This window comes from Lonchura striata, chromosome 21 (genome assembly GCF_050655825.1).
Source record: "Lonchura striata isolate lonStrDom1 chromosome 21, ASM5065582v1, whole genome shotgun sequence".
Lineage (NCBI taxonomy): Eukaryota > Metazoa > Chordata > Aves > Passeriformes > Estrildidae > Lonchura > Lonchura striata.
This window is the reverse complement of record NC_140723.1, coordinates 5412407-5904053: the sequence shown is the minus strand read 5'-3', so window position 1 is coordinate 5904053 and position 491647 is coordinate 5412407. Positions and strand designations below refer to the sequence as shown.

The window sequence follows — 491647 nt, the reverse complement described above, 5'->3', positions numbered from 1 at the left end:
TCTACTAAAGTTTCTCACATACTATCATGTAAACAATAACTTTTTTACATTCTTTGTGAGAAGAGAGAATTGATAGACTGTTAGTTTTACCAGTGTAGTTAGAAAAGTAGAAGTTTCATCCTCCAATCCACAGCCACTTTTAAAATTTTGTATATTGTGAAGTCAGAAATAAAGTTTCATCCTTTGCTTCCTTTTACTCTTTTAATCTTAATACACATGCATAAGTTATTTCATGTTGTAGTGCAACAGGGATGAGCTCACCTGGAAGTGACAGCAGAGCAAGTTCTGCCCTGCTGCTCATGGACAATCACCATTTATTCCCCAGTGAGGAAAGGAGGGGCACTGACAGCTGCTGAGGTTAGGGGCCATTTCATGCTGGTTCACAGCAGGAATTGCAGCTCCTTGGAAGAAGGAGGGGAATTTGTTTGGGAGCAGCTCTGGACATACTACCTTAGGTGTGAGATGCTAATGCAAATAGAGCCACCCCCCTTTTTGTACTGCTCTGCTAAGTTTTGGTCACTTTGACTCCATCAGTGTCCGAATCTGAGCTATTGATGATTCCCAGATTGTAGAAAGTCTCTGTCTGTCAGCCCCGCTGCCAAAGCAGAAGTCATAATTGGTCTGTGCTGGTTTCCAGGTTGTTTATTCTGTTTATCTCTCACATGTTCTGCTGCCCTGCCCAGCTCTGTCCTGCAGGGCAGCGTGTGGGGCTCTGCCCTCAGTGGGATGTGACAAACATTAAATACCAGAAACTCCCTGTGCTGGATTTACAAGAACGTGCCAATATCTGTCACCTACGTTGGACAGTGTGTCCCCAGCCTGAACCAACAGAAAAATGCCAACACCACAGTGAGACATGGAGGGCATGAAGAAGGAGGAAAAGGACAAGGCACACCCAATTTCCTCCATCTTGTCCCCTTTGAACCCCTCATCTAGAATCCTAAAATTTACATTTGCACCTATGCTATTGTAAATGCAGGTGAACCCAATGGGAAGAAATGATGATGTCTGACTCAATTCAGAAAGCTGAATTAGTTCTTTATTATAACTATGCTAAAATATATGACTATACTATATAAAAGGAGGATACTAAAAGTACATACTATCTCTGACTATCTCTCTAACACAACTCATGACCCTCCCTGAGAGACCAGCCCCAGGTGGGTTGGATTGGCCATCAGGCTCAAACAATCCTCACCAGAATCCAACCAAGCCATCACCCCAGGGAAACAATTGTCCAAACACATTCCACATGGGAAAACAAGGAGCAGAACTGGAAATTGTTTTCTCTTTCATTTCTCTCTGTGTACCTCTATGAAAAATCCTGAGAGGGAGAGAAATGTGCTTGCCACACCCATGACACACTTATTATTGCTTATATCAAATACTCAGAGTGTGTAATTCATCGTGTAAGATTGAAAACTCTTTTCCATGGCCAGAGATCACAGCCAGTGTCTCTGGGGACTCTGTCCAGGGGGTTCCTGACCCCTGCCAGGGTCCCAGGGCAGCCAGAGGGAAGCCCTGGATTCCCACACAGCAGCACTTGGCAGGGCTGGTTTTGTGTGAATTTTTTGTCCCTGTGTGCCTGAGTCAGTGGCTGTGTGAAGAGCTGGGCAGGGGATATGAACTCCAGGCTCATCTCCTTGCCCAAAGTCAGCTTCTCTGGGCCTCTGCACTCCTCCAGCTGAAGCTCAGGGGAACAGACTGTGTGGGGCCAGTCACTGCATCAGAAAATCTGTATATGAAACAGTGCTCTTTATTAAGCTCACATCTTGCCATCTGCACTGTGTATTTACTCTCTTATATATTGAATTTTCCTATAGCTGGAGTGTTAACTGACAGAACTGAAAGACTCCCTGAAATTTTTTCTTGGGTTCCTCTATCATGTGCAGGCTTACCTGGGGTGTATTGATTCAGGAATGCTTCTTAATTTGACCTTCAAGGGAAATCCTGTAGTACTCTGTTCTGGTAGATTCTGTATCTGAGTTCAGCTTCTCTTTGGGCCCACCACCAACTGACTAGAGTCCTTTCAGAGCTGATATTTCTTTGCTACAAGGATATTTATATATTAATTAAGCCTTACTTTTGATAAATTATCCAAATATTCTCTAAGTCCTTAAGGGAATTTTCTTTCTGCACCACTTATGTCATTTTCTTCTGTGCCTTTCAAACTTTTTTTTTTTTTCCAGAAAGAATAAAACTCAACCAAACAAAATTGTCTTCCAGCCAAGAGCTGCTGGAGATGTAATCTGCAGGAAGGCAGAAATGTGTTTAATTGCTGCCTCTGATGCCAAACCTTAAGTGCTTTTCTTCCAAGTGAGTTCTACAAAACTCCATTTGCCTTGCATGACACAGGCATCAGAATTGCAGAAACCTTCCAGGGCTGATGTCAATGGTGTGGTCTGAGGAGGAATAATCACATCCCTACATCCCCCTGCATCCAGGCAGTGATTCCACCAACCCTCCTTGTGACAGTGCTGTCCTGGAAGAAAATGCAAAAATCCTTAGCTGCTATTTTTCCTCCCAGAGTCTGCCTTGCACCAGTGAAATGTGGATTTCTGACACAAGAAATAAGTTCTCACCTGCTCCCATTCAAAGCTGATGACATCTCATTAAGGATAATTTCTGAATGTTCTTTCCTGAGCCCTCCCCCACTCCCAAATCCTTTGTTACAAAGAGCTTTGCTGTGAATAACCCCATTTCTCACACGGGGTATTTCTAGAGCTGTGAAGTGCCACAGCAGTGAAAGTCTGTTCTCGTGGTGCAATGAGTTCAGCTGAGCTTCTTCTCTCCCTTTCATGCGTTTTCCTGTGGCACACTGTTGTCTGTTCCGTGGGATAACTGGATGTGGAAGAGCAGCAGATCTCCACTGAGCTGCATTTTCCAAGGCTCTTCTGTCCCAGTGTGACCTGTGCCTGTGCTGCTGCCAGCGTGGGTTGGTCCTGCTTTGAGAAGCTCCTCTCTCCCTTAATAGACTGAAAATGAATTATCTAAGGAGTAGTAACTTAATCAAGAGCCGAAGGTTTTGTCTCGCTGTGTTTTATTGGGGATTTATTAGTAGAGGGAAAATGAATGTTTTAGAAAGTTTTAATTCTAAATTCTGTGTGTTCCTTTTATTATAACTGTAAGTTAACAAAGTTTTTTTCTTTATTTCTAAACTCAAACCTGCTTACTCTGTTTCTAATAGCATCTCACAACACTCATTTAAAGAAAAATATATTTTCATAAGTGGACTGGCATTTCACTAGAGTCAAACCAAAACAGGGTTAACTTCCCTCTCCTTTCACCTTCCCCCCACACTTCCAGGGCACTGAGTCCACAGATTTCATTCACTGTGTACAAACACAGCTCCTCTAAATTCAGCTCCAGCATCTCAACAAGGGGCACATTATTTTCATTATTCCTAACACTCATTTATTTCCTTTTCACCTAGAAAGAGAAGCTTTGAGTCAGGTTGTGTGATCTGTTATTCTGTTTGTCATTATTTTCTGTGCAGGGACAGCTGATTGAGTTCACCATGGCACCACCAGAACTGCATAGAGGTGCACAGAGAGAAATGAAAGAGAAAACAATTTCTATTTCTGCTCCTTGTTTTTCCTATGTGGAATGTGTTTAGAGAATTGTTTCCCTGGGGTGATTACTTTATTGGATTCTGGTGAGGATTGTTTGAGCCTGATGGCAAATCCAACCCACCTGGGGCTGGACTCTCAGGGTCATGAGTTGTATTAGGGATAGAGAAAGTAGTATGTAGTTTTAGTATCTGACTTTATATAGTATATCAAATATACCAGCATAGTTATAATAAAATAAAATATATTAGTATATATTAATATAAAATATATTAGCATAGTTATAATAAAGAATATATAGTGTATATATATACATATATATATATATATAAAAAATAAAGAATATATAATAAAGAAATAATTCAGCCTTCTGAATTGAGTCAAACATCATCATTTCTTCCCATTGGGTTCACCTGCATTTATAAAACCCGGGGTGTTGTGGTAAGCACAGAAGCCCAGAGGAGGAAATCTGGCATTGGATGAGGTGTGGGACTCAGCACAGCAACACAGGCATCAGCTGTGAGGAAAATCCAGGTGAGCTGCAGTGAGGTGGAAAATGTCATTTCTTAGGAACAAAATGTACAGAGCTAAACTGAGCATCCCTTGGAGTGTGTCCAGAGAGAAGGGAAGGCTCTGGTGAGCTCCTCTGCTCTGGGGTCACTGGGAGAGAAGCTGGTGGTGCTGAGCAGGGACACAACTCCCAGGCCAGCCCAGACAAGAGGGTTTGTTTTCTTGCTTTCTGGTTTTTGGGGATGTGGGCTGGCTGGATGCAGTGGCAGGGAGCTGTGAGCAGTGGTGTGAAATGGAGCGTGGCCTCCTGTGTTGTGTAACCCCTCTGCAAATCCAACAGCAAACAGCCTTTAACAGTTCCCCACTTTTCTCCCTTTTATCCTCCTCTCCCTCCAGTGACAAAGTCCTCAGCACCTGCAGCAGACAGGCTACCTGAGATTATTGGGTTGTTTTGGTGATTTAGAACCTCCAGTGCACTCTCCCAATGCACAAGGGAATTGGGGAGAAGGAAAAATATATCTGTGAGCTCATCTGCAACACTAAAACCCCTGACATCTTAAAGCTGGAAAAGTTTTGCAAAGGAAATAGAGAAAAAAGATTTACAGGTAGCCTCTTGCATATTTTTTTTTTTCCCGAATTATGCTTTATTATTTCAGAGCAGGATGCATCTCTGCAGTGGATTCTGCAGAGAAGTTACCAAACAGCTCTGGAAGGATTTCATGTGACACAGTCAGGGAGAGCAACAGGCACAGTTAGGGAGGAAGAAAACAGCCACGGGAATAAACACCTGAATGTTGAAAACATATGGACCAAATGGCCCAATTTTTGCTTTCCCCCATGTGGTAGACAGGAAGGTCAGGTTGAATCTCTTATTTGTGTAAGGGCAGAAATTGTTCCTGTGTCTTTAGTGAAATAAAAATGCAAAGTTTAGTTATTTATGGTCTGTTTGGATTCTGACAAAGATAATCTGAGCTGAAAAATCATATAAATCATAGAATCCTAGACTAGTTAAAGGATGCTTTAAAGGGCATCTAGCCACGAGCAGGGACATCTCCAACCTCATTGGATTGCTCAGAGCCCCATCCAGCCTGACCTTGAATGTCTACAGGGCTGGGGCACCACAGTTTCTCTGGGGCAGCCTGTGCCAGGGCTCCTCCACCTCAGTGTAAAATATTTGTTCCTTAAATTAATGTAATATCTGAGGAGTAAATGCAATAACCCGGCTAGGTTGGGATTTTGTGGACAGCTCCCTCTCGGTGATGCTGCCCCAGGGGCTGGGCGCTGACGTGACTCCAATTCCCTCTGCTCGGAATTTTCCAGCTGCTCTCGGCTCTTTCTGCATCCTTGGGCTGCAGAAGAGGCTGCGGCCAGCCCTGTCTGTCCCTGCTCTGCCTGTACCTGCAGGCACCTCTCATCCTCCGGGCTTGCTGCTGCTGCAATCTGAGTTTCTCATTTCCACCTGCCTCACCGTGTGTTTTCCTAACCACGCTCTAAGATTTTTTCCCAGCAGACTTCCCCCAAAAAAGCTCTGATGACTCACGGCCGACAAATTCCTGCAGAGCTCCCGGAGTCAGCATCCTTTGCGTTGGCAGAGGGAGCTTTTCAAATAAAGATGAATCAGCGCTGTCAGACTTTGCTGGGAGTTAACTCTTGGCCCCTTTCCCCTTGGAAACAGCCCTGGCTGGTGCTTTACACTGAAGGAATTCTAGCCAGGCATCTCTGCGGGATGCGGGCACCAAGGGCAGGTTTGGGAGCTTTCCTCCCGTTCCTGGAGCATCCCGGCGGGCAGGAGGGGGTTAGGGCAGGCAGGAGAGGGTTAAGATAGCCCAGAGAGGGTTAGGGCAGCCGGGAAGGGGTTAAAGCAGCCCGGAGGGGGTTAGGGCAGGCAGGAGAGGGTTAAGGGATAGTAAGTAGGGACAGAATTTTATTATTTCATAACGCGTCAATTAACATCTGGATTGGACCAAATTACCGGACTTGTCCAAGGTGGACGGGCCACCTTTACTTAACCCGGAAAAGGAACGTCTATTATTTATATGTGTTCGAAAAATAGCCCGGAGAGGGTTAGGGCAGCCGGGAGGGGGTTAAGGCAGGCAGGAGGGGGTTAAGGGAGCCGGGGGATGGTTAGGGCAGGCAGGGGAGGGTTAAGGGAGCCGGGAGGGGGTTAGGGCAGGCAGGAGAGGGTTAGGGCAGGCAGGATGGGGTTGGGTTAGGGCAGGCAGGATGGGGTTAGGGCAGGCAGGATGGTGTTGGGTTAGGGCAGGCAGGATGGGGTTAGGGCAGGCAGGATGGTGTTGGGTTAGGGCAGGCAGGAGAGGGTTAGGGCAGCCCGGAGGGGGTTGGGTTAGGGCAGGCAGGATGGGGTTAGGGCAGCCCGGAGGGGGTTAGGGCAGGCAGGAGAGGGTTAGGGCAGGCGGCTCCTCGGTCCCTGCCTGAGGTAGCGCTGCCAAGCACCTCCAGAAGCGCTCCGGGAGCAGCCGCTGCATCCGGGCAGGCACTGCAGCAGGGCAGAGGATGTTATTGAACGTGGCTCCAGTCTCCTCCCCCTCGCCGGTGTGGCTGTAGGGAAGGGACAGCGGCGGGGCTGATACCGAGAGCCCGGCCCGGCCGGGGCCACCCGCTGGAAGCGTCCCCTGGGCTCCTGAGGGGCTGCTCGGGCTCCGAGCCCTGCGGGAAGGATCCCCCGCGGCTCCGGCATCCCGGTGCCCGGGAGCTCGGGCTCGGAGGGAAGGATCCCCCCGGTGCCCGGCAGCTCGGGCTCGGAGGGAGGGATCAGCCCGGGCAGCTCGGGCTCGGAGGGAAGGATCAGCTCGGGCTCTGAGGGAAGGATCCCCCCGGTGCCCGGCAGCTCGGGCTCTGAGGGAAGGATCAGCTCGGGCTCTGAGGGAAGGATCCCCCCGGTGCCCGGCAGCCCGGGCTCTGAGGGAAGGATCAGCCCGGGCAGCTCGGGCTCTGAGGGAAGGACGGAGCTCCGCATCCCGCCCCGGGAGAATTCCCCTGCTCCCCGAGGAGATGTGCCTGAGCTCACGGACAAGGTAACCGCTGGGCTTGGACATCTCGGCAGAAGAAAAGAGCCTCAGGGCTTTGCTGTGAGCATGGCAGATAGCCCAGAAAGCGCCAGTGCTCAGTGCCCGGTGCTAATTCGCGCCTGAAGCCGCCAGACCTGCCCAGGACGCAGGAGAACCTCCCGGGAGAGGCACAGACCTTTGGTTTCCTCAATGAAAATCCTGATGACACTCAGCTGAAAACCTGTGCTGATCCTCTCCCTTGAAAGGAGCAGCCTGGCATCTCGGGAAGAGGCAGCACGGTTCCTGCCTGGGTGTCTCCGTGAGGATCTGTGGGGCAGGAGGTCTGGAGCTCCGGGCTCTGCTCCATGACCAACACCCAGCGCTGCGGGGAAGCCATGGACTCCCCCCCGGCCGCCTCCAGCCCTGCTGCAGGGCCCGTCACCTTCTCCCAAGTTTTTGGGCAGCAGTGCCAGCTGATGGAAGCAGGTAAGAGGGGACCGTGCACAGGCAGCACCTCTTCACCCCACGCCCTCTAATGTCCTTGCTGTCCCTTTCTGTTCCCCAAGTTCTTCCCTAAAATCTGGGGGTTTTTGCAAAGGGGTGATCCCTTTTGCATTTGCACACTGGCCTCAACTACCCCTGAAACCACTCAAAAGCTTTGTGCCCAGTTATTTACAAACGGGAGCAAGGGGTGGGCCCTGTGGGTTTGGGTTAACATGGGCTGCAACAAGCTGCTCTTTCCCACACTGTTTGGGTGTGAGCAACGCATGTGTGGTGGTTTTTGCATTTCAAAACAATGGCATTCTAAGTGGAGGCTGATTTGCTGCTTTGGAGGGTAATTGCTGCAGCATGTGAATGTCTGCTTTGGTATTCAGCTGGGTGAAGGACAAAGTGTTTTTTTTTTTTCCATGGCTTTCCCTGGCTGTTTGTGTTACTGTATCACCTAGAAGCTCTGTTCCTTTTCCCAGGTGTTTTCTCTACAGATGGGCCTGGTTATTTCTTATCTGTGCCTTTTGGCTGTTAAGTAGGTGGTGTGTGGCATGACTAATCCCAAATTTTCCATGTTTGCCTCTTGCCCCTCACAGGTGCTCTGAAGCACCATGAGGTGCCCCAGAGCTGTGCACTCACATCCTCCTTCACACCCAGTTCCGCAAGTCTAAGAGACTGGATAAGGGATTTTACAAGATTTACTCCTATTTTCCTATCCCAGCTGACAGGTAGCTCTGAGGAAGGATGTGCTTGTTTACTTAGAGCCATGGATAAACCTGAGTTTCTGCAGTGATGCCATAACAATACTTGCTCTGAATTTTTAGGGCTTGTTTCTCTCAGATCTACTGGTACTTTCTTATTGCTGTTTGTGTTGGTACAGGTATCATGGCAAATTTGTCCTGTAAAGTATTCTCTCCTTTTTCCTTTTCTCTCTCTTGTAGTAGCCAGTTCTGTAACTAATAATGTTTGGATTGTATGCTTCTACTTAGGGGGTGACATTAAAAATACGATGTATTGGAGTTTCCTGCAGGTCTCTGTGGGACTTCTGCTCTGCCTCTCAAACTTTCACAGGTAGAGCTGGCAGGATGACTCATTAGGTGACTAATTAGCTGACTGCTACTCAGTTAATCAAGTTTGGGATCATGCTGCTGCATCCAAGAAAATGTCAGGCAGATCTTCAAGAGGATTTGGTATTAAACGTTCCTATTACACGTCCTGGGATCAGTCCAAAGGCTGTGGATCCATTGTGTCAGGTTTTACCCAAAGAAGAGATGTAGGAGAAAGCTCTGATTCTGGGTGAGCAGTTTGTTCCCCAAATTAGCAAGACCAACGAGGTGGGAAAACACAGGTGGTAATTTCAGTTTGGTTTGTTTTCCTTTCCCTCTCTTAGAGGGAAATGCTCCAAAAGGAAACCTGGGGCTTCTGGGTTTTCAAATCCCACCTTAGTCAGTCAAACAGGTTTTTTGCACTCTGGTGGATCATCTTGGTAGGATTTTCTAGATGTTTCCTCAGGTAGGAGGTGAGATGCAATGTGAGGATGGCTGCCATGGATGTCAGTGACATCCAACGGGATCTCAGTGGATCATGTGTGTTCCTATGAGTTTTCCAGCCTTATGGCAATGACCGTGCACACTCAGCACTCCTGAAAGCAGAACTTCAGCTGAGGTGTCTGTGGATGTGTCTGTATCCATGGGCCTTGCAGAGTGGGCAGGAAGGACTCCCTGGGGCAGTGGGAGCAGACACAGGTTTGGGATATCAAGCTCTGGGTCCTGTCCTGTGTCACCAAGTGTCGGAACTCAAAATGTCCCTCAGACATTTTTTGAGGTTCTGGGCCCAGGTCAGAAGCACTTGAGACCCTGGCAGGCAGCTGGAAACAGCTGTGATTTTGGATTTGAGCTGTGGAATGGCTTACCAACCTTGCAGGAAGAACAAGAAGTCACAAAAGTTTAGATATTGGAGTAGAAGTAGTCACAAAGTAAAAGGAAGAATTTTTGAGTGCTCTACAGGGGGGTTTTAGTTTTGTACATGGGGGTCAGAGGTTTTAAGATGGAGGGATTTGGGCCTGTCCTGTCCTTCCTCTTTCTCCTTCCTCACCTCCATGTTCTTGGTGATGTTGGCACTCACAGATTGGTTTAGAGTAGAAAAGCACCATTTAATATATAGTATTAATATAATACTATAATATTATAATAATATAATAGTAGGCATTGGGGAAAAACTATAAACATTTTAACACGTACCATATAAAAGACAGCAGCAGCCCTGGGCAGGGAGAGAAGAAGCAGTCGGGGTCAGAGAGGATGTCAGGGTGTGTGTGTGCCTCTGCCTGAGCTGTGAGCAAACCACAGCAGCCCCAGGAGAAAATCTTTTAGATAACTTGCAATAAACTGTCTTGAGACCAAACAACAGAGACTGCTGAGCCTTTCTTTGGAAGCTCGGGTTGGAGGAGAGACTTTTCCACCACACGGAGCCACCCCTGACCCAGGGTGGGCTCTGGCAACCAAGCTGACATTTGGAATAGGGCCACAAAAGGTCTCAATGTCAAGTAAGGTTGTGCAAATGCCTTTACAAACCATAAAACCTGATCTTACCCCTGGGATTCCCCTCATCAGCAACCTCTGAGGAGCCAAGTTCTGACCCAACACTACACATCTCACAAGAAAGATTTGTGGATACCCAGCACCACATCATTGTCATTGGTGGCATTTCAGCTCCTTAATAACCCTGGGATGTGCTTGACTGCTAAAAGTGTTGGCCTTAATGAAATGTCAGATTGTGCCTGGAGAATTGCCAGGCTCCAGATAGATCACAGGCTTGGCAGCACTCTTTGATGTACCACCTGCAAGGATCCTGTGGTTTTTATAGCTTCTGCCTGTGCTGTAAGGACACTTCTCCTCCAAAGCACATGTGAGAAGAGCTGGGCTCTGCTTGCAAAATGTGCTTCAGGTTGTGTGCAGCATTATCTGCCCTAGATGGGGAAACCAGGGGGTGTGGGATGCTCCCCTGCAAACACATCCCCTTCTCCCAGTGCTGCCCTTCAGTACCTGCCTCTGAAAACCAAATACTGAATGCTTGGAAGTCGACTTTCCCCTTGCCAGCTGCACCTCGTCCCCATTGACAAAATCTGGTAAAGTTGGGGGTTTGGAGCAGCTGATGCTGCACAATTGGCTGATTATTCCTGCACATCTTATGGAGATTTCTGCATCCACAATATCCACCTGTGAGTGTGCTGGCAGCCCTGCTCCAGAGCTGGCTTGCCCTTTGCAGAGATCCTCATTCTGAATTTGACCTCTGGAGCAGCATTTTCTAGCACAGCACATGGGATGCCCTTTGAAAATTTATTTTTCTTCCTTCCCATTTTAGTCTGTTGCCCCTTTCCTCACCAATTTATTACAGCTCCATAACTCTGCTGGGCTGCGCTCCTGGTGATGCCCTGGGGGTTTATTTGCCCTGGGTGCAGGGAACAGTGGGGATGGGGAGGCTGCAGCTGGCCGAGCTCCCTGACAAAACTCCAGTTTCCCTGCCAGATTAAGGTTTTTTGACCTAGAGATGGGGCAACTGAGAGGCGTTTTAAAAACTTTTATTCCATTTTCAGGCTCATGTGAAGGGTGAGACAACACAGATGTTATAATTCTATTCCCCACATTTCCCAAGGCAGCAAATCCTTGCTGTTGCAGGAATTAAATTTGGCTGATGCCTGAAAGATCTGTCAGTGCCACTGGGGACGTGGTCACCTTTAGAGGAGTGTAATTCCCAAAGGGGGGCTGTAATTCCTGCCTGGGATCACTCGGGGAATAAAATTTCTGTTTTCCTTGGCAAGCCATGCAGGGTGGGTGATGTTTTGCCTTTCCAGCCTAGCTACAGGGCTGGTGATTTCCAAAAGAAGTAACTGGGAAAGAGGCTAGCTTCATAGCCCCATCCTAAATCTTCTGATCTCAGAAGAAATTCCTGCCTGCCAGGCAGTGCTGGAGGGTCTTTCTTGCTTGAAGCACAAATTCAAATCTGGCATAAGTTCGTGCTATAAATTTTGCTAATACCCAAATGAAAACTCCAGTTGTTAATTTTAGAAAAAAGAAAAAAAAAATCTGAAGAATTTATGATTGCCACTTTTAAATGAGGGTTTATCAGAATTTGAAGAGTATTTCCCATCTGATATATCATAAAATATTGAATATATGGAGTGAGATGTGATCTTCAGGAGAGCTGAGCGTTCTCTGGAAGAATTGGGCTTAGTAGAGAAACCATTTATTTTATACATAAAATTCCAAGCAACTTGTTTGGTGTATTGCAGTTTTCTGGATTTACAGCCATGCATAATTCTCTGACTCACTGCTCCTTTAGATTAATTTTCATTTTTCCATCAATTCCTTGGCTCTCAGATGCTGCTGATTTGTTAGGCTCCCAATATTTTTTCTTTATATCTTGCCAGTTAATTTTCCTTTGGTTATGAAATAAGGAACTTGATTCAAAATGTGACCAGCATGAACAAGAAAGTAATTTGAAAATCATCCAGACCTTAGGATTTTGCAGTGAATCTCTTCCATATTATATTTCCATTACACAGATATTATCCATTACATGCATTCTGTATTCCACTCTGGTGGCTGCTCCCCAAATGGATGTCAGTTTGGTTTGGCTGCTCACTCCCAGCAGAAAATTAAGGACATGATAAAAATTCTTAGTTCTTCTTCTATGGAAATTAATGTCATGTGGCTCAAAGCTTTTGACTTTCTGCCCCCTAGATCTATAGTTTTTAGCTCTTGGTCCAGTTCCTCTCAAGGGGAATGTGAGGTGAGATTGATGTGGCATTACCTAAGCAAAATATTTGTCATGCAGCATGAAATCCCTGGAATCACATCTGGTCTGGCATCTTTTGCAAAGATTTTGTTTTGCAAACAAAGCATGGAATATGCAACATAGAATTCCTTCATCTGGTGCTTGAATATGGTTTTATACAAACAAAATAGTATTTTAAAGACCTGCTCTGTACCCCCTACTCAGGAGCTGGGCTCCTTGAAGCAGTTCAGATCTGATGGGTGTTAGATCTGAAAAAAGTGATTAATGGGAAAATTTCAGCCCCTGATAAGATGCAGAAAGAAAATCTCTGACCTTCTAAACTGAGGCTTAGATGAACATTTACCATCTGAGCTCTCTTATTTTGTGCCCTTTAGTCCCTTGTGCATTTTTCCATTATTTAATTAAAGAGTAACCAAGCAGGACCTGGTTTCAAACCATTTACCTGGAGCTGAGGCAGAGGAGAGGTGATGCAGTTTCACCTTCTTCCCAAAAGCTGAGTGCAGCAGTGCCTGTCAGGCACTGAGGGACATGGCACAGAGCCCCAGACTGGTTTGGGCTGGAAGGGACTTCAAACCCATCTTGTTCTTCACCTTCCCATGCCCCAGGCTGCTCTGAGCCCCATCCTACCTGGCCTTTTTATCCCTAAAACAGCTCATCCCACTGGCTAGAAAGGAAAAATATTCATGATCTTCTCATTTCATTTCTGTGGCCCCCAAATCTATTCAGCTCAGGCAGGAGCACATCACCTGTCAAGGAGAATTTGTACTCATTGCCTTGGACGCTTCTGTGGGAATCCAGGGCTTCCCTCTGGCTGCCCTGGCAGGTCTGGGACCCTGGCAGGGGTCAGGAACCCCCCTGGACAGAGCCCCCAGAGACACTGGCTGTCATCTCTGTCCATGGAAAAGAGTTTTCAATCTTACAGGATGAATTACAAGCTCTGAGTGTTTGATAGAAGTAATAATTAAGTGTGGCACAGGTGCAAAAGTAAAATTTTAGGATTCTAGATGAGGGGTCCAAAGGGGACAAGATGGAGGAAATTGGGTGTGCCTTGTCCTTTTTCTCCTTCTTCATGCCCTCCACGTCTCACTGTGGTGTTGGCATTTTTCTGTTGGTTCAGGCTGGGGACACACTGTCCAACGTAGGTGACAGATATTGGCACGTTCTTGTAAATGCAGCCCAGGGAGTTTCTGGTATTTAATGTTTGTCACATCCCACTGAGGGCAGAGCCCCACACGCTGCCCTGCAGGACAGAGCTGGGCAGGGCAGCAGAACATGTGAGAGATCAACAGAATAAACAACCTGGAAACCAGCACAGACCAATTACAACTTCTTTGGCAGTGGGTGTGAAAGACAGAGACTTTCTACAATCTCGGGATCATCAATACCACAGATTCCGACACACTTCCAGGGGTGGATTAATTTTTGCTGCTGGGTTTCCTGAATTGCAGCACTTTGTGAACTCAGGCACCATCTTCCAGAGCATCTGAGCAAACCTTCAGTGACAGCTCTCTTTCCTTCTGTGGACAACACCAGCAAACAGCATAAATCTCACTTGGATCAGTTGGTTTGGGGCCACATGGAATCAGGGCTGGGAATGTGTTCTCTGGCACTTGGAGCATCAGGTTTCCTACGTGCATTAGGCAGAAATAAATCTTTCATGGTAACAAGCTGTTTCATTTGCTCTCCCAGGAGAGGAGGGGGTGTGTGGATGCCAGAGATGTTTTTCAGCAGCCTGGTTTAATTACTGTGCCTCAGGTTAGATTAACTAGTTTTGGGAAAATAAGAAACTGGAGCAGGTGTCAGGTGGTGGGTGAAGTGAGATTAATTTGGTGATCCCAAAAAGTCTGGCCTTCCTGGCTGGGGAACCACTGACCTGCTACGGTGAGGCATCACTGACTCCTGACAATTGGTCATAGAATCATGGAATGGTTTGGGTTGGAGGGACTTTAAACCCCATCTCTTCCCTGGGCAGGGACACCTTCTACTATCCCAGGTGGCTCCAAGCCCTGTCCAACCCTTGGAGAATCCCAGGGATGGGGCAGCTGCTCTGGGCATGCTGTACCAGGGCATCACCATCATCCCAGGGGAGAATCTTTTATCATCAAACTCAAATTTCCTCTATTTGTATCCATTGCTGGCCAATCACTACAGTTCCTGACAATATTGAGGTAGTATTAATACAATTTACAGGAAATAATTTCCTCCATATATTTAACCTAAATATCCCCCTTTAAGTCTGAACCCCTTACCTCTTTTCCTGTCACCACAGTGCAGCCACCCAAGGCTGTTGTGATGCTGGCCTGTGCTGCAGACACCTGAAAAAGAAAATTACTGACTGCAGCATTACAGAATTAACAGTTACTTTGTTTTGTCAGATTTTGTTGTTGGGGATTTTCCTTTTACTAAATCTGTTCCCTGAATGGAGCTGTGGTCTGGGTTTGTGTGCTGGTGTTGTCAGACTTCAGCAGCTCAAAAGCAACCACATAAATCTGTGCCCACCAGTGTGGTGCCTGGGAATGTGTAGAATAAAATCCCTGCCAAATTTCTGTGCATGTCATTGCCAGGCTGAATCACCTTGTGTGTGCTGGTGCAGAAAAAAAGTGTAATTTTTGTCAAAACCAAGCCCATTTTTCTGACATGACAAGAAATGTATCACAAACAAACTGCTTGGGAAGCCCCTGGAGTTTTGTGTTTTAGAGGAGAACAGGATAATCTGATTGTCTCCAGGGCCAGCTCCAGCTCTAGAGGAAACATCATTTACCTCTTCCTACAAAAGCAATGAGTAAAAATTCTCCTTGACAGCTGATGTGCTCCTGCCTGAGCTGAAGAGATTTGGGGGCCACAGAAATAAAATGGGAAGATCATTAATATTTTTCCTTCCCAGCCAGTGGGATGAGCTGTTTTAGGGATAAAGATAAGTGACATTTATCTCCTTCTTTTCACTTCATTAGGTAGGACTGTGCTCCCAGGAGGAAAAGAGTGGATGGAGTCCACTTGCTCTCTCTGTGGATTTTATTGCTTACAATGCTCTGCTTTTAATCACACAAACATTCACTGGGCCCTGAAGGACAGAGGCATCACAGACAAGGACTTGCTAATACTCTAGAAATATAGAAATATATAATTCTATAGGAAGTGCCTTAGAGAACCATGGAGGCCACGTTTCAGTGAGCAAAGTGGGGTGTAGCAGCTTGGGAGTTTTGTTACCTCTGAGGGGATTTCCTGCTTTGGTTTATTTCAGGCTGGAAAAGCTGCTGGGAGCTGCAGAACCTGCCTAAGAACACAGGACAGGGATTTGTGACAGCACAGAGGTTTTTCTGATGGCCAGACAGTGGATGGATTGTAGAAAAAAATCAGTATTTTCAAAAAAATGAGGGTGTGGGAATGTGGGTATTAAAGAGATGGTAAAAGATGGGCTTGGACTGGAGCTGAATCCAAATTTCCTTGATGGATCTGGTGGTTTATTCCCCAGAGCAGCACCCTGGACTTGTGGGGTCAGGCCAAACCCACAGCAGGATTTGGGGGCAGAGGTGCCCCATGCTGTGCCCCTCTCCATGCCAGGCAGCTCTTCTGCCACCTTGGCCCATGCAGGTGTGATAAATGTGTTTAAAACCAGCCCAGCACAGAGCAGCCTCTGAGGGGAACTATTCAGTGTGAAATTATGGATACGTACCTACAGCTATGTATATAGTGCACAGCAGGAGGGGGTTATTCTTAAAACAACAAGAAAAAGCTTTTCCCAAATGTTCTGACTGCTGTGTGCTACCAAGAATCAGATACCAAGTATCTGAGGGAAAACAAAAAAAAACAAAACAATAACAAAAAAAAGCCCAAAAAACCACAAACCAACAACAGAAAACAGAGGAAATATTGAACGGTGTTTTTTGTGTAAATTAAATTGTCCTCTGTCATCTCAATAGTCAGACTCCATTATTACATCATCTGTCTACAAAGCACTTGTGAGCTGATTTACTCCTGATTCAATTATGGGCAGTGTTCATCTGCCCTCCTGATGGACTAATTTGGTTTTGTCAGTTAATGCTTGTAGCAAAGTATATGGATGTAATAATTCATTGCAATTGCAACCCTCATGTTTTTATGACACCAAAATAATGAACTGAAAACATGTGTATGATTACACTTGCAGCTACAAGCAGGAATCAGTTATTATTCTTTTTTGGAGGTCTTGGAGGCAATTTTAATGGCCAAGCATTATTAGAATGGTAAAGGGGATGAAAGACATGAAGCAAAGCATTTATCTTTGCTCTGCCTTTATCCTATTTTATGGTAGGCGGGGATTTTTGAGAATCATGTAAATGGATATTTTTCCTAAATTCTGATATGAAATAATGAAAATATTTTACTAGAACACATCCAGGCCATCATGAGCTTGAGCTGCCTTTGTGCTTTGTACTCCTGGCTAATGGAATGGATGTAATGATGGAATAAAAACCATGTGAGCCCTTCCAAAATTAAACATTCCTAAAGAGCTGGAATGTGATAGCCTAAAAATATCCATATGTTATCTTGGCTTGGAATGAAATGTATTATATGAAATTTAAATATGGGAAAACTATGCTTGAATAGGAAATATGTTTGATTCCATTTTTTTTTGAAATGGAAATGTAGCATCATCAAAGCCCTGGTAAAGAGAAAACAGGCTGGGAGGGAGAAATGGATGGGGTTTTATTCTGCAGAAGAGAAGGACCCTGCAGTGTCCTGAGGGTAGTGGCAGATGGGTTGCAGGTGAGGAATATTGCATTTTTGCAGTATTTTCCTATAAGGCTCCATCCAAGCAGCACCTTTGTCAGGGCTCCCAGCAGCTGTGGCAGGAGCAGAGAGAGTCCCAGGGAATTCAATGTATTTCTATTTCCACTATTCCTTTTGTTCCAGCTTGCCCAATGACTTGAGCAATGCAGTTTGATTTGTTATATTCTGTGTCCTTGGTACCCACTGGCACTCACAAATGGGCTGGAAGTGCTGCCCTCACTAAAGAGTTAAAAAAAGTAAAGAAAAAAAGTTAAATTCCAGGGAATTAAGAGTGTGTCCATTAAGGTTTGGCAAAACAAAAGGCATTTGATGCTTTGAGTCTGAGCAAAATGAAGATTCATTCTCTTCATTCCATCATTTTATGCATCCTCCCTGCCACATCTCTCAGCCTGGACAGAACCAGTCCCTGTCCCTTGTTTGAGCAGCTCAGGTTCTCCTACAGAGGTGCTAATGATGAGCTTGGGTGTGCAGCAAAAATCAGGATAAAATCTGCTGCCAGGGGCTGCAGAGCTCAGCAGCTCCTCCCCAGCCTCGCCAGGGGCAGCCCTGAGGATTTGCTGAGGATTTGTGTGGCAGGCACGTTCTTCTCTCTCTCAGGATTTTTTCATAGAGGTGCACAGAGCAAAGAAAGAGAAAATAATTTCTATTTCTGCTCCTTGTGGAATGTGTTTGGAGAATTGTTTACCTGGGGTGATTGCTGGGTTGGGTTCTGGTGAGGATTGTTTGAGCCTGATGGCCAATCCAACCCACCTGGGCTGGGCTCTCAGAGAGGGTCATGAGTTGTGAGTTAGATGTGGGAGTTAGAAAAAGTGGATTTGTAGTTTTAGTATCTTCCTTTATATAATATATTAATGTATTTTAGCATAGTTATAATAAAGAAATCATTCAGCCTTCTGAATTGAGTCAGACATGAGCATTTCTTCCCACCAGGGTCACTGCATTCACAACAGGGGTGCCAGGGCTCCCCTGGGCAGGCTGGAGAGGGGCTCTGTGCCAGGACAGGGGGAGGGCTGGGGATGGAAAAACTGCAGGAATTCCTCCCTGGGAGGCTGCTGGGGCCAGAGCAGCTGTGAGGGATTGCCCTGGATCCCTGGAAGTGCCCGAGGTCAGGCTGGGGGTGTCCTAACCCTGGGACAGGGGAAGGTGTCCCTGCCTGTGGAGGGGTGGAATGCAAGAAGCTTTGAGGTCCCATCTGACACAAAACTTTTCTGGGATTCTGTGCTTCCAAAACCAACAGCACTGGGTGCTCAGCTGGGAGAGCACAGTCATTTTTGCAGGCTTTTAGTAAGAGTTTGATTTTCCCTGCCTGGACTGGGAGCCCAGTGGGCCAGGGTGCTGCAAAGGTACCTCAGGTCCCTTAAATGTAGTGGAAATATTAAGAGTGACATGGAATAAAAAATGTACTGGAAATCTTAAGAGTGTACTGGAATGAAAAATGTACTGGAATGAAAACTCCACTGGAAATATTAAGAGTGCTGCCAGACCTGGCCATGGCAGCACACAGCTCTGAGTAGAGAAATTCACTCTATCTATCCATGTTTCCCAGCTTCTGAAAAGTCTGGGAAGACTCCAGTTATGAGTCAAACAGGTTAAATCAAAATATAATTTTAAGACCGTGAAAGGTTGGAGCCTCTTCCTCTGTTTTTCACCCATGGGTAGATAATGATCCAAAGGACTCTCAAAAAGCAGATCTATCCATGGCTGCTAAATTCTCACCAAATATTCCATCCCCTGTCCTGGACAGCTCTGCACCAATCTGTGCCTGGCTGTGGCCAATTCCCACAGACTGAATAACTGTGGTTTTCTAGAAAAGCTGGTGTTTGTAACAGAAATTCCTTGTGCTGTGGTGCTGACCCCCGGTGGCTGCTGCCTGCTGTGCTGTGGGAAAACTGCTCCTGCCTGGGTCCTGACTTCCCATTAAGCACCTGGTTTTAAGTAAAAAGTTTGTGACAATATATTAAAAGAAAAAAAGAAGTGCTTCTCAAAATAGAGCACAACTATTCTCCAAGAAATATGTTTTTTTTTTTATTTTCCACACCCACTTTTCCTCTTTTTTTATTAATTTTTCTTTTCCCTTTTAAATTATTTTTTCTCTAGTGGCCTATTGCAGACTTGAGAACAGTTTGTTTCCCAACAGCTTATCGATCACTTTGCTGCTTGCTGAAGATGCCAATAACACAATTACTTGAAAAATAATGATCCATCATCATAAATTCCTATGGGTTTGTCAGGCTGCGGATGGCAGCCCCAGCTGAATTGGTTGTTTAAAAAACAAAAGTTGGGAGAAGATTTATTGTGATAGCATTTGTGTTTCTGAATATCCTCTGTTTCTTAATTCCATTTCTTCATGGAAAGAGGAGATTTTCTTGTTTTCCTCTTCTCAAAATTCAGAGTTTTAGTAAATAATGTGTTAAGTGCAGCAAACTCATCAAATGATAAATGCCAACTACGCAAATTGATAAGGTGGGATTTGTTTCCTGTAAACAGCAAAATGCTGCTTTTCCAATAAAAACAAAGCTTTTATCTTCAAGGCAAACTGTAGATTAACTAGAAGGGTAATTTAACATTCACAGTTGTTTAAATGGGATTAACTCCTGTGAAGATTTGTTATACACATGTAGGAATCCCAGAGAAAGAATTTCAGAAGTGATAATTTTTTTTCCCCTGTGAAGTTCAGCATTTTAGTTAAAATTTGATATTCATTAGGATCAGAGATGGAAGGAATTCATGCCAGTTTTTTGTGAGGGTCTTCCTACCATTTAATATTTTAATGTTCTCCATGTGGGAGGAAAAAACCAAAGTCATGGTGATCTCCAGCTTTGATGGCAAAAGGCACACAAGAAAGTTTAAAATACAAATTAGCTTCTCCAGAATCCAACTGTGTGGATCTAATTACATCTAATGCTAATTATCCTCTTGATCTTAGCATTTTACTGTATTCCAGCTACAGCTATTGCCAAGCATGAATCACACATTTAAGCTTATCCACATAAAATCCAAAAACAGACTGAGGCTGCTGCTGGGAGTAGAATAGAGTGTTTAGATGCTTTTTATAGTTTTTTTTTTTTTCTCTTCCCTTTCAGCTGTTCTATCCCAGCTGGCTCCATTTACCTGGGAATGCCCAGAGCTGTTTGCCTGCACCTCAGAAAAGTTGTGTTTTCCCTGCTTGTTTTGGAGAGAGGGCTTTTGTTATGCTTAACTCTCACTGAGCTGGGTGATGCTCCACTTGGGGTTTGCTGCTTTTATTATTATATTGATGGAATTAAGGAATCGTGGCTGAGATGCCTTTCCATTGGTATTTTATAATAAATCAGAAACAGGGAGTGGGGCTGGGATCATTTCCTTAAGAAAGGCTGAGGAGAAGCTGTGGGCTCTGACACCCGAGATCTGCAGGGGGATTTTGGGGTGTTTTGGCTGGAATATTTCTCTTTCCTTCCCTTTTCCGTGGCGAGTGTGGGTTTGGCATCCTCAGCTCAGCTGCAGGGTTCTGGCACCTCGAACTGGCAAATCCCAAGGCTTTGCTCGATTTATGGAATTGCTGGGAACAGACAGGAGAGGGAGGCAGAGCACCGAGAGAGGCAGAGCTGCTCAGCCCAGCTCTGTTTCATGGAGTTCAAGTGTCCGAGGAGCCAGCGCTGCCAGCACCGGCTGCTGCTGCTGGCTCTCCCTCACCTGGGTGTCGAGTGAGGCTCTTCTGGGCTTCAGGTGACCCCTCCATCCCTCCTCTCCTTCCTTCCCCTCTCCATCCTTCCTTCCTTCCCCTCTCCATCCTTCCTTCCTTCCCCTCTCCATCCTTCCTTCCTTCCCCTCTCCATCCATCCTTCCCCCTCCATCCTCCTTTCCATCTATCTTTCCATCCATCTCTCCATCCCTCCTTTCTTCCCTCCTTTCCTCCTTCCATCCCTCCTTCCCTCCCTCCCTCCTTTCTTCCTCCCCTCCCTCCTCCCTTCCCTCCCTTCTTCCCTCCTTTCCTCCTCCCCTCCCTCCTCCTTCCCTCCCTCCTTCCCTCCTTTCCTTCCTTTCCTCTTTCCACCCCTCCTTTCCTCCTTCCATCCCTCCTTTCCTCCTTTCCTCCTTTCCTCCTTTCCTCCTCCTTTCCTCCTCCTTTCCTCCCTCCCTCTCTCCATCCCTCCTCCTCCCAGCCCCTCTCCTTGCTGGTAGCTCCTGCCATCCCAAAGCTGGCTGGGGCAGATCCTGGGCTGCAGGGCAATTCCATGAGATGATGGCTGGTTCAGGTTAGCTGATCTGCACAGATTCAGGCTCATTTCAGGGGAATTTGGGCTGATTTCATGTGATTTGATGATTACAAGCAGCAGCATTTGGTTTAGCAAATAGGTCAGATTAGATGTAAATCGAATTTGCCCAGAGAATTTGAGCCCAAGAAATGCTCAGCTGTGAGGGTGATGTACTGGTGAGCTCACCTGCAGGGCAGGGGAAAGGAAATAAAAACTTGAAAATCGGAGATTTTGTCTTTATGATATTTTCTGTTGTGAGAAATTTTTCTAGTTTTATGAACCGAAGCCTCCCAAAGTGAAGAGTGAAATCCAAAGAGAAAAAGGATTCTTCTCTCAGCAATAGCTCTGCAATCTGCCTATAAAAAAAAAAAAAAGGCAATTTAAGGAAATAAAAAGTATTTTGGGAAACTGGCTCCTACAAGAGTCACATCAAGGGCCTTTCATGTTTCTGGCAATCAGTCCAAATTCATCAGTCAGTTTCTCTGTAGCTGTGCCCTGTGTAAAAGTTTTATTTGATGTCCCAGGCAACCTTGAGAATTCTTCTGGGCTGCATCCATTTGATTTAATTCAGCTTCATGTTAGAGTAGATAATCTCACATCAGCCTGGAGCACCCACAATGTGCTTACTGCAGGATTTTGGCTGGTGCATGTTTAGGATTTTTGCCAGGACGGTGTGAGCAAGGCAATGACAAAAAATCTTTGTGCCAGGGTGCAAGTAAAACAAAATTCCTGCTCGGTGCTGTTTGCAGCACCCCAGGAGAACATGGAACCATGCAGGTCAGAAACAATTCACCCCAAAATAATTCTGTGAATGAAGAGTAGGGTAAGTTGTGCATGGGAGTTCTTGCCAGAGGAGAGGTTTTGTTAAATAAAGTTCTGGTGAGCAATTACTCTCATAATTTGGTGATAAATCCTGTCAGGGAATTGCTCTTGGTAACTCTTATATTATTAATTAGCTCAACTACCATAAGACAGGCTCAAATCCCTCCATCTTAAAACCTCTGACCCTCATGTACAAGACTTAAAACCCCCCCTGTACACCACTCAAAAATTCTTCCCTTTACTTTGTGACTACTTCTACTATAACATCTAAATTTTTGTGACTTCTTGTTCTTCCTGCAAGGTTGGTAAATCGTTCCATGGTTCAAATCCAAAATCACAGCTGTTTCCAGCTGCCTGCCAGTGTCTCAAATGCTTCTGACCTGGGCCTGGAACCTCCAAGAATGTCTGAGGGACATTTTGAGTTCTGACAGGAAAGGACCTTAAAGACCTTCCTGTCCCACCCCTTCACCATCCCAGGCTGCTCCAAGCCTGTCCAACCTGGCCTTGGGCACTTCCAGAGATCCAGGGACAGCCACAGCTGCTCTGGGCACCTGTGCCAGGGCATCATCACCCTCATGGGGAAGGATTCCTTCCAAATATCCCATCCATCCCTGCCCTCTGCAGTTGGAAGCCATTCCCCCTTGTGCTGTCCCTGCAGGCCCTTGGAAAACATCCCTCTGCAGCTCCCAGTGGGATCAGAGCTGGGATCAGAGCTGGGATCAGAGCTGGGTGCTTCTCTGACCTGCTGGGCTTTTTGTTGCCAGCACAGGCAGCCCTGTCCAGGCTCACCTCTCTCCACAAACAGCCCAAGAACGAGTTATGACATTTCTTATTAGGAACTAACTTCCATCTGCCATTTTCTGCTTCTTGTCACCACTTTTTTCACAGAATCAGAGAATAATGAGGTTGGAAGAGACCTCTGAGATCATCAAGTCCAACCTATGCCCTAACACCACAACCAGACTATAGCACCAAGTGCTAGGTCCAGTCTTTTTAAAAACATATCCAGAGATGGTGATTCCACCACTTCCCTAGGAAGACAATTCCAGTATTTTATTATTCTTTCAGTGAAAAATTTTTTCCTAATATCCAACCTAAACCTTCCCTGACGTAGCTGAGACTGTGTCCTCTTGTTCTGCCAGTTGCTGCCTGGTGGAAGAGATCAATCCCCACCTGTCTGCAGCCTCCCTTCAGGAAGTTGTAAAGATACACAGAATAAGACCAGAATGAGGTCACCTCTAAGCCTCCTCTTCTCCGGGTTAAACAACCCCAGCTCCCTCAGTGGTTCCTCACAGGGTTTGTGTTCCAAGCCCCTCACCAGCCTTGTTGCCTCCTCTGGATGCGCTCAAACATCTCAATGTCCTTCCTGAACTGAGTGGCCCAGAACTGGACACAGCACTCAAGATGTGATCTCACCATCATCTTCCACCTTTACAAGTCTAAACCTTCAGTTGGCCAAGGCATCATCTCAGTGATGATTTTTTTTTTGTGGCTTAATGGTTTGCTCAGAGCTGTCCAGTGGTGTCCCCCAGGTGTGACAGCCCTGCCCTGGCTGCGTGCAGGCAGCTGAAAGGTCCCTGTGATAAGGTGCCACATAAGGTGATAAGGTGCCACATTCCCCTGGAGAAGGGCCACAACACGGTGTGACCCTGCCCTGGTGACAGACTGCAGTGAAAATGCAGGATTGGCATTCCCTGGAAATCCCTCTTGCTCCAGCCTCAGCCCCTGGAGCCCCTGGAGGCTGATGAATGTCTCCTTCCATTTGTTTTCCTGAATGGAAAGAGGGGTGCCCACTGTAAGATGCTGCCCTCAGGGTCTATTTCTGTGAAATGTTTTTCAAGTATCACCTGTGGTGCCATAATTCCTTTAATGAGCAGAAATAGGTCTGTGATGAGGAGAGAGTTGCCAGGGCTGTTGTATTACAGTGGAGAGTAATGTGTTTGAGGAAAGGTGTTTGTCTTATTTTCTGGGGCTGTCATGGTTAATCAATGGATGAATAATTAAGTAAACTTATTCATATTTAACACCACAGCCTGTGGGCATATGGGCAATTTGGACAGTCCTTATGTCAAGGCAGCCCTTGGAAGAAATCTCAATTCTTTATGGAAGAGCAAGTTCTCTGAGCAAATTCCTTGCTGAATTTCCAATTAACTTAATAAATAGGTTTTCTTGTTTGTATGTCTTTTACAAATGTCCTGTATTGTTTTACCACTGATACCTCAGTGCCTCTGCTCATCCTGTATGCCATGATTTATGTTTCCCTGTGCAATGTTTGAAGCTTCACTGGGTTACTGTTATTATTCCATATAGAAAATTATGTAGAGAGTTGTAAAAGCTCTTGATTGAATTCCATATGTAAAACACACTGTGATTCTGGGGAAATTAAGGGCTAAATAAGATGGTTTCAGGTTTGGATATTTTTTCAGCCTTGATTTTTTTTATTTGTTCAGGTTTGGACCCAAATTTTTTGTTAGGCTTTCATCTCCTTTTGTTTTTGTCTACATAAAAACCCCTTCAATGGGTACTGGATGAAGATAAGCATTATTGCAGGTGTATTTCAAGACTGAGACTGAGTTTTTGGGTAAGAATCTGGTCCTTGAAGGTTCTGGAAGTATTTTAGCAGCTCTGGATCCCCTTTGCTGTCAGGGTCAGTGGAGCATCTCCTCTGTTGTTATGGGAACACCAGCACTGGGGGCCAGGAAAGGCAGCAGAGATGGTGTTTGTTGAATGACATATAAAATCAGGTTTTGCTCTTTTCCTCAGAGAGATTTCCACTCTTGCTTTTGCAGCAGTATTCTGAGTACAGGATGTTTGGAGATGTAACCTATGCTAGCAACAAATACTCTTTATTTCCATGTGGAATTATCATCTGGGTGCTGTTATTTTGGATGTGCATCTCCATCATTTCCTGTGCAATTGCAATAATTCACTAATTCACCTCAAGATGGGAGAAACCCACACTCACAGCTCCCCCAAACCTTCTGGAATGTGGGAATCCAGGGCATCCCTCTGGCTGCCCTGGCAGGTCTGGGACCCTGGCAGGGGTCAGGAACCCCCCTGGACAGAGCCCCCAGAGACACTGGCTGTGATCTCTGTCCATGGAAAAGAGTTTTCAATCTTACAGGATGAATTACAAGCTCTGAGTGTTTGATAGAAGTGATAATTAAGTGTGGCATGGGTGCAAAAGTAGAATTTTAGCATTCTAGATTAGGGGTCCAAAGGGGACAAGATGGAGGAAATTGGGTGTGCCTTGTCCTTTTTCTCCTTCTTCATGCCCTCCATGTCTCACTGTGGTGTTGGCATTTTTCTGTTGGTTCAGGCTGGGGACACACTGTCCAAAGTAGGTGACAGATATTGGCACGTTCTTGTAAATGCAGCCCAGGGAGTTTCTGGTATTTAATGTTTGTAACATCCCACTGAGGGCAGAGCCCCACACGCTGCCCTGCAGGACAGAGCTGGGCAGGGCAGCAGAACATGTGAGAGATAAACAGAATAAACAACCTTGGAACCAGCACAAATTACAACTTCTTCTTTGGCAGAGGGTGTGAAAGACAGAGTATTTCTACAATCTTGGAATCATCAATAGCTCAGATTCTGACACTGGAATTGATTGAATTTTCGGGAGCTCCAGGTCCTGAGGTTCAGTGCAGGGTCAGCAGTGCCACACCACACCTGTTCCACTCTGCTCGGGTGGTTAATACAAACCCACTTGCATTTTGAGTGGCACCTCCTCTTTGAAGCATGAATAAAAGGCAGGAGGTGAAATCCTGAGGGGTTTTAGGATGAGAGTGTGCAGACGAGACGGCTCCAGCGCAGCTGAACCTTGAGCCATAAATATTCAGAGGCTGGGGGTGAAACTGCTCAGCCGTGGGTGGAGAGGCACTCCCAGCACAGCACATCCTCCTTCCCCCAGCTCCTCCAGCCCAGCAGATGCTGCTCATCCTTTGCCATGGATGAGCAAGGCTGGCACTGGAATATGTGGTCGTAAAACTTTCTGACCAGACAGCTCTGAGCCTTACAAATTTTGAGGATGTCTTGGTTTGAAAAGACAGGAGTCTGTGAAGGAAGGCAAAAGCCTCATGTGAAATGGAAAAGGTAAACCCCCTTCCTCCAAATTACCACAATTTCAAAATTAAGAGGCTCTCAGGCAAAGATATGGGAATGGGAATAACAGTTCTTTACTAGGAAAAAAAAATGTAATTAGTACAAACAAAACTAGTGATAGAGTCAGAAACCTGACACCCTGAGGAGTCAGGGTGTTGGGAATAGTCCAGTTAAATGGTGGCTGCTCCTCCTGGAGTGGCAGATGAAATGCTGCTGGAGCAGGGATCTGGAGAAGGCTGGAGTTTTCTCTGAAGGTCTGGGGATGGAGGAGTTGGGCCTGGTCTTCCTCTGGGAATCCAGCAAAGGGCTGCCCTGGTGTCCCAAAAATGCTGATTTTATGGAGGTAGGGCTGCTTGGCTCCTCCCTCTGGGTGGAGCATCTCACCATGGGCTGATGGAACTTTACCAGCCATGCAGTGAGTCATTAATGGCCATTAACAGAAGATATCTCCCCGAGGGAGACATTGTTCTTGGGAGAGGTAAGAAAATGCCCAACCTCCAACAGATGGCAAATAGAATCCATGCTTATCTTACAAGCCAGGACAGAAGACTAGTTCGCTTATGAACTCATTTTCCTCTGTTTTGGGTGGAGTATGTGTGAGCTGGGTAGTTCCAGCCTTTATTTAAAAGACTTTTTCCTACTTTCAGACAAGACAAAGCCTTTGACATTTTGGAGCCTGTTAAAGCATTCAGCTCAGAGCTACAGCAAAGTATTTAATTTCATTATTTTCACTCCATCTTTCTCCCTAAAAATGTCTAAAGCATACATACCATTAGAGCTGCTTGAATGCTCCACAGGAAAACTGCAGGAACTTTGTCACTGCATCTGATTGGAAATTCAAATGGGATTTGCTGGTGGGGATCTGAATCCATCTGTGAGGAAGAAGGTGGGGATGATGGTCCCAGAGGCAGCAGCTGTGGGATCATTTCGTCCATGATTTGTAGCACGGAGAGCTCTAAGCAGTGCTAAACCTCATCTTCTAAAGAATAGAGCCAGGAAAATCAGAGATGATATTTTTCTTTCCTGAGAGCAGTGAGTTGTATCTATTTTCTGGGTATTGGTTTCACAGGTGCTGGGAATTCTTCAGTCTAATGCTTTTGGAAATTTCCTGCTTTGCTTGTAGCTCCTGGATCTCCCCAGATCAGGGAGAGGTGATGCTGAACAAGGGGTTTATGCTGTTGTGCACCTTCCCCCCACACACATTTTGCCTTCCAGATTTTTTGAGAGGCTTAATTCATTTGATTATTTCATATAACTGCAAGAAAAATCAATAAACAACAGGATGTCTCTTTTTTTTTCTTTAAAAATCAGTATTTCATGGTTGCTATCATTTATTTTTTCACTCTCCTCTTCCCTGCTGTTGCCTAATCAGGGAAGAAGCTGATGCTCACTAATACTGAATTTAAATCTGTTCAAGTTTGAGAGGGAATGAAAGAGAAAATCCAACCCAGCATTTTCAGGATTTCTAGTTGTTCCACAAGGAAAAAAGAAATGCAAAAGTGTATTTTTCCAGCTGATAACTTGGAATTTTACTGGTTTGAAATTTAACTTTTTTTTTTTTATCTGAACCAAGTGTTGACTTCTAATTTAGGGTTTTTTCCCTAGTTCTGTGTATCACTAATAGAAACATATTGGGTTTGATGAAAGTCATAACCTTGTAACAGACATTGTTTTTAAAGCATGGAGCAGAACAGTCTGGAATAAATCTGTGCTTTATTTTCCAATCAAAAACAAGCACTCTTCAATCCAAGCTTCTGGTCCTCCTGGAGAGACTTCACAAATGTGCTCCTGCCTTAGATTTAGAAGGGGACAAATGAGACAGCAGGTAACAAAAATCAGCCATGCAGTATTTTAGACAACTCCATTTGGCCTTTTTCTTGTCAAAGACACAGATGCCCAACACTCTGCTCAAAAGCTCATCAGAGGAAATCCTCTTTACACATAGGAAAAATTTCTCCATATGGTAATGTCATCACACGAGAGCAACAGTCTCCTATTGATTGTCCCCTGCAGGTATCCCAGCAATAGAACCATTATATAGAAATGTAGAGTTCCTCCTTGCAAATCTGATTGAGTTTTGTTCCTTTGGCAAGGTAGAATATTCTCTTTGGGTTTTTTTCTGAGACCACTTCATTTTAGGGGCTGTTTAGTCCCTGTGAGTGGCAAGAGGAGCAGGTGTGTGAAGTGTGAGCACAAATGTGTGACCGGGGCAGGAAAGGCTCTGGCCATTATGGGGTGGAAGGGTGGGAGGGATCTCTGGTGTGGATCAAAGTAGGAGCCAAAGATGGAGCCTGGAATGCTTCTGATTGCTTTTCAAGGTTGTTTATTTCTCCTTATCTGTGATATTTTTTCTCTGACCCTCCAAGGTCTGCCCTGTACAGAAACCATGGCAGGCTGGCCTCGAGTGCTGGGCAGCTCCCACATTATATACTCAAAACTACATCTACTATGTTTATGTCAGGATCTGTGATATTTAAATGATCCCAAAATTGTAGAAAGTCTCTTTCTGCCCCGCTGCCAAAGCAGAAGCCATAATTGGTCTGTGCTGGTTTCCAGGTTGTTTATTCTGTTTATCTCTCACATGTTCTGCTGCCCTGCCCAGCTCTGTCCTGCAGGGCAGCGTGTGGGGCTCTGCCCTCAATGGGATGTTACAAACATTAAATACCAGAAACTCCCTGGGCTGCATTTACAATAACGTGCCAATATCTGTCACCTACGTTGGACAGTGTGTCCCCAGCCTGAACCAACAGAAAAATGCCAACACCACAGTGAGACATGGAGGGCATGAAGCAGGAGAAAAAGGACAAGGCACACCCAATTTCCTCCATCTTGTCCCCTTTGAACACCTCATCAAGAATGCTAAAATTTTACTTTTGCACCCATGCCACACTTAATTATTACTGATATCAAACACTCAGAGCTTGTAATTCATCCTGTAAGATTGAAAACTCTTTTCCATGGCCAGAGATCACAGCCAGTGTCTCTGGGGGCTCTGTCCAGGGGGGTTGCTGACCCCTGCCAGGGTCCCAGACCTGCCAGGGCAGCCAGAGGGATGCCCTGGACTCCCACATGTTTACAGTTCCTGTACCAATACCTAAAATCTATGTTAGACAGTGTGTCCCTACCTCAAACCAACAGAAAAGTGTCACTATCACAGCAAGACATGGAGGACAAGAAGAACAAGATGGTCAGGACATGCCCAAATTCCTCCATCCTGTACCCCCTTGAACCCCATTCTAAAAACCCCAAAATTCTTTTTTTCCACCCTGTGTCAACTCACCTATTACACTACTCAAACCCTTGTGACTTGTAATTCCTCGTACAAAATTGAGTTTTCCACAGGCTAAAATTGAAGCCGCAGGAGTTTTTTCCTCCTGCCAGGGTCTGGAGACAGCCAGGGCAGCCGGAGGGATGTGCTGGACTCCGACACTCTGGGTGTGCCTGGGCTCCATCCCCCTCTCCCCCACAGCTGCCCTGGCCATGGCTGTATTGGCTTCTGGAGGGGAGTGTAAATCACAAACCAGCCTGGACAAAAGGCCCCTCCTTATTCCAGAGGCAGCTTTGACCCAGCTCTGATCTACCAGGTTTGCCAACAGAAGCTGCTTTTTTTTCCTGTTGGCACAACAGTGACTGTGCAGCTGTGGGTGAGAGAGTCTGGGCTCTGTAACCAGTGAGATGGATGAAACAGAGGAAAAAATCCCAAACACCATCCTTGGCTGAAGAGCTTTGAGTGTTTGGGCCTTTCTTTCTGATTTGAAAGTCAGAAATAAAGACTTTTAGCTTGGAAATTAACATGTTTTATCTGCAGGCTGGGGAAATATGTTTGAAGAAAAGGAAACTTGGGGTGGGGGGACCTTCCTGCTATCCAAGTCCCTGGCAGGAGGGTGCAGCCAGGTGGGTTCAGGCTCTTTGTCTTGGTTTGAAAATACAGGAGTCTGTGAAGGAAGGCAAGAGCCTCCTGTGAAATGGAAAAGGTAAACCCCCTCCCTCCAAATTACCACAATTTCAAAATTAAGATGCTCTCAGGCAAAGATATGGGAATGGGAATAACAGTTCTTTACTAGGAAAAAAAAGCTAAATGAAAAAAAAAATGTAATTAGTACAAACAAAACTAGTGATGGAGTCAGAAACCTGACACCCTGAGGAGTCAGGGTGTTGGGAATAGTCCAGTTAAATGGTGGCTGCTCCTCCTGGAGTGGCAGATGAAATGCTGCTGGAGCAGGGATCTGGAGAAGGGTGGAGTTTTCTCTGAAGGTCTGGGGATGGAGGAGTTGGGCCTGGTCTTCCTCTGGGAATCCAGCAAAGGGCTGCTCTGGTGTCCCAAAAATGCTGATTTTATGGAGGTAGGGCTGCTTGGCTCCTCCCTCTGGGTGGAGCATCTCACCATGGGCTGATGGAACTTTCCCAGTCATGCAGTGAGGCATTAATGGCCATTAACAGAAGATCTCTCCCCAGAGGGAGACATTGTTCTTGGAAGAGATAAGAAAATGCCCAACCTCCAACAGATGGCAAATAGAATCCATGCTTATCTTACAAGACAGGACATTCTTCCTGCATGGAACAGGTGAGAGGAAACAGCCTCAGGTTGTGCCGGGGAGGTTCAGGGAAAAATTTCACTGAGGAGGGGCCAGGCCTTGGACAGGCTGCCCAGGGAAGTGTTGGAGTCACAACCCCTGGAAGGGGCTCAGGGATGGACCTGGCAGAGCTGGGCTGGTGGCTGTGAAACGTAAATTTAGAGATTTTAGAGGAGCTAAGATTTTAGTTAGAGATAAGCCTTACTAGAGTTAATTCATATAAATGAGTAGGCCTTGATGAAGTTAAGAGTTAGGAGTTAACTAATAATTGATTGCTTGTCAGCACAATGTTAGCTGGGTTTATAATGAAGAATATAGAAACTCACAAATAGCTTTTAGGAACACAAGACAATTGTGGGCCTCCTCTGCTCTGAAACCAATTGAAGACAAGGAATGGGAGTTCTACCTAGAGTTCATTTGTCATATTTGCATTGAAAAGGTAGAAAGGTCAGAATGAGGAAGACTTCATTGACTTCCTCATTTTGGGACCCCTCCCCATGAAAGGGACACCAACCCATTTCAGGGAACAAACCACTGCATGCTGAATGGCTTTTGGAGTGATTAGCATACAAAGTGAGGAATGGGATGTACCATGAATATGTATTTGTATTTGGGTATTCAATACTTGTATGGATAAAAGGGCTCTGTAATCACCTGGAAGCTGCGGTGTGGATTTGGGAGCGATCCCACACACAGTCAACACACACTTTCTAACTTTAAACTGTTAGAGAGTTTTTGTCCGTCACAGCTGGATATTGGTACTAGATCAATATCCATATTTTTAAAAAATCAGTTGGACTGGATGATCTTGGAAGTCTTTTCCAACCTAAATGTTCTCATGTGCAAACATGGCCATCTCAATGCTGGTTTTATTTCCAGGTTTTTCTGTGCTGCACAAGTATCTGCACTCCTGCAGGGATTTGTGTCATTTATCACATCCCTCTACAGCCAAATTAACAAGCTGGCTGCAAAAAGCAAAATATTTCCGATGATAAAAAGAGTTTTTCTAATTTTAGTCCTTGGAAAAAACCTCAATGTTGTCTCTATTTACCTGGTAAATTTATTTCTAAACCCTCAATCCTTTCTCTACTTGCCAGGTAAATCTTTAGTGCTGAAGCTGACTGGTGTGTGTAGGAGGCATTTTTGTGTTTTACTCAATGCTTAGAGATCAGTGGAAATGAAAAGTTGTATAATTACCCTCTGGCCTTTTATCTTTCTGTGGTATCATCTCTAGAGGACCAACGATGGGGTAGAGACGCCTCAGCACAGCAGATAATCACAGCCATTAAAGGAAACAATACTAGCTTAAAATCAACTGTGTTTTGCTCAGTAAAACATTGATATTGGAGTCTGTGTTGATCCATTCCCGAAACCAGGCAGCCAAGAAACAGCCACTGCTCAAGGCAGCACCCACAAATTGAACTAATTGTTGAATATTCTGGTAAAATCTTAAAATACTCAGAGGATTGGTGTTATGAGATGGGGGGACACAAAGGATATGAACACTTGCTCTAAGTGAAAAATACAAGTCAGCCTTAATTACAAACTTGCTGTGTTTTGAAGGTCTTGGTAAATAATTAATGAGCGAGTGAAGCACAAGGATGGAAATTTCCTCTAAAATCTGATTTTAAGGGAGTATCGGTGCTTTTTAAAGGAGGAGAAGGAGAGAAGCAGATTTATGATAGAGCTGGAATGTAAAAGATGAAACAGTGGTTTTATTCAGGAGCTAAATGCACATGGAGTGGTTCATCAGCTCCGTTTGTCCTCATCCCTGATCAGAGCAGCAGCTGAGTGGCCGGGATTGGTGATTACATGGGGAATATTCACTTGTCAATAAGATCCTGGCTGAATGTCACATCCACTTAATGGCATCTAAAGGGGAAGAAAATCACTGTCTCACACCCCTGAGAAGGGGCAGAACATCAATTCATCTCTGTTTGTCTGAAACCAGTTGAAAGCACAACACACAAGTTTGGCACTTGAAGGATTTTTTTTGATCCATTCTGAGTTGAACTGGTTTTAAAGCTCGTGTCAGGAGGAAGAACAAGCTGCCATGGGGGCAGTGGCTCAGGTAGCCCATGGACCTCCTGGATCTCTGTGAGTATCTGCCCTTGGTCTTTCACCTCCTGCTCAAGGTGTTCAAGCCTTGTGGGGCTCCTTGCCCAGCCTGGCACAGGGAGCACAGCACCTGCCAGGGGCTTCATGGCATCTACAGGCAGCCTTCTTCAGAAAACACATGCCAGGATCCCTCCATCTTTTTGAAACATCATTAGATATGACTCACTGATTAAAAAAATACATTTACAGCATTGACTGACAGGTTTGGGATGCCTTTTTGGCTCTTTCTAGTTAATGAAGTAATTAAGGACCATCAAACCTCAATGCACATCAGAGATGCCTTGGAGCAGCCATAAATGCAGTTCCCTCTGTCTGCAGGGGTGGGATGCCAGCATCTGCTGTGGCTGAGTCGTGCAGAGCCCACAAGGGCTGTGATACTGCTCCCAGGACTGATGCAATGCAGTTGTTTTTGCAGTTCCCCACATCAGAACCAGCATTTCCAGATTTAGTTCAGATCTCACTGCAATGCCCTCTCAGCTTAGAGAAAAAGAGTCTTTATAGCTGTTCTTAAGTTTTTATCTCAATATTTTGAGCCCTGTTAGTGCAGTTCTCATCACTCAGATGGACTAAAACCAAAACCACACCATCCTAAGTATGTTTGTCTTATTTCTAACAAATATGTTGCTATGGGAACTTGATGTTCCTCTGATTGTTGCACCAGAAGCACCAGCTATCTGTCTCTAGGCTGGCTTTTTTTCTGTAAATTAATTGCATTTAAACTAAATATATTAAGTAATTTCATGTTAATGAATTTGCATGTTACGCTGTGTGTTTGCAGTTCCCCCTCCCTGCTCACCCTAAAACATTAATTAACTGCTCCAGACCCTCACCCATCACTGTGGTCTTTCCCAGCTCTCTGCAGTTCCAGCACTCGCTGCCTGCATAGGAAGTAATCAGTGTCCAAAATAATTGCTTTTCACAAGTCTGCAGTCAGCTTCCTTGTCACATATTTAAGCTGTAATGAAACTGTTTCGGTTGCCAGGGAAAAATATTCAGCTGGAATGTACAGTAATTGCAGGTGGAAAGCGGAGCCGATAATGGAGCTGGTTTTATTTAGCACGTTGTGTTTTCATTTGTTGGAGGCATTTCCTCCAGCAGTGCTCTCCTCTCCTCATTCCTCCCAGGGAGGAGGAAAATTGGGATCCTCCCAGCACATCTGCTTTGCATTCAGGCAGTGGAAGGTGCAGAACTCACACGGGGTGCAGGGGGCACAAAGAGCATCTTTGGCCCAGGGGCAGACAAGTGATACAGGATTAATCTGATTGCTTTGCTTGTGCATTCAGCCAGCAGTGGGGCTTTGGGAAAATGCTTAAATTGGAGTTGGTTACCTAAAACATCTATAAATAAATTATCCAAGAGTTGTTTCTAAATCTAAACTTCCTGGGAGCTCAGCAGCAAACAAAACCATTGCTTAGGTTTGCAGCACACCCCAGCAGACTTTCTCCTAGAATTCAGAATTCTGGGAGCAGAATTCTTGCTGTGGGAAAGGACAGGATGGTGAATGTGTGCAGCAGATTCAAACATTTCCTACATGGCTCTGTGATCTGTGGTCAGAAGCTGTAGAGAAACTGGCTAATGAATTAGTAAGCCCACGGGGAAATCTTATTTACAAGGAAGGCAACAGAAACATTAATGTATCTTTATTAGCCTTATTTAGGCCATCTGCTGTGTACATGGTGGGAGCTGCACAGTCCCTGCAGTCAGGCAGCAGCAGGGATGTGCTGAGCTCCAAACTCTTCTCATTTAAATGCTTCCTTAGACCTCTTCAGCTCCTGGAACTTTTTGCTGCAGTGAAAAGTCAGCTGATCATCAACGAGGCAGGGAGCAGGGAATGTTCTGTGTCTCCATTTAGATGTAAAAGATGAAACAGTGGTTTTATTCACTTTATTCACTTATTCATTTTCTTTCTTATTTCTTGTCTTTCACTTGGATTTTGATAGGTTTTTGGGGTCAAGTTGCCACTGGAATTACTATAACAAAAAATTTAATAGCAAATTCTGTGCTTTGCAAGCCATTCATTGGGAAGACAGTTTTGGATCAACTATAGTTACTTGCTTTTTTAATGCATACACAGATTTTTCTGCATATGTTTAGATAATTTGAATGTAGCCCAAGGAAAAGGAATTAAAAAGTTGATTACCATAATTTTGAATTTTATTTCCTATTGGCCTTTTCCTATTCCAAGTGTCTTTCACTTTGCAAATTGTTTTGCTTGGATCTGGCCAGCTCAATCCTTGCAGTTTCTCACTGAATTCAGTGAACCCATGATACCAGCTGCTCTCAGTGGCCACAGTTTTGTTGCCAAGGTTCTCTTCACACCTTTGAAGCATTATTTATTTACTTCCTTAAAGGAATGAAAGTCCATGTGTAATTCCTTGCTCTCCTGTTGAACCTGAATTTTTAACTGAATTGTAAGCCTAAGCAAGCAGCCTGTTAATTCCCAACTAACCTTCTCAGTGGCTGATTGCAGCTGGGCAACAGCAGCTTTCCCATTTTGTTGAAATAAATAAACTGGGAGGAATGTGTGGAGGAATCTTAGAGGCTTTATTAATGCAAAACACAGAGAGGCTCCTGCTTAGATTGTACTTCTTTGATTACTCAACTGAATTATTAGATACATGAAGAACAGCCATTTAAATGTAAATCCATTCTCCTTCTGTAATAGATAAATGGGCTTTGCCTTGAATTTGTAAGCAGAATATATCACTTTGATATAGTAACTGGAGCTGAATAAAGCCAGTCAGTCGACCAAGGGAAGGATGCAGATTCCTTTAAAGTGAATGGAACAGAGGAGACCATCAGTTAGTTAATTAACTTCAATTTCTATATTAATGAACTTTCTCCGGTGCTTGTTTAAGCATCCAGATGCTTGAAAAATGGTTTTTTTTTTTTTTGCCCAACAACAGGCGTTAGTTGGCATGTGATAATTATAAATGGGGGTACCTGTCTTTTATATCCCAGAAATAATTTTTTCATGTGCTCTGTGGCAGAATCAGAGTGTGGGTGGTCCAGAGCTGCACTGTGCTGGCTGGGCATGTGGGCTCTCAGCCCCAGGGCACCACAAATTCAGAGCCTGAAAGAGGGGAAATAAGTGAATTCAGTGTTTTGTGTGCTCCTCATGAGCCCTGTAGAGGCAGGAGGTCAGAGCTGGGTGTTGACCAAAGGTGGGTGCTCTGGCAAAGGTCGTTTTCCCAGGCTTCTCCCGGGCTAAATCTGCTCCAAATTCTCTCTGCATGACTCTGCTGCTTGTTACCAAGAGTAGACGAGTTGGGAGAGCCATCCCCAAGCTGTCCAAGGTGTGAGAAGGTGACACTTTCACAGGGTGTTATCCTTCACCCCTCAGATGTTTTTTAGGAGCTGCCTCTCCTCACCAATGCCAGGGCAGTCCCCTCTGCTGCTTGTTACTGAAAACTCTGGAAAGAATTTTAATTTCCAAAGGACAGCACAGCAGCTTTTCAAGGAGCACTTGGCTCCTAGAGAGGGGTGGGAGCAGCCGCTGAGCGATGGCACCGAGGAGCTCCATGGATGCAGAACTTGGTGATCCCTGCCCCAGGTGGGATTTCGGGTGCTGGCTGAGCTGGGCTGCAGGAGCAGAGCTGAGCAGAGCTGCAGTGCCTTGGAAAATCTACCCCAAAGTTAAATAAATAAGTGGCATGGTTTGGGTTTCTGTCTGAGCACAGGAAAAAGAGGAATTGTCCCACGGGTGGGGACCTGGTTGAGAGGCAGGAGAGACAGGCTCCCACCCAAACCAGAGGCAGATTTTTCCTCTTGCTGACTTCCCAGCACTCAGAACCCCCTGTGTGCTGGTAAACAAATTGCTGCTTCTCTCACACATCTAAATTCCATTTTCCAGTTCTGTTCCTGCACCCTTAGCTTTTGCTTCCTTAAAATAAAAATACTCTGAAGGAGCAAACATTTCTCTTTTAGCAAAATTGGGCTGTGTTCTCAAAAGCCAGTACAAAAGCACAGTCAAGAACCAGGAAAACAAATGGCAGAGTTTCACCTTGGTCATCTGTAGGAAGTTTTCTATTATTTTTTTCTATTTTTTAATCCTGGACTGTTGTAGCTGCGAGTGTAGCCATCCTTGTTATCAACCTACTATTGGGTGCTATTAATGGGATACTTAATTCTTCCTAACATCACAGCAATCTGTGAAATGGAACAGATTTAAATTCTAATAGCTAATAGCTGAATAAATACATCTGCCAGCCATCGACCATCTCAAGTACTGCTCACTGTAACTGTAATTAAAATGTAATTAAAGCCAGTTAAAGCCATCAGACATCTGGGTGGTGAGAGGTTGGGTCCATCCTGCTGCTTTCACTGCTTTCTCTGTGAGAGTTGGGGGTTCAATGGAAAAGTCCTTTCATCATGGGAGTGTATTTTCAGTAATCATGGGGACCAGATTTGCATTAAAAATGCACTAGAAAAAAAAAAAATATATATTAGAGGTTCATCTACTGCTGTTAGTTCAGGTGGAGGGAATAGCTTCTGATTTTGCTCTATGTGAGGAGTCTTATATGGACATGAATTAAAAGTTTCAGCATCACAGAATGGTTTAGGGCTGGAAGGGAACACAAATTCCATCTTGTCCCAGCCCCTGGCATGGGCAGGAACACCTTCCACCAGATCAGGTTGCTCCAAGCCCCATCCAACCTGGCCTTGCAATGGACCTTCTTGCCATAACACTTTAAAACACTTGTTGCAGTTGTTTTTGCAAGCTGGGAGCTAAAGGAGCAGCAATAAATGAAAAAGGAGGGTGCTAGTCATATATCCCAGAAATATCCTTGCAGAACCTTACATTGTTTTTGGAAACTGCCTGCTGCTGCTTTTATTACTTATAAATGCCAAGGAAGAAATTAAATTGCTTTTCATACTCTATCCCTCCAACCTGAGGAAGTTTCTGTTGAAGTCTCTGGAGGAGAGAGCTTTACTTAATCCCCTTAAAATTGGTGTGAATGCTCCAGGTTGTTTTGCTGTTCAAGTCCTGTTTGTCCTTGTGTCTTCCTTTACTTTCCTGAGGATGGGGAGGATGGGTGACTGGTTTTGGGGCAGTTTATTCATTGCATTATTCTGAATCACTGTGGTGTTGGTTGTGAACTGACTCTGGTTGGGGTTTGCTGTTTTTAAACTTATTTTTGAGTTGTGATACTGAAGACTGCTCTATGAATTACCTGCTCTTGAACACCTTTCCTTACATTTGTGATGACTTATTTGCTAGAAGGGATAATTAGAAATTACAATTCTGGAGATATGGCAGAGACAGTGGGGTGCAGGAAGTGATTTTCTTTGCTGAGGCTGTGTTGTGAATAAAACCCTCAACGTTTTGAGCAAAATTCTGTGTGGCAAAAAGAAAATAGGACAGTTTGACTTGATGAGGATTTATATCTGTTGGGTTTCTCTGACTTTAAATACTGTCTACCACAGAACCTGAGTTATTAAACCTCTGTGACTGATGTGTCAACATAGACCAAAGAGTGACCTTGAACCTTTGCTAAGCTTTTAAAACACAAAGTTCATTTATTTAGATTTTCTTTCTCTGTCTCTAAAACTAGAATGGAGAAAAGGAATTGAGAGCTCACCTGAGAAAGTCAGAGAGGAGCAGGAGCCCTCAGAAGTGATAGAGTTGTTGTATATAACATTTCTACAAATAAGACTTAACTTTTACGCTACATGTTTTTGAAATCTGCTGGAATTAAAGAGTGGGCTTTGCACATTCACCAGCCCTTATTTTATTTATTTTTATTTATATGATCACTCCCCACCTTGAGTTTTGGCAGCACTGCTCAATATTTCATCTTAAATTGATGATACTCCCTGAATATGAACTGTAAATACTCCCAGAATATGAACTGCAGCTCTAGGAGATCCTTTAGGTACCCCAGGCACAGCATTAGTGAGCTGAGCTTTACCTGCTTCGGGGCTGGGTTTTCCAGGGCAGAGGAGACTTTAAATAGTGCTGGACTTGCTTCCTCAGCTGTTGAAAACTCAAATTTTCCCAAGGCTTTGAGTTTTAAAGGCAGAAGAGAGAATAGACCCTCTACAGCCACACGTTTTAGTCTTGAGACAATGTAAAACCTGACTTTTTCTGAGATGCCTTATGCCAGGTTTGCAGCCCCCCAGGACTTGAAGCAGTACCTTAATATTATGTTATTAAATAATTATTATATTTTAATATTAGTTATTTCCTCCCTGATATCTCAGTATGCAGATTGACACACACACAAACCTCCAAACACACACACAGCATTCAAGTAGACACAAAGTAATGAAAGAAAGGAGTTAATTTCTCCCTTGCTCCCGATGAATTGTGACCACCACAAATCTCAGAGGTCAAGTGTAGTTTTGGTTTGTATCAGTTAATTTCTGCTTTTTCAGTAGGACTCTGACAAAATGCTGAGAAAATAATGTCTTTGTGTCAGGATTGTTCAATTCCCTTTAGTGTCTTTTGCATTTAAACTTCTGCTCAAGACTTTAAATACCATCTTGTTTTCCAGGATTTTCCAAGGGATAGAAAGCTTATTTAAGTTTTAAAACAGCTGTAGTAATAGGCAAACATGTCATTAAGATCCTAATCAAATACACACAATTATTTTATTGTGCAAACTTGGAGTTTTAATAGAACTAAAAATACAATTGAATTCAAGTCCAAGGTAACATAATCCCCCTCTGTGGTTCTGCAGAATGGAATTTTACATTCCACACAAGAATAAATGGAAATAAGTCTCTTTTGTAAAGCACCATGGTGCCAAAATGTGACATCTGTAATGACATGCTCATCAGATTTGGTTGTATAATTTGTACCTTTAATTTATTGGGCAATGAGACTCTTAAAATGTACTTCATGTGTCTCCAAAGGTTTTATTTGGCTGCCAGCCTGAAAAATATCAATATTGTAAGGATTAAGCAACCAACCAAACAAACAAAAAAAAATCAAATAGTCCAACAGAGAGACTAAATCAATACAAAAGAAATGTTTGGGTTGCGTGAAGTCATTGGACAAGGCAGAGGGATAAAGCTGTGGAGGAATCAATGTGACAATGAAACAATGTGGAGAAACACCTCCTCCAGCTCAGCCAGGTGCTGCAAGGCTTGAAAAGCAAAGGTCTAAGGTGGTGAGATGAGTGCTGGGGGTGGGGTGTCCCACCCACCACAGCAAACCCCCATTTCCTGCTGGTTTCACCCCAAAACTGATGGTCTCAGCCAAGGTGACACTGCTGCCACACCAACAGTGATGGTTGTCATGGTGTAGATACAGAAAAACTCCCAAGTGTCTTGAGAAGGAGAAGGGTTGAGATGTCATGGAAAACACAACCTACATGATTTATTCACAGGATGGGTCAGAAATGGGTTTTGAGTACAAATCTGTAATTAACAGCTCTCTAATTGACTCATGGGCCCATCGTCTGTACAATTAACTCCTTTCAGCTCATGTTGGACAAGCATTCCTTTGATCCAGGCAGAGTTTGTGATTTCAGATCTATAGTTTTTAACTGAAAATCCATGTGGCTGAAGAAGATTAAAGTCTCCTCAAGGAGGACACTGCCAGCACTCACAGTGTTTCTGTCTGATTTAAGGGTTTTGAGGATCTTATGCTCTTATGCCCTAAAGGTGACATGTTCCCTGTCAAGGCAAATAAAAAGTTGAAGCTTTTAAAAAATTTTTCAGTGGATCTGTCATGGACTTTTGTAACTAGCCAATAATCTCTGTGACCGTGGAGCTTTTGGAGATCTTCTACTGTCACTGAGCTCCCCGAGGCTGCTGCAAAGGTGTGGATTTGATTTTTCTATGGATTCATAGAGTTCATGCCATCAGGGAAAGCCCTGTAACTTGTAAATCAGGCAAAAAAAACCCCATAATTATTTCCTATGATCCATTCTCATGCATTTTACAGAGAGACTGTTAGAGATGCAGCTCTGGCTGCTTCATTTTTACATTTTTAACTCCTTTGCCTTTCAAGGACCCATTTTTCCATGAAAATTTATGGTGGGTGCAAAATTCCTCATCTCCCAAACAAACCAAGTAGCTGGAAAGGAGCAGCCAATTAAGATGCAGGATGCTTTGCCCTAGGTGACAGCCCATAAATCAGAGCCCGTGGAATATTACATTTTAATGCACTGCGGAATCGGTGCATCCACAGCCCCCAGCATTGCTTGGGGATGAAGTCACTCCTTGGGGGAAGTGAGGGAGGTCACACTGATGCTATAAAAAGGTGTCAGGCCTTTGGTATGTTGTTTGTAAAAGTAAAAGAAACAAGATTCTGGGCGTCTGCTTGCTCTCACTGTTATAGGAGGTGTTTAGGAACCTAAAGTGGGTTCCTTTCTTACTGCTGGTTAATAAATGTGATTTATTAGGAGGCTGAAGAATGCTGTTAGCAGAAAGGCTTGTGAGAAAAATTAACAGAAATCATGACTTGATGGTGTGAAGTTCAGAGCAAGCTCACTAAATTTGGCAAGGAACACATTAGGAAAACAATGTGCTTGGGCACAAAGAAATCCCAACCATGGAGAAACAGTGTCAAGAAAAACACCCTTTTGAAAATGGGTGTTGCAGATACACACAGAGCCAGATCTACAGTTTTCACAAAAATAACACAAGAATGTGCAGAGTAGCAGCACAAAATTTCCCTAAATTTTATTTTGTTCTTCTTTACTTTGATTTGGACTGTACGGTCCCTACCTCGCCAGGAGATCAGAATGCAGGGAAGCGGCTGTCTGGAGCAGTCCATGCTGATTCCTCTGAATTTTGAGGTGATTCATGGAGGAATGTCACTGCTCCTCTTTAGGGGGTGATCCCCAGATGAACCCATCCTGAACATGGGAGATCCTCCCAGGAGCTGCCAGGCAATTCTGGTGGGGGGAGCCCGCCTTGCATCCCTGAATTTCTGTGAAGCTGCTTCCTTCTTTGAGAAGATGCTCATCTCTGTCAATTCCTGTTCCCCATTCCCTCTGAGCTCTGTTATCTCCATGCCTGAATGTGGCAGCTTCGTTTCTTTTATTTCCAAGGGATCAAGTGCTTACATGGTGAGAAATCAAAGGGATGGGGAGAAAATCCCATCCAACCCCAGAGCCCAACAGTACAGAAAGAAAGGAGGGACTCTGCTGTGAGGGCCAGCATTCCTTTCCTTGCAGGAAATGAATTCTGGGGCAGGGAGATGGAGGAGGCTGTTTTTGGTGTCTCACTCCAAAGAGCAGCACATTCTTTGTAGAAAGGGAACCTGGCAGGCTCCAACCTCCAGAGCAGCTTCAGTCCCCCACAGGCTCAGCCACAAATACCTCCCCTGATGCCTCAGGTTTTGGCTGTTCTGTTTTTCAGATTCTCTGCTGCTTTAGTGTGTGGGTCTGGGCTTCATATTAGGGGATGCTGAGCTCTCTGCACAGAGCAGAGACAAAACAATTCCTTCTCCAGCTGGGCACCAAGGACAAATGATCCAAATCTCAGCCCAAGAGCACAAACAAGGTGGGCTGAAGAAATAAAAACAAGAAGGATGGGACTTCATGGGCTGGAGCTATAAATGGACAATTAGCTCCAATATGCAAATGGACCAGAACTTATGAAGTGTGAAACCCTGTGACTGGTCTTCCATTTTTGTAGCCATTTTAAGTTGTGCTGCCCAAGGTAGATCTAATGAGGCCTCTTAATAAATCCCTACTTTAGCTTTACCCAGTCTCTGTTCTAGGTCAGCCTTCACAAGGCATCTCCACAGGCACCGAGTGCAGCTCAAGTAATTTAAAGGAGGAACATGGACAGCTGGGGACAGCTGATGTACCTAAACCCAGGCTGATACACTTCTAAGGGCTCTAGAATGATGATGGAGATTGGGGAACTGATCCCCAAGCACCAGAGACTGGGTTTGTGGGTCAGGAGATCAGCAGTGTGTGTGTGTGCACTAATTTATTATTCCCTCTGGAGGTACCCTGACCTTTAAATGCTACACACAGGTGAAATACTTGGTAATGGATCAGGTTTGTAGGCTGTTCTCAACGCCTGTGCTGCCCTGAGTCCCAAATTTGGCTGGAGCCAGTCCAATAAACCCTTCCCCAGCTGAATTTCCAGGAGGAACCTTGCCCTGCTGTTTGGAAAACAGCAACACAGTCTGCCCTGCTGCTGCTGGAGCTTTGGTGAGCCCTGGTCTGAGCGGGTCCTCTCCACTTCTTTCCAGATGCAGAATTGTGTCCTGCCTTCCAGCTTCCCCCCAGAGCTGCTGCTCAGCTCCACGGTGCTCAGCTCCACCTGGGCTCATTTATTCATTTTTGTTGAAATTCAGTGTGCAAAGCGTGAAGTCACAAGAAAGTCCCTCTCCCCCCTTAAAGATCCTTTGATGAATAATTCCTGTGCCTGTTCCTTGCTCATTGTTGCACACAGCAGCCTTGGCAGATGAAGAGGTCTGTCCTTGGCCTATGCAAATGTTAATTCAGGTCTGAATTTTTTTTTTTCCCCTTCCAGGTTGGCAGCCCTTTGTTTAAAATGAAAATACCTCCAATTCTCTTTCATTTCTGAGGTACAAAAATGCATTAAGGATAAGGCACTTTTGGGCCACTTGAGCTGGTTTGACCTCAAAAGGTGTAGGAGTTAGTATGGGTTGTATTGCCTGAAAGTATAATATAATATCCCACACCTTGCACTCTACTATGTATCCTGGAAAATCATAACCCATCAATCAAGAAATAATCTCTGGGTTTGCACCAGTTTAACCAGAGGAGAATATTTCATCCTTTTTGTTTTCCCATCTCAATGCCACATGGAAGTCCCATAATTAATTAAAACATATGAGAATTTATGTAAGCAACTTAGGGGAAATATCAGCAATTGGTGATACTCAGTATAAAAGGAAATTAAATTAGGATTAAGTCCATTGTACTGCTTTTTTATGGATTCATAACTGCTCCTGCTTTTCTTTTTTTCGTTTGAGGCAACTTCAGAAGATAAAGTTGGAAAAACAATGAAGCTATATTCTCAGATTTCCAGCCAAAAGGGTGTCCTTCTCCTTTTTCATCTCATGTTTATTATTTTACCCCATCAAATAAAAAAAAAAAAATCAGATACTTCTGATAGAATAAAAGCAATGTGTAGGAGGAATCAGAGGAAAACAGGCTGGAGGCTTCTTCAAGAAAGGCAAACTCTTATTGTTTGCTCCTTATCAACAGAAAGCAACAGCCACATTAAATGGAGCTGGATAACAGAGTAATTAATTCCTCTGTCTGGAACTTTGTGTCATCTCTACGTGTGATTAGGGAAGGAGGGCTGGGATGAAAAGCTTTGTCTCCAGAGCTGCTGCTCTCTTTCATTTCTGGAGGTTATTTTGACAACATCCTCCTCCAGCCTGGGCTTGGGTCTGTGCAAAGCTCTTGCCAAAGCCTTGCTGTCCATCAGTGGGAGTCAGGCGTGGGGGCTGCCACCTCTGGGCTCTGTGTGGAGCCACAAGAGGCCCTCACCCCCAGGCAGATGTCAAACCCAAAGGTGCAGCCAGGATGATGCTTTCCCTCTGCTTTCCCCTTCCAAGTGCAGCAGGATTACCTTGGCCTGGGATCTGAGCAGAGAGGGAGTGGATGCTCTTGTAGTTTGCTGAAAACCAGCCAAAATGGAAGTTAGCCAGGAGTTAGGGAGTTTTTAGTGCAGGAGCAGAGTAGAGTTGTCCTGTTTGGTGTCACAGATGGCCAAAGCCATGGGCAGTAAGGGCAGCTGCAGCGTGGTCTATCCTGCAGGTGATATAAAAGGTGGGTCATTCTTTCATGAAAAGCCTCATTTGAATTGCTTCCTCTTTTCCTCAAGATACTTTAGGCTATGGGAATAACTGGCAAAAGGAGCATCTGCACTGCTGTTCCATGTTCTTACCTTTTGTTTCCCTCCTGCTGGGGACCTTAAAGAAGCACAGGACAGGGAATTCTCCCCTGGAGCTCAAGTGCAGAGTGTTTGTTTTTATTGTAATCATTATTATTGTTACAAATGCCCTGTTCCCACCTGCCTGCACCTTTCTCCCAAAGCCAAAGCCCTGCTGGTGTTTCCTGGGACATTCCCAGCCAGGCTGCTGGGCCCCAGTGGTGCTGCCCATTTCATGCCAAGCACACACAGACTTTGCAAAATGGGGATCAGTGATCTTTGTTTTTCCTAGATTTCCTCAAACCATTTCAAGACCCATTTGAGATCAGGGACACCTCTGAACTCTTCAAATTATATTCTGAATAGCTTCACATTTGCCCTTTGTATTCATTTGCACTAATCAGTCTCTTCTCTGTTATCTCTGGGTGAGTCACTCAGGCTTCCCCACTCCACTTCTGGAGTTTGCATAGTGTGGTCGATTATGACCCAGTTTGGGTAATTTGTCCTCGTAATGATTCATTTATCACTATCCAGAACCCACTTCAGCAAAACACTTAAATGTGCTTTCAAATGCTGTACTTACAAAGAATTAAAATAAGCACTTGCTTGAATGGTCTGGAGGTGGAGAAATTGTGTGTAATCACACTTCTCCCTCACTGATAGTACTGAGAAATGTTCCACCTTACAGCATTTTGCAAAAAGTAACAATTGAAGATAAATAATTCTGATAAGCAGAATCAAATAACAGCAGCGTGTCATTCCTGATTAGATTTGACATTGTGCTAACATCCATCTTCCCCAAACAGCTGCGTTGATGCAAGGCTTTCCTGCTGGAATCTGCCTCTAAATTATAAAACTGTCCAAAATGTACAAAAAGATTTATTTCAATTCTGAGATCATAGATTTGCTAGAGAACGACAGAGGAAACTGCAGCATTTGCTGGATACCTTCAAAGCACATTTATGTAATTGATTCTTTTGCAAGCAGATGCAGAAGAAATATGAAATAGAGTTGCTTCAATTTGAATGCTGTTCCACTTGGCCAATAGTTCTGCAGCTGGTAGAGTTGGTTTTATTTTATATATATATTTATAAACACAAACACACACACAAATATATATATTAAAAAAACCTTTACCAGCTGAGTTGTGGCAGTGAAAACTACCTGGATACAAGCAAAGTTCTTACTGAAACTTGCCCCTACGCTTTTATTTAAATCTTGGCTAAATAGGTTGGGGAAAGTTTTAATCTGAGAAATGTTGACTCTGAGTAGTACTAAATACTGTGCTTAATTTGCATTTGTTAGAAAATTTTGCCATTAAAACTGCAGCAGAGCGTGAGCTGTGGTACCGTGAATGGTTTCAGGACAGGACTTTTACACCTTATTAGCACTGCAGTAAGGGAAAAATACTTTAAAAAGCATTAAGGGGGGAAAAATGTCATTAAGAACATATTTGTCAGCTTCCAGAGATGCTAATGAATAGGAACATAATGGCATTAACAGCTGGAGATCATCTCCTTTTCCAGGGAAAACTTTAACCTCACACACTTCTTTCATCTTGGTATGGAAATATGTGCTAATGAAAGCTTTTCCCAGGACTGGAGCTATTGAGGGTTTTAAGATGTGGCAAAAAAAGAGCCTTATGCTTGCAGTTCTCCTTTTTACTTATTTATATTTAAATTATAGTTATTTATTTTGAACATATAAATATTAGTCACTACAAAGAGTAACGAGAGGAGGCTGTGAAAGCAGCCAAGAGATTGAGGTCTTACACCTCAATGTTCATTTGTGGTGGTGGTGGCAGCGCTGTGCTTGTCACACAAGGAGGAAAACCCATGAGAAGATGTCTGATGTTCTCACTGCAAACATTTCTGAGGCTGAGGAGCAATCCTGTGGGGAGGGAGGCTGTTTTTGCTTTTCATTAGCCTAATCTCGTCAGAGTTTAATGGCAAAAACATGATAAACCTCATGTTCTTTTCATTAAAGAAACCTGTATCTCCTCTGCTTCAAGGCGTGCTATCTGCTGGCATTATTAAGGAGTTTATCACCCTGACTTCTCATGCAAATTACAAAGGGATTGGAAGGATTTGCTCCACAGCTGAGGAAAGAACCGGGTGGGTCCAGGGGACCTGAGCATCATAATTGGCACCTAAATATGTTTTAGGCAGATGGTGCTGTAGATTGTGCCAGCAAATTGCTTCTTGACCGACCGTGGCTACTTCTCTGCTGTGTGTTATTTTGTAGATTTAAATCTATCCTTTATTCATGTCAAAATACCAGTGGGAGCATTTTGAAGTGTAATTTTAAGCTGCTTACCTTGAAAGGTATTAATACAGAGAAATGAATCAAAATCACAGCAAAATTTTGGAAGGCGTCTTTGTCTCAGGATAAAAGTAACACCTGTGTGTCACAGGCTGAATGAAAACTGCATCTGGGACAGGTTTCCTTTTTGTCCCAGAGGAAGAGCAAGAGCTGAGTCCTAAAAATTAGCACAGACAACCCAAAATGAGCTGAACTTTTAAAGGAAGGGAACTTTCCAGTGCACTGAGAGACCCTACAAATGTACTTATCTTGCCTTTTTCTCAGATCAACTTCATAACCTCTGATGATAACTCAGTGATCAGCAGCAAAAGGTCCCTTTTAATGAGAAAGAGGAACATTGTGTGTAGTCTGACTAGACTGTGAAAATGTGATGTTTAAAATACTACAGAGAGATACCCTGTTTGTGTTTGTGCTTTCAGTGTGAGCACAGTGTCACCAGCTCCACACATCCCAACTCTGGAATGGTTCAAACAGAATCTGTCTCCCACCTTCCTGAGAGTGTCTTAAAATTGTCTTTGAAATGTGGTAAAAGTACACACTTTGATTCTCACGGTGGTGTTTTCACTCTGAGCTCAGCTGCATTTAAACTGCAGCTTTCCACAACCAAATCAGAGCTGTTCAGGCTGCTGGGCTATGAGAAAACAAAGAGCTACTTAGGGGTGAAATAAAGTCACTGCTACAATCAGAATAGAAATATTGCAAATGGTGTTCAAAAGGGAAAAGGAGGAGCCTGCTGGTCACCTGCTCTGGTCTCGCTGTTGTTTGAGCTGCTGTGCCACCACTAAATCAGGAGCAGTGGCAACAAAACGAGTCAGTGGAGCCCCACAAATATGAAGCACTTTGCCAGAGAAAATCAAACTGCTGTAATACATGAATCACTGCTCACCCTCTGAGTCTCTATGTTGGTTTTTTCATGTCTGTTTTATGAGCTGCTTTTTAGTTGCCTTCTTGGCCGAGCCAATCCTCCAGCAGAACACAAGAGCTGCTCCAGCTGAGCAGTTGCAGACCTGCCACAGCAGCTCTCCACAGCCTCATTAGGAGCCAGCTGCAGGTCCAGCACCTCTGGGATATCCAGAGAAACCTCCCCAAGATGCAGTCATTTATAGCCTTTGCTTTTCACCACCTTTGATTTCCCCTTTTATCACACGGAACAAAACACATCTCTACTCCAGCTCTCACTAAGTGTCTGAAGGTTTTCCTCGATGGGGGCTTAGCAGGGAGGAATTTGGAGTTAATGGCCCTGTATTCGATGCTGTTGCTAAGAAACCCTGGCTTGGCTCGTGCTGTCCTTTTGCAGTTTGGATGGAACGCTTGTGCTGCAGCCTCTTGGCCTGTCCAGAGCAGGGTGTGCTCTGCTCTCAGCTTGCCTGGCTCAGCCCTCAGCAAAATGAGGTGGGAATCCAATTTCCCTTGTTTTCTACCCACTTTAACCCTTGTTTTCTGAAGTCAAGACCCCCCTCCTGCCCTTGGCAGGTGCCTGCAGTCCATTACGTCTTTGCAGTCTGGGACTGGCTGTGCTGCAGCGCATTCCTGGTCCTAAATGCCTCGTATCCAGGAGATATCATCACCTGGCTAGAGACACAGAGACAATTTAAAAGCAAAACCCATCTGTTTTGCACTGGCAATACGCAGTTTTCTCGTTGCCATGGCAAACCTGGAACGAAGAGCAGAGAGAGATGTTCAGGTGAGGGAACTGTGCCTCAGCAGGGAGTCAGGAAACAGGTTTGGGGTGGTTTTCTTTTGAGTGGAGTGCAGAAATCCATAGGGGTGAAACCAGATGCCTCTGTTGTAGGAATTTCCTTGAGCCACCACCCTCTCTTGGTGTGGCATTTGTATGGGAGAGCCAAGGAACCTGCACTGAATTCTCATAGGCTTAAAGAGACTTGGTTTGCAGGGGTGGTTTTTGTCCCAGTGTTTGCTCTGCATTTGACACCAGGCAAACAATGCAGTTCCCCTTCCTTATTTCTGATGCGGGGGTGGAAGGAAAATGCTGGACAGTGGAGCTGAAGATGGGGTTTCTAAAGAGCAGGGGTCGTCCTTATGCTCAGGTTTCCCTGTGCTTTTCCCTTCCCCAAGCTGGCAGAGAAGTCCCTCAGGTGTCTGGAGCCCAGCATTTCACCCACGTGCTGCTGATGCAGCCCCATGTCAGGTTGGCCTTCTGAAATCATTGTGAAAAATTGAGAAAAAGCAATTTAGGGGAAAAACACATCATTCTGATGTGCCAGCACTGATGAGGATAAAGTCCACCAAAGCCCTTGAAGCTCCACTGGAGAGAGCAGAGGTGGCCTCTATGAAGCTGGAGCTATTCAGGGCTTGCTTCTTATTTACACAGCACAATGTTTTGCACTGGTATTGAAGTTGAGCAGACTTGGTCCTGATCACTTTATAAAAAATAGAGTAAATAAATCTCTTGTACTGTGTGGTCTCCAGTCACCCTCAATATGACACCAGAATTAGTTGATGGAACTGTATTATCCCTTTCCTCTCTCCTGTCTTTTGGCCATAATTAGCAGGGACATTTTCTGTCAATCAAGTGCCAAAATCAAATGCTTTCTATTCATTCATCAAAATTCTGTGCCAAAGAGAATGGTTGTTCCCTTGGGCAGCTGCTGGAGAGGGTAACCAGGGCAGGGTTAGTAACAGGAGAATTAACTTTTACTGCTAATGTTGAGGTTTACACAGGTTCAGGAGCCTCAGAAAGATAAAAGGCTCCCAGAAATGGTGTCATTCTCATTGCCACCAAGGGAAGGAAGTTGGAGCTCCTCAGGATGGAGCAGTGAGGCTGGAGGATGTGTTCAGCCCCCAGGTTTGTCAGCTGGGAGGGCAGGGTGAGCATGGCAGCAGGTCAGTGTGCTTCCATGTGACTCTTTTTTGGGCATGTCCCACCCATCGTGGGCTGGACACCCAGGGCTGGATCACTGCCTTGACCTGTCCCTTCAGGAATATTTAAATTCCATCCTGAAAAACAAGTGAGACACTGAAATGCCTCAGTGACATCAGGAGCCCAGGAGCTGAGGGCAGGTTTCAAAACAGAACGAGTCTCTGAGTCACTTCAGGGGGTTTTGAATGTTTTAATCAAAACCTTTTCTATTTACCTAATAGTCCATGTCACAGAGAAGGGGGAGGATTTAAAATATCTCCTGTTCTGCTGCTGCTGTGGTTCCACCTGCCTCGCTCCTGCCAGGGCACTGCAGGGATCTCATCTCTCCCTGTGCCTGGCTGCAGTCTGAGCTCCTCACTCGGGTTTGGCACAGGGAACAAGTGCTGGAAAATCCCAGCCCTCCCAAGTGCTGCCTGCAAAATGCTGCACATTTCTTGTCTAACTGTTCCCACACTGGTGACACTTATTCCTCTTGTTTTTTATTAATTTCATTGCTTTGCCAAGCAGTCCTGCTGCAAAGGCTACAGATGAAAGTGAGGAAAGGAGGTTAATGCAATATATGTTATCCCTGTCTACAGGGATATTGGGGTTTTTCACTGCTTTTGAATTCCTGAAATGAATGCCACAAGCGAAGTTTACAAATGCAGAGTGAGTAATTTAGATATGAAATCATTCAGCCATGAAGTCAAGGTTCAAAGTGAAATCACAAAACCCAGGGAAGACATTGTTTTCTGCAGGTAGGGAAATTTAGAAACAAATTATTTGCCCCGGTCATCAGGAAGAAAAATCCACTTAGTGTCACATTTGTCTTTCCTACACATAAAAAAGTGAGGAGGTGCTGCCTCCCCACTGCACATCCCATTGGATACAACACAGCTCACAGCAAATTCACAGGAACATCTAGAAAACCTAATAGATGAGAAATAATTATTCCAACTGACACAAACATTTGAATAGTCTGTAATTACTATTGAATTTCCTACTTGTGTGGTTTTTTTTTTGCAGAAAATGGCATAATTTTGACAAATGATCATGCTCAGGTAGAATGAAAACAACAGGATTGAAAAGAAATGGAAAGTGCCCACTGAGTCCTGTCCAAATGCTATCCATAACACTGGAGTAGGATGAGCTTAAACTTCATTAGGACTTGCATGTTTTCTAAAGGAAACCTTCCCATTGACAGGCCCTTAAGAACTTGTGTGTTTTTCAGTGAAAAAAAAAAACAAGGCAGAAGAGTTTGACGTGTTTCCTGTGTGGGCACCTCCCCAATATCCATCCACACTGAATATTTCCAGGGATGAAGATTCCACCACTTCCCTAGACAGCCAATTCCAGTGCATGAGCACTCTTTATGTGAAGGAATTTTTCCTATTATTCCCTGGGGCACAACTTCTAAACCTGCTGCTTGCATGACTTGCTCTTACTTACAGGGAACATTAAGTCTGAAGCTGTGGATACAGAAAAAACTGATCACAGGATAATATTGTTTAGGAAAAAAATAATCTTTTGCTGCACTTTATAGATGTAGTTTACAGAAATAACAAGTTCTAACACTGGTCTGAAAAAGTCTGCTTTATTTTAGGAGGAGATTTTTCAGTTCAGGGCCCATAAAAATAAATGACACACTGAAGAGTGTGAATGTAAAGATTTTGCTCCAAAGATATAATCATGTCAGGGTTATTAAATGCTGAATATAGTCTCATTTTATCTTTATTTTCTAGATAGTTATTTTTATTCCACATGAATAGGGTTGGGCATATTGGCTGCAATGATACAAGTCAAAATCAAGCAGTAATGGACACTGGAACCACAAAATTGCACAAATTGCATCTAATCCAAAATATCCAGGGTATTGTACATCCATAGGTGACATCATCCCATGGTTTAGATGAATAAAAACAGGTGTGGATTTCTCAGTCTTCTGAAGGAATGGATGCTGATTCTGTGGATGAATGGGAATGGATGAGAAGGAAACGTGGGAATAAAACAATTATCAGTCAAAAGCTGCTTGGTGGCTCAGCCAGCAGGGCCAGTGCAGATGGAGCAGCTGGTGTGGTCCTCAGCATCACCTTTATCTGCAGCAGGAACTAAATCCCCCTGCCAGGCTCCCTGAGACAGCTGGGTTTGTGTGAGTGCTTGATAAAACTTGACCCTCTGATCCGCTGTACTCAGCTGAGGTTTATCAACCTGTGTTTCCACTGTTTGAATTTCAGCTTTTTCTAATGCTCTGCCAATAAAGGGGTTTTTCCTAAGATAGAATTGCTAAGCCCAGCGTTTTGTTAGTGTCACATCCAAGGTTTTAAGCAGCAGAGCTGCTCAAGGCAGCTCCCAAGGAAATTTAAATACTTGCTTTAACAGTATTCTCCATCCCTTCTTTTATCTGTGAACAAATACAGGCACATGCAGGGAGAGATTTGCAGGTTGCCAGTTTTCATGACTTTATTGAAGTCTCAGAATCATTGACTTTTTTCTGATGTGACAAATCTGGTGCTTTTTTGTTTGGTTTGGTTTTCCTTTTGTTTCTAACATTTCTGGTTAAAAGAACTGCCATCCTAAGGGTGAAACAAAGATCTCAGGAGCTGAAGCGAACAAACACAGGATGTTTGATTTTTACATCTTGTTTTTTAAGCTCCTTTCAGGATTTCTGGTGACCCTCTCTCATTATTGCAACCTGACCAGATTCCCAAGGCAATATCAATTGGTTTTTCAACACTCAAAACAACACATAAAACTTCAGTCTCTTCCATATGGGAAGAAACTGAAGAAACTTTGGTGGGAAAGAAACACAGCTCAGTTGTCTTCTAATGCTTTCAGTTCATTCAAACCCCAGAAAAGCCAGTGATTGCTAAATTACCTTTAGGAAGGGTTTTCTTTCACCTGTGACACGAGGGAGATGGAGCATCCCGTTTGCACCAGGAGCTGCTTGTTAAAGCAGAACAACTCCCAGTCTGTAGCTGAGGACAAGCCAGACAAATCCCTTCCTGGTGGTGGCATCTCTCCTTTGTGCTGTGTGATATTTCCACAGGCTGCAGGATGTGTGTTTGCAGATGGGCACTGATCTGTTGAGGGTTTAGCTGAGCCATCCAAGACCCTGGAGCTCATTTTGTGTGAAGTGTGAGCCAATCCTATGCCCCATCCAAGACTGTTTATGTGAGCACAGATGGGCATCTGTTGGGAAGGACACAAGCCCTAACAAACCTTTTTCAACCTGTTTAATTAGAGGACCTTATCCAGAAGGTTTTGATAATGTTACCTCAGTTAAGTTCTTCCATTACACTAAAGCAGTCAAATAAGTTAGGATGTTGTCTCAGTAAAGAAGTAAATGCCACCTTACTATAATAATTGATTTGATAACAGATGATCCACCTTAGCTGAACAGTTTATTTGATGGTTAGAGCTTTGCACCTTAGCTAAAGGAACTCTGTAAAGTAAGCTTGATTGTTCCAATAGTAATAAGTGTAGTTTTAGTAGCAATACCCTGTATACCTCAGAGTGTGCAGAAAATAGTAACTAAGTCAATATTTAATATCTTAAGTTGGTCATCAGAACGGGGGAGATGTTGGGAAGGATGAATAAATATAATTGCCTGGCAAAAGATTCACAATAGTACAGCCAGGATGAAAACAATCCCCCCTACTGGCTGGACAATACCCTTACCTACAAATAAGTCCAAAAGTCAAATGGACTGTTCTATCTCACTCCCCAAAAATGTACGGTTCATCGCACACCTGTAACCCTCCCCTGAAGCATCAGGTGTCTGTGACCCCATTGGCCCAAGTCTTGTTCCAGCCCACCTTGAAGCCCCCTGATGAGGGGTCTCCAAGGGGCCAGACGCCCTCTTGGAACTTCCCCTCTCTTGGATCTTCCCCCCTCTTGGAACTTCCACCCTCTCCTGGAGCATCCTCTTGTCTCTTCCCTCCCCATCCCCTCAAGCCTTGCCCCGTGCTGTGTCTGGCAGCTCCAAGCAAGACCTTTCTCCATCCCTAATAAACCTGATATCCCAAGAGCATCCTTCAGAGATCTCGTCTCCATCCATCCAAGCCATCCTGGAGCCCAGCGTTCCCTACAGGCATCACCCCCCAGAGCCGGCTCGCAGCAGCTGCACGTCTGCTCCTGCTGCTGGCACCCGGAATTTCTGTTGTTCTCCTCCTTCTCATCTAAATAAAGCAGCTATTGTTTCTGCAACACGACAGTTGCACCATCAGCCGTGGAGGTGACAAATAAATGACTACCCAACAGCAAGGAGCAAGCAGCAGCTGCGGGGCCGGGTGTCGCTGTGCCTGAAAGGTTCTTTTGGTTCTTGGCAGGTTTGAACGGAGTTTCTCTTGCAGGAGTTGGATTTGCTGGTCTGGCGCCACGCCTGCCACATTTCTCATAGTTTGACATTGTTCCTGGCCTGGCAGTTTGCAGCTCTCTGGGGGAATTCAGCATCTTGAATATTTCTGCAAACAACAACAGCCCAGCCATGAATTTTGCAGTCTGGTTTGCTGGTGGAGCCGTGGGACCTCTCAGCTCAAGGCACTGCCCAAAGCAGTGGGACCCCATCCCAGCTGCTTCAGCCTCTGCTCCAACTCCATTTTCCCATCATAATAATAAGCATAACATGGCAATTTATATTAATTTGGACTTTTTTTCCCTAGAGTGAGTGGTATTTTTTTCTTTATTATAATGTTTAGTAGTTTAACTAACACAGCTGGGGTGAATAAGTGAGTTTTTAGGGATGGGATCATTTCTTCACCTGGATGATGTTCTCATAGCTCTAGTGAGATTTTACCCAAAGAGGAAAATATTGTTTATTTTCTAAATGACCCTGGCAGTGTTTTAGTGAGAGGAAGCACTGAGCCTTTTCATTTTTAAAATGTTGGCCAAATTCTAGTGAACTTCATCTCACTACTATTAGCTGTGACTTAGAGCTGAAGAAACTGAGGCAAAGAAGAAAAAAGTCCTTTCCAGAGGGATGATTTTAAAAAGCTCAGAAAGACAAATACAACAGCTCTTCTTTCCCTACTCAGTTCAGATGTATCTTGGATACATTAACAGGAATTTTTTTTTTTTAGCAACAGGGGGGTTCTTCAAAGAGAATATGGACATCTGTCCTTGCAGACAGATCTGGAACTAATGTCCCTTTTCTGCTCAAATATGAGGCTTTTAAATGGAGAGGGAGTGTAAGAACAAATTACAAAATTTATTTCTGTGTTCCTAGATTCAAAACATACCAAAACAATGCAAAATCGACATTTTTATTGAAGTGGTTTAAAGTCCAATTTTGAAAGAAGTTTCTGCACCATAAAAGAGATGTCAATGAAAAATTTTGATTATTAAAAAGCTGCTACCACCCTGCAGAGCTCCACTTGATGTTATTTTCATTTCCAAAAAGGTCGGGTTTGTAAAGAGAAACTGATAAACTGAAAAAATGACGACCTTTATTGCAGAGCATGTTTTCCTCTGGAACTCTAGTGCCATTTACTGGTCTGATGGCTTTCTTTTGCATCTGGGAAGCTCTGAATGCAGCTCTTTGCCAGTTACACACCAGCCATTTAGAACCCAGAGAGACCAGCTCGTCAGTAATTACTGTAATGGGTTATTTGCAGTGTTTCTTGAAAGGTGATTGAGCCCTTAATGCAGACACCAGATATTTTTTTTTCTTCACTTAATGGTGTGGTAAATTATTCCTACGAGGGGGCTCATTGAATGCCTCCTTTGAAAGAAATTAAAGGCCACAAAGGAAGAAAAAAAAAACGTAGGTCTCTTCTTAGTGATAACAGGAGAAAATATTTCTGGAGTGGTTGAGATTGAGATCTGCTGGAGCTCACCCCTAGGTCAGGGGTGGTTCTGTGTGGTTGAAAAATCTCTCCTCCAACCCGTGCTTCCAAAAAAAAGCTCAGAAATCTTCTGTTGTTCAGTCTCATGGTTGTTTATTGCAAGTTATCTAAAATATTTTCTTCTCGGGCTGCTGTGGTTTGCTCAGCAGCTCAGGCAGAGGCACACACACACCCTGACATCCTCTCTGACTCCTTCTCTTCTTCTCTTCCCCCACTCAGGGCTGCTGCTGTCTTTTATATGTACATTACGTGTTACATGTTTACAGTTTTTCCCCAATGCCTATTACCTATATTAAATGGTGCTTTTCTATCTTTTATACGGTACATTACAAGTTACATGGTTACAGTTTTTCCCCAATGCCTATTACCTATATTAAATGGTGCTTTTCTACTCTAAACCAATCTGTGAGTGCCAACATCACCAAGAACATGGAGGTGAGGAAGAAGAAAGAGGGAGGACAGGACAGGCCCAGATCCCTCCATCTTAAAACCTCTGACGCCCATGTACAAAACCAAACCCCCCTGTACAATACTAAAAAATTCTTCCCTCTACTTTGTGACTACTTCTACTATAACATCTAAACTTTTGTGACTCCTTGTTCTTCCTGCAAGGTTGGTAAATCATTCCATGGCTCAAACCCAAAATCACAGCTGTTTCCAGCTGCCTGCCAGTGTCTCAAATGCTTCTGACCTGGGCCTGGAACCTCCAAGAATGTCTGAGGGGCATTTTGAGTTCCAACAGAGATCTTCCCAGTGTTTTTGTGAGGCTGAGGCTGTCAACAGCCTCTGGCACGAGCACATGGATGTGGCAGATGGCTCAGGGTGGATTCTCCAGTGCAGAACAGCCTGGGCAGAGGAAAATGGGCTCTGTTTGCTCAGAGCTGCTGCCTTGTGATCCTGATGCCCCTGGGTGCTGCAGCTTTGCAGATCAGCTTCTCATCTGGGTGGAAGTGAGAGGAGTTGAAGCAGTGCAGGAATGGCTCAAGTGAGGGGAGCAGGTTGGATATTAAGCAAAGTTTCTTCAGTGGAAAGCACTGGAATAGGCTCCCCATGGAAGTGCTGGAGTCAGAATCCGTAAAAGTGTTCAAAAACCAAGCAGAAATGGCATTTTGTGATGTGGGTCAAGGGGCACAGGGGTATCTGGGTGAAGGTTGGGTTTGATGATCTTGGGGGTCTTTTCCCACCTTGAGGATTCCATGCTTACATGATTCTATGACTCTGTGATTTCATGAGCTTGGCTTTTACAAAGGGAGGTTTCTTCTACTGCTAAGTGAATAAATTAATTGATCTGTCCAAATGCAATTAGCAAATGCTACAGCAGGAAAGGCTTCCTAATCAGAATCATTAATCTGGCAAAAATGAACTGTTGCGTGTCTTGCATGCCCTTTTTTTGGACACAGCAAAAAACAACCTCTTTAATATAATAACATTGGGCTTTATTTATAATTTAGCTCTATAAATATCTCATTTTTACACATTGTACTGGCTACATGCCATGACCCAAACTGCCTTGAATTTCATGGGCTGCAATGCTGGTTTTTTTTTGGTTCCAAAGAATTCTGAATTTTCACAGGAACATTCTTAATTTCTCCCCAAACCTGTGCAGGTAGAAGTTTTTGCAGGTGGGGATGAGGGAGTATTTGAGAACTGGCTGTATTTAGAGAAAGTAGAACACACTGCTGATCCTTGTGCAGTCTGTCTCTCCGTGCTTTCAATGCCCCAAACCTGTGGGTTGCCCTGGCATCAGGAGGGGAACTTTCCCTTCTCACCTCCTTCGAGAGAATGAGAACATCCATCATGATTCACGGGGCTGAAATCACAGAGAAAGTTATAATCTGACAATCAAAAAAAGTTCAAGAAATTTAGTCAATCACCTGAGTAAATCAGTTTTACCTACTCTTCAAAAAGGGGTTTCAACTGGGAAAAATATAAATCCAACAATTCAATTGGGGTTTTCCAGTCTGGAGAAAAGAAGGCTCTGGGGAGACCTTAGAACCCCTTCCAGTACCTAAAGGGGCTTCAGGGGAGCTGGAGAGGGACTTGAGAACAGGGATGGAGGGACAGGACACAGGGAATGGCTTCATCTGGGAATGCCAGTGGAATGGCAGGGAATGCCAGAGGGCAGGGAAGGATGGGATATTGGGAAGGAATTCTCTGTGAGGGTGGGCAGGCCCTGGCACAGGGTGCCCAGAGAAGCTGTGGCTGCCCCTGGATCTCTGGAAGTGTCCAAGGCCAGGCTGGAGCAACCTGTGGGAGATGTCCCTGCCCATGGCAGGAGGGGTAGAATGGGGTGATCTGTAAAACCTCTTCCAACCCAAATACTGTGGGAGATGCTGGAAGGCATTTGGACACTCTGGAGCTACCGAGCCCTGAGTCTGGCTCTGGACAGGAGAGAGCTTGGACAGGGAGCCCTGAAGCGCTCTGAGTATTTTCTTTTTCCTCACTGCAAAACCAACCCCATGGCTGTTGTTCCAGGAGTTTTTTGGTAACACTGAACACTATTGAGTTGCACAGTTTGCCCACACACATCCCAGCCTCTGCAGAGGCTCCCAGGGCCTCCTTAGGCAGCAAGGTTTGTGGGTCTCAGATTCAGTCAAAGACAGAAATGGGAGTTTCTAGCCAGGCAGAAGCCTGGGAAAGAGTTAGAAAAGAATATAAATAATTCTCTATCTCTTCTGTTATTCACATTGTTTATAGTGAAGTTCTGTCACTGTGCATCAAGCACTTTGCACCAATGGTGTGGTTGTTTTCACATCAGGACCAATGGAGCTGGTCCTCACGAAGATCTGTATAAAAGAGCAGTGTATTTTGAATAAATCAGTTTTACTCTCAGCAGCCTCCTGGTCAGAGTCTCTTCATTCCCATCCTGCCTTGACAGCGACAAAGGTTTCCCTGGCAGCCCGGAGCAGGGAACACTGCTCCCTTGGGATGGGTTTCCAAAGGATCCATCCATGCAACGTGGCTTTCTGCCTTCTCTCTCCATGGGAGCAGATTCCCAGTGGTGAGAGCTGGCTGCTCACACCAAAGGCAGACTCAAACATCTTCTCTATTTCATGTGGCAGAGTCAGCCCAGGAATCCTTATGCAGCCTCCCTTGACAAAATGATGATCGTGTCCATCCTCTTTCATTTACTCACTGCTGCTGCCGAGAATTAATTTTAGACTCTGCTGGCTTTTGTCAGTAGATCCAGGATATATAATCTATGCTTTATTTTATTTTGTGCTCATCTGGGCAGTAGCTGGAGTGTATAAAATGGGGTCTCCTGGAACAACTTTATTGCTTCAGCCTCTTCCTTGAATGAGTTTTTGGCGCAAGTATAATTTTTCCCTCATCTCCGACAGAAAGTAATTTCCTTTTTCCCCTGCACGTCCTTCAGGCTCTGGTGATTCTGCCCTGCTGAAAACCAACTTTGTCGACCCATTCTTGCTTCTGGGGTGGCAAATTGTCCTCACCTGAGCACCTCAGCACAGCACATCCTCTCTATAGCAGCAGGCAGAACTCCTGCCCCCTTAAATTATTTGATCTCTTTTTGGGGTGACGCCACAGAGCTAAAGGAGGATTGTTATGGTTCCTTCACCTCTTGAAATTGATCCTCACAAGGAGGAAATGATGAAATTAGAATGGGAAAAGCTGGGATGCTGACAGGACTTTGACAGCTGTAACTTTTATTTAGCCCGTTGTCTTGCTTGCAGTGTTACTGAACTGTTACCAACCTCGAGCCAAGGGGAATGACAGGGCAAGGGAAAGGCGCTGTCTTCATTTTTTTCTCTTTTTTTTTTTCATTTTAGGGAACCAAAAATTATCTTTTAATCTCCACTGGACATACCTGTGTATATATATATATATATATATTTTTTTTTTTTTTTTTTTCCTTTAAGAAGAATTTGATGTTTTCATGAAAAACTGTCTGGGTCAGTGGAAGTGTTGTTCAGCAGAAATGTCTGAGCCGTAACACTGTGAGAGGTGAAGTGTTTGCCTCATTGTCTTTGTCCTTTATATTTTTAGTGCAAAAGGCAGGAAGTTTGCCTTTATTTAAATGAGAAGTATCAAATTTCTTCTGCTTATAAGAAGGGCCCTTTGGAAGCTGTGTTGCAGACTGATACAGGACTTCCAGAAAAATAGTGTCAGGAATGGTTTGGTCTTTTCAGCTTTGTTTTTACTGTGTGTGTAGCCTGGAGTTTGGAAATACCTCTTTTACTTTCATGAGGAAGACTCAGAGGATTTTATTTTCCAATACAGTTTCCACTGTGTTCTTGGGAAAAGATTTGTTTTCTTAAGCAGATACAAATACAGCACTGTGGCAGATCCCTCTAAAAATTGGTTCAAGTCAATACTGATCTGCTTTCCCCACATTCTTACTGGAAAATATTCCTCTGGCATCTCTCTAAACCTAAAGAATTACAAATGAGAGAAGCATTTGCCCCCCTGAGCTTCATGTGCCACATACTGCTCCAGAAATGCTAAAATTCCCAAACTAAAAAAGAAATATTAGAGAATGGAGAGCTGTAGCTTCAGATGAAGAGGTTGGGATAATTTAGGATAATATAATTTAGTTTGGTTTGAATTACTTTAATATCAAAAAGCCTGGGAGAAGTTCTCCATGTACCAGTTTCTGGTCACAGTCTATGTAAATCTGGAAGGGAGCCATCAGCTCGAGGAGAACTCTGGTGTACATTTGTATTACTGAAAGCAGATGTGGACTCAGGGCTCCAGCCAAAATTTCAGAGTAGGAAAAAAATGATCTGTCCTCAATTCCTCATCGGTCAGAAGGGATGGGATGAATCAATAGTGGTGCATTAGTGCTGGGGAGATGGCTTTCAGGCCTGACGTGCCTGATAGAGATGCTAGCTCAGTCTAGGAGTGATGAGAAAATCAAACTGCTGCTGTCTGCATGCAGCCATGTGCCTGCTGCTCCCTGCATGGAAAACCTGCAGCTCCCTGGGCTCACAAGTGGTGCTTGGTGTGAGGACAAAAATGGTCACAAAACGATCTGGTACTGGGGGCTTGGAGAAGTTCAGCTGCCCGTGGTTTCATGGAGGAATCTGGGTGTGTCCTGACCTCCTTGTTCTTCTTGTCCTCCATGTCTTGCTGCTTCATGACAAATGTGTGGGGTGCACATGAGCCCAGCAGTAAAATTGTTTTACAGTCAAGATTGGCCCTGGCACAGGTGCCCAGAGGAGCTGTGGCTGCCCCTGGATCCCTGGAAGTGCCCAAGGCCAGGTTGGACAAGGCTTGGAACAACGTGGGGTAGTGGAAGGTGTCCCTGCCCATGGTGGGATGAGATGATCTTTAAGATCCCCTCCAATCCAAACCTTTCCATGATTCATTGTATGATTCCATAATTTCTGGTGTGGTTTAAAATGGACCCTCCATCACAGTGAGCCTCAAACCCCTCTTCTATTAGCAGGAGGTGCAGGAGCACCCTGAGTTCTGGGAATCCTCCCAGTCCCCTCACTAAAGCATTTCCAGTCACAGATTTTGTTTTATTATTTTAATGAAAAATAAACCCTCTCAGTATGGAGGATTCTGCTCTTTCCCTCCTGCATTTTGGAGACACAACTGTGATTTGTTATGGCCCTTTTGTTTGGGGAAGATTTGTTCCTCAACGAGTGGTTTCTGGCTAATCTTTACTACTTCCAATTTTGTGGGAAGATCTTTTAGACAGAACTAGGTCAGGTGTATTTCAATTGCCTTGTGTTCTTAAGATCAGTTTGTCAGAGTCCTAAATAACACATTGCTTTATTCAGAAACAGCCTGAGCAAGCCAGGACGTGCAGCACGTTCAGGGTGTGACAGTGATGTGTTACTCTGAGCTTATCAAAAGGCTCCACTGCCTGAGCCACCAGCACAAAGAAAATGCACTGAAGAATTATTTGGACCTCATTTATTTAATGAGCCAGCAGTAAAAATGAAACCTCCAAACTTGGTTGAGAAGCAAATGGCAGCACAGATTTTTCTGATCTGTAGAAGTCCAGAGCTTTTCATTAGGTGGAAATAAATGGGACCATTGGTTCATATATAAGTTGTAGCTTCATAAAGTGTGTGAAATTGCTGGGGGACTCCTGTGAGCTGTGGAGGTGGTGATTTCTGACTGGGAGCAGAATCTCACATATAATACCTGGGGTTGAGCCCACAAAGGAGAACTTAAAAGATTAACAGTGATTCAAATACCAATAATCACGAAGAAAGAAAATTAGCAATATTTTGGTTGTTGGTCTGACTCACTCCTACTCTAGCTAATAAAAAGCCAATTTTCCCAGCTTCTCTCCTTCATTTTGTCTGGAGTTCTGGTTCCCTGCACATGAGAGGGAACAGGTCTCTGGGATGGGATTCAATAGACTATTTTTTTTTTTTCTTGTTTTCACTTTAGCCATGACTTGTTACTTCAGATTAGAAATATAATCATAGAATCCTGGAATGATTTGGGTTGGAAGTGTCCCTCAAAACAACCTCATTCCCTGCCATGAGCAGGACCAGGCTGCTCAGGGCCTCCTCCCTGTGCCTGTCTCTCAGGAGAGTCCAGGGGAGGTAACGGGCATCAATTATTTCCAGCTACGCTTTTCCAGAGCAAATCACACTCATCTCAGGCTGAAAAAAATTCTGTTGGCTTCCTCCAGCATGGTTTCATTCCTGTTTCTTGCTTTCCCTCTCTTCTGCACAGCTGTGGAGTCGCTGCATTCCCTGAATGACCAGATCTCCCATTTCATCATCAGCAAGTCAAAAACCCTGGAGGAGGATGAAGATGCCTTTTTGCCCAGTGAGAAGGAATCTCTGAAAAGTGCCATGAGGCTGATGAGGCACCTCCTGATGGATGCACAGGTAGGAAATCAATACACAGACGTGTGTTAGGATGTGAGGAAAGCACATTACACAGATCTGGAGGAATATGTCATTTTTTTGTGCAGTTTTAGCAGTGGAGAACATTAATTGCTGATGCTTTAAAACTGATTTTGGCTTTTGAAAACTGCAGCTGTGGGAAGAACAGCTCAGTGCACAGAGTGTGCAGCTTGTGCTGGGACTTAGCTTCAGATTCAGGCTTGAAAATGGCTCTTAATTTAGGAGAAAATGCAGCAATGTACCCATTGATGGGAATCCAGCAATGTAGCCATTGATGGGAATCCAGCATCAGCACTAGCAAAAGAAAATCATCTGTCCACTAAGCATCTGTGCTCAATGCCAGTTTTAGAAGTGCCAGACAACTGAGCTGTTGGTTTAGCCAAGCTGTAAAATGCCAGTTAAAAGTCATGAAATGATGTGCAGATGTTTCTTTGTGCCTTTGCTGCTTCAACAAAAAAATCTCTTTCTCTGTAGCTTTGCTGTGTTGCAGTGTTTCCTTCAGCCTACAAAAACCACCCTTTGAAATATTAATTATATTTATCTTTTTACATTCTGTTTTGGTCATTATTTGCAAAACCTGGATGGAAAATGACAGTTTGGGTTGAAAGGGACCTTAAATCCCATCCCATTTCACCCCCTACCCTGGTCAGGGACACTTTCCACTAGACCAGGGTGCTCCAAGCCCCATCCAGCCCTGTCCAAGTTCCAGGTATTTGGAATACTTCTGGGGAGTCAGGCATGAGGGCAGGCAGATGCTTAAAGGCATTTGCATGTGGCAGATAAAAATAAATATGGGGCAAAAAGGTACCTATTGATAATCCCCTTGTGCAGGAATTCTATTTTTAGCACCCAAGAATTGCTTTCCTACTTATCAGCTGTCCTGAATGCATATTAATTGGTGCCTGTGATAGAGAGACTGATTAGGAAATGCTAGAACAATAGGGAAATGTCAAGTGCTCCTGTATCCTCATGATGTGCCTGGATCCCTTCCCAGAAAGGACAGGATGTTTTCTTGCCTGGGATTTTCAAGTTGGAAGAATGACAAGGTGGGAAGTGGTAGTGGTGAGTAGAAGGATGGAAGTAAACAGGTGATAACATCCAGTAAAAAAAAAACAAACAAAACAACAACACCAAAAAGCCACAAAAAACTTCAATACAATAAATCCTCTCAGGAATGAAAGAAACATGAGTCTGGTAGGAATATCAGCAGGAATATTCCCAGCAGTGTGTGAATATAAATATGTGCTAACTCTGACTGCAGAGTGCCCTGTGGCTCTAATCACACAGCAGGCAAAGATATCACCAATGCAATTATTTCCCTTCCCTTCCCTTCCCTTCCCTTCCCTTCCCTTCCCTTCCCTTCCCTTCCCTTCCCTTCCCTTCCCTTCCCTTCCCTTCCCTTCCCTTCCCTTCCCTTCCCTTCCCTTCCCTTCCCTTCCCTTCCCTTCCCTTCCCTTCCCTTCCCTTCCCTTCCCTTCCCTTCCCTTCCCTTCCCTTCCCTTCCCTTCCCTTCCCTTCCCTTCCCTTCCCTTCCCGTTATTTTATGGAAATTTTGATTGTGCAAGGCTCTGTACAAGGATAAGCTGAAATCCAGTGCTTGGCACTTTGGCTCCCCTCTCTTGCCATGGACCTGATTTTGACTGGTGGATAATTTGAGGAGAGAACATCCAACTTGATATTTTGGCTGGAAATCAGCTGGACTGCTCAGCCAGCTGGTCAGAGGGGAGAGTTAATGGGCATTTCTCACTTCTCTGCACTATTAATCTGCTTTGCAAAGGCAGGGATGATGTGGGGGTGATGCCTTGTGCCTGCTGCCCTTGTGGCTTGGAGAGAAATTGGACACATTTTTGGAGCTCTGCTTGGACACACACCAGGAGATGTTGCTGAAACAAAGGTTTCGGGTCCACCATGGGTCCAACTTTGATTTTGAGTCCTTTTTTTGGCTTAAGATGAGTCACTGAACCAACACACAGAGCTTTCCTCTAAGGAGAGCACTGTGAGGGCTTTTAGAGGAGGCTGTGCTGGGCCTATGTGCATCTGCCTGGGGAGGGACAGGTCCCTGCCCTCTCAGCAAGGTGTCCCTGGAGCACAAAGGACAAGGATGCTCACCAGAGTGAAGAAGAGGAACCACAGCACAGAGGCACCAGGGTCCTGCCTTGGGTTTCACAGCTGGGTTTTCTCATAGTTAAAATGTGCACTCTCTGCCCGCAAGCATCAGCCCAGTCCCTACATCTATTAGGCCATATTTATTTCTCCCTTGGCTGCTTGCAAGAGCCTCTTTTGTCCATCTGTTTTCTCAATTTCCTCCACTTTTCACTGATTTTAATGCCTCAGTTTTGTGGTTGTCATGTACAAGCAACTGTGACAGTAGTGACTGTGGCTTTATAGGGGAAATTAGAGGTCACTTCTTGGTAAACACAGCATGGAGAAACAGCTGCTGAGTGGGGGGAAAAAATTCTTCTCATGTCCTATATTCAAATGGGTTTTCTCCATGGAAAATGGGGCATATTTTGCACTCCTCCAGGCCAGAGAAATGGCACGGGTGGCAGACAAGGTGGCACTGGTGGGAGGATGGTGCTGGCAGCTGTGGTGTGGGCTGGCTGAGGGGCCGCTGATCCATCAGCCCCATCAGCATTGTTAAACTGCACGCAGGGAGAGGTAAAAAGCTGTGTGGAGTCTCTCAGCAATAGACTGCCAGCTCAAATTCAGCCCAGGGAAGACAGTGATTTAATGGAAGTCATTACAGCCTGCAGGATCTCTTGACCCCGGTGCTCCCCATCCCTTCCATGCCTGGGATAGTGTGGGAGTCCAGGGCATCCCTCTGGCTGCCCTGGCAGGTCTGGGACCCTGGCAGGGGTCAGGAACCCCCCTGGACAGAGCCCCCAGAGACACTGGCTGTGATCTCTGTCCATGGAAAAGAGTTTTCAATCTTACAGGATGAATTACAAGCTCTGAGTGTTTGATATAAGTAATAATTAAGTGTGGCATGGGTGCAAATGTAATATTTTAGGATTCTAGATGAGGGGTCCAAAGGGGACAAGATGGAGGAAATTGGGTGTGCCTTGTCCTTTTTCTCCTTCTTCATGCCCTCCATGTTTCACTGTGCTGTTGGCATTTTTCTGTTGGTTCAGGCTGGGGACACACTGTCCAACGTAGGTGACAGATATTGGCACGTTCTTGTAAATCCAGCCCAGGGAGTTTCTGGTATTTAATGTTTGTAACATCCCACTGAGGGCAGAGCCCCACACGCTGCCCTGCAGGACAGAGCTGGGCAGGGCAGCAGAACATGTGAGAGATAAACAGAATAAACAACCTGGAAACCACCACGGATGAATTATGACTTCTTTGGCAATGGGGCAGAAAGAAAGAAACTTTCAACACTCTCGGAATCATCAATATCTCAGATTCCAACAGGAGAGGATTTCCTCCTCACTAAACCCCTGGGCACAGCTCTGGCTGCTGGGCTGGCAGCTCTGGGACTGCAGCATCACCCTCCCTGTGGGTAAGGGTTGGGGCTCTTTGCCCAGATGGCTCCTGGTGTGCACCCCAGCACATTCCTGACATCACCTGAGCCATGCCCACCTCCAAGAATGGCTCCAAAAATGGGAATTGTGCTGCCTGAAGGAAAAGCTGTGCTGAGATAACAGTGGTGCATAAAAGCAGGTGGAGAGGAAAGGTGCATTTATCCCCCTGACACCTCCCATCCTCGCCTGGTGTTGGAGTGAATAAACAATTCCTCTGCTGCAGCCAGCCCCGTGCCCAGCAGGGACACAGCAGCCTGTGATAGATTGTTGCTGTTGTCAATCATTTCTGACACTCCTATTATGCTCAGAAAGGATGTTTGCTCTGTGCCTGTTGTTTTGTAATCCTCAGAGGTGGAATTTTATAGCCTAGCAGTGTTTCTTCCTCAGACATTTCCCTAAGCAGGATTTATTGCTTCTGAGACACGTGACATGAATCCATGATACCTTCAAACTTTAAATCACCCCACCCCCCCATGCTTTGCCTAAATTACTTTTTGATTTGTTTTACATGAGTTTCTGTTTCTAATTGCAATTGTGAGAGACTGGACTGGCGTGGAGCAGGTGTACAACATCCAAGGGCTGAGCCATGTGCATCAGCTCTAATCCAGCTGTTTCCAGAGGATTTTGTCTCATGAACAGAAAAGGTGAAGCAGCAGCACCAGCCCTAGATGTAGGGTAATGTCTCCTATGGAGCACATGGCATTTTGCTGGATGCCTGCCCTCAAAAGCCAAGCTTTCAGGAAGTTCAGTCCATTTAGTGCCTTCCATGAAGTTTTTTGGGTTTTTTTTTGACTTCAAGTAGATTTGAAGTTCTCTGGGAGAAACACCATCTCTTTAGTGCCTTTCCCAGCAGTGTTGTGCTTATCCTCAGGTGTTGTTCTGGAGGGAATGAAAAGACATCAAAGCCATCTTTGGGTTTGCATTGGACTTTTTGAATGAGATCATACCACAAATGATGACTGAAGAACAAGATCAGCTTTGTGGGGCATCTGGTTTAGACTCACTTGGATTTCAGTTGCTGCCTAGCCATGAGAGTGTGAGGGCATTGAGATATTCAGCTGCTTCTCTGCTGGGGAGTTCATTTATTTCTTAGGTAAAGACAGAAAATTAACTTTGTGGTACTTCTAACCTAAATTGCTAACAAAATAGTGTTCTCATTGCCCAAAAATCATAGAGGAAAGAACACTTTCATTTACATTTAGAAGTATATTTTCTTTAAAATCTGGCGTTGTAGCATTTTGTGTGTGTGTGTGTGTGGTTTTTCGGTTGGTTCTTTTTTTCCTTTACTCTGAATCAAACAGTTCCAGTCCTCACTGACTCATGGGACAAACCTTTAGCACGTGTCAGCCAGGACAGGTCTGCAGATGGAGTTAATGCCAGTTTGGACAGAGAATATTGCCTTGTTTTCCTTTGGAAAATATCTGAGTATTTGAGTTGTCATCACCTTAAGCCTTTTAAGCCTGACACTGATACCCTGTAAATAAATCATTTAAGGTGAGAGTCTTTCAATTTATGGAAAAAAAAGGAAAACCAGCTTGGCATGACTTACATTTAGCCATTCAACATCCCACCAGCTGCTGCGCTTTGTGGGGTTTTTTTTGGGTTGCTTTGTTTTGGTTTTTTTTTTTATTCTCTGTATTACCATCAATTTCTAACCAGACAAGAAAGTAATTTCTCAGCCTTTTTACATCACAATCTTTTCTCCAGTGGTCCCTTCTTGATCAGGCTGTTGTGGAGACAGCCACGATAATTGCTGCAGAACTGTGGCAGAGCTATTTCCCCAGCTGACCTTTAAAAATAGTTCTCATTTTCTACAGAGGGCTGTTGTATAAATCCAACCATGTTGTTGCAATATTTTGTTTGTTACTTAAATGCTTCTCACCATCTGTTTTTCAGACTTTTAGCAGAGCTTCAGGAGCAATGCCCCATGACCTTTATTTTCACACAAGTGGGTCCTATCAGTATCAACAGGAAGAGCAGGGGAAGGAGGATTTCCTCTGTGTTCCAATAAACTGAAATTATCGGAGTTCTGAAAGTGTCCTTGCCACACCAATGTGTTTTGAGTTCTGCACAAAGGGAAATGATGCAAATTCTGTTATGAAATAATATAAAAATGCAGCTGTAAATAGGTGTTCATTTATCTCAGACTGCACAACCCATGAGCTGGTTTGGCTTGGAGAACAGCTTCAGTTCAAGTCAGGGTGTATCTAGAGGAAAGCCCAAAACAAACTTTCTGCTCTGTATGCTGTATTTTTTTTTACATTAATCTTGCTGGCCCATTTCCATAAGAAGGAATCTTCTTGGCTGCCTCAAGCCAGTAGCACACCTTCTAATGATCCCTCTAGGGCTAAAAGGGAGCACAAAACACTGACTTGTGTTGAAGGAAGAGAAGATAAAAGGCAGAACCTCTGAAGCTTCATCAAGGACCTCGTTGTGTCTTAATGACATTATTAACATGTGTTACACAGCCTGGCTTGTGGTGCTTGTCCCTAAACAGGTACCTGACAACCTGCTGCCTCTTTCATGGCCTGAGACAGTCTGAATGGGCTGTCTCTACTAATTCAGTTTATTTGGAGAGTGATGTGCTCTATGATGAAGAATCAGAGCACCTCTAACTCAGGAGAGCTGTAAGGTGCTGCTCTTTCCACCAGCCCAGCTCTGCACATCATTAGTGACCCACAAGTGGTGGGTCCCATGCCTGATTCAAAACCCATGAGCTTTCTGAGCCAAGACACAGGATAAGGAAGTTTGCAAAATGACTGTAAAAATGAGAGTTGCAGCTTTGGAGAAAGATCAGTTCTTTATTTTCTTGAGAGAGATTCAGGATGAATTTATGAAGCTCTGGGACAGTCTGTGCTTTTCCCACCCCTCAGGGGTTCAAACCTGAGCTGGAACCATGCAAAGCATGGATTCTGCTGCCTACCATTGCTGCAAATAAATATTTATATCACTAAATAATGGTGCTGAATCCCCAAATTACATTTGCTGTAAGGCCAGAGCTGGTGGTAATTCACTGACTGCAAGGTGGCTCAGCACGGTGACATTGGGTCGGTTCTGATTTCATTCTCATTCTTTCTTATTTGGCTCTCCTTTGGAACTGGAAAAAAGCTTGTTATTCAGGATTAGGTTTGATATTGCTGTTGAAAGCTCAAAAATGCTTTCAATATTTGCGGCCCTGCAAGAGTAGAAGACAAAAAAACCAAAAAAACCAAAATAAATCACATATACAAAGAGGAGAGCATAGCACCACCTTTAAAGGGTGCAAAAAGCAAGACTCTCAGCAGTTTTGTTGTTTGTTTAGTTGCTTATAAATTAGTGTTTGCTTTTATGCTTTCAGGAGATGTGGAGGTCAGTAGGAGAGGAGGGCCATGCCAGTGGAGAGGTCAGGCTGGGGTTGTACAGCAGCAACTCAGCATTCAGAGAGAGAGAAATAAAGATATACCTGTATATATGTGTGTGTGCATCTATAGGAAAGGGTACAGCACCTGAGAAATCCTGATGGACACCTTTCCTTGATTCAAAGGTGAAACAGAACTGATTAAAAGAGAAAATGCATAAAGAAGCCAGGATTTCTTCAGGCAGATCTCTGCAGATCCTGGATATTGCCAATTGAATTAATATCCAGAGAATTCCAAAATTCCAGTTTCTGTGATGCCTTCACAGAAGGCTCTCACACCCCTTAGCAGGTGGCCCAGGACAGAGTGTTTCATTTGCAGTGTCCTGTTGAACACTGAAGAAGAGGTGACAATTTTTTCTCACTTAGAACCCGATGTGTATTCATGAGCACTCTGTGTGCAAAGATTTAATTGAAGTTCATGAGAGAGAAACTATGAGTATCTTCATAAATGTAGAAGAAGCAATTAAGGAAGACCAGAACGGATTTGCTATCACAGCAGTTTATCAGCAATGCAGATTTTTCAGTTAATAACAGGAAAAAAACCCAATTGTGCAGCCAGCAAATGAGACAGAAAATCCCAGTTAGCCTCACTCAGGGCTTGGAAAGCACAAGATGTGAAGACTCAGGAAAACGTGTTCTCTTCCCTCAATGTGTTTTCTCCTGCCTGGAGAGTCTCCTGCTTCATTTCTAGTCAACAAATCAGCTAAAGCCCCTCAGCTCAGCCCAAAGTGAGCTGCAGCTCCACCGTGGTGCTGGACCAAGCCACTGGGAAGCCCAAGGGCTCCATCCCACAGCAAATCCTCCTCCTGACTCAGCTGCAAACTTCCCCTCCAACTCAGGTGTCACCAGGCTGAGCCCAGCAGGAGGTGGGAGCCAGCCAAGTACATTTGTATTTTTTTGTCTCAGAAAAACCAATAAATATTTAATGGCTCTGGGAGACACAGCGAGTGTTTGGGTTCTCTCCCCATATATCAACAGTTGCTTTAAGCACTTGCTTGATAAAAATTAAGCTGTTTCTCCAGATTCCTGCCTCAGATGCTGGGTAGGGAGCTAATTGTGTAAGCAAAAGCTGTCTTGTTTCGGAAAACAAATTCAAATGGAAGAGCTGGTTTCTGAGAGTGAATGCTGGGCTGCTATTCCTGCAGAAATATTCCAAACAGCCTTGTGAGTTAACCCTGGCAACAGATCTTGTCCAGATGTAGTGATCCTTGATGCTTTAACTCCTTCTAGGCTGTAGGTTCAGCTCCTTGCTAGGGCAGCATCCGTTCTAAATGCATTCCATTCGATTTAATTTGCACGGAGTTTTAGCAAACCATAGATTTTTCTCTGGGCTCCAATTTTTCCCAGCAAGGAGATGAATTCATGGGTTGCAAGACCCTGACACCAGTTCAGATCTGCTCTTCCTTCAGGGAAAAGGTGTCTTTTATCCATTGCACAAATGTAAGGATGTAATTTAATTCCCATCTTCCTCATTTATCTGTGAGCTGGGAATAATATTTGTCTACTTCACAGAGATTGTGTGAGGCTCTTCATTCATTAATGTGTAAAAGCTTTGAGATCCTTAGGATGAAAATTGCTTTAAAAGATGCTGTTAATAATAAATATCAAGTAATGCACCTTGGTACCTCTCAGCAATAATTGGTGCTATCATTCCTGCCCAACTCTTCCATGAATTAAAAGGCTTTGAATGGGACTGGAACTACGAATGGGATTGGGACCAATTAGCAAGTAATCATATGTCAGTTTTTATATCCTTAGCATTCCTGTCATGGGACTCTTGGGAAAATCGCCATGGATTTTAATGGTGCAATGTCAGAATTCAGCCCCAGACATGTTTGTGGGATAACTGCTGGATAACCTGCATTCCTCTGGTAACTTGGTTGCTTAGTGATTAAGCTAAAAGGAAAAGTATGCTGGTTTAATATTAACATAAATGGAATTAGCTTTCTCTGAGTTAAATGTTACAGGAAAATTCTCATCATAAGGAAACCATTATTATTTCCTTTTGATATATAGATTTAATTATTTTGTTCGTAGTTTTTGACCTGCTCTCTGTATTTAACCTCCACTCCAGCATGTGGAGACTGGCTTTTATGGAAAATCCAATAATTTGCTGCTCAGTCACCCAATTTATACTTTTATTAGATTTCAAGCACACAGCGCTCACCCTCCTAAACATAGAGGCACTAAATATACATCCCAAGTAAATAAAGAGCTCACATAAAGAAATTGCCTTATCTTTTAAATATATCAACATTATCTCTGTGGAAGGGGAAAGCACTGAACGTTGGAATGATGAAGGCAGGACAAAGGACCATGTGAATCAACACCATGAGAAAGCTGGCGGCCAGTGAGGTGTGGATTTACAGCAAAAATGTTCCCCAATTAGGAGCAGCCTCCTCTTCCCGGCTGGAAGAGAATCGTGCGCTGTGAACGTTGCCGGTGCCACATGGGGGAGATGTTGAAGAAGAGCTGGATCGCTCCACTCCGGCACAACTTCCCGGGGAAGAGCAGCCTGAGGGGTTTAGGAGCCCGATTCCTTTCAGTTTCCCTCCCGTATGACAAGTATATAAATATCCTGTATATAAAAGGGATCTGTGCAGACCACTTGAAAAAATTATCCCTCTTGGCTTCAGGGAGCATCCAACATCCTCCAGCTGCCAAAGGTGCTTTTATGAGCAAGGCCATGAAGGGATCAAGGAAGATAAAATAAGAAGTGATGCAGTCCCTTGTGTCAGCACCACTGCAGCTCCTGCCCTCTTGCCAGCTGGGTTTGGGAAGGGGTTTGGAGGATCTGAGAGAGCCTGGCTGGCATGGGGAGCACTTAGCAGGATTTCTTGCTGCTGTTCCCTAATACTCAAAAAATAAGGATAAGCTCATACAAGTAGCGTGTGATTTACTCAGGCCCACTGGCCATCTTCCTTGTTTCTTCTTAGAATAATACTTTTCACACTGCAAATCAGTGGTTAATGTTTACTTATGCATGAGAAATCTCCACAGAAATGGCTATAGGGAGAGTATCTGAACTGTGTGAAAGCCAAAAAGAAAGATTGATTTTTTGAATTACTTTTCCAATATTTTTTTAATGGTTTAAAAGATATTTATTCTAGGACCCAAATATATTTTATAATATTCTAGCAGCCAGGTTAGCAGATAGAACCGGTACTTTTGTAACAGGAGTGAGATGTGTAGCCAGGTTAGGTAGACTGGGGGAAGTCAAGACACCTTCATTTTTCAACTTAAAAAAAAAAAAAAAAAAAAAAAGAAAAAGAAAAAGAAAAAGAAATAAAAAACTACAAGTGCACACCACACACCCCAAAAGCTGAAGCGCTGCCCCCTTTGAACACAGGCTCCAGCTGACTCCAGGGGAACTCTGGCTCCTCTTTCAAGCACAGCCTTCCCTTTCTGCCCACAGACAGCCAGAGGCTGCAAGAATACAGCAACTTTTTCCTCTCTGTCCTTCTGCATAGAGGAATTCAGAATCACTGCATGATGTGTGCCCCAATTAATATTCCTTGATTGTTTCCCTTTCCCTTCCAAATGATGTCAGTCTCCATCATTTTTGGAATAATGGTAGTGAGAGGAATGTCTGTTTTTCAGAAATATTTTATCTCTCGTTTTTGTGCTCGCAACAATCTCTACTCATCTCAGGATTTTTATTTTTCTTTTTATCCTCTTGCTTTTGACTTACATTATAAAAGACCTGCAGTAAAATAATGAAAACTGTCTTAATCTATCACTACTCAGTTTGTACATTATTAATAATGAAGGCAGTGTAATTAGGCTGTAGAATGCACAGTGAACACAACGCTAAAATGTCCTTAACTAACATCTGTGGCTACTGCTTGGCTTATATTGGCACAAGTCACCAAGATTTTACATGAAAACAGTTATTTGTGTCTGGCATTGCTTTTACAGAGTACAGGGGCTTCATTTAGTGCTGGCTGCCTGTTGAAAGACAGCGTGAAATCCATGGCAATGAATGCTCAGCTCTATTTGAGTCGTATTTAAAGTGCAGACCCTGGCCTCAGTGTCATTGCATTGCTGAAAACTTTTGTCTCTTGTGCCCATGGTGTTTGAGCTGATGGGGTGCCACGGACAGAAACTCATCTTTAGGAGGCCTTCTTCTCTTCTGCCCCTTGCTGTCCCCTTTCCCATGTCAAGCCCTCGTGATCCCCATCCTCACGCCCTGTTACAAGGAGGCCAGGAAGGAACAAGGTGCTTTTCCAGTCTGTCATCAGCATAAGCTGGTGGTTTGATCCTCTGCCTGTGCTGTCCTGACCTGTGATATGTTGGATATCCAGGGTTAAAAGCATCAAAGGTGTTTCTGTTTTAGCTTATTCCCAAAATGGGGGGGGAGAAATCTCATCCTTAATGCAAATGTAGGGTTGCAAGGCCACCACTATCACAGACCTGGCCATGTCCATCACAGAATTATGGAATCATTTAGGCTGGGAAAAAATCTTTGAGATCAACATGTCCCATCCCTCCTTCTCTGACAGCTTCCAGCTGCTGGCAGGGCTTTGAAAAGAGGTGTTTAGAGCAAGAGGGATGTTTAGATCAGATATAAGGAAAAAATTCTTCCCTATGAGAGAAGTCAGGCTCTGACACAGGGGCTTGGGAGAGAAAAGATCTTAAATACCATCATGTTTCAACCATTCTGCCCTTCCACCAGACCAGCTTGTTCCAAGCCACATCCAAACTGGTCTTGGACCCTTCCAGGGATGGGGCAGCCACAGCTTCTCTGGGCAACCTGTGCTGAGGCCTCCCCAGCCTCCCAGGGAAGGATTTCTTCTTTGTATTTAATCCAAACCTATTCTCCACCAGTTTACAGCCATTACCCCTTTCCTGTCAAACTGGGTTGGATTGAGGTTCTCCTCCCCTGGGAACTTTCAAGCACTTTTCCGCAGCTTGCCAAGCCTCCAGCCACTGTGAGCGTCACCCCTCCTGTCAGAGCCAGAGTTATGATCCACCCCAAATCTTCCTGCTGAGCTTACAGGGTGGATATGATCAGTGATGACTCTGCACAAACCAGAAAATAAACCAGCCCTACAGCTGTATGAATGTAGCAGCTCCACAAAAAACACGGGGAAATGCAACGTCTGCAGAAGGAGGGAGGGGAATTGAGAGTGCAAGAGGTTTTATTGTGGCACATTTGAGAGCAGAGCCCACAATAGAGAGTGAATAAAGACCTTATAAAAATACTTGGCAGCAACTCCTCTGAATCTTTCAAGGTATGAGTTTCTTATTTTAGTTGATTTACTGAGCTGACAAAGAGGCAATCATCGTTAATCAAAATAACTCCTGCTTTGAGTATGAGAGCTGAAGTTAGATGAAGGTCATGGAAAAGAGATGATAAACTAGCCCAGGATCTTTAGTGGCTGGAGTTTATTAGGGAGCCTATTCTAGAGGGGAAACAGATTTTGGCAAATGCTGATGGTTTTTAAAATGGATTTTTTTTCAAGAAGCAAGGATTGCATCTCTCACAGATTGACAGATGGGATACACTCAAGTATGCATGAAGGGATGATTTCCTGATGGCTTTTAGTAGCAAGAGGTGCTGTATTGGAAAGCATTTGGTATTTTCCTGGAGGCAGGGAGGGAAGCAAAGATTTGGATAAGATATGTAGGAGATGAGAAGTGATAGGGGCCTAGTGAGTGCCAAACCACATTTTCTGGGGAAGCTTCAGGAGCCACTGACACTTCTGAGAAATGTCTCTCTTGGCCATCATGGAGATTTCTGTCCATGCCTTAGTCCATTGATACTTAGGGAAGTCTCTTTCCTCGACCTCTGACTGTGCAATGTCTCCCTGCTCTGCTCCTCACCCTGGTCAGGTGTACATCAGCCTGTGCAGGACTCACTGAGGAGGACATTTGTGAGCACCTCGTTCAGCACTTTGCTGATGGCTGAGCCCCAAATAATGCAAAACTGAGCAGGCAGAAGCCCAAGAATCCTTCAAAATTATGCTAATGATTCTTAACAAGTTCCATGTTTTGCCTTGAAACTCACTTCTTTAGCTAAAATGTTCTCTGCATTCTGTCTAGAATTAAGGGAAAATATCTAAATTCAAGCAAAAGTGATTGCCCGAAGCAGTGAGAACTGCCAGTGCCTGCAAGCAATATCAATTAGTGTTCTGGTGCCAGAATTATCAATAACTCTCTTGCCAATAGCTTTTATTATCAAAAAAACTGGGTTGATAACTGTGTATTTCACTTGGATAACATAATGTATGACCTTAGCACAATGAAGGGACACGAAATCCCATAGAAATTTTGTTTAAAGCTAAATTATTTGTGCTTGAGGTTTGTTTTCTATTCCCTCTTCTTCTTGCCCTGTGGACACATCTGATGAGTCTAAACCTTGTCATTTAAAAGCTTTTGTGAGGTATTTGAAATTTCTAAATAATGCTCATACATTTTGTTTTGTTTGCATCATCAGTAGCACAAACAGTCCTGGGGGCTAAAACCATTAATGGAAAGCCAACAAAAGAGCAACTGCCAAATACAGGGGACCACTCCAATACTAAGAAAGCTGTAAGTTATAATACAAATACCTATGTCAGCTCATGAATTAAATTATATTTACGAGAGATCTCTTGTGGCAGCCTACTAAAATAATATATTACGTGCTTAGAGGCAGCAGTGGACTGATACAATGAAAGGGGGATAATTAAAGGCTTTGCAAATCCCAAATGTGCCAGCAGCTGCGGGTCAGCTCAGGAAGCAGCTCTGGGAGCCACACCTGTGCCTCCTGCAAGGATGGAAATCCATTACATGACACTTGTGGAGAATAAACCTGGAGGGGGAACAGCTTCTCTGTCCTGGATAAATATGTAGAAGAAATCCACTGGGAATGATGAAAAAAAAAAAAAAGAGTGGTAGCAGGTGGCAGCACTTCTTTTCACCCTACAAAATGCATATTTAGAAGCAAAATGGAGAGGAGGAGCCAATTAGTGGGATTACTGTGCTTCAAGAGGCAGGTGCTTGCATTCCAGCTAGGAAGCTGCTGCCTCCAATGAGATGAAATGCAGGTGCTTTGTATACAACAGAGGCTTTGGCAACAAAGTTTTGCTAATTACAGAAGCAGAGGACAAAAAGGTAAAGCTCAAAAGCAGCTTGTTTGACAATGAACAAAGGACCCATAAGGCAGCATTAAAACTCGAGAAAAAAAATGAATTTTCAGTGCTGAGCAATTCTGCAGGTTCATTGTGGAAGCCATAAAGAGAAGGGGACGTGGTCCTTTGAATGGTGGGGAACAGGGAGATGGGGATAGCTTGGACTGCTTTGGGATGTAAGGAATGAAATGGCTTTCAGCAGAAGAACAACCATGGCCGCACATTCCTACTTAGACATAGAAAAAATGAACATCAGAGAAAAAACTATGGGTGAGCACCAGAGAGAGGCTAAAACAGAAATCCTTTCGCTTGTCTGGATGCAGCTCTGGCTCCATCTGAGCTAAGAGTGCCTTTTCCTGGCTGCAGAGCAGATGGTCCCTCCCAGCAGAGCGGCACGGGCAGGGCACGGCGCCCGCGTCCTGCGGGAGGCACAGGTGGCACAGGATCCACAAAAGCTGTCCTGGAGAGTGAGGGAGGGCTTCATGGAGACTCAAATCATGATTGTGGGAATCCAGAGATTCCCTCTGGCTGCCCTGGAACCCCCCTGGACAGAGCCCCCAGAGACACTGTCTGTGATCTCTGTCCATGGAAAAGAGTTTTCCATCTTACAGCATGAATTACAAGCTCTGAGTGTTTGGTATCAGTAATAATTAAGTGTGGCATGGGTGCAAATGTAATATTTTAGGATTCTAGATGAGGGGTTCAAAGGGGACAAGATGGAGGAAATTGGGTGTGTCTTGTCCTTTTTCTCCTTCTTCATGCCCTCCATGTGTCACTGTGCTGTTGGCATTTTTCTGTTGGTTCAGGCTGGGCACACACTGTCCAACGTAGGTGACAGATATTGGCACATTATTGTAAATGCAGCCCAGGGAGTTTCTGGTATTTAATGTTTGTAACATCCCACTGAGGGCAGAGCCCCACACGCTGCCCTGCAGGACAGAGCTGGGCAGGGCAGCAGAACATGTGAGAGATAAACAGACTAAACAACCTTGGAACCAGCACAGACCAATTATGGCTTCTGCTTTGACAATGAGGCAGAAAGACAGAGACTTTTTACAATCTTGGGATCATCAATACCACAGATTCTGACACGATTGTCTCATCACAATTTACAGCTGTTACTACAAGATCAATTAAAAAATGTAAAAGAGGGAGAGAACTCACACTGGTGAGGGCACGCCTCGAGTGCTGTGTTCAGTGTCCAGTTCTGGCCCCTCAGTTTGGGAAGGATTTTGAGATGTTTGAGTGTGTTCAGAGGAGGCAACTGACACTGTTGAGGCAGGACGGGAATGAATAGACTGTTCAGAAGGCTGTGAATAGAACTCTGATTTATTTCAAAATACATTGCTCTTTTATACAGAGCTTTGTGCAGACCAATTCTATTGATCCTGATGTAAAACCATTGGTGTACAGTGCATGATGCACAGTGGTAGAACTTAACTATAAACAGTGTGAACAACAAGAAAGATAAAGAACTTTTTTACATTCTTCTCAGTAGTTTCTCAGGCTTCAGCCTGGTTAGAGATTTTCTGTTTTTGACTGAATCTGAGACCTACAGGCCACAAGGCTGGAGAGGCGCTTGGAACACAAACCCTGTGAGGAACCACTGAGGGGTCTGGGGGTGCTCAGCCTGGAGAAAAGGAGACTCAGAGGTGACCTTATCAGTCTCTACACTCCCTGAAAGGTGGCTGTGGCCAGCTGGGGTTGGGCTCTTTCTCAGGCAGCACTGACAGAACCAGAGGACACAGCCTTAAGCTGCATCAAGGGGAACATAGACTGGATATTAGGAAAAAGTTTTTTACAGAAAGAGTGATAAAGTTTTTTACAGAAAGGGTGATAAAGTGTGGAAGTGGTGGAGTCACCATCCCTGGGTGTGTTTAACAAAGCCTGGATGTGGCACTGGGTGCCAGGGTTTAATTGAGGTGTTGGGGGCAGGTGGGACTTGATGATCTTGAAAGTCTCTTCCAACCTGGTCATTCTGTGAATTCTGTGAAATTTCTGAGGTGTATTTTGGGGTGTTCAGATAATTTTTCTCTTAGAGAGCTGGCAGCGCTTAATATTTTGGGGTGTTTCAGCTGCCTGAACCCTTTGCTCCTGGCTGTGTGCTGTGCCCAGCCCCCAGCTTTGCTACTTTCTGGTGTGTGAAAAAAAATTCCTTGGTCCTGCCAAGGATACTCTTCAGCAGGTGACCTTCCTCCAGGACAGCAAAGCTCTTGAGTGCTCATTGTTATTGTTGTATGCAAAGGATTGTTTCTTGCCATTTTTAAAACATGGTCACTTGGAACTCAGTAGGATAGGTGCTTAAATGTAGCTGCAGTATAGAAATAACCATTTCCTGGCATGTCTGGATCAAAGCTGGAGTCAAGGTTTTTGAAATGGTCATAGTTTTTCTAAGAGATTTGAGATCAAATGGTTGCCAGAAGTAGATGTAATTATTTTTGTGGAAACACTCATTTTAGTACTATTTACACACAGACCTAGAGATACTAAAGGCCGAGGTCCCATTTGCCATTCCAGATGCTGAAGGCTGATGCAGACGTGGTGAAGGAAGGTTTTGTTTTGTTGTGAGCTTGGAAAGAAGAGAGCAGGACTTGGGGGGTGAAGACAAACTTCTGAAGCTTTGGGTGACCCTCTAAAATAAGTGGCCTCTTGGGTTCATTATCATCATATAACCACTCAAATTATTAAAGGTGAACAGTGTGGATACAGAAGAATCTGCTGACAGGCTGAGAGAGTTGGGACTGTTGAGCCTGGAGAAAAGAAGGCTCCGAGGAGAACTTAGACCCCTTTGCAGTATCTAAAAGGGGACACAGGAGGGCTGGAAAGGGACTTTTGACAAGGGCCTGGAGTGACAGGACAAGGAGGAATGGCTCAAAGCTGAAGGAGAATAAATTTGGATAAGGTATAGGGAAGGAATTCTTCCCTGTGAGGGTGGGGAGCCCCTGGCACAGGTTGCCCAGGGAAGCTGTGGCTGCCCCATCCCTGGAAGTGTCCAGTTGCAGGGGGTTTGGAGCACCCTGGGATAGAGGAAGGTGGAATGAAATGAGTCTTCCAACCCAAATTACTCTTGATTTTTTCAGCTCCTTGGCTTTCTGTGCTGACAGTGCATAACCAACATTCAACAGTCCACGAGGAGAATAGATGGGGAGAAAGCTGCATCCGAAAGAAACCTCCCGGGTGCAGCAGGGACAACAAGTGAGGTTTTAAACAATGCATCTCTGTAGGAGTCACAAGAGAGGGCAGCCAGGAGGCAGCTGGGCGGGTGGAGAAGTGCTTGGCTGCCTCGGGCAAGGGAGGATGATGGTGAATCCCGGGATAGAAACCTCAGCCTTGCACTCCTCAGGAAAATGAGACCTCAGTAATGCCCTTTTAAACAAAACCTCTAAACAAGGGAGCAGCTGGAGGTATTGGTGAGGGATCCCAGAGATATAATAAAGAGAGGACTTCCATGGAAGTCATGGCTGGAAATATTTTCATGGGTTTCAGAGGCTCTGGAAGAAAGCTGGGTCTGGGATGCGATAGCCCAGGGAGCAGAGTTGTGAAAGAGCTGTAATTAGTGTCTGACAAAGCAATCAAAACCTGAGGAGCAAAGGCAGCAGAATGAAGCTGATGGAAGTGGACAAGGCTCCAAATATGAGTTTGATAGTGAATCCAAAACACCACAGGGGTGTTTCTGCCCAAGGCAGAAAGCTGGGTGACAGTGGGAGCTGTATCCCATGGAGCCACCCCAAATATCCCATGGAGCCACCCCTAACTCTCCAAATATCCCATGGAGTCACACCTAACTCCCCAAATACCCAAATACCCCATGGAGCCACCCCTAGCTCCCCAAATCCCCCCACACACGGAATTGCCTCCTGCCCATGAGGATTTGGTGATTTTCCTTTTTGGTTGTCCAATCCTCCAAACTGATTTAACTGAAGCCTAAGATAGGCTGGGTGTCTGTGTATTCAACCAGGTGTGCTGCTGGGTTATTTTAAAGAACTGGCCTTATATAAATTTAGTTGTAATATGAAGTTATTTGCTCCCTTCTACCTGAATTTTGCAATTTGCTACTATTTTAACTAAGCCTTGTTAGAGAAAATAGCTCTAATTTGCTTTTGTCTCTCAGGTGTGACAAGAGCAATGCACACGTATGTGCCTGGCTAGTTTTTCTCTGTGGCTGAGACTCACCAGTCAGATAAACCATGAAAAATTTTTAAAACCCTAAAAGCTGAGGACTGGCACCCTGTCTGACATGGACTTGTGTGAGAGCTCTGTGTTTTCTCACATTTGAGAAAACTGGCACGAGAACTCACAAATCTGGAAGAAATGTCCATGCAGGTTGACTGCACAAATGGATTTAATTGTTTGCACAGAATCTGTTTTGCTGCTTCACACTGTAACAACATTGATCTGATTATTTTTCTTTGCTTTAACCAGCAAAATGTCTCTCATTGGTGTTTGCATAATTAATGCTATAGGATTCGGCTGTGGTCCAGCGCCATGCCAGGAATTGCTGTGCTCTCCAATCTGCTGCAAAACAGCATTTTCTAGCACATTGTTTTTATTCTAACGCTGTAATATGGAAAGCCCTGCAGTGCCCTGGCTAATGTGGCTTCTTCTGTCTCTACATCACAGTAGTTGGCTCTTCCCTGACCTGGGAGAGCTACAAATCCCATTAGTTTAAAAGCAGCATCATCCTGAACGTGTTCCTGCTTGTGATCTCCATTTGTCTGTTAGATAGATCTACACACTCTGGTTGTAATTGGGATGTTTTAAAACCTGCTGGAGCAGCAAAACACCGTGAGGTGGGATGTCAGAAGGACTTACCCAACTTTGTGTAGCAGTTTTGTGATGCAGCTTCCCCTTTTGAAGGAGGGTATTTGAGTCTCTGCAGGAAAACCCATCACAGCTGAAGCTGTGACATTGGCTGTGTGTGGGATGGACTGGTTTAACTGGGAAAAAAACCTTGGAGATCCCTTTATTGCTTCTCTGAATGATCCACGCACTGTTGACCAAAAGGGAAATCTTTGTTTTGTTTTCAAGAGAAGGGAGTGTTAATAATGATAACACAACCTTCTGGTTGCTGTGTGGTGACAGGAACATAAGGGATGCAATTAAATAATACATTCCCAATAATGAAGCAGCATAATCAATAATGCAATCAAACAGATGATTATACCCTAATAATGAGCACACCCCCTCCTTCCCAGTGAATTCTGCAGCTTGGCTACCTGTGCTTCTCACCAGGCACACAGCCCTTTGTGCCAAATGGATTAAGAAGAAGTTTCTCTACCCTCCTTCCATTTCATTTTTGCTCTCCAACTTCCCCTTGCACACTCCAACCCCCAAAACCCTTCTCTTCAATAGGATGCTTGACCAAATGTACATTATCTGGTAGGATGATGCATCAAAAATACTTTTGTCTCCATCCCTCCTTTGGTACCATCTGGCAGAGAGGTCTTGGACCAGCTCCTTAACCCCTCACTGTCTGTTTTTCACCTGTAAAGCACAAAGATTGCTGCTCTTGGCCTTGTGGGTGTTTGCCTCGGGATGAGAAGGGTGGTGATTGATACAGAACTGCCATGACTGGAAGGGTTGCTTTAATCTCTCTTTATTGCTCTAAAGCAATAGTGGCAAAAAATCACGGCTTAAATAACTTAACACACCTGGCCCAGTATCTGTGAGCATCCAGCTGTCTTTGTTTTCTCTTTTTCACTTCCAAAAATGACTTTCAGGGGTGGAGTGGGGGAAGGAAGGTGGGCGAGGTTGTGCTGAACAACTCTCAGCAAATCTGGGAAGTCTCTTTATCTGGCAGCTTTATTGCTTTGCTGATAAGCCCTGCAGCCAGCTCGATTTGACAGGATAAACCACGGCAAGCAGCAAACTTAATCTCCTTGAGGCAAATGGAAATGATGTCTTCCTGCAGATCTGTCTGTGCAGATCCCAGAGGCTGCTGCCAGCAGCAAAGTTTCTCCCAGGGGCTGCCCCTTCCAGTCCCAAAGGCTTCAGGCTGCAGAAGCAGGTGGGGTACACCTCATGTCCCAAATTCCTGTGAGCTCCAGGCAGTGCAGGCTGCTGTTGCCACCCTGTTACCCTGTGGGCAGAATTCCCCAGAGAGTTCTTGCATGAGTTAGGACACAGCAAAAAATTGCTCCATTTGAGGTCTATTTTCATAGATGTGATGAGAAAAGAGATCATGGTGTGAAATGACCATCCAAGCAGGACTTCTGAAATAAAGGAAGAAGAGGCAGAGGGCGGGCAGGGGAGTTTTATTGCTGGAAATCTGATGGGGTAAATCCAGGATAAAAAAAGGAAGAGATAAAACAAGAGATCTAGAGGGACTTTGGGGGGAAAAAAAGAAAAAAACAACCCCAAAATCCTCAAAACCCCAGAGGGTGTTTGTTTTAAGACCATCAGCAGAGTGAAGCTGGTGGTGGTGCCCAACCCACCAGAAGAGCAGAGAGGAGCATTAGTGCTGAAAGCTCCTACAGGAGGTCCAGCAACACCTGCAGAAAGGGACATAAAAGCAAAGTGCACTTCTGGGTCATTTTCTGAGCTAAAAATATGGGTAAAATAGAGATAAACTTTCAAACATCATTGTCAATCACCTCAGCACAGGGACAGGTGTATGCATTTCTGCTTCAGCAGACACTGCTTATAACTGGGGATAACTTTTGAGTGGAAATCACATTAAAAACATTGTTTTTACTGCAGTCCCATGATGAAAGTTGTTCCACTTGAGGTTCTTGGTTTTTTTCTTGCCAGTACTAATGGGGTCACTCCATGCACAGCCTCCAGCAATGGATTTGGCTCCCATCAGAGCTGGCTGCAGGTTCCTGCTCGTGGCTTCCAGGGATCCCACCACGGATCTCCCATTTCCTCTCTTCCATCATTTCATTACTCAATCAACTCCTATCCTTGTCTCCTACAGAGTAGTTACAGAGTTTTACCACTTGGCCCAAGGAAAATCAATTTGATTTAGCACACCAACAGTTAATTTTTAAAGGCATAATTCAGCAAAGAAGCTTAAACTTGAAATCAGACAAACTAACTAAGAATGGGATCTCTTCTGCAAATTTATAGGTGCCAAACTAAAATATCAGGGGGTCGTATAGTCATCTGTCAATGTGTAATGCAATTAGACAAGATAATTGGGCAAACTAAGTTTTTACAGAGATCTGGAAAACGTATTAACTTTCCTTCACTAGCTTTGGTAGCAGTACAGAGCCGCTGGGGGTTGGTGTGAGGTGCAAAAATGAGTCTGGATTTAGGATTAAGGTGGGAAATATTCCAGTAGGGGACATACATCCAGTCTGCTTTCTCAATGTCTCAGGAACAGTTTGTTGTGTTCCCTTGTGTTGATTGAGGAGGGCTCAATAATGGAAATGGCAGGGGCAGATGTAAGTATGAAGCCAGTAATATGTCTTAATTTAATCAACACTTGACAAAAGCCCCAAGGAAGTAAATAATCTGTTCACTTAGCAGATTTTACTGGGGTATCTCCAAATCTTTTGTGGCAACGAAGCCCCAAGCTGAAGTGTAAACAGCAAGAATGATCAGAATTAGAAATGCTGAACTCTGCCTCTATTTTAGGGTTTTTATCTAAGAAGGGCTATGAAAGACATCTGGACAACTTAAACAGGATCACAAGCAACAGGGAGCCACAGAGACTGGGGCAAGGAGTGCATCCTTCCTCGTGTTTAACTGCCCATCCATGTTTACTCCTTGTGCATGTTTATGTGTTTATATCTGCCCTGCCATCAGTTTGTTTCTGCCCTGCTGTCACTTTAATAGCTGGCATATTTTAGGCATCTATCTGAAATAGTTGCAAGAAAAAGCAAAAGTAAACTCTGTAAGAGGCAGGTTTAGAATTACCTCTGAATTAAAAAGCAGGCTTCAATATTTAATGATGAGGTACTAAATGATGTCCTGACAATTTTATTAAACTAAAGTGAGGCAGCACATTTGATTTAGGCCATCTAAGCTTTCTATTCCCCTGCCTAGGAAGGCTTGTGGTAGTAATCAACTCTCTATATTCAGAGGAAATTGTTTCTTTATGGTTTCAAGTGTGAAGACTCTTCTAGATAACCATATATTGCATCCAGCAGGAACCTCTTTTAGCCCATTCAGCATCAGGAGAAAAGAGCAAATAGCGACAAAATTAAGGGAGAAATTGCAGAGCAATGGCCTCGAACTGATGCAGGGCCCTAATTCAGCAGAGCACTCAAGCACACATCGAGCTTGTAATCTCTGTCAGTTTTGATGAGGGGGTTGTGAACCCAAAAGCTTTTCTACCTTTTTCTCAGATCCATCAGCGCTTCTAATGAAATCAGGCTAAAAACTTTTGGGTTTTATGTTCTCTAGATCTGTATTGCTGCCTTGCACCATTCAGCCTGGACATCGATGGATATTGATGCCTGGAGCACAGCCTCCTCTCAGACCTGATTTTCTGCACCAGGACTAGGATTGCCTGGGATTCTTTAAACACAGTATTTTTATATCATAGCTGGAGGTATGGAGTTATTTCCCACAGCTATGAGCCTCTGAGTTGATCAAACAACAGGGTACAGCATCGTGGCAGGTTCATTACTCCAATTTAAGCTCCACATAGAAACAGCCACCAAGGAGGGAAGGATGATCTGTTTGTATGAGCCTGAATTCCCCCAAGATTTAGCATTTAAGGCAATTACTGCACTATTCCTTCATGCCTCATATATGGGAAGTTCTCGGACAATTATCAAGTTGAGGGGGAAAAACACACAGATAGAAAGTGTGGTTTTTTTAAGATGTGTTAGAGTCCTTCCCAGGAAAGCCCATGGCTCGAGCAGAGCTCCCAGGGCACGGGGGCATTGGGAGGGTTAAAAAGGATTTGCACTCGTGTGCTGGGACCCCATCCCAGGTTTGTCTGTCAGCTGATCTCCAGCACCACTGGCAAGGTGAATTTTCATCAGATGTCATCAGTTGTTGCTGATTTCTCCCTGAGGATGCAGGAATTTTTGGAAACCACCACTTTAGCAAAGCTCTCCAGTAGGAATGGTTGGCTGATGCACAGTGTGTGAAACCTAGAATTTGAGCATGCGAGGTTAATAAACAGCAGCAAGTTACCATAACTCACAAATTAAAAGCCCCAATTTTCACAGTCGGGCTGCAAGATCTAATTAAGGCTGGTGGTGCAATTCAGTGTTTGGAGACTAACTGCCTTGTTTAATTTATCCACAGATTTTGCTGCCTTCATTTTTTTTTAAGTAGCAAAGGAAGATAAAGCAAGACAGAAACCTTTCCCTCAGGACTGTGTCCATCTGCAGCAGAAAACTTCAGTTCCTCTGTGCATTGCAGTTTATTATTACTTCTCACCGGTTATTTTCTGGGTTAATAGAGGAAGCTGCTGGGTTTATTTTATCTCCTTTATCACTTTAAACAATGTCAAAGACAGCTAATGCCCACGATGGATGGTTTGCTATTATAAATTAGAATATTTTTCAGTATAATAGGTACATCATTGTTATCTTGGTGCCGTGTGCCTCGGGCTGGATCCTCTGATGGATCTGCAGGTCATCGTGTTATATCTGACACAAGGACTAAACAACCCTAAAGTCACCCTTTGTTTCCAAATAAATGAGCAGCTAATCTCAAAGCCCACAAGGAGTGAGGCTTTTCGGTATTCCCACTCAGCCAGGGATATTCCTGTTACACCATGGACTTCTTCTGGAAATAGAAAAACAACAAAGAGAGGGAATTATTAAGGCAAATTCATGTTTGATACTTCCACCCTGGGAAATGCTTATCATGGCAGTTTTGAGTACCAGGATCCATTGGATTGGAGCGTGCCAAGAAATGTTCTTCACTGGGAAGGAATTCTCCCCTGGGAGGGAGGTGAGGCCTGGCACAGGGTGCCCAGAGAAGCTGTGGCTGCTCCATCCCTGGAAGTGTCCAAGGACAAGTTGGACAGGGCTTGGAGCAGCCTGGGGCAGTGGAAGATGTCCCTGACCATGGCAAGGACAAGATGAGCTTTAAGGTCCCTTCCAACCCAGACCATTCCATGATTCAATGATTCTATCATCTGTGCAGAATTATATCCACAATAAACCACTTTTTAGCCTTCAGGTAATCAAATACCAGCTGTTAAGCAAAAACAGAGTATCTTGAGTGTGGCCTTAATTTGTTTGTAACAACTTGTTTTTAATAGGTAGAGAACAGGTTCCCATAGAGGGATTAGGGTTTGGCAGCTCCTTTTTCTGATATTTAATGCCATGCTCAACCTGCCTTGTTCACTGTCCACACAAACCACTCTGGTGTCTGCCATGCTGGAGCCACGGAAAGCCCTGCAAGGTCCAGAAAAAGCCATATTTGACAGAAAATCAGAGTGTCACATCGTGGTTCACCCAAAGAACCAAAGTGTGAGTGACAAGAGGAGTCGCTGCGGGTGCTGCTCGGGGAGCGCCCGCTCGAGGGGCTCCTGTGCCCACCCCAGCCCTTGCTGGGGGCACAGCCCCTCCTCTCCTGCTTTCCTCAGCCACTTTTGCTCAAAAACCTGACTTCAAGTGGTTTCCTCCTTCTCTGCTTTCCTGGTTTGGCTCAGCATCTGCTGCAGGAGCCGGGGGATTGCTCAGCCTGGGCTTCTGTTTGATGGGAAGCTCTCGGGGGCCTCGTTTTTACTGAAGGAATTAAATATCTTACATCAGGTTTTTGAGCACCCACTGCTCCAGATGAAATCAGTGGGGAGCTGCATCCACTTCAAGTTTCAGAGCCCATTTAGCTGTGATTTGCATCTGGTATCTAGGGCAAACTCTGGGAAGTGTCTTATTTCATCCGGTCTGGCCGATGTCTGTGATTTTATCAGGAAGTCTCAGGGTATTTGGTCTGTTTTTTTCCTTAACATCCCAGCTTTAACCATCAATTGATCACACCAGAACTGAGTCACTCAGTTAAAAATAAAATCTTGTGTTCCCTGAAACATTGAGTAACAGTCAGGAAAACACAGAAGCTGCAAGCAAAAGGGAAGGGAAAGTGCAAGAATTCATAATTTTCTATTGTGGATATTTTGTAAGGGATCCCTTGGCCAATAAACAGGATTTTGGGAGGTCTGGGTTTGGTAAACTTGCAGGAGAGCAGAGGATGCAGGGTGCTGGAGGGCTTTCTGGGTGTTTCCATCTGATTTGGAAAGGAAGGTTGCTCAACCCTAGCTTGTTTTTTCTCATATGAACAATAAAAATATTGGTTTTATATGAGGTAAATGATGCTGTGTGAAGGCAGGGACAAAGTGGTAGAGTGATGCCAGTGAGACAGTCCATAGCAAATATGAGAAGAGCTCTCCTGGTCCAGCCCTTCTGGGTGATGCTCCTGGGTGCTGTGTTTGTGGGAGTTCTGTACCATTCCCTGGAGGAAAAAGCCTTAAAATGGAAAAACATTGAACATATAAATGAGCTTAAGTATTTTTCACTCCAGTTATGGAGCAGCTGCCCTGGGATGGGACTTGCTGGGAGGGCAGACAGGACAGGTGGGGTGGGAACATTTTTCAGCATCTTTTCCCACTGGAGGGGATAACAGAGCAGAGGGCTCCAAGGGGTTTGGAGCAGGGAGCAGGAGCCAGGGCTAGGATGGGCACCCCAGGCATATCCCAATCCCAATGGAGCAGAGTGTTTCTCATTTTCCACATTTGCAAAGCTGGAATTTGCACTTTGGCCAAAGTATCCCCATCAACATCAATATTTCATCAGGCTCCCAGGGCTGCTGTATCCCCCTGTGCTGTTTGGGAGAGCAGCAGTGTCCCAGACTGAGCAGCAAGATGTATAAATTTGCCATCTGTGTTGTCTTCTGTTAAGTGAGCAGTTCTCCTTATCTCTTCCACAACCAATCCTCTCTCAGGGGAGACATCTGCTGATAATGGGCTATTGAATGTCACTGGTGGCTGATAAGAGCTATAACATCCCATTGGGGGATGCTCTGCCCAGAGGGAGGAGCCAAGCATTCCTACCTGGATATAATCTTGAGTTTCTGGAGCGCCAGCACGGCTTTTCCTGTACTGGATTTCCCAGAGGAGCAGCTGCCTCTTCAGAGGAAGACTGCACCCTTTTCCACAGGATCACTGCTCCAACAGAACCACACCTGACACTCCAGGACTGCAGCCATAATTCCAATTGGATTGTTATCAATTCCCTGACTAACAGGGTGTCAGGTTGTATTCTGACTCTGTCAGTGTTGTTTTGGTTCACTGCATTGTTCATCTTTTTATTTTCTTCCCTAAGAAAGAACTGTTATTCCTGCTCCCATATTTTTGCCTGAGAGCCCCCCTTAATTTCAAATTTATAACAATTCAGAGGGAAGGGGTCTACATTTTTCTATTTCAGGGGAGGCTCCCGCCTTTCATAGCAGACACCTGTCTTTCCAAACCAAGACAGCCAGGCACCTGATAAATGTCTGACCTGAGCTGATTTTCCCATTTTTTACTTCTTTTCCTTGCTCTCTCTGCACAGCCAACCCCATTTGTCACATCCCAGGTGAGGGGAAGGAAGGAGGCAGCTCTTGCTCCATGGCTCTCCCATCCCTGCACCTCAGCCTGTGGCAGCTCCCTCTTCCATGTTCATGCCATGCAGGAAGGAAAATTCCCTTTAAAAACACTAGCTCAGGGAGTTTTCCCTCATGGGAAAACTTTTCTTCCATTTTCTCCCCAGCCAGGACTGCTTCCTGGGCAGCTGGTTCTAATTGCAGCAGAGCTCCCAGCACCAGAGGGAACGCTTGGGAATATTCCTCTTCCCCCTCTCCCTGCCCCAGCATTCCCCAGGCTCCACAAATTCCAACTCTCACACACCGTGAGGGGAACAGTCATTGTTATCTCAAGACTGTGAGCCAAGGAGAAAAATCAGAGGACAAAAGAGCAGCTTGTTTTGTTGGGGCTTTTTGTTTCTCCTCCCCAGCTCCATCATTCTTACGTTCCCATCCATCTGAAATTCAGGATATCTCTTGCCAGCCACGGCTGCCCTGTGGGATTCCCCTTTCTTCTCCATTGTCTTTGCCTGCTTCCCTGCAGATAATAGGGAATACAGGATCTTGCAGCACAGTTATTCTTGGCAGAACACTGGGTTGGGTGGCTGTGCTGCCTGACAAGGGATGGGAGGACACGAGAGAAATGTCTGGGGTAGAATTCGTGGATTGGTGCAAGAAAAACCTTGTCATTGCTGTTGGGGTTCCACTGGTCCTCAGAGAAACATCACAGACACCACAGCAGCAGAAATAAAGGGGGAATTTTCATTTCCTCTTAAAGCAGGTGTGACTGGGCTATGCTTGGGGGCTGAACCCCAAAATCTGGAGGAATGAGCTGCAGGTTTCCTTTAGAATGGGCCAGGCTGTGCCTTTGTAACAGATAATCAGCAGAGAATGCTCACACTAGGATTCATTCTCCTAAGGCACCCAATATGTGGGATTTGGGCTGTTTTCACCCGTGGCCTTGCCCAGCTGTGCCACAGCAGTCATTTCCCCTGCCAGGAGGTGCCACAGGGACCTGCACTGAGCCCTGGCCCTTCTTCCCCCTCAGAGGATGCCAGAGTGGTGAGTGGTGTGTGCCAGGGCTCTGTTTGCCTCCTTTTAGATCACAGATTCTAAAGCCAGTGATTGAAAGTCATTAAAACCAACAGATTCCTTATTAACACAGACTTTGTGCCATCACTTGGGGCATTGGGTGACATTTCCAAGCCTGATTTCCACGAGCCCCTTCATCCCCTGCACCTCCCTGGCATTTGCCACTCGCCCGTGGCTCCAAGGACTCACCTGTGGCACAGTGACAGCTCTGGGAAGTGTTTAATTTAGAAACAGGTCTCTTTAACTTTACACAGCTATTCATTTCTCATCCTTTATTTATTTTGATTGCAATGAAACTGCTCAGGAGGAGATTTGGGGTTTTTTCCCCCAAAAAGTTTTCATCTACATTTAGTGCCTCTGCTGGATCTGGGCTTGTGCTTTGCCTCGTGGTTTCTGACAGAAGCAAGAAGTCAGGGAGGTATGAAGAGGTCACAGGAATAATTTACTTAATAAGATGTGTCTTCCTACCTACAAGCTGTTAATGTTATGCTTAGTCCCTGAACCATGAAAGGTTATAAATTACTTGTTTATCTACCTCATTTCTGGATGTTTCCATTCTCTGCCTGACATTCAGATCCCTTTTTCTGAATCATTCTGCTTCTGAGCACTTCAAATCACATGGCACTGGTTCTAATGGATAATTCTGAAAGTAAATTCAAGGTTTCAGTGGCTTATTTTTCCCTCAGCAGTATCATTTTCTAAGTTTTTTTTTTTTTGTGGTGGTGGTGGGTTTTTTGGTTTTTGGTTTTTTTTTTTTGTTTTGTTTTTATTTGGGGTTTTTTTTTGTTTGTTTTTTTGAGGGATGGTGTGTTGTCTAGTAAAATTCCAATAAAAATCTGGGGGGTATTTAGGGAGAAGTCTCTTCCCAAGGTGCATCCTTGATGTGAGAGCCCAAGGGAAACCCAGCTGGGTTATCCCCAGCAGCCTGTGCATTCCCATGCCACTTTTTATTTCCAGTGACAGTGTCTAAGTATTCAAGTGGGTAAGGAAAGGGAAAAAAATGGAGGAGAATGGAGGACTGTGTGAAATTCAGAGAAAGAACAGAGGAGGAGGAGGAACAAAGTGCCCCAAAGCAAGGGAACAGGCTCCAGGCAGGGAAGAGGACACAGGGATATTTTATAATTTCTTACCTCTTTAAAATCTTATTTCTCAAAGCCCACCTAAAAAATTCAGCAGTTTCACTCAAAAAAAAAAAAAAAAATTAAAAAGTCCTAAAACTATGAGAGACAAGTGGCAAAATTGGAACTGGGGATTGTGAGACTGTTGGTCAGGCCATGTACTGGGAAATCAAGATTAGAAAAAAACATTTTTTACAACTGTCCTGAACTGATTAAATGTCACAAAATCACTCCAGAACTGCTTTAAAAATTTAATAGGATAGTCTAAATTTTTTAAGTTCATCTGAACATCCCTTAGGATGCATAAACCGAGAGGGTGATGGGCAAAAAGGGACAAAACAGATGGTTTAATAAAATCAGGGACATTTTCCAGTGTCTGGTTACGATAAATGGGTCATGCAAAAAGAGTCCCCAAATTTCCTAACCCTAAAACTAATGTGAGACATACCAAAATAACCTGTTCATCAAACTGAAAACAGAAAATTAAGCAAAACTTCAAATATAATTTTCTGTTTTCCTCTGGGTCAGGCTACATCACCACAATCAAACCACCTGGTTCTTTCAGAGGATACATAAGAATTTGCTAAATACATTTTTTTTTGCCAAAACACTTCAAAACAAAGTTTATTTGTTCACATTCTGTTGCTAATTCCTCTTGTAAATATTGTGTGAAGTGTTTGTTGTTCTTTTAAACTGTGAGCAGCTGTAGTGGTCTGGGAGACAGCACTAATGAACAGATGTGTATGGCAGAAAAAAAGCTATTATCTTCCTTTTGTTCACCAAAACTTGTTAATTTGGGACTGTTTGCATTTCAAGCTGCAACTTTATTATACACCAAAGGTGTAATAGTGGGCTTTAGAAGCTGAGATGATTTCTTTGACTTTCGTTTTTCTTTTCCCTTATTTACCTATCTGTAAAATGAAAATCCATGAATTACCTATTCCAACCTAGCTTCCTACTGCTTCCTTATGGTCTGCAAGAAGCTCTTCTAAAATAGACTGGGGAGAAGTCAGCTGTAATCAGTGGAAAATGAGAGTTCCCAAAGCCCTAAACAGTTTACATGAGCATCACTTATATAAGAAAACATAATAAGGAAAGAATTTGGCATCCTGAACTTCTCTTTTCATGCCTTTAGCTGACTGCGGAATAATTGTAGCCTTACCAAATCCAGAGAAATTTTTCTAATGTTCCAGTAGCAGCAGACTTAGAGATTGTTTGGGTTGTTTGGAAGTTAAGGGAGTGCACAGGAGAGACCTGCAACAGGCAGAATTCAAAGGTTTCAATCATTGCTGGAGTGATTTGTGTCTTTAAACCACCATCAAAATCTGGAAATCTGCTAAAAAGCTGTGTACAAGTTGTGTTAGCCATCTTAGACCTTCAGCTATGCTCCTGTGAGAAACTGAATTTTTGAGGTGTCAAGGTCCTTGGGTGGAGATCAGGGGGCTCAGTCTGGGAATGTTCTGTTAATGGATTCATGACAGGAGATTATGGAACAGAAAATCAAATAATCTCCTTGATAATCCAGGGAAAACTTCCTGCAGATCCCTTTGTACTGCCACTGCATGGAAGTGTGGAAATCCAGCTGAGCACCATGGATCTAGAGAAGTCCAAACCAGGGGATTTTCACTTCTTTCATCAGATTCTTCTTGAAGTCAAAATATTCATAGACTTATAACCATATATATGTGTGTTTATGTGTACACATATATATGTGTGTGTCTGTGTTGTGTGTGTGTGCATGTAAAAAATAATTATATGTGTCACTTCGGGGTGTATTTCCCCAGCCTGAATCTCTTTTAATTTCATCCTTTTGATTTCTGGCTCTGTCCTTTTTCAAACTATTAATTTCCTGCCCTCCTTTGGCCCTGACACATTGTCACCATGCTCAGCCCTGTGTGTCACCCCACTGCACCCCAGCACCAGGGGTCCCTTTTAACCTCTGCTGTAATTGAATATTCCAGTTACACCCAGGCCATTGGGGTGACTCTGCTCCAGCACCATGTGAAGGTGAGATGATTTGAGGGTCACCCAAGACCAGGTGATGTCCCTCCCACATTTGCAATGAGAACCTGTTATTATGCAGCTTGAAAACCTACAGGCAGTTCAGGCATCTACCTCATATCTTATTTATTGTCCACCATTTAAATTAAGTCACATTTACTGTGGCTCCAAGGCATTTTTCCCCCTTGAATGTCTGTTTCAAATTATTTCCCCCCAGATGTCATTAGCTGGTATTTGCCAGGTTGCATCTCATTTTGTTTTCGGTCTTTTTGCTTAATAACAAAAAAAAAAAAAAAAGCATGAGGGGTCACTTTGAGGCAGTGGAACTAATGGGCAATCATGGATATTACAGAAGCTTGAAAAATTATTAAGGTGATGAAATCTTTCTAGTGCTACATGCTAATGAAAACCCAGCATGGGGCTGTTTCTGAGATAATCCTATTTCTAGGCTGATTGAAATATCATTGTGAGTGTTTTCTTCTAAATATATATATTCTGAGGATCCATACATCTGGCTTTCTATGAAATTGGAGTTTGCTTTTCACAAACTCGTGTATGAAATAGATTAGGATGCTTGTAAAACCTCATTAAGATGCTTTTGCTTGACATTTTGTGATGGAGGGACAGTGTGGAGCGGGCAGTGGAGCAGGGGCTCTGTGTGCTGCTCCTCCTGCCCAGTGGCTTTGCCCATCACACCAGATGGAGAATGAGGAGCCTGCAAGGAGCTGAGTATGCAGGATTTTTAAACAAGTCCTGGGAAATGGCCATATTGATGTCCCTGTCAGAGTTTCTCCTCCTGCACCAGGGTAATGTGGGCACGGCTGGCTGGGAGGGCTGGGGAGGGAATATCTGCTGTGTGAGCCCAAGCTGCCTCTTGGTGCAGCTCCCAGCAATCCCTGGGTGATTGCTAATGCAGCTGGGGGGTTTGTGGCACTTTGGTGGTTAACAGGTTATCCCTGTTAACAGGTTATCCCTGTCACGAGGTGCCAGGCGCTCAGGCTCTTCAGACCTTGGCTCACGGGATCACCACGGGCTCCTCATGGGCAGGGGAGTATGAAATGAAACACGAGGGAAGAGCTTTTCTCTGCATGACCCCATCTCTGTGCTTTGGGTGACTTTTATTCACTCCACGGGTGCTGAGGAAAGTCCCAGTCTGGGCTCGGCTGGAATAAACATCTGTGGCTGAAAAACTGCACTAATGCAGGGAACACATGATGAAAAGTGGGGGTTGTGAGCAGGGATTTTTTTATTCAGCACAAGGAAAATTCTCTCCCCAGAATGAATGGCAGCTATTCATGTCAATGAAAGGAGAGATAAGGAGTCAGGACAATTTTACTAACCCTTAATAAGGCTCCCAATCTATTTATAAATGGCCATCCATGTGTGGCTCTGCTTTCAGCTGCACACGGATGGCAATAGTTCAGTTCAACCTCTTTTTTTCCCCTCAGTGCTCTAAAACCATTATGGACTTTTTTGCTGGTTTTCCTTCAATCAGATGCTGATGTTGCTGCAGTTTGGTCCCTCCTCACCCCTGGGATGGCTGCAGGGATGTTGGGAATGCCTCCCCCAATGCCTTCCCCACAAGGCCAATGTGGCAAGCACATTTTTCTCCCTCTCAGGATTTTCATAGAGGAGCACAGAGAGAAGAAAGAGAAAACAATTTCTATTTCTGCTCCTTGTTTTCCCATGTGGAATGTGCTTAGAGAATTGCTTACCTGGAGTGATTGCTTGGTTGGATTCTGGTGAGGATTGTTTGAACTGATGGTCAATCCAACCCACCTGGGGCTGGGCTCTCAGAGAGGGTCACGAGTTGTGAGTTAGATCTGGTTGTTAGAAAAAGTAGGTTTGTAGTTTTAGTATCTTCTTTAAATAGTATATTGATGTGTTTTAGCATAGTTATAATAAAGAAATCATTCAGCCTTCTGAATTGAGTCAGACATCAGCATTTCTTCCCACCAGGCTCACCTGGGGCTGGGCTCTCAGAGAGGGTCAGGAGTTGGGTTAGAATTAGAGATGGAGTCAAAGAAAGTAGCATGTAGTTTTAGTATCCTCCTTTTATGTAGTATATTGATGTATTTTGGCATAGTTATAATAAAGAAATAATTCAGCCTTCTGAGTTGAGTCAGACACCATCATTTCTTCCCATTGGGTTCGCCTGCATTTAGAATAGGCCAAGAACTCTCTTCCTCCTCCTCCTCCCTGTCCTAAGGAACCCTTGCTGTCACATCTGATCAAAGATCCCCCTTTGATCCCCACCAACCCCTTCACCTGCATTGCTGTCCTTCAGCTTCACCTTTCCAGATACAGATCCCCTCCCTTACCTACTGAATTTAAGTTGCATTTGAGTGACATCAGCACCTGGAAGGACGAATCCTGTGGGATTAACCCCTCCAAGAGCTGCACCAGCCCAGGAGGAGGTGGTGGGTTCCTCCTATGTCACTTTCTTTCCAGCTTCAGGGAATTATGAGCTTGAAACACTCTCTGATAGTCCAAGCAGATAATTCCTGTTTATTCCCCCAGGAGCAGTTCCCTTGATGCCGCTTTGACTGCCTTGAAAGCAGCTTTAACTTTCTAAATAATCTGTAAAATGATAAAGGTATTAATGGTATGTCCAAAAGTGTCTGTTCAAAATATCCCAGTAAGATCCCTGTTTTGTCCAGGGAAGCTGTTGGATGGAGGCAGTGCAGGGTCAGCATGGCTGGGGTGGGAATTGATGCCATTAAGTGTGGTTTATTGACATGGAGAAAAACCTTTCATTCTGGACTTCATATGAATTGTTGCTGCTTTGTTGTTTTCTTGGGTTTTTGTTTTTAATATATTGAGCTGCATTCTCAGAAATCACTAGATGAAATCTCTGCCTGTTCTCTGTCTCAGGCACCCATAATGATAAATTTGGGCTCTAAAACTGCAATGCTGTTATCATGTGCACTCCTGTGCTGCAGTTTATTGGCTCCAATTGTACATTTCTTCTATTTTTTCTCTCTTTTTTTTTTTTCCCGTGTCTATTCACACTCTTTCAAGTGCAGAAAATGAGATTTGTACACTTACTGAAGAATCCCATGCACCAAACCCCAGATGGAGGGAAAGGACTCCACTGTTGTACCTTCCATAGACCCTTCTTGGCTGCTTTTGTACCAGGCTGCAGATTGAAATATTATGAGGAAATTTAGGAGCAAGAAAGGTTTCTGCTTGGCTGCTGAGATAATTTTCTCTGGAATCATATTCCAGAAGTCTTCCCTTGATATTTTACATCACATGAAGCTGTGACCCCTTTGGCTCTGTGGCATATGTGTCTTAAAAACACATTCTTTGCATAAAAGCCTTGGAAATGCTCTGAAGCCTGAGACTGCAGCAAGGACCAAATCCATGTGATGTTGTCATAACAACAAACAATAATTTGAAATGCAGATTTTTTCATCTCTACTCTTTGCTTGTGATTGAAAGCTGTGGCAAATGGGGGATTTGCTGCACTGAGATTGTTCCTATTAGAATAAGAAGGTGATAATGGGAGTTGGTAGGATGCCTGAGGGATCAGGAGGATGATTTATGAATACTCCTAAACCGTAACACAGCTAAACCAAGAACTAGTTGTGTTTCTGTGGTGGCCTATCCACCTATTTCTGCTGAGCCTGTAAGACTGGTGTGACACCAGAGTGTCTCTGGAACAAACAGCTTTCCTGCAGTTAAAGCCTGAACTCCCAACCCTCTGATCAACTCGTGGGAATTGCAGCATCTTTGGTGCTTGTTTCCAAACAGGTGTTACATCCCTTGGAGCAGATGAAGGGAGTTTGCTGAGTTATTTACAAATAACTCTTGCTGCTAAAAAAAAGTAGAGTTTTCTTTGTGTGAGGAAGGAGCTGTGTGATGCCCCCACATCTGTCACTTCATCAGCCACTGCTGCTTCTGAGCTGGTGCTGGAGGTCAGGCTCAGCTCCCAGCCCATCCCACAGGTGTCTGCACATCCCCTCTGGGAATCTGCAGCCATTCCCTGTGCTAAACTCTGAATCACGGGGTGCAGCCCTTCTCCTCGATGTGGATGAGGCATTTTTATCTAAATTATTGCAGTTTTTGTGAGTTCCTCTCCAGTGTTCAATGCAGGCTGCAGAAACAAGCCATGCCTGGGGAGGGAGGGGTGAAAGTACGGCCCAGGGCTGGCCACTGCCTCACTTTAATATTTTATATCCAGATAAGAAAAAATCACATTCTGCACGTGAACTCCAGCCTGTTTTCTCTGCCCTTTCTGGTTTCATTCATGCTCCTTTTGTTACTTTTCATGTTCATGTTGCCTCAAATGTCAGAAACCTTCTTATTTTCCTTGATAGGTTTTGTGATTTCCTTAGTCATCCATATCTGTCCTCGCTCTTTTCTTGTTCTAATATCTGTGAGAAGCCAACTCATTTCCTGAGCTTTACACAAGGGCTTTTTCTTTTCCTTTTTTATTTCTAATCTTCATTTCCTTTCTCTGTCCCTGTCCATCCTCTTTCCACTCCCTCATTTCTGCTTTTCCTGTTACACCAGCACATTCCTCACAGCCTGGGTAGAACCTAACCAGTTAGATTTTTATAAAAGAATGATCATAAAGTGAATGCACCTTAGTATATCAACAGAGGCAAGATTTGTTCTGAGCAGTGTAAATATTCTCAAGATCTCAGAACCCTTGAAATGGATCTTCCACCCTGTGGAAAAGAGGTGCCAATGGCATTTGTTGGTGCTCTGGAGATGCTGGGCCAAGCAGAAGCACATCAGTAGCCTGCAGCTATTTCAGACATATATTACAAATCATCTATAGAAACATCTGTTAGACAGAAAAAAGATGAGGGAAAACCAGACACAAGCCTTAACTGCAATTCTTTCTGGTGGCAGGTGCAATCTCCAAAGCTGCAGAGATTTCTGCTTGCTTCAGATAAGTCTCTCAGCTTTGGATGTCTCTCTTGGAGCCTCTCTCGGTGCTGCTCTGCTGCAGAGTGGTGGGACAGACTGGTGCCTTGGCCAGCTGGCCCAGTCTCACATCCAGGTCCTGCCACCACCCCTCTGCTTCCCCTGCAATGCCCCAGGCTTGATTTGCACCCCACAAATTCCACTGCTTAACTGCCTTGTCTTACTTAATAATAATTCTGGAATAAACAGCTCTTGTTCAATAATAATGTGATGTTTAGGACAAATCACTGCTATGGCTGCTGCAGCAAGAGCAGTGATTTCATTAAGAGATTTTGATATGCAGAATTATACTCTGTGTTTTATTCCCCATAGTGGGATTTATTCCTTCTCCCCTCCCTTGCCTGCAGGGTCACAGTTGCAGCCTCTCTCCTTCCAATCTTTCTTAGCAAATACCAAAGCAACACATTCTTAATATTTCAGCAACATCTATTTCCTCTGTCAGCAATCCAATCCCACCGTGTCTCCAGAGGCTACTTGAGTCTCTTTCAATGATCTTTTTTTGTATTCCACACTTGGAAAAAAAAAAAAAAAAAAAGGGCGGGGGGGTGGAACCAGTATTTGTATTTGTCTTCAGCCTTAGTGCAATTCCCATTTTCTGTCTGATGCTGCTGCTCTAAACCCCCTGCCCAACTCTCCCTTCACTCTGTGCCCCATTTGCTTCTGCCTCTGATGGGTCAGGGCCTTCTTTCCCCCTTGATTTCTCCTACACTTCCCCATTCCTGCACCATCACACATTTATTTATTTATTGCTACATAACTCCAGGGCTTAACTTTTTCTTTGCACTATTTTCCCCAGTTCTATGGCCTCAGTTGTTTACTCCAATAATTTCATCCTAAGGCTTTTTGCTGCTGCATTTTGCCCATCAGGAGGAAGTCACAGCCCTTGGCTAATGAGAAGTGCTGGGTTTGTGCTGCACGAGGTGATGAGTGGGTCAGGGCTCTGGGAGCACAGGCCACTGTGTGTTAAGCACAGTAATTCTGTGACACGTGGCTATTTCTTCTGAGAGGTGGATATGGATGAATAGAATCAGCCCCAGAGACAGAAAAAACTTGGCAGGTTTCAGCTTATGAAATACCTGAAATGCACTTATTCATCAGGCTGCATTCACAGGCAGATCCCATCCAGCCATGAATTTCTACTCAAAAAAAGCAAATTGTCTCCTCCTCCCAGTGAATAAGGCATGTGAATTTCTGCAGTCCTTCTCCAAAGGCTTGAACACACGTGGCAGAGTTGGTGCTCTCTGCAGTTTTACCCATCTCTGATGGGAAAATTGGTGTCTTTTTCAATGGAAAAAATCAACATAAAATCCCAACACTGACAACACAAGTCAAGATGGATATATTCCTGTTAGTGGATCAAAGTACTAGATTTCCCATTAAGGCTTGTTTTCAACTAAAAGTGTGCATTAAAAGCCCTAACGGGTTTATTTACAAAAAGCTTAATGACACATCTTAAACCACATTCCCCTTATTCCAGATGGGATCAGAGAGACAGGGTTTTACAACTGGCCCAAGCATTTCACCCAGCAGGATCAGATCAGGCAGGCAGCAGTAATTCCCTCACTGGGAATTCCTGGGGAGGGGTGGGTGTCTGGGAGCTGTGCATTCCCAGTGGGACACCCTGGAGGGGCCCACACCTCATCTGAATGCCCTGCCTGGGCACCAGGAATATGAGAAACAGTGCTTGGAACAAACAGCATTTTTTGATACCTCCCAGGAATGTATCTGAGTTTTGGTGCTTTGTCCTCAACCAGAATTTTCATTTTATACCTGCCCAGGATGTGTTTGATCCCAGGGTGAAGCATGGGAGAAACAAGTGTTCACTTAGAAAATGTAAAAGGTTTGTTAAACCTTAACAAAAATACAACAAAAGGACTACACAAGGAAAAACGTGCAGTGCAGGGAGCTGCCCTTGTGGGTACCATGTGGCGGGTTCATCTTCAAGATGGATGCTCAGTCTTTTATACCCCTGGGGTTGCATCAGGCAACCCTGGTCCCTCCCAAAGTCTGTCAGTCAGCTCTAATGGTGGAGATTGCTTTCTTGAAACTTGATGGGAGGGTCAGGGGTTGTCATGCCCCCCACCCAGCAACAAATTTTTCCATTCCCAGCAGCCCCATGGAAATGGCACCTTCTTTCTGCCTGTCCTAGACACCCCAGGCTGTCTGATGGTAACAGTACAGAAGGGGGGAAAAGGGAATTATGGGGACAACAGAGGACATTTAAACTACAATAACATAACTATACATCAATAAAGCTTCTCTTAATATTCACACAATATTCATCCCTTAACTATGAGAGCCAATCCTCGGGTGGTCCATCTGTAACAAGCAGGATGCAGAGCGAGGGAGCCCAGGCTGCTTTCCTTACCCAGCTCTGTGTTAACACTCTTTTTTTCAGCATTTTGCCCTTTTCTGTGTAATCAAGCAGCCCCTCCAGAGTTTCCTTCGAGTTTGTGGGAGAGTCCAGGTTAAAGCTATTAAAACTGATGGGTTTTTTTAATCTGAAGCAGCAGAATTCTGTGCTTCCTTGTGCCAACAGAGCGAGGCATTTGGACAGGCAACACTCCACAGAGAGAGGCAGCAGCTGGTCCAGGCCTTGCTGAGTCCGTCTGATATTCCCTTGAAGTGGAGAGATGTGGAGAGCCATCCACTGGAATCACAGGCTGGCTTTCCACATCTGAAACAGCCATGGATAATCCCAGCTGGATCAAAAAAACAGATCTGCAGCTCTTCCAGATGCTGGGTGCTGCCATGGCTAATCTGCTTTGGGCCGTAGCTGCCCTTTCAGCTCCTTGCTGTGGGCTGTGTGCTGCACATGTGGAGCTGTGTTGGCCAAGGAGGACACACAGAATTCCCTAATGCCTTTGGAGCAGCGTCAGAAGCCACTGACATCCACTTCACTGGGAGCCGTGACGAGAATTTTTAATTCTTCTCCTTGCCGTGTGAGATGTTTTCAGCCTGGATGGCTCTATTATGATGCTAAGGAGTCTAAAACAACACTTTTTTTCTGCTGATGTAATTTTACATCAAATATAGGGCGTCATCACCTGGGTGTGCAAGTCCTGATGTCCTGTGCAGTTACTGTGACTTTGTGGAACATTTCTGGCACTGCCGGCACGTCTTGAGCTTCTGCAGCTCAAATAATTTGTTCATCATTTGTAAAGAGAGTAAAATTAGGTGAGGTATGAGGAAGAAATTCTTGGCTGGGAGGGTGGTGAGGCCCTGGAACAGGGTGCCCAGAGAAGCTGTGGCTGTCCCTGAATCCTTGGAAGTGTCCACAGCCAGGTTGGACAGGGCTTGGAGCACCCTGGGGTGGTGGAAATCGTCCCTGCCCATGTCAGGATGGAACGGGTTGAGCTTTAATGCACCTTCCAACCCAAACCATTCTATGATTCAATGATATTTCCATCCAGCCCAAGAGAAGAACTATTTTTAGGCTCTTTTGTTCTCCCAGGTGTAGCTGAGCTGCTAATAGGAAATTCTTGGTGTGCCTGAGCTTGGCAGAGCTGCGGGCAGGAGGCTCCCGCCGCTCGCGCGCGCTTCCCTCGGGCAGCACTCAACACCACGTTTGAGACAAGTGTCGATTTGTCTGTCAGTGATTTTGGCAGCATCTCAGCTCCTTTTAATCAGCTCTTTAAAGACTTCACGGCTGGTGGCCAAACTCCTGCTGCAGATTCAATGGAGCAATTTACTCTTCAGCCTCTCGTCGCCGGGATTATGCACGATGGCACGGCGCGGGCCGAGGGGTGGGACAGAGCTGTGCTGTCCCTGCACCTCTGTCCCTGCATCCTCTGACACCCCTGCACTGGCACAGGGGGATGCAAAGCTTTGGGGAAGGTCAGGGTTCTGCTGGAGATCAGGCCAACACGAGCAGCAGGGAGACAGCAAAGCACAGGGCGCATCTTCTTTGGTTCCTCATGGGCATGGTCAGCCCACCACAGGAACAATCCATCCCTCTCACGTGCACCAGGGGACACATTTTGTTCTATTTGTCATTGCCATTGCCATTGCCATTGCCATTGCCATTGCCATTGCCATTGCCATTGTAATTACTGTAATTTCTATTGCCATTGCCATTTCCATTACCATTGTCATTGTCATTGCCCATTGTCATTGCCATTGCCATTGTCATTGCCATTGCCATTGCCATTGCCATTGTCATTTCCATTGTCATTGCCCATTGCCATTGCCATTGCCATTGCCATTGCCATTGTCATTTCCATTGCCATTGCCATAGCCATTGCCATTGCCATTGCCATTGTAATTGTCATTGTCATTGTCATTGCCATTGCCATTGCCATTGCCATTGTAATTGTCATTGTCATTGTCATTGTCATTTCCATTGTCATTGCCCATTGCCATTGCCATTGTCATTGCCATTGCCATTGCCATTGCCACTGCCATTGTAATTGTCATTGTCATTTCCATTGTCATTGCCCATTGCCATTGTCATTGCCCATTGCCATTGCCATTGCCATTGCCATTGCCACTGCCATTATTGCTCTCCACAACCCCCTGAAAGGAGGCTGCAGTGAGGTGGGGGGTCAGTCTCTTCTGCTGTGTCTCAAATGAAAGGAGAAGAGGAAATGGCCTTAAGTTGTACCAAGGCAGGTTCAGATGAGATATTAGAATTTTTTATTTTCCCTAAAAGAGTCGTCAGGCATTTGAGTAAGTTGCCCAGGGAAGAAGTGGGGTTGCCTTCTCTGGAAGTATTCAAGAGGCATCTGGACATGGCACCTTGGGATGTGGGACTATGCTGTAATCCAAGCAACATCTAATCAAGGTCCAGACCCAACTCTGGCATTTAAATAACTCTTACTCCATCTTAAAGGTATGTTGGAATTATCTTCCCGTTTTTGAGGACCAGCCCTAATATTTCATTTTGGATTTTTTATGTTAAGCAGAACAAGTATGTTTTTCCTGCAGCTGAAAAGCTTCATTTCTCTGACTAAAACAAAGCCCCAAGTCCTGTTTCTCTGATCCTGGGCTGTTTGGCAGCATGCTGGATATTACTCTATTCACAGGAGACGTTATTACCAGGAATACAAGCAGGTTATTTTTACTCATGCTCAGCCTGGGTTTTGGTGGGTCTCTCCAGGATCTGTTCCTATTCACTGTTTATTTTCATTAGTGGTTTGAATGATAGAAGTGATGATATGGTTACAGAACCTGCAGCTGATAAGGGTGGGAGCTGTTTCAAGCCCTCCGGAGCACAGGACTGTAACTCAGGTTGACCTTGGCTCGTGGTATTTCTGCTCTGCACAAGATGAAATTCAGTATCATGGGGAGCAAAGTCTTTTTCTTAGCAGGGCAAAATCAGAAAAGTGGGGAAAAGTGACCTTGGCAGAAATGTTGGCTAAAAGGATTTGGGGTTTACTCTGCATCACAGTAAATCACCTCAAGAGGTGATTTCAGGCTGTGGTCAGGGTCTCCTGGGAGCCTTGGAGCTCCTTTGTGGGACCTTTAGGACTTGAATAAGAAGAGTTTAATGGAAATTGTAAAGGTCCACACACTAAAAAATGGCTGCAAGCTTTTGGTTTGGATTTTAAAGATGCATTTAGAGTTTTAATTTATTATTTAACTGCATTGTTGATGTATGAAGGCCATTTTCATGAGGTGCACAGTGGGCCAGTGCTTCTCTCAGAATAAGACAGGTTTTTACTGCATTTCTTTGCTTCAGCCAGTTAGAGCAGGTCTCATTTAATCATGGCAGGACTGACCCTATTATTAGGCAAGTCCATCTTTGTTAGGTTTTCACTAACAGGAATAAAATAATATCTGACCCCATAACAGATTCCCTTTCGATGAACTACTGGCAAAGCTCCTTGTGAAGGCTCTTGTTCGAATAAATTCTTGGCAGAGCTCTGGATAATGAGGTTTCCATTGAATAAGCTGTTAGCAGAGCACCTTTTCACTCAATTCAGAGGGTTGGAGAGCAGCCCTGAGAGGCAGGACTGTCCAGTTTGGTCTCTGGCAGAGCCACTGGATGAGCAATCTGTCCCTGTTCCCAGGAACAGGAACCTGTCACTCCATGGTCAGGCCCATGTGAGGCTTGGAAATTCCTCAAAAATCATCAACATATGTTATTGAGTGCAATGGCATGGCTGTTGAGGACAAACATTCCTGTCCCCATCAGCTGAAGATGGTTCCAGATTTGCTATTTGATGTGTGAAGCGGGGTGACCTTGAGTATAAATTTTTGGGTAGCATCTCTCTGTAAAACTTCTTTAAAATTCACCTGTATCCTGATAATCTGGATTATTCCCTCATTTGTATCATACCTGGAAAGGTGATAAAAGTGAACAGGCACTGTGCACAGAACACTTCTCCTTTTCTTCCCAAATATCGTTTGTTATTCCAGTTTTCCTTCTGAGTTTGGGATTGTGAGTGGTCAGCTTTCATGCTACAAATCTTTATAATGGGATTAAGCGGATAAGGACATGTAGAAAATGATTAGTGCTCTCCTGGGAGCCATTAATGGTTTGTAAAGTTCCTCACAGCAGTAACACCTACAGAGTTGGGTTGTGCAGGAAGAAACTTGCACTTCCTTTAATACTAATTTTAGAGAGGCTGCAGCTCTCTGGGTAATGAGTATTGATTCCTTGGAGATCTGCTGGGGATTGTTAAGCAGATAGATTTAATCAGAAGTGGGATTCTGGTTGTAGTGCAGATAATACGAAGAAAATCACACATTTCATTAAGTTTTTTGGGGATGAAGATAGGCAGGGAAGATGCAAAGCCTCAGTTCCCTTCCTTTGGATCCTGCTCTGTCTGCTGCTCTGCAGGAACAGAAGCAGCCTCTTCCAGATAACAGATTTTTTGGGATAAAATGGGCTCCAATTCCCTTATTTGAGGTCCCAAGCACCTCTTCAGCCACATTGAGACAACCTGTGGGGACTGCACTGGGGCACCTGCACTGCAGAGCATCATCTGACAAGGGTTTGGGGCTCCCAGTGCAAACCAACACACACAGCAGTGCAGTGGGGGAAAAGAGCTCCTCCACAAAGACCTCATTGAATGTTGGAACTCAAAATGTCCCTCAGACATTTTTGGAGGTTCCAGGCCCAGGTCAGAAGCATTTGAGACCCTGGCAGGCAACTGGAAACAGCTGTGATTTTGGATTTGAGCCATGGAATGAATTACCAACTTTGCAGGAAGAACAAGAAGTCACAAAAGTTTAGATGTTATAGTAGAAGTAGTCACAAAGTAAAGGGAAGAATTTTTTTGTATTGTATAAGGGGGTTTTAACACCTGTACAGGTGGTTTTTACTTTGTACATGGGGGTCAGAGGTTTTAAGATGGAGGGACTTTGGCCAGTCCTGTTCCTCCTCTTTCTTCTTCCTTACCTCCATGTTCTTGGTGATGTTGGCACTCATGGATTGGTTTAGAGTAGAAAAGCACCATTTAATATAGATAGTAGGTATTGGGGGAAAACTATAAACATTTAACATGTCATGTATTATATAAAAGCAGCAGCCCTGGCAGGGAGAGAAGAAGCAGTCGGGGTCAGAGAGGATGTCAGGGTGTGTGTGTGCCTCTGCCTGAGCTGTGAGCAAACCACAGCAGCTCCAGAAGAAAATCTTTTAGATAACTTGCAATAAACTGTCTTGAGACTGAACAACAAGAAGACTACTGAAACTTTCTTTGGAAGCACGGGTGGGAGGAGAGATTTTTCCACCACATGGAGCCCCTGAACCAGGCCGGGGTTCCAACAGTTGAACATCCCAGGCACTGCAGCAAGAGCTCTTTCTCTGCAGGCACCAGCCATCCTGCTCTGCTGTAGATAAGAGCAGCAGGATGAGCTGCCCCCAAGGGAAACCCTCCTCTGGCTCCGAGGTTTCGGTGTTTGGCACCAGCTGCTCTGCCAGGGGCGAGATCCGTGCTCAATCCTGTTTGTGCTGCAGCCAGCACGGATTTGGGATGCTCATGGAATATGTGAGGAATCTGTGTCTAGCTGAGTTATTGTTGTGCTGGCTGGGAATTACAGCTGAGCTCAGGCAGAGGGACAGGGACCCCCTCTCCCTCCCCATCCTGACAGCTTCATCAGGCTTGGTGCTGTGTGAGCTTTTCACAGAGATACCATGTGGAGCTCTGTCATGTTCTGGAAGGAAGTCTGATTATCCCCATTGAATTTGGATATCTCACAGTTCAAATCTGAATTTGGTTATCTCAAACTTTACACTTTTTTATACTCTCTGCTTTATTGGGGAAGGATGGATGCACAGTAAATCATAGAACACCCGAAGATGGAAGGGACACAATGAGGATCATCTAGCCCATGTAACTTGGTGAAACAGGAAATGCTTTAAAACTCTGAAAAGTTCCCTGTTTGGAAACACTAAAATCAAGTGCAAGGCATGAGAAGAGCAACAATGGCCAATGGTGAACAGAAAAAAATAAACATCAGCCCTCCAAGATGGGTCTCTGATGCTGAAAGTAGAGGCTCCTTGAGGAAATGACATGGCTGGCAGCCAGAGGAGCTCTTGCTTCTTCAAATGCTTCCTAATTAAGTTCTGGCTATTAATCTGTATTCCCAGGTCAAAGTTCTTCTTTGAAATAACAAATTAAAATGAATCATCTTGAGGAAGAGGCAGGAGGTTGGTTTGATTTGGAATCGGGTGTCACCAGCCCGTGTGAAGGGGAAATGGGCTGGTTTGTGGCTGAGGCAGAGTCAAGGCTTTGGATCTTTTTTTAATTGATCCTAAAGCTGTATGGGCTGCCCTGTTCTCCAATGCACTGATTCAGGGTGACTATAGAATTATCTGGAAAAAAACCACAGCTGGATTGCCATGCAGAGATGTTCCTGTGCTCCTCAGTGCCAGGCTCTAATCCTCAGAATGGCTCATCCCCTCAAATATTTTTCATAAAGCCACTGGCATGGCATTGCTATTGCTATAACTCTGCTCTTGGCAGAGGAGGACATAATCTCTACCACCAGCTGTGCCCAGGCAGGAGAACTTTGGTGAAGCTGGTAATCATCATGGCAAAGCTGGTGGATGAAACTCAAGCTTGAAATTAGAGACTTGCTGGAGCTGAGGGGTGTTTGGGACCAGGTCTTTCATCTCCTTTGGTACAGAGTGGAGCAGCAGCAGGGTCTCAGAGGTGCCTCCTAGTCACAGCCATAATTTGTAAGGGTGTAATGTGACTCCTACATAATTTGGAGTGTGTGAGGTGGTTAGGAGGGAGTGATTCAAATATCCCACCTCTCTGCTCTGTTCCAGCACAGCAGCCACAGCTCATGTCAGTGTGCCCATCCTTACCTCCCCTGAAAAAAACACCTCCCCACACTTAAGGAGGAGCTGTGTGAGTGCAATTTTCTCTAAACACCTCATTTCCAGAGCAGGCCAATTGCACCTCTCCTCTAATATGCTGCTGTGACACTGTAATGACTCGTCGAGCACCATTCTGGGTGCCCTCCTGTCTCCATGGGAGCAGCCACAGCAACTCACCACTCTGCTCTGCCTCATCTTCCCTGACCCAGACCTCTCACAAAGCCCTGCTTTATTAGGCAAGAGAATCTCTCAGCAACTTGGTTTTTAAGTCAGGTGCTTGTTGTCCATTAGGAACAGCCCCAAAGCTGAGCTTTGCCTTCCAGAGTAGCTGATCCTTCTGAGCAGTCACTTTTATTGGTCTGAGATTTGACTTGGGAAACTCAGGAGCACAAAGATGGACTTTTTTCCTTGGGTTGAAAGGATGGATGGGATTTAAAGCAAGTGAGGAAAGAGGCTGTGAAAAACCTTGCTGTTATTCACCTCTATGGGGCAGCACACGTGATGAAAATCAGGGAGGAGGAAGATTAATCACTGGTAATTGAGACAAGCTGTGTGAAGAGAGGAACAGATAGAGGCCAAGAGAGATTCTCATGCTGGATTCAAAAAGCAGATAAAAAACACCAGCAGAGAAATGAAATTAGACGTACAAGAATGGAGGGTAGAGATTTATACATGTCTCATTAGAAAAATGAGCATTAAAATAAGATATTCTGGGCAAGTAAGCATTGGCACATTTAACAGCAGCTTCCTGGAGTGGTTCATGGAACTCATGAATCCAGTGACTGTCCAGACTGTGGGACAGAAGAGCGGCCTTGTGGGTCCACCAAGTGGAGTTACCAAGGAAATCCCAGCTAATAACTGAAGAGCTGGCTCTGAAAATCATGCTTTTGTCTCTCACTCCTCCAGCCCATCCTCCAGAAGAGAGGGAACCAGTCCACTTCTCCTCAGCCTCAGAGGTCAGTTCACACCAGGGTAACCTCATCTTTCTGGGCTTGGCTGCCCACTAGCACAGCCCCCCGTTTCTCCTCATTTTTCATGCACAGGAGTGAGGACATGTGTCTCCAGGCTGAAGAAAATGCCTGTGTGCCCCCCAGTTCTGCACATGCTGGTGTGCAGCCCAGGAGGGAGCAGGGAAAGCAAACCTGCTTTTCCTTTTTCTCCATCTCCTGCTGCTGTCCCCATCCCTAAGTGAGATCTGCTGAAGGAGATGCAGAGGCAGTTTGGGGGAGGTGGTAGAGATGGTTTTCATCAATACAACTGTTGAAGGTTCCTTGTGTTCTGTCTAATCCTCTGTTTGCCCTTGTTCTGTATCAACTGTGAACACAAACCATCAGTTTAATTAGCAGGGAATAGAGGAGCAGCAACACAGAGCATTGTGGAGCTCCCCCTCCTCACTCTGAGCAGATCACTCCACTCTGGAGCTGTATTTGAACTTTGGAGAAGGTGATGAGGGATGAGATAAAATGCAATTCACAGAATCACAGAATCTCCAGGTTGGAAGAGACCTTCAAGATCATCAAGTTCAACCCAGCCCCAACAGCTCAACCCAACCGTGGCACCCAGTGCCACATCCAGGCTTTGTTAAACACATCCAGGGATGGTGACTCCACCACCTCCCTGGGGAGACCATTCCAGAACTTTATCACCCTTTCTGTAAAAAACTTTTTCCCAATATCCAACCTAAATTTCCCTTGGTGCAGCTTAAGGCTGTGTCCCCTGGTTCTGTCAGTTCCTGGAGAAAGAGCCCAACCCCAGCTGGCCACAGCCACCTTTCAGGGAGTGTAGAGACTGACAAAGTCACCTCTGAGTCTCCTTTTCTCCAGGCTGAGCACCCCCAGACCCCTCAGTGGTTCCTCACAGGGTTTGTGTTCCCAGCCTGTTTTGGTTTGAAGAGCAAAACTAGTAAGAGGCTTTAAGTCAGAAATATAATTTATTAGGAAAAAAAGGGAACAAAGAACTAAATACCTATAATAGCACAAAAGAAGAACTACTGACAGAGTTAGAGATTCAACCTCATACTGGCTGGGGCAGTGGTAGCAGATATGGTTTTGTTTAAGTAGTGGTCTTGTAGACTGATGTAGCTCTTTTCTGGAGGTTCAGTGTAGAGACGGTTTTAGCTGTTCTTGGAAGAGGGGATTGCAGCTCGAGGTGCTAATGGAATGCCCCCCAATATTATAACCTAGGACACAGCCCCTCACCGGTTCTGTTTTTAGATGCTGCTTTTAGTTTCCACTGCAAAGCTGCAGCACTGGAAGGCTTTAATTTGAGCACAGCTGAGGACATGTGGATGTTCATGATCACTCCCTCCTGCTGGAATTTTATTTTGCAGGATACACCCCAGGAATATATTGTTGCAGTAAAGCCAAAGGCTTGGGGGCCAAGAGAGGGATGGGAGTAGTTCAGAAATTCCCTTTGTGGCCCCCTGATTTTGGAGTGGAAGGAAAAAGCAGGGAAGGTGGGCGATTAATCCATGCCCAGTGCACTGCTCCTTCTGCTCCCTTGATGTGTAAGTAACAGATAAAGGTACTGGACAGAGTTTTCCTGAGAAAAAGGAACTTTCAAAGTCTGTGGTGTTTGGCTTTGATAGCCAATCTTTAGCCTATACCCAGAGTGTCCAGCACCACAGCATCTCGTCAGCTTTAGCCCAAGGTGTGATTCTGTGATCAAAGTGCAGCCTGGAACCAGCCTGTAGCAGCACGTTGTTTCTCAGCATCTCATTGCAGGAACACTGTTCTCTCTTTGTGTAGGCTTGTGATTCCATCCATCCTTGCAGCAGGAAAAAACCCAGATCAAATCCAGTCATGCCTTTGCCCCTCACCAGCAAAAGTCCTGCAAATCTCTTACAAGGAGATTTTCCTCCTCTTCATTAATCCTATAGTTTAAAATGACTTTGTAGTGAAAATTTTTAGGACTTCAGTTCATCATGATCTTTTGTTAAAGAACCTAACAAACCCCCTCCTAACTGCCCCAGCATATTCTGACTTGAACCATAGGAGGTTCAATCCACTGGGTAAAAATACTGATTAGAAAATATCCCCAAAGGTATGTATGTGTTACAGCTCACTTGTGAGTCTGTTCCAACTCACAGTATTCTGTGATCTGGAATTAAAGATTAAATATTTCAAGCTCTGGAGCTGTAATTTTCCAAATAAATCATTTGACCAAGCACATGTTTCTGGATCTGCTCTGGCACAGAAAGCACGTGGGAAGATGCTGCTTCACAGAGGCTCACGTGGAAGGAGAAGGGTTTGTATCATGAAATCCCACTCTCCTTCAGATACTGCTCAAATGCCATTACAGACAGCACACAATTAGTGCTCTGACTCGGAGCTGTTTGGGTGTAGCAGGATAATTCCCAGTTGCCAACTTTCTTCTTCAGTTCCAGGCTGACTTTCAACATCCCTTTGTTTCGTGCAGCACGACTTTCTGAGTAATAGGAGATGATTTACTGGATGTCACATCTAAGCTTTGATGAGCTCTAAGGTGAATCTTCAATAAATTAAATGTTTTTCAAGAGCACAAAGCTACATGCACAATGAAACAACCAAAACCACCCTGGGTTTGCTTCCTGCCAAGCTCTTGACTTCCAGAATGCCAGTCCCTCAGCAAAATGATTTGCACTACACAGTAATGAGCTTAGTTATTGCTTAGATATCCAGAAATGTTTATTATAGTTAATATGTTTATTTTTAATAGTTATAAATGTGCTATATTTATTATACATTGTTCTATATAAAATTTATAGTGGTTATTTAATATAATAAACTATATTAAATATTATATAAATAGGCAATATTTATTATACATTGCTCAATGTAAAATGTATCATGGTTATTTAATATAATAAACTATATTTAGTATTATTTCTTCAGGGTTGCCTGTCCCTCTTGGAGACACCCAGGAGTGACATTTTGCTCCTTACAGCTGGTGTGGCTTCAGCATCTGCACACTGGTTTTTCCTATCTCCTTTTTCCTGTGAAAGTCCCTGTATTTTAGTCACTTCTTGGTCTTCATGGCATAAACTGAAGAAATTAAGTAATTTAAAGTCTGGGTGACCCTTGATGAAGATTTGAAGGATCAGGCCTCAAATATCCACTCTCTTCCTTCCCAACATACCTGTGCTGGGCACTATGTGTGGGATATTCATGGAATCACAGAATTGAAAGGGACCTTCAGGATCCTGTATTTGCAATCCCCAGTTCTGGGTGGGTTAATGGGGTGGCAAATTAAAAGAATGGAATCGATGTGCTGTGTCCATGTGGAAGGATCAGCCTCTTCCTCTCTGTGCTTGCACATACAGATTAGGTGTGTTAAATAAATCAATGGCCTCAGTTCCTACTGGAGGAATGGCAGGACTGCAGGGATGGATAAAGCTGAGCTTTTATCACTCTTTCATCAGTAAACATTGCAAATGATCGATTAGACAGGGAAATGTTCAGGACAGCTTTTGATTATTGGGTTGTCATGTTCCTCAGCCTCCCTGAGCTGCACTGGGGCTGCCAGGGATGCTCCAGCTGGGAGCATCTCATCCCTTGGCACGGACCAAGGGCTTCCAGCCCTTACCATCCCCTGTGCCAAGGCTGGGGCGTTTCCCTCCTTCCATCCATTCTCTGCAATTATTGAAACCAAACAACTCAAAGCAAACATCTCAGCAAACAGCAGCGCTTTGGAATTAATCAGAGTTTTAATTTGACAGCGAGCGCTCCCGCGCCGCTCGCTGCGACGTCTCCTCTCCCCTCCCACCCACGGAGCCGCTGCAGGGTGTCTGAGGGAAATGAGACGTGCAGCCTGCCCTGCCTGGTGAAAAAGCCTGTTTAAGTGATCAGCCATCGACTTGGTTGGAATATTAGGCAGTAAAACAGGTTTTCTAGAAAATGAGATTGCCCCTGGCACTGGTAAATCCATTCAGAGATTCACGGAAGTCAGGTGGATATGGTGACATTTGGGAGGCTATAGGTATTTTTCTTTCTTAATAATTCTGATATGGAGGGACTATAATTTAAGTAGTTTTCAAAGGTAGGATCTGGTATTTTTCTTTCTTAATAATTCTGATATGGAGGGATTATAATTTAAATAGTTTTCAAAGCTAGGACCTGATCCTGCTCTTCTTGTCACTTCCTACCTGTTTTGGTCTCACTGATTTCATAGATTTTAATACAGGGAAAGAAAGCTGGAGTGTAGTTTCTGAAGTAATGCTAAAGTCCAAGTGAGTTTCCTGCTTTCTGGTAGGGTCCATGTACATGGAGAGTGATTGGCTCTGTTCTATCAAAACCCTGATGTTTTTATGGGAGGAAAAAGAACAAATGAGCATTTTACCCAGGCCACAGCTTGACAAGGGTGATGCTTTTGACCTCAGACATCTTTGGGTAAGGATCCTTATCCAAACAGCACATTCAGGATCCCTGGGATGGGTCTCTATCTCAGGGATCCTAAATGTGCTGCCAGCATAAATATCCCAGGCATCCCAGGCTGGCTGGTTTACCCCAACACTTATTTCTCTGAATGAAGTGAGCTGGGAGATCTGTGCAATGTGTCGTTTCAGTAAATTAAGCGTTACAAATGCTGCTGCCACCCTTCCCCCCTCGCATATGTTCTTTCTTTTCCCAGTATTAAAAAAAAACAAATAGTCTGCAAAGCAAAACGCCTGATATTGCCTCATCCACTGCTTCCCAGCCCAGGAGAAGTCTTGTAGATACCAGCTGGATGCTCTTGGTTCTGGTGGTACAGAATGGGTCCACAAGAACAAGATTCTGCATGTTTGCTCCTCGTCCTTGCTGTGTTTGCTTTTACATATCCTCGTGTTCCAAGGGGAAGAAACAAATAAATGCAGAGCTTCTCCCCAGGGCTTCAACAGCAGTTGGGAGGATTTAGATTACTGCTGGGATTAAGTGTCTGGTGTGGGCTTGAAGAGATGAAGCCCAGCAGTGGCAGAGGACATGGCTCTGGCAGCCTCCTGGCCCTTGAGTGTAGAAGGGGATGAGTCTGGGAAAAGCAGGGTATTTCTGTTCCTTACATCCAATATTTTATTCAGAATTGGGAATGAAGAACAGTGACGGGCTTCTTCAGACTAGAGAAGGCTCCAATGAGGCCTTAGAACCTAAAGGGGCTCCAAGAGAGCTGCAGAGACAGGACAACAGGGAGAGGCTTCCCACTGCCAGAGGGCAGGGTTAGAATGGATATGAGGAAGGAATTCTTCCCTGGGAGGGTGGGCAGGCCCTGGCACAGGGTGCCCAGAGCAGCTGTGGCTGCCCCTGGATCCCTGGCAGTGCCCAAAGCCAGGTTGGATGGGGCTTGGAACACCCTGGGATAGTGGAAGGTGTCCCTGCCCATGGCAGGGGTGGAAGGAGATGAGTTTTAAGGTTCCTTCCAACCATTTGGTGATTCTGTGACTATCTAAGGGTGCCAAGCCAGGCCCTGGGCGGGGAGGAGAGGAAATGGTGCATGGCTGGCAGGAGCAAAGGAGCTCTCTGGGCATGAGGTGGATGCAGAGAAGCTGTGAAAGGCAGCTCAAGACTCCAGCCCTGCACAGGGGGAAAAGCAATTCCTTCAGGCATCACCCCCAGCTTGCTCTGCATCACCCACTGGCAAACCCAGAGGAGCTTCAGCAGAGAGCAAACTTGGCACTCCTGATGCTCCCAGGGAGGATTGATGCTCCAACAAACCCTTCAGAGCACATGACCTGATTTTTGGCAAGTGCTGAAGTGTCTCTGGCTTCCACAGCAATCCGTGGGAGCTGTGGGTGTTTGCATCCCTGGGTCTGACAGAGGGAGATGTGCTGCCCAGCTTCCAGGGAGATTAAAAGGCTGCTGTTAAGCAAACTGCTCCCGCATCATCCTTGGGATGAGTGCCAAGGTTCAGCCTGGTGCAGGCTGAAAAGGGAAGACAGAGAACCTGGGCAATGGAGATCCATCACGGAAGCACTGACAGTTGCTTAACTGAAATATTTTCAAGCCCTGATGGCAGGATAATTTTGTATATCTGACTTTATTTTTAGAGTTTGATTGATAGTTGCAAAGAGGGAAGAGGAGAGCTGGAATTTTCTTCCAAAGGAATCTGCAAGCCCAGGTTTCCTGTTGTGCCACGTTATAGTTACTTTCAACACGATTCTTGCTCCTGATTAAAATAATTCACCGCGTTTCTGCAGCCGGCAGGAGGTTGAAGCAGTTTGTGCAATGCAAAATGAAATAAATGTTTCGGAAGGCAGGGAAAAATATTTAGCAAATCTGGAGTCGAGTCCCATCTCTCTTAATTTGGCTAAACAAGGCGGTAGATAAGGCTCTTGCTTTTGCAGAGCAGGAATTTCAATTACTTGCAGGAAGTTGGCAAATTAAGAAGGAGGAGGTTAACAATGAAAATAATTTCCTTAGGTTTGGAGCTCTGCAACGTGATTTAGAAGTGATTAAAATGATAAGCAACTCTGTAGTCCTTGCCAGTGCCTGTGCACTCCAGTTATTTATGGCAGCAAGGGCTGGGGAGCAGGACTCTGGCCTCTCCCAGCAGCTGCTTGCTGCTGTTTTGGTGCCTCATGTAGCATGAAGGAGCTGTTGGTTCCCATTAGGGTTTTGGCCAGAGCTGGGCAAGCAGAGAGAATATTTTAAAAGCAGAATATTGAGAGATAAAGGCAGCAGGAGTAAGACATGAACCTGTGGGAGCAGGTCTGACCTCCTGCCAACCCAATGCTCTGCAGGGGCAGGAGCAGCACAGGGCAGCTCTGGGCTGGGGACAGGATTACAGGGAGACAAAGACTGGAGGCCAGGAGGCAGATAATGCTGGAGTTATTTTTCCTATATCGCATCTTCATTTTCCTGTATCACATCTTCATTCTTCCTGACCTCTCACCATTCCTGATGCTCTCCCTGGGTTGTCCCAGTCTCCTTGCAGATTCCTCATGTCCAGTGGCAGAAGTGGGTGGCACAGATCAAGCCAGGAGAAGCAGGGATGTTACCTCCAGCTGTGTATCTAAAAGCAGCATTATTTATTCTTTCTGGGGTACCACCAAACACAAGGACCCACCTCTGCCTTTGGAGTAGCCCAGGCACTGGAGGGAGGCAGCCAATAACACCTTTTCCATCTAGGTTCTGAGGAGATGCCAGATGCTCTTCTAGAGCCTCCTGGACTCACCTGGACATATCCAACACTTTGCTCTTTCCAGGGAAAAGCCAAGGAATTGAGATATCAGACGTGACCATGCTTCCAACCTTCTTGCTCTAGTACAAGTTCAGCCCAGGGAGAGCTGCTGATACCAAAGGGACTCTGGAGGAACTTGATCCAAGCCTAGATCCAGCCAGGGAGCTCATATTCTGTTTGATCTGGTAAAGAGGCTAAAATAAGTATTGTTCCAAAAAGCTAAACATGAGCTATACTATGCAAGAAAAAAAATGACCAAAAAATAATCAGTATTGATTTCCACTGAAATGGAGATGAGGTGATCATATAAATGCTACAGGGATGGGGCACTTGGTGAAAGTGATTTGTTTAGTCTACATTTGGTTCCTCTGGATGCTCCCAGCAGCTTTTTACAGAAATGAGGTAGTCCAAAGGGAGCTGGGGGATCCAAGAGCTGCCCTTGTCCCACTGTAGTGGCATCTCCAGCAGCAGCAGCAGGATTTTTAGGCATCACATTTGTGCATGAAGCCCAGGGATAGAATGCTCATGGACAAATGAAATAAAGTTACAGGTGTTTTCAGTGTTGTTTTATTTATTTTCTGTTCTGTTTTTTCTCACTCTCTCATTAGGCAGCAGCTATTCTGTGGCCACTTTTATTCTCTTCCCATCAGTTGGTTGCATTGATAATCAATCTTTTGAAGCACAAGGTCTTTTCCAGGTTTGAATTCTTTGGATTTTATTAAATAAATGTGCATTTGTGTAGAATGGGAACTTTGCTCCTTATCAGGATCATCTGTCTTGGTGAAATGACTTGGAACAGCTGTTCCATGAAGCAAAATCTGATAGAAACACAGGGACTGGATATAAACACAAACATTAGTCACTATGGAAACTAAAGTTACTGCAAGATGCCTCTGAAAAGCTGTGTTTCTATATGTTTCTCATCCTAACCAAATATTCCCAGGGGATTTTGCCAGCCACTTCATTTAAAGCCGTCTGGGAATGTTCTGCTTGCATGCATATGGATCACTTGGGAGCAGCACCACAGCTTTGGGTACCACAGAGCTCTGCAGTCAAAATTGATGGGTTATTGATTTATCCCAATTCCTGGAGGCTGGCGAAGGACAAACCAGCGTTTAAAAACATCAAGGAGCAAAGCTGAATCTAGGGACTGGTGGAAATGAGAGCTCGAGCTTTAGGCTGTGGGTTTAACCCACTTCCAGCCCCATACCCCATCCCAGCAGGTATCTCTGTGGTATGGAGGGTCTGTGCTGAGCTGTAATCTGGATAATCAGGGGGCTTTGCTGCTCCATCTGCCAGTCCTGTGACTTTTCCATGCATTTAAAAAATATATTGATGAAGGAAGAAGCTCTATCCCCTGCCAGAAGGGCTGTAATTAAAAACCAGTTTCTCTGTTGACAGAGAAGCTGCATCTTTAGACAACCCTTGGAGGCTGTGAAAATAAATGTGATTGCTGGATGAGACTGGCACCTTGCAGAGATGAGCCAGCACAGGCAGAAAAGGAAGTTTGCAAGGTACAGAAATCACCACCACAGGGCAAAACCGGGTCTGCTTGAAGGGAACAACTTGTGCAGCCACGATGGCCCTGGGGTCAGAACACAGCCCTGAACCCCTCTGAGACATTGCCCCTCTGCTTTCTTGGACTTTCATCTCCTTTTTGCAGGAGTTTTAAGAAAATCCTCGGTCTCCATGGCAACTGCTGGCACGGTGGCACGTGTGGCTTCCCACGGCACACGCGGGCACCGGGGACCCCAAACCCGGCTGGGGCTCAGCTCCCAGACACAAACAGAGCCCGAGACCCTCCTGCTCCCACCCCACAAACCCTGCACCTACCTGGCACCTCTTCTCCCTCCTGTTGACAACGTGGAGAAGGTTTGGGTGCCTGCAAGGAGCAGAGAAGCAATTTCTCATCATTAATGCACTTTATCCACCCAATCCCCACCCTCAGGCCATTGCCATCCTTCCTTAATTGTCTGTCTTGGGCAAGGTGGGGAAATTTCTACACTGAAAGGATGATCAGACATCAGAACACACTGCCCAGGGAAGTGATGGATTCACCATTCCTTTAATTGTTCAAAAATGAGTGGATGCCACACTTGGGGACAAGGTTTAGTAGTGGTTGCCACACTTGGGGACAAGGTTTAGCAGTGGATGTCACACCTGGGGACAAGGTTTAGTGGTGCTCAAGACTCTGCTGGGTCAGTGGTGGAACTGGAGGATCTCAGAGGGCTTTCCCAACCTAAATGCTTCCGTGGTGATTATTAGTTGCTGAATTCCTCCAGTGGAGCTGGGAACACATCACAGCAGAGCCATGGGTCAGGCACTGCGTGTGAAGGTCTTGTCTCTCCCTTGACCAGCAGTGGCTGCCAAAATGCAATTCCCATTTGAAATTTAGATGGTGGGGGTTTTCGTCCCCCTGCGCCTTTCTTCATAATTATTTTATCACTCATTAGCTTTACCTAAAATCCCCTTTTGAACTGAACCCCTCCTCCACTGATCATCCACACAATTTAGTGGCACTCAAGCGAACAGAAAACCCGAGAAGGAAAACAATCCCAAACTGGCTGAATAGCCAGTTCCTGCTGAATCCAGTGAGATTTGGGTATCTGATTCACTCAGACTCCTCCTCCTCTCTGCAAATCCCAGCCTGGCTGTTCCTGTAAGCCTGTCCCATGCCAGCCTGAGCCAACTTGGCAGGCACTGGGCTCAGCAGAATAAATTATCCTGGTTTGTCAGCTCCTTCCCCCCTCTCCTTGCAGGGATTCGCCATTCCTGGGGAGAGGAGGGTGTAACCACGGTGGGGATCGTGCCATAATACCCACAGCAAACATTTGGAATCAATAATCAATCGTCCCACCAAGCCAGGCCCTGTTGGCTTTGCCTTCTCTCTCCATTTACTGGCCCTTGGTACCCCCAAAGATCTTCCTTTACAAAATAAAAAAATATGTTTAAAAAATTAATTTTAAAAAATTAAGCTGACAGTGTAATAATAATTAGAATATTATCAAAATAAGAGTATTTATATATATTTTTTAAATGGGGTCATATTCATTTACCTCCCTTTTTTTTGGAGCTGTGTTAGATCCTCAGGCCCCAGCTGAGCCAAGCACTGCAGTGCCTATTTCAGTGCATCCCTAAGGGCACCTGCCTGCAGTGAGCTTCCAGGTAGGATCACAGGTAATGAGGCAGAGGTGAGAAACATCCCCTGGTACATCAGGATCGAAGTACAACCCCATGGGAGAAGGGAATTGCTTCCAAGAAAATGGTTTCGTAGTCATGCCTGGTGACCAGCACGGTGGTTGATCTGTCTGGGGGCCCCTGAGGGTTTAATGCCAGGGTTTGTAAGGATGGATTCAGGTTGGATGGGAGGCAGCTTCCCCAAATCCAGCATAATTGGGGCTTTAATCTGCTCACGAGATTCCTGAGCTGGATACAGACATTATCTTCTCCTTTGGATGAGGGATGGTACAAAAAGGAAAAGGAGGAAAAAAGAGGCACATGATGTGAATTTATTTGCATCTTCCAACAATAATCCAGTCATTCTACTCGGGTAATGCCTGTCCTTCTTAATGCCCCTTTATGCAATTCTTTTTTCATGGTGCCCAAAAATTCGTTTGTTTGTTTATTTATTTACAATTTTCTTTCACTGGGGTGGAAAATGAAGGGCAGAAAATGCCATTCCATTTTTTTTTAAGCAATTTTATAGTGATTTATTTCATAAGCAGTGACTTGGCTGGGGGTGGTCTGAGCCCTCGGGAATTGGGAAAATTCCATGTCCTGAAGTCCCAGCTCTGCTGCTACAGAGATCCATCAGAGCAAGTCCCAACAGCTCCAAAGCAATTTCATCTCCCACAGCAAGAAGTGACAGTTGTTGGGGTGGTCACTTCCATCCCACCTTTATACCAGCCAAGACACCAGCTCCATCCTCAAATGCCCTCAAATCCCAGGCAGAAAACTGCATGTAACATTTTGCCTCTTTTGCATAAATTTCATCTGGAAAAGGCAGAATTGTGAGGATTTTGGAACGGGTGCCTTATTTCAGCTTCGCTTGCTAGAAACTATCCTGTTGCTCCGAGTAATTACACAATAAATTTGTGAGAGGGATATAAAGCTGTAAAAGCAGTGGTAATGGTTTGCAATTTAATAGCTGAATTGTAAATGAATTTTCCTATAGCAGCTTTAATGCAGCGGGCTGCTACAATTAAGAGAACATTCTTTGGGGTGCCTTTAATTTTTTGTTGTTGTTGTGAAGTTCAGTGCCATTAATTCCCTGGTTTAAAGAAATCAAATCGTTAACCACTTCAAAACATAAAAGCCAGCTTTGACTTCCTCTGCAGCCAACACAATTATGTCTTGGAAAAGGTGTTTTTACCCCATTTGTCTCTTGCATTTTCTTATAGTAGTGAGCGTGGGGTTGCATCATGTATTGAGTTTATGCCCTTCATCCTCTTTTCATCATCACCCATCCTGCTCCTGGGACATGTGACACCTTCTGCCATCAGGGTGGAAAGATTTGGTCATGCAGGGAGACCCTGCTCACAGCATTTAGCATCTCTTCTTCATTTATTATTTGATAAAGGATTATTTAAATGGGGTATGTGTGTGTTGCAGTGCTCTGTGTGCCCCCCTCCTCCAGCCTTGGGGCTCTCTGGGCACAGGGGGTCTCTATTTTGTGCAGCAATGGAGCCCTCTTATCCTCCCATCCAGAGTTCCCATTCTTTCCTCTTTTCCTTTTCCAACCCTCTGGATTTCAAATGTCATTCCCAAGCAGCTCAAGCTTTTGGAAATAATCATCCTGGGGTAGTGCTGCCCCTTCCCACAGCAGTGCCAGCAGAAGCTCAGTTTGCCTCATCAAGCTCCTCTTCTTCTCCCTAATTGCATCCTTCCACTTCCATCCAGCATCCCCTGGTGGCCTGTGTTTGAAGGAAATGCCATGAAATTCGGTGTCTCATCTTGGAAGCATCTTTGAGGCAGCTGAAATTGTGGCTAATTAGTGATGGTGTGTGATTTTGTCCCCAATGCCACCTGCTGAGGAGCAGGAAACTGGTGCACAGGGTGTGTCCCCAATGCAAACTGACACAGGCAACCCTCACCTGACTCTGGGGGTGATAATTAAACTTCACAGTCCTGTGTGAGAAGCTGATGGACACCTGAACCTGCTCCGAGGGGTGACTCCAAATCCCCCCCCGCCCACCACTGAATCCATGTGTTAAAACAGTGCAAGTCCTAATGCAATTTTCTCTCCTGTGCATCCTCATTGTCATGACTTGAGCCTCAATTTCAGGGTCTTTTCCATTTCCCAGCCCTTAATAGTTGGCTCTTTTTGCTACAGTCCGTGGTACAATGTGTAAATTCCTGCCCCACTCCCAGCAGGGGTTTGACCTTGAAGTTATTCCTCCAAAACCATAAAAAATCTGCTCCCTCTTTGTGTTCCAGGCTGAGAAAGATGATTTAGTGAGGATTGGTCTGGAAGTGTGACCAGTCAGTGCTGGATCAAGCAGGGGCAGCCTGGCCTTGCTGTGGGGCACAGATTTGTGGGGTGCTAAGTGACGGAGCAGAACAGAGTCTCCCTATTGCAGAAAGTGCTGCCAAACTCTTCCAAAAAACCCCGGAGGTATTTTTGGGTGAGCTGGGAGCAGCAGTGCAGCCACAGAGGGCTGGGAAGGTGTTAAGTGGGGAGCACGGATGGGATTCCTGCTCAGGGCCATGGAATCTGCTGGGGGAGGCAGCAGCCGTGGGTGCAGCTTCTGGAGCATTTCGAGATGCAAAAGGGAAGGAAGGAATGAAGGATCCTTTGTAAATCCTACAGGCACTGCTGGAATCCAAGCTGGGAGCGAGGGATGGAGTCTGTGCCAGAGGACTGCAGGCAGTGAAAAAGCTTAAAATGATGTTCCTGATGAGCTTTAATTCCTGCCTGCATTTCAAGCACCCTCTGTGAGCACACCAGAGCACACACTGGTGCCGTTCAGTGCATCCACTCGACATGCTAAGAAAAATTAAGAGCAACTTGTTTGATTTTGCACCCAATACTCGCTGTTGATCTTGAAATTTGCCACCTGCCACATCAGCCAGCCTGGTGAAACCTGTCCCACCTGTGTGTTTGCTGGGGGTGGAGGTAATTCCTGTAGCCTGGGATAGTGTTTGAACATCACCCAGCAGAGGAGCATCGCAGACTTTTATCTAGCAAGTGCTTCAACAATATAAATATTTAAGTACAATAAACAATTATGATCAAGTTTCTTGGGTGACTGCACACAGCAAGTGAATTTTAAATTCATTTCCCATGGGTATTGAGTCTTCACATTCACTTTCTGTGGATGTTCATGCTAATAAAACTTCATTGCACAGAAAGAGAACACAAGAGGGATGCAAATATGACAAGGGCAAATTTGCTTAAGAGTTCAAATGAATATTCACCAACTTTTTATTATTTTTAAGTATTCATTCCTATTTGCTATAAAAAGATTTTTTATCTTTACTCTCTAAGCTCAGTGAAGCGTGTTTGAGGTATAATATGTATTTTCTTGTACTAATGGAAAATTTTGTTACCAGCAAGCACAGAGTGCATTTAAAATGTCCTTTATCTTCAGGAAATGTCACTACTGAACCCACGTGAGTTACCACCGTCCTGATTTGCATCTGTATTTCAACACATCTTGCACCCTAAGGCTGGGATCTCCCTGGTTTAGCCCTCCTTTAAGGCTGCAGATCTCAGATCCAGATCCTGACACCATTATTTTCCTCTGATTTTCCCTGCTAAACTTTCATCTCACGCTGCCCTCAGCTATGAGGATGCTGGAGATGTTTTTCCTTCACACAAACTGAGATCCCCTTTGGAAGGACTTGGGGGTCACTGTGGCTCCATTTTGCCTGAGGCAGAGGGAGCACAGTTTTGACATCTTCATTTGATTTCTGTCCTGGAATTGAAAGAGATGCAAATTAGTAATAATGAATATTTTCATTAAAAGTGTCTAGACAGTACATCTGAGAACATGATAATGATACTTCTGCTTTATATAAAAAAGTCTGAAGTAGACCCAGGATGATTTTTTTTTTTTTTTGTCAGAAAAGATAACATTTTTTTTTTTTAAATGTAATTTAGTGTAAGTGAAATTAGGGTAATTGCTAATTATGTAACTGCAAACGAGGCAGATCTTTATCTTGAGTCAAGCTGGTCTCGTGCAGATTATGAACCGTTACTTTCATGAGGTGGCATCAGAAGGCAAAAAATATCAGTGAAACAGTCCTAAGTAATGGCTCGTGTTTCTCAGGAGCTTTTGGGGTGTGAGGTATGAGGGATGGAGCATCACCCCCTCTCATTGCATGGGTTTCATGGCAGAATGGTTTGGGCTAAAAGGGACCTTAAACCCATCCCACCCCACACCTCCCACTGTCCCAGGCTGCTCCAAGCCTGGCCTTGGGCACTGCCAGGATCCAGGGGCACCACAGCTGCTCTGGGCACCTGTGCCAGGGCATCACCACCTCACAGCCAGAATTTCTCCCTAATTAATACCATCCAGATAGATAGATAGGTATCTTTTCCCCTTTCCCATTTGTCTTCTGCTGTGTCAGAGCAAGCTGCCACCTCCAGCCCTGCATTCCCCACACCTCAGCTCACATCTCCAGCAGGTTTGAGGCCCCAGGCTCATTGTCCCCCCCTGGGCCTCCAACGGTGTGACAAACTGCACTTACCACCCAACAAAACTTCATCCCAGGCTGTTCAATGGGAACAAGTTTTATTTTCCATATGTACTGGAAGGAAGTTAATAATACAAAACCCACCCTGGAGTCAAGTACTGCAAAATGAAGTCAGGAACCTTTTAGGATAAACATATTATCCTCACACAAGCTGCAGTACGTGGGTATTGGAAAAATTAAATGCACTTGAATAGCTTTGCAGATATATTTCTGTCTCCATAAAACCTACTGACAGTGAGCAAACACAAGAGCTTGGCAGTTGTCCTGCTTGGTTTAATTGCCTTTGGTGGATTTTATATCCATCACCTTCTTAAAATCCCTATGTTAACAATCCTGGCAGCTTCTTGTCCTGAAGACTTTGGGGTGATGGAGATGCTCGTACCTACAGAACCTCCTGCACCCACTGGAGGATACTCCCAACATGCTTAGATTTCTCTAAGGAATCCCTCCAGCTGTGCTTTTAAAAAATTATTATTAATTTAGCCTTTTGGGGGAGGGTGAGGGGGGCATTACATATCTGCCCTGGCTTTCTCTGAGACCTCTCAGAGTGATCCCTCTCTCCACCCTTCCCTGTGAGGGTGGTGGGGCCCTGGCACAGGTGCCCAGAGCAGCTGTGGATGCCCCTGGATCCCTGGAAAAGTCCAAGGCCAGGCTGGATGGGGCTTGGAGCAACCTGGGATAGTGGAAGATGGTCATGGCAGGGGGTGGGTGGAACAAGATGAGCTTTAAGATCCCCTTAAAGGATTTTAGTCCCTCCAGTTCCAGCCACTCTATGATCCCATGATAAGAAAATCAACTTTCCCTGCCTGCCTCTTGCTCCCCCAAGCTATCACTTGAGGGCAACTCCCTGTTCTCTGGAGAAAACTTGCCCATTTTCATACAAAGCTATTGTTATAAATGATATTAATAAGCCTCACCTGCATTAGCAGAATAAGCCTTCTCTCTTAGAGGACGGAGCTCCTCCTGGCATTCCAGCTGGAGACCAGCTGCAGAGAGCTGGGTGTGGCTGTGGCAGCTCGGGGCTGACCAGCCTTACCTACAACTTCTCCCCAAAGTGGAGGAAGGATCAGGGAGCTGTGGCAGCCTGGATTCCCCCAGCCACGGCTGGGGAGGGATGCTGCAGGCTGGGGTGGGAGCCTGGCTGCATGGCTCTTCCCTGGGGCAAACAGCAGAAAATGCAGGAGTAACGGGAGCTAGCTGAGATTATTTTAACTGTCAGACATCAGAAGCCCAAATGAGTTGACAGCAGCTCAATTTGATCCCTGCCATGAACTGACTTAGAACCCAAATTTTTCAGAGGCTGATAATCACCTCAGAATTGATTTTGTACCAAGATACTTTATCACATTCTTGTATCTGGTGTGGTTTGGTGGGGTTTTTTTAGAAGTAATCTATGTCAAAGTTAAACAGACTTTATTAGAAAACACATGTTCCCTGCACTTCTCTGGTTGGGTGTTCCTTTAGGGTAAATCATGGCGAGATGAAGGAATTGCTCCTGATTTCACTGGAAATCCTCACTCTGTTTCAAGGGTTGCAGTGCCCTCTCCTAGTGGACCTTGGTCACACCCTGTCCCAGCCCATCTGCTCCTCAGTTTCCCCATCCTCTGAAATGACACCTGCAGTATCCTCCTACCTAACCCAAGGAAAAGAACACTTGTATGTTCTTTTATAATTAAATTATTTTATTATTTTATTTTATTAAATTATCTGATGTAGGGGGATTTCTCTCACCCCTGGAAAAGTGCTATTTTTCTCAGGGTAGCCAACCTGTGGTACAAACCCTTAAAGAAATGGACATCAGTACATTCCAAGCCCCAAATTCACAGGATGGAGGGATCCATACTGCCACCTTAAAACATGACTGCAATTAAAGTAATATGTATGTGTAGAAATATAATGCCAAATTTTCAGCTGCCTTCTCAATGCTGAAACTTTATCTAGGTGTATTTTTAGGTCTTTCACAGGTTAGTGGGAAATGTAATTATAGGTTTGCATGCAGTACAGGATTAGTCCACCCTGCTGGTAGCATCTTGGCTAAAACCAGGGGAAATGGAGGAGGGGGCAGGGGGAGGGGAAGGTTGTTTTTATTGTTCCACACTCCCAGCACATTCTGTTGTTGTGCAAGAGACTGGTTTGGCAGCGGGGTGATCCCCAAACCAGGCGTGACCCGGGGTTGGTGCCGCTGACAGAACAAGGGAAGGTGATGGCACTTAGAGCAGAACGTGTGTTCTTTCACCTAAAAGAAAAGGGAAGGACTAAATTAAGTTTCACTCTTGTCTGGACTGGGATGTTTTGTCCCTGAAATGCCCGTGGGAATTTTGTGGATGATCGTGTGCTCCCTGCCTGCTGGGTGCCAGTGGGGGACAGTGTGCTGCGCATGTTAAAATCTCTCTCTATTACAATCTGGAGTTCTCCATTTCTGAATTATTTTAGGATTATTTTAGAGGGCTGAACCACCCTTAAGATCTTGTCTTTCAGTTATTTGACAAATATTGTAATTAAAAAAAAAATCACATTTCTCTGATGCTTCACCTGACCCTTCCCACGTGTTCTGCCCTGTGGCCCCTGTTCCCAGTTTTGTTTTCTGGGAAAGGAGCAAAGGGCTGCTCTTCCACTGGTTCTGCCCGTGGTGTTTATTGCCACAGTTGGAACAGATGAGTACAAATATTTGTTTCTGCCTCCTGCTCAAATTAGGACAGTGTTTTTTACCCGTAATCCATCAGGGTAAAGCATTCGAAGGGTCGTGAAAATGCAAAGGTGCCTGAGTCTCACCGTGCCTCTGCTAATGTCAAATCTTCATCGGAATTGACTTCCCAGGACAAAGGAGCTGTCAGATGAATGCTGATGCTCCATTAATGACAGGGTAGGGTGACCCACCCCGGCGTGTCATCATTGTTGCTGAGGGAAACACGGAGACAAACCCGTAATCACCTTTCCTGCATCTCTCCCACTAACACCTAATTTAAGTATATCTTTTTCTGCTGATTGATCACAGGATTTTTTTTTTTTATGGCACATATTATCCTGCTATCTGAGTGCTTCACATTCTCCCTATTCCTTGACGTTTTCACATGATCCTGGTCCCAGCAGAGCAGGAGGTAAATTTGGGCTGCAAATGTCTCCACGGAGTCCCCATTGTCACCTTCCCAAGAGGACAGGGATGTCTTGGGGGATCACCAGGACCTGATCTCCCAAATCACGCTGGCAGTTCTGAAAAAGCCCAACCAAAGCTCCCTAATTTGTGATGGGGAAAGGAGGGGGAAATGGCATTTCATACATACCTCACCTGAAACGACAGGACAAGGGGGAATGGCTTCCCACTGACAGAGGGCAGGGTTAGACTGGATATGAGGAAGAAATTCTTGGCTTAGGTGAGGGTGGGCAGGCCCTGGCACAGAGGATCTGTGGCTGCCCCATCCCTGGAAGTGTCCAGGGCCAGGCTGGAGAGGGCTTGGAACAACCTAGGAGAGTGGAAGGTGTCCCTGCCCATAGCAGGGGGTGGAACAAGATGGTCCTTAGGGTCTCTTCCATCTCAAAGCATTCATTGACTCTGAAACTGCTCCTGGGTGGGGATTTCTGGAGTGGAGACCACCATAAATCAGAGGTATTTTGCAGGAAAGCAAAGTGATCACAGCACATCATCACTACTGTCCCTATGTGCCATGAAAGGGAGCACTTCACACATAGTTTGCAGTGGAGAACATGTTAAAATAGGAGGGTGAACCAGAGTTAATTTTTTATCAAGGTTCATAGATCGACTGGTGAGGCGAGAGTGGGGTCATCTTGGAAATGGCTGCAGCACATCAGCCTTGCTTGAATGTGTGAGTTTTAATGGCTTAATCCACCCCTCAGTTGCAGGGACCAACCCCAGGCAGGTGGGAGATGCACAACAGTTTATCTCACTCATCATCAAGGAGACAACACCCCAAACTTGCACTGAGCCCAAAAGGTTTTATGTTTAGCAGACTCCCTGAACCTCCTGGGTAATCTGTCTTGGATGAGAAAGCAGAACCCAAAAACATGTTCAAAGTTTTGGGTGCGTTGCAGCGAGAGCTCATCATTGAGGCTGATACCTGCTCAAGCAGAGCTGGCTGCTGAAGTCTTCCCAATAAACATTTAAACACAGGCTGAGCACACACAGATTCATGGCCTGCTGTAATTCATTAAACAAATGTTGGGTTTAATAGCCCCGTGTCCAAAGCTGGTGCCATGGATGCGCTCAGCTGTGAAATATGCTGGGGAAGTCATTCGTTTGCAAAGGGGTCTAGAAATCTGCTTTCTATTAACACAAAATGGGTTTACTGCAGAAAAATCTCTGGGATCACATTTTTCTCTCAATTATCCCTTCTCAGTGGGATTCCTTGAGGTTTGTGCCGGGTAACTGAGATGTGTCTAAGCTGGGGGGTTTGGAGCTGGGGTTTGTTTTGATCCATTAAGCTTGTATCTCGCCACAGTGATGTAATTCCCCCAGTCTGAGACACTTTATAAACATTAATGGGTTTGTTTTCATGCTCTCGAGGGATGTGCAGCACAGGAAGGTCGCCAAGACCATTTTACCCACACAGAAAGAGAGATGGGGAAATGTGGTGAGGCAGCATCACGGAGAGAAACAGAATATTCACTCAGATTTTTAACCTGTCCAGCCTTAACTCTGTTTAATTCAGTTTGAATAACTTGTAAGTTAGTAACTTATTATTATTCTTACTGCTGTAAGAACTTTCTACCTTACAGGTTCTTACAGCAGTACCACATCAGCAAGGTTTGCATAAAGATGCTGCTGAATATCCCAGCTGAGGAAGGAAAGAGTTGGTGCTCTGTATTTTATGAGTGAGAGGGGGGTAAAATGTGCTTGCCACAGTAAAATGCAGTAATAAATACACCTTTGCAGAGGGGAAAAACCAGTAGATATTAACAACTGCTGTAGCTTTAGTCAAGATGTGCTGGAAGAGACTGTGGAATGTGGGCCGTGCTGTGCTTTTCCTGGGGATTGCTGATGAGGTTGCTGGTCTCTTGGACTGGATTTTCTTGGGGATAACAACCATACAGATGCCCCTGGTGATATTTGGAAGGGGCCAGTTGGAAGCTGACCCTACAGCATGCCAGGGCACAACAAAACTGAGGCACAGACCAAAAATCCCACTTTGGAGATCTTGCTCCCATCACAGAGGGTCCATTTCTGAGGATGCACTGGAAGAAGCTGGTGATACAGCTCTTGCAGCTGGGAATTGTTCCTGCAAACACAGATACATGGAGCAGATGAGAAATTAATGTAAATATACAGACAGAAGGCAATTTTTTTGGAGGAAGTGAGGCAGAGGCAGATAAAAAGCGATCAGCAGAATTTACATAAGCCTTCCCCATCACAGAGGTCATCATTCTGCAGGATGACACACGGAAATTCATTTTTATTAAATTCTGGATGATTATTTAATTGGAAAAAGAAGGATTTAATTGAATCAAGTCAAAGGGCCCTATTAGATTACATTCAACCTTAACACAGAAGGCTTTTTCCATTTAGTTAAACTGGTTCCTTTGCATACTGTACATATTAAACTATAAAAAGTGGTAATCTGAATAGCAAATTAAAGGGTTTGGAAGGCCTGAATGGTACTCATGTGCTTCTCAACTCTTTTTCATCTTCTAAATCTTCTCATATTCCCTTTACTGCACTCCTTAGGTTGTAACAAGAGCAAAGATGAAGGGTGGAACTCTCAAATCTTCCTCTATCCATGTTTTTTCCATTTACACACTCTTGAGGAATAGCCTGCCTGGAGGTGATGGCACTACCAGAACACATTGCCCAAAACTGAGGGTGTTTTCCAGATTTTCAAGGCTGCCCTTGCAGCACCTGAACAGATGCTGAGTGTAGTAAGGTTGAATGAAGATTTGTGACTTACTGGCATTGACTCAGGTTTCCCTTGTGTCCTTAGGAAATATTCCCAATCTCTTCATGCCTCATCTACATGGCCAGGGACTCCCATCCCTCTGGGACACAGATTCCTTGCAGAGCTGTCAACTTCCTGGTAAAAGCTGGAATAAAAAAAAAATTAAATTAAAAAAATCTTCAAAACATTTGTGGGAAATAATATGTTTCTAATTTTGGGTCTTTAATTAGCTTTTAATTTCAATTTCTTTCTTAATTTAAAACTAATAGAAGAGGGATGGAGGCACAATTAATTTTCTAAGGTTCCATTTCATCCCAATTTTGAGGTTTCCAGCAAAAGTTTGGCCTTCTCATTAGGAGCTGGCACAACCCAGTTGGGTTGGGAATGCCCCATGCATTTTCCTCTGGCTGATATTGCTGTGACACCCTGTGCTCCTTCCAGGCAGAAGCTCAGAGAAATCAAATTCTGCTCTGAGAGATCGAAATCAATTTTAATGGATCCAGCTGTTCCCCAGTAAGGATAGGAGCAGGCTTGGGAAAGGGGAAAATCTTCCAAGATACCTTCAGGGGATTTCAGGAAGGCTTGAAAGTAGTAAGGAAAGTTTTTAGAGTGAGGTTTTTAACTTACCCATGAAGCCACAGCCAACTTTAGGACACATTTTTTTTTTAAATAAGCATGTGCTAATGTAGAAATTCTCTTTGTCAGTAAATTTTAAAAATTCCAGTTCTGACAGTGCAGCAACTCGACCAGTCTATTATTAAAGTTAGATTGAGTAAGAAACATCATTTGGAATTTGCCTTAGCAGCTAAATGGGTTCTTGGAAGGTTCAAATCAGCTTTAATCTGATTTTTTTTTATGATAAAAAAAGATGTGCCGGTACTTTAAAGCCAAGTTCCTTTTTGCTGAAGCTTTATTTTTATTCAAGTGCAATGAGTAAGTTTTGCATATATGGTACTGGGATTGCACACTCAGGTTATCTGGTTACATACATAATTCTCCCATTTGCAAACACAGTTTGCAGCACATACTCATGCAAATTAGGTATGAAACTGGGCATTTATCTTGATTAGAATTCAGTTGCTTTATATACTTACAGAACTTCATGTCATTCAGGGATGGCTGTAAAGATGATGGGGAAAGAATTTCCAAAATTGCATTTATTCTCCCTGTGGGTTGTTTGTTGGCTCTCTGGGAATTCATTAAGGAAAACTGACCTTTCCACTGATATTCCAGCACCCAGGTTGGGCTGCAGACACTGCTGGAAACTCTGTCAGAAATAACTGTCCCTTGCAGAGCCACTGTACCATTTCATGGAATAAATGCTACATTTTCTCTGTTTTACAATATCCAGATGGATTGATCCAGATGGATGTAAGGACTAGATGCCACTTGGCAAGGACTCAGTCCTTTTGACTCTTGGAGAGCTACTTGTACCCAGGATCCAGATCAGACCTGAGGTTTTGGGGGATCCAGGCTGCTCTTGTTCAGCAGACTGATTCAGCAGATTTACCCCATTTCTGTCCCCAGAAGCTGCCTGGAGACTCTGCACACCAAACCCCCTGCTCCTCCCTGGCTCTGTGGGATGGTGAAGTGCTCCTGCTTTACCTCATGTCCATCCCTGCAGCTCTCAGGAACGGGAGCCCTTTTCTCTCCTTTTTCCTGCATTTTTAATCAGGGCTCTGCAGTGCCAGGGCTGCACAAGGACACCCTGAAGTTCAAAGAATTGCCCCAAATTCTCAGCTTGTTCAGCCAAAAGCCTGAATTTAGGCAAATATCAGAGGGTTTAGCAAATTATGCTGGGCTGTTTCTCCCCCTTTACTCACAATTTCCTCTGACTTCTCCCTTAGCAAGGGTCCTTGCTCACTGTCCTGGCTCATCTCTGTGCTTCCCACACCATTCCTGTTTCTGTGAGGCTCCCACCCCACTGCCATGGGGGCTCCTGCCCAGTTCCTAAATCCATTTGTGAACTTTTCCAGGTACAGGTGGCTCAGGTGACAACTTACTTAAAACAGGGCTGCCTGCAGATTTGGGATGCAGGGATGGAGTGGGGATGTACAGCCACGTGGGCCATGGTCTCCAAAGCATCCCTGTCCATGGGGCTTGGAGCAACCTGGTGTAGTGGAAGGTGTCCCTGCCTATGGCAGGGTGCCGGAATGAGACAATCTTTAAGGTCCTTTCCAACACAAATCACTCTGTGATTCTATAATTTCACTTCAGTGAGGATGAAGCCGTCTGCACGGCTGCCACGGGCAGGGTGGCAGCTCTGCAGGCTTGCTGCAGCCCTGGCAAACACACAAGTGGATCCCTCTGAGGGATGGATAAGGCACAGGGAAACATCCGCGCTCCCTCTAGCAGTCGCCAGCGAATGGATGATACCAATAATTCTCGATTTTTCACCCTGGGTTCGTGCCACGTGAACCGCCAGTGGAAGAGCTCCTGCACTAGTACTGCTGCAGTGGTGACAGCACTCAGGTGGCTCTTCCCCCCCGCCCCAAAATCCTTCCAGGGCGATTTTTGGAGCCCATTTTCCTCCACCTGCTGCAGGCAGCTGCTGAGCACGGCCACGCTCAGGGTGAACCTGAGCGCAGTTAGCAGAACGCTTCTTCACTAGTGGCATTGTGAGCTCACCGCGGGCACTGCAGCATCCCCGCAGCACCCCTCAACTTCCCGGGGGGCTGCTGGGGGGGGTCTCACTCTCGCACCGCAGGGTCCCCCCGCTCGGGAGGGACCGGGAGGGACCCGCCCCGCCGCAGCCGCGCACCCACCGCGGATGCCCTCGGCCGAGCTGCGATCGCCTCCGTCACGGCCCTGCCCGGGCTGCCGGGGGGGGCAACAGGTAGGGGGTACCCCCACCCCCGCACAGCCTGTTTCCCCTTGTACCCCCTCTTCACAGACCCCCCCCACGCTTTCCTTTGCAGAACCCCTCTTCCCTTTGCGCTGCCCCCCTCCCTCTGTCGCCCTTTGCAAAGCCCCCCTCCCTTTGCACAGATCCCCTTTCCGCCTCCCTCTCAGAGCCCCCCTCCCCTTTGTCCCCCCGGCAGAGCCCCCCTCGCACCCTCCCAGCCCCCTCCCCCGGCGCCGCCCCCTCGCACCGCCCACTCCCCTCTCGCTGCTCCCCTTCACCAGCCCCTGCCCCCTGCCCAGCACAGCCCCCTGCCCGCCCCCCCCGCCGCTCCCTCTCTCACCTCTCTCTCTCTCTCCTCCTCTTCCTCCCTCCCCCCAGGCCAAAATCCTGCACATGATGGACGACAACAAGCAGCTGGCGCTGCGCATCGACGGGGCGCTGCAGGCGGCGGGCCAGGAGGTGACGGCGCTGCGCGCCGAGCTGGCGGCCACCGGCCGGCGCCTGGCCGAGCTGGGCAGCGACCCGGCCATGGAGCACGGCCCGCACGGCGCGCAAGGTGGGTCCCGCCGCGGGCAGGGGGCGAGGGGGCGAGGGGCAGCCCGTGGGGGTCCCTCCCGGCCGCCGCCTCCGCTCGGTGTTATTGTCCATTGTTTGTTTTTGGGGGTGCCCGGCGCGTCCCGTCGGGCCGTGGTTGCGGGTTCCCGCCGGGTTCGGAGCACGGTGCTTCCCTGCTGCGGCTGCTGCCGGCGCCTCGCTCGGCTCCAGCGGCCCCGGCACGAGGAGGGATCCCCGACCCCCCAAATACTCACTGCCCCCCGCATCCTCCCGCCGCCGCCGCCACCCCCTCTGTTCCCATCCCCTCGCCGCACCCCGCCCCGAGTCCCCCTGGCCGGATCTCCCCGGTAATCCCGCGCCCTCAGCCGGTTTCGTAATTCGGTAGGAAAGCAGCCATGTTACCGCCGCGATCCGCGATCCGCGCCCGGCCCCGCCGGCCCCGCGCTCGGACCGGCCCCGGGCTGGGGCTGCGGGGCTCGGGCTGCGGGGCTCGGTCCGCGCACGGCGGCCGGAGCCAGCACCGGCACCCCGGCACGGCTGGGAGCAGGCTCGGACAGCCCCCGTGCCATGCGCGCACCCCCTCTGCCCCCCACGCCCCCGAAAAGTTCTCTCCGAGCCTCGGGGCCGAGCGTGGAAAAGGGGGTGCAGGGGAAGAGACTTTGTGTGGAGGTTAAGGAACTGAGCCCGGATCGCTCCTCTAGTACTCGTGGTGCTCCCGCCTGGCTGAAATTGTTTCCTGCTAATCAAAGTGTGTTGCCATCACTGATACGTTTTTATTTGAATGGTTTTGTATTTTAATGTTTGTATTTCCCAAATAATTACAGGCTTGCATGACAGTTTACCCCGAGCAGCCTTGATGTCAGAGCAGAAATAGTGCGAGCCCTCCCCTTTCCCGATAACTGAATTTACACCTGTGTGATAAAAACGTCAGGAGCTGTTATTTACTCATTACTTATTTACTGTATCTCTTGGTAGCGTGGTTCGGCGCTATTTTAAATAACAGTAACATTTTGGTGAAGCTTTTTAAAGGTAGCATAGCGTTTGGCGGGGCATGGTTGCTGCCGGCAGGATGTAATCACGGAATTACAGAATCACAGAACGCTTTGGGTTGTAAAGGATCATAAAGATCATCTTGTTTCAACCCCCCTGCCATGGCTGGAACTGATTGGATTGCGTTGCCGGTGTGTTGTTGTTCGTGGCAAACTGATTTAGAAGGATTAATTAGTGGTTTTATTCCACCCAGCTTGTATTTCACTGTTTTGGTAGTGGGGGTGTGGGGTGTGAATTCCACTTACCCAGCTGAGTTTCCTGGTGGCTGTGGGGATGTGGGAAGCAAAGTTACCTGTGTGGCCAGCGATTTTCTGAAATGCTGTGCAGAGGTGCCTGTTGGGATAATCTCAGCCACCCTCTGCTGTGCACCACAGCCAGGCTACTGAGGCTCTCGCTTTTATAAAAATTTGCTGAAAGGGCAGGAGGAGGATGCCAGGCTCCATCCTTCCCTGTGGAGCAGGGGCATCAGGAATGCAGATGGTGACACGATGTACAGGGCATGCATGTGGAAACGCAGGCTTCCAGCCAGGAAAGCAGGTAAAAGCCTTCAGCTGCTCGTGCTCACACTGATTTCTGTGTGTGTGTTCAGTGTTTGGTTTCGTTTCCTCTCCAGGACACTTCTGGGGAGATGCACGTTTCTGCTGCGTGTCCTGGCAAGGGACAGGGGGGTGTGTTCTCTGAGGTTTGGGCTTTTTTTGTTTTCCTCAGAGGTTTTCTGATCTGTTGAGTGATGAAAAATCCTCCTCTTTGTGTTCCTTTACTATCAGCATGCTGGAAAACAGTTGGTATCCTGTAAAGGTGCCAAAGAAATGTGCTCCATTCTCCAAAGCCTGCGTGTTTCTGCTTATAACTCTGATTACACGTGCTTTGGGGTTGTGGGGTCCCTGTGATGGTTTTGGGGGGGAGAGAAGGGTGGCCCCACCCTCAGCTGGGTGTGAGAGTGGTACCTGCAGGGGCTGCTGAAGTTGCTGGAGGGTTTGGTCCATCTTCCCACTCCAAGCTGAGAAATTTGGCTCAGCATGCTGATGACTGGGAGTTAGGAGGAAGGACGCTTCCGCAGCAAGGTGTGACTCTATGGCCTCGTGGCTCTGAATGAGTCTTTGTCTTTCCCCATGAATTTAATAAGCTGTTATTAAAATTGTGATATATCCAGCCCTGTACCGCTGGTGTTGTAACAGAAGTCAATCAGTTCAGTGTAAAATTGTATCTAAAGAGTGTTTTGTCTGTCATGCTCAGGAAGGAAAAGGGGGAGAGTACTTGATCTCCGCAAAACGCTCCGAGTAGATTCACTCTGCTTTGTTTCCTCCCTAAGTTTGGTACTATTGTTTATATGCTGCCATAAATGCTCTCCTACATCACTCTGTGTTTGTGTAGACAGGCCCAAGATATCTATAGTGAGCCATATGCTTTTCCTCAAGGATTCTGAGACTACATTCAGAAGGATGGGGTGAAAACAAGAATCTCTGAATAGCTCTGCTGTTGTGTGTCTCCTAAGTAGGAGGACTGCCAAGCTGTTTGATTTATGCAAATATATTAAAGGCAGGCAGGAGGATGGGGAATAGGGTGGCAGCCTGCAAGTGCAGATTTGGGGTGTGCTGGTGGTGCTGGGGTGACAGGTGGGTGCATGGTGGAGTCTGCTTGGGTCTGGGAGGAAAAACCTGTGGTGGAATCATCAGGTCCCTTTGTTTATAGAATCCTAGAATGATTTGGCTTGGAAGGGACTTAAAAGATCCTCCAGTTCCAACCCCCTGACACAGGCAGGGACACCTTCTATCCCAGGGTGTTTTAATCCCCATCCAACCTGGCCTTGGACACTTCCAGGGGTCATGGGGCAGCCACAGCTCCTCTGGGTAGCCTGTGCCAGGCCTCCCCACCCTCACAGGAGAGAATTCCTTCCATGCAGTGGGAAGGAGCTCACGGTCACAGTGCTGCAGGCAGCTGCTCCAGGTCAGTCTCAAGCTGCATGGAAGGAGGTGAATGTGTGTGTGTCTGTGCCATGCTCAGTCGGTAATTAATACTGAGTGTGTCAGATGTGTTATTTGTGTAATTACGGTGCAACTTGAGACAGCTGGAGGTAATAACTCTGCCCCTTTTGTGCACTGAGACTTTTTTTCTGCTACAATGTGCTATTTTTGCCGTGGCAAGGTATGTTTTGAGGGCCTCTTTTCCATAATTTTAATCAAAACTGGAAGAATTCTGCGAAGAGGGAGAGCAGGATGGTGGGTGTGCGTAGGAAGGCAGGAATGGAACTTGTACATTGTTATAGTCCTCAGCGTGAGTGTTAATCATTCAAACCTCTCAGCCCTGACAATCTCTTTTAACTGGTGAGTTTGCTGGGAGAAGTATTTTGGCTGCAGCCTCTGTCTAAACTTGGATGCAGATCAGGGTGGAAATCAATACTTCATGTCCCCAGCTTTTAGCACAGCAATTACAGGCAGCACTCAGTAACATCTCTGCAGCCATGTGTCAGCACCCTCGTGTTGGAATCCTTGTTTGAATCTGTATTGTTTGAATTGATTGTGAGCAAGAGACATGCCCAGTGGTCCGGGGTGGGATGCTGGCAATGAGAGGGGGATGCAGCAGAGCATTGCTGTGGTGGGTCCATGCTTAGCTGTGACCCCTGTCCGTGCTGGCTGCACCTCTGGGCTTTTGGCTTCATGGCTTTGCCCAAGCTACCCCTGTATCTTCAGCAGTATCTGTCTGTGTGGAAAACTGATGTTTGGTGACAACTTACCACACTGCATCAAGCATTTGGTCCGTTCATCCTCGTGTTTTTGCTTTACTCTCCTTCCCACATTAAATGGAAAACACCTTAATTAATTAATGTTGGTAAAGTGCTTGAAGATGTAAGGTGCAATCAATGGCTAAGTGTTGTTAATAACACCTCGCTCAGCGTTTGGCTTATCTCATTTCTGATTTCAGAGCAGCGGTGGCGCACTGTGATCGCCGTGTCCTGGCCCCTGGTGTGAGGATTGGTGGTGTTTGCCATGGATGCTGACAAAATTCAGCTGGGAATGGGGCAGGAGCTGCACCTGCTCCTGGAATAAGGGGTTGCTCCTTGCTGCGCTGTTATCTTGGGCACATGCAGCGTAAGATTTCAGTTGTATCTCGGAATGTGGTGATGCCAAGGGGCTAGGAGGACCTTTCTGCTCGTGACAGCCTAAACCAGAGTTTTTTTCTTTTTCTCTTTGATCTCAGTATCCTTTCATAGCTACAATGCAAAGACTTTGACTTTTGCCCGGGAGGCAATCAGTTACCTCTGTGCTGTTGCTATTTTGTGAGTAATCATCCCAGGCTGTTGAAAATGTACCATTTTCATCTCTTCAGAAATCTTCCCTGCTATTTGTTCTTCCAGAGCTGGAGAGCTGATACTGTAAAGAAGCCTGAGGAATTTGGATACTGCTGCCCAGTTGGGTATTGGGAGCATTTTTGTACCATGCTTATCACAAGATCAAGGTCTTGTTGTACTATTACTCTTTCTAATAATTTCCTACTTTGTTTCCCTTTGTCCTGCATAGTTCAGGGAGCAACTCGTTTCACGCTCTAAAACAATTGTCTGTGCTGGGAAATAAATCTGTGCTTAGTAATGTTCCTATGGTTGCTTTAGACATGGGGAACTGCCTGCCAATAACACTCCAGGCCCCTGCCATATCTTAGTCTGTGAAGATGTTAATTTAAGTATCTTTTCTGGAGCTTTCCTATTCAAAAGCCTCATCTGGCATGGTTAGCGTAATATTTAGATTATTATTGCTTTAGGCTTTGTCCAGAGCAGTTAAAATGAAGCTTCTAAGGATGAGTAAGCTCAAATAAACTAAAGAATTTGAAGGAGGACTTAATCCAGGGCTTTTGACTCATCAATTTGAAATATAACCATGAAAATGGTGTTAGATTTGCAGGTGGGCAGAGGGACATAGAAATAAGTCCCAGTCTTAAGTTGGGGAAGATGAGATAAGATTTTGCGGGTTGTGTTCAGACACTCGCAGATATTCACTGGTGGGGCTGAGTGTCATCCAAGAGGACAGTCTGTCCTCTCGTTATTCTTTTTCCTCCAGATATATCAGTGGACTTGGTGTTCTCTGTCCCTGGGGCTGAATATAGAATTCTCTGAGATACCAAAAGAGGCTTTACAGCCTTGAGCAGGAGCTCCTGGCCCAGTCTTGGGGTGCAAACACCTTTCCCTGAGTGGTCCCTACTCCTCTCTGTGCTTCAAGTACCTCACTGTACACCAGGCACTGAGCCCCAGCATTAGCACAATGTAGAGCAAAACTTCAGTCTCCAGCTTGTTAAAATTCAATCCTCAGGATTTCTGGTTGCCAGCAAAGCGTGAGATCAGCGCTCTGGTCCTGACACAGCATCTGCAGAACCCCGTGCTCACAATGCAGCCTGCAGGGCATGGAAATCCCCAGGGAATCAGTCACCCAGAGGGCTCATTTTTCAGGATACATCCTCACCCATGGGATGCTGAAGGCTCAGGGGGTTGCTTCTTGTTGCTTTGCAATCTCTTCCTGTTTTTTGTTTCTGTGTTGTTTTACTTGAGCCTTTAGGGGGGATGTTTTTGGATATTGAGATGGATTTTTTGGAACCTCCAGCTAGGTTATTTTAGTGTTTGGAAATGTGTCCTGTGGTAGCAGGAGATGGGGTGGATTTAGCTTTTTTTAAGGAAAAAGAAGCAGTCCTACCAGAATATGGAAGTGGAATAAATGCTTTTGAAAGCTTCAAAGCCTTTTCAGTAGTTGGTTTGTCTGCAGGAGTTGCAAAGGTGAGGAAAATCTTCCCAAGGTTTTCCTTCTGCACCCATGGCCAAGGGGGGGTAATTGGAGACTTGGGGATGTGATGGTGAGGATTTGGAGCTGTGTCCCCAGAGCAAGAGGCTGGGGCTGAGATCTGAGGGGCCCTGAGGTAGCAGAGGCTCTCCAGGGGGATGATGCATCCCTGCAGAACAACTGCAGTGGCATTGGTTGTGACTGAGTGTGACACTGGCCGTGGCTCCCAGGGGTATCACTACACACCTCAGTCCAGCTCTAGCTTCCATAATCTGATAAATTACTGATTCCCTAATCTTGTTAGTTAGCTCTTCTTCCCCAAATCCCTACAAGGAGCTCTGGGATGGGGACAGAGCTGACCACAGGTGATGCAGGCTGGCTGTTCCCCACCCGGACTCAGCGTGGGTGGCTTTTGGGTCACGTTTCTGGTTTTCAGCTGGGCTTGATAAAGTGATGTGTCTGTGTCTGAAAATTGCTGAACTGCAAAGACCTCTGTCTTGGAGTGCAGGAGAAGAGCTGCAGCAGAGAAATGCTTTTGCACAGAGCAATTAGTGAGAAATGGGTTTTTGTCCTGAGGATTTCTGACACTTGCTTGGTGGGAGAGCTGCAGTGGGCAGGGCTGTGTTTGCACAAAGAAATAGGAAAAGCTCTTTTGCTGTTGCTTTTCAGATATGTGGTCAGCCACAGATTTTAAGTAGGTGAGGCTAGAATTTGCTTTCAGATCACTTGGACAATGGGAGTGGAGCAGAGATGCCTACAGAAAGTTGAAGGGGAGTGTGGTGGCATCCTGGATCTCCTGTGGGCTCTGAGACTCAAGAGTTTGGGAGAGGATCAGCCTTAACACTGAAGAAGGACTGAGTGATGCTCTGCTATCATGTGGTCCAGCTCTGGGCTCATCACAGTCTTGGAGAATCATCCTTGTCCCTTGTTGCATCTGCAAATGTTTTTTTCTGGAAGGAGCATCTCTTCTGAGGCCATCCATAAATCTATTTCTCATTGTTTTTGGTCCTTACAGAGTCATTGTGACTCACGTCTTTTCATGACAGTTCTTCCTGTAAATTAAGATTTCACAGATTTTAGAGGCTGTATCTGGGAAGTGAGCCTTTGGGTTTATCTGACACGGAGCTGATGTGTCACAGCCTTTCCTGCTGCTGTCCTGTGCCATCTCTTCTTTGTTGTCTCACTTTGCTGGCTGGCACCTGGGGGAGAATCTCAAACCTTTCCATCACCACTTTTCTCATAGAAAGTGTGTTCTCCCTCAGTGGGGAGTTAAGCCACCTTTCTGCAGAAAGTAGCATCTATTGGAGGTGGGGGAAATTGTTTGGTGTGAATATGTGGGATGTAAAGAGAATAAAGGAGTACAATGGTGTCCTGATGCCTATCTGCAGGTTTTTCTCTGATTCTTTCTTGCAGCAGCAATGAAGCCTGGAGAGCTGACATGGCTGGGAAATAGTTTTTTGCAGGAAAGGTGAAACAGAGCTTGTACCTCTGCCCCTGCAGATTGAGGCCATTGCCCATGTTTGTTTGCCATGTTTGAGAACCTGAAACTTGAATCCTTTGAGTTTCCTTTGCCTTTTAATTCTTATCAAATCATGGTGTTTGCAGAAGTGGACTGTCATTACTCTTTGATTTCAGCCAGAACATTAATTTGTTAACTATTCCCTCAGTCACTGTAAAGCTGCAGTTCTCCAGTGGTGAGTGCCTGCGAGTGTGCACAGCACAGAGATGATGAAGGATGAAGGCTGGCAGTGCACCCACACTGCTCCAGCCTGTCCACCATCCTCCTTGGAAACTCACTGGGAAAAGCAGCATAGGATTACTGCTGGCCATCATCAGCTGAGTGGGGACCCAGTACTGGGGTTGGGCAGCAGTCATGTTGTGGCCAATTCCTCAACAAAAGCTTCCTTGCTTTCTTTTAACAGCAGAATATCCCAAAATGCTTAGCATTTAGCAAAAAGCCTTGTCTGCTTTTTCAGGTGTGCACAGGAGTATCTAATAAACTTAAGGGCTGAGTTAAAAGGTATTTGTAAGATTCTGCTTTTGGTCCTTGACTGGTTTGAGTGGTCTCTGCCCTTCCATCATAAAATGTTTTTTGGTTTTTTTTCTGGGTATTTCCAATTGTTGTGGGTCGAAATTTGCTGCAGGCGCACAAGCACGGGAAGTGTTTGCCTGTTTTCCAGGGAGATTTGCTCTATTAGGGGTGGAAAGCAAAGCAAATTGATTTGAGGAATAGATTTGAGGAACTTGCTTTTGATGCTAAAGATTTTGATGGTCTAGATGCTCTCTTAAGCTGCAGAAGGGGAAAAGCAGCATGTTAGAAGTAAGCTGGAGGACTGCTGTAAGGGTTTTAGTGGAAATCTCCAAGTGCAGCTGCCCTCTGATGTGGGAGGCAGGAGGGCACAGGCAGGGCTGGCACAGTCTGGGCACAGAGACCCTGGGGGATCTGTTCCCATCATGGAGCCCCTGTCCCTCTGCACTGTTCCACTGCAGTGACTCCTCAGCAAGGGTGTGAGGATGAGCAGAGCCCAGCCCAGAGTTACTCGCTGGGTTTTTGATTCTCCCTCAGAGCTGAACAACATCTTTGTGTGATTTGGTATCACAGCAGCACATTGAGAAAACAGATTCCTCATCCTATGATGGTAAAATATTCTCTCTGTATGTTCATCGTTGTTTGTTCTGGCCTTAAATGCACCCAATTATTTGCTTTTATGTTCATCAATTATTGCATTATCTGCTCCAGCAAAACCTGTTGTTTTATCCACCACAGATTCTTAACATTAATTCCTTGACCTTTTATATTCCCTATAGTATATCCAGAGCTGCTAAATGGCTTTGCCCAAATTTGGTGGGTTTTTTTTCTGCTGAAGTGATGGCTCAGGCAGGAGCGGGGGAACCATTTCAGGTGTGCTCCCCACCACATTTGCATCGTGTAATTGAATCTGCAAAGATTGTTTTTGTCATCCTTGGGAAGGGAGCTTGTTTTAAAGCCACACAGGGTTTGCTCAAATGAGCTTTAGTTTCCTGCATGATCTCGTTTCGTGGTCAGGAGAGGTCCAGAACTGACAGCTCAGGGTGAAAGGGCTGATTGATGGGATTCTTAAATTTCCATGAAAAGCAGAGGGAGGTGGTGGAGCCAAAGCTGTGCAGCTCCTGCGGTACGGAACTTTGAAAACATAAAGCTCAGAGTGAAACCACAGGAAGGTTTTATTATGTATTTAATATCAAAAAGTTCTGGTTTGGGGTAGTACGTTGTAATAGAAGCAGAAACTTTGCAGGATTTATTAATGAGAAAGTACCCAGGCACTTGTGTTGGCTTCAGGATGGATTCCTGCAAGGCCCTGGTGTCCCGATGCTGTGCATGGATGCTTTCCATGGGTTGCTGCAGCTGCTGCATGAGGCAGAACCGGGACTGGGAACAGAGGGCTGAGTAGATTGTCACCAGCTGGTCCCTTGTGGGCATGTCCCCAGCTCCCTGCCCAGCACTGTCTGCCCCAGTTTAGGAGCTGCTGAGCGCACAGGCATCAAAGGCAGAGGACGGGGTGAGCAGGGCGTGCTGGGACAGGGCTCACGAGCTGCCACCTTGCCCTGCTTGCCCGTGTTCTCATGCCCTTGTCATTGCCTGGCTTGGCTCCAGCTCTGGGACTCGCTCACACTCCCAGAAGTTCTCACAAGCTGCTGGAGCTTGCTGGAGCTGTGGGAAGGTCTGCAGTGGCCGTGGCTCCCAGGACCAGCGTGTGGCCCCAGACAGCTGCCACAGGTGCTCTGAGTGGCACTGAGAACAATCTGCTGTTCCTTTCAGACCTTCAAAGGGAGCACTTTGCATTTTGCCACCTTTGCAGAGGCCCTTTTTATGTGCTTTTCCTCCTTGGACATGCATCATTTCCAGCGTATTTTAGTAAATGATGTAATTTAACACATCTCCTGTGCCCTGCTTATCGCTGTCATTTCTGAGTGCACTCATTAGGGAGCAGTTTGATTTTTGGGTGTAATTCCTCTGACAGGCACATTTACTGAACATCTTTGATTCAGCATTTCACATGTGGCAGGATTAATGGAAAGCACTTTACTAAAGAGGTTTGAATACCTTGTAGGTTCCTTGAAGAATTTTTTTTTTTTCATTTAAATGGAACTGTATCTTGGGTTGGGTTTCTTTTTTTTCTTTTATGCTGTTGTGGTTTGTGGACTGAAGTGTTTCCTCTGCTGCCAGGGTTGGATTGCCATGGACTGGGGCAACTGTAGATCCTGGAAACAGGTTGCAAAATCTGGATTTATGATTGTGATTATTTTTGTTTTATTTTGGTTGGAGAAACATGCATAAAAAAGCCATGAGAATGCTACCTGTTAATTAGTGTGACAATACTGTGGTAACGACCACCTTGCAGGATTAAAACCCCATATTCAGATAAGCATTAACTGTGCTTGTTGGCAGATGAGCAATGCAGATAACAGCAGAGGAGCAGAGCTGGCTGGGCTGTCAGTGACAGCCTGTCCATGCTGTGATGTCAGCACAGGGGCCTTTGACCTCATCACGGTGTTCACTCAAACCTGCCTTTGCATGCTGTGTTTCCCAGTGGATTGGAATATTGTGCAGGGAGAAATCAAGTAAATCCTTCATGCTGAGACCCTTTATGGGCAGCCTTGGGAGCAGTAAAAGCAGTATGTACACCCTTGAGGTATAAATCTGCAGAGCTGTGCCTATTTTGGGGCCCTTATTAACCTGCTGATATACCTGGTTCTTGAGCACGTGGGATTTGGTGCTGCTGCCAGAGTTTCTATAATTTTGAAGGGTTTTTTCCACCCTTTGGTACCATCTTTACAGCAGGAGATGGCTCAGGGTTAGGATTAAGAAAATTCAGTGTGAGGAACCTGTGGGAACACGTGTGACCTCATCCAGTTCTTTGCTGCAGTGCATCAAGCCTGTGAGGCTGGAGAGGATCCTTTGTGGCTGCAGGGACCTGTCCTTTGTCAAGACACAAATAAGGGGCTTGGGTTGGGATTCCTGCTGCAAGAACCTGCCCAGTGTCACCTCAGCTGGGTGCTGGAAGTCACCCAGATACTTTCAGAACTGCTGGTGTTGGATCCTCCAGTGTGTTCCAAGCTGGGAGCAGCTGAACTTTTGGATTCTCTCAAAAGAAGAAAATTATCCAGGCCTTGAAGAGTTGCTGTGATTTATTCCGGTTCCTTTTAGTTGCAGCTGTGCATAAGGACTCCAAATTGGGGGATATTTTGCTGAACTGCAGTTTTTGTGAGGTAGCTCTCATTTGCTAATTCTTTTTTGGTTGTTTCTGCAGATGTAAGTACAAGCTTGTTCTGCAGTGATGTTTTTCATCTTTCCTGGACTTGAATCAGCAAATGAGTGTTGATATCCTTTGTGGCAATCTGGTGAGGAGAGGGGAAGCAGAAAAATGAAGTGATGCTCTGAAAAGTGATGCTTTTTTGTATCAATGGCCAAACCAAATACTTCTACTTATCAAACCAAGTATTTTGAGTAACGAGAGGTGGATATTGTTGGCTTGAAATAGGTGGATGTAGTGCAGAGGTAAATATATTGTGGTTACTTTGCAGCACTTTTCCAGCATATCTTAACTTTCTTTAAGTGTGTGTGCACAGTTTAGAGGGTATTACCATTAATTAGAACAACAGGAAAGAGTAATGTCAGAGTATAACCCTCTTTAGTACACTGGGTTTATCCCTGATTAGCAGAGCTGCTCTGATCTTATGGAAATCTGTGTACATGTCATTAGGAAAGAGGGATTAAATTGGTAATTAATGACACCAAAAAGTTCTCATCGTTGAAAATGAGTAAAAAATGGTAAGGAAAAGAAACTTTAACTATAGATAAAAGCAGGAAGATTTTTCTTTATTCTGGTCTGCCAGGGAAGAAGGGTGGGAAGAGGAGGCATAGGTTACCACAGATGCTATGGCTGAGGCTCAGTAAGCCAAGGAGGATGCCGAATTGTCCTGGGCAGTATACAGCCAATTCTTTCTGAATTTTGCCCAAAATTCTTCTGGGTAAGGCCGAGGCCAGCATCTCGGCTCCCCGGGGAGAGAGTCGCGTTGCTCGCAGGAGAGTTGTTCAGGGTGTCATTAGAAGTCTTATCACGACGAGGTGCTGGTCAGGCGCTGAACACGAGCTCGGTCTGTCTGTGTGACCAGCGCTGCAGCCAGCGGAGAATCCTGATGGGGATCCTGCCGGGCTGGGATCGGCACGCTGCAATTTCCTTCCTGCCTGTTTATTCAGGCAAGCCCGGGCTTGTTTCGGTAGTTATTTCACCTCCTGTAACTGATGCTTGGCAGGGAAGATCAGCTACTCTGTGATGAAATCTTTAATGTATACACGTATTTTATACTTTTCGTTTTTTAACGATGGAGGACAGCACAACCAGGTTTTTGCAGAGGATGCTACTCGTGCAGGAATTTTAGTCTTTGCTCTTCAGCGTTTCTTTCAAGCTTGTTTGCACAAAGGCTGCTGTGCTAGGAGGACGGTCCGTGTGTTTTAACCTGTTGCACGGCTACCCCGCGCCTTTCCCCGCTCCTGCTGTGGAAATGAAGGCGGAAAACCGGGAGCTCCTCCGCTGCGCTCAGACACACGCACAGCAGCAAGGTCCTTATCAGCGCCTCGCCGATAAACCAGGGCACAAAAGCCTTGGCGGGCACCCACATCTCCTACTTATTTGGAGATTAAAAGCTCTTGAGGCTTTGGTTTGTTGTGAAAGTTAATTGCCAAGCCCTCGGAGCTCGGCGGGCGAGACTCGTCACGCCGGAGCCGAGCCCTGGGGCGGGTGCGGGGCTGGTCCGGGGGGTGCTGCGGGCTGGGGAGGGACCGGCTCCTCCCCAGGGCATCTCCCCCAGCCTTCAGGCACGGCAGCGGGACATGCACGGTGCCCAGGGTGCTGCTCGCTCCCCGCCGGCTGTAGCGTGACCAGGGCAGCGGGGATATCCCCCCATCACCCCGATCTCCCCCGCCGGCTGCATCGCCGCTGGAGTGTCATCAGGGCTGTGCTTGGGAAAGGCTGCCCTGCTGTGCTTGTCAAATCGCATCTGGCGGTGCCTGCCAGCGGGGTTGGTTCCTCTGGGGTGTTCCCAGCGCTGCTCCTGCCCGCTGCCCCTCCCTGCCAAGTCTTGGTGTCCCGGAGCATCCGCTGCGACCTCCTTGGGGTTTTGGGGTTGTGACCCACACCCAGAACCCTGATCCTTGATGTCCTCCAGGTGAGGAGGTGAGTGCTGCCGGCTGTCTGAACCCAGCCTTGCTCTGTTCATTAGCATTTCAATCGCCTCACCATGGGAACCTTCCACACGGCTGCTGCTCTCGGAGCAGCACCTTCTCCTCAGCACAATCCTGAGAGAAAGGCAGCAATAAAAGTCGGGCCACGTGATTGCAGAGGGACAAGGTTTGTCGTTTTCATTTATTTATTAATTTTTAAGATGCTTTCTCATAGCTGCTACCTGTGCAAAACCTTGCACCAGGCAGCTGAGGGATCTGGTGGAGCACAGATGGGTCTCGGGTCACAGGTGTCCATGCTGGACATCTCTGCAGGACACCAAAGCTCGCTGTGGTGGGGCTGCTTTGGACAGGTTGGCCCAAAGTGGACAGTAGCTATCTGTTGCTTTGGGTTTTAGTTTTCATCGCAACCTCATGATACTTTTCTTTTGTTAATGATTTTGTTAACACCAGGACTGTGTGTGGTGTGTATTGGGTAATTATGTGGGGACCAGCTCAGCCATAGATCAGAGATTGGTTGGGGTTTTGAGGGGCCTTCAAAATCATCCAGTTCCAATCCCCTGCTGTGGGCAGGGATACAGCTTCCACTAGACTGGGTTGCTCCAAGCCCCATCTAGCCAATTCTCATAAGAGAGGGCAAAAGATCCCAAACAGTCTCAAGCACAACAAACAGAGCATTCCCTATTTTAATCTCCATTCTTCATTTAAAATCAATAAAAAACTGCCCTGGTGGTATTTTTCTACCCAAGCTCTGGTGAAACAAAAGTAAATATTACTGACCAGGCAGCACAAATGAAAGGAGAATGAGAAGCAATGTATGAAGCCAGTTTTTGTTTTTCTGTATTGGTCTTGTGGCATTTCCATGGAAGAGGCCAGATACAAAGTTCTCTTGCATAATGCTCACATCACTGGAGTATGATTGTATCCGACTGTCACAGATGAGGATGTTATATTTATGTCTCAGTGAATTTCATCCCTCAGTTTGTGTGCCCTCTGACCTCTGGGGAATATCACAAATCCACTGTTACGGAGCACAATGGCACATTTGATTTATCAACTCCATTAATGATCTCGTTGAAGAGAGAAACAACACCTTAATTAAATTCACAACTGGTGATAAACGTGGTGTTGCAAACATTGGGCAGGACAGTGATTTAGGATAGAGAGGTAGGCAAGGGATGGCAAACTGTGAAGCAAATGCCACCATGCTTGTGGTAGCTGGCAAAAATGTGGAGATGGGGGATTTAATGAGGAAATAATTCTTAGAAAAAATGAGGATGTTGAGTTGTGTGCAGTCTCCACAGATTGTGGCCAAAATCAGTGTTACTGTAGGTGCTGTAGTGTGAAAGGGCCAGTGCTGGTTCAGGACAAATTAATAGCTATAAAAAAACCCTAACCTAGAGGTTGTCAGGCATTGAGTATTTTGGCACTGCTCTGTTGATGGTATTAACATAAATTCAGGCTGACCTGAGTGCACTGGAATAAAAACAAACATTTACCCTCAGAAAATCCTCTGACTGAATGTGAATTTCACCGTTGGCTTTGGGCTGTTTCGTGTTTTGCATTACTTTTCTGTGGGTTTTAGTAATGAAAACAAACCACTTGGCTTCACCTTGGCTTGGAGTTAACTTCTTCTGCAGTTATTTTCTCTTTCCCATGCACTGACACACTCGGTGGTAGAGCTGCAAGTAGGCAAGAAGTTGTTCATTTTCAGCTTGGATTGAAAATGCTTCTTTTCTAATATAGTGCAAAATGCCTGAATTAAAAGCGGACTTGTTTCTCTGGAAAGATCTGCACATCCAAGCATTCCTATGTGAGATTCTAAGCGCCCCACCAGTTCCAGGCTTTGGTGTGAGCAGCCACATGCTCCAAGTTAAATTAATGTATAGTGGGGTCTCAGCCCCTGCCCATGCATCATCCCCTCCCCTCTGCTCTTTGGGTTGTATTCCTGACCTTCTGAATTGTCTCCAGCTGGAACTCTCCCTTCAAAGTGAGCTCAGATGAAAAATATTTTTGTGTGAAGTGTTAACATATTCTTTCGAGGGAAAACCTCTTTTGAAAGGTGGAGCAAGCTAGAACATTAAATAAAAAATGCTTTATTTTAATAAAGGTAACTGTTGATTACCTGTGAGGAGAAAAATACTTTAAACCCAGCTGTGAGTTAGTGTATTGACCACTTCAAGGGACAGTTTAACCAAAAGACTTTTTTTTCACTTAAGTTGGTGCAGGTTATTGGAGGGAGACATTTAGGGATGTATTTACAAGGAATGGCATTAGTTATTGAGGGCTGAGCTAAATAAAATTAATTTTGGACAGGAAGTGAGTTACTCTGTCCTTGTCATAACCTCTACTCCACATGAACAGCACTTAAGTTATTAAAAAGTTGTTTTAAACTGAGAAAGAATTTCATCATCTTTCTTCTGGGTTGGAAGGAGGATGTTATTTTAAAGATCAATGACCTTTGTTCAGGTGCTATTATACCATCTCAAAGACATGTGGAGTTTGGGATTTCTTTTATTTATGTAAAAAAATATTTTGCAATCAACAACTTGAGGGTTTTTTTTTTTTTTTTTGGTTTCTTTTTGTGCTACACCTTTTCTTCTGTGCTATACCTTGGGGTACAATTAGGAGTGTGTTCTGCAGCTGAGTGGTGTCAGGACTGCAGCAATCATTAAAGCCTTGAAAAGGTAAATATTGCAGAGAATGGAACAGCAGTAGTCCTGGCAAAAAGAAGAAAGCCAACAGCATTTTTGGGATTTATTCACCCCTTGGTGTTTGAAGACTGCAGAGGGAGGTTGAGAAGTTTGAGAATCTTGCAGACTATGGACATCTGCTGTAGAATCTCTGCAAAGATCACAGAATCCCAGAATGGTTTGTGTTGGAAGGGACCTTAAAGCTCACCCCATTCCATCCCCTGCCATGGGCAGGGACACCTCCCATTATCCCAGGCTGCTCCAAGCCCTGTCCAGCCTGGCCTTGGACACTCCCAGGGATGGAGGGGTAGCCACAGCTGCTCTGGGCACCTGTGCCAGGGCCACACCACCCTCACAGCCAAGAATTCCTTCCCCATATCCCTTTTGAGCCTGCCCTCTGTCAGGTTGGAGCCCAAGATCCGTGTGTTGTGATGGCAGGGTTGGTAAGCAAAGGGCTAAAAGTGATACCAGGCTTTGTTAAAAGTGATACCAGGCTTTGTTAAAAGTGATACCAGGCTGTGTTTCACCAAGAGCATAGACCTGAGTTAGCCCTGGGATGGGGAAATGCCTCCTTGGCCATGGGGGCACACATGGGATGGGGAGCTGGGGACAGGTTAATGAGTTTCCCTCACCTCCCTCCCCGCCTCGTGCTCGTATGTAGGGCAGGGGCTGAGTCTGGTTAATGTGCAGCACCAAGGGGCCCGGAGATATTAAAGGAAAGCTGATAATGCTTCCTGTGCTGAGTGCTTGGAGGCATCCCTCGTTCCCCTGGCTGTTAGCTGTGCAGCATCCCTGTCCCCCAGCCCACCTCCTCCTAACGAAGCAATTACATGCACAGAGGTGGGCTCTCTCCCAGGCTGGGGATGTGTCCTGGACAAAGCAACTCTGAGCTGCACAGACAATGTCTCAATATAATTTTTCAGCAATTTTAAGGTGAGTTGCATTCATTGACTTGTGATAAACTTCAAAACTTCTGTTGTTTGATATCCAAGGAGATCAGTCGCCATTTTGGAACATTAATTTATACAATTCAGATCACATTTGTAGGGTTTTTTGTTTCCTAGCGTTTCTTGTTTTACTAATTGCAATTGTTTCACGTTCTCTAATCTATTATACTTTTTAATAAGGCATGTAATTCATTATTTAGGTGGTAGTGTTCTGATAATTAGATGGGTTATTTTTGTCAGTGCTGATTAGTTGGTAAGTACAGATTAATATTTGAAGACTTGATGTGGTCTCTTGCTATTTGAGTTTCAAAGAGGTGATGTGGCACTTGTTTCATGATATTCCCAACAACTTCATCCCTTCCAGCCTGAGGAAAGTGGTGACAAATTGTAAAGAGGCTTTGAAAGCCTTTGGATCTTGTTTCCCCTGTAAAACTCATATTAGAAAAACACCAGCGAGTGTCAGTTGGGGGTGAGACACTCAAAGTGCAGCTGTCTGAGCATTCAGCAGCACCAGGTTCCACTGAGCTCTGTACCCTAAATGATTTTTTGGGTGCACAAGTAATATCCTGCACATTGCAGAGCAGGGACCTGCCGTTTTCTGGCTATGTCCTAGAAAAGCCTTGCCCCTTCAGAAACAGAAAGCCTTGGCCTTTTTTTTTCCTGGAGTTAATTGCAGAGTGGGACAATGTGGCCTTTGTGTGCCTGTCCCTGTACTGGGGATGGTTTCTCCTCTCCCCCACCCCTGCAGAGCTGGCAGCGATTCCGTTCTCTCCCTCATACAGAAGCTGTCTGCAGGATTAAGGATTTTTTGGTTCATCTGCAGACTGGTTAGCAAAGGGGTTTGGTGGCTGGGGGGACAGAGTGGGCACCTGCAGGATGCGAGGAGTTGGGTGTGGATGTTGGGGGTGAAACACCCCGGTTTTCCTGCACCCCTGCGGGCCAGACCGAGGGAGGCACTGGGTGTGCTGCAGCGTAATTAAGCATTTGTTCCTGGAGCTGCAGCCTTCTGCCTTGGCCAAGATAATGTGAACCATGCTGCTGGAAGAAATGATGTTGTTGGAGCTGAGCCACCGCATTTTCTGATACCAGATCTGTGGGAAGAGGGAATAAACTAAATGCTTTTTAGTCACTTGGTCACCCCTACCAAGGAAACCACACTGCTCTTCAGTGGCTCCTTGCTGTAGACTCCTTCAGCCCTCCCCACTTTAGCAGATGGCTCCGAACACAAATAAGCCTCAGGGATGCCTGTCACTGCCTGTGACCCTGGGGAAAGTAGAAACCACATAGGAAATGAGCAGGGATAAGGAGATGCCGAGCATTTTTCTTGAGCAAATAAATGTGGCAGAGGGAATGTCAGGATAAGCTCCATGCATTTAGCAGCGCTGTGAGCGCACCTCAGGCAATCCCTTTGCACCACCCCATGATGCCAGGGGGGTTCCTGCTCCTTGGTGCTCCAAGGACACTTGTGTTAATGGATGGTCCCTGTATCCACAGAGAAGCTGTGGGGTTTGCATGCGTTTCCAGAGCCCCTCTGCCTGAGGATGGGAGCTGAAGTCATGGAGATGCTCCCCTTTGAGCTGCTGGGGGTGAACTTGGCACTCACTGTGCCTTTCACATGGAGATCCAGCTGTGAGCAATGGTGTGATGGTTGTATGGGTTGGGAGATGAGTTCACAGCCTAGTGAAAAAGCAGGGCAAGGAAAGGATTTACTGAAGTAGAAACAGAGGAGGGATGCTGAGAGCTTCCACACTTCTCCTGGTCTCAAATCTGTTGGGTTGTGGAAACAAATTAGGGGTTCAGCAACTGCAAGTGGTGGACAGCAGGGTCTGCCAGGAGGGCAGAGCTGGAACAAAGAAGACTAATGATGTCTCCATTGCCCCACTGCAGTTCTGTCAGCCTGGGAATTCCAGCCCCAATTTGCTTGGGCCGTGGTGCTGGAATTGGCACATCCTAGGAGAAATGCCTTGTGTTTATGCAAGATCTCGCTGCTGCTGGGGAGGGGGGTCAGAGTGTAAGTTGGTTAAGCAGCTGGATTGCCCTGGTGTGTTTGCCACAGGATAATGGAAAATTCCTGTGAGGAGCTGTGCTTGATCTGGGGCCAGAGGGAACAGGATGAAGTCTATTCCACCAGCGAAATTATAGAAGACTACTCTGTGCATCTTCCGGCGCCTGCTGCCAATGTTTTTATAGGCTGGAGATTTTATTTTGGAGTAGTATCTGCATGCGAGGCCAACCTGCAGCCATGCCAGCTTCTTGCCGTGTGTCCTCTCACGCTGCCTGGGAGCCATTCCCCTGCACAATTTTGGAGAACCACATGCAAAGAGCCTGTGACAGCTTCATTTTCTGCTTCCCAGGAGGATCGGAGGGATTCTGAGCTGTGGGGTCCCTGTGGTCCTGACACAGGAGCACGGGAGCTCTGCTGACACACACGAGAGCCTTTCAGGGGCTGCAATAGCCTTTACACCCTCCTGCTTTCCCTCAGTGCTTTTGGGTCCATCCTGCTGCATGAATATTACTAATTACCATCAGAATTTGTGGAGTTAAAAGGGAATCTTAGAAAATTAGTATCTAGTAAGAGCCTATGCAAGGAAGTTTTAACATCTCTTAGGACTTAGTGGCATCTTTGTGTTACGAACCCATTTGTGCTGCAAGGCTTTAGACTGAAGGATTCAACTTGTTGTTCTTAGACTGTTATCGCCAATAAAATGACTTTACACTTTGCTATCCTTTCACTCCAGGATCTAAAAGTACTTTAAAAATGCTAATGAATTAAGCTTCTTGATAGCTCTTGAGTGCAGCTCTTTGTACAGGCATTTGGTCCAAAGCCTAGTGAAGTCAGTGGAAAGTTGTCTGTGTCATTAGCTCTGGCAAATCCCTAAATTTTTCTGTCCCTGCTTGTCCCATCCTCAGCCAGAGCTGATGGCACTGAATCTTCTCATGCCAGGAGCCCTCATCCTTTCCTCAATGGGATTTTTTCTTGTTTTTCTGCCTGGTTTCACTGCTGAGGAGCATGTGGGGTAGCAGTATTTTGAAAGGTGAGGGAGGGTGGCATACAGATTTAGGGTTACCTGCTGTGCCTGATGTTGTGCTCTGACAGCATCAGAGATTTAGGAGGAATCTGGGTTGGAAATAACATAATTCTGTAAGAGAAACCCTGCTATCCCAGCAGCAATGCAGTGCAAAGCTCTGTGCTCTTCATTTCCATTGTGGGCCTGCCCAAGGAGTGGTGGCTTCCTGCATTGGGAAGATTTCCAGTCCAAGACCATCCATTGGGCTTCATCCATTCACCCATTTTCAGTTTGTTGGAGGTTTGCCATTGGTTTAAACACTGTGGATCATGCTTTGGAGAAGATGGCTCCTTCTGCTCCTTCTGTGGGATGTAGCTGGCAATGGGAGCAGGGCAGGGCTGGGCAGTGAGGAGGAGTGGAGTGGTGGAAACTCTTTTGATCCAATTCATGGCTGTCAACAGACCTAGCAGGGGAATTCTTTTTATTGCTGTATTAAAGAAGATAAAGGCAGTTCTGCCCCTGGCAAAGCCATAGACACAAGACACTGTGAACATGACTTGACATCCCTTTCCTCTTCCAGATGTGTGATGGGTCATGTAATATCCTTATGTCTGATCAGCCATGACAATCTGTATTTTATGGATTTTCACTCCTTGTCACCCTGTTACAATCTCCCCTCTCCGCTACCTTTCATTAATTGTCTCTCAAAACTATCTTGTCACTGCTCTGATGATTTTTTCCAGTGGATAAGCCTGTTAGAGATAATCTGGTTTGCTGAATTTCCTTTCTGCTAGGCAATCTTCTTAATAGCTGCCTCAGAGGATTTCATCCCGTTTGATTCAAGGATGTGCCTTCAGATAAATATTCTGTTTCTCCATGGTTCTTCTGTTGATTAAGGTCTGTTCTTTCTCCTAAAATACTTCTGAGCAGGAAGAGTTTCATGGAGATTTAGTGTATGTTTGCTACTTCTGAGCAAACTGTATTGGCCAAGATGGTCAAAATTCACTGTTGATTTTGGATGTGTCAACTTGGACAGTTCAAGGGCCAAAACAAAGGGGAGAAGAAAGATGAGGGAGAAAAAAAGTTTTAATCCTTAAATGTGATATTGCTTGTACAACAAGGTATGTGATTGTTGGGGTTTCTCCAGGGACAGCCCAGAGGGGATAAGGAAGTGGTCAAAAGGCACATGCATCCTCTGTTTATCCATTCCCCACCTAGGCAATAATCCATAGCATAATTTAATCTCTTTCAAAATTTTGTCATGCTTCAGGCATTTGCTATGACTGCTCCTTTTGGAAAAGCTCATTTCCAAAAACAAACCCTTTTTCACATGTGCTTCAAGGATGCTTTTTCTTTTCCCTGTCCAAATCAGCTCTGGATGGAGGGTCAGGAGATTACAGTTCTTTTCCTAGAGTTGCCAGCGAGCTGCTGAATGATCTTCAGCAATTTGTTTGATCTTTCTGTGCCTCATTCTCACAAATAAGGATGCTGGTAATAACTTTCTATTGTTAAAGCTCTAGTAATAACTTCCCATTGTTAAAGCCCTTAAAGCTCTTGTATGGAAAATGCTGTATGGGGACTTAGAGTAATTATTGTCATAATTTGAAAGCAAAGGTGCTGGAAATAATAGTTTTTGTAGTAGAGGACCTTGGTCCTTGTTAGAGGGAATTATTAGAATAATTTTGGCTGGAATGACCAATAAAATGTGAATCAGGCAACTGCCTTTATTGATTTATATATTTATATAGTTGAGCTACTGGGGAGTGTGTGGGTTTCCATTTGAGGCATTCTGGAATAAAGGAAAGCCTGTGCTGACTCCAGCTGAATTTGGTCTTGTTTGCCACCTAAACAGTGTATGAGTTCCTTGTACATAATGGCACTATGCCATTATGGCCATTACTAACAAAAACAAACCAAACACAACACCAAAACTCCAGCAAACAAACCCAAACCCAGGGATGTTTCTCCCACCACTTCTCCTTTGTGGTCTGTGGCTGCCCAGGTGACCTCTACTTGCAGGAGAGTCAAGTATGACACTGGGGCTGTCTCTGTGGTATCCAGATCCAGCAGTTAAAGGTGAATTAGGTTAATGAAGATGTAGATAAGTTTGCTCTGTACATTTCTCAATGCCTGGCTCCCCACCCTGTCCCTCATTGCCTCTAATTTTTACAGCTCGCTAAAAATAGGTCTTGGAGAAAACTTGGGAGTGTTGAGACTGAGACAAAGCAAGACTGTAAATCACTTGACAGCTCATTTCCTTACAGCAAATATCCCACTCTTACAACTTTATGTTTAGATTAAAGAAGGAATAAGATGTAGAGAGAACTTGGGTACTGTGTGTTTCAGTTGTATCTTTTTTTTCTTTAATAAACAACAACAGAAGAAGATACTAGTGGCACAAGTCTTACTGGAAAGGGCTGAATTAGTATCAGTTTTTATCTTTTAAAAATGTCAGACCTGGGTGTTTTGGGTGCTGGTGTGGGGTTGGGTTTGTGCATGGCTCTGTGTGAGGAGCACAAACACAAGGATGGATGTGCCTCATCTTCTGCCTGCCAAGTCCTTCTACCCATTCTTGTCACTGTCTCTGTGCTCTGCAAGCTTTTCAGTCCTATTCCTGCAGCCAGTGGGAGCTTTGCCAGTAATTCCAGTAAGGATAGGATCAAGGCTCTGAGGGTTATTTCCTGTCCTTATGCACACAAGACTTTCCCGAGCTCCTGCAAATGCCCCTTGCTCTGAGGTGCTTCATTAGGCAGGTCAGAGCATTACTCAGTGCCCAGGTTGGGTTTATTCCCTTGGGATATTTGCTTTGCACTCTGGCTGGGGATGAGAAAACAACAGCCACAGCTGGGGCTGCATTTTTGGAAGGCATGGGGCGGCTGTTTCACAAGACCTACATGCCTACCTCAGTCCTCTGCAAAAGCTGTGTTTCAGAGGGATCTGGTAGAGGTTATCCTGTTTTGCTGTGTGCTGAAATTCCCCAGCACTGCCCTCTGCTCTGCTGCTGTTCCCATTCTCCATCAAAGGGCCCAGCCAGACCAGCACAGACTGTGCCAAAGCTCCGTGCTGCAAATACAAGTCACAGGATCAAGGCTGTAATAAAAGACTGCATCTTCTGCTGTGGCAATATGTGGTTCAGATCTGTGAAATTAGAGCCTTGTCTTGCTGGATGCAGCTCTGGATTATCAGAGCCATTATCCAAAGGTTGTGCTTGTTGATTACAGCAAATATTTTGGTGGTGTTATGCACAGTTGGGTGTTAGCAATGTTTAATGGCAGCTTGGGAGGGATGAGTCCTGACAAGAGCAAGGACAATGCTCTTCTTTCACCTGAGCTGCTGTTTCCCAACCTTAACACCTTTGCACGAAAAAATGCTCTGTGGCAGCCAGGGGTTAGAACGTTGCCTTAGAGTTGTTCTATCTATTTGGCACAACAAAAAGAAAAAGGAGTTATCATTGTCCCAGGAGGCAGAGAACAAATTTAGGTCCTAGTCTTGCATATGCTTATCCAGCTAATTAGCTTTACTCAATGGAGCCCATTCAGCCTGTAGCACTTGTCCTTCATCTGTTCAGGACCGTGTGTGTGAATGCTCATTGAAACACACGGTCAATCGTGGCATTGTTGCACGTACATTATTGCTTATATTCTTCTTGGAAGCCAGGAACAGTCTCTCCATTGTAGAAACCTTTTTTTTTTTTTTTTTTTTTTTTTAATAATGTAATACAGCTATTGCTGTGAAATGGATGGGCTCAGGTAAATTTATTCTTTTCAATTCCTGGGTCTGAAACGCTGAGCTCTGCTGTTTGAACAGGAAACAATATTTGTCATTGCTTGAGTTGATGTGGCTCCAGATTTGGGTGTTGTGCCAGTTCCAGGACTTTGAATAATGTACACATAATGAGTGATTACCTGATTGTTGTCGGGTGGCTGTGTATCAGGACCTTTCTGTCTTAGCAATTAATCTGCCCGTTGATGAACACTCGACCAGCTCCTGCCGGGATCTCTTGTCATTTCAGTCACTTGGCAGCAAAAATTGCAATGCGACTTGTGTGACATCTTAAACTGGATTTTTGCTGATGCTGTTTAAGGATATAGGAGCACATAAAACAAGCAAATCTTGTATTCAGTGGGAGAAAATGAATGCTGAGTATGCCAAGCCCGGGTCAGTGCACCAGCTGCTTTTAGTTTGCTTCTAGATTAAAACTAACTTGTGATAGCGACAACTGAGCTTAAAAACCAGAATTTACATAATGATTCTGTGTTAATGATATTAAACATAATGGCACTAACAACAGCCTGTTAAAGGCAAATCCACACAGATTTCTTTCTCCATTTGACCTTGAGTGCTGACGTTGGACTGGCTCGGCATCACATTTTTTTCCCCCATGTTTGAACTTGAAAGGTTTTTTAATACTCGGCTCAATGTTCCTGTTTTGCTTTTTAAATTCCTTATTATTTCCCATGGCTGCAGCGCAAACTGATACCCCGTGCCAGGTCATTTCCAGGACTTGGACCTGAATTAGATTCGGTAGCTGGAAGGCGCTGGGCCTCAGAAATGTTTGTACACGATTCAGTTCCTGGAGGACAAAGACTCATCCTTGGCCGAGGAGCATCCTACACTCCTTGTGCTTCCAGGCACTGTGAGAAGAGAATTGTGGAGGCAGGCTGTTCCCAGGATAGTCCTGCTTAAAATTTCCCGCCTGCATGGCTAATTTCGAGTTCTGTCTCCTTTCCCAGCCAGTTTCTCTCTCCGAATCTTTATCAGATGCTAATTAGCATTCTTTCCCACCCAGCCCTGGGATGTTTATTAAGGTTTTGGGGAAAGCTTTGCTTCTGGCGCTGTTGCAACCCTGTCAATGAAATCTCCCATAACCTCTTCACACCTCAGCTCCACCCCTTGTGTCCACTCCCCCTGAATTGTTGAATTTCAGCCTTGCTTAGCTCGGGCATCTTGTGACAAGGCTTCAGGATCAGGAGGAGCATGGCAGGACCTGCAGCACTGGCAGAACTTCCAGCTGGAGATGCTGCAGGTCCTGCAGAGCCCAGCGAGCCACGGGTGGTGGTTGCAGACCAATTTCACCCTATGGTTTGAAACTCCACCTTAAGCTGCTGCCTGCAGGGTCCGTGCTGTGAGTTACCCAAGTCAGCAGATGCCAACAGGCACTTACTGGCTGTTGCTCCCCAACTATTTTTTATTTGCATGCCTGGAATTCCTGCTTTCAGCTCAGCAGCAATAAATGAGCCATTTGCATAATGAATGGTTTTAAAATCTGCATCCCTGCAGTGGCTTGAGCCTTGCCCTTCAGAAGGGCTTCTTTGCTGGGGGATGGTGGCATAATTTAAAAAAGCTGAACTCCTCTAGGAAATGGATGTTTGGATGGGAAATAGTTTATTTTCAGCTAATTTCTTTCGTGGTTGAGTAGTTTGAAGGAGGCAGAGACAAGGCAGCGTGTTGTCCTGTGATACTGGAGCAGTTGGGTGGTGTGCTCAGAGACAGGTGAGGTGGGAAGGGGATTTGGGCTAAAAAGATGCAAGCAGTGCATCTGCAGAGCAGTGGGGGAACTCCAGGGGTACATGTGCTGTATTGAGGCCTCCTTGGCAACTTTTTCATCTGGTCTGCTGCTGTCCAGGAGCACAGTCATGCACTGATCTTCAGTGTTTGGGAGGTGTCAGACCCTTCTGATTCCAAAAGGAGGAACGCAGCTTGCTCTGAAATAACCCAGATGAGGTGTGAGCTCTCCTGTGTCCCTGTGGATCATTTTGGGATGATCCCAGTTGAGACCACAAGGCCGCCAAGTGTCCAAGACCTCCATGTCCTCCACCTGAAACTGGGGCATCTCCCAGACACAGTGAGGTACTTCACTCCTCCCCTTCACTGGGATTATGGAGCAGGAAATGGCATTAGGAAACCCACCACCCCCAGAGAAGCAGGAGCCCTTGGGCACAAGGAGTTTTCTGCTGTGTTAGTGCTGCCAAGAAGCCCTGCAGCTCGCTGGGTGATGGGTTTCCTAATAATTCCTAATAAATACAAACCAGGAGGATGAATAATGCACAGCAATAACTCCTGCAAACATTAGCATCCCACTCCTGGTGATAAAACGTCGCTCTCTTTCAAGTCCCTTAAAATGCTTTGCGTGTTTCCAGGACTCTTGTTGCAAAAAATTCTGCAAGGCATCAGTTTCTGTTTGTTTTCCTTTAAACTACTTTCAAATTCCTATTTGCTGAGTTTGCCGAGCACATAGTGAGCTTCACGGGAGGAAGAGGAGATGAGTGGAGCCGAGTCCTTAATGGAAAATAAATGTGACTCAAAATCCAGTCCAAACCCTGTAATCTCTGCCCCACACAAGAAAGCTCCACTTCAAGGAATAGAAGTCGGAAAAAATAGGTTGGATTTAATTGCTTTGGATGCTGTGGTAGAGCAGAAGTGTGAGGAGGAGATAAAAGCTGCAATTTAAAGCTCGGCAGCGGCGGGTTGGAAACACCAGAGCTGGTGTGCAGGGAGATGGATACTTTATCCCTGGCACATCTCTGCTGAGTTAAGATAAATGTTGAGCTATTAAGTTCCTGAGAGCATTAAGAGGCTGGGAGAAGGTCACGTAGTGCTTCCTCTGTTTTGGCTTTGCCTCTGCGCCGCGCCGCTTCCTTCGCTGCGATTTAAGGAGGATTCCTTTCTCCTCTGAGATTCTCCCAAATGAGCCCCCCAAAAATGCAGGGGAGCTCAGACAGCCCGGATCACAGCTCAGGGAGTTGCTTCCTCTCATAAAAGCTCACAAAATCCCAGCTGGAGCCAGCTGTGCTGTGTGAGCAAAAGTGGGGTAACAGCTGGGGTCTGTCTGTCCTTGGTAAGATGCTTTAGAACGGTTTTAAAACTCCTGTTCACTTTCTCTGAACAACTCCTGGTAAAGTCATGATGGTCAATATGGTCCAGCCAAGTGGAAACAGAGTGGGAAGTGTCAACAGAAAGCCTCTGGGTCTCCCCACTTCCTTGCTGTCTTCTCCTCTGAGGTGAAAAGAGGCAGAGCAGTGTGGAAGCAGGACAAGAGGAAATGATGGGATGAGAGGAAATGGCCTCAAGTTGCACCAGGGAGGTTTAGGCTAAATATTATGGACAATTTCTTCACCAAAAGGGTTGTTCAGCCCTGGCACAGCTGCCCAGGGTAGTGGTGGAGTCCACATCCCTGGAGAGAATTGAGACATGTACATGTGGCACCTGGGGACATGGGCTAGTGGTGACCTCAGCAGTGCTGGGTTCATGGTTGGACTTGAGGATTTTGGAAGGCTATTCCAGCTAAAATTATTCTGTGACTCTGAGTCCATGGAAAATGCATACAGGCCAAAAGCTCTGCTCTGTCTTCCTGCTCAAATCCTGATTTCTCTGTCCTTGGGAGGCTGGGCCAGATAAAAGACTGAAGTGAGGGAGGACAGAGGAGGGGAAGAAGATGAATCTCCTGCATTCGTTATTCTGTGTGCAAAGAACATCAAAAGCACTAATGGAAAAGCCTTTTTATATTTTTCATCAAAGCAGAGGTTCAGATTTGGCAGGCTGGGCTGGGATTGGTGAAATATTTATGAACGGAGCAGCTGTTGGGCACTGCTTTCGGAGGACAGCGACCGATCCCCCCTCTCTCCTTCCCTCAGTATGTTTTTCCACTTGGTCCTTTCTTCTCCCCCTCTGTTTTAGCTGGGTTACTCCCTTTAGAGGAACTTGTAGATGAGTCAGGACTGAGTTTGCACACTGCAGGTGTGTTTATTTTTTGCCTCACTTAAGTTCAGAAGAAGGGAAAGGGATAAACCAAACCTTAGGGGTGGATGGGGAATAGCAATGGAGGTTGTTCTCTGGTTTCCCTCTGCTGCTGCTGCTTGCATGGTAAACCTGAAAACCTTTTGAGTTATTTCTGTAGCTAATAATTCATCATGGTTTGTTTTTATTCTCCTGCTAAGAAAGACAATTGCACTGACCCAAATGAGTTTTATCTTTTATTCTTCCCTAGTAATTACACCCATCCACATGTAAGGAGTGTGAAATGATTTATGAAGGTGTTTTAATCCCAGTTTATTAACTCCTAATCTAGATTTATTATTATTTTTTCTAGTTTTGCATCATCACTTAGTAAGGTGGTTAAGAAATCACAGAAGAGGAGCTGATACTCAGTTTGTATTGAAATATCAGGTAGTTAGAAAATAACAGGGAAACCTGGAGCAGTCCTGCTCATCCGAGGGGGTGGGATTGGTGTACACCTATGTGTCCATCTCACAGACAGTGATACTCTCAGTTTATTTTAATAAAAATAAAATAAATAAATAAAAATAAACTGCTTTTCCTTCTGGCATTGTCCAGAAGATGGTAAACCCAGTGCTGTTATAAATCTGTGTTTTTCACTGCCCTTCCCTCCTGGAGGTGGTGGGCAGGTATCCAGGTGTCACCAGGAATGTTTGGGATGCAGGGTGCTGGCAAGGAGCTGCTGTGGCTTTGAGGAGAATTTAGGAATTCTGGAGCACCTCTAGTGACTCGGGGGGTGTGTGTAATGTGTGGGGAGGAACACAGCTATTTAAAATTTAAAGTTGCATTTCCATCAGGGTATTGTGTTCTTTAAATATAGGTCCTTTGAAATGTGATAACTTTGGTCATTGAAGGATAGCAACAGTAATTGTATAAATATTTATGTCATGTAAAACAGCACAAATCAGTGGTGCAGAACTGGGATAGCTCTTTGCAATTTCGAAAAGTTGGCTTGAAATCTCATGTTGTGACCAGATGTGTAGGTGGGTCAGCCCATAAAAACAGGAACCATTGTCTGAGCTCCCTTCTATTTTAAAAAGTGCATTAATGCACTTGAAGAATGTGAAGTTCCAAGCCTGCAGTTTATGGAGAAGAGTTGCAGACTGAGGTTCACAAGGGGACAGTGCTCCCCAGTATTCAGAGTGGGCATCCAAAACATTCTGTGTGTAAGGGGAAAGCCCTGTCTGGTGTCCTGAGGTGCCACAAAGCCCCATCTCTGCATGGCAAACAGAGGAAACATAATGGCACTTTCTGTTTGATTGCTCTTTTAAGGCTTCTTTTTTCTTTTCTGTTGTATCCTAATATTGCAAAGCTTCCTAGCAGGCATTCTTATTCTATCCTCATGTTGATTTATAATCTGTTCAAACACCCTGTAATCACCAAATCTGCTTTGTTAGGTTGAATTCTCCATTAAGGGGCCCTTGCTGGCTTCAGTGACCATCAGACATGTTTGGTTCCCTCAGTCATGGTAAAAATTACCTTTACCAGGTGGTCATCCCATTCCCAACCTCTCCTGCTGTCAGCAGTGCTGAGTGGGAGCCATCCCTGGTGTCACCACCATGGTCTTGGAGAGGAGAAATCCTTCCCCCACCAGCCCAGCAGTGGCTGGTGCTTAATGAAGATGTAAAACCTCACACTGTGAGCACGGCATCGACTCTCCGGTCCCAACAGAGCTTCAGCAGGAAGGAGCAGGGCTGTTAATCCTCCTGACATCCCCTTTGAATACCATCATATTTCAGCCCTGTTAAGCTGTTGGGCCATTGTTTATGGGCTTCGTGCTGAAAGGAAGAGCTGTGCCGAGCCTGCAAAATGCAGCTTTGCTTCTGGAATGCTCGTCCTTAGCACAGCAACCCAATCCCAAATCCTGCCCCATGCCCAGCTCGGTGTTTGCCCCATGCAAATCCTCACATGGTCAAGCATCACCTCCTGCCTGGAAATAATCCCAGCTTCACACAGATCTGCTTGCTTGAGGGAAATACCAGTTTGTCAAGGGTAGCCCTGTTTCCCCTTCCTTTTTGGGGTGAAAAAGCCAAGCCAACATCTCTGCCTTCTTTCTCCCAGCCATTGTCTCGCTGTGTGTCCTTCACAGAGAGATTGATTGAATTTGATTTTCTGTGGAGCATGGGTTGGGGTGTTCATTAACCTGCATGCTGCTCTTCTCCCTACCCTTGCACCCTTTGCATCCATAACATCTTCCACAGCCTGTGTTCTATTAGACAAGTTTTATTTCTTCCAGTTGGCATTCCAAACCCCAGGGCTTTCCCATCTTGCTTGCACATGTTTTCCTTAGCCTGTGGGGAGGAAAAATACCTGTCTGCTGGTCTCTGTCCTATCTCAGTGCCAGCTTGGACATCTGTGCCAAGGAAACTGGGGCATGGTGGTGCTGGAACAGGGGTAGGTGGAAGGTGCTGCATGGTCAGTTGTGTCACCAGAACAAAAGTTGCATTTAGCTCAAAGCCAGACTTTTCAGCTGGGACCCAATGACCCAATTGACAGGGCCTGGAGTCACCAAGGTGCAGCCACATTCAAGTCATATTTTTGTCCAGAGTCTTGCAGTCAGTCTGAGATATTGCCCACGTGAAAGGTGGGAGAGGTGGATCCCAGCCATGGCAAAGTCCTGCCTGGTGAATTTGCAGGTGTCTCCCCGGGCTGCAGCTCAAGCTGCTGACAGGAGATGCTGACAGTGATTTGTGGGACAGGGAGTTTTCCTCATTCCCCCTGCACAGTCTGTAATTCCCTGGTATTATAATATGTCATTTTCTTAGCATACCTGAGGAGCCAGGAAAGAATATCTGAGCCTAGAGGGACAGCAACGATGGAACCTCCAAAGAGGCGAGAGATGGGGAGATTAGTGCAAGAAACAAAGGTTGTAATTTATTTCTCTTCTCCATCCCTCTTAGCTTGAAAAGGTGGCCACATTCCTGACGATCCCTTTATTTTACAGCTTTGAGCTTGTGGTTTTTTTGTTGTTTTTTTTTTTTTTTTCAAAAGGCAGCGGATGCTGCCAGTTCCCATCACCTAATCAAAGCTGCTCTGTGGAAGGGCCGCCTCGTTATTACATCCCATTATAGCCTCCGGCAGCGGCTGTACTTCATAACCGCCCAGGAAAGCTGACAGGTAACCAATGAGATGCATATTCCAGTGACAACCTCCTGCCCCCCAGGGAGCCAGGACCCTCTTCTGCACCGAGCTGGGCTCATTGTGGCTGGGTGCTTCCTGGGGAGCAGCTGGGGCCATTGTCTGCGAGGCCATGGAGCAGCCAGGTTTGCTCTTTTGTTCCCTGCGAATTTCATTGTCCGTGGGGTTGGGATTGCCATGAAATGCCTGTGCCTGTGGTGGCTTGATAGGAAAGGAAAAACTCGCCTGGGGGTGTGGGAATGGCTGAGACAGAGAGGTGGGGGAGCTGGGAGTCTGGTGGGGGGGGAACTGGCTAAATAATTTTATCATTGTAGGTTGGTATTGCACCTCAGCATGGGCTGATAGAGTATTAATTCCTGCTTCATTTCACTGATGGGATCCTGCCTGCAGCATGATGAGCCCACCTTTAAATCAATATAACTCAGTGCATGCCAGGCCTTGGGTACCAAAGGAAAAGGAATTGTGCTGATTTGGAATCAGTGTCTTCCCTCTATAGCTCCCTGTGTTTGCTTGTTGTGTTTTATTGCTTGTCATGAATTATGGAGAAACTGGAATATTTGGGTGTTTTATATTTTTGGGGCTCATGTCAGGGGCAGGATGTAGTGTGGATGTACAGGGCTGAGGGATAAACTGGAAGGGATTTTGGAGCTGGCTGGAGTGGACTGTGGCATCTGTGACAACTCAGTGGATTTAAGTATTTTTTGGTTTATTACTGAGTTACTTGTGGTTTGTTTTTCTACTTATTTTTTTCTATTGCAAAAATCCAAGCAATGCTGAGCATGGCTGGTTCTGGTCTGGAGGCAGGTGCTGGTAAATCCAAGGGTGGTGATGCAGCAGAGAGCTGTGAGCAGTGTGTCCATGCAGGTACCCAGGCCTGGGGGGCAATACTGCCTGTGGCATCTCATTCTGTGCATGTCTTGGGTGGTTTGGAGCATCCTTTGGTCTGTGTGGAGTGCTGGGAGTGTGTGGATAAGTGGGGTCTTTCTGCCATAGAAGTGAATTTTGCCTTCTCTGTCATCCTCTGTCTCTGGTGGATGTGGCAGCCAGAGGGATTCCAGGAGCACATTTTACTCAACAGAGTTTGCCTTCAAATCCTCCAGCTCCTGAATGTGACAGCTGCTAAATCACCTGTTATTATGCAGAGAACAAAGCTGTCCTCCAGGAACAAAGAAAGGAGAATGGTCTGTGACTGGGGGGAATGCAGAGCATGGCTGTGGGAAGGAGATGAAGCCTAGAGACACCAGCAAAGCTGCCAGGACTCAATGGGCAGGCAAACCTCCCAGTGTGAGAAATAAAACCCCAGCTGATGGTTGAAATAATGACTGGATCCATCAGCACTGCTCCAAACATTGCCTGGTCGTGTGCTGCAGCATCTAAAGACCAAGGAAGAGCTGCATCCAAGCTCAGCCTGCAACTGCTCATTTTCTTCAAGACCATCCTGTGTGGTAGTAAGGAAGAATGGGGGCTTAGACCTGGATTCCCAGCTGCTGTCCCTGGGTTTGCTGACTGTGCAGTGCTGGGCTGTCCTTCAGGGCTTTGCTCAGACAAAACCCAACACTGATTTCCCCAACAGCGTGTTTAGTACCGGAGCCTTCCCTGCCATGTTTAGTACCAGAGTTTTCCCTGCCATGTTTAGTACCAGAGTTTTCCCTGCCATGTTTAGTACCAGAGGCTTCCCTGCCAGCTCAGCCAGCAAGGCAGGAGATGCCTTTTGATGTGGGCAGTTGATCCCTGCTCCCAGGCTGGCAGAGCTGTTGGACACGAGCACAGAGCTGTGCAGCAGCGCGGGAGCTGCTCCAGCCCGGCCGCAGCAGGGTCGAGGCTTTCTCTCTCACTTCTGCAAGTGCTATCTAAATATTATTAATAATTAAGGGCTCAGGCTGAGCTGGATATGCTTCCTGGGGGCTGCCACCGTGCACTTAAGCAACTGCACCCAAGCTGGCAGATGCCACCTCCTCTGCTTGGTGGCCATGGCCACCCCCGGCAGCGGCGCACGGCCCGAGAGGAGCGGGGATGGCAGCGGGAGCCCTCCTCAATATTTAAAGAGTATTGATGGGCAAGTTGGGCTGGGGTGGTACAAACAGAAGTGTCTAGACATAGCAGAAAGCAGAGAGGCTGTTTTCCTTCGGTGCAAGAAGTCCAGCAGGAGAAAACAAGCTGCTTCATTAATTCTTCCTTTCTTTTTCAATGAAAAATGTCGTGGGCTTGCTGTTGATGCTGGGGGAAGAGCATCATATTGCAGGAAAACCTGGTTGGTGACTCCAGATACCTTCAAATCTCCATCTTCCCCCACCCCATCAGCAGAAGGACATCTTCCCAGTGTGTCCAAAGATAGAGTAGCATTTCACATTGTGCTCTTTTGTCAGTAATAATTAACTGAGATGTAGGAGGAAGACTTACAAAATAGTTCTGGAAACTGAGCTCTTCAAGGAATTAAATGCATTGATGGAAAGAGAGAATCATTAGTCTGGAATAAAAATAAACGGCTCTTCCTGTAAATCTGCATTTCAGGGGCAAAGGCAGATTGTAAATTCTTCTGCCACTACTGGAGCAGACAGTGTTCTGAAATAAGGCTTTTGCAAGGAAAATACTGTTTGTGACCACTGTAATTTAGATTATATATGTTAGAGTGAGGCAGCTGCTGAAAGCCTGGCCTAAAAGTCACCACTGAGCATTCTCTGAAGAAGAGGCTTTTTAAAGTTGCTGTAAAACATAAGGATAAAAACAATTGAGCTCATTTTTCTCCAAGGACCATAACATCCTTTAAGGCTTAATTCTGCTTAATATTTTGCCTGTCCTCTCTGGGCTGTGTTGTTATGGTTTAATCTGTTATCTGTTGCAGTGCAGTTTGGTGAATTCAGAGACATTTTGAGATAAATTTCCTTTTTTTTTTTTTTTGTTGCTGGTTTTTTTTTTTTTTTTTGTTTTTTTTTTGTTTTGTTTTTTTTTGGTGGAGGAGCAAGAGGCAGGATTGTAGTGTAAATATTAAATGATGAGTGGTGTCCTGCTTGGGTGACTCCTGCCTGCCCCAAGTGGCCCTTGGCTTTGATTACCTGCTCAGTTATCCTGCTTTATTCCTTTCTCCCATCCCCCTGTTCAGATGGTGCTTGACTCTCCCTGCTATCAGGGCAGGGAAATGAATAAATTTTATGTATCTGTCTCTGCTGTCAATATTTGTGCCAGGAAAGCACTTGTGGTATTTCTGAGAGAAGTCACTGTCTCTCTTCACTGACCTTTTATTTCTTCTGTCGATGGAGAGTTTCTTCTCAAATATCCTCTGCAATCTCTGATTCAGCCACTGCTTGCTCTCTTATCACTTTTAATACACTCACTATTAATCTCCCCACTTTGCATCCATGAGAGCCTCCCCGCTCTTTAACCCTTGAGGGGCTGCCCATGGTTCCTCCTAGTGATGGTAACAGCCCTCTCTGGGCACTTCTGCTGAAGGGCATCATTAACAGCTGGGAATATTCATTTATTTTAAAACTGCTTTACTGCCTAATTGCACTTGCCTTGGAGCAAAATGTGTCCTGCCTGAGAGCACCTGGCAGCCTGGAGAGGTGAGAGGACACCCCTGCTTTCCATTGATTTGCATCTTGTTCACCTCTGAGTCACTTGGAGCTCCTGAAGTGACCCAAAATTGCCAGGCTGGGATGGTGGAGTGACAGGAGCAGGACCACGTTGTCTGTGCACGTGTGGTTTGTGCTGCAATTTCCTAGTAGGTGTTTTTTGTTTCCTGTCGTGGTCTTTTTCCTCAATTATTTTATTCCACTTATCCCTGCCTTTCAGTACCAAGTTAGTAGGTTTTTTGTAAACACTGAAGGAAGAAGGTATGAGAGATTGTACACAACAGAGAAATGTTTGAAGTCACCTTTGGTTTGTCTTTTTTCTTTTCAGGAAGAGAAATTATTTGCTCTTCATTGGAATTTCAAAGCAGTAAGGGTTAGTTGCTCTGGTGGCCATCCACAGGAACCAAGTTTTCCTGCATCTGGGATGGCTCTTTCTGCCCTCTGCATGCCACACATTCCTCGTGTCCAGATGAGATGGGGTCTGGGAAGTCTCATTAATTCCTTGTGACCCCCCTGGCTTTGTGCCACTTTCCCAATACTTCTGACCTTGGAAAAATTCCCCTTTTCTCTCAGATTCCTCTGTTGAGCTTTCAGTTTAGGAGGACATGTCCTGACACAGGGCAGAGGAAATAACTTCCTTGACTTCAGTGGAATTTGAGGAGCTGACAGGGAGTTTCCTGGGCTGCTGATGGGAACAGATCACTCTCTTCTCCTTCAGAATCCTGATTAAACCCACCCCCAGTGACCACTGCGAGTGTTCCCCTTCTTTTAGAGGGTGATGTCCACTCTGGGTTTTTGTGAACAGCACTTGAGGTTGTTCAGGTGGGACAGTGGAGCCCACTGAGTAGATAAACTCTGAAAGGAGCAATGAGAAAGGAACGATGATCTGTCCTTGAGAGGCTCCGTGGGCGGCTCGTGAGGAAAGGGGAGATGCATTGACTTGGACAGCTACTTATAGAAAACAGATGTGCAAGTTAGGAAACACAAGTGATAAATCTGAACCCATATGGCAGCTCTCTCACAAGCATTTAGAGTCACTGCAGCCACGAGGGCCGCTCAGTTCCTCTTCTGAAAGAAGAATTCGTCGTCCCTTGTGAAACACCAGGATGGGTTTGTTGGTGTGGGTGTCCTCCAAGCCCCACTTTGGCTGGAGACCCTTCAGATGTTCCCTGTGTGCTGGCTGGGGAAGAAGAACAGGGCTGTAAATCACTGGGACAGGTTGATGTTGTTTCCTTGCCAAATGCCAGGACTGAAGGCACGAGCGAGTGCAGGATCTGTGCTGGTTTATGTAGCTGCCAGGTGCTTTCAGCACCACTCACAGTTGGGTTGGATTTTAAGTATAGTTTCTGGCAAAAGAAGGAATTTCTTGCTGTCTCCAGAGCTTCTCTGCAAGGCTGAGGGGTTTTTGTCCCTCCCTGCCAAAACAGGCAGGAGCCCCTCAGTGAGGGATGCCTCAGAGACACCCTCAGGAGGTTCTGTGTTCTGCTGAGGGGAATTTCAGTCTTTTTCCCTTTCTTCTCCTCTTTCTTGAGCTTATAAGAAAGGCAATTTCCAAGCTAACTCTGATTCTGTTATTTTTCTCATACCCGTCTGAAAACTGCTTGTCAAGCAGGTTGTGGCTTAGTGGGCTGGGTAACCTCCTCTGCACTGGAAAGCCTCTTCAGAGTTCTCCAGCTCCTCTCATCTTGTGGCATCTCCTCCTCATCAGCTCTTCTGAAGTCCTTTGTGTGGGAATCTGTTGGGGTTTATTGGCCATTGTATTACGTGCATGGTTTATGAAACGAGAGTTCTTCCCCCACAATATCCTAAGGAGATTAAAAAGAAAGCCCAGATTTATGGGAAACGGAGAACGAGTACATTTAGAACCTGAAGAAAGACTGCAGAAATGTATCATAAGGAGGCATTTTAAACTTTGGATCCCATTTTGACCCAATGACTACCATTAAAGTGTGGGTTGCTTTGGTTTTGGTGGTTTTTTTTTTTGCCCCCTAGGATTTGTTTTATAGAGATGACTGTGGTGCAGTTTCCATGGTGTTTATCATTACCATGGTCTTGCTGCTGATCCCCTGGCCAGCTGAAATTCCTGTTACAGCAGGGCTGGGCTGTTGTTTTATTTCCATCTCCTTTTTGATATATTACTGCACCCTAAATTAATTTCTCACCAATCACATTTGCAGCCCTGTGAAGTGGATGGGTCTCTGGAGGGGACTGCATTGTTAACGCTGACAAGTTGCATGACATAGCTGTGCACAAACAGGCATAGCCCAGGAAAAGAAGTAATTAAGGAGCCTGGTGCTCTTTGCAGCCTGGTTGAAGCCCATGTCCTCTCACAGTGCTTTTAGAGAGTCTTGGCTTAGAAGGAAAACCACAAAGCACCCACTGAGGCCACAGGTAGGAGTGGTGGGGAATGAGGTCCCAGGCAGAGCTCTGCCTTGCCAAGCTTCAGGGTTTCCCTGCAGCATCTCTGCTCAGACTCAGACCTTGCTTTGAACCTCACGTGGGCTCATCCAGGACCTCTTCCACTCCCTTCAGTGTAGGTGGGGCGGTGGGGAAAATTTAACCTGACAGAGGTTTAGATGAGATATTGGGAAGGAATTCCTCCCTGTGAGGGTGGTGAGGCCCTTGGACACGTTGCCCAGAGGAGCTGTGGCTCTCCCATCCCTGGAAGTGTCCAAGGCCAGGTTAGATGGAGCTTCCCAAGTCCCTTCCAGCCCAAACTGTTCTATGACTCTCTGGTATGTTTTTTTCTGAATACATATCTATTGGTCTGTTGCAAATCTGATCTGCTACTGCTGCTCTGCTTGCCAACACTGCCTTGTCTACTCCTCCTTCTCTGCCACCCCTCTGTGTTAATTTGGCATCCCACACTTTATCCCAAGTCATTTGGAGGGAAGCCACCTGTTTATCTTGCTTGTGCCCTGCTCGGGTGTATAATGTTGATGCCTTGCACGTGGTCCTGGGATGCTCCAGAAAATCCCACCCGTGGCCCTCTGGGCTGCTCTGGGGGCTGGGAGGAAGCACACGTGTGTGGCACTTGTGAATGAAGGCACATTGAACTCGGAGGTGATGACAGCTATGCCAAATTACCTGTTAAAATCATCTCAGTAATTATAACAGGAGAGTCAAATGAGGATAACATGCCATCTAATAGCATAGGCAAAGCTGCAATTACTGAATGGAAACCCTTTAGAAACTTGCAGGGCTAAGGACTTGCCTGTGATAAAGCCTGAGAGAACTGTTTAATAAACTTGGTGAAACCCTGTCAATTAACATATTTTTAAAGACAATTCAGTGTTCACTTCAGATAAAGGTATTACCATCCTCAAGAACTGCTTAACCCTGGATTTTTCAGATACATTTCTGGCATTGCTGAGTTTTCTCAGGGTCTGAAGTAGGATTTTGTAATGTAAGGGGAGACTCTTCTCGTGTGCTTTGTTGGTGTTAAGCAGGCTTAAGGCCGACTCTGAAGTATCCCAGGAACCAAGATGATCCGGGAGCTCAGATTGCCCCAGCATCTTTGGAAATCCCAGCTGCTGTGCCTCCTGCTGAGGAGAAGCTCAGATGATCTGCAGATGGCATTAAACCAAAATTCCTGTGGTCAGTCCTCCTGGGCTCAGTTTGTCGGTGGCAGCAGTTCATGGAGGGGCAGGAATAACTGGGATGCTCTGCATCCTGCCTGGCAGCAGTGCTCCAGGGCTTCCCAGTTATTATTGTAGCCAGGGAAGGGAGCTGGGCACATGCAGGGGCTGGTGTCAGCTCTCCCCAGCCTTTGGAGGAGCAGTGGCTGGTGGTTGATGTCCCGGATGGTTCCACATCAATCTTGGCTCAGTTTGGATCCAAGTCCTCAGCTACAGGGTTTGGGGGGCTCATCCTGGAAGCAATGATCCAGTACCTTCTGCCTGCTTTCTTTTGCAGTAAGAAAATGTGGAAATGGTGCCACTGGGGAGGCAGCATTCGCTGTGGTGGTTGGCATTGCTGAGCACTGTTTGTATTGATTGGAGCAGAGGCAATTAAGAGCCTCCCACTGCTTTCACTGGAGGTTTTTCTACATAAGGAGGCTTGAAGCAGAGAGGAGGGCCATTACAGCATATAAACACTGCACAGGCTGGGGTCTAGAGGCATCTCACAGCCTCGTTGAAGTCTAAAATATTCTGTACTGACTGGCCAGGGGGCCAGCATGAAGCACAGCTCAGGATTGTGGCTGGGAAAGGTGCCACACCCTTCTCCTCCAGGTGGTGAGGTGGGGAAGTAGGGCTGGACCCTGCTCACTGGGCTTCATCTTAGGGCCTTCCTCCAGTGCAAATTTCTCAAAAGTTTTATTTCTGGTCTTGTTCTTAAATCAGCCCATGTCCCGTGAAAGTCTATTTTTTTAGAGGGTGGAAAATGACTTCTGTCTGTGAGGAAGCTGAAGCTATGAGAGGATTGTTTGCACAGAACGGGGGAGTTGCATTGCTTATAAATTGTCCTCGTGGAGAATTTCTTGGTGTTGCCTCTTCCTGCTCTGTTCCCTGCTCTAGGTTAGGTGTTGCTGTTGGCCATGGGCTCTGTCCTTGGCCACTGGGACTGTTTCATTCCCCACTAGGAAATAATTTCTTGTGTTTCCAAGCAAGAGTTCACAAGTGTGAAATGTAAGACTTGGGATGGGCTGTAGGAAGTTAATTTGATCACTTGGCAAGAGAGTGGGGTGATCCAGTTCTCATGTGCTTCTTTTAATCTGTGTAACTTTGCCTGGGAAGAAGAGAGTGGCAGGGAAGGAACTTGGCTCTCAGTGCATTAACACATCCCTTATTCTCCTGAGGTTGAACATCTCTTTAAACATGATATTCTCCAGTGGCCCTTAGAGACCCCAAATCCTATTTAGACTAAGTAAGCCTTGATGAACCTGGATGTTTCTGATTCAATAACATGGCTGGGAGAGGGATGGTGTGAAAATGCTGGAGAAAAGAGTAAAAACACAGCCTCCTCTCACTTGTGCTGCAATAGGCCTTCCCTCTTATGTGGGATTACTTGCTGGAATTTAAAAATTTGTGTTTATTTTAGTACCAATGGGGAGAGTTGTTTGTCTGACTGCTCCTGTGATGCTGCCAAACTCTTGGAAAGGAGCAGCAGAGCTGCAGGTACTCCCAGAAATCCCTTGTGATGGGAGATGGGCTGCAGCCCTGGGGCCCTGGGGGTGATGTCAGACCTGTGAAATCAGTGAGAGCTGGTGGTGATGGGGTGGCAATCAAAGAATCAGAGAATAATTTAGGTTGGAAGAGACCTTCAAAGGTCATCTATTCCAACTCCCAAGGGAGGGAAAGGCTGGAGGAGAGTGTTCATGAGGCAGAAGCCTTCCCTGAGAGGAAACACAGTTCCTGTGTGCTGGGTCAGGCAGGTAGGATGTGATTGTGCCCTCCTCTAGGGAAGGGAAGTTTTGAAATTAAACTGGAATTTCAAAAGTGCATCTACATACTTGCAACAAAGCAAACACCCAAGCTGCCTCTTATTTTCACATTAAAATGATGCCTTTGGTCTCGGTTCTAATTCTGCTGGCTTGAAAACTTGTTTGCTGCTATAATTGAGAAAAGGTAGAGGAAAACATGTTTTCTTTTGCTTTGCCTTCTGGTGCATTCAACAACTTCGGGTACAGTTTTCTCCTGTGAGCTGAGTGGCCTTTTAGTGAGGGATGAAGAGATGGGGGTGATACCTGGGAGTGCTTAAAACTCATTTTGGGAACCAAGGCCAGGTTGGATGGGGCTTTAAACAACCTGGTCTAGTGAAAGGTGTCCCTGCCCTTGGGAGGGGAAGGAACTGGATGATCTTTAAGGTCTCTTCCAATTCAAACCATGATTCTATGAAACTGAGGATGGCTCTGCACACAGGAGTGTTCCTTTATTTTTTTTTTTTTTTTAATTTTATTTCTGCTTTACTCTGTGCCAGAAGAAGCTCTGCCCAATCCTACAGTGCACCAAAACAAAAGAGAGGAAAATCCAGCTGCACACAGTGCTGGGTGACCCAAGGGGCTGAAACCAGGGTAGGTCCCTGGGCTCTGCAGAGGGAGCAGCAGGGGTTGGGCTCAGTGGCTTCAGCCAGCCCCAGCCAGAAAATACAAAGTACTGTCACTCTAAGCCTCTTGTTTGCTCTGAGCTGTTTATTTTGCTGCTGAAGGGTTGTGTAATCTATTTGTCTGAGAGGAAGCAGCCAGAAAACCTCACGCTCTGAAATTCCTGCCTACCTGTGCTGCACATATAGATCTATTTTTGTATATATACATGTCTATATATCATTTACTAAGCATGTATTTACTAAATGCATGTGCATTTACTGATGGGGAGCAGGGGAGTGTTTGTCTTTGATAGCACAGTGGGACACAAACCCCAGGTCTAAGGCCAGGTCAGCACAAAGCACGAATACAAAAAGCTCTCTGGAAGGCTGGCTCTCATCCATTATAATATTACTAAATACCATAATCCTGTGAGCCTTTGCCTCATAATACGATAATGAGTTATTAAAGCTAAGGAGGGTACTTTGGGGAGGGAGAGTTGGAGGGTTTGGGAGTTTTTTTTTCTTCTCCTGCCAGGTCTGAGCCATTTCCCTTGGTCCTTCTCCATTCATAAGAGAATGGCTGCAGCAGTTTCAGAAGTGAACAATTTTAAAGGCTATAAAAATGCCAGTTTCTGGACATTGTGTGCCTTTTGCAGACAAGATGAAGTGTTGTACTCTGTTCCCTCAGCTACCAGCTCATTCCACAGCCCTTAGCTCCTCTCCAGGAAAATACCCAAGGCTTTAGCGGAGAAACTGTGGCAGAGTTTGGGAGCACAGGTGGGAAAGGTGTTCCCAGGACCACACGTGTGCTCTGCCCACTGCCAGCACACAGCACAAGGATGCTCTTGGAATTAAAATGTTGGAAGCATCTTGTACCCACCCCCTGTCTCAGGTCTGTGTGTGTTTCCAGGAAATCCTGGAAATTTCGGTGAGGAAATTGTGTCGTGCAAAGTGCCAGGACTGTGGAGGGGGGAAGGAGCCGGTTCTTGCTTGCTTGGAAAATACAGCAGGAATGAGAAAAATAAAAAGAATCCAGAGGAATGTGCCAGCCATAATTTACAAGCTTGTTCACTTTGGTTTTGGGAGCACTTGGCAGCCCTGGGCTAAATCCAAAGCAAAGGCAGGCACATAACCCTTCCACCCCTGAGTGGAGAGAAACCTGGATGCTTTTTCATTGTGAAATACCCTTTATTTCACCTTCCTTTTCTCTGATCAAAAATCAACACCTTGCAAAGTTCAGGTCTGTTGCTGGTTTTTGCTTTGCTTGGGGTTTCAAAACCCTTTGGATGAGAATGTGGCCCAGCAGCCACCTCCTCCAGCCCAGTGCTGCACAGCTCTCCAAATACCATTGTCCAACAGCATGAGGATGTGCATTATTAACCATCAGTGGCAAGCTGGAAGCTGATAAAGATCTTTATTATTTTACAAGCACAATACTAACTACCTAGAGTTGTTTTCCTATAGTTTAAGTGCTCTCTTTCTCCTTTGGCTATCCAGGGTATACACATTTGTCCTCAGTTCCTTGAATATCACTGTAGGAACCAGTATTTCTCCCAGCACTCTGAATATCAAAACTTCACCTTTGAGGAGTTGTTTTTCTTCTCCCCCTGACAATGAAAAAAAAAATCAAAGAAAGGGCAGAAGATGAGATTTGGCTTGATTTGCTGCAGTACTTGTTAATTAAAGTACTGAAGGCTCCCTCCACTTTGCCATCAGGGAGAAGACAGAGTGTTGGGGCAGAGCTCTGGGGTGGAGAGGAAGGAACAGAAGGAACCTGTACCCATTGTCTTATCAGGAGGGTTGTCAGATGTGGCAACACCTGTGCCACCTTCCCAGGTGTTTGTGTGCTCCTCTTGGAGTGGGGGATGTTCCCAATGGAAAGTGATGGATGAGTGATAAAGTCAGTCCAAGCCTGGCTGCAAAAGTGATAGCTGGGAGCTGGCAAAAAGCAAGGAGCTGTTTTCCATAGTAAAAAAAAAATAATATTTCCCATTAAGTGTGAATGCACATTTAGAGTAGTAATTTCCAGGTGAATCTGCCCAGGTGCACCACTGGCACAGGAGAGCAGTGGTGTGTGGGGGTAGGAATGGCAGTGCTTGGAACATGTGGGAAAAACAGAAAGAAATCCAGGGCTTTGTCTGTGGCAGGGCTGTGGGAAGGGCATTCCTGGACATAATTTTTGAAATGTTTGTGCTTTGACCTGCCTCTCCTGCTAAGGGAAGCAAAAGATAAAAAAGGATTTATCCAGATGTGCCGTAGCACATCTGGGGGCAGCATGGAGGTCATCTCTGGTCCCCCCCATGCATGGGGTCCCCTTTGGGGTCACAAAGGCTCTGCTACCACCTTGCCTTGTGTGGCCTGGCACTGGGGCAGGTACCCTGAAGCTGCCTTGGGCATGGTGGAGCTGGAGGAAAGGTGGGAGAGCCCATGCCAAGGGGCAGATTGAAAAGGACAGGAGCTCTGCAGAAGGTGGCATAAAGATACAATGCTCATGTCAGGACAGGGCAACACCTCCCCATCATGCCAATTTTTCCTTTTTTTTTTTTTTTTTTTTTTTTTGTTTTTGTTTTTGTTTTTGTTTGTTTGTTTGGTTGGTGGTTGTTGTAGTTTTTTTATTGGAATACCAGTATGTTCTGGTTTTTAACCCCCCCATGTTGTGTGAAGGACTCCCTGCTGGGTTTGGCTGATGTAAATATTGACAACCAGAGATGTCTCTACCATGGGATGCACCTCAACTGTTCCCAAGGCAGGGGGACCCAGATAGCAAAGGGTGATTAGCTCCCTGGTTTGGTGCAGCTGAGCCATTCCTTTATTCCTTCCAGCCCTCCGGGCTCTGCTTCCCATGGCAAAACCACTTGCTGGGCATCACTTGCATCAGTCCCACCACCACTTCTTGCCCAGCATCACTGCAAGGGACCTTCACCACCCAGGTGACACTTCAGGTGCCCATTCCAGCAGAATACTGGCATAAATACACCCTGAGTGCATTTTTCCCTCTGGATTTCAGAAATGTGGTCCATGCTGTTATAGCTGGCAAATGAGCAGATCAGAGTTCCCCTGTGGTAATGTATCTCCATCAATTTATTTCTCATTAAAAATCTTATGCACAGCAATAAAGCCAATAGTGAGATAACAGTGGAGCTTTATAACCTGTTAAATCAGGCCTCTGCTTCTACACAAAACCATCTTAGGCTGTTGTAGGGGTTTAGAGGGAAACCAAATCAATCCAGGGTCCCCCATTCTGCAGCTGCACAGTGCTGGGTGCAGAAGAAGGGCGTGAACCCCTGCCTTCAGGGATGCTAAAGAGTTTGGAGAGGGAGAGGGATTGATCTCTGGATGATCTGCATTACAGACAACTGGGTTTTTTTATTCCCCTCCTTTCCTTCTGTGCAGATAAAAAGCCAAGGAGGTTTGGGTTTGATTGAACCTATGGTGAAAATCTTTTTAATTAACAGTGGATTAGAACTGGAGCCATGTTTTAGCTGAAATGGCAGATGCCTGTTTTTTTTTTTTCTGGGCAGCAAGGCAGGCTTCTAATTGTCACTTGTGAAGGCAGGAGGGTGCAGGGGATTTATCCCCTATCCCATCCCACCACATCCCATCCCAGCTCTGGATTCACCCCTTACAGCATTTGCTCTGCTTGTGCTAAAGAGAATTCCTTCCCCCCTACTCCTCCAATTCTTATTTTGATCAAATCTCATTCATTGCCTACTAAAGTTCACTTGTGCCCTTTCCTTTTGGAAAGGCCTTTGCTGGGGCTTTGCTCTCTTTAACTCCTTAACAGGAGTTTAACTTCTTTAACAGGAAATTAGAGGCAGGTGGGGGTTCAAGCTCTTTTCCCATGTAATGAGTGATAGGACAAGAGGAAATGGCCTCAAATTACACCAGGAGAGGTTCAGGTTGAATATTAGGGAAAATTTCTTCCCCAAAAGGGCTATCCAGCCCTGGGACAGGTGCCCAGGGCAGTGGTGGAGTTGATTTGAAAGAGAGTAAATGTGGCACCTGGGGATGTGGTTTAGTGGTAGTCTGGTAGTGCTGGGTTAGGGGTTAGACTGGGTGATCTTAGAGGGTTTGCCAACTTAAATGGTTCCATTCCCTGTGTCTCCAGCAGGGCTCAGGGTGGGAATCTGTGGTATTGAGATGATTCTGAGATTGCAGAAAGTCTCTGTCTTTCATCTCCGCTGCCAAAGCAGAAGCCATAATTAGTCTGTGCTGGTTTCAAGGTTGTTTATTCTGTTTATCTCTAACATGTTCTGCTGCCCTGCCCAGCTCTGTCCTGCAGGGCAGCGTGTGGGGCTCTGCCCTCAGTGGGATGTGACAAACATTAAATACCAGAAACTCCCTGGGCTGGATTTACAAGAACGTGCCAATATCTGTCACCTACGTTGGACAGTGTGTCCCCAGCCTGAACCAACAGAAAAATGCCAACAGCACAGTGAAACATGGAGGGCATGAAGAAGGAGAAAAAGGACAAGGCACACCCAATTTCCTCCATCTTGTCCCCTTTGGATCCCATATCTAGAATCCTAAATTTTTACTTTTGCACCTGTACCACACAATTATTACTTCTATCAAACACTCAGAGCTTGTAATTCATCCTGTAGGATTGAAAACTCTTTTCCATGGACAGAGATCACAGCCAGTGTCTCTGGGGGCTCTGTCCAGGGGGGTTCCTGACCCCTGCCAGGGTCCCAGACCTGCCAGGGCAGCCAGAGGGAAGCCCTGGATTCCCACAGGAGCTGAGCAGGAGGGTCAGAAATGCCCTGTGCTGGTGCCCAGTGTCCCCACCATGTCCCCTCCCTCCCTGTGGCCTCTGTCACATCTGGGAGCTCTTGCCATGGTCCAGCCTCGCTCTAAGTGCAAAGGAAGGGAGAAAATCAATTCCCATCAGCTGAACAGTGCCCTTTGATTTATTGCCAGTGGAGGAAGAAATTCTTTATCTCCTCCTGGAAGGGATTGCTTTGGTGTTTGTTATTAGGGAGCTGGAACATCCCCCTTCCTCCAAACCCTGGTATTTTGATAACCTTTACCAGCTCAGGGACAGCTTGACCACAGAAATGGTGACAGAAATGGTGTCCCAATGTGCAGTGAAAAGGGGGAAGGTGTTCACCTGGTCTGCTGGGGTGGTCAGGGCTTGGGCACTGCCTTCCCCCAGCAGACAAAATTACCTGTATTCCCTAAATCTCACAGTCTGTTCTTGCACCTGACTGGGCTTATCTAGTGTGGGTTTTTGGCCTGCACATTGAAAAGAGCACCCCTGTGCAGGGCAGAGGGGTTGCCTTGCTCCTCCTCGCCTTCCAACAGCAGTCACCTCTCCCATCTGTGTGAGTCCTAGATGGAAACACTGATCTACACCCTTGAAACTTCCCCCATCCTTCATCTTCCAGCTGAGCTCCAGAGCAGAAGCAGGAGATGGGCACACCAAGGAATCAGAATGACTGCAGGGCGATCTTTTAATTATCTGTAATTGCTAAAGCAGGTTAGTGGCCAAATGAGCAAGTGCAGATGCACAGCTGGCCTGATGTGCTGATGCCATGACAGCGTGATCAGTGCTGATTTGGTGTTTCTGCCAAAAAAAAACCTTTTTTGAGGTTGCTTCTGGTCTCAGTTCAAGATCAGCAGTGCTGGGAGATGGGTGGCCATGGCTTGGTCTCAGTGGAAGCACAAATTGAATGTCGTGAGCTGAAGTTGTTCCAATCAAGCCCTTTCCTACAGGGTGACTGATTTGCAGGTGGTTTTTACATGGGTGATACCAGAACTGTGGGATTCAGGGAAGATGGAGAAAATTCAAACCATCTCGATCCCATTTAGTGTCAAAATCAGCTTGTCTCTCCTCTTAGTTACTCTGATAACATTTATTTGTGTAGCTTCCTACGACATCAAGGTTTACATCATCCACAATCCATCAGTTTAATTCCCTCTTTAAAGTACTGATCATAGGTCTTAAAATGGAAAAAAAGCCAGCAGCATGATAGGCAGAAGGAAGCTTTTTTCTAGCCTCAGGCAATGCAGCCTCAGGCACCAAGTTCTCCTGGAGGGGAACCACCTGGAATGGTTGTGCCTCACCAACAATCCTAGGTTTTGGGGGAAAATCCCAATTTTTAAGAGAAGAAACTCGGTGCAAATGAACTTCAGCGGTTTTTGAACAAAGAGAATTTTGTTCTAAGCCACCTGTGGGTTGACTTTGCATAGCTGGAGGTGATATGCAACCTCTAACCCTGTCTGGGCTTAGATGGAGCTCCTGATTTCCAGAAACTGCTTTGAATACCTTCCCTGGGGTCTTTCCTTGTTGTTTGTGGGAAGGGAAGGGAAGGGAAGGGAAGGGAAGGGAAGGGAAGGGAAGGGAAGGGAAGGGAAGGGAAGGGAAGGGAAGGGAAGGGAAGGGAAGGGAAGGGAAGGGAAGGGAAGGGAAGGGAAGGGAAGGGAAGGAGAAAGGAAGGGAAGGAGAAAGGAAGGTTTTGGAAGACATGGCTGGCAGAGGATGCTGCCCAAAGCTATAGAAGTGAGCAGAGCTTCCTGAGTGCTCCCCTGTCCCTGGGCTCTCCTCTGTAGCTGCTGGCCAGAGGTTTGTGACAAAATCTCAATGTTTTATGAGTTAGGCATTTGAGATTTTTAATAGAGTTGCCAGGGGAGATAAATGGGACACAGCTGGTGACCCTGGGAGGCCTGACCATCACTCGGGGTTGTGATGGTGAATAAACTTCAGAAATAACACCAGGGCTGGTGTTAGTTTGGGCTGGGTTTCTGTTTCATGGAGAAGGTAGCTCAATTTGAACTATTGCAGCTGATTTAATCCAGATTTCTTTTGTGGGATTTCATGTGATTTTTGGTCTCGAGGACCTTGTATTGTGGTCTCTGTTGTTTCACTGATGCTTTCATTCCCTGTGCATGAAACGTGCCAAATCCTGCCATGGTAACCATAGAGAAAACCCCAAAAAAGTAAAATTTAAAGGGAAAAAAGGCCAGTAGAGTCCAATGGACTTGTGCAGAACTTGGCCAAGGAGCAGAACATATTAAATGTGCTTCAGGGCAAGTTTTTTTCTGCAGGATTTTACAATGTAAGGCAATTACTGAGCTGAGCAGCCTTCCTTAAGAAGATTATAATTCTGCATCCAGTGTGGACCAAGGGCATCCCAATTGGGCTGCAGCAAGCAGCTCTCCAGTGGATTGCAATCCAAGCAGGTCGTTAGTGGTGTTGCAGCATTAATTACTCTGAAAGCAAAAGGTTAATTTGAAGTTTTGTGGGCTGCAGAAGGTACTGAAGAGAGCGAGGCCTTTTATTTCATGCCATTGTGTAGATGAAATAGGAAAATGTATTTTTGCAGGAATGATTGGTGGAAATGCTTGGATGTGCTGGGTGCAAGGAGATGCAGGGTCTGTGAACCCTGCTGCTTTCTGGAAGATAAAATAAAAGCAAAACTTTGTATTTCTTGTATTGATTTTCCGAGTGTATCCTGGATTTAAAAAAAAAAGACAGGAAGGATGGAGACTTGTCAAAATGAATTATTAACGAAGTCATACTTCACACTTCCTTCCAGTCTGAGGAAGCAAAGCATGTCCTTTGCTATGATATAGGCACTTTTTAATCTCTTTTTTATTTCAAGGAAACATTTCTAACCAGTGGGCATCCAGTTATTTTTCTGCAGTAACTCAGGAGTCTTCAGCTTTCTGCCAGAAATCCTCAGAGAACAGTCAGAATCAATAGATAATGTTTGTTTATTTTGATTCAGCAAAGCAAGAGAGGAAGAAATAATCAGACAGGTGAGGGAAAACAAGAGCTTTAGCACATTTTGTTTATATAGAGTTGTCTTGCTTGTTTTGGAAAAAATAATATTAAGGCACCCATCAGATTGGATTCAGATTTCCAGCACAGATTCCAAAGGCACACGATGCTCCTGAGCACAAAGACTGCCTTTCACATGCAGCTCAAAGGGAAGATTTGTGCTTTTCTTGCCAGCACTCCCCAATGAATATTTGAATTATTACCATTCCCACCTGCCAGTTCTGGACCTGCAAAAGTGATGGGCACTGGGGAGAAAATACAGACAGGGTGGGAACCCTGGAGACCTGGACCGTGGTATTTTGCTGAGGGTGCTGACTACCTGTGCTAAATTCTGTCTAAAACTCACCTTTGCTTGCTTGGTGCAGGAGGAGCTGCTGTGGCTCCATCACAGACTCTTTTTGGGGTCCTGTGGCTCATCCTGCCACAGAGCCCCCCAAAGCAGCACACCCCTGCCTTGGCAGGAGCCCAGTGCTGGTGAGAGGCAGCCTGGGGAGGGGGAGAAGGCAGAGACCTCAATGCCATGGGGCACCCATCTGGCCATGGCCTAATTAAAGCTGGCTGGGTGAATCCAGAAACAAAAATATCCCATAAATTCCACTCTGTGTGTGTGTGAATTAGTCACAAGCCCGTTCAGGTCTCTGGCTGCTCATCCCCTCCTAGCCCAGGAATGATTCCCAAACCATCCGTGTCTGCTGCGGGGGCATAGGCTGGATTTGATGATTTTCCAACCTTATTATTCTGTGATTCTGTGTGATTCTGTGATCAAAATATTACAGCCTGGAGGAGGTGATGGAGAGCTGTGCATCCCCCCTGAGCATCAGGTGCTGTGCCTGTACCTGGGGTAAAATCTGCCCCCCCAGGTGCTGCTTTGGTGCCACATGTCCCTCCCATCCAGGGAGAACATCTCCAAATCCCTGACACTTATTAAAACAGGACTTTGCTCCCAGGTTGGAGCTAAGTTTAAACATCTCCTGATGCTTTGGGAGAGCTGCCCTTTAAAAGCTGATTTTTTTTTATTCCCACTGCTCCAGCCTCTTGGTTTTAATACCAACTTACCTGAGGAACATTAACCTGCAGAGCAGAGAGGAGCACACAGGGTTCATTTTCACCTGGATATACCAGGCATGCAGGAATTATCACCAATTAAAATGCATTTGACGTGATAGAAGCCAAGCACATGCCTTGGCACGTTCTTTCCCTGCATTACCACAGAGGTGCATTGAACTAAAAAGGCTTGAGAATGCAGGAAAGAAATTGGGAAGGTCTGCACCCCCAAGAGCACTGCTTATAGCTGCATCCCCTCTCCTTGCAACCTCAAAAAGGTAAAAATCACCCCGAATTTGGGGTGGTGGTGTGTTTGCCTGGGGAGATTGGCAGCACTGGGCAGCTCCAGGAACTGTGGCTCCATCCGTGGGTCTGGGGTGCTGCCACATCTCCCTTGCATTAAAGGTTTATTTTATCCTCCACCAGGACAGGGCTGTGGGCTTGTGTGGAATGGGGGAAATGCAGGGGGGTTTGTTGTACAACCATTTCAAAGAGGGTTTGTAGATCTCTGCTTCACCCTGATGCTCAGCCAGATAGAGCAAAAGAGGAAGAAAAAGGAGAAACCTGAATTCCCAGGTCAGACAGGAAAGGGATGGAGGTGGAAATTGCCCCAAATGGGGATTCCCTGGCCACATGTTCCACTCAGTGCAGAGCTGGGCTGGCTGGTGGTGGGCAGCAGCTTCCCAGCCCTGGGACTGGGACGTGTGCCTGGGGTGCTTGGTGTATAATGGCACTGAAAAAAACCCAGGAATTTAGGGTGTTTGGGTGTCTGATGGCACTCAAAACATGAGATTTAGGGTTTTGGGTATATAATGACACTGAGAACACTGGAAATTTAGGGTGTTTGGGTGTCTAATGGCATTAAAACCACTGGGAATTTGGGGTGTCTAATGACACTAAAAATATGAGATTTAGGGTGCTTGGGTGTCTAATGATGCCAAAAACACCAGGAATTTGGGGTGTTTGGATGAAAATGATACTAAAAACACCAGGAATTTAGGGTGGGTGTCTAATGGCACTAAAAAATTTAGGGTGTTTTAGGAATTTGGGTGTCTGATGGCACTAAAAACACTGGGAATTTAGGGTGTTTGAGTGTCTAATGACACTGAAAACAGGAGATTTAGGGCGTTTGGGTGTCTAATGGCACTAAAAACATGGGGAATTTAGGAAGGTGACAGTGTTCAAAGGGACTATCAGTGGGATTTAGGCACCTCAATGGCTTTGGTGCTCCTGAGAATCCTGCTTAATCTTAAATAGCTGCTGAAAATGCACCCAGCTCTCAGCACCTCTGGGCACGCAGCTTGCAGAGGTGAAATGGGGGTCATTCTCTGTGCCCCCCAAATTACCTCCAGGCTGCCAGGAGTGAATAAAACTGAGCTGCCTGCCCCATGCCTGCCAGCCTTTTCCAGAATCACCCCATCCTCAGCTCAAACGGGAAGCAGGGTCTTAATGTCTTAATTCTTAATTTAAAATAATGGGCTTTTTTCTCCTTATGCCACCCTTGGCACAGCTTTTTCCATTTAGTTTCACTCCCCTACAGCATCTCCTTTTCTCTTGCCTTTTGGCTGAAGTGCAAATGTTACCAAAAAAAAAAAAAAAATCCCAAACAAGCAGGAATTTTTGGGATAAGCTGCTAAATTGACCTGGACTGAATGCAGGGGGAGTGAGAGGGAGACAAAAGCGATGCCAGAGATAGTTGTAATTAGGTTAATGTCTTCAACTGATCTTGGAAGCCAAGTAAAGAGGGGAAAGGTTGCTCTGGAAATGAAAGGTGGAACAGGATGGAAGTTGCCAGTGGGATTTGGGAGCTCCCCAGATGCAGGTTTGACGGAACTTAAGCTTGGTTTAGGGGTTCTATATGGTGGAAAACTTCTTTTTTTAACTTGTGTTTTTAAAGAAAAGCTTAGTAGTTTTTTGTTGTTTGGTTTTAAGGTAGCTTATTATAAGCTATTTAAAATATTGTCTTTTTTGGCTATTGTGGTTTGCTTAGCAGCTTAGGTAGAGGTACACACACCTTTGACTTTTTTTTTTTTTGTCTCTTGACTTCTTTTTTTTCTTTGCTTTTTAACTACTTCTACTATAACATCTAAACTTTTATGACGTCTTGTTCTTCTTGCAAAGTTGGTAAATCTTTCTATGGTTCAAACTCAAAATCACAGCTGTTTCCAGCTGCCTGCCAGGGTCCTAAATGCTTTTGACTGGGGCCTGGAACTTCTAAAAATGTCTGAGGGACGTTTTGAGTTCCAGCACAGGTTGGTAGTTCTGGTCTGGCTGTGGGGCTGCTGGGGAGGGGGAGGCTCACAAGAAGGGCTCAGGGACCCCGTGCTGGGGTGTGTGCTGTCCTGGGTCTGCTTTTTCCCTGCTGGGGCTCCAAGCAGGCACTGGAGCTGCTTCCCCACAGGAATAGCCCCTGGTGCAGCTTTGGAGGAGTTTTGCATGGGAGCATGTTCCAGCTGGAGGAGCAGAACACAGGCAGGAAATGGGGGAAAAATTAAATTAAAATCTAGGGGGGGGGCGGGGAAAGAGGCTTTGTAAGCTTACTGAGGCTGCATGACAGGACTTTGTGAGTTGGCTGCTCCCATTTTCCCAGCATCTCTTCCCATGTGTTTGCAGAATTTTGCTTCTGCTGCGCTGGGGATGCAGGAAAGGCTCGGCTGTGAGAGCTGGGTCAGAGGAAAGAGAAAATAACTCAAACAAGCCCTTTCCTCTGTCTGTTTTTTCATGTGTTTGATGTGCAGATCACCAACGGGAGGAAAAAAATACTTGTGGAACCACAAATGTATGGTTCGGGCATTTTCAGGGAGTTTTGTTTAAATTATACGCTAGGCAAAGGAGCTGGGGCGTGAGCTGAAAGCAGCTTGGTTTAACCCAGGGTTACAGCATCCAGGAGCTGAGCTGAGCTTGGGCCAGAGCTGCAGAACAAACTCCAGGAGCTGCAGGTGCTGACAGGGACCAGCACACACTGAGGTGGCAGCATAGGTGACAGCTCGGGCTGGGAGAAGGAGGACTCATCCTCTTCTCCATCCCAAATCCAGCAGGAGCTTTTTAATCATTTTCTAGCACAGCCAATTTTCCCCTTATCCCCAGCACCTTTTATCCCAGGGTTACAGCATCCAGGAGCTGAGCTGAGCTTGGGCCAGAGCTGCAGAAGAACAAACTCCAGGAGCTGCAGGTGCTGACAGGGGCAGTGGGGCAGGTGGCAGCTCGGGCTGGGAGCTGGAGGGCTCTTCCTCTTCTCCATCCCAAATCCAGCAGGAGCTGTGTAACTGTGCTCTAGCACAGCCAATTTTCCCCTTATTCCCACCACCTTTTATCCCAGGCCAGGAGAGGGGCTGGGATGACCCCTCCTTACCCCCCACCCTTGTGTTGAGCTCTGAGACCCATGTGGGAGGGAGTTGATTCAGGTGGGGTTTGTGGAGGTCCTTTTTCAGGAACAAACCTCATACCTGCAGCAAAACCTTGGGCTCGGTCGCTTATGGGTTTTATCTGGCAGCGGATAAAATATTCCTTTCCAATGCACTTGGCAAACAAATGAGCGAGGCAGAAATACAGATTGTGTTTGCTAATGGTAACAGGCTGCCAAAGAATGTGTAACCCGCTATTCACTGGGAGGGAAATTCCTCCCTCCCATTCCTCTGAGGGCTGCAGAGTCTGGGACTGCAGCTCCTCTGAAATGCTGCTTCTCGCTCCGTGCTTTGCTTCAGGTTTTTGGTGGTGGAGGGGAGGATTCCTGCTGTGCTGGGGGGGCAGAGCAGAGTGAGCAGAGCCCTGGCTGATGCTGATTCATGGCGAGATCCTCGGGGCTCCAGCAGATCTTTGGGCAGCAGAGATAAATGCCAGGGGTCTGTAGCACGGAGAGGAATCAGATCTGTGCGTGCATCCACAGTGCCCCGGCCGCTCTGGGGAGAGCTGCATCTCCAGAGAGGAGTTTGGAGCTTAATCCAGTTGGATGGAGCGTTTCCCCAGCTCCCCACATCCTCCTGGGGCTCGTTTCTGGGATGCTGAATGCCTTGCAGGGAGGTGAGGACCATGGGTTGCTGTCCTGGGGCACTCTGTGCTGCAGTACCAGGGGCAGATTTTTGCCATGGGGAGATGCAGCAGCCGGGGCAGGGTGTGTGCTCATTGCAGCAGGGTGTAGGGGGGATTTTAGGGTGAGTGATCCCTGAGGAAAGGGGTCTCACCAGCTCCTGGGACACGCTGGCTGGGGCTGAGCATCCTCCTCAGCTCCCCACATCCACTAGGGACCAGATTTCCAGCTAGAAACGGTGTTTGGCTTTGAAGTTAACATTTGCAGCTTTGGGGATAGATGAGAGGAGAGCTGGAGGATAGGGAGATGATGGAGAATATTCATGTGTGGAATTATCTCTTGCAAATATTATTTTTTTTGGAGTGTGCTTTCTTTTCCCCCCCCCACTCATCGTGGGTATTAATTTAAAACATGCCTTTGACTTCAAATTAAACAATTCACACTAAAAAGGCCTCCATGTATAAGTGAGTAACATTAGACTGCAATAAATTATTTCTGGGAACCCCTCCAGGAGATGGAGAGGACCTGGGAAGTGCAGAGTCCGTGGTGCAGTGCAGGATCCACGAGGGTTGGTGGGAATGTGCACGGGAGCTGAGGGTAAGGACGTGCATCCTGGACAGTAAAATCCTGCACAAGTGAGTCCAAGAGGCAAGAAGTAATTGTTTTGCAGAAAACAAGGGGGGAACAATCCATTTTCACCCTTTGGCGGTCCTGAGCATCCCCTTGGTCAACCTTGGCACCCTCTCTTATCCCTCCCTGGCTGGATGTTGCAGAGTTTAAAAGGGCTGTAATTATTGAAATGGTGTTCAGGAGAATTTAGCCTCTTATTTGGTTTGTCCTAGTGACCCTTCAGCAACTGCTGGGGAAGGTTTTGTGGCAATTCCCCAGCCTGGGCACTGCCATGTGCAGAGGGTTGGGATTCAGGCTGGGAGCTGGGATGATTTTCCATGTTTTCAGTAAGGCACAGCTGCTCCCTGAAATATTCTGGCAGTGCTTGCAGAGCCATCAGGCCATCTTCCCTTGTGGGGTTTCCTTCCTGCATCACCCCATATCCTCACTGGGTGCTCTCTCAGGGGGTCCCTGTGCTGAAGGAAATGCACTGAGCCTCTGGGGTTACCTCTGTGCCCCATTACTCTCCATCAGGGCAGACACTGTTACTGCTCCCTCAAAAAAAAACCTCCTGGGTTATCTAAAAATTCGGTTTTTATTTCACATTTGCAACAGGTTTGCAGTTCCTCTGGGTTTAGCTGTATCTTTCCTCAAATGCCTGGTGTACTCAAAAGCCCAGTAGTAGGTGAAAGAAATTCAGTATCACATATGGATTTCTCTATTCTGCCTCACTCTGTGTTGTATTTTGTGCCACCAGTACAATCCAAACTCATTATTTTCCCCACATGGTTCTTTTAATCTGCTTTTCTTCCCTTCCTCTGCTGTGATGGCAGAGACTACGAGAAGTGGCTGGAGCAAATGCCATTTGTCTGGCCCTTGAGTCCAGACAATTTGGTTTAAAATATGTCTTAAAATTAAAAACCCAGCCCTTAAAATATTGTTATCTTCCCAAGACACCCTTTCCTTCCCTGGGGTACGTTTGGAGAGAGATTCCTGCATGTAAATCTCCTTGTGCTGCTGTTGCAGAGTGGTGAAGGCTTAGAAACCCCCTTGAAGGTATGAATGGGACCTGGTGGGATCTAACTGACCCCAAATAATGACAGCTCCTCAGGAGGGGAGAGAGGAACCTGCTCCCAGACGTGCAATTCCCAGAGAAAAGCTGCCTTTGGGACAAACCTCACTGTTCTGCAGCACATCCTCATCTCTGTTCACATTGAGGGGAGCTTTGTGGGGTGCTGCCCTCTCACAGCCAGGCTCAGAGCAATGAGTAGCTCCAGGGAGCTTGATTGGTGACCCCAAATCTAAAAATAAAATGTTATTAAAATTAAAAAAAAAACAAAACAACACTTTCCTCAATTGCAAATCATTTCCCAACTGAAACAAGTGTGTAAAGCACCACAGATAACATCCAGTCCTGCCCTATTTAAGGCAGAGGAGAGTTTCTTTTGGACACATTTTCTCTGGAGATCCTTCTTGGGATGCTGTCAGGATTTCTCTGGAGGGCAGCTCACACTTTCAGCCCTCCTGGATGTGCAGCCTCCCCTCAGGGCTGCTTTCAGCCTGTCCAGCTTGATTGCATCCACTAAGGAAGGGAATTTATGACACCTTGCAGGTTTTTGGGTGCCTGTCACCATATAATAAACCTTAGGCACAGGGCACCCAATTTCCAGGTGTCTGTTCCCAAAGCTCCCAGCATGCAGGTGCCCCTGGACATCTCTGCTGCTGCATTTTGATTTTCTCTGCCAGTGCCTGGGAAAAACTGCCTTTGCTGAATTCCCCTGGAGCCCTGCTTTCCTTCCCTGGCCAGAACTGGATCAAATAATATCTCTGCCACACTCTGGAGATAAGGCAGGAGCTGAGCAAACCTGCCACTATCTCTGCTTTAATTTTTCCTTGCAAATAGTGTGGAGCCAATGCCTCTCTGCCCAGATCAGCTCCTCTTATCAGAGGGATAATAACTGGCTCACTAACCAACATAATTCCTCTATAACCCCCAGCAATCTTTTGGGAGGATTTTGCAAGTGGCTGAAGAACAGAAGAAAATCTCTGGCTGTAGGATTAATTGGTAGAAAATCAAGGCAGCATTTGACCATGTGCTTTTAAAAAATAATTTAAAAATTAAAATACTCTGTGTGTATAAATACAGTGACTGCATTTCCACTTGTTTCTTCCTAAGTGGTCCCCAAGTGGCTCCTGCAGATGCAGAATGTGCAGGAAATGAAGGTGCACAGGATCATGATCAAGTTTGGGATTTCAGCTCTCCAAAGCTCCCAGGGCAGTGCTGCAGGTCTGGGGGAAGTATTTTGTGTTTATGGGCCATGTCTTGCTGTGGATGCTCTGGGGCTCTTGTGCAGCTGCATCCCCTCCTCCCTGCCCTGCTGCTCTCCCAGACACACACATCCACGCCTGGGCAGGTCTGACAGCCCAGGGGATGATTTTTGTCTCCAAATCTCTGGGTTTTTTCTACGTTTTTGAGTTCAGTTTGCCAGCGTTTTTGAGTTCAGTTTTCCTTTCTGCTCGCTGAGCCGTGGGTGTTGAAAGCGAGCTGAGCTGACAAAGAGCTTTGGGTTTCCTCCTTGATCCTTCTCCCCCTTTTTTTTTTTTTTTTTTTTTTTTTATTCCCTTCCAATAAAAGGAAATCAATAGCAGAGAGCAGCACCAAATCTCTGTGTGCTGCACGATTGGATTCTTGTCCCAGGAACGGGCTGGGATTATTGGCTCTCCTTGCACTTTGAATTTTAATAGCATTAACTCTGGCCTAGTCATGTTCTCCTAAAATCCCATTTCAAGTTGCCTTTGTAAGGCAGGAGCAGACACCACTCTCTGTGTTTTTTTCCTCCTCCCTTGCCTGAAGAAATCACAACCAGAATTAAGAGACAGATTTTGAAGGTTAATACTTCCCAGATTGTTTCCCTCTCAGTTGTCATTTCGGGATGGTTTTGTTTTCTTTCTGATTGCATCAAATATTTGTACTCCTGTGGGGACTGTGGTGCGAGGGTGAATCTCCCTTAAGAAAATAAAGGGATTTTTTCCATCATTTTTGTGGCGTAGCTGGGGGGAAGTTGGTGAAAAGTGGCTCAAGTGGGGCTGTGCTGTGCCTCTCCAAGAAGTTCTGAATTATTTAAGGCATTGCTGAGACTTTCATGTTTAGGAATATTGAAATGGAGACCCCTTCACCCAGCCTGAATTTTAGATACTTTTAATCTCACAGGCGGCCTCTGAGAGAGGGGACTTGGCCAGCATCCTGTCCCAGCACAAAACAACTGGATTATTTTTTTTAAATCCCTGTTTTACCAAGTAAAAAAAAGAGTTTTGAAGAATTTTGAGGTTTTGAAATCTTTTGGGTGTGCTCAGCAGTGTGCGAGGGGGTAGTGGGTGTCTAGTGTGTGAATGATCAATTATTTTTTTAAATTTTCCCTGTTATAAACCTAATCCTGGAGTCATTTGGGTGCCCCTTCTCCCATCCTAGTCCCACACACTGGTGCTTGCACTAAGTAGAAAGAATTGCATTTGGCTGTGGCTTTTTTTATCTCCTCCAAATCCCCCCATTGCTTTGGGTATTTTTTTTTGTTATTATTGGCCTCATTTATTCAGTACAACAATGTTTTTTCTGGGAAAATGCCCAGTGCTGGGCACAGCTTGGGAGAGGTCCTGTGAGGGCAGTGTAGAAAAGGTGGATGACTGCAGAACCTTTATGTGAATAAATAGCAGGAAATAACATCTTTTTTGTCTTCCTCAAGTACCACATTGAAAACCCATACTTGAATTATTACTCTTGATCATATTTAGCTTTGAGTTAATACAATTGCTTCTTGGCTACCTGTCTCTTAGGATCATGTATGGCTTATTTTCATTTTCTAGCTCTGGCTATTCGAAAATCGTGGTTTGGGTTATGAAGTACATGTGGAAGGGGTGAGGGTTCCTGCTATCAGCTGTGCTTGCTGAGCCTTGTGCAGCACATGGGGGAAAATGCAAAAGTCTTTTCTATAGTGGTCATGGGAATTTATTTGTGAGAATTTCGTGAGTCTGAGTGAAAAAAGAAAGTTTGGGAAGAGAAGAAAGAAAAGAAGAATCCAGATGCAATCATTACTGTGAGATTTGTGATGAAGTGATGAAAACTGGCAGCTGCTGTTGTTGCACATCTTGCTCCAATAAACTCTCCTTTCTTTCCCTCTTTACTCCTGTCCCACCTCCCCTCCCTGCTGCCCCGTGTTTATCCTTGGATGATCTCAGGAATATCAGGGATGTCCTGTTGGTGCCAGGATTCCTCCTCGTGGCAGTGTCACTGTGCCCTGGCTGCTGTCCCATGCAAGAGTGGCAGGAACTTTCCAGGCTGCCCCTGGATCCCTGGAAGTGTCCAGAACCAGGCTGGACAGGGCTTGGAGCAGCCTGGGACAGTGGAAGGTGGAACAGGGTGAGCTTTTATGTCTCCTCCAGCCCATTCTGGGATTCTATGACCAAATAAAACAGGGCATGGAAGGGTTGGTACATCCCCCCCTGACCTGAACTGAGCACTGGGTATTTCCTGGGGAGCTTGGGAAGGCGTTCAGTGAAGTTTGAAAATCAAATTAATCATCCTATCACCTATCTCCAGCCAGGATGCAGCATCTGGGGTCACTGGGATCAAGTTTTTTGGAGCTCAGTGTTCTCACCTGCTCCCTGCTCACTCACCTGGTGCTTTGCTGCTGCAGGAATTGCTGTGCTCCACTTCTCTGGGCTCTCCAGACAGAACATTGCAGGGAGTGCCTTCCCCCAGGAGGCATCGCTGGTTTGCTTCATCTGGATGGAAACAAAACACATGATTTTTTATTTCTCTGCTTAGCTGGGTTTCAGTGCATCCTCACACCTTCTCTGGGATGTGTTTTTCCACCCTAACAAGAGTTGATCCACTGAGTGTTGGGCTCATTCCTCAGGGATCCAGCCCCACATTCCAACCCACGTGCCCCCACCCTGATGCTGCCAGAACTTGGGTTTGTGCTCCTGGCTCTGACATACAGCTTCTGTACCTTCTGTTGCCCCCTTTGGTTTTATTTTATTTATTTTATTTTAAATTTTGACTTTATTCTGTTCTCCCAGCCCCAGGTTTGCCTGGTGCAGTGCCCTGATAACTCCCTAAGAGCAGCTCCCTGCTGCCTCCAAGCACTGCAGCACAAGCCAAGATGACTAAAAGGCTGTCACTTTTATTAACTTTGCTACCTAGTGTGGTGTTTCATTCCAGGCAGGCACCCAGTGCAGCCCTCTCAGCTTTAAATGGCTTTTCCTGCCTTTGGGAATGTGTGTAAAACAGATGGGGCAGCATTACACCACCCATTGTCACACTCCCATCCAGAAATACTGTGGGTATTTCAGAAAAACAAGTGTATTTTTGGTACTTGTTGGCATTTGCCTCCTCATTTTCAGACTGAAAAACCTCATTTCCAGTACTGATCTGGGGTCAGTTTGGGTTTTTTGCCCAGAAAGGTTGCAAACTCCTGATCCCCACAAGTGTTCAAGGCCAGGTTGGATGGGGCTTGGAGCACCCTGGGATAGTGGAAGGGGTCCCTGCCCATGGCAGGGGTTGAAACAAAATGAGCTTTAAGGTCCCTTCCAACCCAAACCAGTCTGTGATTTTATAGGAATGAGTATATTTGTTTCATCACAGTGCTGTGATATTTAGTGTGGTAGTAACACTTTGGTGGGGGAAAAAAAATGGTTTAAAACCTCCAGGTGTGTCCTGAACCTCCTGGCAGGGTAGAACAAACATTGCAGTGAAAAGTTTTAATAAGCATAGAGTAGAAGTTCAGTAAGTGGTGCATAATAGGTAAGTAAAATATTGTCTTTCTTGATGCTTAGGCACTTTGAAAAAACCTTCAAATTTATTTCATTTATTTTCAAAAAATATTAACAATAAGAGGAGAAAAATAAGGTTTTTGGAACAGGGCTTTGGGTTTTCAGGGTGAAGGGCAGTGGAGTGGGAGCAGGATGCACTGGGGCACCTGGAGCCTGGTGTGGGCTCAGCCTGTGGATTTACAGCTGTTAAATCAACATTATTCCCCTAAGCACCAGAACCTGGGGAGTTTTCCTGCTGTCAGCCTGCCATGAAATCGATGGGCAGGGAGGAGGCTGCTCGTGCCATCCGTGTCCGTGCTGCAGTGCAGTTATTTTTATCTAATATATATTGTTCCTGGTGGAATTACTCTGGCCCTAACCTGTAGATAAGGGCTGTTACTAAATGAATGTGAGTTCTACCTTGAAGGTTAAATTGCTGCCTTGCAAGCTGGTGAGGAAGCTGAGGGAGATGTTGACCCTCCTCCTCTGAAAAAAACCCATGAGCTCCCGCTCTGACCTGACAATTTTGTTGAGTATTACTTGAAAAAGGCAAGTATTGCACTGAAATGCTGTGTTTAGTCCTCTGAATTGCTGGCTCTCCCTGATTAAGGTGCCCACCTGCTGCCAGCTCTCAGGTGGGATCCCACAGCACTGGAAGAGGCTGCCAATTTCCCCATAAATTTGGGAAAGCTCCTCACAGACATCCCCGGGATGCAGGTCACAGCTGGGGGATGGCAGATTTTTGGATTCTCCTCAAAAATTAAGTGGCAGCTTCAGAAAGTTATTATGGCCAAAAGCACCCAGTTCTTAGTGGCACCATCATGGTGGTGCTGGCCCTGCAGGCTGGATTAAGCCCAGCCCTGCTGTTGGCATCTTCTGGCTGTGAAATAAATGATTATTAGCCAAGAAAAATGCTGCTGGTCCTGCCCCTCGCCAGAGTTTGGTGTGGAAGGATTAGGGTGGAAAAATCAGTAGGAAAAGACACAGACAATGGCAGAAATGGTGACTGCCCTGCCCAGAGGTTAATTTTTCAGCTGGCAACCAAACCCAGCTATATATTTAATCCTGGTTTAGCCAAGCAGGAGCAGGTTGGTGGTTGGAAGGTTGCCATGGGATACACTGGATGGGCAATATTTAGAATTTACATCGCTGGAGGCATTTCTGTTCCTGTTTCTGGCTCAGCACAAAGGGCTGGTCACTCAAATGGAGGCAGGACCATGGCCCCGTGCAGCTCTCAGTGTCCAGGGAGCCTCCCTGGCTCCATCCTGCCAGGGGATGCAGGAATCTTGGGCTCCATGCAGGAATGTGGGGCTGCAGCCCTGGAGCAGTGGTTTATCTGCAGGTCCCCTTGGTTAACAAACAGAGCTGCTGCAGGTTTTTAGAATTGTTAGCATGAACCATTAACTCTTCCTTTTAATTATTCAGGTTGCCTCTTTTAAATTTCTTTTTTAAGTGGAGCTAATAGGCTTTGCAGAGGAGGCTTCCAACCACAGCAGTTCCTCCCCAGAGGAGCCCTGTTTGTGCATCGCCAGCTAATCTCTTTTCTTCATTATCCCTTATCTTTCTCTGGCTGATTAATTGCTTTCAATTGATTTATAAATATTCTGTTGATACACACAGTGACAGGAGGGGAATGGGATATGTCCAGGCTCAGAGGTCATTGATCTGTGCAGCCCCTTGGGCTTTCCTAACCTGCCTCACAAATCCCAGACATCCCGGCCAGGCTTTATTCCTGTTTTTTTTTTGTCTTTGTAATTCCTGCAAGCAACCAAAAATTGGGCTGTAGCATCACGGGAGGCTATGCACATGCACAAGCCTTGTGCCAAGTGAGTGTCAGGTCTTGGGTGTCAAGAAATGGGGTTTGGGTAAGTTTTGGTTGTGTTGATGAATGCAGCAGGTTGTGTGGGCATCACAAAAACCTGTTTTCTATACTGAATTCCCTAATATACATATATTTATATATATATATATATATGTAGGTGGAGGGGTTGATGAAGACAGATCATTAGAAACTGTGCAAGCTCCAGGGCAGCTTAAAAAAAAATTCAAAGGCAATAATAGCTGGGTATAAAGATAGTGGCCAATATCAGAGTGCAGCTGCCCACCTTGAGCCCTATTAGACTCACATGTGGCATTGAGGCTGCAAAGCCATTTTTGGAAACACAGCACATTTATACACAGGGATAAAGCATTAAGCTGTCCTGACACACTTCCCATTTTCCCTGCTATTTCTTTGCATGCAGCCTGTTCCTTCCAAGTGCCCCCATGATCCCTGCAGAGATGGGCTGAGCTGGGAGGCTCTGGGGACACGGTGGCCCTTGCAGTGACATTCCTGGATGTGCTGTGGGAGAGATAAGGCTGCAACAAGGAAATTATTCCCAAAATTTGAGACTAGCCACCACGCAGCTCTGGGGTTTGTTGTTGTCTGATTTATTACTTTGTTATTATTATTATATTATTATTATTATTATTTTCCTTCTCTTTCCCTGTACAGTGGCTGGTGGCACTGGCACAACCCCAGCGTGTGGCAGTGTAATTACACATTGCTAATGAGCGATTGCAGCTCCTTTAGCAGCCCAGCCTGACACTTTATCGGGTATTTGCAGGAGTGGTGTAATTTTTGTATCATCATATATGGTAATATATTCACTGCAGCATGACATGGGACAAGGTTCAATGAATAATGTAAAACCCAGAATAACACTGAATCTATAAGAGATGTGCTTTCCCCCCCCAGCATTGTTTTAAAAAGGAAAATATTGATTCTGGTGGGGCTCAGTGGTTCAAAGCTCTCAGGGAACTCACGTTTTGCTGATCGATGCCCACCCTGTCCCTCCACAGACGTGCAGCAGTCTGTGCCACCCTCACCTCTGCTGTCTGTGCCACCCTCACCTCTGCTGTCTGTGCCATCCTCACCTCTGTCTGTGCCACCCTCACCTCAGCTGTCTGTGCCAATTTGCAGCTGGATCCAGATGTTGCAGAAGCGCAGCAGGTCCGCACCTGTTGGGTTCAGGTGAAATTACCCTCTCCATAATACAGCAATTTTTTTCTTCCCCCAGTTACTATCTTTGAATGCAAATTAGGATGGATAATTTCTATTTGTTTTCCTTTTTAACCAATTTCCCCCTATTCTGATCTGTGTCATTTGTATTTGCGGGCCATTATCTTAGACTCATTACAGCCTTTTAGCATTTGAATGAAAATATTGTGAAGAGCCCAGAAGTTAGGCATAAAATGTCTGTGATAAGTATAATCCTCGTGATAAAATTAAAAAACACAATAGAAATAACTGTGATGAGCTTAGGAAGTTGTACCAAGTGAAATTGGAAGCAACGTGATAATGTTGCCCTTTCCCTGTTGCTTTTTTGCCTCTTTGAAACAGCTTTTACTCTGCTGGTTTAAAGAAGGGGAAAGTGGCTGTGTATGGCCTGGATAGGGGGGAGCTAACAAAAATATTAAGATTTTTCTTTCTATCAAGGCTTTCATTAATAACTGCAAAAACTCTTGCTGATGCACGTGTGATTTTCAGGAGCTTAAAATATTCCGACAGCACTGGAGGAGGAGGAGGAGGTGCTAAGCAGTGCCAAGTTCCTCAATGAAAATTACTCTCAGCGCCTCTGGTTTTGGAGCCAGATCGATGTTAATTAATCCTTGCCTCGCTCGTTACGTTCTCCAACCTCGGCGCCGTCGGATTTGAGCTCGGTAAGAGCAGATGGAGGTTCCCAAAACGCCTCCGAAACTCCCAGCCGAGCGCTCTCCTCCATGACAATGCCAATTTGTCATGAGTGAAATGTTTGACAAAAATCTGTCATTTCTGAGAGAAGTTTTTCCTTGAAAGAAAAACCAGGGGGAAAAAAGAAATCGGCTCTGTTTTGAAACATGTCCTCGCTCTGTTAGCTTTATTTTGAGGGGGATGGAGAGGGGGGTTTCCATGGTGGGAGAGAAGTTTTTAGTAAGTTTTTTAGTAAGTTTTCCTGGAAGCAGGGGGCATTTTGAAGCAGGAGATCTTGTATGAGGTCTCCAGATTTTTCTGTTCTGGTGGTTTTTATGGACAGCTCTGTCCTCGAGGTCAAATGTGGCTCTCTAGGGCCAGCTCCTGTGTGAAGGTGCAGGGATGCATCGCTGGCCTCCTTCAGCAGGGCTGAGGTTGCTCAGCAGTGGCTGCAGGTGCTGGTGACACTGCTCCAGGGCAGTGACACACAGCACCAGCCACATGCTCAAGCTGCATTTGATCAGCCAGCAGCTCCTATTCCGTGTTGTGAGGAGGGAGAGCTGCTCCCTTTGGAGCAGCAGTGCTGAAGCTGAGTTGCCTTTTCACACAATCATAAGATCATCAATGTTGCAAAAGCCCTGTAAGATCATCCAGTCCAGCCAACACTGCCAAGGCCACCACTAACCCATGTCCCCAGGTGCCATATCCACATGTCTGTTAAACCTCTTCAGGACTGGGGGCTCCACCACTGCCCTGGGCAGCTTGTGCCAGGGCTGGACAACTTTTTGACCCACCCTGACTCTCTACTGACAGTCTCTGGTGGGCCCTGCCCTTGGGGGTGCTGGTTGGGATTTTTGGCAGAGCCGGGACAATTTTTGGTGGTGACAACCTTGTAGCTTGCTTGCTTTAGAACCATAATCCTGGTGAGACCTCCAAGCCCAGGAAGTTGGAGATGGGACACCTGATTCAGGTTGTCCACTGGTGTGGGTTGTTAAATTTGGATCAGCCTGCTGAGACCTTCAGAGCCAGGCTTGGGTGGGAAGGGTCTTTCCCGCCCCTGAAGAAGGGTCTTGGCTAGGGAGGGCTGAAGGGGGCTGGCCAATTTGGCATGGAGGGCCAGACCTATCTGCACTGACACCAGCACTTGTTCCTTTCCCAGCACCAGCAGCAGCCAGAATCCACAGGGATGACTCCAGGGACAGAAATACCTCCCTGGCCTCAGCTTCTGCTTGGCTAAGGCCAGGGACCACCACTGGCCATGCAGCAATGGCTTGATCCAGAGCAAGGAGAGGAGAGGAGACCAAGACCAACCCCAGTTTCACCACAACCAGAGGTGACTGCTGCCCATCACAGGGACACGCTCAGTGCCAGAGCAAAGATGATCCATCTTTGACTTCAGCAGCACCATTTGCCCGTGTGCCTTCCACAGGGATGATTAATCACCAAGGAAGGGGCAGGGCAGGGGAATCCTCGCGGGTCCCTGGCTGGGTCAAAGAGCAGGTGAGCTGCGCTGTCTCAGCCCGGCCGGGTGCTGGGGTGTGAGTAAGGCTGCTGGGCCAGCATTAGTCAGCAGCAGGCAGCTCTCAGCCCAGCCCACGGGCTCCCGTGCCAGGGAGGAGGCTGCAAGGGCAGCTCTTGGGGAGCTCTGGCCTTGTGCAATGCCCGTGACGTGAGAACCTCCTCCCTCTCTTTGGCTCAGCACCTGCCCGTGCCGTGGCGGGTCACAGGGCCACCTTTGCTCCGGGATTACGCACCGGGCAGGATTGAACCCGCGCTGCTTCCCGGCTCGCGTGGGGTGGCTCCGGCCGTGGCAGCATTCCCGCAGCCCCGGGAGCGGAGCGGGCACGGACGCGCTCCGACTTGATCCCCGAGTTGTGCAAGCGGGGTGCGATGGGAGGTGACGCAGAGCTTTCCTGGGCTTCCCGGAGCTGAGCTGGGGGTGCCAGGGGCCGGGGCGACGGGCACGGCCTTGTGTGCCATGGCACGGCCGTGTGTGCCATGGCACGGCCGTGTGTGCCATGGCACGCCAGCCTGTTGCGTGCTCCGGGTTTGCTGCAATGAGAACCGGCGCTTGTTGCACAACAAAACCACCTCCCTTCCCTGTCGAGCTGCTGGCGAGGAAGCGGCAGGACAGGGAAGGGGCAATGCCCGCCAGCGCACTGCGAGGCCGGGAGGGTCACGGGGTGGGTGATAACCTGGTTTGGTGACCTCGGTGTACGAGGTGGCCATGGGTGCATTCCTTCCTAGCCAGGACAGCTCACTCCTCCTGCAGTTGTATTGTCACCCACTTCCCCAAAACGTCAAAACCTACGGACACGGGGTGTGCCTCAGTTTCCCCATGCCTGAGATATTGCTGCTGTAGGGTGGGGAGCTGGCTTCACAGTGCCTGGCAGAGGCTTAGTGCTGTTGTGAAGTGGGATGTGGTGGGGTTTTTGTCTTGGTCTGTGTTTTATGAGCTTTGCGCAAGCACTGCCTTTGTGGGCAGAGCAAGAGTGCTGAGGCTTCAGAGTATCCCCCAGCCGGCAGCTGGCCAGGCAGGGCTCATCTAGTGAGGTTAACAGTGTAGAGACAGGCAAAAATTCATAAACCCAAAGGGCTTCTGCCCAGTTCTTCATTGCTTTGGCAGGTGACAAAATTTATAAAGCAGGTCTGCTGTGGGCGGCTTGGAAACAGGCAGCCCAGGCAGGGATGAGGACAGGTAACGGTGCACCTTAGGGAACAAAAATATTTGTATTGGGTAAAATTTGCTCACTGAAGTAGTGGTGCATAATAGGTAAGTATGCACCACTAGAACAGCACTCCTCAGGGGAAGTGGTGCAGGGGAAGGGGAAGCACTCCTCAAGCACTAGAACAGGCTCCTCAGGGGAAGTAGAGTTGTTATCCCTGGAAGTGTTCAAAACAGAAGCAGATGTGACACTGTGCCATATGGTCTAGTGGCCATGGTGCTATTTGGCTAAGAGTTGGACTTGATCTTGGAAGTCTTTTCCAATCTTAGTGATTCTATGGAAAGGCTATACCAGCGTGCTGGGTTTCAGAAAGTTTGGTTGTTCTGGTGTATTTTCATGTGGCTTTTATCACAGAAAGGCAGCTGGTCTCTGCGTTCTCAACGCGTTTTGCTTTGTGTCTGCTCACGCCATCCCGCATAAAGTAAGTAACAACTGCACTGCGAGAAAAAACGCTGCACGTGTGTTTTCCTTGCGAGGCCGAGCTGGCCCGAGCCGTGGGGCTGCCGGAGGCTGCCTCGCACCCTCCTGCCTCAGTTTCCCCCCGTGCCGAGGATCGCAGAGCCGCCGGGCCGTGGGCGGCCGCGGCGGCAGCGATGGATGCTCCCAGCCGGGAATCATTTCCGCCGCCGGCCGGCCGCGGGTTCCTGCGCGGCCCCGGGGGCTCCGGGAGACCGGCGGGGCTCGGGCCGCGCGGGGCAGAGCCACTCCTCCGAGCCGTGACATCAAGCGAGAGGTCAAATTCCCGGCGCAGGTAGCGCCGGCCGCCCTTCCGCGCGCTGCCGGCGAGCAGCCGCCCCGCGGGGCCCCGGCCCGCCATGAGGTCGGAGCAGGAGGAGGGCGAGGCGGGGCCGCGCCGCTGCCGCCCGGGCTCCGCTCCGCGCCCGGCGCCTTGTCCGGCCGCGGCCAGGGCGCTGTGCCCCCGCGCAGCCCACGCAGGTAAGGGCGTCCCGCGGGGCGGCGGCTTCCCCTCCTCGCTTTGTGCGCGGAGCTCGCTTCCTCCCGGGAGGAGCGAAACAGCGCCGGGGCCGCGGGGAGGGCGGCGGGGTGGCCGCGCTGTCCCCACGGCCGGGCCGCCGAGGGGCAGGGCGGGGGCTCCCGGTGCTCCCGCAGTCCGCTCCCGGAGGAGCCGGCTCTGGGGCGACCGCCAGCCCGTGGCTCTTCTGCCCGAGTGCTGCTGGCAGCCTGCCCCCCAGCCGCCCCGCTCACCCTCCTGCCGGCGTGCAGCAGGGGTTTAGATCGGGTTTTATTTGCTTACAACCCCTGTGAGACACGCACCAGGGCAGACCGGAGGCTGCGTGATGGAAGTAATCCTTATTTTTGGGGTGGGGAATGCCAGGATGTGGGGGTGGCTTGGCAAGCAGGTGGTCTCTGCACGTCCTGCCCCAGCTGGGTGATGGGGCGTGGGTCAGTGTGTGGCTGGGGGTCCTGAACCAGAGCTGTGACCATGTGGGCACACCGAGGCCGAGCTGGTGTCTAACTCAGGAAATGGTCAGAAGTGGTGTTTGTAAGGATTTTCTTTGGCTGGGTGAAAGCTTTGCCCTGAAATTCTTATGGGTTATCTGTGGCCAGGTATGACATCTCACTCATAGCGTTGCAGCAGCAGCACAGGGTGGAAGTAAAAGGTTATTTGAAAGTAAGAGATAGGTGTGCAAAGCCAGAATTCATTTTATTAATCCAAGAGGCTCTGCTGAGCACCCTGGTACCCACCTGGTAGGGAGCACTGGGTGGCTGACAGCTCCTCTGAGGTCACTGATTGCTATAGTGCTGCAGACATTCCATCCTGAGGGATGTGCCTGGGAGGCACAGCAGGGCTGGGCTGAAGTGGTGATTTACAAATGTCAGACCCTTGCACTTACCCCCTTGAGGAGATGATGCTGTGGGGTGGGGAGGAGGCTCATTTTGAGCCACTGTGAGTCCATCGTGATGCCCAGGTGCCAAAGGGAGAGGTTGGATGTATTGGCTTTGCCCCATCAAGTCCTGGGCAGTGGCAGTAGCTGTGTCCTCTTACAAATGGTTTGGGTTGGAGGGACCTTAAAGCCCATCTTGTCCCACCCCCTGCCATGGCAGGGACACCTTCCACTATGCCACATTGCTCCAAGCCATCTCCACCTGGCATTAAACACTTCAGGGGATGGGACAGCCACAGCTTCTCTGGGCAGCCTGTGCCAGGACCTCCCACCCTCACAGGGAAGAATTTCTTCCTAATATCCCATCTAACCCTGCCCTCTGTCAGTGGGAAGCCATTCCCCCTTGTCCTGTCACTACAAAACCCTTGTCAGAAGTCCCTCTCCAGCTTTCTGCACCTTTGCAAGAAGGAGGTCCCAAGCTGAGAAGCTACTTAAAAATCAGAGGGGATGAGATGCTCTTTAAAATACAAACTCTGCTCATCCCTAAGTCTTGAATCTTTATTTTTTTTTCTAAGAAGTTTCTTTATGACCCTTGAGTTTCTCATCCTAGGACAGAGATGTGTGTACATGTATATTTATCCTGCTGACGTTCTGGATAAAAACACCCTTGACTTATGCCCAGCAAAGCAAAAACCATCTCACCATCAAACTCACAAAAGCGGCACAAAATGCAGCTTTCACCTGAGATACTGATTCACCCACACGAGCCTCATCGTTTGTTCTGCATCCATTTTTAATGTGTCCCCTCCAAAGGCAGAAATGCGTGTATAGCAATCGTGTCAGCTGAGTTACATGAAAAAAAAAAGCCTTTTAAATGGATGTCTTTAAAGTGATGCCTGTTCCAAGGCCAGTAAAAGGCTTTGCTGCTGCATGGAGGGTTGGTCTGCTGCCCAGAGGAGTCCAAGATGGGATTTGCAGGAGCAGGAGTGGAAACTTCAGCCCCAAATGCTGTCTGGAGATGTTCACCACAGTTTAAAAAAACATTTCATTGGCATTGTCTGTTAACACCCATCAGTGGCTAAAGCATAAAGGATGCAGAATCCAGCAGTGTCATGGAAGTTTAATGTGATCAACTAAAATATAATTAACAGCCAATTATTTCAGTGGGAATGGTAGTTTTCATCAGTTGGTCTGGGACATGTTTAAATTGCATTAATTTCATCTCTGCCCACTTGCAGCAGGTTTGGAAGGGCTTGGAATGAGTGATGGGGTTTGTTCATGCAAGGCAATATCTCCTTCTCCTCTGGGTAGTCAGGAGTTACAGAAGGCACCCAATCCCCCTCCCCCCCAAAAAAAGATTTAAAAGAAGAGGGAAATTTTAAAAGGGACAAAAATATTGGTGGGAAAATGCTGTGGAAGCTTTTTACATTGAGGTTGTTGCATTTAGGAGGTGATTCCTAATGGCAGATTTAATTTTGCACCCTGATATAGTGATGCCTGCAAGGGTGAACTGCAAAAAAAAAAAAAAAGCATTTAAAAATATTCTCTTCTCCTGGTTGCTTTTGCATCATGTTGGGGGGGTGTGGAGTCCCTTGTGAGGGGCACTGAGCCCTGGTCCCTGCCAGAGAGGGCTGATGCTCACTGCAAACTCCTTTGCAGCTTCAAGCACAGCTCTACCCAGCTGATGGGAATCACATGGAAATCCTCCCTCAGCCATCTGTATGTGGAAGAAACAGAGGCTGAAATGAGGTTCCTGAATAATTGACCCCATTTTCCCAGCTGTTGGAACTTTTCTGTAAGGATCTCTAAGAGCTGCCTGCAAATGGCACGTTTCAGGTCATTTATTTAGGTACTTAAACTTGGCAGAGCAGGGGGGTTTTCTTCCTCCTGATTGAAAATTAAGCTAAAATTTCCCTTTTAAGCTGAGGGTCTTAATGCAAATTATGCCAATAACATGGGATTTCCCACAGGACCCTTGTGAGCAGGAGGTGCTGGAAAGTTGGGATGGAAACTTGGAGAAGAGTGATGGAGAGCAGATGCTCCATGCTGGGTGGGAGAAAATTTGTGTGATTTTGGTGGGCAGAATACCAGAGGAAGCATTGGAGTGATGGAAGTTCTGTGCATGGGTGTCATTATAGGTGTGTGCCCAGAGAATTTGTTGCTGCCCCATCCCTGAAAGTGTCCAAGGCCAGGTTGGACAGGGCTTGGAGCATCCTGGGATAGTGGAAGGGGTGAAACAAGATGAGCATTAAGCTCTCATCCAACCCAAACCAGTTTGTGACTCCATGACATTGGCAGAAGCCCTGAGAAGGAGTTGGAAAGAAGGATTTTCCTATCAAACCCTGGCTGCATGGATTGTGCTTTCCAATTTTACATATATATATATATCTTTAAACTGGATTTGGCTTTGCCATATATATAATGTATATGTAGCAAATATAGTTATATATTGCAAAGCATAATCATTTTTTCTACAGATATATATATATGTCTATCTCAAATTATATGTCTAAAAAAGCAAGAATTTTGAATATATGGCTGATCAATAATTCAGGTTCTCCATAGGATTTGGCTTGCAGCCAGCAGCATGAGGAGCATGGTGCTGCATGTTTCTGTCCAGATTACATCTGTAGCTTCTCATAGGTTCTAATCCTTCAGCACTTTCTGCCTGGATCAGGAGTGAGTACTAAGTGGGGCTGGAATTCCCTTGTTGCCTGTTTCGGAGGAGAGATGCTGTTCCATTTTTTCAGTGTTTCTAACCATGAGCAGAGGGGATCAGTGCATTTTTGGAGAGCTGCACTGGGCAGGGTATTACAGCACAGTGGGCCATGCCCAAGGACCTCTCTGGAATTCTTTGCTGCAGAATTCCCCCCGGGCTGTCTGTCCTTGGTCTTGTTTTCCTGCTCCCAGATCACTTCCTGCTGTGTGGGGATTTTCTTGGTTCCCACCAAAATGCTGCAATTTGCAGGAATCCATCGGGATCACTCAACCCTGTACAAGCTGCCCTGCCTCCATCCTCATCTGCTGGTTCATTTTTTTCCCAGGAACAGCCCTTGAGGAAGTGGCATGTAAGGAAAGGTGAAAATGAGTTATCAGTGGGGTGAAAAAAAAAAGTGATTTGTTGCAGCCAGGAGTATTTTGTGGGGCTGCAGGGGAATTTCTGTGGCTGGGGAAGGCACTTGGTGGGGTTTGCACACTAAATGCTCCACTGTGTGTGAGCCCTTCACATCCTCTCAGGGTTCCCAGAGGCTGGAGGGGACACGCTGTGTTTCTCCCATCCCTGGGGAAGATCCTGTTGGCCTTGGCCTCCTGCAGTTCTTGCTTTTTGCACGGATTTCAAGAAAGCACTTTGTGCTGCACCAAACCCCCCCAGCCCTGAGCTCGACTGTTCCTCATTAGTGACTTTATTGCTAAATAATTTACAGAATGGGGCCTTGCCAGTTTTCATTGGGGAAGCATTTCAAGTATGTGCAGCAGATTTTCTGCCTTCCTGGTGCAGCTGCCGGCGGGAGCTGCCTCTCCCTGTCCTGCCAGTGAGCAGGAAACAGGACCGAGGAGGAACAAGGGGGAACATCCCTGTTCTCCATGTCCACTTTGTGTCCTCTCTGCTGCTCAGGGGCACTGGGGAAAGGACACAGCCACGGTGGTTTGGAGAGGAAGTGCTTGGGTTTAATTTCTGATTCATTTTTCTGGTGACTGTGACGTGTGTGCTGGTGGGGTCATTTTTTCTCCCCATGTCCGTGATGCCAACCCAAGAGGATGTGGATGTCACATCCCTGGAAGTGTTCAAGTCCAGGTCGGACTTAGAGCAACCTGACCTGCTGGAAAGGGAGTGGGACTGGATGGTCTTTAAGATTCTTTCCAGTCCAAGCCATTCCATGATTCTCTGAAATCAATAAGCCAATATGGGATATGAAAGAGCTTTTCTCCACATGTTTTTGAAGGGGAGGGAAAGCAAAGCCAGACTCAGAGGGAGGATTGCAGTGGCACCTGCACAGCCCAAAAGTGTTTTGCAGGATGAGGGTGATGGGTGCAATGTGGAAATAGCAGAAAAGCACTTTATTACACTAAGCAGTGGGTGCAGCTGTAGGAAATAAGGTGCTGGAGCTTTCTTCCAGTGCCTGCTGTGGAGGGGATCCCAGCTGGGTTCTGCCAGGATGTTTCTGCAGTGTAGCTGCTTGGAGGAGTGAGCAGTCACTGGGTGTAAATCTGCAAAATTCAGGATTTGAGGCTGTGGATGGAAGCATCATCTTCCTTTTTCCAGTCTCACAGTGGCTTTGTTGAGTGTGCCCTGAGCATGTGGGTGGCTGGAGGCAGAGCTGAGATGTGTAGGAGCTCAGCTGTTGGATCCCAGCCCTGTCAGTGAGTGGTTTGGATAGGAAAGTCCTTCTTGGTTTCTTCTGACTATTACATATTAACATCTATTTTTATTTTTTTTAATGCTAAATCCATCACCCAGTGGAGGCTCCCCACCTCTCTCCTAGTGCCTTCCCATCACACCCATCCTTCTTTTTCTCCAGTCCCATGGTGAAGCTTTTGGGCTGTTTCAGTCCCAGCATGATGCAAGTTTTGGGCTGTTCCAGCACCAGCATGGTGCAGGTTTTGGGCTGTTCCAGCACCAGCGTGGTGCAGGTTTTGGGCTGTCTCACCAGCAGTGTGGTGCAGGTTTTGGGCTGTTTCACCAGCAGTGTGGTGCAGGTTTTGGGCTGTTCCAGCAGCAGCGTGGTGCAGGTTTTGGGCTGTTCCAGCAGCAGTGTGGTGCAGGTTTTGGGCTGTCTCACCAGCAGTGTGGTGCAGGTTTTGGGCTGTCTCACCAGCAGTGTGGTGCAGGTTTTGGGCTGTTCCAGTCCCAGTGTGGTGCAGGTTTTGGGCTGTTCCACCAGCAGTGTAGTGCAGGTTTTGGGCTGTTCCAGCACCAGTGTGGTACAGGTTTTGGGCTGTTCCACCAGCAGTGTGGTGCAGGTTTTGGGCTGTTCAGAGCAGGTTTACCAGCAGGGAGGGGCTGTTCCAGCAGCGTTTCCCCAGGGTTTGGGTTTCCAGCAGGACCCGGGGCTGTGCTGGAGCCGTCGCTCACTTCCTGACATTGTGTCCCTTCTTCCTCCAGCGCTGCTGCGGGAGGAGGTGGCCCAGCTGCAGGAGGAGGTCCACCTGCTCCGGCAAATGAAGGAAATGCTGACGAAGGACCTGGAGGAGACACACGGCAGCAAGTCCCCGGAGGTGCTCTCGGCCACCGAGCTGAAGGTGCAGCTGGCACAGAAGGAGCAGGAGCTGGCACGTGCCAAGGAGGCTCTGCAAGGTAAGAGCTGCACCTCCCTGGCTGCACATCTCCCTGGCACCCTCAGTTTTCAAAATGTTCATTAATGAGGAAAGGAAAAGCCATCCTTTTCACTTGGACTCTGCAGAGTGCATTCATCAGGTGCTCTTGGTGGGGGTTTGGTGTCCCTGGGACCCCCCTGCTCTCCTGCCCCAGCAAGGGGTGGTGCAGAGCTGGGAAGGACTGGGGTGCAGCAATGGGCTGGGAAATGGGATGAGAGGATTGATTGCAGCACTGCAAAGGAATTCCTCCACAGCTGTAGGGCAAAGCCAAGGCAGCAGCTGAAATGCAGCTGGTGATGGGGTTTGGGTTGGATTTGAGCCCCTTGGACTTGCAGGAGGGAAGTTGCAACTTTCCTGGTGACTGCAACTTTCCTTGTCCTGCATGGGGTTACCTCCAGGTGACATTCAGGGTCTCCTCCTTCCTTCATGGTTGACTTTGGGGGTTTTTGTGGCAGTCAGGGCTGCGCTCTCCCTTCTTTAACAGCAAGCCCTGGGACTGGGGGGTGTGGAGCAAAATACAACATTGCAGCTTTTCTGCTCTAAAACCAATCTGACAATAAATCCAGGCAGGATGGTTTGTTAGCTGGAGCTGGGGGATGATCCTGAGCAGGGAGGGCTCTCACGTGTCAAACCCTGGCAGTGCTATGGCTCTAAATATCATCTCAAATCCCCAGCATACCGAGTATAACTTGCACTTGTCAGCTCATATTTGCGGATTATGAGGAGAAGCTGTCAAAAGTTTTCAGGCTCAGAGGCTGAGCAGCACGTGGGGAGCTGTGGGGCCTCTGCATCTCCCCCTGTCCAGGATGCTGAGATGCTCGGAGGCACAGGCAATTGGGCTGAGTCAGTATTTGGGGAAAGGACTTCAAAAAATTTTGTTATTACTCTCTGATGTACAAAAACATCCCTATACATCAGCAACAGCCAAAATACCTCCAAAATCCTGTCTCCCCCCACATCACCAGTGCAGCCTCAGGCAGCAGGAAATGCTTTGGGTTTATAGAACTGTATTTGGAGGAGAAAAACCTTAATTAGGGAATATTTGCTCTGTGTGGATGGGGCAGGGGGGAAGTGCTGATAAATGCAAAATGCAGAAAAGCAGAACTATTATAATACTAGTTACAAAAGGAATAAGAGTAAGAAGTTATTTCAGAAGCTGCAATGCTTCTGTGTGTGCTTCTGTGGAGAACAGTCCAGAGAAAAAGTGAGCTTGGCTTGAAAATTGTGAGTATTTAAGGAATATAATGTTGTGGTTTTATTGGGCTTTTATTTGCCAATATTCAGGCTTCTGAGCTTGGTTTTCCAGGACCTCTCTGCAGGTGTGGTGTCTAGCAAGAGAGAATCTCAGTTGGCACTTGGATGGGCACATAGCAAGAAGCTTTTTTCAACTGATGTTCCTTCCCTGTGCTGCAATATTGAGAAGCTTTTGTGGTTTTGGGAAAGCTGTCCAGGCTGGATTTGAGCTGGAGGCTCTGGGCAGCAGAGCAGGCTTGGCAACAGTGACTGAGATGGATAACTTGAAAACAAGATCAGCAGCTGGAGGGGAAAAAAAAAAAGTCCTTTTTTCCTTTCTGTGAAAAATTGTCCAGAGAGAAACGTAGCCAAAAGTGGAGGAAAACGGCGCCTGGTGACTGGTTCTGCCAGGGGAGATGGATCTGCTGAGGGACAGCCTGGAGAACTGCGGGACAAAGCTGTGCCAGGAGCACAGGGAAACTCGGCCACCCTGTCCTGTGGTTTAGGGACCTGTGTCAGTTGTGTCCTGCAGCCAGAGCACCTCCCAAGAGCAGCTCCTCCTCACAGCCTGCATTCCTGCACCCCAGCCCCACATCCCCTCCAAAGGCTGCCCCACGCCCAGCAGCAGCGGCTGCAGCACCCCTGTGCCTGCAGCAGCCCACGATCCATGGTGGGTCCTGTGGAATGTCATTAGCAGATAAATTAGATGGAAATCTGTCATCGTGGCTGGCTCTGAGCCTGGAAGTGCAGTGCAGCTGGTTCAGATGGATCTTGGTCCGCTGGGCCCTGCTGAGGAGGGAGGTGGAGAGGCTTTGCTGGTCGGGTTTGCTTTTGGGGGCTCCAGCAGTTTTGAAGAGTGTTTATTTTGCACAACCACACAGGGTTTGGTTTGGGATGGTCTCCGTGGAGGATGGGTTCATTGTCCCCCTTTGGAGGTGATTTTCCAGCCCTTCCCAACAGCATTTGGCACAGGGATAAAGCTGATAAGGCTGTGCTGCATCTTCCCTGTGCTGTGCTAACAGGTCCTTGCTGTGCAGGGTAGGGCCAGGGATCTGGCCCAGCACAGGGTGCTCTGCAAGAGCAACTCGACCAGTTTCTTTATTTCTGTCAGCATGTGCTTTATGCATCTTTATTCCACTTTTTTCTGGGCTAATTCCATCTCTTGCACTTTTTTTATTCCATTAATGTCCAATTAAAATCCCGTAGTGCTGCATCCTACCTTCCTCTCCACTTCTGCCACAGCAGGGACTCTGAACTGTGCTTCCAGCATTATTGCAGTTATTATTTCCCCCCTCCTGGCTGGAAAGGTGTGGATGTGGTCTGGATTTCTGGTGTGGAAATCCCTGATGGGAGGAGTTGCAGACAGCTTTATTACTGCTGGTCCTGCTGCGGGCAGGGCCCATGCCCAAGAGCCTGGGGGACTTGAGGAGCCTCTTGGCTGGGTGACATCCATGAGCATGTGGGCTAATGGCAGAAAACCCATTTCTGGGAAGGTTTTTTCAATATGCTGGAGCTTGCCTGCAGGATTATCACACGGAGAGCAAACCTGGTTTCTGTTTCCTTTTGGATGCCAGGATGAAAACCTCAAGCTGGCTTTCCCTGCTGCTTGGAAAGGCAAGAACCAGCTTCATGTCTGCTCCACAAATGGGTTGTAGCTTGGTTTTCTACCTCCCTCACCTTCAGCTCAAAGCTGTGACTCCCCAGGAATGGTATTTGGGCTGGGGAAAGCCTCCTCCAGAGGTGCACAGCACCCTCACCTTGCTGCAGTGAGGGGGTGGGTAGCAAAAAAAATGGGTGGACAGATGTCCCCAGTGGATGGATGACCCAGAAGATGGGGTTTGCATCAGATGGATGTCCCAGAAGGATGTGTGAACTGGCAGATGGGTGTCCCAGGAGATGAGTGTCCCACTGCATGGATGTCCTGACTGATGAATGTCCCAGCCAAGGAAGCCATCTCCACTATAAGGAATGGATCTCTACAGAAGACCTGTTGTTCTTTCAAGACCCACCTGAAGTTTTCTGAAGTCTTTGATCACTTTGTTGACAGCTGGGTCAGATTTGGAAAGCCTTTGGCTGTTACCTGGTAAATTCCCCCAAGGAGAATTGCCTCACCTAACTTTTTCATGAAATTTGACACTGGGCTCTAATTTCCTGCCTGCCCCATACCTCCACACCCCCAGGAGGGAGTGTTGGCTCTGCCTGACACCATGGAACTTTGATGTTTTCAGCATCAAGATCTTCCTGGTGGTGACAGCTGCCCCGGGGACCGCACGTGGCTCTTTAATTGCAAAGCAAGGCGCAGCACTGCCATCCTGATTTTATGGGTTAGTCATGGTGACAGTATTGGATTTCATGGCTGCAAGGAAGAAACAGGAGAAATTAAGTAAATGTTAATGGGACAGGATGGGTTTGCACATTCCTGTTGCATGGGGCATCGCTGGGGTGCCAGCCCTGCTCCCCGAGGATGCCCTTCCCTGCATTAGAAAACAAGTTGTGATTCAGTAAGTGGTAAAGTCAGCTCTGATTCTGTTCCTGGCATGAAAATTCACATTGTGTGGGGTGAGAGAAGGACTTTGAAGTGGATGGGAGTCACAGGAAGCTGTTCTTTGCAGTTCAAGGGTGTGCTGCATCTTCTGCCAGCGCCCTGGTGTGTGTCTGGGCATTTCTGTCTTATCCTAGGAGTGAAACTGGGCAGAGATGCTGTTTCTATGGTTCAAGCAGTAGTTTTTCGTCTAATATCACATTATCAAGATAGTCACATTAATTATTACTCATATGTCCTCCAAGGGAACCTCGGCCTCCACCTCATAGGGTCAAGGGTTGGATGTCAGTGATCCTTGTGGGTCCCTTCCACGTCAGGATGTTCTGTGATTGCTATCTCCTTAATCTGATACTATTCATTTCAAAGAGGGAAGGCAGTATTAGAGCAGCCCCCATCCTGGGGGGAGATGCTGGATACAGGAGCTAATTCCCAGCTGGAAGCTGTTGGGTGGTGAGATCAGACTGGGGCCACGGGGTGGTGACACTTCCAGTGGTGGCATTACTGATTGTTTCCAGCCCTGCTGCTGTTCCAGACAAGGCTGTGCCTCTCCAGTGGAGCAACTGGATTTTGGCTTCTCACATAGAGCTGGGAATAAAAGGTGTGGATTTTGAGGGGGTGGATTTTTAATTGTTTTGGCTGAAGGAGGAGCCCAGCATGGAGCCAGTCCCGTTAGGTCTGCGTCCATCATTCTTCTCCCAAAGGACTGAGAAAGGATCGAGTGGCAGGAGGTGGAAACTCAAATAACAAGAGGGCAGGGTGACCTGGTGCAGGTGGGGATGGTGGTGAGGGCTGGAGGGTTCACCCAGCAAATCCCAGCCCATTTCCCCATCTCTCCTTGATGCCAGGACTGGTGCTGAGCTGCCGAGTCCATGGGGGGCTGCTGGAACCCCCTGTCAGAATCTGAGGTATTGATGATCCCGAGATAGTAAAAAGTTTCTTTCTTTCTGCCCCATTGCCAAAGAAGTCATAATTCATCCGTGCTGGTTTCAAGGTTGTAGAAAGTCTCTGAGCCCCGCTGCCAAAGAAGAAGTCATAAATCATCTGTGCTGGTTTTATTCTTGCTTATCTCTCACATGTTCTGCTGCCCTGCCCAGCTCTGTCCTGCAGGGCAGCGTGTGGGGCTCTGCCCTCAGTGGGATGTTACAAACATTAAATACCAGAAACTCCCTGGGCTGCATTTACAATAACGTGCCAATATCTGTCACCCACGTTGGACAGTGTGTCCCCAGCCTGAACCAACAGAAAAATGCCAACACCACAGTGAGACATGGAGGGCATGAAGAAAGAGAAAAAGGACAAGGCACAGCCAATTTCCTCCATCTTGTCCCCTTTGAACCCCTCATCTAGAATCCTAAAATTTTACATTTGCACCCATGCCACACTTAATTATTACTGATATCAAACACTCAGAGCTTGTAATTCATCCTGTAAGATTGAAAACTCTTTTCCATGGACAGAGATCACAGCCAGTGTCTCTGGGGGCTCTGTCCAGGGGGGTTCCTGACCCCTGCCAGGGTCCCAGACCTGCCAGGGCAGCCAGAGAGAAGCTCTGGATTCCCACACCCCCCTCTCCTTCTGCCATGTGCTTTGAGGGGAGGGGAAAATTAATAATGCAAGGAAGAGAAGTACTTTCCACTCATGGTCTGGGTTTAGGATTTCTTGCTTCTTTCCTTGGGTTTACGAAGAGGTCAGAGGTTTGTCCAGAGCCCGCTGTGCCAACGGGCTGGGGGAGTTTATTTGGATACTTGTGGGCGTTTGGGATATAGAAACCTGGCCCTGGATCATCAGATTAAGGAAAAAAGCCATTTCACCTCCTCAGATGGACCCGATAGCCAGGGAAAATCTGCTTTATCCCTCCTTGGCTGGCCATGGATTGCAAAGGCTCGTTTTCCCCGACCAAGTAATTAGCTGGGCTTGTTTGCTAAGGACAAATTAAGCTGCTGCAGCAAGTGGGGCTCGGTCCAGGAGCTGTTGGCAGCCCTCACAACTCACTTCTGCCTCACTTTTTATTTTTCTCCTGCCTTTTTCAATTAATTTCCTATTAATTTGGCTTGGAATTAAGTTCTCAAATGACTGATAAATCTTCTTTAAGCTTAGGAGCTAATCGTTCTTGGAGGAAGGAGAGTAATAGAGTGGAGCAAAAAAAGGTGTGTTAATTTCAGCAAATCTCTCAAATATGAAATGCAGCAAATGGTAAACTGTCCTGTTGAGTTAATAGGAAAACTTCTGCTTTTTCAATACCCAAACCTCATAATCTTCTTGTAATATTGATACACTGGCATAAATATTGGTAAACATTAGTATATCAATACGTATTTAACCTTGGGCGATAGTTACCCTTCTTCTAATAGTGCCTTAGATAATTTTCTTTTTTTCTATTGGCGAATGATTAAGTGTTTTCTGTAAATCTTTAAGGGCCATGAACACTGCCACTAATTAAAGGAGTTTGTATGCTATAGGGGACTAAGTATTTAATTAAGTTCATTAGGATTCTTTTTGTCGCCTCTAGCAGCAGAGATTGGCAAATGTGACTTAAACTTCTACAAGTGTCCCAATATCCTCAAGGAAATTAAATTTTACATATATAGATACATACGTGTCTGTGGGGTCTGGATCTCACCCCAATATGGTTCAGTCAACTTATCATTAACTTTTGCTTTTTAGCAAGTTTTTAGTTCCTGTGAAAGAATTGGGCAGGGGAAGGTGGTGGGTAAGTACGCACAGGCAGTGGGAAAGGGATTTTTCAAAGACATGGGTGTGGTTGTGTTTGTTTTTAGAGGGTTTCTGTAGGAATTTCCTAAGATGGGAAAAAAGTAAGGGAAGTCCTGGTGTGGGAAGAGGCCAAGCTGTCCCAGGAGGAGTCGTGTTCATTGAAGTGGGCAAGGAAGACTCCCAGGAGTTCCTTGTCACAGGACAATGTGAATTTTTGCAGCATTTCCTACCTCATTTTCTGGTTTTTGGTGTTCTGGTTTATCTCCGATGCTTAATGGCAGAAAAGCTGGTCCAAAGAGTTTCATCTCCTGGATTTTAACAGATAAAAATCTCTATAGTCCAAAGCATCTCCCTTTACCTCCACTATTTAGTCTGATTTTCTCCTCTCACTTGCAAACCCCCTCCTTTCCTTACAGCTCCATTCCAAGTACTTGATTTACTGTTCATCTTCCCAGCACACACTTAGAGTAAGAAACAGTCAAAAAAGTAGAGTAAAACCTGTGCACAGAAGTTCACACCCGACTAAACTTCTCGAGACTGTGGTTGTGACAAGCTGGGGTGGGATGTGGAGCTGCACAGAGCTGGATTTTGGGGGGGCTGCTCTGGTTTTGGGGTCTGTTCCACACTTGTGCAGGGCTGGGTGATCCCAGAATCAGCTTATTCTGCCTGAGGGTGACTGGGTGCTTCACTGCACAGCAAATAGTGGTGCTCTCCCTGCTTACACACAGGTGTAAAATGAAATCAAAAATCCTTTTGAGGGCTCCCAGCCAGAGGAGGATGGGAGCAGAGCTCCCCTGTGCTGGGGGAAGCAAAGGCTCAAAGCCAAGGGTGCCAAAGGTGCCTGAAGGAAATTCATTCCCCTTTCAGAGTGCCACAGTCATGGTTTCCTTGTATTTCTTACATTATTATCTTTATTATCCCCACGTGTTGAGAGGAGCCCAAAGGTACCTGATGTGCAGTTTGAGCCCCAGATGAAGTGACTCATTACAGGGGGTAGAAAACACAGCGTGGGCTGAAACAGCTGCTGTGATTTCTGTAATCTGATGGAGAAAGGTTGGATGTGTGCATGGAGACAGGTCCCACTCATGAGGCTGCATCATCTTCTGGCAGCTTTTGTAGTATACACAGCCCCTGGTGGCTTTGGGATTGTTTTTTTCTGGAGAGTTTTGGGGGCATTTAGGATTCTTTTTATAACACAAACAACAACTCGCAAGACTCAGTGATTCAACATGATGAGTGCAGGGAGAGTTGGAGGGGCAGAGGGTGTTTCATAGCATCCCTGAGTTAACAGCACTTGCTCAGGGTGGAAAAGCAGGAATATATGAAATATTTGTGATCTGATTCCTCAGCTGGGCATTATTTTGGTGGGATGGGGTGTATCTGGAGCAGGGAGCCACAGGGCATTTCTGCAGCACTGCCAAGGACCAGGTTCAGTACTGGGTACAGCATGGATGTACAGAAGTGACTGAAACTCCTCATCCTACGTGAGATTTCTGTCATTCTCCCTGGATTGCCAGCCTTTCCTGGGGTCAGCGAGCATCCCTCACTGGTGCAATGAGGAGGGAAAACATGAAGGTTTTGGGTTCCTCTCAGAGCTGTTGAAACATCTATCACGTCCCACGTGCCTCTGCTCCATCCCCTCATCCCAGCACAGCATCCCTGAGCTGGACAGGGACACTCAGGGAGCTGTGCCCTGGGCTCGTGGGAGCACTCTGGAATCTGCCTCGCTGCTAAAAATAAGCTGGTTGTGGTTTATTTACCCTGGAAAGGGAGCAGCAGATTTTCCTGCTCCAAGCCCCGAGGCTGAGGCTGCAGTTTTGCTCCCAAACCTCCTTTTGCAAGGTCTGAGCTGCCTCTTGGAGGATGGGCAGTGGTGAGGAGCCACAGTGGTGACGTGACGGGCACTTGGAGGGGTGCAGCGATGGGGGTGAATTTGGCATCCTCTCCCAGCCCAGCCCCCAAGATTGTAATTTTGGTGCTTTTTCCTTGAAAAATAAAAGAGCTGGGGTTAAGGGGCTGCCATGCCTCCTATGCTGGAGTGATCCTTTCCCTCACAGCCATGAAAGCCGACCGCAAGCGCTTGAAGGGGGAGAAGACAGACCTGGTGAGCCAGATGCAGCAGCTGTACGCCACGCTGGAGAGCCGGGAGGAGCAGCTCCGGGACTTCATCCGCAACTATGAGCAGCACAGGAAAGTGAGTGCAGAGCCCAGCTCGGGAGAGTGAGTGCAGAGCCCAGCTCGGGAGAGTGAGTGCAGAGCCCAGCTCAGGAGAGTGAGTGCAGAGCCCAGCTCAGGAGAGTGAGTGCAGAGCCCAGCTCAGGAGAGTGAGTGCAGAGCCCAGCTCAGGAGAGTGAGTGCAGAGCCCAGCTCGGGAGAGTGAGTGCAGAGCCCAACTCAGGGAAAAGTGAGTGCAGAGCCCAGCTCGGGAGAGTGAGTGCAGAGCCCAACTCAGGGAAAAGTGAGTGCAGAGCCCAGCTCAGGAGAGTGAGTGCAGAGCCCAGCTCAGGAGAGTGAGTGCAGAGCCCAGCTCAGGGAAAAGTGAGTGCAGAGCCCAGCTCAGGGAAAAGTGAGTGCAGAGCCCAGCTCAGGGAAAAGTGAGTGCAGAGCCCAGCTCAGGGAAAAGTGAGTGCAGAGCCCAGCTCAGGAGAGTGAGTGCAGAGCCCAGCACTGCTCTCGTGGCATAGAGGGCTGGCAGCAGGCTGAGTGTAAAACCTGGTCTGTAATCTAGCAAAATCCCACTAAATTCCCAGCTGGATTCTTGGTGGGGTTGGATGGACCGCAACAGTTTAAAGTTAAATAAATGCTGGAGGAAATAGAGCCAGACTTGGGGAATTTGATGTAATTTTAACCAGGTGCACAGTGAGCATTTCTTTGTGGGCACCGGCTGCATTCCAGATCTCCCCAAAAAGGGTTGATGTTCCTGCCAGCACAGGGCTCTTGTGACACCTAAGGCAATGCTCGTGGTTGGGTGGTCCCCTAGGGGGTTGTGACAGAGGGGTTTTTAGTAGCAGGTGGATTTTCCCTTCCTGATGGCCACGCCTGTCCCAGCAGGAGAGCGAGGACGCGGTGAAAGCCCTGGCAAAGGAGAAGGACCTGCTGGAGCGGGAGAAGTGGGAGCTGCGGCGGCAGGCCAAGGAAGCCACGGACCACGCCAGCGCCCTCCGCTCCCAGCTCGACCTGAAGGACAACCGCATGAAGGAGCTGGAGGCTGAGCTGGCCATGGTGAGCTGGAGCATTTATACAGGTCTCAGTGCTTGCTGCAATGGTTGCACACTGCAATAGTGAGAGGAAAATACTGCATCTCTCGAAAGGGGCTTGATACCCTTGGCCTGGGAAGCGGCACAGTTGGGCTCTTTGCTTGCCCAGGGGAAGGTGGGTTTGGTGTGCAGTGTGTTGCTGCTTGTTCTGATGCTCTGGGAGATGTCCACATGGTTTTCCCACTCCATCACCACCACCTCAATGTCCTGTTAGCGTTCAGGAACACACATAATCACAGGATATGATTCTATGCAGGTGCTTTTATGGAAGAGCTCTGGGAATCAGGGGTACAGACCCAAATCTGACTCCGACATGGCTTTTGAGCATATTTTATATTCTATTGTTATATAACTTACATATTAATTATTAAACTTACATTGTTCTATTGTATACATTGATCTTATTCAACCATGAGTTTCTCATTATCTTTTTCAAGCCCCTGACTATAGTTTTTCATGATTATTCTTACGACTAAACAGTAATTATATTTAATTACTAAACAATCACATCTAACAGTTATATCATTTATCATATACTAGCTACACGGGTGCAGTTCCAGCAAGTACAAGGCCTATACTTTCCCAGGGTATTTTCCCAGGGCCTACTAAGCTTAATTTTCCTTCTAACTCCCCAATGATTGTAAAACCCTTTTGCTATCACTTTGCCAGGCCAAGCAGTCCCTGGCTACGCTGACCAAGGACGTGCCCAAGCGCCACTCCTTGGCCATGCCGGGCGAGACGGTGCTGAACGGCAACCAGGAGTGGGTGATGCAGGCTGACCTCCCGCTGACCGCCGCCATCCGGCAGAGCCAGCAGACCCTCTACCACTCACACCCCCAGCACTCGGCAGACCGGCAAGGTGGGTCAGAATCTGTGGTACTGAGATGATCCCGAGGTTGTAGAAAGTCTCTGAGCCCCGCTGCCAAAGAAGAAGTCATAAATCATCTGTGCTGGTTTTATTCTTGCTTATCTCTAACATGTTCTGCTGCCCTGCCCAGCTCTGTCCTGCAGGGCAGCGTGTGGGGCTCTGCCCTCAGTGGGATGTTACAAACATTAAATACCAGAAACTCCCTGGGCTGGATTTACAAGAACGTGCCAATATCTGTCACCTACGTTGGACAGTGTGTCCCCAGCCTGAACCAACAGAAAAATGCCAACACCACAGTGAGACATGGAGGGCATGAAGAAGGAGAAAAAGGACAAGGCACACCCAATTTCCTCCATCTTGTCCCCTTTGGACCCCTAATCTAGAATCCTAAAATTTTACTTCTGCACGCATGCCACACTTAATTATTACTGATATCAAACACTCAGAGTGTGTAGTTCGTCCTGTAAGATTGAAAACTCTTTTCCATGGCCAGAGATCACAGCCAGTGTCTCTGGGGGCTCTGTCCAGGGGGTTCCTGACCCCTGCCAGGGTCCCAGACCTGCCAGGGCAGCCAGAGGGAAGCCCTGGATTCCCACAGGTGGGCACCCCACGGATGGCAAGTTCTCAGGGCCAAACCCCTTTTGGGGATGAAGGAAGATGGTCAAAACCACTCCTCCCCAGATATGTTTTTGGAAGTGCATCAGGGGCTTTGCTGGTGTTAATTCCCTGTTTTCCCTGCCTTGCAGCAGTCAGAGTGAGCCCCTGTCATTCCCGGCAGCCGTCCATCATCTCCGACGCCTCCGCGGCCGAAGGCGACCGCTCGTCCACTCCGAGCGACATCAACTCGCCCCGGCACCGAACGCACTCGCTCTGCAACGTAAGGGCCTGCCTGGAGGGGCTCTGAGGCCCTGCCTCGGGGAGATGGGCTCTGGGCATTCTGTGGGGCCTCCACTTCCCCCAAAACAGCATTGGGTTAGGAGTGGGGAGCACGATGGGGCTTGGCTGACCTGGAAAGCTGCTGCCCTGGGGTTTATCCCAGCCCCTCTGCAGTTCAGCTGCACAAACGCTGCATTTGGCCCTGGGGGTGGAGGGTCTCGGGCTCTATCAGGGTTGATTCAGTGGATCCATCTCCTTGTGCCATAGGGGGACAGTCCTGGACCGGTACAGAAGAACTTGCACAATCCAATCGTACAGGTAGGGCACGAATCCTCTCAAATCCCTTCCTGTGCTAGAAAGTAATTGGGGGTGGTGAGTCAGAGGCATGATGACTTGGGATGAATGGAAGTCATCCTGAATTGTAAGTCTGGGATCTCTCCTATTCCCATAATTTGCTCCTAAGTCCAGGCAACGCCATAGGCATTCACTGAGTTCAGGCCTATTGCAGTGTTGATTTTTATAAGGTCCAGCCAAAGCATGTTACTCTTCTGTATTTGGCCCTAAAACATTGGGATATTTTTGCAATCCAGGCAGATGCTCTGACTATTTATTCCCAGAGCTGGAATCCTGGAGGCCAAAATCCTAGAGCTGTGGAGAGGGGGCCCAATGTCACTGCAAATTCCACCACACAGGTTTCAGGAATATTATTGTATTTTAGTCCAGAACCTGAACAGTACTTTGGACGTGGATGAAAATACTTTGTGGGCTCTGGATGCAAATATATTTTGGGACTGGGACCACATGGTTGATCATCCTTGATGTGAGTGAAGGGGGAAAATGGAAAAGAAAAAGCTGGATGCCCAAACTTGTGTATTCTCCTCCCACAGTCTCTAGAAGACCTGGAAGACCAAAAACGGAAAAAGAAGAAAGAGAAGATGGGCTTTGGCTCCATCTCCAGGGTGTTTGCCCGGGGGAAGCAGCGCAAGTCCCTCGACCCCGGTCTCTTCGACGGGACGGCCCCCGACTACTACATCGAGGAGGACGCGGACTGGTGACGGCGCCAGAGCCTCTCCCGGCCCTGCACATGTACATATCCCACACCCCGGCCCACCTGTGGACATCTTGTCTTGGGAGCGATGCAGCTGTGTCGTAACTTCAGTTTTTTCCCCTTTTTTCCATGGTTTTTTGTTTTGTTTTGGTTTTTTTCCGTCCTGGTAACTTCTTTGTTGTCGCTTCAGTTTGTCCGTTTGGGTTGGGGTTTTTTTTCTTGTTTTGGGAGGGTTTGTTTTGTTTTGTTTTGTTTTTTTGTTCTTTTTTCTCGTTCTTTTGACAAAACTTGAAACTTGAAGGACTGCTGTGTCTCTGTAAATACGAGAAATATTGTGCACTTTGTGCTTGTGATGTCTCTTGTCCGAAACCGCTGTTTTCCGGAGCCCAGCCTGCGGGATGTCCTCGCTTGGGGACAAAGGACCTGCCCAGCTGAGGGATCTGAGAGAGAAAACACACAAAACCAACAACAACAACAAGAAAATCTCCTTCGCTGTGATGTCTTCCTGGCCGAGCCCCGCGGAGGCGACCCGGGCTGGTTGTTACGCCTGCCGGTCTGGAAATAAGTGTTTTAACGTTCCTTTTTAGTTGTTTTAATTTATTTGCACAAACCCAGAGGAGCTATTCTAACTAAATTATTGCAGAAGTTTTGGGATTTTTATATTTTTCCACATCGGTTGGGATGGGGCGGGGAGGAGGAAGGGGGTGTTTGTACTGTACTGTCCTGGGATGTTGCTGTTGGGGGAGATTGGGGCTGTGGACCCCCCAGCCCAGGCTCCCTCAGCTGCCCCAGGAGCACTTAACGCCTTGGAAAACGCAAACTTAAACACATGCTGGGAAATCAGATGGGGGCAAGCTGCTGGGAGCTTTGCCCTCTGGTTTTTTCCCTGCTTTTGGGGGGTGCTCACCCTTTGCTTCAAGTAAAACGTAGGGGGATCTGGCACGAGCTGGGAGGAAGGTGATATCCCGAGATATCCCACATCCCAAGATGCTGCCCTGATAGGGCCGGCCACCCCCTCAGTTTGGGGTGTCACTGCCGTCGCAGGGGGCTGGGGAAATCGGTACGAGTCCCCACTAGGGAGGTTTTTCTGCCTCTGGGGTGATTTGGAAGCACAGGTGGAGCTTGTTTTTCCAAATTCCTTGGAAATGCCCCCAAACCACCCCCCACCCCGGTGCGGCAGCCGCTTCCCCTCTCCACTAACACGTGCCGCGCTCTGCTTATGCCAAGATAAGTACCTTATGCTTTAATGCTTACAGTATAATTTTAAGCTCTTAAAAAAAAAATGTATTAAGATTTATTTAATGAACTATAATAGTGTATTATTTTTCTTAATTCTGATACATGCGCCCTGGTTGAAAAAAAAAAAGGGTATTTTGTCTTAAATCACCGAACTGAACTGATGCCCTCGCGCTGTATATTCCATTCCAAGGGATGATGCAGAGAGGCCATGGAGGGGGTGACAGAGGGACCAGCCCCCCCAGGCTCTCCTGGGGTGGCAGGGCAGGCTTTGCCCCATGGCATCTTTTCTCTGCAGAGAAGCATTTTTATATATTTTGTTGTTTTTTCGATTCTGTTTTGGTTTTTTTTTCTTTGTTCTCCTTGCGTTTTTTATAATTTAAACTCTAAACCACCAGAACAGATGAGCGATCTCCTTGTTATCGAGTAGTTTCCTTTGCATTTCAGCTTTTTTGTAAATTAGGAAGTAATTCTAAAAATTACTAAGAGGATGATTTATTTAAAAGAGAACTTTGCTAAATAGCATATGAATTATGGGTAACATTAGATTTAACTTTTCCCCCTGTGAGCGGGGGAGAATCCTTGAAGGCATGGATGCAAATATAAAATTATAAAAGATCTAAATAAAGCTTATTTTAAAGTATGGATGAACTCCATGTGATTTAATTGGAGAGCCTGGATGGGTGTTGGCATCACCAGGGTGCAGGACACCCTGAGTGCCTCGTGAATTTGGGGGCTCCGGGGTGATGGGAGGATTCAGGAGAAGGCTGGGCCAGCTTTTCCCAGGACCAGCTCCCAGCCAAATGCCTGCTCCTGGATGCAGGAATGCTGGCAGGAGGCTGGGACTGTCTGCATCCAAATGAAATGGGGATTTCCAGGGTTTAAGGTAAGTAAGGAGAGCCAGGAGATGTCCTGCTCAGATATGGAAAATGCAAGGAGAAGGAACAGCAGAAAATGGAGAAATCAGAAAGTGTTGTGCTTCGACTGGATAAATTATTGTTATCAATGTAGAGGTTGATAAGTTATTATTGTTACTATCATTCAGATGACATTGGTCACCTGTAAGGCTGTGCCAGCACTTCCAGTGGGGATTTTGATGCCATTTTGGGGTCAATGGGTGTTTTGCAGGCTGGAGCAAAGGCAACCTGCAGTAAGTTTCAAGCCCATAATCAGGGTACAGATGAGATATACCTTTTCTTCTTTTTTATGGCAGAAACAGCCTCCTGGGTTTGGGAGCAGCTGCAGAGCAGGTAAGAGCCACCATCATCTGAAATGGGGAGAGCTGGAACAAAAAAAAATAGGAAAAACTTGGGAAAAGCCAGCTGGCTCTCCAACTCCATCACCTGCAGCTGGAATCCAGCATTAATGGGAGCTATAGGTGGCATTAAAGGGCAACTGCTGAGCACAGCAAACATGAGCTGGGCACAGACCATGGTGGGATTTGCTGCACTTGGAGTGATTCCCTGCTGAGATTTGGTGTTGTACGTCATGCATGGGATGGGGTGTGGGTGCTTATCTATCCCATCTGTGGTTTTAAAAGTTTTGGGAGCCCTTTGGGAGCCAGGAACGTGTCAGAGTGCTGCACCAGTCCTGGTAAGGCTTCTGCCCTTGTGCTGTGGGACCCGTGGCAGACCCTGTGTAGGTCACAGCTCACCTCCTGCACCCGAGCCAAGCAGAGGGGCCACACTCCCTGTGGCTGTGATGTCCTGGGCTGTGGGGGGGCTTCTTGGTGCCTTTGTCCTCCCAACCTGCTTCATCTCACATCATCCTCATCCCTGCTGCATCCCACATCATCCTCATCCCTGCTGCATCCACATCATCCCCATCCCTGCTGCATCCACATCATCCCCATCCCTGCTGCATCCACATCATCCCCATCCCTGCTGCATCCACATCATCCCCATCCCTGCTGCATCCACATCATCCCCATCCCTGCTGCATCCACATCATCCTCATCCCTGCTGCATCCACATCATCCTCATCCCTGCTTCATCCCACATCATCCTCATCCCTGCTGCATCCATATCATCCCCATCCCTGCTTCATCCCACATCATCCTCATCCCTGCTGCATCCACATCATCATCCCTGCTTCATCCACATCATCCCCATCCCTGCTGCATCCACATCATCCTCATCTCTGCTGCATCCCACATCATCCTCATCCCTGCTGCATCCACATCATCCCCATCCCTGCTGCATCCCCGCCGTGCTGGTTGTGCAGCTCCGTGCTGCGCTGCTGCCACCGTGTGAGCAGTCCCCGAGTTCCCGTGCCCCGGAGGAACTCAAACAAAGCCGTGTTTGTTTTAGGTGCGACCGTCGGTGCACTTTGCACCGCGCTCGTTTGTACAGACGCTCACAGGAGCTTTTTCTCTGGCGAGGACTTTAGACCGAGAAAGGCAAACATCCCAACAGGCCGTGGGGGTTTGGGGTGCTGTGTGGGGTGGCCGGGGTGCCCCACAGAGGGTTCTGTCCCCAGCACCTCCAGGGGTGTGAGCCAGTGCTGGCATCATCTCTGGGTGACATTACAACAAGCTGGGTTCACCTGCCGTGCCAGCCTTGCACTGGCAGCCTGCAGCTCGGGAATGGGGCTGAGAGGTCACAGCAGGGAAACACAGGGGTGAGTCTGGGACGTTTCCTGCCTCTGCACTGACTCACCCACAGCTTTAGCTGGTGATCTCCCCGGGCTGGATTTTTGGTGCTAAAGAGCTAAACTGATGTACCCCAAACAGCTGAATCAATCATCAGGAGGTTGGTGAGGTTTGGCATGGGGTGGGTCGCAGAGTGTGGGTGATGGTGATCTCCCCAAAAGCTGGTGTCAAGGGCTGCTGCTGAGGCTGCTGGTTTATTGCTCAGTACTGCTGAAAATTTGGGAATGTGCCTGTTATTAATTCACCTATTTTCCGTGTTTCCCCTGGAGGAGTTTTCCAGTTTGTTTTGTATGTACAAAGCCAGCACTGATAGTATCCTTGAGTCCTCCCCTGCACAGCCCAGGGATGCAGCAGTGCCTGCCGTGTCCCTCACTGCAGACATCCTTTGGGACATCCTGCTCTGCCACTCTCCCTGCAGCTGTCCCCACTTCAGCCCCTGTCTAGCTTCCCCCTGCCCCAGCCTGACACAGCCACGAGCACCAGCAGAGCACGAGTGGCTCCGCTCCATCCAGCTGGGACACTGGAGCTGTGACAAGGCCTCATATCCAGGTAAGAAGGTTTCCTTGGAGTTTTATCACTGCTAGTGATTGATCTCCCAGCATCTTCCTGCTCTTGGACAACAGCCCTCATTCACCAGCTGCTCCTAATTTTGAAAGGCTACACAAATCTCTGCTCTACTCTTACAAATAACCATCTTCACAACACAACCGTAGCCCTTCTCTTCCAGCTGTGCTCTCCTCAACCCTGGGTCTCCCATTCCCAAGTCCTGCCCAAGCCAGAGCTTCACTGATGGGATGCAGCAGCTCCAGGAGGAAGCAGCAGGTTATTTACTGTCATTCCTGTGAACACAGTGGCTTTATTTACAGTGTTTCCCAGCCTGTGCGTGTGCTCGAAGCAGCAGCGGAGAGTGGCCCGGTGGTTGAACCGGTTGTACCGGCCCCGGCAGCCCCGGGGCGCCGGATCCTCAGCCCGCCGGGAGATGCCGGCAGGTCGCACCCTCCCGCCGGGAGCGTGTGGAAATGCTCCCAAGTGGCTGCTTCTCTTTTTTGCCACTTGCATGGCAAGTTCCCAGCCTGCAGCCCAGCAGGGACTCTAAATTTGGGTGCAGGAACTAAGAGAGAAAAGTATAGAGTGGTGTGCGTGGGCTGGGAATGGGATCTGAGGAAGCCCATCATGGAGCAGGCTGGGATGGACTTTCATCCTGGAGGCAAAGCTGGGCCCTGCCATTCTCCATTATACATTATATTTACATACGGATGTGTATTATATTTCTGGTGTTTATTAGCTGTTAACTCCATTAATCATCAAATCACTGAATAGTTTGGATAGGAAGAGACCTTAGAGACCATCTCATCCCACCCCCTGCCATGGGCAGGGACAGCTTCCACTATCCCACTTTGCTCTCAACTCCATCCAGCCTGGCCTTGAACACCTCTAGGGATGGGGCAGCCACAGCTTCTCTAAGCAACGTGTGCCAGGGCCTTCCCACCCTCACAGGCAAGAATTTCTTCCTCATATCTAATCTAGATCTGCCCTCTGCCAGTTTGATCCCATTTCACCTTGTCCTATCACTCCATGGCTTTACAATTATCATTACAGTAATTATTACAATAATTACAGTATAATATAAATGTACAGTCTGGTGGCTCTACTGACCTGGCTTCCAGGGATGGGCTTTATCTCTTTCAGAACAAGCCATCCAGCTGTGGCTATCCAGCTGGAGCAGTGATTTTGCCTCACTGTTGGGAAGTTTTGGAAGAATCCAGGAACATGTCCAGCCTTCCACTGGACACATTGAGCACCTTTGAGCAGGAAAAAGCAGAGAAATGTGCCATTGAGCAATTTCTAAGGCAGGATAATGTGAGCCCCTGGCACCTCTGCACGTAGCAGGGCATCAGATGCTCCTCTGAAAGGCCCTTTTTGTTACCTGCTGGTGGCTCTGGTGGAGCTCCAGTTTCCTCCTTGGCATTCCTGTGCTCTGTGCCCTGCATACCTGGCTGGATAATCACCCTGGAGAAGTCCCAGCCTGGGACTGGGCAAGGAGTGTTTGCAGGGGAAAGATTTGACTTGCCAGAGATAAATCCCCACACTGGGATGGCTGCAGAGCTGGAAAGGGAAATGAGCCCAAGGGATGGATGTGAATACATTTTCCCACAGAGAATGTGTGTCAGGGAGAGGCAGGTGCTTTAGCAGCCATCCAAAGGGTGAAGGCAAACCCCCCTCCCTTGATCCTGCTCCAGTGCCACTGAAAAGCTCATTCCTGGCCAATATTCAGCTTTGTGGAGTGGCAACCCGAGGAACCACGTTATGAATGTCCCCTCTGTGCTCACGGGCCTCTGCAGGGGGGTGACCTGGCTCGGGCACGGAGCTCTCCCAGCGCCGGATTGGTGACAGTCACTGTGTGAAGTCCATGTTCCCCCCGCTTTCTTACAGAGAAAACAATTCCCTGCTGTGTCTCCTGACTGCCAGAGCTGCTTGGGATGTCAGGTTTGTGTTTGACTCAGGAAGGTGAAGAAGGAGAGGGGAAAATCCACCTGAAGTGGGGTGAATTTGCCTGAGCCAGTGGCCAAGCTGAAAAATGCAAAACGATCCATCCAAGGGGAAAAAAAAATGCAGCTATGTTTAATAATTGTTTCTTTTTATAGCACAGCTCTTGGAAATTGCCCTTTGATTAGAGAGGGGAGATACCACGGGCAGGTGAGTCAGTGGAAAATGCCATCAGCTCCATGTGGGGTTGTGCTGGTAGGGAGAGATGCAGGGAAGCAGCGGAGGTTTCCCAAGCATCCTGAACACCAGTGGCCCCGAGGCAGGGCTGTGGAGCTGAATCACGCCCGGTGATGTGACAAGTTTCATTTGGTTCACGATGGCTTTTGCCTCCACAAGGTCTCACAGGACTTAAGGGACAGGAAAAACTGCAGTGGCTGGTCCAGCAGCATAGTGACGTAGTTTTTTGCTTAGATCACGAAAAAAAAACCCACTCTGAGTATCATTTCTAACAGGATTTGAGTCCTTGGTGGTGTTTATTATTATAGCTGGGTGTGAGAAGAGCCTGGAAAAACACATCCTCATTGCTGCTGGGATGGCAGCCAAGGAGAGGTGACACTGGACCCGGCGTTAGTTGCACTGAGGTTTGCCAGAGCCCAGCTCTGCTCCCCGTGGTTCAGTCTGGAAACCATGGGAATGTCTGGCTGTGAGGCCAAGGCATGTGGCCAGGAGCTGTGGTGAGGGCCGTGCCTGAAACAGCTCTTCCCAGCACACAAGTGGTTAACTGGGAATGTTTCTAGAGAGCAGCAGACTGACAAAAAGTGATTTCCAGGCTCGCTGTGAGTGCAAGCTTGGCTTTGCTCTGTTGTATGCCTGTGATGTCAGTGTCAGCGATGAGCCTGAGCTATTGGAGTTCCTCAAACAAAGCTTGGAACTCATGGAGTAAAAGCTCTGCTCATTGCTACAAGAGTTTTACAAAGCAGCTCCATTGCAAGATGGGTTTCAAACTGTAGAATAAAAAGTAAAACTTTCATTAGGTATTGGGAATGGATTTTTCCATGGGAGGATGCTGAGGCCGTAGCTCAGGTTACCCAGAGAAGCTGTGGCTGTCCCATCCAAGGCCAGGCTGGATGAGGTGTGGAGCAACCTGAGATAGTGGAAGGTGTCCCTGCCCATGGCAGGCTGGAACGGGACGGGCTTTAATGTCCCTCCCAACCCAAACCATTCCGGGATCCTTGAAAGCAGGGCTGCGATGCATCAAGCAGGGGCTGCAACTGCTCCGAGGGGGTGAGGCGATCGGCATCCCCAGCGTGCTCACAGCCGGTTCTGGGGGTCTCCCAGGTGGTTTGCGGGCAGCCTCCCGCCCGCTTCCGTCGGTCCGAGCTCCGGAGCCGAGCCCGGGGCGGGGCCGGGCCCGGCGGCGCCGCCCCGGAGCGCCGGGCCGGGAGGGCGGAGCGGCCCCGCCGGACCCGCCGCGGCCCTGCCGGAGGTACGGGGGCTCGGGGGGCGGCGGGGACGGGACCCGCTGGGCTGGGACCCGCCGGAGCTCCGGGAACCGGGAGCGGGGCGGGCTGGGCTCAGTCCCGCCGGGAGCGGGAACGGGAGCGGGACCGGGAGCGGGACCGGGAGCAGGACTGGGAACGGGAAAGGGACTGGGAACGGGAACGGGAACGGGAGCGGGAGCGGGACCGGGAACGGGACTGGGAACGGGAACGGGACCGGGAACGGGAACGGGAAAGGGACCGGGACCGGGAACGGGACCGGGACCGGGAACGGGAGCGGGAGCGGGACCGGGAACGGGAGCGGGACTGGGAACGGGAACAGGACCGGGACCGGGACTGGGAACGGGAAAGGGACCGGGAACGGGAACGGGACCGGGAACGGGAGCGGGAGCGGGAACGGGACCGGGAACGGGAGCGGGAGCGGGAGCGGAGGGGAGTCGGAGCCGGCTGCGGCTCGGGCTGAGCAGGATCACTTCCAAAGCTCGGGGAAACACCTGCGAAGGGCGGGGAAGCGCCCCGCAAAGCAGCAGCAAAGGAGCGGCGGCGTTTGGGGAGCGGCGGTGCCTGGGGGTCACTCCTTGGGGACATCCCCTGGGGTCACTCCTTGGGGTCACCCCTTGGGGTCACTCCTTGGGGACATCCCCTGGGGTCACTCCTTGGGGTCACCCCTTGGGGTCACTCCTTGGGGACACCCCTTGAGGTCACCCCTTGGCGTCACTCCTTGGGGTCACTCCTTGGGATCTCTCCTTGGGGTCACTCCTTGGGGTCACCCCTTGGGGACACCCCTTAGGGTCTCTCCTTGGGGACACCCCTTGGGGACTCGTGGGCTTGGGGCACCTCGTCAGCCCTGGCCGGCGCCGGGCTGGCCGTGCTAGGAGTGCTGGCTGTGTTTTCGGGAACCCTGGGCTGGCACTTTGGGGGAGGACCAGCAGCAGGGAGGGGACCAAGGTGTCCCCCAGGCTGAGCCCAGACATCTCCCAAGCATGTCCTAGAGTGGTTGTCTGCTGGTTCTGGTGTTTGATTTTTGGAGGTGGCGTGCTGGGGACGAGCGTGCTGAGCAGAGCATGGCTGGTTTGTTGGGAAGTGTGGATGTGGGAGCAGAAGCCAGCAGCTCCATGAGCTTGTCCCGTGTGAGATGGGCAGCCCTTGGCTCTGTGTGGTGGATGGAGCCTGGTGAGGTGATGCTGCACCTGGAGGTGTGGTCCTGCTTTCCAGCCTCTCTGGAGCAGACCTAGGCCACTGCCAGATGGGATGCTGCCACAACACATCCCTCTACAACAAATCCAAGTGTCCTGCAAGTGTCCACAGCCCTGGCTGTCCTGGCGTGAGAGCCAGAAAGGGAAACCTCCCAGGTGTCAGCAAAGAACATGTGGGTGTGGGGCTGGTGAGCCAGCCCTGGACTCGGGTGACTCGGAAGTGTGTGAAACACCTTTGATTTTAGCTGTGTAATTGCACGGGTTGGAAAAGCCTTGGGAAGGGAAGTGGCTGGGGAAGGAGGAATGTTTGGCCGTCGGTGCCCTGGAGAGAGCTGAGTGCCGGTGCCTGGCGCCGTGGCGGTGCTGTAGGAGATGCCAGAGGCCAGGGCTGGGCAGGGCTGTCTGCCTGCTCTGCCTGGAGCCTGCGAGGAGAGATCCCTCCAGCAGCCCAGGGATGTGTTGCCTCCCCTGCTGCTCCATGCTTTTCTCATTCCCAGTGCATTTCACAGGCAGGAACTGATGTCAGGGCGCTTAGAAGCAGCTAAATATCCAGCTAAATATCCAGTGCAGGTGGCTTAGAGAAATAAAATCCCCAGCAAACCTCCATCCATACCAAAATACCTGTGGCCACCCTGCGGAACACAGCTGCCCTGAGCCTGGCTGCCCAGCCTGCTCCGAGTCCCAGGCTGGTTCTGTGTGCTCCAGCATCACCCTGGGGACTCCTTGGCCATCAGCAGTAGGTTTTCTTTGTGGTCATACTCCTTGGAGAAGCTGTTGGAAAAGCACAGGGAGAGGTGATGCTGTGCTGGGGAAAAAGGCCTTGCTGGAAATCCAGGCTGAGGATGAGGAAGGCAGTGCTGGTGAGGCCGATGGCAGCTGGTGGCAAGTGCCAGGTTAGTGACTTGCAGGAAGGGGAGATAATCATCCAGAGGCTCCAGTGGTGGGACAGGAGGTGCTTAAAGCACTCCAGAGGGGCTGGGAGGGAGCAGGAATGCTGGGTTCCGCTTCAGAGGACATCAAAAGGGCAGGTGGATAATGTGTCCCCGTGCTGGAAGGCTCTGGAGGAGGTTGTGTTTGTCTGGGTGTTATCTGGGGGGAGGTCCCAGAACAAAAACCAGGGGGAGGCTGTGGGGGAATGGCTTTATCTCAGCAGAAAGAGCAGATTAGATTTTTTTTTTTTTTTTTTTTTTTTTTTTTTTTAATTCCAAACTCAGTGGTGTCCAAAGGAAAGCAGGAAGGAGAAAGAGTCAAAGTGCTGGGATTTTCCCAGGCAGGTGTGCTTTCCCAGGCCTAGGTGCACAAGGATAAAACTCCAAGGAAACTTTCTTCTCCCTGGAGAGAGGTGAGCACCCCTGCTGCCTGGAAAACAGAACAGATCTTCCCAACAATGTTAGAGTGGATGTGAAAGCAAACCTTTAGTGAAAGCTTTCAGGTACACAATATGGCAAAAATCACACATGCTATAGTATTTCTACAATTTTTATAAGGTTATTTGATTAGTATACTTATCATATACTCTCCAATTAAAAGCTTAGTTGATTAGATAATAATTCTGGGGTCCTGCCACACTGAAAGCAGTCCCACTTTTGTTTTGTCTGGTCCACATTCTGTTTGTAAAACAGGACATCCTTGTAGTTGATTCTCTTCTTGGAATAAGACTAAACAATATTTTGGGAAAGTGTTTCTAAGGGTAGCTCATTGTTCCTAAATGTAGGGAAGAAAGATATGAAAAGTACTAGGAGTTACAGCCTTGCATTAACAATCTAAAAAGCTACAAATATATGAAATATATGAAAAATATTAAAAGCTAAAAACCTTAGGCATCGCCCCTCCCTGGTTTAGCAGAGCTGGGCTGGAAGCATTAGCGTGGCAGTCCCAGTGCCAGTCCCTGGAGCAGGAAAAGCCACAGGACAGTGTTTACACAGCAACCAGGACACAGGCAGGGCTCGCCGACCTGCCCAGAGCCGGTGCCAGCGTGGCCTCGGTGGCCAGGACAGCATTGTCCCCAGGAACAAACAGCTCCATCCTGGAACACAAACGTAAAAGGACTCCCTGGCCCTGGCCATTGCCCCTGCAGCAGGCGCCGCTTGGGTGGCTGTCATGGAATTATGGGGAGAAGGAGTCTGGAGTTTCTTGTATCTCCGTTCCAAAGGCCAAGGTGATGGCTGCTGCACAGTCGTGGCTACAGCTCTGCAGTTTGGCTCCTCTGTGTGAGCTGTGCCACTTCAGAAACGCTTGGCAACTGTGCCCACAGTTCCCAGGGACACAGCAGAGGAGGATTCATATGGCTTGGGAGGCTTGGGAATGGTCAGGCATGGCTCTGTGGAAGTGGGGTGTTTTGTGGGCCCTGGCACTCTTGTTCTGCTCATGGCCAGCCGGGTGGATTGGGGCAGTCTGAGCCTGGGCATGGCTTTGCCCTTGTTTTGCAGGAAGCAGCAGAGCTGGGGGCCCTGGGCTCCCTCTGGAGTGGGAAAGTTTGAGGAAAACATCCCTGTTCCCCCAGTGCTGTCTACAAGGTACAGCTGAGGAGGGGTGGTTAAAAACTAAATCTAAGAAAGAGGGTAAAATACCTCTTAAATGTCTGTAGGGAATGCTGCAGGCAGTGGAGATGTGGATGTGTTCTTTTGTGCTCTAGGCAGGAAGTGTAAGCAAAATGTGGAAAAGCCCTGTCAGTCTGTGTGGGGCTGTCTCTCCAGATTCCTGTTCCCTGCTGAGATGCTCTAAAATGGGCTGGAATTTGTCCAAAAGATCACAAATTGGCTAAATCAGCAGCAGTGCTTCTTTTTGTGACTCAGCTGGATTTCTCTGGCTATTTCCTGCATCCCCTGGGCTGCAGCTGCCCAGAAAGATCCCTGTTCCTGGGGCAGGGGTAACGGGCAGCAAGAAGGGACAAAAAGACAGAAACCATGGCAGGGAGTTGGAAGTAGATGGTCTTTGAGATCCCTTCCAAACCCAAACGTTCTGAGACTGTGAAAATACCTCACAAGTCCTGACCTGTTGCTTTTTAAACCCTCACATGGAGTTTTATGCTCCTGGTGGGTTGAACCCCTGTGTAACAAGGGCTCAGCACAAGGTTGTGGCTGTTGCAGAAACAAGCTCCTGAGGATGTGTCGGGCCAGAAATTAGCAGGGAAGGAGGTTAATGAGCAGGTTCTCTGGGTGGAAGCATGAAGATGAAGGGAGAGCCTTGTAATCTACCACAGAGGAGACTGGAATCTTCGGCTGGTTGGAGAACGGGTTTATTTTCCCCCAGAATTTTCCAGAAAATTAGGTGTGTGACTGGTGATGGAGTCACACCCTGTATTTTGGAGGCAGAATTTTTCTGTATTTTCTGAGGGGCTGTGTCACTGCGTGGCGTGGTCCCGGGGAGCGAGGAAGCCCTGGAGCTCATCCCATGTGTGACTGCATCGGGGTTTGACCCGTTCCCTGGCCTGCAGACTCATCTCCCGTGATCCTGTGACAGAGCTGCTGCTGCGGGGGCGTGAGTGGGAAGGTGATGTCACGGCAGGGAAAAATCCAAAGGTTGTGGAGGGCAGGGGAGCGTGGGTGCTGCGAGGGCCGGGGGTGCTGGGCTCCTCGTGAGTCACCGCAGCTCCGGGATGGGCACGGGCCGGGCTGGTCCTGTCGGGGCTGTGTCCCATGGGGGGAAGCTGTTCCTGCTGCTGCTCCACCTGCCTGTGCCAAAGCCTTTGGGGCTTAGAATGGGCTTATCCCGAACCTCCCCATGCCCAATTAACACTGGGAAATGTCGCAAGAGCATCCCCAAGGGCTCCGGCAGCCTGCAGGGGTAGGGGAGAGGTGTGGGCAGCCCAGAGGAGGCGTGGGTGGTGCCCCCCGGGCTTTGCAGCCATGCTGGAGGAGTTTAATGGTTCAGAGATCCTGGTGTAAATCATTGCCAGGGCAGGCAGGGCATGGGCAGGCAGGGAACGGGGGGCAGAGGGGTCTGGCTTGCAGGCCAAGGGGAAGGGGAAGCACTCGGGCCTCACTCACCCACCTGATGTGGGGACAAAGTTTTTACTGGGCCTGTTGTGAAAGGACAAGGGGAGATGATTTTAAAGTAAAAGAGGGATATTTGGACTGGATATTTAGGAAGAAATTCTTCCCCGTGAAGGTGGTGAGGCCCTGGCACAGGTTGCCCAGAGGAGCTGTGGCTGCCCCACTCCAAGAAGTATTCAAGGCCAGGTTGAATGGAACTTGGAGCAACCTGGGATAGTGGAAGTTGTCCCTGCCCATGGCAGGGGGTGAGGTGAGATGAACTTCAAGGTCCCTTTCCACCCAAACCATTCTGTGATGCTGGGATGAGCATCCAGAGGCAGAGATGGAGGTCTCTGCCAGGTCCAGAGATGCTGGACCTGAGGCAGAGGCAGCAGCAGCTCCCTTCCCGGGATACTGACGTCAGGCACTGTTGGAGCAGTGATAGGAACAGCTCTGGGAAGCCAGGAGAGCAGCTAATTCAATGGAGAAATAGACTGGAATAGCAAGTCTCCTGCTTTAATCTGATTGCTGGGCTGATGGGTAGCACTGCAATGGATCTGTAAAAAAACTTCCAGGCACAGGGGTGACGTAGGAGCTTTAATCCTGCCCACTTCCAGGACTGAGGTGCCTAAGGGGAGGCACAGAGGCTGTGAGCAGGCACAGAGATTTAGACACCACGGGTAGATGTGACCAGCCATGGGTGCATGTGATTTTCCTGCCCCAAGGCCATCACAGCTGTTCTCAGCTAAAGTCTTGGCTGGCTGATGTGTTTGTGGCAAGGATGGGAGCTCAGCTGGATCATCAGGTGAGGAAAAAACTCCGCAGGGCACAAGCAGAGAGCAAAACCTTTGTGTGGGAGGGCAGAGGCCAGTGCTGGTACCACCAGTGGCAGGCTGGGAAGCGCTTGGGTAGGAGGATGGCTCTTGGGATGCAGGTGAGGACATTGCCACATCCTCAACAGCTGCTCACTGGGATGGAATTAAAGCTGGGCTCACTGGATACCTTCCCCCAGGAGCACACAGAGCAGCAGTCCATGCTGGAGCTGGGCAAGGCAGGGAATGATGGGCTTGTCCCTGCCTGCCAGGGCAGCTCCCATCGGGCTGGGATCGGCAGCTCCTGGGTGTCCCAGAACCCCAGAAAACCATGGGGGACAAGACTTTACCCTGCCCAGAGCCATGTGGGGCCAGGGGTGTGTCCAGAGGGACTGGGACACCGCTCTGGGAGTCTGCACAGCCATGCTGGAGCACGGGCAGTGAGCAGGGAAGTTCCTCTGCAGATTCCTCCTCTCCGGGATTGCGTGCGTGTCTTTTCCTGCTGCAGCCGCTCCATTTTCTGGGAGTGCTGTTTTAGTCCGGCCCTTGACCCTGCAAACTGGGTGTGCACTCAAGCTAAACAAGCAAACATTTTGCTTTTGAGCTCAGGAGGGTTGAACTGAAGGGTGTGTGGGGGGTGTATGGATATAGCAGCACTGACAGCACAGACCAGAGCTTCCTCGAGCCCAACTTGGCATAAAGAAGCCAGGGTGGGAAGGAGAGATCTCTGACATGGCACATCCATAAATCTGCAAGGCTCACTGGGCTGGAGATGGGGCACTTGTGCTGTGAGGATGCAAGCTGCCCACCAGTGGGTCACGGGACCCGAGGCCAGGGAGGCGAGTGGGCAGGAGATGTGGCTCTGTGTGTTTATTTTTGGAAATCGAGCACGTTTGGTTCTGGTGACTCAGAAAACAAAGGAGTTCCCACCCGTGGCCTGGCTGGTCGGGAGTGTTTGTGCTTGACATCCCTGAGGGATGCAGGTGGGGCACTCAGCACCAGCTTGGGGAGGGTAAGAGTGAGCCTGGGGCCCTAGCAAGGGCTCATCATCCCGGCAGCCCTTGCCAGCAGCAGCTGGGGGAAGCCACAGGGTCGAGCTGGCTGGGAGAGGCAGTTTTGGTTTCTATTCTCTGGGCAGGAAGGCGTTCCAGGGCAGGCAGCCAGTGCTGTGAGGAGCCCTGCTCCCTCTCAAACAGGGGGAAGGAAGAACCTGTTCAGCTAGAGATGGGTTTCTGAGCATTTCCAAGTTGGGTTGCATTGACAACAGCTCTTGAAATAGATTTTGATGGCCTCCTTTTAGTGCTGTGAAGCTATCAGTTATCACACTCCTAAGGACAGGCAACCTAAGCCCTTAGCAAACATCAGTGATTTGATTGCTTTCAAAGGTTGGTGGATATTACAGCTGGGAAAGTAGTGAAGGATGGGGATGAGAACAGCCAGGAAGGATCCACCTGCCCTGCTCTCTCCTGACATGCACTCCTCAGGCATGGCAGCGTGAGATTCCAGCATCAGTTGGATAAATTGGTGTCGTGGTGGCTGCAGAGCCTTTGCTGTCGGCCCTGCACTCACCACAGCTTCCCCTGTGTCCCCAGAGCTCGCCTGCCCGGGGAGGGGGCCGCACGCATGCCAGCAGGGCTGCAGCCCCCCTGCCCCGAGCCATGCGGTGACGTGGGGACAGCCCCCAGCAGCCATGGCCCAGTCCCGGGCCAGCAGCTCCCACTACGCCCTGACGGCCATCGGGCTGGGCATGCTGGTGCTGGGCATCATCATGGCCGTGTGGAACCTCGTGCCCGGCTTCGGGCCCCCCGACAAACCCGGCAGCCAGGCCAGCAACAGCAGCAAGCCCGACCGCGGCTCCGGCGGCATCCTGAAGAGCAAAACCTTCTCGGTGGCCTACGTGCTGGTGGGGGCGGGCGTGCTGCTGCTCCTGCTCTCCCTCTGCCTCAACGTGCGCGACAAGAAGAGGCAGAGCGAGGACCTCGCCATCGCTCACGTGCAGCACCAGGTGTCCACGGAGCCCTCGCAGCAGGAGGACAGGTGAGGAGGAGCACTGGGGGCAAAGGGAGCGGGGTCGGGTGTGGGAAGGAAGCCAAGGGCTCTTGGTACTCGGGAAGATCTGGAGCAAGGAGAGGAAGGCAGCATGTGCTGAAATAAGGAAGCACATTCCGTAGGTTAGGGGTTTGGTGTGTGCTGGAGATGGAGAAGGAACAGCTCCAGCTGCATTTAGGAAGGGAGCCCTGTTGGTGGTGAGGTGGGCTCTAGACAGAGCTGGGCCAGGGCAGAGCCGGGAGAGGTGCACTCCTGGTGGGGTTGGCATGGGAATGAGCTCAGGGAACGCTGGGCAGGGTCGTGGGTGACACGGAGAGCAGGAGGCTCCTGCCACACACGGGGAGAGCAGCCAGAGGGGCAGGAGGGGAGCTGACTCTGCCTCTCTGGCTGCAGCCAAGGTGCCAAACAGCCTTGGAGAATGGCCTTGGAGTTTAGACCCGGTGAAAGTCTGCAGGGCTCAGCTGTTTGCTCAGGGAGCTTTGTGGGGCAGAGCAAAGGCTGCTGCCACAGCAGGCACAGTCCGGACAAACACAGGCATGGGGGAAGTACCTGTCCATCAGCAGAGAGAGGCAGGGGAGCATTGAGACAGTGTGGGGTGCATGGGGACAATGGCTCTGCTTGCTCTTGTCAGGGTCTGCACATCCTCAAAGAAAACTGATTTTCCATGTTTGATTGGAAAGTTAACTTCAGAATGCCAAAGAAATGGCAAGTATGGGTTGCAGGTATCTGTCCATAATGGTGGCATAGAGTTGAATCTCTTTGCAGAAAAACCCGAGGTACCCAGCCCATAAGAAATCAGAATGACAGAGGGGTGATGTCCTTTTCTAATGTATTTTGACTGATTTTTGTGAATGGAGTAGAGAAACTGATGTTCTCTTGAGGGAAGAAATCACTGCTGAATAGAATAGAAAAAGGTCTGTGAGCAGAGAAAGTGATGATCAGATATAAGTCACAAGAAAATAAAATCCGTCTGAATTTAGGTGGGGTCACAATTTATTCTGTCAAGCAAAAGGAAACTGGCGTATAATAGAGAAGGACAAAAACTATTTCTGGTGGGGTGGGGTGGTTTTATTCTTCCCTCTCCATCCCCTTCCCACAACGAAGTTGAAATGCTACCCAGACTTAACTCTTTCCCCTCCAGTCAAGAAGAGGATGAAGACGTCTCTTCCCAATATTATGTGCCCAGCTACGAGGAGGTGATGAACACGGGCTACTCGGAGCCCAGAGACTCGGACAGGAGCAACAGGCTGAGCGTGTCCCTGCCCTCCTACGAGTCCTTGGCAGGGCTGGAGGAGGGCGGCGCGGCGCCGGGGGCCGCGGGCGGGGAGCCGGGCGCGGAGAGGCCGCCCAGCCGCCACAGCTCCCGCCTCAGCAAGCGCCTCAAGCCCCTCAAGGTCCGCAGGATCAAGTCAGAGAAGCTGCACCTCAAGGACATCAGGCTAAACCTGGCAGAGGGCAACAGCAGCAGCGTCCCCATCACGATAGAGCCCCTCACCCCTCCGCCCAAGTACGAGGAGATCCAGGAGAAAATGCCAGTGAGCCAGCAAATGCCTTAAAAAAAAAAAAAAAAAAAAAAAAAGAGGAAAGAGGAATCTGTGATGCTGCTTGGTTGAGGGTTTTCTAAAACCCACCGTGCCAATAGGGGGTTGCTGTGGGGGTGCAGAAGCAGCCAGGGCTCCCTGAAAGCTGCCACGTGGAGGATGTGCTGTAGCACAAGGATGGGACTCATTTTCCCAGGGACTGGGTTTTACAAAAGACTGGGGGGAAAGAAACCTCAACACCAGAAGTTCTGCTGCTGTGAAGTAAATGAAGGCTGGACATGCCAAAAGTGTCACTTATGGTGTTTGATATGAGACCACCCAGTGCATCCTCTCATCTCCTCTCCCCCTCTCTTCCAGCAAGACTTTTCCAAGCCACCAAACTGATGTTGCAGAAGGATTTTCCAAGTGGAAAATGTTCCTTTTTTTTGGTGTCTTTTCTTTCTGAGGAAGGGGAAGCGCATTGCCAGAGAAGCACCACGGCTTTCCCTGGCTCCCAAGTGTGCTGGGCTGGTGGCCCAGAGCCAGCCCTGACTCCTGCCAAGGTCTCTGCTGGCTGGTGGGAAGCAGCTGAAAGGGGCCTCCTGCTCCTCAGGGAGAGGATGGATTTCGTGCCTCTGCTGCTTTCCCTGTTGTGTTTTGTGCTCCAATTGAGGCAAGTGGGTGATTCTGGGGGGTTGGGAGCTGCGTGTGCCAGTGCCAGGGGTGAAACCACTGCTGAGCATCCTGTGCAGGCAGACTGGTCTGAATAAATGTTTTGTATGTTGTGTTTGTGTGTGTTTTGTACATTGTGTGTGAGTATGTTGTTTACATTGTGTTGTAAATGTTGTGTGTGTTTGCTCTGTGTGTTTTTACATTGTGTGTTGTGTACACTGTGTGTTGTAAATGTTGTGTGTGTTGTGTATGCTGTGTTTTTTACATTGTGTGTGTGTTGTGTACGCTCTGTGTGTGTGTGTGTTGTGTGCATTGTGTGTGTGTTGTGTACATTCTGTGTGTGTGTGTGTTGTGTACTCGTGCATGGTTGGCCCTTCCCAAGGTTTGTGATCCATGGGCAGATGCTGCTCCATGGGCATCCCAGCCCTGTGCAGGCTTCCAGCAAAGCCATCAGCCACAGAGTCCATCAGCACATCCAGCCACGGGCTCCCTCGGGCACTCTGAGGTGGGATTTGCCAGTGTGATGCTGATATCCATGTAATCCTGGAATGGTGTGGCTTGGAACAGATCTCCAAGGTCATCGAGTGCAGCCACTGACCCACCCCTGGGCCAGGTCCATGTTGTGGCTCAGCAGAGGCTGGCTTGGTGCTGCAGTTGATAAAAGGCATGAGAGGAGTCCAAGTGACCAAAACAAAGGTGGAGTAGAAATGCTGGCCCAAAACCACCCGACAGTTTCTCTTGTTAATCATTATTTCCTGTTGCATTTCCTAATTTCTGTTGTTTAGGACAAAGGCAGGGAGTGGCAGGTCTAAAGTGAATGGCTTCAGACTGGCAGAGGTTTGCAGAGAAGCTCTGCATTGCCAAATCTGCTGCTTCCGCCTTGAAATGAAGCGTGATGAAATCCTGCAATGCTTGTGAGGCCAAGCTGGGGTTTGGTGGTGGCAAGTGTGGCTTTTCCCCCATTTTTTTTCTGCTGTAGAAGGGTGTGGTGGCCTAGGACCAAGGAAGGATGGAGAAGCACTGATGGGTAACAGCATCCACCTGACAGCAGTGTTTATCCCCCTTGCCTGAGGTTGCAACACCTGTTGGTGTGTGTGTGCATGATAGTAAATAAAAAATAAGTAAAATGGGGGCAAAAAGGATCTTTAGCAGCCCTGGCAGGTGGCAGGGCCCCTGTGGGATTTGGGATACACATTCCCATTTATGTCCCCAGCTGATGGGATCGCTGTGACCACGCCAGCACGGAGCTGTGTTGTGCTGCCAGGACAATTGCTTGGAAAAAGGAGAGGAAAAAACCCTAAACTAAACTAAACAAACAGGAAAAACTCACCCAGTCTGCAGCATGGCCAAGGTTTCCAAGGCTACTGCAGCCACTCTGCCAGCTGGGTCACAGCCGCTTTTGGGGTGAGTTTGTACAATTCTAGTGCCTGAGTTTGTTGAGCTGCTCGTGACTCAGGTTGTGTTGGGTGGGATCTGAATGAGAAGTTGGTTTCTTGGTGGAAGCCTTGCAGGTGAGAGGGCCGGGCAAGGTGAGCCTTTCCAAAGCGTTTCCAGCTGAAATCCGACACCACGACCATCGGGAGCCACGGAGGGGCCGGCATCGTCGGCCGAGCATCCTAAAACGTGAAGGAGGGAGGGAAGGGAAGAGGATGTGCTGGAATCCTCCGTGCAAAGTCTGGAGGTACGAGTTAATGCCGGGATTGACGGCCAGAAAAGGGGCTTGGCAAAGCAGGGACGAACCTGGAGCCACCTCCAGCAGCGTTCCCTGCCTGTCCCTTGCCTGCTCCCAGGCTGCAGGGGTAGCAGATGGTCATGCAGCCCTGGAATTCTCCATCTCAGACAACAGCTTCATCCTTCAGGACTTCAGCTCCCCCCACAACACCTTTGTCAACAGCTGCCAGGTCCAAAACGCGGCCGTCAGGGTGAGGCCGGGGGACATCCTGAGCTTCGGCACCTCGGGAGCGTCCTTCGAGCTGGTGCTGGATGGGATGGGGCTGCCCAGGTAGGGCTGGGGATGCCCGGGGGAACCTGGGTGGGTTCTGCAGCCCAGGGAGAGGGACCCAGCACAGGTGGGTGGGATCTCCAGGGGAAGGGACCCAGCACAGGTGGGTGGGATCTCCAGGGGAAGGGACCCAGCACAGGTGGGTGGGATCTCCAGGGGAAGGGACCCAGCACAGGTGGGTGGGATCTCCAGGGGAAGGGACCCAGCACAGGAGGGTGGGTGTTGCTGCCCAGGGAAGACTCCAGACGCTGGAGCGAGCTCCCAGCTCCTCTGGGCAATCCTCAGGAAAGGCGAGGGGGTCAAACGTGAAGCTGGAGCTCCCTCTGCTGAAGAAACTCGGGCGGTTCGGTAGGGAAAAGGGAAAGCACCGGGCAGGGCTGCATTAGCAAAGGTAGATCTGGAAAACGTCCTTTCCCTCTATTTGCATGTTATGTTTCCTCCTAATGCACTTATTAAGAGGAAAGTTGGGGTTTAGATCAAACCTAGAGCAATTGAAAAGTTCCAATAGAATTTTTGTCATTTTGGCTCTTGGATAATCCGAGGTGCTGCCTAGGTAAAGCAGGATCGTGCTGCAGCTAGACTCCCAAGGGCAGGGGAGCACAGGACCGGGTCTGCACAGCGATGCAGAGCCTGCCCATGGGGTGCCTTTTGCTCGCTCTGGGATCTTCCTTTGGAGGGGCAGCTTTGAAGCCTGACCCTGCTGCCTGCAGGGAGGGAACAGCTCAGCTCAGGGGAGGGATTGCTCCTGAGATTTCGGAAAGTGCTGTGCAGAGGAGCACACCCCGCTGGGAATCAGACCCTGCTGTGCCCGCCCGCCCATCCATCCATCCATCCATCCATCCATCCATCCATCCATCCATCCATCCATCCATCCATCCATCCATCCATCCATCCATCCATCCATCCATCCATCCATCCATCCATCCATCCATCCATCCATCCATCCATCCATCCATCCATCCATCCATCCATCCATCCATCCATCCATCCATCCATCCATCCATCCATCCATCCATCCATCCATCCATCCATCCATCCATCCATCCATCCATCCATCCATCCATCCATCCATCCATCCATCCATCCATCCATCCATCCATCCATCCATCCATCCATCCATCCATCCATCCATCCATCCATCCATCCATCCATCCATCCATCCATCCATCCATCCATCCATCCATCCATCCATCCATCCATCCATCCATCCATCCATCCATCCATCCATCCATCCATCCATCCATCCATCCATCCATCCATCCATCCATCCATCCATCCATCCATCCATCCATCCATCCATCCATCCATCCATCCATCCATCCATCCATCCATCCATCCATCCATCCATCCATCCATCCATCCATCCATCCATCCATCCATCCATCCATCCATCCATCCATCCATCCATCCATCCATCCATCCATCCATCCATCCATCCATCCATCCATCCATCCATCCATCCATCCATCCATCCATCCATCCATCCATCCATCCATCCATCCATCCATCCATCCATCCATCCATCCATCCATCCATCCATCCATCCATCCATCCATCCATCCATCCATCCATCCATCCATCCATCCATCCATCCATCCATCCATCCATCCATCCATCCATCCATCCATCCATCCATCCATCCATCCATCCATCCATCCATCCATCCATCCATCCATCCATCCATCCATCCATCCATCCATCCATCCATCCATCCATCCATCCATCCATCCATCCATCCATCCATCCATCCATCCATCCATCCATCCATCCATCCATCCATCCATCCATCCATCCATCCATCCATCCATCCATCCATCCATCCATCCATCCATCCATCCATCCATCCATCCATCCATCCATCCATCCATCCATCCATCCATCCATCCATCCATCCATCCATCCATCCATCCATCCATCCATCCATCCATCCATCCATCCATCCATCCATCCATCCATCCATCCATCCATCCATCCATCCATCCATCCATCCATCCATCCATCCATCCATCCATCCATCCATCCATCCATCCATCCATCCATCCATCCATCCATCCATCCATCCATCCATCCATCCATCCATCCATCCATCCATCCATCCATCCATCCATCCATCCATCCATCCATCCATCCATCCATCCATCCATCCATCCATCCATCCATCCATCCATCCATCCATCCATCCATCCATCCATCCATCCATCCATCCATCCATCCATCCATCCATCCATCCATCCATCCATCCATCCATCCATCCATCCATCCATCCATCCATCCATCCATCCATCCATCCATCCATCCATCCATCCATCCATCCATCCATCCATCCATCCATCCATCCATCCATCCATCCATCCATCCATCCATCCATCCATCCATCCATCCATCCATCCATCCATCCATCCATCCATCCATCCATCCATCCATCCATCCATCCATCCATCCATCCATCCATCCATCCATCCATCCATCCATCCATCCATCCATCCATCCATCCATCCATCCATCCATCCATCCATCCATCCATCCATCCATCCTGGAGCCACTGCGTGAATGATCCCAGACGAGGTTTTCAGGCATTTTCTGGTCTCTGTTTCAGAGTTCCAGACGTGCCTGAAGCGTCGTAGGCGCCTAGACCACCGTGGACTCTAAGTCCCGGTAGCCACCGCGCGGGGTCGCGCCGTCGCCGTGCCCTTCCCGCCGTGACGTCATCCAGGCGCGACCCCACGTGTCCCGCCGCCGCCATGGTGCAGCTGGGTGAGTGCGGCGGTCTCGGAGCGGCCCTGCTCCGCCGGACCCAGCTCGCCTCGCCCCGGCCGTGACCGCCCCGCACTTTCCCCGCAGGGAGCCGCCTCCTGAGGGGCCGCGGCGGCCACGTCGTCATCCGCTTCGCGCTCGGAGGGTGCACCAACCGGCCGTTCTTCCGCATCGTGGCGGCCAACAGCAGGCGCGCCCGCGACGGGAAGTACCTGGAGCAGCTGGGCTGCCTCGACCCGCTGCCCAACGCGCACGGCGAGAAGGTGGCGGGGCTCAACCTGGAGCGGCTGCGCTACTGGCTGGGCTGCGGCGCGCAGCTCTCCCGGCCCGCCGAGAAGCTGCTGGGTAGGCCGGGGGCGGGCGCGGGGCTGGGGGCGGGCGGGCCGGGCTCGCTGCCGCTCTCACCGCGTCTCACCGGGCAGGGCTGGCGGGGTTCCTGCCGCTCCATCCAATGACGGTGACCGGCGCCGAGAGGCTGCGCCAGCGGCGGCAGCGCGAGCAGCAGCCCGAGCCTGCACCGGCGGACGGCTCGGCCGAGCCCGGCAGCGGCACCGGGCCCTGACACGGGCCGGGAGGGTCCCGAGCGGCCCGGGGCCGTTCCGGCCCGTCCACACACGAGGATTTCTGCCCTGTCCGTGCATCCGACCCCATTAAAAGATTACCTCTGCACTCCGCACCGTCCATGTGCTGCTTTCTCCAGACTCGTCTCAATCCACGTTCTCTGTTGCCACATTTGGTGCACAGAAGAGGTTTTGCTGCTCTGGTGCACCTGTGGGAGCATTCCAGGAGAAGTTCCCCAGGCAGGCCACTGGCTCCAAGTGCTCTGCCTGCAGTAGTGGCACGTCCTCTGGCAGCTGCCTTTGTTTTGACTTCGGCTGTGATTTACTGCCACAGAGCAGTGCACAGACAGATGCAAATGGAAATGCAGCTGGTTTTCTGTTTACTTTCTCCAGAGACGTACTGGGCCTGTTTGTTCATTTAAAAGCAAAAGAGAAAGATTTCAGTCTTATGTAAAGAGGAACTGGGGGAGTGAGTTACAAGTCCTACTGTCAAATCCCATATTTCATCCTGTTCCAAGAGACAAGAAACCCACCAAAGTCTCTCTCCTGTTTTAGAGGCACCCCTAAGCTTTTTGCGGTTTCCTTTGGTGCAATTCTTAGATGATTCTACAAATTCAGGCAAAGACAGGTTTCCAGTGTTCCATCTTCATAAAGCTGTTAGTGTAACCAGCCCAACAGAGGATGAGTTGAAAAAACACTTTAAGAAAAGGGCCTGGCTTGCTCTCACAATACTGACAAAGAGTGGTTTTATTTCTGCTCATGGATGAAAGATGAGGTGATTAAAAGCTATTCTTGGAAGTAACTGAGGCTATGGAAAGTGGTTTTGTTTTTCTGTTACACCTCCCTCTTCCATGCATTTGGTACCCACCTTTCAAAAGATTATTTGATACTTTCCTCTAGAGCCATGAAGAGCCCCTCTTGCTTAAGGGGGCTGTAGATAATAATGGAGTGCTTAGGGATGTAGGTTCAAGGGTGTCTTGCTGTAAACACTTCACTAAATACTTCACAGCAAGAGCTTGGGCAAAAGGAGCAAACATTTTCCTTTCTTGGTAGGAAGAGAAGCATTGTTCTGACAGAGTTGTATTCCATCCCTTCTTCCCCAAAGAGTTGTGTGGGCCAAAAAAAAAAAAAAAGCAGCAAATCAAAAATAACTGAAAGGAATAGGCATAAAGCAGAAGCAGAGTAGGGTTTTATCAGGCTGGCACACAGCAAAAGCCAGGCTTGAAAGCTGTGGGTGAATCTCAAACCTCCAGCACAGTAATTCTTCACAGCACTGACAGTAATTCTGTACATTCCTCATGTTTAAGTAGCTCTTGTAAGCTTAGTTAGTACTATACTCACACAACCCAAAATCTTCATTTCTGCTCTAATGCTGTGATTTCCTCTGCTGACAGTTCCATTGGCTATTGCAACAAGATATGTTATCCTTTTTTGAGAGAAAGCTGTCCCTGGATCCTAGAAAAAGCAAGAACAAAACAAACACACACAGCTTACATACATGGCTGATAATGCATTTCCCCCACTGCAGACTCTCCCCAGCCTGCAGACTGCTACTCTGGGCACATCTTGCATTTGAGTTCTTCTCATTAATGCTCTTCATTGCCTACTTTCTCCCTGCTCCCTGGACTTCCATATTCCACACAGGATGAAGCAAGCTCCCCTTTGTTTACTGTTAACCCTCTTTGGGCCTTGGACTGTGCTGTTGCCTTACAGATGTAAAGAGAACCTGGCCACCACTGTGGCTGGGGGCATGAGGCAGCAAGCCGCAATTACCCAAAATTCTCATTATTCCATGCATTTACCATTTCTGCGTGGCATATATGAGACAGTGTTGACAAGGCTTTCAACATTAAAAACTTTTAGTAGAACACTGCCCAGAACCTTCAAACACAGCAAGCACTGCAATACCACTTAAGGGTTCTAATGAAACCTCCAGGCTGCCCCAGTGCTGCTGCCCTGCAGCTTTTGCTGCTGTCTTTTGTGCTGGAGCCCAAATTTGACAACTGACCCTGCCACAGAAGCAGCAGCCTGGTGCACAGGAACAGCAATGGAAAGTTGCTGCAGCCATTTTCCCAGAGAACATCCACACAAACCTCCCCTGCAGAAAGCTGGGCTAAATGAATAATTAGGAAATAACAACACAGGTTTGGAAAATGTCTGTTTAGATAAACAGATGCTGGAGATCTGCCTTGGCATTTCAGCCCCCGGTACTCAAAGAATTCTCAAGATGTGTATTGGACTTACTCAATCCATTGGGTGTTGTTATGATACTGGCAAATAAAACTTTCCTCTCTTCCTGAGGCTGTCTTCCAGTCTGTGGGAGGGAGAACACACATTAAGAAAGCTGCATTTCACACAAATTCCTTTTTGAATAAAGTGTATATCCTATAGAGTGTAAGATGCTTAATTACTCATTTGTAGAAAGTAAGACTAGAGAATTATTTTAAATACTTCCCAATATAGTTTATATATACTTAGATACATATTAGATTTATAGATATAAATTTTATTCTGTTTGATTCTTGAAAAGATTTATTTTTCCAACCAAAGAACAGCAGAAGTTCTGAAAACATGAGGTCTTTCTGAGTGACACAGCAAAGGATCAGTGAGCTGCAGACATGCTGAAATGGTTACAGGTATCTTAATTACAAATATGTGAAAACCAGTTAGGTCTTTTCTCCATCCTTCTCCCCATTTCCCTGCTTCTGTACATGTGTAATAAATACATTTACAAACATCCACAAATAATTGCCGTGAAGCAACCTTTAATGATATGGACTAAATCAAAATTAACCTTTAGGAATCACTGAAAAACAGCACAGCATAAAATCATTTTCCTGCCTAAACTCATGCATCTTTTTTAAATCAATAACTTGCAAATTTAAACAGAATATCTGAAGCCTTTGGATTCCAGAAAGGAAACATCATGTTCCAGCTCACAGTTCACCAGTGACCACATACAGTAATTTCTGTAAAATACAAAATATCTGACAAAGGAAGATAATAAGTAAGTAAGCAATGCCTCTTTTTAAAGTTATTTCTAAGGATTTGGTGCAACTTTTAGCTCTGCATGATGGTGACAGGCTCTGTTTTTTTCCCAGACACCACTAGTATTGCTCAAAGCCCCAAATTAACACACACTGTTGTTGATTTAAAGTACTATGTATGTACCAGTGCATAAATACATATGCAAAATAAAGTCCAGATCCCATAAAACAGAAAAATGTAATATAGAGTCTATTGGGCAAGGCATACAGGCATAGCAATAGTTTTATAACTACATAAACATCGTTGATATTATTTACAGAGGGAAATGGAGACAAACATTCTAATCAAATACATTGATTTATGAATTTTCTGAAGATCTTAACTTAAAACAAAATGATCTGCAACTCCAGCTACCTGGAAAAGTGCTCACAATCCATTTAGTGCAATAACGCTGGCTACAAAACTTAAGGGGAGGAAAAAATTTAAGAACAAATACCACATTAGCTAGTGGAACCAAGCAAAAAATAAAGTAATTTTTGAGTTTAAAAATTTGAGAAGGAAGATAAATTAATATTACAAATCAGACTAACAAGAAAAGAATAATTCACCAAAGTCAAGTCTTTAGATTGTCAGAAGTGCCAAATACTATTGTTTCTCATGCTAATTTGTCCCAGCTTTGTCCTGAACCTTCTTGGAGACAGCTGTCCCATAATTAAGGAAATAGCACAGATATTCCTGCAGATGTGACACCATGTAAGCCCAAAGAAAGAAATGAGAGATGAATGTACTCATCAGTCTGACAGCTAACAGTGTTTTATCTCTGAGTGCTTGACTTCATAATTTCAGCAGTATTCCTCTGTTTAAGTCAATACTGAGTAATATGCAACTTGCTTCTAAAATATAATAATTGAGAGCAGATGATAAAAATGAGGGGTTCTTACAAGTTATGCATTATGCTTTCAGCACTGGATTACAGTAAGCCACAACAACTAAAGATTACACATATGATTTCACCTTGGCATCATAGATCAGAATCAACTTAGGTAAACAGTGAAGTACAACCCATTTAAAAGGAGAGACTCTCCAGAGAAAACCCTTCTTCTGGATCTAGGGACCAAATATAATCTCTACAGGGATGCCACGCACAGCATATGTGAACACCAAAATGCCCACCAGCCTTGGCAGAACTTGGCTGCCTACTCAAATACGGAGGCAGACTGACAGGGGCTTTAGAAATAGTTTTATTAATGACTTAAATTAACTCCTGGCCTTAACTAGAACTTGTAAAAATTGTCACACACCACCTCCTAAAATCAAAATAATGAAGAAACCTCTCAGGTAATGAAACCCAAAGTCCTTTTACTGGTTTCACTGAGATGTGGAAGATGCAGCTGTAATTGACAAGTGCTTAGTCACTGATCCCCAGACTTCAGAATGTCCCAAGGTAAAATTGTATAAACAAGAATGATGTGATGCAGGCTTCCATACAAATTATTTTTCTTATGACTAAAATTCTTGAGAGTAACCTTCTGCCCAAGAGAGGTTGATGGGAAAAGACCTTTCTCCCCAAAACCAGGTTATGGACAACTGCTAAATTGGATTATGGACAAATGATCCTGCTAAGTCATCACAAACTCCTGCAGTCTTAATTAAACTCTAATGAGGAGGAAAATATGCACTTATTTGCACATATTGGCAAACATTACCAAGGACCACAGCCAGGACCTCCAGAGTGGGGTGTGGGAGCCAGGCTGCAGTGCTGTCAGCCCACAGAGGTGTCTTGTAGCAGTTCTGCTGGTGGGAGCTCTGTGCACTCAGAAGCCCGTGGCACCTGACAGAGGACTTACATGACCCAAGCAAGGCCTGCTGCTCTCAGCCTTCCCAAAGTTTTGAAAAGCACCCTCCAGAGCCAGGCCTTCCACGGGCAGAGGCTGCAGGTTGGACCTGCAGCTCCCAAAGGCCTCACAGGAGTCACCAGTGCCCTTGGTGACCAGGGCTGCTCTGCCTGGCCAGGAGGTGGCACCTTCTGTCCCCAGACTGGCCCGTCACCATTCCCGCGGTGGCAGTCCCTGCAGCAGCGAGAGAAGGAGGTTGTCCTGTCCAGGCACCAGACTTGCAGGTTCCTGCCTCGTGCTGGACCATGGCAGTCGCCCCCGGGCTAACAGCACCACGAGGCAGCTGGAGGGCACTGCGGCCCCAGGAGCACAGGCAGGGAAGGACGGGCGGTGCCAGGCACCGCTGACTCACCCCGCACCTTCCCGCAGGCAGGGGAAAGCTCAGCAAAGCCAGCGCAGACCTTTCTTTCCATGTGCCAAGCCCACTGCTGCCATCCCAGGGGTGATAGCCCGTTCTGTCGTGACAGGGAGGACAAGGGTGAGGCAAAGAGGCAGCAGAGGCCGTGGCAGCTTCTCCCGTTTATTCGTTCCGCGCACGGGGCAGGAGCGGACGCTGCTCCTCGACGGGTGGCAGCTCCTCGGCGGGCAGCAGCTCGTAGGTGACGCAGAGGGAGGAGAAGAGGCAGCCCAGGAAGGACACCAGGCTGGAGAAGTACATGGCACTGCTGGCGCTGCCCACGGCCGCCGTCAGCGGCCCCATGGCCAAGGCCACCAGGATCTGCGCCAGGAAGTACTGGCAGCTCAGCAGGGAGATGTCAACGCCCATCCCACGCCGCGTGCCCTCCGCCTGCGAGCCTACGAACTGCGGGGACACAGCCAGAGTGAGGGGGTGTCCCGGGGCTCCTGGGCCCTCCCCAGCCCGGGGCTCACCTCTCGGCTTTGGTAGTAGTCGCAGAGCAGGGAGTAGGGCAGCGTGCAGAGCGTGGCGAACAGAATGCCGTAGGTAGCGCACAGGGACAGCAGCACGTAGACGTTCCTGGAGAGCGTGGCCAGGCCCGTGCCCAGCCCAAAGGCCAAATATGCCACAAAGTACAGGGTCCGTGTGCTAAACCGCTCCTCCAGCTTCTCCAGCATGGCTGCAAGGAAATGGTACAGCTTTGGGGTGAACTGGCAGCCCCACTGCCACCCCTCAGTGGGGTGAGGGGTCCACCCTTGGTTAGGCAGCCACTACACCTCTGGGGAATTGGTGGCTGGCACATGAGTGCCAAGGACCCTTCCAAATCTGGCTTCCATGATGCAGCACTGCTGCCCTGTCTGCAGAGAGGCCATGGCAGAGCTGAGGCCTGGCAGTACCCAGAGGGTAAATGGGAACTGCTGGCAGACAGAGCATGACACATTCTTGTAAGAATCCCTCATGACAAAGTGCTGGGGTGGGCACATGACACCTCAGTGCTCTGCCTGGGACACACAGGCACTGACTGGGTGGTGCTGCGCCAGAATTGTGCCCATGGTGACTACATGTTTCTCTGCATTCCATGTACTTTGAAAATGTCACTTGTGGAAGGAACCACATCCTAAGAGAGATGTGTCCTCACTGGATTGCTGACCTCACCTGCTGTCAGTGCAGGCCAAGCTAAGTAGCAGAGGTAATAGGGTGAAAAATAACATTTATGACATGTAGTGGGCTGTGTGCAACAAACACTGGCCTACTTGTACAGAATCACCACTTTTAAGAAATGTATCTTTTCCTAAAGCAGTAGTTAAGACAGCTGTACCAAGTACCTGAATAGAAAGCAGCACTGAATGCATAGATGCACATTCCCCAGCAGCCCATGGTGACCCCAGTGTTGTACTTCTGATACTCATCTGAGTTGTGAGGTGCTTTTGGGTTCCCTTGAAACACTACTTCTCCCATGAAGTCAGTATAAAAGAGTAACATCCCCTCAAACGAAAGCCACCCTGAAAGAAGAGAGAAATAACCTATTAGGATTTCAGAATATCTGTTTCCCCTTGCAAGCTTACATGGATGTTATCAGCAATAATTCAAATCACACCCTAGGACAGGTTGTGCAACCTGTTACATAATATCCAGCCACATTTATCTGAGACCGCTGCTCCCTGAGCATAATGCTGCAATGTTTGTTAAAGACATTCAGGCTTTTAAAGACCAAGATTTACCATTTGAATTCCTAAGTGGAAACCTCGGGGCTGACTAAAGGCCACAAAATACTGGTTTAGCAAGACAGAAAAATAGATGACAGCAGTCTGAGCTGTCTTCAGGTTCTGACAGGACACAGCACTCAGTTTAACAGAGTGGCTCATCAAATAGTAATTTCAGGTTGATGTTATCCTCCCACGTAGGACTGGAAGGAGTGCTTCTTATGTCATGGTTGTAGCCTCCAGAGTACCTCTGACACAGTTAAAAACTCTTCCTACAAATTGGCACCAAGGCCATTGATGTAGACAATCCCCTAATTCTCTTCACAGCCAATAGGTATTAATTACCTGGTCCCTTCTGTCCAATTTTGTGTCAAGTGGAATGACTGCAAACCCTTCCTAAACACCAGTCACACACTGGTTAAGAGTAAAGGTAATCCTATACTGGTTACAGGCACTCCTGCAATGCCATGTTCCACACCTCCTCCCAGCCTGTCCTGGGACCCCTGTACATGAACAGTCAAAGGGAGGAAAGAAAATGCCAGTCTCAGGGTAAGCATGGAAATACAACTAATCTTTCTGCTTGGTGTGAACATTCCCCTTAAGATGTGCTGATTTAGGCTGTTGTTCCCTTTCTAGGCACACAGGCTTTCCTGCTTTGCTGGGATGTTTTGGTTTTTTTTTTCCTTTCTAATTGCTCTAAGAAGGTACCTCATTAGTATCTAAAAGGAAGAAATCAAGTTGGTTCTATTAGCAGCCATTGCAGCAATAGATAAAATACTGAAAAAGGTTCCCCTGAGGCAGAGCCCTCCCTGGTGAAGGCAAGAGGGTGCTTTGGGAGTACCTAGGAAGTGGTTGATGCAGAGGTTACGGAGGGCCTTGGGCATGTGGCAGATGGTTGAGCAAAGCAGCTTCACAGACAGGGGCTGCTCCGAGGTGTCGCCCGATTCGTTCAGCTCGCTCTCATACTTCACCCCATTCAGCAAGATATTAGCAACCTGCACCATAAGAATTGCCAGGTCAACAAGCACAGTAAGGGAAGCACAAACATCCTTTAAGCAGATGTATGCAATATTGCACACCTATCTGATCATCTAAAAGTTAAACTCTGCTGCTGGAGTTTGTGGACTTGGAGATTAAGAAGTGTATTAGACTGGAACAAGGGACAAATGGCAGCACTGCACTGTAGCTTTCAGTATGCTTGAACCAGTTCTCTTCCCTTCACCAGGGGACTTGGTAGCCACATTCAGATGCACAGGCACAGCAGGAATGCATAAATTCCACTGCATTTATAGGAGCTGTACCCACTTTCAGGTGAATGTGGATCCTGAACTTTAGAGACACTGAGGAAGAAGAGGATGAGTTTAGTTGAAACACATTATCATTGCTTGTTAACCTCAATGCTCAACCTCAGTGTGCCCAGTATGTAAAATCCTGGCCCTAACAAAGTCTGCTCTCACAAACTGGGTCAAAGTACAGCAACAACAAACGAAACAAACAAAAAACCACCACCCCCCAAAATTAAAATAAAATAATCCCCAAACCAAACATTAAAAAAAAAAAAAAAAAAGGACTGTTTACCTCATCCCAGATCATAAAAAAATGGGCCAGCATGCAGAGGTCTCAGACATTCCAAGTTATCACCAACAGTGGGAGGTGAGGTCAGAGTCTTATCCCTCAGTAAGGGAAAGCTCACCTCCCTGATGGAGCCAGAGGTAATGACTGCCATAAGGAGAAGCTCATGGGAGAATCCTATCCCTGGCCCTATTTTGCAGGTCTTTCTGTGGAAAGGGAAGACACAGGCTCAATAAAAATGTGACCTTTTCTGCATTCATGTGGTAGCTCCCTTGGTAGTGAAGCAGGACTAAAAATACTGACCTAACTCTCACAACTGGCCCAGTTAAGAGTGGGACATTCCCTTTTCTGCCATCTTAACAAAGGCAGCCGACAGACTGCCAGCCATAACTCACACTCTACCCACTACTTTACTGATAGTCATAGCAGGTGTGCTGTGCCCATAATAACTTTTATGAGGAAGCTGTCACAAGAGTATTTAATGAATAATTTGTGCACCACATATTTAAAACTATATGAAGAGATTAATAACACTCAGGTTTACATGGTCATATCATTGATTTCCTGCTCTTACCTGTTGGCTGAAGGTTACGTTTCTTCTTCTGTTATTCTCTGGGCAGTGTCCTGTTACAGCATCTGGAATGGCCAAGGTCTGAGGTCTTTTCAAGATCCCTGATGACCGTGGCTTTATTGCATCCAGTGAGCCCACTCTCAGCACATCACTATCAGACCCTGATGTTAAGCTGCTTTCCCCTTGCTCCAGAATTCCATTTGCTCCATGGTAACAGCCATCAGGCACCCGAGGAAAGCTGACACTGACAGGCTGCCTGGACAAACTAGCTGGAACTGTCATGTAACTATTATGCCCGCCTGTAAAACAGTCTATAAGCACACTGTCAATATTTGAAGTCCCAAAGGATGATGCAAACTCATTAAGTCCCGTCAAAGAATTGTCTCTGCTGATAAAACTCCCGTATTTTGGCGTGAGTGGGCTCGTGGGGGAAACAGGACTCGTAAAACTTGCATGTAAGTGAGCTGAGTTATGAGAAGCAGAGTTTTCATTTACACTGTCCTCAAAGAAGAAAGGTGGAGAAGGAGGGAGAGGAAGACTTGGACTTTTCATCACCTTTTTCTTCCTGTTAGAGGACTTTAAGGGTCTCTCTGGAATGCTAACTAGAGTCAGCACTGTAGCAATAGTCAGTACAACTGAGGTGAAGACATAGATGACACGAAGTTGCCCTCCTACAGCTTTTCCAAAACTGGTTTTATCCCAGTGTATTCCTCCAACAACATAACCAAAGCCACCTCCAAGACCTGGTGGAAAAACAGAGCTAAGATTATCATCCCTATCCAGTCCCACAAGTCAGTAGCAGCACAGCATCACTTGCATAATGAATCATGAGTAGAATCTGACATTTCTGTTTTACCATTTGACCCCTTTTCACTTCAAATGCACTAATAAACACAGCTGTGCCACAAGGACAGTCTGGATGTACCAACACGGTACAGAAAGAGGGAGAAAGTGCTGTGAAAGTGATGATACAAATAATTAAAAATTATAATTTTTCTTTGCCAAGAACAAAACACCTTACCTTTAGCTATTTCAGTCCGTAAACAGAAGTGTCCACCAGCCTTGTGACAAGGCTCTGCAATCATTCAGCTAAGACTGTTTTCCTGAAAGTGAAAATCCATTTTCCTCATATGAGGAAGGCAGATCTAACTAAGACAGATCCAATCACTTCAGAAGTGTAGCAAGCTCATTACTCAGCACTGTGTTGACAGTGCACAAAACTGCCACTGTGTTACTACCGATGAACAGGGAAGTTTTGAGAGCACCTCTCTCTCCATTCACATGGTGAAAGTCTTACAACACTCTTCTTTCTTACTCACAAACACATTCAAGAGTGTGGAATAGTCTCCTAGAACAGGACAGCACAGCAACTGAAGATGACAGCAGTGAGGGATCAACAGCACCCAGTGTGCACTTTCGCCTCCAACAGAGCAACTATAAGACACACAGTCCACATCTGCAGAAAGCCAAAGCTCCTCCCTCAAGGGATAATTTAGTTTCTATAGGTCTTACAAAATATGTGAGGGACCTTCAGATGAACAGCCCAGGACTGTATCTTGTTTGAGTTGAGGTAGTTACAAAAGCCTTTTGCAATAAGTAGATTTTTTTTTTTTTCAGTTAATTAGTGATACCTCTCAGTATTTGGTCATTATGGTTATTCAGGAAAAGACCAGTGTTTGCACCCTGCTTTCTCACAGCAGGGCTTGTTTACTCAGGGCTCACATCTCCCAGGAAGCACCAAGAAGACATACCTGCTAACAAAGCGTGGATGTTGAGGCCCCTGTCTTGATCCACTGGGCTGCACACATCCATCATGTAGGCATGACTGGGATTATCTGCTGAATCTGCACTGAAGTCCATGAGGACAACACCACAGACTGTAAGGATGATCCCCCATTTGTGGTTGTTCTCAGTGTCAGACAAGGCACTCCCTATATCTTTGCCATTCAGCATAAGCGAGAGCCCAAGCAATGCTCCTGGGAACAAAACCAAAACAAAACCAGTCACTATTTGTAAGCAAGCCTGCAGAGCTCCAGACTCCAAAAACATTATTCTACCTGCACACCCTTGCAGCAAGCACTATTGCTCTTGTTCATATCAGTGCAGCCTGGGAAATTAGTGTGGCTTATAGAATACACAGAATCCTTTTCCACTATTTGTCTAGAGTTTACTTTGGCCAAAAACATCCACATTCTTGACCCTCAAAACATCCTTTCAGACTCTGAGAAGCTTTTATGTGTGGATCTCCAGCTGTGTCACTCACCATCTTCTTCAGACCCACAACACCCAATACCTCAGGAGCATTTTGTCCAGCTTAGTGCCACAGGGGAAGTCACAAAAGAGAGATGCACAACGTTTTTAAGTCTTATGCCCATCATTTCTAAAAGACACACCTACTGCTAAAACCAGAATGAAAGGTCTTCTCCTCCCAAATCTTGATGTGCATCTATCACTCCAGGCTCCCAGCAAAGGCTGTAGCAAAAACCCTAGAAAAAAGGAATCACCAATGAACAGGATTCTTCCAAAAGCTTGTTTCACAGAGGAGTTAAATAGGCATGCCTTAAAAGGCAGTTAAGGCAGGACACCACAGAGCAGTGACATTGACAGTCACCCAGGGGCACACACAGCACACTGCCTGGCATTGCCCAGGACAGGACTGAGGAACAGAATGTGCTGCTGCTCACTGTAGGGCACTTCACTCTGCATCAGGAACACAGAGTTTGACACCAGGTGAAGAGTCAGAGTGCAAATTACACATTCTTAAGCACTTTGTTCCTTAACAGCTATTTCATGTATCCCACTAGATGTGAGATCCCCTGCAGGATTAGCTTGGAAAACAGCTGTAAACAAATATACAAGTAGGAAAGATGCCTGTATTAATCTGTGCCAGCCTGTTAGGAGGAGCCTAGCTCTTCTTCTGAAGCATATGTTGTGAGTACAAGAACAGGCAGAACAAAATTTTCCAAGTGGTATCCATAGCAATGGATACACTCCCAACCCTGCCTCTGTGCTAAGGCAAGTAATTCAATGCCTGTATCACCAGTGGTCAATGGTCTTTCATCACTGGAACACCTCATTTGTTTCAGAAAGGAGAAGGCAATCCCACTCTGCTTTTTTTCACACACCCTTGAAAACTGTCTCTGTATGCTTTTTTTCATGGGGACATAAATGGATACAATGATCTTCTTATGCTTCTTTTTAATACAGGAACAGAGCAACCAAAGGTTACCCTCACACAAGTTTTAAGAGGTTGAGAAGCTATTAAAAGAACAGATATTTTGAGCACATTTGTCTTATTTGAGGCAGGGCACAGCAAGAATTGTCCACCTATTTGTTTGTCTAAAATTATGGTTAGTACTACTTAACCTCAAGAGAATATACTACTGAGATACTGCAAAAAAGAATTTAAAAAAACCCATAGTGGAAAAAACAAGAGGGAAGAAATAGCACCAGGAAAAGTTACCTAATATAGGGCTGATGAACCACACCATTCCATACAGCTGGTCTGGAAGCCCCATCTGGAGCAGCACAGGGGTAACATATGCTGTTTCCATGGCATAGCTGAATTCAAGCCCAAAGAGAATGCACCCATTGAAAAGGAGTTCCAAGAAAGACCTCTGAGGCTGGAGATCCCCAAAGTCAACCAGATCAATGGGACATGGAGTATTTGGGGGCGGCGGCGGCGAGGGCCGGATGTGTTTTCTCCTTTTCGGGTGTCTCTTGAAGTTGTTGGCCCGGTGGCTTATGTGCCGTGTGGGCAGCCCAGGATAGCCTGGAACTGATGGCCTCCAGACTTCCTGAGAAGCCACACCTGACAAGAGTCCAGCATCGCTGACAGGGCTTGGTGCAGATGGTGGAATCATCATGGGTAGGGGTCTGGAAGACAAATAGCTCAGAAGAAAATGGTTGAGGTAAGAAAAACTTTGCTTAAATTTTTAACTGAAGTTCAAGACATTTGTCAACATTTCACATATGAAGTGTGGCCTTTGTGTTAGTTACAACCCCTTCTTTCCATCTCTTGACGGAAGGCATTTGTGTTCTATACGCACATCTCCTGCCATGTATGTAATGTGCCAGACAAAGAAGCAGAAAACATGAGATTTAGGGGAATACTGTAGTAGAGCTGGGAGTTTTGCACAAATGAGACACCAGAGATACTGTCTAGGTTACCTAAGTATTTGCCTACCACAGGGGATTACTTCCCCTACCACAGGGCATTAAGATTGAAAAGTCAGTCACACTTCCTAGAAATTCCCAACGGGTCTACAAAGGGTCTACATTTATGTAGAATTCACTTGAGTTAAACTCACTCAAGCTAAAAAAATCATAATCTCAGTCTATGTTTACAATAATGCAAAGCTGTAGTCTGGCAGCAGATTCCATACCCCTGCTGCAACATGAAATCACTTTGGCAAGAAATCCTTTTGCTACTGATCCTAGCACTCCTGCTGCCTGTGCTCAGGCCAAGGCTTAATGCAACATCTTTTTCTCAATGACAAAGTTTGGTTTTATTCCTATTTCTATTCCTTAATTCAGCAGAGATATCCCCACTGCAAGGAGAGGGTCTGATCTGTAGGAACTGAACCATGAAAAGATACATACCCAACAAACCACCTTCAAAACTGCTACTCCTCTTTCAGTGCTGAATGGTTCCCAAGTGCTGAATAGGCTCCTTGGATTTCATCAGAATCACTCCTGTAGCCAAAGCCTGCACAGTGTGGTGGGTAAAACAGCCAAATGGTTTCCAAAATAGCACATCGGATAGATGCCAACAGATCTGCTGCATAAACGAACCACATGTGATTTCTTGATTCTTTTTGCCAGAAATGGAAACAGCTCATGAGTGAAGTCTGACCTTTTCTTTATGCCTCCTTGCCCATAGACTAAAGCTGCTGCTGCACAAGAACAGCTCCACATCACCCCATCTCTCTTCACAAAACTCTCACAACTGCACACTAGTGAGTAAAACAAGCCTCTTACTTTTTTGACTTCCCTGGGGCAAATACTCCCAGCTCTTCTACTCTTTGGCTGTAGAGCACTTCCCTAAATCTCATGTTTTCTGCTTCTTCGTCTGGCACATTTCATACACTGCTCTTCTTTCCCATAGCCCTTAGTCTACACAAAGCCACAATTCATTGTAGATCCCAAACTATTACCAACAGCAGGACCCCACAAGCCCAGGTTTACCATCACGCTAACCCAAGCATTGTTAAGCATGACCAAGCTTCAGCTCCATGCAGGGATCCAGAGACACTGCACAATACAAAACCAACTGCCAAGCACCTCACAGAAGACTGCAGTTGGAGTGACTTGAGTGCATTTGGGGGCCAAGGAGGATAAGGAAGGATGAGAGTGGGAAGACATACATTGAAATATTTCTAACATTGTATTAAGGGTTTGCTCGAGACTGCTTCTCCTCAGAAGTTTATATCATGCAAGAGAGAACGGGCAATTCATAAATCCCAGCTGCACATCTTGACAACCCATACCTCACACAGCACCAACAGTAAGCTGCATCTTGCTGGGAAAGCTCATTAGCCACAATGTCCCATACAAGGACCAGCAGAAAGAGAAGTGTACGGAGACTTTGTGAAGGCATCTGCACCAGTGTTCCCCTTGACACTTTTCCTCCAAATTACTAAAAACTTCTTATGACCCATGTCTCTCACAGAGTACTTACTTTGCAGAGTACTTATCAGCCTCCAGGAAAAAGTGATTTCCTCACAATGAGATTTTTTTTTTTTTTAATGAGGAGATACCTGAAAGAAGACATAATGAAAACCCAGATTCATGACAGTTATTCTAACAAACCCTTTCTTTCACAGAGCCATGACAAAGAAGATGAGCTAGCAGCTGCCTTCACTACTATTATACTTTGCCATTGGCAAAGGTGTTATCTTCATCTATTAGTTTCATTTCATATTAGATGCTCCTTTATCTACCTGCTCTTTCCTGTGTATTGCAAAGCGATTGCATTACAAGTCATACATAAGTGGCAATGTTTTAGTGATACAAGATTCCCCCCCCCCAATGCATAGCTCAAAAATACACGTGGTGACCTGCAATTACTTGAAAGGCTATTATTGACAGCATGTCAGTGGTCCAGCAGAAAATCAGTGTAAAATTATGAACTGAGACTATATCCTCAATCCCCCATTTTCTTCTTCAACTTACTGGTTATTCACAGGAATGCACCTCAAACCTGCCCTCGGGTAAATCTACGTGGTGAACACAACAGCGGCAAGGCAGGAAACCTCTCCCTCAGTGGCTGCTAACCCTCAGTGTCAATAGTTATTTGGGATTTTTCGCACCCCACGTCTGTTACACCAACACCTGCACATCACAGTCTGGAAGGCGATGCCGGCTCTGCCGGCTGCTCTCCGCACAAACGCGTGTGCTCGGCAGGCAGGCTCGTCCGCCCTCACCGCTCCTCCCGGCACCGCTACCCCAAAACAAGTCTACTTATCCGGCAGAATCTCCTCCCAATTTTTCTGCGCCGGGTACCGAGTGCTGCCAAAACCCCAGAGTCATCGGCCCCGCGGGGGAAAGCCGGCCGGGATCCCGGCGCTGACCCGGCCGCCGCCTGCCCATCCTCTGCGGCGGCCGGGCGGAGCCGCGCCGGCAGCGCCGCGGGGCGGGCCGGCCCCGCACGGCTCCGCACGGCTCCGCACGGCTCCTCCCGGCCCCGCACGGCCCCACACGGCTCCTCCCGGCCCCGCGCGGCTCCGCACGGCCCCCTCGGCCCCGCACGGCCCCGCGCGGCTCCTCCCGGCCCCGCACGGCCCCGCACGGCCCCGCTCGGCCCCGCACGGCTCCGCTCGGCCCCGCACGGCCCCGCTCGGCCCCGCTCCCGCCCCGGCCGCCACGCCCGGCCCGCCGCCTCACCTGCCCGCCCGGCCCGCACTGCGCCGCGCCGTGACGCCGCCGGCCCCGCCCCGCCGCCGGTACCGGCAGCGGCTGCCCCCGCACCGGCACCGCCCCGCGGCGAGCCCCGGCGGCAGGAGCCGTGCGGGAGGATCGCCCCCGCACCGGCACCGCACCGGCACCGCCCCGCGGAGAGCCCCGGCGGCAGGAGCCGTGCGGGAGGATCGCCCCGCACCGGCACCGCACGGCCTCGGTGCGGCAGCGCTCACCGCAGCCGCTCCCGCCCCGGGCAGATGCGGCTGCCGGGCGCTCGTTCCCAAATCGGCGCTGGTGAGGCGGATGGTGATTGTAAGATTTTTTAGATTTATCTTACAGAGATATTTTTTGATAGGCCTGTAGAGGAGATGCCGTACAACGTGATGCACTTCTCTATTTAACAGTTTCCCTCCCTAGGCTAAAGGAATTAGTCAATTTTATTTCATAGTGCCATATTTTGGGGCTTGTGTTTCAAATTTCCTTGTGGTTTGCAAACAAAGACGTAAACATGTAGTGGAGTCTGCTCTACTTTTAAAAAAAGTCAGAGCCCGAATCATTAAGCATTCTTAATTTTATCTTCACAGATTACCGTAACACTGTAAGAATCCCTAGTATATATTAGTATTTCAGTCTTGTAGAATTTACTGTAGCAGGAAGATGGCACATAAATCAGTAGTCATAGTAGGAATAAAAGGCATTTGTCTGTAGAAAACCAGCTCTAATTCATGCGATAGAGGGTGCAATCACATTTGGAAAAAATGCCAAAGAGCACTGTCTGAGGCAAACAGGGTTCAGCTAGGGGACAAGCTCATATAAAGCCTGAAAAGAAATTGTGAGAAATTGGGATAATCTTGCAGCACACAAGAACAGACACAAGCGATCATTGCACATTCTTATTCCACGAATTACCTGCCACCTGATCTGTGGTGTTCAACTTTTTTTACGTCAGCTTGGCCATGATATTGTTCAAGTATTCTTCACCAGAGTTTATGTAATTAAACAGCAGTGTAAAGGACCTGTGTACAACAGTTAGGGCTATTGACTCACAGCATGACATTCACAGGGCAGAAAGGGGTTTGCACTTAATGAAAAGTGGGTTCCTCACCTATCCTCAAATACCATAACCCACACAGCATGTCTGCAGTCCCAGCAAAACTCTTCCCTTCACTGCTTTCTAACACAGGACTCTCTGTAAGCACCTTGTTCCTAAACTGACCCGAAGGTATGTGCCTGATTGTGCCAGATTAGGTGAAATTGAGCAAGAAACTTGTCATGCACTGGCATTGTTGCACTGTTCTTGTCAGCAATTTGATACAGTTCACCTTTTCATCTCCTTCTCCCCTGTCAAAATGCTCATGCAAAATAAACTAAACAGAGATGAGAGTCAATCTAGTGTCAGAGATGTCATATTTGAGTAATGGAATAATCTCAAAATACACTTAGTTGTCCCAAACAACATGTGTTCCATGCCAGACACTATTGCAGGCTTCTACTAAGGATGCTGCAGGTTCCCCATTTTGATATACAATCTATCCCCAGTCCTCCTGGCAGATTTGAAGCTATTTTGGTACTGGGATGTCCCTCATCTGTCTGTGCTCATCTTTTTAGTTTGCCTTCCCAGATATGAAGCTTCTCCACCAACCCAGCCTTGCCACTTCTCAGTGCTGATCCACATGGCTGTGGCCACAACAGGGTGCTGTGTCTGCACCCACGTCTCATCCACAATATCCACAATATTCACTACTCCACTTGCTGCCTATTGAGAGAACAAACTGGTTTTAGAAGCCACATTCATAACGAACCGATTTAAATCATCACAGTTGCTCTGGGAGAAAACAATCACATTCTCATTCAAAACCAGAGGTTGACAGCATCCCTTTTATTTACCTGTCTCCAGTGTCACAGCCACTGGAAAGATCCTTCATGCTCTGAGCAGAAAAGACAAAAAACAAAGAGAAAAAAAAAAAAAAAAAAAAAAAAGGAAGATGAAGACGATTTGGAACCCTAAGGATGAACAGAAGAAGGTCCAGCCAGGTGGCACAGCTGGTAAGAGAATATGAGCAGGCAGGTCTGCTGCCAGAATGATCAGCAGTGCTGGGAGAAGCCATTGCCATCAGGAGCAGCTGTAGGAGCACCAGTTACATCTCACCCAGCTTCTGGTGCTCAGGGACAGCTGCATGGGCTGGGACTGTGGCTGTCACACACCCACAGCTGTTAACTGCCTGCTTTGGTAAAGACCCAAGCTTAGCCACCCCTGCAGTGACCACAACTGAGAATACAGCACAACAACCCCTGCTCCCACCAGCCTCAGTCCAACCACCACCCATGTGCTAGAGCTCTGCAAACACTGGGAAGATGAAAATGGCATTTAAGAGTCTCATTCCTTGTCATGAGGATGGCTTTTTGTTCCACCCGGCCATGGAAAGTGGGTTATATCATTAATGCTGGCAGGCAGTCATAGCCATTTTATACAATGATTTTTCCTCTTAAATGTATTTGAGACATTAAACTCATGCTTATTCCATGGTCAATTAAATAAAATTGTCTGCTTAAAACTTACACAGATTGACTCTTACACCATTTAGCACAGTGTGTCCACTTGGGGTCAGTGGGACAAATAGCCCTAGTCCTTCCCAGGGTAAAAACAAAGGAGAGAACAAAAGCAATTCCTGCTGTGCATTCATTTGTTAGCATCCTTTAGGCTTTAGACAAAACAGAAACCACAAATCTCCTCTCCTCTGTGAGTTTGCACATAAATTGCTGTTGAAATGTAAAGTTACTCATTTACTTTGTACAAGTTTAACCCATCAGCGTTCAAAAGAGCAGGTTTTGGTGGTGAATACCTACTGCTATGAATCTGCACTGTTCCCTAACTTCTCTGGGTGTAAGATGGTTTGCATTCACTAAACACTTTTGTAAAGTCCTTCCACAAAGCAGCTTCTAACAGCATATTCATCTCTGCTCATTTACAGTTTGATGTTAGGCTCCCTGTTTCACTTGCCAGCAGGCCTCATTATTTGCTTTGCTCAGATCAGACCATTCCTCTGTTTCTTAGAAACCTCTCTTACTGTCCCCATAATCCTTTCCTCTGAAGCAGACATTAGCTCCAGTCGAGTGAAATTCTGTGCAAGACACCAACACAGAGCATGTTGTTCTCCCTGTTGAAGAGCAGGGTTTCGGTTCTGTGGTGTTGGGTGTTTCTTTTTCTCCTTTTGTCTTAAAATTAATTTAAAACATCTTTCAATTCAGGTCAGTGGATCCACGATGTCATTCCGTGATCCATCTGGAACTAGCAGCTTCTTTTCCAAACATGACTTGATGCTTTGAGAGAGAGAAATACAAAGTCTGTAGCAAACAGACACACCATGGAATGTGTTTGGTGCTCAGAGGCTGCTGCTTTAGAACACCCAAAGGCCACATGAATGCTGGAGCAAAGATTAATCCATGCTCAATGACTCAAGGGAGAAGAGGCCTGAAGAGTTACCAAGTTTTTGTGTCTGCAGAGGGACCTGTGCATACACTTGTCGTGGTTTGGCACTGGCCAAACACCAGGCACCCACGAAAGTCATTCACTCACTCTCTTCTGCTATTATAGCTGGGCAGAGGGAAGGGGAAAAAATTAATGAAGGGCTTATGAGTTGAGATAAGAACTGAGAGAAAAATACTCTAAGGGCAAAACGGCTCAAATTTAAAGGTATAAGGTAAATTTATTACTAACAGAGTCGGAGGAGGATAATGAGAAGTAAAAGAATCTTTAAAACAACTTTTCCCCTCCCCAGCCCTTCCCTCTTTCCCACCAACAGCATAGGGAGACAGGGCATGGGGGTTTTGGTCAGTTTGTTACTCGAGGTCTTGTTCTGTTTGCTCAGAGAGAGGAATCTCCTCTGAATCTCCATGGGTTCCCTCCCACAGGCAACTGTCACCCCAAAACTGTTGTGGTGTGGGGCACTCGTCCATGGGGTGCAGTCCTCTAAGGTTTGGCTGCTCTAGTTTGGGAGCAGGGGCCTCTCTCTGTCTCTCTCTCTATTTGGGTCTCCTGCTGGATCACAGCTTTCTCTGCCACCCACCCACTCTACCGTGAGCACTTCAATTCTGTGAAGCACACTCTAGTGTAAAGCACTTCCATTTTTCCCCTCTTGAGCTCCACAAAGAAGGTGGGGTGACCGGCAGAGCAGTAGGTGAGGAAAATCCAGAGCAGCATAGGTAATGGAAGAATAATTGCTAAGCCTACCTCCAGTCAATTTGCACAATTTCCAGGTTAGTGATGTTGTCATATACTGCACAGCTTTCATTTCCATAGCATAGTGTTCATCATACAGGCTGACATGTCCTCTAAATCCCAACTGTACCTGCTCCTTCCACAGTCCACTTTTCCAGATCATTTCTAGAGCCAATCCCAGCTTGCCTTCTTCCCTTGAACTCTCCCTCAACATCCATTCCAGGCAGATGAGAGCTTTTGTTAAATCCAAATAAAACTCTGTTTTCCACAACATTTATGCTACCAGTTGAAGAACAAAATTTATATTTCTGCAAATGCAAATGCCACTAAGGTCTATGGCCTGTAGTATTGAACATAGTGCAAATACAGTGTAGGACAGAAAAAAACAAGCAAGTTCAAACAAGGTGAGGTGCATCTCAATTATATGTTCTTAATGCTTATATGGTAAGATGAGCTTACCACGTAAATTACACCGCCCCAGCATCCCTTACCTGCCAACTGAGTAGGAGTAAAGAAGTTGGTGGGCAGCTAATACAATGTAAGAACATAAAGAAACCTTGTATGTGCCAGTCTGCACACCACCTCCATATCTGGCCCTCAGCACATTGTCATATGACTTTAATAGCCCAGATAAATCAGTTCCTGAACTGAACTCCTACACTGCCTATATTAATGGATGCAGTTAAGCATTTAAAAAGACACTTGAACTTTTACTTTGAAAAAGTAAAAACACGACCAATACCTACCTACACACCATACCTAAAGCACCAAGAGAAATAAGCACCAGCATATTTTTGCAGAATGAAAAGCAATGCTAACAGCACTGAGCTGTTGAGTGGTCAATTCATTGAGAAAATAAATTCAACATAGTGAATTACTGTAGAATATATAAACACCAGTATTTAATATTCAGGAAAATTTCATTAAGGCCACACTTCACCTAAACCATTCAAGTGGTGTGCAGTGTCAGCTGAACAGTTTTTCTTCTAGTGCTTTGTACTTGTTTTGATTCATGTTTCAGCTCAGACATGTCCACAACAGCAGCATATACATTCACTCCTTTGCTGCCCGGAGCTTTCTGCAGACTGCTCAACAAACACTTTTATTTACTTCTGCAGAACAGACTAGTGCTGCCCTCAGAATAATATGAGGACATTTATCCAGCTCCTGTCCTCATCAGCCACCCCTTCAGTGGCTGGCCTCTCACTGACAATGAAAACCCAACACCGTTCAGAGAATTAGTCACTAGAGGGCACTTAGAGAACCCAGAAAACTGAGAATGTGCTTGGGATCAGAAGGCCACGACAGTTTAAAAGAGTCCAAATGATGAGATTTGCATTTACTTCCTAAGCAAACTCATGCCACCAGTATTTTAAGATACAAAACCAGGAAAATAATTATATTTCAGATCATGACCTTTATCACATTTTGTCTTTCCATCAACTGAATTAAAGAAGGCTGGGAAAAAACTCTCCTCTGAGGCAATACACAGTCTAGGTTACAATGGCCATGCACTTCTAGACAAATGTTGAACAAAAGTGTTAATTGCTGCCATGTAAGATACAAATCATGTGAGGTAATGGCTGTTGCTGTTGAGTGCAGCTTCAGGGAAAGAGGTGCAGGAACACACAAACCAGTGTGGCAAACTCACTGAAATGCAGCATTTCATTTCACTGCAGTGCCTCAAATTGACTATGCATTTCACAAGAGACAAGGATGTGATTATGCCCCAGAGGCCCTGCAGATTTTATTCTGTGTGTGACAAACCACTGAAAGGTGACAAGTGCTATGTCAGGAAAGCAGGAGCAAGAATCCTGGATGGTGGAACTTGCAGTCACCCAGAGCAAGCAGTCTCTATATATTTGAGCTCTAACTTAATTCTCATTTATAGATAGAGTATAAATAAAGACTACTCTCATCCCTGCTGTGTTACCTGAACAGCTCAATTCTCTGCCTCTTCTATTCATTGTAAGCAGTAGCTTTCAGACCAGTACGCCCTGTCTTTAGTAAGATTAAAATTCTCTTGCCTACCAAGGGTCTTTTTTCTATATGCTTCTGATCTGCTGGAGAAAAAAAAGCAGAATTTCTAATCAGTGAGTTCTGCAAAACCTCAAATCATTGCTTTTGTGAAGGCCAAGTGCAGGGCAGCAGAGGGAACGGTTGGGCTGCGCTGTGCAGGAAGAAGTGGTGAGGTGAGCACAGGTCACAGCACCTGGCCATGGGCAAGGGTGGTAAACAGTGACCCTGACAGGTCTGCCACACACTGCCAAAGATTGCTGCACTGGACTGTGCTCTCTAGCAAGGGCTTGGGCTGGCTCAGTGCCCAGGGGGACATGGGGCACTCAGAACTCACAGAAAAAAGCAGAATGGCACTGAGTGGTACTTGGTGGACAGGAAGGCTGAAGGTATGCCTGCCTCTTGCTAAGTATTCATTAAACTCTGATTTATAAATTGTACCTTGTCTAAATTGACTTTGGAAGCCTATGGGAAATACTGCCCCACTTCTCTGTGTTTGTTTGCCACAGGGGAAATGAGAAACCACTGGGTCCCTGGGGCTAATTACTTTCTTCAAAACCCAGCATTGCTCTGTTTCTGACTCAGCGCAGCGTTCAATTTTCTGCTGAGATTGTATCTATATCGCATTACAGGGTGAGTTGCAATAGCACCTGATGTTAATTGCACTGCACAGGCTGCTCCCTTCTCTCCTTTACACCAGTTATCAAGAAAAACCAGAAAGTCCACTTCTGCTGGTTTTAATTTAGCCTCTTCCACCCATACAGAGTGCCTGCCAGACAGGAGAGGCAGGGGCTGTCATCCTCTTTCTGCCTGAAAATATCTAACAACAAGGTAGAGCCTAGATGGATGTCTGCATGTAGCTGTCTACATTCCATCCCAAACAATCAGATACTTTATGGAGACAGAGGTGCTGGGATGCATGACAGCCACTCAGTGTAAACAGACACAGACAGGTACCATAATATTTCCTGGACTGTCCCAAAGGCAGGCAGCCTTCCTTGCCTCTTGCATCCACTGAAAGCAGAGAAAAAGACAGAGATGAAGTAAAAAAGGACATCCCTAGGCTGCTCTCAAAGCTTGTCAGTCTCTTTCAGAACCTATGCCTGCCTAAAGCACCAAAGCAACCCTTAAACACACCAGAATCCAAACCACAGAAACAAGCAGGGGCATTCTGACTGGACAAGAGTATATGGCTCAGCAAATTGTCCTGTGGGAACTAAATCTGAGACCATTAGTTGGGTCATGAGTAAAATTTACCTTTTCCTGGAGCACAGTGAAAGAGATGAGGGGGTTTAACATCATCATTATGCTTCCCTCCTAAATGTCCACCTCTGACATGGCATTCTAGCACTCACCCTGTATCATATAAATGTTTGTTTCTGACAAGTCATTTGCTAGCCTGTCATTTGCCAGTCTATCATTTCCCACTCCCCTTCTGCCAGCAGCAACCAGGATTTCTGCCATTTTCCAGTGTTAACCAGCATTGGCAGCTGCCACTTGCTTGGCACCATATGTACATAGAAGAATGACAGGGATTTGTAACATGTGCTGGGCTTTCAGTGCACATTGAATGAACAGCGTTAGAAGAAAATTAATTAATTGGTCTACTGGAAAGCAATGCCTCTGGACTAGCACTGGGGGCTTTGGGTATTTTTTGAGTGAGCTCCTTCAAGCCCAACCTCCCACCAAAATAGCAGGAGGGCAGCCATAGCAGATCAGGCAGCAGTGCTGTTTCCATCAGTGCTGCTGCTGCTCACGAGTCTGTTTTTTACTTCTACTGGTGTAAATAATCTATTCACCTTGCCATGCAATTTGTTGGGTGTTTTCAGGTGGTGAGTATGAGTGCTGTAAGCATCTCCTCTCTTCTGATTTCCTACCCTTTAGTTAAAGGCCCTTTCCCTGTTTGGCTCTCCATTGTTTTCTACTCTTTCCCCATCAGCAGTAATAAAATTGCTCTGACTAGAGTCCAATTTGCAACATGATGTTTCCAACCTGGAGCTGCTCTGGGATTTGCCTTCATTCTCTTAGGACAAAGGAGGTAAAAAAAAAATAGGAGAGGAACAGAACATTCTGTCAAATAAATGTTTGCTAATGCTCTTGAGCAAGAGAAACAGGTAGCAAACAGATTAACTATCTGCTACAGCAAATAAACAGCAGCAAAGGTGCCCTGGACACCCTTTGGATGGTATTTCTGCATTAAGCCTGATACTCTGATATATTAATTGATCTTTCCAACAAGAGCCATGACCTTTATATACAAAATTGGAGGTCAGACCTCAAAATAATATAATTAATTTCCCACCTGGTATAATAAAAACAGGCTTGCTGTTAGTATGACTTTCCTACCTTTTTTTATTCTCTCTCCCATGAGGAACAAGTGATTTTTGCAGGTACACAGTTACTCAGTTTATCAGTAAAATTAGAATCCCTTTGGGTGTAGGACTAGCAGAGCTTGCTGAGAATCCATGGGTTTGATTCCATATGAAAGTGTAATGCCTCTTCTAGGTCAGTTTTATGTCTGAAGATTGGTAAATGACCAATTGGTTCCTCTCTTCTGAGGCTGAGCTACAGGCAGGGGTCTGATTGCAACCTGGAATATCTTAACCACCAGGGACTATTTTTCCTTCTAGGAACAGATGAAAATGATACTGCAGCTTGAGTCAAGCTATAGGGTAAAAAAATTAAAAATTGTACAGGAGCACCCAAGTTTTGACATGAACAACAGAGAAACAGGTTTGTGAACTTGACTGCTGTATTTATGAAAGAAGGGTGGAGAATGGCAGAAATTATTTAAGAGCTAAAAACTATTTTGCAATACTCTAATTAAACAATTTTATCTGTTGAATTCCTGTATGAGACACACAGCAAGAGCTTCTAAAGCAACTGGTTCAACATAGGGCAGAAAATTAAAGCTAAACAAATTGAAATTACAAGTAAAATGTTTTTCAGAGCTAGAAAAGATCAATTGCTCAATAAGCTACCGAGGGAAGCAGTGGACATGCACAGGTGTCTGGAATCATGTGTTAGTCAAACAGGAAGAGAGAACATGGATGGGAGATGCTTGTGCTCTATGAGAGCTCAGCCCATGAGAGTATTGGTTCCTTTCAGCCAAAGGATGAGAACCTATCTAAACAATCCTTTCTTGAAGACAGCAGGGACAGAGATCACATCCACTCCACACCTAGCCAAGTTACCATCTCTTGCAAAGTCAAGAAAATCTCCTTATCTCCTTCTCAAGTGTTATGGTGAGAGAGGACACGATAACCTCAAGCCAATTCCTTCAAACCATATTCCCTTGGCTCTCATTTCCACATTGGCCAAGAGGTTGATAACCTTCCCATGTACAGGGGGCAAATGCTTCCAACCTCCCACACCTGTTTTTTTTTTTTTTTAATTAAAAATCCAAGTGCACCAGGAGACTTGCTTAAGTGATCAGGTTACATGGAGGCAGGTGGGGACAACTTTGGTGTGGGGTCCATCCTTCGATATAAGGATTTTTTGCAGTCAGGGCCAGGGGCCCCCGGGCACATCCTTTTTCCATTTTCCCTGGGAAAGAAAACTCAGCAGTCCAGGTTCCTGATGTCAGTTTGTAGGGCTCCCTTGGGTCTATCAGGGCAGCACAAGTTTGAGGTGGGGACAACTTCGGTGTGGGGTCCATCCTTCGATATAAGGATTTTTTTTAGTGAGGGCCCTGTCCAGGGCTAGGGGACCCTGGGCACATCCTTTTTCCATTTTCCCTGGGAAAGAAAACTCAGCAGTCCAGGTTCCTGATGTCAGTTTGTAGGGCTCCCTTGGGTCTATCAGGGCAGCACAAGTTTGAGGTGGGGAGAACTTCGGTGTGGGGTGCATCCTTCGATATAAGGATTTTTTGCAGTCAGGGCCAGGGGCCCCTGGGCACATCCTTTTTCCATTTTCCCTGGGAAAGAAAACTCAGCAGTCCAGGTTCCTGATGTCAGTTTGTAGGGCTCCCTTGGGTCTATCAGGGCAGCACAAGTTTGAGGTGGGGACAACTTCGGTGTGGGGTCCATCCTTCGATATAAGGATTTTTTGCAGTGAGGTCCCTGCCCAGGGCCGGGGCCCGTGGGCACATCCTTTTTCCATTTTCCCTGGGAAAGAAAACTCAGCAGTCCAGGTTCCTGATGTCAGTTTGTAGGGCTCCCTTGGGTCTATCAGGGCAGCACAAGTTTGAGGTGGGGACAACTTCGGTGTGGGCTCCATCCTTCGATATAAGGATTTTTTGCAGTCAGGGCCAGGGGCCCCAGGGCACATCCTTTTTCCATTTTCCCTGGGAAAGAAAACTCAGCAGTCCAGGTTCCTGATATCAGTTTGTAGGGTTCTCTTGGGTGTATCAGGGCAGCACAAGTTTGAGGTGGGGAGAACTTCGGTGTGGGGTCCATCCTTCGATATAAGGATTTTTTGCAGTCAGGGCCAGGGGCCCCTGGGCACATCCTTTTTCCATTTTCCCTGGGAAAGAAAACTCAGCAGTCCAGGTTCCTGATGTCAGTTTGTAGGGCTCCCTTGGGTCTATCAGGGCAGCACAAGTTTGAGGTGGGGACAACTTCGGTGTGGGGTCCATCCTTCGATATAAGGATTTTTTGCAGTGAGGTCCCTGCCCAGGGCCAGGGCCCCTGGGCACATCCTTTTTCCATTTTCCCTGGGAAAGAAAACTCAGCAGTCCAGGTTCCTGATGTCAGTTTGTAGGGCTCCCTTGGGTCTATCAGGGCAGCACAAGTTTGAGGTGGGGACAACTTCGGTGTGGGCTCCATCCTTCGATATAAGGATTTTTTGCTGTCAGGGCCAGGGGACCCTGGGCACATCCTTTTTCCATTTTCCCTGGGAAAGAAAACTCAGCAGTCCAGGTTCCTGATGTCAGTTTGTAGGGCTCCCTTGGGTCTATCAGGGCAGCACAAGTTTGAGGTGGGGACAACTTCGGTGTGGGGTCCATCCTTCGATATAAGGATTCTTTGCAGTGAGGTCCCTACCCAGGTCCAGGGGCCCCTGGGCACATCCTTTTTCCATTTTCCCTGGGAAAGAAAACTCACCAGTCCAGGTTCCTGATGTCAGTTTGTAGGGCTCCCTTGGGTCTATCAGGGCAGCACAAGTTTGAGGTGGGGACAACTTCGGTGTGGGGTCCATCCTTCGATATAACGATTCTTTGCAGTCACGGCCAGGGGCCCCCGGCACATCCTTTTTCCATTTTCCCTGGGAAAGAAAACTCAGCAGTCCAGGTTCCTGATGTCAGTTTGTAGGGCTCCCTTGGGTGTATCAGGGCAGCACAAGTTTGAGGTGGGGACAACTTCGGTGTGGGGTCCATCCTTCGATATAAGGATTCTATGCAATGAGGTCCCTACCCAGGTCCAGGGGCCCCTGGGCACATCATTTGGCCATTTTCCCTGGGAAAGAAAACTCAGCAGTCCAGGTTCCTGCTGTCAGTTTGTATGGCTCCCTTGGGTGTATCAGGGCAGCACAAGTTTGAGGTGGGGACAACTTCGGTGTGGGGTCCATCCTTCGATATAAGGATTTTTTGCAGTGAGGTCCCTGCCCAGGGCCGGGGCCCCTGGGCACATCCTTTTTCCATTTTCCCTGGGAAAGAAAACTCAGCAGTCCAGGTTCCTGATGTCAGTTTGTAGGGCTCCCTTGGGTCTATCAGGGCAGCACAAGTTTGAGGTGGGGACAACTTCGGTGTGGGGTCCATCCTTCGATTTAAGGATTTTTTGCAGTCAGGGCCAGGAGCCCCTGGGCACATCCTTTTTCCATTTTCGCTGGGAAAGAAAACTCAGCAGTCCAGGTTCCTGATGTCAGTTTGTAGGGCTCCCTTGGGTCTATCAGGGCAGCACAAGTTTGAGGTGGGGACAACTTCTGTGTGGGCTCCATCCTTCGATATAAGGATTTTTTGTAGTGAGGCCCCAGCCCAGGGCCAGGGGCCCCTGGGCACATCCTTTTTCCATTTTCCCTGGGAAAGAAAACTCAGCAGTCCAGGTTCCTGATGTCAGTTTGTAGGGCTCCCTTGGGTCTATCAGGGCAGCACAAGTTTGAGGTGGGGACAACTTCGGTGTGGGGTCCATCCTTCGATATAAGGATATTTTGCAGTGAGGTCCCTGCCCAGGGCCAGGGCCCCTGGGCACATCCTTTTTCCATTTTCCCTGGGAAAGAAAACTCAGCAGTCCAGGTTCCTGATGTCAGTTTGTAGGGCTCCCTTGGGTCTATCAGGGCAGCACAAGTTTGAGGTGGGGACAACTTCGGTGTGGGGTCCATCCTTCGATATATGGATTCTTTGCAGTCAGAACCAGGGGCCCCCGGGCACATCCTTTTTCCATTTTCCCTGGGAAAGAAAACTCAGCAGTCCAGGTTCCTGATGTCAGTTTGTAGGGTTCTCTTGGGTGTATCAGGGCAGCACAAATTTGAGGTGGGGAGAACTTCGGTGCGGGGTCCATCCTTCGATATAAGGATTTTTTTCAGTCAGGGCCAAGGGCTCCCGGGCACAACCTTTGGCCATTTTCCCTGGGAAAGAAAACTCAGCAGTCCAGGTTCCTGATGTCAGTTTGTAGGGCTCCCTTGGGTCTATCAGGGCAGCACAAGTTTGAGGTGGGGACAACTTCGGTGTGGGCTCCATCCTTCGATATAAGGATTCTTTGCAATGAGGTCCCTACCCAGGTCAAGGGGCCCCTGGGCACATCCTTTTTCCATTTTCCCTGGGAAAGAAAACTCAGCAGTCCAGGTTCCTGATGTCATTTTGTAGGGCTCCCTTGGGTCTATCAGGGCAGCACAAGTTTGAGGTGGGGACAACTTCGGTGTGGGGTCCATCCTTCGATATAAGGATTTTTTGCAGTCATGGCCAGGGGCCCCTGGGCACATCCTTTTTCCATTTTCCCTGGGAAAGAAAACTCAGCAGTCCAGGTTCCTGATGTCAGTTTGTAGGGCTCCCTTGGGTCTATCAGGGCAGCACAAGTTTGAGGTGGGGAGAACTTCTGTGTGGGGTCCATCCTTCGATATAAGGATTTTTTGCAGTCATGGCCAGGGGCCCCTGGGCACATCCTTTTTCCATTTTCCCTGGGAAAGAAAACTCAGCAGTCCAGGTTCCTGATGTCAGTTTGTAGGGCTCCCTTGGGTCTATCAGGGCAGCACAAGTTTGAGGTGGGGACAACTTCGGTGTGGGCTCCATCCTTCGATATAAGGATTTGTTGCAGTGAGGTCCCTGCCCAGGGCCAGGGCCCCTGGGCACATCCTTTTTCCATTTTCCCTGGGAAAGAAAACTCAGCAGTCCAGGTTCCTTATGTCAGTTTGTAGGGCTCCCTTGGGTCTATCAGGGCAGCACAAGTTTGAGGTGGGGACAACTTCGGTGTGGGGTCCATCCTTCGATATATGGATTCTTTGCAGTCAGAACCAGGGGCCCCTGGGCACATCCTTTTTCCATTTTCCCTGGGAAAGAAAACTCAGCAGTCCAGGTTCCTGATGTCAGTTTGTAGGGCTCCCTTGGGTCTATCAGGGCAGCACAAGTTTGAGGTGGGGACAACTTCGGTGTGGGTTCCATCCTTCGATATAAGGATTTTTTGCAGTCAGGGCCAGGGGCCCCTGGGCACATCCTTTTTCCATTTTCCCTGGGAAAGAAAACTCAGCAGTCCAGGTTCCTGATGTCAGTTTGTAGGGCTCCCTTGGGTCTATCAGGGCAGCACAAGTTTGAGGTGGGGACAACTTCGGTGTGGGCTCCATCCTTCGATATAAGGATTTTTTGCAGTCAGGGCCAGGAGCCCCAGGGCACATCCTTTTTCCATTTTCCCTGGGAAAGAAAACTCAGCAGTCCAGGTTCCTGATGTCAGTTTGTAGGGTTCTCTTGGTTGTATCAGGTCAGCACAAGTTTGAGGTGGGGAGAACTTCGGTGTGGGGTCCATCCTTCGATATAAGGATTTTTTGCAGTCAGGGCCAGGGGCCCCTGGGCACATCCTTTTTCCATTTTCCCTGGGAAAGAAAACTCAGCAGTCCAGGTTCCTGATGTCAGTTTGTAGGGCTCCCTTGGGTCTATCAGGGCAGCACAAGTTTGAGGTGGGGACAACTTCGGTGTGGGGTCCATCCTTCGATATAAGGATTTGTTGCAGCGAGGTCCCTGCCCAGGGCCAGGGCCCCTGGGCACATCCTTTTTCCATTTTCCCTGGGAAAGAAAACTCAGCAGTCCAGGTTCCTGATGTCAGTTTGTAGGGCTCCCTTGGGTCTATCAGGGCAGCACAAGTTTGAGGTGGGGACAACTTCGGTGTGGGGTCCATCCTTCGATATAAGGATTCTTTGCAATGAGGTCCCTACCCAGGTCCAGGGGTCCCTGGGCACATCATTTGGCCATTTTCCCTGGGAAAGAAAACTCAGCAGTCCAGGTTCCTGATGTCAGTTTGTATGGCTCCCTTGGGTCTATCAGGGCAGCACAAGTTTGAGGTGGGGACAACTTCGGTGTGGGGTCCATCCTTCGATATAAGGATTTTTTGCAGTCAGGGCCAGTGGCCCCTGGGCACATCCTTTTTCCATTTTCCCTGGGAAAGAAAACTCAGCAGTCCAGGTTCCTGATGTCAGTTTGTAGGGCTCCCTTGGGTCTATCAGGGCAGCACAAGTTTGAGGTGGGGACAACTTCGGTGTGGGGTCCATCCTTCGATATAAGGATTTGTTGCAGCGAGGTCCCTGCCCAGGGCCAGGGCCCCTGGGCACATCCTTTTTCCATTTTCCCTGGGAAAGAAAACTCAGCAGTCCAGGTTCCTGATGTCAGTTTGTAGGGCTCCCTTGGGTCTATCAGGGCAGCACAAGTTTGAGGTGGGGACAACTTCGGTGTGGGGTCCATCCTTCGATATAAGGATTCTTTGCAATGAGGTCCCTACCCAGGTCCAGGGGTCCCTGGGCACATCATTTGGCCATTTTCCCTGGGAAAGAAAACTCAGCAGTCCAGGTTCCTGATGTCAGTTTGTATGGCTCCCTTGGGTCTATCAGGGCAGCACAAGTTTGAGGTGGGGACAACTTCGGTGTGGGGTCCATCCTTCGATATAAGGATTCTTTGCAGTGAGGCCCCAGCCCAGGTCCAGGGGCCCCTGGGCACATCCTTTTTCCATTTTCCCTGGGAAAGAAAACTCAGCAGTCCAGGTTCCTGATGTCAGTTTGTAGGGCTCCCTTGGGTCTATCAGGGCAGCACAAGTTTGAGGTGGGGACAACTTCGGTGTGGGGTCCATCCTTCGATATAAGTATTTTTTGCAGTCAGGGCCAGTGGCCCCTGGGCACATCCTTTTTCCATTTTCCCTGGGAAAGAAAACTCAGCAGTCCAGGTTCCTGATGTCAGTTTGTAGGGCTCCCTTGGGTCTATCAGGGCAGCACAAGTTTGAGGTGGGGACAACTTCGGTGTGGGGTCCATCCTTCGATATAAGGATTCTTTGCAATGAGGTCCCTACCCAGGTCCAGGGGCCCCTGGGCACATCATTTGGCCATTTTCCCTGGGAAAGAAAACTCAGCAGTCCAGGTTCCTGATGTCAGTTTGTATGGCTCCCTTGGGTCTATCAGGGCAGCACAAGTTTGAGGTGGGGACAACTTCGGTGTGGGGTCCATCCTTCGATATAAGGATTCTTTGCAGTCATGGCCAGGGGCCCCTGGGCACATCCTTTTTCCATTTTCCCTGGGAAAGAAAACTCAGCAGTCCAGGTTCCTGATGTCAGTTTGTAGGGCTCCCTTGGGTCTATCAGGGCAGCACAAGTTTGAGGTGGGGAGAACTTCTGTGTGGGGTCCATCCTTCGATATAAGGATTTTTTGCAGTCATGGCCAGGGGCCCCTGGGCACATCCTTTTTCCATTTTCCCTGGGAAAGAAAACTCAGCAGTCCAGGTTCCTGATGTCAGTTTGTAGGGCTCCCTTGGGTCTATCAGGGCAGCACAAGTTTGAGGTGGGGACAACTTCGGTGTGGGTTCCATCCTTCGATATAAGGATTTTTTGCAGTCAGGGCCAGGGGCCCCTGGGCACATCCTTTTTCCATTTTCCCTGGGAAAGAAAACTCAGCAGTCCAGGTTCCTGATGTCAGTTTGTAGGGCTCCCTTGGGTCTATCAGGGCAGCACAAGTTTGAGGTGGGGACAACTTCGGTGTGGGGTCCATCCTTCGATATAACGATTCTTTGCAGTCACGGCCAGGGGCCCCCGGCACATCCTTTTTCCATTTTCCCTGGGAAAGAAAACTCAGCAGTCCAGGTTCCTGATGTCAGTTTGTAGGGCTCCCTTGGGTCTATCAGGGCAGCACAAGTTTGAGGTGGGGACAACTTCGGTGTGGGGTCCATCCTTCGATATAAGTATTTTTTGCAGTCAGGGCCAGTGGCCCCTGGGCACATCCTTTTTCCATTTTCCCTGGGAAAGAAAACTCAGCAGTCCAGGTTCCTGATGTCAGTTTGTAGGGCTCCCTTGGGTCTATCAGGGCAGCACAAGTTTGAGGTGGGGACAACTTCGGTGTGGGCTCCATCCTTCGATATAAGGATTCTTTGCAATGAGGTCCCTACCCAGGTCCAGGGGCCCCTGGGCACATCATTTGGCCATTTTCCCTGGGAAAGAAAACTCAGCAGTCCAGGTTCCTGATGTCAGTTTGTATGGCTCCCTTGGGTCTATCAGGGCAGCACAAGTTTGAGGTGGGGACAACTTCGGTGTGGGCTCCATCCTTCGATATAAGGATTTTTTGCAGTGAGGTCCCTGCCCAGGGCCGGGGCCCCTGGGCACATCCTTTTTCCATTTTCCCTGGGAAAGAAAACTCAGCAGTCCAGGTTCCTGATGTCAGTTTGTAGGGCTCCCTTGGGTCTATCAGGGCAGCACAAGTTTGAGGTGGGGACAACTTCTGTGTGGGCTACATCCTTCGATATAAGGATTTTTTGTAGTGAGGCCCCAGCCCAGGGCCAGGGGCCCCTGGGCACATCCTTTTTCCATTTTCCCTGGGAAAGAAAACTCAGCAGTCCAGGTTCCTGATGTCAGTTTGTAGGGCTCCCTTGGGTCTATCAGGGCAGCACAAGTTTGAGGTGGGGACAACTTCGGTGTGGGGTCCATCCTTCGATATATGGATTCTTTGCAGTCAGAACCAGGGGCCCCCGGGCACATCCTTTTTCCATTTTCCCTGGGAAAGAAAACTCAGCAGTCCAGGTTCCTGATGTCAGTTTGTAGGGTTCTCTTGGGTGTATCAGGGCAGCACAAGTTTGAGGTGGGGAGAACTTCGGTGCGGGGTCCATCCTTCGATATAAGGATTTTTTGCAGTCAGGGCCAGGGGCTCCCGGGCACAACCTTTGGCCATTTTCCCTGGGAAAGAAAACTCAGCAGTCCAGGTTCCTGATGTCAGTTTGTAGGGCTCCCTTGGGTCTATCAGGGCAGCACAAGTTTGAGGTGGGGACAACTTCGGTGTGGGCTCCATCCTTCGATATAAGGATTCTTTGCAATGAGGTCCCTACCCAGGTCCAGGGGCCCCTGGGCACATCATTTGGCCATTTTCCCTGGGAAAGAAAACTCAGCAGTCCAGGTTCCTGATGTCAGTTTGTAGGGCTCCCTTGGGTCTATCAGGGCAGCACAAGTTTGAGGTGGGGACAACTTCGGTGTGGGTTCCATCCTTCGATATAAGGATTTTTTGCAGTCAGGGCCAGGGGCCCCTGGGCACATCCTTTTTCCATTTTCCCTGGGAAAGAAAACTCAGCAGTCCAGGTTCCTGATGTCAGTTTGTAGGGCTCCCTTGGGTCTATCAGGGCAGCACAAGTTTGAGGTGGGGACAACTTCGGTGTGGGCTCCATCCTTTGATATAAGGATTCTTTGCAGTGAGGCCCCAGCCCAGGTCCAGGGGCCCCTGGGCACATCCTTTTTCCATTTTCCCTGGGAAAGAAAACTCAGCAGTCCAGGTTCCTGATGTCAGTTTGTAGGGCTCCCTTGGGTCTATCAGGGCAGCACAAGTTTGAGGTGGGGACAACTTCGGTGTGGGCTCCATCCTTCGATATAAGGATTTTTTGCAGTCAGGGCCAGGGGCCCCAGGGCACATCCTTCTTCCATTTTCCCTGGGAAAGAAAACTCAGCAGTCCAGGTTCCTGATGTCAGTTTGTAGGGTTCTCTTGGGTGTATCAGGGCAGCACAAGTTTGAGGTGGGGAGAACTTCGGTGTGGGGTCCATCCTTCGATATAAGGATTATTTGCACTCATGGCCAGGGGCCCCTGGGCACATCCTTTTTCCATTTTCCCTGGGAAAGAAAACTCAGCAGTCCAGGTTCCTGATGTCAGTTTGTAGGGCTCCCTTGGGTCTATCAGGGCAGCACAAGTTTGAGGTGGGGACAACTTCGGTGTGGGGTCCATCCTTCGATATAAGGATTTTTTAAAGTGAGGTCCCTGCCCAGGGCCGGGGCCCCTGGGCACATCCTTTTTCCATTTTCCCTGGGAAAGAAAACTCAGCAGTCCAGGTTCCTGATGTCAGTTTGTAGGGCTCCCTTGGGTCTATCAGGGCAGCACAAGTTTGAGGTGGGGACAACTTCGGTGTTGGCTCCATCCTTCGATATATGGATTCTTTGCAGTCAGAACCAGGGCCCCCCGGGCACATCCTTTTTCCATTTTCCCTGGGAAAGAAAACTCAGCAGTCCAGGTTCCTGATGTCAGTTTGTAGGGTTCTCTTGGTTGTATCAGGGCAGCACAAGTTTGAGGTGGGGACAACTTCGGTGCGGGGTCCATCCTTCGATATAAGGATTTTTTTCAGTCAGGGCCAAGGGCTCCCGGGCACAACCTTTGGCCATTTTCCCTGGGAAAGAAAACTCAGCAGTCCAGGTTCCTGATGTCAGTTTGTAGGGCTCCCTTGGGTCTATCAGGGCAGCACAAGTTTGAGGTGGGGACAACTTCGGTGTGGGGTCCATCCTTCGATATAAGGATTTTTTGCAGTCAGAACCAGGGGCCCCCGGGCACATCCTTTTTCCATTTTCCCTGGGAAAGAAAACTCAGCAGTCCAGGTTCCTGATGTCAGTTTGTAGGGCTCCCTTGGGTCTATCAGGGCAGCACAAGTTTGAGGTGGGGACAACTTCGGTGTGGGTTCCATCCTTCGATATAAGGATTTTTTGCAGTCAGGGCCAGGGGCCCCTGGGCACATCCTTTTTCCATTTTCCCTGGGAAAGAAAACTCAGCAGTCCAGGTTCCTGATGTCAGTTTGTAGGGCTCCCTTGGGTCTATCAGTGCAGCACAAGTTTGAGGTGGGGACAACTTCGGTGTGGGGTCCATCCTTCGATATAACGATTCTTTGCAGTCACGGCCAGGGGCCCCTGGGCACATCCTTTTTCCATTTTCCCTGGGAAAGAAAACTCAGCAGTCCAGGTTCCTGATGTCAGTTTGTAGGGCTCCCTTGGGTCTATCAGGGCAGCACAAGTTTGAGGTGGGGACAACTTCGGTGTGGGGTCCATCCTTCGATATAAGGATTTTTTGCAGTCAGGGCCAGTGGCCCCTGGGCACATCCTTTTTCCATTTTCCCTGGGAAAGAAAACTCAGCAGTCCAGGTTCCTGATGTCAGTTTGTAGGGCTCCCTTGGGTCTATCAGGGCAGCACAAGTTTGAGGTGGGGACAACTTCGGTGTGGGGTCCATCCTTCGATATAAGGATTTTTTGCAGTGAGGTCCCTACCCAGGGCCGGGGCCCCTGGGCACATCCTTTTTCCATTTTCCCTGGGAAAGAAAACTCAGCAGTCCAGGTTCCTGATGTCAGTTTGTAGGGCTCCCTTGGGTCTATCAGGGCAGCACAAGTTTGAGGTGGGGACAACTTCGGTGTGGGGTCCATCCTTCGATATATGGATTCTTTGCAGTCAGAACCAGGGGCCCCCGGGCACATCCTTCTTCCATTTTCCCTGGGAAAGAAAACTCAGCAGTCCAGGTTCCTGATGTCAGTTTGTAGGGCTCCCTTGGGTCTATCAGGGCAGCACAAGTTTGAGGTGGGGACAACTTCGGTGTGGGGTCCATCCTTCGATATAAGGATTTTTTGCAGTCAGGGACAGGGGCCCCTGGGCACATCCTTTTTCCATTTTCCCTGGGAAAGAAAACTCAGCAGTCCAGGTTCCTGATGTCAGTTTGTAGGGCTCCCTTGGGTCTATCAGGGCAGCACAAGTTTGAGGTGGGGACAACTTCGGTGTGGGGTCCATCCTTCGATATAAGGATTTTTTGCAGTGAGGTCCCTACCCAGGGCCGGGGCCCCTGGGCACATCCTTTTTCCATTTTCCCTGGGAAAGAAAACTCAGCAGTCCAGGTTCCTGATGTCAGTTTGTAGGGCTCCCTTGGGTCTATCAGGGCAGCACAAGTTTGAGGTGGGGACAACTTCGGTGTGGGGTCCATCCTTCGATATATGGATTCTTTGCAGTCAGAACCAGGGGCCCCCGGGCACATCCTTCTTCCATTTTCCCTGGGAAAGAAAACTCAGCAGTCCAGGTTCCTGATGTCAGTTTGTAGGGCTCCCTTGGGTCTATCAGGGCAGCACAAGTTTGAGGTGGGGACAACTTCGGTGTGGGGTCCATCCTTCGATATAAGGATTTTTTGCAGTCAGGGACAGGGGCCCCTGGGCACATCCTTTTTCCATTTTCCCTGGGAAAGAAAACTCAGCAGTCCAGGTTCCTGATGTCAGTTTGTAGGGCTCCCTTGGGTCTATCAGGGCAGCACAAGTTTGAGGTGGGGACAACTTCGGTGTGGGCTCCATCCTTCGATATAATGATTCTTTGCAGTGAGGTCGCAGCCCTGGGCCAGGGGCCCCTGGGCACATTCTTTTTCCATTTTCTCTGGGAAAGAAAACTCAGCAGTCCAGGTTCCTGATGTCAGTTTGTAGGGCTCCCTTGGGTCTATCAGGGCAGCACAAGTTTGAGGTGGGGACAACTTCGGTGTGGGGTCCATCCTTCGATATAAGGATTCTTTGCAGTCTGGGCCAGGGGCCGCTGGGCACATCCTTTGGCCATTTTCCCTGGGAAAGAAAACTCAGCAGTCCAGGTTCCTGATGTCAGTTTGTAGGGCTCCCTTGGGTCTATCAGGGCAGCACGAGTTTGAGGTGGGTGCTCTTTGGGCCTGGGTTATATTTTTCTATGTTCATATTTCCTGCACTCAGTTGTCCACGCATGGACGCAAGGTTCTGTGCGCTAATTCCAGATCTTTTCCCTAGGAAAGCACGCTCGCCAGTCTTGGTTCCTGAAGTCAGTTTGCGATTTGTGCTTGGGATCATCAAAGCAACCCCTCATCGACATGAAAGCAGCTTGGGTCCACAACACATCCTTCTCCATTCAGATTTTCAAGGGGCAACCCTTTTTTCGTGGCCCCTGGCTTTTGGGCTCTGTCGCTGGCCCTATTCTGTGTGAAACATGGCTCACTCTCTACACTTCCTGATGTCAGTGTCAAGGAGGTGCTTGTCTCTTCCAGGGCAGGGAGAATTCTTGCTGGCAGCAGTTTTTCTCCTGGATAAATCCTGTGCCATTCAGAACAAAAAGATGTAGAAAGTCACTTGGGGCCACAGGCCTTGTGACCCGACCTCTGCCCATTTTCCGTGTAAAACCAACCTCACTCTCCCTGTGTGTTGATGTGTGTTTACTGGAGGCGTGCTGCTCTCCAAAGGCAGTGAGAGTTCCTGGTGGTGGCAGATGTGGTCTGCGAGAAATCATTCACTGTTTGCAATTTTGGTAGCACAATTCCTGTTTGGCCAGGGGAAAGATTGTTAATTATCTTGGCAATGAAAATCTGGCACCCCATTGTTTAAGGGTCTGGCAAAGGCCTGCGTAGGGAAGGGAACACCCCACAGGACCTTTCTTCACCTCATCCCCCACTCCTAGGTGTAGCAGCTCCCCGTGTGAGCAGCTGCTTTCAGTGCAGCTACCTGGGCACACCTGCACAGGGAGCTGCTAATCCAGAGGGGCTAACAGGGGTATCCCAAGTGTCCCTCCAGGAGCTATGGCTGGAACATCCAGCAGGGATCGGGGAGCAGCCGGACCCACCCGGGCACGAGCATCCCTTTGAGAAAATGCCAAGGGAAGAGCCCTCTTGCCAAGGGGCAGCACCTGAGCAGGCCGGGCAGCATGTGGGGTTCCACGGGAGAGCTTTCAACTTTCCCCTTTTATTGTGTCAGTCCCTCCTTAGAACCCCCAGACCTTCCACAGCGCTCCCAGAAAAATGAGGGGTTATGGAGAGAAAAGGGGTTTAAATTGTGGGAAAAAGCTTCCTTTTCCATTATTTCTTGTGTTCAAATCATGAAGGAATCCATTTCCCCTGCAATTTGTAATGCATGGTGTATTCAATATATATTCAAGTACTGTTTATAGAAAGATTTTTTTTTTTGTTTTTGTTTTTATTTGGTTAGAGGCAGGGCATTAATGGAAAAAATATGTATATACATTTTATTTTGATATCGTTCTAAATATGGAAATATATATTCAATATATACAGATATATATAAAAATATAAAATAGAAATAAAAATAGTATTAGGAAGAGATAGACTATAAATAACACCATACATCAATCTACATTTAAAATGTAAATTTGACTATAAATGCTAAAAATAGAAATAAATTTAAATGGAGTTTAAATAAAGGGTTTTTTTAAAAGATTTTTACTTGGATAGAGTCAGGTTTTTATTTTAATCAATATAAACCTTTTAGAACTCTAAATCTAACTATAGAAATATGTAAGCAATCTATTAAGATATGTATAAAAATATAAAATATAATAAAATATAATAAATGGAATAAATGTAAGGAATTATGAAAATACAATTATATATCAATATACATTATAAATCCGAATGTGAATATAAATGTGAAAAATGTAAAAATAAACTCTGTTGAAATGCAGTTTAAGAGGAAAGGTTTTTTCTTTCGGTTCCTATCGGGTCCGAGGCAGGGTTTTTGTTCCGTTCTTTCCCGCGCGGATCTTTGGGGCATTCGCTGCTGACGGCTCAGTGCTGCCGCCGTGTGGGCAGAGAGCGGCACTGCAGCCCGCCGCCCGCGGCCGCCATCTTAGGAGTGGCGAGGACGTTGAAATTCGAGGACCCGTGTCTGTTTTTTACACTGCCTGAATTGCCCGCACCGCCGGCGCCCCGCAACGGGATTTTCCGCGGCGTTTCTGGTATCGTGCACACGGGCCGTGGGGTCAGCAGCGCCGCAAGCGTGCGGGTTTTTGGCGGGAGCCGACAGGCATCAGCAGAAACGCCTGTCACCATCACGGTCCCCACGGGCCGCCATCTTGTCGCAGACTCGCTTGACAAGTGCTGCCGCCTTGTGGACACAGGGCGGTACTGCAGCCCCGCAGCCAGCGCGACCCCAAAACCATCGGGACGGCCCTGGAACGCCCAAAATTCCTTTCGGGACCCCAAAAACACCCATGGGACCCCCAAAATTCCCTTCGGGACCCAGAACACCCCCTGGGACCCCCAAAATTCCCTTCAGAACCCAGAAAACCCCCCTGGGACCACCAAAATTCCCTTCAGGACCCCGAAAACCCCCCTGGGACCCTCAAAATTCCAAGCAGGGTCCCCGAAATTCATCCTGGGAAGCCCCAAAACTCTTTGAGACCCCAAAATTCCCTTCAATATGCCAAAATTCCTCATGGGACCCCCCAAAACCCCACTGAGACCCCCAAAATTCCCATCAGGGTCACCAAAATTATTTCTGGGACTCCCAAAAACTTGGTGAGACCCCAAAATTCTTTTCAGGACCCCAAAACCTCACCCAGGACCCAAAAAATTCTACTCCGGACCCCCAAAATTCCCCCCAAAAACCCCCAGAGACCCTCAAAATTCTCCCCAGGACTCCAAAAACCCCCTTGGACGCTCAAAATTCCCTTCGGGACGCCAAACGCCCCCCCTGGGACTCCCAAAATTCCATTCGGGCCCCCAAAAACCCCACTGGGACCCCCAAAATTCCCATCAGGGTCCCCAAAATTCCTTCTGGGACCTCCCAAAAACTTCGTGAGACACCAAAACTTCCTTCAGGACCCCAAAAGTCCTCATGGGACCCTCCAAAAAGTCCCAGAGACCCCAAAATTCTCTTCAGTAACCAAACTCCCCCCTGGGACTCCCAAAATTCTACACGGGACCCCCAAAATTCCTCCCAAAAACCGCCTGGGACCCCCAAAATTCTCCCCAGGACTCCAAAACCCCCCCTGGGACCCAAAAAAACCTATCAGGGACCCCGAAATTCCACCTGGGACCCCCAAAAACCCCCTGAGACCCCTAAAATTCCCTTCAGGACCCCAACCCACCCCCGTGGGATCCCCAAAATTCTACCCGGGACCCCCAAAATTCCTCCCAAAAACCCCCTGGGACGCCCAAAATTCCCTTCAGCACCACAAAACCCCCCCTGGGACTCCCAAAATTCCCATTAGGACCCCAAAACCCCCCCTGGGACCCCCAAAATTCCCTTCAAAACCCCAAACCCTCCCCCAGGACCCACAAAATTCTACTCGGGACCCCCAAAATTCCTCCCAAAAAAACCCTGAGACCCTGAAAATTCTCCCCAGGACTCCAAAACTCCCCCTGGGACAGCCAAAATTCCCTTTGCGACCCCAAAACCCCCCGTGGGACCCACAAAATTCTACCCGGGACTCCCAAAATTCCTCCCAAAACCCCCCTGGGACTCCCAAAATTCCCTTCAGGACCCCAAAATTCCTCCTGGGAGCCCACAAATACTTCCAGAGACCCCCAAAATTCTCTTCAGAACCCCAAACCCGCCCCAAGACCCACAAAATTCTACTCTGGACCCCCAAAATTCCTCCCAAAAAACCCCTGAGACCCACAAAATTCTCCCCAGGACTCCAAAACCCCCCTTGGGACTCCCAAAATTCCCTTCAGAACCCCAAACCCGCCCCCAGGACCCCCAAAATTATAATCGGGACCCCCGAAATTCCTCCCAAAAAACCCCTGAGACCATCAAAATTCTCCCCAGGACTCCAAAACCCCCCCTGGGACTCCCAAAATTCCCTTCAGGACCCCAAAACCCCCCCTGGGACCCAAAAAATTCTACCCGGGACCCCAAAAATTCCTCCCAAAAAACGCCTGACACCATCAAAACTCTCCCCAGGACTCCAAAACCCCCCGTGGGACCCCCAAAATTCCCATCACGGTCCCCAAAATTCCCTCCTGGGATGCCCCAAAAACTCCCTGAGACCCAAAAATTCCTTTCAGGACCTCAAAACCTCTCCCAGGACCCACAAAATTCTCCCCAGGACTCCAAAACTCCCCCTGGGATGGCCAAAATTCCCTTTGTGACCCCAAAAGCCCCCCTGGGACACCCAAAATTCTACCCGGGACTCCCAAAATTCCTCCCAAAAACCCCCTGGGACGCCCAAAATTCCCTTTGGGACCACAAAACACACACTTGGACCCCCAAAATTCCCTTCAGGACCCCAAAATTCCTCCTGGGACCCCCCAAAAACTTGGTGAGACCCCCAAAATTCTCTTCAGAACCCCAAACCCCCCCTGGGACCCAAAAAATTCTACCCGGGACCCCCAAAATTCCTCCCAAAAAATCCCTGAGACCCTCAAAATTCTCCCCAGGACTCCAAAACCCCCCCTGGAACGCCTAAAATTCCCTTTGGGACACCAAAAACCCCCCTCGGGGAACCTAAAAATTCCCATCAGGGTCCCCGAAATTCCTCCAGGGACCCCCCAAAACTCCTTGAGACCCCCAAAGTTCCCTTCAGGTCCCCAAACCCACCCCCAGAACCCCCAAAATTCTACTCGGGACCCCAGAAATTCCTCCCCAAAAAACCCTGAGACCATCAAAATTCTCCCCAGGACTACAATCTCCCCCCCTGGGACTCCCAAAATTCCCTTCGGGACCCCAAAACACCCCTGGGATCCCCAGAATTCCCATCAGGGTCCCCGAAATATCTCCTGGGACCCCCCAAAAACTCCCAGAGACTCCAAAATTCCCTTCAGGACCATAAACCCCCCCCCAGGACCCCCAAAATTCTCCCCAGGACTCCAAAACCCCCCATCAGGGTCCCACAAAATTCCCTTCAGGACCCCAAACCCTCCCCAGGACACACAAAATTCTACCCGGGACCCCCAAAATTCCTCCCAAAAAATCCCTGAGACCCTCAAAATTCTCCCCAGGACTCCAAAACCCCCCCTGGAACGCCTAAAATTCCCTTTGGGACACCAAAAACCCCCCTCGGGGAACCTAAAAATTCCCATCAGGGTCCCCGAAATTCCTCCAGGGACCCCCCAAAACTCCTTGAGACCCCCAAAGTTCCCTTCAGGTCCCCAAACCCACCCCCAGAACCCCCAAAATTCTACTCGGGACCCCAGAAATTCCTCCCAAAAAAACCCTGAGACCATCAAAATTCTCCCCAGGACTACAATCCCCCCCCCGGGACTCCCAAAATTCCCTTCGGGACCCCAAAACACCCCTGGGATCCCCAGAATTCCCATCAGGGTCCCCGAAATATCTCCTGGGACCCCCCAAAAACTCCCAGAGACTCCAAAATTCCCTTCAGGACCATAAACCCCCCCCCAGGACCCCCAAAATTCTCCCCAGGACCCCAAAACCCCCCATCAGGGTCCCACAAAATTCCCTTCAGGACCCCAAACCCTCCCCAGGACACACAAAATTCTACCCGGGACCCCCAAAATTCCTCCCAAAAAAACCCTGAGACCCCTAAATTCTCCCCAGGACACCACAAGCCCCCCTGGGACACCCAAAATTCCCATCAGGGTCCCTGAAATTCCTCCTGGGAGACCCAAAACCCCACTGAGACCCCCAAAATTCCCTTCGGGACCCCAAAACCCTCCACCGGGAGCCCCAAAATTCCCATCAGGGTCCCCGAAATTCTTCCTGGGACCCCCCCAAAAACTTCCTGAGACCCCAAAATTCACTTCAGGACCCCAAACCCCCCCACCCCCAGGACCCCGAAAATTCTACTCGGGACCCCCAAAATTCCTCCCAAAAACTCCCTGAGACCCTCAAAATTCTCCCCAGGACTCCAAAACCCCCCCTGGGACCCAAAAAAACCTATCAGGGACCCCGAAATTCCACCTGGGACCCCCAAAAACCCCTGAGACCCCTAAAATTCCCTTCAGGACCCCAACCCACCGCCGTGGGACCCCAAAATTCTACCCGGGACCCCCAAAATTCCTCCCAAAAAAACCCTGAGACCCTCAAAATTCTCCCCAGGACTCCAAAACTCCCCCTATGACTCCCAAAATTCCCTTCGGGACCTCAAAACTTCCCCCAGGACCCACAAAATTCTACTCGGGACCCCAAAATTCCTCCCCCAAAACCCCCCCTGGGACGCCCAGAATTCCCTTTGGGACCCCCAAACCCCCACTGGGGGCCTCAAAATTCCCTTCAGAACCCCAAACCCTCCCCAGGACCCACAAAATTCTAGTCGGGACCCCCAAAATTCCTCCCAAAACCCCCCTGAGACCCTCAAAATTCTCCCCAGGACTCCAAAACCCCCCCTGGGACTCCCAAAATTCCCTTTGGGACCCCAAAACTTCCACTGGGACCCGCCAAATTCCCATCAGAGTCCCCAAAATTCTTTCTGGGACCCCCCAAAAACTTCGTGAGACCCCAAAATTCCCTTCAGAACCCCAAAACCTCTCCCAGGACCCACAAAATTCTCCCCGGGACCCCCAAAATTCCTCCCAAAAACCCTCCCCAGGACCCCCAAAATTCTCCCCAGGACTCCAATACCCCCCCTGGGACACCCAAAATTCCCTTCAGGACACCAAAACACCCCCTGGGACTTCTAAAATTCCCTTTGGGACCCCAAAACCCCCCCCGGGACCCCCAAAATTTCCATCAGGGTCCTTGAAATTCCTCCTGGGAGACCCAAAACCCCACTGAGACCCCCAAAATTCCCTTTGGGACCCCAAAACGCCCTGCCCGGGAGCCCCAAAATTCTCATCAGGGTCCCCAAAATTCTTTCTGGGACCCCCAAAAACTTCGTGAGACTCCAAAATTCCCTTCAGGACCCCAAACCCACCTCCTGGGACTCCCAAAATTCTCTTCAGGACACCAAAACCCCCCCTGGGACTCCCAAAATTCCCTGTGGGACCACAAAACCCCCCCTGGGACCCCCAAATTTCCCTTCAGGACCCCTGTGGGAACTCATAATGTCTCTCAGACATTTTTAGTGGTTCCAGGCCTTGGTCAGAAGCATATGGGACCCTGGCAGGCAGCTGAAAAACAGCTGTGATTTTGAGTTTGAGCCATGGAATGATTTACCAACTTTGGAGGTGGAACAAGCAATCACAAAAGGTTAGATAGTACAGTAAAAGTAATTATAAAGTAGAGGGGAAATTTTTTTAGTATTGTACAGGGGGGTTTTAGCACATGTCCAGGGGGGTTTTCACTTTGTACATGGGGGTCAGGAGTTCTAAGATGGAGGAAAGTGGGCTGATCCTGTTCTTCCTCCTTCTTTTTCCTTACCTCCATGTTCTTGGTGATGTTGGCACTCACAGATTGGTTTAGAGTAGAAAAACACTTGGCAACATAGGTAGTAGGTACTGGAGAATAATTGTAAACATGTAATACATAATATATCTTATAAAAGATAGCAGCAGCCCTGGGCGGGGGGAGAGATGAAGAAGACAGCAGATAGAGAGGATGTCAGGGGGTGTGTGTGCCTCTGCCCAGGCCGCTGATCAAACAGCCGCAGTCCAAGAACATAATCTGTTAGATAACTAGCGATAAACTGCCTTGAGACTGAACAGCTAAAGCCTGCGGAGTTTTTCTTTGGAAGCAGGGGTTGGAGGAGGAATTTCACCACATGAGACCCCAGAGAAAGGCTGGGGTTCTCACAAACCCCAAATTCCTCCTGGGACCCCCCACAAACTCCCAGAGACCCCCAAAATTCCCTTCGGGACCCCAAACCCCCCCCAGGACCCTCAAAATTCTAGTCGGGACCCCCAAAATTCCTCCCAAAAACCCCCTGAGACCATCAAAATTGCCTTCGGGACACCAAAACCCCTCCTGGAATGCCCAGAATTCCATTTGGGACCCCAAAAACCCCCCTAGGGCCTCCAAAATTCCCATCAGGGTCCCCGAAATCCCTCCTGGGACCCCCCAAGATTACTTGAGACCCCAAATTTCCCTTCAGGACTCCAAAATTTCTACTGGAACCCCCCAAAAACTCCCAGAGACCCCCAAAATTCCCTTCAGAACCCCAAACCCTCCCCAGGACCCACAAAATTCCACTCGGGACCCCCAAAATTCTACCCAAAAACCCCCTGAGACCCTCAAAATTCTCCCCAGGACTCCAAAACTCCCCCTGGGACGCCCAAAATTCCCTTTGGAACCCCAACCCCCCCCCTGGGACCCCCAAAATTCCTATCAGGGTCCCCGAAATTCCTCCTGGGACACCCCAAAACCCCCTGAGACCCCCAAAGTTCCCTTCAGGACCTAAACCCTCCCCAGGACCCACAAAATTCTCTTTGGGACCCCAAAATTCCTCCCAAAAACCTCCTGAGATCCCCAAAATTCTCCCCAGGACTCCAAAACCCCCCCTGGGACGCCCAAAATTCCCTTTGGGACCCCAAAACCCCCCCTGGGACCCCCAAAATTCTCATCAAGGTCCCCAAAATTCCTTCTGGGATCCCCCAAAAACCCCTGAGACCCTAAAATTCCCTTCCGAAACCCAAAACCTCCCCCAGGACCCCCAAAATTCTACTCGGGACCACCAAAATTTCTCCCAAAAACCCCTGAGACCCTCAAAATTTTCCCCAGGACTCCAAAACCCCCCCGGGAGGCCCAAAATTCCCTTCAGGACCCCAAAACCCCCCTGGGACTTCCAAATTTCCCTTTAGGACCCCTGAAATTCCTCCTGGGACCCCAAAAACTCCCTGAGAACCCCCCAAAAACCTCTCCAGGACCTCAAAACCACCCCGGGACCCCCAAAATTCCCATCAGGATCCCCAAAATTCCTCCTGGGACCCCCCCAAAACTCCCTGAGACCCCAAAATTCCCTTCAGGACCCCCAAACCCCCCATGGGACCCCCAAAATTCCCTTCGGGACCCCAGAACACCCCCTAGACCCCCAAAATTCTACTCGTCACCCCAAAACACCTTCTGGGACCTCCAAATTTCTCTTTAGGACCCCTGAAATTTTTCCTGGGTCCCCAAAAACTCCCTGAGACCCCCCCAAAAACCTCTCCAGGACCTCAAAACACCCCCTGGGACCCCCAAAATTCCCATCAAGGTCCCCAAAATTCCTTCTGGGACCCCCCAAAAACTCTCTGAGACCCCCTAAATTCCCTTCATGACTCCCCAAAAACCCCCTGACACCCCAAAATTCCTCCTGGGATGCTGCAAAGACCTTCCAGAGCCCCCCAGGCCCCCCCCAATTTTGGGTCCCCCCCCAATTCGGGGTTCCCCCCGATTTTTAGGTCCCCAGGCTGGTGGCTCATGAGGACGACCCCAACTCGGACCCCGAACGCCCCCCGGATTCAGCCCTCCATGTGTCCTTGGTATCAGAGGCTGGAATTGCAGAGTTGCCACTTTACCCCCAGACGTAATTTTTGATGTGGTTGTGCCACTTGAACAGTATTTGAAATCTGTTTGTGCTCTTGCAGCAGCATTTCCGAACCACAATGGAAATTTAGCCCTTCTGCCTGGGGCTGCTCACAGAATCGTGGAATCCCAGAAGGGTTTGGATGGGAAGGCACCTTTATTTAAAGCTCGTCCCGTTCCACCCCTGCCATGGGCAGGGACACCTTCCACCATGCCAGGGTGCTCCAAGCCCTGTCCAGCCTGGCCTTGGACACTTCCAGGGATCCGGGGGCAGCCACAGCTTCTGTGGGCAACCTGTGCTGGACAGCAGCTTTGAAAGGCAGAGTGAAGTACAGCTGTGATTTTTGTGCTGCCCCTAACTTTGTATTGCCTGGCAAATGTGCCTTTGGGGTTTTTTGGGGTTTTTTGGGGGTTTTTTTTTAGTTTTTTGGGGTGTTTTTTTTTTTTAAATTTTTGTGACTAAAAAGCTACCTTGTGTTCCTGGAATGTTGCATTCTACCTCTGTTGTTTTCCCAGTCAGTCTGGATCCTCTGCTTACATTTTTTCCTTCACTTATTAGATGTCATGGATGTGCTGGCTGTTCTGATGGAGGGCAGTGATGGCTTAGATGAAGGAACTGGGTTCTCTTTAAATGAAGACGTGATTATCCAAACATTTCCCTTCAGTGCTGTTGTCCCTGCTGCATGAGCAGCCAGGAATATGCTGTTGTTTCAGTCTGAAAATGGAACAGGTACAGGGTTTTTTTTATGTTTTATGTGTCATTTCTAGCAGTGGAGTGAAAGCGGCATCATTTCTACCCTCTTGTAATAATTTTTTACCATTTATCATTTTTTACCTTGAGGCATTTTATTATCTTCCCTGCAAGCAGCAGGAGGTGCAGATTCACGGTGCTTTGTGCTCAGGAGGGGCATTGAAGCTCTGTAGGTGCTTCTTCCCTTTTTCCCTGACCCTGAAGAGAAGGGACACTGTCCCTGCATGGACAGTCTTGGTCTGGAAGTAGCTGGCCTCAGTAACAGCGTTTTAAGGGCAGAGCGTGGCGATCAGGAGAGGAAGGTGGTTCCCGTGCCTGTGGGCAGCTCTTCCCGAGAGCAGGGAGAGGGGACTGCCTTGTTAAGTAGGAAATGGGTGTGTTTCCCAAGGAAAACTTCAGAAATTAAGCTCCAGGGGCAAACACTGTGAGGTTCTACCACCTCCTTGAGGACATCCTTAAAACCACAGGGGCATCAGCAGGGCTTGGAGCAGGACTGGCCAATCCCAGAGCACCTCACGAAGCCCTCTGTGTGTCTGTGGCAGTCGAGTAGCACCTGGGGGGTGCTGAAAGTCCCAGTTCTGAGAGAAAATTCTGTTTAACTCGTACACGTTGGCTGGGTGTGTCCCCCCAGTACAGCTCGGTTCTTCTCTGAGGCGGTGCCTGGCAGGGTCTCTCCCTGTTAAGGGCTGGGCGTGTTTTTGGCACAACACAGTGAAGGTGGATTATTTGCTTAAGCAAGAGCTGATGATGTCTGGAGGGTTTTTCAGGTACCTCAGCGGCCAGGAGCACCTGTCTAGGTCACTAGGAACACTTTTTGATCTCGATCAGTTCTTTTCTGCGTGAGGCTCTGTCGGCTGCTGGCAAGGCCCAAAGTAAGGAAGGTTGCCCCAGTGTCCGTGCTCATGTCAATAGTTTAATTTATTTGGCTTTTCTAGGAGCAGACATCGTGGAGGACCTTGGTGCTGTTTTCACTGGCCTCCTGCACTCTCTGAGAGAACCCCTTGCTCCCTGTGTGACGTTCCAGCTCTCTGACAAAGCTGCTAAGTATCCTCAGCTCTACCAGTTTAACCAATACTATAGACTCTGGATGCCCAAGCAGTCCCAGGCACCTGTGGTATGGAATCCCTGAAGTCACTGAATTCTTGAGCCAGTATTCCTATAAAATCCTCGCAGTCGACAGAGGTAACATTTCCATCAGAAACAGCGTTTTTATTGAGGAGGTAATTCTGCATCTCTTGTTGATCGTGCTGGGGACACATGTTTGCTCCAGGGCTTTTCTCTGATGACACAAGAGGTCTCTGTGGTGTTTGGGAGGCGATGCCAGGGCTCAGGGCTCATACAGAGACTCCTCACTGGGCACAGCAGAGCCTGGTGTGTGCTGTGGCCTCTGTTTACAGCGCCCGGAGTTCCCCCGGGTGGGTGGAGGATCACAGGCCCCTGGGCTGGGTTTGGTGAGTTTTTCTCAGCTCAGCAGTGTGAACACTCCAGATGCCCCTGGGGACACTGCTGGACAGCATCCATCCACTCTCTCCATCCACTCATTTGTACCCAGGAATGTAGGAAACTCTGACTGGGGACGGGCAGTAGTTCTGAAAATCATGCCCTAGCCTTTTTCTTCAGGAACGAACCAAGCGAGTGCCCTGAAACCAGCGGAGCAGCTGCAGGGGCTGAAGGGAACAGAAAGGGCTCCCCGGCACCTTTTGCCTCCGTTCTCTGCCATTCCCCAAAAGGCGTCGCAGTCCCTGAAGAGGTGTTTGTCATGCAGCCTGCCAAAATAAAGACCTGTAAAATCCTAGCTCTGCCTTTTGTTTAACGTGTTCTTACTTCCTATTTATGTCATCACAGAAAGCAAGGAAAGAAGAAATGTGTCTGGTTCCCACTATTGCTCCGTGCAGGCATTTTTAAAGGCTGCTGTACTTCTGTCCTCTTTTTCCACTCCAAGCTTGACTTTTCCCCTCCTTTTTTGAGGTCTGCTGCTTTGGGTGTCCCAGGCAGGGCTGGGTTCCTCTGCAGGGGTCTTAGGAGTTGGTGCAGATTCTGCTTTTTCCGAAGGTGTATCAAAGTGTGCCGGCAAAAGGACTGTTTTCTCCAGGGGAAAGCTTTCTCTCAAAGACCATCAATGCATGTATGTGTTTTAATCGTGTAAACAGGTGGATTAAGAAAAGCCGACACCTGTAGCAGATTTTTGTTGGATCTGTGTCTGTGAGAAGTCGGCTGTGTGCTGGAGAGGGAGAGACCAAGAGACGCTGTTGGAGAGTGGATACAGTGCCAGGTGTGAGCTGTTAGCAGGATGAGGGCTCAGAGCAGCCACAGGTGTGAGCTGTTAAGTTGATGAGGCCTCAGAGCAGCCACAGGTGTGAGCTGTCAGGATGATGACGAGGGGCGGGGTCCCTCCGGGGGGAGGTTAATTAAGGGCGAGGCTTTGCCCCAGCCCGTTTTCGCATGGAGCTGCTGGAGAAGAGGAGTTTATGGGGAGCTCCCGGGACTGTCTCATGGAAGGACGGTGAGTGCTTTGGACTGGGTCCGGGGGATCACCTGGACACATCCTTTGCCACTTTCCCTGGGAAAGAAAACTCAGCAGTCCAGGTTCCTGATGTCAGTTTGTAGGGCTCCCTTGGGACTATCAAGGCAGCACAAGGTTGAGGTGAGGACAACTTAGGTGTGGGGACCATCATTTGATATAAGGACTTTTTGCTGTCAGTCCCAGCCGAGTGTGGGGGGCCCCTGGGCACATCCTTTTTCCATTTTCCCTGGGAAAGAAAACTCAGCAGTCCAGGTTCCTGATGTCAGTTTGTAGGGCTCCCTTGGGTCTATCAGGGCAGCACAAGTTTGAGGTGGGGACAACTTCGGTGTGGGGTCCATCCTTCGATATAAGGATTTCTTGTAGTGAGGTCCCTGCCCAGGGCCAGGGGCCCCTGGGCACATCCTTTGGCCATTTTCCCTGGGAAAGAAACCTCAGCAGTCCAGGTTCCTGATGTCAGTTTGTAGGGCTCCCTTGGGTCTATCAGGGCAGCACAAGTTTGAGATGGGGACAACTTCGGTGTGGGGTCCATCCTTCGATATAAGCATTTTTTGTAGTGGGGCCCCGGGGCACATCCTTTTTTCATTTTCCCTGGGAAAGAAAACTCAGCAGTCCAGGTTCCTGATGTCAGTTTGTAGGGCTCCCTTGGGTCTATCAGGGCAGCACAAGTTTGAGGTGGGGACAACTTCGGTGTGGGCTCCATCCTTCGATATAAGGATATTTTGCAGTCAGGGCCAGGGGCCCCTGGGCCCATCCTTTTTCAATTTTCCCTGGGAAAGAAAACTCAGCAGTCCAGGTTCCTGATGTCAGTTTGTAGGGCTCCCTTGGGTCTATCAGGGCAGCACAAGTTTGAGGTGGGGACAACTTTGGTGTGGGGTCCATCCTTCGATATAAGGATTCTTTGCAGTGAGGCCCCAGCCCAGGTCCAGGGGCCCCTGGGCACATCCTTTTTCCATTTTCCCTGGGAAAGAAAACTCAGCAGTCCAGGTTCCTGATGTCACTTTGTAGGGCTCCCTTGGGTCTATCAGGGCAGCACAAGTTTGAGGTGGGGACAAATTCAGTGTGGGCTCCATCCTTCGATATAAGGATTTTTTGCAGTCAGGGCCAGGGGCCCCTGGGCACATCCTTTTTCCATTTTCCCTGGGAAAGAAAACTCAGCAGTCCAGGTTCCTGATGTCAGTTTGTAGGGCTCCCTTGGGTCTATCAGGGCAGCACAAGTTTGAGTTGGGGACAACTTCAGTGTGGGGTCCATCCTTCGATATAAGGATTTTTTGCAGTCAGGGCCAGGGGCCCCTGGGCACAACCTTTGGCCATTTTCCCTGGGAAAGAAAACTCAGCAGTCCAGGTTCCTGATGTCAGTTTGTAGGGCTCCCTTGGGTGTATCAGGGCAGCACAAGTTTGAGGTGGGGACATCTTCGGTGTGGGGTCCATCCTTCGATATAAGGATTTTTTGCAGTCAGGGCCAGGGGCCCAGGGCCAGGGGCCCCTGGGAACATCCTTTTTCCATTTTCCCTGGGAAAGAAAACTCAGCAGTCCAGGTTCCTGATGTCAGTTTGTAGGGCTCCCTTGGGTCTCTCAGGGCAGCACAAGTTTGAGGTGGGGACAACTTCGGTGTGGGGTCCATCCTTCGATATAAGGATTTTTTGCAGTCAGGGCCAGGGGCCCCTGGGCACATCCTTTTTCCATTTTCCCTGGGAAAGAAAACTCAGCAGTCCAGGTTCGTGATGTCAGCTTGTAGGGCTCCCTTGGGTCTATCAGGGCAGCACAAGTTTGAGGTGGGGACAAATTCAGTGTGGGCTCCATCCTTCGATATAAGGATTCTTTGCAGTGAGGCCCCAGCCCAGGTCCAGGGGCCCCTGGGCACATCCTTTTTCCATTTTCCCTGGGAAAGAAAACTCAGCAGTCCAGGTTCCTGATGTCAGTTTGTAGGGCTCCCTTGGGTCTATCAGGGCACCACAAGTTTGAGGTGGGGACAACTTCGGTGTGGGGTCCATCCTTCGATATAAGGATTCTTTGCAGTCAGGCCCCAGCCCAGGGCCAGGGGCCCCTGTGCACATCCTTTTTCCATTTTCCCTGGGAAAGAAAACTCAGCAGTCCAGGTTCCTGATGTCAGTTTGTAGGGCTCCCTTGGGTGTATCAGGGCAGCACAAGTTTGAGGCGGGGACAGCTTCGGTGTGGGGTCCATCCTTCGATATAAGGATTTTTTGCAGTCAGGGCCAGGGGCCCCTGGGCACATCCTTTTTCCATTTTCCCTGGGAAAGAAAACTCAGCAGTCCAAGTTCCTGATGTCAGTTTGTAGGGCTCCCTTGGGTCTATCAGGGCAGCACAAGTTTGAGGTTGCAACAACTTTGGTGTGGGGTCCATCCTTCGATATAAGGATTTTTTGCAGTGAGGCCCAGCCCAGGGCCAGGGGCCCCTGTGCACATCCTTTTTCCATTTTCCCTGGGAAAGAAAACTCAGCAGTCCAGGTTCCTGATGTCAGTTTGTAGGGCTCCCTTGGGTCTATCAGGGCAGCACAAATTTGAGGTGGGGACAACTTCGGTGTGGGTTCTATCCTTCGATATAAGGATTCTTTGCAGTCAGGGCCAGGGGCCCCTGGGCACATCCTTTTTCCATTTTCCCTGGGAAAGAAAACTCAGCAGTCCAGGTTCCTGATGTCAGTTTGTAGGGCTCCCTTGGGTCTATCAGGGCAGCACAAGTTTGAGGTGGGGACAACTTCGGTGTGGGGTCCATCCTTCGATATAAGGATTTTTTGCAGTCAGGGCCAGGGGCCCCTGGGCACATCCTTTTTCCATTTTCCCTGGGAAAGAAAACTCAGCAGTCCAGGTTCCTGATGTCAGTTTGTAGGGCTCCCATGGGTCTATCAGGGCAGCACAAGTTTGAGGTGGGGACAACTTCGGTGTGGGGTCCATCCTTCGATATAAGGATTTTTTGCAGTCAGGGCCAGGGGCCCCTGGGCACATCCTTTTTCCATTTTCCCTGGGAAAGAAAACTCAGCAGTCCAGGTTCCTGATGTCAGTTTGTAGGGCTCCCTTGGGTCTATCAGGGCAGCACAAGTTTGAGGTGGCAACAACTTCGGTGTGGGCTCCATCCTTCGATATAAGGATTTTTTGCAGTCAGGGCCAGGGGCCCAGGGCCAGGGGCCCCTGGGCACATCCTTTTTCCATTTTCCCTGGGAAAGAAAACTCAGCAGTCCAGGTTCCTGATGTCAGTTTGTAGGGCTCCCTTGGGTCTATCAGGGCAGCACAAGTTTGAGGTGGGGACAACTTCGGTGTGGGCTCCATCCTTCGATATAAGGAGTTTTTGCAGTCAGGGCCAGGGGCCCCTGGGCACATCCCTTTTCCATTTTCCCTGGGAAAGAAAACTCAGCAGTCCAGGTTCCTGATGTCAGTTTGTAGGGCTCCCTTGGGTCTATCAGGGCAGCACAAGTTTGAGGTGGGGACAACTTCGGTGTGGGGTCCATCCTTCGATATAAGGATTTTTTGCAGTCAGGGCCAGGGGCCCCTGGGCACATCCTTTTTCCATTTTCCCTGGGAAAGAAAACTCAGCAGTCCAGGTTCCTGATGTCAGTTTGTAGGGCTCCCTTGGGTCTATCAGGGCAGCACAAGTTTGAGGTGGGGACAACTTCGGTGTGGGCTCCATCCTTCGATATAAGGATTTTTTGCAGTCAGGGCCAGGGGCCCCTGGGCACATCCTTTTTCCATTTTCCCTGGGAAAGAAAACTCAGCAGTCCAGGTTCCTGATGTCAGTTTGTAGGGCTCCCTTGGGTCTATCAGGGCAGCACAAGTTTGAGGTGGGGACAACTTCGGTGTGGGGTCCATCCTTCGATATAAGGATTTTTTTCAGTCAGGGCCGGGGGCCCCTGGGCACATCCTTTTTCCATTTTCCCTGGGAAAGAAAACTCAGCAGTCCAGGTTCGTGATGTCAGCTTGTAGGGCTCCCTGGGGTCTATCAGGGCAGCACAAGTTTGAGGTGGGGACAACTTCGGTGTGGGGTTCATCCTTCGATATAAGGATTCTTTGCAGTGAGGCCCCAGCCCAGGTCCAGGGCCCCTGGGCACATCCTTTTTCCATTTTCCCTGGGAAAGAAAACTCAGCAGTCCAGGTTCCTGATGTCAGTTTGTAGGGCTCCCTTGCGTCTATCAGGGCAGCACAAGTTTGAGGTGGGGACAACTTCGGTGTGGGGTCCATCCTTCGATATAAGGATTTTTTGCAGTCAGGGCCAGGGGCCCCTGGGCACATCCTTTTTCCATTTTCCCTGGGAAAGAAAACTCAGCAGTCCAGGTTCCTGATGTCAGTTTGTAGGGCTCCCTTGGGTCTATCAGGGCAGCACAAGTTTGAGGTGGGGACATCTTCGGTGTGGGGTCCATCCTTCGATATAAGGATTTTTTGAAGTGAGGCCCCAGCCCAGGGCCAGGGGCCCCTGGGCACATCCTTTTTCCATTTTCCCTGGGAAAGAAAACTCAGCAGTCCAGGTTCCTGATGTCAGTTTGTAGGGCTCCCTTGGGTCTATCAGGGCAGCACAAGTTTGAGGTGGGGACAACTTCGGTGTGGGGTCCATCCTTCGATATAAGGATTTTTTGCAGTCAGGGCCAGGGGCCCCTGGGCACATCCTTTTTCCATTTTCCCTGGGAAAGAAAACTCAGCAGTCCAGGTTCCTGATGTCCGTTTGTAGGGCTCCCTTGGGTCTGTCAGGGCAGCACAAGTTTGAGGTGGGGACAACTTCGGTGTGGGGCCCATCCTTCGATATAAGGATTCTTTGCAGTGAGGCACCAGCCCAGGTCCAGGGGCCCCTGGCACATCCTTTTTCCATTTTCCCTGGGAAAGAAAACTCAGCAGTCCAGGTTCCTGATGTCAGTTTGTAGGGCTCCCATGGGTCTATCAGGGCAGCACAAGTTTGAGGTGGGGACATCTTCGGTGTGGGGTCCATCCTTCGATATAAGGATTTTTTGCAGTCAGGGCCAGGGGCCCCTGGGCACATCCTTTTTCCATTTTCCCTGGGAAAGAAAACTCAGCAGTCCAGGTTCCTGATGTCAGTTTGTAGGGCTCCCTTGGGTCTATCAGGGCAGCACAAGTTTTAGGTGGGGACAACTTCAGTGTGGGCTCCATCCTTCGATATAAGGATTTTTTGCAGTCAGGGCCGGGGGCCCCTGGGCACATCCTTTTTCCATTTTCCCTGGGAAAGAAAACTCAGCAGTCCAGGTTCCTGATGTCAGTTTGTAGGGTTCCCTTGGGTCTATCAGGGCAGCACAAGTTTGAGGTGGGACATCTTCGGTGTGGAGTCCATCCTTCGATATAAGGATTTTTTGCAGTGAGGCCCCAGCCCAGGGCCAGGGGCCCCTGGGCACATCCTTTTTCCATTTTCCCTGGGAAAGAAAACTCAGCAGTCCAGGTTCCTGATGTCAGTTTGTAGGGTTCCCTTGGGTGTGTCAGGGCAGCACAAGTTTGAGGTGGGGACAACTTCGGTGTGGGCTCCATCCTTCGATATGAGGATTTTTTGCAGTGAGGCCCCAGCCCAGGGCCAGGTGCCCCTGGGCAAATCCTTTTTCCATTTTCCCTAGGAAAGAAAACTCAGCAGTCCAGGTTCCTGATGTCAGTTTGTAGGGCTCCCTTGGGTGTATCAGGGCAGCACAAGTTTCAGGTGGGGACAAATTCGGTGTGGGCTCCATCCTTCGATATAAGGATTTTTTGCAGTCAGGGCCAGGGGCCCCTGGGCACATCCTTTTTCCATTTTCCCTGGGAAAGAAAACTCAGCAGTCCAGGTTCGTGATGTCAGTTTGTAGGGCTGGCTTGGGTCTATCAGGGCAGCACAAGTTTGAGGTGGGGACAACTTCGGTGTGGGGTCCATCCTTGGATATAAGGATTTTTTGCAGTGAGGTCCCTGCTCAGGGCCAGGGGCCCCTGGGCACATCCTTTTTCCATTTTCCCTGGGAAAGAAAACTCAGCAGTCCAGGTTCCTGATGTCAGTTTGTAGGGCTCCCTTGGGTCTATCAGGGCAGCACAAGTTTGAGGTGGGGACAACTTCGGTGTGGGGTCCATCCTTCGATATAAGAATTTTTTGCAGTCAGGGCCAGGGGCCCCTGGGCACATCCTTTTTCCATTTTCCCTGGGAAAGAAAACTCAGCAGTCCAGGTTCCTGATGTCAGTTTGTAGGGCTCCCATGGGTCTATCAGGGCAGCACAAGTTTGAGGTGGGGACAACTACGGTTTGGGGTTCATCCTTCGATATATGGAATTTTGCAGTCATGGCCAGGGGCCCCTGGGCACATCCTTTTTCCATTTTCCCTGGGAAAGAAAACTCAGCAGTCCAGGTTCCTGATGTCAGTTTGTAGGGCTCCCTTGGGTCTATCAGGGCAGCACAAGTTTGAGGTGGGGACAACTTCGGTGTGGGGTCCATCCTTCGATATAAGGATTTTTTGCAGTCAGGGCCAGGGGCCCCTGGGCACATCCTTTTTCCATTTTCCCTGGGAAAGAAAACTCAGCAGTCCAGGTTCCTGATGTCAGTTTGTAGGGCTCCCTTGGGTCTATCAGGGCAGCACAAGTTTGAGGTGGGGACAACTTCGGTCTGGGGTCCATCCTTCGATATAAGGATTTTTTGCAGTCAGGGCCAGGGGCCCAGGGCCAGGGGCCCTTGGGCACATCCTTTTTCCATTTTCCCTGGGAAAGAAAACTCAGCAGTCCAGGTTCCTGATGTCAGTTTGTAGGGCTCCCTTGGGTCTATCAGGGCAGCACAAGTTTGAGGTGGGGACAACTTCGGTGTCTGGTCCATCCTTGGATATAAGGATTTTTTGCAGTGAGGTCCCTGCTCAGGGCCAGGGGCCCCTGGGCACATCCTTTTTCCATTTTCCCTGGGAAAGAAAACTCAGCAGTCCAGGTTCCTGATGTCAGTTTGTAGGGCTCCCTTGGGTCTATCAGGGCAGCACAAGTTTGAGGTGGGGACAACTTCGGTGTGGGGTCCATCCTTCGATATAAGAATTTTTTGCAGTCAGGGCCAGGGGCCCCTGGGCACATCCTTTTTCCATTTTCCCTGGGAAAGAAAACTCAGCAGTCCAGGTTCCTGATGTCAGTTTGTAGGGCTCCCTTGGGTCTATCAGGGCAGCACAAGTTTTAGGTGGGGACAACTTCAGTGTGGGCTCCATCCTTCGATATAAGGATTTTTTGCAGTCAGGGCCGGGGGCCCCTGGGCACATCCTTTTTCCATTTTCCCTGGGAAAGAAAACTCAGCAGTCCAGGTTCCTGATGTCAGTTTGTAGGGTTCCCTTGGGTCTATCAGGGCAGCACAAGTTTGAGGTGGGACATCTTCGGTGTGGAGTCCATCCTTCGATATAAGGATTTTTTGCAGTGAGGCCCCAGCCCAGGGCCAGGGGCCCCTGGGCACATCCTTTTTCCATTTTCCCTGGGAAAGAAAACTCAGCAGTCCAGGTTCCTGATGTCAGTTTGTAGGGTTCCCTTGGGTGTATCAGGGCAGCACAAGTTTGAGGTGGGGACAACTTCGGTGTGGGGTCCATCCTTCGATATAAGGATTTTTTGCGGTGAGGCCCCACCCCAGGGCCAGGTGCCCCTGGGCAAATCCTTTTTCCATTTTCCCTAGGAAAGAAAACTCAGCAGTCCAGGTTCCTGATGTCAGTTTGTAGGGCTCCCTTGGGTGTATCAGGGCAGCACAAGTTTCAGGTGGGGACAAATTCGGTGTGGGCTCCATCCTTCGATATAAGGATTTTTTGCAGTCAGGGCCAGGGGCCCCTGGGCACATCCTTTTTCCATTTTCCCTGGGAAAGAAAACTCAGCAGTCCAGGTTCGTGATGTCAGTTTGTAGGGCTGGCTTGGGTCTATCAGGGCAGCACAAGTTTGAGGTGGGGACAACTTCGGTGTGGGGTCCATCCTTCGATATAAGGATTTTTTGCAGTCAGGGCCAGGGCCCCCTGGGCACATCCTTTTTCCATTTTCCCTGGGAAAGAAAACTCAGCAGTCCAGGTTCCTGATGTCAGTTTGTAGGGCTCCCTTGGGTCTATCAGGGCAGCACAAGTTTGAGGTGGGGACAACTACGGTTTGGGGTTCATCCTTCGATATATGGAATTTTGCAGTCAGGGCCAGGGGCCCCTGGGCACATCCTTTTTCCATTTTCCCTGGGAAAGAAAACATCAGCAGTCCAGGTTCCTGATGTCAGTTTGTAGGGCTCCCTTGGGTGTATCAGGGCAGCACAAGTTTGAGGTGGGGACAACTTCGGTGTGGGGTCCATCCTTCGATATAAGGATTTTTTGCAGTCAGGGCCAGGGGCCCCTGGGCACATCCTTTTTCCATTTTCCCTGGGAAAGAAAACTCAGCAGTCCAGGTTCCTGATGTCAGTTTGTAGGGCTCCCTTGGGTCTATCAGGGCAGCACAAGTTTGAGGTGGGGACAACTTCGGTCTGGGGTCCATCCTTCGATATAAGGATTTTTTGCAGTCAGGGCCAGGGGCCCAGGGCCAGGGGCCCCTGGGCACATCCTTTTTCCATTTTCCCTGGGAAAGAAAACTCAGCAGTCCAGGTTCCTGATGTCAGTTTGTAGGGCTCCCTTGGGTCTATCAGGGCAGCACAAGTTTGAGGTGGGGACAACTTCGGTGTGGGGTCCATCCTTGGATATAAGGATTTTTTGCAGTGAGGTCCCTGCTCAGGGCCAGGGGCCCCTGGGCACATCCTTTTTCCATTTTCCCTGGGAAAGAAAACTCAGCAGTCCAGGTTCCTGATGTCAGTTTGTAGGGCTCCCTTGGGTCTATCAGGGCAGCACAAGTTTGAGGTGGGGACAACTTCGGTGTGGGGTCCATCCTTCGATATAAGAATTTTTTGCAGTCAGGGCCAGGGGCCCCTGGGCACATCCTTTTTCCATTTTCCCTGGGAAAGAAAACTCAGCAGTCCAGGTTCCTGATGTCAGTTTGTAGGGCTCCCTTGGGTCTATCAGGGCAGCACAAGTTTGAGGTGGGGACAACTTCGGTGTGGGGTCCATCCTTCGATATAAGGATTTTTTGCAGTCAGGGCCGGGGGCCCCTGGGCACATCCTTTTTCCATTTTCCCTGGGAAAGAAAACTCAGCAGTCCAGGTTCCTGATGTCAGTTTGTAGGGCTCCCTTGGGTCTATCAGGGCAGCACAAGTTTTAGGTGGGGACAACTTCAGTGTGGGCTCCATCCTTCGATATAAGGATTTTTTGCAGTCAGGGCCGGGGGCCCCTGGGCACATCCTTTTTCCATTTTCCCTGGGAAAGAAAACTCAGCAGTCCAGGTTCCTGATGTCAGTTTGTAGGGCTCCCTTGGGTCTATCAGGGCAGCACAAGTTTGAGGTGGGACATCTTCGGTGTGGAGTCCATCCTTCGATATAAGGATTTTTTGCAGTGAGGCCCCAGCCCAGGGCCAGGGGCCCCTGGGCACATCCTTTTTCCATTTTCCCTGGGAAAGAAAACTCAGCAGTCCAGGTTCCTGATGTCAGTTTGTAGGGTTCCCTTGGGTGTATCAGGGCAGCACAAGTTTGAGGTGGGGACAACTTCGGTGTGGGGTCCATCCTTCGATATAAGGATTTTTTGCAGTGAGGCCCCAGCCCAGGGCCAGGTGCCCCTGGGCAAATCCTTTTTCCATTTTCCCTAGGAAAGAAAACTCAGCAGTCCAGGTTCCTGATGTCAGTTTGTAGGGCTCCCTTGGGTGTATCAGGGCAGCACAAGTTTGAGGTGGGGACAACTTCGGTGTGGGGTCCATCCTTCGATATAAGGATTTTTTGCAGTCAGGGCCAGGGCCCCCTGGGCACATCCTTTTTCCATTTTCCCTGGGAAAGAAAACTCAGCAGTCCAGGTTCCTGATGTCAGTTTGTAGGGCTCCCTTGGGTCTATCAGGGCAGCACAAGTTTGAGGTGGGGACAACTACGGTTTGGGGTTCATCCTTCGATATATGGAATTTTGCAGTCAGGGCCAGGGGCCCCTGGGCACATCCTTTTTCCATTTTCCCTGGGAAAGAAAACATCAGCAGTCCAGGTTCCTGATGTCAGTTTGTAGGGCTCCCTTGGGTGTATCAGGGCAGCACAAGTTTGAGGTGGGGACAACTTCGGTGTGGGGTCCATCCTTCGATATAAGGATTTTTTGCAGTCAGGGCCAGGGGCCCCTGGGCACATCCTTTTTCCATTTTCCCTGGGAAAGAAAACTCAGCAGTCCAGGTTCCTGATGTCAGTTTGTAGGGCTCCCTTGGGTCTATCAGGGCAGCACAAGTTTGAGGTGGGGACAACTTCGGTGTGGGGTCCATCCTTGGATATAAGGATTTTTTGCAGTGAGGTCCCTGCTCAGGGCCAGGGGCCCCTGGGCACATCCTTTTTCCATTTTCCCTGGGAAAGAAAACTCAGCAGTCCAGGTTCCTGATGTCAGTTTGTAGGGCTCCCTTGGGTCTATCAGGGCAGCACAAGTTTGAGGTGGGGACAACTTCGGTGTGGGGTCCATCCTTCGATATAAGAATTTTTTGCAGTCAGGGCCAGGGGCCCCTGGGCACATCCTTTTTCCATTTTCCCTGGGAAAGAAAACTCAGCAGTCCAGGTTCCTGATGTCAGTTTGTAGGGCTCCCATGGGTCTATCAGGGCAGCACAAGTTTGAGGTGGGGACAACTACGGTTTGGGGTTCATCCTTCGATATATGGAATTTTGCAGTCATGGCCAGGGGCCCCTGGGCACATCCTTTTTCCATTTTCCCTGGGAAAGAAAACTCAGCAGTCCAGGTTCCTGATGTCAGTTTGTAGGGCTCCCTTGGGTCTATCAGGGCAGCACAAGTTTGAGGTGGGGACAACTTCGGTGTGGGGTCCATCCTTCGATATAAGGATTTTTTGCAGTCAGGGCCAGGGGCCCCTGGGCACATCATTTTTCCATTTTCCCTGGGAAAGAAAACTCAGCAGTCCAGGTTCCTGATGTCAGTTTGTAGGGCTCCCTTGGGTCTATCAGGGCAGCACAAGTTTGAGGTGGGGACAACTTCGGTGTGGGGTCCATCCTTCGATATAAGGATTTTTTGCAGTCAGGGCCAGGGGCCCAGGGCCAGGGGCCCCTGGGCACATCCTTTTTCCATTTTCCCTGGGAAAGAAAACTCAGCAGTCCAGGTTCGTGATGTCAGTTTGTAGGGCTCCCTTGGGTCTATCAGGGCAGCACAAGTTTGAGGTGGGGACAACTTCGGTGTGGGGTCCATCCTTGGATATAAGGATTTTTTGCAGTGAGGTCCCTGCTCAGGGCCAGGGGCCCCTGGGCACATCCTTTTTCCATTTTCCCTGGGAAAGAAAACTCAGCAGTCCAGGTTCCTGATGTCAGTTTGTAGGGCTCCCTTGGGTCTATCAGGGCAGCACAAGTTTGAGGTGGGGACAACTTCGGTGTGGGGTCCATCCTTCGATATAAGAATTTTTTGCAGTCAGGGCCAGGGGCCCCTGGGCACATCCTTTTTCCATTTTCCCTGGGAAAGAAAACTCAGCAGTCCAGGTTCCTGATGTCAGTTTGTAGGGCTCCCTTGGGTCTATCAGGGCAGCACAAGTTTTAGGTGGGGACAACTTCAGTGTGGGCTCCATCCTTCGATATAAGGATTTTTTGCAGTCAGGGCCGGGGGCCCCTGGGCACATCCTTTTTCCATTTTCCCTGGGAAAGAAAACTCAGCAGTCCAGGTTCCTGATGTCAGTTTGTAGGGTTCCCTTGGGTCTATCAGGGCAGCACAAGTTTGAGGTGGGACATCTTCGGTGTGGAGTCCATCCTTCGATATAAGGATTTTTTGCAGTGAGGCCCCAGCCCAGGGCCAGGGGCCCCTGGGCACATCATTTTTCCATTTTCCCTGGGAAAGAAAACTCAGCAGTCCAGGTTCCTGATGTCAGTTTGTAGGGTTCCCTTGGGTGTATCAGGGCAGCACAAGTTTGAGGTGGGGACAACTTCGGTGTGGGGTCCATCCTTCGATATAAGGGTTTTTTGCAGTGAGGCCCCAGCCCAGGGCCAGTTGCCCCTGGGCAAATCCTTTTTCCATTTTCCCTAGGAAAGAAAACTCAGCAGTCCAGGTTCCTGATGTCAGTTTGTAGGGCTCCCTTGGGTGTATCAGGGCAGCACAAGTTTCAGGTGGGGACAAATTCGGTGTGGGCTCCATCCTTCGATATAAGGATTTTTTGCAGTCAGGGCCAGGGGCCCCTGGGCACATTCTTTTTCCATTTTCCCTGGGAAAGAAAACTCAGCAGTCCAGGTTCCTGATGTCAGTTTGTAGGGCTGGCTTGGGTCTATCAGGGCAGCACAAGTTTGAGGTGGGGACAACTTCGGTGTGGGGTCCATCCTTCGATATAAGGATTTTTTGCAGTCAGGGCCAGGGCCCCCTGGGCACATCCTTTTTCCATTTTCCCTGGGAAAGAAAACTCAGCAGTCCAGGTTCCTGATGTCAGTTTGTAGGGCTCCCTTGGGTCTATCAGGGCAGCACAAGTTTGAGGTGGGGACAACTACGGTTTGGGGTTCATCCTTCGATATATGGAATTTTGCAGTCAGGGCCAGGGGCCCCTGGGCACATCCTTTTTCCATTTTCCCTGGGAAAGAAAACATCAGCAGTCCAGGTTCCTGATGTCAGTTTGTAGGGCTCCCTTGGGTGTATCAGGGCAGCACAAGTTTGAGGTGGGGACAACTTCGGTGTGGGGTCCATCCTTCGATATAAGGATTTTTTGCAGTCAGGGCCAGGGGCCCCTGGGCACATCCTTTTTCCATTTTCCCTGGGAAAGAAAACTCAGCAGTCCAGGTTCCTGATGTCAGTTTGTAGGGCTCCCTTGGGTCTATCAGGGCAGCACAAGTTTGAGGTGGGGACAACTTCGGTGTGGGGTCCATCCTTGGATATAAGGATTTTTTGCAGTGAGGTCCCTGCTCAGGGCCAGGGGCCCCTGGGCACATCCTTTTTCCATTTTCCCTGGGAAAGAAAACTCAGCAGTCCAGGTTCCTGATGTCAGTTTGTAGGGCTCCCTTGGGTCTATCAGGGCAGCACAAGTTTGAGGTGGGGACAACTTCGGTGTGGGGTCCATCCTTCGATATAAGAATTTTTTGCAGTCAGGGCCAGGGGCCCCTGGGCACATCCTTTTTCCATTTTCCCTGGGAAAGAAAACTCAGCAGTCCAGGTTCCTGATGTCAGTTTGTAGGGCTCCCATGGGTCTATCAGGGCAGCACAAGTTTGAGGTGGGGACAACTACGGTTTGGGGTTCATCCTTCGATATATGGAATTTTGCAGTCATGGCCAGGGGCCCCTGGGCACATCCTTTTTCCATTTTCCCTGGGAAAGAAAACTCAGCAGTCCAGGTTCCTGATGTCAGTTTGTAGGGCTCCCTTGGGTCTATCAGGGCAGCACAAGTTTGAGGTGGGGACAACTTCTGTGTGGGGTCCATCCTTCGATATAAGGATTTTTTGCAGTCAGGGCCAGGGGCCCCTGGGCACATCATTTTTCCATTTTCCCTGGGAAAGAAAACTCAGCAGTCCAGGTTCCTGATGTCAGTTTGTAGGGCTCCCTTGGGTCTATCAGGGCAGCACAAGTTTGAGGTGGGGACAACTTCGGTGTGGGGTCCATCCTTGGATATAAGGATTTTTTGCAGTGAGGTCCCTGCTCAGGGCCAGGGGCCCCTGGGCACATCCTTTTTCCATTTTCCCTGGGAAAGAAAACTCAGCAGTCCAGGTTCCTGATGTCAGTTTGTAGGGCTCCCTTGGGTCTATCAGGGCAGCACAAGTTTGAGGTGGGGACAACTTCGGTGTGGGGTCCATCCTTCGATATAAGGATTTTTTGCAGTGAGGCCCCAGCCCAGGGCCAGGTGCCCCTGGGCAAATCCTTTTTCCATTTTCCCTAGGAAAGAAAACTCAGCAGTCCAGGTTCCTGATGTCAGTTTGTAGGGCTCCCTTGGGTGTATCAGGGCAGCACAAGTTTCAGGTGGGGACAAATTCGGTGTGGGCTCCATCCTTCGATATAAGGATTTTTTGCAGTCAGGGCCAGGGGCCCCTGGGCACATCCTTTTTCCATTTTCCCTGGGAAAGAAAACTCAGCAGTCCAGGTTCGTGATGTCAGTTTGTAGGGCTGGCTTGGGTCTATCAGGGCAGCACAAGTTTGAGGTGGGGACAACTTCGGTGTGGGGTCCATCCTTCGATATAAGGATTTTTTGCAGTCAGGGCCAGGGCCCCCTGGGCACATCCTTTTTCCATTTTCCCTGGGAAAGAAAACTCAGCAGTCCAGGTTCCTGATGTCAGTTTGTAGGGCTCCCTTGGGTCTATCAGGGCAGCACAAGTTTGAGGTGGGGACAACTACGGTTTGGGGTTCATCCTTCGATATATGGAATTTTGCAGTCAGGGCCAGGGGCCCCTGGGCACATCCTTTTTCCATTTTCCCTGGGAAAGAAAACATCAGCAGTCCAGGTTCCTGATGTCAGTTTGTAGGGCTCCCTTGGGTGTATCAGGGCAGCACAAGTTTGAGGTGGGGACAACTTCGGTGTGGGGTCCATCCTTCGATATAAGGATTTTTTGCAGTCAGGGCCAGGGGCCCCTGGGCACATCCTTTTTCCATTTTCCCTGGGAAAGAAAACTCAGCAGTCCAGGTTCCTGATGTCAGTTTGTAGGGCTCCCTTGGGTCTATCAGGGCAGCACAAGTTTGAGGTGGGGACAACTTCGGTGTGGGGTCCATCCTTCGATATAAGGATTTTTTGCAGTCAGGGCCAGGGGCCCAGGGCCAGGGGCCCCTGGGCACATCCTTTTTCCATTTTCCCTGGGAAAGAAAACTCAGCAGTCCAGGTTCCTGATGTCAGTTTGTAGGGCTCCCATGGGTCTATCAGGGCAGCACAAGTTTGAGGTGGGGACATCTTCGGTGTGGGGTCCATCCTTCGATATAAGGATTTTTTGCAGTGAGGCCCCAGCCCAGGGCCAGGGGCCCCTGGGCACATCCTTTTTCCATTTTCCCTGGGAAAGAAAACTCAGCAGTCCAGGTTCCTGATGTCAGTTTGTAGGGCTCCCTTGGGTCTATCTGGGCAGCACAAGTTTGAGGTGGGGACAACTTCGGTGTGGGCTCCATCCTTCAATATAAGGATTTTTTGCAGTCAGGGCCAGGGGCCCAGGGCCAGGGGCCCCTGGGCAAATCCTTTTTCCATTTTCCCTAGGAAAGAAAACTCAGCAGTCCAGGTTCCTGATGTCAGTTTGTAGGGCTCCCTTGGGTGTATCAGGGCAGCACAAGTTTCAGGTGGGGACAAATTCGGTGTGGGCTCCATCCTTCGATATAAGGATTTTTTGCAGTCAGGGCCAGGGGCCCCTGGGCACATCCTTTTTCCATTTTCCCTGGGAAAGAAAACTCAGCAGTCCAGGTTCCTGATGTCAGTTTGTAGGGCTGGCTTGGGTCTATCAGGGCAGCACAAGTTTGAGGTGGGGACAACTTCGGTGTGGGGTCCATCCTTCGATATAAGGATTTTTTGCAGTCAGGGCCAGGGCCCCCTGGGCACATCCTTTTTCCATTTTCCCTGGGAAAGAAAACTCACCAGTCCAGGTTCCTGATGTCAGTTTGTAGGGCTCCCTTGGGTCTATCAGGGCAGCACAAGTTTGAGGTGGGGACAACTTCGGTGTGGGGTCCATCCTTCGATATAAGGAGTTTTTGCAGTCAGGGCCAGGGGCCCAGAGACAGGGGCCCCTGGGCACATCCTTTTTCCATTTTCCCTGGGAAAGAAAACTCAGCAGTCCAGGTTCCTGATGTCAGTTTGTAGGGCTCCCTTGGGTCTATCAGGGCAGCACAAGTTTGAGGTGGGGACAACTACGGTTTGGGGTTCATCCTTCGATATATGGAATTTTGCAGTCATGGCCAGGGGCCCCTGGGCACATCCTTTTTCCATTTTCCCTGGGAAAGAAAACTCAGCAGTCCAGGTTCCTGATGTCAGTTTGTAGGGCTCCCTTGGGTGTATCAGGGCAGCACAAGTTTGAGGTGGGGACAACTTCGGTGTGGGGTCCATCCTTCGATATAAGGATTTTTTGCAGTCAGGGCCAGGGGCCCCTGGGCACATCCTTTTTCCATTTTCCCTGGGAAAGAAAACTCAGCAGTCCAGGTTCCTGATGTCAGTTTGTAGGGCTGGCTTGGGTCTATCAGGGCAGCACAAGTTTGAGGTGGGGACAACTTCGGTGTGGGGTCCATCCTTCGATATAAGGATTTTTTGCAGTCAGGGCCAGGGCCCCCTGGGCACATCCTTTTTCCATTTTCCCTGGGAAAGAAAACTCAGCAGTCCAGGTTCCTGATGTCAGTTTGTAGGGCTCCCTTGGGTCTATCAGGGCAGCACAAGTTTGAGGTGGGGACAACTACGGTTTGGGGTTCATCCTTCGATATATGGAATTTTGCAGTCAGGGCCAGGGGCCCCTGGGCACATCCTTTTTCCATTTTCCCTGGGAAAGAAAACATCAGCAGTCCAGGTTCCTGATGTCAGTTTGTAGGGCTCCCTTGGGTGTATCAGGGCAGCACAAGTTTGAGGTGGGGACAACTTCGGTGTGGGGTCCATCCTTCGATATAAGGATTTTTTGCAGTCAGGGCCAGGGGCCCCTGGGCACATCCTTTTTCCATTTTCCCTGGGAAAGAAAACTCAGCAGTCCAGGTTCCTGATGTCAGTTTGTAGGGCTCCCTTGGGTCTATCAGGGCAGCACAAGTTTGAGGTGGGGACAACTTCGGTGTGGGGTCCATCCTTGGATATAAGGATTTTTTGCAGTGAGGTCCCTGCTCAGGGCCAGGGGCCCCTGGGCACATCCTTTTTCCATTTTCCCTGGGAAAGAAAACTCAGCAGTCCAGGTTCCTGATGTCAGTTTGTAGGGCTCCCTTGGGTCTATCAGGGCAGCACAAGTTTGAGGTGGGGACAACTTCGGTGTGGGGTCCATCCTTCGATATAAGAATTTTTTGCAGTCAGGGCCAGGGGCCCCTGGGCACATCCTTTTTCCATTTTCCCTGGGAAAGAAAACTCAGCAGTCCAGGTTCCTGATGTCAGTTTGTAGGGCTCCCATGGGTCTATCAGGGCAGCACAAGTTTGAGGTGGGGACAACTACGGTTTGGGGTTCATCCTTCGATATATGGAATTTTGCAGTCATGGCCAGGGGCCCCTGGGCACATCCTTTTTCCATTTTCCCTGGGAAAGAAAACTCAGCAGTCCAGGTTCCTGATGTCAGTTTGTAGGGCTCCCTTGGGTCTATCAGGGCAGCACAAGTTTGAGGTGGGGACAACTTCGGTGTGGGGTCCATCCTTGGATATAAGGATTTTTTGCAGTGGGGTCCCTGCTCAGGGCCAGGGGCCCCTGGGCACATCCTTTTTCCATTTTCCCTGGGAAAGAAAACTCAGCAGTCCAGGTTCCTGATGTCAGTTTGTAGGGCTCCCTTGGGTCTATCAGGGCAGCACAAGTTTGAGGTGGGGACAACTTCGGTGTGGGGTCCATCCTTCGATATAAGGATTTTTTGCAGTGAGGCCCCAGCCCAGGGCCAGGTGCCCCTGGGCAAATCCTTTTTCCATTTTCCCTAGGAAAGAAAACTCAGCAGTCCAGGTTCCTGATGTCAGTTTGTAGGGCTCCCTTGGGTGTATCAGGGCAGCACAAGTTTCAGGTGGGGACAAATTCGGTGTGGGCTCCATCCTTCGATATTAGGATTTTTTGCAGTCAGGGCCAGGGGCCCCTGGGCACATCCTTTTTCCATTTTCCCTGGGAAAGAAAACTCAGCAGTCCAGGTTCGTGATGTCAGTTTGTAGGGCTGGCTTGGGTCTATCAGGGCAGCACAAGTTTGAGGTGGGGACAACTTCGGTGTGGGGTCCATCCTTCGATATAAGGATTTTTTGCAGTCAGGGCCAGGGCCCCCTGGGCACATCCTTTTTCCATTTTCCCTGGGAAAGAAAACTCAGCAGTCCAGGTTCCTGATGTCAGTTTGTAGGGCTCCCTTGGGTCTATCAGGGCAGCACAAGTTTGAGGTGGGGACAACTACGGTTTGGGGTTCATCCTTCGATATATGGAATTTTGCAGTCAGGGCCAGGGGCCCCTGGGCACATCCTTTTTCCATTTTCCCTGGGAAAGAAAACATCAGCAGTCCAGGTTCCTGATGTCAGTTTGTAGGGCTCCCTTGGGTGTATCAGGGCAGCACAAGTTTGAGGTGGGGACAACTTCGGTGTGGGGTCCATCCTTCGATATAAGGATTTTTTGCAGTCAGGGCCAGGGGCCCCTGGGCACATCCTTTTTCCATTTTCCCTGGGAAAGAAAACTCAGCAGTCCAGGTTCCTGATGTCAGTTTGTAGGGCTCCCTTGGGTCTATCAGGGCAGCACAAGTTTGAGGTGGGGACAACTTCGGTGTGGGGTCCATCCTTCGATATAAGGATTTTTTGCAGTCAGGGCCAGGGGCCCAGGGCCAGGGGCCCCTGGGCACATCCTTTTTCCATTTTCCCTGGGAAAGAAAACTCAGCAGTCCAGGTTCCTGATGTCAGTTTGTAGGGCTCCCATGGGTCTATCAGGGCAGCACAAGTTTGAGGTGGGGACATCTTCGGTGTGGGGTCCATCCTTCGATATAAGGATTTTTTGCAGTGAGGTCCCAGCCCAGGGCCAGGGGCCCCTGGGCACATCCTTTTTCCATTTTCCCTGGGAAAGAAAACTCAGCAGTCCAGGTTCCTGATGTCAGTTTGTAGGGCTCCCTTGGGTCTATCTGGGCAGCACAAGTTTGAGGTGGGGACAACTTCGGTGTGGGCTCCATCCTTCAATATAAGGATTTTTTGCAGTCAGGGCCAGGGGCCCAGGGCCAGGGGCCCCTGGGCAAATCCTTTTTCCATTTTCCCTGGGAAAGAAAACTCAGCAGTCCAGGTTCCTGATGTCAGTTTGTAGGGCTTCCTTGGGTGTATCAGGGCAGCACAAGTTTGAGGTGGGGACAAATTCGGTGTGGGCTCCATCCTTCGATATAAGGATTTTTTGCAGTCAGGGCCAGGGGCCCCTGGGCACATCCTTTTTCCATTTTCCCTGGGAAAGAAAACTCAGCAGTCCAGGTTCCTGATGTCAGTTTGTAGGGCTCCCTTGGGTCTATCAGGGCAGCACAAGTTTGAGGTGGGGACAACTTCGGTGTGGGGTCCATCCTTCGATATAAGGATTTTTTGCAGTCAGGGCCAGGGCCCCCTGGGCACATCCTTTTTCCATTTTCCCTGGGAAAGAAAACTCACCAGTCCAGGTTCCTGATGTCAGTTTGTAGGGCTCCCTTGGGTCTATCAGGGCAGCACAAGTTTGAGGTGGGGACAACTTCGGTGTGGGGTCCATCCTTCGATATAAGGAGTTTTTGCAGTCAGGGCCAGGGGCCCAGAGACAGGGGCCCCTGGGCACATCCTTTTTCCATTTTCCCTGGGAAAGAAAACTCAGCAGTCCAGGTTCCTGATGTCAGTTTGTAGGGCTCCCTTGGGTCTATCAGGGCAGCACAAGTTTGAGGTGGGGACAACTACGGTTTGGGGTTCATCCTTCGATATATGGAATTTTGCAGTCATGGCCAGGGGCCCCTGGGCACATCCTTTTTCCATTTTCCCTGGGAAAGAAAACTCAGCAGTCCAGGTTCCTGATGTCAGTTTGTAGGGCTCCCTTGGGTGTATCAGGGCAGCACAAGTTTGAGGTGGGGACAACTTCGGTGTGGGGTCCATCCTTCGATATAAGGATTTTTTGCAGTCAGGGCCAGGGGCCCCTGGGCACATCCTTTTTCCATTTTCCCTGGGAAAGAAAACTCAGCAGTCCAGGTTCCTGATGTCAGTTTGTAGGGCTCCCTTGGGTCTATCAGGGCAGCACAAGTTTGAGGTGGGGACAACTTCGGTCTGGGGTCCATCCTTCGATATAAGGATTTTTTGCAGTCAGGGCCAGGGGCCCAGGGCCAGGGGCCCCTGGGCACATCCTTTTTCCATTTTCCCTGGGAAAGAAAACTCAGCAGTCCAGGTTCCTGATGTCAGTTTGTAGGGCTCCCTTGGGTCTATCAGGGCAGCACAAGTTTGAGGTGGGGACAACTTCGGTGTGGGGTCCATCCTTGGATATAAGGATTTTTTGCAGTGAGGTCCCTGCTCAGGGCCAGGGGCCCCTGGGCACATCCTTTTTCCATTTTCCCTGGGAAAGAAAACTCAGCAGTCCAGGTTCCTGATGTCAGTTTGTAGGGCTCCCTTGGGTCTATCAGGGCAGCACAAGTTTGAGGTGGGGACAACTTCGGTGTGGGGTCCATCCTTCGATATAAGGATTTTTTGCAGTCAGGGCCAGGGGCCCCTGGGCACATCCTTTTTCCATTTTCCCTGGGAAAGAAAACTCAGCAGTCCAGGTTCCTGATGTCAGTTTGTAGGGCTCCCTTGGGTCTATCAGGGCAGCACAAGTTTGAGGTGGGGACAACTTCGGTGTGGGGTCCATCCTTCGATATAAGGATTTTTTGCAGTCAGGGCCGGGGGCCCCTGGGCACATCCTTTTTCCATTTTCCCTGGGAAAGAAAACTCAGCAGTCCAGGTTCCTGATGTCAGTTTGTAGGGCTCCCTTGGGTCTATCAGGGCAGCACAAGTTTGAGGTGGGGACATCTTCGGTGTGGGGTCCATCCTTCGATATAAGGATTTTTTGCAGTGAGGCCCCAGCCCAGGGCCAGGGGCCCCTGGGCACATCCTTTTTCCATTTTCCCTGGGAAAGAAAACTCAGCAGTCCAGGTTCCTGATGTCAGTTTGTAGGGCTCCCTTGGGTCTATCAGGGCAGCACAAGTTTGAGGTGGGGAAAACTTCGGTCTGGGGTCCATCCTTCGATATAAGGATTTTTTGCAGTCAGGGCCAGGGGCCCCTGGGCACATCCTTTTTCCATTTTCCCTGGGAAAGAAAACTCAGCAGTCCAGGTTCCTGATGTCAGTTTGTAGGGCTCCCTTGGGTGTATCAGGGCAGCGCAAGTTTGAGGTGGGGACAACTTCGGTGTGGGCTCCATCCTTCGATATAAGGATTTTTTGCAGTCATGGCGAGGGGCCCAGGGCCAGGGGCCCCTGGGCACATCCTTTTTCCATTTTCCCTGGGAAAGAAAACTCAGCAGTCCAGGTTCCTGATGTCAGTTTGTAGGGCTCCCTTGGGTCTATCAGGGCAGCACAAGTTTGAGGTGGGGACAACTTCGGTGTGGGGTCCATCCTTCGATATAAGGATTTTTTGCAGTCAGGGCCGGGGGCCCCTGGGCACATCCTTTTTCCATTTTCCCTGGGAAAGAAAACTCAGCAGTCCAGGTTCCTGATGTCAGTTTGTAGGGCTCCCTTGGGTCTATCAGGGCAGCACAAGTTTGAGTTGGGGACAACTTCGGTGTGGGGTCCATCCTTCGATATAAGGATTCTTTGCAGTGAGGCCCCAGCCCAGGTCCAGGGGCCCCTGGGCACATCCTTTTTCCATTTTCCCTGGGAAAGAAAACTCAGCAGTCCAGGTTCCTGATGTCAGTTTGTAGGGCTCCCTTGGGTGTATCAGGGCAGGACAAGTTTGAGGTGGGGACATCTTCGGTGTGGGGTCCATCCTTCGATATAAGGATTTTTTGCAGTCAGGGCCAGGGGCCCCTGGGCACATCCTTTTTCCATTTTCCCTGGGAAAGAAAACTCAGCAGTCCAGGTTCCTGATGTCAGTTTGTAGGGCTCCCTTGGGTCTATCAGGGCAGCACAAGTTTGAGGTGGGGACAACTTCGGTGTGGGGTCCATCCTTCGATATAAGGAGTATTTGCAGTCAGGTCCAGGGGCCCAGGGCCAGGGGCCCCTGGGCACATCCCTTTTCCATTTTCCCTGGGAAAGAAAACTCAGCAGTCCAGGTTCCTGATGTCAGTTTGTAGGGCTCCCTTGGGTCTATCAGGGCAGCACAAGTTTGAGGTGGGGACAACTTCGGTGTGGGGTCCATCCTTCGATATAAGAATTTTTTGCAGTCAGGGCCGGGGGCACCTGGGCACATCCTTTTTCCATTTTCCCTGGGAAAGAAAACTCAGCAGTCCAGGTTCCTGATGTCAGTTTGTAGGGCTCCCTTGGGTCTATCAGGGCAGCACAAGTTTGAGGTGGGGACAACTTCGGTGTCGGGTCCATCCTTGGATATAAGGATTTTTTGCAGTGAGGTCCCTGCTCAGGGCCAGGGGCCCCTGGGCACATCCTTTTTCCATTTTCCCTGGGAAAGAAAACTCAGCAGTCCAGGTTCCTGATGTCAGTTTGTAGGGCTCCCATGGGTCTATCAGGGCAGCACAAGTTTGAGGTGGGGACAACTTCGGTGTGGGGTCCATCCTTCGATATAAGGATTTTTTGCAGTCAGGGCCGGGGGCCCCTGGGCACATCCTTTTTCCATTTTCCCTGGGAAAGAAAACTCAGCAGTCCAGGTTCCTGATGTCAGTTTGTAGGGCTCCCTTGGGTCTATCAGGGCAGCACAAGTTTGAGGTGGGGACAACTTCGGTGTGGGGTCCATCCTTCGATATAAGGATTTTTTGCAGTCAGGGCCAGGGGCCCCTGGGCACATCCTTTTTCCATTTTCCCTGGGAAAGAAAACTCAGCAGTCCAGGTTCCTGATGTCAGTTTGTAGGGCTCCCTTGGGTCTATCAGGGCAGCACAAGTTTGAGGTGGGGACAACTTCGGTGTGGGGTCCATCCTTGGATATAAGGATTTTTTGCAGTGATGTCCCTGCCCAGGGCCAGGGGCCCCTGGGCACATCCTTCTTCCATTTTCCCTGGCAAAGAAAACTCAGCAGTCCACGTTCCTGATGTCAGTTTGTAGGGCTCCCTTGGGTCTATCAGGGCAGCACAAGTTTGAGGTGGGGACATCTTCGGTGTGGGGTCCATCCTTCGATATAAGGATTCTTTGCAGTGAGGCCCCAGCCCAGGTCCAGGGGCCCCTGGGCACATCCTTTTTCCATTTTCCCTGGGAAAGAAAACTCAGCAGTCCAGGTTCCTGATGTCACTTTGTAGGGCTCCCTTGGGTCTATCAGGGCAGCACAAGTTTGAGGTGGCAACAACTTCGGTGTGGGGTCCATCCTTCGATATAAGGATTTTTTGTAGTCAGGGCCAGGGGCCCCTGGGCACATCCTTTTTCCATTTTCCCTGGGAAAGAAAACTCAGCAGTCCAGGTTCCTGATGTCAGTTTGTAGGGCTCCCTTGGGTCTATCAGGGCAGCACAAGTTTGAGGTGGGGACAACTTCGGTGTGGGGTCCATCCTTCGATATAAGGAGTATTTGCAGTCAGGTCCAGGGGCCCAGGGCCAGGGGCCCCTGGGCACATCCCTTTTCCATTTTCCCTGGGAAAGAAAACTCAGCAGTCCAGGTTCCTGATGTCAGTTTGTAGGGCTCCCTTGGGTCTATCAGGGCAGCACAAGTTTGAGGTGGGGACAACTTCGGTGTGGGGTCCATCCTTCGATATAAGGATTTTTTGCAGTCAGGGCCGGGGGCACCTGGGCACATCCTTTTTCCATTTTCCCTGGGAAAGAAAACTCAGCAGTCCAGGTTCCTGATGTCAGTTTGTAGGGCTCCCTTGGGTCTATCAGGGCAGCACAAGTTTGAGGTGGGGACAACTTCGGTGTCGGGTCCATCCTTGGATATAAGGATTTTTTGCAGTGAGGTCCCTGCTCAGGGCCAGGGGCCCCTGGGCACATCCTTTTTCCATTTTCCCTGGGAAAGAAAACTCAGCAGTCCAGGTTCCTGATGTCAGTTTGTAGGGCTCCCATGGGTCTATCAGGGCAGCACAAGTTTGAGGTGGGGACAACTTCGGTGTGGGGTCCATCCTTCGATATAAGGATTTTTTGCAGTCAGGGCCGGGGGCCCCTGGGCACATCCTTTTTCCATTTTCCCTGGGAAAGAAAACTCAGCAGTCCAGGTTCCTGATGTCAGTTTGTAGGGCTCCCTTGGGTCTATCAGGGCAGCACAAGTTTGAGGTGGGGACAACTTCGGTGTGGGGTCCATCCTTCGATATAAGGATTTTTTGCAGTCAGGGCCAGGGGCCCCTGGGCACATCCTTTTTCCATTTTCCCTGGGAAAGAAAACTCAGCAGTCCAGGTTCCTGATGTCAGTTTGTAGGGCTCCCTTGGGTCTATCAGGGCAGCACAAGTTTGAGGTGGGGACAACTTCGGTGTGGGGTCCATCCTTGGATATAAGGATTTTTTGCAGTGATGTCCCTGCCCAGGGCCAGGGGCCCCTGGGCACATCCTTCTTCCATTTTCCCTGGCAAAGAAAACTCAGCAGTCCACGTTCCTGATGTCAGTTTGTAGGGCTCCCTTGGGTCTATCAGGGCAGCACAAGTTTGAGGTGGGGACATCTTCGGTGTGGGGTCCATCCTTCGATATAAGGATTCTTTGCAGTGAGGCCCCAGCCCAGGTCCAGGGGCCCCTGGGCACATCCTTTTTCCATTTTCCCTGGGAAAGAAAACTCAGCAGTCCAGGTTCCTGATGTCACTTTGTAGGGCTCCCTTGGGTCTATCAGGACAGCACAAGTTTGAGGTGGCAACAACTTCGGTGTGGGGTCCATCCTTCGATATAAGGATTCTTTGCAGTGAGGCCCCAGCCCAGGTCCAGGGGCCCCTGGGCACATCCTTTTTCCATTTTCCCTGGGAAAGAAAACTCAGCAGTCCAGGTTCCTGATGTCAGTTTGTAGGGCTCCCTTGGGTGTATCAGGGCAGCACAAGTTTGAGGTGGGGACAACTTCGGTGTGGGGTCCATCCTTCGATATAAGGATTCTTTGCAGTGAGGCCCCAGCCCAGGTCCAGGGGCCCCTGGCACATCCTTTTTCCATTTTCCCTGGGAAAGAAAACTGAGCAGTCCAGGTTCCTGATGTCAGTTTGTAGGGCTCCCTTGGGTCTATCAGGGCAGCACAAGTTTGAGGTGGGGACAACTTCGGTGTGGGGTCCATCCTTCGATATAAGGATTTTTTGCAGTCAGGGCCAGGGGCCCCTGGGCACATCCTTTTTCCATTTTCCCTGGGAAAGAAAACTCAGCAGTCCAGGTCCCTGATGTCAGTTTGTAGGGCTCCCTTGGGTCTATCAGGGCAGCACAAGTTTGAGGTGGGGACAACTTCGGTGTGGGGTCCATCCTTCGATATAAGGATTTTTTGCAGTCAGGGCCAGGGGCCCCTGGGCACAACCTTTGGCCATTTTCCCTGGGAAAGAAAACTCAGCAGTCCAGGTTCCTGATGTCAGTTTGTAGGGCTCCCTTGGGTCTATCAGGGCAGCACAAGTTTGAGGTGGGGACAACTTCGGTGTGGGCTCCATCCTTCGATATAAGGAGTTTTTGCAGTCAGGGCCAGGGGCCCAGGGCCAGGGGCCCCTGGGCACATCCTTTTTCCATTTTCCCTGGGAAAGAAAACTCACCAGTCCAGGTTCCTGATGTCAGTTTGTAGGGCTCCCTTGGGTCTATCAGGGCAGCACAAGTTTGAGGTGGCAACAACTTCGGTGTGGGGTCCATCCTTCGATATAAGGATTTTTTGCAGTCAGGGCCAGGGGCCCCTTGGGCACATCCTTTTTCCATTTTCCCTGGGAAAGAAAACTCAGCAGTCCAGGTTCGTGATGTCAGCTTGTAGGGCTCCCTTGGGTCTATCAGGGCAGCACAAGTTTGAGGTGGGGACAACTTCGGTGTGGGGTTCATCCTTGGATATAAGGATTTTTTGCAGTGAGGCCCCAGCCCAGGTCCAGGGGCCCCTGGCACATCCTTTTTCCATTTTCCCTGGGAAAGAAAACTCAGCAGTCCAGGTTCCTGATGTCAGTTTGTAGGGCTCCCTTGGGTGTATCAGGGCAGCACAAGTTTGAGGTGGGGACAACTTCGGTGTGGGGTCCATCCTTCGATATAAGGATTTTTTGCAGTCAGGGCCAGGGGCCCCTGGGCACATCCTTTTTCCATTTTCCCTGGGAAAGAAAACTCAGCAGTCCAGGTTCCTGATGTCAGTTTGTAGGGCTCCCTTGGGTCTATCAGGGCAGCACAAGTTTTAGGTGGGGACAACTTCGGTGTGGGGTCCATCCTTCGATATAAGGATTTTTTGCAGTCAGGGCCAGGGGCCCCTGGGCACAACCTTTGGCCATTTACCCTGGGAAAGAAAACTCAGCAGTCCAGGTTCCTGATGTCAGTTTGTAGGGCTCCCTTGGGTCTATCAGGGCAGCACAAGTTTGAGGTGGGGACAACTTCGGTGTGGGCTCCATCCTTCGATATAAGGATTTTTTGCAGTCAGGGCCAGGGGCCCAGGGCCAGGGGCCCCTGGGCACATCCTTTTTCCATTTTCCCTGGGAAAGAAAACTCAGCAGTCCAGGTTCCTGATGTCAGTTTGTAGGGCTCCCTTGGGTCTATCAGGGCAGCACAAGTTTGAGGTGGGGACAACTTCGGTGTGGGGTCCATCCTTCGATATAAGGATTCTTTGCAGTGAGGCACCAGCCCAGGGCCAGGGGCCCCTGGGCACATCCTTTTTCCATTTTCCCTGGGAAAGAAAACTCAGCAGTCCAGGTTCCTGATGTCAGTTTGTAGGGCTCCCTTGGGTCTATCAGGGCAGCACAAGTTTGAGGTGGGGACAACTTCGGTGTGGGGTCCATCCTTCGATAGAAGGATTTTTTGCAGTCAGGGCCAGGGGCCCAGGGCCAGGGGCCCCTGGGCACATCCTTTTTCCATTTTCCCTGGGAAAGAAAATTCAGCAGTCCAGGTTCCTGATGTCAGTTTGTAGGGCTCCCTTGGGTCTATCAGGGCAGCACAAGTTTGAGGTGGCAACAACTTCGGTGTGGGGTCCATCCTTCGATATAAGGATTTTTTGCAGTCAGGGCCAGGGGCCCCTGGGCACATCCTTTTTCCATTTTCCCTGGGAAAGAAAACTCAGCAGTCCAGGTTCCTGATGTCAGTTTGTAGGGCTCCCTTGGGTGTATCAGGGCAGCACAAGTTTGAGGTGGGGACAACTTCGGTGTGGGGTCCATCCTTCGATATAAGGATTTTTTGCAGTCAGGGCCAGGGGCCCCTGGGCACATCCTTTTTCCATTTTCCCTGGGAAAGAAAACTCAGCAGTCCAGGTTCCTGATGTCAGTTTGTAGGGCTCCCTTGGGTCTATCAGGGCAGCACAAGTTTGAGGTGGGGACAACTTCGGTGTGGGGTCCATCCTTCGATATAAGGATTTTTTGCAGTCAGGGCCAGGGGCCCCTGGGCACAACCTTTGGCCATTTACCCTGGGAAAGAAAACTCAGCAGTCCAGGTTCCTGATGTCAGTTTGTAGGGCTCCCTTGGGTCTATCAGGGCAGCACAAGTTTGAGGTGGGGACAACTTCGGTGTGGGCTCCATCCTTCGATATAAGGATTTTTTGCAGTCAGGGCCAGGGGCCCAGGGCCAGGGGCCCCTGGGCACATCCTTTTTCCATTTTCCCTGGGAAAGAAAACTCAGCAGTCCAGGTTCCTGATGTCAGTTTGTAGGGCTCCCTTGGGTCTATCAGGGCAGCACAAGTTTGAGGTGGGGACAACTTCGGTGTGGGGTCCATCCTTCGATATAAGGATTTTTTGCAGTCAGGGCCAGGGGCCCCTGGGCACATCCTTTTTCCATTTTCCCTGGGAAAGAAAACTCAGCAGTCCAGGTTCCTGATGTCAGTTTGTAGGGCTCCCTTGGGTGTATCAGGGCAGCACAAGTTTGAGGTGGGGACAACTTCGGTGTGGGGTCCATCCTTCGATATAAGGATTTTTTGCAGTCAGGGCCAGGGCCCCCTGGGCACATCCTTTTTCCATTTTCCCTGGGAAAGAAAACTCAGCAGTCCAGGTTCCTGATGTCAGTTTGTAGGGCTCCCTTGGGTCTATCAGGGCAGCACAAGTTTGAGGTGGGGACAACTTCGGTGTCGGGTCCATCCTTGGATATAAGGATTTTTTGCAGTGAGGTCCCTGCTCAGGGCCAGGGGCCCCTGGGCACATCCTTTTTCCATTTTCCCTGGGAAAGAAAACTCAGCAGTCCAGGTTCCTGATGTCAGTTTGTAGGGCTCCCTTGGGTCTATCAGGGCAGCACAAGTTTGGGTTGGGGACAACTTCGGTGTGGGGTCCATCCTTCGATATAAGGATTTTTTGCAGTCAGGGCCAGGGGCCCAGGGCCAGGGGCCCCTGGGCACATCCTTTTTCCATTTTCCCTGGGAAAGAAAACTCAGCAGTCCAGGTTCCTGATGTCAGTTTGTAGGGCTCCCTTGGGTCTATCAGGGCAGCACAAGTTTGAGGTGGGGACAACTTCGGTGTGGGGTCCATCATTGGATATAAGGATTTTTTGCAGTGAGGTCCCTGCCCAGGGCCAGGGGCCCCTGGGCACATCCTTTTTCCATTTTCCCTGGGAAAGAAAACTCAGCAGTCCACGTTCCTGATGTCAGTTTGTAGGGCTCCCTTGGGTCTATCAGGGCAGCACAAGTTTGAGGTGGGGACATCTTCGGTGTGGGGTCCATCCTTCGATATAAGGATTCTTTGCAGTGAGGCCCCAGCCCAGGTCCAGGGGCCCCTGGGCACATCCTTTTTCCATTTTCCCTGGGAAAGAAAACTCAGCAGTCCAGGTTCCTGATGTCACTTTGTAGGGCTCCCTTGGGTCTATCAGGGCAGCACAAGTTTGAGGTGGGGACAAATTCAGTGTCGGCTCCATCCTTCGAAATAAGGATTTTTTGCAGTCAGGGCCAAGGGCCCCTGGGCACATCCTTTTTCCATTTTCCCTGGGAAAGAAAACTCAGCAGTCCAGGTTCCTGATGTCAGTTTGTAGGGCTCCCTTGGGTCTATCAGGGCAGCACAAGTTTGAGTTGGGGACAACTTCGGTGTGGGGTCCATCCTTCAATATAAGGATTCTTTGCAGTGAGGCCCCAGCCCAGGTCCAGGGGCCCCTGGCACATCCTTTTTCCATTTTCCCTGGGAAAGAAAATTCAGCAGTCCAGGTTCCTGATGTCAGTTTGTAGGGCTCCCTTGGGTCTATCAGGGCAGCACAAGTTTGAGGTGGCAACAACTTCGGTGTGGGGTCCATCCTTCGATATAAGGATTTTTTGCAGTCAGGGCCAGGGGCCCCTGGGCACATCCTTTTTCCATTTTCCCTGGGAAAGAAAACTCAGCAGTCCAGGTTCCTGATGTCAGTTTGTAGGGCTCCCTTGGGTCTATCAGGGCAGCACAAGTTTGAGGTGGCGACAACTTCGGTGTGGGGTCCATCCTTCGATATAAGGATTTTTTGCAGTCAGGGCCAGGGGCCCCTGGGCACAACCTTTGGCCATTTACCCTGGGAAAGAAAACTCAGCAGTCCAGGTTCCTGATGTCAGTTTGTAGGGCTCCCTTGGGTCTATCAGGGCAGCACAAGTTTGAGGTGGGGACAACTTCGGTGTGGGCTCCATCCTTCGATATAAGGATTCTTTGCAGTGAGGCACCAGCCCAGGGCCAGGGGCCCCTGGGCACATCCTTTTTCCATTTTCCCTGGGAAAGAAAACTCAGCAGTCCAGGTTCCTGATGTCAGTTTGTAGGGCTCCCTTGGGTCTATCAGGGCAGCACAAGTTTGAGGTGGGGACAACTTCGGTGTGGGGTCCATCCTTCGATATAAGGATTTTTTGCAGTCAGGGCCAGGGGCCCAGGGCCAGGGGCCCCTGTGCACATCCTTTTTCCATTTTCCCTGGGAAAGAAAATTCAGCAGTCCAGGTTCCTGATGTCAGTTTGTAGGGCTCCCTTGGGTCTATCAGGGCAGCACAAGTTTGAGGTGGCAACAACTTCGGTGTGGGGTCCATACTTCGATATATGGATTTTTTGCAGTCAGGGCCAGGGGCCCCTGGGCACATCCTTTTTCCATTTTCCCTGGGAAAGAAAACTCAGCAGTCCAGGTTCCTGATGTCAGTTTGTAGGGCTCCCTTGGGTGTATCAGGGCAGCACAAGTTTGAGGTGGGGACAACTTCGGTGTGGGGTCCATCCTTTGATATAAGGATTTTTTGCAGTCAGGGCCAGGGGCCCCTGGGCACATCCTTTTTCCATTTTCCCTGGGAAAGAAAACTCAGCAGTCCAGGTTCCTGATGTCAGTTTGTAGGGCTCCCTTGGGTCTATCAGGGCAGCACAAGTTTGAGGTGGGGACAACTTCGGTGTGGGGTCCATCCTTCGATATAAGGATTTTTTGCAGTCAGGGCCAGGGGCCCCTGGGCACAACCTTTGGCCATTTTCCCTGGGAAAGAAAACTCAGCAGTCCAGGTTCCTGATGTCAGCTTGTAGGGCTCCCTTGGGTCTATCAGGGCAGCACAAGTTTGAGGTGGGGACAACTTCGGTGTCGGGTTCATCCTTTGATATAAGGATTCTTTGCAGTGAGGCCCCAGCCCAGGTCCAGGGGCCCCTGGCACATCCTTTTTCCATTTTCCCTGGGAAAGAAAACTCAGCAGTCCAGGTTCGTGATGTCAGTTTGTAGGGCTCCCTTGGGTGTATCAGGGCAGCACAAGTTTGAGGTGGGGACAACTTCGGTGTGGGGTCCATCCTTCGATATAAGGATTTTTTGCAGTCAGGGCCAGGGGCCCCATGGCACATCCTTTTTCCATTTTCCCTGGGAAAGAAAACTCAGCAGTCCAGGTTCCTGATGTCAGTTTGTAGGGCTCCCTTGGGTCTATCAGGGCAGCACAAGTTTGAGGTGGGGACAACTTCGGTGTGGGGTCCATCCTTCGATATAAGGATTTTTTGCAGTCAGGGCCAGGGGCCCCTGGGCACAACCTTTGGCCATTTACCCTGGGAAAGAAAACTCAGCAGTCCAGGTTCCTGATGTCAGTTTGTAGGGCTCCCTTGGGTCTATCAGGGCAGCACAAGTTTGAGGTGGGGACAACTTCGGTGTGGGGTCCATCCTTCGATATAAGGATTTTTTGCAGTCAGGGCCAGGGGCCCAGGGCCAGGGGCCCCTGGGCACATCCTTTTTCCATTTTCCCTGGGAAAGAAAACTCAGCAGTCCAGGTTCCTGATGTCAGTTTGTAGGGCTCCCTTGGGTCTATCAGGGCAGCACAAGTTTGAGGTGGGGACAACTTCGGTGTGGGGTCCATCCTTGGATATAAGGATTTTTTGCAGTGAGGTCCCTGCTCAGGGCCAGGGGCCCCTGGGCACATCCTTTTTCCATTTTCCCTGGGAAAGAAAACTCAGCTGTCCAGGTTCCTGATGTCAGTTTGTAGGGCTCCCTTGGGTCTATCAGGGCAGCACAAGTTTGAGGTGGGGACAACTTCGGTGTGGGGTCCATCCTTCGATATAAGAATTTTTTGCAGTCAGGGCCAGGGGCCCCTGGGCACATCCTTTTTCCATTTTCCCTGGGAAAGAAAACTCAGCAGTCCAGGTTCCTGATGTCAGTTTGTAGGGCTCCCTTGGGTCTATCAGGGCAGCACAAGTTTGAGGTGGGGACAACTTCGGTGTGGGCTCCATCCTTCGATATAAGGATTTTTTGCAGTCAGGGCCAGGGCCCCCTGGGCACATCCTTTTTCCATTTTCCCTGGGAAAGAAAACTCAGCAGTCCAGGTTCCTGATGTCAGTTTGTAGGGCTCCCTTGGGTCTATCAGGGCAGCACAAGTTTGAGGTGGGGACAACTTCGGTGTGGGGTCCATCCTTCGATATAAGGATTTTTTGCAGTGAGGTCCCTGCTCAGGGCCAGGGGCCCCTGGGCACATCCTTTTTCCATTTTCCCTGGGAAAGAAAACTCAGCAGTCCAGGTTCCTGATGTCAGTTTGTAGGGCTCCCTTGGGTCTATCAGGGCAGCACAAGTTTGAGTTGGGGACAACTTCGGTGTGGGGTCCATCCTTCGATATAAGGATTTTTTGCAGTCAGGGCCAGGGGCCCAGGGCCAGGGGCCCCTGGGCACATCCTTTTTCCATTTTCCCTGGGAAAGAAAACTCAGCAGTCCAGGTTCCTGATGTCAGTTTGTAGGGCTCCCTTGGGTCTATCAGGGCAGCACGAGTTTGAGGTGGGGACAACTTCGGTGTGGGGTCCATCCTTGGATATAAGGATTTTTTGCAGTGAGGTCCCTGCCCAGGGCCAGGGGCCCCTGGGCACATCCTTTTTCCATTTTCCCTGGGAAAGAAAACTCAGCAGTCCACGTTCCTGATGTCAGTTTGTAGGGCTCCCTTGGGTCTATCAGGGCAGCACAAGTTTGAGGTGGGGACATCTTCGGTGTGGGGTCCATCCTTCGATATAAGGATTCTTTGCAGTGAGGCCCCAGCCCAGGTCCAGGGGCCCCTGGGCACATCCTTTTTCCATTTTCCCTGGGAAAGAAAACTCAGCAGTCCAGGTTCCTGATGTCACTTTGTAGGGCTCCCTTGGGTCTATCAGGGCAGCACAAGTTTGAGGTGGGGACAAATTCAGTGTCGGCTCCATCCTTCGATATAAGGATTTTTTGCAGTCAGGGCCAGGGGCCCCTGGGCACATCCTTTTTCCATTTTCCCTGGGAAAGAAAACTCAGCAGTCCAGGTTCCTGATGTCAGTTTGTAGGGCTCCCTTGGGTCTATCAGGGCAGCACAAGTTTGAGTTGGGGACATCTTCGGTGTGGGGTCCATCCTTCGATATAAGGATTCTTTGCAGTGAGGCCCCAGCCCAGGTCCAGGGGCCCCTGGGCACATCCTTTTTCCATTTTCCCTGGGAAAGAAAACTCAGCAGTCCAGGTTCCTGATGTCACTTTGTAGGGCTCCCTTGGGTCTATCAGGGCAGCACAAGTTTGAGGTGGCAACAACTTCGGTGTGGGGTCCATCCTTCGATATAAGGATTTTTTGCAGTCAGGGCCAGGGGCCCCTGGGCACATCCTTTTTCCATTTTCCCTGGGAAAGAAAACTCAGCAGTCCAGGTTCCTGATGTCAGTTTGTAGGGCTCCCTTGGGTCTATCAGGGCAGCACAAGTTTGAGGTGGCGACAACTTCGGTGTGGGGTCCATCCTTCGATATAAGGATTTTTTGCAGTCAGGGCCAGGGGCCCCTGGGCACAACCTTTGGCCATTTTCCCTGGGAAAGAAAACTCAGCAGTCCAGGTTCCTGATGTCAGTTTGTAGGGCTCCCTTGGGTCTATCAGGGCAGCACAAGTTTGAGGTGGGGACAACTTCGGTGTGGGGTCCATCCTTCGATATAAGGATTTTTTGCAGTGAGGCCCCAGCCCAGGGCCAGGGGCCCCTGGGCACATCCTTTTTCCATTTTCCCTGGGAAAGAAAACTCAGCAGTCCAGGTTCCTGATGTCAGTTTGTAGGGCTCCCTTGGGTCTATCAGGGCAGCACAAGTTTGAGGTGGGGACAAATTCAGTGTGGGCTCCATCCTTCGATATAAGGATTTTTTGCAGTCAGGGCCAGGGGCCCCTGGGCACATCCTTTTTCCATTTTCCCTGGGAAAGAAAACTCAGCAGTCCAGGTTCCTGATGTCAGTTTGTAGGGCTCCCTTGGGTCTATCAGGGCAGCACAAGTTTGAGTTGGGGACAACTTTGGTGTGGGGTCCATCCTTCGATATAAGGATTCTTTGCAGTGAGGCCCCAGCCCAGGTCCAGGGGCCCCTGGCACACCCTTTTTCCATTTTCCCTGGGAAAGAAAACTCAGCAGTCCAGGTTCCTGATGTCAGTTTGTAGGGCTCCCTTGGGTGTATCAGGGCAGCACAAGTTTGAGGTGGGGACAACTTCGGTGTGGGGTCCATCCTTCGATATAAGGATTTTTTGCAGTCAGGGCCAGGGGCCCCTGGGCACAACCTTTGGCCATTTTCCCTGGGAAAGAAAACTCAGCAGTCCAGGTTCCTGATGTCAGTTTGTAGGGCTCCCTTGGGTCTATCAGGGCAGCACAAGTTTGAGGTGGGGACAACTTCGGTGTGGGCTCCATCCTTCGATATAAGGAGTTTTTGCAGTCAGGGCCAGGGGCCCAGGGCCAGGGGCCCCTGGGCACATCCTTTTTCCATTTTCCCTGGGAAAGAAAACTCAGCAGTCCAGGTTCCTGATGTCAGTTTGTAGGGCTCCCTTGGGTCTATCAGGGCAGCACAAGTTTGAGGTGGGGACAACTTCGGTGTGGGGTCCATCCTTCGATATAAGGATTTTTTGCAGTCAGGGCCAGGGGCCCCTGGGCACATCCTTTTTCCATTTTCCCTGGGAAAGAAAACTGAGCAGTCCAGGTTCCTGATGTCAGTTTGTAGGGCTCCCTTGGGTCTATCAGGGCAGCACAAGTTTGAGGTGGGGACAACTTCGGTGTGGGGTCCATCCTTCGATATAAGGATTTTTTGCAGTCAGGGCCAGGGGCCCCTGGGCACATCCTTTTTCCATTTTCCCTGGGAAAGAAAACTCAGCAGTCCAGGTTCCTGATGTCAGTTTGTAGGGCTCCCTTGGGTCTATCAGGGCAGCACAAGTTTGAGGTGGGGACAACTTCGGTGTGGGGTCCATCCTTCGATTTAAGGATTTTTTGCAGTCAGGGCCAGGGGCCCCTGGGCACATCCTTTTTCCATTTTCCCTGGGAAAGAAAACTCAGCAGTCCAGGTTCCTGATGTCAGTTTGTAGGGCTCCCTTGGGTCTATCAGGGCAGCACAAGTTTGAGGTGGGGACAACTTTGGTGTGGGGTCCATCCTTCGATATAAGGATTTTTTGCAGTCAGGGCCAGGGGCCCCTGGGCACATCCTTTTTCCATTTTCCCTGGGAAAGAAAACTCAGCAGTCCAGGTTCCTGATGTCAGTTTGTAGGGCTCCCTTGGGTCTATCAGGGCAGCACAAGTTTGAGTTGGGGACAACTTTGGTGTGGGGTCCATCCTTCGATATAAGGATTCTTTGCAGTGAGGCCCCAGCCCAGGTCCAGGGGCCCCTGGCACATCCTTTTTCCATTTTCCCTGGGAAAGAAAACTCAGCAGTCCAGGTTCCTGATGTCAGTTTGTAGGGCTCCCTTGGGTCTATCAGGGCAGCACAAGTTTGAGGTGGGGACAACTTCGGTGTGGGGTCCATCCTTCGATATAAGGATTTTTTGCAGTCAGGGCCAGGGGCCCCTGGGCACAACCTTTGGCCATTTTCCCTGGGAAAGAAAACTCAGCAGTCCAGGTTCCTGATGTCAGTTTGTAGGGCTCCCTTGGGTCTATCAGGGCAGCACAAGTTTGAGGTGGGGACAACTTCGGTGTGGGGTCCATCCTTCGATATAAGGATTTTTTGCAGTCAGGGCCAGGGGCCCCTGGGCACATCCTTTTTCCATTTTCCCTGGGAAAGAAAACTCAGCAGTCCAGGTTCCTGATGTCAGTTTTTAGGGCTCCCTTGGGTCTATCAGGGCAGCACAAGTTTGAGGTGGCAACAACTTCGGTGTGGGGTCCATCCTTCGATATAAGGATTTTTTGCAGTCAGGGCCAGGGGCCCCTGGGCACATCCTTTTTCCATTTTCCCTGGGAAAGAAAACTCAGCAGTCCAGGTTCGTGATGTCAGTTTGTAGGGCTCCCTTGGGTCTATCAGGGCAGCACAAGTTTGAGTTGGGGACAACTTCGGTGTGGGGTCCATCCTTCGATATAAGGATTTTTTGCAGTCAGGGCCAGGGGCCCAGGGCCAGGGGCCCCTGGGCACATCCTTTTTCCATTTTCCCTGGGAAAGAAAACTCAGCAGTCCAGGTTCCTGATGTCAGTTTGTAGGGCTCCCTTGGGTCTATCAGGGCAGCACAAGTTTGAGTTGGGGACAACTTCGGTGTGGGGTCCATCCTTGGATATAAGGATTTTTTGCAGTGAGGTCCCTGCCCAGGGCCAGGGGCCCCTGGGCACATCCTTTTTCCATTTTCCCTGGGAAAGAAAACTCAGCAGTCCACGTTCCTGATGTCAGTTTGTAGGGCTCCCTTGGGTCTATCAGGGCAGCACAAGTTTGAGGTGGGGACATCTTCGGTGTGGGGTCCATCCTTCGATATAAGGATTCTTTGCAGTGAGGCCCCAGCCCAGGTCCAGGGGCCCCTGGGCACATCCTTTTTCCATTTTCCCTGGGAAAGAAAACTCAGCAGTCCAGGTTCCTGATGTCACTTTGTAGGGCTCCCTTGGGTGTATCAGGGCAGCACAAGTTTGAGGTGGGGACAAATTCAGTGTCGGCTCCATCCTTCGATATAAGGATTTTTTGCAGTCAGGGCCAAGGGCCCCTGGGCACATCCTTTTTCCATTTTCCCTGGGAAAGAAAACTCAGCAGTCCAGGTTCCTGATGTCAGTTTGTAGGGCTCCCTTGGGTCTATCAGGGCAGCACAAGTTTGAGTTGGGGACAACTTCGGTGTGGGGTCCATCCTTCAATATAAGGATTCTTTGCAGTGAGGCCCCAGCCCAGGTCCAGGGGCCCCTGGCACATCCTTTTTCCATTTTCCCTGGGAAAGAAAATTCAGCAGTCCAGGTTCCTGATGTCAGTTTGTAGGGCTCCCTTGGGTCTATCAGGGCAGCACAAGTTTGAGGTGGCAACAACTTCGGTGTGGGGTCCATCCTTCGATATAAGGATTTTTTGCAGTCAGGGCCAGGGGCCCCTGGGCACATCCTTTTTCCATTTTCCCTGGGAAAGAAAACTCAGCAGTCCAGGTTCCTGATGTCAGTTTGTAGGGCTCCCTTGGGTCTATCAGGGCAGCACAAGTTTGAGGTGGGGACAACTTCGGTGTGGGGTCCATCCTTCGATTTAAGGATTTTTTGCAGTCAGGGCCAGGGGCCCCTGGGCACATCCTTTTTCCATTTTCCCTGGGAAAGAAAACTCAGCAGTCCAGGTTCCTGATGTCAGTTTGTAGGGCTCCCTTGGGTCTATCAGGGCAGCACAAGTTTGAGGTGGGGACAACTTCAGTGTGGGCTCCATCCTTCGATATAAGGATTTTTTGCAGTCAGGGCCGGGGGCCCCTGGGCACATCCTTTTTCCATTTTCCCTGGGAAAGAAAACTCAGCAGTCCAGGTTCCTGATGTCAGTTTGTAGGGTTCCCTTGGGTCTATCAGGGCAGCACAAGTTTGAGGTGGGACATCTTCGGTGTGGAGTCCATCCTTCGATATAAGGATTTTTTGCAGTGAGGTCCCAGCCCAGGGCCAGGGGCCCCTGGGCACATCCTTTTTCCATTTTCCCTGGGAAAGAAAACTCAGCAGTCCAGGTTCCTGATGTCAGTTTGTAGGGTTCCCTTGGGTGTATCAGGGCAGCACAAGTTTGAGGTGGGGACAACTTCGGTGTGGGGTCCATCCTTCGATATAAGGATTTTTTGCAGTGAGGCCCCAGCCCAGGGCCAGGTGCCCCTGGGCAAATCCTTTTTCCATTTTCCCTAGGAAAGAAAACTCAGCAGTCCAGGTTCCTGATGTCAGTTTGTAGGGCTCCCTTGGGTGTATCAGGGCAGCACAAGTTTCAGGTGGGGACAAATTCGGTGTGGGCTCCATCCTTCGATATAAGGATTTTTTGCAGTCAGGGCCAGGGGCCCCTGGGCACATCCTTTTTCCATTTTCCCTGGGAAAGAAAACTCAGCAGTCCAGGTTCGTGATGTCAGTTTGTAGGGCTGGCTTGGGTCTATCAGGGCAGCACAAGTTTGAGGTGGGGACAACTTCGGTGTGGGGTCCATCCTTCGATATAAGGATTTTTTGCAGTCAGGGCCAGGGCCCCCTGGGCACATCCTTTTTCCATTTTCCCTGGGAAAGAAAACTCAGCAGTCCAGGTTCCTGATGTCAGTTTGTAGGGCTCCCTTGGGTCTATCAGGGCAGCACAAGTTTGAGGTGGGGACAACTTCGGTGTGGGGTCCATCCTTCGATATAAGAATTTTTTGCAGTCAGGGCCAGGGGCCCCTGGGCACATCCTTTTTCCATTTTCCCTGGGAAAGAAAACTCAGCAGTCCAGGTTCCTGATGTCAGTTTGTAGGGCTCCCATGGGTCTATCAGGGCAGCACAAGTTTGAGGTGGGGACAACTACGGTTTGGGGTTCATCCTTCGATATATGGAATTTTGCAGTCATGGCCAGGGGCCCCTGGGCACATCCTTTTTCCATTTTCCCTGGGAAAGAAAACTCAGCAGTCCAGGTTCCTGATGTCAGTTTGTAGGGCTCCCTTGGGTCTATCAGGGCAGCACAAGTTTGAGGTGGGGACAACTTCGGTGTGGGGTCCATCCTTCGATATAAGGATTTTTTGCAGTCAGGGCCAGGGGCCCCTGGGCACATCCTTTTTCCATTTTCCCTGGGAAAGAAAACTCAGCAGTCCAGGTTCCTGATGTCAGTTTGTAGGGCTCCCTTGGGTCTATCAGGGCAGCACAAGTTTGAGTTGGGGACAACTTTGGTGTGGGGTCCATCCTTCGATATAAGGATTCTTTGCAGTGAGGCCCCAGCCCAGGTCCAGGGGCCCCTGGCACACCCTTTTTCCATTTTCCCTGGGAAAGAAAACTCAGCAGTCCAGGTTCCTGATGTCAGTTTGTAGGGCTCCCTTGGGTGTATCAGGGCAGCACAAGTTTGAGGTGGGGACAACTTCGGTGTGGGGTCCATCCTTCGATATAAGGATTTTTTGCAGTCAGGGCCAGGGGCCCCTGGGCACAACCTTTGGCCATTTTCCCTGGGAAAGAAAACTCAGCAGTCCAGGTTCCTGATGTCAGTTTGTAGGGCTCCCTTGGGTCTATCAGGGCAGCACAAGTTTGAGGTGGGGACAACTTCGGTGTGGGCTCCATCCTTCGATATAAGGAGTTTTTGCAGTCAGGGCCAGGGGCCCAGGGCCAGGGGCCCCTGGGCACATCCTTTTTCCATTTTCCCTGGGAAAGAAAACTCAGCAGTCCAGGTTCCTGATGTCAGTTTGTAGGGCTCCCTTGGGTCTATCAGGGCAGCACAAGTTTGAGGTGGGGACAACTTCGGTGTGGGGTCCATCCTTCGATATAAGGATTTTTTGCAGTCAGGGCCAGGGGCCCCTGGGCACATCCTTTTTCCATTTTCCCTGGGAAAGAAAACTGAGCAGTCCAGGTTCCTGATGTCAGTTTGTAGGGCTCCCTTGGGTCTATCAGGGCAGCACAAGTTTGAGGTGGGGACAACTTCGGTGTGGGGTCCATCCTTCGATATAAGGATTTTTTGCAGTCAGGGCCAGGGGCCCCTGGGCACATCCTTTTTCCATTTTCCCTGGGAAAGAAAACTCAGCAGTCCAGGTTCCTGATGTCAGTTTGTAGGGCTCCCTTGGGTCTATCAGGGCAGCACAAGTTTGAGGTGGGGACAACTTCGGTGTGGGGTCCATCCTTCGATTTAAGGATTTTTTGCAGTCAGGGCCAGGGGCCCCTGGGCACATCCTTTTTCCATTTTCCCTGGGAAAGAAAACTCAGCAGTCCAGGTTCCTGATGTCAGTTTGTAGGGCTCCCTTGGGTCTATCAGGGCAGCACAAGTTTGAGGTGGGGACAACTTTGGTGTGGGGTCCATCCTTCGATATAAGGATTTTTTGCAGTCAGGGCCAGGGGCCCCTGGGCACATCCTTTTTCCATTTTCCCTGGGAAAGAAAACTCAGCAGTCCAGGTTCCTGATGTCAGTTTGTAGGGCTCCCTTGGGTCTATCAGGGCAGCACAAGTTTGAGTTGGGGACAACTTTGGTGTGGGGTCCATCCTTCGATATAAGGATTCTTTGCAGTGAGGCCCCAGCCCAGGTCCAGGGGCCCCTGGCACATCCTTTTTCCATTTTCCCTGGGAAAGAAAACTCAGCAGTCCAGGTTCCTGATGTCAGTTTGTAGGGCTCCCTTGGGTCTATCAGGGCAGCACAAGTTTGAGGTGGGGACAACTTCGGTGTGGGGTCCATCCTTCGATATAAGGATTTTTTGCAGTCAGGGCCAGGGGCCCCTGGGCACAACCTTTGGCCATTTTCCCTGGGAAAGAAAACTCAGCAGTCCAGGTTCCTGATGTCAGTTTGTAGGGCTCCCTTGGGTCTATCAGGGCAGCACAAGTTTGAGGTGGGGACAACTTCGGTGTGGGGTCCATCCTTCGATATAAGGATTTTTTGCAGTCAGGGCCAGGGGCCCCTGGGCACATCCTTTTTCCATTTTCCCTGGGAAAGAAAACTCAGCAGTCCAGGTTCCTGATGTCAGTTTTTAGGGCTCCCTTGGGTCTATCAGGGCAGCACAAGTTTGAGGTGGCAACAACTTCGGTGTGGGGTCCATCCTTCGATATAAGGATTTTTTGCAGTCAGGGCCAGGGGCCCCTGGGCACATCCTTTTTCCATTTTCCCTGGGAAAGAAAACTCAGCAGTCCAGGTTCGTGATGTCAGTTTGTAGGGCTCCCTTGGGTCTATCAGGGCAGCACAAGTTTGAGTTGGGGACAACTTCGGTGTGGGGTCCATCCTTCGATATAAGGATTTTTTGCAGTCAGGGCCAGGGGCCCAGGGCCAGGGGCCCCTGGGCACATCCTTTTTCCATTTTCCCTGGGAAAGAAAACTCAGCAGTCCAGGTTCCTGATGTCAGTTTGTAGGGCTCCCTTGGGTCTATCAGGGCAGCACAAGTTTGAGTTGGGGACAACTTCGGTGTGGGGTCCATCCTTGGATATAAGGATTTTTTGCAGTGAGGTCCCTGCCCAGGGCCAGGGGCCCCTGGGCACATCCTTTTTCCATTTTCCCTGGGAAAGAAAACTCAGCAGTCCACGTTCCTGATGTCAGTTTGTAGGGCTCCCTTGGGTCTATCAGGGCAGCACAAGTTTGAGGTGGGGACATCTTCGGTGTGGGGTCCATCCTTCGATATAAGGATTCTTTGCAGTGAGGCCCCAGCCCAGGTCCAGGGGCCCCTGGGCACATCCTTTTTCCATTTTCCCTGGGAAAGAAAACTCAGCAGTCCAGGTTCCTGATGTCACTTTGTAGGGCTCCCTTGGGTGTATCAGGGCAGCACAAGTTTGAGGTGGGGACAAATTCAGTGTCGGCTCCATCCTTCGATATAAGGATTTTTTGCAGTCAGGGCCAAGGGCCCCTGGGCACATCCTTTTTCCATTTTCCCTGGGAAAGAAAACTCAGCAGTCCAGGTTCCTGATGTCAGTTTGTAGGGCTCCCTTGGGTCTATCAGGGCAGCACAAGTTTGAGTTGGGGACAACTTCGGTGTGGGGTCCATCCTTCAATATAAGGATTCTTTGCAGTGAGGCCCCAGCCCAGGTCCAGGGGCCCCTGGCACATCCTTTTTCCATTTTCCCTGGGAAAGAAAATTCAGCAGTCCAGGTTCCTGATGTCAGTTTGTAGGGCTCCCTTGGGTCTATCAGGGCAGCACAAGTTTGAGGTGGCAACAACTTCGGTGTGGGGTCCATCCTTCGATATAAGGATTTTTTGCAGTCAGGGCCAGGGGCCCCTGGGCACATCCTTTTTCCATTTTCCCTGGGAAAGAAAACTCAGCAGTCCAGGTTCCTGATGTCAGTTTGTAGGGCTCCCTTGGGTCTATCAGGGCAGCACAAGTTTGAGGTGGGGACAACTTCGGTGTGGGGTCCATCCTTCGATTTAAGGATTTTTTGCAGTCAGGGCCAGGGGCCCCTGGGCACATCCTTTTTCCATTTTCCCTGGGAAAGAAAACTCAGCAGTCCAGGTTCCTGATGTCAGTTTGTAGGGCTCCCTTGGGTCTATCAGGGCAGCACAAGTTTGAGGTGGGGACAACTTCAGTGTGGGCTCCATCCTTCGATATAAGGATTTTTTGCAGTCAGGGCCGGGGGCCCCTGGGCACATCCTTTTTCCATTTTCCCTGGGAAAGAAAACTCAGCAGTCCAGGTTCCTGATGTCAGTTTGTAGGGTTCCCTTGGGTCTATCAGGGCAGCACAAGTTTGAGGTGGGACATCTTCGGTGTGGAGTCCATCCTTCGATATAAGGATTTTTTGCAGTGAGGTCCCAGCCCAGGGCCAGGGGCCCCTGGGCACATCCTTTTTCCATTTTCCCTGGGAAAGAAAACTCAGCAGTCCAGGTTCCTGATGTCAGTTTGTAGGGTTCCCTTGGGTGTATCAGGGCAGCACAAGTTTGAGGTGGGGACAACTTCGGTGTGGGGTCCATCCTTCGATATAAGGATTTTTTGCAGTGAGGCCCCAGCCCAGGGCCAGGTGCCCCTGGGCAAATCCTTTTTCCATTTTCCCTAGGAAAGAAAACTCAGCAGTCCAGGTTCCTGATGTCAGTTTGTAGGGCTCCCTTGGGTGTATCAGGGCAGCACAAGTTTCAGGTGGGGACAAATTCGGTGTGGGCTCCATCCTTCGATATAAGGATTTTTTGCAGTCAGGGCCAGGGGCCCCTGGGCACATCCTTTTTCCATTTTCCCTGGGAAAGAAAACTCAGCAGTCCAGGTTCGTGATGTCAGTTTGTAGGGCTGGCTTGGGTCTATCAGGGCAGCACAAGTTTGAGGTGGGGACAACTTCGGTGTGGGGTCCATCCTTCGATATAAGGATTTTTTGCAGTCAGGGCCAGGGCCCCCTGGGCACATCCTTTTTCCATTTTCCCTGGGAAAGAAAACTCAGCAGTCCAGGTTCCTGATGTCAGTTTGTAGGGCTCCCTTGGGTCTATCAGGGCAGCACAAGTTTGAGGTGGGGACAACTTCGGTGTGGGGTCCATCCTTCGATATAAGAATTTTTTGCAGTCAGGGCCAGGGGCCCCTGGGCACATCCTTTTTCCATTTTCCCTGGGAAAGAAAACTCAGCAGTCCAGGTTCCTGATGTCAGTTTGTAGGGCTCCCATGGGTCTATCAGGGCAGCACAAGTTTGAGGTGGGGACAACTACGGTTTGGGGTTCATCCTTCGATATATGGAATTTTGCAGTCATGGCCAGGGGCCCCTGGGCACATCCTTTTTCCATTTTCCCTGGGAAAGAAAACTCAGCAGTCCAGGTTCCTGATGTCAGTTTGTAGGGCTCCCTTGGGTCTATCAGGGCAGCACAAGTTTGAGGTGGGGACAACTTCGGTGTGGGGTCCATCCTTCGATATAAGGATTTTTTGCAGTCAGGGCCAGGGGCCCCTGGGCACATCATTTTTCCATTTTCCCTGGGAAAGAAAACTCAGCAGTCCAGGTTCCTGATGTCAGTTTGTAGGGCTCCCTTGGGTCTATCAGGGCAGCACAAGTTTGAGGTGGGGACAACTTCGGTCTGGGGTCCATCCTTCGATATAAGGATTTTTTGCAGTCAGGGCCAGGGGCCCAGGTCCAGGGGCCCCTGGGCACATCCTTTTTCCATTTTCCCTGGGAAAGAAAACTCAGCAGTCCAGGTTCCTGATGTCAGTTTGTAGGGCTCCCTTGGGTCTATCAGGGCAGCACAAGTTTGAGGTGGGGACAACTTCGGTGTGGGGTCCATCCTTGGATATAAGGATTTTTTGCAGTGAGGTCCCTGCTCAGGGCCAGGGGCCCCTGGGCACATCCTTTTTCCATTTTCCCTGGGAAAGAAAACTCAGCAGTCCAGGTTCCTGATGTCAGTTTGTAGGGCTCCCTTGGGTGTATCAGGGCAGCACAAGTTTGAGGTGGGGACAACTTCGGTGTGGGGTCCATCCTTCGATATAAGGATTTTTTGCAGTCAGGGCCAGGGGCCCCTGGGCACATCCTTTTTCCATTTTCCCTGGGAAAGAAAACTCAGCAGTCCAGGTTCCTGATGTCAGTTTGTAGGGCTCCCTTGGGTCTATCAGGGCAGCACAAGTTTGAGGTGGGGACAACTTCGGTGTGGGGTCCATCCTTCGATATAAGGATTTTTTGCAGTCAGGGCCAGGGGCCCAGGGCCAGGGGCCCCTGGGCACATCCTTTTTCCATTTTCCCTGGGAAAGAAAACTCAGCAGTCCAGGTTCCTGATGTCAGTTTGTAGGGCTCCCATGGGTCTATCAGGGCAGCACAAGTTTGAGGTGGGGACATCTTCGGTGTGGGGTCCATCCTTCGATATAAGGATTTTTTGCAGTGAGGCCCCAGCCCAGGGCCAGGGGCCCCTGGGCACATCCTTTTTCCATTTTCCCTGGGAAAGAAAACTCAGCAGTCCAGGTTCCTGATGTCAGTTTGTAGGGCTCCCTTGGGTCTATCTGGGCAGCACAAGTTTGAGGTGGGGACAACTTCGGTGTGGGCTCCATCCTTCAATATAACATTTTTTGCAGTCAGGGCCAGGGGCCCAGGGCCAGGGGCCCCTGGGCAAATCCTTTTTCCATTTTCCCTAGGAAAGAAAACTCAGCAGTCCAGGTTCCTGATGTCAGTTTGTAGGGCTCCCTTGGGTGTATCAGGGCAGCACAAGTTTCAGGTGGGGACAAATTCGGTGTGGGGTCCATCCTTCGATATAAGGATTTTTTGCAGTCAGGGCCAGGGGCCCCTGGGCACATCCTTTTTCCATTTTCCCTGGGAAAGAAAACTCAGCAGTCCAGGTTCCTGATGTCAGTTTGTAGGGCTGGCTTGGGTCTATCAGGGCAGCACAAGTTTGAGGTGGGGACAACTTCGGTGTGGGGTCCATCCTTCGATATAAGGATTTTTTGCAGTCATGGCCAGGGGCCCCTGGGCACATCCTTTTTCCATTTTCCCTGGGAAAGAAAACTCAGCAGTCCAGGTTCCTGATGTCAGTTTGTAGGGCTCCCTTGGGTCTATCAGGGCAGCACAAGTTTGAGGTGGGGACAACTACGGTTTGGGGTTCATCCTTCGATATATGGAATTTTGCAGTCATGGCCAGGGGCCCCTGGGCACATCCTTTTTCCATTTTCCCTGGGAAAGAAAACTCAGCAGTCCAGGTTCCTGATGTCAGTTTGTAGGGCTCCCTTGGGTCTATCAGGGCAGCACAAGTTTTAGGTGGGGACAACTTCGGTGTGGGGTCCATCCTTCGATATAAGGATTTTTTGCAGTCAGGGCCAGGGGCCCCTGGGCACATCCTTTTTCCATTTTCCCTGGGAAAGAAAACTCAGCAGTCCAGGTTCCTGATGTCAGTTTGTAGGGCTCCCTTGGGTCTATCAGGGCAGCACAAGTTTGAGGTGGGGACAACTTCGGTCTGGGGTCCATCCTTCGATATAAGGATTTTTTGCAGTCAGGGCCAGGGGCCCAGGGCCAGGGGCCCCTGGGCACATCCTTTTTCCATTTTCCCTGGGAAAGAAAACTCAGCAGTCCAGGTTCCTGATGTCAGTTTGTAGGGCTCCCTTGGGTCTATCAGGGCAGCACAAGTTTGAGGTGGGGACAACTTCGGTGTGGGGTCCATCTTTGGATATAAGGATTTTTTGCAGTGAGGTCCCTGCTCAGGGCCAGGGGCCCCTGGGCACATCCTTTTTCCATTTTCCCTGGGAAAGAAAACTCAGCAGTCCAGGTTCCTGATGTCAGTTTGTAGGGCTCCCTTGGGTCTATCAGGGCAGCACAAGTTTGAGGTGGGGACAACTTCGGTGTGGGGTCCATCCTTCGATATAAGAATTTTTTGCAGTCAGGGCCAGGGGCCCCTGGGCACATCCTTTTTCCATTTTCCCTGGGAAAGAAAACTCAGCAGTCCAGGTTCCTGATGTCAGTTTGTAGGGCTCCCTTGGGTCTATCAGGGCAGCACAAGTTTGAGGTGGGGACAACTTCGGTGTGGGGTCCATCCTTCGATATAAGGATTTTTTGCAGTCAGGGCCGGGGGCCCCTGGGCACATCCTTTTTCCATTTTCCCTGGGAAAGAAAACTCAGCAGTCCAGGTTCCTGATGTCAGTTTGTAGGGCTCCCTTGGGTCTATCAGGGCAGCACAAGTTTGAGGTGGGGACATCTTCGGTGTGGGGTCCATCCTTCGATATAAGGATTTTTTGCAGTGAGGCCCCAGCCCAGGGCCAGGGGCCCCTGGGCACATCCTTTTTCCATTTTCCCTGGGAAAGAAAACTCAGCAGTCCAGGTTCCTGATGTCAGTTTGTAGGGCTCCCTTGGGTCTATCAGGGCAGCACAAGTTTGAGGTGGGGACAACTTCGGTGTGGGGTCCATCCTTCGATATAAGGATTTTTTGCAGTCAGGGCCAGGGGCCCCTGGGCACAACCTTTGGCCATTTACCCTGGGAAAGAAAACTCAGCAGTCCAGGTTCCTGATGTCAGTTTGTAGGGCTCCCTTGGGTCTATCTGGGCAGCGCAAGTTTGAGGTGGGGACAACTTCGGTGTGGGCTCCATCCTTCGATATAAGGATTTTTTGCAGTCATGGCGAGGGGCCCAGGGCCAGGGGCCCCTGGGCACATCCTTTTTCCATTTTCCCTGGGAAAGAAAACTCAGCAGTCCAGGTTCCTGATGTCAGTTTGTAGGGCTCCCTTGGGTCTATCAGGGCAGCACAAGTTTGAGGTGGGGACAACTTCGGTGTGGGGTCCATCCTTCGATATAAGGATTTTTTGCAGTCAGGGCCGGGGGCCCCTGGGCACATCCTTTTTCCATTTTCCCTGGGAAAGAAAACTCAGCAGTCCAGGTTCCTGATGTCAGTTTGTAGGGCTCCCTTGGGTCTATCAGGGCAGCACAAGTTTGAGTTGGGGACAACTTCGGTGTGGGGTCCATCCTTCGATATAAGGATTCTTTGCAGTGAGGCCCCAGCCCAGGTCCAGGGGCCCCTGGCACATCCTTTTTCCATTTTCCCTGGGAAAGAAAACTCAGCAGTCCAGGTTCCTGATGTCAGTTTGTAGGGCTCCCTTGGGTCTATCAGGGCAGCACAAGTTTGAGGTGGGGACATCTTCGGTGTGGGGTCCATCCTTCGATATAAGGATTTTTTGCAGTCAGGGCCAGGGGCCCCTGGGCACATCCTTTTTCCATTTTCCCTGGGAAAGAAAACTCAGCAGTCCAGGTTCCTGATGTCAGTTTGTAGGGCTCCCTTGGGTCTATCAGGGCAGCACAAGTTTGAGGTGGGGACAACTTCGGTGTGGGGTCCATCCTTCGATATAAGGATTTTTTGCAGTCAGGGCCGGGGGCACCTGGGCACATCCTTTTTCCATTTTCCCTGGGAAAGAAAACTCAGCAGTCCAGGTTCCTGATGTCAGTTTGTAGGGCTCCCTTGGGTCTATCAGGGCAGCACAAGTTTGAGGTGGGGACAACTTCGGTGTCGGGTCCATCCTTGGATATAAGGATTTTTTGCAGTGAGGTCCCTGCTCAGGGCCAGGGGCCCCTGGGCACATCCTTTTTCCATTTTCCCTGGGAAAGAAAACTCAGCAGTCCAGGTTCCTGATGTCAGTTTGTAGGGCTCCCTTGGGTCTATCAGGGCAGCACAAGTTTGAGGTGGCAACAACTTCGGTGTGGGGTCCATCCTTCGATATAAGGATTTTTTGCAGTCAGGGCCGGGGGCCCCTGGGCACATCCTTTTTCCATTTTCCCTGGGAAAGAAAACTCAGCAGTCCAGGTTCCTGATGTCAGTTTGTAGGGCTCCCTTGGGTCTATCAGGGCAGCACAAGTTTGAGGTGGGGACAACTTCGGTGTGGGGTCCATCCTTCGATATAAGGATTTTTTGCAGTGAGGCCCCAGCCCAGGGCCAGGGGCCCCTGGGCACATCCTTTTTCCATTTTCCCTGGGAAAGAAAACTCAGCAGTCCAGGTTCCTGATGTCAGTTTGTAGGGCTCCCTTGGGTCTATCAGGGCAGCACAAGTTTGAGGTGGGGACAACTTCGGTGTGGGGTCCATCCTTCGATATAAGGATTTTTTGCAGTCAGGGCCAGGGGCCCCTGGGCACATCCTTTTTCCATTTTCCCTGGGAAAGAAAACTCAGCAGTCCAGGTTCCTGATGTCAGTTTGTAGGGCTCCCTTGGGTCTATCAGGGCAGCACAAGTTTGAGGTGGGGACAACTTCGGTGTGGGGTCCATCCTTGGATATAAGGATTTTTTGCAGTGATGTCCCTGCCCAGGGCCAGGGGCCCCTGGGCACATCCTTCTTCCATTTTCCCTGGCAAAGAAAACTCAGCAGTCCACGTTCCTGATGTCAGTTTGTAGGGCTCCCTTGGGTCTATCAGGGCAGCACAAGTTTGAGGTGGGGACATCTTCGGTGTGGGGTCCATCCTTCGATATAAGGATTCTTTGCAGTGAGGCCCCAGCCCAGGTCCAGGGGCCCCTGGGCACATCCTTTTTCCATTTTCCCTGGGAAAGAAAACTCAGCAGTCCAGGTTCCTGATGTCACTTTGTAGGGCTCCCTTGGGTCTATCAGGGCAGCACAAGTTTGAGGTGGCAACAACTTCGGTGTGGGGTCCATCCTTCGATATAAGGATTCTTTGCAGTGAGGCCCCAGCCCAGGTCCAGGGGCCCCTGGGCACATCCTTTTTCCATTTTCCCTGGGAAAGAAAACTCAGCAGTCCAGGTTCCTGATGTCAGTTTGTAGGGCTCCCTTGGGTGTATCAGGGCAGCACAAGTTTGAGGTGGGGACAACTTCGGTGTGGGGTCCATCCTTCGATATAAGGATTCTTTGCAGTGAGGCCCCAGCCCAGGTCCAGGGGCCCCTGGCACATCCTTTTTCCATTTTCCCTGGGAAAGAAAACTCAGCAGTCCAGGTTCCTGATGTCAGTTTGTAGGGCTCCCTTGGGTCTATCAGGGCAGTACAAGTTTGAGGTGGGGACAACTTCGGTGTGGGGTCCATCCTTCGATATAAGGATTTTTTGCAGTCAGGGCCAGGGGCCCCTTGGGCACATCCTTTTTCCATTTTCCCTGGGAAAGAAAACTCAGCAGTCCAGGTTCGTGATGTCAGCTTGTAGGGCTCCCTTGGGTCTATCAGGGCAGCACAAGTTTGAGGTGGGGACAACTTCGGTGTGGGGTTCATCCTTGGATATAAGGATTTTTTGCAGTGAGGCCCCAGCCCAGGTCCAGGGGCCCCTGGCACATCCTTTTTCCATTTTCCCTGGGAAAGAAAACTCAGCAGTCCAGGTTCCTGATGTCAGTTTGTAGGGCTCCCTTGGGTCTATCAGGGCAGCACAAGTTTGAGGTGGGGACAACTTCGGTGTGGGGTCCATCCTTCGATATAAGGATTTTTTGCAGTCAGGGCCAGGGGCCCCTGGGCACATCCTTTTTCCATTTTCCCTGGGAAAGAAAACTCAGCAGTCCAGGTTCCTGATGTCAGTTTGTAGGGCTCCCTTGGGTCTATCAGGGCAGCACAAGTTTTAGGTGGGGACAACTTCGGTGTGGGGTCCATCCTTCGATATAAGGATTTTTTGCAGTCAGGGCCAGGGGCCCCTGGGCACAACCTTTGGCCATTTACCCTGGGAAAGAAAACTCAGCAGTCCAGGTTCCTGATGTCAGTTTGTAGGGCTCCCTCGGGTCTATCAGGGCAGCACAAGTTTGAGGTGGGGACAACTTCGGTGTGGGCTCCATCCTTCGATATAAGGATTTTTTGCAGTCAGGGCCAGGGGCCCAGGGCCAGGGGCCCCTGGGCACATCCTTTTTCCATTTTCCCTGGGAAAGAAAACTCAGCAGTCCAGGTTCCTGATGTCAGTTTGTAGGGCTCCCTTGGGTCTATCAGGGCAGCACAAGTTTGAGGTGGGGACAACTTCGGTGTGGGGTCCATCCTTCGATATAAGGATTCTTTGCAGTGAGGCACCAGCCCAGGGCCAGGGGCCCCTGGGCACATCCTTTTTCCATTTTCCCTGGGAAAGAAAACTCAGCAGTCCAGGTTCCTGATGTCAGTTTGTAGGGCTCCCTTGGGTCTATCAGGGCAGCACAAGTTTGAGGTGGGGACAACTTCGGTGTGGGGTCCATCCTTCGATAGAAGGATTTTTTGCAGTCAGGGCCAGGGGCCCAGGGCCAGGGGCCCCTGGGCACATCCTTTTTCCATTTTCCCTGGGAAAGAAAATTCAGCAGTCCAGGTTCCTGATGTCAGTTTGTAGGGCTCCCTTGGGTCTATCAGGGCAGCACAAGTTTGAGGTGGCAACAACTTCGGTGTGGGGTCCATCCTTCGATATAAGGATTTTTTGCAGTCAGGGCCAGGGGCCCCTGGGCACATCCTTTTTCCATTTTCCCTGGGAAAGAAAACTCAGCAGTCCAGGTTCCTGATGTCAGTTTGTAGGGCTCCCTTGGGTCTATCAGGGCAGCACAAGTTTGAGGTGGGGACAACTTCGGTGTGGGGTCCATCCTTCGATATAAGGATTTTTTGCAGTCAGGGCCAGGGGCCCCTGGGCACAACCTTTGGCCATTTTCCCTGGGAAAGAAAACTCAGCAGTCCAGGTTCCTGATGTCAGCTTGTAGGGCTCCCTTGGGTCTATCAGGGCAGCACAAGTTTGAGGTGGGGACAACTTCGGTGTGGGGTTCATCCTTTGATATAAGGATTCTTTGCAGTGAGGCCCCAGCCCAGGTCCAGGGGCCCCTGGGCACATCCTTTTTCCATTTTCCCTGGGAAAGAAAACTCAGCAGTCCAGGTTCCTGATGTCAGTTTGTAGGGCTCCCTTGGGTCTATCAGGGCAGCACAAGTTTGAGGTGGGGACAACTTCGGTGTGGGGTCCATCCTTCGATATAAGGATTTTTTGCAGTCAGGGCCAGGGGCCCCTGGGCACATCCTTTTTCCATTTTCCCTGGGAAAGAAAACTCAGCAGTCCAGGTTCCTGATGTCAGTTTGTAGGGCTCCCTTGGGTCTATCAGGGCAGCACAAGTTTGAGGTGGGGACAACTTCGGTGTGGGGTCCATCCTTCGATATAAGGATTTTTTGCAGTCAGGGCCAGGGGCCCCTGGGCACAACCTTTGGCCATTTACCCTGGGAAAGAAAACTCAGCAGTCCAGGTTCCTGATGTCAGTTTGTAGGGCTCCCTTGGGTCTATCAGGGCAGCACAAGTTTGAGGTGGGGACAACTTCGGTGTGGGCTCCATCCTTCGATATAAGGATTTTTTGCAGTCAGGGCCAGGGGCCCAGGGCCAGGGGCCCCTGGGCACATCCTTTTTCCATTTTCCCTGGGAAAGAAAACTGAGCAGTCCAGGTTCCTGATGTCAGTTTGTAGGGCTCCCTTGGGTCTATCAGGGCAGCACAAGTTTGAGGTGGGGACAACTTCGGTGTGGGGTCCATCCTTCGATATAAGGATTTTTTGCAGTGAGGTCCCTGCTCAGGGCCAGGGGCCCCTGGGCACATCCTTTTTCCATTTTCCCTGGGAAAGAAAACTCAGCAGTCCAGGTTCCTGATGTCAGTTTGTAGGGCTCCCTTGGGTCTATCAGGGCAGCACAAGTTTGAGGTGGGGACAACTTCGGTGTGGGGTCCATCCTTCGATATAAGGATTTTTTGCAGTCAGGGCCAGGGCCCCCTGGGCACATCCTTTTTCCATTTTCCCTGGGAAAGAAAACTCAGCAGTCCAGGTTCCTGATGTCAGTTTGTAGGGCTCCCTTGGGTCTATCAGGGCAGCACAAGTTTGAGGTGGGGACAACTTCGGTGTGGGGTCCATCCTTCGATATAAGGATTTTTTGCAGTCAGGGCCAGGGCCCCCTGGGCACATCCTTTTTCCATTTTCCCTGGGAAAGAAAACTCAGCAGTCCAGGTTCCTGATGTCAGTTTGTAGGGCTCCCTTGGGTCTATCAGGGCAGCACAAGTTTGAGGTGGGGACAACTTCGGTGTGGGGTCCATCCTTGGATATAAGGATTTTTTGCAGTGAGGTCCCTGCCCAGGGCCAGGGGCCCCTGGGCACATCCTTTTTCCATTTTCCCTGGGAAAGAAAACTCAGCAGTCCACGTTCCTGATGTCAGTTTGTAGGGCTCCCTTGGGTCTATCAGGGCAGCACAAGTTTGAGGTGGGGACATCTTCGGTGTGGGGTCCATCCTTCGATATAAGGATTCTTTGCAGTGAGGCCCCAGCCCAGGTCCAGGGGCCCCTGGGCACATCCTTTTTCCATTTTCCCTGGGAAAGAAAACTCAGCAGTCCAGGTTCCTGATGTCACTTTGTAGGGCTCCCTTGGGTCTATCAGGGCAGCACAAGTTTGAGGTGGGGACAAATTCAGTGTCGGCTCCATCCTTCGATATAAGGATTTTTTGCAGTCAGGGCCAGGGGCCCCTGGGCACAACCTTTGGCCATTTTCCCTGGGAAAGAAAACTCAGCAGTCCAGGTTCCTGATGTCAGCTTGTAGGGCTCCCTTGGGTCTATCAGGGCAGCACAAGTTTGAGGTGGGGACAACTTCGGTGTGGGGTTCATTCTTTGATATAAGGATTCTTTGCAGTGAGGCCCCAGCCCAGGTCCAGGGGCCCCTGGCACATCCTTTTTCCATTTTCCCTGGGAAAGAAAACTCAGCAGTCCAGGTTCCTGATGTCAGTTTGTAGGGCTCCCTTGGGTGTATCAGGGCAGCACAAGTTTGAGGTGGGGACAACTTCGGTGTGGGGTCCATCCTTCGATATAAGGATTTTTTGCAGTCAGGGCCAGGGGCCCCTGGGCACAACCTTTGGCCATTTACCCTGGGAAAGAAAACTCAGCAGTCCAGGTTCCTGATGTCAGTTTGTAGGGCTCCCTTGGGTCTATCAGGGCAGCACAAGTTTGAGGTGGGGACAACTTCGGTGTGGGCTCCATCCTTCGATATAAGGATTTTTTGCAGTCAGGGCCAGGGGCCCAGGGCCAGGGGCCCCTGGGCACATCCTTTTTCCATTTTCCCTGGGAAAGAAAACTCAGCAGTCCAGGTTCCTGATGTCAGTTTGTAGGGCTCCCTTGGGTCTATCAGGGCAGCACAAGTTTGAGGTGGGGACAACTTCGGTGTGGGGTCCATCCTTCGATATAAGGATTTTTTGCAGTCAGGGCCGGGGGCACCTGGGCACATCCTTTTTCCATTTTCCCTGGGAAAGAAAACTCAGCAGTCCAGGTTCCTGATGTCAGTTTGTAGGGCTCCCTTGGGTCTATCAGGGCAGCACAAGTTTGAGGTGGGGACAACTTCGGTGTCGGGTCCATCCTTGGATATAAGGATTTTTTGCAGTGAGGTCCCTGCTCAGGGCCAGGGGCCCCTGGGCACATCCTTTTTCCATTTTCCCTGGGAAAGAAAACTCAGCAGTCCAGGTTCCTGATGTCAGTTTGTAGGGCTCCCTTGGGTCTATCAGGGCAGCACAAGTTTGAGGTGGCAACAACTTCGGTGTGGGGTCCATCCTTCGATATAAGGATTTTTTGCAGTCAGGGCCGGGGGCCCCTGGGCACATCCTTTTTCCATTTTCCCTGGGAAAGAAAACTCAGCAGTCCAGGTTCCTGATGTCAGTTTGTAGGGCTCCCTTGGGTCTATCAGGGCAGCACAAGTTTGAGGTGGGGACAACTTCGGTGTGGGGTCCATCCTTCGATATAAGGATTTTTTGCAGTGAGGCCCCAGCCCAGGGCCAGGGGCCCCTGGGCACATCCTTTTTCCATTTTCCCTGGGAAAGAAAACTCAGCAGTCCAGGTTCCTGATGTCAGTTTGTAGGGCTCCCTTGGGTCTATCAGGGCAGCACAAGTTTGAGGTGGGGACAACTTCGGTGTGGGGTCCATCCTTCGATATAAGGATTTTTTGCAGTCAGGGCCAGGGGCCCCTGGGCACATCCTTTTTCCATTTTCCCTGGGAAAGAAAACTCAGCAGTCCAGGTTCCTGATGTCAGTTTGTAGGGCTCCCTTGGGTCTATCAGGGCAGCACAAGTTTGAGGTGGGGACAACTTCGGTGTGGGGTCCATCCTTGGATATAAGGATTTTTTGCAGTGATGTCCCTGCCCAGGGCCAGGGGCCCCTGGGCACATCCTTCTTCCATTTTCCCTGGCAAAGAAAACTCAGCAGTCCACGTTCCTGATGTCAGTTTGTAGGGCTCCCTTGGGTCTATCAGGGCAGCACAAGTTTGAGGTGGGGACATCTTCGGTGTGGGGTCCATCCTTCGATATAAGGATTCTTTGCAGTGAGGCCCCAGCCCAGGTCCAGGGGCCCCTGGGCACATCCTTTTTCCATTTTCCCTGGGAAAGAAAACTCAGCAGTCCAGGTTCCTGATGTCACTTTGTAGGGCTCCCTTGGGTCTATCAGGGCAGCACAAGTTTGAGGTGGCAACAACTTCGGTGTGGGGTCCATCCTTCGATATAAGGATTCTTTGCAGTGAGGCCCCAGCCCAGGTCCAGGGGCCCCTGGGCACATCCTTTTTCCATTTTCCCTGGGAAAGAAAACTCAGCAGTCCAGGTTCCTGATGTCAGTTTGTAGGGCTCCCTTGGGTGTATCAGGGCAGCACAAGTTTGAGGTGGGGACAACTTCGGTGTGGGGTCCATCCTTCGATATAAGGATTCTTTGCAGTGAGGCCCCAGCCCAGGTCCAGGGGCCCCTGGCACATCCTTTTTCCATTTTCCCTGGGAAAGAAAACTCAGCAGTCCAGGTTCCTGATGTCAGTTTGTAGGGCTCCCTTGGGTCTATCAGGGCAGTACAAGTTTGAGGTGGGGACAACTTCGGTGTGGGGTCCATCCTTCGATATAAGGATTTTTTGCAGTCAGGGCCAGGGGCCCCTTGGGCACATCCTTTTTCCATTTTCCCTGGGAAAGAAAACTCAGCAGTCCAGGTTCGTGATGTCAGCTTGTAGGGCTCCCTTGGGTCTATCAGGGCAGCACAAGTTTGAGGTGGGGACAACTTCGGTGTGGGGTTCATCCTTGGATATAAGGATTTTTTGCAGTGAGGCCCCAGCCCAGGTCCAGGGGCCCCTGGCACATCCTTTTTCCATTTTCCCTGGGAAAGAAAACTCAGCAGTCCAGGTTCCTGATGTCAGTTTGTAGGGCTCCCTTGGGTCTATCAGGGCAGCACAAGTTTGAGGTGGGGACAACTTCGGTGTGGGGTCCATCCTTCGATATAAGGATTTTTTGCAGTCAGGGCCAGGGGCCCCTGGGCACATCCTTTTTCCATTTTCCCTGGGAAAGAAAACTCAGCAGTCCAGGTTCCTGATGTCAGTTTGTAGGGCTCCCTTGGGTCTATCAGGGCAGCACAAGTTTTAGGTGGGGACAACTTCGGTGTGGGGTCCATCCTTCGATATAAGGATTTTTTGCAGTCAGGGCCAGGGGCCCCTGGGCACAACCTTTGGCCATTTACCCTGGGAAAGAAAACTCAGCAGTCCAGGTTCCTGATGTCAGTTTGTAGGGCTCCCTTGGGTCTATCAGGGCAGCACAAGTTTGAGGTGGGGACAACTTCGGTGTGGGCTCCATCCTTCGATATAAGGATTTTTTGCAGTCAGGGCCAGGGGCCCAGGGCCAGGGGCCCCTGGGCACATCCTTTTTCCATTTTCCCTGGGAAAGAAAACTCAGCAGTCCAGGTTCCTGATGTCAGTTTGTAGGGCTCCCTTGGGTCTATCAGGGCAGCACAAGTTTGAGGTGGGGACAACTTCGGTGTGGGGTCCATCCTTCGATATAAGGATTCTTTGCAGTGAGGCACCAGCCCAGGGCCAGGGGCCCCTGGGCACATCCTTTTTCCATTTTCCCTGGGAAAGAAAACTCAGCAGTCCAGGTTCCTGATGTCAGTTTGTAGGGCTCCCTTGGGTCTATCAGGGCAGCACAAGTTTGAGGTGGGGACAACTTCGGTGTGGGGTCCATCCTTCGATAGAAGGATTTTTTGCAGTCAGGGCCAGGGGCCCAGGGCCAGGGGCCCCTGGGCACATCCTTTTTCCATTTTCCCTGGGAAAGAAAATTCAGCAGTCCAGGTTCCTGATGTCAGTTTGTAGGGCTCCCTTGGGTCTATCAGGGCAGCACAAGTTTGAGGTGGCAACAACTTCGGTGTGGGGTCCATCCTTCGATATAAGGATTTTTTGCAGTCAGGGCCAGGGGCCCCTGGGCACATCCTTTTTCCATTTTCCCTGGGAAAGAAAACTCAGCAGTCCAGGTTCCTGATGTCAGTTTGTAGGGCTCCCTTGGGTCTATCAGGGCAGCACAAGTTTGAGGTGGGGACAACTTCGGTGTGGGGTCCATCCTTCGATATAAGGATTTTTTGCAGTCAGGGCCAGGGGCCCCTGGGCACAACCTTTGGCCATTTTCCCTGGGAAAGAAAACTCAGCAGTCCAGGTTCCTGATGTCAGCTTGTAGGGCTCCCTTGGGTCTATCAGGGCAGCACAAGTTTGAGGTGGGGACAACTTCGGTGTGGGGTTCATCCTTTGATATAAGGATTCTTTGCAGTGAGGCCCCAGCCCAGGTCCAGGGGCCCCTGGGCACATCCTTTTTCCATTTTCCCTGGGAAAGAAAACTCAGCAGTCCAGGTTCCTGATGTCAGTTTGTAGGGCTCCCTTGGGTCTATCAGGGCAGCACAAGTTTGAGGTGGGGACAACTTCGGTGTGGGGTCCATCCTTCGATATAAGGATTTTTTGCAGTCAGGGCCAGGGGCCCCTGGGCACATCCTTTTTCCATTTTCCCTGGGAAAGAAAACTCAGCAGTCCAGGTTCCTGATGTCAGTTTGTAGGGCTCCCTTGGGTCTATCAGGGCAGCACAAGTTTGAGGTGGGGACAACTTCGGTGTGGGGTCCATCCTTCGATATAAGGATTTTTTGCAGTCAGGGCCAGGGGCCCCTGGGCACAACCTTTGGCCATTTACCCTGGGAAAGAAAACTCAGCAGTCCAGGTTCCTGATGTCAGTTTGTAGGGCTCCCTTGGGTCTATCAGGGCAGCACAAGTTTGAGGTGGGGACAACTTCGGTGTGGGCTCCATCCTTCGATATAAGGATTTTTTGCAGTCAGGGCCAGGGGCCCAGGGCCAGGGGCCCCTGGGCACATCCTTTTTCCATTTTCCCTGGGAAAGAAAACTCAGCAGTCCACGTTCCTGATGTCAGTTTGTAGGGCTCCCTTGGGTCTATCAGGGCAGCACAAGTTTGAGGTGGGGACATCTTCGGTGTGGGGTCCATCCTTCGATATAAGGATTCTTTGCAGTGAGGCCCCAGCCCAGGTCCAGGGGCCCCTGGGCACATCCTTTTTCCATTTTCCCTGGGAAAGAAAACTCAGCAGTCCAGGTTCCTGATGTCACTTTGTAGGGCTCCCTTGGGTCTATCAGGGCAGCACAAGTTTGAGGTGGGGACAAATTCAGTGTCGGCTCCATCCTTCGATATAAGGATTTTTTGCAGTCAGGGCCAGGGGCCCCTGGGCACAACCTTTGGCCATTTTCCCTGGGAAAGAAAACTCAGCAGTCCAGGTTCCTGATGTCAGCTTGTAGGGCTCCCTTGGGTCTATCAGGGCAGCACAAGTTTGAGGTGGGGACAACTTCGGTGTGGGGTTCATTCTTTGATATAAGGATTCTTTGCAGTGAGGCCCCAGCCCAGGTCCAGGGGCCCCTGGCACATCCTTTTTCCATTTTCCCTGGGAAAGAAAACTCAGCAGTCCAGGTTCCTGATGTCAGTTTGTAGGGCTCCCTTGGGTGTATCAGGGCAGCACAAGTTTGAGGTGGGGACAACTTCGGTGTGGGGTCCATCCTTCGATATAAGGATTTTTTGCAGTCAGGGCCAGGGGCCCCTGGGCACAACCTTTGGCCATTTACCCTGGGAAAGAAAACTCAGCAGTCCAGGTTCCTGATGTCAGTTTGTAGGGCTCCCTTGGGTCTATCAGGGCAGCACAAGTTTGAGGTGGGGACAACTTCGGTGTGGGCTCCATCCTTCGATATAAGGATTTTTTGCAGTCAGGGCCAGGGGCCCAGGGCCAGGGGCCCCTGGGCACATCCTTTTTCCATTTTCCCTGGGAAAGAAAACTCAGCAGTCCAGGTTCCTGATGTCAGTTTGTAGGGCTCCCTTGGGTCTATCAGGGCAGCACAAGTTTGAGGTGGGGACAACTTCGGTGTGGGGTCCATCCTTCGATATAAGGATTTTTTGCAGTGAGGTCCCTGCTCAGGGCCAGGGGCCCCTGGGCACATCCTTTTTCCATTTTCCCTGGGAAAGAAAACTCAGCTGTCCAGGTTCCTGATGTCAGTTTGTAGGGCTCCCTTGGGTCTATCAGGGCAGCACAAGTTTGAGGTGGGGACAACTTCGGTGTGGGGTCCATCCTTCGATATAAGAATTTTTTGCAGTCAGGGCCAGGGGCCCCTGGGCACATCCTTTTTCCATTTTCCCTGGGAAAGAAAACTCAGCAGTCCAGGTTCCTGATGTCAGTTTGTAGGGCTCCCTTGGGTCTATCAGGGCAGCACAAGTTTGAGGTGGGGACAACTTCGGTGTGGGGTCCATCCTTCGATATAAGGATTTTTTGCAGTCAGGGCCAGGGCCCCCTGGGCACATCCTTTTTCCATTTTCCCTGGGAAAGAAAACTCAGCAGTCCAGGTTCCTGATGTCAGTTTGTAGGGCTCCCTTGGGTCTATCAGGGCAGCACAAGTTTGAGGTGGGGACAACTTCGGTGTGGGGTCCATCCTTGGATATAAGGATTTTTTGCAGTGAGGTCCCTGCTCAGGGCCAGGGGCCCCTGGGCACATCCTTTTTCCATTTTCCCTGGGAAAGAAAACTCAGCAGTCCAGGTTCCTGATGTCAGTTTGTAGGGCTCCCTTGGGTCTATCAGGGCAGCACAAGTTTGAGTTGGGGACAACTTCGGTGTGGGGTCCATCCTTCGATATAAGGATTTTTTGCAGTCAGGGCCAGGGGCCCAGGGCCAGGGGCCCCTGGGCACATCCTTTTTCCATTTTCCCTGGGAAAGAAAACTCAGCAGTCCAGGTTCCTGATGTCAGTTTGTAGGGCTCCCTTGGGTCTATCAGGGCAGCACAAGTTTGAGGTGGGGACAACTTCGGTGTGGGGTCCATCCTTGGATATAAGGATTTTTTGCAGTGAGGTCCCTGCCCAGGGCCAGGGGCCCCTGGGCACATCCTTTTTCCATTTTCCCTGGGAAAGAAAACTCAGCAGTCCACGTTCCTGATGTCAGTTTGTAGGGCTCCCTTGGGTCTATCAGGGCAGCACAAGTTTGAGGTGGGGACATCTTCGGTGTGGGGTCCATCCTTCGATATAAGGATTCTTTGCAGTGAGGCCCCAGCCCAGGTCCAGGGGCCCCTGGGCACATCCTTTTTCCATTTTCCCTGGGAAAGAAAACTCAGCAGTCCAGGTTCCTGATGTCACTTTGTAGGGCTCCCTTGGGTCTATCAGGGCAGCACAAGTTTGAGGTGGGGACAAATTCAGTGTCGGCTCCATCCTTCGATATAAGGATTTTTTGCAGTCAGGGCCAAGGGCCCCTGGGCACATCCTTTTTCCATTTTCCCTGGGAAAGAAAACTCAGCAGTCCAGGTTCCTGATGTCAGTTTGTAGGGCTCCCTTGGGTCTATCAGGGCAGCACAAGTTTGAGTTGGGGACAACTTCGGTGTGGGGTCCATCCTTCAATATAAGGATTCTTTGCAGTGAGGCCCCAGCCCAGGTCCAGGGGCCCCTGGCACATCCTTTTTCCATTTTCCCTGGGAAAGAAAATTCAGCAGTCCAGGTTCCTGATGTCAGTTTGTAGGGCTCCCTTGGGTCTATCAGGGCAGCACAAGTTTGAGGTGGCAACAACTTCGGTGTGGGGTCCATCCTTCGATAGAAGGATTTTTTGCAGTCAGGGCCAGGGGCCCCTGGGCACATCCTTTTTCCATTTTCCCTGGGAAAGAAAACTCAGCAGTCCAGGTTCCTGATGTCAGTTTGTAGGGCTCCCTTGGGTCTATCAGGGCAGCACAAGTTTGAGGTGGGGACAACTTCGGTGTGGGGTCCATCCTTGGATATAAGGATTTTTTGCAGTGAGGTCCCTGCCCAGGGCCAGGGGCCCCTGGGCACATCCTTTTTCCATTTTCCCTGGGAAAGAAAACTCAGCAGTCCACGTTCCTGATGTCAGTTTGTAGGGCTCCCTTGGGTCTATCAGGGCAGCACAAGTTTGAGGTGGGGACATCTTCAGTGTGGGGTCCATCCTTCGATATAAGGATTCTTTGCAGTGAGGCCCCAGCCCAGGTCCAGGGGCCCCTGGGCACATCCTTTTTCCATTTTCCCTGGGAAAGAAAACTCAGCAGTCCAGGTTCCTGATGTCACTTTGTAGGGCTCCCTTGGGTCTATCAGGGCAGCACAAGTTTGAGGTGGGGACAACTTCGGTGTCGGCTCCATCCTTCGATATAAGGATTTTTTGCAGTCAGGGCCAAGGGCCCCTGGGCACATCCTTTTTCCATTTTCCCTGGGAAAGAAAACTCAGCAGTCCAGGTTCCTGATGTCAGTTTGTAGGGCTCCCTTGGGTCTATCAGGGCAGCACAAGTTTGAGTTGGGGACAACTTCGGTGTGGGGTCCATCCTTCAATATAAGGATTCTTTGCAGTGAGGCCCCAGCCCAGGTCCAGGGGCCCCTGGCACATCCTTTTTCCATTTTCCCTGGGAAAGAAAATTCAGCAGTCCAGGTTCCTGATGTCAGTTTGTAGGGCTCCCTTGGGTCTATCAGGGCAGCACAAGTTTGAGGTGGCAACAACTTCGGTGTGGGGTCCATCCTTCGATAGAAGGATTTTTTGCAGTCAGGGCCAGGGGCCCCTGGGCACATCCTTTTTCCATTTTCCCTGGGAAAGAAAACTCAGCAGTCCAGGTTCCTGATGTCAGTTTGTAGGGCTCCCTTGGGTCTATCAGGGCAGCACAAGTTTGAGGTGGCGACAACTTCGGTGTGGGGTCCATCCTTCGATATAAGGATTTTTTGCAGTCAGGGCCAGGGGCCCCTGGGCACATCCTTTTTCCATTTTCCCTGGGAAAGAAAACTCAGCAGTCCAGGTTCCTGATGTCAGTTTGTAGGGCTCCCTTGGGTCTATCAGGGCAGCACAAGTTTGAGGTGGGGACAACTTCGGTGTGGGGTCCATCCTTCGATATAAGGATTTTTTGCAGTCAGGGCCAGGGGCCCCTGGGCACAACCTTTGGCCATTTACCCTGGGAAAGAAAACTCAGCAGTCCAGGTTCCTGATGTCAGTTTGTAGGGCTCCCTTGGGTCTATCAGGGCAGCACAAGTTTGAGGTGGGGACAACTTCGGTGTGGGCTCCATCCTTCGATATAAGGATTTTTTGCAGTCAGGGCCAGGGGCCCAGGGCCAGGGGCCCCTGGGCACATCCTTTTTCCATTTTCCCTGGGAAAGAAAACTCAGCAGTCCAGGTTCCTGATGTCAGTTTGTAGGGCTCCCTTGGGTCTATCAGGGCAGCACAAGTTTGAGGTGGGGACAACTTCGGTGTGGGGTCCATCCTTCGATATAAGGATTCTTTGCAGTGAGGCACCAGCCCAGGGCCAGGGGCCCCTGGGCACATCCTTTTTCCATTTTCCCTGGGAAAGAAAACTCAGCAGTCCAGGTTCCTGATGTCAGTTTGTAGGGCTCCCTTGGGTCTATCAGGGCAGCACAAGTTTGAGGTGGGGACAACTTCGGTGTGGGGTCCATCCTTCGATAGAAGGATTTTTTGCAGTCAGGGCCAGGGGCCCAGGGCCAGGGGCCCCTGGGCACATCCTTTTTCCATTTTCCCTGGGAAAGAAAATTCAGCAGTCCAGGTTCCTGATGTCAGTTTGTAGGGCTCCCTTGGGTCTATCAGGGCAGCACAAGTTTGAGGTGGCAACAACTTCGGTGTGGGGTCCATCCTTCGATATAAGGATTTTTTGCAGTCAGGGCCAGGGGCCCCTGGGCACATCCTTTTTCCATTTTCCCTGGGAAAGAAAACTCAGCAGTCCAGGTTCCTGATGTCAGTTTGTAGGGCTCCCTTGGGTGTATCAGGGCAGCACAAGTTTGAGGTGGGGACAACTTCGGTGTGGGGTCCATCCTTCGATATAAGGATTTTTTGCAGTGAGGCCCCAGCCCAGGGCCAGGGGCCCCTGGGCACATCCTTTTTCCATTTTCCCTGGGAAAGAAAACTCAGCAGTCCAGGTTCCTGATGTCAGTTTGTAGGGCTCCCTTGGGTCTATCAGGGCAGCACAAGTTTGAGGTGGGGACAAATTCAGTGTGGGCTCCATCCTTCGATATAAGGATTTTTTGCAGTCAGGGCGAGGGGCCCCTGGGCACATCCTTTTTCCATTTTCCCTGGGAAAGAAAACTCAGCAGTCCAGGTTCCTGATGTCAGTTTGTAGGGCTCCCTTGGGTCTATCAGGGCAGCACAAGTTTGAGTTGGGGACAACTTTGGTGTGGGGTCCATCCTTCGATATAAGGATTCTTTGCAGTGAGGCCCCAGCCCAGGTCCAGGGGCCCCTGGCACATCCTTTTTCCATTTTCCCTGGGAAAGAAAACTCAGCAGTCCAGGTTCCTGATGTCAGTTTGTAGGGCTCCCTTGGGTGTATCAGGGCAGCACAAGTTTGAGGTGGGGACAACTTCGGTGTGGGGTCCATCCTTCGATATAAGGATTTTTTGCAGTCAGGGCCAGGGGCCCCTGGGCACAACCTTTGGCCATTTTCCCTGGGAAAGAAAACTCAGCAGTCCAGGTTCCTGATGTCAGTTTGTAGGGCTCCCTTGGGTCTATCAGGGCAGCACAAGTTTGAGGTGGGGACAACTTCGGTGTGGGCTCCATCCTTCGATATAAGGAGTTTTTGCAGTCAGGGCCAGGGGCCCAGGGCCAGGGGCCCCTGGGCACATCCTTTTTCCATTTTCCCTGGGAAAGAAAACTCAGCAGTCCAGGTTCCTGATGTCAGTTTGTAGGGCTCCCTTGGGTCTATCAGGGCAGCACAAGTTTGAGGTGGGGACAACTTCGGTGTGGGGTCCATCCTTCGATATAAGGATTTTTTGCAGTCAGGGCCAGGGGCCCCTGGGCACATCCTTTTTCCATTTTCCCTGGGAAAGAAAACTCAGCAGTCCAGGTTCCTGATGTCAGTTTGTAGGGCTCCCTTGGGTCTATCAGGGCAGTACAAGTTTGAGGTGGGGACAACTTCGGTGTGGGCTCCATCCTTCGATATAAGGAGTTTTTGCAGTCAGGGCCAGGGGCCCCTGGGCACATCCTTTTTCCATTTTCCCTGGGAAAGAAAACTCAGCAGTCCAGGTTCCTGATGTCAGTTTGTAGGGCTCCCTTGGGTCTATCAGGGCAGCACAAGTTTGAGGTGGGGACAACTTCGGTGTGGGGTCCATCCTTCGATTTAAGGATTTTTTGCAGTCAGGGCCAGGGGCCCCTGGGCACATCCTTTTTCCATTTTCCCTGGGAAAGAAAACTCAGCAGTCCAGGTTCCTGATGTCAGTTTGTAGGGCTCCCTTGGGTCTATCAGGGCAGCACAAGTTTGAGGTGGGGACAACTTTGGTGTGGGGTCCATCCTTCGATATAAGGATTTTTTGCAGTCAGGGCCAGGGGCCCCTGGGCACATCCTTTTTCCATTTTCCCTGGGAAAGAAAACTCAGCAGTCCAGGTTCCTGATGTCAGTTTGTAGGGCTCCCTTGGGTCTATCAGGGCAGCACAAGTTTGAGTTGGGGACAACTTTGGTGTGGGGTCCATCCTTCGATATAAGGATTCTTTGCAGTGAGGCCCCAGCCCAGGTCCAGGGGCCCCTGGCACATCCTTTTTCCATTTTCCCTGGGAAAGAAAACTCAGCAGTCCAGGTTCCTGATGTCAGTTTGTAGGGCTCCCTTGGTTCTATCAGGGCAGCACAAGTTTGAGGTGGGGACAACTTCGGTGTGGGGTCCATCCTTCGATATAAGGATTTTTTGCAGTCAGGGCCAGGGGCCCCTGGGCACAACCTTTGGCCATTTTCCCTGGGAAAGAAAACTCAGCAGTCCAGGTTCCTGATGTCAGTTTGTAGGGCTCCCTTGGGTCTATCAGGGCAGCACAAGTTTGAGGTGGGGACAACTTCGGTGTGGGCTCCATCCTTCGATATAAGGAGTTTTTGCAGTCAGGGCCAGGGGCCCCTGGGCACATCCTTTTTCCATTTTCCCTGGGAAAGAAAACTCAGCAGTCCAGGTTCCTGATGTCAGTTTGTAGGGCTCCCTTGGGTCTATCAGGGCAGCACAAGTTTGAGGTGGCAACAACTTCGGTGTGGGGTCCATCCTTCGATATAAGGATTTTTTGCAGTCAGGGCCAGGGGCCCCTGGGCACATCCTTTTTCCATTTTCCCTGGGAAAGAAAACTCAGCAGTCCAGGTTCGTGATGTCAGTTTGTAGGGCTCCCTTGGGTCTATCAGGGCAGCACAAGTTTGAGGTGGGGACAACTTCGGTGTGGGGTCCATCCTTGGATATAAGGATTTTTTGCAGTGAGGTCCCTGCCCAGGGCCAGGGGCCCCTGGGCACATCGTTTTTCCATTTTCCCTGGGAAAGAAAACTCAGCAGTCCACGTTCCTGATGTCAGTTTGTAGGGCTCCCTTGGGTCTATCAGGGCAGCACAAGTTTGAGGTGGGGACATCTTCGGTGTGGGGTCCATCCTTCGATATAAGGATTCTTTGCAGTGAGGCCCCAGCCCAGGTCCAGGGGCCCCTGGGCACATCCTTTTTCCATTTTCCCTGGGAAAGAAAAGTCAGCAGTCCAGGTTCCTGATGTCACTTTGTAGGGCTCCCTTGGGTCTATCAGGGCAGCACAAGTTTGAGGTGGGGACAAATTCAGTGTCGGCTCCATCCTTCGATATAAGGATTTTTTGCAGTCAGGGCCAAGGGCCCCTGGGCACATCCTTTTTCCATTTTCCCTGGGAAAGAAAACTCAGCAGTCCAGGTTCCTGATGTCAGTTTGTAGGGCTCCCTTGGGTCTATCAGGGCAGCACAAGTTTGAGGTGGGGACAACTTCGGTGTGGGGTCCATCCTTCGATATAAGGATTTTTTGCAGTCAGGGCCAGGGGCCCCTGGGCACAACCTTTGGCCATTTACCCTGGGGAAGAAAACTCAGCAGTCCAGGTTCCTGATGTCAGTTTGTAGGGCTCCCTTGGGTCTATCAGGGCAGCACAAGTTTGAGGTGGGGACAACTTCGGTGTGGGGTCCATCCTTCGATAGAAGGATTTTTTGCAGTCAGGGCCAGGGGCCCAGGGCCAGGGGCCCCTGGGCACATCCTTTTTCCATTTTCCCTGGGAAAGAAAACTCAGCAGTCCAGGTTCCTGATGTCAGTTTGTAGGGCTCCCTTGGGTCTATCAGGGCAGCACAAGTTTGAGGTGGGGACAACTTCGGTGTGGGGTCCATCCTTCGATATAAGGATTCTTTGCAGTGAGGCACCAGCCCAGGGCCAGGGGCCCCTGGGCACATCCTTTTTCCATTTTCCCTGGGAAAGAAAACTCAGCAGTCCAGGTTCCTGATGTCAGTTTGTAGGGCTCCCTTGGGTCTATCAGGGCAGCACAAGTTTGAGGTGGGGACAACTTCGGTGTGGGGTCCATCCTTCGATAGAAGGATTTTTTGCAGTCAGGGCCAGGGGCCCAGGGCCAGGGGCCCCTGGGCACATCCTTTTTCCATTTTCCCTGGGAAAGAAAATTCAGCAGTCCAGGTTCCTGATGTCAGTTTGTAGGGCTCCCTTGGGTCTATCAGGGCAGCACAAGTTTGAGGTGGGGACAACTTCGGTGTGGGGTCCATCCTTCGATATAAGGATTTTTTGCAGTCAGGGCCAGGGGCCCCTGGGCACATCCTTTTTCCATTTTCCCTGGGAAAGAAAACTCAGCAGTCCAGGTTCCTGATGTCAGTTTGTAGGGCTCCCTTGGGTCTATCAGGGCAGCACAAGTTTGAGGTGGGGACAACTTCGGTGTGGGGTCCATCCTTTGATATAAGGATTTTTTGCAGTCAGGGCCAGGGGCCCCTGGGCACATCCTTTTTCCATTTTCCCTGGGAAAGAAAACTCAGCAGTCCAGGTTCCTGATGTCAGTTTGTAGGGCTCCCTTGGGTCTATCAGGGCAGCACAAGTTTGAGGTGGGGACAACTTCGGTGTGGGGTCCATCCTTCGATATAAGGATTTTTTGCAGTCAGGGCCAGGGGCCCCTGGGCACAACCTTTGGCCATTTTCCCTGGGAAAGAAAACTCAGCAGTCCAGGTTCCTGATGTCAGCTTGTAGGGCTCCCTTGGGTCTATCAGGGCAGCACAAGTTTGAGGTGGGGACAACTTCGGTGTGGGGTTCATCCTTTGATATAAGGATTCTTTGCAGTGAGGCCCCAGCCCAGGTCCAGGGGCCCCTGGCACATACTTTTTCCATTTTCCCTGGGAAAGAAAACTCAGCAGTCCAGGTTCCTGATGTCAGTTTGTAGGGCTCCCTTGGGTGTATCAGGGCAGCACAAGTTTGAGGTGGGGACAACTTCGGTGTGGGGTCCATCCTTCGATATAAGGATTTTTTGCAGTCAGGGCCAGGGGCCCCATGGCACATCCTTTTTCCATTTTCCCTGGGAAAGAAAACTCAGCAGTCCAGGTTCCTGATGTCAGTTTGTAGGGCTCCCTTGGGTCTATCAGGGCAGCACAAGTTTGAGGTGGGGACAACTTCGGTGTGGGGTCCATCCTTCGATATAAGGATTTTTTGCAGTCAGGGCCAGGGGCCCCTGGGCACAACCTTTGGCCATTTACCCTGGGAAAGAAAACTCAGCAGTCCAGGTTCCTGATGTCAGTTTGTAGGGCTCCCTTGGGTCTATCAGGGCAGCACAAGTTTGAGGTGGGGACAACTTCGGTGTGGGCTCCATCCTTCGATATAAGGATTTTTTGCAGTCAGGGCCAGGGGCCCCTGGGCACAACCTTTGGCCATTTACCCTGGGAAAGAAAACTCAGCAGTCCAGGTTCCTGATGTCAGTTTGTAGGGCTCCCTTGGGTCTATCAGGGCAGCACAAGTTTGAGGTGGGGACAACTTCGGTGTGGGCTCCATCCTTCGATATAAGGATTTTTTGCAGTCAGGGCCAGGGGCCCAGGGCCAGGGGCCCCTGGGCACATCCTTTTTCCATTTTCCCTGGGAAAGAAAACTCAGCAGTCCAGGTTCCTGATGTCAGTTTGTAGGGCTCCCTTGGGTCTATCAGGGCAGCACAAGTTTGAGGTGGGGACAACTTCGGTGTGGGGTCCATCCTTCGATATAAGAATTTTTTGCAGTCAGGGCCAGGGGCCCCTGGGCACATCCTTTTTCCATTTTCCCTGGGAAAGAAAACTCAGCAGTCCAGGTTCCTGATGTCAGTTTGTAGGGCTCCCTTGGGTCTATCAGGGCAGCACAAGTTTGAGGTGGGGACAACTTCGGTGTGGGGTCCATCCTTGGATATAAGGATTTTTTGCAGTGAGGTCCCTGCTCAGGGCCAGGGGCCCCTGGGCACATCCTTTTTCCATTTTCCCTGGGAAAGAAAACTCAGCAGTCCAGGTTCCTGATGTCAGTTTGTAGGGCTCCCTTGGGTCTATCAGGGCAGCACAAGTTTGAGGTGGGGACAACTTCGGTGTGGGGTCCATCCTTGGATATAAGGATTTTTTGCAGTGAGGTCCCTGCCCAGGGCCAGGGGCCCCTGGGCACATCCTTTTTCCATTTTCCCTGGGAAAGAAAACTCAGCAGTCCACGTTCCTGATGTCAGTTTGTAGGGCTCCCTTGGGTCTATCAGGGCAGCACAAGTTTGAGGTGGGGACATCTTCGGTGTGGGGTCCATCCTTCGATATAAGGATTCTTTGCAGTGAGGCCCCAGCCCAGGTCCAGGGGCCCCTGGGCACATCCTTTTTCCATTTTCCCTGGGAAAGAAAACTCAGCAGTCCAGGTTCCTGATGTCACTTTGTAGGGCTCCCTTGGGTCTATCAGGGCAGCACAAGTTTGAGGTGGGGACAAATTCAGTGTCGGCTCCATCCTTCGATATAAGGATTTTTTGCAGTCAGGGCCAAGGGCCCCTGGGCACATCCTTTTTCCATTTTCCCTGGGAAAGAAAACTCAGCAGTCCAGGTTCCTGATGTCAGTTTGTAGGGCTCCCTTGGGTCTATCAGGGCAGCACAAGTTTGAGGTGGGGACAACTTCGGTGTGGGGTCCATCCTTCGATATAAGGATTTTTTGCAGTCAGGGCCAGGGGCCCCTGGGCACATCCTTTTTCCATTTTCCCTGGGAAAGAAAACTCAGCAGTCCAGGTTCCTGATGTCAGTTTGTAGGGCTCCCTTGGGTCTATCAGGGCAGCACAAGTTTTAGGTGGGGACAACTTCGGTGTGGGGTCCATCCTTCGATATAAGGATTTTTTGCAGTCAGGGCCAGGGGCCCCTGGGCACAACCTTTGGCCATTTACCCTGGGAAAGAAAACTCAGCAGTCCAGGTTCCTGATGTCAGTTTGTAGGGCTCCCTTGGGTCTATCAGGGCAGCACAAGTTTGAGGTGGGGACAACTTCGGTGTGGGCTCCATCCTTCGATATAAGGATTTTTTGCAGTCAGGGCCAGGGGCCCAGGGCCAGGGGCCCCTGGGCACATCCTTTTTCCATTTTCCCTGGGAAAGAAAACTCAGCAGTCCAGGTTCCTGATGTCAGTTTGTAGGGCTCCCTTGGGTCTATCAGGGCAGCACAAGTTTGAGGTGGGGACAACTTCGGTGTGGGGTCCATCCTTCGATATAAGGATTCTTTGCAGTGAGGCACCAGCCCAGGGCCAGGGGCCCCTGGGCACATCCTTTTTCCATTTTCCCTGGGAAAGAAAACTCAGCAGTCCAGGTTCCTGATGTCAGTTTGTAGGGCTCCCTTGGGTCTATCAGGGCAGCACAAGTTTGAGGTGGGGACAACTTCGGTGTGGGGTCCATCCTTCGATAGAAGGATTTTTTGCAGTCAGGGCCAGGGGCCCAGGGCCAGGGGCCCCTGGGCACATCCTTTTTCCATTTTCCCTGGGAAAGAAAATTCAGCAGTCCAGGTTCCTGATGTCAGTTTGTAGGGCTCCCTTGGGTCTATCAGGGCAGCACAAGTTTGAGGTGGCAACAACTTCGGTGTGGGGTCCATCCTTCGATATAAGGATTTTTTGCAGTCAGGGCCAGGGGCCCCTGGGCACATCCTTTTTCCATTTTCCCTGGGAAAGAAAACTCAGCAGTCCAGGTTCCTGATGTCAGTTTGTAGGGCTCCCTTGGGTGTATCAGGGCAGCACAAGTTTGAGGTGGGGACAACTTCGGTGTGGGGTCCATCCTTTGATATAAGGATTTTTTGCAGTCAGGGCCAGGGGCCCCTGGGCACATCCTTTTTCCATTTTCCCTGGGAAAGAAAACTCAGCAGTCCAGGTTCCTGATGTCAGTTTGTAGGGCTCCCTTGGGTCTATCAGGGCAGCACAAGTTTGAGGTGGGGACAACTTCGGTGTGGGGTCCATCCTTCGATATAAGGATTTTTTGCAGTCAGGGCCAGGGGCCCCTGGGCACAACCTTTGGCCATTTTCCCTGGGAAAGAAAACTCAGCAGTCCAGGTTCCTGATGTCAGCTTGTAGGGCTCCCTTGGGTCTATCAGGGCAGCACAAGTTTGAGGTGGGGACAACTTCGGTGTGGGGTTCATCCTTTGATATAAGGATTCTTTGCAGTGAGGCCCCAGCCCAGGTCCAGGGGCCCCTGGCACATCCTTTTTCCATTTTCCCTGGGAAAGAAAACTCAGCAGTCCAGGTTCCTGATGTCAGTTTGTAGGGCTCCCTTGGGTCTATCAGGGCAGCACAAGTTTGAGGTGGGGACAACTTCGGTGTGGGGTCCATCCTTCGATATAAGGATTTTTTGCAGTCAGGGCCAGGGGCCCCTGGGCACATCCTTTTTCCATTTTCCCTGGGAAAGAAAACTCAGCAGTCCAGGTTCCTGATGTCAGTTTGTAGGGCTCCCTTGGGTCTATCAGGGCAGCACAAGTTTGAGGTGGGGACAACTTCGGTGTGGGGTCCATCCTTCGATATAAGGATTTTTTGCAGTCAGGGCCAGGGGCCCCTGGGCACAACCTTTGGCCATTTACCCTGGGAAAGAAAACTCAGCAGTCCAGGTTCCTGATGTCAGTTTGTAGGGCTCCCTTGGGTCTATCAGGGCAGCACAAGTTTGAGGTGGGGACAACTTCGGTGTGGGCTCCATCCTTCGATATAAGGATTTTTTGCAGTCAGGGCCAGGGGCCCAGGGCCAGGGGCCCCTGGGCACATCCTTTTTCCATTTTCCCTGGGAAAGAAAACTCAGCAGTCCAGGTTCCTGATGTCAGTTTGTAGGGCTCCCTTGGGTCTATCAGGGCAGCACAAGTTTGAGGTGGGGACAACTTCGGTGTGGGGTCCATCCTTCGATATAAGGATTTTTTGCAGTGAGGTCCCTGCTCAGGGCCAGGGGCCCCTGGGCACATCCTTTTTCCATTTTCCCTGGGAAAGAAAACTCAGCAGTCCAGGTTCCTGATGTCAGTTTGTAGGGCTCCCTTGGGTCTATCAGGGCAGCACAAGTTTGAGGTGGGGACAACTTCGGTGTGGGGTCCATCCTTCGATATAAGAATTTTTTGCAGTCAGGGCCAGGGGCCCCTGGGCACATCCTTTTTCCATTTTCCCTGGGAAAGAAAACTCAGCAGTCCAGGTTCCTGATGTCAGTTTGTAGGGCTCCCTTGGGTCTATCAGGGCAGCACAAGTTTGAGGTGGGGACAACTTCGGTGTGGGGTCCATCCTTCGATATAAGGATTTTTTGCAGTCAGGGCCAGGGCCCCCTGGGCACATCCTTTTTCCATTTTCCCTGGGAAAGAAAACTCAGCAGTCCAGGTTCCTGATGTCAGTTTGTAGGGCTCCCTTGGGTCTATCAGGGCAGCACAAGTTTGAGGTGGGGACAACTTCGGTGTGGGGTCCATCCTTGGATATAAGGATTTTTTGCAGTGAGGTCCCTGCCCAGGGCCAGGGGCCCCTGGGCACATCCTTTTTCCATTTTCCCTGGGAAAGAAAACTCAGCAGTCCACGTTCCTGATGTCAGTTTGTAGGGCTCCCTTGGGTCTATCAGGGCAGCACAAGTTTGAGGTGGGGACATCTTCGGTGTGGGGTCCATCCTTCGATATAAGGATTCTTTGCAGTGAGGCCCCAGCCCAGGTCCAGGGGCCCCTGGGCACATCCTTTTTCCATTTTCCCTGGGAAAGAAAACTCAGCAGTCCAGGTTCCTGATGTCACTTTGTAGGGCTCCCTTGGGTCTATCAGGGCAGCACAAGTTTGAGGTGGGGACAAATTCAGTGTCGGCTCCATCCTTCGATATAAGGATTTTTTGCAGTCAGGGCCAGGGGCCCCTGGGCACAACCTTTGGCCATTTTCCCTGGGAAAGAAAACTCAGCAGTCCAGGTTCCTGATGTCAGCTTGTAGGGCTCCCTTGGGTCTATCAGGGCAGCACAAGTTTGAGGTGGGGACAACTTCGGTGTGGGGTTCATCCTTTGATATAAGGATTCTTTGCAGTGAGGCCCCAGCCCAGGTCCAGGGGCCCCTGGCACATCCTTTTTCCATTTTCCCTAGGAAAGAAAACTCAGCAGTCCAGGTTCCTGATGTCAGTTTGTAGGGCTCCCTTGGGTGTATCAGGGCAGCACAAGTTTGAGGTGGGGACAACTTCGGTGTGGGGTCCATCCTTCGATATAAGGATTTTTTGCAGTCAGGGCCAGGGGCCCCTGGGCACAACCTTTGGCCATTTACCCTGGGAAAGAAAACTCAGCAGTCCAGGTTCCTGATGTCAGTTTGTAGGGCTCCCTTGGGTCTATCAGGGCAGCACAAGTTTGAGGTGGGGACAACTTCGGTGTGGGCTCCATCCTTCGATATAAGGATTTTTTGCAGTCAGGGCCAGGGGCCCAGGGCCAGGGGCCCCTGGGCACATCCTTTTTCCATTTTCCCTGGGAAAGAAAACTCAGCAGTCCAGGTTCCTGATGTCAGTTTGTAGGGCTCCCTTGGGTCTATCAGGGCAGCACAAGTTTGAGGTGGGGACAACTTCGGTGTGGGGTCCATCCTTCGATATAAGGATTTTTTGCAGTCAGGGCCAGGGGCCCCTGGGCACATCCTTTTTCCATTTTCCCTGGGAAAGAAAACTCAGCAGTCCAGGTTCCTGATGTCAGTTTGTAGGGCTCCCTTGGGTCTATCAGGGCAGCACAAGTTTGAGGTGGGGACAACTTCGGTGTGGGGTCCATCCTTCGATATAAGGATTTTTTGCAGTCAGGGCCAGGGCCCCCTGGGCACATCCTTTTTCCATTTTCCCTGGGAAAGAAAACTCAGCAGTCCAGGTTCCTGATGTCAGTTTGTAGGGCTCCCTTGGGTCTATCAGGGCAGCACAAGTTTGAGGTGGGGACAACTTCGGTGTGGGGTCCATCCTTGGATATAAGGATTTTTTGCAGTGAGGTCCCTGCTCAGGGCCAGGGGCCCCTGGGCACATCCTTTTTCCATTTTCCCTGGGAAAGAAAACTCAGCAGTCCAGGTTCCTGATGTCAGTTTGTAGGGCTCCCTTGGGTCTATCAGGGCAGCACAAGTTTGAGTTGGGGACAACTTCGGTGTGGGGTCCATCCTTCGATATAAGGATTTTTTGCAGTCAGGGCCAGGGGCCCAGGGCCAGGGGCCCCTGGGCACATCCTTTTTCCATTTTCCCTGGGAAAGAAAACTCAGCAGTCCACGTTCCTGATGTCAGTTTGTAGGGCTCCCTTGGGTCTATCAGGGCAGCACAAGTTTGAGGTGGGGACATCTTCGGTGTGGGGTCCATCCTTCGATATAAGGATTCTTTGCAGTGAGGCCCCAGCCCAGGTCCAGGGGCCCCTGGGCACATCCTTTTTCCATTTTCCCTGGGAAAGAAAACTCAGCAGTCCAGGTTCCTGATGTCACTTTGTAGGGCTCCCTTGGGTCTATCAGGGCAGCACAAGTTTGAGGTGGGGACAAATTCAGTGTCGGCTCCATCCTTCGATATAAGGATTTTTTGCAGTCAGGGCCAAGGGCCCCTGGGCACATCCTTTTTCCATTTTCCCTGGGAAAGAAAACTCAGCAGTCCAGGTTCCTGATGTCAGTTTGTAGGGCTCCCTTGGGTCTATCAGGGCAGCACAAGTTTGAGTTGGGGACAACTTCGGTGTGGGGTCCATCCTTCAATATAAGGATTCTTTGCAGTGAGGCCCCAGCCCAGGTCCAGGGGCCCCTGGCACATCCTTTTTCCATTTTCCCTGGGAAAGAAAATTCAGCAGTCCAGGTTCCTGATGTCAGTTTGTAGGGCTCCCTTGGGTCTATCAGGGCAGCACAAGTTTGAGGTGGCAACAACTTCGGTGTGGGGTCCATCCTTCGATAGAAGGATTTTTTGCAGTCAGGGCCAGGGGCCCCTGGGCACATCCTTTTTCCATTTTCCCTGGGAAAGAAAACTCAGCAGTCCAGGTTCCTGATGTCAGTTTGTAGGGCTCCCTTGGGTCTATCAGGGCAGCACAAGTTTGAGGTGGGGACAACTTCGGTGTGGGGTCCATCCTTGGATATAAGGATTTTTTGCAGTGAGGCCCCTGCCCAGGGCCAGGGGCCCCTGGGCACATCCTTTTTCCATTTTCCCTGGGAAAGAAAACTCAGCAGTCCACGTTCCTGATGTCAGTTTGTAGGGCTCCCTTGGGTCTATCAGGGCAGCACAAGTTTGAGGTGGGGACATCTTCGGTGTGGGGTCCATCCTTCGATATAAGGATTCTTTGCAGTGAGGCCCCAGCCCAGGTCCAGGGGCCCCTGGGCACATCCTTTTTCCATTTTCCCTGGGAAAGAAAACTCAGCAGTCCAGGTTCCTGATGTCACTTTGTAGGGCTCCCTTGGGTCTATCAGGGCAGCACAAGTTTGAGGTGGGGACAAATTCAGTGTCGGCTCCATCCTTCGATATAAGGATTTTTTGCAGTCAGGGCCAAGGGCCCCTGGGCACATCCTTTTTCCATTTTCCCTGGGAAAGAAAACTCAGCAGTCCAGGTTCCTGATGTCAGTTTGTAGGGCTCCCTTGGGTCTATCAGGGCAGCACAAGTTTGAGTTGGGGACAACTTCGGTGTGGGGTCCATCCTTCAATATAAGGATTCTTTGCAGTGAGGCCCCAGCCCAGGTCCAGGGGCCCCTGGCACATCCTTTTTCCATTTTCCCTGGGAAAGAAAATTCAGCAGTCCAGGTTCCTGATGTCAGTTTGTAGGGCTCCCTTGGGTCTATCAGGGCAGCACAAGTTTGAGGTGGCAACAACTTCGGTGTGGGGTCCATCCTTCGATAGAAGGATTTTTTGCAGTCAGGGCCAGGGGCCCCTGGGCACATCCTTTTTCCATTTTCCCTGGGAAAGAAAACTCAGCAGTCCAGGTTCCTGATGTCAGTTTGTAGGGCTCCCTTGGGTCTATCAGGGCAGCACAAGTTTGAGGTGGCGACAACTTCGGTGTGGGGTCCATCCTTCGATATAAGGATTTTTTGCAGTCAGGGCCAGGGGCCCCTGGGCACATCCTTTTTCCATTTTCCCTGGGAAAGAAAACTCAGCAGTCCAGGTTCCTGATGTCAGTTTGTAGGGCTCCCTTGGGTCTATCAGGGCAGCACAAGTTTGAGGTGGGGACAACTTCGGTGTGGGCTCCATCCTTCGATATAAGGATTTTTTGCAGTCAGGGCCAGGGGCCCCTGGGCACAACCTTTGGCCATTTACCCTGGGAAAGAAAACTCAGCAGTCCAGGTTCCTGATGTCAGTTTGTAGGGCTCCCTTGGGTCTATCAGGGCAGCACAAGTTTGAGGTGGGGACAACTTCGGTGTGGGCTCCATCCTTCGATATAAGGATTTTTTGCAGTCAGGGCCAGGGGCCCAGGGCCAGGGGCCCCTGGGCACATCCTTTTTCCATTTTCCCTGGGAAAGAAAACTCAGCAGTCCAGGTTCCTGATGTCAGTTTGTAGGGCTCCCTTGGGTCTATCAGGGCAGCACAAGTTTGAGGTGGGGACAACTTCGGTGTGGGGTCCATCCTTCGATATAAGGATTCTTTGCAGTGAGGCACCAGCCCAGGGCCAGGGGCCCCTGGGCACATCCTTTTTCCATTTTCCCTGGGAAAGAAAATTCAGCAGTCCAGGTTCCTGATGTCAGTTTGTAGGGCTCCCTTGGGTCTATCAGGGCAGCACGAGTTTGAGGTGGCAACAACTTCGGTGTGGGGTCCATCCTTCGATATAAGGATTTTTTGCAGTCAGGGCCAGGGGCCCCTGGGCACATCCTTTTTCCATTTTCCCTGGGAAAGAAAACTCAGCAGTCCAGGTTCCTGATGTCAGTTTGTAGGGCTCCCTTGGGTGTATCAGGGCAGCACAAGTTTGAGGTGGGGACAACTTCGGTGTGGGGTCCATCCTTCGATATAAGGATTTTTTGCAGTGAGGCCCCAGCCCAGGGCCAGGGGCCCCTGGGCACATCCTTTTTCCATTTTCCCTGGGAAAGAAAACTCAGCAGTCCAGGTTCCTGATGTCAGTTTGTAGGGCTCCCTTGGGTCTATCAGGGCAGCACAAGTTTGAGGTGGGGACAAATTCAGTGTGGGCTCCATCCTTCGATATAAGGATTTTTTGCAGTCAGGGCCAGGGGCCCCTGGGCACATCCTTTTTCCATTTTCCCTGGGAAAGAAAACTCAGCAGTCCAGGTTCCTGATGTCAGTTTGTAGGGCTCCCTTGGGTCTATCAGGGCAGCACAAGTTTGAGTTGGGGACAACTTTGGTGTGGGGTCCATCCTTCGATATAAGGATTCTTTGCAGTGAGGCCCCAGCCCAGGTCCAGGGGCCCCTGGCACATCCTTTTTCCATTTTCCCTGGGAAAGAAAACTCAGCAGTCCAGGTTCCTGATGTCAGTTTGTAGGGCTCCCTTGGGTGTATCAGGGCAGCACAAGTTTGAGGTGGGGACAACTTCGGTGTGGGGTCCATCCTTCGATATAAGGATTTTTTGCAGTCAGGGCCAGGGGCCCCTGGGCACAACCTTTGGCCATTTTCCCTGGGAAAGAAAACTCAGCAGTCCAGGTTCCTGATGTCAGTTTGTAGGGCTCCCTTGGGTCTATCAGGGCAGCACAAGTTTGAGGTGGGGACAACTTCGGTGTGGGCTCCATCCTTCGATATAAGGAGTTTTTGCAGTCAGGGCCAGGGGCCCAGGGCCAGGGGCCCCTGGGCACATCCTTTTTCCATTTTCCCTGGGAAAGAAAACTCAGCAGTCCAGGTTCCTGATGTCAGTTTGTAGGGCTCCCTTGGGTCTATCAGGGCAGCACAAGTTTGAGGTGGGGACAACTTCGGTGTGGGGTCCATCCTTCGATATAAGGATTTTTTGCAGTCAGGGCCAGGGGCCCCTGGGCACATCCTTTTTCCATTTTCCCTGGGAAAGAAAACTCAGCAGTCCAGGTTCCTGATGTCAGTTTGTAGGGCTCCCTTGGGTCTATCAGGGCAGTACAAGTTTGAGGTGGTCACAAATTCGGTGTGGGCTCCATCCTTCGATATAAGGAGTTTTTGCAGTCAGGGCCAGGGGCCCCTGGGCACATCCTTTTTCCATTTTCCCTGGGAAAGAAAACTCAGCAGTCCAGGTTCCTGATGTCAGTTTGTAGGGCTCCCTTGGGTCTATCAGGGCAGCACAAGTTTGAGGTGGGGACAACTTCGGTGTGGGGTCCATCCTTCGATTTAAGGATTTTTTGCAGTCAGGGCCAGGGGCCCCTGGGCACATCCTTTTTCCATTTTCCCTGGGAAAGAAAACTCAGCAGTCCAGGTTCCTGATGTCAGTTTGTAGGGCTCCCTTGGGTCTATCAGGGCAGCACAAGTTTGAGGTGGGGACAACTTTGGTGTGGGGTCCATCCTTCGATATAAGGATTTTTTGCAGTCAGGGCCAGGGGCCCCTGGGCACATCCTTTTTCCATTTTCCCTGGGAAAGAAAACTCAGCAGTCCAGGTTCCTGATGTCAGTTTGTAGGGCTCCCTTGGGTCTATCAGGGCAGCACAAGTTTGAGTTGGGGACAACTTTGGTGTGGGGTCCATCCTTCGATATAAGGATTCTTTGCAGTGAGTCCCCAGCCCAGGTCCAGGGGCCCCTGGCACATCCTTTTTCCATTTTCCCTGGGAAAGAAAACTCAGCAGTCCAGGTTCCTGATGTCAGTTTGTAGGGCTCCCTTGGTTCTATCAGGGCAGCACAAGTTTGAGGTGGGGACAACTTCGGTGTGGGGTCCATCCTTCGATATAAGGATTTTTTGCAGTCAGGGCCAGGGGCCCCTGGGCACAACCTTTGGCCATTTTCCCTGGGAAAGAAAACTCAGCAGTCCAGGTTCCTGATGTCAGTTTGTAGGGCTCCCTTGGGTCTATCAGGGCAGCACAAGTTTGAGGTGGGGACAACTTCGGTGTGGGCTCCATCCTTCGATATAAGGAGTTTTTGCAGTCAGGGCCAGGGGCCCAGGGCCAGGGGCCCCTGGGCACATCCTTTTTCCATTTTCCCTGGGAAAGAAAACTCAGCAGTCCAGGTTCCTGATGTCAGTTTGTAGGGCTCCCTTGGGTCTATCAGGGCAGCACAAGTTTGAGGTGGGGACAACTTCGGTGTGGGGTCCATCCTTCGATATAAGGATTCTTTGCAGTGAGGCACCAGCCCAGGGCCAGGGGCCCCTGGGCACATCCTTTTTCCATTTTCCCTGGGAAAGAAAATTCAGCAGTCCAGGTTCCTGATGTCAGTTTGTAGGGCTCCCTTGGGTCTATCAGGGCAGCACAAGTTTGAGGTGGCAACAACTTCGGTGTGGGGTCCATCCTTCGATATAAGGATTTTTTGCAGTCAGGGCCAGGGGCCCCTGGGCACATCCTTTTTCCATTTTCCCTGGGAAAGAAAACTCAGCAGTCCAGGTTCCTGATGTCAGTTTGTAGGGCTCCCTTGGGTGTATCAGGGCAGCACAAGTTTGAGGTGGGGACAACTTCGGTGTGGGGTCCATCCTTCGATATAAGGATTGTTTGCAGTGAGGCCCCAGCCCAGGGCCAGGGGCCCCTGGGCACATCCTTTTTCCATTTTCCCTGGGAAAGAAAACTCAGCAGTCCAGGTTCCTGATGTCAGTTTGTAGGGCTCCCTTGGGTCTATCAGGGCAGCACAAGTTTGAGGTGGGGACAACTTCGGTGTGGGGTCCATCCTTCGATATAAGGATTTTTTGCAGTCAGGGCCAGGGGCCCCTGGGCACAACCTTTGGCCATTTTCCCTGGGAAAGAAAACTCAGCAGTCCAGGTTCCTGATGTCAGTTTGTAGGGCTCCCTTGGGTCTATCAGGGCAGCACAAGTTTGAGGTGGGGACAACTTCGGTGTGGGCTCCATCCTTCGATATAAGGAGTTTTTGCAGTCAGGGCCAGGGGCCCAGGGCCAGGGGCCCCTGGGCACATCCTTTTTCCATTTTCCCTGGGAAAGAAAACTCAGCAGTCCAGGTTCCTGATGTCAGTTTGTAGGGCTCCCTTGGGTCTATCAGGGCAGCACAAGTTTGAGGTGGGGACAACTTCGGTGTGGGGTCCATCCTTCGATATAAGGATTTTTTGCAGTCAGGGCCAGGGGCCCCTGGGCACATCCTTTTTCCATTTTCCCTGGGAAAGAAAACTCAGCAGTCCAGGTTCCTGATGTCAGTTTGTAGGGCTCCCTTGGGTCTATCAGGGCAGTACAAGTTTGAGGTGGTCACAAATTCGGTGTGGGCTCCATCCTTCGATATAAGGAGTTTTTGCAGTCAGGGCCAGGGGCCCCTGGGCACATCCTTTTTCCATTTTCCCTGGGAAAGAAAACTCAGCAGTCCAGGTTCCTGATGTCAGTTTGTAGGGCTCCCTTGGGTCTATCTGGGCAGCACAAGTTTGAGGTGGGGACAACTTCGGTGTGGGCTCCATCCTTCGATTTAAGGATTTTTTGCAGTCAGGGCCAGGGGCCCCTGGGCACATCCTTTTTCCATTTTCCCTGGGAAAGAAAACTCAGCAGTCCAGGTTCCTGATGTCAGTTTGTAGGGCTCCCTTGGGTCTATCAGGGCAGCACAAGTTTGAGGTGGGGACAACTTTGGTGTGGGGTCCATCCTTCGATTTAAGGATTTTTTGCAGTCAGGGCCAGGGGCCCCTGGGCACATCCTTTTTCCATTTTCCCTGGGAAAGAAAACTCAGCAGTCCAGGTTCCTGATGTCAGTTTGTAGGGCTCCCTTGGTTCTATCAGGGCAGCACAAGTTTGAGGTGGGGACAACTTCGGTGTGGGGTCCATCCTTCGATATAAGGATTTTTTGCAGTCAGGGCCAGGGGCCCCTGGGCACAACCTTTGGCCATTTTCCCTGGGAAAGAAAACTCAGCAGTCCAGGTTCCTGATGTCAGTTTGTAGGGCTCCCTTGGGTCTATCAGGGCAGCACAAGTTTGAGGTGGGGACAACTTCGGTGTGGGCTCCATCCTTCGATATAAGGAGTTTTTGCAGTCAGGGCCAGGGGCCCAGGGCCAGGGGCCCCATGGCACATCCTTTTTCCATTTTCCCTGGGAAAGAAAACTCAGCAGTCCAGGTTCCTGATGTCAGTTTGTAGGGCTCCCTTGGGTCTATCAGGGCAGCACAAGTTTGAGGTGGGGACAACTTCGGTGTGGGGTCCATCCTTCGATATAAGGATTTTTTGCAGTCAGGGCCAGGGGCCCCTGGGCACAACCTTTGGCCATTTACCCTGGGGAAGAAAACTCAGCAGTCCAGGTTCCTGATGTCAGTTTGTAGGGCTCCCTTGGGTCTATCAGGGCAGCACAAGTTTGAGGTGGGGACAACTTCGGTGTGGGCTCCATCCTTCGATATAAGGATTTTTTGCAGTCAGGGCCAGGGGCCCAGGGCCAGGGGCCCCTGGGCACATCCTTTTTCCATTTTCCCTGGGAAAGAAAACTCAGCAGTCCAGGTTCCTGATGTCAGTTTGTAGGGCTCCCTTGGGTCTATCAGGGCAGCACAAGTTTGAGGTGGGGACAACTTCGGTGTGGGGTCCATCCTTCGATATAAGGATTCTTTGCAGTGAGGCACCAGCCCAGGGCCAGGGGCCCCTGGGCACATCCTTTTTCCATTTTCCCTGGGAAAGAAAACTCAGCAGTCCAGGTTCCTGATGTCAGTTTGTAGGGCTCCCTTGGGTCTATCAGGGCAGCACAAGTTTGAGGTGGGGACAACTTCGGTGTGGGGTCCATCCTTCGATAGAAGGATTTTTTGCAGTCAGGGCCAGGGGCCCAGGGCCAGGGGCCCCTGGGCACATCCTTTTTCCATTTTCCCTGGGAAAGAAAATTCAGCAGTCCAGGTTCCTGATGTCAGTTTGTAGGGCTCCCTTGGGTGTATCAGGGCAGCACAAGTTTGAGGTGGGGACAACTTCGGTGTGGGGTCCATCCTTCGATATAAGGATTTTTTGCAGTCAGGGCCAGGGGCCCCTGGGCACATCCTTTTTCCATTTTCCCTGGGAAAGAAAACTCAGCAGTCCAGGTTCGTGATGTCAGTTTGTAGGGCTCCCTTGGGTCTATCAGGGCAGCACAAGTTTGAGGTGGGGACAACTTCGGTGTGGGGTCCATCCTTTGATATAAGGATTTTTTGCAGTCAGGGCCAGGGGCCCCTGGGCACATCCTTTTTCCATTTTCCCTGGGAAAGAAAACTCAGCAGTCCAGGTTCCTGATGTCAGTTTGTAGGGCTCCCTTGGGTCTATCAGGGCAGCACAAGTTTGAGGTGGGGACAACTTCGGTGTGGGGTCCATCCTTCGATAGAAGGATTTTTTGCAGTCAGGGCCAGGGGCCCCTGGGCACAACCTTTGGCCATTTTCCCTGGGAAAGAAAACTCAGCAGTCCAGGTTCCTGATGTCAGCTTGTAGGGCTCCCTTGGGTCTATCAGGGCAGCACAAGTTTGAGGTGGGGACAACTTCGGTGTGGGGTTCATCCTTTGATATAAGGATTCTTTGCAGTGAGGCCCCAGCCCAGGTCCAGGGGCCCCTGGCACATACTTTTTCCATTTTCCCTGGGAAAGAAAACTCAGCAGTCCAGGTTCCTGATGTCAGTTTGTAGGGCTCCCTTGGGTGTATGAGGGCAGCACAAGTTTGAGGTGGGGACAACTTCGGTGTGGGGTCCATCCTTCGATATAAGGATTTTTTGCAGTCAGGGCCAGGGGCCCCATGGCACATCCTTTTTCCATTTTCCCTGGGAAAGAAAACTCAGCAGTCCAGGTTCCTGATGTCAGTTTGTAGGGCTCCCTTGGGTCTATCAGGGCAGCGCAAGTTTGAGGTGGGGACAACTTCGGTGTGGGGTCCATCCTTCGATATAAGGATTTTTTGCAGTCAGGGCCAGGGGCCCCTGGGCACAACCTTTGGCCATTTACCCTGGGAAAGAAAACTCAGCAGTCCAGGTTCCTGATGTCAGTTTGTAGGGCTCCCTTGGGTCTATCAGGGCAGCACAAGTTTGAGGTGGGGACAACTTCGGTGTGGGCTCCATCCTTCGATATAAGGATTTTTTGCAGTCAGGGCCAGGGGCCCCTGGGTACAACCTTTGGCCATTTACCCTGGGAAAGAAAACTCAGCAGTCCAGGTTCCTGATGTCAGTTTGTAGGGCTCCCTTGGGTCTATCAGGGCAGCACAAGTTTGAGGTGGGGACAACTTCGGTGTGGGCTCCATCCTTCGATATAAGGATTTTTTGCAGTCAGGGCCAGGGGCCCAGGGCCAGGGGCCCCTGGGCACATCCTTTTTCCATTTTCCCTGGGAAAGAAAACTCAGCAGTCCAGGTTCCTGATGTCAGTTTGTAGGGCTCCCTTGGGTCTATCAGGGCAGCACAAGTTTGAGGTGGGGACAACTTCGGTGTGGGGTCCATCCTTCGATATAAGAATTTTTTGCAGTCAGGGCCAGGGGCCCCTGGGCACATCCTTTTTCCATTTTCCCTGGGAAAGAAAACTCAGCAGTCCAGGTTCCTGATGTCAGTTTGTAGGGCTCCCTTGGGTCTATCAGGGCAGCACAAGTTTGAGGTGGGGACAACTTTGGTGTGGGGTCCATCCTTCGATATAAGGATTTTTTGCAGTCAGGGCCAGGGCCCCCTGGGCACATCCTTTTTCCATTTTCCCTGGGAAAGAAAACTCAGCAGTCCAGGTTCCTGATGTCAGTTTGTAGGGCTCCCTTGGGTCTATCAGGGCAGCACAAGTTTGAGGTGGGGACAACTTCGGTGTGGGGTCCATCCTTGGATATAAGGATTTTTTGCAGTGAGGTCCCTGCTCAGGGCCAGGGGCCCCTGGGCACATCCTTTTTCCATTTTCCCTGGGAAAGAAAACTCAGCAGTCCAGGTTCCTGATGTCAGTTTGTAGGGCTCCCTTGGGTCTATCAGGGCAGCACAAGTTTGAGGTGGGGACAACTTCGGTGTGGGGTCCATCCTTGGATATAAGGATTTTTTGCAGTGAGGTCCCTGCCCAGGGCCAGGGGCCCCTGGGCACATCCTTTTTCCATTTTCCCTGGGAAAGAAAACTCAGCAGTCCACGTTCCTGATGTCAGTTTGTAGGGCTCCCTTGGGTCTATCAGGGCAGCACAAGTTTGAGGTGGGGACATCTTCGGTGTGGGGTCCATCCTTCGATATAAGGATTCTTTGCAGTGAGGCCCCAGCCCAGGTCCAGGGGCCCCTGGGCACATCCTTTTTCCATTTTCCCTGGGAAAGAAAACTCAGCAGTCCAGGTTCCTGATGTCACTTTGTAGGGCTCCCTTGGGTCTATCAGGGCAGCACAAGTTTGAGGTGGGGACAAATTCAGTGTCGGCTCCATCCTTCGATATAAGGAGTTTTTGCAGTCAGGGCCAAGGGCCCCTGGGCACATCCTTTTTCCATTTTCCCTGGGAAAGAAAACTCAGCAGTCCAGGTTCCTGATGTCAGTTTGTAGGGCTCCCTTGGGTCTATCAGGGCAGCACAAGTTTGAGTTGGGGACAACTTCGGTGTGGGGTCCATCCTTCAATATAAGGATTCTTTGCAGTGAGGCCCCAGCCCAGGTCCAGGGGCCCCTGGCACATCCTTTTTCCATTTTCCCTGGGAAAGAAAATTCAGCAGTCCAGGTTCCTGATGTCAGTTTGTAGGGCTCCCTTGGGTCTATCAGGGCAGCACAAGTTTGAGGTGGCAACAACTTCGGTGTGGGGTCCATCCTTCGATATAAGGATTTTTTGCAGTCAGGGCCAGGGGCCCCTGGGCACATCCTTTTTCCATTTTCCCTGGGAAAGAAAACTCAGCAGTCCAGGTTCCTGATGTCAGTTTGTAGGGCTCCCTTGGGTCTATCAGGGCAGCACAAGTTTGAGGTGGGGACAACTTCGGTGTGGGCTCCATCCTTCGATATAAGGATTTTTTGCAGTGAGGCCCCAGCCCAGGGCCAGGGGCCCCTGGGCACATCCTTTTTCCATTTTCCCTGGGAAAGAAAACTCAGCAGTCCAGGTTCCTGATGTCAGTTTGTAGGGCTCCCTTGGGTCTATCAGGGCAGCACAAGTTTGAGGTGGGGACAAATTCAGTGTGGGCTCCATCCTTCGATATAAGGATTTTTTGCAGTCAGGGCCAGGGGCCCCTGGGCACATCCTTTTTCCATTTTCCCTGGGAAAGAAAACTCAGCAGTCCAGGTTCCTGATGTCAGTTTGTAGGGCTCCCTTGGGTCTATCAGGGCAGCACAAGTTTGAGTTGGGGACAACTTTGGTGTGGGGTCCATCCTTCGATATAAGGATTCTTTGCAGTGAGGCCCCAGCCCAGGTCCAGGGGCCCCTGGCACATCCTTTTTCCATTTTCCCTGGGAAAGAAAACTCAGCAGTCCAGGTTCCTGATGTCAGTTTGTAGGGCTCCCTTGGGTGTATCAGGGCAGCACAAGTTTGAGGTGGGGACAACTTCGGTGTGGGCTCCATCCTTCGATATAAGGAGTTTTTGCAGTCAGGGCCAGGGGCCCAGGGCCAGGGGCCCCTGGGCACATCCTTTTTCCATTTTCCCTGGGAAAGAAAACTCAGCAGTCCAGGTTCCTGATGTCAGTTTGTAGGGCTCCCTTGGGTCTATCAGGGCAGCACAAGTTTGAGGTGGGGACAACTTCGGTGTGGGGTCCATCCTTCGATATAAGGATTTTTTGCAGTCAGGGCCAGGGGCCCCTGGGCACATCCTTTTTCCATTTTCCCTGGGAAAGAAAACTCAGCAGTCCAGGTTCCTGATGTCAGTTTGTAGGGCTCCCTTGGGTCTATCAGGGCAGCACAAGTTTGAGGTGGGGACTACTTCGGTGTGGGGTCCATCCTTCTATATAAGGATTTTTTGCAGTCAGGGCCAGGGGCCCCTGGGCCCATCCTTTTTCCATTTTCCCTGGGAAAGAAAACTCAGCAGTCCAGGTTCCTGATGTCAGTTTGTAGGGCTCCCTTGGGTCTATCAGGGCAGTACAAGTTTGAGGTGGTCACAAATTCGGTGTGGGCTCCATCCTTCGATATAAGGAGTTTTTGCAGTCAGGGCCAGGGGCCCCTGGGCACATCCTTTTTCCATTTTCCCTGGGAAAGAAAACTCAGCAGTCCAGGTTCCTGATGTCAGTTTGTAGGGCTCCCTTGGGTCTATCAGGGCAGCACAAGTTTGAGTTGGGGACAACTTTGGTGTGGGGTCCATCCTTCGATATAAGGATTCTTTGCAGTGAGGCCCCAGCCCAGGTCCAGGGGCCCCTGGCACATCCTTTTTCCATTTTCCCTGGGAAAGAAAACTCAGCAGTCCAGGTTCCTGATGTCAGTTTGTAGGGCTCCCTTGGGTCTATCAGGGCAGCACAAGTTTGAGGTGGGGACAACTTCGGTGTGGGGTCCATCCTTCGATATAAGGATTTTTTGCAGTCAGGGCCAGGGGCCCCTGGGCACAACCTTTGGCCATTTTCCCTGGGAAAGAAAACTCAGCAGTCCAGGTTCCTGATGTCAGTTTGTAGGGCTCCCTTGGGTCTATCAGGGCAGCACAAGTTTGAGGTGGGGACAACTTCGGTGTGGGCTCCATCCTTCGATATAAGGATTTTTTGCAGTCAGGGCCAGGGGCCCAGGGCCAGGGGCCCCTGGGCACATCCTTTTTCCATTTTCCCTGGGAAAGAAAACTCAGCAGTCCAGGTTCCTGATGTCAGTTTGTAGGGCTCCCTTGGGTCTATCAGGGCAGCACAAGTTTGAGGTGGGGACAACTTCGGTGTGGGGTCCATCCTTCGATATAAGGATTTTTTGCAGTCAGGGCCAGGGGCCCCTGGGCACATCCTTTTTCCATTTTCCCTGGGAAAGAAAACTCAGCAGTCCAGGTTCCTGATGTCAGTTTGTAGGGCTCCCTTGGGTCTATCAGGGCAGCACAAGTTTGAGGTGGCAACAACTTCGGTGTGGGGTCCATCCTTCGATATAAGGATTTTTTGCAGTCAGGGCCAGGGGCCCCTGGGCACATCCTTTTTCCATTTTCCCTGGGAAAGAAAACTCAGCAGTCCAGGTTCGTGATGTCAGTTTGTAGGGCTCCCTTGGGTCTATCAGGGCAGCACAAGTTTGAGGTGGGGACAACTTCGGTGTGGGGTCCATCCTTCGATATAAGGATTTTTTGCAGTCAGGGCCAGGGGCCCCTGGCACATCCTTTTTCCATTTTCCCTGGGAAAGAAAACTCAGCAGTCCAGGTTCCTGATGTCAGTTTGTAGGGCTCCCTTGGGTCTATCAGGGCAGTACAAGTTTGAGGTGGTCACAAATTCGGTGTGGGCTCCATCCTTCGATATAAGGAGTTTTTGCAGTCAGGGCCAGGGGCCCCTGGGCACATCCTTTTTCCATTTTCCCTGGGAAAGAAAACTCAGCAGTCCAGGTTCCTGATGTCAGTTTGTAGGGCTCCCTTGGGTCTATCAGGGCAGCACAAGTTTGAGGTGGGGACAACTTCGGTGTGGGGTCCATCCTTCGATATAAAGATTTTTTACAGTCAGGGCCAGGGGCCCCTGGGCACATCCTTTTTCCATTTTCCCTGGGAAAGAAAATTCAGCAGTCCAGGTTCCTGATGTCAGTTTGTAGGGCTCCCTTGGGTTTATCAGGGCAGCACAAGTTTGAGGTGGGGACAAATTCAGTGTGGGGTCCATCCTTCGATATAAGGAGTTTTTGCAGTCAGGGCCAGGGGCCCCTGGGCACATCCTTTTTCCATTTTCCCTGGGAAAGAAAACTCAGCAGTCCAGGTTCTTGATGTCAGTTTGTAAGGCTCCCTTGGGTCTATCAGGGCAGCACAAGTTTGAGGTGGGGACAACTTCGGTGTGGGGTCCATCCTTCGATATAAGGATTTTTTGCAGTCAGGGCCAGGGGCCCCTGGGCACATCCTTTTTCCATTTTCCCTGGGAAAGAAAACTCAGCAGTCCAGGTTCCTGATGTCAGTTTGTAGGGCTCCCTTGGGTCTATCAGGGCAGCACAAGTTTGAGGTGGGGACAACTTCGGTGTGGGGTCCATCCTTCGATATAAGGATTTTTTGCAGTGAGGCCCCAGCCCAGGGCCAGGGGCCCCTGGGCACATCCTTTTTCCATTTTCCCTGGGAAAGAAAACTCAGCAGTCCAGGTTCCTGATGTCTGTTTGTAGGGCTCCCTTGGGTCTATCAGGGCAGCACAAGTTTCAGGTGGGGACAAATTCGGTGTGGGGTCCATCCTTCGATATAAGGAGTTTTTGCAGTCAGGGCCAGGGGCCCAGGGCCAGGGGCCCCTGGGCACATCCTTTTTCCATTTTCCCTGGGAAAGAAAACTCAGCAGTCCAGGTTCCTGATGTCAGTTTGTAGGGCTCCCTTGGGTCTATCAGGGCAGCACAAGTTTGAGGTGGGGACAACTACGGTTTGGGGTTCATCCTTCGATATAAGGAATTTTGCAGTCATGGCCAGGGGCCCCTGGGCACATCCTTTTTCCATTTTCCCTGGGAAAGAAAACTCAGCAGTCCAAGTTCCTGATGTCAGTTTGTAGGGCTCCCTTGGGTCTATCAGGGCAGCACAAGTTTGAGGTGGGGACAACTTCGGTGTGGGGTCCATCCTTCGATATAAGGATTTTTTGCAGTCAGGGCCAGGGGCCCCTGGGCATATCCTTTTTCCATTTTCCCTGGGAAAGAAAACTCAGCAGTCCAGGTTCCTGATGTCAGTTTGTAGGGCTTCCTTGGGTCTATCAGGGCAGCACAAGTTTGAGGTGGGGACAACTTCGGTGTGGGCTCCATCCTTCGATATAAGGATTTTTTGCAGTCAGGGCCAGGGGCCCAGGGCCAGGGGCCCCTGGGCACATCCTTTTTCCATTTTCCCTGGGAAAGAAAACTCAGCAGTCCAGGTTCCTGATGTCAGTTTGTAGGGCTCCCTTGGGTCTATCAGGGCAGCACAAGTTTGAGGTGGGGACATCTTCGGTGTGGGGTCCATCCTTCGATATAAGGATTCTTTGCAGTGAGGCCCCAGCCCAGGTCCAGGGGCCCCTGGGCACATCCTTTTTCCATTTTCCCTGGGAAAGAAAACTCAGCAGTCCACGTTCCTGATGTCACTTTGTAGGGCTCCCTTGGGTCTATCAGGGCAGCACAAGTTTGAGGTGGGGACAAATTCAGTGTCGGCTCCATCCTTCGATATAAGGATTTTTTGCAGTCAGGGCCAAGGGCCCCTGGGCACATCCTTTTTCCATTTTCCCTGGGAAAGAAAACTCAGCAGTCCAGGTTCCTGATGTCAGTTTGTAGGGCTCCCTTGGGTCTATCAGGGCAGCACAAGTTTGAGTTGGGGACAACTTCGGTGTGGGGTCCATCCTTCAATATAAGGATTCTTTGCAGTGAGGCCCCAGCCCAGGTCCAGGGGCCCCTGGCACATCCTTTTTCCATTTTCCCTGGGAAAGAAAATTCAGCAGTCCAGGTTCCTGATGTCAGTTTGTAGGGCTCCCTTGGGTCTATCAGGGCAGCACAAGTTTGAGGTGGCAACAACTTCGGTGTGGGGTCCATCCTTCGATAGAAGGATTTTTTGCAGTCAGGGCCAGGGGCCCCTGGGCACATCCTTTTTCCATTTTCCCTGGGAAAGAAAACTCAGCAGTCCAGGTTCCTGATGTCAGTTTGTAGGGCTCCCTTGGGTCTATCAGGGCAGCACAAGTTTGAGGTGGGGACAACTTCGGTGTGGGGTCCATCCTTGGATATAAGGATTTTTTGCAGTGAGGTCCCTGCCCAGGGCCAGGGGCCCCTGGGCACATCCTTTTTCCATTTTCCCTGGGAAAGAAAACTCAGCAGTCCACGTTCCTGATGTCAGTTTGTAGGGCTCCCTTGGGTCTATCAGGGCAGCACAAGTTTGAGGTGGGGACATCTTCGGTGTGGGGTCCATCCTTCGATATAAGGATTCTTTGCAGTGAGGCCCCAGCCCAGGTCCAGGGGCCCCTGGGCACATCCTTTTTCCATTTTCCCTGGGAAAGAAAACTCAGCAGTCCAGGTTCCTGATGTCACTTTGTAGGGCTCCCTTGGGTCTATCAGGGCAGCACAAGTTTGAGGTGGGGACAAATTCAGTGTCGGCTCCATCCTTCGATATAAGGATTTTTTGCAGTCAGGGCCAAGGGCCCCTGGGCACATCCTTTTTCCATTTTCCCTGGGAAAGAAAACTCAGCAGTCCAGGTTCCTGATGTCAGTTTGTAGGGCTCCCTTGGGTCTATCAGGGCAGCACAAGTTTGAGTTGGGGACAACTTCGGTGTGGGGTCCATCCTTCAATATAAGGATTCTTTGCAGTGAGGCCCCAGCCCAGGTCCAGGGGCCCCTGGCACATCCTTTTTCCATTTTCCCTGGGAAAGAAAATTCAGCAGTCCAGGTTCCTGATGTCAGTTTGTAGGGCTCCCTTGGGTCTATCAGGGCAGCACAAGTTTGAGGTGGCAACAACTTCGGTGTGGGGTCCATCCTTCGATAGAAGGATTTTTTGCAGTCAGGGCCAGGGGCCCCTGGGCACATCCTTTTTCCATTTTCCCTGGGAAAGAAAACTCAGCAGTCCAGGTTCCTGATGTCAGTTTGTAGGGCTCCCTTGGGTCTATCAGGGCAGCACAAGTTTGAGGTGGGGACAACTACGGTTTGGGGTTCATCCTTCGATATAAGGAATTTTGCAGTCATGGCCAGGGGCCCCTGGGCACATCCTTTTTCCATTTTCCCTGGGAAAGAAAACTCAGCAGTCCAAGTTCCTGATGTCAGTTTGTAGGGCTCCCTTGGGTGTATCAGGGCAGCACAAGTTTGAGGTGGGGACAACTTCGGTGTGGGGTCCATCCTTCGATATAAGGATTTTTTGCAGTCAGGGCCAGGGGCCCCTGGGCATATCCTTTTTCCATTTTCCCTGGGAAAGAAAACTCAGCAGTCCAGGTTCCTGATGTCAGTTTGTAGGGCTTCCTTGGGTCTATCAGGGCAGCACAAGTTTGAGGTGGCAACAACTTCGGTGTGGGGTCCATCCTTCGATATAAGGATTTTTTGCAGTCAGGGCCAGGGGCCCCTGGGCACATCCTTTTTCCATTTTCCCTGGGAAAGAAAACTCAGCAGTCCAGGTTCCTGATGTCAGTTTGTAGGGCTCCCTTGGGTCTATCAGGGCAGCACAAGTTTGAGGTGGGGACAACTTCGGTGTGGGCTCCATCCTTCGATATAAGGATTTTTTGCAGTCAGGGCCAGGGGCCCCTGGGCACATCCTTTTTCCATTTTCCCTGGGAAAGAAAACTCAGCAGTCCAGGTTCCTGATGTCAGTTTGTAGGGCTCCCTTGGGTCTATCAGGGCAGCACAAGTTTGAGGTGGGGACAACTTCAGTGTGGGCTCCATCCTTCGATATAAGGATTTTTTGCAGTCAGGGCCAGGGGCCCAGGGCCAGGGGCCCCTGGGCACATCCTTTTTCCATTTTCCCTGGGAAAGAAAACTCAGCAGTCCAGGTTCCTGATGTCAGTTTGTAGGGCTCCCTTGGGTCTATCAGGGCAGCACAAGTTTGAGGTGGGGACATCTTCGGTGTGGGGTCCATCCTTCGATATAAGGATTCTTTGCAGTGAGGCCCCAGCCCAGGTCCAGGGGCCCCTGGGCACATCCTTTTTCCATTTTCCCTGGGAAAGAAAACTCAGCAGTCCACGTTCCTGATGTCACTTTGTAGGGCTCCCTTGGGTCTATCAGGGCAGCACAAGTTTGAGGTGGGGACAAATTCAGTGTCGGCTCCATCCTTCGATATAAGGATTTTTTGCAGTCAGGGCCAAGGGCCCCTGGGCACATCCTTTTTCCATTTTCCCTGGGAAAGAAAACTCAGCAGTCCAGGTTCCTGATGTCAGTTTGTAGGGCTCCCTTGGGTCTATCAGGGCAGCACAAGTTTGAGTTGGGGACAACTTCGGTGTGGGGTCCATCCTTCAATATAAGGATTCTTTGCAGTGAGGCCCCAGCCCAGGTCCAGGGGCCCCTGGCACATCCTTTTTCCATTTTCCCTGGGAAAGAAAATTCAGCAGTCCAGGTTCCTGATGTCAGTTTGTAGGGCTCCCTTGGGTCTATCAGGGCAGCACAAGTTTGAGGTGGCAACAACTTCGGTGTGGGGTCCATCCTTCGATAGAAGGATTTTTTGCAGTCAGGGCCAGGGGCCCCTGGGCACATCCTTTTTCCATTTTCCCTGGGAAAGAAAACTCAGCAGTCCAGGTTCCTGATGTCAGTTTGTAGGGCTCCCTTGGGTCTATCAGGGCAGCACAAGTTTGAGGTGGGGACAACTTCGGTGTGGGCTCCATCCTTCGATATAAGGATTTTTTGCAGTGAGGTCCCTGCCCAGGGCCAGGGGCCCCTGGGCACATCCTTTTTCCATTTTCCCTGGGAAAGAAAACTCAGCAGTCCACGTTCCTGATGTCAGTTTGTAGGGCTCCCTTGGGTCTATCAGGGCAGCACAAGTTTGAGGTGGGGACATCTTCGGTGTGGGGTCCATCCTTCGATATAAGGATTCTTTGCAGTGAGGCCCCAGCCCAGGTCCAGGGGCCCCTGGGCACATCCTTTTTCCATTTTCCCTGGGAAAGAAAACTCAGCAGTCCAGGTTCCTGATGTCACTTTGTAGGGCTCCCTTGGGTCTATCAGGGCAGCACAAGTTTGAGGTGGGGACAAATTCAGTGTCGGCTCCATCCTTCGATATAAGGATTTTTTGCAGTCAGGGCCAAGGGCCCCTGGGCACATCCTTTTTCCATTTTCCCTGGGAAAGAAAACTCAGCAGTCCAGGTTCCTGATGTCAGTTTGTAGGGCTCCCTTGGGTCTATCAGGGCAGCACAAGTTTGAGTTGGGGACAACTTCGGTGTGGGGTCCATCCTTCAATATAAGGATTCTTTGCAGTGAGGCCCCAGCCCAGGTCCAGGGGCCCCTGGCACATCCTTTTTCCATTTTCCCTGGGAAAGAAAATTCAGCAGTCCAGGTTCCTGATGTCAGTTTGTAGGGCTCCCTTGGGTCTATCAGGGCAGCACAAGTTTGAGGTGGGGACTACTTCGGTGTGGGGTCCATCCTTCTATATAAGGATTTTTTGCAGTCAGGGCCAGGGGCCCCTGGGCCCATCCTTTTTCCATTTTCCCTGGGAAAGAAAACTCAGCAGTCCAGGTTCCTGATGTCAGTTTGTAGGGCTCCCTTGGGTCTATCAGGGCAGTACAAGTTTGAGGTGGTCACAAATTCGGTGTGGGCTCCATCCTTCGATATAAGGAGTTTTTGCAGTCAGGGCCAGGGGCCCCTGGGCACATCCTTTTTCCATTTTCCCTGGGAAAGAAAACTCAGCAGTCCAGGTTCCTGATGTCAGTTTGTAGGGCTCCCTTGGGTCTATCAGGGCAGCACAAGTTTGAGGTGGGGACAACTTCGGTGTGGGGTCCATCCTTCGATTTAAGGATTTTTTGCAGTCAGGGCCAGGGGCCCCTGGGCACATCCTTTTTCCATTTTCCCTGGGAAAGAAAACTCAGCAGTCCAGGTTCCTGATGTCAGTTTGTAGGGCTCCCTTGGGTCTATCAGGGCAGCACAAGTTTGAGGTGGGGACAACTTCGGTGTGGGGTCCATCCTTCGATATAAGGATTTTTTGCAGTCAGGGCCAGGGGCCCCTGGGCACATCCTTTTTCCATTTTCCCTGGGAAAGAAAACTCAGCAGTCCAGGTTCCTGATGTCAGTTTGTAGGGCTCCCTTGGGTCTATCAGGGCAGCACAAGTTTGAGTTGGGGACAACTTTGGTGTGGGGTCCATCCTTCGATATAAGGATTCTTTGCAGTGAGGCCCCAGCCCAGGTCCAGGGGCCCCTGGCACATCCTTTTTCCATTTTCCCTGGGAAAGAAAACTCAGCAGTCCAGGTTCCTGATGTCAGTTTGTAGGGCTCCCTTGGGTCTATCAGGGCAGCACAAGTTTGAGGTGGGGACAACTTCGGTGTGGGGTCCATCCTTCGATATAAGGATTTTTTGCAGTCAGGGCCAGGGGCCCCTGGGCACAACCTTTGGCCATTTTCCCTGGGAAAGAAAACTCAGCAGTCCAGGTTCCTGATGTCAGTTTGTAGGGCTCCCTTGGGTCTATCAGGGCAGCACAAGTTTGAGGTGGGGACAACTTCGGTGTGGGCTCCATCCTTCGATATAAGGAGTTTTTGCAGTCAGGGCCAGGGGCCCAGGGCCAGGGGCCCCTGGGCACATCCTTTTTCCATTTTCCCTGGGAAAGAAAACTCAGCAGTCCAGGTTCCTGATGTCAGTTTGTAGGGCTCCCTTGGGTCTATCAGGGCAGCACAAGTTTGAGGTGGCAACAACTTCGGTGTGGGGTCCATCCTTCGATATAAGGATTTTTTGCAGTCAGGGCCAGGGGCCCCTGGGCACATCCTTTTTCCATTTTCCCTGGGAAAGAAAACTCAGCAGTCCAGGTTCGTGATGTCAGTTTGTAGGGCTCCCTTGGGTCTATCAGGGCAGCACAAGTTTGAGGTGGGGACAACTTCGGTGTGGGGTCCATCCTTCGATATAAGGATTTTTTGCAGTCAGGGCCAGGGGCCCCTGGGCCCATCCTTTTTCCATTTTCCCTGGGAAAGAAAACTCAGCAGTCCAGGTTCCTGATGTCAGTTTGTAGGGCTCCCTTGGGTCTATCAGGGCAGTACAAGTTTGAGGTGGTCACAAATTCGGTGTGGGCTCCATCCTTCGATATAAGGAGTTTTGGCAGTCAGGGCCAGGGGCCCCTGGGCACATCCTTTTTCCATTTTCCCTGGGAAAGAAAACTCAGCAGTCCACGTTCCTGATGTCAGTTTGTAGGGCTCCCTTGGGTGTATCAGGGCAGCACAAGTTTGAGGTGGGGACAACTTCGGTGTGGGCTCCATCCTTCGATATAAGGAGTTTTTGCAGTCAGGGCCAGGGGCCCAGGGCCAGGGGCCCCTGGGCACATCCTTTTTCCATTTTCCCTGGGAAAGAAAACTCAGCAGTCCAGGTTCCTGATGTCAGTTTGTAGGGCTCCCTTGGGTCTATCAGGGCAGCACAAGTTTGAGGTGGGGACAACTTCGGTGTGGGGTCCATCCTTCGATATAAGGATTTTTTGCAGTCAGGGCCAGGGGCCCCTGGGCACATCCTTTTTCCATTTTCCCTGGGAAAGAAAACTCAGCAGTCCAGGTTCCTGATGTCAGTTTGTAGGGCTCCCTTGGGTCTATCAGGGCAGCACAAGTTTGAGGTTGGGACTACTTCGGTGTGGGGTCCATCCTTCTATATAAGGATTTTTTGCAGTCAGGGCCAGGGGCCCCTGGGCCCATCCTTTTTCCATTTTCCCTGGGAAAGAAAACTCAGCAGTCCAGGTTCCTGATGTCAGTTTGTAGGGCTCCCTTGGGTCTATCAGGGCAGTACAAGTTTGAGGTGGTCACAAATTCGGTGTGGGCTCCATCCTTCGATATAAGGAGTTTTTGCAGTCAGGGCCAGGGGCCCCTGGGCACATCCTTTTTCCATTTTCCCTGGGAAAGAAAACTCAGCAGTCCAGGTTCCTGATGTCAGTTTGTAGGGCTCCCTTGGGTCTATCAGGGCAGCACAAGTTTGAGGTGGGGACAACTTCGGTGTGGGGTCCATCCTTCGATTTAAGGATTTTTTGCAGTCAGGGCCAGGGGCCCCTGGGCACATCCTTTTTCCATTTTCCCTGGGAAAGAAAACTCAGCAGTCCAGGTTCCTGATGTCAGTTTGTAGGGCTCCCTTGGGTCTATCAGGGCAGCACAAGTTTGAGGTGGGGACAACTTTGGTGTGGGGTCCATCCTTCGATATAAGGATTTTTTGCAGTCAGGGCCAGGGGCCCCTGGGCACATCCTTTTTCCATTTTCCCTGGGAAAGAAAACTCAGCAGTCCAGGTTCCTGATGTCAGTTTGTAGGGCTCCCTTGGGTCTATCAGGGCAGCACAAGTTTGAGTTGGGGACAACTTTGGTGTGGGGTCCATCCTTCGATATAAGGATTCTTTGCAGTGAGGCCCCAGCCCAGGTCCAGGGGCCCCTGGCACATCCTTTTTCCATTTTCCCTGGGAAAGAAAACTCAGCAGTCCAGGTTCCTGATGTCAGTTTGTAGGGCTCCCTTGGGTCTATCAGGGCAGCACAAGTTTGAGGTGGGGACAACTTCGGTGTGGGGTCCATCCTTCGATATAAGGATTTTTTGCAGTCAGGGCCAGGGGCCCCTGGGCACAACCTTTGGCCATTTTCCCTGGGAAAGAAAACTCAGCAGTCCAGGTTCCTGATGTCAGTTTGTAGGGCTCCCTTGGGTCTATCAGGGCAGCACAAGTTTGAGGTGGGGACAACTTCGGTGTGGGCTCCATCCTTCGATATAAGGAGTTTTTGCAGTCAGGGCCAGGGGCCCAGGGCCAGGGGCCCCTGGGCACATCCTTTTTCCATTTTCCCTGGGAAAGAAAACTCAGCAGTCCAGGTTCCTGATGTCAGTTTGTAGGGCTCCCTTGGGTCTATCAGGGCAGCACAAGTTTGAGGTGGGGACAACTTCGGTGTGGGGTCCATCCTTCGATATAAGGATTTTTTGCAGTCAGGGCCAGGGGCCCCTGGGCACATCCTTTTTCCATTTTCCCTGGGAAAGAAAACTCAGCAGTCCAGGTTCCTGATGTCAGTTTGTAGGGCTCCCTTGGGTCTATCAGGGCAGCACAAGTTTGAGGTGGCAACAACTTCGGTGTGGGGTCCATCCTTCGATATAAGGATTTTTTGCAGTCAGGGCCAGGGGCCCCTGGGCACATCCTTTTTCCATTTTCCCTGGGAAAGAAAACTCAGCAGTCCAGGTTCCTGATGTCAGTTTGTAGGGCTCCCTTGGGTCTATCAGGGCAGCACAAGTTTGAGGTGGGGACAACTTCGGTGTGGGGTCCATCCTTCGATTTAAGGATTTTTTGCAGTCAGGGCCAGGGGCCCCTGGGCACATCCTTTTTCCATTTTCCCTGGGAAAGAAAACTCAGCAGTCCAGGTTCCTGATGTCAGTTTGTAGGGCTCCCTTGGGTCTATCAGGGCAGCACAAGTTTGAGGTGGGGACAACTTTGGTGTGGGGTCCATCCTTCGATATAAGGATTTTTTGCAGTCAGGGCCAGGGGCCCCTGGGCACATCCTTTTTCCATTTTCCCTGGGAAAGAAAACTCAGCAGTCCAGGTTCCTGATGTCAGTTTGTAGGGCTCCCTTGGGTCTATCAGGGCAGCACAAGTTTGAGTTGGGGACAACTTTGGTGTGGGGTCCATCCTTCGATATAAGGATTCTTTGCAGTGAGGCCCCAGCCCAGGTCCAGGGGCCCCTGGCACATCCTTTTTCCATTTTCCCTGGGAAAGAAAACTCAGCAGTCCAGGTTCCTGATGTCAGTTTGTAGGGCTCCCTTGGGTCTATCAGGGCAGCACAAGTTTGAGGTGGGGACAACTTCGGTGTGGGCTCCATCCTTCGATATAAGGAGTTTTTGCAGTCAGGGCCAGGGGCCCAGGGCCAGGGGCCCCTGGGCACATCCTTTTTCCATTTTCCCTGGGAAAGAAAACTCAGCAGTCCAGGTTCCTGATGTCAGTTTGTAGGGCTCCCTTGGGTCTATCAGGGCAGCACAAGTTTGAGGTGGGGACAACTTCGGTGTGGGGTCCATCCTTCGATATAAGGATTTTTTGCAGTCAGGGCCAGGGGCCCCTGGGCACATCCTTTTTCCATTTTCCCTGGGAAAGAAAACTCAGCAGTCCAGGTTCCTGATGTCAGTTTGTAGGGCTCCCTTGGGTCTATCAGGGCAGCACAAGTTTGAGGTGGCAACAACTTCGGTGTGGGGTCCATCCTTCGATATAAGGATTTTTTGCAGTCAGGGCCAGGGGCCCCTGGGCACATCCTTTTTCCATTTTCCCTGGGAAAGAAAACTCAGCAGTCCAGGTTCGTGATGTCAGTTTGTAGGGCTCCCTTGGGTCTATCAGGGCAGCACAAGTTTGAGGTGGGGACAACTTCGGTGTGGGCTCCATCCTTCGATATAAGGAGTTTTTGCAGTCAGGGCCAGGGGCCCCTGGGCCCATCCTTTTTCCATTTTCCCTGGGAAAGAAAACTCAGCAGTCCAGGTTCCTGATGTCAGTTTGTAGGGCTCCCTTGGGTCTATCAGGGCAGTACAAGTTTGAGGTGGTCACAAATTCGGTGTGGGCTCCATCCTTCGATATAAGGAGTTTTTGCAGTCAGGGCCAGGGGCCCCTGGGCACATCCTTTTTCCATTTTCCCTGGGAAAGAAAACTCAGCAGTCCAGGTTCCTGATGTCAGTTTGTAGGGCTCCCTTGGGTCTATCAGGGCAGCACAAGTTTGAGGTGGGGACAACTTCGGTGTGGGGTCCATCCTTCGATATAAAGATTTTTTACAGTCAGGGCCAGGGGCCCCTGGGCACATCCTTTTTCCATTTTCCCTGGGAAAGAAAATTCAGCAGTCCAGGTTCCTGATGTCAGTTTGTAGGGCTCCCTTGGGTTTATCAGGGCAGCACAAGTTTGAGGTGGGGACAAATTCAGTGTGGGGTCCATCCTTCGATATAAGGAGTTTTTGCAGTCAGGGCCAGGGGCCCCTGGGCACATCCTTTTTCCATTTTCCCTGGGAAAGAAAACTCAGCAGTCCAGGTTCTTGATGTCAGTTTGTAAGGCTCCCTTGGGTCTATCAGGGCAGCACAAGTTTGAGGTGGGGACAACTTCGGTGTGGGGTCCATCCTTCGATATAAGGATTTTTTGCAGTCAGGGCCAGGGGCCCCTGGGCACATCCTTTTTCCATTTTCCCTGGGAAAGAAAACTCAGCAGTCCAGGTTCCTGATGTCAGTTTGTAGGGCTCCCTTGGGTCTATCAGGGCAGCACAAGTTTGAGGTGGGGACATCTTCGGTGTGGGGTCCATCCTTCGATATAAGGATTTTTTGCAGTGAGGCCCCAGCCCAGGGCCAGGGGCCCCTGGGCACATCCTTTTTCCATTTTCCCTGGGAAAGAAAACTCAGCAGTCCAGGTTCCTGATGTCAGTTTGTAGGGCTCCCTTGGGTCTATCAGGGCAGCACAAGTTTGAGGTGGGGACAAATTCAGTGTGGGCTCCATCCTTCGTTATAAGGATTCTTTGCAGTCAGGGCCAGGGGCCCCTGGGCCCATCCTTTTTCCATTTTCCCTGGGAAAGAAAACTCAGCAGTCCAGGTTCCTGATGTCTGTTTGTAGGGCTCCCTTGGGTCTATCAGGGCAGCACAAGTTTCAGGTGGGGACAAATTCGGTGTGGGGTCCATCCTTCGATATAAGGAGTTTTTGCAGTCAGGGCCAGGGGCCCAGGGCCAGGGGCCCCTGGGCACATCCTTTTTCCATTTTCCCTGGGAAAGAAAACTCAGCAGTCCAGGTTCCTGATGTCAGTTTGTAGGGCTCCCTTGGGTCTATCAGGGCAGCACAAGTTTGAGGTGGGGACAACTACGGTTTGGGGTTCATCCTTCGATATAAGGAATTTTGCAGTCATGGCCAGGGGCCCCTGGGCACATCCTTTTTCCATTTTCCCTGGGAAAGAAAACTCAGCAGTCCAAGTTCCTGATGTCAGTTTGTAGGGCTCCCTTGGGTCTATCAGGGCAGCACAAGTTTGAGGTGGGGACAACTTCGGTGTGGGGTCCATCCTTCGATATAAGGATTTTTTGCAGTCAGGGCCAGGGGCCCCTGGGCATATCCTTTTTCCATTTTCCCTGGGAAAGCAAACTCAGCAGTCCAGGTTCCTGATGTCAGTTTGTAGGGCTTCCTTGGGTCTATCAGGGCAGCACAAGTTTGAGGTGGCAACAACTTCGGTGTGGGGTCCATCCTTCGATATAAGGATTTTTTGCAGTCAGGGCCAGGGGCCCCTGGGCACATCCTTTTTCCATTTTCCCTGGGAAAGAAAACTCAGCAGTCCAGGTTCCTGATGTCAGTTTGTAGGGCTCCCTTGGGTCTATCAGGGCAGCACAAGTTTGAGGTGGGGACAACTTCGGTGTGGGCTCCATCCTTCGATATAAGGATTTTTTGCAGTCAGGGCCAGGGGCCCCTGGGCACATCCTTTTTCCATTTTCCCTGGGAAAGAAAACTCAGCAGTCCAGGTTCCTGATGTCAGTTTGTAGGGCTCCCTTGGGTCTATCAGGGCAGCACAAGTTTGAGGTGGGGACAACTTTGGTGTGGGGTCCATCCTTCGATATAAGGATTTTTTGCAGTCAGGGCCAGGGGCCCAGGGCCAGGGGCCCCTGGGCACATCCTTTTTCCATTTTCCCTGGGAAAGAAAACTCAGCAGTCCAGGTTCCTGATGTCAGTTTGTAGGGCTCCCTTGGGTCTATCAGGGCAGCACAAGTTTGAGGTGGGGACATCTTCGGTGTGGGGTCCATCCTTCGATATAAGGATTCTTTGCAGTGAGGCCCCAGCCCAGGTCCAGGGGCCCCTGGGCACATCCTTTTTCCATTTTCCCTGGGAAAGAAAACTCAGCAGTCCACGTTCCTGATGTCACTTTGTAGGGCTCCCTTGGGTCTATCAGGGCAGCACAAGTTTGAGGTGGGGACAAATTCAGTGTCGGCTCCATCCTTCGATATAAGGATTTTTTGCAGTCAGGGCCAAGGGCCCCTGGGCACATCCTTTTTCCATTTTCCCTGGGAAAGAAAACTCAGCAGTCCAGGTTCCTGATGTCAGTTTGTAGGGCTCCCTTGGGTCTATCAGGGCAGCACAAGTTTGAGGTGGCAACAACTTCGGTGTGGGGTCCATCCTTCGATAGAAGGATTTTTTGCAGTCAGGGCCAGGGGCCCCTGGGCACATCCTTTTTCCATTTTCCCTGGGAAAGAAAACTCAGCAGTCCAGGTTCCTGATGTCAGTTTGTAGGGCTCCCTTGGGTGTATCAGGGCAGCACAAGTTTGAGGTGGGGACAACTTCGGTGTGGGGTCCATCCTTGGATATAAGGATTTTTTGCAGTGAGGTCCCTGCCCAGGGCCAGGGGCCCCTGGGCACATCCTTTTTCCATTTTCCCTGGGAAAGAAAACTCAGCAGTCCACGTTCCTGATGTCAGTTTGTAGGGCTCCCTTGGGTCTATCAGGGCAGCACAAGTTTGAGGTGGGGACATCTTCGGTGTGGGGTCCATCCTTCGATATAAGGATTTTTTGCAGTCAGGGCCAGGGGCCCCTGGGCACATCCTTTTTCCATTTTCCCTGGGAAAGAAAACTCAGCAGTCCAGGTTCCTGATGTCACTTTGTAGGGCTCCCTTGGGTCTATCAGGGCAGCACAAGTTTGAGGTGGGGACAAATTCAGTGTCGGCTCCATCCTTCGATATAAGGATTTTTTGCAGTCAGGGCCAAGGGCCCCTGGGCACATCCTTTTTCCATTTTCCCTGGGAAAGAAAACTCAGCAGTCCAGGTTCCTGATGTCAGTTTGTAGGGCTCCCTTGGGTCTATCAGGGCAGCACAAGTTTGAGTTGGGGACAACTTCGGTGTGGGGTCCATCCTTCAATATAAGGATTCTTTGCAGTGAGGCCCCAGCCCAGGTCCAGGGGCCCCTGGCACATCCTTTTTCCATTTTCCCTGGGAAAGAAAATTCAGCAGTCCAGGTTCCTGATGTCAGTTTGTAGGGCTCCCTTGGGTCTATCAGGGCAGCACAAGTTTGAGGTGGCAACAACTTCGGTGTGGGGTCCATCCTTCGATAGAAGGATTTTTTGCAGTCAGGGCCAGGGGCCCCTGGGCACATCCTTTTTCCATTTTCCCTGGGAAAGAAAACTCAGCAGTCCAGGTTCCTGATGTCAGTTTGTAGGGCTCCCTTGGGTCTATCAGGGCAGCACAAGTTTGAGGTGGGGACAACTACGGTTTGGGGTTCATCCTTCGATATAAGGAATTTTGCAGTCATGGCCAGGGGCCCCTGGGCACATCCTTTTTCCATTTTCCCTGGGAAAGAAAACTCAGCAGTCCAAGTTCCTGATGTCAGTTTGTAGGGCTCCCTTGGGTCTATCAGGGCAGCACAAGTTTGAGGTGGGGACAACTTCGGTGTGGGGTCCATCCTTCGATATAAGGATTTTTTGCAGTCAGGGCCAGGGGCCCCTGGGCATATCCTTTTTCCATTTTCCCTGGGAAAGAAAACTCAGCAGTCCAGGTTCCTGATGTCAGTTTGTAGGGCTTCCTTGGGTCTATCAGGGCAGCACAAGTTTGAGGTGGCAACAACTTCGGTGTGGGGTCCATCCTTCGATATAAGGATTTTTTGCAGTCAGGGCCAGGGGCCCCTGGGCACATCCTTTTTCCATTTTCCCTGGGAAAGAAAACTCAGCAGTCCAGGTTCCTGATGTCAGTTTGTAGGGCTCCCTTGGGTCTATCAGGGCAGCACAAGTTTGAGGTGGGGACAACTTCGGTGTGGGCTCCATCCTTCGATATAAGGATTTTTTGCAGTCAGGGCCAGGGGCCCCTGGGCACATCCTTTTTCCATTTTCCCTGGGAAAGAAAACTCAGCAGTCCAGGTTCCTGATGTCAGTTTGTAGGGCTCCCTTGGGTCTATCAGGGCAGCACAAGTTTGAGGTGGGGACAACTTTGGTGTGGGGTCCATCCTTCGATATAAGGATTTTTTGCAGTCAGGGCCAGGGGCCCAGGGCCAGGGGCCCCTGGGCACATCCTTTTTCCATTTTCCCTGGGAAAGAAAACTCAGCAGTCCAGGTTCCTGATGTCAGTTTGTAGGGCTCCCTTGGGTCTATCAGGGCAGCACAAGTTTGAGGTGGGGACAACTTCGGTGTGGGGTCCATCCTTCGATATAAGGATTCTTTGCAGTGAGGCCCCAGCCCAGGTCCAGGGGCCCCTGGGCACATCCTTTTTCCATTTTCCCTGGGAAAGAAAACTCAGCAGTCCACGTTCCTGATGTCACTTTGTAGGGCTCCCTTGGGTCTATCAGGGCAGCACAAGTTTGAGGTGGGGACAAATTCAGTGTCGGCTCCATCCTTCGATATAAGGATTTTTTGCAGTCAGGGCCAAGGGCCCCTGGGCACATCCTTTTTCCATTTTCCCTGGGAAAGAAAACTCAGCAGTCCAGGTTCCTGATGTCAGTTTGTAGGGCTCCCTTGGGTCTATCAGGGCAGCACAAGTTTGAGTTGGGGACAACTTCGGTGTGGGGTCCATCCTCCAATATAAGGATTCTTTGCAGTGAGGCCCCAGCCCAGGTCCAGGGGCCCCTGGCACATCCTTTTTCCATTTTCCCTGGGAAAGAAAATTCAGCAGTCCAGGTTCCTGATGTCAGTTTGTAGGGCTCCCTTGGGTCTATCAGGGCAGCACAAGTTTGAGGTGGCAACAACTTCGGTGTGGGGTCCATCCTTCGATAGAAGGATTTTTTGCAGTCAGGGCCAGGGGCCCCTGGGCACATCCTTTTTCCATTTTCCCTGGGAAAGAAAACTCAGCAGTCCAGGTTCCTGATGTCAGTTTGTAGGGCTCCCTTGGGTCTATCAGGGCAGCACAAGTTTGAGGTGGGGACAACTTCGGTGTGGGGTCCATCCTTGGATATAAGGATTTTTTGCAGTGAGGTCCCTGCCCAGGGCCAGGGGCCCCTGGGCACATCCTTTTTCCATTTTCCCTGGGAAAGAAAACTCAGCAGTCCACGTTCCTGATGTCAGTTTGTAGGGCTCCCTTGGGTCTATCAGGGCAGCACAAGTTTGAGGTGGGGACAAATTCAGTGTCGGCTCCATCCTTCGATATAAGGATTTTTTGCAGTCAGGGCCAAGGGCCCCTGGGCACATCCTTTTTCCATTTTCCCTGGGAAAGAAAACTCAGCAGTCCAGGTTCCTGATGTCAGTTTGTAGGGCTCCCTTGGGTCTATCAGGGCAGCACAAGTTTGAGTTGGGGACAACTTCGGTGTGGGGTCCATCCTTCAATATAAGGATTCTTTGCAGTGAGGCCCCAGCCCAGGTCCAGGGGCCCCTGGCACATCCTTTTTCCATTTTCCCTGGGAAAGAAAATTCAGCAGTCCAGGTTCCTGATGTCAGTTTGTAGGGCTCCCTTGGGTCTATCAGGGCAGCACAAGTTTGAGGTGGCAACAACTTCGGTGTGGGGTCCATCCTTCGATAGAAGGATTTTTTGCAGTCAGGGCCAGGGGCCCCTGGGCACATCCTTTTTCCATTTTCCCTGGGAAAGAAAACTCAGCAGTCCAGGTTCCTGATGTCAGTTTGTAGGGCTCCCTTGGGTCTATCAGGGCAGCACAAGTTTGAGGTGGCGACAACTTCGGTGTGGGGTCCATCCTTCGATATAAGAATTTTTTGCAGTCAGGGCCAGGGGCCCCTGGGCACATCCTTTTTCCATTTTCCCTGGGAAAGAAAACTCAGCAGTCCAGGTTCCTGATGTCAGTTTGTAGGGCTCCCTTGGGTCTATCAGGGCAGCACAAGTTTGAGGTGGGGACAACTTCGGTGTGGGGTCCATCCTTCGATATAAGGAGTTTTTGCAGTCAGGGCCAGGGGCCCCTGGGCCCATCCTTTTTCCATTTTCCCTGGGAAAGAAAACTCAGCAGTCCAGGTTCCTGATGTCAGTTTGTAGGGCTCCCTTGGGTCTATCAGGGCAGTACAAGTTTGAGGTGGTCACAAATTCGGTGTGGGCTCCATCCTTCGATATAAGGAGTTTTTGCAGTCAGGGCCAGGGGCCCCTGGGCACATCCTTTTTCCATTTTCCCTGGGAAAGAAAACTCAGCAGTCCAGGTTCCTGATGTCAGTTTGTAGGGCTCCCTTGGGTCTATCAGGGCAGCACAAGTTTGAGGTGGGGACAACTTCGGTGTGGGGTCCATCCTTCGATATAAAGATTTTTTACAGTCAGGGCCAGGGGCCCCTGGGCACATCCTTTTTCCATTTTCCCTGGGAAAGAAAATTCAGCAGTCCAGGTTCCTGATGTCAGTTTGTAGGGCTCCCTTGGGTTTATCAGGGCAGCACAAGTTTGAGGTGGGGACAAATTCAGTGTGGGGTCCATCCTTCGATATAAGGAGTTTTTGCAGTCAGGGCCAGGGGCCCCTGGGCACATCCTTTTTCCATTTTCCCTGGGAAAGAAAACTCAGCAGTCCAGGTTCTTGATGTCAGTTTGTAAGGCTCCCTTGGGTCTATCAGGGCAGCACAAGTTTGAGGTGGGGACAACTTCGGTGTGGGGTCCATCCTTCGATATAAGGATTTTTTGCAGTCAGGGCCAGGGGCCCCTGGGCACATCCTTTTTCCATTTTCCCTGGGAAAGAAAACTCAGCAGTCCAGGTTCCTGATGTCAGTTTGTAGGGCTCCCTTGGGTCTATCAGGGCAGCACAAGTTTGAGGTGGGGACATCTTCGGTGTGGGGTCCATCCTTCGATATAAGGATTTTTTGCAGTGAGGCCCCAGCCCAGGGCCAGGGGCCCCTGGGCACATCCTTTTTCCATTTTCCCTGGGAAAGAAAACTCAGCAGTCCAGGTTCCTGATGTCAGTTTGTAGGGCTCCCTTGGGTCTATCAGGGCAGCACAAGTTTGAGGTGGGGACAAATTCAGTGTGGGCTCCATCCTTCGTTATAAGGATTCTTTGCAGTCAGGGCCAGGGGCCCCTGGGCCCATCCTTTTTCCATTTTCCCTGGGAAAGAAAACTCAGCAGTCCAGGTTCCTGATGTCTGTTTGTAGGGCTCCCTTGGGTCTATCAGGGCAGCACAAGTTTCAGGTGGGGACAAATTCGGTGTGGGGTCCATCCTTCGATATAAGGAGTTTTTGCAGTCAGGGCCAGGGGCCCAGGGCCAGGGGCCCCTGGGCACATCCTTTTTCCATTTTCCCTGGGAAAGAAAACTCAGCAGTCCAGGTTCCTGATGTCAGTTTGTAGGGCTCCCTTGGGTCTATCAGGGCAGCACAAGTTTGAGGTGGGGACAACTACGGTTTGGGGTTCATCCTTCGATATAAGGAATTTTGCAGTCATGGCCAGGGGCCCCTGGGCACATCCTTTTTCCATTTTCCCTGGGAAAGAAAACTCAGCAGTCCAAGTTCCTGATGTCAGTTTGTAGGGCTCCCTTGGGTCTATCAGGGCAGCACAAGTTTGAGGTGGGGACAACTTCGGTGTGGGGTCCATCCTTCGATATAAGGATTTTTTGCAGTCAGGGCCAGGGGCCCCTGGGCATATCCTTTTTCCATTTTCCCTGGGAAAGCAAACTCAGCAGTCCAGGTTCCTGATGTCAGTTTGTAGGGCTTCCTTGGGTCTATCAGGGCAGCACAAGTTTGAGGTGGCAACAACTTCGGTGTGGGGTCCATCCTTCGATATAAGGATTTTTTGCAGTCAGGGCCAGGGGCCCCTGGGCACATCCTTTTTCCATTTTCCCTGGGAAAGAAAACTCAGCAGTCCAGGTTCCTGATGTCAGTTTGTAGGGCTCCCTTGGGTCTATCAGGGCAGCACAAGTTTGAGGTGGGGACAACTTCGGTGTGGGCTCCATCCTTCGATATAAGGATTTTTTGCAGTCAGGGCCAGGGGCCCCTGGGCACATCCTTTTTCCATTTTCCCTGGGAAAGAAAACTCAGCAGTCCAGGTTCCTGATGTCAGTTTGTAGGGCTCCCTTGGGTCTATCAGGGCAGCACAAGTTTGAGGTGGGGACAACTTTGGTGTGGGGTCCATCCTTCGATATAAGGATTTTTTGCAGTCAGGGCCAGGGGCCCAGGGCCAGGGGCCCCTGGGCACATCCTTTTTCCATTTTCCCTGGGAAAGAAAACTCAGCAGTCCAGGTTCCTGATGTCAGTTTGTAGGGCTCCCTTGGGTCTATCAGGGCAGCACAAGTTTGAGGTGGGGACATCTTCGGTGTGGGGTCCATCCTTCGATATAAGGATTCTTTGCAGTGAGGCCCCAGCCCAGGTCCAGGGGCCCCTGGGCACATCCTTTTTCCATTTTCCCTGGGAAAGAAAACTCAGCAGTCCACGTTCCTGATGTCACTTTGTAGGGCTCCCTTGGGTCTATCAGGGCAGCACAAGTTTGAGGTGGGGACAAATTCAGTGTCGGCTCCATCCTTCGATATAAGGATTTTTTGCAGTCAGGGCCAAGGGCCCCTGGGCACATCCTTTTTCCATTTTCCCTGGGAAAGAAAACTCAGCAGTCCAGGTTCCTGATGTCAGTTTGTAGGGCTCCCTTGGGTCTATCAGGGCAGCACAAGTTTGAGGTGGCAACAACTTCGGTGTGGGGTCCATCCTTCGATAGAAGGATTTTTTGCAGTCAGGGCCAGGGGCCCCTGGGCACATCCTTTTTCCATTTTCCCTGGGAAAGAAAACTCAGCAGTCCAGGTTCCTGATGTCAGTTTGTAGGGCTCCCTTGGGTGTATCAGGGCAGCACAAGTTTGAGGTGGGGACAACTTCGGTGTGGGGTCCATCCTTGGATATAAGGATTTTTTGCAGTGAGGTCCCTGCCCAGGGCCAGGGGCCCCTGGGCACATCCTTTTTCCATTTTCCCTGGGAAAGAAAACTCAGCAGTCCACGTTCCTGATGTCAGTTTGTAGGGCTCCCTTGGGTCTATCAGGGCAGCACAAGTTTGAGGTGGGGACATCTTCGGTGTGGGGTCCATCCTTCGATATAAGGATTTTTTGCAGTCAGGGCCAGGGGCCCCTGGGCACATCCTTTTTCCATTTTCCCTGGGAAAGAAAACTCAGCAGTCCAGGTTCCTGATGTCACTTTGTAGGGCTCCCTTGGGTCTATCAGGGCAGCACAAGTTTGAGGTGGGGACAAATTCAGTGTCGGCTCCATCCTTCGATATAAGGATTTTTTGCAGTCAGGGCCAAGGGCCCCTGGGCACATCCTTTTTCCATTTTCCCTGGGAAAGAAAACTCAGCAGTCCAGGTTCCTGATGTCAGTTTGTAGGGCTCCCTTGGGTCTATCAGGGCAGCACAAGTTTGAGTTGGGGACAACTTCGGTGTGGGGTCCATCCTTCAATATAAGGATTCTTTGCAGTGAGGCCCCAGCCCAGGTCCAGGGGCCCCTGGCACATCCTTTTTCCATTTTCCCTGGGAAAGAAAATTCAGCAGTCCAGGTTCCTGATGTCAGTTTGTAGGGCTCCCTTGGGTCTATCAGGGCAGCACAAGTTTGAGGTGGCAACAACTTCGGTGTGGGGTCCATCCTTCGATAGAAGGATTTTTTGCAGTCAGGGCCAGGGGCCCCTGGGCACATCCTTTTTCCATTTTCCCTGGGAAAGAAAACTCAGCAGTCCAGGTTCCTGATGTCAGTTTGTAGGGCTCCCTTGGGTCTATCAGGGCAGCACAAGTTTGAGGTGGGGACAACTACGGTTTGGGGTTCATCCTTCGATATAAGGAATTTTGCAGTCATGGCCAGGGGCCCCTGGGCACATCCTTTTTCCATTTTCCCTGGGAAAGAAAACTCAGCAGTCCAAGTTCCTGATGTCAGTTTGTAGGGCTCCCTTGGGTCTATCAGGGCAGCACAAGTTTGAGGTGGGGACAACTTCGGTGTGGGGTCCATCCTTCGATATAAGGATTTTTTGCAGTCAGGGCCAGGGGCCCCTGGGCATATCCTTTTTCCATTTTCCCTGGGAAAGAAAACTCAGCAGTCCAGGTTCCTGATGTCAGTTTGTAGGGCTTCCTTGGGTCTATCAGGGCAGCACAAGTTTGAGGTGGCAACAACTTCGGTGTGGGGTCCATCCTTCGATATAAGGATTTTTTGCAGTCAGGGCCAGGGGCCCCTGGGCACATCCTTTTTCCATTTTCCCTGGGAAAGAAAACTCAGCAGTCCAGGTTCCTGATGTCAGTTTGTAGGGCTCCCTTGGGTCTATCAGGGCAGCACAAGTTTGAGGTGGGGACAACTTCGGTGTGGGCTCCATCCTTCGATATAAGGATTTTTTGCAGTCAGGGCCAGGGGCCCCTGGGCACATCCTTTTTCCATTTTCCCTGGGAAAGAAAACTCAGCAGTCCAGGTTCCTGATGTCAGTTTGTAGGGCTCCCTTGGGTCTATCAGGGCAGCACAAGTTTGAGGTGGGGACAACTTTGGTGTGGGGTCCATCCTTCGATATAAGGATTTTTTGCAGTCAGGGCCAGGGGCCCAGGGCCAGGGGCCCCTGGGCACATCCTTTTTCCATTTTCCCTGGGAAAGAAAACTCAGCAGTCCAGGTTCCTGATGTCAGTTTGTAGGGCTCCCTTGGGTCTATCAGGGCAGCACAAGTTTGAGGTGGGGACAACTTCGGTGTGGGGTCCATCCTTCGATATAAGGATTCTTTGCAGTGAGGCCCCAGCCCAGGTCCAGGGGCCCCTGGGCACATCCTTTTTCCATTTTCCCTGGGAAAGAAAACTCAGCAGTCCACGTTCCTGATGTCACTTTGTAGGGCTCCCTTGGGTCTATCAGGGCAGCACAAGTTTGAGGTGGGGACAAATTCAGTGTCGGCTCCATCCTTCGATATAAGGATTTTTTGCAGTCAGGGCCAAGGGCCCCTGGGCACATCCTTTTTCCATTTTCCCTGGGAAAGAAAACTCAGCAGTCCAGGTTCCTGATGTCAGTTTGTAGGGCTCCCTTGGGTCTATCAGGGCAGCACAAGTTTGAGTTGGGGACAACTTCGGTGTGGGGTCCATCCTCCAATATAAGGATTCTTTGCAGTGAGGCCCCAGCCCAGGTCCAGGGGCCCCTGGCACATCCTTTTTCCATTTTCCCTGGGAAAGAAAATTCAGCAGTCCAGGTTCCTGATGTCAGTTTGTAGGGCTCCCTTGGGTCTATCAGGGCAGCACAAGTTTGAGGTGGCAACAACTTCGGTGTGGGGTCCATCCTTCGATAGAAGGATTTTTTGCAGTCAGGGCCAGGGGCCCCTGGGCACATCCTTTTTCCATTTTCCCTGGGAAAGAAAACTCAGCAGTCCAGGTTCCTGATGTCAGTTTGTAGGGCTCCCTTGGGTCTATCAGGGCAGCACAAGTTTGAGGTGGGGACAACTTCGGTGTGGGGTCCATCCTTGGATATAAGGATTTTTTGCAGTGAGGTCCCTGCCCAGGGCCAGGGGCCCCTGGGCACATCCTTTTTCCATTTTCCCTGGGAAAGAAAACTCAGCAGTCCACGTTCCTGATGTCAGTTTGTAGGGCTCCCTTGGGTCTATCAGGGCAGCACAAGTTTGAGGTGGGGACAAATTCAGTGTCGGCTCCATCCTTCGATATAAGGATTTTTTGCAGTCAGGGCCAAGGGCCCCTGGGCACATCCTTTTTCCATTTTCCCTGGGAAAGAAAACTCAGCAGTCCAGGTTCCTGATGTCAGTTTGTAGGGCTCCCTTGGGTCTATCAGGGCAGCACAAGTTTGAGTTGGGGACAACTTCGGTGTGGGGTCCATCCTTCAATATAAGGATTCTTTGCAGTGAGGCCCCAGCCCAGGTCCAGGGGCCCCTGGCACATCCTTTTTCCATTTTCCCTGGGAAAGAAAATTCAGCAGTCCAGGTTCCTGATGTCAGTTTGTAGGGCTCCCTTGGGTCTATCAGGGCAGCACAAGTTTGAGGTGGCAACAACTTCGGTGTGGGGTCCATCCTTCGATAGAAGGATTTTTTGCAGTCAGGGCCAGGGGCCCCTGGGCACATCCTTTTTCCATTTTCCCTGGGAAAGAAAACTCAGCAGTCCAGGTTCCTGATGTCAGTTTGTAGGGCTCCCTTGGGTCTATCAGGGCAGCACAAGTTTGAGGTGGCGACAACTTCGGTGTGGGGTCCATCCTTCGATATAAGGATTTTTTGCAGTCAGGGCCAGGGGCCCCTGGGCACATCCTTTTTCCATTTTCCCTGGGAAAGAAAACTCAGCAGTCCAGGTTCCTGATGTCAGTTTGTAGGGCTCCCTTGGGTCTATCAGGGCAGCACAAGTTTGAGGTGGGGACAACTTCGGTGTGGGGTCCATCCTTCGATATAAGGATTTTTTGCAGTCAGGGCCAGGGGCCCCTGGGCACAACCTTTGGCCATTTACCCTGGGAAAGAAAACTCAGCAGTCCAGGTTCCTGATGTCAGTTTGTAGGGCTCCCTTGGGTCTATCAGGGCAGCACAAGTTTGAGGTGGGGACAACTTCGGTGTGGGGTCCATCCTTCGATATAAGGATTCTTTGCAGTGAGGCACCAGCCCAGGGCCAGGGGCCCCTGGGCACATCCTTTTTCCATTTTCCCTGGGAAAGAAAACTCAGCAGTCCAGGTTCCTGATGTCAGTTTGTAGGGCTCCCTTGGGTCTATCAGGGCAGCACAAGTTTGAGGTGGGGACAACTTCGGTGTGGGGTCCATCCTTCGATATAAGGATTTTTTGCAGTCAGGGCCAGGGGCCCAGGGCCAGGGGCCCCTGGGCACATCCTTTTTCCATTTTCCCTGGGAAAGAAAATTCAGCAGTCCAGGTTCCTGATGTCAGTTTGTAGGGCTCCCTTGGGTCTATCAGGGCAGCACAAGTTTGAGGTGGCAACAACTTCGGTGTGGGGTCCATCCTTCGATATAAGGATTTTTTGCAGTCAGGGCCAGGGGCCCCTGGGCACATCCTTTTTCCATTTTCCCTGGGAAAGAAAACTCAGCAGTCCAGGTTCCTGATGTCAGTTTGTAGGGCTCCCTTGGGTGTATCAGGGCAGCACAAGTTTGAGGTGGGGACAACTTCGGTGTGGGGTCCATCCTTCGATATAAGGATTTTTTGCAGTGAGGCCCCAGCCCAGGGCCAGGGGCCCCTGGGCACATCCTTTTTCCATTTTCCCTGGGAAAGAAAACTCAGCAGTCCAGGTTCCTGATGTCAGTTTGTAGGGCTCCCTTGGGTCTATCAGGGCAGCACAAGTTTGAGGTGGGGACAAATTCAGTGTGGGCTCCATCCTTCGATATAAGGATTTTTTGCAGTCTTGGCCAGGGGCCCCTGGGCACATCCTTTTTCCATTTTCCCTGGGAAAGAAAACTCAGCAGTCCAGGTTCCTGATGTCAGTTTGTAGGGCTCCCTTGGGTCTATCAGGGCAGCACAAGTTTGAGTTGGGGACAACTTTGGTGTGGGGTCCATCCTTCGATATAAGGATTCTTTGCAGTGAGGCCCCAGCCCAGGTCCAGGGGCCCCTGGCACATCCTTTTTCCATTTTCCCTGGGAAAGAAAACTCAGCAGTCCAGGTTCCTGATGTCAGTTTGTAGGGCTCCCTTGGTTCTATCAGGGCAGCACAAGTTTGAGGTGGGGACAACTTCGGTGTGGGGTCCATCCTTCGATATAAGGATTTTTTGCAGTCAGGGCCAGGGGCCCCTGGGCACAACCTTTGGCCATTTTCCCTGGGAAAGAAAACTCAGCAGTCCAGGTTCCTGATGTCAGTTTGTAGGGCTCCCTTGGGTCTATCAGGGCAGCACAAGTTTGAGGTGGGGACAACTTCGGTGTGGGCTCCATCCTTCGATATAAGGAGTTTTTGCAGTCAGGGCCAGGGGCCCAGGGCCAGGGGCCCCTGGGCACATCCTTTTTCCATTTTCCCTGGGAAAGAAAACTCAGCAGTCCAGGTTCCTGATGTCAGTTTGTAGGGCTCCCTTGGGTCTATCAGGGCAGCACAAGTTTGAGGTGGGGACAACTTCGGTGTGGGGTCCATCCTTCGATATAAGGATTTTTTGCAGTCAGGGCCAGGGGCCCCTGGGCACATCCTTTTTCCATTTTCCCTGGGAAAGAAAACTCAGCAGTCCAGGTTCCTGATGTCAGTTTGTAGGGCTCCCTTGGGTCTATCAGGGCAGCACAAGTTTGAGGTGGCAACAACTTCGGTGTGGGGTCCATCCTTCGATATAAGGATTTTTTGCAGTCAGGGCCAGGGGCCCCTGGGCACATCCTTTTTCCATTTTCCCTGGGAAAGAAAACTCAGCAGTCCAGGTTCGTGATGTCAGTTTGTAGGGCTCCCTTGGGTCTATCAGGGCAGCACAAGTTTGAGTTGGGGACAACTTCGGTGTGGGGTCCATCCTTGGATATAAGGATTTTTTGCAGTGAGGTCCCAGCCCAGGGCCAGGGGCCCCTGGGCACATCCTTTTTCCATTTTCCCTGGGAAAGAAAACTCAGCAGTCCACGTTCCAGATGTCAGTTTGTAGGGCTCCCTTGGGTCTATCAGGGCAGCACAAGTTTGAGGTGGGGACATCTTCGGTGTGGGGTCCATCCTTCGATATAAGGATTCTTTGCAGTGAGGCCCCAGCCCAGGTCCAGGGGCCCCTGGGCACATCCTTTTTCCATTTTCCCTGGGAAAGAAAACTCAGCAGTCCAGGTTCCTGATGTCAGTTTGTAGGGCTCCCTTGGGTCTATCAGGGCAGCACAAGTTTGAGTTGGGGACAACTTCGGTGTGGGGTCCATCCTTCAATATAAGGATTCTTTGCAGTGAGGCCCCAGCCCAGGTCCAGGGGCCCCTGGCACATCCTTTTTCCATTTTCCCTGGGAAAGAAAACTCAGCAGTCCAGGTTCCTGATGTCAGTTTGTAGGGCTCCCTTGGGTCTATCAGGGCAGCACAAGTTTGAGGTGGCAACAACTTCGGTGTGGGGTCCATCCTTCGATATAAGGATTTTTTGCAGTCAGGGCCAGGGGCCCCTGGGCACATCCTTTTTCCATTTTCCCTGGGAAAGAAAACTCAGCAGTCCAGGTTCCTGATGTCAGTTTGTAGGGCTCCCTTGGGTCTATCAGGGCAGCACAAGTTTGAGGTGGCGACAACTTCGGTGTGGGCTCCATCCTTCGATATAAGGATTTTTTGCAGTCAGGGCCAGGGGCCCCTGGGCACATCCTTTTTCCATTTTCCCTGGGAAAGAAAACTCAGCAGTCCAGGTTCCTGATGTCAGTTTGTAGGGCTCCCTTGGGTCTATCAGGGCAGCACAAGTTTGAGGTGGGGACAACTTCGGTGTGGGGTCCATCCTTCGATATAAGGATTTTTTGCAGTCAGGGCCAGGGGCCCCTGGGCACAACCTTTGGCCATTTACCCTGGGAAAGAAAACTCAGCAGTCCAGGTTCCTGATGTCAGTTTGTAGGGCTCCCTTGGGTCTATCAGGGCAGCACAAGTTTGAGGTGGGGACAACTTCGGTGTGGGCTCCATCCTTCGATATAAGGATTTTTTGCAGTCAGGGCCAGGGGCCCCTGGGCACATCCTTTTTCCATTTTCCCTGGGAAAGAAAACTCAGCAGTCCAGGTTCCTGATGTCAGTTTGTAGGGCTCCCTTGGGTCTATCAGGGCAGCACAAGTTTGAGGTGGGGACAACTTCGGTGTGGGGTCCATCCTTCGATATAAGGATTCTTTGCAGTGAGGCACCAGCCCAGGGCCAGGGGCCCCTGGGCACATCCTTTTTCCATTTTCCCTGGGAAAGAAAACTCAGCAGTCCAGGTTCCTGATGTCAGTTTGTAGGGCTCCCTTGGGTCTATCAGGGCAGCACAAGTTTGAGGTGGGGACAACTTCGGTGTGGGGTCCATCCTTCGATAGAAGGATTTTTTGCAGTCAGGGCCAGGGGCCCAGGGCCAGGGGCCCCTGGGCACATCCTTTTTCCATTTTCCCTGGGAAAGAAAATTCAGCAGTCCAGGTTCCTGATGTCAGTTTGTAGGGCTCCCTTGGGTGTATCAGGGCAGCACAAGTTTGAGGTGGGGACAACTTCGGTGTGGGGTCCATCCTTCGATATAAGGATTTTTTGCAGTCAGGGCCAGGGGCCCCTGGGCACATCCTTTTTCCATTTTCCCTGGGAAAGAAAACTCAGCAGTCCAGGTTCCTGATGTCAGTTTGTAGGGCTCCCTTGGGTCTATCAGGGCAGTACAAGTTTGAGGTGGTCACAAATTCGGTGTGGGCTCCATCCTTCGATATAAGGAGTTTTTGCAGTCAGGGCCAGGGGCCCCTGGGCACATCCTTTTTCCATTTTCCCTGGGAAAGAAAACTCAGCAGTCCAGGTTCCTGATGTCAGTTTGTAGGGCTCCCTTGGGTCTATCAGGGCAGCACAAGTTTGAGGTGGGGACAACTTCGGTGTGGGGTCCATCCTTCGATAGAAGGATTTTTTGCAGTCAGGGCCAGGGGCCCCTGGGCACATCCTTTTTCCATTTTCCCTGGGAAAGAAAACTCAGCAGTCCACGTTCCTGATGTCAGTTTGTAGGGCTCCCTTGGGTCTATCAGGGCAGCACAAGTTTGAGGTGGGGACAACTTTGGTGTGGGGTCCATCCTTCGATATAAGGATTTTTTGCAGTCAGGGCCAGGGGCCCCTGGGCACATCCTTTTTCCATTTTCCCTGGGAAAGAAAACTCAGCAGTCCAGGTTCCTGATGTCAGTTTGTAGGGCTCCCTTGGGTCTATCAGGGCAGCACAAGTTTGAGTTGGGGACAACTTTGGTGTGGGGTCCATCCTTCGATATAAGGATTCTTTGCAGTGAGGCCCCAGCCCAGGTCCAGGGGCCCCTGGCACATCCTTTTTCCATTTTCCCTGGGAAAGAAAACTCAGCAGTCCAGGTTCCTGATGTCAGTTTGTAGGGCTCCCTTGGTTCTATCAGGGCAGCACAAGTTTGAGGTGGGGACAACTTCGGTGTGGGGTCCATCCTTCGATATAAGGATTTTTTGCAGTCAGGGCCAGGGGCCCCTGGGCACAACCTTTGGCCATTTTCCCTGGGAAAGAAAACTCAGCAGTCCAGGTTCCTGATGTCAGTTTGTAGGGCTCCCTTGGGTCTATCAGGGCAGCACAAGTTTGAGGTGGGGACAACTTCGGTGTGGGCTCCATCCTTCGATATAAGGAGTTTTTGCAGTCAGGGCCAGGGGCCCAGGGCCAGGGGCCCCTGGGCACATCCTTTTTCCATTTTCCCTGGGAAAGAAAACTCAGCAGTCCAGGTTCCTGATGTCAGTTTGTAGGGCTCCCTTGGGTCTATCAGGGCAGCACAAGTTTGAGGTGGGGACAACTTCGGTGTGGGGTCCATCCTTCGATATAAGGATTTTTTGCAGTCAGGGCCAGGGGCCCCTGGGCACATCCTTTTTCCATTTTCCCTGGGAAAGAAAACTCAGCAGTCCAGGTTCCTGATGTCAGTTTGTAGGGCTCCCTTGGGTCTATCAGGGCAGCACAAGTTTGAGGTGGCAACAACTTCGGTGTGAGGTCCATCCTTCGATATAAGGATTTTTTGCAGTCAGGGCCAGGGGCCCCTGGGCACATCCTTTTTCCATTTTCCCTGGGAAAGAAAACTCAGCAGTCCAGGTTCGTGATGTCAGTTTGTAGGGCTCCCTTGGGTCTATCAGGGCAGCACAAGTTTGAGTTGGGGACAACTTCGGTGTGGGGTCCATCCTTCGATATAAGGATTCTTTGCAGTGAGGCCCCAGCCCAGGTCCAGGGGCCCCTGGGCACATCCTTTTTCCATTTTCCCTGGGAAAGAAAACTCAGCAGTCCACGTTCCTGATGTCACTTTGTAGGGCTCCCTTGGGTCTATCAGGGCAGCACAAGTTTGAGGTGGGGACAAATTCAGTGTCGGCTCCATCCTTCGATATAAGGATTTTTTGCAGTCAGGGCCAAGGGCCCCTGGGCACATCCTTTTTCCATTTTCCCTGGGAAAGAAAACTCAGCAGTCCAGGTTCCTGATGTCAGTTTGTAGGGCTCCCTTGGGTCTATCAGGGCAGCACAAGTTTGAGGTGGCAACAACTTCGGTGTGGGGTCCATCCTTCGATAGAAGGATTTTTTGCAGTCAGGGCCAGGGGCCCCTGGGCACATCCTTTTTCCATTTTCCCTGGGAAAGAAAACTCAGCAGTCCAGGTTCCTGATGTCAGTTTGTAGGGCTCCCTTGGGTGTATCAGGGCAGCACAAGTTTGAGGTGGGGACAACTTCGGTGTGGGGTCCATCCTTGGATATAAGGATTTTTTGCAGTGAGGTCCCTGCCCAGGGCCAGGGGCCCCTGGGCACATCCTTTTTCCATTTTCCCTGGGAAAGAAAACTCAGCAGTCCACGTTCCTGATGTCAGTTTGTAGGGCTCCCTTGGGTCTATCAGGGCAGCACAAGTTTGAGGTGGGGACATCTTCGGTGTGGGGTCCATCCTTCGATATAAGGATTTTTTGCAGTCAGGGCCAGGGGCCCCTGGGCACATCCTTTTTCCATTTTCCCTGGGAAAGAAAACTCAGCAGTCCAGGTTCCTGATGTCACTTTGTAGGGCTCCCTTGGGTCTATCAGGGCAGCACAAGTTTGAGGTGGGGACAAATTCAGTGTCGGCTCCATCCTTCGATATAAGGATTTTTTGCAGTCAGGGCCAAGGGCCCCTGGGCACATCCTTTTTCCATTTTCCCTGGGAAAGAAAACTCAGCAGTCCAGGTTCCTGATGTCAGTTTGTAGGGCCCCCTTGGGTCTATCAGGGCAGCACAAGTTTGAGTTGGGGACAACTTCGGTGTGGGGTCCATCCTTCAATATAAGGATTCTTTGCAGTGAGGCCCCAGCCCAGGTCCAGGGGCCCCTGGCACATCCTTTTTCCATTTTCCCTGGGAAAGAAAATTCAGCAGTCCAGGTTCCTGATGTCAGTTTGTAGGGCTCCCTTGGGTCTATCAGGGCAGCACAAGTTTGAGGTGGCAACAACTTCGGTGTGGGGTCCATCCTTCGATAGAAGGATTTTTTGCAGTCAGGGCCAGGGGCCCCTGGGCACATCCTTTTTCCATTTTCCCTGGGAAAGAAAACTCAGCAGTCCAGGTTCCTGATGTCAGTTTGTAGGGCTCCCTTGGGTCTATCAGGGCAGCACAAGTTTGAGGTGGGGACAACTACGGTTTGGGGTTCATCCTTCGATATAAGGAATTTTGCAGTCATGGCCAGGGGCCCCTGGGCACATCCTTTTTCCATTTTCCCTGGGAAAGAAAACTCAGCAGTCCAAGTTCCTGATGTCAGTTTGTAGGGCTCCCTTGGGTCTATCAGGGCAGCACAAGTTTGAGGTGGGGACAACTTCGGTGTGGGGTCCATCCTTCGATATAAGGATTTTTTGCAGTCAGGGCCAGGGGCCCCTGGGCATATCCTTTTTCCATTTTCCCTGGGAAAGAAAACTCAGCAGTCCAGGTTCCTGATGTCAGTTTGTAGGGCTTCCTTGGGTCTATCAGGGCAGCACAAGTTTGAGGTGGCAACAACTTCGGTGTGGGGTCCATCCTTCGATATAAGGATTTTTTGCAGTCAGGGCCAGGGGCCCCTGGGCACATCCTTTTTCCATTTTCCCTGGGAAAGAAAACTCAGCAGTCCAGGTTCCTGATGTCAGTTTGTAGGGCTCCCTTGGGTCTATCAGGGCAGCACAAGTTTGAGGTGGGGACAACTTCGGTGTGGGCTCCATCCTTCGATATAAGGATTTTTTGCAGTCAGGGCCAGGGGCCCCTGGGCACATCCTTTTTCCATTTTCCCTGGGAAAGAAAACTCAGCAGTCCAGGTTCCTGATGTCAGTTTGTAGGGCTCCCTTGGGTCTATCAGGGCAGCACAAGTTTGAGGTGGGGACAACTTTGGTGTGGGGTCCATCCTTCGATATAAGGATTTTTTGCAGTCAGGGCCAGGGGCCCAGGGCCAGGGGCCCCTGGGCACATCCTTTTTCCATTTTCCCTGGGAAAGAAAACTCAGCAGTCCAGGTTCCTGATGTCAGTTTGTAGGGCTCCCTTGGGTCTATCAGGGCAGCACAAGTTTGAGGTGGGGACAACTTCGGTGTGGGGTCCATCCTTCGATATAAGGATTCTTTGCAGTGAGGCCCCAGCCCAGGTCCAGGGGCCCCTGGGCACATCCTTTTTCCATTTTCCCTGGGAAAGAAAACTCAGCAGTCCACGTTCCTGATGTCACTTTGTAGGGCTCCCTTGGGTCTATCAGGGCAGCACAAGTTTGAGGTGGGGACAAATTCAGTGTCGGCTCCATCCTTCGATATAAGGATTTTTTGCAGTCAGGGCCAAGGGCCCCTGGGCACATCCTTTTTCCATTTTCCCTGGGAAAGAAAACTCAGCAGTCCAGGTTCCTGATGTCAGTTTGTAGGGCTCCCTTGGGTCTATCAGGGCAGCACAAGTTTGAGTTGGGGACAACTTCGGTGTGGGGTCCATCCTCCAATATAAGGATTCTTTGCAGTGAGGCCCCAGCCCAGGTCCAGGGGCCCCTGGCACATCCTTTTTCCATTTTCCCTGGGAAAGAAAATTCAGCAGTCCAGGTTCCTGATGTCAGTTTGTAGGGCTCCCTTGGGTCTATCAGGGCAGCACAAGTTTGAGGTGGCAACAACTTCGGTGTGGGGTCCATCCTTCGATAGAAGGATTTTTTGCAGTCAGGGCCAGGGGCCCCTGGGCACATCCTTTTTCCATTTTCCCTGGGAAAGAAAACTCAGCAGTCCAGGTTCCTGATGTCAGTTTGTAGGGCTCCCTTGGGTCTATCAGGGCAGCACAAGTTTGAGGTGGGGACAACTTCGGTGTGGGGTCCATCCTTGGATATAAGGATTTTTTGCAGTGAGGTCCCTGCCCAGGGCCAGGGGCCCCTGGGCACATCCTTTTTCCATTTTCCCTGGGAAAGAAAACTCAGCAGTCCACGTTCCTGATGTCAGTTTGTAGGGCTCCCTTGGGTCTATCAGGGCAGCACAAGTTTGAGGTGGGGACAAATTCAGTGTCGGCTCCATCCTTCGATATAAGGATTTTTTGCAGTCAGGGCCAAGGGCCCCTGGGCACATCCTTTTTCCATTTTCCCTGGGAAAGAAAACTCAGCAGTCCAGGTTCCTGATGTCAGTTTGTAGGGCTCCCTTGGGTCTATCAGGGCAGCACAAGTTTGAGTTGGGGACAACTTCGGTGTGGGGTCCATCCTTCAATATAAGGATTCTTTGCAGTGAGGCCCCAGCCCAGGTCCAGGGGCCCCTGGCACATCCTTTTTCCATTTTCCCTGGGAAAGAAAATTCAGCAGTCCAGGTTCCTGATGTCAGTTTGTAGGGCTCCCTTGGGTCTATCAGGGCAGCACAAGTTTGAGGTGGCAACAACTTCGGTGTGGGGTCCATCCTTCGATAGAAGGATTTTTTGCAGTCAGGGCCAGGGGCCCCTGGGCACATCCTTTTTCCATTTTCCCTGGGAAAGAAAACTCAGCAGTCCAGGTTCCTGATGTCAGTTTGTAGGGCTCCCTTGGGTCTATCAGGGCAGCACAAGTTTGAGGTGGCGACAACTTCGGTGTGGGGTCCATCCTTCGATATAAGGATTTTTTGCAGTCAGGGCCAGGGGCCCCTGGGCACATCCTTTTTCCATTTTCCCTGGGAAAGAAAACTCAGCAGTCCAGGTTCCTGATGTCAGTTTGTAGGGCTCCCTTGGGTCTATCAGGGCAGCACAAGTTTGAGGTGGGGACAACTTCGGTGTGGGGTCCATCCTTCGATATAAGGATTTTTTGCAGTCAGGGCCAGGGGCCCCTGGGCACAACCTTTGGCCATTTACCCTGGGAAAGAAAACTCAGCAGTCCAGGTTCCTGATGTCAGTTTGTAGGGCTCCCTTGGGTCTATCAGGGCAGCACAAGTTTGAGGTGGGGACAACTTCGGTGTGGGGTCCATCCTTCGATATAAGGATTCTTTGCAGTGAGGCACCAGCCCAGGGCCAGGGGCCCCTGGGCACATCCTTTTTCCATTTTCCCTGGGAAAGAAAACTCAGCAGTCCAGGTTCCTGATGTCAGTTTGTAGGGCTCCCTTGGGTCTATCAGGGCAGCACAAGTTTGAGGTGGGGACAACTTCGGTGTGGGGTCCATCCTTCGATATAAGGATTTTTTGCAGTCAGGGCCAGGGGCCCAGGGCCAGGGGCCCCTGGGCACATCCTTTTTCCATTTTCCCTGGGAAAGAAAATTCAGCAGTCCAGGTTCCTGATGTCAGTTTGTAGGGCTCCCTTGGGTCTATCAGGGCAGCACAAGTTTGAGGTGGCAACAACTTCGGTGTGGGGTCCATCCTTCGATATAAGGATTTTTTGCAGTCAGGGCCAGGGGCCCCTGGGCACATCCTTTTTCCATTTTCCCTGGGAAAGAAAACTCAGCAGTCCAGGTTCCTGATGTCAGTTTGTAGGGCTCCCTTGGGTGTATCAGGGCAGCACAAGTTTGAGGTGGGGACAACTTCGGTGTGGGGTCCATCCTTCGATATAAGGATTTTTTGCAGTGAGGCCCCAGCCCAGGGCCAGGGGCCCCTGGGCACATCCTTTTTCCATTTTCCCTGGGAAAGAAAACTCAGCAGTCCAGGTTCCTGATGTCAGTTTGTAGGGCTCCCTTGGGTCTATCAGGGCAGCACAAGTTTGAGGTGGGGACAAATTCAGTGTGGGCTCCATCCTTCGATATAAGGATTTTTTGCAGTCAGGGCCAGGGGCCCCTGGGCACATCCTTTTTCCATTTTCCCTGGGAAAGAAAACTCAGCAGTCCAGGTTCCTGATGTCAGTTTGTAGGGCTCCCTTGGGTCTATCAGGGCAGCACAAGTTTGAGTTGGGGACAACTTTGGTGTGGGGTCCATCCTTCGATATAAGGATTCTTTGCAGTGAGGCCCCAGCCCAGGTCCAGGGGCCCCTGGCACATCCTTTTTCCATTTTCCCTGGGAAAGAAAACTCAGCAGTCCAGGTTCCTGATGTCAGTTTGTAGGGCTCCCTTGGTTCTATCAGGGCAGCACAAGTTTGAGGTGGGGACAACTTCGGTGTGGGGTCCATCCTTCGATATAAGGATTTTTTGCAGTCAGGGCCAGGGGCCCCTGGGCACAACCTTTGGCCATTTTCCCTGGGAAAGAAAACTCAGCAGTCCAGGTTCCTGATGTCAGTTTGTAGGGCTCCCTTGGGTCTATCAGGGCAGCACAAGTTTGAGGTGGGGACAACTTCGGTGTGGGCTCCATCCTTCGATATAAGGAGTTTTTGCAGTCAGGGCCAGGGGCCCAGGGCCAGGGGCCCCTGGGCACATCCTTTTTCCATTTTCCCTGGGAAAGAAAACTCAGCAGTCCAGGTTCCTGATGTCAGTTTGTAGGGCTCCCTTGGGTCTATCAGGGCAGCACAAGTTTGAGGTGGGGACAACTTCGGTGTGGGGTCCATCCTTCGATATAAGGATTTTTTGCAGTCAGGGCCAGGGGCCCCTGGGCACATCCTTTTTCCATTTTCCCTGGGAAAGAAAACTCAGCAGTCCAGGTTCCTGATGTCAGTTTGTAGGGCTCCCTTGGGTCTATCAGGGCAGCACAAGTTTGAGGTGGCAACAACTTCGGTGTGGGGTCCATCCTTCGATATAAGGATTTTTTGCAGTCAGGGCCAGGGGCCCCTGGGCACATCCTTTTTCCATTTTCCCTGGGAAAGAAAACTCAGCAGTCCAGGTTCGTGATGTCAGTTTGTAGGGCTCCCTTGGGTCTATCAGGGCAGCACAAGTTTGAGTTGGGGACAACTTCGGTGTGGGGTCCATCCTTGGATATAAGGATTTTTTGCAGTGAGGTCCCAGCCCAGGGCCAGGGGCCCCTGGGCACATCCTTTTTCCATTTTCCCTGGGAAAGAAAACTCAGCAGTCCACGTTCCAGATGTCAGTTTGTAGGGCTCCCTTGGGTCTATCAGGGCAGCACAAGTTTGAGGTGGGGACATCTTCGGTGTGGGGTCCATCCTTCGATATAAGGATTCTTTGCAGTGAGGCCCCAGCCCAGGTCCAGGGGCCCCTGGGCACATCCTTTTTCCATTTTCCCTGGGAAAGAAAACTCAGCAGTCCAGGTTCCTGATGTCAGTTTGTAGGGCTCCCTTGGGTCTATCAGGGCAGCACAAGTTTGAGTTGGGGACAACTTCGGTGTGGGGTCCATCCTTCAATATAAGGATTCTTTGCAGTGAGGCCCCAGCCCAGGTCCAGGGGCCCCTGGCACATCCTTTTTCCATTTTCCCTGGGAAAGAAAACTCAGCAGTCCAGGTTCCTGATGTCAGTTTGTAGGGCTCCCTTGGGTCTATCAGGGCAGCACAAGTTTGAGGTGGCAACAACTTCGGTGTGGGGTCCATCCTTCGATATAAGGATTTTTTGCAGTCAGGGCCAGGGGCCCCTGGGCACATCCTTTTTCCATTTTCCCTGGGAAAGAAAACTCAGCAGTCCAGGTTCCTGATGTCAGTTTGTAGGGCTCCCTTGGGTCTATCAGGGCAGCACAAGTTTGAGGTGGCGACAACTTCGGTGTGGGCTCCATCCTTCGATATAAGGATTTTTTGCAGTCAGGGCCAGGGGCCCCTGGGCACATCCTTTTTCCATTTTCCCTGGGAAAGAAAACTCAGCAGTCCAGGTTCCTGATGTCAGTTTGTAGGGCTCCCTTGGGTCTATCAGGGCAGCACAAGTTTGAGGTGGGGACAACTTCGGTGTGGGGTCCATCCTTCGATATAAGGATTTTTTGCAGTCAGGGCCAGGGGCCCCTGGGCACAACCTTTGGCCATTTACCCTGGGAAAGAAAACTCAGCAGTCCAGGTTCCTGATGTCAGTTTGTAGGGCTCCCTTGGGTCTATCAGGGCAGCACAAGTTTGAGGTGGGGACAACTTCGGTGTGGGCTCCATCCTTCGATATAAGGATTTTTTGCAGTCAGGGCCAGGGGCCCCTGGGCACATCCTTTTTCCATTTTCCCTGGGAAAGAAAACTCAGCAGTCCAGGTTCCTGATGTCAGTTTGTAGGGCTCCCTTGGGTCTATCAGGGCAGCACAAGTTTGAGGTGGGGACAACTTCGGTGTGGGGTCCATCCTTCGATATAAGGATTCTTTGCAGTGAGGCACCAGCCCAGGGCCAGGGGCCCCTGGGCACATCCTTTTTCCATTTTCCCTGGGAAAGAAAACTCAGCAGTCCAGGTTCCTGATGTCAGTTTGTAGGGCTCCCTTGGGTCTATCAGGGCAGCACAAGTTTGAGGTGGGGACAACTTCGGTGTGGGGTCCATCCTTCGATAGAAGGATTTTTTGCAGTCAGGGCCAGGGGCCCAGGGCCAGGGGCCCCTGGGCACATCCTTTTTCCATTTTCCCTGGGAAAGAAAATTCAGCAGTCCAGGTTCCTGATGTCAGTTTGTAGGGCTCCCTTGGGTGTATCAGGGCAGCACAAGTTTGAGGTGGGGACAACTTCGGTGTGGGGTCCATCCTTCGATATAAGGATTTTTTGCAGTCAGGGCCAGGGGCCCCTGGGCACATCCTTTTTCCATTTTCCCTGGGAAAGAAAACTCAGCAGTCCAGGTTCCTGATGTCAGTTTGTAGGGCTCCCTTGGGTCTATCAGGGCAGTACAAGTTTGAGGTGGTCACAAATTCGGTGTGGGCTCCATCCTTCGATATAAGGAGTTTTTGCAGTCAGGGCCAGGGGCCCCTGGGCACATCCTTTTTCCATTTTCCCTGGGAAAGAAAACTCAGCAGTCCAGGTTCCTGATGTCAGTTTGTAGGGCTCCCTTGGGTCTATCAGGGCAGCACAAGTTTGAGGTGGGGACAACTTCGGTGTGGGGTCCATCCTTCGATAGAAGGATTTTTTGCAGTCAGGGCCAGGGGCCCCTGGGCACATCCTTTTTCCATTTTCCCTGGGAAAGAAAACTCAGCAGTCCACGTTCCTGATGTCAGTTTGTAGGGCTCCCTTGGGTCTATCAGGGCAGCACAAGTTTGAGGTGGGGACAACTTTGGTGTGGGGTCCATCCTTCGATATAAGGATTTTTTGCAGTCAGGGCCAGGGGCCCCTGGGCACATCCTTTTTCCATTTTCCCTGGGAAAGAAAACTCAGCAGTCCAGGTTCCTGATGTCAGTTTGTAGGGCTCCCTTGGGTCTATCAGGGCAGCACAAGTTTGAGTTGGGGACAACTTTGGTGTGGGGTCCATCCTTCGATATAAGGATTCTTTGCAGTGAGGCCCCAGCCCAGGTCCAGGGGCCCCTGGCACATCCTTTTTCCATTTTCCCTGGGAAAGAAAACTCAGCAGTCCAGGTTCCTGATGTCAGTTTGTAGGGCTCCCTTGGTTCTATCAGGGCAGCACAAGTTTGAGGTGGGGACAACTTCGGTGTGGGGTCCATCCTTCGATATAAGGATTTTTTGCAGTCAGGGCCAGGGGCCCCTGGGCACAACCTTTGGCCATTTTCCCTGGGAAAGAAAACTCAGCAGTCCAGGTTCCTGATGTCAGTTTGTAGGGCTCCCTTGGGTCTATCAGGGCAGCACAAGTTTGAGGTGGGGACAACTTCGGTGTGGGCTCCATCCTTCGATATAAGGAGTTTTTGCAGTCAGGGCCAGGGGCCCAGGGCCAGGGGCCCCTGGGCACATCCTTTTTCCATTTTCCCTGGGAAAGAAAACTCAGCAGTCCAGGTTCCTGATGTCAGTTTGTAGGGCTCCCTTGGGTCTATCAGGGCAGCACAAGTTTGAGGTGGGGACAACTTCGGTGTGGGGTCCATCCTTCGATATAAGGATTTTTTGCAGTCAGGGCCAGGGGCCCCTGGGCACATCCTTTTTCCATTTTCCCTGGGAAAGAAAACTCAGCAGTCCAGGTTCCTGATGTCAGTTTGTAGGGCTCCCTTGGGTCTATCAGGGCAGCACAAGTTTGAGGTGGCAACAACTTCGGTGTGAGGTCCATCCTTCGATATAAGGATTTTTTGCAGTCAGGGCCAGGGGCCCCTGGGCACATCCTTTTTCCATTTTCCCTGGGAAAGAAAACTCAGCAGTCCAGGTTCGTGATGTCAGTTTGTAGGGCTCCCTTGGGTCTATCAGGGCAGCACAAGTTTGAGTTGGGGACAACTTCGGTGTGGGGTCCATCCTTGGATATAAGGATTTTTTGCAGTGAGGTCCCAGCCCAGGGCCAGGGGCCCCTGGGCACATCCTTTTTCCATTTTCCCTGGGAAAGAAAACTCAGCAGTCCACGTTCCTGATGTCAGTTTGTAGGGCTCCCTTGGGTCTATCAGGGCAGCACAAGTTTGAGGTGGGGACATCTTCGGTGTGGGGTCCATCCTTCGATATAAGGATTCTTTGCAGTGAGGCCCCAGCCCAGGTCCAGGGGCCCCTGGGCACATCCTTTTTCCATTTTCCCTGGGAAAGAAAACTCAGCAGTCCAGGTTCCTGATGTCAGTTTGTAGGGCTCCCTTGGGTCTATCAGGGCAGCACAAGTTTGAGTTGGGGACAACTTCGGTGTGGGGTCCATCCTTCAATATAAGGATTCTTTGCAGTGAGGCCCCAGCCCAGGTCCAGGGGCCCCTGGCACATCCTTTTTCCATTTTCCCTGGGAAAGAAAACTCAGCAGTCCAGGTTCCTGATGTCAGTTTGTAGGGCTCCCTTGGGTCTATCAGGGCAGCACAAGTTTGAGGTGGCAACAACTTCGGTGTGGGGTCCATCCTTCGATATAAGGATTTTTTGCAGTCAGGGCCAGGGGCCCCTGGGCACATCCTTTTTCCATTTTCCCTGGGAAAGAAAACTCAGCAGTCCAGGTTCCTGATGTCAGTTTGTAGGGCTCCCTTGGGTCTATCAGGGCAGCACAAGTTTGAGGTGGCGACAACTTCGGTGTGGGCTCCATCCTTCGATATAAGGATTTTTTGCAGTCAGGGCCAGGGGCCCCTGGGCACATCCTTTTTCCATTTTCCCTGGGAAAGAAAACTCAGCAGTCCAGGTTCCTGATGTCAGTTTGTAGGGCTCTCTTGGGTCTATCAGGGCAGCACAAGTTTGAGGTGGGGACAACTTCGGTGTGGGGTCCATCCTTCGATATAAGGAGTTTTTGCAGTCAGGGCCAGGGGCCCCTGGGCACAACCTTTGGCCATTTACCCTGGGAAAGAAAACTCAGCAGTCCAGGTTCCTGATGTCAGTTTGTAGGGCTCCCTTGGGTCTATCAGGGCAGCACAAGTTTGAGGTGGGGACAACTTCGGTGTGGGCTCCATCCTTCGATATAAGGATTTTTTGCAGTCAGGGCCAGGGGCCCCTGGGCACATCCTTTTTCCATTTTCCCTGGGAAAGAAAACTCAGCAGTCCAGGTTCCTGATGTCAGTTTGTAGGGCTCCCTTGGGTCTATCAGGGCAGCACAAGTTTGAGGTGGGGACAACTTCGGTGTGGGGTCCATCCTTCGATATAAGGATTCTTTGCAGTGAGGCACCAGCCCAGGGCCAGGGGCCCCTGGGCACATCCTTTTTCCATTTTCCCTGGGAAAGAAAACTCAGCAGTCCAGGTTCCTGATGTCAGTTTGTAGGGCTCCCTTGGGTCTATCAGGGCAGCACAAGTTTGAGGTGGGGACAACTTCGGTGTGGGGTCCATCCTTCGATATAAGGATTTTTTGCAGTCAGGGCCAGGGGCCCAGGGCCAGGGGCCCCTGGGCACATCCTTTTTCCATTTTCCCTGGGAAAGAAAATTCAGCAGTCCAGGTTCCTGATGTCAGTTTGTAGGGCTCCCTTGGGTGTATCAGGGCAGCACAAGTTTGAGGTGGGGACAACTTCGGTGTGGGGTCCATCCTTCGATATAAGGATTTTTTGCAGTCAGGGCCAGGGGCCCCTGGGCACATCCTTTTTCCATTTTCCCTGGGAAAGAAAACTCAGCAGTCCAGGTTCCTGATGTCAGTTTGTAGGGCTCCCTTGGGTCTATCAGGGCAGCACAAGTTTGAGGTGGGGACAACTTCGGTGTGGGGTCCATCCTTTGATATAAGGATTTTTTGCAGTCAGGGCCAGGGGCCCCTGGGCACATCCTTTTTCCATTTTCCCTGGGAAAGAAAACTCAGCAGTCCAGGTTCCTGATGTCAGTTTGTAGGGCTCCCTTGGGTCTATCAGGGCAGCACAAGTTTGAGGTGGGGACAACTTCGGTGTGGGGTCCATCCTTCGATATAAGGATTTTTTGCAGTCAGGGCCAGGGGCCCCTGGGCACAACCTTTGGCCATTTTCCCTGGGAAAGAAAACTCAGCAGTCCAGGTTCCTGATGTCAGCTTGTAGGGCTCCCTTGGGTCTATCAGGGCAGCACAAGTTTGAGGTGGGGACAACTTCGGTGTGGGGTTCATCCTTTGATATAAGGATTCTTTGCAGTGAGGCCCCAGCCCAGGTCCAGGGGCCCCTGGCACATACTTTTTCCATTTTCCCTGGGAAAGAAAACTCAGCAGTCCAGGTTCCTGATGTCAGTTTGTAGGGCTCCCTTGGGTGTATCAGGGCAGCACAAGTTTGAGGTGGGGACAACTTCGGTGTGGGGTCCATCCTTCGATATAAGGATTTTTTGCAGTCAGGGCCAGGGGCCCCTGGGCACATCCTTTTTCCATTTTCCCTGGGAAAGAAAACTCAGCAGTCCAGGTTCCTGATGTCAGTTTGTAGGGCTCCCTTGGGTCTATCAGGGCAGCACAAGTTTGAGGTGGGGACAACTTCGGTGTGGGGTCCATCCTTCGATATAAGGATTTTTTGCAGTCAGGGCCAGGGGCCCCTGGGCACAACCTTTGGCCATTTACCCTGGGAAAGAAAACTCAGCAGTCCAGGTTCCTGATGTCAGTTTGTAGGGCTCCCTTGGGTCTATCAGGGCAGCACAAGTTTGAGGTGGGGACAACTTCGGTGTGGGCTCCATCCTTCGATATAAGGATTTTTTGCAGTCAGGGCCAGGGGCCCCTGGGCACAACCTTTGGCCATTTACCCTGGGAAAGAAAACTCAGCAGTCCAGGTTCCTGATGTCAGTTTGTAGGGCTCCCTTGGGTCTATCAGGGCAGCACAAGTTTGAGGTGGGGACAACTTCGGTGTGGGCTCCATCCTTCGATATAAGGATTTTTTGCAGTCAGGGCCAGGGGCCCAGGGCCAGGGGCCCCTGGGCACATCCTTTTTCCATTTTCCCTGGGAAAGAAAACTCAGCAGTCCAGGTTCCTGATGTCAGTTTGTAGGGCTCCCTTGGGTCTATCAGGGCAGCACAAGTTTGAGGTGGGGACAACTTCGGTGTGGGGTCCATCCTTCGATATAAGAATTTTTTGCAGTCAGGGCCAGGGGCCCCTGGGCACATCCTTTTTCCATTTTCCCTGGGAAAGAAAACTCAGCAGTCCAGGTTCCTGATGTCAGTTTGTAGGGCTCCCTTGGGTCTATCAGGGCAGCACAAGTTTGAGGTGGGGACAACTTCGGTGTGGGGTCCATCCTTCGATATAAGGATTTTTTGCAGTCAGGGCCAGGGCCCCCTGGGCACATCCTTTTTCCATTTTCCCTGGGAAAGAAAACTCAGCAGTCCAGGTTCCTGATGTCAGTTTGTAGGGCTCCCTTGGGTCTATCAGGGCAGCACAAGTTTGAGGTGGGGACAACTTCGGTGTGGGGTCCATCCTTGGATATAAGGATTTTTTGCAGTGAGGTCCCTGCTCAGGGCCAGGGGCCCCTGGGCACATCCTTTTTCCATTTTCCCTGGGAAAGAAAACTCAGCAGTCCAGGTTTCTGATGTCAGTTTGTAGGGCTCCCTTGGGTCTATCAGGGCAGCACAAGTTTGAGGTGGGGACAACTTCGGTGTGGGGTCCATCCTTGGATATAAGGATTTTTTGCAGTGAGGTCCGTGCCCAGTGCCAGGGGCCCCTGGGCACATCCTTTTTCCATTTTCCCTGGGAAAGAAAACTCAGCAGTCCACGTTCCTGATGTCAGTTTGTAGGGCTCCCTTGGGTCTATCAGGGCAGCACAAGTTTGAGGTGGGGACATCTTCGGTGTGGGGTCCATCCTTCGATATAAGGATTCTTTGCAGTGAGGCCCCAGCCCAGGTCCAGGGGCCCCTGGGCACATCCTTTTTCCATTTTCCCTGGGAAAGAAAACTCAGCAGTCCAGGTTCCTGATGTCACTTTGTAGGGCTCCCTTGGGTCTATCAGGGCAGCACAAGTTTGAGGTGGGGACAAATTCAGTGTCGGCTCCATCCTTCGATATAAGGATTTTTTGCAGTCAGGGCCAAGGGCCCCTGGCACATCCTTTTTCCATTTTCCCTGGGAAAGAAAACTCAGCAGTCCAGGTTCCTGATGTCAGTTTGTAGGGCTCCCTTGGGTCTATCAGGGCAGCACAAGTTTGAGTTGGGGACAACTTCGGTGTGGGGTCCATCCTTCAATATAAGGATTCTTTGCAGTGAGGCCCCAGCCCAGGTCCAGGGGCCCCTGGCACATCCTTTTTCCATTTTCCCTGGGAAAGAAAATTCAGCAGTCCAGGTTCCTGATGTCAGTTTGTAGGGCTCCCTTGGGTCTATCAGGGCAGCACAAGTTTGAGGTGGCAACAACTTCGGTGTGGGGTCCATCCTTCGATATAAGGATTTTTTGCAGTCAGGGCCAGGGGCCCCTGGGCACATCCTTTTTCCATTTTCCCTGGGAAAGAAAACTCAGCAGTCCAGGTTCCTGATGTCAGTTTGTAGGGCTCCCTTGGGTCTATCAGGGCAGCACAAGTTTGAGGTGGGGACAACTTCGGTGTGGGGTCCATCCTTCGATATAAGGATTTTTTGCAGTGAGGCCCCAGCCCAGGGCCAGGGGCCCCTGGGCACATCCTTTTTCCATTTTCCCTGGGAAAGAAAACTCAGCAGTCCAGGTTCCTGATGTCAGTTTGTAGGGCTCCCTTGGGTCTATCAGGGCAGCACAAGTTTGAGGTGGGGACAAATTCAGTGTGGGCTCCATCCTTCGATATAAGGATTTTTTGCAGTCAGGGCCAGGGGCCCCTGGGCACATCCTTTTTCCATTTTCCCTGGGAAAGAAAACTCAGCAGTCCAGGTTCCTGATGTCAGTTTGTAGGGCTCCCTTGGGTCTATCAGGGCAGCTCAAGTTTGAGTTGGGGACAACTTTGGTGTGGGGTCCATCCTTCGATATAAGGATTCTTTGCAGTGAGGCCCCAGCCCAGGTCCAGGGGCCCCTGGCACATCCTTTTTCCATTTTCCCTGGGAAAGAAAACTCAGCAGTCCAGGTTCCTGATGTCAGTTTGTAGGGCTCCCTTGGGTGTATCAGGGCAGCACAAGTTTGAGGTGGGGACAACTTCGGTGTGGGGTCCATCCTTCGATATAAGGATTTTTTGCAGTCAGGGCCAGGGGCCCCTGGGCACAACCTTTGGCCATTTTCCCTGGGAAAGAAAACTCAGCAGTCCAGGTTCCTGATGTCAGTTTGTAGGGCTCCCTTGGGTGTATCAGGGCAGCACAAGTTTGAGGTGGGGACAACTTCGGTGTGGGCTCCATCCTTCGATATAAGGAGTTTTTGCAGTCAGGGCCAGGGGCCCAGGGCCAGGGGCCCCTGGGCACATCCTTTTTCCATTTTCCCTGGGAAAGAAAACTCAGCAGTCCAGGTTCCTGATGTCAGTTTGTAGGGCTCCCTTGGGTCTATCAGGGCAGCACAAGTTTGAGGTGGGGACAACTTCGGTGTGGGGTCCATCCTTCGATATAAGGATTTTTTGCAGTCAGGGCCAGGGGCCCCTGGGCACATCCTTTTTCCATTTTCCCTGGGAAAGAAAACTCAGCAGTCCAGGTTCCTGATGTCAGTTTGTAGGGCTCCCTTGGGTCTATCAGGGCAGCACAAGTTTGAGGTGGGGACTACTTCGGTGTGGGGTCCATCCTTCTATATAAGGATTTTTTGCAGTCAGGGCCAGGGGCCCCTGGGCCCATCCTTTTTCCATTTTCCCTGGGAAAGAAAACTCAGCAGTCCAGGTTCCTGATGTCAGTTTGTAGGGCTCCCTTGGGTCTATCAGGGCAGTACAAGTTTGAGGTGGTCACAAATTCGGTGTGGGCTCCATCCTTCGATATAATGATTTTTTGCAGTCAGGGCCAGGGGCCCCTGGGCACATCCTTTTTCCATTTTCCCTGGGAAAGAAAACTCAGCAGTCCAGGTTCCTGATGTCAGTTTGTAGGGCTCCCTTGGGTCTATCAGGGCAGCACAAGTTTGAGGTGGGGACAACTTCGGTGTGGGGTCCATCCTTCGATTTAAGGATTTTTTGCAGTCAGGGCCAGGGGCCCCTGGGCACATCCTTTTTCCATTTTCCCTGGGAAAGAAAACTCAGCAGTCCAGGTTCCTGATGTCAGTTTGTAGGGCTCCCTTGGGTCTATCAGGGCAGCACAAGTTTGAGGTGGGGACAACTTCGGTGTGGGGTCCATCCTTCGATATAAGGATTTTTTGCAGTCAGGGCCAGGGGCCCCTGGGCACATCCTTTTTCCATTTTCCCTGGGAAAGAAAACTCAGCAGTCCACGTTCCTGATGTCAGTTTGTAGGGCTCCCTTGGGTCTATCAGGGCAGCACAAGTTTGAGTTGGGGACAACTTTGGTGTGGGGTCCATCCTTCGATATAAGGATTCTTTGCAGTGAGGCCCCAGCCCAGGTCCAGGGGCCCCTGGCACATCCTTTTTCCATTTTCCCTGGGAAAGAAAACTCAGCAGTCCAGGTTCCTGATGTCAGTTTGTAGGGCTCCCTTGGGTCTATCAGGGCAGCACAAGTTTGAGGTGGGGACAACTTCGGTGTGGGGTCCATCCTTCGATATAAGGATTTTTTGCAGTCAGGGCCAGGGGCCCCTGGGCACAACCTTTGGCCATTTTCCCTGGGAAAGAAAACTCAGCAGTCCAGGTTCCTGATGTCAGTTTGTAGGGCTCCCTTGGGTCTATCAGGGCAGCACAAGTTTGAGGTGGGGACAACTTCGGTGTGGGCTCCATCCTTCGATATAAGGAGTTTTTGCAGTCAGGGCCAGGGGCCCAGGGCCAGGGGCCCCTGGGCACATCCTTTTTCCATTTTCCCTGGGAAAGAAAACTCAGCAGTCCAGGTTCCTGATGTCAGTTTGTAGGGCTCCCTTGGGTCTATCAGGGCAGCACAAGTTTGAGGTGGGGACAACTTCGGTGTGGGGTCCATCCTTCGATATAAGGATTTTTTGCAGTCAGGGCCAGGGGCCCCTGGGCACATCCTTTTTCCATTTTCCCTGGGAAAGAAAACTCAGCAGTCCAGGTTCCTGATGTCAGTTTGTAGGGCTCCCTTGGGTCTATCAGGGCAGCACAAGTTTGAGGTGGCAACAACTTCGGTGTGGGGTCCATCCTTCGATATAAGGATTTTTTGCAGTCAGGGCCAGGGGCCCCTGGGCACATCCTTTTTCCATTTTCCCTGGGAAAGAAAACTCAGCAGTCCAGGTTCCTGATGTCAGTTTGTAGGGCTCCCTTGGGTCTATCAGGGCAGCACAAGTTTGAGGTGGGGACAACTTCGGTGTGGGGTCCATCCTTCGATATAAGGATTTTTTGCAGTCAGGGCCAGGGGCCCCTGGGCCCATCCTTTTTCCATTTTCCCTGGGAAAGAAAACTCAGCAGTCCAGGTTCCTGATGTCAGTTTGTAGGGCTCCCTTGGGTCTATCAGGGCAGTACAAGTTTGAGGTGGTCACAAATTCGGTGTGGGCTCCATCCTTCGATATAAGGAGTTTTGGCAGTCAGGGCCAGGGGCCCCTGGGCACATCCTTTTTCCATTTTCCCTGGGAAAGAAAACTCAGCAGTCCACGTTCCTGATGTCAGTTTGTAGGGCTCCCTTGGGTGTATCAGGGCAGCACAAGTTTGAGGTGGGGACAACTTCGGTGTGGGCTCCATCCTTCGATATAAGGAGTTTTTGCAGTCAGGGCCAGGGGCCCAGGGCCAGGGGCCCCTGGGCACATCCTTTTTCCATTTTCCCTGGGAAAGAAAACTCAGCAGTCCAGGTTCCTGATGTCAGTTTGTAGGGCTCCCTTGGGTCTATCAGGGCAGCACAAGTTTGAGGTGGGGACAACTTCGGTGTGGGGTCCATCCTTCGATATAAGGATTTTTTGCAGTCAGGGCCAGGGGCCCCTGGGCACATCCTTTTTCCATTTTCCCTGGGAAAGAAAACTCAGCAGTCCAGGTTCCTGATGTCAGTTTGTAGGGCTCCCTTGGGTCTATCAGGGCAGCACAAGTTTGAGGTGGGGACTACTTCGGTGTGGGGTCCATCCTTCTATATAAGGATTTTTTGCAGTCAGGGCCAGGGGCCCCTGGGCCCATCCTTTTTCCATTTTCCCTGGGAAAGAAAACTCAGCAGTCCAGGTTCCTGATGTCAGTTTGTAGGGCTCCCTTGGGTCTATCAGGGCAGTACAAGTTTGAGGTGGTCACAAATTCGGTGTGGGCTCCATCCTTCGATATAAGGAGTTTTTGCAGTCAGGGCCAGGGGCCCCTGGGCACATCCTTTTTCCATTTTCCCTGGGAAAGAAAACTCAGCAGTCCAGGTTCCTGATGTCAGTTTGTAGGGCTCCCTTGGGTCTATCAGGGCAGCACAAGTTTGAGGTGGGGACAACTTCGGTGTGGGGTCCATCCTTCGATTTAAGGATTTTTTGCAGTCAGGGCCAGGGGCCCCTGGGCACATCCTTTTTCCATTTTCCCTGGGAAAGAAAACTCAGCAGTCCAGGTTCCTGATGTCAGTTTGTAGGGCTCCCTTGGGTCTATCAGGGCAGCACAAGTTTGAGGTGGGGACAACTTTGGTGTGGGGTCCATCCTTCGATATAAGGATTTTTTGCAGTCAGGGCCAGGGGCCCCTGGGCACATCCTTTTTCCATTTTCCCTGGGAAAGAAAACTCAGCAGTCCAGGTTCCTGATGTCAGTTTGTAGGGCTCCCTTGGGTCTATCAGGGCAGCACAAGTTTGAGTTGGGGACAACTTTGGTGTGGGGTCCATCCTTCGATATAAGGATTCTTTGCAGTGAGGCCCCAGCCCAGGTCCAGGGGCCCCTGGCACATCCTTTTTCCTTTTTCCCTGGGAAAGAAAACTCAGCAGTCCAGGTTCCTGATGTCAGTTTGTAGGGCTCCCTTGGGTCTATCAGGGCAGCACAAGTTTGAGGTGGGGACAACTTCGGTGTGGGGTCCATCCTTCGATATAAGGATTTTTTGCAGTCAGGGCCAGGGGCCCCTGGGCACAACCTTTGGCCATTTTCCCTGGGAAAGAAAACTCAGCAGTCCAGGTTCCTGATGTCAGTTTGTAGGGCTCCCTTGGGTCTATCAGGGCAGCACAAGTTTGAGGTGGGGACAACTTCGGTGTGGGCTCCATCCTTCGATATAAGGAGTTTTTGCAGTCAGGGCCAGGGGCAGGGGCCCCTGGGCACATCCTTTTTCCATTTTCCCTGGGAAAGAAAACTCAGCAGTCCAGGTTCCTGATGTCAGTTTGTAGGGCTCCCTTGGGTCTATCAGGGCAGCACAAGTTTGAGGTGGGGACAACTTCGGTGTGGGGTCCATCCTTCGATATAAGGATTTTTTGCAGTCAGGGCCAGGGGCCCCTGGGCACATCCTTTTTCCATTTTCCCTGGGAAAGAAAACTCAGCAGTCCAGGTTCCTGATGTCAGTTTGTAGGGCTCCCTTGGGTCTATCAGGGCAGCACAAGTTTGAGGTGGCAACAACTTCGGTGTGGGGTCCATCCTTCGATATAAGGATTTTTTGCAGTCAGGGCCAGGGGCCCCTGGGCACATCCTTTTTCCATTTTCCCTGGGAAAGAAAACTCAGCAGTCCAGGTTCGTGATGTCAGTTTGTAGGGCTCCCTTGGGTCTATCAGGGCAGCACAAGTTTGAGGTGGGGACAACTTCGGTGTGGGGTCCATCCTTCGATATAAGGATTTTTTGCAGTCAGGGCCAGGGGCCCCTGGGCCCATCCTTTTTCCATTTTCCCTGGGAAAGAAAACTCAGCAGTCCAGGTTCCTGATGTCAGTTTGTAGGGCTCCCTTGGGTCTATCAGGGCAGTACAAGTTTGAGGTGGTCACAAATTCGGTGTGGGCTCCATCCTTCGATATAAGGAGTTTTTGCAGTCAGGGCCAGGGGCCCCTGGGCACATCCTTTTTCCATTTTCCCTGGGAAAGAAAACTCAGCAGTCCAGGTTCCTGATGTCAGTTTGTAGGGCTCCCTTGGGTCTATCAGGGCAGCACAAGTTTGAGGTGGGGACAATTTCGGTGTGGGGTCCATCCTTCGATATAAAGATTTTTTACAGTCAGGGCCAGGGGCCCCTGGGCACATCCTTTTTCCATTTTCCCTGGGAAAGAAAATTCAGCAGTCCAGGTTCCTGATGTCAGTTTGTAGGGCTCCCTTGGGTTTATCAGGGCAGCACAAGTTTGAGGTGGGGACAAATTCAGTGTGGGGTCCATCCTTCGATATAAGGAGTTTTTGCAGTCAGGGCCAGGGGCCCCTGGGCACATCCTTTTTCCATTTTCCCTGGGAAAGAAAACTCAGCAGTCCAGGTTCTTGATGTCAGTTTGTAAGGCTCCCTTGGGTCTATCAGGGCAGCACAAGTTTGAGGTGGGGACAACTTCGGTGTGGGGTCCATCCTTCGATATAAGGATTTTTTGCAGTCAGGGCCAGGGGCCCCTGGGCACATCCTTTTTCCATTTTCCCTGGGAAAGAAAACTCAGCAGTCCAGGTTCCTGATGTCAGTTTGTAGGGCTCCCTTGGGTCTATCAGGGCAGCACAAGTTTGAGGTGGGGACATCTTCGGTGTGGGGTCCATCCTTCGATATAAGGATTTTTTGCAGTGAGGCCCCAGCCCAGGGCCAGGGGCCCCTGGGCACATCCTTTTTCCATTTTCCCTGGGAAAGAAAACTCAGCAGTCCAGGTTCCTGATGTCAGTTTGTAGGGCTCCCTTGGGTCTATCAGGGCAGCACAAGTTTGAGGTGGGGACAAATTCAGTGTGGGCTCCATCCTTCGTTATAAGGATTCTTTGCAGTCAGGGCCAGGGGCCCCTGGGCTCATCCTTTTTCCATTTTCCCTGGGAAAGAAAACTCAGCAGTCCAGGTTCCTGATGTCTGTTTGTAGGGCTGCCTTGGGTCTATCAGGGCAGCACAAGTTTGAGGTGGGGACAACTTCGGTGTGGGGTCCATCCTTCGATATAAGGATTTTTTGCAGTCAGGGCCAGGGGCCCCTGGGCACATCCTTTTTCCATTTTCCCTGGGAAAGAAAACTCAGCAGTCCAGGTTCCTGATGTCAGTTTGTAGGGTTCCGTTGGGTCTATCAGGGCAGCACAAGTTTGAGGTGGGACATCTTCGGTGTGGAGTCCATCCTTCGATATAAGGATTTTTTGCAGAGAGGCTCCAGCCCAGGGCCAGGGGCCCCTGGGCACATCCTTTTTCCATTTTCCCTGGGAAAGAAAACTCAGCAGTCCAGGTTCCTGATGTCAGTTTGTAGGGCTCCCTTGGGTCTATCAGGGCAGCACAAGTTTGAGGTGGGGACAACTTCGGTGTGGGGTCCATCCTTCGATATAAGGATTTTTTGCAGTCAGGGCCAGGGGCCCCTGGGCACATCCTTTTTCCATTTTCCCTGGGAAAGAAAACTCAGCAGTCCAGGTTCCTGATGTCAGTTTGTAGGGCTCCCTTGGGTGTATCAGGGCAGCACAAGTTTCAGGTGGGGACAAATTCGGTGTGGGGTCCATCCTTCGATATAAGGAGTTTTTGCAGTCAGGGCCAGGGGCCCAGGGCCAGGGGCCCCTGGGCACATCCTTTTTCCATTTTCCCTGGGAAAGAAAACTCAGCAGTCCAGGTTCCTGATGTCAGTTTGTAGGGCTCCCTTGGGTCTATCAGGGCAGCACAAGTTTGAGGTGGGGACAACTACGGTTTGGGGTTCATCCTTCGATATAAGGAATTTTGCAGTCATGGCCAGGGGCCCCTGGGCACATCCTTTTTCCATTTTCCCTGGGAAAGAAAACTCAGCAGTCCAAGTTCCTGATGTCAGTTTGTAGGGCTCCCTTGGGTCTATCAGGGCAGCACAAGTTTGAGGTGGGGACAACTTCGGTGTGGGGTCCATCCTTCGATATAAGGATTTTTTGCAGTCAGGGCCAGGGGCCCCTGGGCATATCCTTTTTCCATTTTCCCTGGGAAAGAAAACTCAGCAGTCCAGGTTCCTGATGTCAGTTTGTAGGGCTCCCTTGGGTCTATCAGGGCAGCACAAGTTTGAGGTGGGGACAACTTCGGTGTGGGGTCCATCCTTCGATATAAGGATTCTTTGCAGTGAGGCCCCAGCCCAGGTCCAGGGGCCCCTGGCACATCCTTTTTCCATTTTCCCTGGGAAAGAAAACTCAGCAGTCCAGGTTCCTGATGTCAGTTTGTAGGGCTCCCTTGGGTCTATCAGGGCAGCACAAGTTTGAGGTGGGGACAACTTCGGTGTGGGGTCCATCCTTCGATATAAGGATTTTTTGCAGTCAGGGCCAGGGGCCCCTGGGCACAACCTTTGGCCATTTTCCCTGGGAAAGAAAACTCAGCAGTCCAGGTTCCTGATGTCAGTTTGTAGGGCTCCCTTGGGTCTATCAGGGCAGCACAAGTTTGAGGTGGGGACAACTTCGGTGTGGGCTCCATCCTTCGATATAAGGAGTTTTTGCAGTCAGGGCCAGGGGCCCAGGGCCAGGGGCCCCTGGGCACATCCTTTTTCCATTTTCCCTGGGAAAGAAAACTCAGCAGTCCAGGTTCCTGATGTCAGTTTGTAGGGCTCCCTTGGGTCTATCAGGGCAGCACAAGTTTGAGGTGGGGACAACTTCGGTGTGGGGTCCATCCTTCGATATAAGGATTTTTTGCAGTCAGGGCCAGGGGCCCCTGGGCACATCCTTTTTCCATTTTCCCTGGGAAAGAAAACTCAGCAGTCCAGGTTCCTGATGTCAGTTTGTAGGGCTCCCTTGGGTCTATCAGGGCAGCACAAGTTTGAGGTGGCAACAACTTCGGTGTGGGGTCCATCCTTCGATATAAGGATTTTTTGCAGTCAGGGCCAGGGGCCCCTGGGCACATCCTTTTTCCATTTTCCCTGGGAAAGAAAACTCAGCAGTCCAGGTTCGTGATGTCAGTTTGTAGGGCTCCCTTGGGTCTATCAGGGCAGCACAAGTTTGAGGTGGGGACAACTTCGGTGTGGGGTCCATCCTTCGATATAAGGATTTTTTGCAGTCAGGGCCAGGGGCCCCTGGGCCCATCCTTTTTCCATTTTCCCTGGGAAAGAAAACTCAGCAGTCCAGGTTCCTGATGTCAGTTTGTAGGGCTCCCTTGGGTCTATCAGGGCAGTACAAGTTTGAGGTGGTCACAAATTCGGTGTGGGCTCCATCCTTCGATATAAGGAGTTTTGGCAGTCAGGGCCAGGGGCCCCTGGGCACATCCTTTTTCCATTTTCCCTGGGAAAGAAAACTCAGCAGTCCAGGTTCCTGATGTCAGTTTGTAGGGCTCCCTTGGGTCTATCAGGGCAGCACAAGTTTGAGGTGGGGACAACTTCGGTGTGGGCTCCATCCTTCGATATAAGGAGTTTTTGCAGTCAGGGCCAGGGGCCCAGGGCCAGGGGCCCCTGGGCACATCCTTTTTCCATTTTCCCTGGGAAAGAAAACTCAGCAGTCCAGGTTCCTGATGTCAGTTTGTAGGGCTCCCTTGGGTCTATCAGGGCAGCACAAGTTTGAGGTGGGGACAACTTCGGTGTGGGGTCCATCCTTCGATATAAGGATTTTTTGCAGTCAGGGCCAGGGGCCCCTGGGCACATCCTTTTTCCATTTTCCCTGGGAAAGAAAACTCAGCAGTCCAGGTTCCTGATGTCAGTTTGTAGGGCTCCCTTGGGTCTATCAGGGCAGCACAAGTTTGAGGTGGGGACTACTTCGGTGTGGGGTCCATCCTTCTATATAAGGATTTTTTGCAGTCAGGGCCAGGGGCCCCTGGGCCCATCCTTTTTCCATTTTCCCTGGGAAAGAAAACTCAGCAGTCCAGGTTCCTGATGTCAGTTTGTAGGGCTCCCTTGGGTCTATCAGGGCAGTACAAGTTTGAGGTGGTCACAAATTCGGTGTGGGCTCCATCCTTCGATATAAGGAGTTTTTGCAGTCAGGGCCAGGGGCCCCTGGGCACATCCTTTTTCCATTTTCCCTGGGAAAGAAAACTCAGCAGTCCAGGTTCCTGATGTCAGTTTGTAGGGCTCCCTTGGGTCTATCAGGGCAGCACAAGTTTGAGGTGGGGACAACTTCGGTGTGGGGTCCATCCTTCGATTTAAGGATTTTTTGCAGTCAGGGCCAGGGGCCCCTGGGCACATCCTTTTTCCATTTTCCCTGGGAAAGAAAACTCAGCAGTCCAGGTTCCTGATGTCAGTTTGTAGGGCTCCCTTGGGTCTATCAGGGCAGCACAAGTTTGAGGTGGGGACAACTTTGGTGTGGGGTCCATCCTTCGATATAAGGATTTTTTGCAGTCAGGGCCAGGGGCCCCTGGGCACATCCTTTTTCCATTTTCCCTGGGAAAGAAAACTCAGCAGTCCAGGTTCCTGATGTCAGTTTGTAGGGCTCCCTTGGGTCTATCAGGGCAGCACAAGTTTGAGTTGGGGACAACTTTGGTGTGGGGTCCATCCTTCGATATAAGGATTCTTTGCAGTGAGGCCCCAGCCCAGGTCCAGGGGCCCCTGGCACATCCTTTTTCCATTTTCCCTGGGAAAGAAAACTCAGCAGTCCAGGTTCCTGATGTCAGTTTGTAGGGCTCCCTTGGGTCTATCAGGGCAGCACAAGTTTGAGGTGGGGACAACTTCGGTGTGGGGTCCATCCTTCGATATAAGGATTTTTTGCAGTCAGGGCCAGGGGCCCCTGGGCACAACCTTTGGCCATTTTCCCTGGGAAAGAAAACTCAGCAGTCCAGGTTCCTGATGTCAGTTTGTAGGGCTCCCTTGGGTCTATCAGGGCAGCACAAGTTTGAGGTGGGGACAACTTCGGTGTGGGCTCCATCCTTCGATATAAGGAGTTTTTGCAGTCAGGGCCAGGGGCAGGGGCCCCTGGGCACATCCTTTTTCCATTTTCCCTGGGAAAGAAAACTCAGCAGTCCAGGTTCCTGATGTCAGTTTGTAGGGCTCCCTTGGGTCTATCAGGGCAGCACAAGTTTGAGGTGGGGACAACTTCGGTGTGGGGTCCATCCTTCGATATAAGGATTTTTTGCAGTCAGGGCCAGGGGCCCCTGGGCACATCCTTTTTCCATTTTCCCTGGGAAAGAAAACTCAGCAGTCCAGGTTCCTGATGTCAGTTTGTAGGGCTCCCTTGGGTCTATCAGGGCAGCACAAGTTTGAGGTGGCAACAACTTCGGTGTGGGGTCCATCCTTCGATATAAGGATTTTTTGCAGTCAGGGCCAGGGGCCCCTGGGCACATCCTTTTTCCATTTTCCCTGGGAAAGAAAACTCAGCAGTCCAGGTTCGTGATGTCAGTTTGTAGGGCTCCCTTGGGTCTATCAGGGCAGCACAAGTTTGAGGTGGGGACAACTTCGGTGTGGGGTCCATCCTTCGATATAAGGATTTTTTGCAGTCAGGGCCAGGGGCCCCTGGGCCCATCCTTTTTCCATTTTCCCTGGGAAAGAAAACTCAGCAGTCCAGGTTCCTGATGTCAGTTTGTAGGGCTCCCTTGGGTCTATCAGGGCAGTACAAGTTTGAGGTGGTCACAACTTCGGTGTGGGCTCCATCCTTCGATATAAGGATTTTTTGCAGTCAGGGCCAGGGGCCCCTGGGCCCATCCTTTTTCCATTTTCCCTGGGAAAGAAAACTCAGCAGTCCAGGTTCCTGATGTCAGTTTGTAGGGCTCCCTTGGGTCTATCAGGGCAGCACAAGTTTGAGGTGGGGACATCTTCGGTGTGGGGTCCATCCTTCGATATAAGGATTTTTTGCAGTGAGGCCCCAGCCCAGGGCCAGGGGCCCCTGGGCACATCCTTTTTCCATTTTCCCTGGGAAAGAAAACTCAGCAGTCCAGGTTCCTGATGTCAGTTTGTAGGGCTCCCTTGGGTCTATCAGGGCAGCACAAGTTTGAGGTGGGGACAAATTCAGTGTGGGCTCCATCCTTCGTTATAAGGATTCTTTGCAGTCAGGGCCAGGGGCCCCTGGGCTCATCCTTTTTCCATTTTCCCTGGGAAAGAAAACTCAGCAGTCCAGGTTCCTGATGTCAGTTTGTAGGGCTCCCTTGGGTCTATCAGGGCAGCACAAGTTTGAGGTGGGGACAACTTCGGTGTGGGGTCCATCCTTCGATATAAGGATTTTTTGCAGTCAGGGCCAGGGGCCCCTGGGCACATCCTTTTTCCATTTTCCCTGGGAAAGAAAACTCAGCAGTCCAGGTTCCTGATGTCAGTTTGTAGGGCTCCCTTGGGTGTATCAGGGCAGCACAAGTTTCAGGTGGGGACAAATTCGGTGTGGGGTCCATCCTTCGATATAAGGAGTTTTTGCAGTCAGGGCCAGGGGCCCAGGGCCAGGGGCCCCTGGGCACATCCTTTTTCCATTTTCCCTGGGAAAGAAAACTCAGCAGTCCAAGTTCCTGATGTCAGTTTGTAGGGCTCCCTTGGGTCTATCAGGGCAGCACAAGTTTGAGGTGGGGACAACTTCGGTGTGGGGTCCATCCTTCGATATAAGGATTTTTTGCAGTCAGGGCCAGGGGCCCCTGGGCATATCCTTTTTCCATTTTCCCTGGGAAAGAAAACTCAGCAGTCCAGGTTCCTGATGTCAGTTTGTAGGGCTCCCTTGGGTCTATCAGGGCAGCACAAGTTTGAGGTGGGGACAACTTCGGTGTGGGGTCCATCCTTCAGAAGTATAAGAATTTTTTGCAGTCAGGGCCAGGGGCCCCTGGGCACATCCTTTTTCCATTTTCCCTGGGAAAGAAAACTCAGCAGTCCAGGTTCCTGATGTCACTTTGTAGGGCTCCCTTGGGTCTATCAGGGCAGCACAAGTTTGAGGTGGGGACAAATTCAGTGTCGGCTCCATCCTTCGATATAAGGATTTTTTGCAGTCAGGGCCAAGGGCCCCTGGGCACATCCTTTTTCCATTTTCCCTGGGAAAGAAAACTCAGCAGTCCAGGTTCCTGATGTCAGTTTGTAGGGCTCCCTTGGGTCTATCAGGGCAGCACAAGTTTGAGGTGGGGACAACTTCGGTGTGGGGTCCATCCTTCGATATAAGGATTTTTTGCAGTGAGGCCCCAGCCCAGGGCCAGGGGCCCCTGGGCACATCCTTTTTCCATTTTCCCTGGGAAAGAAAACTCAGCAGTCCAGGTTCCTGATGTCAGTTTGTAGGGCTCCCTTGGGTCTATCAGGGCAGCACAAGTTTGAGGTGGGGACAACTTTGGTGTGGGGTCCATCCTTCGATATAAGGATTCTTTGCAGTGAGGCCCCAGCCCAGGTCCAGGGGCCCCTGGCACATCCTTTTTCCATTTTCCCTGGGAAAGAAAACTCAGCAGTCCAGGTTCCTGATGTCAGTTTGTAGGGCTCCCTTGGGTCTATCAGGGCAGCACAAGTTTGAGGTGGTCACAACTTCTGTGTGGGCTCCATCCTTCGATATAAGGAGTTTTTGCAGTCAGGGCCAGGGGCCCAGGGCCAGGGGCCCCTGGGCACATCCTTTTTCCATTTTCCCTGGGAAAGAAAACTCAGCAGTCCAGGTTCCTGATGTCAGTTTGTAGGGCTCCCTTGGGTCTATCAGGGCAGCACAAGTTTGAGGTGGGGACAACTTCGGTGTGGGGTCCATCCTTCGATATAAGGATTTTTTGCAGTCAGGGCCAGGGGCCCCTGGGCACATCCTTTTTCCATTTTCCCTGGGAAAGAAAACTCAGCAGTCCAGGTTCCTGATGTCAGTTTGTAGGGCTCCCTTGGGTCTATCAGGGCAGCACAAGTTTGAGGTGGCAACAACTTCGGTGTGGGGTCCATCCTTCTATATAAGGATTTTTTGCAGTCAGGGCCAGGGGCCCCTGGGCCCATCCTTTTTCCATTTTCCCTGGGAAAGAAAACTCAGCAGTCCAGGTTCCTGATGTCAGTTTGTAGGGCTCCCTTGGGTCTATCAGGGTAGTACAAGTTTGAGGTGGTCACAAATTCGGTGTGGGCTCCATCCTTCGATATAAGGAGTTTTTGCAGTCAGGGCCAGGGGCCCCTGGGCACATCCTTTTTCCATTTTCCCTGGGAAAGAAAACTCAGCAGTCCAGGTTCCTGATGTCAGTTTGTAGGGCTCCCTTGGGTCTATCAGGGCAGCACAAGTTTGAGGTGGGGAGAACTTCGGTGTGGGGTCCATCCTTTGATATAAAGATTTTTTACAGTCAGGGCCAGGGGCCCCTGGGCACATCCTTTTTCCATTTTTCCTGGGAAAGAAAACTCAGCAGTCCAGGTTCCTGATGTCAGTTTGTAGGGCTCCCTTGGGTCTATCAGGGCAGCACAAGTTTGAGGTGGGGACATCTTCGGTGTGGGGTCCATCCTTCGATATAAGGATTTTTTGCAGTGAGGCCCCAGCCCAGGGCCAGGGGCCCCTGGGCACATCCTTTTTCCATTTTCCCTGGGAAAGAAAACTCAGCAGTCCAGGTTCCTGATGTCACTTTGTAGGGCTCCCTTGGGTCTATCAGGGCAGCACAAGTTTGAGGTGGGGACAAATTCAGTGTCGGCTCCATCCTTCGTTATAAGGATTCTTTGCAGTCAGGGCCAGGGGCCCCTGGGCCCATCCTTTTTCCATTTTCCCTGGGAAAGAAAACTCAGCAGTCCAGGTTCCTGATGTCAGTTTGTAGGGCTCCCTTGGGTCTATCAGGGCAGCACAAGTTTGAGTTGGGGACAACTTCGGTGTGGGGTCCATCCTTCGATATAAGGATTCTTTGCAGTGAGGCCCCAGCCCAGGTCCAGGGGCCCCTGGCACATACTTTTTCCATTTTCCCTGGGAAAGAAAACTCAGCAGTCCAGGTTCCTGATGTCAGTTTGTAGGGCTCACATGGGTCTATCAGGGCAGCACAAGTTTGAGGTGGGGACAACTTCGGTGTGGGCTCCATCCTTCGATATAAGGATTTTTTGCAGTCAGGGCCAGGGGCCCCTGGGCACATCCTTTTTCCATTTTCCCTGGGAAAGAAAACTCAGCAGTCCAGGTTCCTGATGTCAGTTTGTAGGGCTCCCTTGGGTCTATCAGGGCAGCACAAGTTTTAGGTGGGGACAACTTCAGTGTGGGCTCCATCCTTCGATATAAGGATTTTTTGCAGTCAGGGCCAGGGGCCCCTGGGCACATCCTTTTTCCATTTTCCCTGGGAAAGAAAACTCAGCAGTCCAGGTTCCTGATGTCAGTTTGTAGGGTTCCGTTGGGTCTATCAGGGCAGCACAAGTTTGAGGTGGGACATCTTCGGTGTGGAGTCCATCCTTCGATATAAGGATTTTTTGCAGAGAGGCTCCAGCCCAGGGCCAGGGGCCCCTGGGCACATCCTTTTTCCATTTTCCCTGGGAAAGAAAACTCAGCAGTCCAGGTTCCTGATGTCAGTTTGTAGGGCTCCCTTGGGTCTATCAGGGCAGCACAAGTTTGAGGTGGTCACAACTTCGGTGTGGGCTCCATCCTTCGATATAAGGAATTTTTGCAGTCATGGCCAGGGGCCCCTGGGCACATCCTTTTTCCATTTTCCCTGGGAAAGAAAACTCAGCAGTCCAGGTTCCTGATGTCAGTTTGTAGGGCTCCCTTGGGTGTATCAGGGCAGCACAAGTTTGAGGTGGGGACAACTTCGGTGTGGGGTCCATCCTTCGATATAAGGAGTTTTTGCAGTCAGGGCCAGGAGCCCAGGGCCAGGGGCCCCTGGGCACATCCTTTTTCCATTTTCCCTGGGAAAGAAAACTCAGCAGTCCAGGTTCCTGATGTCAGTTTGTAGGGCTCCCTTGGGTCTATCAGGGCAGCACAAGTTTGAGGTGGTCACAACTTCGGTGTGGGCTCCATCCTTCGATATAAGGATTTTTTGCAGTCAGGGCCAGGGGCCCCTGGGCACATCCTTTTTCCATTTTCCCTGGGAAAGAAAACTCAGCAGTCCAGGTTCCTGATGTCAGTTTGTAGGGCTGCCTTGGGTCTATCAGGGCAGCACAAGTTTGAGGTGGGGACAACTTCAGTGTGGGCTCCATCCTTCGATATAAGGATTTTTTGCAGTCAGGGCCAGGGGCCCCTGGGCACATCCTTTTTCCATTTTCCCTGGGAAAGAAAATTCAGCAGTCCAGGTTCCTGATGTCAGTTTGTAGGGTTCCCTTGGGTCTATCAGGGCAGCACAAGTTTGAGGTGGGACATCTTCGGTGTGGAGTCCATCCTTCGATATAAGGATTTTTTGCAGAGAGGCTCCAGCCCAGGGCCAGGGGCCCCTGGGCACATCCTTTTTCCATTTTCCCTGGGAAAGAAAACTCAGCAGTCCAGGTTCCTGATGTCAGTTTGTAGGGCTCCCTTGGGTCTATCAGGGCAGCACAAGTTTGAGGTGGGGACAACTTCGGTGTGGGGTCCATCCTTCGATATAAGGATTTTTTGCAGTCAGGGCCAGGGGCCCCTGGGCACATCCTTTTTCCATTTTCCCTGGGAAAGAAAACTCAGCAGTCCAGGTTCCTGATGTCAGTTTGTAGGGCTCCCTTGGGTCTATCAGGGCAGCAAAAGTTTGAGGTGGCAACAACTTCGGTGTGGGGTCCATCCTTCGATATAACGAGTTTTTGCAGTGAGGCCCCTACCCAGGGCCAGGGGCCCCTGGGCACATCCTTTTTCCATTTTCCCTGGGAAAGAAAACTCAGCAGTCCAGGTTCCTGATGTCAGTTTGTAGGGCTCCCTTGGGTCTATCAGGGCAGCACAAGTTTCAGGTGGGGACAAATTCGGTGTGCGCTCCATCCTTCGATATAAGGAGTTTTTGCAGTCAGGGCCAGGGGCCCAGGGCCAGGGGCCCCTGGGCACATCCTTTTTCCATTTTCCCTGGGAAAGAAAACTCAGCAGTCCAGGTTCCTGATGTCAGTTTGTAGGGCTCCCTTGGGTCTATCAGGGCAGCACAAGTTTGAGGTGGGGACAACTACGGTTTGGGGTTCATCCTTCGATATAAGGAATTTTGCAGTCATGGCCAGGGGCCCCTGGGCACATCCTTTTTCCATTTTCCCTGGGAAAGAAAACTCAGCAGTCCAGGTTCCTGATGTCCGTTTGTAGGGCTCCCTTGGGTCTATCAGGGCAGCACAAGTTTGAGGTGGGGACAACTTCGGTGTGGGGTCCATCCTTCGATATAAGGATTTTTTGCAGTCAGGGCCAGGGGCCCCTGGGCACATCCTTTTTCCATTTTCCCTGGGAAAGAAAACTCAGCAGTCCAGGTTCCTGATGTCAGTTTGTAGGGCTCCCTTGGGTCTATCAGGGCAGCACAAGTTTGAGGTGGGGACAACTTCGGTGTGGGGTCCATCCTTCGATATAAGAATTTTTTGCAGTCATGGCCAGGGGCCCCTGGGCACATCCTTTTTCCATTTTCCCTGGGAAAGAAAACTCAGCAGTCCAGGTTCCTGATGTCAGTTTGTAGGGCTCCCTTGGGTCTATCAGGGCAGCACAAGTTTGAGGTGGGGACAACTTCGGTGTGGGGTCCATCCTTCGATATAAGGATTTTTTGCAGTCAGGGCCAGGGGCCCCTGGGCACATCCTTTTTCCATTTTCCCTGGGAAAGAAAACTCAGCAGTCCAGGTTCTTGATGTCAGTTTGTCGGGTTCCGTTGGGTCTATCAGGGCAGCACAAGTTTGAGGTGGGACATCTTCGGTGTGGAGTCCATCCTTCGATATAAGGATTTTTTGCAGAGAGGCTCCAGCCCAGGGCCAGGGGCCCCTGGGCACATCCTTTTTCCATTTTCCCTGGGAAAGAAAACTCAGCAGTCCAGGTTCCTGATGTCAGTTTGTAGGGCTCCCTTGGGTCTATCAGGGCAGCACAAGTTTGAGGTGGGGACAACTACGGTTTGGGGTTCATCCTTCGATATAAGGAATTTTGCAGTCATGGCCAGGGGCCCCTGGGCACATCCTTTTTCCATTTTCCCTGGGAAAGAAAACTCAGCAGTCCAAGTTCCTGATGTCAGTTTGTAGGGCTCCCTTGGGTCTATCAGGGCAGCACAAGTTTGAGGTGGGGACAACTTCGGTGTGGGGTCCATCCTTCGATATAAGGATTTTTTGCAGTCAGGGCCAGGGGCCCCTGGGCATATCCTTTTTCCATTTTCCCTGGGAAAGAAAACTCAGCAGTCCAGGTTCCTGATGTCAGTTTGTAGGGCTTCCTTGGGTCTATCAGGGCAGCACAAGTTTGAGGTGGCAACAACTTCGGTGTGGGGTCCATCCTTCGATATAAGGATTTTTTGCAGTCAGGGCCAGGGGCCCCTGGGCACATCCTTTTTCCATTTTCCCTGGGAAAGAAAACTCAGCAGTCCAGGTTCCTGATGTCAGTTTGTAGGGCTCCCTTGGGTCTATCAGGGCAGCACAAGTTTGAGGTGGGGACAACTTCGGTGTGGGCTCCATCCTTCGATATAAGGATTTTTTGCAGTCAGGGCCAGGGGCCCCTGGGCACATCCTTTTTCCATTTTCCCTGGGAAAGAAAACTCAGCAGTCCAGGTTCCTGATGTCAGTTTGTAGGGCTCCCTTGGGTCTATCAGGGCAGCACAAGTTTGAGGTGGGGACAACTTTGGTGTGGGGTCCATCCTTCGATATAAGGATTTTTTGCAGTCAGGGCCAGGGGCCCCTGGGCACATCCTTTTTCCATTTTCCCTGGGAAAGAAAACTCAGCAGTCCAGGTTCCTGATGTCAGTTTGTAGGGCTCCCTTGGGTCTATCAGGGCAGCACAAGTTTGAGGTGGGGACAACTTCGGTGTGGGGTCCATCCTTCGATATAAGGATTCTTTGCAGTGAGGTCCCTGCTCAGGGCCAGGGGCCCCTGGGCACATCCTTTTTCCATTTTCCCTGGGAAAGAAAACTCAGCAGTCCAGGTTCCTGATGTCAGTTTGTAGGGCTCCCTTGGGTCTATCAGGGCAGCACAAGTTTGAGGTGGGGACAACTTCGGTGTGGGGTCCATCCTTCGATATAAGGATTTTTTGCAGTCAGGGCCAGGGGCCCCTGGGCACATCCTTTTTCCATTTTCCCTGGGAAAGAAAACTCAGCAGTCCAGGTTCCTGATGTCAGTTTGTAGGGCTCCCTTGGGTCTATCAGGGCAGCACAAGTTTGAGGTGGGGACAACTTCGGTGTGGGGTCCATCCTTTGATATAAGGATTTTTTGCAGTCAGGGCCAGGGCCCCCTGGGCACATCCTTTTTCCATTTTCCCTGGGAAAGAAAACTCAGCAGTCCACGTTCCTGATGTCAGTTTGTAGGGCTCCCTTGGGTCTATCAGGGCAGCACAAGTTTGAGGTGGGGACATCTTCGGTGTGGGCTCCATCCTTCGATATAAGGATTCTTTGCAGTGAGGACCCAGCCCAGGTCCAGGGGCCCCTGGGCACATCCTTTTTCCATTTTCCCTGGGAAAGAAAACTCAGCAGTCCAGGTTCCTGATGTCACTTTGTAGGGCTCCCTTGGGTCTATCAGGGCAGCACAAGTTTGAGGTGGGGACAAATTCAGTGTCGGCTCCATCCTTCGATATAAGGATTTTTTGCAGTCAGGGCCAAGGGCCCCTGGGCACATCCTTTTTCCATTTTCCCTGGGAAAGAAAACTCAGCAGTCCAGGTTCCTGATGTCAGTTTGTAGGGCTCCCTTGGGTCTATCAGGGCAGCACAAGTTTGAGTTGGGGACAACTTCGGTGTGGGGTCCATCCTTCAATATAAGGATTCTTTGCAGTGAGGCCCCAGCCCAGGTCCAGGGGCCCCTGGCACATCCTTTTTCCATTTTCCCTGGGAAAGAAAATTCAGCAGTCCAGGTTCCTGATGTCAGTTTGTAGGGCTCCCTTGGGTCTATCAGGGCAGCACAAGTTTGAGGTGGCAACAACTTCGGTGTGGGGTCCATCCTTCGATATAAGGATTTTTTGCAGTCAGGGCCAGGGGCCCCTGGGCACATCCTTTTTCCATTTTCCCTGGGAAAGAAAACTCAGCAGTCCAGGTTCCTGATGTCAGTTTGTAGGGCTCCCTTGGGTCTATCAGGGCAGCACAAGTTTGAGGTGGGGACAACTTCGGTGTGGGGTCCATCCTTCGATATAAGGATTTTTTGCAGTCAGGGCCAGGGGCCCCTGGGCACAACCTTTGGCCATTTTCCCTGGGAAAGAAAACTCAGCAGTCCAGGTTCCTGATGTCAGTTTGTAGGGCTCCCTTGGGTCTATCAGGGCAGCACAAGTTTGAGGTGGGGACAACTTCGGTGTGGGGTCCATCCTTCGATATAAGGATTTTTTGCAGTGAGGCCCCAGCCCAGGGCCAGGGGCCCCTGGGCACATCCTTTTTCCATTTTCCCTGGGAAAGAAAACTCAGCAGTCCAGGTTCCTGATGTCAGTTTGTAGGGCTCCCTTGGGTCTATCAGGGCAGCACAAGTTGGAGGTGGGGACAACTTTGGTGTGGGGTCCATCCTTCGATATAAGGATTCTTTGCAGTGAGGCCCCAGCCCAGGTCCAGGGGCCCCTGGCACATCCTTTTTCCATTTTCCCTGGGAAAGAAAACTCAGCAGTCCAGGTTCCTGATGTCAGTTTGTAGGGCTCCCTTGGGTCTATCAGGGCAGCACAAGTTTGAGGTGGTCACAACTTCTGTGTGGGCTCCATCCTTCGATATAAGGAGTTTTTGCAGTCAGGGCCAGGGGCCCAGGGCCAGGGGCCCCTGGGCACATCCTTTTTCCATTTTCCCTGGGAAAGAAAACTCAGCAGTCCAGGTTCCTGATGTCAGTTTGTAGGGCTCCCTTGGGTCTATCAGGGCAGCACAAGTTTGAGGTGGGGACAACTTCGGTGTGGGGTCCATCCTTCGATATAAGGATTTTTTGCAGTCAGGGCCAGGGGCCCCTGGGCACATCCTTTTTCCATTTTCCCTGGGAAAGAAAACTCAGCAGTCCAGGTTCCTGATGTCAGTTTGTAGGGCTCCCTTGGGTCTATCAGGGCAGCACAAGTTTGAGGTGGCAACAACTTCGGTGTGGGGTCCATCCTTCTATATAAGGATTTTTTGCAGTCAGGGCCAGGGGCCCCTGGGCCCATCCTTTTTCCATTTTCCCTGGGAAAGAAAACTCAGCAGTCCAGGTTCCTGATGTCAGTTTGTAGGGCTCCCTTGGGTCTATCAGGGTAGTACAAGTTTGAGGTGGTCACAAATTCGGTGTGGGCTCCATCCTTCGATATAAGGAGTTTTTGCAGTCAGGGCCAGGGGCCCCTGGGCACATCCTTTTTCCATTTTCCCTGGGAAAGAAAACTCAGCAGTCCAGGTTCCTGATGTCAGTTTGTAGGGCTCCCTTGGGTCTATCAGGGCAGCACAAGTTTGAGGTGGGGAGAACTTCGGTGTGGGGTCCATCCTTCGATATAAAGATTTTTTACAGTCAGGGCCAGGGGCCCCTGGGCACATCCTTTTTCCATTTTTCCTGGGAAAGAAAACTCAGCAGTCCAGGTTCCTGATGTCAGTTTGTAGGGCTCCCTTGGGTCTATCAGGGCAGCACAAGTTTGAGGTGGGGACATCTTCGGTGTGGGGTCCATCCTTCGATATAAGGATTTTTTGCAGTGAGGCCCCAGCCCAGGGCCAGGGGCCCCTGGGCACATCCTTTTTCCATTTTCCCTGGGAAAGAAAACTCAGCAGTCCAGGTTCCTGATGTCAGTTTGTAGGGCTCCCTTGGGTCTATCAGGGCAGCACAAGTTTGAGGTGGGGACAAATTCAGTGTGGGCTCCATCCTTCGTTATAAGGATTCTTTGCAGTCAGGGCCAGGGGCCCCTGGGCCCATCCTTTTTCCATTTTCCCTGGGAAAGAAAACTCAGCAGTCCAGGTTCCTGATGTCAGTTTGTAGGGCTCCCTTGGGTCTATCAGGGCAGCACAAGTTTGAGTTGGGGACAACTTCGGTGTGGGGTCCATCCTTCGATATAAGGATTCTTTGCAGTGAGGCCCCAGCCCAGGTCCAGGGGCCCCTGGCACATACTTTTTCCATTTTCCCTGGGAAAGAAAACTCAGCAGTCCAGGTTCCTGATGTCAGTTTGTAGGGCTCACATGGGTCTATCAGGGCAGCACAAGTTTGAGGTGGGGACAACTTCGGTGTGGGCTCCATCCTTCGATATAAGGATTTTTTGCAGTCAGGGCCAGGGGCCCCTGGGCACATCCTTTTTCCATTTTCCCTGGGAAAGAAAACTCAGCAGTCCAGGTTCCTGATGTCAGTTTGTAGGGCTCCCTTGGGTCTATCAGGGCAGCACAAGTTTTAGGTGGGGACAACTTCAGTGTGGGCTCCATCCTTCGATATAAGGATTTTTTGCAGTCAGGGCCAGGGGCCCCTGGGCACATCCTTTTTCCATTTTCCCTGGGAAAGAAAACTCAGCAGTCCAGGTTCCTGATGTCAGTTTGTAGGGTTCCGTTGGGTCTATCAGGGCAGCACAAGTTTGAGGTGGGACATCTTCGGTGTGGAGTCCATCCTTCGATATAAGGATTTTTTGCAGAGAGGCTCCAGCCCAGGGCCAGGGGCCCCTGGGCACATCCTTTTTCCATTTTCCCTGGGAAAGAAAACTCAGCAGTCCAGGTTCCTGATGTCAGTTTGTAGGGCTCCCTTGGGTCTATCAGGGCAGCACAAGTTTGAGGTGGGGACAACTTCGGTGTGGGGTCCATCCTTCGATATAAGGAATTTTTGCAGTCATGGCCAGGGGCCCCTGGGCACATCCTTTTTCCATTTTCCCTGGGAAAGAAAACTCAGCAGTCCAGGTTCCTGATGTCAGTTTGTAGGGCTCCCTTGGGTGTATCAGGGCAGCACAAGTTTGAGGTGGGGACAACTTCGGTGTGGGGTCCATCCTTCGATATAAGGAGTTTTTGCAGTCAGGGCCAGGAGCCCAGGGCCAGGGGCCCCTGGGCACATCCTTTTTCCATTTTCCCTGGGAAAGAAAACTCAGCAGTCCAGGTTCCTGATGTCAGTTTGTAGGGCTCCCTTGGGTCTATCAGGGCAGCACAAGTTTGAGGTGGTCACAACTTCGGTGTGGGCTCCATCCTTCGATATAAGGATTTTTTGCAGTCAGGGCCAGGGGCCCCTGGGCACATCCTTTTTCCATTTTCCCTGGGAAAGAAAACTCAGCAGTCCAGGTTCCTGATGTCAGTTTGTAGGGCTGCCTTGGGTCTATCAGGGCAGCACAAGTTTGAGGTGGGGACAACTTCAGTGTGGGCTCCATCCTTCGATATAAGGATTTTTTGCAGTCAGGGCCAGGGGCCCCTGGGCACATCCTTTTTCCATTTTCCCTGGGAAAGAAAATTCAGCAGTCCAGGTTCCTGATGTCAGTTTGTAGGGTTCCCTTGGGTCTATCAGGGCAGCACAAGTTTGAGGTGGGACATCTTCGGTGTGGAGTCCATCCTTCGATATAAGGATTTTTTGCAGAGAGGCTCCAGCCCAGGGCCAGGGGCCCCTGGGCACATCCTTTTTCCATTTTCCCTGGGAAAGAAAACTCAGCAGTCCAGGTTCCTGATGTCAGTTTGTAGGGCTCCCTTGGGTCTATCAGGGCAGCACAAGTTTGAGGTGGGGACAACTTCGGTGTGGGGTCCATCCTTCGATATAAGGATTTTTTGCAGTCAGGGCCAGGGGCCCCTGGGCACATCCTTTTTCCATTTTCCCTGGGAAAGAAAACTCAGCAGTCCAGGTTCCTGATGTCAGTTTGTAGGGCTCCCTTGGGTCTATCAGGGCAGCAAAAGTTTGAGGTGGCAACAACTTCGGTGTGGGGTCCATCCTTCGATATAACGAGTTTTTGCAGTGAGGCCCCTACCCAGGGCCAGGGGCCCCTGGGCACATCCTTTTTCCATTTTCCCTGGGAAAGAAAACTCAGCAGTCCAGGTTCCTGATGTCAGTTTGTAGGGCTCCCTTGGGTGTATCAGGGCAGCACAAGTTTCAGGTGGGGACAAATTCGGTGTGCGCTCCATCCTTCGATATAAGGATTTTTTGCAGTCAGGGCCAGGGGCCCAGGGCCAGGGGCCCCTGGGCACATCCTTTTTCCATTTTCCCTGGGAAAGAAAACTCAGCAGTCCAGGTTCCTGATGTCAGTTTGTAGGGCTCCCTTGGGTCTATCAGGGCAGCACAAGTTTGAGGTGGGGACAACTACGGTTTGGGGTTCATCCTTCGATATAAGGAATTTTGCAGTCATGGCCAGGGGCCCCTGGGCACATCCTTTTTCCATTTTCCCTGGGAAAGAAAACTCAGCAGTCCAGGTTCCTGATGTCCGTTTGTAGGGCTCCCTTGGGTCTATCAGGGCAGCACAAGTTTGAGGTGGGGACAACTTCGGTGTGGGGTCCATCCTTCGATATAAGGATTTTTTGCAGTCAGGGCCAGGGGCCCCTGGGCACATCCTTTTTCCATTTTCCCTGGGAAAGAAAACTCAGCAGTCCAGGTTCCTGATGTCAGTTTGTAGGGCTCCCTTGGGTCTATCAGGGCAGCACAAGTTTGAGGTGGGGACAACTTCGGTGTGGGGTCCATCCTTCGATATAAGAATTTTTTGCAGTCAGGGCCAGGGGCCCCTGGGCACATCCTTTTTCCATTTTCCCTGGGAAAGAAAACTCAGCAGTCCAGGTTCCTGATGTCAGTTTGTAGGGCTCCCTTGGGTCTATCAGGGCAGCACAAGTTTGAGGTGGGGACAACTTCGGTGTGGGGTCCATCCTTCGATATAAGGATTTTTTGCAGTCAGGGCCAGGAGCCCCTGGGCACATCCTTTTTCCATTTTCCCTGGGAAAGAAAACTCAGCAGTCCAGGTTCCTGATGTCAGTTTGTAGGGCTCCCTTGGGTCTATCAGGGCAGCACAAGTTTGAGGTGGGGACATCTTCGGTGTGGGGTCCATCCTTCGATATAAGGATTTTTTGCAGTGAGGCCCCAGCCCAGGGCCAGGGGCCCCTGGGCACATCCTTTTTCCATTTTCCCTGGGAAAGAAAACTCAGCAGTCCAGGTTCCTGATGTCCGTTTGTAGGGCTCCCTTGGGTCTATCAGGGCAGCACAAGTTTGAGGTGGGGACAACTTCGGTGTGGGGTCCATCCTTCGATATAAGGATTTTTTGCAGTCAGGGCCAGGGGCCCCTGGGCACATCCTTTTTCCATTTTCCCTGGGAAAGAAAACTCAGCAGTCCAGGTTCTTGATGTCAGTTTGTAGGGCTGCCTTGGGTGTATCAGGGCAGCACAAGTTTGAGGTGGGGACAAATTCGGTGTGGGCTCCATCCTTCGATATAAGGATTTTTTGCAGTCAGGGCCAGGGGCCCCTGGGCACATCCTTTTTCCATTTTCCCTGGGAAAGAAAACTCAGCAGTCCAGGTTCCTGATGTCAGTTTGTAGGGCTCCCTTGGGTCTATCAGGGCAGCACAAGTTTGAGGTGGTCACAACTTCGGTGTGGGCTCCATCCTTCGATATAAGGATTTTTTGCAGTCAGGGCCAGGGGCCCCTGGGCACATCCTTTTTCCATTTTCCCTGGGAAAGAAAACTCAGCAGTCCAGGTTCCTGATGTCAGTTTGTAGGGCTCCCTTGGGTCTATCAGGGCAGCACAAGTTTGAGGTGGTCACAACTTCGGTGTGGGCTCCATCCTTCGATATAAGGATTTTTTGCAGTCAGGGCCAGGGGCCCCTGGGCACATCCTTTTTCCATTTTCCCTGGGAAAGAAAACTCAGCAGTCCAGGTTCCTGATGTCCGTTTGTAGGGCTCCCTTGGGTCTATCAGGGCAGCACAAGTTTGAGGTGGGGACAACTTCGGTGTGGGCTCCATCCTTCGATATAAGGATTTTTTGCAGTCAGGGCCAGGGGCCCCTGGGCATATCCTTTTTCCATTTTCCCTGGGAAAGAAAACTCAGCAGTCCAGGTTCCTGATGTCAGTTTGTAGGGCTCCCTTGGGTCTATCAGGGCAGCACAAGTTTGAGGTGGGGACAACTTCGGTGTGGGGTCCATCCTTCGATATAAGGATTCTTTGCAGTGAGGCCCCAGCCCAGGTCCAGGGGCCCCTGGCACATCCTTTTTCCATTTTCCCTGGGAAAGAAAACTCAGCAGTCCAGGTTCCTGATGTCAGTTTGTAGGGCTCCCTTGGGTCAATCAGGGCAGCACAAGTTTGAGGTGGGGACATCTTCGGTGTGGGGTCCATCCTTCGATATAAGGATTTTTTGCAGTCAGGGCCAGGGGCCCCTGGGCACATCCTTTTTCCATTTTCCCTGGGAAAGAAAACTCAGCAGTCCAGGTTCTTGATGTCAGTTTGTAGGGCTGCCTTGGGTGTATCAGGGCAGCACAAGTTTGAGGTGGGGACAAATTCGGTGTGGGCTCCATCCTTCGATATAAGGATTTTTTGCAGTGAGGCCCCTGCCCAGGGCCAGGGGCCCCTGGGCCCATCCTTTTTCCATTTTCCCTGGGAAAGAAAACTCAGCAGTCCAGGTTCCTGATGTCAGTTTGTAGGGCTCCCTTGGGTCTATCAGGGCAGCACAAGTTTTAGGTGGGGACAACTTCAGTGTGGGCTCCATCCTTCGATATAAGGATTTTTTGCAGTCAGGGCCAGGGGCCCCTGGGCACATCCTTTTTCCATTTTCCCTGGGAAAGAAAACTCAGCAGTCCAGGTTCCTGATGTCAGTTTGTAGGGCTCCCTTGGGTCTATCAGGGCAGCACAAGTTTGAGGTGGGGACAACTTCGGTGTGGGGTCCATCCTTCGATATAAGGATTTTTTGCAGTCAGGGCCAGGGGCCCCTGGGCACATCCTTTTTCCATTTTCCCTGGGAAAGAAAACTCAGCAGTCCAGGTTCCTGATGTCAGTTTGTAGGGCTCCCTTGGGTCTATCAGGGCAGCACAAGTTTGAGGTGGTCACAACTTCGGTGTGGGCTCCATCCTTTGATATAAGGATTTTTTGCAGTCAGGGCCAGGGGCCCCTGGGCACATCCTTTTTCCATTTTCCCTGGGAAAGAAAACTCAGCAGTCCAGGTTCCTGATGTCAGTTTGTAGGGCTCCCTTGGGTCTATCAGGGCAGCACAAGTTTGAGGTGGTCACAACTTCGGTGTGGGCTCCATCCTTCGATATAAGGATTTTTTGCAGTCAGGGCCAGGGGCCCCTGGGCACATCCTTTTTCCATTTTCCCTGGGAAAGAAAACTCAGCAGTCCAGGTTCCTGATGTCCGTTTGTAGGGCTCCCTTGGGTCTATCAGGGCAGCACAAGTTTGAGGTGGGGACAACTTCGGTGTGGGCTCCATCCTTCGATATAAGGATTTTTTGCAGTCAGGGCCAGGGGCCCCTGGGCACATCCTTTTTCCATTTTCCCTGGGAAAGAAAACTCAGCAGTCCAGGTTCCTGATGTCAGTTTGTAGGGCTCCCTTGGGTCTATCAGGGCAGCACAAGTTTGAGGTGGGGACAACTTCGGTGTGGGGTCCATCCTTCGATATAAGGATTCTTTGCAGTGAGGCCCCAGCCCAGGTCCAGGGGCCCCTGGCACATCCTTTTTCCATTTTCCCTGGGAAAGAAAACTCAGCAGTCCAGGTTCCTGATGTCAGTTTGTAGGGCTCCCTTGGGTCAATCAGGGCAGCACAAGTTTGAGGTGGGGACATCTTCGGTGTGGGGTCCATCCTTCGATATAAGGATTTTTTGCAGTCAGGGCCAGGGGCCCCTGGGCACATCCTTTTTCCATTTTCCCTGGGAAAGAAAACTCAGCAGTCCAGGTTCCTGATGTCCGTTTGTAGGGCTGCCTTGGGTGTATCAGGGCAGCACAAGTTTGAGGTGGGGACAAATTCGGTCTGGGCTCCATCCTTCGATATAAGGATTTTTTGCAGTCAGGGCCAGGGGCCCCTGGGCACATCCTTTTTCCATTTTCCCTGGGAAAGAAAACTCAGCAGTCCAGGTTCCTGATGTCAGTTTGTAGGGCTCCCTTGGGTGTATCAGGGCAGCACAAGTTTGAGGTGGGGACAACTTCGGTGTGGGGTCCATCCTTCGATATAAGGATTTTTTGCAGTCAGGGCCAGGGGCCCCTGGGCACATCCTTTTTCCATTTTCCCTGGGAAAGAAAACTCAGCAGTCCAGGTTCCTGATGTCAGTTTGTAGGGCTCCCTTGGGTGTATCAGGGCAGCACAAGTTTGAGGTGGGGACAACTTCGGTGTGGGGTCCATCCTTCGATATAAGGAGTTTTTGCAGTCAGGGCCAAGGGCCCAGGGCCAGGGGCCCCTGGGCACATCCTTTTTCCATTTTCCCTGGGAAAGAAAACTCAGCAGTCCAGGTTCTTGATGTCAGTTTGTAGGGCTGCCTTGGGTGTATCAGGGCAGCACAAGTTTGAGGTGGGGACAAATTCGGTGTGGGCTCCATCCTTCGATATAAGGATTTTTTGCAGTGAGGCCCCTGCCCAGGGCCAGGGGCCCCTGGGCACATCCTTTTTCCATTTTCCCTGGGAAAGAAAACTCAGCAGTCCAGGTTCCTGATGTCAGTTTGTAGGGCTCCCTTGGGTGTATCAGGGCAGCACAAGTTTGAGGTGGGGACAACTTCGGTGTGGGGTCCATCCTTCGATATAAGGAGTTTTTGCAGTCAGGGCCAAGGGCCCAGGGCCAGGGGCCCCTGGGCACATCCTTTTTCCATTTTCCCTGGGAAAGAAAACTCAGCAGTCCAGGTTCCTGATGTCAGTTTGTAGGGCTCCCTTGGGTGTATCAGGGCAGCACAAGTTTGAGGTGGGGACAACTTCGGTGTGGGGTCCATCCTTCGATATAAGGAGTTTTTGCAGTCAGGGCCAGGGGCCCCTGGGCACATCCTTTTTCCATTTTCCCTGGGAAAGAAAACTCAGCAGTCCAGGTTCCTGCTGTCAGTTTGTAGGGCTCCCTTGGGTCTATCAGGGCAGCACAAGTTTGAGGTGGGGACAACTTCGGTGTGAGGTCCATCCTTCGATATAAGGATTTTTTGCAGTCAGGGCCAGGGGCCCAGGGCCAGGGGCCCCTGGGCACATCCTTTTTCCATTTTCCCTGGGAAAGAAAACTCAGCAGTCCAGGTTCCTGATGTCAGTTTGTAGGGCTCCCTTGGGTCTATCAGGGCAGCACAAGTTTGAGGTGGGGACAACTTCAGTGTGGGCTCCATCCTTCGATATAAGGATTTTTTGCAGTCAGGGCCAGGGGCCCCTGGGCACATCCTTTTTCCATTTTCCCTGGGAAAGAAAACTCAGCAGTCCAGGTTCCTGATGTCAGTTTGTAGGGCTTCCTTGTGTCTATCAGGGCAGTACAAGTTTGAGGTGGTCACAACTTCGGTGTGGGCTCCATCCTTCGATATAAGGATTTTTTGCAGTCAGGGCCAGGGGCCCCTGGGCACATCCTTTTTCCATTTTCCCTGGGAAAGAAAACTCAGCAGTCCAGGTTCCTGATGTCAGTTTGTAGGGCTCCCTTGGGTCTATCAGGGCAGCACAAGTTTGAGGTGGGGACAACTTCGGTGTGGGGTCCATCCTTCGATATAAGGATTTTTTGCAGTCAGGGCCAGGGGCCCCTGGGCACATCCTTTTTCCATTTTCCCTGGGAAAGAAAACTCAGCAGTCCAGGTTCCTGATGTCAGTTTGTAGGGCTCCCTTGGGTCTATCAGGGCAGCACAAGTTTGAGGTGGTCACAACTTCGGTGTGGGCTCCATCCTTCGATATAAGGATTTTTTGCAGTCAGGGCCAGGGGCCCCTGGGCACATCCTTTTTCCATTTTCCCTGGGAAAGAAAACTCAGCAGTCCAGGTTCCTGATGTCAGTTTGTAGGGCTCCCTTGGGTCTATCAGGGCAGCACAAGTTTGAGGTGGTCACAACTTCGGTGTGGGCTCCATCCTTCGATATAAGGATTTTTTGCAGTCAGGGCCAGGGGCCCCTGGGCACATCCTTTTTCCATTTTCCCTGGGAAAGAAAACTCAGCAGTCCAGGTTCGTGATGTCCGTTTGTAGGGCTCCCTTGGGTCTATCAGGGCAGCACAAGTTTGAGGTGGGGACAACTTCGGTGTGGGGTCCATCCTTCGATATAAGGATTCTTTGCAGTGAGGCCCCAGCCCAGGTCCAGGGGCCCCTGGGCACATCCTTTTTCCATTTTCCCTGGGAAAGAAAACTCAGCAGTCCAGGTTCTTGATGTCAGTTTGTAGGGCTGCCTTGGGTGTATCAGGGCAGCACAAGTTTGAGGTGGGGACAAATTCGGTGTGGGGTGCATCCTTCGATATAAGGATTTTTTGCAGTCAGGGCCAGGGGCCCCTGGGCACATCCTTTTTCCATTTTCCCTGGGAAAGAAAACTCAGCAGTCCAGGTTCTTGATGTCAGTTTGTAGGGCTGCCTTGGGTGTATCAGGGCAGCACAAGTTTGAGGTGGGGACAAATTCGGTGTGGGGTGCATCCTTCGATATAAGGATTTTTTGCAGTCAGGGCCAGGGGCCCCTGGGCACATCCTTTTTCCATTTTCCCTGGGAAAGAAAACTCAGCAGTCCAGGTTCCTGATGTCAGTTTGTAGGGCTCCCTTGGGTCTATCAGGGCAGCACAAGTTTGAGGTGGGGACAACTTCGGTGTGGGGTCCATCCTTCGATATAAGGATTTTTTGCAGTCAGGGCCAGGGGCCCCTGGGCACATCCTTTTTCCATTTTCCCTGGGAAAGAAAACTCAGCAGTCCAGGTTCCTGATGTCAGTTTGTAGGGCTCCATTGGGTGTATCAGGGCAGCACAAGTTTGAGGTGGGGACAACTTCGGTGTGGGGTCCATCCTTCGATATAAGGAGTTTTTGCAGTCAGGGCCAAGGGCCCAGGGCCAGGGGCCCCTGGGCACATCCTTTTTCCATTTTCCCTGGGAAAGAAAACTCAGCAGTCCAGGTTCCTGATGTCAGTTTGTAGGGCTCCCTTGGGTCTATCAGGGCAGCACAAGTTTGAGGTGGGGACAACTTCGGTGTGGGGTCCATCCTTCGATATAAGGATTTTTTGCAGTCAGGGCCAGGGGCCCAGGGCCAGGGGCCCCTGGGCACATCCTTTTTCCATTTTCCCTGGGAAAGAAAACTCAGCAGTCCAGGTTCCTGATGTCAGTTTGTAGGGCTCCCTTGGGTCTATCAGGGCAGCACAAGTTTGAGGTGGGGACAACTTCGGTGTGGGGTCCATCCTTCGATATAAGGATTCTTTGCAGTGAGGTCCCTGCTCAGGGCCAGGGGCCCCTGGGCACATCCTTTTTCCATTTTCCCTGGGAAAGAAAACTCAGCAGTCCAGGTTCCTGATGTCAGTTTGTAGGGCTCCCTTGGGTCTATCAGGGCAGCACAAGTTTGAGGTGGGGACAACTTCGGTGTGGGGTCCATCCTTCGATATAAGGAGTTTTTGCAGTCAGGGCCAGGGGCCCCTGGGCACATCCTTTTTCCATTTTCCCTGGGAAAGAAAACTCAGCAGTCCAGGTTCCTGATGTCAGTTTGTAGGGCTCCCTTGGGTCTATCAGGGCAGTACAAGTTTGAGGTGGTCACAACTTCGGTGTGGGCTCCATCCTTCGATATAAGGATTTTTTGCAGTCAGGGCCAGGGGCCCCTGGGCACATCCTTTTTCCATTTTCCCTGGGAAAGAAAACTCAGCAGTCCAGGTTCCTGATGTCAGTTTGTAGGGCTGCCTTGGGTCTATCAGGGCAGCACAAGTTTGAGGTGGGGACAACTTCGGTGTGGGCTCCATCCTTCGATATAAGGATTTTTTGCAGTCAGGGCCAGGGGCCCCTGGGCACATCCTTTTTCCATTTTCCCTGGGAAAGAAAACTCAGCAGTCCAGGTTCCTGATGTCAGTTTGTAGGGCTCCCTTGGGTCTATCAGGGCAGCACAAGTTTGAGGTGGCAACAACTTCGGTGTGGGGTCCATCCTTTGATATAAGGATTTTTTGCAGTCAGGGCCAGGGGCCCCTGGGCCCAGCCTTTTTCCATTTTCCCTGGGAAAGAAAACTCAGCAGTCCAGGTTCCTGATGTCAGTTTGTAGGGCTCCCTTGGGTCTATCAGGGCAGTACAAGTTTGAGGTGGGGACAAATTCAGTGTGGGGTCCATCCTTCGATATAAGGAGTTTTTGCAGTCAGGGCCAGGGGCCCAGGGCCAGGGGCCCCTGGGCACATCCTTTTTCCATTTTCCCTGGGAAAGAAAACTCAGCAGTCCAGGTTCCTGATGTCAGTTTGTAGGGCTCCCTTGGGTCTATCAGGGCAGCACAAGTTTGAGGTGGGGACAACTTCGGTGTGGGATCCATCCTTCGATAGAACGATTTTTTGCAGTCAGGGGCAGGGGCCCCTGGGCACATCCTTTTTCCATTTTCCCTGGGAAAGAAAACTCAGCAGTCCAGGTTCCTGATGTCAGTTTGTAGGGCTCCCTTGGGTCTATCAGGGCAGCACAAGTTTTAGGTGGGGACAACTTGAGTGTGGGCTCCATCCTTCGATATAAGGATTTTTTGCAGTCAGGGCCAGGGGCCCCTGGGCACATCCTTTTTCCATTTTCCCTGGGAAAGAAAATTCAGCAGTCCAGGTTCCTGATGTCAGTTTGTAGGGTTCCCTTGGGTCTATCAGGGCAGCACAAGTTTGAGGTGGGACATCTTCGGTGTGGAGTCCATCCTTCGATATAAGGATTTTTTGCAGAGAGGCTCCAGCCCAGGGCCAGGGGCCCCTGGGCACATCCTTTTTCCATTTTCCCTGGGAAAGAAAACTCAGCAGTCCAGGTTCCTGATGTCAGTTTGTAGGGCTCCCTTGGGTCTATCAGGGCAGCACAAGTTTGAGGTGGGGACAACTTCGGTGTGGGGTCCATCCTTCGATATAAGGATTTTTTGCAGTCAGGGCCAGGGGCCCCTGGGCACATCCTTTTTCCATTTTCCCTGGGAAAGAAAACTCAGCAGTCCAGCTTCCTGATGTCAGTTTGTAGGGCTCCCTTGGGTCTATCAGGGCAGCAAAAGTTTGAGGTGGCAACAACTTCGGTGTGGGGTCCATCCTTCGATATAACGAGTTTTTGCAGTGAGGCCCCTACCCAGGGCCAGGGGCCCCTGGGCACATCCTTTTTCCATTTTCCCTGGGAAAGAAAACTCAGCAGTCCAGGTTCCTGATGTCAGTTTGTAGGGCTCCCTTGGGTGTATCAGGGCAGCACAAGTTTCAGGTGGGGACAAATTCGGTGTGCGCTCCATCCTTCGATATAAGGAGTTTTTGCAGTCAGGGCCAGGGGCCCAGGGCCAGGGGCCCCTGGGCACATCCTTTTTCCATTTTCCCTGGGAAAGAAAACTCAGCAGTCCAGGTTCCTGATGTCAGTTTGTAGGGCTCCCTTGGGTCTATCAGGGCAGCACAAGTTTGAGGTGGGGACAACTACGGTTTGGGGTTCATCCTTCGATATAAGGAATTTTGCAGTCATGGCCAGGGGCCCCTGGGCACATCCTTTTTCCATTTTCCCTGGGAAAGAAAACTCAGCAGTCCAGGTTCCTGATGTCCGTTTGTAGGGCTCCCTTGGGTCTATCAGGGCAGCACAAGTTTGAGGTGGGGACAACTTCGGTGTGGGGTCCATCCTTCTATATAAGGATTTTTTGCAGTCAGGGCCAGGGGCCCCTGAGCACATCCTTTTTCCATTTTCCCTGGGAAAGAAAACTCAGCAGTCCAGGTTCCTGATGTCAGTTTGTAGGGCTCCCTTGGGTCTATCAGGGCAGCACAAGTTTGAGGTGGGGACAACTTCGGTGTGGGGTCCATCCTTCGATATAAGAATTTTTTGCAGTCAGGGCCAGGGGCCCCTGGGCACATCCTTTTTCCATTTTCCCTGGGAAAGAAAACTCAGCAGTCCAGGTTCTTGATGTCAGTTTGTAGGGCTGCCTTGGGTGTATCAGGGCAGCACAAGTTTGAGGTGGGGACAAATTCGGTGTGGGCTCCATCCTTCGATATAAGGATTTTTTGCAGTCAGGGCCAGGGGCCCCTGGGCACATCCTTTTTCCATTTTCCCTGGGAAAGAAAACTCAGCAGTCCAGGTTCCTGATGTCAGTTTGTAGGGCTCCCTTGGGTCTATCAGGGCAGCACAAGTTTGAGGTGGTCACAACTTCGGTGTGGGCTCCATCCTTCGATATAAGGATTTTTTGCAGTCAGGGCCAGGGGCCCCTGGGCACATCCTTTTTCCATTTTCCCTGGGAAAGAAAACTCAGCAGTCCAGGTTCCTGATGTCAGTTTGTAGGGCTCCCTTGGGTCTATCAGGGCAGCACAAGTTTGAGGTGGTCACAACTTCGGTGTGGGCTCCATCCTTCGATATAAGGATTTTTTGCAGTCAGGGCCAGGGGCCCCTGGGCACATCCTTTTTCCATTTTCCCTGGGAAAGAAAACTCAGCAGTCCAGGTTCCTGATGTCCGTTTGTAGGGCTCCCTTGGGTCTATCAGGGCAGCACAAGTTTGAGGTGGGGACAACTTCGGTGTGGGCTCCATCCTTCGATATAAGGATTTTTTGCAGTCAGGGCCAGGGGCCCCTGGGCACATCCTTTTTCCATTTTCCCTGGGAAAGAAAACTCAGCAGTCCAGGTTCCTGATGTCAGTTTGTAGGGCTCCCTTGGGTCTATCAGGGCAGCACAAGTTTGAGGTGGGGACAACTTCGGTGTGGGGTCCATCCTTCGATATAAGGATTCTTTGCAGTGAGGCCCCAGCCCAGGTCCAGGGGCCCCTGGCACATCCTTTTTCCATTTTCCCTGGGAAAGAAAACTCAGCAGTCCAGGTTCCTGATGTCAGTTTGTAGGGCTCCCTTGGGTCAATCAGGGCAGCACAAGTTTGAGGTGGGGACATCTTCGGTGTGGGGTCCATCCTTCGATATAAGGATTCTTTGCAGTGAGGCCCGGAAGCCCAGGGCCAGGGGCCCCTGGGCACATCCTTTTTCCATTTTCCCTGGGAAAGAAAACTCAGCAGTCCAGGTTCTTGATGTCAGTTTGTAGGGCTGCCTTGGGTGTATCAGGGCAGCACAAGTTTGAGGTGGGGACAAATTCGGTGTGGGCTCCATCCTTCGATATAAGGATTTTTTGCAGTGAGGCCCCTGCCCAGGGCCAGGGGCCCCTGGGCCCATCCTTTTTCCATTTTCCCTGGGAAAGAAAACTCAGCAGTCCAGGTTCCTGATGTCAGTTTGTAGGGCTCCCTTGGGTCTATCAGGGCAGCACAAGTTTGAGGTGGGGACATCTTCGGTGTGGGGTCCATCCTTCGATATAAGGATTTTTTGCAGTCAGGGCCAGGGGCCCCTGGGCACATCCTTTTTCCATTTTCCCTGGGAAAGAAAACTCAGCAGTCCAGGTTCCTGATGTCAGTTTGTAGGGCTCCCTTGGGTCTATCAGGGCAGCACAAGTTTGAGGTGGTCACAACTTCGGTGTGGGCTCCATCCTTCGATATAAGGATTTTTTGCAGTCAGGGCCAGGGGCCCCTGGGCACATCCTTTTTCCATTTTCCCTGGGAAAGAAAACTCAGCAGTCCAGGTTCCTGATGTCAGTTTGTAGGGCTCCCTTGGGTCTATCAGGGCAGCACAAGTTTGAGGTGGGGACAACTTCGGTGTGGGGTCCATCCTTCGATATAAGGATTCTTTGCAGTCAGGGCCAGGGGCCCCTGGGCACATCCTTTTTCCATTTTCCCTGGGAAAGAAAACTCAGCAGTCCAGGTTCCTGATGTCCGTTTGTAGGGCTCCCTTGGGTCTATCAGGGCAGCACAAGTTTGAGGTGGGGACAACTTCGGTGTGGGCTCCATCCTTCGATATAAGGATTTTTTGCAGTCAGGGCCAGGGGCCCCTGGGCACATCCTTTTTCCATTTTCCCTGGGAAAGAAAACTCAGCAGTCCAGGTTCCTGATGTCAGTTTGTAGGGCTCCCTTGGGTCTATCAGGGCAGCACAAGTTTGAGGTGGGGACAACTTCGGTGTGGGGTCCATCCTTCGATATAAGGATTCTTTGCAGTGAGGCCCCAGCCCAGGTCCAGGGGCCCCTGGGCACATCCTTTTTCCATTTTCCCTGGGAAAGAAAACTCAGCAGTCCAGGTTCCTGATGTCAGTTTGTAGGGCTCCCTTGGGTCAATCAGGGCAGCACAAGTTTGAGGTGGGGAGAACTTCGGTGTGGGGTCCATCCTTCGATATAAGGATTTTTTGCAGTCAGGGCCAGGGGCCCCTGGGCACATCCTTTTTCCATTTTCCCTGGGAAAGAAAACTCAGCAGTCCAGGTTCTTGATGTCAGTTTGTAGGGCTGCCTTGGGTGTATCAGGGCAGCACAAGTTTGAGGTGGGGACAAATTCGGTGTGGGGTGCATCCTTCGATATAAGGATTTTTTGCAGTCAGGGCCAGGGGCCCCTGGGCACATCCTTTTTCCATTTTCCCTGGGAAAGAAAACTCAGCAGTCCAGGTTCCTGATGTCAGTTTGTAGGGCTCCCTTGGGTCTATCAGGGCAGCACAAGTTTGAGGTGGGGACAACTTCGGTGTGGGGTCCATCCTTCGATATAAGGATTTTTTGCAGTCAGGGCCAGGGGCCCCTGGGCACATCCTTTTTCCATTTTCCCTGGGAAAGAAAACTCAGCAGTCCAGGTTCCTGATGTCAGTTTGTAGGGCTCCCTTGGGTCTATCAGGGCAGCACAAGTTTGAGGTGGCAACAACTTCGGTGTGGGGTCCATCCTTCGATATAAGGATTCTTTGCAGTGAGGCCCCAGCCCAGGTCCAGGGGCCCCTGGGCACATCCTTTTTCCATTTTCCCTGGGAAAGAAAACTCAGCAGTCCAGGTTCCTGATGTCAGTTTGTAGGGCTCCCTTGGGTGTATCAGGGCAGCACAAGTTTGAGGTGGGGACAACTTCGGTGTGGGCTCCATCCTTCGATATAAGGATTTTTTGCAGTCAGGGCCAGGGGCCCCTGGGCACATCCTTTTTCCATTTTCCCTGGGAAAGAAAACTCAGCAGTCCAGGTTCCTGATGTCAGTTTGTAGGGCTCCCTTGGGTCTATCAGGGCAGCACAAGTTTGAGGTGGGGACAACTTCGGTGTGGGGTCCATCCTTCGATATAAGGATTTTTTGCAGTCAGGGCCAGGGGCCCAGGGCCAGGGGCCCCTGGGCACATCCTTTTTCCATTTTCCCTGGGAAAGAAAACTCAGCAGTCCAGGTTCCTGATGTCAGTTTGTAGGGCTCCCTTGGGTCTATCAGGGCAGCACAAGTTTGAGGTGGGGACAACTTCGGTGTGGGGTCCATCCTTCGATATAAGGATTCTTTGCAGTGAGGTCCCTGCTCAGGGCCAGGGGCCCCTGGGCACATCCTTTTTCCATTTTCCCTGGGAAAGAAAACTCAGCAGTCCAGGTTCCTGATGTCAGTTTGTAGGGCTCCCTTGGGTCTATCAGGGCAGCACAAGTTTGAGGTGGGGACAACTTCGGTGTGGGGTCCATCCTTCGATATAAGGAGTTTTTGCAGTCAGGGCCAGGGGCCCCTGGGCACATCCTTTTTCCATTTTCCCTGGGAAAGAAAACTCAGCAGTCCAGGTTCCTGATGTCAGTTTGTAGGGCTCCCTTGGGTCTATCAGGGCAGCACAAGTTTGAGGTGGCAACAATTTCGGTGTGGGGTCCATCCTTTGATATAAGGATTTTTTGCAGTCAGGGCCAGGGGCCCCTGGGCCCAGCCTTTTTCCATTTTCCCTGGGAAAGAAAACTCAGCAGTCCAGGTTCCTGATGTCAGTTTGTAGGGCTCCCTTGGGTCTATCAGGGCAGTACAAGTTTGAGGTGGGGACAAATTCAGTGTGGGGTCCATCCTTCGATATAAGGAGTTTTTGCAGTCAGGGCCAGGGGCCCAGGGCCAGGGGCCCCTGGGCACATCCTTTTTCCATTTTCCCTGGGAAAGAAAACTCAGCAGTCCAGGTTCCTGATGTCAGTTTGTAGGGCTGCCTTGGGTCTATCAGGGCAGCACAAGTTTGAGGTGGGGACAACTTCGGTGTGGGGTCCATCCTTCGATATAAGGAGTTTTTGCAGTCAGGGCCAGGGGCCCCTGGGCACATCCTTTGGCCATTTTCCCTGGGAAAGAAAACTCAGCAGTCCAGGTTCCTGATGTCAGTTTGTAGGGCTCCCTTGGGTGTATCAGGGCAGCACAAGTTTGAGGTGGGGACAAATTCAGTTTGGGCTCCATCCTTCGATATAATGATTTTTTGCAGTCAGGGCCAGGGGCCCCTGGGCACATCCTTTTTCCATTTTCCCTGGGAAAGAAAACTCAGCAGTCCAGGTTCCTGATGTCAGTTTGTAGGGCTCCCTTGGGTCTATCAGGGCAGCACAAGTTTGAGGTGGGGACAAATTCAGTGTGGGCTCCATCCTTCGATATAATGATTTTTTGCAGTCAGGGCCAGGGGCCCCTGGGCACATCCTTTTTCCATTTTCCCTGGGAAAGAAAACTCAGCAGTCCAGGTTCCTGATGTCTGTTTGTAGGGCTCCCTTGGGTCTATCAGGGCAGCACAAGTTTGAGGTGGTCACAACTTCGGTGTGGGCTCCATCCTTCGATATAAGGATTTTTTGCAGTCAGGGCCAGGGGCCCCTGGGCACATCCTTTTTCCATTTTCCCTGGGAAAGAAAACTCAGCAGTCCAGGTTCCTGATGTCCGTTTGTAGGGCTCCCTTGGGTGTATCAGGGCAGCACAAGTTTGAGGTGGGGACAACTTCGGTGTGGGGTCCATCCTTCGATGTAAGGATTTTTTGCAGTCAGGGCCAGGGGCCCCTGGGCACATCCTTTTTCCATTTTCCCTGGGAAAGAAAACTCAGCAGTCCAGGTTCCTGATGTCAGTTTGTAGGGCTCCCTTGGGTCTATCAGGGCAGCACAAGTTTGAGGTGGGGACAACTTCGGTGTGGGGTCCATCCTTCGATATAAGGATTTTTTGCAGTGAGGCCCCTGCCCAGGGCCAGGGGCCCCTGGGCACATCCTTTTTCCATTTTCCCTGGGAAAGAAAACTCAGCAGTCCAGGTTCCTGATGTCAGTTTGTAGGGCTCCCTTGGGTGTATCAGGGCAGCACAAGTTTGAGGTGGGGACAACTTCGGTGTGGGGTCCATCCTTCGATATAAGGAGTTTTTGCAGTCAGGGCCAGGGGCCCCTGGGCACATCCTTTTTCCATTTTCCCTGGGAAAGAAAACTCAGCAGTCCAGGTTCCTGATGTCAGTTTGTAGGGCTCCCTTGGGTCTATCAGGGCAGCACAAGTTTGAGGTGGGGACAACTTCGGTGTGAGGTCCATCCTTCGATATAAGGATTTTTTGCAGTCAGGGCCAGGGGCCCAGGGCCAGGGGCCCCTGGGCACATCCTTTTTCCATTTTCCCTGGGAAAGAAAACTCAGCAGTCCAGGTTCCTGATGTCAGTTTGTAGGGCTGCCTTGGGTCTATCAGGGCAGCACAAGTTTGAGGTGGGGACAACTTCGGTGTGGGGTCCATCCTTCGATATAAGGATTTTTTGCAGTCAGGGCCAGGGGCCCCTGGGCACATCCTTTTTCCATTTTCCCTGGGAAAGAAAACTCAGCAGTCCAGGTTCCTGATGTCAGCTTGTAGGGCTCCCTTGGGTCTATCAGGGCAGCACAAGTTTGAGGTGGGGACAACTTCGGTGTGGGGTCCATCCTTCGATATAAGGATTCTTTGAAGTCACGGCCAGGGGCCCCCGGGCACATCCTTTTTCCATTTTCCCTGGGAAAGAAAACTCAGCAGTCCAGGTTCCTGATGTCAGTTTGTAGGGTTCGCTTGGGTCTATCAGGGCAGCACAAGTTTGAGGTGGGGACAACTTTGGTGTGGGGTCCATCCTTCGATATAAGGATTCTTTGCAGTGAGGCCCCAGCCCAGGGCCAGGGGACCCTGGGCGCATCGTTTTTCCATTTTCCCTGGGAAAGAAAACTCAGCAGTCCAGGTTCCTGATGTCAGTTTGTAGGGCTCCCATGGTTCTATCAGGGCAGCACAAGTTTGAGGTGGGGACAACTTCGGTGTGGGGTCCATCCTTCGATATAACGATATTTTTCTGTCAGGGCCAGGGCCCCCCGGGCACATCCTTTTTCCATTTTCCCTGGGAAAGAAAACTCAGCAGTCCAGGTTCCTGATGTCAGTTTGTAGGGCTCCCTTGGGTCTATCAGGGCAGCACAAGTTTGAGGTGGGGACAACTTCGGTGTGGGGTCCATCCTTCGATATAAGGATTCTTTGCAGTCAGGGCCAGGGGCCCCTGGGCACATCCTTTTTCCATTTTCCCTGGGAAAGAAAACGCAGCAGTCCAGGTTCCTGATGTCAGTTTGTCGGGCTCCCTTGGGTCTATCAGGGCAGCACAAGCTTGAGGTGGCGACAACTTCGGTGTGGGGTCCATCCTTCGATATAAGGATTTTTTGCAGTCAGGGCCAGGGGCCCCTGGGCACATCCTTTTTCCATTTTCCCTGGGAAAGAAAACTCAGCAGTCCAGGTTCCTGATGTCAGTTTCTAGGGCTCCCTTGGGTCTATCAGGGCAGCACAAGTTTGAGGTGGCGACAACTTCGGTGTGGGGTCCATCCTTCGATATATGGATTTTTTGCAGTCAGGGCCAGGGGCCCCTGGGCACATCCTTTTTCCATTTTCCCTGGGAAAGAAAACTCAGCAGTCCAGGTTCCTGATGTCAGTTTGTAGGGTTCGCTTGGGTCTATCAGGGCAGCACAAGTTTGAGGTGGGGACAACTTTGGTGTGGGGTCCATCCTTCGATATAAGGATTCTTTGCAGTGAGGCCCCAGCCCAGGGCCAGGGGCCCCTGGGCACATCCTTTTTCCATTTTCCCTGGGAAAGAAAACTCAGCAGTCCAGGTTCCTGATGTCAGTTTGTAGGGCTCCCTTGGGTCTATCAGGGTAGCACAAGTTTGAGGTGGGGACAACTACGGTTTGGGGTTCATCCTTCGATATAAGGAATTTTGCAGTCATGGCCAGGGGCCCCTGGGCACATCCTTTTTCCATTTTCCCTGGGAAAGAAAACTCAGCAGTCCAAGTTCCTGTTGTCAGTTTGTAGGGCTCCCTTGGGTCTATCAGGGCAGCACAAGTTTGAGGTGGGGACAACTTCGGTGTGGGGTCCATCCTTCGATATAAGGAGTTTTTGCAGTCAGGGCCAGGGGCCCCTGGGCACATCCTTTTTCCATTTTCCCTGGGAAAGAAAACTCAGCAGTCCAGGTTCCTGATGTCAGTTTGTAGGGCTCCCTTGGGTCTATCAGGGCAGCACAAGTTTGAGGTGGCAACAACTTCGGTGTGGGGTCCATCCTTCGATAAAAGGATTCTTTGCAGTGAGGCCCCAGCCCAGGTCCAGGGGCCCCTGGGCACATCCTTTTTCCATTTACCCTGGGAAAGAAAACTCAGCAGTCCAGGTTCCTGATGTCAGTTTGTAGGGCTCCCTTGGGTCTATCAAGGCAGCACAAGTTTGAGGTGGGGACAACTTCGGTGTGGGGTCCATCCTTCGATATAAGGATTTTTTGCAGTCAGGGCCAGGGGCCCCTGGGCACATCCTTTTTCCATTTTCCCTGGGAAAGAAAACTCAGCAGTCCAGGTTCCTGATGTCAGTTTGTAGGGCTCCCTTGGGTCTATCAGGGCAGCACAAGTTTGAGGTGGGGACAACTTCGGTGTGGGGTCCATCCTTCGATATAAGGATTCTTTGAAGTCACGGCCAGGGGCCCCCTGGCACATCCTTTTTCCATTTTCCCTGGGAAAGAAAACTCAGCAGTCCAGGTTCCTGATGTCAGTTTGTAGGGTTCGCTTGGGTCTATCAGGGCAGCACAAGTTTGAGGTGGGGACAACTTTGGTGTGGGGTCCATCCTTCGATATAAGGATTCTTTGCAGTGAGGCCCCAGCCCAGGGCCAGGGGACCCTGGGCACATCGTTTTTCCATTTTCCCTGGGAAAGAAAACTCAGCAGTCCAGGTTCCTGATGTCAGTTTGTAGGGCTCCCTTGGGTCTATCAGGGCAGCACAAGTTTGAGGTGGGGACAACTTCGGTGTGGGGTCCATCCTTCGATATAAGGATTCTTTGCAGTCAGGGCCAGGGGCCCCTGGGCACATCCTTTTTCCATTTTCCCTGGGAAAGAAAACGCAGCAGTCCAGGTTCCTGATGTCAGTTTGTCGGGCTCCCTTGGGTCTATCAGGGCAGCACAAGTTTGAGGTGGCGACAACTTCGGTGTGGGGTCCATCCTTCGATATAAGGATTTTTTGCAGTCAGGGCCAGGGGCCCCTGGGCACATCCTTTTTCCATTTTCCCTGGGAAAGAAAACTCAGCAGTCCAGGTTCCTGATGTCAGTTTGTAGGGCTCCCTTGGGTCTATCAGGGCAGCACAAGTTTGAGGTGGCGACAACTTCGGTGTGGGGTCCATCCTTCGATATATGGATTTTTTGCAGTCAGGGCCAGGGGCCCCAGGGCACATCCTTTTTCCATTTTCCCTGGGAAAGAAAACTCAGCAGTCCAGGTTCCTGATGTCAGTTTGTAGGGCTCCCTTGGGTCTATCAGGGCAGCACAAGTTTGAGGTGGGGACAACTTCGGTGTGGGGTCCATCCTTCGATATAAGGATTCTTTGCAGTGAGGCCCTGGGGCCCAAGGCCAGGGGCCACTGGGCACATCCTTTTTCCATTTTCCCTGGGAAAGAAAACTCAGCAGTCCAGGTTCCTGATGTCAGTTTGTAGGGTTCGCTTGGGTCTATCAGGGCAGCACAAGTTTGAGGTGGGGACAACTTTGGTGTGGGGTCCATCCTTCGATATAAGGATTCTTTGCAGTGAGGCCCCAGCCCAGGGCCAGGGGCCCCTGGGCACATCCTTTTTCCATTTTCCCTGGGAAAGAAAACTCAGCAGTCCAGGTTCCTGATGTGAGTTTGTAGGGCTCCCTTGGGTCTATCAGGGCAGCACAAGTTTGAGGTGGGGACAACTTCGGTGTGGGGTCCATCCTTCGATATAAGGATTCTTTGCAGTGAGGCCCTGGGGCCCAGGGCCAGGGGCCCCAGGGCACATCCTTTTTCCATTTTCCCTGGGAAAGAAAACTCAGCAGTCCAGGTTCCTGATGTCAGTTTGTAGGGCTCCCTTGGGTCTATCAGGGCAGCACAAGTTTGAGGTGGGGACAACTTCGGTGTGGGGTCCATCCTTCGATATAAGGATTCTTTGCAGTGAGGCCCTGGGGCCCAGGGCCAGGGGCCCCAGGGCACATCCTTTTTCCATTTTCCCTGGGAAAGAAAACTCAGCAGTCCAGGTTCCTGATGTCAGTTTGTAGGGCTCCCTTGGGTCTATCAGGGCAGCACAAGTTTGAGGTGGGGACAACTTCGGTGTGGGGTCCATCCTTCGATATAAGGATTCTTTGCAGTCAGGGCCAGGGGCCCCTGGGCACATCCTTTGGCCATTTTCCCTGGGAAAGAAAACTCAGCAGTCCAGGTTCCTGATGTCAGTTTGTAGGGCTCCCTTGGGTCTATCAGGGCAGCACAAGTTTGAGGTGGGGACAACTTCGGTGTGGGCTCCATCCTTCGATATAAGGAGTTTTTGCAGTCAGGGCCAGGGGCCCCTGGGCACATCCTTTTTCCATTTTCCCTGGGAAAGAAAACTCAGCAGTCCAGGTTCCTGATGTCAGTTTGTAGGGTTCGCTTGGGTCTATCAGGGCAGCACAAGTTTGAGGTGGGGACAACTTTGGTGTGGGGTCCATCCTTCGATATAAGGATTCTTTGCAGTGAGGCCCCAGCCCAGGGCCAGGGGCCCCTGGGCACATCCTTTTTCCATTTTCCCTGGGAAAGAAAACTCAGCAGTCCAGGTTCCTGATGTCAGTTTGTAGGGCTCCCTTGGGTCTATCAGGGCAGCACAAGTTTGAGGTGGGGACAACTTCGGTGTGGGGTCCATCCTTCGATAGAAGGATTCTTTGCAGTGAGGCCCTGAAGCCCAGGGCCAGGGGCCCCTGGGCACATCCTTTTTCCATTTTCCCTGGGAAAGAAAACTCAGCAGTCCAGGTTCCTGATGTCAGTTTGTAGGGATCCCTTGGGTCTATCAGGGCAGCACAAGTTTGAGGTGGGGACAACTTCGGTGTGGGGTCCATCCTTCGATATAAGGATTTTTTGCAGTCAGGGCCAGGGGCCCCTGGGCACATCCTTTTTCCATTTTCCCTGGGAAAGAAAACTCAGCAGTCCAAGTTCCTGTTGTCAGTTTGTAGGGCTCCCTTGGGTCTATCAGGGCAGCACAAGTTTGAGGTGGGGACAACTTCGGTGTGGGGTCCATCCTTCGATATAAGGATTCTTTGCAGTCAGGGCCAGGGGCCCCCGGGCACATCCTTTTTCCATTTTCCCTGGGAAAGAAAACTCAGCAGTCCAGGTTCCTGATGTCAGTTTGTAAGGCTCCCTTGGGTCTATAACGGCAGCACAAGTTTGAGGTGGGGACAACTTCGGTGTGGGGTCCATCCTTCGATATAAGGATATTTTTCTGTCAGGGCCAGGGCCCCCGGGCACATCCTTTTTCCATTTTCCCTGGGAAAGAAAACTCAGCAGTCCAGGTTCCTGATGTCAGTTTGTAGGGCTCCCTTGGGTGTATCAGGGCAGCACAAGTTTGAGGTGGGGACAACTTCGGTGTGGGGTCCATCCTTCGATATAAGGATTTTTTGCAGTCAGGGCCAGGGGCCCCTGGGCACATCCTTTTTCCATTTTCCCTGGGAAAGAAAACTCAGCAGTCCAGGTTCCTGATGTCCGTTTGTAGGGCTCCCTTGGGTCTATCAGGGCAGCACAAGTTTGAGGTGGGGACAACTTCGGTGTGGGGTCCATCCTTCGATATAAGGATTTTTTGCAGTCAGGGCCAGGGGCCCCTGGGCACATCCTTTTTCCATTTTCCCTGGGAAAGAAAACTCAGCAGTCCAGGTTCCTGATGTCAGTTTGTAGGGCTCCCTTGGGTCTATCAGGGCAGCACAAGTTTGAGGTGGGGACAATTTCGGTGTGGGGTCCATCCTTCGATATATGGATTTTTTGCAGTCAGGGCCAGGGGCCCCTGGGCACATCCTTTTTCCATTTTCCCTGGGAAAGAAAACTCAGCAGTCCAGGTTCCTGATGTCAGTTTGTAGGGCTCCCTTGGGTCTATCAGGGCAGCACAAGTTTGAGGTGGGGACAACTTCGGTGTGGGGTCCATCCTTCAATATAAGGATTCTTTGCAGTGAGGCCCTGAAGCCCAGGGCCAGGGGCCCCTGGGCACATCCTTTTTCCATTTTCCCTGGGAAAGAAAACTCAGCAGTCCAGGTTCCTGATGTCAGTTTGTAGGGTTCGCTTGGGGTTATCAGGGCAGCACAAGTTTGAGGTGGGGACAACTTTGGTGTGGGGTCCATCCTTCGATATAAGGATTCTTTGCAGTGAGGCCCCAGCCCAGGGCCAGGGGCCCCTGGGCACATCCTTTTTCCATTTTCCCTGGGAAAGAAAACTCAGCAGTCCAGGTTCCTGATGTCAGTTTGTAGGGCTCCCATGGTTCTATCAGGGCAGCACAAGTTTGAGGTGGGGACATCTTCGGTGTGGGGTCCATCCTTCGATATAAGGATTCTTTGCAGTGAGGTCCCAGCCCAGGGCCAGGGGCCCCTGGGCACATCCTTTTTCCATTTTCCCTGGGAAAGAAAACTCAGCAGTCCAGGTTCCTGATGTCAGTTTGTAGGGATCCCTTGGGTCTATCAGGGCAGCACAAGTTTGAGGTGGGGACAACTTCGGTGTGGGGTCCATCCTTCGATATAAGGATTTTTTGCAGTCAGGGCCAGGGGCCCCTGGGCACATCCTTTTTCCATTTTCCCTGGGAAAGAAAACTCAGCAGTCCAAGTTCCTGTTGTCAGTTTGTAGGGCTCCCTTGGGTCTATCAGGGCAGCACAAGTTTGAGGTGGGGACAACTTCGGTGTGGGGTCCATCCTTCGATATAAGGATTCTTTGCAGTCAGGGCCAGGGGCCCCCGGGCACATCCTTTTTCCATTTTCCCTGGGAAAGAAAACTCAGCAGTCCAGGTTCCTGATGTCAGTTTGTAAGGCTCCCTTGGGTCTATAACGGCAGCACAAGTTTGAGGTGGGGACAACTTCGGTGTGGGGTCCATCCTTCGATATAAGGATATTTTTCTGTCAGGGCCAGGGCCCCCGGGCACATCCTTTTTCCATTTTCCCTGGGAAAGAAAACTCAGCAGTCCAGGTTCCTGATGTCAGTTTGTAGGGCTCCCTTGGGTCTATCAGGGCAGCACAAGTTTGAGGTGGGGACAACTTCGGTGTGGGGTCCATCCTTCGATATAAGGATTTTTTGCAGTCAGGGCCAGGGGCCCCTGGGCACATCCTTTTTCCATTTTCCCTGGGAAAGAAAACTCAGCTGTCCAGGTTCCTGATGTCAGTTTGTAGGGCTCCCTTGGGTCTATCAGGGCAGCACAAGTTTGAGGTGGGGACAATTTCGGTGTGGGGTCCATCCTTCGATATATGCATTTTATGCAGTCAGGGCCAGGGGCCCCTGGGCACATCCTTTTTCCATTTTCCCTGGGAAAGAAAACTCAGCAGTCCAGGTTCCTGATGTCAGTTTGTAGGGCTCCCTTGGGTCTATCAGGGCAGCACAAGTTTGAGGTGGGGACAACTTCGGTGTGGGGTCCATCCTTCGATATAAGGATTCTTTGCAGTGAGGCCCTGAAGCCCAGGGCCAGGGGCCCCTGGGCACATCCTTTTTCCATTTTCCCTGGGAAAGAAAACTCAGCAGTCCAGGTTCCTGATGTCAGTTTGTAGGGTTCGCTTGGGTCTATCAGGGCAGCACAAGTTTGAGGTGGGGACAACTTTGGTGTGGGGTCCATCCTTCGATATAAGGATTCTTTGCAGTCAGGGCCCCAGCCCAGGGCCAGGGGCCCCTGGGCACATCCTTTTTCCATTTTCCCTGGGAAAGAAAACTCAGCAGTCCAGGTTCCTGATGTCAGTTTGTAGGGCTCCCTTGGGTCTATCAGGGCAGCACAAGTTTGAGGTGGGGACAACTTCGGTGTGGGGTCCATCCTTCGATATAAGGATTCTTTGCAGTGAGGCCCTGGGGCCCAGGGCCAGGGGCACCTGGGCACATCCTTTTTCCATTTTCCCTGGGAAAGAAAACTCAGCAGTCCAGGTTCCTGATGTCAGTTTGTAGGGCTCCCTTGGGTCTATCAGGGCAGCACAAGTTTGAGGTGGGGACAACTTCGGTGTGGGGTCCATCCTTCGATATATGGATTCTTTGCAGTCAGGGCCAGGGGCCCCTGGGCACATCCTTTGGCCATTTTCCCTGGGAAAGAAAACTCAGCAGTCCAGGTTCCTGATGTCAGTTTGTAGGGCTCCCTTGGGTCTATCAGGGCAGCACAAGTTTGAGGTGGGGACAACTTCGGTGTGGGGTCCATCCTTCGATATAAGGATTTTTTGCAGTCAGGGCCAGGGGCCCCTGGGCACATCCTTTTTCCATTTTCCCTGGGGAAGAAAACTCAGCAGTCCAGGTTCCTGATGTCAGTTTGTAGGGCTCCCTTGGGTCTATCAGGGCAGCACAAGTTTGAGGTGGGGACAACTTCGGTGTGGGGTCCATCCTTCGATATAAGGATTTTTTGTTGTCAGGGCCAGGGCCCCCCGGGCACATCCTTTTTCCATTTTCCCTGGGAAAGAAAACTCAGCAGTCCAGGTTCCTGATGTCAGTTTGTAGGGCTCCCTTGGGTCTATCAGGGCAGCACAAGTTTGAGGTGGGGACAACTTCGGTGTGGGGTCCATCCTTCGATATATGGATTCTTTGCAGTCAGGGCCAGGGGCCCCTGGGCACATCCTTTGGCCATTTTCCCTGGGAAAGAAAACTCAGCAGTCCAGGTTCCTGATGTCAGTTTGTAGGGCTCCCTTGGGTCTATCAGGGCAGCACAAGTTTGAGGTGGGGACAACTTCAGTGTGGGGTCCATCCTTCGATATAAGGATTTTTTGCTGTCAGGGCCAGGGGCCCCTGGGCACATCCTTTTTCCATTTTCCCTGGGAAAGAAAACTCAGCAGTCCAGGTTCCTGATGTCAGTTTGTAGGGCTCCCTTGGTTCTATCAGGGCAGCACAAGTTTGAGGTGGGGACAACTTCGGTGTGGGGTCCATCCTTCGATATAAGGATTTTTTGCAGTGAGGCCCCAGCCCAGGGCCAGGGGCCCCTGGGCACATCCTTTTTCCATTTTCCCTGGGAAAGAAAACTCAGCAGTCCAGGTTCCTGATGTCAGTTTCTAGGGCTCCCTTGGGTCTATCAGGGCAGCACAAGTTTGAGGTGGGGACATCTTCGGTGTGGGGTCCATCCTTCGATATAAGGATTCTTTGCAGTGAGGCCCCAGCCCAGGGCCAGGGGCCCCTGGGCACATCCTTTTTCCATTTTCCCTGGGAAAGAAAACTCAGCAGTCCAGGTTCCTGATGTCAGTTTGTAGGGATCCCTTGGGTCTATCAGGGCAGCACAAGTTTGAGGTGGGGACAACTTCGGTGTGGGGTCCATCCTTCGATATAAGGATTTTTTGCAGTCAGGGCCAGGGGCCCCTGGGCACATCCTTTTTCCATTTTCCCTGGGAAAGAAAACTCAGCAGTCCAAGTTCCTGTTGTCAGTTTGTAGGGCTCCCTTGGGTCTATCAGGGCAGCACAAGTTTGAGGTGGGGACAACTTCGGTGTGGGGTCCATCCTTCGATATAAGGATTCTTTGCAGTCAGGGCCAGGGGCCCCCGGGCACATCCTTTTTCCATTTTCCCTGGGAAAGAAAACTCAGCAGTCCAGGTTCCTGATGTCAGTTTGTAAGGCTCCCTTGGGTCTATAACGGCAGCACAAGTTTGAGGTGGGGACAACTTCGGTGTGGGGTCCATCCTTCGATATAAGGATATTTTTCTGTCAGGGCCAGGGCCCCCGGGCACATCCTTTTTCCATTTTCCCTGGGAAAGAAAACTCAGCAGTCCAGGTTCCTGATGTCAGTTTGTAGGGCTCCCTTGGGTCTATCAGGGCAGCACAAGTTTGAGGTGGGGACAACTTCGGTGTGGGGTCCATCCTTCGATATAAGGATTTTTTGCAGTCAGGGCCAGGGGCCCCTGGGCACATCCTTTTTCCATTTTCCCTGGGAAAGAAAACTCAGCAGTCCAGGTTCCTGATGTCAGTTTGTAGGGCTCCCTTGGGTCTATCAGGGCAGCACAAGTTTGAGGTGGGGACAATTTCGGTGTGGGGTCCATCCTTCGATATATGCATTTTATGCAGTCAGGGCCAGGGGCCCCTGGGCACATCCTTTTTCCATTTTCCCTGGGAAAGAAAACTCAGCAGTCCAGGTTCCTGATGTCAGTTTGTAGGGCTCCCTTGGGTCTATCAGGGCAGCACAAGTTTGAGGTGGGGACAACTTCGGTGTGGGGTCCATCCTTCGATATAAGGATTCTTTGCAGTGAGGCCCTGAAGCCCAGGGCCAGGGGCCCCTGGGCACATCCTTTTTCCATTTTCCCTGGGAAAGAAAACTCAGCAGTCCAGGTTCCTGATGTCAGTTTGTAGGGCTCCCTTGGGTCTATCAGGGCAGCACAAGTTTGAGGTGGGGACAACTTCGGTGTGGGGTCCATCCTTCGATATAAGGATTCTTTGCAGTGAGGCCCTGAAGCCCAGGGCCAGGGGCCCCCGGGCACATCCTTTTTCCATTTTCCCTGGGAAAGAAAACTCAGCAGTCCAGGTTCCTGATGTCAGTTTGTAGGGCTCCCTTGGGTCTATCAGGGCAGCACAAGTTTGAGGTGGGGACAACTTCGGTGTGGGGTCCATCCTTCGATATAAGGATTCTTTGCAGTGAGGCCCTGGGGCCCAGGGCCAGGGGCACCTGGGCACATCCTTTTTCCATTTTCCCTGGGAAAGAAAACTCAGCAGTCCAGGTTCCTGATGTCAGTTTCTAGGGCTCCCTTGGGTCTATCAGGGCAGCACAAGTTTGAGGTGGGGACAACTTCGGTGTGGGGTCCATCCTTCGATATATGGATTCTTTGCAGTCAGGGCCAGGGGCCCCTGGGCACATCCTTTGGCCATTTTCCCTGGGAAAGAAAACTCAGCAGTCCAGGTTCCTGATGTCAGTTTGTAGGGCTCCCATGGTTCTATCAGGGCAGCACAAGTTTGAGGTGGGGACAACTTCGGTGTGGGGTCCATCCTTCGATATAAGGATTCTTTGCAGTGAGGCCCCAGCCCAGGGCCAGGGGCCCCTGGGCACATCCTTTTTCCATTTTCCCTGGGAAAGAAAACTCAGCAGTCCAGGTTCCTGATGTCAGTTTGTAGGGATCCCTTGGGTCTATCAGGGCAGCACAAGTTTGAGGTGGGGACAACTTCGGTGTGGGGTCCATCCTTCGATATAAGGATTTTTTGTTGTAAGGGCCAGGGCCCCCCGGGCACATCCTTTTTCCATTTTCCCTGGGAAAGAAAACTCAGCAGTCCAGGTTCCTGATGTCAGTTTGTAGGGCTCCCTTGGGTCTATCAGGGCAGCACAAGTTTGAGGTGGGGACAACTTCGGTGTGGGGTCCATCCTTCGATATAAGGATTCTTTGCAGTCAGGGCCAGGGGCCCCTGGGCACATCCTTTTTCCCTTTTCCCTGGGAAAGAAAACTCAGCAGTCCAGGTTCCTGATGTCAGTTTGTAGGGCTCCCATGGTTCTATCAGGGCAGCACAAGTTTGAGGTGGGGACATCTTCGGTGTGGGGTCCATCCTTCGATATAAGGATTCTTTGCAGTGAGGCCCCAGCCCAGGGCCAGGGGCCCCTGGGCACATCCTTTTTCCATTTTCCCTGGGAAAGAAAACTCAGCAGTCCAGGTTCCTGATGTCAGTTTGTAGGGCTCCCTTGGGTCTATCAGGGCAGCACAAGTTTGAGGTGGGGACAACTTCGGTGTGGGGTCCATCCTTCGATATAAGGATTTTTTGTTGTCAGGGCCAGGGCCCCCCGGGCACATCCTTTTTCCATTTTCCCTGGGAAAGAAAACTCAGCAGTCCAGGTTCCTGATGTCAGTTTGTAGGGCTCCCTTGGGTCTATCAGGGCAGCACAAGTTTGAGGTGGGGACAACTTCGGTGTGGGGTCCATCCTTCGATATATGGATTCTTTGCAGTCAGGGCCAGGGGCCCCTGGGCACATCCTTTGGCCATTTTCCCTGGGAAAGAAAACTCAGCAGTCCAGGTTCCTGATGTCAGTTTGTAGGGCTCCCTTGGGTCTATCAGGGCAGCACAAGTTTGAGGTGGGGACAACTTCAGTGTGGGGTCCATCCTTCGATATAAGGATTTTTTGCTGTCAGGGCCAGGGGCCCCTGGGCACATCCTTTTTCCATTTTCCCTGGGAAAGAAAACTCAGCAGTCCAGGTTCCTGATGTCAGTTTGTAGGGCTCCCTTGGTTCTATCAGGGCAGCACAAGTTTGAGGTGGGGACAACTTCGGTGTGGGGTCCATCCTTCGATATAAGGATTTTTTGCAGTGAGGCCCCAGCCCAGGGTCAGGGGCCCCTGGGCACATCCTTTTTCCATTTTCCCTGGGAAAGAAAACTCAGCAGTCCAGGTTCCTGATGTCAGTTTCTAGGGCTCCCTTGGGTCTATCAGGGCAGCACAAGTTTGAGGTGGGGACATCTTCGGTGTGGGGTCCATCCTTCGATATAAGGATTCTTTGCAGTGAGGCCCCAGCCCAGGGCCAGGGGCCCCTGGGCACATCCTTTTTCCATTTTCCCTGGGAAAGAAAACTCAGCAGTCCAGGTTCCTGATGTCAGTTTGTAGGGATCCCTTGGGTCTATCAGGGCAGCACAAGTTTGAGGTGGGGACAACTTCGGTGTGGGGTCCATCCTTCGATATAAGGATTCTTTGCAGTCAGGGCCAGGGGCCCCCGGGCACATCCTTTGGCCATTTTCCCTGGGAAAGAAAACTCAGCAGTCCAGGTTCCTGATGTCAGTTTGTAGGGCTCCCTTGGGTCTATCAGGGCAGCACTAGTTTGAGGTGGGGACAACTTCGGTGTGGGGTCCATCCTTCGATATAAGGATTCTTTGCAGTGAGGCCCTGGGGCCCAGGGCCAGGGGCCCCTGGGACCATCCTTTTTCCATTTTCCCTGGGAAAGAAAACTCAGCAGTCCAGGTTCCTGATGTCAGTTTGTAGGGCTCCCATGGTTCTATCAGGGCAGCACAAGTTTGAGGTGGGGACAACTTCGGTGTGGGGTCCATCCTTCGATATAAGGATTCTTTGCAGTGAGGCCCTGGGGCCCAGGGCCAGGGGCCCCTGGGCACATCCTTTTTCCATTTTGCCTGGGAAAGAAAACTCAGCAGTCCAGGTTCCTGATGTCAGTTTGTAGGGCTCCCTTGGGTCTATCAGGGCAGCACAAGTTTGAGGTGGGGACAACTTCGGTGTGGAGTCCATCCTTCGATATAAGGATTCTTTGCAGTGAGGCCCCAGCCCAGGGCCAGGGGCCCCCGGGCACATCCTTTTTCCATTTTCCCTGGGAAAGAAAACTCAGCAGTCCAGGTTCCTGATGTCAGTTTGTAGGGCTCCCTTGGGTCTATCAGGGCAGCACAAGTTTGAGGTGGGGACAACTTCGGTGTGGGGTCTATCGTTCGATATAAGGATTTTTTGCAGTCAGGGCCAGGGGCCCCTTGGCACATCCTTTTTCCATTTTCTCTGGGAAAGAAAACTCAGCAGTCCAGGTTCCTGATGTCAGTTTCTAGGGCTCCCTTGGGTCTATCAGGGCAGCACAAGTTTGAGGTGGGGACAACTTCGGTGTGGGGTCCATCCTTCGATATATGGATTCTTTGCAGTCAGGGCCAGGGGCCCCTGGGCACATCCTTTGGCCATTTTCCCTGGGAAAGAAAACTCAGCAGTCCAGGTTCCTGATGTCAGTTTGTAGGGCTCCCATGGTTCTATCAGGGCAGCACAAGTTTGAGGTGGGGACAACTTCGGTGTGGGGTCCATCCTTCGATATAAGGATTCTTTGCAGTGAGGCCCCAGCCCAGGGCCAGGGGCCCCTGGGCACATCCTTTTTCCATTTTCCCTGGGAAAGAAAACTCAGCAGTCCAGGTTCCTGATGTCAGTTTGTAGGGCTCCCTTGGGTCTATCAGGGCAGCACAAGTTTGAGGTGGGGACAACTTCGGTGTGGGGTCCATCCTTCGATATAAGGATTCTTTGAAGTCAGGGCCAGGGGCCCCCGGGCACATCCTTTTTCCATTTTCCCTGGGAAAGAAAACTCAGCAGTCCAGGTTCCTGATGTCAGTTTGTAGGGCTCCCATGGTTCTATCAGGGCAGCACAAGTTTGAGGTGGGGACAACTTCGGTGTGGGGTCCATCCTTCAATATAAGGATTCTTTGCAGTGAGGCCCCAGCCCAGGGCCAGGGGCCCCTGGGCACATCCTTTTTCCATTTTCCCTGGGAAAGAAAACTCAGCAGTCCAGGTTCCTGATGTCAGTTTGTAGGGATCCCTTGGGTCTATCAGGGCAGCACAAGTTTGAGGTGGGGACAACTTCGGTGTGGGGTCCATCCTTCGATATAAGGATTTTTTGTTGTAAGGGCCAGGGCCCCCCGGGCACATCCTTTTTCCATTTTCCCTGGGAAAGAAAACTCAGCAGTCCAGGTTCCTGATGTCAGTTTGTAGGGCTCCCTTGGGTCTATCAGGGCAGCACAAGTTTGAGGTGGGGACAACTTCGGTGTGGGGTCCATCCTTCGATATAAGGATTCTTTGCAGTCAGGGCCAGGGGCCCCTGGGCACATCCTTTTTCCCTTTTCCCTGGGAAAGAAAACTCAGCAGTCCAGGTTCCTGATGTCAGTTTGTAAGGCTCCCTTGGGTCTATCAGGGCAGCACAAGTTTGAGGTGGGGACAACTTCAGTGTGGGGTCCATCCTTCGATATAAGGATATTTTTCTGTCAGGGCCAGGGCCCCCGGGCACATCCTTTTTCCATTTTCCCTGGGAAAGAAAACTCAGCAGTCCAGGTTCCTGATGTCAGTTTGTAGGGCTCCCTTGGGTCTATCAGGGCAGCACAAGTTTGAGGTGGGGACAACTTCGGTGTGGGGTCCATCCTTCGATATAAGGATTTTTTGCAGTCAGGGCCAGGGGCCCCTGGGCACATCCTTTTTCCATTTTCCCTGGGAAAGAAAACTCAGCAGTCCAGGTTCCTGATGTCAGTTTGTAGGGCTCCCTTGGGTCTATCAGGGCAGCACAAGTTTGAGGTGGGGACAATTTCGGTGTGTGGTCCATCCTTCGATATATGCATTTTATGCAGTCAGGGCCAGGGGCCCCTGGGCACATCCTTTTTCCATTTTCCCTGGGAAAGAAAACTCAGCAGTCCAGGTTCCTGATGTCAGTTTGTAGGGCTCCCTTGGGTCTATCAGGGCAGCACAAGTTTGAGGTGGGGACAACTTCGGTGTGGGGTCCATCCTTCGATATAAGGATTCTTTGCAGTGAGGCCCTGAAGCCCAGGGCCAGGGGCCCCTGGGCACATCCTTTTTCCATTTTCCCTGGGAAAGAAAACTCAGCAGTCCAGGTTCCTGATGTCAGTTTGTAGGGCTCCCTTGGGTCTATCAGGGCAGCACAAGTTTGAGGTGGGGACAACTTCGGTGTGGGGTCCATCCTTCGATATAAGGATTCTTTGCAGTGAGGCCCTGAAGCCCAGGGCCAGGGGCCCCTGGGCACATCCTTTTTCCATTTTCCCTGGGAAAGAAAACTCAGCAGTCCAGGTTCCTGATGTCAGTTTGTAGGGCTCCCTTGGGTCTATCAGGGCAGCACAAGTTTGAGGTGGGGACAACTTCGGTGTGGGGTCCATCCTTCGATATAAGGATTCTTTGCAGTGAGGCCCTGGGGCCCAGGGCCAGGGGCACCTGGGCACATCCTTTTTCCATTTTCCCTGGGAAAGAAAACTCAGCAGTCCAGGTTCCTGATGTCAGTTTCTAGGGCTCCCTTGGGTCTATCAGGGCAGCACAAGTTTGAGGTGGGGACAACTTCGGTGTGGGGTCCATCCTTCGATATATGGATTCTTTGCAGTCAGGGCCAGGGGCCCCTGGGCACATCCTTTGGCCATTTTCCCTGGGAAAGAAAACTCAGCAGTCCAGGTTCCTGATGTCAGTTTGTAGGGCTCCCATGGTTCTATCAGGGCAGCACAAGTTTGAGGTGGGGACAACTTCGGTGTGGGGTCCATCCTTCGATATAAGGATTCTTTGCAGTGAGGCCCCAGCCCAGGGCCAGGGGCCCCTGGGCACATCCTTTTTCCATTTTCCCTGGGAAAGAAAACTCAGCAGTCCAGGTTCCTGATGTCAGTTTGTAGGGCTCCCTTGGGTCTATCAGGGCAGCACAAGTTTGAGGTGGGGACAACTTGGGTGTGGGGTCCATCCTTCGATATAAGGATTCTTTGCAGTGAGGCCCTGGGGCCCAGGGCCAGGGGCCCCTGGGCACATCCTTTTTCCATTTTGCCTGGGAAAGAAAACTCAGCAGTCCAGGTTCCTGATGTCAGTTTGTAGGGCTCCCTTGGGTCTATCAGGGCAGCACAAGTTTGAGGTGGGGACATCTTCGGTGTGGGGTCCATCCTTCGATATAAGGATTCTTTGCAGTGAGGCCCCAGCCCAGGGCCAGGGGCCCCTGGGCACATCCTTTTTCCATTTTCCCTGGGAAAGAAAACTCAGCAGTCCAGGTTCCTGATGTCAGTTTGTAGGGATCCCTTGGGTCTATCAGGGCAGCACAAGTTTGAGGTGGGGACAACTTCGGTGTGGGGTCCATCCTTCGATATAAGGATTTTTTGCAGTCAGGGCCAGGGGCCCCTGGGCACATCCTTTTTCCATTTTCCCTGGGAAAGAAAACTCAGCAGTCCAAGTTCCTGTTGTCAGTTTGTAGGGCTCCCTTGGGTCTATCAGGGCAGCACAAGTTTGAGGTGGGGACAACTTCGGTGTGGGGTCCATCCTTCGATATAAGGATTCTTTGCAGTCAGGGCCAGGGGCCCCCGGGCACATCCTTTTTCCATTTTCCCTGGGAAAGAAAACTCAGCAGTCCAGGTTCCTGATGTCAGTTTGTAAGGCTCCCTTGGGTCTATAACGGCAGCACAAGTTTGAGGTGGGGACAACTTCGGTGTGGGGTCCATCCTTCGATATAAGGATATTTTTCTGTCAGGGCCAGGGCCCCCGGGCACATCCTTTTTCCATTTTCCCTGGGAAAGAAAACTCAGCAGTCCAGGTTCCTGATGTCAGTTTGTAGGGCTCCCTTGGGTCTATCAGGGCAGCACAAGTTTGAGGTGGGGACAACTTCGGTGTGGGGTCCATCCTTCGATATAAGGATTTTTTGCAGTCAGGGCCAGGGGCCCCTGGGCACATCCTTTTTCCATTTTCCCTGGGAAAGAAAACTCAGCAGTCCAGGTTCCTGATGTCAGTTTGTAGGGCTCCCTTGGGTCTATCAGGGCAGCACAAGTTTGAGGTGGGGACAATTTCGGTGTGGGGTCCATCCTTCGATATATGCATTTTATGCAGTCAGGGCCAGGGGCCCCTGGGCACATCCTTTTTCCATTTTCCCTGGGAAAGAAAACTCAGCAGTCCAGGTTCCTGATGTCAGTTTGTAGGGCTCCCTTGGGTCTATCAGGGCAGCACAAGTTTGAGGTGGGGACAACTTCGGTGTGGGGTCCATCCTTCGATATAAGGATTCTTTGCAGTGAGGCCCTGAAGCCCAGGGCCAGGGGCCCCTGGGCACATCCTTTTTCCATTTTCCCTGGGAAAGAAAACTCAGCAGTCCAGGTTCCTGATGTCAGTTTGTAGGGCTCCCTTGGGTCTATCAGGGCAGCACAAGTTTGAGGTGGGGACAACTTCGGTGTGGGGTCCATCCTTCGATATAAGGATTCTTTGCAGTGAGGCCCTGAAGCCCAGGGCCAGGGGCCCCTGGGCACATCCTTTTTCCATTTTCCCTGGGAAAGAAAACTCAGCAGTCCAGGTTCCTGATGTCAGTTTGTAGGGCTCCCTTGGGTCTATCAGGGCAGCACAAGTTTGAGGTGGGGACAACTTCGGTGTGGGGTCCATCCTTCGATATAAGGATTCTTTGCAGTGAGGCCCTGAAGCCCAGGGCCAGGGGCCCCTGGGCACATCCTTTTTCCATTTTCCCTGGGAAAGAAAACTCAGCAGTCCAGGTTCCTGATGTCAGTTTGTAGGGCTCCCTTGGGTCTATCAGGGCAGCACAAGTTTGAGGTGGGGACAACTTCGGTGTGGGGTCCATCCTTCGATATAAGGATTCTTTGCAGTGAGGCCCTGAAGCCCAGGGCCAGGGGCCCCTGGGCACATCCTTTTTCCATTTTCCCTGGGAAAGAAAACTCAGCAGTCCAGGTTCCTGATGTCAGTTTGTAGGGCTCCCTTGGGTCTATCAGGGCAGCACAAGTTTGAGGTGGGGACAACTTTGGTGTGGGGTCCATCCTTCGATATATGGATTCTTTGCAGTCAGGGCCAGGGGCCCCTGGGCACATCCTTTGGCCATTTTCCCTGGGAAAGAAAACTCAGCAGTCCAGGTTCCTGATGTCAGTTTGTAGGGCTCCCTTGGTTCTATCAGGGCAGCACAAGTTTGAGGTGGGGACAACTTCGGTGTGGGGTCCATCCTTCGATATAAGGATTCTTTGCAGTGAGGCCCCAGCCCAGGGCCAGGGGCCCCTGGGCACATCCTTTTTCCATTTTCCCTGGGAAAGAAAACTCAGCAGTCCAGGTTCCTGATGTCAGTTTGTAGGGCTCCCTTGGGTCTATCAGGGCAGCACAAGTTTGAGGTGGGGACAACTTCGGTGTGGGGTCCATCCTTCGATATAAGGATTCTTTGAAGTCAGGGCCAGGGGCCCCCGGGCACATCCTTTTTCCATTTTCCCTGGGAAAGAAAACTCAGCAGTCCAGGTTCCTGATGTCAGTTTGTAGGGCTCCCATGGTTCTATCAGGGCAGCACAAGTTTGAGGTGGGGACAACTTCGGTGTGGGGTCCATCCTTCAATATAAGGATTCTTTGCAGTGAGGCCCCAGCCCAGGGCCAGGGGCCCCTGGGCACATCCTTTTTCCATTTTCCCTGGGAAAGAAAACTCAGCAGTCCAGGTTCCTGATGTCAGTTTGTAGGGATCCCTTGGGTCTATCAGGGCAGCACAAGTTTGAGGTGGGGACAACTTCGGTGTGGGGTCCATCCTTCGATATAAGGATTTTTTGTTGTAAGGGCCAGGGCCCCCCGGGCACATCCTTTTTCCATTTTCCCTGGGAAAGAAAACTCAGCAGTCCAGGTTCCTGATGTCAGTTTGTAGGGCTCCCTTGGGTCTATCAGGGCAGCACAAGTTTGAGGTGGGGACAACTTCGGTGTGGGGTCCATCCTTCGATATAAGGATTCTTTGCAGTCAGGGCCAGGGGCCCCTGGGCATATCCTTTTTCCCTTTTCCCTGGGAAAGAAAACTCAGCAGTCCAGGTTCCTGATGTCAGTTTGTAGGGCTCCCATGGTTCTATCAGGGCAGCACAAGTTTGAGGTGGGGACATCTTCGGTGTGGGGTCCATCCTTCGATATAAGGATTCTTTGCAGTGAGGCCCCAGCCCAGGGCCAGGGGCCCCTGGGCACATCCTTTTTCCATTTTCCCTGGGAAAGAAAACTCAGCAGTCCAGGTTCCTGATGTCAGTTTGTAGGGCTCCCTTGGGTCTATCAGGACAGCACAAGTTTGAGGTGGGGACAACTTCGGTGTGGGGTCCATCCTTCGATATAAGGATTTTTTGTTGTCAGGGCCAGGGCCCCCCGGGCACATCCTTTTTCCATTTTCCCTGGGAAAGAAAACTCAGCAGTCCAGGTTCCTGATGTCAGTTTCTAGGGCTCCCTTGGGTCTATCAGGGCAGCACAAGTTTGAGTTGGGGACAACTTCGGTGTGCGGTCCATCCTTCGATATATGGATTCTTTGCAGTCAGGGCCAGGGGCCCCTGGGCACATCCTTTGGCCATTTTCCCTGGGAAAGAAAACTCAGCAGTCCAGGTTCCTGATGTCAGTTTGTAGGGCTCCCTTGGGTCTATCAGGGCAGCACAAGTTTGAGGTGGGGACAACTTCAGTGTGGGGTCCATCCTTCGATATAAGGATTTTTTGCTGTCAGGGCCAGGGGCCCCTGGGCACATCCTTTTTCCATTTTCCCTGGGAAAGAAAACTCAGCAGTCCAGGTTCCTGATGTCAGTTTGTAGGGCTCCCTTGGTTCTATCAGGGCAGCACAAGTTTGAGGTGGGGACAACTTCGGTGTGGGGTCCATCCTTCGATATAAGGATTTTTTGCAGTGAGGCCCCAGCCCAGGGCCAGGGGCCCCTGGGCACATCCTTTTTCCATTTTCCCTGGGAAAGAAAACTCAGCAGTCCAGGTTCCTGATGTCAGTTTCTAGGGCTCCCTTGGGTCTATCAGGGCAGCACAAGTTTGAGGTGGGGACATCTTCGGTGTGGGGTCCATCCTTCGATATAAGGATTCTTTGCAGTGAGGCCCCAGCCCAGGGCCAGGGGCCCCTGGGCACATCCTTTTTCCATTTTCCCTGGGAAAGAAAACTCAGCAGTCCAGGTTCCTGATGTCAGTTTGTAGGGATCCCTTGGGTCTATCAGGGCAGCACAAGTTTGAGGTGGGGACAACTTCGGTGTGGGGTCCATCCTTCGATATAAGGATTCTTTGCAGTCAGGGCCAGGGGCCCCCGGGCACATCCTTTGGCCATTTTCCCTGGGAAAGAAAACTCAGCAGTCCAGGTTCCTGATGTCAGTTTGTAGGGCTCCCTTGGGTCTATCAGGGCAGCACAAGTTTGAGGTGGGGACAACTTCGGTGTGGGGTCCATCCTTCGATATAAGGATTCTTTGCAGTGAGGCCCTGGGGCCCAGGGCCAGGGGCCCCTGGGACCACCCTTTTTCCATTTTCCCTGGGAAAGAAAACTCAGCAGTCCAGGTTCCTGATGTCAGTTTGTAGGGCTCCCATGGTTCTATCAGGGCAGCACAAGTTTGAGGTGGGGACAACTTCGGTGTGGGGTCCATCCTTCGATATAAGGATTCTTTGCAGTGAGGCCCTGGGGCCCAGGGCCAGGGGCCCCTGGGCACATCCTTTTTCCATTTTGCCTGGGAAAGAAAACTCAGCAGTCCAGGTTCCTGATGTCAGTTTGTAGGGCTCCCTTGGGTCTATCAGGGCAGCACAAGTTTGAGGTGGGGACTACTTCGGTGTGGAGTCCATCCTTCGATATAAGGATTCTTTGCAGTGAGGCCCCAGCCCAGGGCCAGGGGCCCCCGGGCACATCCTTTTTCCATTTTCCCTGGGAAAGAAAACTCAGCAGTCCAGGTTCCTGATGTCAGTTTGTAGGGCTCCCTTGGGTCTATCAGGGCAGCACAAGTTTGAGGTGGGGACAACTTCGGTGTGGGGTCTATCGTTCGATATAAGGATTTTTTGCAGTCAGGGCCAGGGGCCCCTTGGCACATCCTTTTTCCATTTTCTCTGGGAAAGAAAACTCAGCAGTCCAGGTTCCTGATGTCAGTTTGTAGGGCTCCCTTGGGTCTATCAGGGCAGCACAAGTTTGAGGTGGGGACAATTTCGGTGTGGGGTGCATCCTTCGTTATAAGGATTCTTTGCAGTCAGGGCCAGGGGCCCCTGGGCACATCCTTTGGCCATTTTCCCTGGGAAAGAAAACTTAGCAGTCCAGGTTCCTGATGTCAGTTTGTAGGGCTCCCTTGGGTCTATCAGGGCAGCACAAGTTTGAGGTGGGGACAACTTCGGTGTGGGGTCCATCCTTCGATATAAGGATTTTTTGCTGTCAGGGCCAGGGGCCCCTGGGCACATCCTTTTTCCATTTTCCCTGGGAAAGAAAACTCAGCAGTCCAGGTTCCTGATGTCAGTTTGTAGGGCTCCCTTGGGTGTATCAGGACAGCACAAGTTTGAGGTGGGGACAATTTCGGTGTTGGGTCCATCCTTCGATATAAGGATTCTTTGGAGTCAGGGCCAGGGGCCCCCGGGCACATCCTTTTTCCATTTTCCCTGGAAAAGAAAACTCAGCAGTCCAGGTTCCTGATGTCAGTTTGTAGGGATCCCTTGGGTCTATCAGGGCAGCACAAGTTTGAGGTGGGGACAACTTCGGTGTGGGGTCCATCCTTCGATATAAGGATTTTTTGCAGTCAGGGCCAGGGGCCCCTGGGCACATCCTTTTTCCATTTTCCCTGGGAAAGAAAACTCAGCAGTCCAAGTTCCTGTTGTCAGTTTGTAGGGCTCCCTTGGGTCTATCAGGGCAGCACAAGTTTGAGGTGGGGACAACTTCGGTGTGGGGTCCATCCTTCGATATAAGGATTCTTTGCAGTCAGGGCCGGGGGCCCCCGGGCACATCCTTTTTCCATTTTCCCTGGGAAAGAAAACTCAGCAGTCCAGGTTCCTGATGTCAGTTTGTAAGGCTCCCTTGGGTCTATAACGGCAGCACAAGTTTGAGGTGGGGACAACTTCGGTGTGGGGTCCATCCTTCGATATAAGGATATTTTTCTGTCAGGGCCAGGGCCCCCGGGCACATCCTTTTTCCATTTTCCCTGGGAAAGAAAACTCAGCAGTCCAGGTTCCTGATGTCAGTTTGTAGGGCTCCCTTGGGTCTATCAGGGCAGCACAAGTTTGAGGTGGGGACAACTTGGGTGTGGGGTCCATCCTTCGATATAAGGATTTTTTGCAGTCAGGGCCAGGGGCCCCTGGGCACATCCTTTTTCCATTTTCCCTGGGAAAGAAAACTCAGCAGTCCATGTTCCTGATGTCAGTTTGTAGGGCTGCCTTGGGTCTATCAGGGCAGCACAAGTTTGAGGTGGGGACAACTTCGGTGTGGGCTCCATCCTTCGATATAAGGATTTTTTGCAGTCAGGGCCAGGGGCCCCTGGGCACATCCTTTTTCCATTTTCCCTGGGAAAGAAAACTCAGCAGTCCAGGTTCCTGATGTCAGTTTGTAGGGCTCCCTTGGGTCTATCAGGGCAGCACAAGTTTGAGGTGGGGACAATTTCGGTGTGGGGTCCATCCTTCGATATATGGATTTTTTGCAGTCAGGGCCAGGGGCCCCTGGGCACATCCTTTTTCCATTTTCCCTGGGAAAGAAAACTCAGCAGTCCAGGTTCCTGATGTCAGTTTGTAGGGCTCCCTTGGGTCTATCAGGGCAGCACAAGTTTGAGGTGGGGACAACTTCGGTGTGGGGTCCATCCTTCGATATAAGGATTCTTTGCAGTGAGGCCCTGAAGCCCAGGGCCAGGGGCCCCTGGGCACATCCTTTTTCCATTTTCCCTGGGAAAGAAAACTCAGCAGTCCAGGTTCCTGATGTCAGTTTCTAGGGCTCCCTTGGGTCTATCAGGGCAGCACAAGTTTGAGGTGGGGACAACTTCGGTGTGGGGTCCATCCTTCGATATATGGATTCTTTGCAGTCAGGGCCAGGGGCCCCTGGGCACATCCTTTGGCCATTTTCCCTGGGAAAGAAAACTCAGCAGTCCAGGTTCCTGATGTCAGTTTGTAGGGCTCCCTTGGGTCTATCAGGGCAGCACAAGTTTGAGGTGGGGACAACTTCGGTGTGGGGTCCATCCTTCGATATAAGGATTTTTTGCAGTCAGGGCCAGGGGCCCCTGGGCACATCCTTTTTCCATTTTCCCTGGGAAAGAAAACTCAGCAGTCCAGGTTCCTGATGTCAGTTTGTAGGGCTCCCTTGGGTCTATCAGGGCAGCACAAGTTTGAGGTGGGGACAACTTCGGTGTGGGGTCCATCCTTCGATAGAAGGATTCTTTGCAGTGAGGCCCTGAAGCCCAGGGCCAGGGGCCCCTGGGCACATCCTTTTTCCATTTTCCCTGGGAAAGAAAACTCAGCAGTCCAGGTTCCTGATGTCAGTTTCTAGGGCTCCCTTGGGTCTATCAGGGCAGCACAAGTTTGAGGTGGGGACAACTTCGGTGTGGGGTCCATCCTTCGATATATGGATTTTTTGCAGTCAGGGCCAGGGGCCCCTGGGCACATCCTTTGGCCATTTTCCCTGGGAAAGAAAACTCAGCAGTCCAGGTTCCTGATGTCAGTTTGTAGGGCTCCCTTGGGTCTATCAGGGCAGCACAAGTTTGAGGTGGGGACAACTTCAGTGTGGGGTCCATCCTTCGATATAAGGATTTTTTGCTGTCAGGGCCAGGGGCCCCTGGGCACATCCTTTTTCCATTTTCCCTGGGAAAGAAAACTCAGCAGTCCAGGTTCCTGATGTCAGTTTGTAGGGCTCCCTTGGTTCTATCAGGGCAGCACAAGTTTGAGGTGGGGACAACTTCGGTGTGGGGTCCATCCTTCGATATATGGATTTTTTGCAGTGAGGCCCCAGCCCAGGGCCAGGGGCCCCTGGGCACATCCTTTTTCCATTTTCCCTGGGAAAGAAAACTCAGCAGTCCAGGTTCCTGATGTCAGTTTCTAGGGCTCCCTTGGGTCTATCAGGGCAGCACAAGTTTGAGGTGGGGACATCTTCGGTGTGGGGTCCATCCTTCGATATAAGGATTCTTTGCAGTGAGGCCCCAGCCCAGGGCCAGGGGCCCCTGGGCACATCCTTTTTCCATTTTCCCTGGGAAAGAAAACTCAGCAGTCCAGGTTCCTGATGTCAGTTTGTAGGGATCCCTTGGGTCTATCAGGGCAGCACAAGTTTGAGGTGGGGACAACTTCGGTGTGGGGTCCATCCTTCGATATAAGGATTCTTTGCAGTCAGGGCCAGGGGCCCCCGGGCACATCCTTTGGCCATTTTCCCTGGGAAAGAAAACTCAGCAGTCCAGGTTCCTGATGTCAGTTTGTAGGGCTCCCTTGGGTCTATCAGGGCAGCACAAGTTTGAGGTGGGGACAACTTCGGTGTGGGGTCCATCCTTCGATATAAGGATTCTTTGCAGTGAGGCCCTGGGGCCCAGGGCCAGGGGCCCCTGGGACCATCCTTTTTCCATTTTCCCTGGGAAAGAAAACTCAGCAGTCCAGGTCCCTGATGTCAGTTTGTAGGGCTCCCATGGTTCTATCAGGGCAGCACAAGTTTGAGGTGGGGACAACTTCGGTGTGGGGTCCATCCTTCGATATAAGGATTCTTTGCAGTGAGGCCCTGGGGCCCAGGGCCAGGGGCCCCTGGGCACATCCTTTTTCCATTTTCCCTGGGAAAGAAAACTCAGCAGTCCAGGTTCCTGATGTCAGTTTGTAGGGCTCCCTTGGGTCTATCAGGGCAGCACAAGTTTGAGGAGGGGACAACTTCGGTGTGGAGTCCATCCTTCGATATAAGGATTCTTTGCAGTGAGGCCCCAGCCCAGGGCCAGGGGCCCCCGGGCACATCCTTTTTCCATTTTCCCTGGGAAAGAAAACTCAGCAGTCCAGGTTCCTGATGTCAGTTTGTAGGGCTCCCTTGGGTCTATCAGGGCAGCACAAGTTTGAGGTGGGGACAACTTCGGTGTGGGGTCTATCGTTCGATATAAGGATTTTTTGCAGTCAGGGCCAGGGGCCCCTTGGCACATCCTTTTTCCATTTTCCCTGGGAAAGAAAACTCAGCAGTCCAGGTTCCTGATGTCAGTTTGTAGGGCTCCCTTGGGTCTATCAGGGCAGCACAAGTTTGAGGTGGGGACAATTTCGGTGTGGGGTGCATCCTTCGTTATAAGGATTCTTTGCAGTCAGGGCCAGGGGCCCCTGGGCACATCCTTTGGCCATTTTCCCTGGGAAAGAAAACTCAGCAGTCCAGCTTCCTGATGTCAGTTTGTAGGGCTCCCTTGGGTCTATCAGGGCAGCACAAGTTTGAGGTGGGGACAACTTCGGTGTGGGGTCCATCCTTCGATATAAGGATTTTTTGCTGTCAGGGCCAGGGGCCCCTGGGCACATCCTTTTTCCATTTTCCCTGGGAAAGAAAACTCAGCAGTCCAGGTTCCTGATGTCAGTTTGTAGGGCTCCCTTGGGTGTATCAGGACAGCACAAGTTTGAGGTGGGGACAATTTCGGTGTTGGGTCCATCCTTCGATATAAGGATTCTTTGGAGTCAGGGCCAGGGGCCCCCGGGCACATCCTTTTTCCATTTTCCCTGGAAAAGAAAACTCAGCAGTCCAGGTTCCTGATGTCAGTTTGTAGGGATCCCTTGGGTCTATCAGGGCAGCACAAGTTTGAGGTGGGGACAACTTCGGTGTGGGGTCCATCCTTCGATATAAGGATTTTTTGCAGTCAGGGCCAGGGGCCCCTGGGCACATCCTTTTTCCATTTTCCCTGGGAAAGAAAACTCAGCAGTCCAAGTTCCTGTTGTCAGTTTGTAGGGCTCCCTTGGGTCTATCAGGGCAGCACAAGTTTGAGGTGGGGACAACTTCGGTGTGGGGTCCATCCTTCGATATAAGGATTCTTTGCAGTCAGGGCCGGGGGCCCCCGGGCACATCCTTTTTCCATTTTCCCTGGGAAAGAAAACTCAGCAGTCCAGGTTCCTGATGTCAGTTTGTAAGGCTCCCTTGGGTCTATAACGGCAGCACAAGTTTGAGGTGGGGACAACTTCGGTGTGGGGTCCATCCTTCGATATAAGGATATTTTTCTGTCAGGGCCAGGGCCCCCGGGCACATCCTTTTTCCATTTTCCCTGGGAAAGAAAACTCAGCAGTCCAGGTTCCTGATGTCAGTTTGTAGGGCTCCCTTGGGTCTATCAGGGCAGCACAAGTTTGAGGTGGGGACAACTTCGGTGTGGGGTCCATCCTTCGATATAAGGATTTTTTGCAGTCAGGGCCAGGGGCCCCTGGGCACATCCTTTTTCCATTTTCCCTGGGAAAGAAAACTCAGCAGTCCAGGTTCCTGATGTCCGTTTGTAGGGCTCCCTTGGGTCTATCAGGGCAGCACAAGTTTGAGGTGGCGACAACTTCGGTGTGGGGTCCATCCTTCGATATAAGGATTTTTTGCAGTCAGGGCCAGGGGCCCCTGGGCACATCCTTTTTCCATTTTCCCTGGGAAAGAAAACTCAGCAGTCCAGGTTCCTGATGTCAGTTTGTAGGGCTCCCTTGGGTCTATCAGGGCAGCACAAGTTTGAGGTGGGGACAATTTCGGTGTGGGGTCCATCCTTCGATATATGGATTTTTTGCAGTCAGGGCCAGGGGCCCCTGGGCACATCCTTTTTCCATTTTCCCTGGGAAAGAAAACTCAGCAGTCCAGGTTCCTGATGTCAGTTTGTAGGGCTCCCTTGGGTCTATCAGGGCAGCACAAGTTTGAGGTGGGGACAACTTCGGTGTGGGGTCCATCCTTCGATATAAGGATTCTTTGCAGTGAGGCCCTGAAGCCCAGGGCCAGGGGCCCCTGGGCACATCCTTTTTCCATTTTCCCTGGGAAAGAAAACTCAGCAGTCCAGGTTCCTGATGTCAGTTTCTAGGGCTCCCTTGGGTCTATCAGGGCAGCACAAGTTTGAGGTGGGGACAACTTCGGTGTGGGGTCCATCCTTCGATATATGGATTCTTTGCAGTCAGGGCCAGGGGCCCCTGGGCACATCCTTTGGCCATTTTCCCTGGGAAAGAAAACTCAGCAGTCCAGGTTCCTGATGTCAGTTTGTAGGGCTCCCTTGGGTCTATCAGGGCAGCACAAGTTTGAGGTGGGGACAACTTCGGTGTGGGGTCCATCCTTCGATATAAGGATTTTTTGCAGTCAGGGCCAGGGGCCCCTGGGCACATCCTTTTTCCATTTTCCCTGGGAAAGAAAACTCAGCAGTCCAGGTTCCTGATGTCAGTTTGTAGGGCTCCCTTGGGTCTATCAGGGCAGCACAAGTTTGAGGTGGGGACAACTTCGGTGTGGGGTCCATCCTTCGATAGAAGGATTCTTTGCAGTTAGGCCCTGAAGCCCAGGGCCAGGGGCCCCTGGGCACATCCTTTTTCCATTTTCCCTGGGAAAGAAAACTCAGCAGTCCAGGTTCCTGATGTCAGTTTCTAGGGCTCCCTTGGGTCTATCAGGGCAGCACAAGTTTGAGGTGGGGACAACTTCGGTGTGGGGTCCATCCTTCGATATATGGATTCTTTGCAGTCAGGGCCAGGGGCCCCTGGGCACATCCTTTGGCCATTTTCCCTGGGAAAGAAAACTCAGCAGTCCAGGTTCCTGATGTCAGTTTGTAGGGCTCCCTTGGGTCTATCAGGGCAGCACAAGTTTGAGGTGGGGACAACTTCGGTGTGGGGTCCATCCTTCGATATAAGGATTTTTTGCAGTCAGGGCCAGGGGCCCCTGGGCACATCCTTTTTCCATTTTCCCTGGGAAAGAAAACTCAGCAGTCCAGGTTCCTGATGTCAGTTTGTAGGGCTCCCTTGGGTCTATCAGGGCAGCACAAGTTTGAGGTGGGGACAACTTCGGTGTGGGGTCCATCCTTCGATAGAAGGATTCTTTGAAGTCAGGGCCAGGGGCCGGTGGGCACATCCTTTTTCCATTTTCCCTGGGAAAGAAAACTCAGCAGTCCAGGTTCCTGATGTCAGTTTGTAGGGCTCCCATGGTTCTATCAGGGCAGCACAAGTTTGAGGTGGGGACAACTTCGGTGTGGGGTCCATCCTTCGATATAAGGATTCTTTGTAGTGAGGCCCCAGCCCAGGGCCAGGGGCCCCTGGGCACATCCTTTTTCCATTTTCCCTGGGAAAGAAAACTCAGCAGTCCAGGTTCCTGATGTCAGTTTGTAGGGATCCCTTGGGTCTATCAGGGCAGCACAAGTTTGAGGTGGGGACAACTTCGGTGTGGGGTCCATCCTTCGATATAAGGATTTTTTGTTGTCAGGGCCAGGGCCCCCCCGGGCACATCCTTTTTCCATTTTCCCTGGGAAAGAAAACTCAGCAGTCCAGGTTCCTGATGTCAGTTTGTAGGGCTCCCTTGGGTCTATCAGGGCAGCACAAGTTTGAGGTGGGGACAACTTCGGTGTGGGGTCCATCCTTCGATATAAGGATTCTTTGCAGTCAGGGCCAGGGGCCCCTGGGCACATCCTTTTTCCCTTTTCCCTGGGAAAGAAAACTCAGCAGTCCAGGTTCCTGATGTCAGTTTGTAGGGCTCCCTTGGGTCTACCAGGGCAGCACAAGTTTGAGGTGGGGACAACTTCGGTGTGGGGTCTATCGTTCGATATAAGGATTTTTTGCAGTCAGGGCCAGGGGCCCCAGGGCACATCCTTTTTCCATTTTCCCTGGGAAAGAAAACTCAGCAGTCCAGGTTCCTGATGTCAGTTTGTAGGGCTCCCTTGGGTCTATCAGGGCAGCACAAGTTTGAGGTGGGGACAATTTCGGTGTGGGGTGCATCTTTCGATATAAGGATTTTTTGTTGTCAGGGCCAGGGCCCCCCGGGCACATCCTTTTTCCATTTTCCCTGGGAAAGAAAACTCAGCAGTCCAGGTTCCTGATGTCAGTTTGTAGGGCTCCCATGGTTCTATCAGGGCAGCACAAGTTTGAGGTGGGGACAACTTCGGTGTGGGGTCCATCCTTCGATATAAGGATTTTTTGCAGTGAGGCCCCAGCCCAGGGCCAGGGGCCCCTGGGCACATCCTTTTTCCATTTTCCCTGGGAAAGAAAACTCAGCAGTCCAGGTTCCTGATGTCAGTTTCTAGGGCTCCCTTGGGTCTATCAGGGCAGCACAAGTCTGAGGTGGGGACATCTTCGGTGTGGGGTCCATCCTTCGATATAAGGATTCTTTGCAGTGAGGCCCCAGCCCAGGGCCAGGGGCCCCTGGGCACATCCTTTTTCCATTTTCCCTGGGAAGGAAAGCTCAGCAGTCCAGGTTCCTGATGTCAGTTTGTAGGGCTCCCTTGGGTCTACCAGGGCAGCACAAGTTTGAGGTGGGGACAACTTCGGTGTGGGGTCTATCGTTCGATATAAGGATTTTTTGCAGTCAGGGCCAGGGGCCCCAGGGCACATCCTTTTTCCATTTTCCCTGGGAAAGAAAACTCAGCAGTCCAGGTTCCTGATGTCAGTTTGTAGGGCTCCCTTGGGTCTATCAGGGCAGCACAAGTTTGAGGTGGGGACAATTTCGGTGTGGGGTGCATCTTTCGATATAAGGATTTTTTGCAGTTAGGGCCAGGGGCCGGTGGGCACATCCTTTTTCCATTTTCCCTGGGAAAGAAAACTCAGCAGTCCAGGTTCCTGATGTCAGTTTGTAGGGTTCCCTTGGGTCTATCAGGGCAGCACAAGTTTGAGGTGGGGACAACTTTGGTGTGGAGTCCATCCTTCGATATAAGGATTCTTTGCAGTCAGGGCCAGGGGCCCAGGGCCAGGGGCCCCTGGGCACATCCTTTTCCCATTTTCCCTGGGAAAGAAAACTCAGCAGTCCAGGTTCCTGATGTCAGTTTGTAGGGCTCCCTTGGGTCTATCAGGGCAGCACAAGTTTGAGGTGGGGACAATTTCGGTGTGGGGTCCATCCTTCGATATATGGATTTTTTGCAGTCAGGGCCAGGGGCCCCTGGGCACATCCTTTTTCCATTTTCCCTGGGAAAGAAAACTCAGCAGTCCAGGTTCCTGATGTCAGTTTGTAGGGCTCCCTTGGTTCTATCAGGGCAGCACAAGTTTGAGGTGGGGACAACTTCGGTGTGGGGTCCATCCTTCGATATAAGGATTCTTTGCAGTGAGGCCCTGAAGCCCAGGGCCAGGGGCCCCTGGGCACATCCTTTTTCCATTTTCCCTGGGAAAGAAAACTCAGCAGTCCAGGTTCCTGATGTCAGTTTGTAGGGATCCCTTGGGTCTATCAGGGCAGCACAAGTTTGAGGTGGGGACAACTTCGGTGTGGGGTCCATCCTTCGATATAAGGATTTTTTGTTGTCAGGGCCAGGGCCCCCCCGGGCACATCCTTTTTCCATTTTCCCTGGGAAGGAAAGCTCAGCAGTCCAGGTTCCTGATGTCAGTTTGTAGGGCTCCCTTGGGTCTATCAGGGCAGCACAAGTTTGAGGTGGGGACAACTTCGGTGTGGGGTCCATCCTTCGATATAAGGATTTTTTGCAGTCAGGGCCAGGGGCCCCTGGGCACATCCTTTTTCCATTTTCCCTGGGAAAGAAAACTCAGCAGTCCAGGTTCCTGATGTCAGTTTGTAGGGCTCCCTTGGGTCTATCAGGGCAGCACAAGTTTGAGGTGGGGACAACTTCGGTGTGGGGTCCATCCTTCGATATAAGGATTCTTTGAAGTCAGGGCCAGGGGCCCCCGGGCACATCCTTTTTCCATTTTCCCTGGGAAAGAAAACTCAGCAGTCCAGGTTCCTGATGTCAGTTTGTAGGGCTCCCATGGTTCTATCAGGGCAGCACAAGTTTGAGGTGGGGACAACTTCGGTGTGGGGTCCATCCTTCGATATAAGGATTCTTTGCAGTGAGGCCCCAGCCCAGGGCCAGGGTCCCCTGGGCACATCCTTTTTCCATTTTCCCTGGGAAAGAAAACTCAGCAGTCCAGGTTCCTGATGTCAGTTTGTAGGGATCCCTTGGGTCTATCAGGGCAGCACAAGTTTGAGGTGGGGACAACTTCGGTGTGGGGTCCATCCTTCGATATAAGGATTTTTTGTTGTCAGGGCCAGGGCCCCCCCGGGCACATCCTTTTTCCATTTTCCCTGGGAAGGAAAGCTCAGCAGTCCAGGTTCCTGATGTCAGTTTTTAGGGCTCCCATGGTTCTATCAGGGCAGCACAAGTTTGAGGTGGGGACATCTTCGGTGTGGGGTCCATCCTTCGATATAAGGATTCTTTGCAGTGAGGCCCAGCCCAGGGCCAGGGGCCCCTGGGCACATCCTTTTTCCATTTTCCCTGGGAAAGAAAACTCAGCAGTCCAGGTTCCTGATGTCAGTTTGTAGGGCTCCCTTGGGTCTATCAGGGCAGCACAAGTTTGAGGTGGGGACAATTTCGGTGTGGGGTGCATCTTTCGATATAAGGATTTTTTGTTGTCAGGGCCAGGGCCCCCCGGGCACATCCTTTTTCCATTTTCCCTGGGAAAGAAAACTCAGCAGTCCAGGTTCCTGATGTCAGTTTGTAGGGCTCCCATGGTTCTATCAGGGCAGCACAAGTTTGAGGTGGGGACAACTTCGGTGTGGGGTCCATCCTTCGATATAAGGATTTTTTGCAGTGAGGCCCCAGCCCAGGGCCAGGGGCCCCTGGGCACATCCTTTTTCCATTTTCCCTGGGAAAGAAAACTCAGCAGTCCAGGTTCCTGATGTCAGTTTCTAGGGCTCCCTTGGGTCTATCAGGGCAGCACAAGTTTGAGGTGGGGACATCTTCGGTGTGGGGTCCATCCTTCGATATAAGGATTCTTTGCAGTGAGGCCCCAGCCCAGGGCCAGGGGCCCCTGGGCACATCCTTTTTCCATTTTCCCTGGGAAGGAAAGCTCAGCAGTCCAGGTTCCTGATGTCAGTTTGTAGGGCTCCCTTGGGTCTACCAGGGCAGCACAAGTTTGAGGTGGGGACAACTTCGGTGTGGGGTCTATCGTTCGATATAAGGATTTTTTGCAGTCAGGGCCAGGGGCCCCAGGGCACATCCTTTTTCCATTTTCCCTGGGAAAGAAAACTCAGCAGTCCAGGTTCCTGATGTCAGTTTGTAGGGCTCCCTTGGGTCTATCAGGGCAGCACAAGTTTGAGGTGGGGACAATTTCGGTGTGGGGTGCATCTTTCGATATAAGGATTTTTTGCAGTTAGGGCCAGGGGCCGGTGGCCACATCCTTTTTCCATTTTCCCTGGGAAAGAAAACTCAGCAGTCCAGGTTCCTGATGTCAGTTTGTAGGGTTCCCTTGGGTCTATCAGGGCAGCACAAGTTTGAGGTGGGGACAACTTTGGTGTGGAGTCCATCCTTCGATATAAGGATTCTTTGCAGTCAGGGCCAGGGGCCCAGGGCCAGGGGCCCCTGGGCACATCCTTTTCCCATTTTCCCTGGGAAAGAAAACTCAGCAGTCCAGGTTCCTGATGTCAGTTTGTAGGGCTCCCTTGGGTCTATCAGGGCAGCACAAGTTTGAGGTGGGGACAATTTCGGTGTGGGGTCCATCCTTCGATATATGGATTTTTTGCAGTCAGGGCCAGGGGCCCCTGGGCACATCCTTTTTCCATTTTCCCTGGGAAAGAAAACTCAGCAGTCCAGGTTCCTGATGTCAGTTTGTAGGGCTCCCTTGGTTCTATCAGGGCAGCACAAGTTTGAGGTGGGGACAACTTCGGTGTGGGGTCCATCCTTCGATATAAGGATTCTTTGCAGTGAGGCCCTGAAGCCCAGGGCCAGGGGCCCCTGGGCACATCCTTTTTCCATTTTCCCTGGGAAAGAAAACTCAGCAGTCCAGGTTCCTGATGTCAGTTTGTAGGGTTCGCTTGGGTCTATCAGGGCAGCACAAGTTTGAGGTGGGGACAACTTTGGTGTGGGGTCCATCCTTCGATATAAGGATTCTTTGCAGTCAGGGCCCCAGCCCAAGGCCAGGGGCCCCTGGGCACATCCTTTTTCCATTTTCCCTGGGAAAGAAAACTCAGCAGTCCAGGTTCCTGATGTCAGTTTCTAGGGCTCCCTTGGGTCTATCAGGGCAGCACAAGTTTGAGGTGGGGACAACTTCGGTGTGGGGTCCATCCTTCGATATATGGATTCTTTGCAGTCAGGGCCAGGGGCCCCTGGGCACATCCTTTGGCCATTTTCCCTGGGAAAGAAAACTCAGCAGTCCAGGTTCCTGATGTCAGTTTGTAGGGCTCCCTTGGGTCTATCAGGGCAGCACAAGTTTGAGGTGGGGACAACTTCGGTGTGGGGTCCATCCTTCGATATAAGGATTTTTTGCAGTCAGGGCCAGGGGCCCCTGGGCACATCCTTTTTCCATTTTCCCTGGGAAAGAAAACTCAGCAGTCCAGGTTCCTGATGTCAGTTTGTAGGGCTCCCTTGGGTCTATCAGGGCAGCACAAGTTTGAGGTGGGGACAACTTCGGTGTGGGGTCCATCCTTCGATAGAAGGATTCTTTGAAGTCAGGGCCAGGGGCCCCCGGGCACATCCTTTTTCCATTTTCCCTGGGAAAGAAAACTCAGCAGTCCAGGTTCCTGATGTCAGTTTGTAGGGCTCCCATGGTTCTATCAGGGCAGCACAAGTTTGAGGTGGGGACAACTTCGGTGTGGGGTCCATCCTTCGATATAAGGATTCTTTGTAGTGAGGCCCGAGCCCAGGGCCAGGGGCCCCTGGGCACATCCTTTTTCCATTTTCCCTGGGAAAGAAAACTCAGCAGTCCAGGTTCCTGATGTCAGTTTGTAGGGATCCCTTGGGTCTATCAGGGCAGCACAAGTTTGAGGTGGGGACAACTTCGGTGTGGGGTCCATCCTTCGATATAAGGATTTTTTGTTGTCAGGGCCAGGGCCCCCCCGGGCACATCCTTTTTCCATTTTCCC

At 49.6% G+C, this 491647-nt stretch overlaps 4 protein-coding genes and 2 long non-coding RNA genes across 29 annotated transcripts; 3 read left to right on the top strand and 3 right to left on the bottom strand.

The window, feature by feature from the left end:
- The first annotated feature begins 6277 nt into the window (after window positions 1-6277).
- Window positions 6278-220188, top strand: KAZN (kazrin, periplakin interacting protein). 2 transcript variants are annotated; one of them, XM_021542041.4, is made up of 10 exons: window positions 6278-7573; window positions 62502-62659; window positions 132535-132712; window positions 205562-205753; window positions 214318-214454; window positions 215312-215482; window positions 216187-216376; window positions 217132-217262; window positions 217529-217579; window positions 218149-220188. In XM_021542041.4, exons 1-10 carry the CDS (start codon window positions 7453-7455, stop codon window positions 218314-218316), a joined length of 1497 nt encoding a protein of 498 aa, XP_021397716.1. In that variant the 5' UTR covers window positions 6278-7452; the 3' UTR covers window positions 218317-220188. The 2 variants fall into 2 exon arrangements, with proteins under 2 accessions (XP_021397716.1, XP_085415046.1); XM_085558920.1 differs by lacking the exons at window positions 6278-7573; window positions 62502-62659 and adding an exon at window positions 131696-132147.
- On the bottom strand, window positions 127151-132650 carry LOC110476786 (uncharacterized). The gene is made up of 3 exons (XR_002466481.3): window positions 132497-132650; window positions 129324-129456; window positions 127151-128657 (listed from the first exon to the last, which is right to left on the bottom strand). It is a non-coding gene; the product is annotated as an uncharacterized LOC110476786 (long non-coding RNA).
- Window positions 220189-226084: 5896 nt separating the features above from the next.
- On the top strand, window positions 226085-236517 carry TMEM51 (transmembrane protein 51). Of its 7 annotated transcripts, none has more exons than XM_085558926.1 (5): window positions 226184-228270; window positions 228592-228719; window positions 229807-231622; window positions 233756-234200; window positions 235354-236517. In XM_085558926.1, exons 4-5 carry the CDS (start codon window positions 233854-233856, stop codon window positions 235766-235768), a joined length of 762 nt encoding a protein of 253 aa, XP_085415052.1. In that variant the 5' UTR covers window positions 226184-228270; window positions 228592-228719; window positions 229807-231622; window positions 233756-233853; the 3' UTR covers window positions 235769-236517. The 7 variants fall into 7 exon arrangements, with proteins under 7 accessions (XP_021397714.1, XP_085415055.1, XP_085415050.1 ...); XM_085558925.1 differs by having other exon boundaries at window positions 228592-230869; window positions 231488-231622; XM_085558929.1 differs by lacking the exons at window positions 226184-228270; window positions 229807-231622 and adding an exon at window positions 226128-226168.
- On the bottom strand, window positions 235188-238283 carry LOC146765669 (uncharacterized). The gene is made up of 2 exons (XR_014949800.1): window positions 238145-238283; window positions 235188-238020 (listed from the first exon to the last, which is right to left on the bottom strand). It is a non-coding gene; the product is annotated as an uncharacterized LOC146765669 (long non-coding RNA).
- Window positions 238284-238597: 314 nt separating this feature from the next.
- Window positions 238598-241829, top strand: MRPS16 (mitochondrial ribosomal protein S16). Its single transcript, XM_021542040.4, has 4 exons — window positions 238598-238754; window positions 241003-241160; window positions 241248-241505; window positions 241583-241829. The coding sequence occupies exons 2-4, from the start codon at window positions 241148-241150 to the stop codon at window positions 241720-241722; spliced, it is 411 nt and encodes a 136-aa protein (XP_021397715.1). The 5' UTR covers window positions 238598-238754; window positions 241003-241147; the 3' UTR covers window positions 241723-241829.
- Window positions 241830-241968: 139 nt separating this feature from the next.
- Window positions 241969-257879, bottom strand: SLC45A1 (solute carrier family 45 member 1). Of its 17 annotated transcripts, none has more exons than XM_085558918.1 (10): window positions 256527-257475; window positions 254310-255626; window positions 253240-253332; window positions 252598-252822; window positions 250850-251589; window positions 249545-249698; window positions 248326-248502; window positions 247474-247679; window positions 243965-244034; window positions 241969-243175 (listed from the first exon to the last, which is right to left on the bottom strand). In XM_085558918.1, exons 2-10 carry the CDS (start codon window positions 254710-254712, stop codon window positions 243087-243089), a joined length of 2157 nt encoding a protein of 718 aa, XP_085415044.1. In that variant the 5' UTR covers window positions 254713-255626; window positions 256527-257475; the 3' UTR covers window positions 241969-243086. The 17 variants fall into 17 exon arrangements, with proteins under 17 accessions (XP_085415044.1, XP_085415030.1, XP_085415034.1 ...); XM_085558904.1 differs by lacking the exons at window positions 241969-243175; window positions 243965-244034 and adding exons at window positions 244206-247405; window positions 257732-257879 and having other exon boundaries at window positions 256527-256605; XM_085558908.1 differs by lacking the exons at window positions 241969-243175; window positions 243965-244034 and adding exons at window positions 244206-247405; window positions 257732-257879 and having other exon boundaries at window positions 254310-255623; window positions 256527-256605.
- Window positions 257880-491647: the final 233768 nt, after the last annotated feature.

Bases quoted from the DNA above. Each gene is read 5' to 3' on its own strand.
- KAZN (XM_021542041.4), top strand. From the start codon at position 7,453: ATGACCAACACCCAGCGCTGCGGGGAAGCCATGGACTCCCCCCCGGCC. The intron at 7,574-62,501 runs GTAAGAGGGGAC...TCTTCTGCACAG, and splicing joins GTGCCAGCTGATGGAAGCAG to CTGTGGAGTCGCTGCATTCC. The intron at 132,713-205,561 runs GTGGGTCCCGCC...TTCTTCCTCCAG, and splicing joins CGGCCCGCACGGCGCGCAAG to CGCTGCTGCGGGAGGAGGTG.
- TMEM51 (XM_021542039.3), top strand. From the start codon at position 233,854: ATGGCCCAGTCCCGGGCCAGCAGCTCCCACTACGCCCTGACGGCCATC. The intron at 234,201-235,353 runs GTGAGGAGGAGC...TTTCCCCTCCAG, and splicing joins CCCTCGCAGCAGGAGGACAG to TCAAGAAGAGGATGAAGACG.
- MRPS16 (XM_021542040.4), top strand. The intron at 241,506-241,582 runs GTAGGCCGGGGG...CTCACCGGGCAG, and splicing joins GCCCGCCGAGAAGCTGCTGG to GGCTGGCGGGGTTCCTGCCG.
- SLC45A1 (XM_085558904.1), bottom strand. From the start codon at position 254,712: ATGATGATTCCACCATCTGCACCAAGCCCTGTCAGCGATGCTGGACTC. The intron at 252,823-253,239 runs GTGTGTCTTTTA...TTTTGTTCCCAG, and splicing joins CATTCTGGTTTTAGCAGTAG to GAGCATTGCTTGGGCTCTCG. The intron at 249,699-250,849 runs GTAAGAGCAGGA...CTTATGGTGCAG, and splicing joins ACGTAACCTTCAGCCAACAG to GTTGCTAATATCTTGCTGAA.